Source organism: Talpa occidentalis, unplaced genomic scaffold (assembly GCF_014898055.3).
Source record: "Talpa occidentalis isolate TD23 unplaced genomic scaffold, MPIMG_talOcc4v2.1 talOcc4.4, whole genome shotgun sequence".
NCBI lineage: Eukaryota > Metazoa > Chordata > Mammalia > Eulipotyphla > Talpidae > Talpa > Talpa occidentalis.
Window position 1 is genome coordinate 98,497,232 of NW_023604295.1, and position 482,543 is coordinate 98,979,774.

At 41.8% G+C, this 482,543-nt stretch overlaps 7 protein-coding genes and 1 non-coding gene across 22 annotated transcripts; 6 read left to right on the plus strand and 2 right to left on the minus strand.

Moving 5' to 3' along the window:
- Positions 1-11,901: 11,901 nt before the first annotated feature.
- LOC119258208 (proline-rich protein 23A-like) lies at positions 11,902-12,696 on the plus strand. The gene has a single exon (XM_037526666.1). The coding sequence runs from the start codon at positions 11,902-11,904 to the stop codon at positions 12,694-12,696; it is 795 nt and encodes a 264-aa protein (XP_037382563.1).
- A 4,882-nt stretch (positions 12,697-17,578) lies between these two features.
- LOC119258209 (proline-rich protein 23A-like) lies at positions 17,579-18,367 on the plus strand. The gene has a single exon (XM_037526667.1). The coding sequence runs from the start codon at positions 17,579-17,581 to the stop codon at positions 18,365-18,367; it is 789 nt and encodes a 262-aa protein (XP_037382564.1).
- Positions 18,368-64,044: 45,677 nt separating this feature from the next.
- Positions 64,045-65,491, plus strand: FOXL2 (forkhead box L2). The gene has a single exon (XM_037524670.2). The coding sequence runs from the start codon at positions 64,328-64,330 to the stop codon at positions 65,447-65,449; it is 1,122 nt and encodes a 373-aa protein (XP_037380567.1). The 5' UTR covers positions 64,045-64,327; the 3' UTR covers positions 65,450-65,491.
- A 39,762-nt stretch (positions 65,492-105,253) lies between these two features.
- On the plus strand, positions 105,254-105,383 carry LOC119258349 (small nucleolar RNA SNORA31). The gene has a single exon (XR_005128213.1). It is a non-coding gene; the product is annotated as a small nucleolar RNA SNORA31 (small nucleolar RNA).
- Positions 105,384-170,439: 65,056 nt separating this feature from the next.
- On the plus strand, positions 170,440-322,496 carry PIK3CB (phosphatidylinositol-4,5-bisphosphate 3-kinase catalytic subunit beta). 2 transcript variants are annotated; one of them, XM_037525893.2, is made up of 24 exons: positions 170,440-170,491; positions 204,844-204,948; positions 235,245-235,431; positions 237,753-237,978; positions 243,657-243,880; positions 251,930-252,109; positions 254,767-254,937; positions 256,620-256,697; positions 269,587-269,838; positions 271,349-271,445; positions 274,547-274,677; positions 277,022-277,072; positions 287,902-288,090; positions 290,831-290,952; positions 295,499-295,642; positions 297,246-297,345; positions 305,297-305,475; positions 306,325-306,434; positions 307,639-307,717; positions 314,579-314,746; positions 315,539-315,662; positions 319,261-319,406; positions 320,498-320,630; positions 321,013-322,496. In XM_037525893.2, exons 3-24 carry the CDS (start codon positions 235,261-235,263, stop codon positions 321,148-321,150), a joined length of 3,213 nt encoding a protein of 1,070 aa, XP_037381790.1. In that variant the 5' UTR covers positions 170,440-170,491; positions 204,844-204,948; positions 235,245-235,260; the 3' UTR covers positions 321,151-322,496. The 2 variants fall into 2 exon arrangements, with proteins under 2 accessions (XP_037381790.1, XP_037381791.1); XM_037525894.2 differs by lacking the exons at positions 170,440-170,491; positions 204,844-204,948; positions 235,245-235,431; positions 237,753-237,978; positions 243,657-243,880 and adding an exon at positions 245,101-245,170.
- FAIM (Fas apoptotic inhibitory molecule) lies at positions 298,573-348,392 on the minus strand. Of its 10 annotated transcripts, none has more exons than XM_054700781.1 (6): positions 348,114-348,181; positions 344,522-344,580; positions 342,842-342,974; positions 341,996-342,224; positions 334,014-334,063; positions 331,121-331,541 (listed from the first exon to the last, which is right to left on the minus strand). In XM_054700781.1, the coding sequence occupies exons 2-6, from the start codon at positions 344,563-344,565 to the stop codon at positions 331,395-331,397; spliced, it is 603 nt and encodes a 200-aa protein (XP_054556756.1). In that variant the 5' UTR covers positions 344,566-344,580; positions 348,114-348,181; the 3' UTR covers positions 331,121-331,394. The 10 variants fall into 10 exon arrangements, 9 of the variants coding, with proteins under 9 accessions (XP_054556759.1, XP_054556757.1, XP_054556756.1 ...); XR_008553954.1 differs by lacking the exons at positions 344,522-344,580; positions 348,114-348,181 and adding exons at positions 332,185-332,329; positions 347,016-347,541 and having other exon boundaries at positions 331,506-331,541; XM_054700784.1 differs by lacking the exons at positions 331,121-331,541; positions 344,522-344,580; positions 348,114-348,181 and adding exons at positions 298,573-298,829; positions 347,016-347,539.
- A 12,698-nt stretch (positions 348,393-361,090) lies between these two features.
- CEP70 (centrosomal protein 70) lies at positions 361,091-428,302 on the plus strand. 5 transcript variants are annotated; one of them, XM_054700787.1, is made up of 18 exons: positions 361,091-361,157; positions 363,439-363,537; positions 369,219-369,353; positions 377,711-377,801; positions 377,906-378,029; positions 378,342-378,522; positions 385,910-386,079; positions 391,392-391,448; positions 396,884-396,971; positions 397,062-397,150; positions 399,583-399,657; positions 408,941-409,046; positions 413,461-413,631; positions 414,372-414,518; positions 414,707-414,875; positions 415,028-415,142; positions 416,144-416,223; positions 428,126-428,302. In XM_054700787.1, the coding sequence occupies exons 2-18, from the start codon at positions 363,529-363,531 to the stop codon at positions 428,155-428,157; spliced, it is 1,839 nt and encodes a 612-aa protein (XP_054556762.1). In that variant the 5' UTR covers positions 361,091-361,157; positions 363,439-363,528; the 3' UTR covers positions 428,158-428,302. The 5 variants fall into 5 exon arrangements, with proteins under 5 accessions (XP_054556762.1, XP_037381800.1, XP_054556765.1 ...); XM_037525903.2 differs by lacking the exon at positions 428,126-428,302 and adding an exon at positions 419,035-419,759; XM_054700786.1 differs by lacking the exons at positions 361,091-361,157; positions 428,126-428,302 and adding exons at positions 363,170-363,281; positions 419,035-419,759.
- ESYT3 (extended synaptotagmin 3) lies at positions 424,278-467,383 on the minus strand. The gene is made up of 23 exons (XM_037525895.2): positions 467,044-467,383; positions 449,570-449,611; positions 447,916-448,050; positions 446,587-446,663; positions 444,957-445,023; positions 443,945-444,034; positions 443,430-443,485; positions 441,895-442,015; positions 439,820-439,990; positions 439,062-439,144; positions 437,596-437,644; positions 437,275-437,364; positions 436,815-436,877; positions 436,658-436,720; positions 436,088-436,156; positions 435,413-435,499; positions 434,572-434,721; positions 432,402-432,895; positions 431,649-431,747; positions 427,533-427,664; positions 425,872-425,977; positions 425,238-425,287; positions 424,278-424,917 (listed from the first exon to the last, which is right to left on the minus strand). Exons 1-23 carry the CDS (start codon positions 467,359-467,361, stop codon positions 424,881-424,883), a joined length of 2,649 nt encoding a protein of 882 aa, XP_037381792.1. The 5' UTR covers positions 467,362-467,383; the 3' UTR covers positions 424,278-424,880.
- Between the last annotated feature and the right edge of the window lie 15,160 nt (positions 467,384-482,543).

Here is a 482,543-nt window from a genome sequence, read left to right on the forward strand (position 1 = left end):
GCTGTATTTTTCATTGTTGTTGAGTTTATGACTTGTTTGTCTATATTGGATCATAATTTTTTATACGCTATATGGTTTACAATTATTTCTCCCATGCAGTAACTGTCTTTTCACTTTGATGATGATTTCTTTCCCTGTGCAGAAGCCTATTAGTGTCACATGGTCCCATTTGTTTATATTTTCTTTTGTTCACTTACTGTTGCTGACAAATCCACAAAAATATCACTGAGACCAATGAAAAGAGGCTTTTACCTGTGTTACCTTCTGTGTGTTGTATGGTTTCAAATCCCATATTCATATTTCTTACCCATTTTAAGTTGATTTTAGCATATGGTATAAGATAGTGGTCTAGTTTCATTTTGTTCCAAGTAGCTGTCTGGTTTTGCAGACACCATTTGTTGAAGATATTGTTCTTTCTCTGTTGCCTTCTTGGATCAGAGAATCAACAATGTCAAAATGACCATTTTACCTAAAGTAATGTAGAGATTTAATACAATCCCTGTTAATATTCCAATGGCATTATCACAGAACAAGATATTTAAAATTTATAGGAAATTATAAAAGAAATTTTCACAGGCAAAACAATCCTAAGATAAAAGAACAAAAACGGAGGTATCATGCTCCCTGACTTCATGCTATGCTACAAAGCTACATTATTCAAAACAATATGGCATAAGCATTAAAAACTGGATCACAGATGACAAAACAGAATCAAGAACAAGAAATAAAACTGTATGTATATGGTTTTGTTTTATTTATATATATTTACATATATATGCAACTTATTTACAACATTAAAGATTTGTTTTTAATGACTTATTTGCAGGGGAGAGAAAATTAATTTCTATAATCTCACAGCCCTGAATAAAATCTCAGGCTTCCAAATTTTGATATTGCCAGGAGGTAATCTAACATGGAAAAGCAGGGAGGGAGGAGGGGGAATAGTGAGATGGGGGTTGGAGGGGATGATAGCTCACAATACAGAAGGAGATGGAATATAACTGTGTCTGTCTCAGCTATGATGGCAGGTCAGATGGAACACAAGCTATTTAGTGGGAGGGGTAGTGTAAGGTATTCCTTGATGGATGATTAAGCAGGTAAAAGTAAAACAAATCTCTGAGGAAAATACATCTTGTACCCAGGCTCTAGTGTCTTCCAAGATAACATCCAACTGATTCTAAGCTCATAACCTAAAATCAAAAAACACATATGGAACAAACCACCATAAGTGAGAATAAATTAATCACAACCAAACTCCCCCCCCCAGGAAAGGAAGAATCAGACCCTCAAATGTTAGAAATTGATGAAATATTAGATATAAAATATTTTCAATACTTTTAATTTGATTGAGGACAAAAGAGGACTAAGGAGAAAATAAAAGCCATGACAACTTTCTGCTACAAAATCAAAATAAACAAATACATCTTGTTTCTATATGTAAATGACAAACTAAAGAAAAGAAGTCAAGAAAAACGTCCCTGGGCCTCCCTGGTGGCGCAAGGGGTTAAGCACAGCACTGTGAAGCTATCTGCAGCCTCTGCAGCATGAGTTCGATGCCCAGCCAACTAAGAAGATACCCACATGGCGCAGCAGACCTCTCCTGTCTCACCCGCTGCTCCCCTCAGCAGTGCACTTCAGTCAATCACCTTATTCTGTTTCCCAATCTGTCTCTGGTGAATCCTCTCACATACACATCCCACCTCTGGCCTATACCCCAATTCTTGTATGCATATATAAATAAATCTTTAAAAAGAAAAAAATCCCACTGACTATCACATCCAAAAGAATTAGGTACCTAGAAATAAGCTTAACATGGCGCAAGTCATGAACCACACACATATGCACAGTTTATTTACAACTAAGGAATCAAGAGCATACAGTTGAAAAAAGAAACTCTTTTCAACAAACAGTGTCGGGTAAACTGTAAAACCATATACCAAAAAGTAAAATTCTCCCATCATACACAAAAAGCAAATTAAAATAAATAGATAGAAGAACTGAATATAAGATATAAGAACTGAACTCATAAGATACATGGAAGAAATCATAGATAAGACACTGCATGACATCAACTACAGAGATTTCTTTCGAGAATCCACTCCAACAGAAAGGGAAAACAAATAGAAAAGGAAAAAATGGTACACATCAAAATAAAAAGCATTTACACAGCAAAAGTAGCTAACATTAAAAAAAAGACATCTATGCAAAATAAGGGGGGTGGGAATTGTATGGGTAATATAACCAAGATGAAAATGCATACATTGTACAAAAATGAAAAATGATGTAAAAAATATATAAAAGAAAAGAAAAGAAGTTAGAAAAAAAAAGGAATTAATGAACATAATACATGACCAAAAAATAAAAATAAAATGTTTTCCACCCTCATAAAAAAATCAATCAATTTTTTAAATGCAAAATAAATTTAACAAGAAAAGCAATAGACTATCATCAGGTTTTTAGTTTAATTATAGACATATTTGTATGCTTTTAAAATTATTTATTTAGTTATACTTAACTGGATGGTTACTATCCTATTATGTGTGAAAGGTTTAATGTTTTTTTTTCTTTTTTTTTCTTTTTTTTAATAATAAATTTTATTTTTATATTCCCCCATACAATTTCTTTTTTTTTAAATAATAAATTTTATTTTTATATTCCCCATACAATTGCAGCCCCCCCATTCTGACCCCAATCCCTCCCCTCCCGCCCCGCCCCCCTAAAAGTGTCTCTGGTTCATAGTTTTTTGTTGATTTTGATTTTCACTTTCTTATAGTTATTCATTTTCCTGGTCCCTTATTTAAGTTTTCTAGATTCCTGCTATGAGTGAGACCATCCGGTATATTTCTTTTTCTTTCTGGCTTATTTCGCTGAGCATGATCCCTTCCAGCGCCATCCATGTTGCTGCAAATTGCATGTGTTTATCTTTTTTGAATGCTGAGTAATATTCCATGGTATATATGTACCACATCTTCTTGATCCAGTCATCTATTTTGGGGCATTTGGGTTGTTTCCAAAGCTTAGCTATTGTAAACAGTGCTGCTATAAACATAGGGGTGCAGGTGTTCTTTGGAATTGATGTTTCTGTGTCCTTTGGGTAAATACCTAGGAGTGGAATTGCTGGATCATATGGAAGCTCTATGTTTAGTAGGTCCAGAAATCTCCACACAGCTCTCCACAGTGGTTGGACCAGTTTGCACTCCCACCAACAGTGCAGAAGAGTTCCTTTTTCTCCACATCCTCGCCAACATTTGTTGTTGCTAGTTTTTTTAATATGTGCCATTCTCACTGGTGTAAGATGGTATCTCATGGTAGTTTTGATTCGCATTTCCCTGATGACAAGTGATGTTGAACATTTTTTCATATGCCTGTTGGCCATTTGCATTTCCTCTTCAGAGAAGTTTCTTTTTAGCTCTTCAGCCCATTTTTTGACTGGATTATTTTCTTTGTTGTTGTTGAGTCTCATCAGCTCTTTGCAGATTTTTGTGATCAGTCCTTTATCATTAGTGTTGGGTGCAAAAATGTTCTCCCAGTTGGTGGGGTTTCTCTTTGTTTTGGTTATTGTCTCTTTTGCTGTGCAGAAGCTCTTTAATTTGATGTAGTCCCAGCCGTTTATCTTTGCCTTCACTATCACTGCTTTGGGTGATGTGTCTCTAAAGATGTCTTTGATGTGCAAATCACGTAGTGTTTCGCCTATATTTCCTTCTATATATTTTATGGTTTCAGGTCTTATGTCTAGTTCTTTAATCCATTTTGAGTTGATTTTTGTGTATGGTGTGAGGTAGTGGTCAAGCTTCATTCTTTTGCATGTAGCTACCCAGTTTTCCCAGCACCATTTTTTGAACAAACTTTCTTTGCTCCAATGCATAGTCTTTACTCCTTTGTCAAAGATTAGTTGACCATAAATCTGTGGGTTTATTTCTGGATTTTCTATTCGATTCCATTGGTCTATATGTCTGTTCTTGTTCCAATACCATGCAGTTTTGATGATTATGGCTTTGTAGTATAGTTTGAAGTCTGGGAGTGTGATGCCTCCATTCCCTTCTTTTTTTTTAGGAGAGCTTTGGCTATTTGGGGGTTTTTGTGATTCCATATGAATTTCATCAATAATTGTTCTATTTCTTTGAAGAATGACATTGAAATTTTGATTGGAATAGCATTGAATCTGTATATTGCTTTTGGAAGGATGGCCATTTTGATAATGTTTATTCTTCCAATCCATGAGCAGGGGATGTCTTTCCATTTCTTTGTGTCTTCTTCTATTTCTTTTAACAGTGTTTTATAGTTTTCTTTGTATAGGTCCTTTACCTCTTTTGTTAGATTTATTCCCAAATATTTGATTTTTTTTGTTTCAATAAAAAAAGGGATGGTTTTTTTGATTTCTTCTTCTTCAGATTTATTGTTTGTGTATAGGAAGGCTACTGACTTTTGCGTGTTGATTTTGTATCCTGCCACTTTACTGAACTGATTGATGAGTTGAATTAGTTTTTCTGTGGACTTTTTGGGGTTCTCTATGTATATTATCATATCATCTGCAAATAGTGATAGTTTGACTTCTTTTCCTATTTGGATTCCTTGAATGTCTTTCTCTTGTCTTATTGCTCTGGCTAGGACTTCCAGTATTATATTGAAAAGCAGTGGTGAGAGTGGACATCCTTGTCTTGTTCCAGATCTTAATGGAATTGCTTTCAGCTTTTCACCATTGAGAATGATACTGGCTGTTGGCTTGTCATAGATGGCCTTTATGATGTTGAGGTATGTTCCTTGTATCCCAAGAATTTCAAGGGTTTTTATCATGAATGGGTGTTGCACTTTGTCGAAAGCTTTCTCAGCATCTATTGATATTATCATATGGTTTTTATATTTCTTTTTGTTGATGTGTTGGATAACGTTGATTGATTTTCGGATGTTAAACCATCCTTGTGTCCCTGGAATGAATCCTACTTGGTCGTGGTGAATTATCTTATGGATACATTGTTGGATTCTGATAGCTAAAATTTTATTGAGGATTTTTGCATCAGTGTTCATTAGGGAGATTGGCCTGTAGTTTTCCTTTTTTGTGTTGTCCTTGTTCGGTTTTGGTTTTAGTGTAATGTTGGCTTCATAGAAAGTGTTCGGTATTGTCCCTTCCTTCTCAATTTTTTGGAAGAGTTTGTGAAGGATAGGCACTAATTCGTCTCTGAATGTTTGGTAGAATTCATTTGTAAATCCATCAGGTCCTGGGCTTTTGTTTTTGGGGAGGTTTTTGATTACCATTTCAATTTCGCTGCTTGTAATTGGTCTGTTTAGGTGTTCTATTTCTTCTTTATCTAGCTTTGGGTGATTGTAGGGTTGTAGGAATTTGTCCATCTCCTCTAGATTGTTAAACTTGTTTCCATATAACTGTTCATAGTAGTTACTGATTATTCTTTTGATTTCTGCTGTGTCCGTTGTGATTTCTCCTCTTTCATTTATGATTCTGTGTATTTGTGCTTTCTCCCTTTTTTCCTTTGTGAGCCTGGCTAGGGGTTTGTCTATTTTATTGATTTTTTCAAAGAACCAGCTCTTGGTTTCATTGATCTTTTGGATTGTTTTTATAGTTTCAATTTCATTTATTTCTGCTTTGGTTTTTATTATTTCTTTTCTTCTACTGGTTTTGGGGTTTTTTTGTTGTTCTTTTTCTAGATCTTTGAGCTTCGAGATTAGGTTGTTTCTTTGAGTTCTTTCTTGTTTTTTGATGTGAGCTTCTATTGCTATATATTTTCCTCTTATTACTGCTTTTGCTGCATCCCATACATTTAGGATATTGGTGTCCTCCTTGTCGTTCAATTCAAAGAATTTTTTAATTTCTTCTTTGATCTCCTCATTAGTCCAGTGGTCTTCCAGTAGTGTGGTTTTTAGTCTCCATGAGGTAGGAAAGTTCCTTGCCTTCTTTTTATGGTTTATTTCTAGTTTGATGCCTTCATGGTCAGAAAAGATGGTTGATATGATTTCAATCTTGGTGTATCTGTTGATGTTTGTCTTGTGCCCCAGTATGTGATCGATCCTGGAGAATGATCCGTGTGCGCTTGAGAAAAATGTGTACTCCGTTTTTTGGGGGTTTAGTGTTCTATAGATGTCTGTTAAGCCCAATTGCTCTAGGTCCTTATTTAGAGCTTTGGTTTCTTTACTTATTTTTTGTCTTGTTGATCTATCCATTGTTGATAGTGGTGTGTCGAAGTCTCCCACTACGTATGTGTTTTCTCTGATGTCTGTTTTCAGAGAGGACAACAGTTGTCTGATATATTTTGGTGCTCCTTCGTTTGGTGAGTATATGTTAATGAGTGTTATTTCTTCTTGAAGTATTGTCCCCTTGATCATAATGTAGTGACCATTGGGGTCTCTTTTTATCTTTTTGAGTTTGAAATCTGTTTTATCTGATATAAGTATAGCTGTTCCTGCTTTCTTTTTTGGTCCATTTGCTTGTAGGATTGTTTTCCATCCTTTAACTTTGAGCCTATTTTTATCTTTTGTAGCTAAATGTGTTTCCTGGAGACAGCAAAAGGTTGGGTTTTGTTTCTTAATCCAGGCTGCAACTCTGTGTCTTTTTATTGAAGAGTTTAGTCCATTTACATTTAGAGTTAATATTGATATGATAGCATCTGTATTTGCCATTGTGTTTGTCTTTCCTTTGATTTTATTTATTTATTCTTTTAATAACTTTTTTTTTTTTGGCCTTCTTTCATTGTTATTCGTCCCTCTGAGGTTCTGGCTTTAGGACTCCTTGTAGTATTTTTTGGAGTGGGGGTTTAGTTGTAATGAAATTCCGGAGTTTCTGTTTGTCTGGGAAGGTCCATATTCTTTCTTCAAAGAGGAAGGAGAGCTTTGCAGGATAGAGTATTCTTGGTTGGCATCTGTTTTCTTGGAGTCTGTTGACTATGTCCCTCCACTCTCTCCTTGCCCATAGTGTTTCTTCGGAGAAGTCTGAGGTCAGCCTGATTGGCTTTCCTTTGAATGTTATCTGTTTCTTCCCTCTTGCCAGCTTCATTATTTTTTCCTTGTCCTGGATTCTTGGGAGCTTTACTATTATGTGTCTTCCGAAAGTTTTAATGTTTTTCTAGCAATATCTGAGACGCTTACTTTTTAACTCAATAAATAAATAATACAGAAGACAAATGCATAAATCAGTAACCATTAAAAAATAAAGATAAATAATGATGAAATGAAAAAAAAGACACCTATAGAATGGGAGAAAATATTTACACATGATTCATCCTGCAAGGGGTTGATATCCAAGGTCTGAAAATAACTCATATAACTCAACAAAAAGAAAACAAATAACCCAATCCAAAAAAATTATCAGAAGAGGTAAATGAACACAATTCCAAAGACATAAAGATGGCCATCAGGTACAGGAAAAAATTACCTCATTTATCAACAGGGAAATGCAAAACAAAACCACAGTGAAATACCATGAGAATGGTCTATGCCTACAAGACCCAAAACAACAAGGGCTGGGGAGGTTGTGGAGAAATAGGTACCTGCAAGTACTGTTAGTAGGAATGGAGACTGTCCAGTATGGAGGTTCCTCAAACAGTTAAAAATATATCTATCATATGATACAGTAATTCCACATCTACATATCTATTCAAAGAATACAAAAGCATTAATTCAAAAAGATATATGCACCTCTACTCTAATTACAGCACTATTACAACAGCCAAGATATGGAAACAACCTAATTGCCCAATGACAGATGACTAGAAAAGGAAGATGTGGTATATATACACAATGAAATAATACTCAGCCATAAAAAATATGAAATCTTCCTATGCTGGAAAGATTGTTGGAATCTGAGGGCATCATGTTAAGTGAAAGTAAGCCAGAAAAAAGACAAATACTGGATGATTCCACTCATATGTAGACTATAAAGGAACATATAAAACCTAACTAAAAAAATAAAACAGTGGATTCTGACTGCAGAACTGGGGTTACCAGAGGGGGAGACAGGAATTGTAGTAAAGTGTGGGAGAAGACAATGGACATTGCTGGGGTTACTTTGGTGGTGAGCATCATGTCATAACATACACTTGAAGAGGTATCAACCTGAATCTGAAAAATATACAAAATGATGTAAACCAGTATGACATAAATTATTTTTTTAAAAAGATATGACCATTTTAAAAGGAAAATAAAGAACACTTCTGGGGATTAAATATATAAATTTTGGAGTGAGAAATACAAGATGGGATTAAGAGCACTACAGAGAACGGAGAGTGCAAATTCCAAACTAGAGAACCCATCCATAAAGCCAACAAGGGTAAAACCAAAATTCCAAAGGGAGTTAAAGTGATATTGTTGAAGAGGGAACGATTCTGCCATAGGACTTTTGGGGATGGAGAGAAAGAACAATGAGGGAATAAGAAAGTAACATTATTCACACAGTGACAATGAACAAGAATTTTCCAGATGTGATGAAGGGAAAAAAATGTTCATTCAGTCACAAGTATACATTAAGTGACTACTATGACCAGACACATTTCCAATGGGGCATACAGCCAAGAACAAAATAGTTAGGAGTCACTGCCCTCATGGAGTGCAATAATTCGCACAAGAAATAATGTTGCCTTAGTTAAAGTAATTGGAAGAGGAGCAACTGGAAGCTACATGTAGTTGGATATATCTTGAAGGGAAAGAAAACAGAACTGCTTGACATTAAAGATAAAAGAGGTAACTGCAAGGATAATTTGAAGATTATGGGCTTGAGCAAAAAATAATAAATAAAAATGGAATTGTTACTTTCTAAGATTAAAAAGACCTTGGAATGGGGCAGATAGAGCGACAGAAGGATAAATTCAATATCGGACATCTATCATTTGATGTGCCTGTCACATATCCAAACAGACACGTTGACTACAAACGAAAAATGAGGGTCTCATTTTTAGGGGTGGTACAGGATGGAGACACACTCATGCTTCAGATGAATAACCTAAGCATATTTTTAAATCACTAGGAATTACAACAGAATCAATATGAGAGTGAAGAAAGTCAAGCGTAAAAGACAAGTCAGGAGTGAGAGGAAAGAGCCTGGGATTGGGAAAGAGGTAGACAACTGAATCAAGCCAGAATAGAAGGTTCTGATAGTCAGAGGACATGAAATCCAGGAATGATGGAGAAGAGGTTGGGAAGCAGCAGTAAGAGCAAAAGGAACACATACCGCACCTTCAGTTATCCGCACCAGAGATGAGGGAGAGAAAGCAGCCTCCCCCTGGGAAGTCTACTCAGAAGTAATGGGTTTCTATTGTAGTGGAAGGTTAAAGGTCATGTCAGGGAAGCAGATGTCTCAGTTTTGTGATTGACCATAAACTCCAAAAGACAGAGTGAGGTGTTAGAGATGAAAAAGTAAAGGAGGGTTAGAAAATACCATGTCCCGAATATTTGAAGACGTCAATGTAGCATATGACAGATGAGGAGATTCCCACCTTGGACTGGAGTAACAGGCCAGAGTACTTAGTCTTCCTGACCCCATGAAGATACCAGGTTGCAAGATGTTTAGCTATACAGAAAGTGAAAGAGGCATAGTTTCAAGAATATAACTATTGATAGTTCTCAGAACTACAGCGTTCTCCTTCAGGAAGCTCAACAGTTTTCAAGATGATGTATTTTAAAAATACACAGTTAGAATATTTTAAGTCCACAATATACCACATCCAAAGAACACTTATTTTATGCAGAAAGATAAGACAACTGCAATGAAAAGGCAACCAGTCATAACTCTGACTTCTCAGAAACATCAATGGAAGCTAGAAAACAGTAGAAAAACAGCAGTAAACTGCTTTGAAATCAGCTAATTTAACTGGGTTTTTTCACCTGATGAAACCATTTTTCAAATATTGACACAAAGATTTTGCAGACCAAAAAAAAAATTGAAATTGGATCCCTATGTCATTTATAGAAAATAATTTTTTACATTTGGATAAAGCACTTCCAATTGAAAAGATTAAAATATTTGGAAATATATAAAAATGAATGTAGACTGAGGATCATTTCTTAAAGAATGCACATTGCAAAGCATAAAGAATAAAACTGATACATTTGAAACTATTTAAGTGAAAGCATTCTGTTTCTCTAAAGGCACTAAAAAGAATGTGAAGATGAACAAGTCACAAAATGGGTAAAGGTAGTATCAACAGACATACATTTTTTAAAGTCCCAAAAATAAATAACCAAAATAATAATTAATTAATTAAAGTTTTTAAAAAACAAAAGTCATTAACATTCCAAACATATACATAAGATGTTACACAAACATATGCCAACACATGTAAAAATATGATCAACCTCATGAATAATCAGAAAAATACAACATAAATACCTGGTGAGATACCACTTTACATTATAAGGTTGAAAATTCTAACCATACTAAGTGTTGGTAAGGATGTGGTGTAAAGGCAACTTACCCACTGTTCACAAAAGAAAAAATTAGTACTATTTCAGAAAGCTGCTTGCCCTTATCCATTATTGTTTGAGTACCATACACTATTTCCACAAAATATTGCATCTAAGCCTTTTGCCAGAAGCATAAGTATAAAATGTCAATTATCTCTGTTCCAACAAACTTAAACATGTCTGTATTTAATTACCATAAACCACACAAACTAAGTATTTCACCACACACAAAAAAAAAAATTCCTTCTCTCCTCTGAAATTCACTAAGGACTAAATAAACAAATTCATTAAAAAGAGCAATTTAAGTCAGACAGCAACTCTGAACACAAAAGTTAACCTTAAAGTAAATATTTGACTCTTATTAATAATTAATTACCACAGCCTGACATCCAACAACAACAAAACAAAACAAAAACTGGAGCTAGTTAGTATCACTTCACTGCTTCTTAAAATCTATTCTCATCAAAGAAGAGTTTGCATTTCTAATTTCTCTCACAATAAAAGAAACGTCAAGAACCACGTGGATGGAGTGAGGTCCAGTGATTCGAAATGGGGAGAATTCACTTCATAGCCTCCTGGAAAATCTTGGAAGACTTTAGACATAGGTTATTTCTGAAAGTCACTAAGGTGTTTATGATTAGATTTCAATTCTGTCGAGAGACCCACCCCCAACCACTACCAAAAACAATAACAGCACGAATGACCGCTAAGCTCCACTCCGGCATCTGAGGAATAATCCCATCACCTTCTAAAAACCTCCCCAGGATTTTGCCCCACTAATCCTATTACCTGACAGAAACTGGCAGGAAGCAGGGCTTGTATTGAGACATCCTCTACTTCCTCGGTCTCGCAATCCTATCTTAGTTTGGGGTTCTTTATATTATTGTACTGCTTTTATTGCAAAAACAATAGTTACAACTTTGTATATAATTTGGAGGTATCGGTTTTCAACTCTTCAGATGTATGTGACAACACCAAGGCCGCCACCAAATCTCGAGTAATCCTCCACCATATTGCACCGAGACTCCTTGGCCTGCCTTGCTCCCCTGCCCCCGCTCTCAACATCTTGTACCTTCAGTTCCACAGTCAGATTTCCACGGTTTGTTTTGGTCACGATGTTCCCGATCCTACCATGTTAACTGCCTGCCTGAACGCTGGTGAGCGCGAGGAGCCACGGAGGGGGAGGGCCTTACCTTGACACTTGGCGACTTTGATTCCACTGACGTCACTGTAACTTCATCCTCCTGCACATCCGCATCCGGCCAGAGGAATATAAGCGTCCATCACGCGAGGCTGATCCTCACTCAGAGTCCGGACAGCTGTCCTCCCAGAAGGAACCCTCGGGGCTCCCGGAGCAGGCTCTGCACCCTGCGCTCCTGCAGCCCAGCTGCCCCCAGCCCGCCTGACTATCACAGAGACCTCTCACTGCGAGCAGGAACCAGCACCCCAGCCTTCTGCCAGGGCCCAGAGAGAGCCACCTCCAGCGCCGGCCAGGTGATGGGCACCCGACCCCGCAGCCCCAGCGCCTACCCTGCACCCTGCTGGGGACCACAGCCCGGGGAACCCCGCCCTGCCAAGCGCCCACGACACCTGGAGTCCCAGGGCCCCAACTTCCAGATGCCGCCCAACCTGGCAGACCTCACCGAACCCCAGGCAGCAGAAATGGTCACCATGGCGATCCTGCCCGCAGGCTGTGCCCTAAAGGTGCCCCTGGACGACGTCGACCTGGTGCTGGAACCCGAGCCAACATCGGTCCTGCAGGTGCGTCTCAGAGGGCACACTCTCGTGCTGGTTCCCGAGGCCCTCCTCCGCTTGGAAGACCTACACCTAGGAGGGCAGGGCCACCTTCCTGCCGGCCTGGAACCCAGCCCTTTCCTGGGTGCTGAGGGAGAGGCCGTCATCCTCCAGCAGAGCTTCTTCCGCACCAGTTCCCGAGAGATGGCTGCCCAAGGGGTCGTCCACCAGGACGCGGGCCACCAGCTCCCGCCGCCTTGGATGGACCATGCAGCCGGGTCAGACGCTGGACTCCGCCCTGTGGCTCCTCAGGTAGCTAGCCCCCACCTCCAGGGCCCGGTGCCAGAGCCCTGGCCTTGGGCCCCCACCCCTAGTCCAGAGAGACGCTCTCCTGGCCCCTACTTCAGCCTCAGGTTGCGCCTTCTGGAGCCTTTCCCCAACTCACCCCTGCAACCTCTACCTCCAACGCCGAATCCGGGTCCCCAAGCACGCCCGCAGCGCCCTCGGCGCCCTCAGCATCTTCACCCCAAAGCCCGGAGACGCCTGTTCCTGAATTGAACTGGCCCCTTCCCACAGGCAGGGACAATTCTGATTGCACCCCCACCTGCCTCAGTGCCCTACGGGACTCCCAGAGTCTTTGCGCTGGCCAACCAGCCACCTGGAGATTGGGCACCTCCCCTGCAAATCATGGCTTTTCCTGAGACTGCCTGCTTAGGAGATGAAGACACCAAGAGAAAACATATTCTAGACCTCACCTTAGAAATGGAACGCCTGCCCAGCGGTTCCAAACAATGACTTTTCACAAGTCTGGACTTCTTTCGAGATCATCCTCAAGACCCTCCCCCCCCCACCCCCTTGGCATCAGTGACTTTCTCTCCAACCAGTCTCCAGCGCTGTGCTGCCCTTCCCTGTTCCTCCCCCAAACCAAGAAATGTGCATTTATCTTGTCAGTTTCCTTATGACTTTCCCTTTACTTTATAATAAAGACTCTTTGTTTATAAGCAAGTCTCTCTTGGTATTTTTGCCACAAAGCTTGGTGTTGCCAGCTTTCTGGAAAAACCACAAAATAGAATGATGCTTAATGTGCAGATTTGTATGCAATGGATTCATAACTAGCTCTCAACCTGCCTAAGTCTTTTCCACTCAGGGTTGTGTGTGATATTTGCAGCATGTGTTGTGACATGTATTTCTTTTTACAAGCTCTCTATCTGGCAATTTCACCCAATAAGCAGATGTAAAATATTTGCATTCCTGCTATTCCATATTATGTTGGACCTTTCAGATTCCACCCTATGCGTCTCTTATGTAATCCAAGCTTCCAACTTTATTTTTTTAAGATGTATTTATTTATGCATACAAGAGCTGGGGGATAGGCCAGAGTTGGGGGGTTGGGAATGAGAGGACCAGCCAGAGACAGAGTGGGGAGCAGAAGGGGCAGACTGACTGAAATACACTGCTGAGGGGAGCAGCGAGCGAGACAGGAGAAGTCTGCTGCGCCATGTGGATAGCTCCCTGGCCGGCTGGGGATCAAACTCATGCTGCAGAGGGTACAGATTGCTTCATAGTGCTGTGTTTAACCCCTTGCGCCACCAGTGAGGCCCCCAAACTTCCAACTTCAGAAATAAATACCTTATTTCCACATTTGCTTCATGTTTTTATACAGGAAGTTAAATACCGTTAAAATGAAGTCAACTATATTTCATCTTTTAATGAAATTTCATTTTATAAGGAATTTCATTTTTTAAAAACAACCAATATTTTAGCTTTATTAATGTGCTTACCAATTCATCACGACCTTTTTATTTGTGCATTCCATTCTCTCCAAGTACAGCCTCAATTTGCTACTGCTGAAGAATATCCTTTAAAAGTTCTTTCCATTCTGTCCTGAGTGTGGTCAATTATCTTGTTGTTGCGCATCTGAACATGTTTTGCTTGTAAGCCCTTTTAGTCTTGGATGCCTGAAAATGTTGTATTACATGTTCATTCTAAATTCCAAAATGATATTAACTAGCTTAAAGATATTAGTACCTTGCTGTGCCATTTATTATTGCAGCAATCAAGTTGTGATCCCTTTCATATTTGAATTGGCTAATCATTTGAGCGCATTTAAAATGCTAAATTTGATTTTCTACACTTTTATATAGTATGCCGAGAAGTGTATTCTATTCTCATTTGACTTGACTGAATTTGATCAACTATCAGTAGGGAAAATATCTCTTGCCTGAAATACCATAAAATCTTAGACTTTATGTCCGAGGTTGTCCTTCATAGTTTTTGTCTTCCTGATCCCATGAACATAAGAGGTGGCAAGAAGTTCACCAAAAGAAGTGTAGTTCCAATAATATAACTAATTTTGGGAAGAATCTTAGAATTCTCCTTCAGGAAGCACACTAGTTTTCAAGATGATGTATTTTATTTTATTCTTTAAAAGATTTATTTATTTATACATACAAGAACAGGGGTACAGGCCAGAGGTGTTCGGGTGAGAGGATTCACCAGAGACAGAGTGGGGAACAGAACAGGAAGATTGACTGAAACAAACTGCTGAGGGGAGCAGCGGCAGAGTCAGGAGACATCTGCAGCACCATATGGGTAGCTCTCTGGCCAGGGATCGAACTCGTGCTACAGTGGCTGCGGATAGCTTCGTGGGTTGTGTCTTAACCCCTTGTACCACCAGGAAGGCCTGATGCATTTTTTTTTTTCATTTTTGACACTTTTTTTTAATATTTTTTTTATTTTTTACATCATTGTCCTTTTTTTTTTTTATTTTTATATTCCCCATACAATTGCAACCCCCTGATTTTGACCCCAATCCCTCCTTTCCCTGCCCCACCCCCAAAGTGTGTCTCTGGTTCATAGTTGTTTGTTGATTTTGGTTTTTTTCTTTCTTGTAGTTATTCTTTTTCCTGGTTCCTTATTTAGGTTTTCTAGATTCCTCTTGTGAGTGAGACCGTCCGGTATTTTTCTTTTTCTTTCTGGCTTATCTCGCTGAGCACGATCTCTTCCAGCTCCATTCAGCTGCAAATTGCATGTGTTACCTTTTTTGAATGCTGAGTAATATTCCATTATGTATATGCAACACATCTTGATACAGTCATCTATTTTGGGGCATTTGAGTTGTTTCCAAAGCTTAGCTATTGTAAATTGTCCCTGATGTATTTTTAAATGCACACATTTTGACAGATTATCCTAAGTCCATATGCACCACATCCAAAGAACACTTCCTTTATGCAGAAAGAAAAATAACTGCAGTGAAAAGCAACCACTCAGACCAACAAGAACAAGACAGAAAACAGTAGAAATATAGCTGTAAAGTGCTGGTTTGAAAACAACTATTTTGCCTAGCAATATTTCATTTAATGAAGCCATCTTTCAAAAATTGGCAGAATTATTTTGTAGACCAAAAAAAAAATTGAAAGCAGATCACTAGCTCATTCATAGAGTACAATTTTTTACATTTAGAAAGAGTTCAGTTTGAAAGTTAAGACTTCATAAATATTTGGAAAAATGTAAAAATGATTTTAAGATAGGAATTATATCTTACTGCACAGAAATTTCAAAGCATAGAACAAAACTGATATATAAGGTGAAGAAATTCTGTTTATCAAAAGGCACTAAAAAGAATGTGGATGCAAATAAGCCCTGAAACAGGAAAAGATAGTGTCAACATACTTTTTTTAACATCCCAAAATCAATAACAAAAAACCTGTAAAAGACATAAACAGACATAAACATATCAGATGTTATATGAACAGTCCACAAATAAATGAAAACATGTACATCCTCACTGGTAACCAGAGAAATACAACATAAATACCTGATGAGATACCATTTTACACTACCAGGTTGGAAAATGCCTAGAACTCAAATGATACTAAGTGTTGGCAAAGATGTGGTGCAAAGGGAATTTTACCCACTGCTCACAAAAGGATAAATGAGAAAAACTACTTAAGAAAGCAGCTTGCCTTATCTATTATTCTTGGAGAACCACATACTATTACTCAGAAATACCACATCTACACTTTCTGCCATAAGCACAAGGGTAAACATCAAAGATCTCTGATTTAATAAAGATCTGTTTAACAAAGCTAGACATTTCCATGTTTAATTCCCATATGCCATGCTAAGCAAGTATATTATTTTATAAAATTTCCTCCTGTCCTCTGAAATACACAAATGAAGAATGAATTAACCAACTCTTTTAAAGTGACACTCAAGTCATACAGCAAATTTGAATATAAAAAGTTTGAATACAAATTTGAATACAGAAAACTAAATTTTTGCTACTGTTATTAATAATTAACACAGCCTGACCACCAACAAAGAAAACTAGAACCAGTTACTATTACTAGATTGTGTCTTAAAATCTTTTCTATCAAAGAAAAGTTATCATTTCTAATTTCTCTCATGTAACAAACACAGGTCAAGAACCATGTGAGTGGAAAGCCTTCCAGAGATTATAGGGAGAGTTACCCTCATAGCCTCCTGGAAAATTTTGGAAGACGTTAGGCATGGGCTACTTTTTCAAGTGCCAGAGAAGTTTATGAGATTACCTTTCTATTCTCCCTGCCCCCAAAAAAGCACAAATGACCACTAAGCCCCATTCACCTGAGGAATAATCCCATCACCTTCTAAAAACATCCCCAGGTATTTTGCCCCACTAATCCTATTACCTGACAGAAATTGGCAGGAGGTGGTGCTTGTCTTTAGACATCCTCTACTTCCTAGGTCTCACGATACTATCTGCTTTGGGATTTAATATCATTGTATTGAATTTATGGAGGGAACAATGACTTAAAGCCTTGTAGATAATTGGGAGGCATATGTTCTCATCTCTTCAGATGTGTGAGACAACACCAAGCCCGCCACCAAATCTCGAGTAATCCTCCACCATATTGCACTGAGTCCTCTCACCCAGTCTTGCGCCCCTCCCCCTCAGCTTCCCCACCAACCTCTTTCTCCCCCACCTCCCATCTCCCGCCACACCCATTCCCACCCCCACCACCAGTCCCCTGAAAATCAGTTCCAGTCAGATTTCCAGGGTTTGGTTTGGTCACGATGTTCCCGATCCTACCATGTTAACTGCCTGCCTGAACGCTGGTGAGCGCGAGGAGCCACGGAGGGGGAGGGCCTTACCTTGACACTTGGCGACTTTGATTCCACTGACGTCACTGTAACTTCATCCTCCTGCACATCCGCATCCGGCCAGAGGAATATAAGCGTCCATCACGCGAGGCTGATCCTCACTCAGAGTCCGGACAGCTGTCCTCCCAGAAGGAACCCTCGGGGCTCCCGGAGCAGGCTCTGCACCCTGCGCTCCTGCAGCCCAGCTGCCCCCAGCCCGCCTGACTATCACAGAGACCTCTCACTGCGAGCAGGAACCAGCACCCCAGCCTTCTGCCAGGGCCCAGAGAGAGCCACCTCCAGCGCCGGCCAGGTGATGGGCACCCGACCCGGCAGCCCCAGCGCCTACCCTGCACCCTGCTGGGGACCACAGCCCGGGGAACCCCGCCCTGCCAAGCGCCCACGACACCTGGAGTCCCAGGGCCCCAACTTCCAGATGCCGCCCAACCTGGCAGACCTCACCGGACCCCAGGCAGCAGAAATGGTCACCATGGCGGTCCTGCCCGCAGGCTGTGCCCTAAAGGTGCCCCTGGACGACGTCGAGCTGGTGCTGGAACCCGAGCCAACATCGGTCCTGCAGGTGCGTCTCAGAGGGCACACTCTCGTGCTGGTTCCCGAGGCCCTCCTCCGCTTGGAAGACCTACACCTAGGAGGGCAGGGCCACCTTCCTGCCGGCCTGGAACCCAGCCCTTTCCTGGGTGCTGAGGGAGAGGCCGTCATCCTCCAGCAGAGCTTCTTCTGCATCAGTTCCCGAGAGATGGCTGCCCAAGGGGTCGTCCACCAGGACGCGGGCCACCAGCTCCCGCCGCCTTGGATGGACCATGCAGCCGGGTCAGGCGTCCGCCCTGTGGCTCCTCAGGTAGCTAGCCCCCACCTCCAGGGCCTGGTGCCAGAGCCCTGGCTTTGGGCCCCCACCCCTAGTCCAGAGAGACGCTCTCCTGGCCCCTACTTCAGCCTCAGGTTGCGCCTTCTGGAGCCTTTCCCCAACTCACCCCTGCAACCTCTACCTCCAACGCCGAATCCGGGTCCCCAAGCACGCCCGCAGCGCCCTCGGCGCCCTCAGCATCTTCACCCCAAAGCCCGGAGACGCCTGTTCCTGAATTGAACTGGCCCCTTCCCACAGGCAGGGCCAATTCTGATTGCACCCCCACCTGCCTCAGTGCCCTACGGGACTCCCAGAGTCTTTGCGCTGGCCAACCAGCCACCTGGAGATTGGGCACCTCCCCAGCAAATCATGGCTTTTCCTGAGACTTCCTGCATGGGAGATGAAGACACCAAGAGAAAACATATTCTAGACCTCACCTTAGAAATGGAACACCTGCCCAGCGGTTCCAGACAATGACTTTTCACAAGTCTGGACTTCTTCACAAGATCATCCTCAAGACCCTCCCGCCCCCACCCCCTTGGCATCAGTGACTTTCTCTCCAACCAGTCTCCAGCACTGTGCTGCTCTTCCCCTGTTCCTCCCCCAAACCAAGAAATGTGCATTTCTTATCTTGTCAGTTTCCTTGTATACTTTCCTTTTACTTTATAATAAAGACTCTTTGTTTATAAGCAAGTCTCTCTTGGTATTTTTGCCACATAGCTTGGTGTTGCCAACTTTCTAGAAGAAAATTGCAAAATAGAACAAGGCTTAATGAGCATGTTTTTATCAAATGTGTTAAAAATTTACTTCCTAACCTGCTCAAGTTCTCTTCCACTCAGGTCTTTTTACAGCATGATGGATGGACTGTATGTGATATTTTCAGCATGCGTTGGGACCTGTACTTCTTTTTTACAAGCTCTCTATCTGGCCATTTCACCGAATAAATGGATGTTAATAATGTTTTTTGTATTCCTGTCATCACACGTTATTTTAAACCTTTCAGATTCAACCCTCGACTTTTTTTTTTTTAAGATTTATTTAATTATACAAGAACCGGGGTACAGGCCAGATGCACAGGAGGGTGAGAGTATTCACCAGGCAGAGCAGAGGATAGAACAGGCAGACTTACTGAAATACACTGCTGAGGGGAGCAGCAAGCGAGTCAGGAGAGGTCTGCGTCGCCATGTGGGATTCTCACCAGCTAGCTGGGATCGAACCCGTGCCACAGAGGCTGCGGACAGCTTCACAGTGCGGCGCTCTGTGCAGACGCACAGTGTGGCGCCTGCGCCACCGGGGAGGCTCATCTCGGCTTTCTCTTATGTAAGTCAAACTTCCAACCTAAAAATAAATTTTTATTACATATTTACTTATATTTTTATAAATAAAACAAAATATTGTAAAACTGAAATTATTTTCTTTTCACCACCTTTCCCAATTCACCACTGCAGCCATACAACTCCACCTCCCTCTCTGAACCTAGTTCTCTAGTTGCACACCCAGAACACTCTGGGCCCTTACCTGAAGGCCTGAAAATACCTGTTCCTGGATTGGACTCCTCACCATCCCACCCACATTTAGGCAGTAATGATTTCAACATCCGGGTATGAGTTAGGTCTTGGGTCTGAGTGATACTTGCCACCACTCAGTGATGAAGCATATTCTTCAGCAGACAGGGAATAGATACGGTTTTAGTTTGTTTGTTTTTTTTTTAGCAAACTACCTTAAAGAGTAGCTTGAATAGACTTTTTTAAAAATTCAGTTTCATTTAGCAATGAGGGTAAACCAAAGACAGTCAACCACGGAGTTTTAGCTCCCTTGCCTCTGCTGTATGAGATGTGTCTTCTATGCCTGTCATCTTCAGCTAACTCCATTCCCCTAGTTTCTTGTCATTGTCCTGACAAGACAGCTTTCTTCAGTTGAGTCAATTTCTAAAGGAGATTACAGCTGGAGGCTGTCTATTGATAGTACTCCTAACATTATGGGAACCACTATCATTGAAGAATACAGATTTGTGTCACATTGTCCACCATAATTTCATATTGGTTCTTTTTATCGTGTTCTTCTGTTTATTCTTCTCTTTGATTGTAACTAGAGTAAAGAAATTTTACTTTTTCAATGTAGTCTTTGATTATTTGGATAAAGTTTGATCATATTTTAAAATACTTCTAAAATTAGAATGGAAAAAATTGGTGAAAGCAATTGTTTAATTACTGAAACTATTTATACAAATGCTGTATTCTCCTTTAACAAACAAGTGCATTTTCTTTTTTAATTTTCAAGTGGATATATTTTAACTTCATGGCAGTCTGGGCTTTACCTTGACTTCCCTCTCAGGATGATAAGAAGCGCAGTTACTCACTAGGACACACTCAGCTTCACAGTATGGGCATTTGATCTAATTTATTATTGAGCATTTTTGCATACTCATACTCATGTTCCCACCACTCAAAACTGGCAGCTTTTATTTCTTAGTGCTATTTCTTTAATATGGTCTTTTTACTATAAAGAAAATAAATTATTATAGTGCCTCCCTGGTGGCTCAGGTATTAAAGTCTCAGCATTATCAAACTATCACCAGCCACTGCGGCATAAGTTCGATCCCCGGCCAGGGAGATGAACTACATGGTGCAGCAGACCTCTCCTGATTCGCCGGTGCTCCTTTCAGCAGTGTATTTCAGTACATTAGCCTATTCTGTTCCCTATCTCTGGTGAATCCTATCACCCCTGCATCTCTGGCCTACACCCCAGTTCTTGTATGCATAAATAAATAAAAATAAATCTTTAAAAAAAAGAAAGAAAATAAATTATTATAGATAATGTGGTCATTTCATTTACCCACCCCCCTTTTTTTTAAAGATCTCTTTTCTACTTGATTTTTTAAAGATTTATTTATGCATGGAAGAACTGGGATGCAGGCTGGCGTGGAGCGGGGAGGGAGAGGGAGGATTCACCAGAGACAGAGTGAGAAGCAGAGCAGGTAGATTCACTGAAATACACTGCTAAGGGGAGCAGTGGTTGAGACAGAAGGGGTCTGCTGTGCCATGGGTGGGTTATTTCCCTGGCCACATATGTGAGTTATTATTCTTCACGGTGATAGCTCTGAGACTTACAACCTATACCCCAGGGAGGCCCTACCCGCTTTTTTAAATGGGTTCTTGTGAATTTATTCTGTGTTATGATTGCAAAGACAATTTCAGGAAAACAAAAAACTGAGTTTGCCACCAGTAGACATTTTCTAAAGGAAATCCTAAATGATGTGCTTTAAGAAGAAGAAAAGTGATCCCAAGATGGAAGTTCTGAAAAGCAGAGGGGGAAAAGTACAGAAAGTAGTATGGGAGTAAAGAAGTAAAAGTATGGGAGTAAAGGTAATAGTATCAAGGATGAGTGTATTAAAATATATGCCAACCACCAAGAGAATGAGAAGACAAATCACAAGCTGGGAGGAAATATTTGCAAAAAAACATGTATGATAAAGAATCCAAAAACTAATAATAAAAAAAAATCAGTTCTAAAAGGGAAGGTCATAGTGGATACATGCCTACATTAAGAAATAAGACCGATCTCAAATAAATATAATCCATTATACCTCAAGGAACTAGAAAAGGAAGAACAAACTAAGTCCAGATTTAGTAGATGGAAGGAAAGAATAAAGATCAGAGCAGAAATAAGTGAAATGGAGACTAAAAAACAATAGAAAAGATCAATGAAATTAAAAAGTTAAATAGAATCATTAAACCTCTAGCTACATTCATCAAGAAAAAAGGAGAAACGAGTCAAATAAAACCATAAATGAAACAGCGGATTTTACAACTGATACCACATAATAGAGAGAATCATAACAGACTATTATGACTAAGTATATGCAAAAATTGGACAACCTACAAGAAATATATTAATTTCTAGAAACATACAACCTAGAAAGTCTATATCATGAGAAATAAAAAAATCCAGACCAACAAGTTATTAGTAAAGAGATTGAATCAGTAATCACAAACTTCCCAAAAAACCAAAAGTCCAGGACAAGATGACTTCACTTATAAATTCTACCAGGCATTTACAGAATTAATACAATACTTTGCAAACTCTTTCTAAAGATAGAAGAGAAGAAACACTTCCAAATTCATTTTCTGAGACCACAATTACCCAGATACCGAAACCAGAAACGAACACTGTAAGAAAAGAAATAACAGGCCTATATCCCTGATGAACATGGATGTAAAAGTCCATAACAAAATATTGGCAAACCATATTCAACATACATTAAAAGGATCATATGCCATAATCAAATGCAATTTATTCTAGCAATGCAAGAGTGGGCCAACATCTGCAGATCAATCAGTGTGATATACCATATTAACAAAATGAAGGATTAAAATCATATAATCATATCAAGAGATGGGGAAAAAAGTATTTCACAAAATTTAATATCCATTCAACAAAGTTGTTAGAGGAGACTTCAACATAATAAAGACCATATGTGACAAGTCCACAGCAAACATACTCATGGGTGAAAAGTTAAAATTTTTTCCTCTAAGATCAGGAACAAGACAAAGATGCTCATTTTAGGTAATTTTACTCCACATTTTATTGAAGATGAATTAGACAAGAAAAGGTAACAAAATTTATCTAAATTGGAAAGGAAGAAGTAAAATGTAGTATTTGAAAATAGGATATTACCTATAGGATATTATATTATAGAAACCCTAAGCCTCCTCCAAAATAAATGAAAACTACGATCAGCCCTCAATATCTACAGAAAATTCATTCCAGGACCCTGGAGGATACCTAAATCCCCAGATGCTCCAGTTCATCACATGAAATGGCAAGGTACTTCTAAGTCCTCCCTTAAAGAAGTCTATAGGTTCTTGGAAACTACAATTTCAAGCAAAATGTATTAAAAAGGTAGGTTCTTGAAAAACATCATTTAGGGCAACATCAACCAGGATTGTTTTTTCTCATCAACATTAAAATGAAATGATAATTAACAAAATGAAATTATTGGAAGATCTGCTGTATTTGCATATAACCTGCATATAAACTCCAGTATACTTTAAATCCAGATTACTTGTCATACCAATAAAATGTAAATGCTATGTAAATAGTAGTTATACTGCATTGTTTAGGGAATAAGAAGAAAATCTGTATACATATAATACAGACACAGGCACTATATGTCTAACTACATAGTATGCATTTTTTATCTACAGTTGGTTGAATTCTGATTCTGGAATGAATTCTCTGTAGGTACTGAGTGTTGACCATAGTTTTGACAGTGGAACCCATGGATACAAGGCCAACAGGAAGCATGAATTCATAAAGCAGGAAACAATCAATGAACAAAAATCAGCTGTGCTTCCATGCACTAATAAAAAGCTCTGAGGAGAGGCCCTCCCTGGTGGCCTAGGGGTTAAGGCTCAACGCTATCACCACTAAGGCCTGAGTTTGATCTCCAGCCAGGGAACTAACCCACATGGCACAGCAGACCTCTCCTGTCTCACCTGCTTCTTCCCTTAGCAGTGTATTTCAGTAAATCTGAAATACACTGTTCTATGCCCCACCTCTGTCTATGGTGAATCCTCTCACCCCCAGCACATCAGGCATACACTTCAGTTTTACACACAAAAAAAAATTTAAATTAAAATTAAAAAAAAACTATGAGGAGAAATTAAGAACATAATCTGACAGTTGCATCAAAAAGAATTAATATCTACAAATAAATGTAACCCAGGAGCCAAAAGATCTGTACACTGAGAACTATATGTCATTCATGAAAGAAATTGAAGACATACACACAAAGATACTGCATGTAGGTGAGATCATACATAATTTGTCTTTCTCTCTTATTTTCTTAGCAGTTTGTGACTATGTATGCCGACAGATGATAACCAGACTTATCATGATCATTTGCCAGTATACACATATATCACATTATTATGTTGTATACACACAAGAAAGGGGTAGAAATGAACAATAAAGTAGTATTCATTTTATTTTTTAATTCAACATTTTTCTTTATGCATTTTTTGGGAGCAATTACTCTTCTGGCCATATTATCTGATAATCTAACAATTGCCCTTTTGGATGACTAGCTTATGATAGTTTCTTCACTCTGTTGATGAATGTATAATGGTTTAGTTTGATGGTCCTGCACCCATTTGTACTTGTTGCTGAGAATGAGAAATAGAATTTTTCTTCAAATTCATTCTTTTAAAATATGCTCATTTTCTTTTTTTTTAAAGATTTATTTATTTGTTTATTTATTTATTTATTTAGTTATACAAGCACTGGGTACAATCGGAAGCACGAGAGGGTGAGAGAATTCACCAGAGCCAGAGCGGGGAACAGAACAGGCAGACTGACAAAATACACTGCTAAGGGGAGCAGCGGGCACGACAGGAGAGGTCTGCGCGCCATGTGGGATCGAACCAGTGCTGCAGACACTGCAGGCAACTTCGCAGCCCAGCACTCAACCGCTGTGCCACCAGGGGAGGCCCTAAAATATGCTCATTTTCTATCTTGGTTTGTCAATGGTCAAAGTGAGGGAGTGTCAGGCATGGTGGGATTAGGAGATGGAGAAACTGTAGAATAGAATGACCATGTTGAATCAAAGTTGAGACACTGAACTATCGGAGCATATTGGTCGAAGGTAACAATGAAGAAAGAAAAATGTGGTGGATGGACAATCCTGTGGGAGCTTTTAGTTCTCACATCAGTGAGAAGACCCTTGTCTCCAAAACTCTGCACAAAAACCTGTATTTTAACAAATGCTTTCTGAGCATGATGATTACATACACATGTAGACACACACACATAAACATAAACATGTTAGAATACCATATTTTTATAGAGTCAAGAATCAATTTATGACTTTCTTCAAATTTGTTTAGTTTTTAAATCTCATTTTTAAATGTGTGACAATAGACCTACAATAAAGGTAAGAGGAGTATAATATTTGTTTCCTTCACTGCACACTCTTTTATTTTTCTTCAAGGATAACTTACTCCAAGGAGGAAACATTACAGTATAGGTTTTTTGACCTGATGGAATGAATGTAAGAGGATGGGAATAGGGATGCATATCAAGACTTGCATATGAAATTTTTTAATTGAAAAAGTAGTTCAAAGCCTCCCCAGTGGAGCAGTGGGTTGAGTGCAGTGATGTGAAGCAGTCCACAGCCTCTGCAGTGCCACTTCAATCCCCGGCTGGCCAGAGAGATTCCCATATGGTGCAGACCTCTCCCTTCTTGCCCGCTGCTCCCCTCAGCAGTGTATTTCAGTCCTTCTGCCTGTTCTGCTCCCTGCTCTGTCTCTGGTGAATTTTCTCACTCTCCTGCGCCTCTGGCCTGTACCCCAGTGCTTGTATAAATAAATAAATCTTTAAAAAAAAAAAGTAAAAGAAAAGAAAGAAAAAGTAGCTCAAATGGCATTTTTATCAAGCAACTAATCTTATGGAAAAGAAAACTATTTTGTAGGAAAGATAGTTTAAAAGGCATTATAGAGAATTATAATTCAGCAAAGGAAAAATAAAATTAAAAGATGGATTTGTGGTATGTAAATTATATATCAATAAGTCTATTATTTTAATGCAAATTAGACCATCTCACTTTCCAGCTTACAAGTAGAGTTTCTATGTATTGTTAGAATAAAATTCAAATTCCTTATCAAAAACAAAAAGAAAGGAAGGAAAAAACACTACTCCACAGACTTAAATTCCAACCCAAGCTGCTCTACTCACAAATCAAATGTCACTGTCAAGAACTCTGAACCTCAGTTTTCACTGCTCTAACAGGACATTACATGGGCACCCGCTTCTCGGGACAGGCTCATCAGCTGGAGTGACTGTGTGCGCCTGCCCAGAGAAATCCAGTCAGGGAGTCATTTGCCCTCATCCCCAGAGGGCAGCTCTAATATCAGCTGTGTTTTGAGCTGGATTCCTTTTAAATCCACTCATCAAGGTACCCCTGTCACAGGCTCAAAGCCCTGCAAACTAAGTCTGCATGGAGACCCCAAAAGTGCAGCCAGTCCTTGTCATGCTCATTAGAGGGATCTATGGATATTTCCTAGAATTTTCCTCCTTTTCCTGTTAAGTTGGCAAAGACTCCAGATTATTGCTTATTAACCTGGGGCCCTCTAATTCCACTCCCCTCCCCCACCAACCTGTCTATCAAACTCAGGTGGGAGGAAGAAGACTCATTTTCTGAGAGGCCTGGCCCAACAGGCTCTCCCACTTCTCCCCCTAGGCCTCTTGACCCAACATTCCAGAAGTTTTTATGTGTCCCTGACCATGGACCATGACTATCTGGGCCAGAGCTGAAGGAGGAACTGCAATAATACCCACTGATAGCAAGTACTGACTTTATATCACACATTTCTCCAATAATTTTTTTTAAGATTTATTTATTTATTTATATATACAAGCACTGGGTACAGTCAGAGGCATAGGAGGGTGAGAGAATTCACCAGAGCCAGAGCGGAGAGTAGAACAGGCAGAGTGACAAAGTACACTGCTGAGGGGAGCAGCGGGCGGCAGGAGAGGTCTGCACGCCATGTGGGTCCCTCATCCAGCGGCTGGAGATGGAACTGGTGCTGCAGAGGCTGCGGGCAGCTTCGCAACCCAGCGCTCAACTGCTGCGCCACCGGGGAGGCCCAATTTCTCCAATAATTTCTCCAATGACAATTTCATTCAAGCTGCTACTAGTCCCATTTACCCTTGTTTTCCATATGATAAAATTAGGGCTCATGGAATGTTGAAACAGGGAATCCGAAGTCTCACAGCTCTTAGCAATGAAACGTCACTGTCTTTGGTGAGATCTAGTAGCACAATAGCCCCTCCTTGGAGACAGTCCCATAAGGACTCCAGGACACATTCCCACCAACCTTGGCTGCCCCAAAGCACGGGGACCCATGGGAATCCCTCCCTGGAGAGCCTCAGACAACAAAGATTGCCCTTCTGAGGGGCGGCACTCAGAGGAGTTGGTGTAAGCTTTGAAGAAAGACTGTGTAGCTGAGCAGGAGTAAATCTCAGGCACAGAGACTGTAGAACAATCCTAGTAGCCATCCTGTTTCTTTGAACTGCATGACCCTGTGCAAATCCCTCCCCCTCACAGCATTTCATTTTGCCTACCTGCCACAGTAGAAGAGCTCCAAGGGCCCTCCTACCTGTTATACTTGAAGTAGGAGAGGGAAACACCCATGACAGGCCAGAACAACTTAGGACTGTCCCAGATGTCACCTCTTCCAGGAGACCTTCTCTGAACCCTGCCCCCTGGCCCTCTTTCAGGGTCCCCTTTAGCCCTCACACAGGACCAAGCAAGGCCTGGCTCTGGCTGTGGAGGAACGATTGTTGAAGGAAAGAAGTCACTTTCCAGGGAAAGTAGATGTGAACATAGTGTGCTGCTGACCCTGTAGGCCAGCAGATGACAGGGAAAGCCTGCAGAAACGAGCTGACACTGTGTGTGAGAATCCATGAGTGAGTACATAAGAAGGGGAGTTGGCGAAAGAAGGACCAACACTGGGCAGCTGCCTTCCCAGAAGGGAGCTTGCACAGGGAAAGACCAGGTGGTTGGTTCTGGGGGTGTTGCCAGGGACTGGGCCCCAGAAAGTGGTTCCAGAATCAGAGTCTTGAATGCATGCCAAGTACCCTCCAGGCCCCAGTCAGGAACTAAGGTTTGGAAAGAGGCATGGAAGAGTTAAAAAATCAAAAGGAGTAGCAGAATTTGTGGGGCTATTCCTTGGCCCCTCGACTCTGTCCCTGCTAACTCCTAAAACTCCACTGGGATCACTCCCCTGCCATCCATCATTATTTTTGTTAAACACTATTCAGCATCTTATTTCTTTCCCCATACATCTATGAGTCCTGTGAGGGCTGCTCACAACTGAATGGCAAGCCCCAGCCCTGGTCCTAGCACATGGTAGGCACTCAGGAAATATTTGTTGAACACCAGCACGAGTGAAAGTGGTAGTCTAAAAGACTTCCAGGAGCAAGGTTGTCCTTTCTAGGCCCCTTAGGGTGGCTGGGAGTCAACCTGATGAGGATAGATGGATGGGGAGCAGCCCACAGGCATGGCACCCACCTGCCACTGACTATGCAATTTGGCCCCACATCCACTGAGAAAGGGTGAAAGCTGACTGCCAGATAGCTGTCTAGAACTAGAACCGCTCAGTGCTCTCCTAGCAGTATATCAATGATCCTTGCCCTGGCTTGAGGATCAAGTCAGCATTAAAGAAAGCCTGGAAAACTGTTTCAGCCAGCTTGCTTTTCTGGGACCTGACATCATGCCAGCCCATTCTCCCACACTCACCATGGCTTAGTGATTAGGGGCTGGCCCGTGGCTTGCTCTCCATCACACAGCCCAGATGAGCTGAGTTCTTCCTCCAGTTCACACATGGAACCAAAACATCCTGGCCCTGGTTTTACTTTCCCTCATAAGCCCTTGCACTTCCCTGACTGAGGGTCCTTCTGAAATCCTAGAGGTTTGTTCCCAAGTAGTATATTCCATACACAGTCTGAAGTGGGATTACAGTAGAGATAAATAAAAGATTAGTTTCCAAGTTTCTGGACTAAATAAAGGATCAGATTCTTGGTGATTGCTAGATAAAAGGAATTTTTGGGTTTGTTCATGGATGAACCTATTCAGAAGCAGTTTGGGGCAGTGGGTGGGACCAGAAGCTCAGTTTTCCCTGGGGTCTTTTTGTGGGTCTCCCTCACTACCCACTCTGGCCATCTGGTTTCACTTCTGAGACAGGCAGAGCAGGCTAGGCAGCAAGGAGCCCAACCAAGGAGGCTGGTTAGAGTTTCCAACCAAGTTGGGTATTGAATCAGAAGTGGCTGAGCATAACTCGTCCTTACACTGGATTTGGAGGGCCCCCATTCCCCACTGGAAGGTGATGTTCAGGTAACACTGAACAACACTGAACATCTCTAGAAGATATTTGCTTGACAATCATAACTCTCCAGAACATCACCAACAACCTAGAATTAAACAAAAGCAACCTCTGCTACTAGATCTTCTTATTGTTCACATAAGTTTTACAGAATTAACTGTCTTGCTTGTCCCTAGGGTATGGAAGATTTGGTGCAGCAAGTTAGAAAGGAGAGCAGAGAAGTTTCCCTAAAGTAGTTGAGTATCTGACTGGGGAGCAAAAGGCACCATAAAAAGCAAAAAAGAATCACAAAGTACTTGTTGTGGGCTATGTGGTGGCCTAACAATCACCAGTTGGTATTCTGAATTCTGAACCCAGCAGACCAAGGAAAAATTCGTCTGTTTGTCAACCTTTGTTTATAAAGGCAAGGGAGCCAGTCCAGGATGAGCTCCATGGCCCAGGTGGCTAACGGAACAAAGATCTATCTCCTCACTTAGTGTAAGAATTCAGTTGGCCGAAAATGTAATGTTTGTAGGACAGATAAGTCACCATTGATTGGGATAATTAAAGAATTTCTCTGGTTGAATTTATGTTAACAGGATGACATCTGCAGTAATAGTAGTAGTGGTGGTGGGAGTAGTAGCAGTAGTAGAATAGTCATCATTTTATGAGAATTTACCAGATACAACTGTGAACACATTTCACTGCTAACATCTTTAATCTTTTTAGGAATCCCATGAAGTTAACAGAACTTGGCTGTGGAAATAAAGGCTCTGGGAAGAAAAGGAAAGAATCCTACCTTGCTTTAATCAGATTTATTTTTAATTTTTAAGGAGAGTTCAAAATGCCAACTATTTCTTTATAATTCTTGAATTCAACCTGAATGATAAATATGACTATGAAGTAAAGCAATATCATCCAAAGTAAGTTTTAATCAGACATCTACATGCATTATCACATTGTGAAACATGAAAATGAAATGTTCATTTTCCATCTAATACATGTGTATTTCAAAGATCTCTATGTTTAGTAACATGAAGGGGAAAAGTCACAAATATTTCACTATTTTTCACTTGCCACTCAGTTGTTTTGGGAACCACATAGACAGAGAGCATCAGGAGTTTGTGTGTACGTCTATCTGTCTCTCTGTCTGCCTCTCTCTCTCTCTCTCTCTCTCTCTCATACACAGACACACACACAGATACATATACACCAACTTAGAGACTTTGGTTGAGCCCCAATCAGCCCCAGTTTCCCTTCCTCCAGGATCCTGGTCTGAGATGGGTAGAGCAACGCAGGTTCCACACAGGATAATTGATGATAAGCAACACTAGCAACCTGGACCCTTAACACTCCCATTTCATTTGGGTTTGGGATAAAAGGAAAAACGGCTCTAACAAGCTGCTTTCTATGTGGGTCTCGAAGGTCAGTACAGAAACCTAAGTGTATCAGACTGCTGAGTATCAGGATCCTGGAGGCAGCCAATGAGGAGCAGAGGGAGCCATCCTTCCACGTGACCCCCTCACAGAAACAGTGGTTCTGGGAATCCAAAACTTGAACTCAACAGCTGGCAAACAACTGCAACAAACTGAAGCTTCTCCATTTTTTTTTTTTTTGGTGGTTTGATAACTTTATTTGACAATCAGTGGTTAGTTTTCACCCACACTGACTAGATTTTTGACAGTGGTGACAGGTACAAAGGTAACCAGTGTATAAAGCTTATTTGGTGAATCTTCATCCTCATTAGTTTTCTGGACAACCAGAAAACTGTGCGAATAATCCCTAATAATGGAAGCAGGGCAGTTGGTATTTAAACCTAAGAAAGTGAGGCACTGTGCTTTCATTTACACTTGGTTATCCAAGATACAGAATGGGACGTTCCTTATTTCTTTGGCTTGGACAGCTTTGTTGAGCCTGGTGTCAATGTGTACATCTGGAGTACCCATTTCCTTCTGGGTGAATTTCTGGATCCCTTTTGGGGCTCCTAAAAGAGGGTCACCTCCGGGAGCCCACTCCATAGATGTGCTTGTGAATCTTGATGATCTGTTCTCTGGTCACTATCTCAGTCTTATGTCTCCATAGCCCACTCACAATTGCACACAAAGGTTTATAGCATATGCTTTGGTGTTAGAATGATCCTATTTTGAGTGCCAACTCTACCACACACTAGTTTTGTAACTTTGGCAAGTGACTTCAGCTTTCCATGCCTGGATTTCTCCATCAGTAAAATCGGAAAATAGCTGGACTTAGCCCAGAGAGTTGTTATTAGGATTAAATTAAATCATATATATGGCAAGTGCTAAGCCATATATGACATATAATAAATGCTCAATAAATGATAGTTCTTTCTGTTGTCCCGACACCACACTGCCCTGGACATATCACCTGAACTGCCATCACCCAGTGCTTGTCTAGACAATTTGGAAAAGGTCCCATTCTGAGATCATTCTTGTTCATTTCACTTTTCCTACAACCAGATGGAGGATCTTAGAACCCCATAGGCAAATGATTGCAAGTGCTAAATAAATCACAGTAGCATGTGGTTTTGGAGAAGTTAGGAAGCCCAGTAACCATAGGCAGACTCATCTCAGAGCAACTGCCACAAGATGGCAGCCTAAGAAGTAGCCATAAATATGCAGAGTTCCTCTGAGGCAGGCTTCTGTCAGCTGGAGGCTCTCCCAGCTGTGCTCACACTGGTATTAGAAGAGCCTAGCAGTATACAAGCACCCCTTTGCTGTACTTGCTGAAGCACTCTCTGCTTTCCTTACCTCATTAGGGATAGTTAGCACATCAAAATGGGGTGGTTGGTATTTTCACTTAAGTGAGGCACCGTTCTTTCATTTACTCTTTGTTGTGCAAGAACAATTGATGAGTTTCTTTTAAACACCACTTTAGTTGATTAAGAGCCCCAAAGGATATACTAAAATAAAAGGGACTAGTAAAAAGCACCCCCCAAAAAATAACTATTATTATCTATTATTCATATGCAAATAAGGGAGCTACCGGCTAAAACAATGCAATATGTTTTATTCTGATGATATATAATTTGCAAAATATGTGGGTTCTAAATCTGAACCTTATCAGGAAAAGGAAGTGGTTTCTATTTTCTAGTTTTGGAAATAAGGTCCATAGGAGTGGTCAGCTCAAAAGGTCTGAGACCCCCATGTCCTGTGGGTTCCAATTTTTTGCAGCATCTCCTCTGACCCCCTGATCCAACATGGAGGAGTACCCCACACTCATTCATCCCACAAACAAACATTTGTCATACTCTATATGCATTATCTCATTGAGTCCTCCTAACAAAACTTTACACAGGTAACGACTAATGTTGTCCCCATCACAGAGGTGAGAATACTGAGGTTGGGTGGTGTTAAGTCACTTGTCCCAACGTCTGTAGCCAGGAAGTGGCAAGTCCAGGAGTATATGTAGTTTTCCTGACTCCAGTACTTAATTTCTAACAACTTCATGGTCATACCTCTCCCCCACCGAAGGAACTCCTAGGAATCCATGAAGGTCCAGACAGTGATGGTGGGTGGTGGAAAGTTCATGGTCTCTGACCCCAAGGGCCTTTACAGCTACATGGGGCAGGACTAACAATCAACCACCGTGAAGTTGGGATGGGATGGTTTTCTTTTGGGGGTAGAGGGGGTGATGCTATTCTTGCATAAGGATCTGTAGGAGGAGTTTCTGAAAGACAAGATTTCAAAACCCCAGGGTCTTGCCATGACACACTTCTGCCAGAATTCCAGGAGCCCTCCATTTTGCCTATATTTCTCTGGAACAATGGGAGAGGGCTAGGCCAAGTTTTGATGACAGCACAGCATAATATAACCTTGACTTGGCCTTGTTGCCTACCCACGGATGTCCTGGTCCAGAGGTAACATGATCTGTCACCTCAGGCCTGAGCCAATATTAAGAATGGGGTTGAAATCATCATGTTTCCCCCTGTGAACTGCTGTGACCAAGATAAGCACTTTCAAAGGGCAGCTGATAAAATTGCTGTTTTGACCCTCCCCTTAGCTGAAAACCAGACACCATCAAAATAGCTTTTCTTTTTATTAGCTACATTATTGGAAAAATAGTGAGGGATTGATTTCACAATTGATTCTCCAAATAAAGATAATGTCTGCAGAGCAAGCAAGCAAGAGCTGACAAAGGATGGACACAACCGTGTGTACATGTGTTCCCCTGTTTGTCATGTGGCCGTCTCATCCAGGAGCTTCAGCCTCCACAGACAAGACCCAGCTGCCCCCAGTGTTCATGGAACACAGTCATCTGAGCTCAGCATCCTTGATTTTTGACCTAGAAAGCAGAAAACTCTAATGGAGTATCATTCATTATATCAACAGCCTCTAGAGAAATTAAAAATTTAAAATAAAGCTATTCTCTTACCATTAGGTAGTCAACAAATGTCTTTTGAGGGCCAGATCAGTTGCTAAATGCTGGGGATACAAAAGTCATCAAAAAAGTTAATTCTGCCTTTACATAGAGTATACGTTTGTAGGGAAGGTGGCCATAAATCAAATAATCATGTAAATACAAATAAATTAGCAAAGACAAGGGTAACTTGGCTAAAGAGGTAGTATTGGGGGGCAAAGAGAAGACAGGATGGACAGTCACCTGGGTTAGACTGAGAGTGTTGGTGATAATTGACATTGAGTGAGAGGAAGCTGAGCATGATTTCGTTTGCAGTTGCCCTGCTTGGGACCCTGCAGTTGAATTTGGCTGGGGTGGATATGCTTGAGTTTAGTCTTGGGCATGTGAAACCTGGTGCTTTTGACTCATCCAAGAGACATGGCCATTGACCAGCTGAGTAGAAATTTGAGGCTCCCAGGAACAGTCTAGTCTGAAAATAGACATTTGAAAACCCTGAACATGGATGAATAGAAAGAATGGATTGAGAAGAGAATTGAATGAGAACTAGGTAGAGCTTGGGCAGTAATTACCTTTGGCATCTCCCCAGTAACAAGAGGTCCCAATCATTTGCCACCACCTCACTGGTGTGATTTTTGTTCTGCCACTTAGTGCATGTGCACCCTGTTGGAGCTCAGTGTCCCACACATCATATTCTTTGCAGCCTTTGATCTCTCCCTTTATGCTGCCTCACTACCCATGCTCTCTTCCCTGCTTCAAAACATCCTCCACTCCCAGGCCTCACCCAGCTCCTCAGCAGAAGGGAAAGAGAGCTCCAAAACTAGTTGTGTCCCTTCAGAGGGGTCCTCGGACCTGGGCGTTCTTTGGAATCATTGGGTGACAGCCCAGCCCCATTAGAGTTATCAACGTAATTGTTCTGGGTTGCCTGTGTGGTATGGATTTTCCAAAGCTCCCCAGGTGATGTTATTGGGCAGCCAGGACTGGGAGCCCCAAGAAAGTTAGGGTTGCCCAAACTGGAGAGTTCATTTCCCGGTCTTGTACACAATAACATGACAGGAAGGATTTCTCAAGCGTCACAACCGACACCTCTGGCTGTGCTCCTGTGTCTCAAGACTGAGACCATCTTTGGCTTAGGAGGACACCTCTTACCTCAGGGTCAGGGACCAGAGACCCTTTGTGACTGAGCCCAGACTTTGGTATCAGGCAGCCTGAGTCTCAGCAACTTCTCTTACAAGCTTGTTAATCTCCCAGGGATGCTATAATAAAATACTGTAGAATGGCTGCTTATGAACAACATTGATTTCTCACAGTTCTGGAGGCTGGAAAGGCACCAACAAATTTAGTATGTGGTGAGAGCCTGCTTCCCAGCTCATAGCCCAGGTCTTCTCCTGTGCCCATACATGGTGGGTCGGGCAAGGGATTCTTTCAGTCTCTTTTTTAAGGGCATTAATTCCATTTGTGAAGGTTCTTTCCTCATGACATAGTCACCTCCAAAGTCCTTACCTCCAAATTATCATCACATTGGGGTTAGGTTTCCAATGTATGAGTTTGAGGGGGACACAAACATTCATTTTGTAGCCCAGGCCTTGGAATTTGGGCAATCACTGGAACTTTCTGAGGTTTAGTTTCCTTCCATGTGAGAAAAGTAAACTTCAGTCTCGATAGTAACAGCAGGGACTCTATCATAATCACCATGCACAGGAGCCACTAAAAAAAAGCTCTCAAGTAATCGTTGGTATAATTTTTATCAGCAGCAAAATTCCTCTTACCTCCCATGGACCCTCTCTCTTCCTATTCCTCTCCTTTATTCTCTGGACACCCTCAGCCCTCCCAAAAATACTGAACAGTGTTTGGGCCATAGGGCATGCCCAAAAAATAAAAATAACAATGGATACCATGTAATAAGCACAGACTATGTGTCAGTCTCTGCTAATAGTCTAGACTTTGGCACAGGCGCACACATTAATGGCTTGAGACAGTTACTACCCCCTCCTTTTGAGGTCCTGGGAGTTTAGGTGTGAGGTTACCAATTCTCACACAGCCAGTGGTAGCACAGGCCTGATTCACTCAAGAAAGAAAGCCTGCCTCTGCCCTTGTACTAGTCCTGAGATATACTCTGGTTCACAACTTGCCTATTGATCCACTTAGATGATCGTATTATTTTTAAAACACTGGATCTTCATTTAAATACCAACAGGATATATTAGACTGTTTTCTTCAGGTCTTAGGGTTCACAGGGCACCCCAACATGCTTGTAATATATGTGCACCAGCTCCAAGACTTCTAGCCCTTATCCAAGAAGAACAACTCCACTCCCCTCTACTGGGAAAATCACCAGTGTTATAGGAAAGGAAACTTCCAGTTACTTGAGGCAGAGCCTCTTTCTCCTCCCAGAATGCAGAAGTCCCATGACTTTCCTAGTGCAGAGCTCACTGCTCTGTAGCAAACTGCCATTTTCACAACCACGGGGGCCCTTCCTCTGCCTGGTGGGCTGCCATTAGGACATGGGTGTGGGGGGGGCCCACCCACCACCCCCCACCCCCCAGGCCAAGAGGCCTGACTGCCCTGTTTGTACTCGATTCCGGGGTCATTCCTATCAACCCCGCCGGCTGTGGTGTCAGAAAGTGCAGGCCCGCACTGAGAGCCGGGTCACCCTTAGCCGCAGGGCTGCCCACGGGGGCGCCCTGTTTATTTTCCTTCCTGGACACATTGGTGACTTGGTGTTTGAAAAACTCCAATGAGGCTGGAATGAGAGTCCACAGGAGAATGGATGGTCACCTCACAGAGGCCTGCTGGTGATTTGGAATGTCCTTTAGAAGGTTTTTTAATAAACTTTGTTTGTATCTGCCTTGATGAGGAACACATTTGCCAGCGACTTTGCAGGGATGTTTGGTTTTGAAGCTTCCCTTTCTTGGCCTTAGAAGTTCTTGGTGGCAGTTGCTGCCTGTAGGCTCCTGGGACTCCCCTGTGGAGGGCTGACCTGCCTCTTGCTTTGTCCCAGTAACTTTAGTCCCTGGCCCCTGGTGTCCCTGATAAACTCCAGAGCACAGAGTGCAGGGTCAGAAAGATTTGAAAGTTCAACAGGAAAAAACGTCCCATTACCTTTTTTAAAGAAGTTTCTAGGCCCAGCACTGGAGTTTGTTTTTTTCAATCCATCAAGTAATGTCTCTGACTGCTGACTGTCCCAGTTCTCTGCTTTTTCAGCCTATATCCATTGTGAGAATTAACCTTAGTATCTTACACACACAGCAGTTCCTGCCCAAGGACCCCCAGCAAAAAGAGGAAAACACTTAGAAACCTATTCTTCCCACTGGTTTATCTCCTAGGCAGGGCCAGGCAACGCCCAGTCTTGCCATGTGTGGTAAGTGCCCTGAAACTGTGCTGAACTGTGGCTATTCACAACAACGTTCTATTTGGCCAAAAGGGATGCCCCCTCAGCCCCAGTGCTCAGTGGTCGGGAGCACGTTTGTCAGCCATACTCTGGGGAAATGGCAGCCATGCCACCCTTGCAAGGACTTCTCTCCAGCTAGTCCAGTCACACTTGCAGCAGAAAGCAGGCTAGTCAAACAGTTAGGTTGGCAGAATTCCAGGTCAGGGGGTGGGAAGAATGCAGCAGGGCAGGGCCCCCACCCCATTTATTCAGGGTGATTTCCATGTGGCTCAGTGTTTCAGAGCTCACGTTGACTGACCCATTAGGCAAACACAGTAACAGCCTGGAGAAGGGGCACCATGGACTCCAGGTAAGACACACACCACAAACCACTAAGACCAAGTCTGTGACCTGCTGGCAGTCAGGGTGGTCCAGAGGAAAGGGGCTTGCCTCTCAGTCTTTCGAGTCTGGATTTAAAGCTGGACTGGATTTAAAGCTCGGCGTCCCTCCTCCCCACCTGTGTACCTTGGACAAGTTACTTCACATCCCTTCAGTTTCTCATCTGTAAAATGGGGTAATGGTATTTGCCTTGAAGGGCTGTTTTAGGGTTTTAAATAACATATGATCTATGCACGTAAGCATATCTGGAAGGACAAACATCAAAGTTGGGAGAGGAAAAAAAGAGAGGGGAGAGAATTGAATGGGGGTAGGGGGAGGGTATGCTTCCATTTTCACCAGGCAGAAAAGGACGACAGTGAGGAAAAAGAGAGAAGACTGTGTGTGTGTAATTTATTTTCTGATATGCCAAGCACATTTTACTTAGTAAATGCTTAATAAATAGTAACTACTGTTGCTCATTTTTTCTCAAAAATTCCTGGGTCCTTATGGCTGTGGTAAAGAGCCTGTCACCATTAAAAGGCTCCTGTAGAAGTCCCTTTTGATTCTGACAGGGGACAGAAGGAAGAGTTTCAGTCAAAGGGCCCCTAATCCCTTCTTTATTTTGGTTCAAAAACACCAACCAGAGAGGAAGCTGGGTATGTGGACGCTCGGTAGGTCACTTTCTTGTTATGAAATCCGAGAGCAAGCAGTTCCCGCCTGGCTAGCAAACCTGCAGCCTCCCTTCCGGCCTCTGCTGGAGCCCCTCAGGCCTGCCTCTCACCACCCAGTGGCCCGCACAGCCTCCCTCTCGATGCCATCCTGGAGGGGCAGCCCAGATATGCGGTACAAAAACACAGCAGTAGCAGCCATTTCATAACATCACGTGTCTAAATAAATGGAGCTGTTGACTCAGGCTAATTAGATGAGGGGCCTTTCCTAGAGAGCAATCTGTGTGAGGCTAAGAAAAACAGGATTCTCAGTGGAATTAGGCTCCTAATCCCCAGCTTCCCCGGCAGAGCTGCAGCCTGGAGGAGCAGGGGGGCCTCCCAGATATGCCCTATCGGGAGCCAGCCAGAAGATCTGCTGCATTCCTACCCTGCCGCCTGCCTCCAGCCTGGTCATCCCTCCTGGACAGGAAAATGGGGGCCTCAGAGCCTCAGACTGAGGGCTTCCCTTGGGCCTCACCCCTAAGATGTGGGCAGCTAGGGTGGGTGAAGGAGCCCCACAATCCCCTCATCATCACCCTAGATGCACTCATTTTGACCACAGGATGTAGGCACTGTCTCAAACAGTGGCCACTCGGCTTCACGTTCCTAGTAGAAACTGACTAAAGGCACAGATGGGTTTATGCGGAACCCCCCCAAACACCCAATAGCATACTAAGAAAAGAGCAGAAAAACAGGAGGGAGGGGGTGCTATAAGGCATCTGCACAAGGGCTGGCCATGGTGCCAAGCCCACCCCTTTCTACATTCACATCTCTTACTGTGGGTACCTGTGAGCAGGGACCTCATTCAAGTCACCTCTGCCCTCAGGTCTAATTAGGATCCAGGACTTGCTGTGAGTACTCATCAGGAATATGTTTGAAGGGGTCAGCCTCTTGCCCAGGCTATAGGAAATGCTTCATCAGGGATCTACCACTGTCCACGAGGACTATGGGGGGTGTGAAGGGAGGGAGAGGGGAGAGAGAGAGAGAGAGAGAGAGAGAACACAGGGAGCTTATAAACTGAGAAGAGATGGACTTAGAAAGGACCAACTTAGAAAGAACTAAGCAACTGGTGTTCAGAGATGAGGAAGAGGTGACAGGAAGAGCCAGACAGAGCTTCCTGGATGAGCTGACCTTTCCCGTGCTCTATGAAAGCATAGGTGGACTTTTGATAAGTGGAGAGGATGGAGGTGACATTCAGGTTGGGGGACAACAAATGCAAAGGTGGGAGGCCAGAATGGGGCCTAGCAAGAGAAGAAAGTCTGCTGAAGGGAACTGTTGGAGAAGATTAGCTTGCTGGAGTGGGTAGGCAAATCAGGGCTCTTGAGTAGGCCAAACAAGGCCCATCATGGAGGTATTGGGGCCCAAGCTGGAAGTTTTGCATCAGTCAAACCTTTTATTTTACTGATTGCCAGTCACAGTCAACTTGCTCCTGCCTCCTTGCCTTCACTAATGCAATACCTACCACCTCTAATGCCTCTAAGTTTATCTCTGTGCTCCCATACTCACCTTCCCCTAGAACCTTCTATATGGGGAAAGCATGGGTTTAGGAATCAGACTAGGCTTGAACAAGTCATTTAACCCAATATACCTCATCTGCATGCTCATAAAATAGGGAGAATATCTATCTCCATTGCTATAATGAGGATGAAATTAGGTGAGGCATGCAGAGTGACTATGCCTACTATGTCTATCACATAGATTTTCAATAAACATTTGTGGTATGAATGGATTTAAAGCCATTAACCTCCAAACCTCCCCTACACTACACAGAAAGGCTTTTCCTCCATCCTGTAAAGCCTTAATCCCTTCTCTCCTCCCCACACTTGGTAGTGTAGGTTCCCCATTGAAATGCCTTCCCATTTCTTAGCCTAATCAAATTCCCCATGGAGGCCCAGTTCTGCACCCTCAGCCTTGGTACCACATGAACTCCTGATAGGAGACTGTAATGGGGCAGGAGGAGCCAGAGCAGGATCTCTATGATTCAAGCAGACGGGGTAAAGGAGGGTCCTGGAGCCCTTGGTGGCTTTTCAGGCTTTTATTGGGATTTACCAGGTACACGGCAGGCAGGGGTGCTGAAGGGCTGGGAGGCTGGCAGGTCTCCCTGCCCTCAGCAAGTCTTCACTCTACCTGGGCTCTCCGGCGTTCTCTGGTGACCTTGTTCTCTGCTGCTCTCGTCGTTCTTCTGGCGTCCCCGTGACACCTCCCTTATAAGCCCAGTCTCAGCCCAGGTGTACCCATCTACATATGCCCACACCCCACTCCAGGTGCCCACCATCAGGCATGCATTCAGGACCACAGGGATCCATCATCTATCCTAATGGCGGGAAGGCAGAAAAGCCTGATACCATTTACTTACCCTACAGAGACCCAACATTATACAGGGCTTTCTTAGGGGGTCTGAAATTCCACTCCTTGGGGGCAGAGAACATTCCAACTTCCCTTGTACCCTCCATGATACCCAGGGCAAAACTGGGCAATTATCGCCTGCTGGGCAGGGAGCACTGCGCAGATAACATTGAGAGCCAGGCAGATAACAGAAATGAGGGAGCCAAACCTGGCGGCTTACACTAGACAGGCATGACGGGACCTGGGGCAAGCTGGGGAGGCTGGTGGATTGGATGGTCAAGTGGTGCAGACAGTAGACTCTACAGAGACAGAAGTCCTGGATCACTTGTGTGCTAGGTGTCTATAGCCAACTGGCTTCCCCTCTCTCTGAAGAGGCACACTGTCCAAAGAGGCTAATAAACCCTGCCTCGGCAGCTCCCCAACTGTGAAAAAGATCAAATGAGTCAGCACTTGTAAGAATACTTTGAAAACCTGAGCCACAATGGAGACCTGAGGGACCATGTTCAGATGTCCTAATATTTTCTCTAAACTGGGCCCCAAATCTCAGATGATCAGGAACAGGTGTATGGAAAAGGAGCTTAAAAATCTCCTGCTGCTCTGCTGGGAGCAGCCTCCTATCTCCCCAGGATCTCTGCCTGCCTTGGCTCCACAAGGGTATAGTAATTGGGTCCCTCTGGAAAACAGCAGAGGCGGCTTAGAGCAGCTGGAGACAGCAGAAACCTTATCCCCCTCCAGATCCCTGACATTCTCCTTGGCTCCTTTCCTGCTGCCAGCCAGTCCTGAATCTTCCTGGTATCACCTGGTGTCCCCACCCTCCCCTGCTCCCCAGCCCCCCCACTGCTCCCCTCCATTGCCCTGCCCCAGCATAGGGCAGTCACTGGAGGTGCCCCAGAGTTGTCTTCCCTGCAAGGTCTTGGTGGCAGCTGCCAAATGGCACAGTGACCTCCTCAACCCCCAGCTCCTGTGTCACTCTCACATCCTGGAGCAGAGGGCCACTGAGTCCCAATCTGTGGCCAGCCTGAGCCCAGAATTGAGGCCGGCCGTCAGCAGTTACCAGGAACACAAACTGCCATGAACAAATGCACTCACCAACTTCACATCAAAGGTGATACAATGAGTTACCCAGGCTTGAACACCTGCTATTTGCCCAGCATCTTCCAAGTGCTCCCAGCAACTCTGGGCAGTGGTGTTACAACACCCATTTTTCAGAAGGGAAAATGCAGCTCAGAGGGCTTAGGTAACTTGCCAAGATACAAAAAAGCATTCACCCCCCCAGGTCAACTATTAAGGACCTGCTTGTGCTATCAAAATGCCTCAAACATTTCCTGAGCACCTACTGTGTGCCATCTCTCTCAGAGTACAGAGAATATAATGATGCACAAAACAGATATGATCTCTACCTGTGTGATACTTATGGAGCAAGAGATGAAATAGACACTGAGTTTCAAATTGGAGAAATACATACACAAAAGTAGTGATAGAAGCTGTAGAAGAGCTGCACCAGGAGGCCCTGCCCTTTGTGGGAGCTAGTCCTGAAGGAAGAATCAGTGGTAACTAGGAGAAGCCAGGTGCTGAGGGCCAGTGGCATGGTGGTGTTGCCAGATGCCGAGAGCAGGTGGTTAGGAAGGAGAATGACAGAACTGAAACACCGTCGGGGGACTGGAGAACAGGATCCTGGAGCAAGCACCCCAGAGGAGGCTGGGGGCGAGCAGAGCCACACTACCCCAGGCTTTACAGACCAAAGTAAGAATTTGCTCCTGCCTTTGAGAGCATCCCCCCACCCCAAGAAGCCACCTGAGCAAGAGCATCAGATTGGCTTTTTTTAAATTAAATTTATTTTCTTACATTGTTGATAGTTTTTGTACAGTAGTCTTATGGTCCCTTGTGCTCCTACCTCCCCTGTTTTGACTCCTCTCCCTTCCCCTCCTCTGCTGTATGGGGTTGGCATATTTAAAGACCACACCAACTACAGTGCAAAAATGATTGTTTACACACAGACAGAGAAACAGGCCTCCTGACCGTGCCAATCCGATCATTACCTGTGGGCCAAGTATCTCCTCATGCCCAACCCAGCCTGGGACCTTATTCTGTCCAGCTCAGGTCAGGAACCAAGCAAGCCACTCTGAACAGAAACACCTACATCCAAGCCTCACCTGGGGTATGAGAAACCCATCCCTCACAGCAATGGGGGTAGCAGGTCCTAGGTACTGTGTGACTGAAGGCAGGTTCACTCCACTGTTACAAGGTGTGAAGATGAAAACTCAGTGTGTACAATCTTCCAGCTTACTTTTTCTGCAAACTAAAATATCTCAGTCTTCTTCAAACTATAGACTTTCATCACAATCAAAAGTGTGCACTACTCAGTCGTTCATTATCCAATTCTTTTCATTTTTCACTATGCTTAAATTATTCAAAAGAAAAAGTGAGGTGTATGATAATTTTAATTTAATTCTAGTGAAATAAAGAGGTTAATTTTTTAAAAACAGAGGAACATGTATTGCCTCTATCAAGGGCAATTTGGCTTATCTGTCAAAATGACACGTGCATGAACCCTTTAATCCAGCAATTCTACTTTTAAGATTATACTCACACACATGCAAAGTCACATATATTTTTTGAAGGACAATAGAAGATTCTGCATACACAGCTGCTTTGAAATACATAAAATAGCTCAAGGATACTGATGAAGTTGGTAATACTGGACACCTATGAGTAGGAACTGACTTGTTAAGCAATGGGGTAGGAAAGATCTATGCACTTCTTAAAATTTTGAACCATATGTCTATATTACCTAGTTAATAAATTAGGATATAGATGTGCAATGGGATACTATTCAGAAATAAACAGGAAAAAATGGTGGATGCACTCAACAACATGGATGAATCTACAAGAGAGTCAGCTGTGTAACAGAAACCAGATACAAAAGACGACATATAGAATAATTCTACTTATATCAAACTCCAGAAATACAAACCGAATCTATGGAGATAGAAAACAAACCAGTGATTTTCTGGGACTGAAAACAAACCAGTGATTTTCTGGGACTGGGGCTGTGATGGGTGATTGACTAGGAAGGGGCACAAAGGAACATTTTAGGATGATGGAAATATTCTTTGTATATTGAGATGTTCCTTACATGGCTGTTTAATGTGTCAAAACTCATCAAAATATACATTTCAAATGGATGCATTTTATTGGATGAAAACTGTATCTTAATAGAGTTTATTTTCTTAAAGAGGAAAATACTTGTGTGACATAAATCAATCAACAAAGATTTTTTAAAGCAACAAAACCCAGTATTAAGATCCTAATGGGAAAAGTACTTTCTAACAAGCCTGACCTTGTCTAGAAAGCAATGGTTGGAAGAATAATCACAAGAACTCCTTTATCAAGTCTGTCTGCTGCACCCAATTAAACCCAAATTATTTTTTAAAGCAGACTTTCTTTTATCAATCCAACAAATAATTGAGAACCAAACATGAACAGAAGCAAATCCACAGGTTAACCCCTGCTCCTATCCCAGCAGTTAGGTTATCACAGACCTAGCAGCTTAAACCATCAACTACTCACACAGAGGGACCAGTCCTTCCCCCAAGTCATAGTTTTTTAGGCTGGAAGAATCCTTAGCAGTTCTCCCATGGCAAGGTCCATGAAAGGGGGTCCAATTATTCTGAGCAGCTTCCTTCCCACTGCCCAACAAAAGCCACTATCCCATCTCTGGTACTTGCTATCCCCCCTGTAGGATCAATGGCCTAAGCAGTCAAGATAGGGGTCTGCTGTCCCTGCAGTTGTCAGAATAGCTGATGCCAATCTGGACATCAGATTAGCAGAGAATTATTAAGGAGCCAAGATTATTCCAACATAAACCAGGGAGTAGTCACAGGGCCCATGGGCAGGCACTGCTCAAAATCTAGAGCCAGAATGAGTCATAGGCTGTCCCTAGAAGCCAGGATTCTTGTCCACCCACTCCTCTCCCTCTGCCCCATAAAAATTATGTTTATATTATTCCCATTAAATATAAATAATTTACACAAAGCTATGTATGTATAATTTTATATGATTAATATATCTATACTGTATATATTTATTTTATATTATTTATATATTTATTTTATAATATATTGTTTCTTTTATATTACATGTTTATAGTATTAATGTATAAATATATAATAATTAATATATACATATGTGATAGTTCTAATCCATAAATATATATAGAAGCCATCCCTGGTCCCTAAGTATCTACTGTTCTTTTTCTTCACACTTTCCACCTACTAATCTTAAGTCTACCTACTCAGCTGCAGTCTAGCTACTACATTGCCCTCCTCAGCCCATGTCACAGAAACTGCTAAAATAATAATATTGATAAAAAATGTTCATAGCAGCTTTATCATAATTTCCAAAAACTGAATACAGCTTAGGTATCTAATAATAAGAGAACAGGTAAACTAACTGTATTATAGGCAAAAACAATGAAGAAATACACACAAACAGAAAGGAGCAAACTACTCATACAGACATGAGTGACTCTCAAAATCATTATGCTAAATGAAAGAATACTTACCCAAAAGAGCTCACTTGGTAAGAATCCATTTACATGAATTTCTAGAACAATCTTGCAAGGTAAAAACTTGTCCATGGGGAAAATATCAAAAGAACAGTTGCCTTTGGGCAGATGCTGGTATTGACTGGGAAGGGCCATGAGGGGATTTCCTGAGGAATTGATAAAGTTCTCCTAGACCTTGATAAGGAGTTGCATTACACAGGTGTATTCCTTAGTCAAAACTTAGAGTTAATATTGACTCCTATGGGAAAAAGAACTATAAACAAAAATTTAACTCTACTTAACTTTAAGCATGCTGAACTGTTTCAAGATAAAGTATACTAATGTCTGCAACTTATTTTGAAATGTATCAAAATATGAGATGGATAGATGGATGAGTAAATGCATAGATATATAATAAAGCAACTATAGAAAATGATAATTATGGGGCCTCCCTGGTGGCACAGCAGGTTGCGCACCGCTCTGTGAAGCTGTCCGCTGCCTCTGCAGTGCTGGTTCTATCCCTGCCAGCTGGTGAGAATCCCATATGGTGCAGCAGACCTCTCCTGTCACGCCCACTGCTCCCCTCAGCAGTGTATTTCTGTCGTCTACCTGTTCTGCTCCCTGCTCTGTCCCTGGTGAATCTTCTCACCCTCCCCCGCCTCTGGCCTGTACCCCAACTCTTGTATAAAAATAAACAAATCTTTAAAAAATGATAATTATGGAATCTGGCTGGTTAATATATAAATTATGTTTGAAGATTTTCATAATGAAATGGCAGGGGAGGGGATCATTATCAATAACACCCAAAATGCTTTTTTAAATGGAATCAGAGAAACCTGGGTTCAAATCTTGACAAGGTCATTTCTTACATGTCTGATAGGGCACAAGACTTAAACTTGCCAAGCCTCACAATTCAAAACTGTGTATACGCCATGGTGTCCTTGTAGATAAGAGAACATGTGAAAAACACTTGTTTTTGCAAGTGTGAGCTAAATTTCACTGTGACCTAAAGCTCTGAGAGAGACAGCATGTATGTTCCATTACAAATTCACAAATTCTAGACTGAAAATAACAAGTAAAATATCTTCTTTTTTCTACTTCCATCTCTCAAGAAAGAGAAATCCCTAGACATCAGAAATATAAGGGACTGAAAGACAGAAGAGAAGCATATGAACTGACATTGAAAAAATGCTAGATAAGGAGCAATATGTTAATAGATTGGAAAACACCCCTAAAAGTGAGAAGTTTTGGATCTAACCTCACAGGCACAAGTGGCAGGGCTTTGGAATCACACAAATTAAGAGTGAGAATTTTGCATAAAGTCTGGACTTGGTTTTTTTTAAGATTTATTTATTTATGCATAAAAGAACTGGGTACAGTCCAGAGATGGGGGGGAGGAGGGGCAAAAGGACACACCAGAGACAGAGTGGGGAACAGAAGAGGCAGACTGACTGAAACACACTGCTGAGGGGAGCAGCGGGCGAGACAGGAGAGGTCTGCTGCACCATGTGGGTTGCTCCCTGGCTGGCTGGGGATTGAACTCGTGCTGCAGAGGCTGCGGTTTGCTTCATAGTGCAGTACTTAACCCCTTGTGCCACCAGGGAGGCCCAAAGTTTGGACTTTTGAAGTGAAAAGAGAGTTAGAAAAACTCCCACACCAGATCAGAGACATAGCGATAAAGTTTGTCTCTTCCTTGTCTCCCATGAGAAATCAAAATACCATGCTTACAGTAGCTGATCATTTAGAGTTGGAATTATAACATTGTGCTGCAACACCAAATCAAAAAGTTAATAAACAAATGTAAAACAGATCCCAGGCTTATTAATAGCTGCAGGGAACCTGGAAAAAACAAAATAATACACCATAAGGCACAGGATCCCCACAGGGAAAGAAGTCAACAATGAAAGAATTTTGAGAGACAACAAATGGGAGAAATGAACTTCTGATAAATAAATATTCTGACAGACTAAAATAAGTGTATTTAAACTAATCAAAGAGAAAAGTGATAGAAACCATAATAAATAGAAACCATAATAAAATACTGGTAGATTTTTTAAAGAACCAAATAAAACATCTAGAAATGAAAAAATACAGTTTTAAAAGTTAAATTTTTAATGGATGGACAAAACTGTAGGTTAGATGGAGCTGAAAAGAGAGTTACTGAGTTAGAAAACAGCTATGAAGAAATCACCCATGAGATCACAGAGATAGAAAGAGCATGAAAACTGTGAAAGATAATTAAGGGGAAAGGAAGAGACTAACATGACCCAACAAAATTGTAATAGAAAAGAAACACAAAGAATGGGGGTAGGAGGGAAGCAATATTAAAAGATATACCAAGCCAAAAAATTTTAATAATGATGAAAAATATGTATCTTCATAAGGATGAAGCAATCCCAGAGCAGATTATATAAAAATATTTTCATGCCAAATATGTCATATTAAAATTGCAGATCACCAAAGTAAAATTTTATTTATTTTTTTTTAAAGAGGCACGTATTTATTTATTTATTTGTTTGTTTGTTTATACATGCACTGGGTACAGTCAGAAGCGCGGGAGGGTGAGAGAATTCACCAGAGCCAGAGCGGGGAGCAGAGCAGGCAGAAGGACCGAAGTACACTGCTGAGGGGAGCAGTGGGCGGCAGGAGAGGTCTGCGCGCCATGTGGGACCCTCCTGCAGTGGCCGGGGAGCAGCTGGGGATCTAACCTGGCGCCGCAGAGGCCGAGGGGAGCTTTACAACCCAGCGCTTAACCGCTGTGCCACCGGGGAGGCCCACCAAATTAAAATTTTAAAAGCAACTATAGAGCAGACACATTACCTATAAAGGAACAATTATGTTCCAGACTTCTCAACAGCAATCACAGGTGCCAGAAAATAACAAAATAACATAGAACAGTGTTCTATGTTGCTGAAATTTTCATTTGAGAGAGAGAATGGATTTTTTTTATTTCAGCAAAAAACTCACAGTTCTTTAGTGAAAACACTAAGAACTTACATAGTTCAGAAAGAAGGCATTGAACTCAGAAGGAAGGAATGGGTATGTAAAAAAAAATGCAAACATGTGGGTACTGTAAATGCAAACATGTGGCTACAAAAATATGAGATAATAGTGACAAAGCATCAGCATACAAAAAGGACCCGACTAATGCTCATTGGTTTGGTGATTCTTGATTGTGTGCGGCTTGCACCTCTTCTGAGACATAACTGTGTGTATGTTTGGGCATGAAGTCAGAAACACCTCAGCTTTTGGCTGTCACATTCCATTTACTTCTATTCCAAGACTTTCTTCACTTTTGGTTTACCAAGAATATCCCTTTATAATTTAAATGCAACTGCATTTATTATTTTATCTTTTTAATTTTTGCCATCTTGTTGATGAGGAAGGGAATTCCAGTTTGAGTTCAGTCTATCCATTTGAAACTCAATAAATTTTTATTGAACTGGTGAAAACTATTCCTACCTATCTGGTAGTATACCCAAAAAGATCCATCCTTGTTGCCTATCAGCAACCTTGGATTGTTACATGGTGACTCAGGGCTCCAAATACAAGTGTTCTAGCAATCAAAACAAAGCCTGAGGTGTAGCACAATGTCACTTCCCCTTACCATATTGGTCAAGCCTACCCAGATTCCAAAGGAGTAAACCAGACTTCACCTCCCAAAAAGAGAAATGTCACAGAATTTGGAGACCAAATTTTAAAACCATCATCTGTGATAGAAACACAGCTGGAACTTGGCACAATTAAAATTGTGAAGTAAAGATCATATAACAATAAAAACAACAAGATTTATAATGTATTGAACATATACTATGTTTCAGACACTTTACATTCATATTGCACTGATCCTTTTATCAAACCTGTGAGATAAGTAGGAATAATATACCCCATCTGACAGAGGAAGAATCTGTGTCACAGAGTTGGTGTGAATGCCTAAGGTCGTAGAGCTAATAAGTGGTCAAATTCAAATCCAGGGCAGCCCACTGCACCCACTCTGCTGTGCTAATTCTCAAAGTCACTGAACAGTGATAACTGAATCTAGTCCTCACTCACTTAGTTTGCCTGTGAGGAATTCAAGCTTGGAGCCAGCTATCAGAAGAGGGAGGTGGCATCCCAGAGCAAGGGCTTCCTGTATAAACAGGAGGCGCATGGGAAGCAGCACTGTGGTGCTGGGACAATGGGCAGTGAGCAGGCAGGGCCTCCTGTCTCCGGTGGGTGCTTGGGGCTGCAGGCGGCCGGGCAGGAACAGCTGGGGCCCTGGCTCCCTGATGCCTGGCCCAGGAGAGGAACTGCCCCTCTCATGGCTTTCCCAGGAGGAAGTTCCCCACTGATTCTCGGGAAGCCCTTCCCATCACAGACCTCAGCTGTGCCTAGACCTCCTCTTTCTTCTTCAGGAGACTGTTGTCTTTAGGTCTAATCTGGGATACAGGCCTCCTCTGAAGTCTCCTTGGCCTGGAGGCTTGGTGGGTGTGGGCAAGCTAGGTCTGGATCAGATGCCAATCCAAGGGGCAACCACCACTGAATGTGTGTTAAGAAAAAGGCATAAGGCAGTAAAAATTTTAAAAAAAACTTTGCATGTGCAAAGTAAAAAGCTTTGATTCCAGTGGCACGAGGGGTTAAGCACCACACTATGAAGCGGTCCACAGCCTCTGCAGCACCAGTTGGATCTCCTGCTGGCCAGACAGAAACCCACATGGTTCAGCAGACCTCTCCTGTCTTGCCCGCTGCTCCCCTCAGCAGTGTATTTCAGTCAGTCTGCCTGTTCTGTTCCCACTCTGTCTCTGGTGAATCCTCTCACCTCCCACATCTCTGGCCTGTACCCCATCTCTTGTATGCATAAATAAATAAATCTTTTTAAAAAAATATTTGATTCTACATCCCAGCTATAGTTCTAGCCAGCTGTGTGACCTTGGGCAAGACACTTAAACTCTCTGAGCCACAGTTTCCTCATTTGTGAAGTGAGGAAAATAATATTTATCTGAAAAGAGTGACTCGATTAAATAGGATAATACATGTATACACATAATTAATAATGGTTGCATAAATAGTAACTATTTAAAGAATTTAAAATACTTAAAACACATAAGAAGCTCCCCCCATCTTTGTCCCAACAGGCTACTAGAGATGGACAGACTGAAGTCTACCAGGAAAGGTGTGGAAAGAGAGAGGAGAACATTAAGGAAAGGAGATGCATAGGGTTGAGGGAGCCTATACACATTCAGCTGAGGAGGAGAAGCCAAGGAAGTGGGAGGCTCCAAGAGTATGTGATGATCTGAATTTAAACCACCACAGAGGGCCTCCCTGGTGGCGCAGGCAATTGAGTGCCACACTGTGAAGCTGTCTGCTGCCTCTGCAGCCCAAGTTCAATTCCAGCTGGCTGGCGAGAATCCCACATGGCGCAGAGGACCTCTCCTGTCTCTCCCGCTGCTCCCCTCAACAGTGTGTTTCATCATTCTGCCTGTTCTGTTCCCTTCTCTGTCTCTGGTGAATCCTCTCACCCTCCCACACATCTGGCCTGTACCCCGGTTCTTGTATAAATAATTAAATCTTAAAAAAAATAAATAAACCACCACAGAGACTGTTCCAAAGCCAAGCACCCCAGTAGAGGCAAAGTACCCCAAGTCTGGAAAGCCAGGGAGGGGAGGGGTGAGGGAGTGTCCTGAATAGGTTCTGACCACTGTCTTAACATCACATACTCTTGGAGCCTCCCAATTCCTTGGCTTCTCCTCTTCAGCTGAATGTGTATAGGTTCCCCCAACCCTACACGTCTCCTTTCCTTAATGTTCTCCTCTCTCTTTCCACACCTTTCCTGGGTGACTTCAGTCTGTCCATCTCTAGGTTAATGACTCCCAAAACTCTCTCCTGAGTATAAGCCTACATGTCCAACTGCCTCTCAGACATCTCTACCTGGATACCCCTTGGGCACCTCACATGCCACATGTTCCACACAGGTAATTATCTTGCCTGAGAAACTGGGCCTCCAGCCTTCCTGTCTCAGGGAATAGCCCACACCCTATGCCCAGGTGACCAAGTCAGAAATCCAGGAGTTACATTGACTCCTCCCTCACTCCCACACCAATCAGTCATCAAGTCTCATAGATTCCTCTTCCTAAATGTCCCTTAAGGTGTGCTTTTCTCTCTATCCTCCTGCTCCTTCCTCAGTGCAGACTACCATCTCTTACCTGGACTTCATGAACTTCAGACTGGGCATTCTCCACCCATCCTCCACGCTGCACCCAGAATCATCTATCAAACCCACAAACCCTCCCTTTCACACCCATTTCATGGCCTCAGGACAAAGATCAAGTCCCTCAGGGAGGAATCCTAGCACCCCAGTGATAGAGAGCTTATCAGCCTGTCTACCTCATTGCCCACTACCCGACACAACTTCCCAGGCTGGATGCTGTCAAACCCAGCTACTGATGTTTCCCTGAGAGCATGATCCCCTCCCTCAGCTCTCAACCTTTACAAACAGGATTCATCTGACTGGCAAGCCCTCCCCACGCCTTCCCTGGCTCATACTCATCCTTTAAGACAGCTCCAGCGTCGCTTCCTCCTGGAAGACGCCACCCATACCTCCATGTCCCCAAACTTCCCCCATCACAGTCCTTAGTGCACTAAATTATACTTATCTGTTTACCTCTCTGACTGTTCACTAAACTGTATGTCCTGTGGGCAAGAAGAGGATGTTCTTCTTGAGATCTCCAGGCCTACTCTGTATAGAGGCTGCTACCTGGAAATATTCAATTGAATAAATGAATGACAAATTCTTACAATCCACAGTGTGGTATGTAAAGCAGTACTGGGGGGTAAGAGAAAAAGGGACACAGTCTTATGCAAAATCAACATATATAGTAGAATCTTCCTCCTCCCAGATGGCTCATGTAGTTTAAAATTTGAAAACAATTTTGCCTTAAGGTCCCAGTAGCCAAAGAAAATCTGGTGTGGTCTTAACAGAAATCCCCTTCCCCAGTCTGAAAAAAATGGAAATAACGTCAGGCACGTATTTACGTTTGGTAAATCCAGACCACCATATACAACAGATATTCTAAATGGACCATTTTCCTAAGATTCAACCTTGAGTGAAATGGCAGAGAGGAATTGGTCTTGCAGTTGCACAAACATAAATTAGAGTAAATGTGTATCTGTGTGCAAAGCTATGTGTGCACGTGTCAAGTGTGCAATGTGTAGGGACAAATGAGTGCATTGGGCATACCCAAGTGACTTGATTGTGGTCTCCATTCATATATTCTTCAGATTAAGAAAAGATCGTCCTTGACATATAAATAATGTCCTAGGAGCATTTGCCCTCTTATAGAACATCCGGTCACCCATTTCTCCTAAAGTATTAGAGCCAAGCACCCCATCATCAATCCTTAATGAAGTGCTATCTCCCCACACAATTTGTTCCCTCTGTCTGGATTTAACCTTGTCTCCAGCATCATCCCTACCTAAAGAATGTCTTAATTACCCCTTATTTGTGGTAGTTTTTAAAAGCCCCTGTTAATAGTCTCTACAAGCAGCAGTTGGTCCCACCATGTCAGGAGGGATTCTGGGTCAAGCATCAGAGGCTTGGCGAAGGCAGGCAGTGAATGCTCGCAGGTCTTTCTGTGGAGAAAGTCAGAAGCCATGGGATTGCTGAGACTATCAAGAACTTAGGAATATGGCAAGGTTACCAAGGTGACTGCTGTATAGGACCCCAGCCTGGCCCTGCACTGGGTGGGGCCACCCCACCAGGACCACCCTATCAGCCAGCATCAGGAGAGCGTGGTGGGGAAGTGTCAAGGTACAAAATGAGGAAGTCCCCCATACTTGGGCAAGCCCAATTTCAAGCCCAATTTCATGGGACACACTACCTACACACCAGGCATGAGTCAGGCCTGGCACAACCGGAGATAGTGCCTTCCTTTCCTCACCTAAGCAGGCTTTGCCCTAGAGCCCTCCAGGATTCTGCCATCCAAAATCCCCCTCCTCTTTATGCTGATGACTCACTATCCATAAATACACACATGCAGATGCCTAACTCTTGTCCTAGATTACCCCCCACTCCCAGTTTCTACCTTTTGCAGTATATAATTAAGCCTTGGACTGATTTATATAAAGTGTTGATGACTTATAGCAATTGAATAACTAACATTTTCCTAGACCAAATCTTCTTCTCAAAGAAAACAATAGGGCCTCCCTGGTGGCGCAAGTGTTACAAACAGCACTATCAAGCTATCGCCCGCCAACCACTGTAGCACAGTTTGATCCCCAGCTGGCCAGGGAGGTACCCACATGGCCCAGCAGATCGCTCCTGTCTCGCCCGCTGCTCCCCTCAGCAGTGTATTTCAGTACATCTGCCTGTTCTGCTCCCCACTCTCTCTGGTGACTCCTCTCACCACCACCCCACACCTCTGGCTTACACTCCAGTTCTTGTATGCATAAATAAATAAATCTTTAAAAACTAAAAGAAAGAAAGCAATAAATGCAGAATCCCAGATTTATCATTTAACAAACATTTTCTGCCAGTTGTACAGGTACTGGTAATCTGTACTATATTCAGGTACTACTAATACAAATATGTTAAGAACAGTGGTATTGTCCTCAGGGAGTCTAGAAGAAATATATAGACTAATAAATAAACCACAGCAGAGGGTAAGAATTGCTGAGACAGAAGGAAGCACAGAAAAGGTGCCTGAACACCCAGTGACACCTGATGTGGTAAATTAAGCCATGGAAGACCTCCAAGAGGAGTTGACCATGAGCAGCCTTGAAGGATGAAAAACAAGTATCTGAGAAGATGCTGAATAAGCAAGTCATCATCACCACTCCCATGCAGAACAGCCTGAAGATCCAGATTACCAAGAATCCACTCCTAGCTTGGGGTAAGAGGAAGGATGTATAGAAACACAGAGTGCCCAGAACATGGGCATGGTGAAATGGTCAGATGGCCTGTTGAAGGTACTGGACATGTCCAACTCACCTTCAGAGACCTGTTTCTGGTGTAAATATTTGAGAAAAGTTTGTTGAGGGCCCTCCTGGTGACACAGGGGTTAAAGACTCGGCACTATCAAGCTATCACCAGCCACTGCAGCACAAGTTTGATCCCCAGCTGGCCAGGGCGCTGACCCACATAGTGTAGCAGACCTCGCCCGCTGCTCCTCTCAGCAGTGTATTTCAGTCAATCTGCCTGTTCTGTTCCCACTCTGGTGAATCCTCTCACCCCCTGTACCTCTGGCCTGTACCCCAGTTCTTGTATGCATAAATAAAAATTAAAAAAAAACAACCATGCTAAATACTTTTTTTACCCTGTATCTTATTTAATCTTCTCAAGAATCCTGCTACTTAAATACCATGATCATAATTTTTCAGAAGAGGGAGCTGAAGCACAGACAGGGTGGACAAAGGCCCAAAGTCACACAGCCAATAAACTGAAAAGCCAGGGCATAAGTTCGGATCTGCTGAAATGCAAGCCCCTGTCTTTCCGACTCCTGCATCTCACTTGTCAAAACTGATGTCCCAGGGTACAGACATCACTCTCTCCGTGTCACAGATGAAGCTTAGTCTCTGTTCAGCAATCATTGGTAAAGTTGAAGATGTGTATACCCTTGATCCAGAAGTCCCCCTTCTTGGTAAACTGACACATGAGCACTAGCAGACATATTTAAGAATGTCCATAGCAGGACTATTGCTAACAGTAGAATAGGAAATAACCCAACATTGCTCCACAGGAACGTGGATAAATAAACCTTGGTGTGTTCATACAATAGAATGGTGCAACATAGTGAAGAATGGAGTTTGCCTTTGTGTATCTACTAGGAACTTTTCACAAATATAAGGTTGAATGAAAAAGCAAGCACGTGTCTTTCTGCAACAGCAGGATACCATTTACCTAATTGTGAAGTATAGCGCAATATTAGATATTGCCACAGAGTGAATACACACGTAGTACAAGTATAAAAACAGTTATGGGTCGGGCCTCCCTGGTGGCACAGGGGTTAAAGATAGCACTATCAAGCTATTACCAGCCACTGTACCATGAGTTCGATCCTCTGCAGGCCAGGAGCCACCCATATGACACCGCTGACCTCTCCCGTCTCACCAGCTGCTCCCCTCAGTAGTGTATTTCAGTAGATCCACCTGTTCTGCTCCCCACTCTGTCTCTGGTGAATCCACTCACCCCCACATACCTCTGGTCTTCACCCCAGTTCTTGCATGCATAAATAAATCTTTAAAAAAAATAGTTATGGGTCTGGTAAGCACCTCAAGAGGAAAAGAGACAGAAAGGAATCAAGGGAGGGTACAGAGGGGTCCTCAGATATAACTGCAATATTTGTTTCTTAAAAAGAAAGGTATGCATTCGTGAGCTGTGGAGAAACAGGAATCCCACACACTTTTGGTGGGAGTTTATTGCATCCATCTATAAGGATCATAATCTGATAGTATCTATCTAAGTTACATATGCATATACACTTTGACCCAACTCTACAATTCTAGAAATTTCTGTTCAGATTCATACACATACCTACAACATTAGGTATATAAAAGATTATACATTATAGTCTTATTTGTAAAACCAAAGGTTTGAAAACAATCTAATACCATGCAGATCTAAAAAGAGAATATGGGCCTCCCTGGTGGCACAAGGGGTTAATACGCAACTTACTTACGAAGCTATCCACAGCCACTGTTGCACAAGTTCCATCCCCAGCCAGGGAGCTACGCACATGGCATATCTCTCCTGACTTGCCCGCTGCTCCCCTCAGCAGTGTTTTCGGTCCATCTGCCTGTGCTGTTCCCCACTCTGTCTCTAGTGAATCATTGCACCCCCCCCATACCTCTGGTCTGTACCCCAGTTCTTGTGTGCATAAATAAATAAATCTTTAAAAAGATAAAAAGAGAATGCATTTAATATGGGAAGATTTCTAATGCAGAACACTGTGCATTAGATGCTTGTAACACAACCATCCCATACCGGGTAGGTTCATTACGGGTTCAAGCAGACGTGTTGGTGTTTTCATATTCTCCACTGTTTGCCACTGCACTCCGCCACACTCACCCGTACTCCATGCCACGCCAAGCAGGCCTCCGCTCCTTGGCAGAGTACGCATACGCGGTGGGAGGTCGGGAGGGCGAGCAAGGATGGGGGCGGTCTGATGCTTTTCCCTTTTACTTACCCCACAATGCTGCTATATGCAAAAAGTGAGGGAAAACAAAAGAATGTCCTTACATGTTTGTATACACATAAAATATCTTTGGAAGTTTAAACAAAACTGGAATCAGTTTTGCAGACTAGGGTTGCCTACTTGTGAGAAGGGTGACTTGGGGACAGAAGTTTCACTGTATGCCTTCTACATTTTTTAATTTGGTACGTGTCAATATATTTCCTATTCAAAAAAATGATAAAATTTTAAAATGTTGAAGCCCCCCAGGTCGATACCCAAAGATTTGGGACACAGGTCTGTGTTAATTACTCCATCACTGATGACAGTACCAGTTACCAGGACCTTCATTCCATCTGCACTCTTTCTGTGGCCTAGAGCAGACCTTATATATTTGTGGACCTAAGTTCCTGTCACCACAGGGGAGGTCCCTTCCTCTTCAGTCCCCATTCCTTGGAAGTACTGCCTCCTAGCAAAGGAGTTTCCAAAGAGGTACCTGCAACAGCGAAATCCAGGACTGTTCCCAAAACCCTGACCACTGTTTCCATAACAAAAGCTTGCTTGCTCCACTGCAGGTACTGTCAGTAAGTGCCCCCAATTACCAAATCAGCAAGACCTCAACTAGTCTCAAAAGGGCCCTGAAGAAATGCAAATTAAAACCACATTGAGATACCACCTTACACCCCTAAGAATGGCGCATATCAAAAAAAAAAAAAAGGAACAACAAATGTTGTCAAGGATATGGTGAAAAAGGAACTCTCCTACATTGCTGGTGGGAGTGCAGTCTGGTCCAGCCACTATGGAAAGCTGTCTGGAGGTTCCTTAGTCTACTAAAAATGGAGCTACCATACCACCCGGCAATTCCACTACTAGGGATCTACCCAAAGGACACAAAAACATTCATTCAAAAGACCACCTGTACCCCTATGCTTATTGCAGCACTATTTACAATAGGTAAAACCTGGAAACAACCCAAAATGTGCCCAAAATGGTTTCACTTATAGCAGGAATACAGGGGAACCAAATAAGACATCAGTGTAAAAAAAATAGTAACAGTACAAAACACAACAAAGCAAAAACGGACCATTATAAATCAGAGACATCCTGCAGGGGAGGAGGAGGGAGAGGGATGAGAGGGAGGGAGGGAGGAGCACAGAGGACTGAGGTGATGGTGCACGGGTGCATTGGTGAAGGAAATTCTATGGGGACTGTACCTGAGTGGGTGGGGGAAGCAAATATTGTTTAAAAATGAACAATGATGTAAAAAAAAATTTTTAAATTAATATAAAAAAACTAGCAGATGCTAATAAATGAAATGAGGTTTCAAAAAAAAAAAAAGGGCCCTGAGCAGAGGCCAGCCACACAGCATGTACTGCTCACATATGATCCCCACCCACAGGAGCACACACTCCTCTAGTCTAGACTCTGAGATGTTAAGTAATATGGCTGAAGTGCAGTTGTCTAGTCTACATGCTCTTTGCCTGCTCAGAGCACACACATCCTCCCCACTTACCACTTTCCTGGGTAAGGAGCAGCTTTCCAGGCTATCATCTCCTCCTAGGAGAGATGAACATTCCTGGATGAATGCTGCAGATGGAGGAATGCCCCAGGCTGATGCAGCATGGCTATGAGTTTGGGTCAGAGTGTTGGCAGAAGGACCAAATGCCCATCTCTTCCCAGGGAAAGAAAGTTCCTCTCTGTGGCATCCAGAAACATATCTGTGCATGAGCCAGTCTTCTGCCAATTCTCTGAGATGAGCACCACATTGCTGAGCCCAGGGCTCAAACACTAGAATTGGTCCCCAGGACTTTCTTCCTCATACTGAAGAAAATTGTGCCTATGTTATGCAAACAGATCTCAAGGCTGGGGGTGACAATGAACATGGGGAGGACCAGAGGTCATAGGAAATGGACCTCATAAATACCTGCTAGATTTGGTCAGATGGAAGGAAGGGCTTCCAGACCTTGCAGGAACAAACAGAGGCACACGTTCAGAGGTGAAACCTGAAACTCCAAGTCACTTAACCTCTCTGGGTTTCGGCTTCTTCATCTATGGAATAGGAATAGCGTCAACCCATTAGATTTGTCATAAAAATGAAATGAAAGAATGCATATAAATTCCATGGCTCAAAATAAGAGCTTAATAAAGGACAGTCATTTATTACTTTATAATAATAATGATAACAATCGCTATCGATAAGGAAAGGGTCCTGTTGCAGCATTGTCTGTCTACATAGCACCACAGTTTGTTTTTAATGAAATGCCCCTCACAAAAAGACATGCACAAAAATGTTGATAAGTTTTATTTATGATATCCCAAAACTGGAAACAATATAAATGTCCATCAGTATATGAACAAATAAGCAAAATGTGGGAAATTACACAGCAATAAAGAGAAATGAATGTCTGACACGTGTAACAAAATGAAGAAATATCAAAAACTTTTACACAGAAGAAACCAGATGCAAGAGAATACATGTTGTATGCCTGACTTATATGACACTCAAAGCAGGCAAAGTTAATCTATGGAGATAGAAATCAGAATTCAGCTTACCTTTAGGAAAAGATATGAGGGAACATTCTGAGGTTATCAATGTTAATGTTCCGTATCTTGATCAGGGTGGTGGTTACATGGTACATTATATGTAAAAATTATATCAAGCTGTACCCTTGAGATACATATCATTTACCATATGTAAATCATACAGCCTATACACGTGCACATTTCACACATGCTCTTTAGAGGGCAATCTTCTTCAGAAGACCAGTATTACAAAACATAAAACTCAGCCCTTCTCTCTCCCTTCCCCTGGACTCCATAAAAGCAAAGCATCTAAAACTATCCCCCCTGCATGGAAGATCTTTAGAAGGTGCCTGTTTGTGGAGAGAAATATGAGGCAGGAATGTGGATGGGCTCTTTCAGGCCTCCCTTCATGGGGCTGCTTAGGGCTCCAGAGAGTAATCTTTACCTTGCAAGCCAGCTGCTGCCAATGTAGAAACCACTTGATTTCTAGTAGTTTAGTTTGAACATTTCAGGTTCTCACCACCATCAGGGACCAGAAAGGTGTTCTGTGTCTTGGCCTAAGGCTCAGTGGCATGGCTGTGAGTCATAATGAGCAGACAGCCCCAAATGGCAAGGGACTCCGATCCTGAGCGGGTGCTCTTTGATCCAGTCACTCTTCCCAGCTGGCTGTCCTTTCCTAGAAATTCCAGCTTCGTGATAAGAAAAGAAGCATCTCTCAATTCTCTTGGAAAGAGTTATTTTCCAATTCCACCAGGATACATTAAGCCCACCCCAAGGGGAAGCACTGAGGAAGTAGAGGAAGGGTCTCTGTCAATTTGCTAATGAGGGAGGCAACTTTAAACAACAGACACTCCCAGGGGAGTACCAGGGGCCAGGGCAAGGCACTCGCTGCTCAGGGCTGAACAAAATGACTGGGCTATGAGAGTCATGCCCATGGGATAGATGAGCAAACTGGTCAGCAGCTCCTATCACCCCAGAATTCTCTATGGGAGCATCCCAAAGGTCTTTGAAGGGGAAGGCCTTCACACATGGCCCAGGAACAGGCCCTTCTGCTTTTTGCCCTGACTTAGGTTCAAACAAGAGAAAGGCCTACAACTGCCCCCCACAAACTGCCTCGTAGAGGGTAAGGCACACACATGCTCTTGGGACAAGGAGGTGCTGGTAGACTTGAGGCCCAACATCAGTGAAGTACAAGAGGTGTCTGGAACTGTAGCCTGCTGTCAGAAAGGGGGTGGGATGGTGGGGGAAAACTTTCAATAAGACATTTACCAACTACAGGCATCCTGTGAGTTCTTCCCCACAAAGGGTAATGGCTGGTCTCTCTCTCTCTCTCTCTCTCTCTCTCTCTCTCTCCCCCCCCCCCTTTTCCCTCTCCCTCTGTATCTGTGTGTATGTGTTTCTCTTTGCACTTCCCTACTTTTTCTCACTCTCTCCCAAGCACATACTTAGTTTAAGTGAAGCTGCTAATTCCAACCAGCAGAGGAACAGCAGCTGGCCTGGGGCCTGGCCCTATGTGGGTGTGTGCAGGAGAAATGTGAGCACTCTTGGAGTCACAGTTTAGGCAACCAGCTAGGGAGAGCTACAAAACAGATGAAGCCTGTGTGTGTGTGTTATAGTCCATCAGGGGATGTTCTGTACCTGGGCTTCTTAAAAGAACTGAGCAGCAACCTCACCATGGGAACACCCAGGTGGCAGCCCAAGCTACCCTAACCACAGGCCAAGGACATTAGACAACCAGTAGGCTCTTGGGAGTCATGGGCATGGAGCCAAGTGGTCATTCTGTGGTATGAAATAGCTGGGTGTGCAAGTGTGTGAAGATGCTTAGAATCTGGGCATCAGATTGACATGTTTTCCACCCAGATGTGCAGGATTGGAACCATCACGTATAACATAGTTTAGTGAGAAAGAGCAATGGAGAAGAGAACTGGAGGGGATGTGGGAATGGGGTTGACTGGGAGGAAGGGGGAAGGAGGGAGGGAGGGAGCGAGGGAGGGAGGAATTTGATCTGAACGGTAGCAGGTAGAGTCCTGCTACCAAGAGTCCACGGTGGGGAGGGTAGGATAATAGGACTGGTGTGAGGATGTAGTAACCAGCACGTTCAAGCTTCCCCAGTTGGCGGTGCTCACTGCAGAAGGTAGACAAGGAGCGGCCGAGAGGGCCGCCAGAGGCTCGGTTCCTCCGTCGCCGTGCCGGAACAGGAGCACGGTGAGTGTGCCAGGAACCCTGCCAGCAAAGGGGGCGACGGAGCCTGGTTCTTGAAGCCGGCACAGGCGCGAGATGACCCGAGGAGAAACGCCAGGTAGCGCGTCCTTCCTCGGGGTGCTGCACTCACCTGACAGTGGCCGCACATCCCCGGCCCTGGGGGTGAGAAGGGTTTCCCTGCATCAGAGCAGGGTGAATCCCGCGCCGGCCGCGGGACCCGGGAGGCGCCGGCCGGTGAGCGGAAAAGCGTGGGGCGGAGGCCGCACCACCAGCAACCTCCGGGCGTCTGCGAGCGGCGCGGGCGCGGGAAGCCGGCGGGACGCGCGGCCGCTCCTGAGATGCTCCTGCGGGTCCCTGCGGGCCCCGGGTCTGAGAGGCGCCTGGGTCTCTGCAGTGCCACGGGGACAGGGGACCATCCTGGGGCCCCACGCAGCCTCCGCCCCGTTTGTCCAGCGAATGTAATTCCAATCTCGCCAGAAAGTGGGGTTCTGTCCAAGCCGCCCACGTGGCAAAGTAAAGCAAGGTGCGCAGCCGCGGCTTTCCAGCACCGCCTTGCTCACCTCGGGCTGGAACGCAGCAAGGGGAAGACCGCCGTGCCCCGAGGCTCCTCCACCGTCAACCTCTAGACTCTCCCCAGAGGGAGTTCTGGAATGGCCCTGGATCACCGTTCCACACTTGCCAGCCTGCATCTCCTCGCCTGTTTTCCTGGCCCTCGGCCTCCGGCCTCGGGCCTCGAAGGCCAAACAAGATGAGCGTCATCTTGGGGACACTCTGATTCCACCCCCTCCCAGCGAGCACACACACACAGGGCATTCCCTTCTCTGTCTGGCCAGCGTTTCCGTTCCTCTGAAGGACTTCAGAAATCAATACCTGAGAAGAGCAGGGCTCCTCTTCTTTCCACTTAGAAAAATTCTTTAGAGGAATTCCTTCCTTTACTCCACCCTGTACACACACACACACACACACACACACACACACACGCTCCTTAAAGGCTGAAAAGGGAGCCAAGTGTGGAATTTGGGGGAAGTGATGACACACACAACAATGCTGTTACACCTGGCTGCTGCAGGCCAGCAGCGGAAATGCCTGCAAGGGGGAGAGAGAGACTGAGAGACAGCCTGGGTGGCCAGAAAAAAGAGAGAAAAGAGACCAGCCCCTGCCAGGGTGGGGCCAGAGCCAGCTGTTGCTCCCCAATCCCAAGCCTTGGGGAGGGAGGACTCTAGAGTCAATATGTAACAGCCCCAAGCCAGACTTACCACCCCCCACCCAAGCCTGGGCACAGATGGGAGTGCAGAAGAAGGAAAACACCTGCACCCCTGCTCAGGACGCAGTCAGGGGTACTGCGGGGAAGTGCTGCGACACCCACCCCCCACTCCTATTCCTTAGGTGGGAAGTCATGGGAAGGGGGGTTTCAAATTCCTGTAGCCCCACATGGTAGATGGAGGAAGGTATTTACTGAAGTAAGTTTAGGAGACCCCTGCTCCCTCTTACCCAGGTTGGCAGGTCAGACTGCCCTCCTGACCTCTCTTGGAGTCACCTTGAAGATGCCAAATTCCAAAGAAACCCACCAACCGACTGTCCTCCCTTTCTTTCATCTCAGAATGCAGATCAGAGCTGAGTGAGAAGCAGCGGCACATGTAGGTGGCCTGTGGATGCTGGGGCCACGGGCCATTAAGGGCTCTTCGAGCTTCCTCGGAGACTGGGCAGCCTGGGAGGAAGAGATAGTGACAGCACTGAGACAGCCACTCCAGACATGCCAATCACTCACACACACCTGCACGACAACCACTCAGTGCACCCTCCTGCACAGTCAGCCCAGCCCCATCAGCAGCAAGAAGTTAGGGTGGTGAGGACTCAAAATACCAGCCATGTCATGCTTTATGCCCGCAGTTTTCGTTAAGGCTGTTAACTGTTAAAATGCACACCTGATTTTTTTTCCCATCGGTGCTAATTTCCCACGAGACTTCCTCCTTGCATGTAGATACATCTGGGTCCCAACCAGACTTCTGCTGAAGGTAGGTGAGAACTCACCCCTCAGCACTGGAGATGGATCAGAACAACTGTTTCCTTGGAAGAGAGATTTGAACAAGTGCCTCCCTCACAGCCTGTTGTTTTTCTTCCCAGTCTGTGATAGGATGTATATGCAGGGAGAGAGAGACAGGAGACAGGAAGATAGAGAGAGAAAGAAAAGGTGGGGGGGCGGTGCTTACAGGGGAGGGGTCAGAGAAGAAAGGAGAAAGGAGGGAGAGAAAAGAGAGGAGGAAAGATTCCACATCCATGGAACAAGTTTACTCTGACAAGTGCTACACATACATCATTGAATATCTACAAGTATAAATATGCTTTACCCCAAAATATAAATCACACGCCCTGTCCATGTGCATACCTGTATTTTTGCAACAATGCTCCAGCACTTGGGCAGCTGGTACCTCAGGTGTCACAAAGACAGACCCTCCCCATGACTTCTGCACCTGAAGCCTGTAGAAAAACATCTACAGCGCCCCAGAGTCCCAGGGTAACATCCAAGCCTCTGTCGGAGCTGGAGCAGAGTGGGGTCTCTTTGATGTCCTTAAAGCCACATCCCGCCCGTAGGCTGACCACGCGCATTCTGAGGAGGGGACTGGTCTCTAGCTCCAGGAACACGCAAGGAAGGGCGCAGAGACATCGGACGGCGCCCCTGGGCACCTCTTCCCAATGATCCTCGCCTTAAACCCATCCAGGGCCAGTCACTCTGAGAGAATGAGGACAGGCCAGGCCGAAGTTTCTTCATCAGTGACACGCACTTCTGGGCGGATTTTCCCAAAGCCACCCCGCAGATCTCTCCACCTCACTCCCGCCCGGCTTCCTCGCCATCCCTTCCCCTCCCTCCCCTGCCCGGGGCTAGAAGTTTAGCCCCAAGACAGCAAAGAAGACGGAGCACCAAAAAAAAAAAAAAAAAAAAAAGAAAAAAGAAAGAAAAAGAGAGAGAGTCGTTTCCTTTCACCTGAGAGCTGGGAGGAGGCTTGGCGGCGCCTCTCCCCGCTAGGGCCCGAGCTCCCTAAGGCGCCGCGGAGCGCGGTCGGGCCCGCCGGGCGCCGGGCATCGCCTGGCCCTGTGCGCAAAGCGGGCACTGACGGGTTTCAGGGGCTTGCGAGAGCTCGAGCCTGGCAGTCGACCCGGCCCCCTAGGCTCGGAGGGAGGGGACAGGCCGGTCCGGGCTGTGCGGGGCGTTTACGAAAAAGTGACTTGGAGATGAACTCGCCGGTGCGCGACTGGCCGCCCGGCTATAGGGGCGAAGGCGCCTGACGCAAGCGGAACTCGGCGGAGCCCATACGAATCAGAGCAGAGCGAAGCTCCGGGCGCTCTGGGGACTCCAGCAGGCAGCTCCGCCAGAGACGCGGGTCGTGCTCGGGAAACCGGGGGTGGGGGGAGGGGAAGGGCGCACAGAAGAAAACCCCCCGAGGCGGGGACTGGCCGGGGCGGGGAGGGGCGGCGGGGCCGGAGCCCCTCTCTGCTGGGCGGACTCCCCATGGCCAGAGGCTGAGCTCTCCTCCCGCCGGCCGCTCCCGAGGGCAAGGGGAAGAAGACCGGAGAGGAGCGAAAAGCTGCCGGTGAGCGAGCGAGCGAGCGAGCGATCGCGGGGGACGGCCGCCGTCCCCACAAGTTTGAGCCTCTGCCGCGAGTGGACCTGCGTGTCCGGACTCTCCGCCGCCGGCGCCAGGACGAGAGCGCAGGGACTGGCCGGTCGTGGCGCGCCGGCTTTGTCGTGATGGCCAGCTACCCTGAGGCCGAGGACGCCGCGGGGGCCCTGCTGGCCCCGGACGCCGGCCGCGCGCCCAAGGAGCCCGAGGCCCCGCCGCCGAGCCCCGGCAAGGGCGGGGGCGCCGGGACAGCCCCGGAGAAGCCCGACCCGGCGCAGAAGCCCCCGTACTCGTACGTGGCGCTCATCGCCATGGCGATCCGGGAGAGCGCGGAGAAGAGGCTCACGCTGTCGGGCATCTACCAGTACATCATCGCCAAGTTCCCGTTCTACGAGAAGAACAAGAAGGGCTGGCAAAATAGCATCCGCCACAACCTCAGCCTCAACGAGTGCTTCATCAAGGTGCCGCGCGAGGGCGGCGGCGAGCGCAAGGGCAACTACTGGACGCTGGACCCGGCCTGCGAGGACATGTTCGAGAAGGGCAACTACCGGCGGCGCCGCCGCATGAAGCGGCCCTTCCGGCCGCCGCCCGCGCACTTCCAGCCCGGCAAGGGGCTCTTCGGGGCCGGGGGCGCGGCGGGCGGCTGCGGCGTGGCGGGCGCGGGCGCCGACGGCTACGGCTACCTGGCGCCGCCCAAGTACCTGCAGTCCGGCTTCCTCAACAACTCGTGGCCGCTGCCGCAACCGCCCTCGCCCATGCCCTACGCCTCCTGCCAGATGGCGGCCGCGGCCGCCGCGGCAGCAGCAGCCGCGGCCGCCGCGGGCCCGGGCAGCCCCGGCGCCGCCGCGGTGGTCAAGGGGCTGGCGGGCCCCGCCGCCTCGTACGGGCCGTACTCGCGCGTGCAGAGCATGGCGCTGCCTCCCGGCGTGGTGAACTCGTACAACGGCCTGGGAGGCCCGCCCGCCGCGCCCCCGCCGCCGGCGCACCCCCACTCACACCCGCACGCGCACCATCTGCACGCGGCCGCGGCGCCCCCGCCAGCCCCGCCGCACCACGGGGCGGCCGCCCCGCCGCCGGGCCAGCTCAGCCCCGCCAGCCCCGCGACCGCCGCGCCCCCGGCGCCCGCGCCCACCAACGCACCCGGCCTGCAGTTCGCCTGCGCCCGGCAACCCGAGCTCGCCATGATGCATTGCTCCTACTGGGACCATGACAGCAAGACAGGCGCACTGCATTCGCGCCTCGACCTCTGAGAGCCCCACGCGAGCCGGACGCGCGGGTGCAGGGGCGCGCGACGCCGGCCGCCGTCGCAGCCCCGCGGACAGCTGGGACGTGCGCTCGCGGGGGTCGCCTCCGGAGTCAGCGCCCACGGCCGCGCCAGCCTCCTCACGCCTCTCCGCGCCGCCGGCTCCTTTGTCTCCTCCGCTTCGCCTCCTGCGCTCGCCCTCCTGCCCTCTATGCCCTTTCGCTCCTTCGGCCTTGCAGGCCGCCGCTTCACGCGCTTTCTGCAGGCCTCGTCTCCCCCTGGCGCCCCAGCGTCCGCACTGGACACTCCCGGACAAAACTCACTCACCACGGAGACGAAGCACCGGGGCCGAGATGCAGCCGGGCGTCGGCGGCGCAGACCTACTGGCCTTCGTCGCAGGTCGGTGCGCTCCCGCTCGGCTTTCTGCGCCGGGCTGTGGCGCAAAGATTGGCTAGACGCGCGGGTCTGTGCCGGCAGCGAGACCCGCGCAGCCGAGAAAGGGACCAACGTGTGTTTGCTCCGTGCACCCTCTTGATGCCGTTCAGAAGTCACTTGCCGGGGTCCACTGGGCAGGGCCGGGATTGGGCCGGAGCAGGGACCCCGGGCCGCTTCTGTCCGCGGCCTGCGCCCGGGTTTGTACGACATCCCGGCTGGAAGAGAGGCTGCGTTTCCTCTGCCCTCCATCCCGGCTCTTCCGGCACCTCCAGACCTATGAGGTGGGCTAATGTTTTACCAAAGAAAAAGAAAGAAAGAAAATTAATGGGGCTATTTTGCATAATACTGCCTTTAAAATGTTTTAAGGGGAAAAAAAATCACCCAGAAAACCGGCGGCTTATTATGGCCTTGGAGTTTGCTAAAGCAAAACATGAAAATCTTCTGAAGTTAGAATTCCTGTCGGGCCTTCAAAAAGCTATAGTCTGAGAGGTAGGAGAACATGTTCAGTAAAAGATGGTGTCCTCTATGAACGGGGGTGGGGGGTCCCCTCGCCCTAATTTAAAAAACTAAAATCAAAAACAAATTTCCCCGGATCTTCGAAGCAAGCAGCCCCGAGTGCAGGGAGATCACTGCCTGCCTGGCGGATGCCTCTCTGAAAACTCGACCTCGCCTTAATTGTTGTTTTCCCCAAAAGTCTTGCTTCTCCCACCTTAAGCAGGAGAAATGTGATGCCAGGCAGAAGTCGGACCTGGCGGGCTTGTGGTCTGGAGCCCGCCGACGTGAAAACCCTAGACCTGGTTGTTCTGTAGTGCCGCTTGGGGGACCAAATTTTCTAGAGAGAACTAGAGAGAGCACTTTTGTCGTTTTGTTATTTGGTGGGGTTTCTTTTTTGTCGTTGTTGTTTGTTTTTTTTTTTTTTTTTTTTGTTTGTCAATTCCAAAATAAATTTTTTGTTTTCTTTTAACACGGACTTACATTATTTCCATCGCGCCTAAATTTGTTCAGCAGTTAGTTAAAAGGAGATTTTCAGCAAAATTTTATCTTTTTTGAGATAAACAAGGTTAAGGGAAGCCCAAGTGGGGGTCCGTTTGTGGTTGTCGCGGCTGCTTTGTTTTCCTGGGTTGTTTGTTTTCTGTGTCATCACTGGCCTGTTGCTGCTCTTTACCGTCATCTGAGAGACTTTATCTGCCGCGTTTCCTTGACAAGGAGCGACTGTAGGTAGGATTTGTTCTGCTTTTGCACATGCAAGTCTGTATTTTACCTCTTAAACAGTCGCACTTGGTATATGGGCTGTGTTTTCGTTATAGTTCTCATACTTTACATTTTTCCAGTCAAATTTAACAGCCAGAAGAGTTTGTCCCAAGTAGATAAAATCCTGTTTGTAGAAATGCTGCAAGCTTCCAAATCTTCCTACAAATCTAAGGAGTGACTGATTGCCTTATTAATTTTAATAATCAGAATTCCTTTACCTTGAGATGTGTGTAAGAGACAGATCTGGGAGTATCAGAGAGGGCAACCATATTGGGTGCCTGCGGAAATCTAATCTTTTATTTTCCTTTACTGAGACGTTTTGAATAACGAATTATGACCAGTGGTTCCACCCAGGCATGCAGGCTTTTGACCAGGTTGCAGTTTGGGGCAGATTACGGGTGGATGACCTTCACTACTCCGTGGGAATAACAGGTATTGGCTGTCTCTCCAAGCGACTGTGGTGCAGCTTAGGCAGAATACATACATTTGGCAGCGCTCTGCCAAATGTCCCTCATCGCTCCCCAACTCTGGGCCGGACATCAGTGGCCACAGGTGAAGGGGCCTGCCTGCCTGACTCCCACTTCAAACTACCAATGGTCACTCAGTGGCAACCAGAATGTAGGGTGCAGTTGGGCCAAGTAACTAGGCTCAGGACACCCTCTCCTCCCCTCAGGGCATTCTCCATTCTCCAGGAGACTGAAAGATGGAGGATTAAGTCCTAAGATTCTCAGACTGAGAATGGAGCCCCCCAGAGCCAGATGAGCTGGGTAGAACTAGCTGGAGAAGAAGCCTCTGCTGCTGTGAAAAGCCCCAGAGGCTGGTGGGACCTGTATCTTGGTGCTTCTGGCCATTCACTGTTCCTTTTTCTGATTGACTAAAAGGGATTGCAGAAAAGAAAGTGTGCTACATACATACAGCCAGCTTTCTGTGGTGTGAAACTGTATCTCACGGGCAGTTGTGTATGAAAGTTGTGCACTGGTGACAGGGTGGGAAGTCTATATGTCTTGTCATTCACAGACAGAGAGGGTATATATTTGGGGACTTGTAATAATCATAGGGCCACTACTCACAGAGAGCTTACTGGAACCACAGGGTGTGTTGCATTCATAAACCATTGGTAATGTGTGCAGTTATGTTCTGGGTGTAAAATCCTGCCTTGCTGAATAACAGAGAATATCTACAGAGTCTTTGCTTCAACTGGTTTAAACTGTTCCAAGACTGGCTCTCAGTGCCCCGGAACTGCTATCCCATACAGAGAAAACAGAGGGCAGTACCTAGGGCAGAGCCTCCAGTGAGGTAGGGAAATTGGCCTTGGCCAGCACTTGGAATAGAACACCATGCTGCCCCCCAGAACTGAAAGGTAAGAGGCACCCATGGCACAGGAGAGAGCAGAAGCCTCACAAAGTATGGAGGATGGAATGATGAAATCAGTGAGGGCTTCCTGACCTACACAGAGATTGGAGGAGGTATGAGAAGGGAGACAAATCATACCCCTCTTCCCTATGGATGCCCACAGGAAGACCTCTCTTCCTAACTCCAGCCCTAGGGATTTCTCCAAAACTCTAAAGTGTGGTCATTTTCCCTCAGTGTTGAAAGTGTGAGGAAATGGCAAACTTTTTCATCTCTCCTTTCCTTTCTCTGCTCTCCCTCTTAGCACTTTTAAGTATCTGTTAGAGAAGACGATTTAAGGAATTCTCCAAGTGATGAATAAGTATTTGAGAGTTACTGATATGTAGCAATTGGGCCTTAGCATATATAGTCTGGTCTACAGGGCAGGACCACATGGGTGTATACATATGTGTTTGCCAGGATATACTATAAGTACAATGTAAATAGAGTTTGATACAAACACCCTGCCAATTTCTTCATGTCTTGATAAGTTGCTACTTACAGTATTGAATGAGGAGTGTTGTGCACATATATGCACGTTAACATCCTCACATTTGATATTGACAAGATGAGCTCCCCACTCCTCACATTTACATGTGAGTTTTTAGTTACTCCTACCCCCTACCAGAGACCTTGAGTCCTGAGGTCAAGGTTGCCCTTTTTGGGCCTCCCTGGTGGCGCAAGGCCTCCTTGGGCAAAGAAACCAAGCAGTCTTGAAACCAAGCACCTCCCTTCACCGCACTATGAAGCAATCCGCAGCCTCTGCAGCATGAGTTAGATCCTGGTCTGGCCACGGAGCAACCCACATGGCACAGCAGACCTCTCCTATCTCGCCCTCTGCTCCCCTCAGCAGTGTATTTCAGTAAGTCTGCCTGTTCTGTTCCCCACTCTGTCTCTGGTGAATCCTCTCACACACACACACCCCACCTCCGCATCTTTGGCCTGTGCCCCAACTCTTGTATGCATAAATAAATAAAAATCTTTTAATAATAATAAAAAAAAGTTTGCCCTTTTCAAAAGGGAGACCTGGGAGAAATCTTTCACAGTGCAGTACATGCACCAAGGGACTAGGGGATGGAACCCTAGGGGATTGTATGACCCCAAAACCCTATCCAGAGGATGTACTGGATCTTTTTCCCCTTGCATAAGAGTCACTACTCTGTGTCCTGGTTTGAGTGGGCGTGAAGCCCAGAACCTCTCAGCTGAGGTTAGGTGCCCTGGAACCCTTGCCTTGTTCTCCCACTAGTATAGCCAGGCACTCTGGCTATGAGGAGCCCCCTGGTGGTAGGTGGAAATCAGTGGCCCACCAAGATTTCTTGTAGCCAAAAGAGTAGGAGAAAATGGGCCAAGAAACTGGGTCAACTCCAACACAGTCTTCCATTAATGGTGGTGAGGAGCATTGGAACCACTAAGCCAGGTTGCTGGCTTCTGAGAGGGGATCGGGGGCAGGAAGCAGATTGATCAGGCTCAGAAGTCCCAAATTGCCCTCACTCTGTGGTGTTAAACTGGTGGTATACAAGTCTTGTCAATCCTCCTGTCTCTGCAGGGGAACCCATGCTTCTGAGAGTAGCATGCAGGAGCTGTAGGAAGGAGTGAAGCCAGGATCCCATGCCCCTCCTGTGTGATGAGAACCAGAGGCATGGAATGTTGGAAATGAACTTCGTGGTCCTCAGTCCTGCCTTAGGGAACAACCAAAAGTTAAGTATTCTTGAAACCAAGCAGTCTTATTGGTTTTTCTTGTTTTCTGGAGTAAGAGAACTCCCTTCTATCACAAGTGTGTCTGGGCCCTAGGAACCCAAAATCTCATTTACCTTTATGGAACCTGGGGTCCTGAGAAGAGGAGGGGCCAGCCATAGGTCCCCCAGCTATCTGTGGAGCTTCAGAACAACCTCAGAAATTTTGAGGAACAATCTGAGATTTTTGAGGCCAGCTACCCACTTGGGCTCTCCAGAAGCACAGATGCTACTGCCCCAACTCAATATTCCTAATCTCAGCGGGTATAGGGGGGAGGCCAGGGTTGGGATATGCCCTGGAGAATTCCTATGCTCTTCTCTGCATAGGCACCAGCTCAGTATAAGCTATGACAAGCTTATTCTGGAACCATGTCACCCCAGGAAGGTGGCCCATGTAGGGTGGGGGCAAAAATAGGGGCTGTTCAGCTAGGAGGAACTAGTAGGGAGCCTGACAACCTCCTTTAACAACTGTGGCCTTGGGCAAAGAACCCGTTTCAGTAATCTCATCTATAAAATAGAATTATATATGTCTTGCAGAGTTATTAAAATCATTAAATGTTCTAAAGTCAAAGTGCCTAGTTTATAGTAGATTTCTGATATGATTTCCCTTCATGTATTGAAAGAGGAGGAAAGGAAGGAAGGAAGGAAGGAAGGAAGGAAGGAAGGAAGGAAGGAAGGAAGGAAGGAAGGAGGAAGGAAGGAAGGAAGGAAGGAAGGAAGGAAGGGAGGGAGGGAGGGAGGGAGGGAGGGAGGGAGGGAGGGAAATGTCTTTGGTTGTAACCCTGTAGAGTCTGACATCCTAGCCCAGTGGCCAGGCCACCCCTGGTGCCCCAAGAACCCAGACCACCAAGCACCTTCTAAGGTCAGGGCTCAAGAGATTGCCGTCCACCCTGTCCGGGTCCCTTGACCCTGTAGCTAAGCCACATGCTGTCACTATAGAAGCGAATACCCAAACCTTGGGGGCACAGATGGTGGTCCCAGTCTGGGGCTCTTCCACCCCCCCTCTGCCGCCTGCTTAGGCCGTCTTCACGATGTGCCCTTAGATTTTCTCTGAGAAAGACCCAGATGACCAGACAAGCGGTCCAGACTTAGTCACTTGGATCCAGACACAGTCTCCACTCTCAGACTCTTGGCCAGCTTTTCCTTCGTCCAGCGCCTCCTTCTAGAATGTGCCACTGCTTGAACTCCCCCACCCCTTTTTTTTTTTTTTTCCATAAAAGCAGTAGATAGCCACAGAGTGGGAGATTGCAGAGGTCAGCTTGTGGGAGAGGTTCCCCTCGGTCCTTGTGGAGAAAAGGGGAAACTAAGGGGCAAACGCAGGAAGCGGGTTGGGCCGAGCCAGATGGGGCAGAGGCGCCGCCCGCGGGTGGGGTCAGCGACTTGCCAGGTGAGGGCCTGGGCCACCGGCGCCTCCCCGCCCGGGTCTGCTGGCGGCGCTGCAAGGCGAACCATCTAGCGCGAATCCGGCGCCTCGCGTAGCCCTTCACAAAATTCGGAAGAAGAACTGAGCTGTCCTAACGGGGTGCCCTCGACGACCCGGCGGGCGGAGGGGCGCTGCAGGCCTCGGTGGTCCTCGGCGGGGCCCGCGCATCAGGCTGTGGCCGCCGCAGCCCGCGCCAGCTCGTTTTCCAAACCGGGACCTCAACCTGAGCCGCTTGTCCTTAGTAATAATATCACCAAATCGAATAAAACAAAAACCTTCTCCGAATTTTCCCCTATGTGCGAAGGAAATTTACTTCTCTGAGCAGGCAAAGAAAAGGGAAGGGCAAGATCCCGGGAAACTTTCGTTTCTGTGGACAAGGAGAGTAGGGAAATATGCTTTTTGCTTTTTTTGTTTTGTTTTGTTTCGGGGGATGGGGGAGGAAATTCGACACATATTTTTAAAAATCTCCCCCCCATCCACCGCTAAAGGTTGTGAGTGCGCGCGGAGTCAGGAAACCGAGTCCCCGCCCGTAGTGACACCGGGCCTTTGTCTTCTTTCCTGAAGCCCCCAGGACTGCTGGCCGCGCTGAGATAAAGGCCGGGTCAGAGCCTGTGGAATCCCGCGGGAGGGGGCCGCGGGGGAGCCCCGCCACCGGCCGCTTCCAACAGGCCGGCCTTGCTGCTCCCGAACCCCAGGCCTAACGGAGGCACCGATTCTCGATTCTGACTTTCCCGGAGTTTTTTGTTTTTGGGGGGTTTTTTTTTGCACTCAATTCCTTGGACCAATTCCCCATCAGCATTACGTTTTTCTACCTAAAGATTCCGGGGGCGGGGGTGGTGGGTGAGAGACCGCAGCTCCCAGCCAGACCTCGCCTGACAGGCTCCTCTTCCGAGTGGAGTCGGGCGCAACTTTTGCAGCGACTCCGGCGATCGCGGCCGCTGGGCTCGGTTGGCCGAGGGGATCCGAACCCGTGAGAGTGTCTCAGCTCGTCCTCATGGTGCCGGCGTCTCCTCTGCGCTTGGCCTCAAATGCGCAACGCGCGTCTGTCGGCCGAACAGGTCCCGGGAGGTGGCAGGGTGTTTGTGACTCTGTTCTGCCGCTTGCCGTGCTTCAGTCGCCGCGGAACTCGCGTCCCCGCAGCGCCGCCCTTGCGAGGTGCCGGCCTTGGGCTTCCTGGGGTACCCGTGGGGTCTTTTTCCCCCCCGCAGACGTGATCAAATGAGGCGAGTGCTGCGCCGCTCAGAATCTTCCCAAAGGAGACAAACGAGCCTGGCGACTTGAGTGTGCGCGCCGAGATGAAGGGCTCCCCAACCGCCGCGCCGCGCGTCCCCCGAGCACACCTTGTTGTGCCCGAACCCCCACCCCCCACCCACCCACCCCGGCAAGCTCTGTCGCTGCATATTTTCCCAAACCAAGTTAAAACCCTCGGTTCTCCTCGCTTTGTGATGGCTGGTGAGAACTGGGGACTTCGGCTGGCTCGTTGAGCCGAATAGACGGTCAGGGCCCCTTTTTTATCTTCCTTGGGGACACGACCTGGGAAGGCAAAGAAGAGACGACAGATTTGGGAGTCGGGGGACGGCGAAAGCTTGCCAGGAGTGCTCCCCACCTATCCCTTCTCATGCCCTTTGCCCCACCAGCCGACTCGTGGATATTGGTACCCACTGAAACTGGAGCTGCACACCGGCGGGCAGATGAGGGGGCAGATACCGCGGAGGCGCTGACAGGATGCGGGTTTTCCCAGCGCCTGCAGGGATCGGCACCTGAGACTCGCTTCCTTAGGTAGTACTGACCCAGTTGGGGAGAAACAGATCGGCTGTGCAGCCTGCACTCTCTAAACACTCTTCCCCCAGGCACAAACAGTCGTGTTCGTGTGCATGTACATGTCTGCACGAGCGTACCCATATCTGTGTGCATATACACTCCTACATATGTGCATTTGTCTGCATCTAGGTAGACAGGCATACACATTTACGCACACATGCTGTACCTGTGCATAGAGCTGTACAATGTTCTTGCATCTATCTTGCATCTACCCACGTGCTACACAGGCAGTGATAGAGCTTGATGCTCTTCAGTAATAATTGCGGCTCACATTTACACCAGCTTTTTCAATTTGCAATGACTATTTTCACAGTCATCATGGGAAATGTTCTCCTTTCGAATTTTCAATGGGGAAACTTGTCAAGAGAAGTTAATGGGTGCCGGCTTGCAGTCACAGTGAGAGACCAAGGCTAGCCAGAGACCCTGCCCACTGCTGAAAGTGGACTTTAGCCCAGTTTGCTCCGGAGGTTGACCTGTTTAGCATACCAAGAGAACCCAGGGCCAGGAGTCCTTGGCCCTTTGCCAGGCTTCAACCTACCTGGCCCCAGGATGAGTTTCAATTCGTTGTTTGATTAATGCACTTTTCCAGAGCTCAGTAACCCAGCTTCCCAGGACTGGAGAACTCAGGGCACTGCCCAAATGCCAAAAAAAGGACTCATGAAGATTTTCAGGCCAGGGCAAGTCATGTGCAACTGTCAAAAAACCTAGTGGGCAGGCACAAGTGAGTAGTGACAGGATACTTTCACCCCAGCAGCAAACCCAGAGTTCTGTGTTATGCCAGAGCTGGGGCAGTGACAAAACTTGAATTCATTGAGCTTTAGCTTTTGCTACCTCGAATCTCTAAGGAATGACACACAAGACCCTGAGCCCACCGTACCCATTTTACCCAAGTGATTAGTTGGAGACTGCAGCATTACAGTGAGTTTGCCCCAAATTCAGCTACCAGGAAGTGGCCAACTTCAGAGTTCCCCAGTTAGCTCTGTGTGGATCCATAGCCAATTGTCTCTCTGCCCCCAGCACATAAATACGTGCTCCTGCCACAACTGCTGTGCCCAATGGGAACCTCACAGTTCCTAGTCTCTGACTTCCCTGCCAAGGATGTAAAGACTATCCTAGTTCTCACGAGCACCACCAAAAGGCTCTTTTGTGCTTGGAATTATATATATATATATATATATATATATATATATATATATATATATATATATATATATATATAGAGAGAGAGAGAGAGAGAGAGAGAGAGAGAGAGAAAGAAAGAGAGAGAGAAAGAGAGATATTACTTCTTGCTTCCTCTTCCTGGCATTTGGTACACCAACCCCCTTCCCGCCCCAAGCCATCCCTCTGCCAGACTGAGGTTCCCCCAAGGGCTATAGCTTGACCACATTTTGCTGGGTGCCCTTGGGCTTGGAGCGGCTTCTACAGATGAGATTGCTGGTCTCAAGGTTCCAGAATCGCTGCCACCCACATAGCCTGGCTACGGGAAGGGTGTCGAAGCTAGAAGAGGTCAGCTTGCAGCTTCACAGCCTCAAGGCTGCCCTCTGCTGGCACCAAGAGACATAATCAACACTCTCCCAGTGCCCCAGGTGCAGCCCTCCCAAGAGGGGTTTTCCCAGGTCAAAGTGACCCCATAGCACAGGGTGAGTGACTCCACTCTCTCTGGATCCAGGGAGTGGCCACTGCACCATAAACCTCTGCCGAAACCCTCCTGTATTTCTCAATCTCTGGTTCCTGCTTCCTGCAGACACTGGAGATTTAATGGTACTTAGACCCAGAGGCTAGTGGAAGGCTGCAATGGCAAACCCACTGCTCTGAGGTTTCTGCTCTACCCAGGACCAAGCAACCCTTTGGTAGCCCAAAAGAGAGTCATGGTCCTACTCACAGGGCACAAAGGATCCACCCAGAAATTGGGGGTTGCCTTGAACTAGGAAAGGAGGTCTTCTATACCCTGCTGACAACTGTCTTCCTTTGCTGGAGACCAGTAGGACTGGGGACCAGCAGTGTCTGAAGAGCAACTTCTGAAAGTCCTTATCCCCAGCTGGCACACAAGATGATGACTATCACCTAAGTTTTTGTGTGCAATATCTTGTAATACTAGTCAAATGCCTTCATTTGAATGCCACATCTTCTCCCTTAAAAACTATGTGACCTCAGAAAATCTGCTGAACCTCATTCTAAAAATTGAAACAATAATGCCATCACCTTGAGTTTTTTTTAAATAATAAATTTTATTTTTATATTCCCCATACAATTGCAGTCCCCCCATTCTGACCCCAATCCCTCCCCTCCCGCCCCTCACCCCCAAAAAAGTGTCTCTGGTTCATAGTTTTTTGTTGATTTTGATTTTCACTTTCTTATAGTTATTCATTTTCCTGGTCCCTTATTTAAGTTTTCTAGATTCCTGCTATGAGTGAGACCATCCGGTATTTTTCTTTTTCTTTCTGGCTTATTTCGCTGAGCATGATGCCTTCCAGCGCCATCCATGTTGCTGCAAATTGCATGTGTTTATCTTTTTTGAATGCTGAGTAATATTCCATGGTATATATGTACCACATCTTCTTGATCCAGTCATCTATTTTTGGGCATTTGGGCTGTTTCCAAAGCTTAGCTATTGTAAATAGTGCTGCTATAAACATAGGGATGCAGATGTTCTTTGGAGTGGAAGTTTCTGTGTCCTTTGGGTAAAGACCTAGGAGTGGAATTGCTGGATCATATGGAAGCTCTATGTTTAGTAGGTCCAGAAATCTCCACACAGCTCTCCATAGTGGTTGGACCAGTTTGCACTCCCACCAGCAGTGCAGAAGAGTTCCTTTTTCTCCACACCCTCGCCAACATTTGTTGTTGCTAGTTTTTTTAATATGTGCCATTCTCACTGGTGTAAGATGGTATCTCATGGTAGTTTTGATTTGCATTTCCCTGATGACAAGTGATGTTGAACATTTTTTCATATGCCTGTTGGCCATTTGCATTTCCTCTTCAGAGAAGTTTCTTTTTAGCTCTTCTGCCCAATTTTTGACTGGGTTATTTTCTTTGTTGTTGCTGAGTCTCATCAGCTCTTTGCAGATTTTTGCATCACCTTGAGTTTTTAAAGTATTTAAAGAAATAATTACACCACTTAGCCTGGTGCCTCTATAAAGAAATCCTCAAAACATGGCAGCTCCTGTTCCCACTGCCTCTGTAGCTGCCACTGCTGTTACTTCTGGCATTAGCTTTGGTCTTGGGGATCACTGCAATTGCCCTTTCCCTCAACTCCTGACCCCATTGCTACTGTTAAACACAAGCCTGAATCCTGGCACTAAGCCGGGTCCAGGTTCTCAGGCTGAAGGAGTCATTTCCAGTCTTCTGGTTGGGCTGCTCAGGACCTGCTGACAATCAGGCCTGGGCTTGGGCTGTTTATACTAGAACCGTTAAAACAGGAAAATATGCAAACCCTTCATTCACAGGGATCCGGCTATTGTTGGGTCAGAAATTGTATTTTTGTTTCTAAAATAAAAGGTACATTTGCTGCGTACACACACACACACACTTTTTTTTGTTGTTGTTGTTGGTTGTGTCTACAGAGCTCAGAAAGCAAAGCAAATGATTTGGTTCATTAACTAGCTCAAGTGTCCAATCTGGAAAGGTCCCTTTGGCCTGACTGCTTGTTTTTATGTGCTCCAACAAGCTCAAACATCATGGAGCTCCATTTTGTAAGTCTACAGACTAGGCTCTTATCCATCTCCCACACAAAATGCCTTCAAAATCCATCTGCCAAACTTCACAGGGATACCACCTCCCTCTAGAAAAGAGACTGAAAAGGAATTTCATAACTTACATTAATTCAGCCAATCTTACCCCAGTAGACTCAACTGTACCTCAAAATCTCATAAAGTTTTTTTAATTTTTATTTATTTTTGCATAGAAGAACTGGGGTGTAGGCCAGAATTGGGGGGGTGAGACAGAGTGGGGAATTCCCCAGAGACAGGGTGGGGAACAGAACAGGCAGACTGACTGAAATATACTGCTGAGGGGAGCAGCAGGTGAGACAGGAGAGGTCTGCTGCGCCATATGTGGGCTAGCTCCCCGGCTGGGAATTGAACTCAGGCCATAGAGGTGATAGCATTGAGACTTAACCCCTAGGCCAGCAGGGAGGCCCACATGGAGAAAGTTTTTAGAACAGATTTGAGATTCTTTTAGAAATGGACTGCTTCTGCTTCTCCAGAGCTGGAAACTTGGCAATCTTGTGTGTATATCCATGGGCAGCTCCTCCAGGTGATTCTGATGAAGCCCATGGGGCCACATTAGGCCCCACAGCTGTTCCCAATTGAGTTGAGAGCTGAGGTTTGTCCAAGTAGGCTCTGGAAAATACAGATTCCAAATAATCTTCCATTGGGACCACATGGAGTTACAAAGAGCCTGGTTCAAACACCGGATGTGTGTGAGTGAGGGTAGGGGGCAGTGAATATATATTTGGTTTTGTGTGCTTTTGTTGTGCTGTTATCTGTGCATATGTCAGGCCTCTTTGGTCATAAGTAACATAAATGCACCAAAACAGGCTTGAACCAAACAATGTATGGGCGTACGTGTGGATGTATGTATGTGTATGTATCTGTGCCGATGTGTATATATGGGGATGGGGGTGAGAAGGATATGTAGATGACCCCTGGATCCCCCAAACAGGTGGCAACCAGACTTCCTGAAAGGCTGGACTAGGGTGAGATGATAGCAGGAATCCAGGTACCTTCCCTCCAAAAACCAACTTTTCTTGCTTCTCTGACCAGGAATCGCCTCTGTTCTATTCAAGAGAGCATGCCAGCTATAGCTCTAATCCCTGAGTCCCAATTCCATGAGAGAAGCTGGCCCACCTGGCTCAGTTACAATGCTGGAGTTTCCCACAGGTCTTATCAATGAGAGCCACTGGTGAAAGGGAGTGTCTAGTGGTCTCTGACGATCCCTTCCTAAAGGGAAAGAGCTGTCATGGGTTCACTAGAGATTAAGAAGTCTCCCCTAAAAATCTGCTTTGCTTCAGTTTAATCCCTGCAACTACTCAATCTGTAGCTTAAGGGTTCTTGATGCTAGCTGCATGCCAAAAATCACCTGGTGAGTCTTAAAAAAAACATCGTGCCCAGGCTTTACAGTTGGAGAGTAAACAGGGCATCAATATCTTTCAAAGCAATCCTGGTGATTCCAATATACAGCTATAGTAGAGAATCATAGAAATAACAAAATATGGAACCTACCACCAACTTAACCATTTTCTAAAAACACAATCTCAAAATATAACCAATTAAGAGGAAAATTATGAAAATCTAAGAGGTTGCAGATGGCTTATTTTCACCTAAATTGGAGACTGACATCCAGATCCAAAATTTAAATACCATGATTATTCCTATTTGACATTTTCTCAACCTCTTGGTGTAAATGTCAAGTTAATTCCTAAAGAAACCCAAGGCTCTAGGACAAAGGATGCCTCCTTGTGGCCTTGGTTGACCCCCCCCCCTCACTCCCCATGGGCCACCTGTCCCTTCTTTTCCAAGGTCTCCATCTTGCTGGGGCAGCTCAGCACTCCTGACACTGAGTCACACCGACCTTGCTTACTCCCACCCACAGGCCTGGGCTTCAGGATTCCTAGCAGGAACCTCTGACACAAGAGACCAAAGAAGAGAGACCCTGCCTCCTTCGTCAAGTTGGAGAAGACTGGTTAAAACCTGTCAGGAGTGAGGAGTGTCTTCCTTTTCTTTCCCCTTCCAATAGATTTCCCTCAATCAGTCAAATGCAAATATTTCATAAATAGCTATGATGTTCAAGGAGAAAAAAAGAAGTCTCACCCCAGAGAGATCCAATACAATAGTGACCCTCTAGGCCTGGCCTTTCCTGGATAGTAAGGAGCTCAGAAAATCTTCCTGTTCTTTCCATCCTGGCCCAGGGCTGGACTCAATCAAAACTTGAGAATGAGAGGCCTCCCTGGTGGCACAAGGGGTTAAGTCGCAGCACTATGAAGCTATCCACAGCCTCTGCAGCACAGCACGAGTTCCATTCCCAGCCAGCCAGGGAGCTGACCCACATGGTGCAGCAGACCTCTCCTGTCTCACCCACTGCTCTCCTCAGCAGTGTATTTCAGTCAATCTGCCTGTTCTGTTTTCCGCTCTGTCTCTGGTGAATCCTCTCACCCTCCCACACCTCTGGCCTGTAACACAGTTCTGGTATGCATAAATAAATAAATCTTCAAAAAAAAAAAAAGAATTACTGCCACTGTCTTCCCCAATGCCCACCCTCTCACCATCCCACATTTTCTCTCTCTCTCTCTCTCTCTGTCTCTCCCTGATATGACTGACTTCTGGTCCAGGCAAGGTGAGTCAGTCAGGAGCCAGGAAGTTGGAGCTGAAATATCACATGGGCTGCCTGGAATCCTAGACCTGTTACCAGTATTTTTCAGAGGCCTTTGGCAGTTGCTCACTTACCTGCACAGGCTGCTGGGAAATTTCAACACCTGAGCTTTGGAATAGGATGTGATTGGCTCACTACTGGACAGAGGTGATCAATCAGAAACAGAGCTTAATGGTTCCGATGGGTCCTTGGAACCATTTCTAGATGGTTACCTGAAGGCCTCTCTGGGACTCAGACAGATTGCCAGAGCAGCAAGGACAAGCTTGCTCTTGTCTTCATATTTGTCATCTGGTTCTCAAAGTGGCTCCTGCAGCACTAGCATAACCTGGGAAATCCATATTATCAGATCCCACACCACCCCCAGAACCAGAAATTCTGGGGTGGAACGCAGCAATGTGTGTTTCAGCAGGCAATTCCAGGAGAGTCTGAGATTCCCTCCCTCAAATTCTGAGGACCATGGGCAAGAGAGTGATTTCCGCTCAACCTGGAGCCAGCCCAGGATTGGGGTACCCAACTGTCTCGAATGGTTCAGATCCTTCCTCACACCCCAGAGCCAGAGGTCTGGCGGCCAGAGACTCCAACCATCCAACCCCAGTGCGCAAGCTGCTCCCCAACACCCCCCCCCCACCCCCCCCCACCCCTCACAGTGCGCAGGACCAGCCAAGCTTAGCGGGGTCCGTAGCCCTGGGGGCCGCTGGCAGACTTTGCTGGGAGAAATGACGGCCGTGAGACTCCACTCTGACTTATTTTGTTCCATTCCGAGAGGAATAATTTGTTTCGTATTGGAATCAAAGCGCCTCTGGCGGCCTTCGCGTTTTATCTCCGCTGTGGGGCGGGGTGGGCGGAGAAGGCTCGACCAGCACGCGGCGGCTGCTTCCCATTAGGGCGAGCATGGTCCCCATTTCGCTGCGCGCTCAGCGCAGAGCGCGTCCGGCTAACCGGACGCAGCTGATAAGCCTCTGAGCTGAGACACCTCAAGGCCCACCCCCACCCTTCGCTACGCGGTTACAGTTGGTCCCAGAGAAAAGCGGACTGGGTGGCTGGGGCCCGCCAGGAGCTTGCCTGCGCTCTGGGCTGTCACGGTGACTGCCATTTCGCCTTTAGTCGCGCTCCTTGGGATCAGGTCCTCCCCAAAAGGGCACTGGCAAGTTCCTATCTTTTCAGTGGAAGGAAATTCACCGGGCTCTGGGCTGTAGGATCTGGGATTACCAAAGCATCATCGAAAGAAGAAAGCATCCCAGCGAGTCCCCCGAACTCGAAGGGAAAATGTTTCTGTTCGACCTGTTTGCATAGTACCTAAGTCTCAGTCCCTTTCAGGTGCTCAGGGAACCATGCAGACTACTTTGATATCCATTCCACAAATAGTATAGAACACCAAATAAAGAGAATATTTTAAAAAGAAAAGCCACACCCAATCCTCCTGCCTTAATATTTCTGCAGGCAATGGAGACACGGAAAAGCAGACCACAACCCACAGGGAAAGTGGGTGGTCTCCCCAGCCCTGGCCAAACTGAGGAAATGTGTCTTCCACATCCTGGCTTCCATGGGGAGGCAAAGGGTGGGTGTTGGAGACCTGCCAGGCAGGTCTAATCTTCAGGCACCTCTACAACCACCACAGCAAAGGATGTTACTCTAAAGGCCCTAAAATTCCCAAGAAACACTACACTTTTCTTTGATTTCACTAAAATTTTTAAATTGCTCAAACAATATTCTACAAATCATGGTAACTTAAAAATGGGATGGAAAGTCCAAAATCGCCCAAAGTCCAACCACTAATAAAGCAACTATTTTCATCATTTCATGTTGCTGCAAATTTCATACTATTTAACAGCTGTCTAATATTCCGCCATGTGGATGTGGTCTAATTTATTTAACTCTTCCATTTAAGATGTTACCATTTTTTGGGCCTCCCCGGTGGCGCAGCGGTTGAGCGCTGGGTTGCGAAGCTGCCCGCAGCCTCTGCAGCACCGGTTCGATCCCCGGCTGCTCCCCGGCCACCGGAGGAGGGTCCCACATGGCGCGCAGACCTCTCCTGCCGCCCGCTGCTCCCCTCAGCAGTGTACTTCGGTCCTTCTGCCTGCTCTGCTCCCCGCTCTGGCTCTGGTGAATTCTCTCACCCTCCCGCGCTTCTGACTGTACCCAGTGCATGTATAAACAAAAACAAACAAACAAATAAATAAATAAATGAATAAAATACGTGCCTCTTTAAAAAAAAAAAAAAAGATGTTACCATTTTTCACTATTCTAAGAGGAAAGCATTACAAAGGGCATCTTTTCCGTTAAGTGGTTTGTTGAGGAGTATATACCATATTTTTCATAACTTTTATGTGACTATATAGGTAATAGATATTTTTGCAGGAGTACTGAAAAACTCAGAATCTTCTGACAATAATACAAATCAGTCTTAATCCTCATTAAACTTTTCTCACCTCTGAACTCCTACAGCACATGTTCCCTATTTTCCTACAACTTCGCTCACTTTCATCTCTCAATTTTGCTTTGTGCTTAATAGCGGTCCATATTTTCTAAGGTCCTTGATTACAATATTATTGAAAGTAAAGACTATAGTTTTTTCATCTGGATAATAATCATAACACTAATTTTTAATTGGTACCTAGTCAATTCCAGATGTAATACATCATCTCACTTACTTCCCACAGAATATATTGTTGTGGGGAGAAGATTGGAGTGAGACCAAAGGCACAGGGTTAAAAGAATTCCCTAGAGAAAACTGGGTCGCTACATGCAAAAGAATGAAGCTTGACTACTACCTAACACCATGCACAAAAATCAACTCAAAATGGATTAAAGAACTAGACATAAGACCTGAAACCATAAAATACATAGAAGGAAATATAGGCGGAAACACTCCATGATATGCACATCAAAGACATCTTTACAGACACATCACCCAAAGCAGTGATAGTGAAGGCAAAGACAAACAGCTGGGACTACATCAAATTAAAGAGCTTCTGCGCAACAAAAGAGACAATAACAGAAACAGAGAAACCCCACCGAACACTATTGCACACAACACTAATGATAAAGGACTGATCACAAAAATCTACAAAGAGCTGATGAAATTCAACAAAAACAAAGAAAATAATCCAGTCAAAAAATGGGCAGAAGAGCTAAAAAGAAACTTCTCCAAAGAGGAAATACAAATGGCCAACAGGCATATGAAAAAATGTTCAACATCACTTGTAATCAGGGAAATGCAAATCAAAACTACCATGAGATACCATCTTACACCAGTGAGAATGGCACATATTAAAAAAGCTAGCAACAACAAATGTTGGCGAGGTTGTGGAGAAAAAGGAACTCTTCTGCACTGTTGGTGGGAGTGCAAACTGGTCCAACCACTATGGAGAGCTGTGTGGAGATTTCTGGACCTACTAAACATAGAGCTTCCACATGATCCAGCAATTCCACTCCTAGGTATTTACCCAAAGGACACAGAAACATCAATTCCAAAGAGCACCTGCACCCCTATGTTTATAGCAGCACTATTTACAATAGCTAAGCTTTGGAAACAACCCAAATGCCCAAAAATAGATGACTGGATCAAGAAGAAGTGGTACATATACACCATGGAATATTACTCAGCATTCAAAAAAGATAAACACATGCAATTTGCAGCAACATGGATGGCGCTGGAAGGGATCATGCTCAGCGAAATAAGCCAGAAAGAAAAAGAAAAATACCAGATGGTCTCACTCATAGCAGGAATCTAGAAAACTTAAATAAGGGACCAGGAAAAAGAATAACTATAAGAAAGAAAATATCAACATCAACAAACAACTGTGAATCAGAGATACTCTATGGGGGTGGGGGGCGGGGAAAGGAGGGATGGGGTCAGAATAAGGGGGTTGTAATTGTATGGGGAATATAAAAATAAAATTTAAATTTAAGAAAAAAAAAGAATTCCCCAGAGACAGAGTTGAGAATAGAAAAGGGGGATTTATTAAAATACACTAAGAGAAGCAATGGATGAGACCAGAGAGGTCTGCACATATGGAAGGATTTGAGTCTCCCTCTTCCAACCTGTTTTCACAAGCTTTTCATGACTGGGGAGTCGGTTTGGGTCAGTTACTTCTGGGATGTCTGGTCTTGGGCTTGACCTTTGACACAGAATGTGTCCTGGCCCTGCTTCCCCATTCAGGGTCAAGGTGATCAGCTTATGGCCTGGTTACCATAGCAACCTTATCAATTTCCCTATCTATTCAAGCCTCCCAAATCTTTCTGCTAAGGAAGGGGTTAGGGCTTAGATTTTAATGATACCCAGACATACATAAATATTTTATTTCCTTGTACTGTATCAGAATAGTGAAAGCCAAGCAATAAATAACTTGTGCAGGGTAACCCTACTTGTAAATAGCAGCCCTGGGTGGGGCACAGCTGCCTCTATCTTTATGTCCTTCGTAGTGTATGAACTACGAGTAGCAGGACATTGACAGATACCACTAAAATTTCTCCTAATTCAGGATCATATTATAATAGCAACTGATAACCTGCCACATGTATGCATCAATTACAATACTTTGGGATTAAAAACCGTATTTTACCGATAAAGCCTTTTTTTAAGATTTATTTTTTTATGCATACAAGAACTGGAGTATAGGCCAGAGGTGTGGGAGTTGGGTTGAGAGGATTCACCAGAGACAGAGTGGGGAGCAAAAGAGGTAGATTGACTGAAATAGATTGCTGAGGGGAGCAGCGGGCGAGACAGAAGAGGTCTACAGCTCCATGTGGTCACCTCCCTGGCCAAGGATCAAATGTATTGCAGTGGCTGCAGATAGCTTCATAGTGCTTACGCTTAACCTCTTGTGCCACCAGGGAGGCCCCCAATAAGGGCTTTATTATCTCACAGAAGAGAAGACATTGAAACTAGTGACTGCAGGCTATGGGTAAAAGACTAAGTCATATACTCTACTTGTCATCTTTCACCTCTGTGGCTGTTCCAAGCATCACATTCAGATTTCAAAATGCCCAACAGAAAGAGGAACCATTTCTTCCAGGCTCTTCCTTAGGCCTGCACCACTTTCCCAAATGCCCTCAGTCGGCCTCCCACTCATCCCCTGGACCACAACTGAGTCACATGCTTCTTTATATTTGCTGGCAAAAGGATGAGACCATCTCGGCTGGCTCAGACTGACTGGGGTCTGCCCAGAGTAGCACCAGGGTCTTTTAGGTATGTGTGTTACCTGTATCCCTGAAGAAGACAATAAGGAGGACATGAGTGTTAGGAAGCAGCTAACACTATAATCTTTTTTTTTTCTTTTCTTTATGTAAAGTAATTTAGAAGATTAACAGAAGACTATGTGTGTCTTTGCCCTCCTGCTGGGAAATGAAGAGGGTGTATCTCCTACAAAACTATATAATCTTAAAGGGAAATGTACCCCCAAATTAATATATGTTAGTTACAAGTGAAAGCAATCAGTAAATTTCCTCCACTATGAGGAATATTGTTGTCTTTAAAGCTATGTATAGTTGTAACTAAAATAGTAAAATGTAAATTGTCAAATGATAGTGTTTTCACTAGGCTATGACATTTCTTTGGGGAAAGAAGAAGGATCTTCATTGTATGGTCTTGAGACTGGTCTGCTGTCAGGATCAGAGGTTTCGCTCTCTTTCTCTCTCTGACTATACAGTCTCTCTCCCAGGGGTCTCTCTGCTTTCTTGCACCCCCTGCCTCTGCTTTACTAACTGCTCCCTCACTCTACTGCCTTATTCTAGATTTGGTGCACATGTGGCTACTGAGGTGTTCTAGTAACCACACCTCCCCCTCCCCTGCAAATTGACAACGTCTCTTGGAAAGTCCTAATTCCAATCTTAAAGAGGGGTGACTGTTTGAGGCCACTCATCTTGTCAAGACAAACCACCTTAAGGTTGCTAGCCTGGCTCGCACTTACAATGACCAGCTACTCCAGGTCCATTCAGCTCCGGCCAAGGAGTTGGGCAAGATGAGTCACTTGTTACAAAAATGGACCCATGAGATTTGTCCCACAAGTATGACCTAGGAGAAGGGATCTGTACTTCGTTTAGAAGAAAAGTCTTACAGTTGAAATTCATTCTGTTTTCTATAGTGAACCTATACTCCAGGTAAGTCAACTCTATCTCATTCAAATCTGGCCACACATTTGGCTTTGAGTAAATACAAGCTAGCTGGACAACTTACATAGGGAGCTAGTCTAGTCCAGTGTTCAAATGTGCAGGCAAATCTTCTGGATCTTAAACAAATGTAGATTTTAATTCAGAAGGTGTGGGGTGGGGCCTGAGCTCTTCTTTTCTAACCTCCCCAGATGATGCAGTGCAATTAACTCACCAGGAGACACTTTCAGTTGCAAGGCTCAAGATGACCTTTGAACTTTCTTCCAACCTAGAGTATCTAATATTTTAAGATTCTAAGATTCTAATATTTTAAGATTCTATTAGATTCTATCTAATATTTTAAGATTCTACACTCTCACCTCCTGCCAAGCTGCCTCTGAACTGGTCCCCGTAAACCAGACACTCCTTTCTCCTTCAGGTCTTTTCTTGGCCAGTCCACTGCTTGGAATGTGCTTTCTTGGCTCCCTTTTCTCCAGGCTATAGTAGCACTATTGATAGTTTGGATCAGCTAGTTTTTTGTTGTGAAGGGCTGTTCCTGTTCAGAGATGTTTAGCAGAATTCCTGGCCTCTACCCATGAGATGCCAATAGCCCCCTCCTTCAGTTTGACAACTAAAATTGTCTCCAGGCACTGACAAATGTCTCCTGGAGAACAGAATCGCCCTTGATAGAGAACCACTGCTCTACTGTAACAGGGTGGTCCCCAGGGAAAGGGGAGGTCCAAGTTCCCTGCCCCACCCAAGGAAGGGTGGAGCTGACCAAAGAGGAGGAGAAGGGCCTGCCTGGTGGCGCAAGGGGTTAAGCACCAAACTATGAAGCAATCCACAGCCTCTGCAGCATGAGTTTGATCCTCGGGCCGGCCAGGGAGCAACCCACATGGTGCAGCAGACCTCTCCTGACTCGCCCGCTGCTCCCTTCAGCAGTGTACTTCAGTCAATCTGCCTGTTCTGTTCCCCACTCTGACTCTGATAATCCTCTTGCCCACCACATCTCTGGTCTGTACCCCAGTTCTTGTATGCATAAATAAATAAATCTTAAAAAAAAAAAAAGAGGAGGAGAAGCTGGAGAGGAGACTAGAGAAAGAAGGAAGAAAGATGGGGAGCAAGAAGGACACCTGGAGAAGGCACGTGAAACAGAAAGACACGTGAAGAAACTGGCTTGCTCACTTGCTTCTTAGTCTCAGAGTGGTTGAAACAGGCATGGGTGAGAGACCCGTGGGGAGGTTAACAATGGCAGCTTTTATCTTATTTTGATTTTGCTCCTTCTCTCCCAGATGTATTGGACCCCTCCTGCCCCTTTTCTATGGGTCCCCACCAGGAGCTGCCTTGAGCAAGCCTTCATGTCTCACTGGCCCTGCTTTGGGCCAACCATGTTTGACTGGGCATTTACCCACAAGGGGACGGGTAACATTGTGTGCTTGACTTAAAACTTTATTTTTTGTCTTTTCTTTGTTGCACACTAATTGTATCCAAGTTCCTTTCCATTAAAGGTCTTATACACTGGAGTATGTTTTATCTTGATGTGGTGGAAGGCAAAACCTACTTAGAGCAGGCAGGTTTAGGGGTCCTGGACTGCCCCTCACCTTGCCCTATTACACTAGGACCTTGAATCAGAACACAAATTTTAACAAGATCCCAAGTGAGTCACATGCACATTAAAAATTGAGAAATTTTGCTCTATGATACAACTCCAAACCCAACATTCCCTCTCTTCTCAACTCCCAGCCCATGCCTTCTGTGCCTCTGAACTCTCTGTGCCTCTCATCTGACAGGTACTCAGGCCTTCTGGCACTGGCACTGACATGGAGAGGGAACTGGGGTCTCAGTTTGTTCTCACTTGTGCAAGGTTCAGATGTGCCTAGATGCAGCACACACCTGAAGTTCTGTTCCCACCTGGCTTCTATCCTCCTCTCCTGCTAAGAGCACCGTAATTTGCTTTATGGGAACTACATCTCCCTCACTCTCAGTCCAGTAGTTCAGATAGAACAATGCACACCCTCACCTCCACTCTCATGGGAGAGGTGTATATTTCATTCCCATCTACTACTGGGACTGCTTCAGTAGCAGTCGAGTGAATTAAACCAAGGAGTCCTAATTCTAGACTTTTCATTAGGGGCTAACAGTTTCCCCAGAACTGATAGTTATAGGCAAAACAGAAGCCTAAAACTTTTGGGGGCACCCAAGTGATGAAAGTCTGCCTGAGAGTGAAGTCAGCACAAAGGAAAGCAGAACAGAGACTGATTTCTAACCACAGTGTCTGAGATTCTTGTTGCAGCCATACCTGAAGACGCTCATGAGTTTTCAAAGATATAAACCAATAAACTTCTTTTTTTTTAAATCATAGGTAGTCTCAGTTGCATTTCCATTACCTGACATCAGCAGACTCCTAACCAATATGTGGGGCCCATCTGTGGGGTTAGATCATCACAGAAGCATGTGAGGGTCCTATGGAGCCATAGTTTGATGCAAAAGAGTCCCCATAAGGAGGGTCCTAAGAGCCCTAGCACCACAAGCAGCATTTCATCCATGCCCAGATCACCAGGTGCAACCGTGAGCAAGGGAAGAAACATCCTGCCACCTCTGCTGAGCTCACAGCCTAGCTGCAGAGAGACCACCACTGCGTGGCCCCCGGATCCTCAAGGCCTGCAGCTTGAAGAGGATGACAGATGCCCACTGGACAAAAGAATGGTCTCACAGCTAACACAGGCCTGGCAGCAATGGTATAGTGAAGAGGCACAGCCCTCAAGTGGCTTCACAGCCTGCCAAATTCCACAAGGGGGCGGGGCAGTCCGATGGAGTAGAAAGTGAGAGAGATGGGACCTCTCAGGAAACTCTCCCTGGGAACTCTGGAAGCACTTGTGGGGTGGGAAGTAAGGGTGGGGTGGCAGTTTTACATCCAGGTAAGGTCTTACACTTGGCAGATGGAGACTGAAGCCACTGAAGTAGGGGTTAGAACTGGGGACTCTCAGCACCCATAGACCATAAATCTTGGATCTAAAAGTACCTTTTTCTGAGAGTACCCTGGCAAAGCAGCAGATGCTCAGACAGGATGAGCACAGGCTACAGCTGGATACTTGATTCCCAGGTTTACCAGCATGGTACCAAAACGGCAGAGGTGCCAAGCCCAAAAGGACTGGACAATCCAGGACAGCACGCCACTTGGCAGTCATGTATGAAGACTGATGTCACAAGGACCCTGATGTCAGGCAGGATGGGAATTAGTCAGAATTCATCTGAAGAGGACCACAGCATTGCACCTTCTGTGTGTGGTTTCTGGCCTCTCCAGGGCAAGCCTGAAGTGCCTGAGGCCCCTTGGGAAGAAAGTTCCTGCAGTATGGACCTGTTGGAGCAGCTGTTGTTCCACGTTCTGGGTCCTCTGTCCTAGGAGACTGGACGCAGCTGGGAGTGAGTTCTGAGACATCTTCCCAAGTTGGGATGGCCCAGCCACAATTCAAGCATGTGGCCTCTTTTCTAAGCATACATATCAGGGCCCTAACCTGGAACCACTTAGGAATCAGAATCCAAACTCCAGCAAGTAAATAAACAAATTAGTGGGAAGGCTGCTTTGCAAGTGGAAGCAAACTCTTGATTCAGAGGCTCTGAGTTCCATTAGGAAGCCAAAAAAAAAAAAAAAAAAAAAAAAAGGAGGCAGTAGACTTGCCCAAGATCTCACAGTGAGTTAATGAAACACAGCCCAGAGCCAAAGTCAGGCCTCCCCCACCCCCCTCCTATGCCCTAGGCTGCAAGACACCCCCTCCATGTTTCTTTTTTTTTTTTTTAAAGATTTATTTATTTATACAAGCACTGGGTACAGTCAGAAGCGGGGGAGGGTGAGAGAATTCACCAAAGCCAGAGCGGGGAACAGAACAGGCAGACTGACAAAATACACTGCTGAGGGGAGCAGCGGGCACTGCAGGAGAGGTCTGCATGCTGGGGTCGAACCCACGCTGCAGAGGCTGCGGGCAGTTTCGTAGCCCAGCACTCAACTGCTGTGCCACCAAAGGAGGCCCCCCACCTCCATGTTTCTAATAAAGAAAGTGGTAAGGATTTTTGAGCCAAGTATTTATCTTTACACTTGAACTTCACACTCAGGAATTTTATAGTGGAAGTTCATTACAATTTTCCTTGGGCTAATGCCTTTTGCCCCAGCCCATGAGCTTATTTATTGTCCCAAACCAGTCACAGCCACTACTGTGTTGGAAGGTAACTACAATAGCCATCATTTATTGAGTATTGTTAATCAGGTTTCTTCAGAAAAAGAGAACCAAAAGAGAATGAAAGGGGGAGGGGAAAGGAGAGAGCAAGAGAGAGAGAAAGAGAGAGAGAGAGAGAGAGAGAGAGAGAGAGAGCAGACAATAGATTTATATGGAGGAATTGACTCCATGATAATGCAGGCTGGCAAGTGTAAAATCCTGAAATCTGCAAGGCATGCCAGTAGGCGGGAAATTCCAGCAGCCAGAGTCCAGATTGCAATGTAGAGTCCAAAGGCAGTTGGGAAGAGGAATTCCTTCCTCTTTGGGGGACCTAAGTTTTTCTAAGACTTTTGGCTATTTGGATGAGGCCCATTTACATTATTGGCAGATAATCTGCCTTACTCAAAGTCTACTGATTTAAATATTAATCACATCTAAAATGTAATCTCATATCAACATCTAGAATGCTGTTTGACAAACAACTGGGTACCACAGGCTAACAAGTGACACATAAAACTAACCATACTGAGCACATCTTCTGTGCCAGGGAGTCAGACAATTCCCAAGAACCCTATGAGGCATCCGAGGCATCATTACCCCCAATTTAGAAAAGACAAAACCAAACGCTTAAACCTACAGGACACTGTGGAGCAGGACTTGAATCCCAGTCTGCCCTCAACATCCTCTACTTCCCCCTACCTCTCTCAGCTGCTCAAACACCAAACAAACGATGCTTCTGAGCTACAGGTTCTCATCAACTGTAGCGCATTAGAATCACTGGGTGACAAGGATTAAAAAAAAAAAAATTGGTACAAAAGCCAAGGATCAGTTCTCGCTACGCCCCCCTTCCCTGCCCCGAGATTCTTATCTGTTGGTCAGTGGTGGTGTTACAGGGCAGGGAGAGGTGCACCCCAGATCCCCCCAAAACCTGCCTGCTCTAAATGGGTTCTGCCATCCGCCGCGTCAACACAAAACATATGAGACTTTAATGGGAAGGAACTTTAATACAATTAGGAAACAATACAGGAAAGGCAAAGAATATAGTTTCTACATCAAGCACCCAAAGTTACCCGTCCCCTCGTGGGTAAAACTCCATCCAAATGGGATTGGCCCAGAGCAAGGCCCCAAAGCCTACCATAAGTCTAAGGCATCTTCCAGTGGGGACCCACAGAAAAGGGTCAGAAATAACCAGACAAGCCCGGAAGGAAAAGAGCAAAATCAAAATCAAGATAAAAGCTGCCATTATCACCTCCCCACGGGTCTCACCCACATCTGTGTCACCCAGTCCACGACCAAAAGACAAGCGCAGTTTCTTCACGTGTCTCTCCACTCCATGCGCCTCCTCCAGGTCTCCTTCTGGCTCCATCCTGCTTCCTTCCTCAGTCTTCTCTGCAGCTTCTCTCCCTGCTCAGCTCCACCCTCCATTTGGGTGGGGCAGGAAACCTGGAACCTCCCCCTTCCCTGGGGACCACCCTGTTACAAGGGGAGCAGCAGGCGAGGCAGGAGAGGTCTGCTGCACCATGTGGGTTTCTCCCTGGCAGGCCGGGGAACAAACTCATGCTGCAGAGGCTGTGGATTGCTTCATAGTGCAGTGCTTAACCCCTTTCACCACCAGGGAGGCCCAAGTGATTGTTTTCAACCAGCCCACAGATGGACAGAGTGGAGACAAATCTGGGGGCAGAAGCTAGGGTTCTCAAAGATACCTGCTTACACTGAGGACCTAGGCCATTGTCTAGTGTGGTGGTTTCCAGAGTTCATAAACCCAGGAAGTGTCCCCTAGTTATTGGGGGAAAACAGCAGAGACCTGTCAGTCCTTACTTTGGTTTATCAGGATGTTAGCAAAACCAATTCTATGGTCAGTTGCAAAAAAAAAGGGATATTTCGACACTAAGAGTCTCTAAATGGAAGTTTCTCTCATTTCACTGGATTGGTGGAACAGGAAAGGAAAATAGGGAAACCAATGGTATCTGGGAGCCTGGCTGGCTCCCTTCAAGGGGCTGGCTTTCCCAAGTACTTAGAGGCCACAGTGACCAAGTGTGGGAGCATCCATTCAGCCACAGACTTCACTCTGGTGTTTCACTTCCCTGGTTTGTGGCTGGTCACTGTCTCTGGACTCTGTGACCTTCAGGATAGGTCTCTGTCATTGCCCTCCTGATATAGTTCCCGGTTCTGCCTGTCCAGCTCTGTGGCTGTCCTGGCCAACAGCAGGAATTACAATGAATGGAGCTGCTGGCTGCCAGGCATAATGCCCAGCACTCAGCAGGTGCTCACCAAATGCTTAATGCCTAAATGAGATCTACACCATTCACTCTTTTGTATTTCTAATTAAATAATTAAGGAAGTACTCACTGTAAGCTACTTCAAAATGAGAGGGGAAATGGCTAATGTCATGCTGAGAGGGGAAATATATTTGCTAGTTTTTCCCACAGCTTATTTTATAGCTACTTGATTTCCTTTAGGTTGTATATTTCCTGTTGGTCAGTCTACACACTGCACAAGGGAGGTCCTCATGCTTTCCAGGCCCAATTTCTGCAATAGGTGTTCATGACTTCTCTGCACAAAAGAACCTGGTGGGACAGATTCAAATATTGATACTCAGTGTCCCACTGTTACAGGGCAGGGAGAGGTGCACCCCAGATCTCCCCAAAACCTGCCTGCTCTAAATGGGTTCTGCCATCTGCCGCGTCAACACAAAACATATGAGACTTTAATGGGAAGGAACTTTAATACAATTAGGAAACAATACAGGAAAGGCAAAGAATATAGTTTCTATATCAAGCACCCAAAGTTACCCGTCCCCTCGTGGGTAAAACTCCATCCAAATGGGATTGGCCCAGAGCAAGGCCCCAAAGCCTGCCACAAGTCTAAGGCATCTTCCAGTGGGGACCCACAGAAAAGGGTCAGAAACAACCAGACAAGCCCGGAAGGAAAAGAGCAAAATCAAAATCAAGATAAAAGCTGCCATTATCACCTCCCCACGGGTCTCACCCACATCTGTGTCACCCAGTCCACGACCAAAAGACAAGCGCAGTTTCTTCACGTGTCTCTCCACTCCATGCGCCTCCTCCAGGTCTCCTTCTGGCTCCATCCTGCTTCCTTCCTCAGTCTTCTCTGCAGCTTCTCTCCCTGCTCAGCTCCACCCTCCATTTGGGTGGGGCAGGAAACCTGGAACCTCCCCCTTCCCTGGGGACCACCCTGTTACACCCTCAGCAGTGTTCTTCAGTCAGTCTGCCTGTTCTGTTCCCCACTCCGTCTCTGATGAATCCTCTCACCACCCCCCATACCTCTGGCCTGTACCCCAGCTCTTGTCTGCATAAATAAATAAATCTTTAAAAAAAAAAAAAAAAAAAAAAAAAGGGCCTCCCCGGTGGCGCAGTGGTTGAGCGCTGGGTTGCAAAGCTGCCCGCAGCCTCTGCAGCGCTGGTTCTATCCCCAGCTGCTCCCGGGCCACCGGAGGAGGGTCCCACATGGTCGCATATGGCATGCAGACCTCTCCTGCCGCCCGCTGCTCCCCTCAGCAGTGTACTTCGGTCCTTCTGCCTGCTCTGCTCCCTGCTCTGGCTCTGGTGAATTCTCTCACCCTCCCGCGCTTCTGACTGTACCCAGTGCTTGTATAAATAAATAAAAATAAATCTTAAAAAAATACTACAGTCAAATAAAATTCTTTGAGGAGGCAAAACCCTTATAATAGGATAAAAATATTTTAATAAATTTATGAAAAAAGAAAAAAATCTTGTGGGATACCTCTTCCTCTCCTTCTCTCCTCACTCCTTCAGTTCTAGTGCTGCCTCCAGCATGGTTCTGGCCAGTCCTGCCAACATCAGGGAGGGGGGTGGACCTGAACTTTGGTCAAGGGTCCTGCCAGGATCAAGAGAAGAGAAAAGACAAACCTGAACTTCAAGTGAGCACAGACCTCTACCTGCCAGGGAAGGGGAGGCCTTCCACCAGAAACCCTTTCTGCTTTTTGTCTTTATAAAAAGTACGCTTTTCTTTTTTTATCATCACACACTTTATCAAAGGCAGGACAAAAAGAACAATGTAGATGGGGGAGCGGTGGGAAGAGAGGACAAAGGAGCCCTCACACCTTCCACGAGGGCAGACAAATGAGTGACCACACCAACAGGAACCATCCTGTTCTCCTTCCTCAGCTTTTCAAACCTGGATCTGTTAGGGGGGAAAGGATGTCCTGAGCTAATTCCATACAGGCTTTGTGGACGCCACCCCCACTCCAGACCAAAGCCATCAAGACATTGGGAATGACAAATCCCATCACCACCAAAGGGAGGGCTGCTGGGACCTGAGAGTGGGGTTAAGCTGCCAGGTTTGGTATAAAACCACATACGTGGGCCTTGGGGTTCTGCTCTTGGCTTCTCTGCTCTTGGCCAGCTCTCAGCGTGCCATTGAGATTCCAGGTCAGCAGAACAGGTAGGATGCATTTAAGACTTTATCTACCTTTTTTTCTCCCTGAGTTGTACATTTCCTCATTCCCCTTCCCTTGTGAATAAACCTTTGTTAACCTTTTGTGTGTGCCTGCAGGGTAAGTCCCCTTTAAGCGTGCGGGTGAGGCCCCAAGGTCAGGCAACCCCTTTTAGAGTGGGGTTGCCCTGTAACAGCTCCACTGGCATCGTGCCTATTTCCAATGAACCAGGCCTCCAAGCACCTGGTGAGATGGATGGGGGCGGTGGTGGGGGTCGCGTCCTAGGGGCGGATGAGAGGAGACGCAACACCTGCATCCGGCAGCCCTCAGGGCTACGAAGGTGCGTCTCGGCCGCGACCGCCAGGTGGCGCCCTGACCTCTGCTCGCGCGGCCGCGGGTTCTCACCTGCGGGGCTGGCGGAGCCGCGCGGCCCGGCGCACAGGTGGAGGGGGCGTGTCCAGCGCCTGCGGGCGGTGGAGAAGCGCGACCCCAAGCCTCAAGGCCCCACCTGCTTTGACCCCAGAGTCCTAGTAGCAGAGACCGAGGGACGTCGGGCCCCAAGCAGGACACGGCCAAGGTCCTCGCCTCCGCCTTCTGACCTCGCAGCCCCTCGCCTCGCGGGGGGAGAAGGCACGCAAGATGAGACCAGAGCTGGGTCGGGGACCACCGGCCGGTGAAACAAGCCCCTGCAAAATGAGGGCCCTCGCTTTAGAAAAAGCGTGTCTGGCGGGTGATGCCGTGAGGGCCCGCTCCAGAACTCCTACCTTCTGCCCCCATGCCGCGCGGGCCTCCCAGCGTAGCTCCCCCTCTACCCCCCCACCCCCCCACCCCCCTACCACCCTCTTACCATCCCCCTCTACTAGCCCGAGTGAAAGCAGAAGTGTCCGAAAGTGGGAGAAAACAGGCCCCGGGGCTTGCGGGTTTCCAGCGCGCAGAGGCCCAGCGCGTGGCCGAGCCCCCGAGGCCTGCCAGAGGGCGCTGCGGGCCGGGCGGGCTGGCCCCTGAGACCCGCGCGACCGGCCCGTTTTTTAGCTCCGAAAGGGGAGAGGAAGCTGGAGTCCAGGCCCAAGCAGGTTTCTGGTTGGGCCCTCAGGGCAAGTTCTGTATCTCCAGGGCGGCTGCACCCTTCAGCTCCGGGAACCGTGAATAATAAGTGGCCTGTTCACCAAACAGTGATAATGTGCCTGCTAGTGCCGGGAAATGTCCTTGGCTCTGGGGAGAAATGAGAGCCCAAAGCAAAGCCCCTGCATATGGCGAGGTTTATATATTGTTGGGGGGGGGGGGGCAGGCGGAGGAGGCAGAAGAGACTGGAGACTGGTAATAAATATTAAATAGATGCCAGAAAAGGAGAGATGCTTTGGCAAGAATTAGCAAAGTGGGACAAAGAGTGTAGGGTAAGGTGGGGGATCTTACTGCAGGGGGCTCAGGGAAAACCTGTTTTATAAGAGGGATTGACACTTAAGCAGATGCCTGAAGGAATCTGAGTGAAAAAATAAGGAACATTCAACACTTTGTTGGGGGAAAGGATGTCCTGAGCTAATTCCATGCAGACCATTGCAGCTAATTCCATGCAGACCATGCAGCTAATTCCACTCCAGACCAAAGCCATCAAGGCATTGGGAAAGACAAATCCCATCACCACCAAAGGGAAGGTGGCTGGGACCTGAGGGTGGAGTTAAGCAGCCAGGTTTGGTATAAAAACCAGACACGTGGGCCTTGGGGGGCTCGCTCTCTCCTCGCTTCCTGGCTTCACAGCTCCTGGCTGGCGGCCAGCTCTCAGAGTGCCATTTTGGGATTCCTAATCTGCGGATCGGGTAGGACTCATTTAAAACTTTGTCTCCCACTTTTCTCCCTGAGCTGTGCATTTCCTCATTTCCCCTTCCCTTGTAAATAAACCTTTTTTTAACCTTTCGTGTGTGCCTGCAGTAGAGTATTGATAAGTCCTTTTAAGCGCGCAGGTGAGGACCCACAGTCAGGCACCCCGTTTTGTATGGGGGCTGCCCTATAACAACTTGAGTTCAGTGAATGAGTTTTCAAGACAGGACACTGCCAAGCATGAAGTGGCCACTCTGAAGTAGCCTAGGGACCATCTCTCCAAACCGTCATCCACCCATCAGATGGGCACCTCAGGCCACAGGCACCTCTGGCCTCAGGCACCTCACTGCTCTATGCTGCACCTACCTGAGTGTATTCATTCCCATGTCCCTGGCACTCAAGATATAGAAATGAAGGACGCACTCCTGGGGGACTCCATGGTGGTGCAGGGGTTAAAGTCTCAGTACTATCAAGCTATTGGTGGCCACTGGAGCATGAGTTTGATTCCCTAGCTAGGAAGCTAACCCACATGGCACAGCAGACCTCTCCTGCCTTGCCCTCTGCTCCCCTCAGCAGTGTATTTCAGTAGATCCACCTGTTCTGCTCCCCACTCTGTCTCTATTGAATCTTCTCTCCCCCCGCACCTCTGACCTATACCCCAGTTCTTGTATGCATAAATAAATAAAATAAATATTTTTTTTTTAAAAAAAAAGACATTCCTGGCAGGGAAATATCCTTCACTCCTGCCCTAAGGTAACAGAATGACACAGCCTTCTAGGAGAGTAATTTGACCATGTCTCACTTTGAAAAGTGGGCACCTTTTGAAACAAAATCCTCCCATGGGAACTCCAGGCATTTATTTCAGCAGAGTGGTCAGGGCACTGACTGTAGCTATACCAGGGTGGTCCCAGGAAAATGGGAGGTTCTAGTTTCCGTGCCTCACCCAAAGGATGGTGGAGCTGAGCAGGGAGAAGAAGCTGGAGAAGAGACTAGAGAAGGGAGGAAGCAGGATGGAGAGCCAGAAGGAGACCTGGAGGAGGCACATGAAACAGAGAGACAATGAAAAAGCTTCCCTTGCTTTTTGGTCCTGGACAGGTCAAAATAGATGTGGCAGAGAGAACCATAGGGAGGTTAATAATGGTGTAACAGGGTGGTCCCCAGGAAAAGGGGAATTTCCAGGTTTCCTGCCCCACCCAAGGGAGGGTGGAGCTTATGGGGAGAGAAGAGCTGCAGAGCAGACTGAGGAAGGAAGGAAGCAGGATGGAGAGGCAGAAGGAGACCTGGAGGAGGCACATGGAGCCAAGAGACATGTGAAGAAATCACACTTGCCTTTTGATGGTGGACTGGGTGACACATGTAGGTGAGACCCATGGGGAGGTGACAATGGTGGTTTTTATCTTGATTTTGATTTTGCTCTTTTCCTCCCAGACTTGTCTTGTTGTTTCTGATCCTTTACTATGGGTCCACCCCCTGGAAGATACTTTAGACTTGTGACAGGTTTTGGGGCTTTGCTCTGGGCCAATCCTGCTTGGGTGGACTTTTACCCACGAGGGGACAGGTAACTTTGGGTGCTTGATTTAGAAACTATATTCTTTGCCTTTCCTGTATTGTTTCCTAATTGTATTAAAATTCCTTCCCATTAAAGTCTCATGTTTTGTGTTGATGTGGCAGATGGCAGAACCTATTTAGAGCAGGCAGATTTGCGGGGTCTGGGCTGCCCCTCTCCCTGCCCTGTAACAATGGCAACTTTTATCTTGATTTTGATTTTGCTCTTTTCCTTCCAGACTTGTCTAACTGTTTCTGACTCTTTTCTATGGGTCCCCACCAGAAGATACTTGTGGCAGGCTTTCCAGCTTCCATGGTCCTGCTTTGGACCAAGCCTGTTTGGCTGGGTATTCACCTACAAGGGGATGGGTAACTTAGGGTGCTTGATTTGGGAATTATATTCTTTGCCTTTTCTTTGTTGCACACTAATTGTATTAAAGTTCCTTTCCATTAAGGGTCTTACACACTACAGTATTATTGTCTTAATGAGGCAGATGGCAGAACCTATTTAGAGTGGGCAGGTTTAGGGGTTCTGGAGTGCCCCTCTCCCTGCCCTGTAACGTAGTGACATTAAGTGTTTTAACTCTAACCTGATAGTTTATCTGCTCTAGGACCCTGGAAATATTGTTTACCTGTGTGTCTGAATTTTCACATCTGTAAAATTAACCTAATAATAATAAAACCTAGCTCACAAGACTTTTGAGAACATTCATCACAAGGACTTAAAGCTGTGCCTGGGTCATGGCAAGAGCTCGTTGTTAGCCGTTATTATCATTTACTTAGGCAATTGTTTGCACAAAAGCACAAGCTGACCCATTTATTGAAATGCCCTTTGCAAGATTACCTGCAAAGCTCCATGTTAGAGGATCCTCAATAAGGATCTATCAATAGGGACATCACTAAGCAGATGATGATGCACCCATTCTATAGAATTAAATGTAATTTTAGAAAGATAGTGCCAATGAGAGACATCTTGAGACTCATCAGCAAGTCAGACCGAATGTGAAAAAGTGATGAGCATTTCCCAGAGGCATGCTGGGATATGTGGTATGGGAGGCTGCTCTGGGACCCTCCGTGTTTCTGACAAGAGCTCATTTGATGTGTTATCTGAATAGTCAATATCAATCAAAATTTTAAAGTGCACATATCCTTTGACCTAGCAATTCCACTTTAAGGAGCTTACCCTAAAGATATACTTATATCGTTTGCAGAAAGATTCATGAGCTTGGGCCTCCCTGGTGGCGCAAGGGGTTAAGCACTGCACTGTGAAGCAGTCCACAGCCTCTACAGCATGAGTTCGATCCCCGGCTGGCCAGGGAGAAACCCACATGTCAAGGCAGACCTCTCCTGTCTCTCCCGCTGCTCCCCTCAGCAGTGTATTTCAGTCAGTCAGTCTGCCTGTTCTGTTCCCCACTCTGTCTCTGGTGGATCCTCTCACCCCCTGCATCTCTGGCTTGTACCCCAGCTCCTGAATGCATAAATAAATAAATCTTAAAAAAAAAATTCATGAGCTAGTAGGATTGTCGCTGCAGTGTCAAAGATGGAAACAACATAATGTCCATCAATAGATAGTTAAATAAATTATGACTCATCTAGTGAAAGATTGGGCAGCCATTACAGGAAATGAAGTGGATCTGTGGGTGTTGATGTGGAAAACTTTCCAAGGTGCATTAAATTAAAAACACAACATGGGGCATCCCCTGGTGGCACAGTGGTTGAACGCTGGGCTACGAAGCTGTCTGCAGCCTCTGCAGTGCCGGTTTGATCCCCAGCCACTGGTGAGGGTCCAACATGGCACAACAGACCTCTTCTGTCTCGCCTGCTGCTCCCCTCAGCCGTGTATTTTGTCAGTCTGCCTGTTCTGTTCCCCACTTTGGTTCTGGTGAATTCTCTCACCTTCCTGCACTTCTGACTGTACCCAGTGCTTGTATAAATAAATAAATAAATCTTTTAAAAAAATAACCACAACATGACTATCATGAGAACTCTTTTTATTTTTAATTTTTTTAGAGATTTATTTATTTATACATACAAGAACTGGGGTACAGGCCAGAGTTGTGGGGGTGGTGAGAGGATTCACCAGAGACAGAGTGGGGAGCAGAACAGGCGGATCTACTGAAATACACTGCTCAAGGGAGCAGTGGGAGAGTCAGGAGAGGTCTGCTGCATCATGTGAGTAGCTCCCTGGCCAGCCAGGGATCGAACTCATGCTGCAGAGGCTACGGATAGCTTCATAGGTTGCATCTTAACCCCTTGCACCACCAGGGAGGCCGATCATGAGAACTCATAACTGCAAACAGTTGTGTAAAATGGCATAACCATCTTGGAAAACAATTTTTGACAGGTTGTGTTTATGATATATGACTCTATATGTAACATCAATATATACATATATAAAACATGCAAATACATCCATAAACTTATATGTACAAATCTATTTGTGTATATTGTACACATACATATCTATATGAATGTATATAAATATATGTTTATGTGATGCATAGATATACATAATTTATGTCAAATGTCACATATAACATACGGCAGGTTGTTTATGTATGTGACTTTCTATGTAAAAATATATATAAATAAATATGTGTAAAGTTAAGCATGTAGGCACAGGAGGCCCGCTGCTCCTCTCAGCAGTATATTTTAATAAATCTCCCTTTTCTCTTCCCAAAAAAAGTTTAGCATATATATATATAAATATATATAATATTACATATAATATATAATAGATCATATATATTTATACATGATGTGTTTGCTTCAGCGGCATATAAACTATATATTTATATATGTCAAATGTCATATATGTTCTTTATACGCTTAAGTGAAGTCCTAACAAATCTACTCCTGGGTATTAAACAAGAGAAATCAAAATATATGACCTCAGGGGCCTCCCTGGTGGCGCAAGGGGTTGAGATGCAACCTATAAAGTAATCCGCAGCCACTGCAGCACAAGTTCAATCCCCCGGCAGGGAGGTACCCACATGGCACAGCAGACCTCTCCTGATTCACCTGCTGCTCCCCTCAGCAGTGCATTTCAGTCAATCTGCCTGTTCTGTTCCCCACTCTGTCTCTGGTGAATCCTCTCACCTCCCACACCTCTGGCCTCTACCCCAATTCTTATATGCATAAAAAAATAAATCTTTTGGGGCCTCCCCGGTGGCGCAGCGGTTGAGCGCTGGGTTGCGAAGCTGCCCGCGGCCTCTGCGGCGCCGGTTCGATCCCCGGCTGCTCCCCGGCCACCAGAGGAGGGTCCCACATGGCGTGCAGACCTCTCCTGCCGCCCGCTGCTCCCCTCAGCAGTGTACTTCGGTCCTTCTGCCTGCTCTGCTCCCCGCTCTGGCTCTGGTGAATTCTCTCACCCTCCCGCGCTTCTGACTGTACCCAGTGCATGTATAAACAAAACAAACAAACAAACCAGCAAACAAATAAATAAAGCATGCCTCTATAAAAAAAATAAATAAATAAATAAATAAATAAATAAATAAATCTTTTAAAAAATAAAAATAAATGACCTCATATATTGTACGAAAATGTTGATAGTAACTTTACTTGTAATAACCCAAACCTAGAAACAACTCACATGTCCATCAGTAGATAGGTGGATAAACAAATTGTGATTATATTGATTGTTCTATTACTCCTATGGGGTTATATCTCCAGGAATTCATTACTATGAACTTACATTTCCCAGTGTACAATAAAAGGGAAGGAACTATGAATACATATAGCCACGTGGATGAACCTCAAAAAATGTTCTCAGTAAAGGAAGCTATCCCAAATGAGTTCCTTTTTTCTTAGTTTTGTAACAAGCAAAACTAAGCAAAGGTTATAGGATACAAGAATAATGGATTTGTGGCGGGAGGAGGGTAATCAACAGGGTTCACACTGGATCTATCTATGATGACCGAAAAGTTCCGTGTCTTGACTGGCATCTGAGTTCTAAGGGTGTACTCATTTCTAAAAGTCAAAAACTCATAAAACTTGTGTATCTTTTATATACAGAACATTTCTCAATTTAAAAAAAAAAAAGAAATGCAGACTCTAAATAACCAAAGGAAATAATGTAACATATCACATCAAAAATAACTGAGTCTGGGCCTCCCTGGTGGCACAAGGGGTTAAGTCGCAACCTATGAAGCGCTCCACAGCCTCTGTAGCACCAGTTCAATCCCCAGCCGGCCAGAAAGCAGACCTCTCCTGACTCACCCGCTGCTCCCCTCAGCAGTGTACTTAAGTCAATCTGCCTGTTCTGTTCCCCACTCTGTCTCTGGTGAATCCACTCACCCCCCGCACCTCTGACTTATACCCCAGTTCTTGTATGCATAAATATATAAATATTTAAGGAAAAAAAACTGAGTCTGTTACAAGGCAGGGTGAGGAGAACCCCAGGAATCCCCAAACCTGTCTGCTCTAAATGGGTTATGCCATTCACCATATCAAGAAAAAACACACTCTAGTGCATAAGCCCTTCAATAGAAATAAATTTAATATAATTAGTGTGCAATAGAGAAAAGAGAAGAGAAAAAGAAAGACTATAGTTTTCAAATCAAGCACCCAAAGTTACTCATCCCCTCTTAGGTAAATGCGAGCCCAACAGGGTTGGATCAAAGCAGGGCTGCTGAGGTGCAAAAGCCTGCCACAAGCCTAAGGCACCTTCTGATTGGGACCCATAGGAAAGAGGTATAAGGGAAGGGGCCAAGCAAATCTGGAAGGAAAAGAGCAAAATCAACATCAAGATAAAAGCTGCTGTTGTCAGCTTCCCCTTAGACCTCTCACCCACATCAGCTTCAAGCATGTCCTTCCATGTCCCCCTAGTCCCTGGTACAAGTCCAAGACCAAGAAGCTAAAATAGCTTTTGCAGACATCTCTCTGCTCACTGTGCCTCCCCCAAGTCTCCTTCTTGATCTTCAGCTTTTTCCTATTCTTCTCTAGCTTCTTCTCTCTGCCCAGCTCCACCCTTCTTTAGGGTGGGGCAGGGAACCTGGAACCTGCCCAATCCCTGGGGACCACCCTGTTACAAGTCTGTGAGAAATAAAATGGTTACCACAGAGAGGAGAGGGGGAAGGGAGGGAACAGCAGACATCCTTAGCCTGAGAATGGGAAAGTCAAGAGAACTTTGGTGGTGGGGGAGGTGAGGCTTATACACACAAAGAGGTTATGATGTACATTCCCCAAAAGTTATATAGTTTGGTAAATGAATAAAACTTTGTTTAAAATAGCTAAATAAATTAAATAAAAATGAAGAGAAAGGAAGGGAGGGAGGGAAGGAGGGAGGGAGAGGGTAGAAGCCCAGGCTCTCACAAAAAGCCTTGAAGAATGCGAGCAGGGAGGAGTCTGCTCTGGGCACCCCTAGGAGATGTCTTCTCATAGTGTTATAGGGCAGCCCCGATACAAAACGGGTTGCCTGACTGGGTCCTCACCTGCACGCTTAAAAGGGCTTATCAATGCTCTACTGCAGGCACACACGAAAGGTTAAAAAAAGGTTTATTTACAAGGGAAGGGGAAATGAGGAAATGCACAGCTCAGGGAGAAAAGTGGGAGACAAAGTTTTAAATGAGTCCTACCCGATCCGCAGATCAGGAATCCCAAAATGGCACTCTGAGAGCTGGCCGAGAGCCAGGAGCTGTGAAGCCAGGAAGCGAGGAGAGAGCGAGCCCCCCAAGGCCCACATGTCTGGTTTTTATACCAAACCTGGCTGCTTAACTCCACCCTCAGGTCCCAGCCACCTTCCCTTTGGTGGTGATGGGATTTGTCTTTCCCAATGTCTTGATGGCTTTGGTCTGGAGTGAGGGTGGAGTCCACAAAGCCTGCATGGAATTAGCTCAGGACATCCTTTCCCCCTAACAATTGCACAGCTTCTAGCGACAGGATCCCAGAGATTCTGCTTTGTTTGCCTCAGCACTTTAGGACAGGACAAGTATTTAAGAACAAGTATTCCACAGGGAATGAGGAGAAGTTGGGACAGGTTCTTGGTCATTCGAGGTGCACAATTAACAGAAAGGACAGAATGTGACCAAGTCAGGGCGAACTCAGCAGGTCTGCAAGAGCACTGGGTGTGCAGAAGCCAGGGATCCCATCTTTTAGTTCCTCCTAGGGTTCCCTGCCAGACTGCAGCAGCGTGTTGCGGTACATTTGGAGCACACCTGGGAGTACTTAGAGGTGGCTTAGAAAGACACCAACCCTAGTGCGGCTAGCAGAGCCAAGGGACTTGCAAGCTTGGTCCCCCCACAGGTACTCTCTGTGGCTTCTTACCTGGTTCCCATAAATCTTGGCCCCAGCCTATCTCCATGCAGCGTATGTCAGCTTAATTTCAAATACCCAGAAGGCCCCCTCTGGGTACCCTTAAATCAGGAGTTGGAATGAAGAGAGGCAGATATCACGCTCCTGAGGTTTCCCTCCCAGAGCAACCCATTCCAAAATAACTAACAGTGGAAATGACTTTGCCCATTCTACCTGCTACAGAATAAGAAAAAATTATGGGTCTTCCAGGTGACCTAGGGTTTGGATCTCAAGACAGTCACCTCCGTAGCCTAGATTCAATCCCTGAACAGTGAGCTAACCCACACATGGCTCAGCAGACCTCTCCTATTTCTCCCACTGCTCTCCTCAGCAGTGTATTTCAGTGGAGCTGCCTGTTCTGCTTCCCACTCTGTCTCTGATGAATCCTCTCACCCTACCCCCACACCTCTGGCCTGCACCCCAGTTCTTCTATGCAAAAACTTTTTTAAAAAGAAAAAAAATCACAAGAAAATTCCTATGTAATTTTGGAGGGAAAAAAAGTATTTCTGAATGTGACCCAAATCCAGAAGCCATAAAAAATTTTTTTAAAGATTTATTTCTATTTATTTATGCATATAAGAACTGGGGTGTAGGCCAGAGGTGTTGGGGGTGAGAGGATTCACCAGAATAGAGTGGGAAGCAGAACAGTTAGATTTACTGAAATACACTGCTGAGAGGAGGAGCAGGCGAGACAGGAGAGGTCTGCTGCGCCCCACAGGCCAGCTCTCTGGCCAGGAATTTAATCCATTCCAAAGTGGCCAGCCATAGCCTGACAGCACTGAGATGTTACTCTGTGTGCCACCAGGGAGGCCTCCAAAAGCCATAAAATTTAAAACTGATAAATTAAGCTAATTTTTTTTTTAATTCTTGATAGTGAAAACAGCTGTAAGCAAATTCAGAAGACTAACAGGGAAAATAATTGTTAAATTCAGAAAATCAAAAAAGGAACTTAATTTCTCCCCTATCAGAGTGTCTATAAATCAATAAAGACTAACCTTCAAACAAACAAATAAAATGGCAAAAGCTGCATCCACTGATAGACCTTAAATAATTTGCTGCTGTTGTTTAGACTTGCACTAGGATGCAAATGGGAACAAAAATCCCTGCACTTTCTGCACTATGTGGCAGCCTAGACTGACTAGGGGAATATACAAATGCAGTTTAGAAATGTTAAGTGCTTTACTATTTGAAAAGCATTAATACAGGGCCTCCCCGGTGGCCCAGCGGTTGAGCACTGGGTTGCGAGGCTGCCCGCAGCCTCTACAGCGCCGGTTCGATCCCTGGCTGCTCCTCGGCCACCGGAGGAGGGCCCCACATGGCGCACAGACCTCTCCTGCCGCCCGCTGCTCCCTCAGCAGTGTACTTTGGTCCCTCTGCCTGCTCTGCTCCCCGCTCTGGCTCTGGTGAATTCTCTCACCCTCCCATGCTTCTGACTGTACCCAGTGCTTGTATAAATAAATAAATAATAAATCTTAAAAAAAAAAAAAAAAAAGAAAAGCTTTAATACAATCTTTGTTGTTTTTATGTTGTTTTTACAGCAACAAACTTGTCATCATAACTGGCTGCTGCTTTTCATTCACACACCAGGACAGACAACTGGGCCTGATGTCATTCTGAGCTCTTCATTTAGTGTGACCTTGATTTATTTGGAGTGGAAGGCATTAATTTTAAGTAAAGATTGTCTTACAGGTTGTCTAAAAATAAAATACATTTAAATTTTTTTTTAAAGTAAAAGCACTAAAAAGAAAATTATAGGCAAATGACTCAAAATAAAAAATGCTAGGTTTTACAATGAGAAAAATAAAAACACATCAAATTGTTGATATTCAATATTTTTACCTAAAAGCAGCAATGTCATGTGGCTATTATTGATACATATTTTTTTAAGATTTATTTATTTATTTATTTATTTATACAAGCACTGGGTACAGTCAGAAGTGCGGGGGGTGGGGGGGTGAGAGAATTCACCAGAGCCAGAGCAGGGGGGCAGGGGGCACACAACAGGCAGACTGAAGAAGTACACTGCTGAGGGGAGCAGCCGGCACAGCAGGAGAGGTCTGTGCGCCATGTGGGACCCTCACCGGCAGCTGGGGATTGAACCTGCGCTGCAGAGGCTGTGGGCAGCTTTGCAGCCCAGCGCTCAACTGCTGTGCCACCAGGGGAGGCCCTATTATTGATACATATTAAAACAACACTGAGCTACTATTTTTTTTTTAAGATTTATTTATTTATTTATACAAGCACTGGGTACAGTCAGAAGCACAGGAGGGTGAGAGAATTCACCAGAGCCAGGGCAGGGAACAGAACAGACAGACTGACAAAGAAGTACACTGCTGAGGGGAGCAGCGGGCAGCAGGAAAGGTCTGCGCGCCAATGTGGGACCCTCACTGGCAGCTGGGGATTGAACCAGTGCTTCAGAAGCTACGGGCAGCTTCACAACCCAGCGCTCAACCGCTGCACCACTGGGAAGGCCCTAAACTACTAATTTTTTTATTTTATTTTATTTTGAATATTTTTTACATCATTTTTCATTTTTGCACAATGCGTACATTTTCATCTTGGTTATAGGCCCCATACAATTCCCACCCCGCTTATTTTGACCCTAATCTCTCTTCCCCTTCCCTCTTCATCCCCACCCCTCCGTGGTGTGTCTCTGGTTTATAGTTGCTTGTTGATTTTGATTTTTACTTTATCATAATTAGTCTTTTTCTTTGTCCCTTATTTAGGTTTTCTAAATTCCTGCTATGAGTGAGACCATCTGGTATTTTTCTTTTTCTTTCTGGCTTATTTTGCTGAGCATGATCTCTTCCAGCTCCATCCTTGTTGCTGCAAATTGCCTGAGTTTATCTTTTTTGATTGCTGAGTAATATTCCATTGTGTATATGTACCACATTTTCTTTATCCAGTCATCTATATTTGGGTTGTTGCCATAGCTTAGCTATTGTAAACAGTGCTGCTATAAACATAGGGGTGCAGGTGCCCTTTTGAATTAATGATTCTGTGTCCTTTGGGTAAATACCTAGGAGTGGAATTGCTAGATCATATGGAATGAGCTACTATTTTTTTATTCTTTCATACTGGCAACAATTACAAAGGGTTGTTAACACTCTGTGTTGCCAAAACTCTGTAGAAACAGAAACATTGGGGGCAGATTAACTTGTAAAATTTTTGTAGAAGGTGATGTAACATTTTTTTCTCAAATGTAAACACCCTTTGACCCAACTCTTCCACCACTAAGAATTTGTCTTACAAATACATTCACATGCCTGGAATGTACACAATTCACCATAACCCTATTTGTTATCTCAAAGATTAGAAAAAAGCTTACTGTTGGTTGATTGGTAGACTAGCAAAGAAATTGTGGTACATTTACACACACATAAAACAAAGCACTAGCGAAAAATAGAATGAGGACTCTCCTTAGAGAATGACTTCAAACGATCTCTAAAATTTCTAGATTTTTTTAAACCATGCAAACAAAGTTCAGAAAAAATGTGTACAGTGTTTTACCATCTGGTTAAAAGATATATGTGTGTGTGTTATGGAAACAGAAAAACTGAAAACATGTGTTGTGTCTTGAAAGCGGGACTTAGGTGGCTGGAAAATAAAGATAGGAGGTAAGTTTTTCACTGAATACTGCTTTGTGCCTTTTAGATTTTGAACCCTGTGCATAATTACCCATTCAAAACAAACAACGAATAAAATATTCCACCAGGTCTCTCAGTATATCCTATCAAAATACCACACTGTAACCAAAGCTCTAGCATCATGAGATTTAGACAGGATAGATAAACTCAGCCTGAGGCCCCTCCTCCTGAAGATGGTCATATTCTTGTTATGTGACACATTGTCTGGGCAAAGGTCATGGCACATTGGTAATACGAGACCTAAAATCTTAGATAGGTGGTGGTCTGAGCTTCCTGTGCTCCTGCAGGACTGGAACACCCTAGACATTCTAGGGCAGGAAGCCAGGGACTTGGTAGTAAGAACTTCCGGGCAGCCTAAGGGGCAAAATTACTCCTGATGTGGCAGACAGAATTAAGAGATAAAGCAGGAGAGATGCAAAGTGAGACTGGGCTGCTAGGTCAGCTAAGCCAGACAAGATGATCACCCAGCAGACCCAGAAGTGTTCCTGGATCTGAGGATGAAAGAGTGAAAGCAGGAGTGGCCCATCACCATCCCTCCCCTGCCACACTTGAGTGCTTCCCAATTCTGAAATTCTGGGCACTGCAAGATTACAGGCTCTGGTCCCCAGAGGAGCTGCACTCTTGCCAGGGACACAATTAGGATCCCATTGAATTACAAAGCCAGAGCTCTTCACCAGCATCCTGCCAATGAGAGGAGCCACCATTCTGGCAGGGGTCATTGACCTTGATCAGCCAAAGGAGAAGTAACCATTACACAATGGAACAAGGGGGCAACATGTGTGGAACCCAAAGGATCACACTTAGATGCCTTTGTAGAAAAGCATATTGTGCAGTGCAAGGGAGTGGCTGAGTGGCCATGAGGATGTGCCTCTTGGATCTCCATCTGCAGGAGTGTGTTGGGGCACCACGACTTCCCGTTGGGTGCTTCCAGGTAGCCTGTACTCAGATGTGGGACTCCTCTGACAGGCGATTTTGGCTCAAGGACAATTCATCAGCATGGTAAGAACTTTCTTAGAACTGCACTGCACTAAGACTTTTCCTGTGGAGTCTTCCTTCTGTCCTCCACGTAGGCCTGACCCTCTCCCAGCCTCCTCCACCTTCCTCCCCCATCTTCTATTCCTGCTGTTTTCTCTGTGAATCTCTTGGGAGTCTAACCCTATTTGACATCTACTCCTTGGAAATTCTGAACTAACACAAAAGAGATTGCTATTAGCCAAGTTCCTTGGGGGTGGGGCTATCACAGCAGTAGGGGGGTTGAATCTGGGGCTGGAACTGGGACCCAGTTCAGGAGCCTCATCCGTGGTTAGGAACCCTCCTCTGAGGCCACAGCTCTTCTCCTTCGCCATTCTGTGTTTTGTCCTCTCAGTGGCCATGGTGCTCTTTCCCTGATGGTGTCCTTCCTCATCCTCTGCCATGAGAAGAGGACATCTCCACCACCCATAGTTCTTTCTCCCATATCTCCTCTGCCCTATACCTTTTTCTGTACCTCTCCAGGCAACATGGGGAAAGTTGATGGCACAAGGTTTGAAAGGGATGACAAATACTGTATTAACAACAACCGATAAAAGATATTGCTATCAATTATAAAACTGAGTTTTGCACCTAAGTACAATGTCAAGCATCTCTTATTAAAATATTTATACCAACCATGGTTATTATTTAATAGACAACCAATAATTTTATACTCACACACCTAGAATACTATGAAGCAGGATGATGTGATAACCTGCAATGTTGTAAGTATTGGATAAAGTGGTATATGTAAAAGTACTTATAAATATGAAGTGAAAAATCCATTTACAGTCTAACTATTATAATAAAAACAAATTTAAAAATAAAACTTAGTGGGCCTCCCTGGTGGCGCAAGGGGTTAAGCAACACACTATGAAGCAGTCCGCAGCCTCTGCAGCCTAAGTTCAATCCCCAGCCGGCCAGGGAGCAACCCACATGGCACAGCAGACCTCTCCTGCCTTGCCCGCTGCTCCCCTCAGCAGTGTATTGCAGTCAGTCTGCCTGTCCTGTTCCCCACTCTGTCTCTGGTGAATCCTCTCACACCCCCAACACCTCTGGCCTGTACCCCAGTTCCTGTGTGCATAAATAAATAAATCTTTAAAATTAAATAAATAAAACAATTGAGAGAAGAATCCATAACAGATGGTAAAAACATTAAGTGAAATGTTGTTCAGGAACAGAATGTTTGATGGTGACCAAGGGTTACCCCATAGTTTATATATTAATTGCAAAAAGAGGAAGTGACTTTACCATTGAGAAATTTATGACACATGAGTTGAACTCAGTCTCCGAACACAGCATTACCAAAGGAAGGGCAGCCTGGTGGTATACTTTATTGTATGACATCACTTTTTAAATGCTTCTTATCTAAAAAATGAACTGAATTTGGGGCCTCCCTGGTGGTGCAAGGGGTTAAGACTCAGCACTGTGAAGCAATCCGCAGCCACTGAAGCAAGAGTTCAATCCCTAGCCAGGGAGGTGACCCACACGGCACAGCAGACCTCTCCTGCCTCGCCCACTGGTCCCCTTGGCAGTGTATTTCAGTTGATCCTCGTGTTCTGTTCCCCACTCAGTCTCTGGTAAATCCTCTTATCCCCCACACCTCTGGCCTATGCCCCAGTTCTTATATGTATAAATAAATAAATCTTTAAAAAAATGAACTGAATCTAATCAAGTGATAGAGCTACATGTCTGTTTGCAGGAAAGGCAAGGAATATTGAAAGAAGTTAACTAGCTTTATGAAGAAACATTGAAACAAATCCCAAATGTGCAACATTCCATAATGTCCATGTCTCTTCAAAATTTTGCATCATGAAATAAAAAGACTGCAAGGGGCCTCCCCTGGTGGCACAACGGTTGAGTGATGGGCTGCGAAGCTGCCCGCAGCCTCTGCAGCACTGGTTCGATCCCTGGCTGCCAGCGAGGGTCCCACATGGCACGACAGATCTCTCCTGCTGTGCCTGCTGCTCCCCTCAGCAGTGTATTTCATCGATCTGCCTGTTCTGTTCCCCACTCTGGCTCTGGTGAATTCTCTCACTCCCCCTACCCCTGCCCCGCACTTCTGACTGTACCCAGTGCTTGTATAAATAAATAAATAAATCTTTAAAAAATAATAATAATAAATAAATAAAAGACTGCAAGACTCCATGCAGTCATTCAGGAATAATCTCCCACTTGTGACAGTGCCATGTTAACATATCTCCTACAAAGTAGGGGAAAGCAGCCTGGGGATTTTTGCAGGCTGGCTTCTAACAGGCCACTCCTGAAAGTGGTATCAGCAGCTTCCACTTGCAGTTATTTGGCCATAACGTCACCTGGTCCTATTCTAAATGCAATATGGCTGGAAACTTGGAAAGGAGAGGGGAGGGGTAATGCTACTCCTGTAGTGCAGACCTCATCGTGGCCTCTGCCTGGCCATGCTGAGCTGGGCACATCCTTGGTCCTATGCTATGCCTAGGTCTGAGATGGACAGCACCCCATCTCCCTCTCCTCTGCCCCAACAACCAAATACCAATATCTCCACCTTCGCTTATTCCTAAATTGCCATCACCTCTCCAACTGCAGTGGCCCCATCTGGACAGCCCTCCTGCAAGTCTTCTACTCTCCTGGGGCTTACATTCCTGCATAAGGCTGCAACTGAGCAAATAAATACATGGAGAAATTAATTTAAGATAATGACTGGGGGGTCTCCCCGGTGGCGCAGCGGTTGAGTGCTGGGTTGCGAAGCTGCCCGCGGCCTCTGCAGCACCGGTTCGATCCCCGGCTGCTCCTAGGCCACCGGAGGAGGGTCCCACATGGCGCGCAGACCTCTCCTGCTGCCCGCTGCTCCCCTCAGCAGTGTACTTTGGTCCTTCTGCCTGCTCTGCTCCCCGCTCTGGCTCTGGTGAATTCTCTCACCCTCCCACGCTTCTGACTGTGCCCAGTGCATGTATAAACAAACAAACAAAACAAATAAATAAATAAATAAAACATGCCTCTATTAAAAAAAAATTTTAAAAAAATTAAAAAAAAAGATAATGACTGGGGCTATGACAGAACCAGACACCAACGTGGTAAAGAATCACTATTTGGAGTAGAGAGGAGGAGCTGAACCATAGGGCAGTCCAGGAAGGCTTCACTGAGCTGGTAGCTAGAGCAGATAGTATAGAGAAATATCCAGAAAAGCAATATTTCCACATCTGAATGCTGTTTCAGAACCCTGCCATTTCCCCTCCAGTGATAGAATCTGTGTTCCCACCACGTGAACTTGGACAGGTCTGTACTTGCTCAGTCAATAAAGCATGAAAGAAGCAATGCTATGTGACTTGTGAGGCTCAGCCATGGAAGAAAGCACAGCTTCCCCCTCAGTCTTCTGGGACACTTTCCTGGGAACCCAGCTACTTAGCTCACAGCAACCACCAATACCAACTCAACAATGGTGTGACTGAGCCCCTTAGAAGCAAGTTCTTGGCTCTCAGTTGGCTTTCCCCAGATAATGCTGCCTGGAGCAAACATGTGCCTTCCTGAGTAAGCCCTTCCCAGATAACAGGTATATGGGCAAAATAGAGGGCCACTGTTTCAAAATCATTGAGTTTTGGGGTGCTTCATTATGGAGCAATAGTACTGAACTGAAGTCTAGGTATGAATGAGCCAGCCCCAAGGAAATCTTCAGAGCATTTCAAGCATTGCCAACAGCTAGCCCATGGCTGTACGATGGGAACAAGATTGGCAGCTGAAAGAACAGACCAGGCTGTGTGGCTGAGGGGGAAGCTGTAAGATGTATGGCTGGAGCAACCTAAGGCAGAATCTTGGCAACGCAGAAGTTTAAAATGTGTATCAACCTAGGCTAATGGGAGACTGTAGAGAAAATGAAAAAAGATCCACTGGAGGATATTTTTGGAGGGGTGGGGGATGGGGAGGGAGCTTGGGAGGAGGGAAATGACTAATGAAGCTAATTAAAAGAAGCATTCAAACTGCTTTCTACCCTCATTAACAATTAGCAGGGCACTGGCAGAGTTAATACCCTGTGTTTTACCTTAACAACATTCTCTTTGCTATTTGTTTTTTTTAAGAGTTGTAAGGAAATGTGCTTCAATCAAAACTGAACATGAGATACAGGTAAAAGTAGTGGCTTTTGTGATATTTTATCTCAAACACTTTTATTGTATCTCTATAAAATACAATGTACATATGCATATCAGTGTTTTCATCCTAATGTTGCTACTCCCATGGCAGAGAGGAAAAAAGAATGAAAAAGAAAAAGAGACACATGGTGTAGTAGACCTCTTGTGACTCGCCTGCTGCTCCCCTAGTGGTATACTTCATTCAATCCGCCTGTTCTGTTCCCAACTCTGTCTCTGGTGAATCATCTCATCCTCCACACCTCTGGCCTGTACCCCCGGTTCTTGTATGCATAAAATAAATAAATCTTAAAAAAAATAGAGAAAAAAATTGGAGGAAAAAATCAGGCTCATAGCTACTGCTATGTAAAAATTTCCCCCTACTTCTAATTTGCTGAATGAAGAAAAAATCATTTATTTGTGATAATTTCAGAGATGTTTGCTCTAGCATGGTATATTTAAATAATAAAACTTAAAAGGAAAAAACAAAAAAAAATGCATCTCAAGTTCAGTGGGAAACTTTAGAGGGTTATGAGCACAGTATCGGGCTTATCCTTGAAATATAACTCCAGCTCCTATAAAGAGACTGATCTGACAGGATTAGAGGGGAGACCCATCAGCAGAGGACTGTGGTTGTCCAGGATGAACCCAGTTGTTACTGAGTCAAGGAGACAAGGTAGTTTATTCTAGACCTTATTTTGTAGAGAGAAGAGGACTCAATGATAGAATGAGGGATGCAGCATAAGGAAGAATAAAGGTGAACTTCTAGGTTTTTCTCTCAAGCAGCTAGGTGAATGACAGTGCACCTGCCTGGATGAAGAAGACTTGGTGACAATCAGGGTTGGGATGGGGGAAACTTCTTTTTCCCCTTGGGATATTTGATTTCAGCACAGTTATAAAAAGAATTAAAACTAGCTAAATAACTATCACTAAATAGTTGTAGGCAGGCAAGTACAGAGGACCCAGATCTAGTAGGGATAGCAGTTATCACAACTATTGGATTTTCCTTAAGAATTCCCTTTTGGGGAGGGGGTTCTCCCTGGTGGCGCAAGGGATTAAGATGCAACCTATGAAGCTATCTGCAGCCACTGAAGCATGAATTTGATCCCCGGCCAGGGAGCAACACACATGGCGCAGCAGACCTCTCCTGACTTGCCCGCTGCTCTCCTCAGCGGTTTGTTTCAGTACATCTGCCTGTTCTGCTCCACACTCTGTCTCTGGTGGGTCCTCTCACCCCCCACATCTCTAGCCTATACCTCAGCTCTTGTATGCATAAATAAAAAAAAAAAAATTCCCTTTTGGGGCCTCCCTGGTGGCGCAAAGGGTTAAGTACCACACTATGAAGCAATCCACAGCCTCTGCAGCATGAGTTCAATCCCCTGCCTGCCAGGGAGTAATCCACATGGGGAGCCAGACCTCTCCTGTCTCGCCCACTGCTCCCCTCAGGAGTATATTTCAGTCAGTCTGCCTGTTCTGTTCCCCGCTCTGTCTCTGGTGAATTCTCTCACCCCCTTGCATCTCTGGCCTGTGCCCCAGCTCTTGTATGCATAAATAAATAAATCTTAAAAAAAATAATTCCCTTCTGTTTATTTGTTTGCCTAGGTAATTTTAAAGAGCCTCCATGCAGACTGTGGTTCTTATAATTACTATAGCAAAGCTGGAAGCTAAAACACACCCAAAGGAGGAAATTGAATTCAACATGTACGAATCCAGCCCAGCACTTTCCCCAAATCATACTCCATTAGCCTAAAGATGAGCCCCTGTGTGATCAAGTGGAGTGAACCAGGCTTAGGCACCTGTTGGAAAAAATGGCTTAAATGTGTCAGGGGGAAAAAATATGAACTTCTGGAAGACTCTCAAAGCAGGCAGAAGTCCTGGGCTTTTGGGAACATTTACCAGAATTCCTATCAGGAGAGAGAAGAGGAAGCATGGGGACACCCAAGAGGGAGAGAAGAGACCCTAAGCCAGGCCTCATCTTGCCTCTTCCAGCCCCAGTTCCAGCAGCTTGCCTGATCCATCCAATGCCCTCCCTCCAGAGTAGGAACCGTGAAAGCACAGAAGGAAACTGCTTTCCCCTCCAGGACTTCAGTGAATGTCATTCACCTGCCTGGGTTTCTCATGGAACCCTAGGTTGGAGGGGTCAGCAGAGGGAAGCAGGGTATCTAAGATAGGTTCCATGTGGGCAAAGGCTGGGCGATCACAGACGCAGGGACAGGGCACCCAGTGACTTATAATGTCTTTTCTGATTTCCACTCAGCGTCCCAACCTCATTGTCTCCTTTCTCCTGTGTTTTTTGTGTTTTCTTCAACTTTCTTCCCTGTTGTCTCCTCCACGAACCCACAGTGTGTACTGCCCAAATATTGCTTCTTCCCACTCTCTCCCTGCAATATAACAAGGGGTCTCAAGTTTTACCATGAGCCACCAAAGCATCTATGATAAATAAACCTGAACAGTATTTCATCTATTTACTCATTTATTGGAGTCCTACCATGATTGGTCATTAAGGAGGCTACTGCAGAAGTCCACCTGAGAGATGGTGAAGACTTTGACGGGTGTGGTAGGAGTGGAGGTGATGAGAAGTGGTTGGATTTTGGATATATTTTGTAAGGAAGGGCCAACAGGAGTCCCTGATGGGTTGTATTTGCAGTGTGAGAAAAGAAAGAGAGGGATGCTCCCAAGGTATTTGACCTAAACATCTGGAAGGATGATTTGGCCATTTTCTGAGATAAGAAAGACTACAAGTCAAGCAATACGAAAGGACTAAATAAAGAGCTTGGTTTTTTGACAAACTGAGTTTGAGATATTTGTTTAGGCTTTCTAGTGGCAATATTCAGTTAGTTGCCTGGAGTTCCTGAGAAAGGTCCCGGCTGGAGATGAAAAAAAAAAAAAATTTAGAGATTTATTTTATTTATTTATACAAGCACTGGGTACAGTCAGAAGTGCAGGAGGGTGAGAGAATTCACCAGAGCCAGAGTGGGGAGCAGAGCAGGCAGACCGACGAAATACACTGCTGAGGGGAGCAGAGGACACACCAGGAGAGGTCTGCGCGCCATGCGGGACCCTCGCCCGTGGCCGGGGATCACTGGCACTGAAGAGGCTGCAGGCAGCTTCGCAGCCCAGCACTCAACCACTGCACCAGCAGGGGAGGCCCTGGAGATGAAAAATTTTAAGCCCGCCTTTCTCTGCTCATAAACAGAAAAATTGGTGGACTCAGAGGGAGCCTGTAGAATTTCAATTAACAAATGTCAAGAAGTATAAAACTAACCACCTTATCTAGAAATGTTGTAGTTGGCACTGCCTCAATGTTAAGAGTGACTTCTCTCAGAGACTAAATGAGATAATGTAAAACTAAGCATATTTGAGGGCTTCTGAGCTGATAAACAACTGGAAACCAATATTGAAAGTATCTCCATAGTATGTCTGTCCCAAAAAGATTGAGGAGGGAATAATTTTTTTAGAAGATTTATTCATTTTTACGTAGTGCTGGGGTGCAGGCCAAAGGTTCAGGGCGGGTGAGAGGATTCGCCAGGTGAATCCTGACCAGGGGCTGGGCCTTCCTGGTGGTAGTGCTGAAATAATCTTACCCTCATAAACGGAAATGAACTAATAACCATTCTAGACTCTGTATCTCCCCAGATATCGCTATTAAAAATCAATTATCCTTTTTACCTCAATAAACTTCCTTTCTCTGTCCCTTCTCTTCAGCCTGTTTCTTCTCGTAGTTACAAAATAAAAGTTACCCTTCATATTAATGGAAATAAACAAAAAGTCAAGACTGGAAATATAGATGCAGGAAGTAATACATGACCATACCTAGCAACAGCCAGCTTCAAATTTCTTATGCTGCTTTTTCATTTTAATTTTCATTTTAAAATAGGGGTTGTTTGGGGGCCTCCATGGTGGTGCAGGGGTTAAAGTCTCAGTGTTATCAAGCTGTCACCAGCCACTGCAGCATGAATTCGATCCCAGACCAGGGAGCTAACCCACATGGCACAGCAGACCTCTCCTGTCTCACCCACTGCTCCCCTCAGCAGTGTATTTCAGTAGATCCGCCTGTTCTGTTCCCCACTTTGTCTCTGTGAATCCTCTCACCTCCCTCTCCCCTGCACCTCTGGCCTACATCCCATCTCTTGTATGCATAAATAAATATAAATAAATACATCTTTAAAAATAAAGAAAAAGGGCCTCCCCGGTGGCGCAGCGGTTGAGCGCTGGGTTGCGAAGCTGCCCGCAGCCTCTGCAGCGCCGGTTCAATCCCCGGCTGCTCCTAGGCCACCGGAGGAGGGTCCCACATGGCGCGCAGACCTCTCCTGCCGCCCGCTGCTCCCCTCAGCAGTGAACTTCGGTCCTTCTGCCTTCTCTGCTCCCTGCTCTGGCTCTGGTGAATTCTCTCACCCTCCCGCGCTTCTCACTGTACCCAGTGCTTGTATAAATTAATCAATCAATAAAATAAATAAATATTTTTTAAAAAAATAAAGAAAGAAAGAAAAAAATGTGTTGTTTTAAGATGTGTGCTATCAGTGTAACTATTGCTCTTTTGTTGGTTATTTGATTGTGTGCTCTGTCTGGATACTTGGGTGTTTTGATTTTGCTTAGGTTCTTTTTTTTTTTAATAGACACTTAAAGACTATTTTTAGATTTGCAGTAAAATTGAGTGGAAAGCACAAGGAATTTATATTTTCCCTTTGACCTCTACAAACAGCCTCTCTTACTATTAGCATTGCTCATCAGAGTGATACACTTGTTACAATCATTGAACCCACATTAACATATTATCACTGTAACATTAAGTTAGGGATCACTCTTGGTGTTGTACATTTTATAGTTTCAATGCTCTGTATCCACCATTGTAGTAATTTATGAAATAGTTTCCCTGCTCTAAAAATCATGCGTTCCCTAGTCATCCCTCCTGTTCTCTAATCCCTGACAATCTTTGATCTTTTTACTGTCTCTATAGTTTTACAAAAATTTTGTTTTGCATTTTTTCAGAATGTCATATAGTTAGAATCACACAGTATGTGACCTTTCCAGATTGGTTTCTTTCATTTAGTAATATGCATTTAAGTTTCCTTCATGTCTAGTCACGACTTGATAGCTCATTTCTTTTTAGCATTGATATTCCTTTACATTGATGGATTTATTTATCTATAAATAAGTCTATCCAATTTGTTCATCCATTCACTTGCTGCCTTTTTTAAAGATTTATTTATTTATTTATTTATACAAAGCTGGGGTACAGGGCAGAGATGCGAGGGTTGAGAGGATTCACCAGAGACAGAGCAGGGAACAGAACAGGCAGACTGACTGGAATACACTGCTGAGGGGAACAGCAGACGAGACAGGAGAGGTCTGCTGTGCCATGTGGGTTTCTCTGGCCAGCCGGGAATCGAACTCATGCTGCAGAGGCTGTGGATTGCTTCACAGTGTGGTGCTTAATCCCTTGTGCCACCAGGGAGACCCCCACCTACTGCCTTTAGTAGTTGGTTATTCATCAGCGTTCTCTCTGGATGTTTTTATCTATTAAGAGCATAGGTGTAAGTTTACATATATTTATCATTTTTAAATAAATCATTTATTCTGTTTTTTTTATTTATTTATGCACACAAGAACTGGGGTATAAAACAGAGGTGAGGGAGTGGGGAAAGGATTCACCAGAGAGAGAGGGGAGCAGAACAGGTGGATCTACTGCTGAGGGGAGCAGCCGGTGAATCAGGAGAGGTCTGCTGCACCATATGGGTTGCTCCCTGGCTTGCGGGGATCGAACTCATGCTGCAGTAGCTGTGTTACAGGGCAGCCCTGATACAAAACAGGTTGCCTGACTGTGGGTCCTTACCTGCATGCTTAAAAGGACTTATTAATACTTTACTATAGGCACACACGAAAGGTTAATAAAAGATTTATTTACAAGGGAAAGGCAAATGAGGAAATGTACAGCTCAGGGAGAAAAGTGGGAGACAAAGCTTTAAATGCATCCTACCCGATCCGCCGATCTGGAATCGGCGCAAGCCAGGAGCCATGAAGCCAGGAGACAAGCGAGAGAGCGAGCCCCCCAAGGCCCACGTGTTTGGTATTTATACCAAACCTGGCTGCTTAACTCCACCCTAAAGTCCCAGTCACCTTCCCTTTGGTGGTGACAGGATTTGTCTTTCCCAATGTCTTGATGGCTTTGGTTTGGGGTGGGGGTGGAGTTCACAAAGCCTGCATGGAATTAGCTCAGGACATTCATTCCCCCTAACAGCTGCAGATAGCTTCATAGTGCTCGTCTTAACCCCTTGAACCACCAGGGAAGCCCCTAATTTGCTTTTTGACCTGTTCATTTAGTTTATTATATTTTCCTTTTAATTGTAAACAACACATAACATAAAATTTACCATTTTATTCATTTTTAAGTATATAGATCAGTAGAGTTGTCTATTCACATTCTTGCAAGTAATCTTCAGAATTTTCTCATCTTGCAAATCTGAAACTGTACCCATTAAAAACAACTCCCGTTTCTCCTCCCCCAGCAACCACCATTCAACTTTCTGTCTCTATGAATTTGCCCACTTTATTGTTTATTTTTGCATAGAAGAACTGGGGTGTAGGCCAGAGGTGCAGGAGGTAAAAGGATTCACCAGAGAAAGAGTGGGGAGCAGAATAGGCGTATTTACTAAAATACACTGCTAAAGTGAGCAGTGAGCAAGACAGGAGAGGTCTGCTGAGCCATGTGGGTCAGCTCCCTGGCAGAGATTGAACTCACTCCATAGCAGTTGTAGTGCTAAGACTTAACGCCTAAGCCATCAGGGATGCCCTGAATTTGTCCACTTTAAATAGCTCATATAAAGTGTAATCGTATGGTATCTGTCTTTTGATGACTGACTGTTATTGTTAGGGGGAAAGGATGTCCTGAGCTAATCCCATACAGGCTTTGTGGACTCCACTCCCAGTCCAGACTAAAGCCATCAAGACATTGGGAAAGACAAATCCCATCACCACCAAAGGGAAGGTGGCTGGGACCTGAGGGTGGAGTTAAGCAGCCAGGTTCGGTATTAAAAACCAAACACGTGGGCCTTGAGGGGCTCGCTATTGCTGGCCTCCTGGCTTCACGGCTTCTGGCTTGCAGCCAGCTCTCAGAGTGCCATTTGGGATTCCAGATCGGCGGATCGGGTAGGACTCATTTAAAACTTTGTCTCCCACTTTTCTCCCTGAGCTGTACATTTCCTCATTTCCCCTTCCCTTGTAAATAAACCTTTTATTAACCTTTCGTGTGTGCCTGCAGAAGAGCATTGATAAGTCCTTTTAAGCGTGCGGGTGAGGACCCACAGTCAGGCACCCCGTTTTGTATCGGGGCTGCCCTATAACATTATTACTTAGCAAGATGTCTTCAAGTTTCATTCATGTTACAGCATGTAATAGGATTTTTTTTCTTATTAAGCCTGGTTAATATTCCTTTATATGCATGTGCCACAGTCTGTTGACGGACACTTGGTTTGCTTCTATGTTTTAGCTATTGTGAATACACCTGCTATTAGCATGTGTGTGAAAATATCTCTTTGAAAACTGCTTTCAATTATTTGGGGTCAATACCCAGAAGCCCATGGAATTGTTAGAAATATGGGAATTCTATTTTTAATTTTTTGAGCAACAGCCATATTGCTTACCACACTGACTGCAATAGTTTACATTCCCACCAACAATGCACACAGGTTCCAATTTCTCCACATCCTCCTCAACACTTATTTTCTCCATTTAGGGTTGCTTGAGGTTTGTTTGGTGCAAAACAAAACACATTGTCCCAGATCAGCAAAATAAAAGCTTCCATTTTGAACTTCCTCTTTTTGGAGGGAAGTTTCCAACTACCCCACTTGTGACTAACAACTCATTAGTCAACTGAAATCCTGACTCCTGGATATGGAGTTTCATGGATGTGTAAGAAAAACTAGTGGGACAGTGTTTCCTACTTTGGAGATCAGTTCCCAGAGAAATTTGAAAATAAAACTCTGGAGGAAAGTCAGGGGGAGGGAGAGAACCCTGAGCAGCTGAGAACCACAGCTACTTCCTCAGGGTGACCACAGACTAGCAGGTCCTTTGGACAGGTTTCCTCTTTCCCTTCCCCTCCCAAAAACAAAAATCCTTCTGCCCTCCTCAGAGGATAGAGGCTGCTGTACTCATCTGGAGGAAACATTATTCAAAGAACACAAGCCCCTAGAAAATCACAAGTCTTTGTGGTGGAAAAACCACTGCACTGGGAATCAGGGGCTCTGAACGCTGGGTTTCAGTCTTGGTGCTTTGGCCTGGGCTGTGCCATGTTAAACAAATTTCCTCCAGGAATGTCCTTTCTCAGCTAATAAAACCAATTCATCTATTCTGGGCCCAAGGTTGAGACAAAGGCACTCACAGTTCTCAGAAAGCCCATTCTGGTTCAACGTGCCTTGCTTTTTAAGAGCAGTGAAATCTTTGCATTACTGTGTGCTTGCAAACTCTGCAAAAATGTGACTATATGTGATCTCCACTCAGGGAAGTATGTAGAAATGAAATGACTTGTGTTACGGTAGTGAGACTACTGGGTGAGAAGGCATGGGGTGTAAGATTCTTTTTAAAGAGTTAGCTCACATGGTTGTTATATTTTCTATTTAATGTTTAATATTTAAACACATATTTAAAATTATACAACAGGGCCTCCCTAGTGGTGCAAGGGGTTAAGCACTGCACTATGAAGCAATCCACAGCCTCCGCAGCACGAGTTCAATCCCCAGCCAGCCAGGGAGCAACCCACATGGCGTAGCAGACCTCTCCTGTCTTGCCCACTGCTCCCCTGTTCTGTTACCCACTCTCTCTCTGGTGAATCCTCTCATCCCCCACATCTCTGGCCTGTACCCCAGCTCTTGTATGCATAAATAAATAAATCTTTTAAAAATAAAATAAAGTAAAATTATACAGCAGAGTTTTATAAATTATGCCAGTTTACATAGAAGAGCAAAATGTGAAAATTCCACCCACCTGATACTTTAGCACCCAACAATTCATCACCCTTTGTTGTAGACCCCAGGAAATACTCTGAGACAAGTTTGTGTACAGGTGATTTTTGGGAAGTACTCCCAGAAACATCTGTAAGAAAATAAGAAAAGTAAGATTAGGTGTAGAGAGAAGTTAGGTTGCAATATAGTTGCAACAGAATCTGCAGCAAACACTTGGAGAGCTTTGAAGCTAAGGTGGCCCTTCAGAACTGTGCATTTGTCCTGCAAAAATAACCAGTAATTATAAAACCTACAGGCAAGCTATAGGTCTGAGGCACACAGCAAGTGTCACTCAAAACAGGGGAGGGAAGGGCCTCCCTGGTGGCACAAGGGGTTAAGCACAGCACTGAGAAGCTATCTGCAGCCTCTCCAGGCCAGGGAGCTACCCACATGGCACAGTAGACCACTCCTATCTCACCGCTGCTCCCCTCAGCCGTGTATTTAAGTCAGTCAGCCTGTTCTGTTCCCCACTCTGTCTCTGGTAAATCCTCCCACCCCTGCACCTCTAGCCCATACCCCAGTTCTTATATGCATAAATAAATAAATCTTTTAAAGAAAAAAAACAGGGGAGGGAAGAGCACAAGGATCTATGGTGATGGTTCACGGGTGCTATGGTGGTGGGAGAACTATGGGGACTACATCTGAGGGGAGAATTCAAATACTGTATAAAAATGAGCAACAATGTAAGAAAATAAAGAAATTCAATGAAAATAAATAAATAAAATAACCAGTCATTGAAAGCAATCTGTCCCTATGGAGGGGCTTAAACTTGGCAAAGAAGCCACAAACAACTAAAGACAATTCCTGGAGAGACACTTTGCATAAGTTGTCAACAGGCAACATTCCTGGCAACTGAGAGAAGTGCTTTGGTCCTAAAGAGGAACATCTGGATAATACTCCACAGTATCCAGCACGATCCTACACCCCCACTCCCCTTCTCAGAAACAAAAACCATGACCGTTAAGTATGTATCCCTCCAGACCTAGGTTTCTGAATTCATATGCACATATATTTGTGTATATAGACATATATGTATATTGTTTTTCCTTTTCTTAAGAAAATCAAAGATAAGCTTATTCTGTCTTATGCCATGTTCACTGGAGTCAGAGATCTTTCCATTTGGATACAATTAGATATCTTTCTCTCTCTCTCCTCTAGTTCTCACTCTCTTCTTTTAAGGCACTGTGTACAATACTCCAGATTGTGCATGTTCACTTTCATCAAGTGTTTTTTGACATTTATTAGAAAATTATATGATTTTTTTTACCTGATTCCAAACATTGTTTGAACAGAACATGCACAAGAACAGCAAAGAACATTTCTTTTAAAGATTTATTTATTTATGCATACAAGAACTGGGGTACACACCATAGGTATGGAGGGGTGAGAGGATTCACCAGAGACAGAGTGGGAAACAGAACAGGCAGATCGACCGAAATACACCGCTGAGGGGAGGAGTAGGCAAGTCAGGAGAGGTCTGCAGCGCCATGTGGGTAGCTCCCTGGCCAGGGATCGAACTTGTTGCTACAGTGGGTGCAGACAGTTTCATAAGGTTACGTCTTAACCTCTTGTGCCACCAGTGAGACCTGCAAGGAACATTTTTTTTTTCAAGATTTATTTTTATTTATTTATGCATACAAGAACTAGGGTGTAGGCCAGAGGATTCACCAGAGACAGAGTGTGTAGCAGAACAGGCAGAGCCACTGAAATACACTGCTGAGGGGAGCAGCGGGTTAAATAGGAGAGATCTGCTGTGCCATGTAGGTTAGCTCCCTGGCCAGGGATCCAGCTCATGCAGCAGTGGCAGGCAATAGCTTGATAGTGCTAAGACTTTACCCCTGTGCCATCGGGAAGGCCTCAAGAACATTTTGAAAAATGATCAGTTGTAAGTAGAGTTGCCTTATCAGAAAGCACACCATAGTAAACAACACCAGTAATTGATACAATATGGTATACAATATGGATAAAGGAACAGAAATGAAGAGACAATTTGAAAACAAATTGAACATAAGAAAATATATTTAGCTTGCAAAGAAGATGGCACTTTCAAATGAGTGAATTGGAATGAGTATTTGGTACACAATATTGAGCAACTGATTTTTTAGAAATAAAATTAAGTTATATTCTAATTCATACCATATACAAATAACAATTCCAGGCAGATTGAGGAGTCCAATATTAAAAAAAAAAAAGGAGTATTGGGCCTCCCTGGTGGCACAAGGGGTTGTCTCAGCGCTATGATTCTATAGGCAGTCACTGCAGCAGCATAAGTTCGATCCCTGGCCAGGGAGCAGCAGACCTCTCCTGTCTCTCCCACTGCTCCCCTCTGAAGTGTATTTCAGTGGATCTACCTATTCTACCCTCCACTTTGTCTCTGGTGAATCATCTCACCACCACCCCCACCTCTGGCCTGTACCCCAGCTCTTGTATGCATAAATAAATAAAATAACCCTTTTTAAAAAAGGAATATGTGAAAATATTATTATAAAGTGAGTTTATAATGGAAGGTTTCACTAAGCATAAAATAAATCCAAAGAAGCATGAAGGAAAAGTTCAATAGTTTTTAACTGCATAAAAGTTAAAACCTATGCCGATAAAGACAAATACACAAAACAGAAAACAAGACGTGTGATAAATCAGAGAAATATATTTGAAATGCTTATAATCATCCAAACTGCTAATACACAGGACATTTAATAAAGAAGAGACAGTGCCATGCTGGTGGGAGTGCAAACTGGTCCAACCACTATGGAGAGCTGTGTGGTGATTCCTCAACCTGCTAAAGATAGATCTTCCATATGATCCAGCAATTCCACGCCTAGGTATTTATCCAAAGGACACAGAATCATTAATTCAAAAGGGCAACTGCACCCCTATATTTATAGCAGCACTATTTACAATAGCTAAGCTATGGAAACAACCCAAATGCCCAAAAATAGATGACTGGATCAAGAAGATGTGGCACATATAGAAAATGGAATATTACTCAGCAATCAAAAAAGACAAACGCATGCAATTTGCAGCAACATGGATGGAGCTAGCGAACATGGATGCTCAGCGAAATAATCCAGAAAGAAAAAGAAAAATACTGGATGGTCTCACTCTTAGCAAGAATTTAGAAAACCTAAATAAGGGACCAGGAAAAAGACTAATTATAATAAAGTAAAAATCAAAATCAACAAGCAACTATAAACCAGAGACATAATACAGAAGGGGGAGGAGGAAGTAGAATCAAAACAAGGGGTTGGGAATTGTATGGGGACTACAACCAAGATGAAAATGCATACATTGTGCAAAAATGAAAAATGATGTAAAAAATATATATAATTTAAAAAATGGAAAAAAAAGAGAGACAGTGCCAAATTGTAAAAGATAATAAAGATGTAATTTATAGAAGAGAAATAAACATTCAATAAAGATATGAAAAGTATATTATACTATATGAGTATATTGCTCATCCTTAGTAAACTGAGAACTATGAATTAAAACAACATAGTATCATGGGAGTAGGCAGAATTTCCAAGAAATTTAAAATCCAGTAATATCCATTACTGGCAACACTATGGAAGACTGGGTGCTCTATTTTATTGATTAGCAGAACATAAATTAGTAAAACCTTTTGTAAGGGCAATTTTGCAATTTCTATGCAGAATTTAAGTAGATATATATTTGGCCCAGAAATTCTACTTCTCCAAATTGATCCTAAAGAATAGGCATGTACACAGAGAGGTAATGTAATAATTTTGAATGTAGTATACTTAATAATTACAAAATGTTTGAAATAATCTAAATATTGATTAATAAGAAAATATATTTGAAGTTGGTTCTCTTAGGATGCCTCTTACACATTGATTCAGGGTGTCTGTGGGAAAATGTGCATAGTGTCCTGTGTACATGTGTTGCAAGCAAAGATACCATGTATGTTCTAGCTTATGTGTTGAATGGATTGCAGCAGTATCATTGGTGCTGGGACAGCTGCAGTTGCTTATCTAGCTTACAAATAAATGATTTCATAGTAAAGATCAGCACAACGTATCTACGGTCAACCTTCATGTCCAGAAAGACATCCCCAAGACAGTAAGTGGTTTTGGCATGGAGGGTTTGGGAGAAAAAGCTACATGTTGCTGTTGTTGGCAGTCCAGGAAGTTCCCATTCTGTGATGTTCTCACACGAAACACAATGAAGAGAAAATGAAGAATTTTGTTGTTGCAAACCAACTCTTCACAATGTTACATGATTGTTTAATTAGTATGATTACCACTTCTGCCTAATTCACTTCCCCTGGGTTCTAGATGTGGTATATTAACAAATTACAGATTTCATATTCACAGAATTTGCCCTACTTATTGAGGCATTGTGTTGTACATTGTTTAAAAGAAAGGAAAAATTTAAAACCAACCTCATAGCTTATGGATAATTTTGGTCTTGAAAGGATCCATTTCTTTACATTTAAAAGAATAACATTAGGGTACGTTTGTATGGTGAAGCTGGCATATTAAATTATTTTCAAAATCATGTATATGCAGATTGTACCTATTGTAGTTTTCAAAAATTGATCAACTTTTAATATTACTTAGGGGTTTTTTCAAAAGATTTTATTTATTTATTTTTGCACAGAAGAACTGGGGCATAGGCCAGAGGTGGGGGTAGGGAGTGGTGAAAGGATTCACCAGAGACAGAGTAGGGAAGCAGAACACGCAGATTTACTGAAACACAGTGCTAAGGGAAGTAGTAGGCAAGACAGGAGAGGTCTGCTGCGCCATATGTTGGTTAGCTCCCTGGCCAGGGGAACAAACTCAGGCCTTAGTGGTGATAGTGCTGAGAGTTTAACCCCTAGGCCACCAGGGAGGCCCCCTAATATCACTTAGTTAACCCAAAAAGTAAATTGGGTGCAATTAAGCTACATTAATTTCTTAATACAATTATTTAGAAAGAAAAAAAAGGCAATAATAGCCTTGACTTTCTTCTTAGCAATGATAATGGCATGAGAAAATATGGTTTCTGTTTTCACAGTATTGAACCAAAATGAGATTTGAAAATTAATCTTAGTAATACGTGGGACAGGTCAATAATAAAAGGCAGCAACTTCTAAAAAAGTACTCAAATTATAATAAATTCATTCTATGAAATAATAAAAGCAATTTAAAAGAATTTGACAGTAGACATTGAAGTCTTCAATACAGTATAAAGAGAAAAAAACTGATCGTGTTTAAATGTGTTCTTATTTAATTTTAGTATATGTGCTGCCGAAGCGAGCACTGTTCTTATTTAAAAATATGTATGCATGCATGCATGTATATACAAAAACTTTTATTAGTGGTAATTAAATACCTTGGGTAACCTGGCACTTTCAGTTCTCACATGTATTTTTCTGTGATTTGAAGATTTTGCAATGAGCTGACCTTAATTTAGTGATTGGAAAAACAATTTCAAAAGGGAAAAGTTAACACCAACTGGTAGAATGCTGCATAAAGAAAACAGAAGAAAAATCAACTGTAATCCCACCATTATGAGAAAACCTCTGTTAACATATTAATGTAAATCTTTTTAGCTCCCTATAAAATTTTTTTTAAAGATTTATTTATTTTTTTATTTAAATAATAAATTTTATTTTTATATTCCCCCATACAATTGCAAACCCCGCATTCTGACCCCAATCCCTCCCCTCCTGCCCCCCACCCCCCAAAAAGTGTCTCTGGTTCATAGTTTTTTGTTGATTTTGATTTTCACTTTCTTATATTCATTTTCCTGGTCCCTTATTTAAGTTTTCTAGATTCCTGCTATGAGTGAGACCATCCGGTATTTTTCTTTTTTAAAGATTTATTTATTTATGCATACAAGAACTGGGGTGTAGGCCAGAAGGGTGTGGGGTGAGAGGATTCACCAGGGACAGAGTGGGGAACAGAACAGGCAGATCAAATAAAATACACTGCTGAGGGGAGGAGCAGGCGAACCAGGAGAGGTCTGCTGTGCCATGTGGGTAGCTCCCTGGTGGGGATTAAACTGGTGCTGCAGAGGCTACAGAAAGCTTCACAGTGCTTGCTTAACCCCTTGGGCCACCAGGGAGGCCCAGCTCCTTTTTTATATAATTCTTGAACCTATTTGAATAGTATTCAATTGTGTTTATACTCATTACTTTCATTTTTTCTGAGAGTTACCTAGTTTGTAATTCTCCCTCGTCCATTGATGTCACTATCTTCATTTAGGCCCTGATTCTGGATTAAAGTCTATGCCAACTTGCTCTCAAAAGACTCCCAGCTGATCATGAGGCTCCATCCAGATATGAACCTGGGGCAGCTGGGGAGCAGGAAGCCCAGCATGAGCCTTTACACCTGGCACTGTGAGCTTTAGACTTCTTTGGGGCAAGTGGGAAACTAAAATATGCAATGGTGAGGGCTGACTGGGCTTGGGGTTCAGATGAGGGGGTTGGTTATGACTGATCTTGATTGCTGAAAAGAACTCAAACACAGCAACTAGGAAGTCTTTCCAAGAAGAGACTCAGCACTGCTTCCTCCAGGAATCAGAACTTCACCCAGACGGACTTTTGTTCCCTTTATTGGAATTGCAAGACAGTTGGGGGTTTTCTGCACAGTAGGATCTTCACAGTAGGGATACCTTTCCTGTGGGCCTGGTTCAATGGGAAGAGTGTTTACTTAGTGTAGGGTAAAGAAAAATGTCAGGCTTTTCTGCCCTCCCGCCATCAGGATAGATGATGGATCTTTGCGGTCCTGAATGCATGCCTGATGGCGGGCACCTGGAGTAGGGTGTGGGCATAGGTAGATGAGATTCACCTGGGCTGAGACTATGCTTTTAAGAGCGGCGTCATGGGGACCCTAGCAGCAGCAGAAGCCGAAAGAGAAGCTGAGAGAGAAGCCAGAGAAGCAGAAGCTGTGAGAAGGCCGGAGAGCCCAGATAGAATGAAGACTTCCTGGGGGCTGGGAAGACTGCCAGCCTCCCAGCCCCCCAGCGTCCCTGCCTGCTGTGTACCGGGTAAACCCCAATAAAAACCTGCAAAGCCACTGAGGACTCTGACCCCTCCTTTACCCGTTCTGCATGGGATCCTAGAAAACCTGCTCTGTGGCCATTCCTGCTCCCTATACTTAGGCACCAAGGGAAAGTTCATATATTTGGCTTAGAAAGGACAATGCTCCTTTAGACAAGAACATTGGCCAGGTCTAAAGGAGGAGGTCAAGCTTGGGATTGGTTCAGAAAACCATGGCCACAAAACTATGCAACATCCTCTGGGGTCCCAGTCAAACCTGCACAAAACTGTTCCCACTGAGTGAGCAGAACCTATGAGATGGCCTTTTGATCCAAGGAAGTTGCCACTAATTGGAAGAGCATCTGAATTTAATCTAATCGTGAGCCTTAAAACTGTGAGCTGGGCCTCCCTGGGGGCGCAAAGGGTTGAGCACCTCACTATGAAGCAATTTGCAGCCTCTGCAGCCTGAGTTCGATCCCCGGTCGGCCAGGGTGCAACCCACATGGAGAAGCAGACCTCTCCTGTCTTACCCACTGCTCCCCTCAGCAATGTACTTCGGTCAATCTGCCTGTTCTGTTCCCCACTCTGTCTCTGGTGAATCCTCTCATCCCCACACCTCTGGCCTGTACCCCAGCTCTTGTATGCATAAATAAACCTTTAAAAAAGGGCCTCCCCGGTGGCGCAGCGGTTAAGCATTGGGTTGCGAAGCTGCCCACGGCCTCTGTGGCGCTGGTTCGATCCCCGGCTGCTCCCCGCCCACCGGAGGAGGGTCCCACATGGCGCGCAGACCTCTCCTGCCGCCCGCTGCTCCCCTCAGCAGTGTACTTCGGTCCTCCTGCCTGCTCTGCTCCCTGCTCTGGCTCTGGTGAATTCTCTCACCCTCCCGCGCTTCTGACTGTACCCAGTGCTTGTATAAACAAAACAAACAAACAACCAAACAAATAAATAAATAAAACATGCCTCTATTAAAAAAAAAAAAACTTTAAAAAAAACACTGTGAGCTTATACAGTATGTGTAAAAATCCAAGGAAAAATTTATAACCAGAGAAAATAAGTCAAGGAGTCAAGGAGACACAGAAACATATCCTAAAAGGAAAGTTATCAGGATTATGAAGTGTGTTTTAGAACATTTTGATAGTAATTTTTTTATTGTGTATATATATAATATTCTATATTTATATGTATCTATAAATATAGTCTTGGGAGACATGGAAGAGACACAGAAGACATGTAGAAACACTTGAGATGTGGGTGAGAGACCCATGGGGAGACTGACAATAGCAGCCATTACTTGATTTTGCTCATTTTGTCCCAGACTTGCCAGGTCCCTTTTGCCCCCTTCCTGTGGTTCCCTTTCAGAAGTTGCCTTAGATTTGTGGCAAGATTTTAGGCCTTCATGACCCCACTTTGTGCCAACCCTCTTTACCCATGAGGGCATGGTTAACTTTGAGTATTCTGTTGGGAAATTATGATCTTTTGCACTAAGAAAATGTTTTGTCTTTATGTGGTGTATGGTAGAACCTCTTTAGAGCATGCAGGTTTGCGGATCACAGGGTACTCCTCAGTCAGCACGCTAAAAAAAGCATTGTATTTTCTACACCTTAAACTAATAGAATGCTATATGTCAATTACATCTGGGGGGAATAAAAATAAAATCCCTTTCCATAAAAGAAAATTGTCTTCTATCATTTCAATAGCAATACTAAAAGATTTTAGAAGTTCCTTTAGCAAACATACTTATTGGTTTATAAATGAACACTATCACAGTAAGATTGTCTTTGGAAAGGTCAAAGTCTTCGTGATTAAGATACAGATCAGCCCCCTCTTTACACCCCTATTTTTTTCTATCCCTATAAAGAGCTTCATCAATATTTGTTTTTGATTGGCAAAGTTGTTGAGTTTCTCCAGTCAAATGTGATTATTTTTCCCTAAGGGGTTGAGGAAAGGGCACAAATAACCCAAAATAATTGACTGCATGAATATATTTGATTTTTAAAGTATATTATGATAATTTTATGGTAAATTTGTCTTTGCATTCACTTTATTAGTAGTTTCTGAGGGTGAATTAATTCATTAAGCCAGGAATCTTCCCTCTTACTATGGAAACTGTAAATGTCCCTAGAGTTTCAACAGAAACTTCCTTTCACTGTCACTGGTATATCACAGAAACTCTGCTAAATAAATCTTCTTTTCTAGGACTTTGAACAAATGAGAGGAGGGGGTGACCTCTGGACTCTACGGAATAAGAATACAACAGGAGATATTTATTGTCCATATAGTAGACTTAAAAAGGACACTAGGATTCAATTCCTTCATTAAATTATTCACCTAACAAAGATTACTGCACATGCAATGTGTACCAGGGACTATACTAGATGCTTGCACATACTTATTTCATTTAACACATAAAGACAAATTCAAAAACACTGCCCAAGGTCACACCGCCAGGCCAAAGAGACTGTATTTCAAACCTGTGTCCTGACTCCAATTCTAGTGCTTTATCTACTATTCCATTGCTCATTTATTTTTTTTAAATGGTTTTTTTTTTTTTATATAGGCATGTTTTATTTATTTATTTATTTGTTTTGTTTGTTTGTTTTATTTATACAAGCACTGGGCACAGTCAGAAGCGCGGGGAGGGTGAGAGAATTCACCAGAGCCAGAGCGGAGAATAGAACAGGCAGACTGAGGAAGCACACTGCTGAGGGGAGCAGCGGGTGGCAGGAGAGGTCTGCGCGCCATGTGGGACCCTCCTCCGGTGGGCGGGGAGCAGCCGGGGATGGAACCGGCGCCGCAGAGGCCGCGGGCAGCTTTGCAACCCAGCGCTCAACCGTTGCGCCACCGGGGAGGCCCTCCATTGCTCATTTAGGTTTGCCCACATCCAATTTTAGTTAATTGAAAGAAAAAAAAAGTTTTTAAACAGATGAGGTCCATTTTAGAAGGAGAACTAACTATATTTCAACCAAGTGAGTATTAGAACTTATTTATGGTCCCTGAGAACACATTGCTGGTAGGGAAAGAGATGAGAAGGAAGGGTGTCGCCTCACTGGGCAGCAGCTTTGGAAGTGGCACAGGATGAGGGAAAGATTACTCAAAGTCCATGTAGACCAATGAGAAGCCTAGAGGGGCTACACCAGAAGTAAAGTGCAGCCCCTATGCAAAGGTAGTCTCATATTTATTAGCGTTGAGTACCCCAGCGGGGGCAAATACAGAGGGAGTATAAATGCACAAGTGATGGGTTTAGGGATATAAGCTAGGGTGGAGTAATCAAGGGCTATTGCCTGTGGGGGTGGGAGGGGGCTCCATTATTCCCGCCAGTCTAAGCATATTATCTCTATTCTAATATTTGCTTGCTGTTATCAAAAGATATTTGTTTCCCAGCATGTTTCTCATACCAGGATTTATGCTCTTGGTGAGAGGCGCCCTGCATGATCTGATGTCTAGCTGATAAACAGGAACTCTGGGCACCTAGACAACATTACCAAGAATAAGGAAGGCTGGGGATTCCAATTTGAATAGAGACATCCCCGCCCCACCCATCCCACCTCCGACATACCTACACAGAGAGAACAGAAATCTCCTTGGATCAGAGGGGATGAACCTCATTCAAACAACCAATTGAAAACTGAGGGTTGGGGTCTTTGGGATGAATAAGGTAAACAGTCAGATTTGGGGCAGCAAGTTAAAGAAACCCAGCTCAACTAGTTTAGACAACCACAGAAAGAGCCTCAAGGGCAACTACGACTAAGACTGGTTCTCTCTTTCTCCCCTTCCTTCTCTTGTCTGTGCCTCTCTATGTCAACTCCACTCTCGCAGACAAGTTCCTACAAGTGAGTAGAACTGTTGGCAGTTTTTAGACCACATCTCCCAACTACCCCACCCAGGAAGCTAATTTCTTTCTCCTAGTGCCAATTCAAACATCCTAGCGCATGACTTGGAATTGGGGAGGGGAAAGGAAAAGTCAGCAAGTGGCTTTGATAATCTAGAAGAAACAGGAGGTGGTATGAGACTACAATGAAAATATGAAATGTCCTCCACATGGAGTTATAATTGTAATTGGCCTCTGTTCTTTCTGGTTATAATTGCATCATTGTTTCTACAAATTTAAGAAAGATGTGGATGAAACAGGAGGTTAATGAGCTCAACTGTATCCCTCGTTTACATTAACAGCATCATTATTTCATTTATGGGTGTATTCTGTTCATTAGTTTTTACGGCTTTTAGCTTTTGATGGGCTGTGATACATGGAAATTTGAGTGTGCTGATCATCTCTGATAATCATTTTAGATTTTCTCTAGTTTTTTTTTTATTTTCTTTCTACATTGACTCTTCTATTTCTATTATGTGGTCCATTAACAAGAGTAATCCCAAAGATTTAAATATAACACTTCAGAATTGATTAAGCATTGTTTATCCTAGGAGATAAAATCTATGTTTGCTAAATATATAATTCACTAGAGGCTTAGATTAGGATTGTTCTTTCCCTTATCCCACTGAGCATAGAAAAAGAAAAAAGGACCCAAATTGGGGTGAGTAAAGGTGGGGTGAGGAAGTTGCCCATCAATTTTAACACATACCATGTGACTTTTAGTAGGTCTTTTAGTCATTTAAATTTCCTGTTCATTCTCCCTGAAATGGATAATATTATCTGCTTAATATTAATATTGGAAGTAGAGGTAACAAATGCTCGCATGGGGTATGAGGTTTAGTAAAGGATGCTTACTGAGCTTGGCCAAAGCCATTCTCCTCCAGATGCCCTGAGAGACCCTTATCCAGGTTAGGGTAGTACTACTCTACACACTCACCTACTCAAGGTACAAAGAAAGCAGTCAACCACCAGTTTACATGGACCTTCCCTTTCTGAGCCCAAATCACCCTGCACGGCTCACAGTCCATTTGATCTTTCTAGTACACTGCCACAGGACATGTCTTGCATTGTTAATTCAGACCATTAACTCTCACATTGTTCAATGTTTCAGCGTTGGTTGCCAAACTGACTTCATTTCCTGCCAAGTTAACCTCATTTCCGTTTTTGATACTGTTACCAAACTGGAAGCGTTCTGAAAATATGCAGACACACTGTATCTGGGCTCTGCAAGGGGATTGATAAGGTCCCATGGTCTCCCTGTGGCTACGGTGGCCAAAAAAAGTGGGGAACGGGACAGATAGCAGAAGTCATAACTAGCTGAACAATTCCTCCCAAAGTTCTTTGATCAAACTAAAAAGTTAGCTTGTGAGAAGTAGTTGGATATGAAGAGAGGTTAAGCTGGGAATGAGAAGAATTGCTGTGGTTATGAAATATATCCCCCACAATCTAAAATTGGAAACCCATTCACTCATTCATTTAGCAAGCATTTATTATGTGCCTACGTAGGGACTAAATAAGGATCAGGGACTTGAAGAGAACAAAACAGACAAGACCTGGGCCTCCCGGGTGGCGCAGCCGTTGAGCGCTGGGTTGCGGGGTTGCCCGCGGCCTCTGCGGCGCCGGTTCGATCCCCGGCTGCTCCCCTGCCACCGGAGGAGGGTCCCCTGCCATCGGAGAAGGGTCCCACATGGGGCGTAGACCTCTCCTGCCGCCCGCTGCTCCCCTCAGCAGTGTACTTCGGTCCTCCTGCCTGCTCTGCTCCCCGCTCTGGCTGTGGTGAATTCTCTCACCCTCCCCCGCTTCTGACTGTGCCCAGTGCATGTATAAACAAAACAAACAAACAAATGAATAAATAAATAAATAACATGCCTCTATTATAAGAAAGAAAAAAAAAAAAAACAGACAAGACCTGGCTTTTTGGCAATTTTCTCACTAGTGAGGGGAGAGAGACAATGAACATGTTATAGGACAGGGACCACCCTGTTACAAACACACAAGTCACCTGGAGAGTTTTAATATTGATACAGGGTACCAAAAAAATAACATGACATGGGGTCAGAGGGGTGCTCTTTTAACTCTAGTAATGTAAAGCATGAGTAGCCAGCTCCTTGAACTTCTGGTGCCATAGCAATCTAGACAGAGGGAACAGCAAATGCAAAAATCCCCAGTAAGAATGTTCTTGGAGGGCCTCCCTGGTGGCACAAGGGGTTAAGACACAATCTATGATCCCCCCACCCCCACCCCACCAGCTGCTCAATCTGCCTGTACTGTTCCCCACTCTATCTCTGGTGAATCCTCTAACTTGTTGCCCGCATCTCTGGCCTGTACTCAGTTCTTGTATGCATAAATAAATAAATCTCTTTTTTAAAAAAAAGGAATGTTCTTGGAATATTTTTAGGTCTAGGAAAAAAACAGCTGAATGAAGTTAGTTGTGGAGGGGCAAGGAGTGGATACTCTAGCAAAGAGCTTCTCAGAGAGTGTGCTCCTGTGGGGGGATGGTCCATATGGTCCCAGCTTACTCCCTCCTTACTACCACCATCACCTTTGGCTATGAAAAGTTCTATCTACTTACCTCTGTGTTCCATGTATGTACTATCATTTTTTTATGTGCTTAGTGATATAGAAGATTGGGAAGCAGTGATGTCAGTTTTTGGGGGTATCATGTTAGACATTTTATTTTAACTCCTATAAGGTTTCAAATGGCAAAGTCCTATAGAACCAATATCTAGAAAATACAGAGAAATAGATGTCCTATTAATATAATAGGGAATATAAGAGGGAACTTTAAAAACTATCAGAATAATCCAATGATAAAATGGGTTGCCTCAAAAAACAGTCTAGCAAGAGAAAGGAAACATATGTATTAGATAGAAGATAGTATTATAAAGATATTGGCTCACAATAAATCTATACTTCAATATAATCAGCATTAAAGCACTATTTTTTTTTAAAGAGGCATGTATTATGTATTTATTTGTTTGTTTGTTTGTTTGTTTATACATGCACTGGGTACAGTCAGAAGCGCGGGAGGGTGAGAAAATTCACCAGAGCCAGAGCGGGGAGCAGAGCAGGCAGAAGGACCGAAGTACACTGCTGAGGGGAGCAGCGGGCGGCAGGAGAGGTCTGTGCGCCATGTGGGACCCTCCTCTGGTGGCCGGGGAGCAGCCAGGGATCGAACCGGCGCCGCAGAGGCCGCAGGCAGCTTCGCAACCCAGTGCTCAATCGCTACACCACCGGGGAGGCCCCTAAAGCACTATTTTTTAAACTAGATAATTTTAAAAATTGTATATGCAAAAAAATTGTATATTCCAAGAATATCTGGAAAAATCTGAAAAATATCTCTAAAAAGAGGGCAAATACTTATTTCAGCTTTTAAGCATATTAACAAGGAGTAATTAAACAATTTAGTGTGAGGACATGATTAGCAGACACATCAGTGAAACAAAATAAAAAAACCAGAAATAAATAAAAAATATAAAATTTTTATGTAAGTTATAAATAAATTTAGTCATTACAAAGATATTTAAAATCAATTAGGAAATTGATGGAGGGGAAACTGGAGATAAATGTGGAAACAATTAAGTTGGATCACTACCTCATACATCATAGCAAAAATTTCAAGTGGAGGAAAAGTTGGAAAATGAAAGAACAAAGGTGCTAGAAGAAAATCTGGGAGAATTTTTGTATATATAATCTTGTTGCAGGCAAGTCTTTCTCAGTATTGCACACAAATAAATAAAGAAAATAAGAAGTTATGAAATAGGGCCTCCCTAAGGGTTAAGTCTCAGCACTATCACCACTAAGGCATGAGTTCGATCCCCACAGAGGGAGCTAACACACTATGGCACAGCAGACTCTCCTCTCTCACCTGCTGCTCCCCTTAGTAGTGTATTTCAGTAAATCTGCCTGTTCTGCTCCCCACTCTATCTCTAATGAATCCTCACACACACATACACACGCACACACACACATACACACACACCCTATACCTCTGGCCTACACCCCAATTTTTCCACACAAAAATAAATAATTTTTTTTTAAAAAGTTATAAAATAAAATGCTAATAAACTGCAGTTTTTCACCAGCTTTACTTAAGCATGATTAAAAATGGAAATTGCATATATTTAAGATGTACAAAGTGTAATTTTGATACACATAACAGTGAAACCATAGAGATTACCACAGTTAAGCTAGTTAATATATACATTATCTCAGCTAGTTGCCTTATTTTTGGTGTTGATGGGGAGAACACCTGAGATCTATTCTTTTCACAAAGTATACAATATATTATTATAAATTAGTTAACATGTATACATTATATTTCCAGAACTAATTCATCTAACAACTGAAAGTCTGAGCATTTTTACCAATATCTCCCCAACCCCCTAGCTGATCAACCCTTATAACTGCCATTCTACTGTTGCTATGTTCAGTCTTTTTAGATTCCACATAAGCAAAATCATGCAGAATTTGTTTTTTGTGCCTTATTTCACTTAAAATCACTAAATTCAACTATTAAAACATTTTTTTTCCTAATTCCTGCATGAAAAAAAACATAAACAAGGTCATTTTAAGAATTGGAAAATTTTTTTGGGCCTCCCCGGTGGCGCAGCGGTTGAGCGCTGGGTTGCGAAGCTGCCCGCGGCCTCTGCGGCACGGGTTCGATCCCCGGCTGCTCCCCGGCCACCGGAGGAGGGTCCCACATGGCGAGCAGACCTCTCCTGCCGCCCACTGCTCCCCTCAGCAGTGTACTTCGATCCTTCTGCCTGTTCTGCTCCCCGCTCTGGCTCTGGTGAATTCTCTCACCCTCCCGCGCTTCTGACTGTACCCAGTGCATGTATAAAAAAAACAAACAAACAAATAAATAAATAAAAAAAAAACATGCCTCTAAAAAAAAAAAAAAAAAAAAAAAAAGAATTGGAAAATTTTTAATTTAAATTGAGTCAATCACATAGGTAGTCTAGATAATGACAAGGGAAGCAGCAGAAACAAAATACAAATAGGAAAAATAAGTAAAGGATATGAACAGATCACACACAGAAAAATAAATACAAGTTGTTTCATATATATGAAAGAATGTTCAACTTCATAAGAGAACTACAAATAAAAACAGCTAAGGGTAACTATTTCAGACCCACTATATTGGCAAATGTTTTAAAACGTGACTAATTTGAGGCCTCCCTGGTGGCAGAGGGGTTAAGTCCCAGCACTATTGAGCAAAGGCCTGAGTTTGTTTCCCTGCCAGGGAGCTAACCCACAAATGGCCCAGCAGACCTCTCCTGTCTCACCCACTGCTCCCCTCAGCAGTGTATTTCAGTCAATCTGCCTATTCTGTTCCCTACTCTGTTCTGGTGAATCTTCTCACCCCCTGCACCTCTAGTCTATACCCCAGTTCTTGCATGCATAAACAAATAAAAATCTTTTAGGAAAAGAAAGAATAATCTCATATATGCTTGTAAATTCATACACTATCTCTGGAAGGATACATAGGAAAGCAGTAACAATGGTTGCCTCTGGGGGAACTAAGGGCAAGAGGGAGAGGAATGGGCATAGAAGACTTTCTCTTCATTGTATATTCTTCTATACCATTTGATTTGTATACTGCACACATGTTACCTAATTTTTTTAAAGATTTATTTTATATTTATTTATGCATACAAGAACTGGGATGTAGGTCGGGGTGGGGCATGAGAGGACTCACCAGAGACAGAGAGAGTGGGGAGCAGAACAGGCGGATCTACTGAAATACATTGCTGAGGGGAGCAATGGGTAAAACAGGAGAGTTCTGCTGCGCCATCTGTGGGTTAGCTCCCACAGAGACAAAACTCATACCACAGGGGCTGGCAATAGCTTGATAGCACTGAGACTTTAACCCCTGCGCCACCCAGGAGGCCCCATGTTACCTAATTTTAAGAATAAATTACAACTAAAAGTATGAGGTGAAAATGTTCACATTTATATATGTACAAGTACAGATAATAGCCATCCCTACCATCCTTATCAGAGGGCTGGGAAGTGAGATTGAAGTGAAAGTTGACTTAAAAAATTTAATAGTAGGTTCATCACCAAAGAAGTGTTGGTACAAAGTTGAAAAGACTATTTGCAGAGTACTTAGTAAAGGGTATTTCACATAAGTAGGGAATTTCAGACCAGATGGAAGCCTTCACTATTATATGTTCCTTTGTTCTATGTCTGTAACTCTAGGCAAGGTGGTTTTATTTCCTTAACTGGATTATAAGCTCCCTAAGGACAGGAAGTATGAATATTGCTTTTAAAAAAAAAAAGATTTATTATTTATACAAGAACTGGGGTACAGGACAGAGGCGTGGGAGGGTGAGAGGACTCACCAGAGACAGAGTGGGGAGCAGAACAGGCAGACAAACTGAAAACACTGCTGAGGAGAGCATCAGGCAATACAGGAGAGGTCTGCCGCGCCATGTGGGTATCTCCCTGGCTGGCCGGAAATGGAACCCATGCTGCAGAGGCTGCGGACAGCTTCATAGTGCTGCGCTCAACTGCCTGTGCCACTGGGGAGGCCCTGAATTTTGCTTTTTTAAAAATGTTCCTGGTCCTTTAGCACAAAGGCACATAAACTTGCCAAGTAAAGTCTGTCACTTGAATACAGGGATATCTGTTTTTTAACAATTGACATAGTGCAAATAGTGCAGAATCAGGATCTAGAGTCCTAAGGTCACACATTGTTGTTCTAACCTTTGATTTCACAAAGAGAAATGTAATACAATTTTCCTGGTAAAGAAACTCAGTCAGCACATTTTGCTTTTGGTTCAATTAAAACAAGAGCTTATTTGTTCGAAATTGGTGGACCAAGAAGAGTTGGCCAGTACATTGCCATGTTCCAGCGTCACACCTCACAAAGAAGACTGCTGTGGACCTAGAGCCTTTTCCTGGGCATCAATTCCTCTGGCTTAAATCTTGAACTCAATAAATGTGTATTGAATGAATGAACGCAATAATGTGTAATATGTGCCCCAATAAATAGAGGGATAAATAAATAGGTAAATGCATGCATCAATTAATGAATTATATACTTCCTCATGGGGCATACAAACCTACTAGGGGTCATGGATATTGATCTTGCTTATACTGTCTGACCAGGAATTAGAAATAGATGTAATATGGGCAAGACTAAGGCACTTCCTGTTAGGACTGAAAGTGGCCCCTCCTCTTGGTCAGTCCCCAAGATTGTAGCAACCAAGCAGAGCACATAGCACAGAGTCAGAACCACATGTGCCCAAATGGCCCATCTCTAAGGACATTTTTATCCTTCCTGAAGGTCGAGATTCGGTCACTACTCAAAGAAATACCTGCTGGGCCTCCCTAGTGGCACAAGGGGTTAAGATGCAAACTATGAAGCTATCCGCAGCCACCGCACAAGTTTGATCCCTGTCCAGGGAGCTATCCACATGGCACAGTAGACCTCTCCTGTCTCGCCTGCTGCTCCCCTCAGCAGTGTATTTCAGTCGATCTGCCTGTACTGTTCCCCACCCTGTCTCTGCTGAATCCTCTCACCCCTGACACCTCTGGCCTGTACCCCAGTTCTTGTATACATAAATAAATCTTTAAAAAACAACAACAACAAAGAAATACCTGCTTAGGCCTCCCTGGTTGTGCAAGGGGTTAAGCACCACACTATGAAGCAATCCACAGCCTCTGCAGCATGAGTTTGATCCCCAGCCTCCCAGGGAGAAACCCACATAGTGAGGCAGACCTCTCCTGCCTCGCCCGCTATTCCCATTAGTGGTGTGTTTCAGTCAGTCTGCCTGTTCTGTTCCCCACTCTATCTCTGGTGAATCCTCTCACCCCCCACACTTCTGGCCTGTCCCCAGCTCTTGTATGCATAAATAAATAAATCTTCAAAAAAAAAAAAAAAAAAAGAACTGGGGGGTAGGCCAGAGGTGAGAGGATTCACCAGAGACAGAGTGGGGAGCAGAACAGGCAGTTCCATTGAAATACACTGCTGAGGGGAGCAGCAGGCTAGACAGCAGAAGTCTACTGAGCCTTGTGGGCCAGCTCCCTGGCTGGAGATGGAACTGATGCCTAGCAATAGCTTGAGAGCACTGAGACTTTAACCCCTGTGTCACCAGGGAGGCCCCACAAAGGTTTCTTAACAAGAAAGTTCAATGTTACTGTGGTCAAAAAGGGAAGCTGGCAAACTCCTGCTGGTGGTAGTATAAGTTGGTCAAATTTTTGTTTTTTTTTTTTTTTATAGAGGCATGCTTTATTTATTTGTTTGCTGGTTTCTTTGTTTGTTTTGTTTGTTTATACATGCACTGGGTACAGTCAGAAGCGCGGGAGGGCGAGAGAATTCACCAGAGCCAGAGTGGGGAGCAGAGCAGGCAGAAGGACCGAAGTACACTGCTGAGGGGAGCAGCGGGCGGCAGGAGAGGTCTGCGCGCCATGTGGGACCCTCCTCCGGTGGCCGGGGAGCAGCCGGGGATCGAACCGGCGCCGCAGAGGCCGCGCGCAGCTTCGCAACCCAGCGCTCAACCGCTGCGCCACCGGGGAGGCCCCCAAGTTGGTCAAATTTTTGGAGAGCAATTAAGCAATCAATTTTGAAGGTTTTAACAATATTCCTTAATTATTTAATGACTAAATACATGTTGGCATAATCCTTTGATTAACTATTGTATAGTCATTACAATTGAAAATATAACTATACCAATTTAGAAAGTGTACAGTCACTACAATTGAAATTATAACGATAGCAGTTTGGAAAGTAGGTGTTCTGTGAAGGGGGAATCAAAATGCAGCATAGCATGAGGTGTGGTATAGTATTACAGGAAAGGCCCCTGAATCACAACTGTACCTGGACTTCAGTGAAGCCCCCTCTCACATTACTGTAGGCTTGGCCATTTGACTTGCTTTGAACAATGGAACATTAGCAAAGATGTTTCAGGAAGCAGCCTGAAAATGTGTCTTGATCTCTCCCTCTTGCTGCTTTTGGAAACCACCTGCCCAGATAGCATGCTGGAAATATACCACCCAGTCCGAAGTCAGTGCCAGACATGGGAATAAGGCCATGTTATACCATCCAGTACCAATCAAACCATCAGCAGACTACAGTGGCATGAATAACCCTAATTGGGGGCCTTCCTGGTGGCACAAAGGGTTAAGACATAACCACATGGGCCTCCCCAGCGGCACAGCGGGTTGAGCATAGTGCTGTGAAGCTGTCTGCAGCCTCTGCAGCATGGGTTCGATTCCAGGCCAGTCAGAGAGAAATCCGCATGGTGCAGCAGACCTCTCCTGCCTCGCCCGCTGCTCCCCTCAGCAGTGTATTTTGTTCAATCTGCCTTTTCTGTTCCCCGATCTGTCTCTGGTGAATTCTCTCACCCTCCCCTGCCTCTGGCCTGTGCCCCAGTTCTTGTATAAATAAAAATAAATCTTTAAATAAAAAAAAATAAGACACAACCACGGCCACAGCAATCCACAGCCACTGCAGCACGAGTTCAATCCCCGGCCAGGGAGATAACCCTCATGGTGCAGCAGACCTCTCCTGACTTGCCCGCTTGCTCCCCTCAGCAGTGTATTTCAGTACATCTGCCTGTTACGCTCCCCACTCTGTCTCTGGTGTATCCTCTCACCCCCTGCACCTCTGGCCTGTACCCCAGTTTTTGTATGCATGAATAAATTAATCTTTAAAAAAAAAAACCTGTGATAATAACAGAAGAAATGCCCAACCCATGCTGATGACTCAGAATTCTTGAAGTATATTTTAACACAATCACAGCCTCTGCAGCATGGGTTCAATCCCAGCTGGCTGGGGAGAAACCCACATGGCACAGCAGACCTCTCTTGTCTCGCCCCCAGCTCCCCTCAGCAGTCTATTTCAGTCAGTCTGCCTGTTCTGTTCCCCGCTCTGTTTCTGGTGAATCCTCTCACCCTCCGGCGCATCTGGCCTAGCCCCTGGTTCTTGTATAATTAAATAAATCTTAAAAAAAAAAACAAACAAACACGGGGGCCTTCCTGGTGGCGCAGGGGTTAAAGACAGCGCTATCGCACTATCAGGCTACTGTCAGCCACTGCAGCACAAGTTTGATCCCCAGCCAGGGAAGTGACCCACATGGAACAGCAGACCTCTCCTGTCTTGCCCACTGCTCCCCTCAGCAGAGTATTTCAGTACATCTGCCTGTTCACTCTCTCTGGTGAATCCTATCACCCCGCCCCCGCACCTCTGGTTTACACCCCAGCTCTTGTATGCATAAATAAATAAATCTTAAAAAAAAAAAAATCACACAAAACCATATAATCAAAATCACCTATCACAAACCTTCTCCCAAAGATGGAAAGCTTTCTTCAACATGTTGCGCAGTGGCCTAGCCACTAACAGCTTGCAAACCTCTAGGTCAGTTCCCATCTGGTCACTTTTTATTTCCACAAAGACTTGGGCTGAGTGATGCAGCCATCCTTTCAACCAGCCATGAATGTCAGCTTGGAGTGGATGGGCTTAACTTAAAGGAACCAGACCCAGTGGAGCAGAGCCCCATACAGACGCTTACTCTCTCTCAAGGCACCAAGAAACCCTGTGCATTCACTCATGACCTAGAATGTTCTTTAGTTAGTTTCCAGGAAACATTCCTGCCTCCTGCAGCAAGATGTGACCTTCACAGCTATAATCTGACACTTGCTCCTTTGCCTTCTGCTCCATGCCAACCTTACCTTTTGACATCTCTGAAACAAAATAAAGGGTGGCGTAACCGACTGAAACTTCTCGGGAGAAGAGATTTTAAAACAGTACATTATTATTTTTTTTTTTAAGATTTATGTATGTATGCATACAAGAGCTGAGGTACAGGCCAGAGATGCGGGTGGGGGGGATGGTTTGAGAGGATTCACCAGAGACAGAGCGGGGAGCAGAACAGGCAGATGACTGAAATACACTTCTGAGGGGAGCAGCGGGTGAGACAGGAGAGGTCTGCTGCGCCATGTGTGTTTCTCCCTGGCCGGGGATTGAATTTGTGCTGCAGAGGGTTTGATTGCTTCATAGTGTGGTGCTTAACCCCTTGCACCACCAGGGAGGCCCCCAGCACATTATTCTTAATCTCCATGCAAATGGGCCCTTTCTACAGGGATTAGGGCCTCCTTATTTCCTGGGGTGGGCTGGGATTCCTTGGAATGTTCAGCTAGTCTTTTTACAGAGAGGGTGTTTGCCCTTCCAGTGCCTCTTTATCCTAAACTAGGATCTGCTGGGACTGACTCTCCCTCCCAGGGCAAGTGCTGCTGCTAAATCCCTATCTGACTTGTAGCTTTCTGTCCTCCCTGCCAATCTTGCTCCTGCTCCATCCTTGCTTCTACCTCAGGTTCCCCAGTGCCAGTCCGATTCAACTTTTCACTTTTTTTTTGCTTCCCCACACAAGCATGTATTTGTTGTAATGCCCCCCATTCTTCGTCCTTGTATGCTGTTTTTAGTGCTCCTTTCAGGGAGCTGCTTTCCCTCAGCCCCAATCCTGGTAATTACCTCTTGTAACTTAATTTGTTGGCCCTATTTCTTCCTACTTCCTCTTTCCTTCCATTGTTATGAAGAGGGCGGGGAGGCTGCTGAACTTGCAAGGGAAATTGGATTTGGTAGCAGGATGTTTCAGAGGCACTCTTCCTGGTTCTGTCTCTGCCCTTGAGGTCTCACTTCCAAAAAGCCTCACACCAGCTCCAGTCTTCCCACCTGTAAAACGGGGAATGAGCCAGGAGTGTGGGAGAAATTACTAAAGGGCTATGGCTGAGGTGATGGTAGGGAGGTACTGAGAGAATCCAAACGTGATAGCATTGTAGAGGAAGAAAAATACTTCCCTCAACTCTCTTTAGGAACCCTGTGGGTGTAATAATTAAACTGGCAAAGACAGATTATCAGGAGAAAAGCATACAAATTCTATTAATTTTTTACATGTACATAGGAGCCTTTAAAGGGGAATGAAGATAATAAGAAATGACCAGAGCAGAAAGCTTTTGTATTTTTTTTTTAAGATTTAATTTATTTATGCATACAAGAGCTGTGGTGTAGGGCAGAGTTGGAGGGAGGATTTGTCAGAGACAGAGTGGGGAGCAGAGCAGGTGGATCTGTTAGGGGAAAAGGCGGTCCCAAAGCAAATTCCATACAGGCTTTGTGGACTCCACCCCCACCCCAGGTCAAAGCCAAAGACACTGGGAACTCCAAATCCCATCACCACCAAAGGGAAGGTGGCTGGGACCTGAGGGTGGGGTTAAGCAGCCAGGTGGATACAAAAGCAGACACGTGGGCTTTGGGGGCTCTCCATTTTGGGCTCTGGGCCAGCGCGGAGCCTCCGGCCAGCTCTGGGAGTGACTTTGGGTTTCCAGGTCGTCGGATCGGGTAGGACGCATTAAAGACTTTATTTCCCTATTTTCTCCCTGAGTTGTACATTTTCCTTATTTCCTTTCCTCTTGTAAATAAACCTTTTATTAACCCTTTTGTGTGTGTCTGTAGTAGAGTATTCATAAGTCCCTTTAAAGCGCGCGGGTGAGGACCCACAGCCAGGAACCCGTTTAATATCGGGGTTTGCTCTATAACAGATCTACTGAAATACACTGCTGAGGGGAGCAGCAGGGAGAGACAGAAAAAGTCTGCTGTGCAATGTGGGTTAGCTATCTGGCTGGGGATCAAACTTGTGTTTCAGTGACTGTCTATAGCTTGATAGTGTTAGATTTAAGTCCTTGCGCCACCAGGGAAGCCCAGCTTTGTATCTTTGAGACAAATAATAATATTTGTGAGAAAGTAACACACCGAGGGGTCTTGGGCTAGGGGTAGTAAGTAGTAAATTAGGAGGCTAAGGGTTAGAGTAAGAAGGTTTGTTTACACAGCCTTCTCAGTTCCAAAGTTCCTGTCCCTGGTGATAAGATTGTCCTCCTGACACAGGAGGTGGAGGTTAAGTACAAAATTTAGGTGTCACAAATTTGGTAGCCTGTCATTTGGCTCATACAAGGAAATTTTGTGGAACCTCAGTAGAGCTCCTTGAGACACTCCACAAAGTTTCTCCCTTTCCTCCTGGGAAGGCATTACATGAATTTGTTCTATTTGGCTTTTACCTAATTAAGTAAAACTGGAAGGGAAGCATTGTCACTTGGAAATATGGTAAAACTTTGGTATGTACAAAATGTTAACAGTGGTTTTCTAAAATGGGTATAAAAAAAACCAAACAAACAAAAAAAAAAAACCCTCAGTATCTGGTATGTATGTAAATTGTCAATGGTGATTGTCACCTTGTAATAGTCTATAATTCAATTGTTTCACATCTACAGAAATTGTTTCTGGAAATATAGGGAGAAAAGGTCTCAACAGATTCCTACTGATGGAACTGTTGAGAGTAAAAAAAACTTTCCTACAAAGGACTGAATAGACCTGGAAATACACCTGACATTTACTAAGTTTTCTTTGACATGATATTGGTAATTTTTTTATGCATTCTGTCCTGAATCCACAAAGTTTTTGTTTTGTTTTGTTTTGTTTTGTTTTGAGTAACCAGGATCTGCAGCAAGGTTGCAATTTTTTTTCCAGCAAAGCTAATTTGTCACATTTTCTCTCCCCTTGATACCAACACAGCATACAAATAGTGGTAGTAATTTTTGCTACTTATCTCAGAGTCTGTTTTTGCATAACTTCCATAGGGATTTTGTCTGCTTAAACAAAAATTGGACGTGAGTTTGATTGTGTGGCTTTGTGTGGAGTTCTTCCAGAAAGTTGAAAAAGAGCTGAACCAAGAAGAGGAGAACCTGTTTGCTTTGTCTGTAGGGTTCCAGAGACCTCCAGAGAAGGTGAGGAAGCTTACCTCCATTGGCAGGACTGGACAACCCGGTCAACGAAAATGCCCTGGTACCCTCAAGAAGAGGAAAGCCCAGGTGGAGTCTGATGAGACCAACTTTGTACCTGAAGCCTACATCGACTGGATGCCACCGGTTCGCTCTAATCCTCTATGGAGTATTTCAACAAAGCCAGCTAAAATTGCTGTTAGTTATTTTCTGCCCTGTGATTTTATACAAAAATAGGAAAAATGGCTTAAAAGTAGATTTAGTTTGCAAACTTTTGCTATGCTGTTAAAAGTTTGGGATCAAGGTTGAGAAAATTTGTGTTTTACACCAGTTGAACCATTTTAAGTTTTTTTTTTCTGTGATTTTTACATATCTGCTGTCTTGTTTTGGCTAATGCCTCCAGATGTCTTTTTTTTTTGGCTTGAACTGATGAACTATTTTTCTTGGAGTAAAGGACTTTTGCTTTCCACAATGGACAAATACCTGGAAAGACTGGTTTTCTTTCACACTGAAACCTGAAAAAATGTTCATCTGAGACTGCATCCCAACCTCCATATATTCTATCTTCATCACCATGGAAATGGTGGCAAAAAGTGAAAGAGGGGAATTGTTAGGGGGAAAAGGATGTCCCAAAGCTATTTCCATATAGGCTTTGTGGACTCCACTCCCACCCCAGGTCAAAGCCAAAGACACTGGGAACTCCAAATCCCATCACCACCAAAGGGAAGGTGGCTGGGACCTGAGGGTGGGGTTAAGCAGCCAGGTGGATAGAAAAGGCAGACACGTGGGCTTTGGGGGACCCCATTTTTGGGCTCTCCACCAGCTCGCAGCGTCCCGCCAGCTCTGAGAGTGACTTTGGGTTTCCAGGTCTTCGGATCGGGTAGGACACATTAAAGACTTTATTTCCCTATTTTCTCCCTGAGTTGTACATTTTCCTTATTTCCTTTCCTCTTATAAATAAACCTTTTATTAACCTTTTTGTGTGTGTCTGTAGTAGAGTATTCATAAGTCCCTTTAAAGCGCGCGGGTGAGGACCCACAGCCAGGAACCCGTTTAATATCGGGGTTGCTCTATAACAGCTAGACCAGAAACTGGAGTTGGGTGTTGAAATGATAAACACAGTTCTTATACCAACTATAGGAATGAAAAATCCTTAGGTGAGACAGCTACAGAAAAAGCAGACTGCTATAGGAAATATCCAGGGGCACACACCAGAGGTGGGGATACGGAGATTGAGGGCCTTACAAATCAACCTAATCACACCCTAGAAGTAATTATTCTAACCATAGATAACAATTCCACAAAGGAATGAACCTCTCACTGTATCAGCACAATTTCTGCCCTGGCAAAAGTCAGCTCTCCTAACTGTCTACAGTCACAGGCATTTCTTTTCACAAATCTTTTTCTTTGCAAAGCAGCAGCGGCAGCTTTCTACCCACCTTTGTCTATGCAGGTGACTCTTTATCTTTCTTCTTTTCCTAATAAACCTGTCCTTTTAAAATGTAACCTCACCTGCCTGCATCTGTGCAAACCTCTTTATCTGCTGGGTAAACTTGCCGTGTGGCGCTGAAAAAGGGAACTCTGCTGAAACTTTTCTCAGAGGTAACCAAGGACCCCTTGGACTGAACCAAACACCTCATCAAAGCAACATCACAGGAAGGTTACCTCTGGCATGAGAGTTTTATGACCTTTTTCAGGGAAGAAGGAAGGGGTGGAGATCAGGCTGGGTCTCCTGCTTTAGTCCCTTTTTAAATTCCTTCACGTAAGATATTTAATATGCCAAGTACCACATTTCAGGGCAGCCTGACCTGAACCTCAACAACCTCTTATTACAATTTTCTCAGGTGAACAGGAGAGTCTGATATTACAAAATAACAAACTCAAGAGATTATATCCTATATCCAAAAATTAAGCAGTCCTGCTGGGAAGAAAAGTGACTTGGTTCTGAAAACATCAATGCTGAGAAAAATGTATGTAAAATCTCCATTCTGGAAAGATTTTCTCAGATGATTACTCTTAACCATTCTGAGGGACAGGCACACTTTTGAAAATCTGACCAATGAGCTAGAATCTTATCCCCCAGAAAAAAGCACGTAAACATAGACACCAAACCTTCTGGGCTCCCTGCCTCCTTGAATCCCTGAAGCTCATGAATGCCCGGGAAGTGATGTTGAGTTGAGAGCAGTAATCAGGCCTTTCTTTCTTTGTAAATCCCATCTAGAGTTCAGTTTAGTTGGGAGAAAGCATTTGTCTGTCCATTCATTCAACAAGGAACTCTTTGAGAAATTTCCAAGTGTCAGGCCCCACGCTGGGCCACATTGTGAGGCAGAAAGAGGTGAAATGGACTCAGTGCCTACTCCCTGGGGCTCAGGGCCTGGTGGGGGAGACCTTCAGAAAACAGACAATGAGGGTACAGTAATGGAAGAGGTAGCTCTGTGAACTGTGGGAGCCTGGCGGGGGAGGGGACTGAGCTACTTCCCACATCCCACAGCCCTCAGTTCCTACACCTCTGACTACAAAGCAAAGTAGTTTTTTAAAAGCCCAAGTGTTCCCTGAGGGGCTAGCTGAGCAGTCTGGGTCAGAGCTGTCTCCCCCACCCCCACTCAGCCCCAGCAAATTTCACAATTCCACTCAGATGGAGCCCACTTTCCTATTTCTCCCCACAAGCTCACAGGGTACTCAAAAGCTCTATGGATACTCCACCCACACCTATCTCACCAGGACCTACTCCACAGGCAAGTTTTTAAACTTATAGTCCATCCCCTTTACATCTCCCCCTATCTGCTTAAACTCTGTTCATTTTAATAGTTGTACTGCAGGCAAACAAGGAATAACAAAAATAATGAAGGAATTCACAGATTTGCAAGAAACCTGTATAGTCGTGGTATGCGCTGGTCTTTATTCACCCAACCAAAGGCTGGACTAGCTTCCTCAGAACTCTTTCTTGAATTCTCCCTTCTTGAGGGCCTTAGGAAAAGTCCTAGTGTTACAGTGGCATCTCCCATGAAAAAGGGAGTAGCGCTGCAGTGCATAGATTGGGCACCATTTTCCTCGCCCCAATTTACATGCAGTCACCTTGGATTACAAGTCCCAGTATGCCATGAGCAGACTTCCTGAGCAGGGGAACTAGGGGCAGAAATGAAGGCAGACAGCCTCCTCTTTTGCTTCTGCACCCCTGGCACTGATGGGCAGGAGACTTGGAGGATAACATGTAGAGAAACCTAGAAGAGATACTTGGAAGCAACATGTGGGTGAGAAACACAAGGGGAGGCTGCTTCTAATCCTTGACAAAGACAATGACAGCCCTTGTCCTGACTTCATGGTACATTATTTGGAACACTTTGAATTCTGAATCTCTCTGTCATTCCAGCTCTTTGGGACCTGCGTAACCTCCTTCTTGTGGTTCCCCACTAGAAGGTATCTTGGACTTTTGGTGAGCTACATTTGTGACCAGGTATACTGATCAATGCATTTCATTGGCATTTTTATGTGTTATTAATACCAGGATACTTCCATCTATGTGCATACCGTTGCTCAAACCTCAACTCTGATCCTTGTAATTGCACCATTAGCAGGGAAGTCTGCTGTAGACAAGAGACAGAATTTATGTTGTCTGTCCTATACCACTCCCAGGATTCAGGTACTACAATATTCTACACCACTGTTTCCTATTGATATAGGGCAACCCTGATACAAAATAAAACGAGTTGCCTGGCTGTGGGTCCTCACCCGCGTGCTTAAAAGGGACTTACTAATACTCCACTACAGGCACACACAAAAGGTTAATAAAAGGTGTATTTACAAGGGAAAGGGAATTAAGGAAATGTACAACGCAGGGAGAAAATAGGGAAATAAAGTCTTGAATGTGTCCTACCCGATCTGCCGACCTGGAAACCCAAAGGCACTCTCAGAGCTGGCCCAACGCTGCGAGCTGGCAGGGAGCCAAAATGGGGGAACCCCTCCAAAGGCCACGTGTCTGGCTTTATACCACACCTGGCTGCTTAAGCCCACCCTCAGGTCCCAGCCACCTTCCCTTTGGTGGTGATGGGATTTGGAGTTCCCAGTGTCTTTTGGCTTTGGTCTGGAGTGGGGAGGTGGAGTCTACAAAGCCTGTATGGAATTAGCTTTAGGACATCATTTTCCCCCTAACACTGTCTTGAATGTGTCAACCTACCCATCTCTTCCCTTTGCTTCTCTTTATGTGGCTTTTCCTTAATTCAATAATGCATATGATTTGAGCATGAAACCTTTCTATTTCATGACCTTTGAGATAGTTGGCCTAACACTGTAACAGGGGAGTCACCAGGAAAAGGTGCCCCACCCAATGTAAGTTGTAGGTAAGCAGGAAAGAGAAGGAGCAGGAGAAGAAATTGAGGAAGGAAGGAAACAGGATGGTAAACCAGAAGGAGAACCTGTAGGAGGCACATGGAGACATGGAGCAGAGACACATGTGAAGAAACTGCACTTGCTTCTTGGTCCTAACTGGTTTAAACAGATGTGGGTGAGAGACATGTGTGGAGGTGAACAATGGCAGCTTTTATCTTGATTTTGATTTTCTTCTTTTCCTCTCAGACTTGTCTGGCTAGTTCTGACCCTTTACTATAGATCCCCACCAGAACATGCCTTAGACTTGTGGCAGGCCTCCAGGCCTCAGTGACTCTGCTTTGGGCCAACCCTGTTTGGCTGGACACTTACCCACAAGGGGATGGGTAACTTTGGGTATGTGATTGCACACTAATTATATTAAAGTTCCTTACCCTTGAAGGTCTTATGCACTAGAGCATGTTTGGTCTTGATGCATCAGATGGCAGAAGCTATTTAGAATGGGCAGGTTATGGGCCTCCCCAGCAGCACAGTGGGTTGAGCGCAGTGCTATGAAGCTGTCCGCAGACTGCAGCACCAGTTCAATTCCTTTCCTGGGGACCACCCTGTTACACTAACATTTAGAAAAGAAAACATAAATAGGGCCTCCTTGGTGGCCTATGGGTTAAGTCCCAGAGCTATCACTGCTTTTGCCTGAGTTTGTTCCCCTGCCAGGAAGCTAACCCACACATGGTGCAGCAAACCTCTCCTGTCTCTCCTGCTGCTCTTCATAGCAGTATATTTCAGTAAATGTGCCTGTTCTGCCCCTATTCTGTCTCTGGTAACTCCTCTCACCCTCTAAACTTCTGGCCTACACCTGTTCTTCCATGCAAAAATTGAAAAGGCCAATTTCTGCTGTCTTAGCTCTTTCACATAGTCTAAGATATATATCAGCTTCTCTGTGATTGTTGAACTCTATGTGTATTAGTTTATTCATTTAATTCATTCATCTTGACAGTTCCATCCCTTATATCTAATCCAGGACTTTGTCATCCTAGTAGTTCTACTGAAACTGTTCTTAAATTTGCTTTTCTTCACCTTTGTTACTACACCCTACTAAGTCACTCTAGCTAGATTATTTTTCTAACTAGGAATATATCATAACTTCACTACTTTCTCTATAACCCCCCCCAACCTTTCTCCAAACAGCTGATAGTATTCTTAGATAGACATAAAAAGAAAAAGAAACTGACCAACCTCATAAATCTAGAATCTTTGTATAGAGGGAAAAATTCCCTCTATTCTTCTCAGTTCCTGACTAACACTTTCCTAAAATAAAAGCCAGATTAACAGGAGAAAAATCAAACAAGTATACATGGGAGAGACCCAGAAAAACTAACTCACTGAATGGCCCAAGCCAATTCCTTAAATATTCTCTTCAGCTAAAGACAAAAGATGTTGGGGGAGGTAGGAAAGGCCAATTACAGGATATTACCAGGAAAGGCACAAAAACCAAAGGTGTGGTTGTTATACAGATATGTTACTGCTTCCTCCACTGACAAGAGTTAAAAAGATTTGGTCATCCCTAGATTCTTGGTACAGCAGGAAAGACACCTTTTCAAATGGAGTTTTTGCCTTGTGGGGTCAATCTCTCCACAGGGGTTAGATAGACTTTTCTCTGCATACCTAGAAAGGACTTCAAGTCACCCTGGTAGAGGAACTACAGGTGAATCTAGGACCTGAGACTAAGGAAGCCTATTACTATTAAAGAATGCAGATTATTTGGGGTTGAGAGCAGTGAGGACTCTGAAGACTAGGAGATGTCACAGGAAAGACTAAGGGTCTAGGTTGGAGGCCCAGGGATGAAAGAATTCACCAGAGACAGAGTGAAAAACAGAACAGGCAGAGTGAAAAACAGAACAGGCACATTTACCAAAATACACTGCTAAGAGAAGAAGCAGGTGAGACAGGGGAGGTCCTCTGTGCAGACAAAGAGCTCTTTATACACTAGGCATCTGCCAATTGGTTCGGGTGACTAGACTTGGGTTTGTCCGAACTGATGATTTGAATTAGCATAAGGGATCATCAACTTCAAGTCCAGGTTCTCATGGCAGTCCCATCAGTTCTCTTTATCCATTCAAGCCTCCCATACTTGCCTGCTGAGCAAGGAATGGGAGCTTAGATTTTATTTTTTTATTTTTTTTATTTTTTTTAATTTTTTTATTTTTGTGGGACCCTCGCTGGTGGCCGGGGATTGAACTGGCGCTGCAGAGGCTGCGGGCAGCCTCACAACCCAGCGCTCAACCACTGTGCCACCAGGGGAGGCCCTGGGAGCTTAGTTTTTAAATCTTATTTTTTTAAAAAGATTTATTTTTTTATGCATACAAGAACTGGGGTGTAGACCAGAGGTGCAGAGGGTGAGAGGATTCACCAAAGAGAATCGGGAGCAGAACAGGTAGATCAGTGAAACACACTGCTGAGGGGAGCAAAGGGAGAAAGGAGAGGTCTGCTGCACCATGTGGGTCACCTCCCTGGCCGGGGATTGAACTATGCTGCAGTGGCTGGCAATAGCTTGGTAGTGCTCCCAGCAGGGAGGCCCAGTTTTCAAATTTTAGTAATGATACCATGACCAGAGACGCATCTGTCTTTGCCTAAATTCTTTATCCCTTCCTAATCAAAGAAGGGGTCATCACTCTCTAAGCTTCTGCCCTTTTTCTAATTAGAGAAGCAACCAGTGCTCCCCCTTTATGACCCAGAGTTTTCAGTGAATGTGACCTATCTAAGAATTCCATCTTTACTCTCAGAGTAAGGATGAGGTAACCGCCACTCCTTACCTGTCATGTGAAGTATCCTCTGTCTCCTGATACCCTAAGTTCCTAAACACAGAATAAATATCCCTGGTCCACCCCATTATTCTTTAGTATTTACAACCATGTAAATTCTCCATAAATTGTTTTCCTTTGCTAACCTGTCTGATGCTGTTTTGAGTTCTCTTCCAGCCAAGAAAAGCCCAGAGGGGATGGGATGCATTCTTTTGCACCTTAACAACTTACAAAAGGGCAACTTCTCCCCAGCTTTCAGAGCTTTTCCTGTGTTTGCTGTTTCCCCAAAAAAACCAGCTCAAAATAACCCTTATGCCAAAGAGATATATTTTGGGGAGGCAAATTTTGCCCTCTTTCTCTTGAAACCAGGCTTTTCCCAGGCAAATTTCCCATTCTTAAAAGAAGTATGTCTGTAATTCTGTTAGGGGGAAAAGGATGTCCCAAAGCAAATTCCATATAGGCTTTGTGGACTCCACCCCCACCCCAGGTCAAAGCCAAAGACACTGGGAACTCCAAATCCCATCACCACCAAAGGGAAGGTGGCTGGGACCTGAGGGTGGGGTTAAGCAGCCAGGTGGATACAAAAGGCAGACACGTGGGCTTTGGGGGGTCCCCCATTTTGGCTCTCCGCCAGCTCGCAGCGGCCGGCCAGCTCTGAGAGTGACTTTGGGTTTCCAGGTCGTCGGATCGGGTAGGACACATTAAAGACTTTATTTCCCTATTTTCTCCCTGAGTTGTACATTTTCCTTATTTCCTTTTCTCTTGTAAATAAACCTTTTATTAACCCTTTGGCGTGTGTCTGTAGTAGAGTATTCATAAGTCCCTTTAAAGCGCGCGGGTGAGGACCCACAGCCAGGAACCCGTTTAATATCGGGGTTGCTCTATAACAATTCCACATATATACTTTCTTTTAAAATATAAATGTGGGGCTCCCTGGTGGCGCAAGAGGTTGTCTCAGCACTATCAAACTATCAGCAGATCTAACTCCAGTCAGGGAGGTGAACCACATGGCAAAGCAGACATCTTCTGTCTCCCCTGCTGCTCCCCTCAGCAGTGTATTTCAGTCATTCCACCTGTTCTGCTACCCTCTCTGTCTCTGATGAATCCTCTCACCACCCCCTGCATCTTTGGCCTGCACCCCAGTTCTTGTATGCATAAATAAATTTAAAAAAAGATTTATTTTGCAGAATGCTGCATAGAATGCTCTCCTCACTCCCTCACTTTTCAAATCCTAGGTGGCTAATTGCTACTTTAGGCTTTTAGATGTCAGTTTAAATGTCAGCTACAAAGAAAGGCCTCCTTTGACTCTACATATAAGTTGTATCTGTCTGACACACTCATGGCAGTTTTATAATTAAGAAAGTTTTAGTGTGATTTTTCATTTAATTTAATATTTATTTGAGAATATTTCTTCCTTAATAGACCAGGAGCTCCACCAACTCAAGGATCCTCACAGGTTTGGCTCCGTTTTAATCATACCTGTGTTCCTAGTGCCTAGTTCACTTATACATGATAATTATTTATTTCCTCACTCATTCAGGGGGATAAAAGGGGGAGGGGGGCTGGTGCTAAGCGCACAGGTTAATGAGATATTAACTGTCCTGCACCTAAGGAGAAGCAGCTGCTACATAGCAAGCACTGGGCCAGTGTTTTTCAAATGATAAGACTCAATGAAGGTGACATTTACTTGGTAGATTGCTACTATAATTTTAAAAAGATTAAAGTAGAAAACAGAGGGGCCTCCCTGGTGGCCCAAGTGTTAAAGTGAGTGCTATCAAGCTATCACCAGCCATTGTAGGATGAGTTCATCTGGCCTGGAGCTAACTTTCATGGTGCTGCAGACCTTTCCGGTCTCACCCACTGCTTCCCCTCAGCAGTGTATTTCAGTAGTTTCACCTATTCTTCTCCCCACTCTTCTCTGGTGAATCCTCTCACCTCCTGCACCAAGCCCCTTCTGGCCTACACCCCAGTTTTTGTATGCATAAATAAAAATAAATCTTTAATAAATTAATAAAAATAAATAAATAAATAAAATAGAAAATAGAATGGGGCTTCTCTGGTGGCCTAGGGGTTAAGTCTTAGAGCTATCACCAGCATAGCCTGAGTTTGATTCCTGGCCAGGGAGCTAACCCACATATGGCACAGCCAACCTCCCCTGTCTCGCCAGCCCCGCACCTCAGCAGTGTATTTCAGTCAATCTGCCTGTTCTGTTCCCCACTCTGTCTCTGGTGAATCCTCTCACACCCCATACCTCTGGGCACCACTGTTCTTCTACACAAAAAGAAAGAAAAAAAGAAAGAAAATAGATTGGACTAGAGAACATCAGAGGGTATCACACATAATAAGGGTATTTCGTCACATTTTTATTTCAGCATATAATGTTATAAATACACATGCATACATACCTATGTATTGGGTCGCAGTGTAAAATGCACTTCTTACTGTTGGGAGGGGTCAAAAGGTTTCAGAAGGGGTCTACCTGGTGGCACAACGGGCTAGGCACAGCACTATGAAGCTATCCACAGCCACTGTAGCACGACTTTGATCCCTGGCTGGCCAGGGAGATGACCCACATGGCAGCAGACCCCTCCTGTCTCGCCCACTGTTCCCTTCAGCTGTGTATTTCAGTCAATCCACCTGTTCTTCTTCCCACTCTGTCTCTGGTGAATCCTCTCACCCCTGCACATCTGGCCCATACCCCAGTTCTTGTATGCATAAGTGAATAAAGCTTAAAAAAAATAAAAGCTGCCTGGACTTAAGTGTGACGAGATGGTATCCTACTAGTTCACAGCAACTAGTTCCAGATATTGAGTCATGTCACCACTGGGAATTCACACCTGGGAAGCTCATTCAAAGAACCACAGTGGAAGTGGAGACACAATTTCAGGATGCTGTTGCAGGGTGAACTCTGCATTTCTGTGCTTTGTTTGGCTTGCATTACACCCTCAAGACCACTTAATCATGTAGTCAGGTGTGTTTTCTTTCTTTCTTTCATTCAAATAACAGATGACAATATTTCTCAAAGATGAATACAAAATTAAAAAAAAATTGCTGCCATGTATGGTTGGGTCATTAATTGCTTATTCCTACAAAACACAAATTTATTTATTTATTTTTAAAGATTTATTTATTTATGCATACAAGAACTGGGGTACAGGCAAGAGGTGTGGCGGAGTGAGAGGATTCACCAGAGACAGAGTGGGGAGCAGAACAGGCAGAATGACTGAAATACACTGCTGAGGGGAGCAGCTGTCGAGTCAGCTTCATAGTGCTGTGACTTAACCCCTTGTACCACCAGGGAGTCCCCAAAACACAGATTTAACTACGATCCTGGAAGAATAGAATTCAGTGAGGCTGGAGTACAGAATTATTATGGTGTGTAGGGACAGGGGCTATTGCACTGAACAGATGGAATTTGAATTCTTGTTTTCAGCATTTGCTGGTTATGTGGATTCAGTTAAAGAGCTCTAGCACACATTTGCTGAGTGTTCACCTAGAATAAGGTCCTGTGTCAACTGTGAGAGATATAAACACTATATCATACCCTCTCCCCAAGGAGTTTGTGATCTGGTAGGATATACAAGGACATAGTATTAGTATAGGCAAGTACATAAATAAATAATCAACATATAACCACAGTGATTCCCCATTGAATCTACCCATATTTCCTTTTGAGTGTATACTCTCACCTACAAAGCTTCATTTTAAACTCACTTAAAATATATCTATACATGGGCCTCCCTGGTGGTGCAAGGGGTTAAGATGCAACCTATGAAGCTGACTGCGGCTACTGAAGCATGAGTTCCATCCCCAGCCAGGGAGCTACCTACATGGTGAAGCAAACCTCTCCTGACTTGCCCGCTGCTCCCCTCAGCAGTGTATTTCAGTCATTCTGCCTGTTCTGCTTCCCACTCGGTCTCTGGTGAATCCTCTCACCAACCCCCCACCGCTGGCCTGTACCCCAGTTCTTGTATGCATAAATAAATAAATCTTTAAGATACACATATATATATATACACATAATCCTTAAGGCTAATGTAACTTACCAGAGATAACTTCATTTATGTTCTTCAATGCCATTCATTATTTCAAAAAATACATTTTAGGGCCCTACCTGGTGGCGTAAGGGTTAAAGACACAGCGCTTTCAAGCTATGGCCAGCCATTGCAACGTGAGTTCCATCCCCAACCAGTGAGCTAACCCACATGGCACAGCAGATCTCTCCTGTCTCTCCCGCTGCTCCCCTCAGCAGTATATTTCATCAGTCTGCCTGTTCTCCTGTTCTGTTCCCTGCTCTGTCTCTGGTGAATCCTCTTATCCTCCCGTGCATCTGGCCTGTACCCCAGTTCTTATATAAACAAATCTTAAAAAAAAAAAAAAAAGAGCTTATATAGACTTAGATTTTGCTTTGCTTACGTAGGACACAAAATATTAGTGTCACTTTAATCTAATGGTCTCCATGTTTAATTAATTTAACATCTCTATTGAATTTCTCAAAGTTGGGTCTATAGCAATAGGATAGATCAGGTTTTCTGCAATTAGAAAAACTCCTTATAGTGTCAGCATGCACAGTGCAGGTTCACTATCAATTTGGGCAAATGGATAAAGCAGATTCCAGGATCCCTCGGTGTTTTTTTCAGGCTTTAATGCTCTCTCAGGAAACCAGGTACACAGGTAGGGAGGCTGGCATGCAAGTAGGCAGGCAGGGGCAGGGCAGATTGGGGGTACTGGGAGGCAGGCAAGTGACCAAGCCTCCTAGCCCCCCCCAAATCTTTATACTCTCTCTGGGCTCTCTCTGGCATTCTCTTCTGGTCTTGCCTCTCTATAGTCAAGCGCCCTCTGTCTCAACTGACACACCCTTATGTCCCTGGTCTCTAAGGTTCAAGTGTGCACACTTACACATGCCCACACACTTATGCTCTAGGTGTCTACAATCAGGCACACATGCCCCACACCCACACATCTCCCATGTTAACAAGATCAAGGCCTCAGGTGATAGTCACAGAGGCCAATGGTGTAAAAAGCCTGATAAATTTCATTTACCCTACACTCCCAAACTTTTAGTGGTTTAACATAACAAAGATTTGTTTCTAGTTCATGCACACTTTTCCAGCAACTCTAGCTATCTTTCCTGTGTTGGCTCAGAGATCCAGAGCACGGCTCCTTTCTTATAGTACCTGATGGCAGTTTGGAAAGATGTTGGGTTCAGAGAGCAGGGTCTTTGGGTTAACTCTGGAAAGAGTTTCACCAGAGTTTCCCTATCAGTGGCACATGGTTCATTTCTTTGTGGGATTGTTAACTGCTGTTAAATTAATTATTTTTAGGGTTGGTGCCCAAGGATTTTTTTCTATATTTGGTTTGATTAGGTCAATTTGGAAATGTTGGGGGAAAAGGATGTCCCGAACAAACTCCATAAACAGGTTTTACAGACCCGACCCCTATACCAGACCAAAGAGATCCAAGACACCAAGGACTACAAATCCCATGATGTCATCACCACCGAAGGGAGGAATTGCTGGAAACTGAGGGTGGAGTTAAGCAACCAGATTTGGTACATAACCAGACATGTGGGCTTGGGGCCCTTGGTTTTCGCCAGCTTTTAGCATGCTATTGGGGTTCCAAATCAGCTTAACTGGTAGGACACATTCACCAATTTATCTCTCTCTTTCTCCCTAAGTTACTCATTTCTTCATTTCCCCTTTTGTAAATAAACCCTTTATTACTCCTTTTTGTGTGTACCTGTGGTTAAGTCTCATTATAATCCTTCTTAAGCACATGGGTGAGGACCCACCATCAGGCAACCCATTTCACATTGGGGTTGTCCTGTGAAGGACCAGTGATTCTTTTACAATGACTCTCAATCTCATATCCCCACCCTGTCCACACCTCAGTCTGTGCCTCTTGATACTTTACTTTTTGGTATAGCTTGTTTAAAGACTATGTTAATCATTTCTAGGCCTCCCCGGTGACGCAGCGGTTGAGCGCTGGGTTGCGAAGCTGCCCGCGACCTCTGTGGCACCGGTTCAATCCCCGGCTGCTCCCCGGCCACCGGAGGAGGGTCCCACATGGAGCGCAGAGCTCTCCTGCCGCCCGCTGCTCCCCTCAGTCCTTCTGCCTGCTCTGCTCCTCGCTCTGGCTCTGGTGAATTCTCTCACCCTCCCGCGCTTCTGACTGTACCCAGTGCTTGTATAAACAAAACAAACAAACAAACAAATGAATAAAACATGCCTCTATTAAAAAAAATAATAATAAAGACTATGTTAATCATTTCTGCCCTGAGCTCCAATTTGTGTGAGATAGTTTCTGGCCTTGTGATGCCTCCTTCTCAAATTTTCTACCCTTAGCCTCCATCAGTACCCTCATAATATCATGTGAGAAAGAGAGGATCTGTAGGAAAACATATTCTTAAATGCTTCCACTGAGAATGAGACAGCCTAAGTAAAAGAAAGTGGACCCACTCTTTTAGTGTGGGGTCTGTAAGAAGAATTGACAAAGGCCACTTCTGCTCATATTCATTGGTCAAAGCAAGTTTTGTGACTACACCCAAACTGAAGGGTCTTATTTAATTTCAAGGGAACAAGGAATCACAATCCTCCCAAATCCTTGGAAGGGGAAGAGAAGTGGAAATATTAGCAAGTCGCAGTAATATCGTTAGTGCATGACTGAGGGATACCAAGGGACCTCAAATTGTTAATAGGGTACAAGCTCTAAAAGGGACCTAGCTATCTGGCAAAAGAAGCATTCTCTTATTATGAAGGATTTTTTTTAAAGATTTATTTTATTTATTTATGCATACAAGAGCTGGGGTGTAGGCCATTGGTGTGGGGGGCAGGGGTGAGAGGATTCACAAGAGACAGTGGAGAGCAGAACAGGTGGATTGACTGAAATACACCACTGAGGTGAGCAGTGGGAAGAAAGGAGAGGTCCACTGTGCCATGTGGGTCAGCTCCCTGCCAGGAATCAAACTCATTCTGCAGTGGCTCGTGATAGCTTGATAGTGCTGCAGTGGCTGGTGATAGCTTCAGGGCTGAGACTTAAGCCCTGGCACCACCAGGGAGGCCCCTTGTGACGGATTTTTAATAGAATGTGTGCCTGGAGGAGGGGGAGAAAGAGGACACAAGAGAATTTCAAATAAGAGTAAACTCCAAAAACTATCCATCCCTTCATGGGCAAGTGCCTAGTCAAACGAATTTGACCTGAAGTAGGGACCATGCTTCCCAAAGCTTTTCCACAAGTCTAAGGTATCTTCTGGCAAGGAACTGCAAGAAAGAGTTTAGTCAAGGGCCTTCCTGGTGCCTTAGGGTGTTGGGTCTTAGCACTATCGCCTCTAAGGCCTGAGTTTGATCCCCTGCCAGGGAGCTAACCCCCATATGGCACAGCAGATCTCTCCTGTCTCACCCGCTGCTCTCCTCAGCAGTGTGTTTCAGTAGATCCACCTGTTCTGCGCCTCACTCTGTCTCTGGTGAATCTTCTCACCGCCTCCTCCTTCCCCTGCACCTCTGGCCTACACTCCAGTTCTTATATGCATAATTAAATAAAAATAAATCTTTATTTATTTTATTTTTTAAAATAAATCTTAAAAATAAAAAAATAAAGAGGTAAGTCAGGTCCCAGAAAGTTGGGACAGAAGAGAGAAAATGCAAAATATACCAAGTAATTCATGATGAGGTCAAGAGAACAGCTGCCATGGTATCTGCCAAGGACTAACAGCAACCACCCCCCTGTCTCTTACCCATGTGTCTCTTTTCAAAATCTCTCCTCCAAATATTTCTACATGTCTCTGCTCCATGAGTCTCCTTCAGCAGCACCGAGTTGAAAATGGAAAAGCAAAAGGGTCGGCCCACCTGCCCTCTGTGTGTTGTATAGATCCACCTGGCCACTCAGCTGTGCCTTAGTTGCCAGTATTTTCTTGCTCAGGAAATCTGGTTCACTGCATACTGGGACTTGTAATCTAAGGCATGTAATAGGGGCTAGGAAAATGGTGCCTCCCTTCACAGAGATGTGTCTGTAACAATGTTCCTGAAACTTAGGGTTTCATACCATACCTTCTGTACTCTGGCTGTGTCTTCTTTGTTTATTTCTCGCTGTGGTCTTCTTTGTTTTTTTCAAATGGCAGTGTGCTATCTGGCGTCATGACTCTGGCCTTGGCTGTTCACTTAGACTGCCACACTTTTTGCTCCCTTTGTTTGATTAACATAAAATTTTCCTATAGACTCAAGTTCCTTCCTTAGGGAAACATTTGCCTTTACTTCAGTCAATTCCCCCATTATTATTTACTTTCACAACATCAGGCATCCTCCCCCCCTTAAGGCACTTAGCTGTAATTTGCAGTTAATAATGTGATGACTTCATTAATGACTGTTTCTTCCTCTGAAGCATAGGCTATAAGAATCATGTTGTTTTGTCACTCCCATATCACCCCCATTGGGCCTAGCTCCTGGGATTGTCGCTGAGTGAATGAAGAAATAAATATTCTCAAAAGCCTGGGAACATATTTTTAACCTTCCAAGAGCCTGTATTATTGGAATTTGGGAAACAACTGCCATGTATGATTTAATCTTCATAGATATTAAGGAAAAATACTTGCTGGTTTCACTCTGAAAGTTTGATCTGGATGGATCCTCTCTGAATCCTCTGAATGTGTAAATCTTAATCTCATAAGAGGGACATTTATCTGCCTGAATCTGGGGGACTGAGCGCTAGGGAATTCATTTCACAGTTCACACTGCTTTCCACCCTTTTAGATTGAGCAATCCAGGTTTTTGTTTTTGAAATCCATCCTGTACCTGCAAACTTCCCCATTCATTTGCATAGGTATTTCAAGACTGCTATAGACCTGTGAGCTGTATGTTTTCAGCATTAAAAGTTGGTTGAAAAAGCCAAACTGCCTTACATGCCTACACATTGAAATAAAGATTTGATTAAGAAGCAGCAAAAGTTAAAGAAAGTCAACACTTGGGTTTGCTGTTTTCTTAAAGACAAAGGCTGTGATAGAGCCCACATTTTAGCGAGAAAGGAATTCTTCCCTTTGAAGTTAAGACTTTGTTTTGCAGATATAAGGCCTGTGAGCTACCTAAGGAACTGAGTATAGACGCTCCACAAAAAATTCAGTTTTGGATGAAGCAGGCTGAAACTGCAGAAGGGCCACTAGTAGTAAGTTTGAGATAGTTCTACCTTTGACATCTTCCTGATAGGCCAGAAAATTCTTGATTTAAGGTGTTCACAGTAGCAGATTATTTAAAATGCTAATTTAACTACTTGACATTCTCTTCCTTATTTATAAAAACTGGTTAAAGTGGAGTCTCCTGTAGCTTGTCTTCAACAACAGAGCAGCGCCTTTGTTGATAAATAGCTCACATTCCACAAGACACAGTCACACCCAAACCCCTTGGGAACCAAGGATACAATCTTTGATCTAGCTAACTCTACATACCAGCACTAATTGGTTTTAGTAGTGTCTAACTTTTTTTTCAACATTCAATTTATATTTCTTCAGTGAATGATACCATCCTAGAGTTTCAAGTTAATAGAATTAAAGACAAATTGCTCTTGCAATACCATGTGACCAGTCATCTCAATTTGTAAGACTAGCCCCTGAGCCTGGTTCCTGTCTTTCTAGTGCCCTCATTGCTTCACCGACTCCCTCACAAGGCTCCACCTTTCTCTCTTACTTTTTGCCTCCCTTTCTTCAATGAGGGTCAGACCTCTTAATTATAGAACCTTTATATTTTCGTGTGCACACACATGTGTGCATATGTATAATCTCTGTATGTGTATATGGGAAACATATATAACACACGTATGTATAGATATGGCAAAATTTCTTTCAAATTTTTTTTTCTTTAAAGATTTATTTATTTATACAAGCACTGGGTACAGTCAGAAGTGTGAGAGAGTGAGAGAATTCAGCAGAGCCAGAGCGGGGAACAGAGCAGGCAGAGTGACGAAATACACTGCTGAGGGGAGCAGTGGGCGTGGCAGGAGAGGTCTGTGCGTTATGTGGGACCCTCGCCCAGTGGCCAGGGATTGAACTGGCGCTGCAGAGGCTGCGGGCATCTTCGCAACCCAGCCCTCAACCGCTGCGCCACCGGGGAGGCCCTCAAAATTTTTTTTAAGATTTATTTATTTATGCATACAAGAACTGAGGTACAGATCAGCAGTGCGGTGGGGTGGGGGGGTGTTGAGAGGATTCACCAGAGACAGTGTAGAACAGGCGGATCTACTGAAACACACTGCTGAGGGGAGCAGCAGGAGAGATAGGAGAGGTCTGCTGTGCCATGTGGGCCACCTCCCTGGCCGGGGTTCCACCTCCTGCTGCAGTGGCTGTGGATAGCTTCATAGTGCTGTGTCTTAACCCCTTGAGCAAACAGGGCGGCCTTAGATATGGCAAAATTTCAAATAGCGTAGAAGAAGAATGAAAAAAAAATTATCCCTTCCATCCTTGTTTTCTGGCCTCTACTTCTTCCAGGCACTGTAAGTTGCTTATGTCTTTCTGATGATACTCTATGCATTCCCAAATGGTATCACATTTTACTATTCTGCATCTTTCCTAATTCATCAAATAATATTTTGGAGATTATTACTGAACAGTTCCTATAGGAATTCCTCATTCTCTTAAAGACTTGTATAATATCACATAGTCCAGCTATAATCTGTGTATGTATATGCTTGTGTGCATGTGTATATGTGCTTTATTAAATTTTCCTCCAAAGCCTTATGTATCTTTTCCTTTGTTTTCCAGGAGAATATAGACTCTGGAAGTCCCAATGCCTGGCATTCTCCTCCCTTTCAGAACACCTTCCCTATTCCTGCAAACTCCAGTCCTGCAGGTTTTGCATTGGTGTATCTGGACTTTAAACCCTTTCCTAAAACAACATGAATAAAAATGTGAATAGAACAGAGAAAGTGTTCAATTAAAACCAACTGGCAAGGCCTCCCTGGTGGCTCAAGGGGTTAAGCACAGCATTGTGAAGCTATCCGCCTCTGCAGCATGAGTTTGATTCCTGGCCAGGCAGGGAGCTACTCACATAGTGCAGCAGACCTCTCCAGTCTTGCCTGCTGCTCCCCTCAGCAGTGTATTTCAGTCAGTCTGCCTATTCTGCTCTCCACTCTGTCTCTAGCGAATCCTCTCAACCCCCGCACCTCTGGCCTGTATCCCAGTTCTTGTACGCATAAATAAATAAACCTTTTTTTTAAAAAAAAACAACCAACCAACTGACATTACTTGAACCTATGATATAGAGAGAACAAGAAAGCCCCCAAATTTTGGGTCCACCCTGGTGGCACAAGGCATTAAGCCCAGCACTGTGAAGCTATCCACAGCCACTGCAACACGAGTTCAATCCCTGGCTAGGGAGCTGACCCACATGCAGCAGACCTCTCCTTTCTCACCCGCTGCTCCCCTCAGCAGTGTACTTCAGTTTGCCTGCCTGTTCTGTTCCCCACTCTGTCTCTGGTGAATCCTCTCACCCCCACACCTGTGACCTGTACCCCAGTTCTTATATGCATAAATAAATCTTTAAAAAAAAAAAAAAGAAAGAAAGAAACTGAGGCCCAGAGAATTTAGAGAGTTTGCTCCAGGTCACAGAGCAATGGAAACCCAGATCTTCCTGACATCTAGCTGAAGTGCTGCAGTGGCTGCGGTTAGCTTGTAGTTCCACAAGGGAGGCCCCTGGACCTCAGTTTCTTCAGCCAGTTCATTCATTCAAAAATATTTAGAAATCTACTATATGTTAGGCATAAATCATGGTCCCTAGGTAAGAGACAAATAGGAAGAAGCTGGGTAATTTTACCCCACATACCCTTTTCAAAGGCAGCATCTTATATTTTTATGTGCTATAACTAATAACCAGGCACTGGTAATAATTCTTTTATCTTGCTGGGAAAAAAGACAGAAATTCTAGCTTTTTTGCCTCTCCACCTTCCTCCTATATAACTGCTCCTTATTGGCTCCTTGGTTTTCTATTGCAGTTTGTCTTTCTTCAGGCAATTACTGCTTATCCTTCCACTTTCCTATTGCCCTCCACCTGCCTCTATGTTTCTGTCTCCTTCCTCCCGTAGTTGGTGGCCGGGTGGATATAGCTGAGCCTGTTGGTGCTGGTCTTTGAAGACAGTTGGGAAAGAGGAAGGGAGAGAGGCAGCGTGCCAATAGTTGTGGGCAGAACAGGATGTGGGGGGCTTTGTTGGGTTCTCTCTGATATGTGAGACCAGTATCCAGACCTATTCCTTCAGAATCTGTGGATGACAACTAACTTGCTCTATGACTTTGTGTGAGTCTTTTCACTTTTAAGAGTTTAGGTTTCTCTCGGTATAAGATGAGTAGTTTCCAAGTCTAAGCACTAAACTTTAAAATTTTAAGAAAATACCCTGCTTTCAAATACCCTGCATGGGGGGGGGGGTGTAATATAAGGGCACATTCTGTGTAGAGAGTAACTTGGCAACATTCTTTAAAATTATAAATACTGGGGCCTCCCTAGTGGCACAAGGGGTTGAGACACAGCCTATGAAGCTGTCCACAGCCCAAGTTCAATCCCTGGCCAGGGAGTTACCCACATGGTGCAGCAGACCTCTCCTGGCTCACCTGCCGCTCCCCTCAGCAGTGTATTTCAGTCAATCTGCCTGTTCTTCAACCGCTCTGTCTCTGGTGAATCCACTTACCCTTCACACCTCTGACCTGTAACCCAGTTCTTGTATGCATGGGTGAATAAATCTTTAAAATAAATAAATAAATAAAATTATAAATACCGGGCCTCCCTGGTGGTGCAAGGGGTTAAGTATCATCACTGTGAAGCTATCAGCAGCCACTGCAGCATGAGTTTGATACCCGGCCAGGGAGCTAACCCACATGGCACAGCAGACCTCTCCTGTCTTGCCTGCTGCTCCCTTCAGCAGTGTATCTGTGACTCTAGGAAATACTTGGAAGTATTTGGACAGAGGGAAGATGGGGGAAAACGACCAATAGGTTATACACTGAAAGTGTAACTCAGAACTAAGTGGTGGGAAAGGGGGGTCATGGAAAATAATGTGATTATTCTAAAATAGGACAGATAGAACCTGCCCTTCCCTTTACACAGCTGAAACCATGATTTAAAAACTAGTCACAGATTTTTTCCCCTTTGAAACTGTATTTGTTAGATTAAAAGAATAATCTGAGACTAGTCTTAATAAGTCAGACATTTCAAAGATCTGTAGAGAAAAAGAGAACTCCCTTTCAATCAAATCCCTCTCTTTCAGCGAAGGATCAGCCTAGTGTAAATTCTTCCACTACTTTCTCTGTGCTTACATGAATATATATGACAAAATGGTCACTAATATGCTTCATGATCATATCACTGCAATTCGCATTTTTCTCTTTAGCAATATATCATGGCCATCCCTTTCAGTAATATAAATAAGTCTCATTTTGATCATTGCCTAATATGCCATAGTCTGGAGGTAGTACAATTGGTTCATGAATTTCATTACCCATGCACAATCAAGTTGTTTCCAGTTTTATTTCTGCATTAGGAACAATACTACAATAGGCAGCTCCCTTCTCAATACTGCCCACCTGTGTCTATGCAGGCATCTCTTTTAACAAACCTGTCCCTTTCAGACACAGCTCTTATGCTCCTCTGTAGGTGTTTCTTTCACAAATCTTTTTTCTCTTTGCAAAACAGGAGCGTTGGCTCTCCTGCCCACCTGTAACCCATACAGGTGCCTCTCTTTTTCTCCTTTTTCTAATAAACCTGCCCTTTAAAAATGAACATATATATATATATATATATACACACACACACATATATAACATACACATATATACACTCACACACACACACTTATATAAAACAACACATATCTGTATTGGTTTTCAATGGATCCTTTAATAAATAACCACAAACTGGGGAACTTAAAACAACAATTTATTCTCTCACAGTTCTGGAGTCCATAAGTCTGAAATCAAGTTGTCAGCAGGGTTGGTTCCTTCTGGAAGCTGTGAGGGAGAATCTGTTCCTTGTTCCTCTCCTAGCTTCTGGTAGCTGTCAGCAATCCTTGGCATTCTTTAGCTTGTAAACACATCACTCTCATCTCTGCCTCTTTACATCACCTTCTTCTGTGTCTTTCTTCTGTGTCTTTCTTTGTATCTCTATTTTTTTATTTTTTAAGATTTATTTATGCATACAAGAACTGGGGTATAGGCCAGAGGTGCAGGAGGTGAGAGGATTCACCAGAGACAGAGTGGGGAGCAGAACAGGTGGATGCACTGAAACACACTGCTGAGGGAAGCAGCAGGCAAGACAGGAGAGGTCTGCTGTGCCATGTGTGTTAGCTACCTGGCAGGAGATCAAACTCTGCTGCAAAGGCTGGGGATAGCTTGATAGTGCTGAGACTTAACCCCTTGCACTACCAGAGAGGCTCTCTTTGTATCTCTAATCTCCCTTTCCTTTCTCTCATAAGGATGCCCATCATTGGATTTAGCGCCCATCCTAAATTTAGCACGATCTCATTTCATGATTCTTAATTTTATTTGTAAAGATTACCGCCCCCCCCCATAAGGCTATATTCACAAGTTCCAGGTGGAAACATCTTTTGAAGAATGAGTATACTTGTATATATCCTTACACCTGGTATTTTCTTTAGTTTTTCTGTAGGGTAGACTTAATGCATATTTTTGGTCAATAGGTAGTTTTATTTATTTTATCTTCTTTTTGGTATGTTTATTTTAAATTTTATTTTTTATTTTTTTAATAAAGTATTTTTATTTTTTTAATTTGTTTGTTTGTTTTGTTTATACATGCACTGGGTACAGTCAGAAGCGCGGGAGGGTGAGAGAATTCACCAGAGCCAGAGCGGGGAGCAGAGCAGGCAGAAGGACCAAAGTACACTGCTGAGGGGAGCAGCGGGCGGCAGGAGAGGTCTGCGCGCCATGTGGGACCCTCCTCTGGTGGCCGGGGAGCAGCCGAGGATCGAACCGGCCCCGCAGAGGCTGCGGGCAGATTCGCAACCCAGCGCTCAACCGCTGCGCCACCAGGGAGGCCCTATTTTAAATTTTATTTCCAGATTACTCCTAGGAAGTATGCAGCCATTTACACTCCAACCACAGATGTATCAGAACTTGTTTCCCATCAGAGATGTTCCAGGATTAGTTTTCTTATATATTATAGATTTTTCTTGTTAATGTTTGCTAATCCAGAGTGAAAGGTGGCTTATTATTAATTTGCTTTTTAAATAACTAGAGAAATAAGCATTTTTATTAATTTTGATTTTCTCTTCCTTTAATTGTCTGCTTGTATCCTTTGACTGTATTTGTAAAACATTGAGCTTCTTGGCGTTAAAAATCCATTAATAGAAACTTTTATGTTAGCGCTACAATGTGTTTGCCATATGTTTTGCGAAGTTCTATTCCGTCTATTGTTTTTTTTTTTTTAACTTGTCTTGTCAATGTGATGTCATGCAAACCTTTCAAAATATTTATGTGGGCAAATGATTTTATTTTCTGTCATAACTTTGAGTTTCCTGCCTTACTTAGTTCCCCTCACTGAAGTCACATTTCCTAAAGATTTCCTCTTGGTTTTTGTATATTTTTATACTTAAATCTCCTGGAATCTATTTTTGAATACGGTATGGTTTATCTACCTTTGCTTTATTACCCAGAGAGTTAATTAAACCAGGATCATTTACCAAATAAAGCACTTTTATCACTGACTTGCTTGCCACTTTTGGTTTATATTAGGCTCTACTTTTAGATTTTAACCCAGGCCACTCAACTACTTGCCTGAGGTATTATAGTAGCAGTAAGTTACAACAAATTTACATATAGTAGCTTTTACACGAAATTAAATTTCTGGTTTTCAGTAAGGGAGAATCAAGTGTGTCAGTAACAAAGAGAGCCATGAAATTTCCTGGTTGAGCTTAAAGATAACCGGATATAAGTCATGCTGGAAGGGCTGGGCAAACTGTATGGCTCTGTGAACAATGTTACCTGTTACGGCAAAAATCAGCACACAGAAAAAGAACCTGGCTTGGAAGACTGGACTTTTGCAGGGCCATTAACGGCGCAGGGACTGAAGGGCCAGGTGTGATAGCCGATCTACTGCCCCACTCCCAGAACCGGGGGACAGAGGCGTGGTGGCGGGGGAAGCAAAGTGCAGCACCCAGCAATCCAGGAGTCTGTCCAAAGCCGCGGAAAGGAACAGGCGAGAGGCGCCGGGGAGAAAAGGCCAGCACGGCAGCCTCGGAGCCCGGCGGCGTCTCCCAAGGAGGCCAGGGAGGCCGGGGTAGCTGGTGAGCCGCCCCCGAAGACAGCAGGCTGGGGATTCCCGATTCCGCGAGCCTCCGAGCGCCGCGAGGAGAGCAGCAGGGCTGCCCAGCCTCGCCGCGACCCAGCCGGCAGCCGGAACAGCCCCGCGGCCGCGCCAGGGCGCGCCCCGCCCGAGCCGCGCGAGCCGGTCTGACCGCAGCCGCCGGCGCGGTGGCCGGAGAGGCCCAGCGGCGCGCGGGGCGGGGCCGGGGTGCCGGGAGGCCGGCCGGGGCGGCGCGCGCGCGCACTCGGGCGGGCGCGAGCTCGGCGGCGGCGCGCGCGTGCTCTGTCGCTCGGCGGTGCGGCGGCGGCGGAGCGGGCCATGGCCGTGGGCGGCGGGCTGGTGTAGCGCCGCGCGGAGCAGGCGGGAGGTCCCTGAGAGGGGCGGGATGGGGGCGCCGCGGCGGGAGCGACGCGGAGGCCTGGGCTGCTGACCGCGCACCGGAGCCGGGAGCCGGCGGCCGCGGGGCGACGGGCAGGTGAGTGCTGAGCCGCGGGACCCGGATGCGGCGCGGCGAGGGGCGGCGCGGGCGCGGCGGCCGCCTGAGGTGCCCCGCGCGGGCCGGCGGCGCGCTCCTGCCCGCCGCAGCCCGCCGCGCCCGCGACGCCGGTGCCCGCGCCGCGCTTCCTGCTGGCGCGGGGGCGCCGGGCCGTCGGCGGCGGGGGCGTCCGGCTCCTCTGCGGCCCTCCGGGAGCCTGCGGAGGTGAGCGGCGCTCCCCGGCCTCTCCGCGGCGGACGCCCGGCCGGGCGCCCTTTCGCTCCCGCCCCTGAGGGGCGCTCCTGGAGAGGCGAGGGCTGCGCCCGCTTAGGCTGCGCGGACCCCCCGGGAGCTTTCCAGCCCTCAGGTTCCTTTTGGCGCAGAAGTGTATTTTAGGGGCGGGGATCCTGGGCTGTCGGGGTAGGATGGTGTTTTCAAATCCCAGCGCCGCCACTGACCAGCCCTGGGGCCCTGGGTCACACGGTCCAGATTTGTTAATGGAATAATAAGTACTTCGCGGGGTTGTGATGAGGATTGGACAGGTGGACGTGCAGGAGCAAGCATCCCGGGCTCGGTGAATGGGAGGCTTTTATGGTGCAGCATCTTCTCATTAGCTAATTCCTGGCTGCGGTTGTACGTTTGGGGGCACATTTATTTCTGAGCTGCTTTGGTGTTGCAATAACTTCCACTGGAGTTGCTTAATATTGGAACCTGTTATCTTACAGTGGCCAAAATAGAATCCTGTCGCTTCTTTCTACATTCCTGTAGTCTCTTTCTTGACTTAGAATACCTGTCTCAGGTACCGAGGGGGAATTGCTGCAGGAAGAAACGCGAGCGGATTTAGGATTAGTTTAGGATGGAAGATGGTGGGACACATACAGTGGAAGTGCTTTGCTGTTTACATCGAAGTGACACTTAAACGCCGTCGCTTGTTACAGAGTATAAACACGAAGAATATGGAAATAGACTTCTCCCCCCTGCATTGCTACATCCGAAGGGAGTGACAAGTGCTTTTGTAAACATCATTGTGGGCAGTGTTAGTGTCTGGTGAAGTCATCATAATTACATTGGGTGAATGCTTATTTTGAAGTACTGAATGGATGTTTGGAAATGTGATTCCTAATAAAATCGTCTCCGACGAGTCAGAATTCTCAGCAGTTCATTAATCATTTGGGAATTTTTGTACTGTTCGATTTTATGGTAAAAGCAGAACTGCTTAAGTCATGATAATGTCAGTAGGAGAGTGTCATCAGGATAAAGATTTTACCTATTTTCAGAAGGCAGTTGGAGCAAAGTAAAACTCTTTGAACCTTAATACTGGAATTGTATTCACTATAACAAAACATTGTTTTACACTCCCTGATTCAAACTCTGATGAGGATCTTTCAGGTTTTGGGTTGTTTGTTCGTTTGTTTAGCAAAGGGGAAAATTGAATTGGGTTTTGACTTACTGCCAGTTTTCACCTTTTGTCTGTATTTCCTGCTTTTCTTAGACACTCACCTGTAAAGGCTTTTGATCCAACTTGCTTTGGGAATGTGAACAAAATAGGTAGAAAAAAAATAAAAAATGAACCTTGTAAACTAAATTAGGTTCTAATGTAATCATGATTTTCCTAAATTATGATCTTCCCTGTTATTTACCTTTAGACTGGTGAGCCAGAGAAACACTACTAACCACTGTAAAAGGCTAGGGGTCTGAAGTCACATCTTTTTTCCCCCTCCAATAACTTAGCTCAAAAATAGCTGGGGCTCTGGAGCGGTCACCCAGTCTTTCTTTCATTTATAGAGTATGAGTACATGAGTGGCAGCTGAGCTGGGAAGGTGGTCAATGTTAGGGAGTCAAGTTATGCAAAGGAAATTTCCAGGACACTACTCTTTTATGTTTTTCCTTGATTCTCTTTCATTGTCGCTTTTGTTGACTTTTCCTTTTCTTGAATTTAAAGTATCTTGATGCCTCAGGGTTTCTTAGCCTGGCTTTTCTTTTTTTCCTACCTGTACTCTGGGTGATCTCATCTTGTCCTGTGGTTTAAATACTATCAATGTGCTGTTGACTCAGATCTGTATTTTCAGTCCTGAACTTCAAATTTCTGCTTTCTGCCTGCTACATAATAGCTTCACTTCATTTTTCTATAGGCATCTTAAACTTAACATGTTCAAAATGGAGCTCATAGTTTCCATTCCTCAACCTGTACCTTCCCCAGCAGTCACCATTTCTTAAGAGCACTCTTCTCCCCTTCCTCATCCTGGTTAAGTGAGACATCTATTGTCATTCTTAATTCATCCCTTTGCCTCATTGATTCCCCCCATACAACCAGTGCTTCAGGAAACCTTGTCAATTTAACCTCCAAAAAGATATCCCAAATATATATTTGACTTTGTTTTTAGTTATTCTTGGGTAGCAGTAGCTTTGTAACAGGTCTCCTTGCTTCTGGTCTTTGTCAGAACCATTTTCAGTGAGTAGTCAGAGTAATTTTTTTTTTAAAGATTTATTTATTTACGCATGCAAGAGCAGAGGTGTAAGCCAGAGGTGGGAGTTGTGAGAGGATTCACTGGAGACAGAGTGGGGAGCAGAACAGGAGAATCGACTGAAATACACTGTTGAGAGCAGCGGGCAAGACAGGAGAGATGTGCTGCGCCATGTGGGTAGCTCCCAGGCCAGGATCGAACTGTGCTTCAGTGGCTGCAGACAGCTTCATAGTGCTGTGACTTAACCCCTTGCCCAACAGGGAGGCCAGGCAGAGTGATTTTTACTTTTCTGTTCCAACAACTCATTACATCAAGGAATCACTCCACACTCTTCTACTTGCATTATCAGTTTATTATCTTGCTTATTTTCTTGTACATTTGTATATGGTTTTTTTCCTTTTCAGTACTCTCTGATGGTAGGGATCTTGTCTGTCTTTACCTGGGTATTTCCGGTAACCATAGCGCATCTGGATCTTTTAATTAATGTTGAATGAAATTAGTTACAAAATCTTAGGACTCTAAGTGTAACATGTACTGAACACATTTTACCCTTTTTTGGTACCAGGTTTGTACAAATAAGGAAGTAATTAGAGGTTTTGATTGTTCTATTAGACAGCCTATCCTTCAGTCTTCATGAAGTTGCTAGAGGCTAAGATTTAGACATTACGCTGTGGATGAGGAAAACAAGTAAGAATTTTGTTCATTGGTTAGTGAGTCATTAATATTTACAAATAAGGCACCAAACAAGCTTCCTAGCTTCTTTTTTCTTGAGGCATTGAATTTTGGTCTTGATCAGAGGAAACTGATTATAGGATGTGGTAGTTGGAGGCAGTTTTGCATACCAAATTCTGTAGAGAGCAGGTGTTTTTATTTCAGTTATACATTTTAAAAATCTGAGAATCTCCCCTAGTATTTCTGTGCATCTGTGTATTTATATATGTATCCTCTCAACCATTTGATTTGGACTTATCCATCTTTTGTCTCAGGGATAAATTGCTGTAATATTTTAAGAATGTGGTCATTTGAGAGCTCTGTTCTTCTGAAGAAAAAGACAAATAATTTATTATTTTTTTGCCTGCCTGAGATGGGAGCCTGTAAGTCTGAAGACTCTGTAACGGGTATATGAACAAAGAAGCATTTGGACAAATCAGAAGTGTGATTTCATTGTTAAAGTAAAAATATAGAAAAAAATATGTTGGAGGAGGAAATATTAGAGTAGAAGAATAATTCTAACTGAACATTTAGTAGAAGAGAAGGAAAAAAAGGTAAGGGAGAATGTAATAGGTTTTAGGCTTGTGTAGGACAACTTCTCTTGTCCCTTCTTTTACCTCTTACCGACCCCCCTCAAATTTTAGATTTTTTCCCTCTGCTGTCTCTCCTGTCCCTGATTTGTATAGGTTATTTTTCTAGAGAGTGTCCATTAGCCTTTTGGGTAGGCCAAAGGTGTGTGTGTTAAGGGATTGTGTTTGAGAGAGGTATCACCAGAAACAGAGTAGGGAGCAGAACAGGCAGATCTACTGAAATACACTGCTGAGGGGAACAGCAAGACAGGAGAGGTCTGCTGTGCCATGTGGATTATTAGCATCATGGCCCAGCATTGAACTCATGCTGCAGTGGCTGGTGATAGCTTGATAGTGCTGAGACTTTAACCATCAGGGAGGCCCCAGATTTATATACTTTTGATTATAAAGGACTGTGTTTCTGGTTTTTCCAGACAGTTGGCTCAACTTTACCCATTAGAGTGACACCCTACTCTTGCCCTCCCTTTTTAAGTTGCTCTCCATATATTTCATGGTAGCCTTTATGTTATCTCCAGGTTAAAAATTCTGAGTCACAGCTTCTAGTTGACAGAGAGAAAATGAAAGGGATTAGATATATGGTTGGGTGTGTATAGTATGTTAGCTATCAATCCTTTTGATACTGCAATTGCCTATCTAAGTTAGACCTTTCTTTTTCTAAGTCAGTAGACCTAGAGATTTTAATAAGACATTTCAAAATAAAGAGTGACATTAAACTTCTATAATTTTATATACAATAAAACTCACTTTTTTCGTATATGATCTAATGAGTTTTAACACATATATATGTTCTTACAGCTACCACCCGAGTATAAAGGACAATACTAACACCTGAATCCTTACTCCTTTGTTTTAACCCCCACTTTACTCCCCCCATTCCTTAACCTCTGGATTTATTACTTGTTTTTTTAAAGAGAGAATTTCTTTTTTTTTTTTTTTTAAAGATTTATTTTATTTATGCATACAAGAACTGGGGTACAGGCCAGACGTGTGGGGTGGTGGTGACAGAATGGGAAACAGAACAGGCAGACTGAAATACACTGCTGAAGGAAGCAGCGGGCAGTCAGGATAGGTCTGCGCCTTGTGGGTCACCTTGCTAGCTAGGGATCGAACTAATGCTGCATTGGCTGTGGATAGCTTCATATTGCTACGACTTAACCCTTAGCCATGAGGGAGCCTGTAAAGAGAGAATTTTTTTTGGATGTAATATAATAGTTCTGAATTAGTGGACAATTGATCTACCTAAGTATTGGATTATAAATATAAGTGAGAGAACTTTGGTCTTCAACATAATGGATTTACATGCAATAAAACAGTTAACCTTGTAGATGGATGGATGTTGATAAAAACTTTAAAAAAAAAAATAAGTTCCGGAACCTGTCATGGGGGGCAAATTCCATAACGTCAGGTAATAAAATGGCCATCTAACAAAGAAATGTGGACGCTTTGTTTGTAATAAAATAATAAATGGCCTCATATTCCCTCAACACCCTTTGGTAAACCCAGAATTCGCATTTACTGCTCTCACAAGGTAAACTAGAGATTAATTTTGCCATGGATTATATTGTGAGCGCAGCTTTTCTCTTGGTTTAGCATTATCACTTCCTGCTAGCCTATTTTATTCTAGCATTTAACAGTTGTCTTAGTATTCAGTTTTCCTGGGGACTGAGGAGATAATGTACTGTACCTACTTAAAATGTACTGCAAATGTAACTTTCTGTTATCCTCGCAACTTGTTTCCAGTTAAAAGTATTTAAATATCTGGAAATTCTATTTCCTCAGAAAATTTATAAATCATTCTACTGGGTTTTGATTCCAAGTTCTATCATTCTTTGCACCTTTTCACCAAGAATGAAATCTATTTATTTCCCTGAATACAAGCAGATAACTGTTATCTGTTGTCCTTCCTTAACTGGAAGTATTTACTACTGAAATAAAGAATTTTGATCTGGACAGTCCTCTGTAATTGTGGTATTGCTAGAGTCAAACCTGCAACTCAGAATTCCCCTTAGTACAAATCTGAGGTTTGTTGCATGGCATTGTCTATCCCCTGGTGCTGTGGCCACTTGGAGACCACCAGGCAAAGCTTATTTGCCTTTAAGGGAAATGAGATCCTGATTATCCATGCCTTCAGGAGGAGGATTATGTGGATTAAAAGAAATCCTTGGGTAATTCAGAAGATTTATTTAAACTGCAGTTTAACCACATTACTTACCATAGTTTTCTAATGTATTTCTAATAAATAATTTATAACATTTACTAGTTTCATCTCTGTCTCTTAACATTTAGCGGTCCTGGCAGTTGTGACTAGGGAAAAGATGGGAGGGTACAGAGCAGTTAGATAATCACCATATAATTTGGTGTTGACTGGGTGGTTTAACCACAAGGCTTACTAGACCTTGAAAGACCTGAATTCCATGAATTCCTTACCTGCTAAGCCACTGGCAGAAATCTGAGGTGATTGTCAACAAGAGGTCAAACTCCACTTTGAAATATTTACACTTTACTATCTTAAATAACTGAGCTTTTATGATTTAAATAAGCAGTATTTCAGATTGTTATAAATTACATGTTTAATGTAATTTGAAGTTTTCTTTAAATTTTTTATAATTTAACCTATTGACAGTTTTTTTTTTTTTTAAGAGGCATGTATTTTTATTTATTTATTTAATTTATTTGTTTGTTTGTTTATACATGTACTGGGTACAGTCAGAAGCGCGGGAGGGTGAGAGAATTCACCAGAGCCAGAGCGGGAGCAGAGCTGGCAGAAGGACAGAAGTACACTGCTGAGGGGAGCAGCAGCGGGCGGCAGGAGAGGTCTGTGCGCCAGGTGGGACCCTCCTCTGGTGGCCGGGGAGCAGCCGGGGTTCGAACCGGCACCGCAGAGGCCCGCAGAGGCCCGCGGGGAGCTTCGCAACCCAGTGCTCAACCTCTGCGCCACCAGGGAAGCCCTATTGACAGTTTTTTATGGGAATTATATTGAAGATCTGCTATTTGAAATAGAGATGCTCAGTTGGTAGTCAGGTTCTAACTGCTGCCTGCACAAGTTTCTTGCATATAGTTACATAGTAATTATATATATTTAGATACTATTAAACCATTGCTTTCCTTTAGCTTTATAAATCATTACAAATTGCTACCCTTATGTTACCTAAACAAATTATAATAAGCTATGAAAACATCTGTAATTTCAAAAGTTAGGTTTTTCATATTTCAGCTATAGAGATGTCATTTTCCCTAATTAGGAGTCACTCTATAGGTATTTTTGGGTATCTGTCCTGGAGAGAACCAGCTGGAGTTGTCTTGTGTTTTTTCACTGTGAGTCTAAGGAAATACTCATAAGCGTAGTAGGTTTTGGGCAGACCAGCTGCCCATTGCAGTTGTTGGTTTTGGACAGGATTGTAATGAATTGAAAATATTTTTTGTTCTTTTGATGGCTGTGGACATTCTGTCTCCAATGAATGTCTACTGTGTTTGTGTGTGTGTGTTTATGTTTTTTTCCCCCAACCTACAATTGTTAGGGGGAAATGATGTCCTGAGTTAATCCCATACAGGCTTTGTGGACCCCACCCCCACTCCAGACTAAAGCCATCAAGACATTGGGAAAGACAAATCCCATCACCACCAAAGGGAAGGTGGCTGGGACCTGAGGGGTGGAGTTGGGCAGCCAGGTTGGATATAAAAACCAAACACGTGGGCCTTGGGGGGCTCATGGCTCCTGGCTGGTGGCCAGCTCTCAGAGTGCCATTTTGGGATTCCCGATCGGCGGATCGGGTAGGACTCATTTAAAACTTTGTCTCCCACTTTTCTCCCTGAGCTGTGCATTTCCTCACTTCCCCTTCCCTTGTAAATAAACCTTTTATTAACCTTTTGCGTGTACCTGCAGTAGAGCATTGATAAGTCCTTTTAAGCGCGCGGGTGAGGACCCACAGTCAGGCACCCCGTTTTTGTATCGGGGTTGCTCTACAACACAACGATTATTTTACCTTTAATTCAGAAGAATTCACTATTTTCTCCTGAGTCCCAGGCAGGATTCTTTATTTCTATGTATTTAGTATATTGTTACCTGCTTCCTTTTATGTTCTTTTGTTGTTTAAAGCTGTGGAGATTCTGAGGTTCCCGCTCTCAATTTTTAAAAATTTATTATTTATTTATGCTTACAAGGACTGGGTGTAGGCAAAGGGTGCAGGAGGTGAGGGGATTCACCAGAGACAGAGTGGGGAGCAGAACAGGTGGATTTACTAAACTACACTGCTGAGACAGGCGAGGTCTGCTGTGCCATGTGGGTTGCTCCCTGGCTGGGGAGTGAACTCAGACTGTAGAGGTGATAGTGCTGAAACTTAACCCCTGGACCACCCGGGAGGCCTTACTTAGCCTTTTAAAAAATACTCACATGGAAAGGAATAAAGTATTAACTTATATCTACCATTAATAGTACTTAGACCCATGGAAGAAGACACACAGGACCTATAGGAGATTTCCTGTCCAACTTCTGAGCGCCATGTAACTTGTTTAGGCAAGTTTCTTGTGGTATCATTATAAGCTTTTTTTTTTTTTTTTTTTTTGACAGAGCTTCTGACTGTGTGTGAGGGATTTGGAATCATTTTCTTTACTGCTTAAGAGTAGTGTTCGTACAGGCAGAATATGAAAATATTAATTTGAAAAGATATGCATCCCTATGTTCATTACAGCAGTATTCACAATAAACAGTGTTAGGAAACATCCCAATTGCCAGATGACAGATGACAGTAATTCAATGGGTGCTTATGTGTCTACTTAGTGTCCTTATCCTACTAAGCCATTAAAGGAATCTTGCCATTTGTGACAACATGGATAGACATTGTGGGAATTATGCTAAGTGAAATAAATTGGAAGGCCAAAGACAAATACCGTAAGATTTAACTCATGAAATATAAAGAAACAAAGCAATGAACAAACAAAACAAAACCAAAAACAGACTCATAGACTGTGACAACAGAATTGTGGATACCAGAAGGAGAAAACTGGGAGGGGCTTGGGAGGTAGTAGGGTTGGTAATTGGTTGGTGGTGGATGGTGCCTAGATATTTATTTGGTGATGGATGGTGTAATTATATATAGTTGCTGAGGGGATAAAGTATGAACCTGACTTATACAATGTTATAATCTTAATGAAAAAATGACTTGAGCTCTTGAATCTGCCTCTTCCCACAGGTAAACTGAGTGGATTTGGGGCAAGGTCTCTTTTCCCTCTCAGTAGTCTGAATTATTTCTCTTGAGAGATCTTAGTGTTCTTTTAGTCATTTTATCTTCCTTAGCTTTATTTCCTCAAGCTCTGTATAATGTTACAAAACAAGAAAACACTTAGAATGAAAAAATCCCATCATTTCTATTATAATTTTATGCTAATCATTGTTATGAATTCATTTATAAGCAATGGTTTCTATAGATAAGTATAGTGTAGTTAAAAAATTACAAGTAGGGGGGCCTCCCTGGTGGGGCAAGGGGTTAAGCACCACACTATGAAGCAATCCGCAGCCTCTGCAGCAGGAGTGTGATCCCCCGGCTGGCCAGGGAGCTACCCACATGGTGCAGCAGACCTCTCCTGACTTGCCCGCTGCTCCCGTAAGCAGTGTACTTCGGCCATTCTGCGTGTTCTCTTCCCCACTCTGTCTCTGGTGAATCCTCTCACCCCACGCATCTCTGAGGGGAGCAGCGGGCGAGAGAGGAGAGGTCTGCTGCGCCCTGTGGGTGGGTATCTCCTTGGCCAGGAATTGAATTCGTGCTTCAGTGGCTGCGGATAGCTTCATAGGTTGCGTCTTAACCCCTTACGCCACCAGGGAGGTCCAATAAATAAATTAAAAAAAAAAATTACAGGTAGGTGTGGAGACCATGACTACGTATCCATTTTGAAAATAAACTATTTGAAAAATTAGTTATGTCTTACACAGGAATACATCTAGTTGTGTGCTAAAGTTGGGATCTGCTTTCAGTAAAGTTTCTTAATTTATTTTTAATTGAGGTAATATTTGGGGTACCCCATCAGGTGTTACCACAAATATGTGTGTACCCTAAAGGAAAATATTTTTAAGGACCCTAGTCCTTTTTTTGAAGTTTTCATATATTATTGACAGTATCAATAATGCTTGTTTTAAAATGTAATATTAAATAGTAGCATTTGCGGGGGCCTCCCTGGTGGTGCAAGGGGTTGTCTCAGCACTATGAAGCTATCTGCAGCCACTGCAACACGAGTTCGATCCGCAGCCAGGGAGGTGACCCACATGGCTCAGCAGACCTCTCTTGACTTGCCCGCTGTTCCTCTCAGCAGTGCATTTCAGTTGATCTGCCTGTTCTGTTCCCCACTCTGTCCTGTCTCTGGTGAATCCTCTCAGCCCCCGCACCTCTGGCCTGTACCCCAGTTCTTGTTTGCATAAATAAATAAATCTTTAAAAAAACAAAAGTAGCATTTGGGGGGTATTTACAGAGTGAAATTACTTTTAAGAGAAAGCTAGATTATTTAAAGTGACAGGGAAGTAACTTAGCAGCTTGGCAAATATAGTATTTCTTAATATTTTGAATAGGATTGGGAGAAGATTTTTTTATAGGTTGTTACTATATATTGGTACAAATAAGGAAGATAATTTGCCAGTCTGTTAAAATTATGAATACACATATTCTCTGATCCTTTATTCTTTTTGTAGGAATTATCCTACTGTTAACAGTCACACATGTGTAAAATGCTAAACAGACAAGGTTATTTATTGCCTTAAGTTTATTTTATTTATTTATTTATTTAATTAATTTATACATACATACATACATACATACAAGCACTGGGTACAGTCAGAAGTGCGGGAGGGTGAGAGAATTCACCAGAGCCAGAGCGAGGAACAGAGCAGGCAGACTGACGAAATACACTGCTGAGGGGAGCAGCGGGCGCTGCAGGAGAGGTCTCTGTGCCCTGTGGGACCCTCGCCGGCAGCTGGGGATTGAACCAGTGCTGCAGAGGCTGCGGGCAGCTTCGCAGCCCAGCGCTCAACTGCTGCGCCACTGGGGAGTCCCTATTGCCTTAAGTTTAGACTAGCAAAATTCTTTAATGTTCATCAGTAAGGGATTGACTATTCTATTTTTTAAAAAATTATTTATTTATGTATATAAGAACTGGCGTGTAGGCCAGAGGTGCCAGGAAGGTGAGAGGATTCACCAGAGACAGAGTAGGGAACAGACCAGGCAGAGTGACTGAAATACGCAGCTGAGGGGAGCAGTGGGCAAGACAGGAGAGGTCTTCTGTGCCATGTGGATTAGCTCCCTGGCAGGGTATGGAACTCATGCTGCAATGGATGCCAGTAGCTTCATAGTGGTGAGACTTAACCCCTTGTGCCACCAGGGAGGCTCCTAAATGTAATATTTTAGAAAAGATTACCAGCTGGTGGTGTATGTTGGTTGCCTCTAGAGTGTGGAACCTGGGTTGCTGAGGGACATGGGTGGTAGGGCAACTTTATTGTATATCCTTTTGTGCTTTTGAATTTTATGTGCCATATTCATCACAAAAGGTGAATATAATAAATATGTATAATTCAAAAGTAGAGAAATTCAGCTATTTTGAGGATTAGAAAGATAACCTGTAAGATATTACAAAATTAAAGTGGGCACTATAATGTTCAGTTTATCATTAAAACTTAAAAATGTAGCCTTATAAGTGTACTGCAATTAATGCATAATCACATACATTTTAAATTTCTTTACATTTTATTTTATTTTTTTAAAAGATTTATTTATGCATACAAGAACTGGGGTACAGACCAGAGGTATGGGGTTGAGAGGATTCACCAGAGACAGAGTGGGGAACAGAAAAGGTGGATTGACTGAAATACACTGATAAGGGGAGCAGTGGGCAAGACAGGAAAGGTCTGTTGCTCCATGTGGGTAGCTCCCTAGCTGGCCATGGATCGAACTTCTGCTGCAGTGGTTCTGGATATCTTCATAGGTTGCGTCTTAACCCCTTGTGCCACCAGGGAGGCACTTAACAATTAACTTTTGATTTTAAAATTCCAAAAGTTTATAGGAGGAATTAGAGGAACCAAACAAAGGATCAGGAAGGAAAAAAAAGTAATTATAATAAATTTAAATTAAAAATCAAAATCAACAGGCAACTATTAATCAGACATTCTGCAGGGGAGTAGGAGGGAGTAGGATCAAAATGGGAGGGAAGAGCACAAGGGACTATGGTGATGGTGCACAGGTGAATTGGTGGTGGGAATTTCAAGGGGACTATACCTGAGAAGAGAAAACATACACTGTACAAAAATGAAGAATGGGGCCTCGCCTGGTGGCGCAGGCGGTTGAGCGCCATGCTGTGAAGCTGTCTGCAGCCTCTGCAGGGCGGGTTCGATCCCGACCAACCGGCGAGGGTCCCACATGGCGAGGCAGACCTCTCCTGTCTCGCCCGCTGCTCCCCTTAGCAGTGTATTTCATCAGTCTGCCTGTTCTGTTCCCAGCTCTGTCTCTGGTGAATCCTCTCACCCTTCAGCACATCTGGCTTGTACCCCCCGTTCTTGTATAAATGAATAAATAAATCTTTAAAAACAAACAAAAAAAACAAAGAATGATGTAAAATATATAAAATTCTGCAAGTTCTTTTTTTTTTTAAAGGTTTATTTATTTATGCATACAAGAACTGGGGTGCAGGCCAGAGGTGCAGGGGGTGAGAGGACTCACCAGAGACAGAGTGGGGGAGCAGAAAAGGCGGATTGACTGAAATACACTGCTGAGGGAAGTGGGCATGACAGGAGAGGTCTGCTGACCCTTGTGGGTCACCACCCTGGCCAGGGATCCAACTTGTGCTGCAGTGGCTGTGGATAGCTTCACAGTGCTGAGACGTAACCCCTCGCACCACCAGGGAGGCGCTCTGTTATATTTTTTAATGTCAGTATAGTATTCCATCACATGGGTATTCCATGTGTATAGTATTCCATCACTGTATTACAGTATAATTTTCTTTTGTTGGATATTTATGATAATTTACTTGCTTTTACTTTTTTGAATAACCTTACAGTTGTGATTTCTTAGGGGTAACACATTAAGACTTAGAATTAATTGAGTCGCAGTATTTAATTATCATATTCCTTTTTTTAAATTATGCAGGTAGCAGAGGTTAGAATTATGTAGGAAAAGGAAAACTGATACAAATTCTACCATGAATGATATAATCCTAATCTACACATACGACATGGGTGGTTCTTTAGATGACCTGGATAAAGATATTCCAAGTACAGTAATTTTTCCCTTCTGTCTGTTCAGTACTCAGTGCACTTGATTCAGTTTTGCTTCTGCATCTTAGCCATTAAGAATGTGTGGAAAACTTCTGTACTTTTTCCATTTGAACATTTTATCTGTTTTCATTTTATTTATTTTTATTTTTTTATTTGGTAAGCATTTCAGTGTAAACTGTAGTCTGCTGCTGTTTGCCTTTTTATCCCCATTTTTGGGTAACTACTTTATTGATAAATAATTCATTTGCCATCACTAGTACATTCATTTAAAATGTACAATTCTGTGGTTTTAGTACCATAATCAATCTTACAACAGTTCCATCACCTTAAGTGAACCCTTATAGGAGGCCTCCTTGGTGGCGCAGGGGTTAAAGATAGTGGTATCAAAAAACTATCACCAGCCACTGCAGCAAGAGTTTGATACCCAGCTTCCAGCCCTGGCCCAGCCGGCCAGGGAGCTACCCACATAGTGCAGTAGACCGCTCCTTTCTGGCCCGCTGCTCCTCTTAGCAGTGTATTTCACTAGATCTACCTGTTCTCCCCACTGTCTCACCCCTGCCCTACTCTGACTTACACCCAAGTTCTTGTATGCATTAAAAAAAAAAAAAAGAACCCTTATAGGTATCATTGTCCAGTCTCTTCTCTGTTCCTGGCCTTTAGCAGTGACTAATCTACTTTGCATCTGTGTAGATTAGTCTATTCTGCACTTTCCATATAATGAAATCATATAGTATGGCTTATTTACTTAGCCTAGTGTTTTTAAGGTCATCCATGTGGTAGTATGTATCAGTCCTTCCTATTAGTTGCTGAATAATTTTGTTTCCTTTTTCAATTTCATTAATAAATCTGTTTGCTAAGTATTAGGGCTGTTAATCAGGAGATTACTCATGGCCTAGGTTTTCCTTCTGTATGTCATCTGGTTGTTAACATTTTGTTCCATATTTGTATCACTGAAAGCAATGGCATAAAGAGGAAAAAGAGGGCCTTCCTGGTGGCGCAAGGGGTTAAGACACAACCTATGAGGCAATCCGCAGCCGCTGTAGCACGAGTTTGAGTCCCCACCAGGGAGATACCCACATGGCGCAGCAGACCTCTATGGCTCGCCTGCTGCTCCCCTCAGCAGTGTATTTCAGTTGATCTGCCCTGTTCCCTACTCTGTCTCTAGTGAATCCTCTCACCCTCCCACACCTCTGGCCTGTGCCCCAGTTCTTGTGTGCAAGATTTATTACATAAATCTATAAAACATTTAAATAAATAAATGTTTAAATAAATAAAGCTTTAATTTAATTTAAATTAAATCTTTAAATAAAATTTTTTTTAAAGATTTATTGATTGATTGATTGATTGATTTATTGATTTATACATACAAGCACTGGGTATAGTCAGAAGCGTGGGAGTGTAAGAGAATTCACCAGAGCCAGAGCGAGGAGCAGAGCAGGCAGAAGGACTGAAGTACACTGCTGAGGGGAGCAGCGGGCGGCAGGAGAGGTCTGCGCGCCATGTGGGACCCTCCTCTGGTGGCCGGGGAGCAGCCGGGGATCGAACCGGCGCTGCAGAGGCTGCGTGCAGCTTCGCAACCCAGCACTCAACCGCTGCGCCACCGGGGAGGCCCTAAATAAAATATTTAAATAAATCTTTAAAAAAAAGGAAAAAGATGTGAACCTCAAGGCAAGTAATTCAATGGTTTTTTAGAGTCATTAGCAAAAATTTTAAAAGAAATTAGAAAACTATGAGATAAAATTAAGTAAAATTTGGGAATTCTGGTTCACTCTTCATGCTTTTTACAACACCCTTTATTACATTTATTTGTACTAAAGAATCCTGTCTGTGATAACTACATTGGAACTTAAATTAAGTAAAAAGAAAGTCAAATGAAGATTTGGAATATTGGAAGAGACATTTCATATTTAGAATACTCTTCTGCTACTGCCCATTTCAACCTAGTTTTACAAAGCTCCTTACTTTAACTTCAGTTATTTTGCATTTGTGTCTATTTAAAGGAATGATTTCTCAGTTTTATGAGGCTTAGACATTTAACTCTTGTGTGTATTTTATAAAGAGATTGGTTTTGGCTGTGATGGTTTTTTTCAGATTTTTTTTTCCCTCCACATAAATATTTTAAGATAATTTTTGTGATCATGGCAAGTATCTCAAATTAGATTATATATCTGTGTTGAATTTTCAAGAGTTAGAACTAGTGTGTTAAGAACTTGAGTGGGGGCCTCCCCGGTGGCGCAGTGGTTGAGCGCTGGGTTGTGAAGCAGCCCGCGGCCTCTGTGGCGCTGGTTCGATCCCCGGCTGCTCCCCGGCCACCGGAGGAGGGTCCCACATGGTGCACAGACCTCCCCTGCCGCCCGCTTCGGTCCTTCTGCCTGCTCTGCTCCCCACTCTGGCTCTGGTGAATTCTCTCACCCTCCCGCGCTTCTGACTGTACCCAGTGCATGTATAAACAGACAAACAAATAAATAAATAAAACATGCCTCTATTTAAAAAAAAAAATCTATTAAAAAAAAAAAAAGAACTTGAGTGGCCTGGGCCTCCCCTAGTGGTGCAGCAGTTGATCAAGCACTGAGTTGCGAGGCTGCCTGCAGCCTCTGCAGCGCCAGTTCAATCCCTGGCCACCAGTGAGGGTCCTACCGAAAAGAAAAAAAAAACAAAAAACAAACTTGAGTGGCCTTAGTTGTCCTGATGCGTCACTACTCAAAAGAATCCTGTGCTGATTGCCATGTCCACTGTAATAGCCTAAAGAAATTGAGAGTTAACAAGAAAATGAGGAAATGTGTTTGGTCTTTCTATTAATTCTTATTATATTTAAAGATTTATTTATTTATTTATGCACACAAGAGCTGGGTTGTAGGCCAGAGGTGCAGGACAGTGAGAGGATTCACCAGAGACAGAGTGGGGAGCAGAACAGGTGGATTGACTGATATACACTGCTGAGGGTAGCAGCAGGCGAGGCAGGAGAGGTCTGCTGTACCATGCGGGTTAGCACCCTGGCTGGGGATCAAACTCCTGCTGTAGTGGTTGCAGATAGCTTCTTAGTGCTGAGACTTCATCGTGCTCCCTTGCCCCAGCAGGGAGGCCCTCTTTTTATTATATTTAAAGTAGTATTGGATTGCTGTACTTTGGAGAAAACTTCACATTAGTTCTTTATCAGTGACAGTTTGAAAAGTGCAGAGGACTGTGAAATATCCAAGCTCCAGCTTTAGGGAGACTCTAGTTCAGTGGATTTAGATTTTTAGGCTTTTATTAATTGAAATTTTAATTGAGATAATTGTAAATTCATGTATAGCTGTAAGAAATGATATAGCAAGATCCTGTTTTCCCTAGTGCTAACATTTTGTAAAACTATAGTACCACAACCAGGGTATTGACATGTATACAGTTCACTAACATTATTCAGATTTTCTGTTTTACTTGTGTTTGTTTGTATATGGATTCACTTTTATCACCTCTCTAGGTTTTTATTTATACTACTAAGGTCAATATACTGAAAAGTTCCAACCACATAAGGCCCCCTGTATTGTATGTTTATAACGACACATACCCCTTCTACCTTCAACTCCCCACTGTAGTGTCTAGCTCATGGCAAGCACAATCTGCACTCTGTTTTGTCATTTGGAAATTGTTATATAAATGAAATCATATATCATCATATAACCTTTTGACGTTTTTCACTGGGCATGATTCCCTGGAGATTGATCCAAGTGTTGCATGTATCTGTAGTTTGTTCCTTTTTATTGCTAAGTAGAAATCCATCATATGGACGGACCACAGTTTGTTTAATCACTCCTTGAAATATCTGGATAGTTTCTAGTTTTGAACTGTTACAAATAAAGCAAGTGTGAACATTTGTTTTTGTGTGTCCATGTGAACACAGTTTTTTGCTTCTCTGGGATAAATACCGGTAAGTCCAATCATTTAGTTATATGGTAATTACAGTTTGGTTTTATAAGAAAATTTCATAGTCCCTTTTATCGGAAGTGACAGAGAAGCCTTATATAAATGGAGGCTAGCTGCAGTATGTAAACATCTCTGAGCTGAACTTGGAGTTTCACCTGCTTGATCACCACCCAGGGTATATGCCAGCCTTGCATGCTCTCTTTACCCAGGCTGGAACTGAAGACTAGATAGGTGAAGTGACTTAAAAGAGTTTTAAGTGATTTTAAGCTTTTTGCTAAAAAAGCTGATTTTGAAACTCAGGTTTCTTGATTCCTAGTTTTTTGTTGTTGTTTTTGTAAATCAGTTAAACTTGTGTATATTGTTTGAATGGTTATGAAAAACAGTAGCATTCTCCTGTTCTACTCTCTCTTTTTTAAGATTGATTTACTTATGCATACAAGAACCGGGTTCAGGCCAGAGGTGTAGGAAGTGAGAGGATTCACCAGAGACAGAGTGGGGAATAGAACAGGAGGATCAGCTGAAATACACTGCTGAGGGGAGCAGCGGGCAAGCCAGGAAAGGTCTGCTGCGCCATGGGGTTTCTCCCTGGCTAGCCTGGGATTGAACTCGTGCTGCAGAGGCTGCGGATAGCTTCACAGTGCTGTGCTTAACCCCTTGTGCCACGAGGGTGGCCCTGAAATGGACTTTAAAGATCTTATAACCATCCCATTTTACAAAATATCAATAGAAAATGGACTTGAAGGTTAAGCAGTTAATGCATGTGCTGAAGTTAGAACTTGATGATACTATTTCCTTATTGCCACTTGACTGCCAGATAGTGGCATTGGAATTTAGAGAGTTGGGAGCATTTCAAGTTTTAAGAAAAAAAAAATTTCTCAAACTAGTGGAAATGGCTGAATGGCAGTATGCAAGGTGAAGGCAATGGGTAATGGAAAACCACAAGATCCTGGGCTCCATAATTTTATACTTTGGTCAAACTGAATCACTAAATATGAGTTCCAATCTTGACAATGCTCAGATATATAACAGCTTTTTTTCTGTGTGTTAACATGCTGAGTTCCCTTCTAGATAGTATATGCCTTTTACTTTTTATTCCTTGTACATTCAGGCTCAACACTTTATTTGTAAATAATGAATATACTTTTAAGTCCCCCCAGGATCAGTATTTGAATTGCTTTCAATAAAATTCAGTAACATCCAGCTTACTAAAAATTAGAATCTTCATTCATCTTCCTGCATTGACTTTTTTTTTATTTCTTTTTTTTTTTTTTTTATAGAGGCATGTTTTTATTTATTTATTTGTTTGTTCGTTTGTTTTGTTTGTACATGCACTGGGTACAGTCAGAAGCGCGGAAGGGTGAGAGAATTCACCAGAGCCAGAGCGGGGAGAAGAACAGGCAGAAGGACTGAGGTACACTGCTGAGGGGAGCAGCGGGCGGCAGGAGAGGTCTGCACGCCATGTGGGACCCTCCTCCGGTGGCCGGGGAGCAGCCGGGAATCGAACCGGCGCCGCAGAGGCAGCGGGCAGCCTCGCAACCCAGCGCTTAACCGCTGCGCCACCGGGGAGGCCCATGACTTTTTTTTTTTAAATGTAGGTTTTTTTTTTTAAGATTTATTCATACAAGGACTGGGGTACATACCAAATGTGTGGGAGGGTGAGAGGACTCACCAGAGACAGAGCAGGGAACAGAACAGGCAGACTGATGAAATACACTGCTGAGGGGAGCAGTGGGTGAGACAGGAGAGATCTGCCTCACTATGTGGAATCCTTGCCAGCCGGCCGGCCACGATCAAACCGGCGCTGCAGAGGCTGCGGACAGCTTCTCAGTGCTGCGCTCAACCACCTGTGCCACCAGGGGAGGTCCTGCATTGACTTTTTACCTGGTTATATATTTTGGTTCAGTAGACTCACAGTTGTCTGCAAAGAATAGTTCATAGTCTATATGGCAGTGTCTTTTCCATCAATATAGTTTGATAACTAGACTTGTAAATAATGCTGAAAATAAGGAAATAGGCTCTCTGTGGTTTTAAATCTTGTTCAGAAGATTATTTAAAATAGAGTTTCTCTTGTATTAGTCATGGATTGTTACTTTACTAGTGGTAGTACGTTATCTGCTCCCTCAGGTGTGGTGAATAAGCATTTGAGAGTACCTGTTACTGCTTGGTGACTCATGGCAGACCCATTGTTAATCATGAGTAAAGAACAGTGTCTAAAGAGAGTACTCCTTTCTGCTTTGTAACTCTTCCTTAAATATGTATTATTTTTTAAAAATTTATTTTTATTTTATGCATATGAGAACTGGGGAACAGGCCAGAGGGGCCGGGGACGAGAGGACCCACCAAAGACAAAATGGGGAGCAGAACAGGCAGATCCACTGAAATATACTGCTGAGGGGAGCAACAGGCAAGACAGGAGAGGTTTGCTGCACCATGTGGGTTAGCATCGAACTCGTGCCACCGTGGCTGGTGATAGCTTGGTGGTGCTGAGACTTTGACCCCTGCGCCACCAGGGAGGCCCAAAATATGTATTTATTTTTAATAGTTGGTACATGCCTATAATACAAAATTTGTAAAGGATACAGTGAAATGTCTCATTGCTTTCTCGCCGTTATTCATATCATTCTAGGTTTTTGTTGTGTGTCTTGCTTCTTAGATAACCCTTTTTTTATTTTTTTTTTTTTTAATTTTTCTAGAGGCATGTCTTATTTATTTATTTGTTTTGTTTTGGTTTATACACGCACTGGGTACAGTCAGAAGCGCAGGAGGGTGAGAGAATTCACCAGAGCCAGAGCGGGGAGCAGAGCAGGCAGAAGGACAGAAGTACACTGCTGAGGGGAGCAGCGGGCGGCAGGAGAGGTCTGCGCGCCATGTGGGACCCTCCTCTGGTGGCAGGGGAGCAGCCGGGGATCGAACCGGCGCCGCAGAGGCTGCGGGCAGCTTCACAACCCAGCGCTCAACCACTGCGCCACCGGGGAGGCCCGATAACCCTTTTTTTTAAAGATTTATTTATTTATGCATACAAGAACTGGGGTACAGGCCAGAGTTGTGGGAGGGTGAGAGGATTCACCAGAGACAGAGTGGGGAACAGAACAGGCAGACTGACTGAAATACACTGCTGAGGGGAGCAGTGGGTGGGACAGGAGAGGTCTGCTGCGCCATGTGGGTATCTCCCTGGCTGGGGATTGGAACTCGTGCTGCAGTGGCTGCAGATAGCTTCATAGGTTGTGTCTTAACCCTTTGTGCCACCAGGGAGGCCTTCTTAGACAACCTTTGCATTTATGACTATATAGAGACTCTCACCTTCATGGATGGTAATGTCGCATACTTTATTGTTCTCTGTCTTATCATTTAGCAATATATTTGACTTTATTTGTAGATGTAAACCTTTAATTCTTTTTCACAGTTGTTTAGTATTCTGTTGTGTAAATATAGCAGTTTTACTCATTTGTCTATGAGTGATGTTGAAATTGTTTCTAATCTTTTTATTTATTTCAAGATTGATTTATTTAGGGCCTCCCTGGTAGCACAAGGGGTTAAGCACCTCACTATGAAGCAATCTGCAGCCTCTGCAGCACGAGTTCAATCCCTAGCCGGCCAGGGAGCAACCCACATGGCAGAGCAAACCTCTCCTGTCTTGCCCACTGCTCCCCTCACAGTGTATTTCAGTCAGTCTGTCTGTTCTGTTTCCCACTCTGTCTCTGGTGAATCCTCTCACCCCCCTCATCTCTGGCCTATACCCCAACTCTTGTATGCATAAATCTTAAAAAAAATTATTTATATGTTAAAACATTTAACATTTATTTATACATTAAAAATTTATTTTTATACATACAAGAACTAGGGTACAGGCCAGAGGTGCAGGGGGTGAGAGGATTCACCAGAGACAGTGAGGAACAGAACTGGCAGATTGACTGAAATATGCTGCTGAGGGGAGCAGTGGGCCAGACAGGAGAGGCCTGCTATGCCATGTGGGTCTCGTCTCTGGCTGGCTGGGGATTGAACTCATGCTGCAGTGCCTGGGATAGCTTCATAGTGCTGCGTCTTAACCCCTTGCGCCACCAGGGAGGCCTTGTTTCTAATCTTTTTCTATAGTTTTGGCTAGTTTTAATGTTGTCCTGTTGCAGATCAACTTGTGGAAGGTAGATGTGGAGACAGAAAGAGACAAAGGCAATGGAGAAGATGAGCAGGAGAAAATCTAGAGAGAACTGAAAAAGTGAAGGATAGATAAAAAATTAAGGGGAGAGGAATGAGGGATAAGAGGGGAGAGGACTGAGAGCATGCACTGAAACCCAAGGTTCAGCCTTTTTATTACTGTCTTAGACCTAGAGTGAATCCATTGTTACTAGGTGTGTGATCTTGGGAAACTTATCTGTTCTCTCTGTGCCTCTATTTCCTTGCCTGTAAAATGGGATAACATCACATCATGTGTTAATTAACATAGAACTTTAGACTAGCATCCATTCCACACTGAGGAAACCCCCCCCTCCCCCAATTCAGCTTCATTCATTCTTCCCTGAAGCTCCCTAGATTTAACAAAGAACTCTATGCTATACCTTTGTCTTGGGTTTCAACCCATTTCTTTGAAATTCCTATATTTACTCTTATCTGAGGATAGGAAAACATTTATTTTTACCCTGTAGCCACCACTAATATATCTAGCACAGTGCCCGGCTATCTAGTTAGTACTTGATACTGTTTGAATCAAACTAGAGAAAACCTTGAACATTGAACCTACAGAGAGGTTAAATGTTCCCCAACCACTCAGATTTTATTCCCTGAGGCAGTCAGTTGTTAAAAGTACATTTTTCCTCAGTACTTACACAAGCAAATACATACATATACATATATGTACCTGTGTGTCCCTCCTTCCCTTTGGAAAAAAAAATAAAAGCAATAGCATACTCTAAACATAAGTCTGTGTATAGTAATCAGCCTTGCAGAGGAATGGTGTTCAGTTTTAAGCATCATTAATTTTTTTTTCTTATTTTGAGATACTTGTAGGTTCACATGAAGTTGTAAGAAATAATACAGAGGAATCCTGGTTGCCCTTGTGTTTCTCCAGTGGTAGCATCTCGCATAACCATAGAAAAAAATGTAACAATCAGGAAGTTGGCTTTGCCACACTCCTGCCTTATTCATATTCACTAGTTTTACATGCATTTACTTGTATGTTTTTAGTTCTCTTCAGTTTAGTAACACGTAGATTTGTGTGATCACTACCACAATCTAGATGTATCAGTTAAATCACAAGAGAAGATCATGCTATGTTTTCATAGCCCTAGTTAATTTTCTCCCTTTCACCCTTTCTAATCTATGGCAACCATCTAATCTGTTCTCTATCGCTATGATTTATTTTTATTTTTATTTATTTAAAAAATATTATTTATAAATACAAGAGCTGGGGTACAGGACAGACACATGGGGGATGAGAGGATTCACCAGAGACAGAGTGGGGAACAGAACAGGCAGATTGACTGAAATACACTGCTGAGGGGAGCAGCGGGTGAGGCAGGAGAGGTCTGCCGCGCCATGTGGGTAGCTCCCTGGCTGGCCGGGGGATCGAACTCATGCTGCAGAGGCTGAGGACAGCTTTGTAGGTTGCGTCTTAACCCCCTGCGCCACCAGGGAGGTTCTATGCAATACAAGAACTGGGGTATATAGGCCAGAGTTGCGGCTGGTGAGAGGATTTACCAGAATAGAGTGGGGATCAGAACAGGCAGACTGACTGAAATATATTGCTGAGGGGAGCAGCGAGTGAAACTGGAGAGATCTGCTGAGCCTTTTGTGCTAGCTCCCTGGCTGGGGATCAAATTCGTGCTGCAGTGGCGCCTGATAGCTTGATAGTGCTGAGACTTAACCACTGTGCCACCAAGGAGGCCCCTCTATCTCTATGATTTTGTCATTTTAAAAATGCTATGTAACCGGAATTGTGTAGTCTGTAACCTTTGAAGTTGGCATGTTTCTCTGAGCCTGATTCCTTGAAGATCCAAGTTGTTGCAAATATGTGTTAGATAATATTGAATCAATCTTATTAAATTTAGGAGATTTAACATTGATTCAATATTGTCTAATATAGTCTGTATTACAGTTTTCTCACTCTTACTGTTTACACTAGCACTGCCAACACCACCTAAACCAGCATCACAGTGTGTATATGATTGTCAGATCTCTGATTTCCTTCAGTGTGAAACAATTCCAGTATTTACCTGACCCCCAAAGTAGTTAAATTTTTAAACATTTTAGATTTATAGATCTGTCGAGATCCTCAAAAACAAGGAATATCTGAGAATAAGAAGACCTTTAAGGTAACAGGACAACTAAATATAATGTGTTATCCTAGATGAGATCCTAGAACAGAAAAAAGACATTAGGTGAAAATTAAAAGAAAAAACATCTGAAAAAAATATGAACTTTAATAACATAATTTGTCAACATTGGTTCATTAAACATAACAGATGTACCACGCTAATGTTACAAATAGGAGAAACCGGGTGCCAACTGTATGGGAACTCTGGGCTATCTTTGAGAAATATTGATCGAGTATTGCACAATGTCCGTCAGTCGGTTTCTCTTATGAATTTTTTTTTTTTTTTAATGATTAGACTGGACTTAGGGACTTGGGGGAGGGAGAGCACAGAGATAAAGTGCCATTTTGATCACATCATTTTATTTGTGCTACTCCGAAAGTGAGAAACTTAGCTTTTTCTTTTTTTTTTAAAAAAGATTTATTTTTATTTATGAATACAAGAACCGGGGTACAGGCCAGGGGTGTGGGGGTTGAGAGAATTCACCAGAGACAGAGTGGGAAACAGAATAGTCAGATTGACTGAAATACACTGCTGAGGGGGGCAGCGGGCAACTCAAGAGAGGTCTGCTGGGCCATGTGGCTCACCTCCCTGGCCAAGGATAGAATTCCCTGCAGAGGCTGCAGATTGCGTCATAGTGCTGTGCTTAACCCCTTGAGCCACCAGGGAGGCTCTCTTTCCAGTATCTTTATTGTGATCTTTTTAGATTTTTAAAGGCTTTCTCTTTACAGCTGCAGAGCATTTCATAATGCACCTAACTGGCTTCCTATTGATGGTCATTTATAGTGTTTTGCCATTAGAAACAATCCTGTAATGAATAAAAAGATTTAGATTTTACTTTGGAACATTTGGTTCAGATTCTTTACAATTTAAAATATGGATTATGACCAGTGAAAGGAGCAATCAAAGCACATTGACATACTTGCTGCAGTAAATAACTCAAATTCATAACTGGTTATAATCTATGTATTTGAGGACACTTCCTCAAAGAGCTGTGATTGATGTGAAATGCTTACACATGGTATAAATGATAAAGGTATAAAAGTTTATTGTAAAGAGTAAACTCTCTTCCCCTGTCTAGGAATCCCTGCAATGTCTCAGTTTCTTGCCTTTTAATGATGGTGTACTTGGGCTTCTAGCCACATGCAGCAGCAACATTGGCAAGTTTATTTGTTTTCTAGGGTCATCCTTTAAGTCTCCCATTTTCTTACTCTTTCCTTAATGTAAGGTTATTTTCATCCCCAGTCAACTTCTTATGGGTCTCTTTTCATGTCTAGCTACTACAGAGTAATTCTAAATAAGCAGTCACCAGGTTCCCGGTCCTGAGAGGCTAGATGTCAGCTGAGTCCTTAGGACTCATCTTTCTACTGAGCATGTTTAGCTATGTGGCTAAATGAGTAGAACAGTGATTGGCCTCTGTAATGTTTCTTTTCAAGTCTGAAAAATCACCAAGGATTTATAAATAAGCCACTGATTTGGTTATAGTCGTATGTTAACCTATCTTTCTTTTAGTCTATATAGAAACTTTTGCTTTGCTAATCTAATTAAGGAAATCTTGGGTTTTTTTTTTTTTTAAAGATTTATTTTGATTTATTTTTGCATATAAGAGCTGGGGTGTAGGCCAGAGGTAAGGCTGGGGAAGGGGGAGGAGGGATGAGAGGATCCACCAGAGACAGAATGGGGAGCAGAACAGGCAGGCTGACTGAAATACACTGCTGAGGGGAGCTGTGTGCAAGACAGGAGGCTGTACCATGTGGATTAGCTCTCTGGCTGGGGATCGAACTAGAGCTGCAGTGGCTCCTGAAAGCTTCATAGTGCTGAGACTTAACCCCTTGCGCCACCAGGGAGGCTCCAATCCTGGTTCTTTTTGTACATGGAAGAATCCTTTTGAAATGGGAAGTAGACTTTCTAATCTGAATTTTTATACGCATTGAATTTTCAAGAGAGTGCTCACAGTATACTTGTGAAGGAAATTACAGAAATTAAGAATTCTTAAGGAATTATGTATCTGGCATTCAATAGCCAGATTTTAGCTTATGTTGTAGTAATGTTCTTAACAGTTGGTGAGAATATAAATTGAGAATAATAAACATCGTTGTATCCATTTAGGCCATAGAAGACTTTAAGAATGTAATGAAATATAAGTTCACCTAGTGACATCATGAATGATAGTTGCTCTCCCCATCACAAGAAAAATGTTTTTTAAACTGTAGCGTTATTATGATTCCTTGAGCCTGATACTAAGAATATTCCAAAATGAATGTCTTTAGATGATGCTCTATCTACAAGCTGTGCTCATGAAAAATATGTTGTGATTTTTAACCGCTGCAAGTATGTAATCTCCTTTTGCAAAACATAATAGGATCTGGGAAATTATTTTAATTATTAAAATATTCACATGGCCTTTTCTCGGTAAGAGGGCAAGAAATTTGTCAGGTTATTTCTGTTTCTACTTCCTTATGTAGGAAATATAACAGTATTAACCTGTTTGTTGTAAATGATCAAACAATAAATGAGTACTTTGCCAATATGATGTGACCTATTAGTGAGCTGACTGGTCAAAATTCAGACCTTTGGAATGTCATATTTATTCTGCTAAAAAGTTGGGGCTTTCCTAGGCACATAAACCACAGGACTTCCTGAAAATTGTGGTAGAGAGTTTCTGCACTTTATTTATTTATTTTTAAAGATTTATTTATTTATACATATAAGAACTGGGTACAGGCCAGAGGTGTGGGCAGGGGAGGGGGTGGTGGTAGTGGTAGTGAGAGGATTCACCAGAGACAGTGGGAGCAGTGGGCGAGGCAGGAGAGGTCTGCTGTACCATGTGGGTAGCTCCCTGGCTGGGATCAAACTCATGCTGCAGTGGCTGCAGATAGCTTCATAGGTTGCTTCTTAACCCCTTGCACTGCCAAGGAAGCCTGAGTCTCTGCACTTTAGAGCTTAATTTTACAGAAGATAGTGGAAGCCTAGAGAAGAAGACCATCAGGTGTTGAGGTCTGGGGGGATGTGTACATGCTGCACTGACTCCCTAGAGGCCCAAACTCCTTTAGCTCTGCTTTGAATTTCCCTTTACTCCTGAGAATCTTTTAAAGAGACAGTGAGAAAGTTCATTGGATTAGTTAACGTGAATCCCACCCCAACCCCATCCTAGACCTCACTGCAAAAGGATTTCGTTTTTCTTGGTAAGCATTCTTCAAATACTTAATGAGTGAATAATCCTGGACATAGTGGTTTAGCATCAAAATACTGGACTACGGAGAGAGCCAAATACGAGTCCTGTTGTAATGTTGGTGTTTACTTAGATTAGAAGGGTGATATTAATTTATAGAAATAGAAGAAGGCATAGATTGGAAAAACTGCAAATAAAGACAGAAAAATCTACTTTTTCGTATTCTGATTTGATTGGTAAAATTTCAAGAAATTCCCAAACTAAAACAAACAAACAAAAATTCACAGAGAGAATACCTGTTTGTATACTTAGTCATTAGTCACTGGCACTCTTCCTTCCTTGACACCAATTCCCCATCCCTCGTTTTTTAAAAACATTGGTTTAATTGTCTTGTTGCAGAAGTGGATGCTTTTATTTAGTCAGAAGATTGGAGCAGTGGGTGTTTGTTTACAGTCTGAGATTATTTTTAGGATTTTTTTTCCTTGTTCTCTCAGGACTGAAGTTTGAAAAGTTCTATTGTGGTTAGGCCAGGTCTGAATATATACTTTATTCTACTCCTGGCATTGCTATCAATTTATCACAAGTTTTTTTTTTTGTTTTTTTTTTTTAAAGAAAAAGTTACTTTCTTTATGCATGCAAGAGCTGGGGTGCAGACCAGAGGTACTGGTGGGTGAGAGGATTCACCCACCAGTGGAGAGCAGAACAGGTGGGCTGACTGAAATACACTGCTGAGGGGAGCAGCGGGTGAGACAGGAGAGGCCTGCTGTACCATGTGGGTTAGCTCCCTGGCTGGGGATAGCTTGATAGTGCCGAGACTTAACCCTCTTATGCCACCAGGTAGGCCTATTATCACAAAATACTTTTATTAAATTATTCTGAGATTTTTCTTCTGTACTTTAATGTGTGATTTACTGATTTTGCTGTTAGCATTTTGTGTATAAAAAGATTTTCTGTACACTATTTTAAAAAAGATTTTTATTTGTTTGTTTATTTTTAAAGATTTATCTATTTTTGCATACAAGAACTGGAATGTAAGCCAGAGAGGGGGCGGGGGGGCATGAGAGGATTCACCGGAGACAGTAGGGAGTAGAACAAGTGGATCTACTGAAATACACTGCTGAGGGGAGCAGTGGACGAAACTGGAGGGGTCTGCTGAGCCTTGTGGGTCAGCTCCCTGACCGGAGATTGAACTCAGGCCTCAGTGGCTGCGGGTAGCTTGATAGCACTGAGCTTTAACCCCTGTACCACCAGGGAGGCCCTGTATACTACTATTTAGCATTAACAATATATGAATAATTTGTGACTTCAAGTTCTCATAGAACCAAAATGAAATTATTGTATTTCCTGTAAAATGAAGGCTTCAAGCAACTGTTTGTCAGTGTTACTAAATTCCTATAGTTTTTTATATGCTAGTTCTGGTTATATACTAATACTCTCAGAAACCTCCATCTGAACCTGGAGGTTAAGTTGATAGGAAAACTCCGATCCTTATATTGAAATACAGGACCCATGAGAAGTATTAGAACATATATCTTACAAGGAATGTATATTAAAGAACATTGACAATTCACTGAACATTTAAATAATCTACTTTAAAAATTGGGGAAAAAAAGTAGGAAAAAAAGGTTTGAATAAACCTTTCCCCAGGGAGGTATACAACTGGCTATTAAGTACATGAACAGTTAGCTGCTCAGCATCATTAATCATTAGGGAAACCATAAGGATCTACCACTTCACACCACTAAGATGTCTATAGTGAAAAGTTGGGCAATAGCAAGTGTTTCTTTGGAACCTTCATAGTACTTGTATTATAAAAGAGTGAACACATTTTGGAAAAAGTTTTTCCAAGTGGCCTAGCAATTCCATGTCTATTTATATGCCCAGAAGAATTGAAAATCATGTTCACACAAAACTTGCATACAAATGTTCATAGGGGCCTCCCTGGTGACACAGACAGTTGAGCGCAGTACTGTGAAGCTGTCCGCAGCCTCTGCAGTGCCGGTTGGATCCCTGCTGGTCTCGGAGCAGCCCACATAGTGAGCAGACCTCTCTTGTCTCACCTGCTGCTCCCCTCAGCAGTGTATTTCAGTCTGCATGTTCTGTTCCCTGCTCTGTCTCTGGTGAATCCTCTCACCCTCCCATGCATCTGGGCTGTACCCCGGTTCTTGTATAAATACAATCTTTAAAAAAAATGTTTATAGCAGCATTATTTTTAATATCCAAAAAGTGGAAACAATCCATGTATCTATCAATTGATAGATGAATAAAATGCAACTTATCCATACAGTGGAGTATTACTCAGCCTTAAAAAAAGAATGAAGTTGTTAGGTGCTACAACTAGATGAACTTAAAAACATTATGTAAAGTGAAAGAGCCCAATCATGAAAGACTGTATAGTGTTTGATTCCACTTATATAAAATGTCCAAGAAAAGGCAATTCTTTGGAGAGTAACTTGAAATAATTTCAGACTTATAGAAAGTTTAAAAAATAGTTGTGTGGATAAAAGCTACCTCAAGATTTCCCTGTTTTCCAGTGGAAGAAACAAAACTATAAATGATAAGTGGGATTTTCTAATACTAGTAAGTATTATGAAGCTGTAATGAGCCAGGCTACTATCTTAGTTGTGGTTGTATGCAGAATACCTCTTTGAAAAGATAACTTTTCAGTTAAGACATGGATATTAAAAGGTAGCAGAAGACCAGAGGGCAGAACATTCCAATCCGAAAGAATGATAAGTACAAAAGCCCTACTTCTTTGAAGAACAGAAAGCGAATCAGTATGACTAGAGAATAGTGAATGAGGAAGAGAGTGGAAGATGAAGGTCAGAGGTAGACAGCATCTACCTCTGCAGGTCTCTGCAGGTCACTGTTACATCATATAGGGACTTAGTAGATCATAGTTGCAAAACAGGGTTACAACAGGAAGCCCTTGGAAGGTTTTAAGCAAGGAATTGGAGTGATTGATTTATTCTGTACAAGATTTATTCTAGTTGTTTTGGCACAGAGACATTGCAGAGGAACTGGAGTAGAGGCAGAGACATTGACTAAAAAGGTATTGGAGGTAGACATGGAAGAAATGTTGATGATGGCTTAGACTGACACTGAGGCTTTGCTATGGACAATGGCATGTCAGTGAGTTTGTTATGTTTGGTAGGTAGACCCCTTATTTTCCTCATTTGTTGCAAGTGGTGTTTGAGGGGGAAACAAGGGGAAAGATATCAATAGTTTACATTGTAGCATTGTAAAATTATTGGGCACAATCTAAATATCCATAAACACTGCTACATCCATACAATGGATTGCAAAGATATCTATGATCTTATACAAAGTAATTTCCAGGACATTGTTAATGGGGAAAAAAACCCCATAATATTAAAGAGTAATGTAACATGCTACCTTTTATGTAAGAAGAGGAAGGCAAGAAAGTGGATATGTATTTGCACATTTGTGTAAAAATAAATAAAAAGGATAAGCCAGGAAGTGAGATTGGTTACTTATAGGATCTGGTCAGAACAGTGTGGAAAGGATGAAAATGGAGTGGAGTGGTAGGAATGGAGAGAAGATTGCTTTTCCAAATAGTGTATCTTTTTATATAGATCTGATTTTTAGAACCACATTAATGTTTCATAATGTGAAACATAATTAAGTACATAAAATCTGTCAGGAAGGGAAAAAAGTGAAATAAAGACACAAATTTACCCAACTGGATTTCTAATGAGTGACAACCACATTAAAAGGAGAATAAAATACTAAATCACTTACCTATACAGAAGTTTGATTGTAAATCCCAGGCTAAAAACAAATTCTGTAAGCAAATACTGACTTCCATTAGTAGACTTGTTTATCACATGGTTTGAGTTAGGAATTCCATAACCACTTTATGTGAATTGCAGGATTGTGTGAGTGTGTCAGTGTATGAAACTTAGGAAAATTAGGTTCATCACTGTGGTAAAAGAGTTATAAATATGACTTGGAAATTATGGTGTTGAATTGGAATCTGAACTATCAGTGTGAATTCTTGGTCTTCAGAGAGAAATTGGAAGAGAGAAAAATATAGATGTTTGAATGTGCAGGTCGTTTCTCTGGAAGAAAGTAGAAAGCTACTAAATTCCTGGATTTGTAGGACAGGTTTGTGGTTGTATTTAACTAGGATGTATTTAAGAAGCATCATTGAAGTTTGCTTTTCTCCTTGGTTCCCATGTTTTACCACTATTTGATAAACCTGCCATACGTATCTTGGGCATATGTGAATAGCTGTTTTTTGTTTGTTTGTTTGTTTTTTAATATTTCCTCTGCTTTATTCTTTTCTAGGCTCTTTTACATTATTTTTTTATTTTTTATTTTTTTAAGATTATTTATACAAGCACTGGGTACAGTCAGAAGCACGGGAGGGTGAGAGAATTCACCAGAGCCAGAGCGGAGAGCGGAACAGGCAGAAGGACCGAAGTACACTGCTGAGGGGAGCAGCGGGCGGCAGGAGAGGTCTACGCGCCATGCGGGACCCTCCTCCGGTGGCCAGGGAGCAGCCGGGGATCGAACCGGCGCTACAGAGGCTGCGGGCAGCTTCGTAACCCAGCACTCAACTGCTGCGCCACCGGGGAGGCCCATGAATAGCTGGTTTTATTCTGTTCTCTCCTTCTTCCTAAGTCTTTGGGACAGCTCATATGTGAAAACCCATAGAAATTAATAGTAGCATTTGAAACAATATGGATAAAGGACTCTGGTAACTCTGCCATCTTCGAAAATGTTTTATATTCTTATTTTTATCATATCACGTATTTTTCCTAAGTAAATGGGTAATAAGTCATAAAAATTAGCAGTCCAGCATGGGTTCTTTTGTTTTTTAAAGATTGATTTATTCATGCATACACAAACTGGGGTACAGGACAGAGGTGTGGGGGTGAGAGTATTCACCAGAGACAGAGTAGGGAATAGGACAAGCAGACTGACTGAAATACACTGCTGAGGGGAGCAGCGGGCGAGGCAGGAGAGGTCTGCTGTGCTATGTGGGTCTCCTCCCTGGCTAGGGATTGAACTCATGCTGCAGTGGCTGTGGTAGCTTCATAGTGCTGCCTCTTAACCCCTTGTGCCGCCAGGGAGGCCCTAGCATGAGTTTTTTATTTCCTTTTAAGTAGACATTATTTTTTGGTGCAGATTTAGATTCACAGTAAAATTCAGCGGGGAGTACAGAGAGTTCTCTCCTGTACACATGGCCTCTCAATTATTAACATCCCACACTAGCAGACTGGTTATTTTTGAGGTACTGATTCCCTTACTTTGGAAAGTAAGCTGATTGACATATTTTTGACATCATTCTAAAATTTGTTTTATAGCATTCCTCTCATTTTGAAAAGACTTAATTGACCTTATTTCAAAAACAAAGAAACCAAGACTAGAATTTAATCACTTTCTTCCTAACCAGATTTTATTTTGGCTAAAAAATGAAAAAGAGTTTCAACTTTAATAACAACAATTATGCTATCATTTGATTCCTACTAATTTTATGAAACTTGAAGATTTTTCAACCTTTTCTCCATCCATTTATATGTACAGTGTTCTAGTCATATACTTGAAATTTTTGTTATTGAAATTTGTGACTTAGAATATTACTGACAAATGTAAATAATTGAAAGCTTGTTTTGCACCACTGACTCTAATTTGCATAATCTTGCCCAGAACCAACTTAAATGGTATTGATTAGGATACTTTGTTCTTAAAATAAATTATAAAATGTTATTAAGAAGAATGGGACATAATAACTGAGAGCAGGCTATGAACTCCTTTATCTTTGGAAAACACCCTTGAATTAGGGCTCAAACAGAAAGACACAGTCAGAAAACTTAATGAAGACTATAGGATTTTCTCCATAAGACAGAAAAATCAACTAAATAAGTAATTAAAGTTAATGTTCCTCTAAAGACACCATAAAGAAAATGAAAATATAAAGATAAAAGAGTAAAGAAATGAAAATTACAGATGTGGAAAAAAATTAATGTGATTTTATGTATTAGAGAATTGGGTCCTGAGCAGGGCTGCTGTCATAGATGTACAGTCTGTGCTATCACATTGAGCCCCACCCTTGCTTTAATGCTAAGCTATCACTGTCTTGAAATTTTTTATTTTTGTTTTTAAAGATTTATTTATGCATACAAGAACTGGGGTGTAGGCCAGAGGTGGCAGAGTAGGGGTGGGGATGAGAGGATTCACCAGAGACGGAGTGGGGAGCAGAACAGGTAGGTAGACTGAAATACACTGCTGAGGTGAGCAGTGGACTATAGACAGGAGAGGTCTGCTGCACCATGTGGGTCACCTCCCTGGCGACTGGGATGGAACTTGTGCTGCAGTGGCTGGCGATGCTTCATAGCTTGATTGCACTGTGTATTTAACCCCTGTGCCACCAGGAAGACCCCCAGCATTCTTAATTTTTGAATGTTTACCTGGTTTTTAATTTTGTATAGGTCCTTGCAATTTATGTAGTCAGTCCTGTCCTGAATATATAAAGCTTACTAAATAAAAGACAATTCAATTAAAAGGGGCCTGAACAAAGGGATATAGAAAGGAATATAGATGATTAATAAACATGTGGAAAAGTCTTCATTGGATCTTCAACCCAATGAAGTAAATACAAGCTAAATTCATAGTGTGATAATATTTTATATGTCTTGTGTTGCTACAAATTAATAAATCTGACTTTATCAAGTATTCAAGAGGGTGTGTTATCAATTCATGTGCTGTTGATTAGTTGGTAAAGTGATATAGTTGGAGGAAAATTTGACATTTTTTGGTAAAGTTAGGAATTTGTACATCTCATGATACACCAATTCTACTTCTAGGTTTAGAGCATATCCTAAAAAATTCTTGTTCTTATGAAGACTGTTTTATTGTAATGTTAATGAGAACAAAAAAGGTAAACCATCCAAATGTTAACAGAGTGGATAAATACATTGTGTCATAATAACATGGTGGCATGTTTATATAGTGAAATATTAGAGAGTAAAGAAAATGTAACATGGATGAAACTTAGAAAAATATTTGAGTGAAAAAAATACAAGTCCCTAAAGACTCTTATAGAATACCAATTTGTCAAGCTGAAAAAAGAAACAGATCTGGGGAAGGGAGGAATAGGGGACACGAACCTAAACAAATTATTATTTAGGGATATATACTTATGTGACAAAGTTGTTTTTTTTAAGTGATATAATAACTAGTATTCAGGATAAAGATCAGAATGAGAGGAGTGCATAGGTAGGTAGAATGTTACTGGTATTCTGTGGATGTTGATTTATAGTATTGTTATGCTTGCTTACAGGCTACTTTCTGTATATTTTGTGTGTGTCAGATTATTAGGGAGAAATGAAAAAGTTACTCATAGCTAGCAGCTTGTGATGCAGTGAAATAGATTGAAAAGTAGAAAGTATATTATGGGAAAGAATAGGAAAGAAAAAGAAAGTGACCTAAACAAGAGAATTTAGATAGTTACAGAGGACATCCCCTTAAGTTCCTTCCATCTCTAATATTCTATAATTTTTTTTAAGATTGATTTATTTATGCATGCAAGAGCTGGTGTACAGGCCAGAGATGCGGAGTGTGAGAAGATCCACCAGAGCCAGAGTGGGGAACAGAACAGGCAGATTGACTGACATACACTGCTGAGGGGAGCAGCGGGTGAGATAGGAGAGGTCTGCTTTGCCATGTGGGTTTTTCCCTGGCCAGCTGGGGATGGAACTCATGCTGCAGAGACTGTGGATTGCTTCATAGTGTGGTACTTAATCCCTTGCACCACCAGGGAGGCCCTCTCATATTCTATAATTTAATATTGTTTTCTGTATTTCCCCATATTTAAAAATATAGTTATAAGCAATTAAGTGTCATAAGTAATATTAACAGTTTATCTTATATACTTTATATTACATTTAGCACATTTAGGTATTAATATCTTTTATCTTCACTCTTTTATAGTGTGTCTTCTAATGTGAAAAAGTCTTCCATGAAAACATCGCTTTTAAAAAGCAAGTAATGGCGTCTGTTTTCCTAAAAGAATGAAATGGGGGCTATCATTTTGAGGTAAGAATCCCATATTTTATCTTCAATTACTTACATTATTTTTCCAAAGTTAAATATAAAGGGACAATGTGAATGTTGATTGGTTTCTGAATCTTTAGTTGCTCTGTGAGGGGAGAAGGTGAAGAGAAGGAAACCCTAGGCCGTATTTTCAGATAGTCTGATATTTAGAATTGTGTTTACCACAAAGTTAACAGACCTTCATGAAGGAGAGTTGGGTAGTAGTGTTGAAAGCTTATTACAGAGGTTAATTGAAATTGGGAAGTGATTTTATTGAATTTTGGCAGTTAGAAGGTCATTTCTAGTCCTATAGCTACAGTGAAAATGAAAATAAGCTAGAAGAGATGAGTGAAAAGGAGGTGATAAGATAAATATTTAAGCTGTTAACTCATTCATTAAGCCAGCATGTACTAGGTACAATGTAGGTTGCAGCAATCATTTCTGAAGCATTGAAGTTAAGCACAACCATATAACCTGGTTTAAGGATCTTATAAATCAATTAATGCCCTATTTTTTAAAAAGTTTATTGAGATATAATTGCCCCACTGTTTTTTTTTTAAAGATTTATATTTATGCATATAAGAGCCGGGGTAGGTCAGAGGTGCGGGGGTAGGGTGGTAGTGAGAGGATTCACCAGAGACAGAGCGGGGAGCAGAACAGGCTGATCGACTGAAATCCACTGCTGAGGGGCGAGGCAGGAGAGGTCTGCACCATGTGGGTAGCTCCCTGGCCAGGGATCAAACTCATACTGTAGTGGCTGTGGACAGCTTCATAGTGCTGAGACTTTTAACCCCTTGGCCACCAGGGAGGCTCTTGCGCAGCTATTTTTAATGTTCTCTTTTACTCTCAGGTTTACTAGTTTGGATGAGAAATTTTTTTTACTTTAATTCCATTAATTTTGCAATTAAAATGGATGATAAATTATGTGGCCCTCTCTAGTTACAATGTTAACAAGGCCAAGATTCCCTAAAACTGGGATTATTTTGCCTGCCAGACTAGTTTATAGTCAAGTAGGCAACTTAGATGCTCAACAAAATTGTGAAATTAATTGGTTAATTTTGTCTGTGATAAGTGCACAGAAGTGAAATAATAACTATCCAAATGGGTGTTGGGAGTGAAGTTTAGTAATCTGTGAGCTCATTGGTCAAGGTAGATTTCAGAGGTATATATTATAGAGAATATGGAAGAAAGAAGTCATCCAAATGAACCCAAGATTTTGAGTTCCTGTGACTAGAAGTGTGATGGTACCATGAGTAGAAGAAAATAATGGGGAGGATGTTATTACAAAGTGAGAGGATCAGACTGGTGATTTGTTAAACACATTTTAATTTTTGAGCTACAGGCATAAATTTTGGAATATCTCCTTCATTGTGGTAATATGAAACTGAAACTTGGGAAATATAATTTAGGGCCCAAAGACACAGATTTTGGTGCAGTACACATAGAATTTAAGCTCTGGAAATAGATAACAATTCTAGTATCCTAGCAGAGCAGAAAGGTAAAGTACAGAACTTCAGGAAATGCCTATTGTAAATGAGTGGCTTTTGTTAAAAGACTTAGTGACAGGAAAAATGAGAACAAAGGTGTGAAGTGAACCAGAACCATATAGTGTCTTTCTTTGAAGGATTTCAAGAAAGAATTTCAAGGAGAGGCTTTTCAGAGGGATGCAATGCTATAGAAAGATTAAGGATTTTAATACACTAGACGGGTCCATTGAATTTAATAAGAGGTTATTCATAGCTGAGAGAACAGATCAAGTAGACCAGGATGAATTATAAAGGGTTAATAAATAAATGGTTTTAGAAAATAGAGAACATACAGAATAAAATAGAGTGTTTTTTAAGAAGTTTTTACGGAAAGCAAGGATTTAGACACATAGAAATTTTAGCATTGGCAACTAGTGTATATTTTAGGTAAAAGGCATCAGTCCATTAAATATATAAAGTAGTTTAATTATTAGAGTAACTTTATTGCCTGGAGGCATTAAGGGTTTGAGACCAAAGACATAAACAGAATGCTTAACTTTTTTAAAAAAACAATTTTTTATTTATTTATGCATACAAGAGCTGGGGGTGCAGTCCAGAGGTGTGGGGGTGAGAGCATTCATCAGAGAAAGAGTGGGGAGCAGAACAGGTGGATCTACTAAAATGCAATGCTGAGGGGAGAAATGGGCAAGACAGGAGAGGTCTGCTGTGCCATGTGGGTTAGCTCCCTGGCCGGGGATCAAACTCATGCTGCAGTGACTGGCAGTGGCTGCCAGTAGCTTGATAGCGCTGAGATTTTAACCCCTGCACCACCAGGGAGCCCCAGATTTCCCCACTTTTTTTCCTGGATTTGGCTTGTAGTATACTTTTGGTTTCGAGTAGTAGAATATAAGTGAATTTATTTCCTGAAAAAAAAAAAAAAAAAGTAGGTTGAAAAGAATCTGAAGATTGTTTTCTCATAGTTTTTTTTTTTTTTATTTAAAGATTTATTTATGCATACAAGAGCTGGGGTACAGGCCAGAGATGAGGGGGGTGAGAGGATTCACCAGAGACAGAGTGGGGCACAGAACAGTCAGATTGACTGAAGTACACTGCTGAGGGGAGCAGTGGGCGAGTCAGGAGAGGTCTGCTGTGCCATGTGGGTAGCTCCCTGGCTGGCCGGGGACCGAACTTGTGCTGCAGAGGCTGCAGATTGCTTCATAGTGTGGTGCTTAACCCCTTGCGCCACCAGGGAGGCCCCTGTTTTCTTATGGTTAATATAAATAATACTAACACTCATACTCTGCTATATGGTTTGAGCTGGTTGGTAAGGAAAGTCATCTAGTTAAATTTTAGTGAGAGCATCACAAAAATTCTGGGGATCTTAAAAAGAATGTATTGCTAGAAACATATGGTTACTCTATCTTTGTAACTTGGTTGTGCTGTCTAATATATTAAGTACCAGCATTTGGCACAGGAGAAATCTATATTTTTTAATTACTAGACAGGAATAACTATAATCTAGCAGGATTTTATATGGAGTGGGCAAGATTTTCATTTTGTTCACAGACACTTTGTCTATGTACATTTGTGTTAAGATATTCCCTGTTCATATGGATAACAGACTAATAAAAGTTAAGGGGAAAAAATGTTGATAGACTTAGTCTCCAAAGAGGTTTTTGAACCTGTGCTTCCCGTTTACAATTTTTATTGAGATTTGGAAATTTTGAAGTAGATTATATTCATTGCCTGCAGTATTGTTATCATTTTGTTTTGTGGGGAATAAATGAAATGCTTAAATTTGAAAAGTTTAAAGTTTCTTTTAGAATAAACTTCTTATGCTTAGGAATCGCATGAATAAATTGTATAAGTTTAAACTCCCCTTCTAGGTTTTATTAGTTCCTCTTCCTCGACTTCTTTGTTTCTGCTTCAGGGTACTTTAATATGTGCTGGATGTTTTCGCAGTTAGAAAAAATGTCCATAAAGATTATATTGTTGAGTGGCTACTGTTTCTGACTCTTTGATAACGTGTTGTTTGCTTTTACTCAGAAAATAACTGGTCAGATTGTCATATAGTCTGCCATAAACAGTAGGGATATTGTGAAAGAAATTCTGGCTATCTGTGTAGCATGACCTTTCAAAATTGTTTTCTTTGCTGCAAGCATCTCACTTAGCCTTTGATTGCCACATGACAGAGGAACTAGTATATAAAGGGCAACATAAATGGCTTCCTTGTTGATCTCAATAGTTTTTCAATGTGAGAACATGCTAAACACAGTCATATGTTATTAGATATCTTTGTTTTGTTTTATATGAAATATTAACCATGCATAATACAGAGTACCTTGTACATTGTAAGTATACTATTGTAAAATTTATAATTAAAATTTATGTAGAAAATAATTTGTTACTTGAAAAAGAATCTAAATTTTACATTCAAGGTTTTTTTTTAAGATTTATTTTTATTTATTTATGCATACAAGAACTAGGGTATAGGTCAGAGGTGGGGGGTGGGGGTGAGCATTTCATCAGAGACAGAGCAGGGAGCAGGACAGGCAGACTGACCAAAATACACTGCTGAGGGGAGCAGCGGGCAAGAGAGGAGAGGTCTGCTGAGTCATGTGGGTCAGCTCCCGGGCTGGGGATCGAACTCATGTCGCAGTGGCTGGCGATAGCTTGATAGCACTGAGACTTTAACCTCTGTGCCACCAGGGAGGCCCCATTCAAGGTTTTAAGCATTATTGTTGATAATGCTAGTGGAGATTATTACATTACCATCCATGACTATAAATCCTTTCTTAAAATTTTTTTTGGGCCTCCCCGGTGGCGCAGCGGTTGAGCGCTGGGTTGCGAAGCTGCCCGCAGCCTCTGCGGCGCCGGTTCGATCCCCGGCTGCTCCCCGGCCACCAGAGGAGGGTCCCACATGGCGCGCAGACCCCTCCTGCCGCCCGCTGCTCCCCTCAGCAGTGTACTTCGGTCCTTCTGCCTGCTCTGCTCCCCGCTCTGGCTCTGGTGAATTCTCTCACCCTCCCGCGCTTCTGACTGTACCCAGTGCAAGTATAAACAAAAACAAACAAACAAATAAATAAATAAATAAAACATGCCTCTATTTAAAAAAAAAAAATTTTTTTTTAAAGATTTATTTATTTATGCACACAAGAACTGGGGTATGGGCCAGAGGTGTCGGGCATGAGAGGATACCCCAGAGACAGAGTGGGGAACAGAACAGGCAGATTGACTGAAATGCACTGCTGAGGGTAGCAGCAGGTGAGTCAGGAGAGGTCTGCTGCATCATGTGGGTAGCTCCCAGGCCAGGGATTGAACTCGTGCTTCAGTAGCTGCTGATAACTTCATAGGTTGCATCTTAACCCCTTGTGCCACCAGGGAGGCCCGATTATTACTTTTTTTTTTTCCTAAAGATTTATTTATTGATTGATTTATACATACATACATACAAGCACTGGGTACAGTCAGAAGCGCGGGAGGGTGAGAGAATTCACCAGAGCCAGAGCGGGGAGCAGAGCAGGCAGAAGGACCAAAGTACACTGCTGAGGGGAGCAGCGGGCGGCAGGAGAGGTCTGCGCGCCATGAGGGACCCTCCTCTGGTGGCCGGGGAGCAGCCGGGGATCGAACCGGCGCAGCAGAGGCTGCGGGCAGCTTCGCAACCCAGCGCTCAACCACTGCGCCACTGGGGAGGCCCCCGATTATTACTTTTAATTAGAAGTTTTTATCAGGCAGAAATCAGCATCTATAAAAACAACTATGCCTTTCTTTTATGATTCTTATAATTGTACACCTTATTTCCCATATCTTTGTTATGTTTAATAGTACTAAATTCTCCTAAGATTATGGAACTTAATTATGACACAAATGGTACATATATGGTCGCAGTTCTGTTAGTACAGTAGTATTTTTGTTTGAGTGGTCTAATTTAAGGTTTTAACTTTGCTAATAACTGAAGAATTTGTATACAGGAAGAAAATACATGAAAATACCCTTGAGAAAAATATATTTAAGAACATGTGTGTGTATGCACATTTTAAAAAAATAAACAAATGAATTAACTTTTGGCTGTAGTAGTTGCATAATTCTCTCTCTTAGTCTAATAGATATGATCTAGTTATCTATTGCTGTAACAAAGCACACGAAAACATAGTACTATAAAACATTCATTTTGTTATGCCCTTTTTCTGGTCCATGGTGTCTCGGTCTCATGTGGAGAAACTCAAACTCTGAGGGCTGGAGTCATGAGACCTCCTTGCTTGAAGTCTGATCATTAGTTTTGGCAGTCAGTGGGGGTGCTCAAAACATGCGTATATAACTCTTAGAGTTAGCATTTCATTAAGAATTGTTTTAATAGAGAGTAAATACAAGCTACTTGTTTCTTAAACCTGGGTCTGGAAACTAGCTCAACGTTATCTCTGCTCTAACCAAGGGAGGGAACATATTTGTATTCTCCAGAAGAATATAAAAGAATATTTGGGGAGGGGGTGATTAGGAGAATGTACAGCCTGTTTTAAAATCACTCCAGTTCATTAGGCAGAACTACATATCATGTAATTCCAAGTTTTTTGGAACTATTTTTTGTTACTCTGTTATAGATTATTAGATTTCTTAGAGCTTTCTGTAATTGTTGATGTATTAGCCAATACAAAATCCAGGACTAGAGGACTTGACTGGTGAATTCTATCAAACATTTAAGAAGAATACCAATCCTGGGGTCTTCCTGGTGGTGCAGGGGTTAAGTCTCATTTCTGTCACTACTAAGGCCTGAGTTCGATTCCCCACCAGGGAGGTGACCCACATGGTGCAGCATAGATCTCCTGCCTCGCCTACTGTTCCTCAGCAGTGTATTTCATTTTTTTTTTAAATTTTTTTTAGATTTATTTTTTATTTTATACAAGAACCGGGGTACAGGCCAGATATGTGGGAGGGTGAAGGATTCACCAGAGACAGAGCGGGGAACAGAACAGACGGACGGACTGAAATACACTGCTGAGGGAACAGCGGGCGAGGCAGGAGAAGTCTGCCACGCCATGTGGGACCCTTGCCGGCTGGCCGGGATCGAACTGGCGCTGCAGAGGCTGTGGACAGCTTCACAGTGTGGCGCTCAACTGCCTGTGCCACCAGGAGGCCCAGAGGATCTGCCTGTTCTGCTCCTTACTCTGTCTCTGGTGTATCCTCTCATCCACCTGCAATTCTGGCCTACACCCCAGTTCTTGCATACATAAATAATTAAAAAAATCTTTTAAAAAAAAAAAAGAAGGGTCTCCCTAGTGGTGCAGGGGGTTAAGATACAGCACTGTGAAGCTATCCGCGGCCACTGCAGCACAAGTTCGATCCCTTTTCAGCCAGGGAACTACCCATATGGCGCAGCAGACCTCTCCTGTCTCACCCGCTGCTCCCCTTAGCAGTGTATTTCAGTCTGTTCTGAAATACACTGCCTGTTCTGCTTCCCACTCTGTCTCTGGTGAATCCTCTCACCCCCCACGCCTCTCGCTGTACTCCAGTTCTTGTATGCATAAATAAATAAATCTTTGTTTTAAAAAAAGAAAAATACTATAACCCTTTAAGGGAGGCAAAATCCAAAAAAAAAAGTATACCAATCCTTAAATTCTTTCCAAAAACCTATTTTATGAGGCCAGCATTACCCTGATAACCAAAACCAAACAAGGATGCTACAGATAGAAAAATTACAGCCCAATATCCCTCATAAACGTAGATGCAAGTATCCTCAACAAAATTTTAGCAAGCCAAATTCAATAATACATGGAAAGGATCATACATCATAATCAAGTAGGATGGGTCAACATCCACAAATCAGTCCATGTGATATATACATTAGCAAAATGAATGTAAAATTCATATGATCATCTTAATAGATGCAGTGAAAGCATTAGATGTAATCCAGCATCCTTTTATGATTAAAAACTCAAAACAAAATGGATATTGAGGGAATATATCTCAACAATAATAAAGGTTGTATATGACAACCCCACAGCTAACATCATACTCAACAGTGAAAACTTGAAAGCTTTTCCTCTGAGAGGGACAAGACAAGGATGCCTACTCTCACAAATTTTATTCAGGATAGTATTGGAAGCTGTAGTCAATTAAGAAAGAAAAAAGACATCCTAATTGGAAGGGAAGAAGTAAAACTCAGTATTTGAACATAACATAACATAGAAAACCCTAAAGACTGCTAACAATGAATTGTAAGAAAGAGAAATAAACAGTCCTACATACATTTGTATCAAAAGAATAAAATACACTGATCTCCATTTACTCAGTTTCACTTTTCATGATTTCAGTTAACTGAAGTCAACTGTGGTCTGAAATTAGTATGTACAATTTTGAGAGAGAGGCAACATTCACATAACTTTCATTTCAGCATATTGGTATAATTTCTCTACTTTGTTAATCTCATTGTTAATTTCTTACTGTGCCTAACTTTATCACAGGTATGTATTTATAGGGAAAAACATAGTGTTTATAAGATTTGATATGATCATTGGTTTCAGCCACACTTTGGGGATCTTGCAATGTATCCACTATGGGTAAGGTGTACTACTCTATCTAGGAATATATTTAACTAAGGAGGTGAAATACCTGTACCCTGAAAATGGTAAGCCATTGATGAGAAAATTGAAGAATATACAAATAAATGAAAATATGTTTAGTGTTCATGAGTTGAAAGTTAATACTTACAAAATGTCCATACTACCCAAAGCAATATATAGATTCATTGCAATCACTATCACATTTCCAAAGACATTTTTTTGAGAAATAGAGCAAACAGTCTTAAAATTTGTATGGAACCACAGAAGACCCTGAATAGTCAGAGCAGTCTTCAGAAAAGAGAACAAAGCTTGAAATATCAAGCACCCTGACTTTAAACTATATTACAAAGCTACAGTATTTAAAGCCAGTATAGGGCCTCCACTGGTGGCGCAGTGGTTGAGCACTGGGCTGCGAAGCTGCCTGCAGCCTCTGCAGTGCCGGTTTGATCCCTGGCCGCCGGCGAGGGTCCCACATAGCACAACAGACCTCTTCTGCCGCGCCCGCTGCTCCCCTCAGCAGTGTGTTTTGTCAGCCTGCCTGTTCTGTTCCCTGCTCTGTCTCTGGTGAATTCTCTCACCCTCCCATGCTTCTCACTGTACCCAGTGCTTGTATAAATAAATAAATAAATCTTAAAAAAAAAAAAAAGCCAGTATAATGTTGGCATGAAGACAGATACACAGATAATTGGAACACAATAGAGAGCACAGAAATAAGCTCATGCATATGTGTTTAATTAAATTATGACAAAGGAGCCAAGACTATACAGTGCAGAAAGGAGAGTCTCTTCTTTAAGTGGTGTTGGGAAAATTAAATAGCTATATTCTTTTTTTTTTTTTTTTTAAGATTTATTTATGCATACAAGAACTAGGGCACAGGCCAGTGGTGTTGGGGGGACAGATTTGAGAGGATTCACCAGAGACAGATTGGGGGACAGAATAGGTGGATTGACTGAAATACACTGCTGAGGGGAGCAGCGGTTGAGACAGGAGAGGTCTGCTGCACCATGTGTTAGCTCCCTGGCCAGAGATCGAACTCATGCTACAGTGGCTGCATAGTTCTGAGACTTAACCGCTTGTACCACCAGGGAGGCCCATAGCTATATTCTGAACAGTGAAAGTAGGCCACTGTCTTACACCATACACAAAAATCAACTCAAAATGGATCGACTCAAACATAGACCTAAAATTATAAAACTCCTAGAAGAAATTATAGAGAGTAAGCTGCTGCTTTTTAAAAAAAAATTATTTATTTATGCATATAAGAACGGGTACAGGCCAGAGGTGTGGAGGGTGAGAGGATTCACAGATAGAGAGTGGGAAACAGAACAGGCAGACTGACTGAAATGCACTGCTGAGGGGATCAGCGGGCAAGACAGGAGAGGTCTGCTGCACCCTGTGGATAATTCAGGGATCCAACTTGTTCTGCAGAGGCTGTGGATAGCTTCACAGTGCTGTGCTTAACCCCTTGCATCACTAGGGAGGCCTGACATTAAGCTTTTTGACGTTGATCTTGGAGATGATATTTTGAATTTGCCACTGAAAACACAGGCAACAAAGCAAAAACAAGTGGGACTACATCAATCTAAAAAACATGCATAACAAAGAACACCATCAACAACATGAAAATACATCCCTACCTAATGGGAGGACACACCGATATTTACAAATCATGTATCTAATAAAGGGATCTTATCTAAAGTATATAAAAAACTCTTAGCACTTGAGTGAAAAATTAAAAGTTAAAAAATGGGCAGAGGTTCTGAATAGACATTTTCCCAAAGAAGACATACAGTGCTCCAACAGATATATGTAAAGGTGTTCAAATCAATAACCATCAGGGAAATGCAGATCAAAACCACAGTAAGATATCACCTCACACTTGTTAGACTGACTACTATGAAAATCACAAAGTACTGGCAAGGATTTAAGAAAAAAGAGCCCTGAAGCACTGTGGGTGAGAATGTAAAATGTTTTCCACACTGGAAAACAGTAAGGTAGTTCCTCAAACAAAAATAGAACTACCATGTGATCCAGCATCTTTACTTATGGATATTTATCTGAAGAAAACAAAAGGGTTAACTTGACAAGATATATAATTAAATGTGATACATATGTAATAACTAGGTTGTTACTCAGCCATAAAAGTGAATTAAATCTTGGCATCTGAATATCATGGGTGAACCTCAAGTACATTATTCTAAGTGAAGGACATCAGATAGAAAAAAGACAGATTCCTTATCTCACTTGATATGTGGACTCTAAACAGCAAAACCCCACAAAACCCCAAACTCATAGGTACAGAGGCCAGATTAGTGGTTTCCAGAGACTGAGAGGTGGTAGACAAAAAGAGTAAAGAGGGGTGAAAAGGTGGAAAATACAGCCATAAAATAAATCACGAAGATGTAAAATGCAGCATGACTGCTATAATTAATAGTACTGTATTGTGTATTTGTAAGTTGCTGAGTAGATCTTAAAGATTTTAATCTTGAGAAAATAGTAACATTTTAAAATGTTTTATTTGAGGTTTTTAGAACAAATTGAAATTTCTGGATTAATTATAGGGCAATTTTAGAAATTAAATACAGCACAGTATTCAAAAGCCAAGTTTGAAACATAAATAGACCAAGATTTCGGATCTGTTGGGAACCTACACATAATGACTATTGATGAAGTACTATACTCTGAACCATGTAATTCCTAGTATTTGTTCTTTTGTGTCCAGGTTATAATAGGCTGGGTGATTGACAACAAGGGTTTTCATGACAACATTACTGTGGGGTTCCCTCACCTTTTTCTAGGAGACATGTCCTGATCCCTGGATACTTCCTTCAGGCAGGTACTCCATACTTCCCTTTCCCAATATTTCATCCTTATGTCTTGAGGTTGAAGCTTTGTGGGGTTTGTGGTGGAAAACACTGCAGCCATCCATGTCAGCCTCCACTATTTTTCTCTTAATTCCTTACAGCAGTCTAAGAAGGAGCACCATCTAAATGAAATAGATTAGACATACCTCCCACTTATCTCCCTCAGTGGACTGAAGTGCTTTGCTACAGAGCTGCAAACCGCTCCAGTGTTTTGTTTTTATAATCCCCTGGCCCCCAATCAAGTGTGTGATGTGGTATCTGAAACAGAGTGAGTACTTAATAAATATTTATTACTTGAAGTCCAATCATTTCTCCCCCTTTTTGTCCTCTCTTGATCCAGGCCTAGCTCTGAGAGGATACTATTGGCTTGCCTCTCCTGGCTTATTGCATCCTCTAGACAGAATAAGCAGTAAAAGGAGAGTTGACACCAACTATTTTTCCTAGATATCCTTTTTTTAAAAAATGTAATCCCTGTTTACTGTCAGTAGTGAAGTGAAAGCTACACACAGAAGCATTTTGTCATTCATGGCTAGATAGCTTAGGAAAATTGGTCTCTAAGGAAAAGCTTTAAAACAGTCAAACAAATACTTGGATCTACCAAACTTAAACTGGCATGCAAAGGAGTCATCCTGAAATAGCTTGGGAGAAATGCCAGCTCTTTAGGATGCTCTTTTGATTTTTATGTATTGTGACTTATTTTAAAAATGACAGCAGACAGAAATAACTAAAAGGTTCAGAGCTTGGAATAGTACTTTTTCTACAGCTGTAAGCTATTTAAAATTCTTCTCATGTTACTGTTTGCCATCCAGATGGGCTTTCTGGCACTGGTTCAGTTCCTAGATGTGAGGCTGTTGGTTAGTTACTCACCAGCATCACCACACACTTGTACAATTTGGCTCATGACTCACCCTCACGCCACTTACATGTGGGTACCCTTTGCTATATAGTCATTTCTGATTGTCATGATGTCACTTATTATAAACAACTACCAGAATTCATTTGATATCATTTCTGGGGTAAAGATCTGTTGACATTCAAAAGAATACCCCAGTTAGTCAATTGGTTCCATTGCCAGTAGAGTGAGAAACAGGAGTAATCTAGACGTTGAAACATTTGCCTAAAATATGTATCTGGATGATAGGTGAAAAAGTGCTTCCAGTGAGCCAAAGTTATTTGCTTCACTCCTATATTATTACCTAAAATGATTTAAAAACAAAAAAGAGCTTACCATAGAAGTCATTTGAGGTGATAGGTGAGGGAGAAGATTGCTATCTGGAAGGAACACCAGAGGAATCTTGTGCTGCTGAGTGTTTTATTTCTTGACCTGGGTGGTGGTTTGCTTATAATAGGTGTTTGCTTTACATTAATTCATTGAATACTTATTTTGTTTATATACTATTTCAAACAATAGAAATCTTTTAAAACATTTTGCCTATCATGAAGGAGAATTTCCTTGGTTTTATCATCAGAGGATAGAGAAGTTCCCCGTGCTTTGTATGAAATATTGGTAGTAAGTCTTTGTCCTATGAATTTATTCATTTATTATTAATTAATTTTTAAATATTTCTTTATTTATGCATACAAGAACTGGGGTTCAGGCCGGAGGTGTGGAGGGTGAGAGGATTCACCAGTGGCAGAGTGGGGAACAGAACAGGCAGATTGACTGAAATACACTGCTGAGGGTAGCAGCAGGCGAGTCAGGAGAGGTCTGCTGCGCCATGTGTATTGCTCCCTGGCTGGGGATGGAACTGTGCTGCAGCATTTGCAGACAGCTTCATAGTGCTGATACTTAACCCCTTGAGCCACCAGGGAGGCCCTCTGTCCTATGAATTTAATCTATTTATTAAAGTAATCATTTTTATCTGAAACATAGTATTGGTCAATCAGCCAAAGAAATATAGTAAACAATTAGTTTTCATGCCTAAAAAACTATACATTTCAATTTTGGGATGAGAAGGAACAGGGTGCAGGGAGAACATAGTGGAAATAAATGTCCAACTGGAGAAATTTCTTTCTTATTGATAAGTATTACTGAACAATTTGATTAGAAGAGAGGACAGATCAAAAAACAAGAACACTAATTAGCATTACTTAAATTTGCATTACTTAAGTTTTTTTATTAGCCCATTTGGTCTGAGGAAATAATACCAATAATGTCCTTGTTCCCCACTGTAATAATGCTTTTGTTTGACAATAATCACTTTTTAAAATTGTTGGGAATGTGGAAGTTATTTAACATTCTGTAATGTTTTCTAAGTATTTTTTTTTTAAGAATTTATTTCTGCATATAAGTACTGGGATGTAGGGTAGTAGTGTGGGGGGCTGGTGAGCGGATTGGCCAGAGACAGAGTGGGGAGCAGGACAGGTGGATTTACTAAAATACACTGCTAAGGGGAGCAGCCGTGCTGAGACAGGAGAGATCTGCTGCACCATATGTGGGTTAGCTCCCTGGTCAGGGATCAAACTCAGGTGGAGTGGTGATAGCGTTGACTTAACCCCTAGGCCACCAGGGAGGCCCCTCAGTAATTTTTTGTAATTAAAAAGTTATAGAGCCTAAGGTGAGCAAGCAAATCGCTGCTCAGAATTCTAACATTTTCATGCAATGAAAAATGAAATGACTATTAGTGTTTAGGTGGAATGATCTGTAACTAATAAATTATGCTCATGCACATACAGAAATACCAGATTTCAGTAAATACAAATGTTCAATTTTATAGACTAAGACTAAAACGTTCCTAATTTAATTTTATTGATGGATATCATGTATGTACATTCACTGATATAGTAGCAATACAAATTGGTAAAACCTTGCTAGGGAGTATCTTTGTAGATAGTTCAGCAGTATGTATAGAGAACCTTAAAGGAATATGAACTAGTGATTCCAACCTTGTTGGATCCAAATCCCTTTTTAGGAGCTTGTTTGGTAATGCTTGTTTTCCAATATTGATAGAAATTTATAGATAATCTGCCTACATGTATAATAAGAAAAATATAATGCTTTTACTGTAATATGAAGTAAGGTCTTTTATGGTTAAAAAAATAGTGTATAATAGTACATAAATACACAGGCACAACTGGTAGACAGATGCTTATACCTATATTTAGATCACTGTGACACTTGACTACAGGTAAATAGTGGCAGTGATATCGTGTTGGCAACTTAAAAACCGTGAGTAGTAGATACAGCTGCAACTTTAGATTCTATGTCATGGCTCACATGACATAAATAATTTTTTATTTAAACTAAATAAAAAATCCTTACTCTGGTTGCATGGGTTTCATTCTAAAAAAGAACAAAAAGTCGGGCCTCTCCGGTGGTGCAACGGTTGAGTGCTGGGTTGCGAAGCTGCGGGCAGCCTCTGCAGTGCCTGTTTCTTCCCCAGCTGCTGGCGAGGGCCCCACATGGCACGCAGACCTCTCCTGCTGCATGCTGCTCCCCTCTGCAGTGTACTTTGTCTGTCTGCTTATTCTGCTCCCTGCTCTGGCTCTGGTGAATTCTCTCACCCTCCCCTGCCTCTGACAGTACCCAGTGCTGTATAAATAAATAAATAAATCTTTGGGGGAAAAAAAAAAAAAAAAAGAACAAAAAGTCGTTGAGCACTTCTTCCTCAGGTAATTCCTTTCACACCAGCAATCAAGGCTGTGATTGTTTGCTGTGATAGGAGGCAAAGCTTTCATTGGAAAGAAGCATCTTATTTGTAAATTAAATATTAGTAATCAATTATTGAGTGCTTTATATGTTTAGTGCTATACAGGGTGCTTTTCTGTATGTGCTATTTTACTAATTTTTACACTAGCTTGGGAAGGTACATATTATTTATTCTTGTTCCTAAGTTACGAAACTGAAGGTCAGAAAGGTCAAGTATGTCATCAAAAATTATACAGTCAAAGATGTGCAACAGAATATGTAGGCAGACCATATTATCTATGACCTTATGTGTTTCAATAGTAGAATCTCTGTGGATCTGCTTCAATATTGATAAACCTTATACTAAGAAGAATAGAATGAAAAGATTAATGATTATGAAATCAGACCTTATTTTTTTTTAGGAAAGATAGGCTTTATTGTTTCTAAATATAGGATGATTTGGGGGAACATGTCTTTTTTTTTTTTTAAAGATTTATTTTTATTTATTTATACAAGCACTGGGTACAGTCAGAAGCACGAGAGGTTGAGAGAATTCACCAGAGCCAGAGTGGGGAGCAGCGGGTGGCAGGAGAGGTCTGCACGCCATGTGGGACTCTCCTGTGGTGGCCGGGGAGCAGCTGGGGATCGAACTGGTGTTGCAGAGGCTGCCGGCAGCTTCGCAACCCAGTGCTTAACTGCTGTGCCACCGGGGAGGCCCCGAACATGTCTTTTAAGATGCAAAGGAAGTGGTCTATTTTTTTGTAGGGAAACTTCAGTAACAGTATGCATTTGATTTAAATTTGTATTATACTATTTTTATATATATTCTTTTGTCTTTCGGATATTTAATATGACGAGTGCCAGCTCTTTGTATATGATAGACTGCTTTTGTGGAGATATTTTAAAAATAGACAGGAATTCTTTAAGCAAAACAGAAATTAGTTTTGTGTGGTAGATTTGATAGAAGTCATTTTTGTATATTAAGTGTATGTGCTATGGTTTTTTTTTTTTGTGTGTGTGTGTGTGGGGGACCCTCGCTGGCGGCCAGGGAATGAACTGGCGCTGCAGAGGCTGCGGGCCGCAGCCTCACAGCCCAGTGCTCAACCACTGGGGCACCAGGGGAGGCCCTATGTGCTATGGTTTTTATAAATTGCTCTGCATTCATGACATTGAAATAAATCTGGTTTTCAATAAATAAACTTGTTTTATAGAAGCATACTAAGTATTTATAAAAGTATTATAGTTAGGTGAAATACTGAAAAAATAAATCTGTAGTTTAGAAATACTAATTAACAGAAACACTTAGAACAGGTAACCTAACTGTAGCCTGAGTCCTTCCATTCAGAGTATCCTGGGGGAAAAAAAAACAACTTTAAATATTTATTTATTTATATATAAATACATGTAAGTATATTTTATATAAATATATAAAGAAATATATTTATGCAAATAAAAACACTGAAAAAATTTATTCGTACTATAGTCATGTATTTCCTTCCGTCCTTAATTTCTATATATTTGGTTACATTCATTTTTTTTTCTCTTTTTAAAGTACACAGAATTCTAATTTTACTTTCAGTACTGCTTTATATTTTGCTCTTTTCATATCATACACAAACATTTCTATAGTACTGTACATCCTCAACAAACTTTAGTTTAAATGGCTGCTTAATACATAATCAAGTAGCTATATCATTGTTTAGGTGTTTCTTCATTTTTGAACAGTTTATTTGCATATTTTCATATTTGTATATTTTGTTTTGTGCACAAATATTTATCTGTTCAAGTTTTTAAATATATAGAATTTAAATTTTCAAATTGCTTACTGGGCTAGTAGTTATAAAAATTTTCAAAACTGCATATTTCCAAATTATATAACATACCACAGGAAAGAAATAAATACCAGGTAAGTATTATTGTATTTAAATTTACAAAAACTCCCTTTTAATTTCTTAAAATTTTTTCCATGATTTTCCAAAGTATTTTTGATTGAACTTGTTCAGCTCATCTATATAACAAGTTTATGTTGATTTTGTTTATATGTAAAATCCAGTGATTCTCCTGGCATTTGGCTAGGGAAGCTGAGAACATTTAAAACCCTTTCCTTTCTTTTTACCAGTGAACAATTGACAGGATATGGTTTTGTAATTACAGATGTGAGCATTTAGTTGAGCTAATCAGCAAGGCTGAGGTTTTGTGCTCTCTGATATCTTCCTCAAAAGTTTTTTCATAGTTCCTTCATGCTTGTCCTCAGCCTTTGGTCATTTGTTTGGATGCTCAAACAAAAGAGTGACACAAGACTGGATTTTGCTGGGCTAACTGGGTAACTAACTCTATAAAGAACACTTAGTTTAAAGAAAAAAAAAAGACAAAAAAGGGGGGGAAATTAAAGAAAATAAATGAGTAAACTATAATAATTTCTTGGGAAACAAAGTCTGACTTTTACTCCTGGCTCTGGGACATCATAAATGATTTATTTAATCTCTGAGCCTTAGTTTTCTTACCTTTAAAATTGGGGGAAAGGGGAGCATGTAACCCCCAAGTTACTTCTCAGGCTGGACTCTCTTTTGTGGTACTTTTGTTAAGTTAAGGGTGACCAAGGGAAATAGGATCCAAAATATATTTTCTTTTTAATTTTGTAGCAATAATTTTATGTTCTTCAAAAGTATCATTACAAAAGATTTATCACCTCATTTGTTTAGCATTCATACCAGTTTTAGGTCTTGCAGAAGTCATCTTAACTGCAGATTTTGTATGATGCCCCCTGTCTCAATTCCACCTTAAAGTATGCATGAAGATCTGAAGAACTTCAAGTTAGCCTGTTTTAGTTAAACCACCTTATTTGTAACTTTGTTTCATAAGGATCTTGAAAACTAGGAGCCAGTTATCCTGACTACATTCCTCTGATCAGTTAAGGGACTTTTATTTCCTTCACGTAAAGCTTCTTTTATGCTTTAAGAGTTAGCAAACACAAGAACCAAGCAAACACAATAGCAAACACAAGAACCAAGCAAACACAAAACCAAATACAAGAACCACCATTGACTGTGAAGAGTAGAAATGTATGCTAAGTTAAGTCATTGTAGTGACAATATGACCACAGCAGGTTTTATGATCCAAGCAGACTGGGGTAAAAGAGTCCTGGAGCCCTCCATGGCTTTCTCATGCTTTTATTGAGCTTTACATGCATTGCAGCAACGACCTACACAGCAGGCAGGGATGTTAGGGGGGTAGGAGGCCTACAAGCCCGCGCCGCGCCCCCCCCCCCCCAGCAAGTCTTCACACTGGACTTCTCTGGCCTTCTTTCTCTCCTCTCTCTTGCTTCTGCTTCTCTCAGGTGACTGCCTCAATATTCCTCCCATGGCCCACAGAAGTAAACAAGTCAGTTAGCAACAATGTAACAACTGCAAGTGCCCCATCAGGCAGGGCAAACCTAATGGTGGGAGGGCAGAAAAGCCTGAAAAATCATTTACCGTACAATCCACCCCATCAGGGTTTTCTGCCATACTATATATACACAATTTTCCCTTAACAGACATAAACAATGCAGCCATGGCCCACACAAGAAAATGCAACTGAATAATGAAACAATACAACATAACAATTAATTCCAGTCAGGGCACCAACCTAGTAGCAAAAGATAATTATTGGCACTAGCAGATGATCCACCACTTCTGCTGCTGAAGACACTGCTCATATGAGGAAGGGGAACCATCCAGCTGTGGTGTTGGCCATAAGGCACACACAGCATCCACCCCCAGGATGCACTCACTCTTGGATTGGCGAGTCTGTACTTTGGGGGTAATCACCCAATCCTCAGGGTTTTCTGTCTACAGTCACTCCAACACTGAGCTGTCATTGCCACCAATGCGACACGCAGACCCCTGCACTCAGGTCAACCTATTGCACAAGCATATGAGTCGGGGATCTGTAGATACAAGCTCCACATGTGGCCTCTCCTGGGTCTCCTCTTTGGCTGTGGGCTCCACCACAGGTCATGTTCCCCACCCGTCCCCCAAGGACATGTTCCTCAGCTCCTCACCCTCACTCAAAAGTGAGCTGGGCATCACCCACAGGTGATTTTAAGGGACTTGCTGGCCTTCTTTAGCATATTTAGGTTGCTTAACAGCCACTCAGGGCTTCCCAATCTTAGCACCAGCTTTTGCCTTTCTAAGTTGGCTTTTTTCCTCTGCCTGACTGCTGGGCAGTATACAGGCTGCTTTTGGCCATCAAGGCCCACTGGCCACCCCCAGATTCTCATCTCCTGGGGTGTACAAACCATACCATCCTCCCCCAGGGTCCCCAAAACAAAACATTACCCTGCCAAAGTTCCTCCAACTTCTGGTGGGATTGTAAGTCCAGTCCATCAGTCTTTTCCTACATCAGCACTGGCAAGCTCCGAATCGTGGTCCGTCCTTCCCTGATGATTCTGCTGCCTCAGGGGTCATTGACTGGTCCTCTCGGGTGGTCTGCTCCTCCACTCGAGGTCTCGTCCTGAAGCTCCTGGACCTTGTTCACCTCTTGTGCTCCTGCAGCATCTTCAGCTCTTCCCACAGCTCCTGGACTCTGGTTATCACCTGTGCTGCCATGGCACGTCCAGCATTGTCACAGGCAAACACAGTCTGCTACGCTTCAGTCCCTCTTGACATCTTTGGAAGGCTCCATACTTGTCTGCATTGGAACATCGTGCCGACTACGCCAATTGTAGGGGCAGGATGGCCACTGAGCAGGTTTTCTGATCTGGCAGACGGGTAAAGGAGAGTCTTGGAGACCTCGGTGCCTTTCTCAGGCTTTTATTTAGCTTTACATGCATTGCAGCAACCAGCTACATGGCAGGCAGGGGTGTTGGGGGGGCAGGAGACTGGCAGGCCTCCAAGCCCCCCTAGCAAGTCTTCACACTGGGCTTCTCTGGCCTTCTTTCTCTTCTCTCTCCTGCCTCTCTCTCGCTTTTGCTTCTTTCAGTGACTACCTCAATACTCCTCTCATGGCCCACAGAAGTAAACAAGTCAGTTAGCAACAATGTAACAACTGCAGGTACCCCATCAGGCAGGGCAAACCTAATGATGGGAGGGCAGAAAGCCTGAATGATGGGAGGGCAGAAACCCACCATGTGGGTTTCTCCCTGGCCAGCTGGGGATTGAACTCCTGCTGAAGAGGCTGTGGATTGCTTCATAATGCAGTGCTTAACCCCTTGTGCCACCAGGGAGGCCCACAAAGTATTTTTTTTTAAATAAATTTTATTTTTATATTCCCCATACAATTGCAGCCCCCTTATTTTGACCCCAGTCCCTTCCCTCCCCGCCCCCCACCCCCCATACAGTGTGTCTGGTTCATATTTTTTGGTTGATTTTGATTTTCACTTTCTTATGGTTATTCATTTTCCTGGTCCCTTATTTAAGTTTTCTAGATTCCTGCTATGAGTGAGACCATCCAGTATTTTTCTTTTTCTTTCTGGCTTATTTCATTGAGCATGATCCCTTCCAGCGCCATCCATGTTGCTGCAAATTGCATGTGTTTATCTTTTTTGAATGCTGAGTAATATTCCATGGTGTATATGTACCACATCTTCTTGATCCAGTCATCTATTTTTGGGCATTTGGGTTGTTTCCAAAGCTTAGCTATTGTAAACAGTGCTGCTATAAACATAGGGGTGCAGGTGCTCTTTGGAATTGATGTTTCTGTGTCCTTTGGGTAAATACCTAGGAGTGGAATTGCTGGATCATATGGAAGCTCTATGTTTAGTAGGTCCAGAAATCTCCACACAGCTCTCCATAGTGGTTGGGCCAGTTTGCACTCCCACCAACAGTGCAGGAGAGTTCCTTTTTCTCCACAACCTCACCAACATTTGTTGTTGCTAGTTTTTTTAATAGGTGCCATTCTCACTGGTGTAAGATGGTATCTCATGGTAGTTTTGATTTGCATTTCCCTGATGACAAGTGATGTTGAGCATTTTTTCATATGCCTGTTGGCCATTTGCATTTCCTCTTCAGAGAAGTTTCTTTTCAGCTCTTTTGCCCATTTTTTGACAGGATTATTTTCTTTGTTTTTGTTGAGTCTCATCAGCTCTTTGCAGATTTTTGTGATCAGTCCTTTATCATTAGTGTTGTGTGCAAAAATGTTCTCCCAGTCGGTGGGGTTTCTCTTGTTTTTGTTATTGTCTCTTTTGCTGTGCAGAGGCTCTTTAATTTGATATAATCCCAGCTGTTTATCTACCTTCACTATCACTGCTTCCACAAAGCATTTTTTTTAAAGGAAGCTTCAGGTTTTTTTTTTTTTTTTTTAAGATTTATTTATTTATGCATACAAGAACTGGGGAGTAGGCCAGAGGTGGAGGGGCAGTGAGAGAATTCACCAGAGACAGTGGGGAGCAGAACAGTTGGATGGACTGAAATACACTGCTGAGGGGAACAGCAGGCAAAACAGAAGTCTGCTGCGCCATGTGGGTTAGCTCCCTGGCCAGGCATCAAACTCATGCTGCAGTGGCTGGCGATATCTTGAGTGTGCTGAGAGTTAACTCTGAGCCACCCAGGAGACCCTACAAAGCATTTTATGTGTGATTTTTGTAATGATTTTGGAAGATAACAGATCTGGAAATTCTATAACACCAGTGACATATGTGATATTTGATCCTCAATACCTGAATTCGCCTGCATTTGTCGTTGGGATATCCATGGTGCTTCTGTTTATAGATGCAAATCTATTACTGATTCATTAAGCAGGAAATTGATTTTGTAGATCGGTGTGAGGTTTCCTTGGTAAGCAAAGAGCATGGTCACTGTAAAACGGAAGCATTAAACTATCCTTTATAGTATATTTTGAGATGGCACAAGAAAAATACTCAATGGTTGCAATTTACTTTGCCAGTTTTTAAATGTTTACGACATTTTTATTGTAAAATATAGCATTTTCCAGAAAAGAATGTAGAACTTAGTGAATTATTATGCAGTGAAATCCTGTATACTTTTTATCTCTATTAAAATTAATGGTTGTTCCTTGACTTCATGGGAGCTTCTCACTTTATCTAAAATTAAATAGAAAAGGGCCAAATTATAGGAATATCAGTCAAACATTAGTTGAAAACACATCATTTTTGAAAATAACCTATAGCAATACTGGTTTCATAACAAGTGGGGCCATAATATTGAAGTTATAGGTGAAATCTATGTTCCTCTTAATGTGATGGTAATTTATGGATTGGAGACAAGATGGTATTAGGCATAGCAGATCCATTGCAGCTGTTGATGCAGTCAGGATTCTGTGTGTTTGCTAATTATTTTAATATTTCCTTATAGAAAGCTACATCTATTACAGAATATAAAGTAAGCTTGTATAAAGCATTAGGTAGTTAGATTTGAATGATATTTCACTTTTTTAATTTAAGGACATCTGGATCTATCTGGCATTTTATCTATGTTATCGATAAAATAATACTTTTGCTTCATGTGAAGATGTCACTTCTTAAGCTAGACTCTGAAAAAAGGTTGAATATCCGGCCTCCCTGGTGGTGCAAGGGTTCAGACACAACCTATGAAGCTGTCCGCAGCCACTGCAGCTCGAGTTTGATCCCCGGCCAGGGAGCTACCCACATGGCGCAGCAGACCTTTCCTGTCTTGCCTGCTGCTCGCCTCAGCAGTGTATTTTGTCCGTCTGCCTGTTCTGGTCTTGGCTCTGTCTCTGGTGAATCCTCTTACCTCCCACACTTCTGGCTTGTACCCCAGCTCTTGTATGCGTAAATAAATAAATCTTTTAAAAAAAGGGTTGAATATCATTGTTAATTTTCTCCTTCTAAGCATGCTTTAAGTCATATTTTAACATTACCCAATATAATAGTTCTGTTAGTGACTTCCATAGAATTTGTCTCACTCATTTAGCCATAAGTAAAAATTATTGAAAGCCTATTGTATGCCAGGAATTGCAGATAAAGAACTGGAAATAATAGGAGGTTGGGGAGTTATCACTGAACAGTGAGCATTAATATAATATGCTTGTGCCTCTGAGTCAGATATATTGTAGTACCTGGATGCCCAGAGGAATATTAGGGAAGGATTTGAGTCTAGATGGATAAGAGTTGTTCAGGAGATACATAGATGAGGAAATTCTAGGGAGAGAGAATGCTGTGTTTGAGGTAGGAGGCAGGAGAATAGATGAGATATGCTGGCAAGTATTCAGTAGTTTAATGTGGCTGGATTCAAGATGGTATGTGCTTGAGTGTTGAAGGACAGACCAACAGAGGAGGGATGGTAGGGACCCACAAATTCATTTTTGTAATTCATGTTAGTCTTAACGCTTCATCAAAAAATTCTTAAATTTATGTATTTTTTTTAAAATCTAATAGCCCGGGGTTTAGAATTTTGTATCTGGGGAGTTGATGCGGTAGGGTAGTGAGGTACATTCAGTCTCTTTGAAAAGAATGTTACTATGGGTTTCATCAGGCCTCAGGAAGCCTCACCATTGCCAGCTGTCTGGTAAGGGTAAGATCTCAGTTTTTTTTATAATTTCATGCTCACATACTACTATTTTTTACTTTAGGTGATTTGGTTTCAGTTGTGAGAATCTTGCCAAAATCTATGCTAAATAAGCTAGGGACGTGACTCATGGCTGATGCTTCATAAACACTTCTTAATTTTTAGTGCTAGCTTTGTTTTTCCTCTCTGAGAGCTTTTGTTGACAACTCCTGATTCATATGTAGCACTTGCTGTGACTTGGTGTTTCAGAGCTTACTTTCCTGTGTTTGTCTTTGCATGGTGGTAGTTTAGTATAAGCACAATACGGTCTTTAAAATTTAATGTATATTTTCATTCAGCAAATTCTGCTTGAACATCTAATACTTGTAAGCTTGAGCCAACTACTAGTGGGTATGATCTCCGAAGACATGTGTGCAGTTTTCAGGATCAATGAATGTTGATGCCTTCCTTGTTCTTTTTTTTTTTTTTTTTTTTTTAAGATTTATTTATACAAGAACCAGGGTACAGGCCAGATGCGTGGGAGGGTGAGAGGATTCACCAGAGACAGAGCAGTTAACAGAACAGGCAGACAGACGGAAGACACTACCAAGCGGAGCAGCGAGCAAGGCAGGAGAGGTCTGCCTCACCATGTGGGTTGCTCTGTGGCCAGTGGGGATTGAAACGGTACTGCAGAGGCTGCAGACAGCTTCACAGCACTGCGCTTAACCACCTACACCACCAGGGAGGCCCGTTCATATATTTTTTTAAAGATTTATTTATGTATGTGTATAAGAATTGGGGTGTAGGCCAGAGGTGCTTGGGGTAAGAGGACTCACCAGAGACAGAGTGGGGAGCAGAACAGGCAGATCCACCGAAAAATACTGCTGAGGGGAGCAGCAGACAAGGCAAGAGAGGTCTGCTGTGCCGTGTGGGTAGCTCTCTGGCTGGGTACTGAGCCCATGAGGCAGTGGTTGGCAATAGCCTGATAGTGCTGTATCTCCAATCCCTGCACCACCAGGGAGGCCCCAGTCTTGTCCATATTTTTGAAAGTTTATCAGTTTAGTGTTCTTAGTGATATCTTCACACACTGTGGTAAAATACAGAACTTTAAAAGCATGGTGCATACCCTCAAGAAGCTTATAGTCAATATAATGTGGTTATTATAACTAGACTCACCATATTATTATGATTAAATATCTCTGATTTTTTTCCTAGAATTTTGATAATTATTATATGGAGTTTGGTACAGAGATCATCCTGTAGAGTTAGACCCAAATTCAAATCCTAGGCTTGCCATTTATTCACCATGAGAGCTAAGTCTCAGGTGCTTTTTCAAGGATTAGTAGTATTATCACAGAGTGGTAGTATGGATAAAATAAAGCAATGCTATGAAGAACCTAATAGAATGTTGACAACATAATAAGTCTTTAGTTATTTATTGTATTTTCCTATGACATTTTTTTAATTGTAGGAGTAGGGATAATAACATTTTTCCTAGTTCATTAAACAATTAGTAAGTGGACCATGTACTAATCACTTTTGTGGAAACAAAAGTAGGTGAAAGTACATAGTTCATAGTTCAAAAGAATTTAACATCAATTGAATTTAAAAAAAAAAAGAATTCTCAAAAAACATTTACATTCATAACCATGCTATGAGGTAGTTGTTCTCGTCACCATTTCAAAAATAAGAGAATTTAAAGTAAGGAGAAGAGGGCCTCTCTGGTGGCGCAGCGGGTTGAGCTGTCCGCAGCCTCTGCAGCGCGGGTTCAATTCCTGGCCTTCCAGGGTGAAACCCACATGGCGTGGTAGACCTCTCCTACCTCGCCCACTGCTCACTTCAGCAGTGTCTTCGGTCCATCTGCCTCTTCTGCTCCCAGCTCTGTCTCTGGTGAATTCTCTCACCCTCCTGTGACTCTGACTGTACCCCAGTTTTTGTATAAATAAATAAATCTTAAAAAAAAAATAAGGAGAAGATACATGATTTGCTGAAGGCCTTTTCAAAAAACGAGGCAGGTCTCAAAACTAAGCTGTTAGACTATGAGATCATGGTCTTTAATCACACTTTCAAAGTGTGGAAATAAGGCTCACACATCTGAAAGATTCAGAACATGTATGATAGTGTCAATGTGATGGATCTTATACCCATAAGAGGCAGGAGGAATCAATTAGTAAAGGTTAGCATGTTCAGTAAAGTAGCAGAGCTGCTATTTATCAGAGGTTACAGTGTGTCAGACTTATACTAGCTGCTTCAATCTTCATAGTGATTCCAAGAAGTACATTTATTATTTCCTTTTTAAAGATTTATTTATGTGTACAAAAGCTGGGTTGTAGGCCAGGGGAGCGGGGGATTCACCAGGAACAGAATGGGGAGCAGAACAGGCAGATTGACTGAAATACACTGCTGAGGGGAGCAGCGGCAAGGCAGGCGAGGTCTGCTGGGCCATGTGGGTTAGTTCCCTGCGGGGATTGAACTTGTGCTGCAGTGGCTGCTGATAGCTTCATAGTGGTGAGACTTAACCCCTTGTGCCACCAGGGAGGCACCATTATTTCCTTTTTTAGTTAATGGAGACTCAGGAAATTTAAGTGACTTAGCAAATTCAGATAGCCAGTAAATGATATAAATGGGATTTGATAAAACTTAATATTATATTGAACTATAATTGACAATATATTAAACTGTATATATTTGGAGTGTATAATTCAATACATTTTGACATATATACCACCTTTGAAACCATCATCTCAATCGAGATAATGAACATATCCCAAGAGTTTCCTCCTCTTTGCGTCCCCTTTTGCTAGTTCTTCCTGCCTTTTTTTACCCTTCTCCTACACAATGCAACCACTGATCTGTCACTCAAAACTGGATTATATTTTCTAGAATTTTATATAGTATCATGTAATAGCATATATAATAGTGCATATAATAGCATTATATATAGTGTGTACTCTTTTTGCTAGTTATTTCACTCAGCATAGTTATTTTGAGATTCATCCATACTGTTGTATGTGCCAGTAGTAGGTTTGGTTTGTTTTTGCTGTGAAGCATTCCATAGTAATATACCACAGTTTGTGTTTTTGTTTTTAAATCCATTCACTGTTTGTGAATCTATCAATTGCTTTTAGTTTTGACTAGTATATAAAGCTGCTATGAACAATTGTGTGTGCACTTTTGTGTGGATGTATTCCTTTTCTTTCTGGCATGTAAATAGCACCAGGGTGATTGGATTATATGATAGGTGTATGTTAACAACTGCCAAACTGTTCCCCAAAATTGTTGTACTATTTTATATTTATACCAGCAATGAATTAGAGTTTCAGTTCCTTGACATTCTTGCCAGCACTTGGTGTTATGATTGGTCTTTTCAATTTAGTAAATTCATAATATATGAAGGACTGGATACAAGTCCTTTATATGATTTGCAAGCATTTTTTTCCTAGTCTGTGCTTTCACTGTTTATATTAACAATGTCTTCTAAGATTTTTGTGTTCAGTTTTTCAATTTTTTATTTTATGAATTTTGTTTATTATGTCTTAGCTAAGAAATCTTTACCTGATCCACAGTCATGAGGTTTTTTTGCCTATGTTAATTTCTAGAGCTTTTAAATTGGGAGTTTACTCATTTTGAGTTCATTTTTATTTTTGTTGTGAGGTACAAATTGAGGCATATGTGTATCTATAGACATGGATATCTAGATATTCCAACACCATTTATTGGAAAGATTGTGCTTTTTCTTCTTGAATTGTCTTTTGCCTTTTTAAAAAAAGATTTATTAATTTATGCATACAAGAACTGGGGTACAGGCCAGAAGTTTGGGGGGGTGGTGAGAGGATTCACCAGAGAGAGAGTGGGTAACAGAACAGGAAGATCAACTGAAATACACTGCCAAGGGGAGCAGTGGGCGAGAGAGGAAAGGTCTGCCAAGCCATGTGGGTAGCTCCCTGGCTGGCCAGGGATCGAACTCATGCTGCAGAGGTTGCAGATAGGTTCATAATGCTGTGCTTAACCCCTTGTGCTACCAGGGAGGCCCTCTTCTTGAATTGACTTTCACCTTTGTTGAAATCAGCTATCTCTTCACTTTTTTTTTTTTTTTTAAAAGATTTATTTACTTATTTACACAAGCACTGGGTACAGTCAGAAGCCCGGGAGGGTGAGAGAATTCACCAGGGCCAGAGAGGGAGCAGAGCAGGCAGAAGCACCGAAGTACACTGCTGAGGGGAGCAGTGGGCGGCAGGAGAGGTCTGCGCGCCATGTGGGACCCTCCTCCGGTGGCCGGGGAGCAGCTGGGGATTGAACCGGCGCTGCAGAGGCTGCGGGCAGCTTCACAGCCCAGCTCTCAACCACTGCGCCACCAGGGAGGCCCTCTTCACTTTCTTAAAAAAAATGTATATACACACAATGGAATATTACTCAGCAATCAAAAAAGATAAACTGACGCAATTTGCAGCAACATGGATGGAGCTGGAAGGGATCATGCTCAGTGAAATAAGCCAGAAAGAAAAAGGAAAATACCAGATGGTCTCACTCATAGCAGGAATTTGGAAAATCTAAATAAGGAACCAGGAAAAAGAATAACTATAATAAAGAAATAAAAAAAAAGAAAAAATCAAAATCAATAAGCAACTATAAACCAGAGACACACTACCCGGGTTGGGGGGGGGCAGGGAGAGGAGGAATTGGGGTCAAAATAAGGGGGGGTGCAATTGTATGGGGAATATAACCAAGATAAAAGTGCATACATTGTACAAAAGTGAAGGATGATGTAAGAAATATATAAAATGAAATAAAAAAGGAATAATTTAATGCCATTTTATCCCTATATATACTTAATCATGCATCTTTTGCTGATAAGAATTGATTTTTAGAAACAGACATCCTGGGCCTCCCTGGTGGCGCAGGGGTTAAGACGCAACCTATGAAACAATCCGCAACCACTGCAGCACGAGTTCGATTCCTGGCCGGCCAGGGAGAAACCCACATGGTGGGACAGACCTCTCCTGTCTCATCCACTGCTCCCCTCAGCAGTGTACTTCTGTCTGTCTGCCTGTTTTGTTTCCCACTCTGTCTCTGGTGAATCCTCTCACCCCCGCATCTCTGGCCTGTACCCCAATTCTTGTATAAAAATAAATAAATCAAAAAAAAAAAAAAAAGAAACAGACATCCTAAGGTATAATAACACATCCTATTATTATACCTTACAAATTTATTTTTTTTAATTTTTAAATTTATTTTTGCATAGAAGAACTGGGGTGCAGGCCAGAGGTGTGTGTGTTGGGGGGGGAGGATGAGAGGATTCACCAGAGACAGAGTGGGGAGCAGCACAGGTAGATTTATTGAAATACACTGTGGAGGGCCTCCCCTGGTGGTGCAGCGGTTGAGCACTGGGCTGAGAAGCTGCCTGCAGCCTCTGCAGCGCTGGTTTGATCCCCAGCTGCCAGCCAGGGTCCCACATGGCACGTGGACCTCTCCTGCGGCACCAGCTGCTCCCCTCAGCATTGTTCTTTGTCATTCTGCCTGTTCTGTTCCCCGCTCTGGCTCTGGTGAATTCTCTCACCCTCCTGTGCTTCTGACTGTGCCCAGTGCTTGTATAAATACATAAATAAATAAATAAAATCTTTTTAAAAAAAAAAAAGAAATGCACTGTGGAGGGGAGCGGTAGGCCAGAAAGGAGAGGTCTGCTGCACCATGTGGGTTAGCTCCCTGGCAGGCGTTAGCTGTTATTGCACTGACTTAATCTCTAGGCCACCAGGTAGGCGCATACCTCACAAAATTAACATTTTCTTAAAACCATGTCATATTCATTTCATAGTTAAATATCCCACCTTGTTTAAATCAACAGTGGATTTGGTCAAGTCTCCTAAGAAATCTTTTATTCTTTAACAGCCATTCCACCACCCTTTTTTCTTCTTTTCTTGTTAATGATTAATTTGCTTTCTTGTTAACTGTCATATTGATGACTCCACTTTCTGGACTTGAATGAGAGCTTCCTTGAAGTGCTTAACTTTCCTCTGTTTTCTCTAGTTTCCTCTAAACTGGCCAACAGATCAGATTTTGAGACTTGGTTCATTTTTTTTTTTTTTTTTTTCAGTGAAATATATCCTATAGATAATGCTTAGAACTTCCTGTTACATTACTGGAGGAGACACAATAATGTCTGGTGGTCTCACATTTAGTGACACGAAGATTATCCAGAGTGGTGATGGTTCGTGGGTGACTTGGTGTTAGGAATTTTATGGAGATTACACCTGAGAGGAGAAATCAAACATTGTGCAAAAATGAACAATGTAATATATATAGTTACCCAAAGATTTTAAGTAGTATTGGCCTGATGTGTTCATTGTAAAGTTCTTCATCATGCTTTTGCCTTGCTTTGTAATTTTTAATTTAAAACATCCACTAATAACCATTGCCTAGATGTATTATTTTATGGTAGAGATTGCAAAATGGTCATTTTCTAATTCTTTTATTACCCCTTCATTCTTTTTACATTTATTAACTGAAGTTGTCTTAATCCGAAAATAAATAAATAAAAGAAAGAACTTACCTTCATTAATTATTTGGAACAGAGATTTGATATGGGGAGTGTTTTTTTTTTTTTTAAATATTTATTTATTTATTTATTTATGCATACAAGAGCTGGGGCACAGGCCAGAGGTGTGGGGGTTGAGAGGATTTATCAGAGACAGAACGGGGAACAGAACAGGCAGACTGACTGAAATTCGCAGCTGAGGGGAGCAGTGGGTGAGTCAGGAGACTCACCCACCATGTGGGTTGCTCCCTGGCTGGCCGGGAATTGAACTTGTGTTGCAGAGGCTGCAGAATTCTTCATAGTGTGGTGCTTAACCCGTTGCACCACCAGGGAGGCCCTGATATGGGGAGTGTTAACATATGTGTAAACATGGTCTAGCACCAGGAAGCCAATAAGCACTTGTGACACAAGGCCTGGACTGTGGCGAGGAGGGGAGCAGTGGCAGCGCCATGTGGGTCAGCTCCCTGGCCAGGGATTAAACTCACTCAGATGAAAATTACACTAATACCAAACTGGATTTCTCAGTACCTTAAACTTTTCACTTTCACATGTGATCTACTTATGTGGAATTTGTATTAGTGTATGGAGTATACTATTTATGTAGTGATTACAAAAGTATAATTCAATAATTAATTTCTAGTGACTTATTCTTGTTTAATTAAACAATTTAATGTAATTAACCTTACATTACTGGCTGTATTGAAATCCAAGGACTAATTATAGAGAGATTGGTAGACTTTACATACATATTTTAGTATAAAATTTGGCTTATTATCAGTTTAACTAAGTTTTCCTTACTGATTTTTAGGGTCCCTTGGTTATGAATGTGCCTCCATTTCATAATGCCTCCTGCTATGGCAGACATCCTTGACATCTGGGCAGTGGATTCACAGATCGCATCTGATGGCTCCATACCCGTGGATTTCCTTTTGCCCACTGGGATTTATATTCAGTTGGAGGTACCTCGGGAAGCTACCATTTCCTTTATTAAACAGGTATGTTGATAAGTGAATTTCTATAAATGTAGCTTACTTACATGTCACTTAGAGGCAGGTGTTTTTGTGTTACAGAAAAGTTTATTAAATTTAAGTCATGATTAATTGAGCAGTGTTCAAACTGAGGTCATTATATTTTAAAGATTTTGGTACATGCTATATCTTGGTGGGCTTATTCTTTCACTTTTAATTTTTTTTTAAATCTATATATGATACCTGAATTAAGAAAAAAATTTGGTCTATGTTAGCTAGCTGGAAATATTCGTTCAGGTTATTAAAAGGAAGTTGACATTGTCAAAGATTTTTTTTTAAGTTAAAATCTTTATACTTACGATATTTGTTTCTCATACTTTTATTCTTGTGACTTTTGTTTGATTATCTCTTCTTTCCTTTTCCTTCCTCTTTCGTCCCCTTCTCTCCTCCCTGTCCCTCACTACTTTTCATGGTGACTCTGGAGGAGTTACTATTTTGGTCAACTTTCTCTTTAATGTTTTTCAGATAGCTAAAACAAAATGTAAATGGGGTGTAATGATATTTTTAAGAAAAAGCATGACATACCTTTTTAAAACCCACAACTTTGAACAACCTCTTTACTCATTCCCAAGGTTTTTCTTTAGAGAGATGAGAATTCTAATATTCTACTGTAGGATATAGAATATTTTGTTTATTTTTAGGTGTACATTTTGGTTGTATCTATCTTTTGTCTATTGTGAGTAAAGCTGCTATGAGCATTATTGTACTTGTATTTGTTTTAATCCCTGATTTTTGGTATATACTCACAAGTGGAATTGTTGGATCATATGGTAATTCTGTTTTAACTTTTTTAAGGAACTGCCACACTTTTTTGACAGTGACTGTACCATTTTACATTTCTACCAGCCATGAACAAAGGTTCTAGTTTTACTCCATCTTGGTTAATGATTGTTATTTTCCATTAAATGCTATCCTTAGAAGTTGTATTTCATTGTCATTTTTATTTGCATTTCCCTGATGACTAATGGTGGCTAGCATCTTTTCATGTTCTTGTTGGCCATTTGTAGAATTGTCTTTAACATCATTGCCCATTTTTGAATTTACTTTGAATTGAGAGTTGTTTGTTCTTTTTTGACAAGTCAAGGGGGCTCCTGAATTATGCTGATATAACTCTCATCAAATACTTTTTATAAATATTTTTCCCCATTTTGTTGGTTGCTCTTTCAACTCTCTTGATAATGTTCTTAGATGTAACAAAGTTTCTAATTTTGACAAAGTCCAGTTTACCTATTTTTTTTTCTGTTGACTAGCATTAATTTCTTCTTTTATTATGCTAGTGTATATGAAGATTGGCCAAAATTTTAACCCAGGTTTGTTATCTTCAGCTCCTGGTTTTTGTACTGACTGCAGTTAAATTATGTTATCTCACCTTACAGTTCTATGGTGACTTTTACATGATGTGTTATACAGGAGACCTGGGGGGAGATGGCAAGAGCTTATCTCTTTCTATCGTGACAGAGCCATGTTAGTTAAAAAAAGATACCCCTGGTGAATGCTGGACAAAACCAACAACAACAAAAAATCCCCATAAATTTTGTATAGGATTCATGATACATGCCTTAAATTTTCTATTTCTAATTAGAAGCTATTTATGTTCACAGGAGTATTAAATATGGACGAACCCATTGATATTTACTCTTTACATGTGTTCACTTTGAATGAATTTGTTTATACATATATATTTTTTATACATTAGCCATTATATTATTAAAAAGGCTTAATACCATACATATTCTTTTGCCATTAGCTGTTAAACAACAAAAAAAAATCCTTAATGTATTTTGGCTGGCTTTCATCTTACAGTGCTTTTCTTTTTTTTTTTTAAAGATTAATTTATTCATGCATACAAGAACTGGGGCACAGGCCAAAGGTGGGGGTGGCTGAGAGGATTCACCAGAGACAGAGTGGGGAACAGAACAGGCAGATCTACTGAAATACACTGCTGAGGGGAGCAGTGGGCGAGAGAGGAAAGGTCTGCCAAGCCATGTTGGTTAGCTCCCTGGCCGTCCCTGACTGGGGATTGAACTCGTGCTGCAGAGGCTGCAGATAGATTCATAGTACTGTGACTTAACCCTTTGTGCCATCAGGGAGGCCCTGCATTTCTATTTTATTTTCACAGTTTTATAATATTCTATTATTCATTCAGCTAATCCTGTTGCTAGACGTTTGACTTTTCTTCAATTCTTGAGGTTTACAAATGGTGCTAACTCTAGAGAGCATTGCAGATATGTCATTGTACACTTGAGCAAGTATTTCCATCTCAGAAAATTCCTTTTTCCTCCTGGCAGATGTTATGGAAGCAAGTTCACAATTACCCAATGTTTAACCTCCTAATGGAAATTGACTCCTATATGTTTGCATGTGTGAATCAAACTGCGGTATATGAGGAACTCGAAGACGAAACAAGAAGACTCTGCGATGTCAGACCTTTTCTTCCAGTTCTCAAATTAGTGACAAGAAGTTGTGATCCAGGAGAAAAATTAGACTCGAAAATTGGAGTCCTAATAGGAAAAGGTAATTTAAAAGACTTAGTATGAGTTCTTAGGATGTCTGTTAGTATATGTATAAACATGTGTTATTTAAGTTATTGCTTTGCAAGATGTTGTCTGTGGGCTAGTGCTTGTCTGTCAGTTGTTACCAACCTGAGTTAAGGTAAGTATAGACATCAAAGTGAAAGTATAGAAACTCCTTTAGCAATGTGATGTTGCCATATCCAATGACTTATTATTTTTTTTCCAGTGACTTTATTTTATAGAAGTATTGGTTTTTGACAGATTGTCAAGCTTTATTTCAGATCGTTTTAGAGGACCTGTTCTGAGAGTTATGTCCTCAGTTTCTTATGAACTGCTTCTGTAGTGTAAATGCGATTTATACATACCTCTCTATCCCTAATGAGACCTTAGGTGATTGAGGTTTCTATAAATAATCCATATTATTGACAAATTTTACTCCTTAACTAAAATTATCTTTAATGAAAATTATTTTTGAAGTGATTCAAAGGACTATCACATCCACTTTATTTTTGCAAATTAAATCCAGAAAGCATTGTAACAAAATAAAAAATATAGAGGTGTCTCCCTTGCTATAGTGATTTTAGGCAACTCATGGGTCAGTGGTATATTAATATCCCACCTTAGACAAGTCTCTTTTCTGGAATTACAAAGATTTTCTTTTTCTTTCTTTCTTTATTTGTAAAGATTTATTTATTTATTTATTTATACAAGCACTGGGTACAGTCAGAAGCGCAGGAAGGTGAGAGAATTCACCAGAGCCAGAGCGGGGAACAGAACAGGCAGACAGACGAAATACACTGCTGAGGGGAGCAGTAGGCATGGCAGGAGAGGTCTATGTGCCATGTGGGACCCTCGCCAGTGGCCGGGGATCGAACCAACGCTGCAGAGGCTGCAGGCAGCTTCGCAGTCCAGCGCTCAACCACTTTGCCACCAGGGGAGGCCCGAAAAATTTTCTTTTTATATATAGATTTTTAATTCCCCATTAGAAAAGTTTTTTTTTTTTGTTTGAATTGGAGAATATATGGAAAATTAGTAAGAAAAAAATCATTATAATTTTATCCTCTAGGACAAGAACAGTCATGGTACATTTTTTTTTTTAAGATTTATTTATTTATTTATACAAGCACTGGGTACAGTCAGAAGCGCGGGAGGGTGAGAGAATTCACCAGAGTCAGAGCGGAGAGCAGAGCAGACAGAATGACGAAGTATACTGCTGAGGGGAGCAGCGGGCGGCAGGAGAGGTCTGCGCGCCATGTGGGACCCTTGCCCAGTGGTGGGGTATCGAACCGGTGCTACAGAGGCTGTGGGCAGCTTCGCAACCCAGCGCTCAACGCTGCGCCACTGGGGAGGCTCTCATAGTACATTTTTAAAAATTTCATAGTTATTTAAACTTTTTAAATACCCACAATAATTTTATGTGTTCCCAAGTTGTTTAGTGTGTGTGTGTGTGTTAACATTAATCACTTTTGTGTATTTTTATGCCTATGGAAGGAAACAGACCAGAATCTGCTGATTAGGGAAGTTAAATATTTGATAACCCAACAGGTTAACAACAAAGATAAAGGTAGCTTTTGTGAAGGTTATGTATGTATCTTCTGAGATTTACCGTCTTTTAAAAACTTATATCAAGTGTTCTCCTTCTGGTCTTGATCTCCTAAATATAGGAATTCATTAGCTACTATTAGTTACCTTTATGTGTGTTAGATTTGACAAATGAAAATACTGGAGATCCAAATGTTACATGCAATGTACTTATGCTAAATAAAATCATTCATTGTTTATCTAAAATTCATATAGAACTGGGTATACTGCATTTTTAATTTGGAAACCCTAACTTTACCCTACCCAACACAGTGATCATGTGTGAGAATTATATTTCTCTTTCTATGAACTGTGCACCATATTTCATTCAGTATCATAAAGTTATTTGTAAACAGTGTGCCTGTCTGTAGTTGGAAAAATGAAGATGCAGGTGTTTCATTGCATTAAATTACATAGTTTATAAATGCTTACCTATTTACAAATTGTACTTGAGATCTTCAGCATGTCTAGAAAAAGCTTGTGTTATGATCATACATATAACTTCGAATGTTACATTTCTTTGGGAAGTTGAGTAAGCTTTTTTAATATTTTTAGAATGAATTTTTACTTCAAATACCTAGCAAGCTAATTTTTGCATTTGCTGATTTATATGTGATGACTATAACCAGAACTTGGTGAGGTCATGTCTCCTGGGAAAACAATAAACAATTATTTCAGTTTAATTTCAGGAACAAGCTTGCTGCCTTCTCCTCTCAAAAGAAAACAATAGAACCTTTACAAGCATAACTGCCTTGAGGGGTCTAAAATTACCTTTTTCCTAAAAGATGGTATGCCTGATTGCTTTATTTTTTGTTTATTCTAAATAATTAAAGAACTGTTGTTTTTTTCCTTTATCATGAAGGGACATGTCACTCCTGCATTAATTTCTACAAATATTCATAATAAATCTTCATCAGAAGGTTTTTGACAGCATCCTGAAAAAAAGTATTTGAAAACTACCTTATTTTCCCATACTTATCTAAAGCCTTGGCATGTCTTAAACTGAAAGAAATATGTAATGTGCAGAATTTTAATAATATCTTTAATATGAACTCATTCATGCAATAAAATTTAATATCACTCAATAGATTTTTTAAATTATATTTGAGTGTAATGTATAAACTTATTTTAAAATTAAATTATGTAGCCTAACTTCTTATTTTGGCAGTAAGAGGTGTTTGCATTGGATCCTAGATGCAAGCTTCATCAGTTTTTTTTTTTTTAAGATTTATTTATGTATACAAGAACTGGGGTACAGGCCAGAGGCGTGGGGGTGGGTGAAAGGATTCACCAGAGACATAGTGGGGAACAGAACAGGCAGATTGACTGAAATACACTGCCGAGGGGAGCAGCGGGCGAGTCAGGAGAGGTTTGCTGCGCCATCTGGGTAGCTCCCTGGCCTGGGTTTGAACTCATGCTGCAGTAGCTGCAGATAGCTTTATAGTTTGCATTTCAACCCCTTGCGCCATGAGGGAGGCCCCTTCATCAGTTTCTTAAAAGAGATTGGAATTCAGTGACTCTGGGTTGAATTATATAGATCTATACTTTTCAGTTGATTCTAACAGTTATGTGAACAGAATCCTTTATAATATACTGAAAAATACTGCTGTAGCAGTTGCAGTTCAGCAGTGTTTGTTGAGTGTTTATAGTTTATACTACAGCAGGGAGCTTGGGTAATGTGGTTTTGTGTGTTTGGAACTCACTGTCTAGTGGGGAATATGGATCAGTAAACAGACATTTACAATATAAATTGCTGTAAATCCAGGAGGGTTACTTAAATCAAGTTGGTGAATCAGGAATTAGCTCTCTAAGGTCATATAGCTAAACTGAGGCTTCAAAGCCATTTAGATGTTGAATAGGTGAAAGGGCTTGGAAAAGAGGGAGAAGCAAAAGGGAATGGCATGTATCAAGTATGACCTGTTCAAGGCATTGAAGAATGCTTATAGCTTGAGGGAACAGCTAGGACAACCAGGAAGACCAGTGACGCAGAACTGTCTAGGCCATATAAAAAGTAGAAATTTACTCTTAAGAAGCACATGGGAAGTATTGAAGGGGGGTTTAAATAGGGGAATAAGATGATCAGAGCTACATTTTAGAAAGATTATTTAAATTGAAGAATGGAGAAGAATGGAGAATAGACTTTAGGGTCAAGACTGGGCATAGAGAAATTAGTGAAAATTAATGTAATAATCTAGGGGAGGGCTGATGATGACCATGATAAAGTTAATAGCTGCAGTAATTTGTAGGAGTAAATGGAGTTGGGAGATATTTAGAAAGTGAATTAGACATGACTTTCAGTAGATAAATGGAGGAAAGGGCTTGATGTTTGTTAGATCTGTATATCACTGGGTGCATTTCTCTTTCCTTATCTGTTATATCTAATATCTATGAATTGAACTGCTGGGGAAAAGGTTCTGGGTTGAAAATATGGGGAAGAAGATGCTTTAGCTAGTCTGCGTAAATTACAGTCCATTCACAACCGAGTTAGAGTAATATGTTTTTATTCCAGACCAAAAACTGCATAGGAAACTTACCATATCCTCAATATTTTACCTTTTCTGCATTAAGCAATTTAAACATTTTTATTTTTTCACATTTACTACCATGCATTGATTCTAAGGTTTATTTTTGAAATAATAAAAGTTAATGGACAGTGCAAGTAAGTTCATTGTTTAGATAAGTAATTGCCTTGTATATATTCAAATAGTAGCTACTCAAATTATGGCATTGATAAATTTATGTAACAAAACTAACAGTTTGCCTCATTGTGCTTCCCTCTTGAACACTAGAAATGCTATTAATATTGAAATCTCAGGTATGTTTCCAAAACAAAATATATGCATATTATATATTCCTTTTCTTAAATATGCATGAAAGGAGTCTTAGGAGACCTGCTCTGTCCCTGCATTTAAAATTTAATAAATTTGGAACTTTAAACACAACTCCCTATAGATCTAATTTACTCTAATTTATACTTAGACCACTGTATCATAGTATTTGGATATTATCTTATTTTGTAAAACTGGGTCTTAATTTTTAGGTTATTTCCAGTTACTTAATTATTATAAACAAAACAACAGTACTGAAAGCAGGTTAGTTGTGCCGTTATTTCCATAAGTTTATGGAAATAAACAAAGGCAACCCCTATGAGAGCGGATTATTCAGAGCTTGCTTTTTAGTAAAGGAATTTGTCTTTGGCAGTGATTCAAAGACAGGAAGGGCAGTGAGAAAGTTTTATACTGAAAAACGGGAAGGTTTTTTTGTTGAGTACAACGAAGAATATGTCTGTGGGATTTTTGAATAGTTCATGGCCTATAACTTCTTGGGAAATTATGGTGTACTTAAAGTTATATAATGTAAGTATACTAAGTTTTAGGTAATGACTTGAGTTTTAGGTTCATACTAATTTCATTATATGGTAATCTCTTTATACAGTATTTGGGAAGTTTTCAGAGTTCTTAGCATTTCTCTGATATTTTCAGTGTGATTTTATTTTAAGATTTAATTTTATTTATTTATGCATAGAAGAACTGGGTGTAGGCCAGAGGTATGGAGGGGCAGAGAGGGTGGGAAAATTCACCAGAGACAGAGTGGGGAGCAGAACAGGCAGATCTATTGAAATACACTGGTAAGGGGAGCAGTGGGTGAGACAGGAGAGGTCTGCTGTACCATATAGGTTAGCTTCCTGTTGGGGAATTGAGCTCAGGCTGTAGTGGTGATAGTGCTAAGACTTAACCCCTAGGCCACCAGAGAGGCCTCGTGATTTGTTTTGTAAAGAGAAATTGCATCTTTCATTTGGAGCTATAAAATGTGTACTATGAATTTGTCTTTATCTTTATAAATCTGATTACCAACAATTTCTTTAAGAGGTTTCAAGTTTTTATTCTTTAGACATCTAATTTGTTACTTAAGCTGGCTCTTCTATTGCTATTTATATCAAAAGATTAATGTACATAAAATTAAATATAAGCATCAAAAGAATTTATATCTTCCTGCACTGTTTTGTTTACTTGATAAAAAGCAGTTATCCAAATTAGTCTTTTTGTTGATTATATTTTGTACTCTCTTTCATTATCATTATCTTTAAAATACATTTAGGTCTGCATGAATTTGATGCCTTGAAGGATCCTGAAGTGAACGAATTCCGAATAAAAATGCGCAAATTCAGTGAGGAAAAGATTCAGTCGCTTGTGGGATTGTCTTGGATAGATTGGCTAAAGCAGACATATCCACCAGAGCATGAAACATCCATTCTTGAAAATTTAGAAGATAAACTTTATGGAGGAAAGCTCATTGTGGCTGTTCACTTTGAAAATTGCCAGGTAGTATTATACTTTTATAGTATGTAGTTTGTAATAAAGTTATGAATTTAAATGAATGTGACTTCTGTGTTTGAGGATGCATTTGTTCCCCTAGTAAACAGTATTATGAAGGACACTTTTAGGTTTAAAAAGGAAATAAATTTAGTTTTTTAACAGTCTAAATTGACACTTACTTTGCATTTGTATGATTTTTCTGATGCGGTGATATGGTGGTCTAATTTGGGGTCCATAGACTGCAGTGTTTTGGATGTTTTTTATATTCTTAAGGGATGTGAAAAACTCAAAGCATTTTAAAGAGACGATTAAAGAAAGAAAGAATATGGACAAGAGAATCATTTGCTGACAGCAAAGCCAGGTCCTTTGTAGAGTTTCCCAACTCAGGTTTAGATAATGTTCTTGAATGTACATATAGCCCTCTTTCCACCCACCTGTGATTTTTCTCTCATCTGTAAAATGAAAGATTTGATTGAATGATCTCTTTCATATTTTTACTTGAGTTCTGTGACTGTTAAGTGCTACTATGGAATTAGGCATTATAATAGAGTGTGCATACAGTTAATCTGCATCTGAATGTTCATAGCTCTACAAACTAGATTATGCTACTACCTTTTGTATGGGCAGGAAGGGACAGGGCAGGATCTCTATGATCCAAGCAGATGGGTGATGGGTGAAGGATAGTCCTGGAGCCCTTGGTGGCTTTTGCAGGCTTTTACTGGGATTTACCGGGTATTCGGGAAGCAAGGGGGGCTTGCCTCCCAGCCCCTAGCAAGTCTTCACTCTTTTCTAGGCTCTCCAGCGTTCTCGCGTGGCCTCCTTTTTATAAGCCTAGTGTCTCAGCCCAGGTGAATCCCATCTCATATGCCCACACCCTACTGGAGGTGCTCTCCATCACGCATGCATTCAGGACCGCAGATCTGTCATCAATCCTAATGGTGGGAGAGCAGAAAAGCCTGATACTTTACTTACCCTCCACTTTGTATCTAGTGTGTTCATCTTATCCTCTAGGGTCTTGCCTTAGAATTAGGGTAGGATTTCAAGGATGTTTTGTTCTTTAGTTATTCTGATAACAGTGACTAAAACCTCTTATCCATAGACATTCTGTATGAGCATTTGTACTGTACCAGGAACTATGAAATGTATTTTTATATATTTTCAACCTCCCACAACAACCTTATAAAGTGTTTTTGTTTTATCCCCATTTTACAGCGAATAAAATGAGAGGGAAAGAAGTTTGATTTTTTTGTGCCAGGCCTCATAGCTGGTCATTGGTAAAGCCAGGATTTTATCCAGGTATTTCTGGTTTTATCCAGTTTTGCCTCCTTTCCAACAGCATGTTACTAAGTATTTATTAGGACAAATGTGAAAAAAGCCCTGCCTTCTGATATCTTGTAAAGGAAATTTGTCTATTCCTAGATATGTTGAGATTCAAGTTCAATTTAAGCCAAGATTTGGATATCATAAAGTGTCAAGATAAAATTTTAAAATACTGTTTAGGCAATTCTGTAGCATTAGGAGAAATGGTACAGGGAATTTTACTGTTAAATGATTCTGGGTAATTTGTTCATCTGGGTCAGTTTGAATTTTGTTCCATGTGGGTCAAATCTCTGCTATTGATAGTCACACAGCTTTTAATTTAATCATCATTCTGACAATATGTGTGAAAATAAGTTTTGAAGACAGAAAAGACATGGAATTATTGTGAAATCATATTGGATTTTAAGCAACCGTAGAATTTCAATATGAAAGAAGGTTAGAGATCACCTCGTCAGACTCTTTATTTAATAATTCTTTTCACTCTCCTTATATCCTGTGCTTTTGACCAAATATAGCCAGTGTTAAGGAGAGCACTCTGCCTTCTGAAGTGGCAATCTTTTCACTGTGGGCAAGCATGTATTTAACTTTCGTTTTTTGTTTTTTGTTTTTTTTTTTTTTGTGGGACCCTCGCTGGCAGCCGGGAACGAACCAGCGCTGCAGGGGCTGACAGGCAGCCTCGCAACCCAGCACTCAACCGCTGTGCCACCAGGGGAGGCCCATATTTAACTTTTGAATTAAAACTTTTTTTTAATATTCAAAATAGCTTGCTATGACTTCTGCCCATCTGGTTGTACTTCTCTGTTACGCATAGGTATTCATTCAAACTTCTTTACAATGTACATACCAAATATTCAGATAGCTGAAATATAGCTGTCATCTCTCTCTCTTGTCTTCTTTTTGTCTGACTAACCATTTTCTCAGGGGTTAACCAGAAGTTCATAGACTTTTTGACTGTTTATACCCATAAGATTATGAGCTATTAAAGAGCTTTGAGAAGCTAAATAAAATATTGTAGCTTATTTAGGCAAGTAAGACCATTTAAAAAAACCCAAACCATAATTTATTATCAATATTATTTTATAAGTGAGTAAACATTGTATTATTTTTCACTTATTGAAGCAATTTATTTTTTTATATTAATTTTTAAAAAATTTTACATCATTGTTCATTTTAAAGAATGTTTGCTTCCCCCTACCCCCTAAGGTGTAGTCCCCATAGAGATTCCTTCACCAATTCACCCATGCACCATCACCCCAGTCCGCTGTGCTCCTTCCTCCCTCCCTCTGATTCCTCTCCCTCCTCCTCCCCTGCAGTATGATTTATAATTGTCTATTTTTGCTTTGTTGAGCATAATTCCTTCTAGTTCCACCCATGTTGCTGTGAATGGCAGATATACACAATGGAATATTATTCAGCAATCAAAAAAGAGTAAACATTTTACCACCAAAATACTCGTAATAATAGAATCTAAGGATAAAGGGCAGTTGGCAGCCTGGTCCATCATTCATGTGTTTTCTGTTTTGCTCCTCCCACTTCTATAAAATACTCATTTGGCCATTTTACCATCACAGCTGATCATTAGCATTGGAAACAGCATGTGGAACCACTAAACTAATAATGAGAAGCAGTGTAAGCAAGTATTCCTTTAGGTTAAACATTGTTTTCCAGGGTTGGTAGGGTGAAAGCCAGACAGCAATTTCTGTGAAAAACATACAACATTTTAGATGACCATATAATCAGTATCAGTCTGCTATAGAACATGGCTCCTAAGAAGCAAGATAAATGTAATTGTGGAACTTTTAAGTCTCAGTTTTACAGAGAATAATTGTTCCAGTGGTTAGATCATAGGTGCGTTATTTTTATTTATTTTATTTTATTTTATTTTTTTTTAAATAATAAATTTTATTGTTATATTCCCCATACAATTGCAGCCCCCCCATTCTGACCCCAATCCCTCCCCTGCCGCCCCCGCCCCCCTAAAAGTGTCTCTGGTTTATAGTTTTTTGTTGATTTTGATTTTCACTTTCTTATAGTTATTCATTTTCCTGGTCCCTTATTTAAGTTTTCTAGATTCCTGTTATGAGTGAGACCATCCGGTATTTTTCTTTCTCTTTCTGGCTTATTTCGCTGAGCATGATCCCTTCCAGCGCCATCCATGTTGCTGCAAATTGCATGTGTTTATCTTTTTTGAATGCTGAGTAATATTCCATGGTATATATGTACCACATCTTCTTGATCCAGTCATCTATTTTTGGGCATTTGGGTTGTTTCCAAAGCTTAGCTATTGTAAACAGTGCTGCTATAAACATAGGGGTGCAGGTGTTCTTTGGAATTGATGTTTCTGTGTCCTTTGGGTAAATACCTAGGAGTGGAATTGCTGGATCATATGGAAGCTCTATGTTTAGTAGGTCCAGAAATCTCCACACAGCTCTCCACAGTGGTTGGACCAGTTTGCACTCCCACCAACAGTGCAGAAGAGTTCCTTTTTCTCCACACCCTCGCCAACATTTGTTGTTGCTAGTTTTTTTAATATGTGCCATTCTCACTGGTGTAAGATGATGGTATCTCATGGTAGTTTTGATTTGCATTTCCCTGATGACAAGTGATGTTGAACATTTTTTCATATGCCTGTTGGCCATTTGCATTTCCTCTTCAGAGAAGTTTCTTTTTAGCTCTTCTGCCCATTTTTTGACTGGATTATTTTTTTTTGTTGTTGTTGAGTCTCATCAGCTCTTTGCAGATTTTTGTGATCAGTCCTTTATCATTAGTGTTGGGTGCAAAAATGTTCTCCCAGTTGGTGGGGTTTCTCTTTGTTTTTGTTATTGTCTCTTTTGCTGTGCAGAAGCTCTTTAATTTGATGTAGTCCCAGCTGTTTATCTTTGCCTTCACTATCACTGCTTTGGGTGATGTGTCTGTAAAGATGTCTTTGATGTGCAAATCACGTAGTGTTTAGGTGCGTTATTTTTAAATCAGGATATCAGTAAACTGAAGTAGCAATTTTAAACCTATTTGAGTATTTCCTTCTCTCAGCCAGAATAAGCTATATGAACTAATTCTAGCCATAAAAGGAGGGCGCATGTGATTTGAAATAGTCACCTATATTTATGGGGAGGGACAGCAATTGAAGCAGGGGAAGTGGAGAATAAAGGGGGTCAAGCAGATCAGGAGTATGTTTTGGAGAGAATCGCAGAGACGCTATATCAGAAGCATGGGCCGAAACATGAGTAAAAATGAAGCATGTGGAGTAAAACCATCAAGAGTATTTCCTTGCCTTTGTAGTTGCTATGTAGACATAGTCACTAGTGAACTGTATCTCTCCCTGCTGAACATAAGAATCTGTTCCCACAAATATAGAGATACCAAGTGTTAGGTCAAGAAAAGGTCAAAACTAGCAAGCTGACCATAGAACTTGGGGGCGGGGGAACAGGAGATGGGAAAATCGCTAGGGAATGTGGTGATGGTTCACAGGTGATAAGGTGGTGAGAGAGCTGTAGGGACTACAATGATGTAAAGAAAAAAATTAGTAAAGAATCTGTTCCCACATACATGTGCAGTGTCTTTGTTGGTTATATATACATATCTATAGCTATTAGTGAGCATTGAACAGTATAACTGAGTACGCAGGAAAATGATGAATCTTATACAAGTTGTAATAGTTCATGAAGCATTTGAAAGTGTTGTTGAAAAGCTGAAATACAGAAGAAAATAGTCAATTTGAGTTCTGACCAAGTCAGTCCAGTTATCAGTTTATATGGTGAAAATGTACAAGGGTGATGATAACATACCGGTAGTTCTTTGAGAGAATATGTGAATTATCCAGGGATTAAGAGAGGCCTTTGGAGAAAAGGTTGGAGTGCTTGGTACTGTACATAATTCCCTTGTATAAATGTATATCCATTTTCATCTTAACTTACATTTTCCTTACATTATTAACTTATGTTCATGTTATATTCTTATATCTTATATTCATGATGAGCATAAATTTCTTTTCATCTATTTGTGAGACACTTGTATTTCTGTTATGTTTGTGTTTGCTTTTTGGTTGGTAGTATTTTTCTGATTGATTTGTAGTTCTTAATGATATAGGTGTAATTTTCCTTCAATGTGCTGCAAATGAGCTCTCCTAATATGTGACTTGTTTTTCATACTTTGTTTTGATTTTTCTCTTTTGCTTTTTATCCTCAGATTCTACTTAGTGTTCAGATTTTCCTCAATTTCATATGTCATATATGCATAGAGCAGTCCCTCCTTTTCCATACAGGACATGTTCCAAGACCCTTAGTGGGAGGGGTGGTACTGAAACTGGAAGTACCAAATCCTTTATATACTGTTTTTCTCTGTAGGTACAGATGATAAAGTTTAATGTATAAATTAGGCAAAGTAGGAGAATAGCAATAATAATAACATAACAATTATAAGAATATGCTGTAATAAAAGTTGCGTGAACGTAGTTTCTATCTGAAAATACCTCATTGTGTGTATTATTTTTGGGCCACTGTTCATTAAAGGTAACTGAAACCAGGGAAAGCAAAACCCGGGATAAGGAGGGGTCTACTGTGTACATGTGTATAAACATGCATACCATATCAGGTTCAGCATTGCTGTTGCCTGGAATAATGCTAATCTATGTATTTTTGTTGGTAGAGACCTGGAAATAGAATTGCAAGCTGTAGGTTTATGTATATAAATAATCAATTTTAATAGACATTGTCAAATTGTTTTTCAAATTTGCATTCTTGCCAGTTGTATTTTGAGAATTTGTTTTTTCCATATCTTATTAATTTTTCAAACTGTTTTTAATCTTTAAAACATAATCCTTAAAATCCATAAAACTATTTTTTCCTGATTATTAATTCCAGTGTCTGCCTAGTTCCGTTTTCTGTGCTTTCTGCAGCTACTTGCTATCCAATGAGAGTATCCTCTGACTTTGTATTTTTGAGGAGTTTATTTATGAAATAGAGAGTAATGGGGAATCACAGAATAATGTTATGAAATATTAAGGAACCTTCACTGTGATATTCAGAACTGTGCTGTTTAGTACAGCAAATCCTAGCCATTTATGTATATTTAATGTTAAATTAAAATTAATTAAAAATCTTTCATGCTAGCTACATATTGAGTTTTCATGAGTCACTTGTGGATAGTGGCTATTGTATTAGCACAGAATAGAATATTTCCATTATTTAGTAAAGTTCTTTCGGGTAGCATTGCTTGAGAAGAATATGACCATTTGTTTTATGTTAGAAAGTGTGCCATATCTCATCATGATTTTCTTTACAAAAAAGATAGACTATTTGCTAAACTAAATGAAATTTAGTGTTGATGTGGATAATACAAGTGATAGGGAGATCAAATAAGAAACTGTTGCTCTTTAGGGGAGATATAAAAAAATCTCTGAAGCAGAAGAGTGGTACTGGAGATAGAAGATGATTGATTGGCAGCCTATTAAGATACAAGATCATTGGCATCTTATTGGGAAGTGAAGTTGGGGAGGAAAGGAGAGATTTATGACTTGTCAAATGAGTCTATAGATTTTAGCTTGTGGGCTTTGATGCATATGGCATAAACATACATGGAAAATACAAAAGAAAAATGGTAAAAATCCTGGAGAAAATAGATCAGAATACTCAGTAAGCTTAGCTTTACAAAGTTCAAATTTGAGATAACTTGGTTGAAATGGAGAGAAACATATTGTGACATCAGTTTCAGGCCTATATAAAACATTTTCTTTTTTTTAAGATTTATTTATTTATTTATTTATTTATTTATTTATTTATTTATTTATTTATTTATTTATTTATTTATACAAGAACCAGGGTACAGGCCAGATGCGTGGGAGGGTGAGAGGATTCACCAGAGACAGAGTGGGGAACAGAACAGGCAGACTGACGAAATACACTGCTGAGGGGAGCAGCGGGCGCGACAGAAGCGGGAAGTGGTCTGCTGCACCATGTGGGACTCTTGCCTCCTGGCTGAGATCGAACCGGAACTGCAGAGGCTGCAGACAGCTTCACAGTGTGGCGCTCAACCTCCTGCGCCACCAGGGGAGGCCCTATGAAACATTTTCTAACAGTCACAGTTGTCCAGTGTAGCAGTGGGCTGCTTTGGGGGATGTAGTGAGCATTCCTTTGTCTTTGGTATATGGTCATATGAAGGGAAATTATTTTGCTAGATTATAAGAGAATTTAGGTGTTACTAAGTAATCTTTAATACCTATACCTTTGGGATTAATGATGAACAGATTTAATACTATTCCACCATAAGTTTTTCTTCATTTCTTATTAAAATTTCTGTTCTTTTTACATGTGTGTGAAATTGGACAGAATCATTCATTTATGTTTCAATTGGTAAATGTATAGCTCTCTTCCTACCAATGAGAACATATAATTTGAACAACTACAGTTTTTTTGTAACTTATCTAAAAAAATATGCTCACTGGGAAATGCATATGATAAACTACCATATGATAAACTTTAGTTGAATATTAATCTCACTGATGGGAGCTGTAGCACTCTGTATAGTGTAAGATGACTTGCAAATTAGCAGAACAAATTTGAAAGAAACTTACTTATATTTAAAAAATGGGAATATTTATAGGAATATCAAATAAAGGATTGTATATCATGTAAATATTATGTACAACTGTCTATAATGCAGTAGTAAGTATGAATGTAAAGTGTGATTTTTTTCAGCATGAATTATAAAATTGTTTCTGTTATTCTACTCCCTTTTTAGGATGTTTTTAGCTTTCAAGTATCTCCTTCTATGAATCCTATTACAATAAATGAATTAGCAATCCAAAAGCGTTTGACTATTCATGGGAAAGAAGATGAAGTTAGCCCAGATAACTATGTATTGCAAGTCAGTGGGAGAGTAGAATATGTGTTTGGTGATCACCCACTAATTCAATTCCAGGTATGTGTATTAACTATCAGTTTACCTGAGGGTGTGGTGTGTGTTTAAAAATTTAAGTTTCTTAAAAAAAAAAAAATGTGTTCCCATAGTAGATCATTTGGAACATGTGGAAAATTACGCAGAATTAAATTAGATTACCATAATCCCACCTACTCTGAGGTAACTATTGGTAACATTTTTTTGCCATGTTTTTGATTGCTTTAGAGTTAGTTATTTTCCTATAGTATTATGAATTCTTACTATAGTTTGTTATAACTACTTACTATTCCATCATATAAACATAAATATTCCAGAAAAGTAAAATATAAAATATTTTGATTAAATGGTCACAATATAAATTGTATAAAAACCTATTTGTCATTATCACTTCACTAGGTAAAGTAATATAATAAATTTTCATTGTGAGTTAGAGGACTTTTCACTTTCAATCTAGTGTTTGTGTGTGTAATCTCCCTTTCAGGTTTTTGTTATGACCATTTATGGTAGGAATTATATAATTAGACCTAACCATCCTCAATAGCCTTTCTTGATCTTTAAGATAGTTACTTTCTTTTAATCATGCCATCTTTGAGTATATGCTTTATGCAAGACACTGAAGTGCTTCAGATTATTTTGCAACACCTCTTCCCCCATAAGGCATACTGTTTAAAGAACAGGATCCTGGAATTACCGTCAAGGAACTTGAAGATATTTTTGTTGGGATTGCATTTTGAAACTAAAGAATGGTTATTATATAAATAATAATAGGTTGTCAAGTTACAAGTAAATGTTAACAGGAATTGTAAAAGCACTTAATCACTCTTATTTGTGATTTAGTTTTTAGTTCTGTTGTAAGCAAGAGGGATACAGGCAAAATTATAAAGTGATACCTGTTTGAGAATAAGAATTCTGTGATTTATTAGCAGGTAAAGGAATTTCACATCTTTATTTTCATATTTCTGATGTAGCTTTAATTTTTTTTTTTAAGATTTATTTATGCATATAAGAACTGGGGTACAGGCCACAGGTGCAGGGGGTGAGAGGATTCACCAGAACACAGTGGGGAACAGAACAGGCAGACTGACTGAAATACACTGCTGAGGGGAGCAGCAGGCGGTCAGGAGAGGTCTGCTGCGCCATGTGGGTTGCTCCCTGGCCAGCTGGGGAATTGAACTCATGCTGCAGAGGCTGCGGACAGCTTCATAGGTTGCGTCTTAACTCATTGCACCACCAGGGAGGCCCCAAGCCTTAATTCTTACAGGTTAGTACATAGATGGTATACCAGCAGTTATATCTGCACAATTTTTGGGAGCTGTGGCATTCTGAGAGTAAGCACTTGAACTCTTACCTATGAAAAGGAAGAGGAAAATGAAAAGTGCTTAGTGGCAGATAGAAGTACTGCCTTCTTCCCTTCATGTTCTGCCTTAATGTAAGTAGCCTCCTGATTCTTTAAACATTTTTTTTTTTTAACCTAGACAAGGGAAAGGTATATTATTTGTCAGAAACTATAATTTTTTATAAGGAAAGATAAAGTTTTGTGTATATTTTTGGACAGGGTCATATAAGAGAGAAGACACAATGTAGGCAAAGGAATTGGAAGGAAATGGAAAGATGTATCTTTCATAGTGAAAAGTTTTTGAATGACCATTTCTATTATAATATCACACAATACCTACTTATAGGTCATTTTGGAAATGTTTATTTTAAAATTTATATTTAATGATTCTAAATTGCATGCACCATACTGAATCATTATATATAGGAAATTTATTTTTGTGACAAATACATTGATTTCTATTCAGTTTGTAGGAATCTTTGATAAAATGAGTAACCACCCTTACTTATATGCCTCTAGAATCATTTTGGTATTATGGAGCATCAAACTAAGATGACATGGCCAGTTAGTGTTTGTTTGTTTGTTTGTTTGTTTTTTAAGATTTATTTATTTATGCATACAAGAGTCGGGGTGCAGGCCAGAGGTGCGGGGGATAAGAGGATTCACCAGAGGCAGAGTGAGGAGCAGAATAGGTGGATCTACTGAAATACACTGCTGAGGGGAGCAGCGGGTAAGACTTGAGAGGTCTGCTGTGCCATGAGGGTCACTTCCTGGCCTGGCATCAAACTGGTGCTGCAGTGGCTGTGGATAGCTTCATAGTGCTGCGACTTAATCCCTTGCGCCACCAGGAAGGCCCTGGCCAGTAGGTTTTTGCTGAGGAGACAATGAGATTGCCTAGAGTCCTGTGCTGAAAAGATACCAGATCTAGGTCAGTACTTAAGAAATGGCCTCCAGTGTACTACATGTTCACCTTTTCTGATTGCTCAAAATGAAACTTTGTTGCCAAAAAGGTAGAGCAAATCCAGGTTTTAAAGATACTAGATTTTTAATTTAATCCTTCTGATTTTAATTTCTTTGATCTGTTAAACAGTGAATAATATTTCTTGTAGAGTTCAAGATTAACATATAAGAATTGTCTAGCTCAGTTCTTAGGGATATAAGTATTCAGTTAGTTAATGGTAGTTATTTTATGTTGTGATTTTAGTTTTTCATTCTTGATATCAAGTTGTTATTTAAGATACACTTTCACAGTGTATTTGGTATAGTGTTGCTCAGTTTAATTTTATTCCTGAAGTTATTTACATATTTCCTTGACAATCTTTATTCTTTCTTGGTACTGTAGTATATACGGAACTGTGTAATGAACAGGACCTTGCCCCATTTCACACTTGTGGAATGCTGCAAGATCAAGAAGATGTATGAACAGGAAATGATTGCCATCGAGGCTGCCATAAATCGAAATTCATCTAACATTCCTCTTCCTTTACCACCAAAGAAAACACGAATTATATCTGTAAGTTTCATGTGTAGACCCAAAAAGTCATGTGATTTTGTTAAGTTGTATGCTTTTGCCACATACATTTTATTTACTCATTTCTTTTTCTGTGAAAACCAAGTATGTTTGCCAAAGAGCTATCACCACTTATTTTTTTTTTAATTTTTTTTTTTTTTTTAATAGAGGCATGCTTTATTTATTTGTTTGCTGGTTTGTTTGTTTTGTCTACACATGCACTGGGCACAGTCAGAAGCGCGGGAGGGTGAGAGAATTAGCCAGAGCGGGGAGCAGAGCAGGCAGAAGGACCGAAGTACACCGCTGAGGGGAGCAGCGGGCTGCAGGAGAGGTCTGCGCGCCATGTGGGACCCTCCTCCGGTGGCCGGGGAGCAGCCGGGGATCGAACTGGCGCCGCAGAGGCCGCGGCAGCAGCTTCGCAACCCAGCGCTCAACCGCTGCGCCACCGGGGAGGCCCTATCACCACTTATTAAAACACCTTTCTAACTACTGCTCATTTTCCTAACTCAAATTATATGTGAATGTAAATATTTCATTTATGTTTTGGGTGTTCTTATAGAGTAAAATAAAGGTCATCAAATAAATTTTTTTTTAATTTTTCAAAAAAAATATTTTTGAGATTAGAACTAAATATAATACTTAAGTAAATAATTTGAGACATTTTAATAGAAAGTTGGATAGCTTTGTTATGGTAGTATTTTGGTATAATTTGCCTGTCTCCTTAATCCAATAACCTGTAGATCTTAAATGAACCAGAGGTGCATACCTCCTCTCCCCCAAGGCAGTATTTTTATAGAAAGCCTATCTTAAGTTTATGTCCATTGGAACATTTAATGTATTTTTATTTATTTATTTATTTATTTTTTGACTGTCTTTATTTTTCTATTGGGTAGCACTGCCCCTAAGTCATGGGCCTTTATTTATTTATTTTTAATTTAAATAATAAATTTTATTTTTATATTCCCCCATACAATTGCAAACTCCCCATTCTGACCCAAATCCCTCCCCTCCCGCCCCCCATCCCCCACCCCCCAAAAAGTGTCTCTGGTTCATAGTTTTTTGTTGATTTTGATTTTCACTTTCTTATATTTATTTTCCTGGTCCCTTATTTAAGTTTTCTAGATTCCTGCTATGAGTGAGACCATCCGGTATTTTTCTTTTTCTTTTTGGCTTATTTCGCTGAGCATGACCCCTTCCAACGCCGTCCATGTTGCTGCAAATTGCATGTGTTTATCTTTTTTGAATGCTGAGTAATATTCCATGGTGTATATGTACCACATCTTCTTGATCCAGTTATCTATTTTTGGGCATTTGGGCTGTTTCCAAAGCTTAGCTATTGTAAATAGTGCTGCTCATTTAATGTATTTTTAACTACTCCTTGATGATTAAAATGTTATCTGTGTTAGTTCAAAAGGACAGTTCTTAATTTATCCAGAGCTTTTAATATTATTTGTTTATAGTGTTTAGTGATCACTCTTGGCAGTAATGGAATGTTAACTATGTTTTACCATGAATACTATGTGCTAGTAGTTATGATGCTTAATTTTAAATTTTTGTTTGTTAGTTCAGAGGTCTGTTTTTGTCATTTTTCCAAAACTTATGATAACTGATAAGATGATTTCATTGCTTGCATAGAATCATCATGTCTTTCCTTAAAATACTTGTATTTGTTTCATCTTTTACAGCATGTTTGGGAAAACAGCAACCCTTTCCAAATTTTGTTAGTTAAAGGAAATAAACTTAACACAGAAGAAACTGTAAAAGTGAGTACTTGTTGAGATTTGAATTTTTTACCTGCTCTATTACTTGAATAACTCACTGATAAACTCAAAGAATATCACATTGGAGGTTAAATTTTACTTACATGTTAACTATATGAGAGGGAATATGGGGATTTATTATGAGAAAATTAGGAATTTTTGTTTTTAAATATTCTTTGAATAGTTGGAGATGTACTGATAAATCAACATTTTTCCAATAATGATTATGTAGAATAAATTATATTTTGTCAAAATCATGGTCACAGTTTCCTTTATAGCTTTCTCAGTCTTGGATAGTGCTGCACTTAGCCTTTTCTCTCGGCCTCCATTTTTCCTTTTAAACTTGTGGGACACAGAGAAAATGTAATGCTGTTTCCTGGGGAAAATAGATGACTACATTATAGAACACATGTTCTTAGCACATGGGAATTTATTGCCCAACTCCATACAATTAAGTAAAGACTTAATAAGGAATTTCGACTCAAAGTGTAAAGCATGCATTATTCCCCATTTTGCCTGGCAGGAAATTCAGTGAATAGTTTTGTGCTCCAAGAAAGAGTTTCAGTTAGTTTGAGTTGTTTGCTGGCATAAGGATGCATTCAGGAGCATCTTGCTAAACATTAGCAATGGCTTGCTTTTGTAAATGGACATTAACATTACAAATTTTGGGGGGGTGATTTCCCTTAAATAAGGGCTTTTTTATTTATACTCTCAGCTAGATTTTAATTTTTAATGAGTATGCTTCTGGCCAATTAACCTTTGTCCTGCTTTAGTGTTAATTCTATTTTTTCCAATAATTTAAATTTTTCTTATTTTTTTTCAATTGCAAAATTATAACATGATCATTGCAAGAGGTAAAAAAATGTTCAAACATGACTAAAGAAAAACATTACTGATCTCTCCTCATTTCTATCCCCTCAAATGAGATTCAACATGTTTTGTGAGTGACTTCCATGATTTTACAAATATATCATTTGAGGATTGAAGGGATGTTAGTTTTATTATAAAATTTTGTTGATTGGTGGTTTTGTTCAAAAAGTGGCAATGTTATGCAATTTGCAGCAACATGGATGGAGCTGGAAGGGATCATATGATGCTCAGCAAAATAAGCCAGAAAGAAAAACAAAAATACTGGATGATCTCATTCATTGCAGGAATCTAGAAAACTTAAATAAGGGACGAGGAAAAAGAATAACTGTAAGAAAGAAAATATCAAAATCGACAAACAACTATGAACCAGAGACACTCTATGAGGGTTGGGGGGCGGGAAAGGAGGGGTAGGGTTCAAAATAAGGGGGTTGCAAGTGTATGAGGAATATAAATAAAAAAAAAAAATTTAAAAAAATAAAGTACTTAAGCCTAAAAAAAAAGTGGCAATGTTATATACATTATTCTACAGCTTGATTTATTTACTTGATTTATTCACAAGAACTTTGGACAATCATCTGGATTAGTAACTATCAGAGTTTCTTGGTATCTCATTCATAAGAGCAGAAATCACTTGTAGGCCAATTTATCCAAAAGTCAAATAGAGTATGATATATACATTTGGTTTTGGTTAGTGATTTGTATGTATAGAGGTGTAAATTACATTTTAGTAAATGTGAATTCCTATTTGTTCTTCTCATTTGTAAGTTGTTATATTTGTTTTCTATAGGTAATTTATAAATTACTTAATTTTTTTACAGTTTTTATTTTTCTGTAGCCTTTGATTATCATTTAATTTCTTCCTGTGGAAGTAAGACAAAAGAAACCTTTATACTATATAGTTTATTTTTCTTACTCATTATGCTATATATATATATTTTTTTTTATAATAAATTTTATTTTTATATTCCCCATACAATTGCAAACCCCCCATTCTGACCCCAATCCCTCCCCTCCCGCCCCCCACCCCCCAAAAAGTGTCTCTGGTTCAGTTTTTTGTTGATTTTGATTTTCACTTTATTATAGTTATTCATTTTCCTGGTCCCTTATTTAAGTTTTCTAGATTCCTGCTATGAGTGAGACCATCCGGTATTTTTCTTTTTCTTTTTGGCTTATTTCACTGAGCATGATCCCTTCCAGTGCCATCCATGTTGCTGCAAATTGCATGTGTTTATCTTTTTTGAATGCTGAGTAATATTCCATGGTATATATGTACCACATCTTCTTGATCCAGTCATCTATTTTGGGGCATTTGGGCTGTTTCCAAAGCTTAGCTATTGTAAACAGTGCTGCTATAAACATAGGGGTGCAGGTGCTCTTTGGAATTGATGTTTCTGTGTCCTTTGGGTAAATACCTAGGAGTGGAATTGCTGGATCATATGGAAGCTCTATGTTTAGTAGGTCCAGAAATCTCCACACAGCTCTCCATAGTGGTTGGACCAGTTTGCACTCCCACCAACAGTGCAGGAGAGTTCCTTTTTCTCCACAACCTTGCCAACATTAGTTGTTGCTAGTTTTTTTAATATGTGCCATTCTCACTGGTGTAAGATGGTATCTCATGGTAGTTTTGATTCGCATTTCCCTGATGACAAGTGATGTTGAACATTTTTTCGTATGCCTGTTGGCCATTTGCATTTCCTCTTCAGAGAAGTTTCCTTTTAGCTCTTCTGCCCATTTTTTGACTGGGTTATTTTCTTTGTTGTTGTTGAGTCTCATCAGCTCTTTGCAGATTTTTGTCATCAGTCCTTTATCATTAGTGTTGGGTGCAAAAATGTTCTCCCAGTCAGTGGGGTTTCTCTTTGTTTTTGTTATTGTCTCTTTTGCTGTGCAGAAGCTCTTTAATTTGATGTAGTCCCAGCTGTTTATCTTTGCCTTCACTATCACTGCTTTGGGTGATGTGTCTGTAAAGATGTCTTTGATGTGCAAATCACGTAGTGTTTCGCCTATATTTCCTTCTATGTATTTTATGGTTTCAGGTCTTATGTCTAGTTCTTTAATCCATTTTGAGTTGATTTTTGTGTATGGTGTGAGGTAGTGGTCAAGCTTCATTCTTTTGCATGTAGCGACCCAGTTTTCCCAGCACCATTTATTGAACAAACTTTCTTTGCTCCAATGCATAGTTTTTGCTCCTTTGTCAAAGATTAGTTGACCATAAATCTGTGGGTTTATTTCTGGATTTTCTATTCGATTCCATTGGTCTGTATGTCTGTTCTTGTTCCGATATCATGCAGTTTTGATGATTATGGCTTTGTAGTATAGTTTGAAGTCTGGGAGTGTGATGCCTCCATTCCCTTCTTTCTTTTTCAAGAGAGCTTTGGCAATTCGGGGTTTTTTGTGATTCCATATGAATTTCATCAATAATTGTTCTATTTCTTTGAAGAATGACATTGAAATTTTGATTGGAATAGCATTGAATCTGTATATTGCTTTTGGTAGGATGGCCATTTTAATAATGTTTATTCTTCCAATCCATGAGCAGGGGAAGTCTTTCCATTTCTTTGTGTCTTCTATTTCTTTTAACAGTGTTTTATAGTTTTCTTTGTATAGGTCCTTTACCTCTTTTGTTAGATTTATTCCCAAATATTTGATTTTTTTTGTTCAATAATAAAAGGGATGGTTTTTTTGATTTCTTCTTCTTCAGATTTATTGTTTGTGTATAGGAAGGCTACTGACTTTTGTGTTGATTTTGTATCCTGCCACTTTACTGAACTGATTGATGAGTTGAATTAGTTTCTCTGTGGAGTTTTTGGGGTTCTCTATGTATACTATCATGTCATCTGCAAATAGTGATAGTTTGACTTCTTCTTTTCCTATTTGGATTCCTTGTATGTCTTTCTCTTGTCTTATTGCTCTGGCTAGGACTTCCAGTATTATATTGAAAAGCAGTGGTGAGAGTGAGCATCCTTGTCTTGTTCCAGATCTTAATGGAATTGCTTTCAGCTTTTCACCATTGAGAATGATACTGGCTGTTGGCTTCTCATAGATGGCCTTTATGATGTTGAGGTATGTTCCTTGTATCCCAAGAATTTCAAGGGCTTTTATCATGAATGGGTGTTGCACTTTGTCGAAAGCTTTCTCAGCATCTATTGATATTATCATATGGTTTTTATATTTCTTTTTGTTGATGTGTTGGATAACGTTGATTGATTTTCGGATGTTAAACCATCCTTGTGTCCCTGGAATGAATCCTACTTGGTCGTGGTGAATTATCTTATGGATACATTGTTGGATTCTGATAGCTAAAATTTTGTTGAGGATTTTTGCATCAGTGTTCATTAGGGAGATTGGCCTGTAGTTTTCCTTTTTTGTGTTGTCCTTATTTGGTTTTGGTATTAGTGTAATGTTGGCTTCATAGAACGTGTTTGGTATTGTCTCTTCCTTCTCAATTTGTTGGAAGAGTTTGTGAAGGATAGGCACCAATTCATCTCTGAATGTTTGGTAGAATTCGTTTGTAAATCCATCAGGTCCTGGGCTTTTGTTTTTGGGGAGGTTTTTGATTACCATTTCAATTTCGCTGCTTGTAATTGGTCTGTTTAGGTGTTCTATTTCTTCTTTATCTAGCTTTGGGTGATTGTAGAGTTGTAGGAATTTGTCCATCTCCTCTAGATTGTTGAACTTGTTCCCATACAACTCTTCATAGTAGTTACTGATTATTCTTTTTATTTCTGCTGTGTCTGTTGTGATTTCTCCTCTTTCATTTCTGATCCTGTTTATTTGTGCTTTCTAAACCCTTTTTTCCTTTGTGAGCCTGGCTAGGGGTTTGTCTATTTTATTGTTTTTTTTCGAAGAACCAGCTCTTGGTTTCATTAATCTTTTGGATTGTTTTTTTAGTTTCAATTTCATTTATTTCTGCTTTGGTTTTTATTATTTCTTTTCTTCTACTGGTTTTGGGGTTTTTTTGTTGTTCTTTTTCTAGATCTTTGAGCTTCGAGATTAGGTTGTTTCTTTGAGTTCTTTCTTGTTTCTTGATGTGAGCTTCTATTGCTATATATTTTCCTCTTATTACTGCTTTTGCTGCGTCCCATACATTTAGGATATTGGTGTCCTCCTTGTCATTCAATTCAAAGAATTTTTAATTTCCTCTTTGATCTCCTCATTAGTCCAGTGGTCTTCCAGTAGTGTGGTTTTTAGTCTCCATGAGGTAGGAAAGTTCCTTGCCTTCTTTTTATGGTTTATTTCTAGCTTGATGCCTTCATGGTCAGAAAAGATGGTTGGTATGATTTCAATCTTGGTGTATCTGTTGATGTTTGTCTTGTGCCCCAGTATGTGATCGATCCTGGAGAATGATCCGTGTGCGCTTGAGAAAAATGTGTACTCCGTTTTTTGGGGGTTTAGTGTTCTATAGATGTCTGTTAAGCCCAAATGCTCTAGGTCCTTATTTAGAGCTTTAGTTTCTTTACTTATTTTTTTGTCTTGTTGATCTATCCATTGTTGATAGTGGTGTGTTGAAGTCTCCCGCTACGTATTGTTTTCTCTGATGTCTGTTTTCAGAGATGACAACAGTTGTCTGATATATTTTGGTGCTCCTTCGTTTGGTGAGTATATGTTAATTAGTGTTATTTCTTCTTGAAGTATTGTCCCTTTGATCATAATGTAGTGACCGTTGGGATCCCTTTTTATTTTTTTGAGTTTGAAATCTGTTTTATCTGATATAAGTATAGCTGTTCCTGCTTTCTTTTTTGGTCCATTTGCTTGTAGGATTGTTTTCCATCCTTTAACTTTGAGTCTATTTTTATCTTTTGTAGCTAAATGTGTTTCCTGGAGACAGCAAAAGGTTGGGTTTTGTTTCTTAATCCAGCCTGCAACTCTGTGTCTTTTTATTGAAGAGTTTAGTCCATTTACATTTAGGGTTAATATTGATATGTTAGCATCTGTATTTGCCATTGTGTTTGTCTTTCCTTTGATTTTATTTATTCCATTAATATCTTTTTTTTTCCTTGCCTTCTTTCGTTGTTATTCGTCCCTCTGAGGTTCTGGCTTTAGGATTCCTTGTAGTATTTTTTGGAGTGGGGGTTTATTGGTAATGAAGTTCCATAGGTTCTGTTTGTCTGGGAAGTCCTTATTCTTTCTTCATAGAGGAAGGAAAGCTTTGCGGGATAGAGTATTCTTGGTTGACATCTGTTTTCTTGGAGTCTGTTGACTATGTCCTTCCACTCTCTCCTTGCCCGTAGTGTTTCTTCAGAGAAGTCTGATGTCAGCCTGATTGGTTTTCCTTTGAATGTTATTTGTTTCTTCCCTCTTGTCAGCTTCATTATTTTTTCCTTGTCCTGGATTCTTGGGAGCTTCACTATTATGTGTCTTGCTGTATTTTTCCTTTCGTCATGGAAGTTTGGTGTTCTTCTTGCTTCTTGTATATCAATTTTCAGCTCCTTCTTCACATTTGGGAAGTTCTCTTCAGTTATCTCCTGGAATATTTTCTCTGTTCCTACATCTCTCTCCTCTCCTTCTGGTATTCCTATAACTCTTATATTTCCTTTCCTCATGGTGTCAGATAGTTCCCAAAGTCTTTCTTCGTTCTTTTTCCTTCGTACTTCTCTTTCCTTTTCTGTTTTGGTTGTTTTTATTTCTGTGTCTTCAAGAGAACTTATTCGTTCTTCCATTTCATCTATTCTGCTTTCATTGCTTTTCCCAGAATTCTTTAGTTCTTCCATTAATTCTTTGATCTCCTGCATTTCTTTTACTTCCCTCTTTAGGGACTCAATTTCATTCTTCTGATCGTTGATTATTTTTCCCTTATCATTGTTTTCCTTTATGAGTTCTGTGTTTTTTTTAATCATGGCAATTTTAAATTCTCTTTCTGGAAGGCTCAGAAGTTCTTCCAAGTTACTGTCGTTGCAATCTGGGGGCTGGTTTTCTTTTTGTGGTGTGCTTCTTCCCTGAGGAGTTGGTATGTTGCGTGTGGTTCTTCTACTCCCTACTGTCTGTTTTCTAATTTGCCGTATGCGTTGGGACAATGTGTTGCTGGGACTGGGCGGCATCTTGGGTGAGCTTCTCTGCTCCCCTCTGGCTCCTCCGGGAGCCATCTGTCAGTTTCAAGCAGTCTTTACTGAAGAAAGGTCCCTGTTCTAAAATGCCGATGTGGGACACACTCCCCTGTGCTCCTGGTCTGCCCTGGCGGTGGGTTCCCTCTCCCCCTCTGGGCTTGGACTGCAGGCCAGAGGTGTTCTGGTGTGGGTGAACTTCCCCGGCTCACCTCTGGCTCCTGAGGGAGCCTTCTGCAGGCAGTCTTTACTGAAGAAATGTCCCTGTTCTAAAATGGCGATGCGGGACACACTCCCTGCGTGTCCAGTCTCAGGCACACTCTTCTGCGCGCCTGGTCTGTCCCGGCTTTGGGGGCCCGCTCCCACTGTGGGCTCAGACTACTGGTCGGCAGGGGCCCGGCGTGGGCTAACTTCCCAGCTGGCCACTGGCTCCTCCAGGAGCCTCTGCTGGTTTCAAGTCGCTAGGTGGCACCAGAGATCTTTCCTAGAGCCTTGGGGAGCTGTGTTTTTTTTTTTTTTTTCACCCCGTGGGACAGGAAACAGAGCGGGAATGGTAGGGTAAACCTCAACGGCTTTGGGGTGCTGTGTCTGCCTTGTGCCCCACCGTCGTGGAGAACCCACGCCCCGAATTTTGTGCCCCGGATCTCAGTTCCAAAGCCCTCAGGTCCAGGACGCGTGCTGTAGCCCAGTTCAGTGTCCACAGAATGGCGTCTTTTGCACCCAGCTCCCGTGCCTGGGTGCCTGGTTCCTGGATTCTCAGTGAGGGACTTTCACCTCAGTGAGGGTCTTCGCGCGCGTCTCCCTGCAAGCCTAGGTCGCAGGCGCGGGGACCTGGGCAGCTGCGATCCCAATCCGCGTTTGCTTTTCAGCCGTGCTGCTTTTCCGCGCTATCCTGATCCCGATCCGCGTTTGCTTTTCCAGCCCGCCGCTTTTCAGCGCGATCCCGATCCGCGTTTGCTTTTCCAGTGCACTGCTTTTCCGTGCAAGCTTACCGGGCGGGCCCGGGGCTGTGTGCTGGTCCTGGCCTCCTCCTGGGGGGTGGGGTCTCTGTTTAATGGCGCCTGGAGCTCACCTCCATGGCGAATCCTGCAGGGTTCTCCGCAGCTCCCATTCACGGGGTGTGGTGGCTGCAATAGTTCCTTTCCACTCACAGTCCCGCTTGCTGCGTCGTTTGTTCTTGTTGGTCGTTTTAGTTTGTTTTTTTCCTCCTCTCTGCGGGTCGGAGAGTGCCGACTCTGTGGGTGGGGGAGGAGAGCAGGGTTCTGCGCTTTCCTCCCTTCTAGTCCTCTTTTATGGCCACTTTCTTCTTCGGGTAGTTTGCTGGAGTCGTCCGTTTATCTTCCGTGTCCCAGTTCTCACTGGGACCTGCCGCTTTTCCTCCCTATTAACTTTTTTTAATGGGAGATCTTACTCGCAGCGTCTCCTCGCCGCCATGTTGCTCCGCCCTCTTATATGCTACATATTTTTTTCAGTGACAAATTCTCTGTCAGTAACACTGTATTTCCATAGGTTGGTTTTTTTTTTTAAGATTTATTTTTTATTTATTCATGCATACAAGAACTGGGGTGTAGGCCTGAGGTGTGGGGGGGTGAGACTTAACTCCTTGCACCACCAGGGAGGCCTTATTTCCATAGGTTTTATCAACTTTCATAAGCTCTTTCAAGTAATTTTTTGTAATTACAGTTCATTCTTTTTTAGTTGTTACTTAGGTTATGAGTAATGTTGAAGAGAAATTTGAAAAAAATAAAAAGATTGTCTATGAGTAGTGTCTTTTCAAAAAAATTTTAAGTGTCTGTCTTGAACGTGCTGTATGATATTTAGAGTAGATGTATTAGAATTCTTCAGAGAAACAGAACCAACAGGCTGTGTGTTTGTGTACCAGAGCATGCCCTCTCATGCTCGTGTGCATTCCTTCCCCACTGCCAGATTGACTTAAGGAATTGGCTCATGTGACTATAGTGGCGATTAACTTGTAGCATCTGCAGGGTTAGGAGAGCCCACAGTGTAGTTCCAGTGTAGTGAGTCTGAAGTCCTAAGAACCAAGAGAGCGAATTATGTAGTTCATGTTGAAGACCAGTGGTGAAGAGGTGATGTTTCCAAAGGCAAGCAGGAAGAATTCTTTCTTTCTCAGGGGATGGTCAGCCTTTTTGCTCTATTCAGTTTCTTCAGGTGGTTGAAGTAGGATCACTCACTTTAGAGAGGGCAATCTGCTTTAGTCAATCTATCATTTAAATTGTATCAAAGAAACACCCAGGCTAACTACAAAGAATGAGTTATAAGAAGGCCATATCATAAAAGCATTAACTTACTTTAATTGAACTATATACCATATATACCAAGGTGCAGCAACTTCACATGTGAAATCTCTCCTCTTTTCTCTAATTATTTCTTGTTCTTTTCTATGTTATCACTTGCCCCAGTCTCTAAGAATTCCCTTGGCAGCAGTAGCAGTGCTAATGGTGGTAGCCAGAACACTTACGGGGACAGACCTAAAATGTAGAGAGTTGAACTGTCTTCTCTGACTAGAGGATTTGTAGTCCCAAGAGAAATGGGTAAATCTTCCTTGGCTTTCTTCTTTCTTTCTTTTTGTCTTTCTGCGGTTTGGCATAGTTGCAGGAAGTAGGAATAAATAAATCCTCAACTTTCTGGCTGGATGACAAGAGAATGGGAACCCCAGGCAAACCTCAAATTACTAGGATGATTGCAAAGTGTTAGTTGCTTGGGAAAGCAACTCTTAAAGTTGCTTATGCTTGCAGGTTTATTCCTGAATAGTACATATGTAAATCTGAGTCTTAATTGTCTATATACTTTGAGAATTGAGCTGCTGCATAAACCATCACCCAAGTCTCAGACTGGTCTTATAAGGTACATATACAAGTCAAATTCACACAGCCCTGCAAAGGGTCTGGAAGCTAAACTATTGTTGGAACCACAGTTCACAGGCAGCATGTGGGAACTTGCATCTTGTATCCTGATACAAACATATCAACATTCTCTGTAGGATATAAATATAAAGAAAACCAGAGTCCTATAACATAATAGTCAAAGTGTCTAGGATATGATTCAAAGCTAATTGGCATATTAAAAAAAAAGGAAAATCTGAAGTGGTATTCAGTGATAATCAACAGTTCTCAATATTGAGATGACATAGATGCTGGGATTACCTCATAAAGATATTTAAGAAGCTGTTACAGGGCCTCCCTGGTGGCGCAGGGAGTTAAGTTGCAGCACTATGAAGCTATCCACAGCCACTGCAGCACGAGTTTGATCCCCAGCCAGGAAGATAACACACATGGTGCAGCAGACCTCTCCTGTCTCACTCACTGCTCCCCTAAGTAATGTATTTTAGTCACTCCGCCTGTTCTGTTCCCCATTCTGTCTCGGTGAAGTCTCTCACCCCCCAACATCTCTGGCCTGTACCCCAGTTTTTGTATGCATAAATAAATCAATCTTTAAAAGAAAAGTTGTTAGAAGAATCCTCCAACAACTGTGGGCAAATGCAATAGAAAGGAATGGAAAAATAGAAAGTCTCAGTCAGAAGATAATAAGGAGTCTTATATGGAGAATTTAGAATCAAAAAGTACAGTAACTGTAATTAAAAAGCTCACTGACTCAGTAGCAGAATGGTAATGAGAAAGAAAAGAGTCATTGAATTTGAAATTTAATCAATAAAAGTTTCCAGTTTGAACAACAGAAAGAAGAATGGTTGGGGGAGAAACAACAAAAGCTCCTCAAAGCCTTAGATATCTGTGTGGCAATATGAGAAGGTCTAAAATTTTGTGCCATCTGAGTCCTAGAAAGAAAAGAGAAAGATCAAAGTTCAGAGAAATTCTTTAAAGAAATTATCACTAGAAACTTTCCAAAACTGGCCCAAAAAAAAAAAAAAAAACCCATAAATATGGCAGGCTCAAGAAACTGAGGGAATCCCTAATAGGATAAAGCCAGAAAATTCCAAGCCCATGTCCCTTATCATACTTATTAGCCATAAAATTAAAGCCTCATCACCTAGTGTTATATATATCCTGAGGAAAGAAATGGTATCTTAATATTTTTATCATCTTATTTCTGTGTGGGAACACTAAGTAAAGGTTTACGCAATGAATTAATACATTTTTAATGTAACTCCAACAGTTTTGTATCCTTAAAGTGTGTACATTATTCCTTCCGTTAGGTAGAACAATTCTGTTTATGAAATCTTGTATACTCCATGAAACCTTGTATTTTTAAGCCTATTCATATTACTGATCGTGTGTGTGTGTCTGTGTGTGTCTAATATATCTAAAGGCAAACTGTGGTGGATTTTGGCCATGTTATCAAATAAGAAGGAAATTAGTTTTTAACATTGGTAAATAGTAGTGTGCCCAACATAGAATATTTTTAGTTCGTGAGCTGAGATGAGGAATGCAGTCTGTGTATAGACTTGGCACATCTTTGCTGTAGCACAGTGGCAGTTCCATTTCATGTTAAAGCCTGTCTTCTCTACTCTCCAAGTGTTCTAGGACTTGTGAAAAAGTGTCTGCGAATTTGCTAACGTTGGACAGTAAAGCATGTGCTGAATTTTAGCGTGATGAAGCTTTAAAATCTTTCACTTTTCAAAGTCTGAAGATATTCCAGATCAAGCTTCAGGAAATGGCCCATTTAAAAAAAAAAAGATTTATTTTTATTTATGCATACAAGAACTGGGGTGTAGGCCAGAGGGGGAGGGGTGAGAGGAATCACCAGAGATAGAGTGGGGAGCAGAAACAGGCAGATTAACTGAAATACACTACTGAGGGGAGCAGCGGGTGAGACAGGAGAGGCCTGCTGTGCCACGTGGTTAGCTCCCTGGCTGGGATTGGAACTCGTGCTGCCCTGGCTGGTAGTGAGAAAGAAAAGAGTAATGGTATTGAGAAAGAAAGCTTGGTAGCACTGAGACTTAACCCCTTGTGCCACCAGGAAGGCCCCAGAGTTTTTATTAACAAGTTTTTTTTTTAAAGATTATTTATGTATATAAGAACTGGGGTATAGGCTAGAGGTGCAGGGGGTAAGAGGATTCACCAGAGACAGAGCGGGGAACAGAACAGGCAGACTGACTGAAATACACTGCTGATGGAAGCAGCAGGCGAGACAGGAGAGGTCTGCTGCACCATGCGGGTTGCTCCCTGGCTGGCCTGGGGATTGAACTTGTGCTGCAGAGGCTGTGGACTGCTTCACAGTGCTGCGTTCAACCCCTTGCGCCACCAGGGAGGCCCATTAACAAGTTTTTGTGTTTTTGTTTTTTTTTTCTAAAGAAAAAATGATCCTAAATAATTACATATATGTATTAATTTACTTCATAAATATACATTGAGTACTATTGTGTTTAATATCACAGCTGAGTAAATTTATATATAAATTTTCACCTTAAAGTTTTTCTTTGAACCAGTCCCTTTTAGTTCTATTTTTACCACTCACTTTTTAAATTGGAGATAATTAGGTCATGTCTTTAAAATACTATAAATGACCGAGTAAAATTTTCTTGGACATTTTATCTATGTCCTGAATCACTGTGGACCTGTGGGAAAAAATGAAAGATAGTGGTGTGTAGGATAATCATGATAATAAGATATCTTTAGCTGACTCTTGTTTACTTAGAATGGCTGATTTGTAATTACTTAAAAATAGAGAGACTTTGGAGAGATTTTCTTCCTTCTTAACTATACAAAAGACCTCCAATCAATGAAATCAGTGGAAGTGAGTATAATGATAATAGTTTTTATACTTAATTGTTTCTTTAGATCTGCTTATATAATTGAAACCCCTGAAGTTTTTTGGCTGGTCTTCTTAGTGAGTGAAAAATTTGTTAAATTAACAGCTTGGTGAATAATATACTGATTAATTTTACACTCTGATGATCCTGTAGACAAACAGGCAGTCATAGATTTGTTGTTGTACTTCTCCAAATGAGGTGTTTCAGTGGTGAATTATTCATGGTTTTGTATTTATTTTTGTCTCCCTCTTTACAGGTTCATGTCAGGGCTGGCCTTTTTCATGGTACCGAACTCCTGTGTAAAACCATTGTAAGCTCAGAGATATCAGGGAAAAATGATCACATTTGGAATGAACCACTGGAATTTGATATTAATACTTGTGACTTGCCAAGAATGGCTCGATTATGTTTTGCTGTTTATGCAGTTTTGGATAAAGTGAAAACGAAGAAATCAACTAAAACTATTAATCCCTCAAAATATCAGACCATCAGAAAAGCTGGGAAAGTGGTAATGATATACTAACTTATGAAAATATGTTTTTGATGGAATACTTATAAGATTCTTTGAATTAATGAAGTAATGAAAATAATCATGACTTTTTGGAAAAAAGTCTTAGAAGTTTAATAATAACGTGTACACCACATGCAAGAGACCCAACATAACTGAGTAACTCGCACATGTTATTAGGTCTTCTTGGAATAGAACCTTTGAAAGAAATTTGGATATAAACATCAAAAGCAACTTCCACCTAGCCTTCAGAGCCTCTCCCATGAAATAAATGAAATTATATCATGTAACTTTGTTCTCTAAAAACTGATTTCAAAAGCGTAGCAGATATCTGTTTTTTTTATGACCTGTTTATTTTTTCTTTTGGCCGATTTGTTTTAGTAAATATAATGCTACTATTAATGTAATACTTTTTAGGAGATATAAGTTAAAAAAAAAAAAACAAAAGAAGAATAGATTTAAAAAATATATAGATCCATGGTCCCTTAGTTGAAATTCCAACTGCCAGATACATTTGAGAATAAAGAATTCTGCCCTTTTTCAGAAATCACAGATTATGCCTCATACAATGCCTGTGGCATGGAGCAGTGAAATATCATATGAATGTATATGCTAAGTGGCACATATGAAGACTATCAATTCACTTTATTTCATTTCTGCCTGTGTTTTACTGTCAGATGAGTTATGACAAACCTTTAGTTTTCAGAATTTCTTGGATTTTGAAATTGTAACTAAAGCATGGTTTATCTTTCTATATTCCCACCTTCCATTTTATATTTTTCGTTTTCTCTATGTAATTTTTTTCATGGAATAGAGACATGAATTTTATACATTTTTTAAAAAGCCTGTTATTTCCTGTATTTGTCTACGTGAATTTGTCTCCTTTTGTTCTTAACATGAAAATGTAGTTATTTCCAGTGGTTATTATCATTTGGTTTTTAAAAAATAAATTTCAATGTCTAAACGATACAGAAGAGTTAGTTCCTTAGTATTTTGACCTATACTGATAGAGAATTTTTCTCATACTATTAGGTTATTTGTAAGGTTTTTTACCACACTGTCTAAGTGTCTACATAAAGTCTTGTCACCTTGGTGCTTCCTTTGTAAAGATATACATAAATTCTACAGTACCTGGAAACATTGTATCATTAAGATTTATCTAAACTGAAAACTCTTAAAAATTAAATTACAGCCTGACATTATATCACACACATTTTCAGCCATTAAGATTTCCTCACCATTACCAGTGTTTCTACAATAAGCATTCTAGTTTTGGGATATACAGCTTAATTGTTAGGCAGTAATTGACTTTTAGGGTTTTCTTAAAAATTCTTTAAAGTGGAACATCTTTCCATGTGTATTTTTGGGGGATTTTTTTTTTTTCTTAAAAGAAATTAACCAGAACTCTAGAAATACCTAGAACTAATATTATCAATACTGAGGACATGTACATGTTCCCAACTTCAAGTTCATTCTTAGCATATTTATGTAATGGTCTCTTTTTCAACAGCATTATCCTGTAGCATGGGTAAATACAATGGTTTTTGACTTTAAAGGACAATTGAGATCTGGTGACATAATTCTGCACAGCTGGTCTTCATTTCCTGGTAAGATTAATATCTAATACTTAATGTTAGAGGAACTTTGGCATATGTAGTAGTTAATGTTTCTTTCTGACTCACTATTCTTTCTGTTCAGTAAAGAAGCCATCATTTTATATCTTTGTTTATTCGAAAACAGATTTCCACATACTGTTTTAATATATTCAAAGTGATTTGTATCTGAATATATTGTCGTGAATATATTCCTGCAATAACCATTTTTTTCAATTTAAGGAAAAAAATCTCCTAAGGAACAATGTCTTCTTTAAAACAACTTCTGTTGCTCCTATTTGTAATAAATTTCTACACTAAAGGAACATTCACTGATATGGGAGGAATAGTAAAAACATCTATTCATTGGCTTTAGTTGAAATTTGAGCTAATAGTAGCACTTTCCATGTTCCTTTGTTTCGCAAATGCTACTTAAAATACTCTATGAGGTACCCATTTTATAGATGAGGATAGTACAGCTCAACAATAAGAAGTTATTGCTTCAAACCTAGGATTTGTATAACAGACTGATTAGCTTTCTATTATCACAGTTCTTTCTGAAATGTTGGAAATTCTTTTTTTTTTTTTTTTTTTTTTTAATAGAGGCATGCTTTATTTATTTATTTTATTTGTTTGTTTGTTTTGTTTATACATGCACTGGGTACAGTCAGAAGCGCGGGAGGGTGAGAGAATTCACCAGAGCCAGAGTGGGGAGCAGAGCAGGCAGAGGGACCGAGGTACACTGCTGAGGGGAGCAGCGGGCGGCAGGAGAGGTCTGCGCGCCATGTGGGACCCTCCTCCGGTGGCCAGGAAGCAGCCGGGGATCGAACCGGCGCCACAGAGGCCGCGGGCAGCTTCGCAACCCAGCGCTCAACCGCTGCGCCACCGGGAGGCCCATTGTTGGAAATTCTTAATGTAAACTTTGTATTATATAGTGATGGTCTCCTCCCTCTCCTAGCCCATGTTCATAGTTGGTTAACGTGGTTTGTAAAATTGTGAACTTCTTGACTTTTTCAATTCATTTTTTTGTGGTTAACAAACATTTGAAAATGATCATATACTAGTAGTTGCTACCCCAGAAAAGAATTTTTGAATGATTAGTTATCTATTGACATATTTATTAAGTCTTTGTATTCTAATTTGTGTGTGTGTGTGTCGTTCTACAAATATAGGAGAGCTGTGTGGATTTAGCAGATTTCTTAAGAGGATTATATTTTCACAGTTAGAATAAAAATTACTCACTTCAACAATATACTTTGAAAAAAATTGTAATTTAGATACATACATTATCAGAAATAACTTTAAGCAACTTTATTAGTGCTTTTAGAAAACTTGACAATTTTGATGGCATTAACTTGGCATATCATGACGTGACTTAACTCTAACCAAATGTAAGATGAAAAATAATCATTTATTGTTACTCATTAACATATTTGCTCTGCTTGTATTGTCTCTAGAATTGTCACATTTTTCCCCCTTTGTCAGAAGAAACAAAGGAACTACAAATAATCTATTATTTAGAATTCCTAGGTTATCCTTGAAAAGTATATAATGCATTTATTGGTTGCTTTTGTATCTTTCTAGAATTCTTTATGTATATAGTAGAAAATACAAACGTAGATTTCTCTTTTTCTCCTTCTCTTACACACAATAACACATTTTATGCAGTGTTCTGCTCTTTGCTTTCTTAACCTCATCAATCTACAGAGTGCTGTTGCTGCTACTTCTTAAAGTAGTTATCTTTTAATACTTTAAACAGTGTTATATGTTCTTGCTTAGTGCAGGTATGTGTTTAAGATAAATTCCCTGAAATGGGTTGAATGAAAGAATAATTCGTAATTCTGAAAATTACAAATTTCTCTTCAATTGAAATTGAAGAGAAATTGTACCAATTTGTGCTCTGTTATATATTATAATGATAGCCCTTTTTGTGATCACTTTTAAGTGTTTATTCCTACATGCTTGGGACTGATAAGAATGCCAAAATGCTTAATTTCACTTTAGAAGAGTTATGTTTGGTAGAGCAAATAAGTATAATGTATAATGCTACTAGGTAGCATAAGTACAGGATTGAAGTATGCTAAGAAATCAGCTTTAGAGGCTTAAAAGTCATGGAATTGCTTCTGTCTAGGTGAAAATTGAATCTGATATGTGAGAATATTAAACAAGGTGAGCAAAAGACTGATTTTGGAGCTGAAAGTTTAAAACCTTTGTAAAGTTTTTCTAGCTTTGAACGATAATTCTGAGTGTGCATACTATCTGGTTATTAGACCTACATAGAATGGACTTATTCTTTTATTTGCTTGGGAAGTACAGAGAGAAAAGCTGTGTTAAACATTGGTATAAGAAAAGAGAAATTAGTTTGGAGAGATTTTATGCTATACTGCTAACTGTGTTCTCATCTCAAGTTTAATGTCTCTTTAGCATTTAGTTGTTACTCATTTATTGGTGAAATGAGAAAGTTATATGAACTCTAGGGTTTTATCACAACTGTACTTATAAGATTCCTGGGTACATTTCTGTGAATAGACCATGTTTAGGATGGTGGCAGAGAAAGAGGAAGGAGTACCTTGAAGAAAAGCAGGTGGGTCAGTTGAAGGAGTCTTTACCACTTAAGTGGTATGCTGCAGAAACTACCAGAAAAGTTGTTAAACTGTATTACTAGTTATGGGAACATTAACAACATTATGTTTGTCAAAAAGAATGTCTTTGATGACTCCCAAAGTATCAATTTGGGTACTATTATTACCATGGAAATGAAATTACATGTGATTAAGAAATCCATATACAATGATGAAATAATAGCAATTCCTATGGAATCTCTAATTTTCGAGGAGGGAGAGCAGTTCCAATTAAGTTTTTTTCAAGAAAGAAATGGGTAACCAGTAGTTTTTGTTAACGTTCTCATTTTGAAAATGTATATAATTTTGTTGGCATATTCAAATTTTGTGCTAAGCCTTAACAGAAAATTAGAGGCTTACTGATTAAATTGTCTGCCCAACTTCCCTAGATGACACACTTTAAAGTAACTTTTGTGGTTGAAATCCATTAAAGTTTTGCTGTAGTTTAGTTTAAAATTAATTTTCTTAAGAATCAAAATTATTTTCATGTTTTAGAGGAACTTGAAGAAATGTTGAATCCTATGGGAACTGTTCAAACAAATCCATATACTGAAAATGCAACAGCATTACACATCAAATTCCCAGAGAATAAAAAACAACCTTATTATTACCCTCCCTTTGATAAGGTAAGTTAAGTATTTAAAAGGCTACAATGCATGAAATATTTTAATTATTAGTTCATGGCTCTATATAGTTTAAGCTCTATGTATCTATGTCTATTTCTGTTTCAAATTGTTACAACGTTGACACCTTAGTTCAATGCAAAGACTCCTGAGCAAGGAGCCAACTCTATTCCTGGCTTCACTGCCCTAGTGAGATAGGGCATCTCTGGAGTTCAGGTCCTCATTTATAAAATGTGGAAATCACAATTTTTCCCTAAGCTTTTCATTTTAAAAGGGATATAAATGTATTCATATATAACTCTAGACCTGTAAAATATATAGTATAATGTGCCTATTGTGGTGGTTGAGAGTTTATTACAGTGTTAGAATTGGTATTGAAATAACAGATGATTTATGTTGAATATTACCATTGGTATACTTACTGTGGTTCTATTTTTGTGGAATCTATTCTAAGGGTTTCCACTTCTACACACACCTCCTTAATATTCAAGCTGTATGTCTTGGAGACAAGGACAGTATCTGGTGGGGACTGAAAATAGGGCTACGTTAATTTACTGTGAAAGCTGAGATGCCTTGTTTTAACTTCAGGTTTGGCATTATATTTCACATATGCTGATTTTGATAAGGAAACCTTTGAACAAGTTCTCAGATCATAAATAAATTTATTTCCTTAATCAATTTGAGAACTACCTCAAAATTAATACTATGCTAGATAATATTTAAATTAATCCATCTTTAAACTTAATTGTATTTTAACATCTAGAACTACCAGAATTGTATATAGATTTTTCAAGTAGTAATATAAGTTAAACGTATGTAACTCTGTTCTTCCTTTAATTTTTATTGAATTTAATCCACCTAAGAAGTAACTTTTCCTTTCAGATTCTTCTAAACTAATTTTCTTGTCAATAAAATGCAACCAAATTAAATTTTGTGATTATTACAGTATAAGTTCTAAATATGTTAAGAATCATATGCCTTAGTGTACATTGTCAAGACACATTTTGACACATCTGCTACCTTAATGTCATGGCTTTATTTCTTCCCTACATAGAAATTTATTTATAAACTGCAGTTACTTGTGAAATATTAGATAGTTTTAGCTGTCACTATCTTTATACCAATTGTGATATGTATTCAACAATGAATTATAGTTTCTTTTGGATCAGACGAGATGCTTTTTGAAGCATTTTTGCAAATACAACATCCTGTGCAAATGAAAGTGTTTTTAATCTAATATTTTAAGTGAAGTCTAGTTTCTTTAAAATGATTTGTTTTAAAATTGCTCCTGTCATCTACAACTGGTCACTAAGCTTTTTTCCTTTTTCCTTTCTAATCCCTTGAAGAGTGTATCATTGAAGATCAACTTGGGATGGGATTTTAGTCTTCATAAATATGTATAAACTTGTTTATACTTACTGATTTTCCTTTAATTAAATAATACAGATATAAAAAATGAAAGTTCTCCTGTTTTTAATTTAATTGAATATATTTTACTGTAATTTTGCCTTGTTAGTTTTATGGTTATTGCTTAATTTCAGTAACTAATCTCATTTTATCATTACAATAACACTATCAAATAGGACTGGATTTATCACTACATTTTACACATGAGGCTACAGGTAAATTATTCACTTAGGATCCTGTAACTCAGTAACTGAATATGGATTTTCAGAATTTTTACCCACTAATCTTCCTGCTTAACCAGTGGGTTTCAATCTTCTCAAGAATGAAATCCCTTTTTGAACTTGAATTTTGATTTTAAAAATTATTTTTAGGTTTTCTCTTGTCATTATCTCTACTTTTGATATCTGTTAATTCAGAATAGAGCATAATGACAAATAACAAAAGCTTCTATTTTATCTAGTAATTCTTCCATACCTTTGTGTACCTTTGTATTTTCATAACTAGACTATAATCACATATATTTAAAATTCTCTTCACTTACATATGCACAGCACTACTTATTTTATCTACAGACAATCCTAGTGTAATCTAGGAATCAAAATGCTTTATAAATACTATTGTTTCCTGACTGCCAAGAATTTGAAGATTGAGAATCACTGTGTCATACCATTGTACATTCAATTATCACATTTAAGGGAAGGAGAGAGCGCAAGAGTCTATGGTGACAGTTCACAGGTGTCTTGCTGGTGGTAATTTTATGTGCAAAAATGCACAATGATGTAAAAACATAAATAAATTTTAAAAAATACCATATTTACATTAAAAAGCATAGAAATGTCAAACCACATATAGTTCCTTGTAGTTTAAGTACAAGTGTAGCCATTTTACATTTAAACTTTTACAAATATAAGTGCTAAAATTTAAAATTTTTTTTAAACAGATTATTGAAAAGGCAGCTGAAATTGCAAGCAGTGATAGTGCTAATGTGTCAGTAAGTATCAAGGTTTTTTTTAAATAGCCCTTTCTTATTATGAAGTTGTGCTCATTATTAACTATCTTTTTCTTGTTCATGGTAATGAATTTACAAAAGTTATGGAACAGTCTGAATGTTTGCAGGTACATACATACTCAGTATAAACAGTAAGTAGCAGCTTTTGTAGGTGGTTTGTGTGCAGTGATCTACCCTTTTCTATTATAAATGTGGTTTCAGCAGCTAATCTGTAAGGGATACTGTCACACCTCATGGATTAACAATACTGTCTTTGTGAATATTATCGAATTAAATGAGTAGGCTACACTTTACTTTATTTCTCTCATGTATTAGAGCAGATATAATCAGGCTAGGCTTTACAGTGCTTTGGACCCAGGTTTTTGTCCATCTTAGTGCTCTGCCATGTTTAGTATATAGTTTCTGTGTTAAGTTTAATATTCCTATATTAGCTTCCTGCTTTATAAGTTCCAACTAACAAGTGTTGGAAAGGCTAGAGGACACAGCCTTCCCCCCACCCCTTTTTTTCCTTTTACAGGATTTCATTAATATGCCTAGTTTCTGCAGGCTTCTCATTGGTCAGAACTTAGTTCTGTGGCATCGATGCCTAACTACAAGTGAGGTTGGGAAATGTAGTATTTAACTGGGCAGCCATGGCTAATATTAAGATACTGCTTACTAAAGGAAGAAAAGGAGAATGCACAATGGGGAACAAATAGCAGCATTACATACATTGTTCCCATTGTTTCTGATCAGACACTACAAAATAGATTACTTTGTTAACTTACAACATAATAATTCTATCATCTGTACTTTTTGGTTTCATTTTTTGTTTAAAATTTTCTAGTTCAACACTTTGTTAAATTCTTATCTGATAGTGTCTTTATGTCATCAGTTTATAACCTTTAATTGTCTTCAATAAAGCCATTCTATCCATAGAATGGTATTTATATAGAAGCCAGAAAGCAAAATTGAAATTGTGTATATATCTTTGTCATTTATATAGAAAGAATCAAAGCACTGTTTAATGTTGAGTACTTGGAGAAATATCTGGCCCAGGCTTTCTTCAGCTTTGCCTTTAGAGTTCCCCCAAATTTCCATTGCCCCTTAGCACAAGTTATCTACTACTACAAATATTTTGAATGAATCTATTTCATGAAAGAAAAAAAACAAGCAGAAGTTTACAGGTATAACCTTTTTAGCTTGTAAGGCAATTAATGAAACAGCTAATTACAGTTTAAGAAAGCAGATAGGAATATCTTCATTCTAATGCCTTTTGTTAGCCTTTATTAGTTTTAATGTTGTTCCTTAAACATCAGAAGCATAAATTAACTTTTGCTATTTTTACTATAGTCTACTACCACTTTACCTAAATCTGAGAGTTCCCTCATTACTGAGGATGCAATATTCTTGCCCAGGTTTGTGTGTGTGTGTGTGTGTGTGTGTGTGTGTGTGTGTGTGTGTGTGTAAGTGGGTACATGTACAATGAATAAATTGTGAATCCAAATATAAAATATTTTCCCATAACCCCATCTTTATACCTTTATACCTGTTTAAACAGGTTAGCTTGAAGCTACAAATTCTAATGCTTGTGTTTATATGCATTTACTTATCTTTATATATAAATACATTTTTAAATAAATGAAATCTTTATGTATATAGTTTTCACCTCTTTCATTAATGCATTTTGTTGATCCTTGTATTTATGAAAAGATTTGCTTCACTCTTTTTAAAGCTTCCTAACATTGTATACATTGTTAGTTATTAAGCTTACATACTCCTACTAATAGATATTTTGCTTACTTCAATTCTTTTTTTTTTAAAGATTTATTTTTGTATACAAGAACTGGGTACTGGCCAGAGGTGCAGGGGGTGAGAGGATTCACCAGAACAGAGTGGGGAACAGAATAGGCAGATTGACTGAAATACACTGCTGAGGAGCATCGGGTGAGGCAGGAGAAGTCTGCTGTGCCATGTGGGAATCTCCCTGACCAAGGATCGAACATGTGCTGCAGTAGCTGTAGTCAGCTTCGTAGGTTGTCTTAATCTTAACCCCTTGCGCCACCAAGGAGGCCCCTACTTCATTTATTCTTTACTAAAATAATGCTGCAATGAATTTTTTTGTATATACTTTATATATGTGTGTATTTTGTATGATGGATTCCTAGAAATGAAAAGCAATGTTCCCTTTTAATAAAAACTCTGCCATATTGCATGGAGACTTAAAATTTACAACCCCACCTACATTGTGGGAGAGTTCCTATCTTTTTCCGTTTTTACCGGGTTTTTTAATGTTAATCCAGTGGATAAGAAAGGAAATGGTATCACATTATTTTTTTTTTATAATTTATTTTTTTATTTTTATATTCCCCATACAATCGCAACCCCCTGATTTTGACCCCAAACCTTCCTTTCCCTGCACCCCCCACAAAGTGTGTCTCTGGTCCATAGTTGTTTGTTGATTTTGATTTTCTTTCTTATAGTTACTCTTTTTCCTGGTCCCTTATTTAGGTTTTCTAAATTCCTGCTATGAGCGAGACCAGTATTTTTCTTTTTCTTTCTGCTTATTTCGCTGAGCATGATCCCTTCCAGCTCCATCCATGTTGCTGCAAATTGCATGTGTTTATCTTTTTTGAATGCTGAGTAATATTCCATGGTACTACATCTTCTTGATCCAGTCATCTATTCTTGGGCATTTGGGTTGTTTCCAAAGCTTAGCTATTGTAAATAGTGCTGCTATAAACATAGGGGTGCAGGTGCTCTTTGGAATTAATGTTTCTGTGTCCTTTGGGTAAATACCTAGGAGTGGAATTGCTGGATCATATGGAAGCTCTATCTTTAGTAGGTTGAGGAATCTCCACACAGCTTTCCATAGTGGTTGGACCAGTTTGCACTCCCACCAGCAGTGCAGGAGAGTTCCTTTCTCTCCACATCCTCGCCAACATTTGTTGTTGCTAGTTTTTTTTTTTTTTTTTAATCTTAAATTTTATGTTTATATTCCCCCATACAATTGCAAACGCCCCATTCTGACCCCAATCCTTCCCCTCCCGCCCCCCACCCCCCAAAAAGTGTCTCTGGTTCATAGTTTTTTGTTGATTTTGATTTTCACTTTCTTATATTCATTTTCCTGGTCCCTTATTTAAGTTTTCTAGATTCCTGCTATGAGTGAGACCATCCGGTATTTTTCTTTTTCTTTCTGGCTTATTTCGCTGAGCATGATCCCTTCCAGCGCCATCCATGTTGCTGCAAATTGCATGTGTTTATCTTTTTTGAATGCTGAGTAATATTCCATGGTATATATGTACCACATCTTCTTGATCCAGTCATCTACTTTTGGGCATTTGGGTTGTTTCCAAAGCTTAGCTATTGTAAACAGTGCTGCTATAAACATAGGGGTGCAGGTGCTCTTTGGAATTGATGTTTCTGTGTCCTTTGGGTAAATACCTAGGAGTGGAATTGCTGGATCATATGGAAGCTCTATGTTTAGTAGGTCCAGAAATCTCCACACAGCTCTCCATAGTGGTTGGACCAGTTTGCACTCCCACCAACAGTGCAGAAGAGTTCCTTTTTCTCCACATCCTCGCCAACATTTGTTGTTGCTAGTTTTTTTAATATGTGCCATTCTCACTGGTGTGAGATGGTATCTCATTGTAGTTTTGTTTTGCATTTCCCTGATTGCAAGTGATGTTGTACATTTTTTCGTATGCCTGGTGGCCATTTGTATTTCCTCTTTGGAGAAGTTTCTTCTGCCCATTTTTTGACTGGATTATTTTCTTTGTTTTTGTTGAGTCTCATCAGCTCTTTGTAGATTTTGGTGGGTATCACATTATTTTAACTTGCATTCTCTTATTATATCGGGATTCATTTTTTCATTTTTGTAATATCAATATTATAAAATATTTCTGATTATTTCTTTATCATGCCTATAATGCCACCATGTTTTTCTCTGAGAATTAAACAGTATTGTTTAAACAGTAGTCTTGCTGCTTCTTTTGGCATCTTTCTTTTTTTTTTTTTTTTTTTTTTTTTGTGGGAGCCTCGCCGTCAGCTGGGGAACAAACCAGCGCTGCAGAGGCTGCGGGCAGCCTCGCAGCCCAGCGCTCAACCGCTGCACCATCAGGAGAGGCCCCTGGCATCTTTATTTCTTAAATATTTATTTTTATTTATTTATACATACAGGAACTGGGGTGTAGGCCAGAGGTGTGAAATACACTGCTGTACTGCTGAAGGGAGCAGCAGATGAGTAGAGAGGTCTACTATGCCATGTGGGTTATCTCCCTGGCATACCAAGGATCGAACTCATGCCACAGTGGCTGCCGATAGCTTGATAGTGCTTTAATCCCTATGCTACCAGGCCCCACTTTTGGCATCTTTCTTCATGTTGATTTTCCTCAAATGTTTGAAGATACTTGATTAGCCTTTATACTTGTGGCTTCCTGGTTGTCTGCCTGTTCACTGTAACCAGCCTTCAGTAATTATGATAGTTAGGGTAGACTATGCTAAAAGTTGGGGTGCCTTCTTGTAAGTGAAGATTTCTATACCTTCTGGGAGTAGGTTACTTCCTTGTGCTCAGAATCACCCTTCTCATTTCAGTCTGGAGCTGTTGCCATTGCTTTTTCTGCCCAACACAAGCAGAGGAAGGGACATGCCTGATCAAAGACCTGTTCCACCCACTGATCCCTTGATATCTCCCTGATAATTTCCCCTGGCTTCCTCCCTCTTCTTGTAATCCCTTGATTCTGTGTGACAGCTCTCCCAGAACTTGTGTTTCTCACTGCCGTGTGGGTTTTATCAGTTCTGACCCCTTTTCTTTAATGGATTCCTGTGTTAGGTACTTCTATTTTCCAGAGGTGTTGCTGATTAGTATTTTTATGTTATGGTATGTTATGATTTATTTATTCATACAAGAACCAGGGTGCAGGCCAGATGCATGGGAGGGTAAGAGGAGTCATCAGAGACCGAGCAGGAATCAGAACAGGCACACTGATTGAAACACACCGCTGAGGGGAGCAGCGGGCGAGACAGGAGAGGTTTGCTCGCCATGTGGGTATCTCCACAGCTGGCTGGGATTGAACCCGTGCTGCAGAGGCTGCGGACAGCTTCACAGCGCTGTGCTCAACTGCCTGTGCCACCACTCATGTTATTTGGAATGAGAGAAATAATGAGAATTATGTACTCATTCCACAGTTTTCATCCACTATTCTTGTATATTCATGTGTATATATATATATATATATATATATATATATATATATATATAAAGTATGTGTACATATCATTCATCAAGTACCTTTCTAAGGTACTTAAATCTGCTATTCAAGTTAAAATATTTTTAAAATTCTGATAAAATAAACATAAAATTTGCCATTTCAAGTATTTTTAAGCATATAGCCCAGAAAGTTTAAATATATTCATGATAGTACACCTTTAAGTGCAGCCAACCTCCAGGACTTTGTCTTGCAAAGTTTACTCTATACATGTTAAGCAAAAATGATTTTCCTCTCCCCTTAGCTGTTGACAACCACTATTGTATTTTCTGTCTCTAGTAATTTGACCATTCTTTGATACCTCATCTAAATGGAATCATACAATATTTTATCTTTATATGACGGCCTTATTTCACTTAGCGTAATGCCCTCATGTCATCCATGTTCCTTCCTTTTTAAGTCTGTAATATTCCTTTGTGCATACATACATATGCACGTGCACAGCCCCCCCCCCATTTTCTTATTCATCTGTCAATGGACAACTTGGCTTGTTTCCAATTTTTAGCTATTTTGAAAAGAGCTACTGTAAGCATGGGTGTGAAAATACCTCTGTGAGATCCTACGTTCAGTGTCTGTGTGTGTATACACACAGTGTAATTACTAAATCATGGTAATTCTATTTTTCTATTTTAATTTTAAAAAGTTTTTCATTTCTTGAGGAGCTGCTATATTGTCTTCCACAGAGACTGTACCATTTTACATTCCCACCAATTGCAAAGGGAGTGTTTTCTCTATCTTGCCAGCACTTCTCTGTTTTGTTTTTGTTGTTAAATAATCGCTATCCTGGTAAGTGTTGGAACTTAAAAGAAAACAAAACAAAACAGGTCGATGCCCACATTAAGGTCCTGTAAAATAGGAAAAGTGTCGTCAAGTGAATTGTTATGGTAGAATTGGCAGCTTTTGATCTTATCCAGTGATTCTCACCCTGTGACTCCTTTGCCCTCTATGGGGCAATTGGCATTGTCTAGAGATTTTCTTGGTGGTTATGACTCATGCTCTGGCCTCTAGTGATTAGAGTTCAGGGTTGCTACTAAACTGTCTACTGATCACAAGACTGTCCTACAACAGAATAGCATTAGTCTTGAGATTAATAAATCCAGATCTAGTCAAAAACATTTAATGGCAGGCTTTACAGAATACAAATGATGACTCAGACTTCAGTTCAAAGGTTCTCAGGACCTACCTAGAATGTTTTTCTGGTAGGATGATTTAAAGTCTTTACAGTCTTCTATTTTAGGGAAAAGAAACACCAAACCTTTTCTTTTCATTTCAAACTTACCGAAAATTTGTGAGAATAATACAAAGAATTCCCATACAGCCGTCATTGAGCTTCTCCAACTATTAATATTTTACTATACTGAGCAGTATGTGTGTGTCTGCATTTTTTTTCTGAATCACTTCAGATTAAGTGGCATACAATATGTCCTTTTATAAATCCCTTAATATTTCAGAGTGTATTTGCCCCAAGCAAGTATACATAACCAGAAATAATAACAGTCAGAAAAATATTGATGCAGTTCTGCTGCCTAATCTTCAGATTCCAGTAAATATACTGTTAGTCTCAGTAGTGTCCATTTAAAATCCAACCCAGAATTACTTGATGCATTTCATTAGTCTGTATCTTTAGTTTCCTTCATTCTAAAACAGTTCCTCATTCTTATCTTTCATAACTTTGATATTGTTATTAATACAGTCCAGTTAGTGCATTTGTAGAATGTCACTGAATTTGGACATTTGCCTGATATTTTGTCATGATGAAATTCCAGCTTTTTAGCATGAAAACCTCATAATTTTTTGCGTGGTTTCTCAGGAGGGAAGCAATGTCAATTTATTCCATTACTGTTTATGATGATAGTGCTTGCTTCGGTTAGTGTCTGCTAATTTTTTCTACTATAAAGTTAATGTTTTGGGGGGGGTATATTTTGAAATTAAGTAAATATTCTATTTCACATCAGACATAAATCCTTTGAATTTATTGTTGTCTTCTACCATAGAGTAGAGGGTATCCTTATGCCCCATTTTAAAAAGTATTCCTCTTCCTGTCCCCCAGAATTAGTATAGATTTGGAATTGGGTTTCTTATTTTATAATTACTGTCAATTATTGTGATGTTCAAAGTGACAATCCATTCAGACTCTTTCCTTTGTCTTTTTGACATCTTTCATTCTTTGAATATTTCCTTCTTTCTGGTACAACAAAGTGTACCAGTTCATCTGTATTTTCCCATCCCTAGCCTTTGAAATCAGTCCAGGAATCCCTGATTTCTTTTATTTGTGAAAAATATTTAGAATTCAAGAATATGGGTATTGGGAATGCTCATTGCTGCTGATATGCAGTGGAATTTAGAACTTTTCATGAAACAAAGCTAGATTATGTATATATGTGTAAAATATACATGTATATGTTAGATACATATATGTATTGAAAACATATATGAATGTGTTATACATGTATATATGTGTTAAATGTATGTATATATGTGTTTGTATATATTGTGTACAAAAATATATTTCCTTATCTTTTTATTAAAAATCAATGAGTTCTTATCAGTGCCTCTAAATTGAGTTCACCATCACAGATTTTTTTTCTAGCCTTTGTCTTCCCATATTTTAATTCCTTTTCCCAATAGTGAAAATCTCATTCTTATTGACCTTGATATATTTATTTATTTGCTTTATCTCCCAATCATATAATATCTTCTTGGTGTCTTTCCCACCATCACTGACTAGATAGGTTTTCTCATCTCTACTATTTGTTGATCAATACTTATGTATGTGTCTGAGTCTCCAGTCCCTCTGAATATGACAGATGTGGACTACACCCAGGAAAATGGAAGCAGCTCTAGTCTTTTTTCATGTGGTTACATAGCAAGGGGTGTGTGTTTGTGTGTGTGTGTGCTTGCGCGTGCATGCGCATGTGTGTGTTTTATTTTGGTCAGTAATTACTATCATATCATAATATGCATATGATTTTGAAAAATTAAACAAAAAAGGAGATAAGAAAAATCTGAACATGAAGACAATGTAGACAATATGGGTGGTTACTTTCATTTCTTTCTTTCCACCATTGTTATTTTAACTCAAGCATTTGAATCTATGTAAGTTCACTTATACTCAACAGTATAATTTTTCATTATTGATTGTTTCAGTTTTGTAAAAGAATGTAAGATTATGTGTTTTGTTGGGCTGCCTGCCACATTTCTGGTTGTTGTTTGTTTTCACATCTTGGCATTATTCAATGCTGTGCTTTTCATAGCTCAGTAAACAATCACAGTACAATTATACAGCCAACTCCACCTCTCCCCTCTTAGTTTACTTCTAGGTCTTCAGGATATTTACTTATTATAGGTCTGTAGGGCCTAATTTTGATTCATGAAATTGCAGGAGGTGTGCTAACTTTCAGAAATATTTCTCTGAAAACAGCCTGCCTTTTCCTGAAATGAATAATTTATACTCTGTGTTGTTTTCAGTAGCAGGTTTCACTTTTAAGGTATAAGTGTAGGAGTTTCATTTTCAAGTTCTGATTTCTCATAATCATTTTTCAGAGAAAACCTAGTGAAACCAGTAAAATAGCATATACCCTTTTTAGGTTGAGGCTCTAGATATAAAATCACTATAATCTTAAATAGAATCTGTATATTGTTTTCATTTTTAATAAGACATTTTTTAAACTATAGAAATAGATCTTTTTATTTTTTTATTGAGGTGATAACTTTGGTTTATTGCACTATGTATGTATATGATTTAGGGGGATAGGGTCTCATCCACCGTGAAAGCACACATAGTCTTTCCTTATACACATTGGACTCTTCCCCCTTTTGTTCCTATCCCCCATAAGCCTCTAGTAGCTTCCATTCCTCAGTCATATTTCTTGGATTTGTTTTGGTTTAGTCAGTTCCTTTGTTTTGTTTCTCTTTGTTCTACATATGAGTATTTATATTTCTTCTTCTGACTTTTTTACTTAGCATAGCACCCTTCAGTTTTATACACTTTGTTACAGATGGCAAGAGTTCATCTTTATCTGTTGTTATTGAGTAGTGTTTCATCATGTATATATACCATATCTTCATAGTCCACTCCTGTCATTGGGTATTTATGATACTTCCATATCTTGGCTACTGTCAGTAGTGCTGCAGTGAACATAGGAGTGCATATATCCCTTTGAATTAGTGTTTTTGCATTCTTTGGGTGAATACCAAGAAATGGAATTGTTGTATCACGTGGCAAGTCTATTCTTAGTATTTTAAGAAACTTCCATATTGTTTCCTTAGGGGCTGGACCAAAATCTACATTCTTACCAACAGCGCATGAGGTTTCCTTTTAGCCACACACTTTGCGAACATTTGTTGTTTCTGTTTTTTTGATATGGGCCATTTTCACAGAATTGAGATAGTATGTTGGGAGTTTGATTGGCATTTCTCTGATGATAAGTGATACTGAACATTTATTCATGTATCTGTTGAATATCTGTATGTCTTCTTTGGATAAGTCTTAATTTTTTGATTGGAAGACTTTTTTAAAGAGCTATTAATAAGTTTGTAACAAAACTTTGCCAAGGAAGCTATAGAGATTTTCCATATATCTCCTGTGCCCATGCATGTGTAGCCTCCCTGTTGTCCACATCACTGCCCAGAATGGTACATTTATTACCAATAACTAATCTACCTAGACACATCGTAATCACCTAAAGTTCATAGTTTACCTTGGGTTTCACCTTTGGTGTTGTGCATGGTATAGGTTTGGACAAATGTACAATGACATATAGTCATTTTAACATTTATATGAAATGCTAGTTAAAATAACCTCAAGTATAAAGTAAAATAATAATAGAATATAAATCTCTATAAAATCCTTTCAGATAACCTGAAGACTTTTTTTGTTTTGAAAAATGTGTTTTAGACAAAAAAAATACGGTTTTTCTTTAAATATGTAGAAATGTACCCCTTTCAATGTTAGTGAAATCTGGACTGTAGGTCCAGAGAAAAACAATGGTACCATCTTTTTTTAAAACATTATTTTATCGGTTGGTTAGGAAAAGGGGATAGCTCTCTCTCTCTCTCTCTCTCTCTCTCTCTCTCTTTAATGTTTATTTTTAACCAAGATTCAGTTCTTTATCTTAATAGCTTTATGTCTCTAAGCATGAGAAGATACCTGTTACTTTTTTTTATTTAATGTTTGGTTTATCTTTGGTTTTCTTTGTTGTTTATAAAATTAAAAATTAAAATGGAAAGAAATTCTGTTCAAGTAAATGACATAAAATTTACATTGCAATTCTGCCACCTAGTGTTTGCATGTGGATTTTTTAAATGCAATATTTTTTTTCATTTTTTAGAAATGCTTGAGACTAATTCTTTCGTTTATCCTTATCATGCAAATTTCAGTTAGCAATGAAGACTTCAAAAACAGGATCCATCTTTATTATGTTTAAATGGTTATTATATCCTTAGTATTTCATATTAACTTTCATAAGGTGTTTACTAATTCATTGTATATAAATTTGCTGCTAAATATTTACCAGTGGTAGTTATTATTATTAAATTCTGTAATGAGTAATTTTTCTTTCTTAGAGTCGGGGTGGAAAAAAGTTTCTTGCTGTACTGAAAGAAATCTTGGACAGGGATCCCTTGTCCCAACTATGTGAAAATGAAATGGATCTCATATGGACTTTGCGACAAGATTGTAGAGAGAATTTCCCACAGTCATTGCCAAAATTGCTACTGTCAATTAAGTGGAATAAACTTGAGGATGTTGCTCAGGTAAGAAAATTCATTTTTTTAAAAAGATTTATTTTTACTTATTTATGTATATAAGAACTAGTGGGCAGGCCATAGGTGAGGGGGGTGAGAGGATTTATCAGAGTAGGAGCAGAATAGGCAGATCTACTGAAATACACTGCTGAGGGGAGCAGCAGGTGAAACAGGAGAGGTCTGCTGCTCCATGTAGGTCAGTTCCCTGGCCGGGAATCTAACTCGTGCTGCCGTGGCTGCCAATAGCTTGATAGTTCTGAAACTCAACCCCTTGCGCCCCCAGGGAGGCCCAGAAAGTTAATTTCTTTAACTCCTTTTTGAAGTGTTTTTTTTACTTAGTTAATTTCATATAAAGCATCCTTTCCTATGTAATTTCCATAGCTTGGACAGTTTTATGCAGGAGAAATTTTGAGGTTTTATGGTATGAAGATTCCTCAAAAAATTAAATAAGAAAATAACCAATGACCACTAATACCACTGCTTGATTTACCCAGAGAATTTAAAAACACTACAAAAAAATTCATGCTATTGTTCACAGCAGTATCATTCTCAATAACCAAGTCTTGCAGCCAACCTAAATGCCAACAACAGGTGATTACATTAAGAAATTGTGGAATATACACTCAATGGAATACTGCTCTGCTATTAAAAAATATGGAATGGTGCCTTTTAGGAAAATGATTGGATCTTGAGGAGATTATGCTATGTGAAATAAATCAGAAAGTGAAAGATAGCAGATTATTTTACTCATTTGTGGAACATAAAAAACCAAGGAAAACAAACTAGAAAAGCACAAAAAAATAATTCTGAGACTCTGTGAAAAATACACTGATGATGGATCAGAGGGGATATAGAGGAAAGACAAGATAGGAGAGAAGGTGATAGGGCATGGGCAAGTGAAGCATGTGCACATATGGAGTTGTGAAGTTGTACCCAGCAATTATATAATTCGCACACAAAGGACAAATCATTAAAATTTGAGAAATGAAAGAAAGTTTGAGGTTTTAAACTATTTCATACAGTTTCAGTGATATACCAGAAAACTTTAAGATTTTAAAATCCCAGTTTTTGGGTAGGTTTTTGGTGTCTTTTACTAAAGTAAGACAGTTATAACCATTGATTTTGAACTAGTTATGTGCAGTTACTACCAGATATAGGCCCTGGGCAGCTTCTTCTAATAGTTTCATCAGAGAATTTTAAGACCCTTTGTAATGACTGTTCTAAAATGAACATGTGTTGTTTAAAAATTACAATTTGTAGAAATTAACATCATAGAGCATAAACTATCCAGATAAATTTTAATCATTCATTTCAATTGCGTAATCTTGATGTGTGTCATTAAACACAATAGAAATAGGAAAAAATATTGCTCAAAAAAATCACCAAAAAACAGTGGCATTTATTAAATTTAGTTGGGTCATTAATACTCTGTAGAAATATCCTTAAAATGGTTTTTATGATCAGAACAAATGTGTTTGGCATATTAAGATAATCAAATTTATTTACCTTACTTGATTTCTTCCAATCTTTTTAAGTTTTCTGGTCTTAGTAAATCTATCATTTGTAAAAATTTATTTAATAAATTTATATTTTCTCTAATCGTGCATTTTAAGTCTGATTTATTGTTTACTTCTCAAATTAAGTATAGAAAGGATTTCTTTCGAGTTTATTTTTAATAATTTTTTGGAATGATGTTGCACAATTATATTGTTATGTGCCTCGTTTATGCTGTTTCTGCATTTAGACTGCAAGAAACTCAAGCTCCTGAAGGCCTAAATCTCTAGAAAGAACTCAGAGCACAGTGAGACTCATCAGGGTTGTTTGCTCTTGTCAAAGTCTTCCTCCTCATTGTTTTGATATGTGTATAGCATGCATTCATATCAGAAATGGGAATTGGAAAGAAATTGGTTGTAGGGAAGAGCAAAATATATTTTGAGAATTATGACTAGTTGTCTTCCAAATTCAAATTTATTTGATAAATTCTAATATTTGATTTATCTTTATGGGTTTTTGGGATATCACCAAGTGGCACTGAACATCTTATCCAAGGATGATATGCAAAGTAAATGCAAGATCAGATAGACAAGGAAATGTTGGATTTCCAAATATTTGGCTGTCTACTGGAACACCGCTAGTCCCCACTCATTCCCCAAAGGGATTCTTTTTGTAGCCTATGTCTAGGTCATCTCTAAGTGGCATCTGTAAATAAGAGACTGTGTATCTTGTTTATAGAAAATAAACAACTAGGTACTATTATTATATGATTTGAAGGGTTTAAAATGATCAGTGAAACTTTCTGTGAGTTGTAGATACTCTTGAAAACATTATAAGCTAAAAATGAATTCCCCAAACATAATTTTATGTTGACTGACTTTTTATATCTAAATTGTTTATCATTTACTTGAATCTTGCAGCTTGTATGTATACTTTGAATTTTATCTTTAAGTATTTCTTGATCATGTCTTTTTCCTTTTAAAAATTATTTAATTGCTAATGATTATAGAATCCATATATTCAGTGTATCACTTTATTTCCAGGTAAGTACTTGGTGGCTTTTTAACATGCTTATCTATAGACTGAACAAAGGTAATCTTTATTAATCCATATTAATTGGAAGGGATTTTTGAGATCTCATTAACTGCAAGTATGCTTCTCCTTTCTTTAGACCCATCTCTGCTCTTTCATGCCAAAGAAAAATAGATTAGTTTCCTCTTCTGTAATTTTTGAACCAGTTTCAATTTTTAAACAGCTTCAAGCACTACTTCAGATTTGGCCTAAACTACCCCCTCGAGAGGCCCTGGAGCTTCTAGACTTCAACTATCCGGATCAGTATGTACGGGAATATGCTGTGGGCTGCCTGCGACAGATGAGGTATCTCCTGCAGGTGGCTTTCTTTGGGGGACAAACTAATTTGAGGGTGTCTGCTTAAATGTTTCATAAGAAAGGAAAACGCCAGGAGAGAGTTCAAAGCATTTGTTCCCTCACTCCTCTCCTTCCCAATCTCTCACACTCTCATTCTCTCATATTTACTCTGTATTATAAATGAACACACAAAAGCAGATTGGGTGAGGAGGTCCATAAGATCACCCTCTGGTGCCATGACTCAGTAGGAGGGCTCAGCATATAGTCATACTCTTGGCTACTATTTATTGTAGCAAAAGGGTGTAGAGCAGAAATGGCAAAGGAAAAAGATTCATAGGGCTGTGTCTGGAGGAAACCAGACAGAAGCTTCTAAGGTCCCCCCCACCCCAAGTCACATAGAATACACTTAATTTCTCTGGGAATGAATTATGGCACATCTGAAACTTTATCTGCTAGGGAAGCTTATTGGAGATCTGACAGCAGGTTTTCAGTTGGTTACTCACATAATCACTATCTGCCTGGCACATACTAAATCTTGTACTCCTAGAAGGAAAATGGGTGTTCAGCATAAACCATAATCTTTGTGCAGTTTAGGTACAGTAAGCCCTCTTATCCATACTTAGTGTGGTGAGAAGCCTTCTGAAATCTGTTCCCAGATGCCTGCCAAGGACCATCTTGTACACTGGCTTTTTCGAAGAATAACAGGCCTACTATGTTAACTTTTTCTGTCCATTGCACAGAAATAAGAAATGTTGCTATTTTGTTATTTTTTTAATTATATTTATAAGAAAATAATATTATAGGTGAAGGTGATGTTCTCATAGATTCGTTATCAGTCCTGATTATTTTTTTTACTTCCCATTGTACTCATTGTTGTGAATTTGGTGTGTATCTTTCGATACCATATTATTTTGTTTTCATCACATTTTTATATCTATCAAAATATGTAGGATATTGTACAGTTAAAATTATACAAATGTATCTTGCCATATATATTATTTACATCTTTTTGTTTATTAAACATTTTTTAAGGTTAGTTTCCACTGTTATATTGATAGATAAATATAGTTAATTCCTTTCATTAATATGCTGTGATAGACATGTTTAATCCATTATTTATTCTTCTTTGGGGAAGATTTTTTGTTGTCTCCAGATTTCCCTATTATAGACAAATCTGTAGTGAGCCTACTTGAGCAGCCTCCTCTTGTGCTGTTTATGTGTGAAAATCCAAGCGATTTATTTGAAGATATGATATAATTGAGGTAGCCTCAGACAGGGTGCATTTTCAAGTTTATCAATTTTAATTCTAATCTCAGAAATGAGAATTATATTGGATCGTTCTTTGAAAAATAAATGGTCTCAGAATATTATGGATACTGTGGTCCTTTGCTTTTAAAATCACGTATGTTTTAAATCATGTGATATCTAAAAGAAATTTAATGAGCCCTTAAATAGTAGTTATTTTGAGGTAGTGAAATTAGAAGTGTCAGGAAAACAGATGCCTCCTTTTTTATGCTTCCTTTATCTCTTTTCACACCATTTGTAGATTTTATAATGGGAATGGATTTTATAGGAAACTTGGGATTATTGTATGGATAGTTCCTAAAAATGAAGTACTCAGTCACACCTCATTCTCCCTAATTTGTTTTGGAGACTTGAGGGCCAGGGCTCCTTTGGCTTCTTCTGAGCTGAGCCAAGTGTCTTTCTTAAATGTATTGATCCCTAGGGGTCATCCTGATGCTTTTTCTTAGGTTAAAATTTCTGGTTATGAAGTTTTTCTTCTAGGCATATGAGACCCTGGGTTTCAGTTCCAGATCTGTCTTAGACTATATTCTTGGCATTTATTGTCTGACTTAAAGTCATTGGAGGACTTGGGATTCATATCTTATATCAGAATTGCCTCTGATTAGAATGTGTTTGCTTGTAATAGTTTAGAAATGAAGACAAAATAGAAAATCATTAATCTGTATTAACTCAGCTCAGTTAATAACAGTGTTATATTAAGTCACAGAATCAGTTCCTACTTATAAACATTCTCAATTTTCTTATCCTTCAAACTACTTGAAGTTAAGGTTTTATTTATTTATTTTTTTACATTTGTATAATGCCATTTATTTATTTATTTATTTATTTATTTTTAAATAATAAATTTTATTTCTATATTCCCCATACAATTGCAACCCCCCATTCTGACCCAATCCCTCCCCTCCTGCCCCCACCCCCCAAAAAGTGTCTCTGGTTCATAGTTTTTTGTTGATTTTGATTTTCACTTTCTTATAGTTATTCATTTTCCTGGTCCCTTATTTAAGTTTTCTAGATTCCTGCTATGAGTGAGACCATCCGGTATTTTTCTTTTTCTTTCTGGCTTATTTCGCTGAGCATGATCCCTTCCAGCACCATCCATGTTGCTGCAAATTGCATGTGTTTATCTTTTTTGAATGCTGAGTAATATTCCATGGTATATATATCTTGATCCAGTCATCTATTTTTGGGCATTTGGGCTGTTTCCAAAGCTTAGCTATTGTAAATAGTGCTGCTATAAACATAGGGGTGCAGGTGCTCTTTGGAATTGATGTTTCTGTGTCCTTTGGGTAAATACCTAGGAGTGGAATTGCTGGATCATATGGAAGCTCTATGTTTAGGAGGTCCAGAAATCTCCACACAGCTCTCCATAGTGGTTGGACCAGTTTGCAGTCCCACCAACAGTGCAGAAGAGTTCCTTTTTCTCCACAACCTCGCCAACATTTGTTGTTGCTAGTTTTTTTTAATATGTGCCATTCTCACTGGTGTGAGATGGTATCTCATGGTAGTTTTGATTTGCATTTCCCTGATTACAAGTGATGTTGAACATTTTTTCATATGCCTGTTGGCCATTTGCATTTTCTCTTCAGAGAAGTTTCTTTTTAGCTCTTCTGCCCATTTTTTGACTGGATTATTTTCTTTGTTGTTGAGTCCCATCAGCTCTTTGCAGATTTTTGTGATCAGTCCTTTATCATTAGTATTGTGTGCAAAAATGGTCTCCCAGTTGGTGGGGTTTCTCTTTGTTTTTGTTATTGTCTCTTTTGCTGTGCAGAAGCTCTTTAATTTGATGTAGTCCCAGCTGTTTATCTTTGCCTTCACTATCACTGCTTTGGGTGATGTGTCTGTAAAGATGTCTTTGATGTGCGTATCACGTAGTGTTTCGCCTATATTTCCTTCTATGTATTTTATGGTTTCAGGTCTTATGTCTAGTTCTTTAATCCATTTTGAGTTGATTTTTGTGTATGGTGTGAGGTAGTGGTCAAGCTTCATTCTTTTGCATGTAGCGACCCAGTTTTCCCAGCACCATTTATTGAACAAACTTTCTTTGCTCCAATGCATAGTTTTTGCTCCTTTGTCAAAGATTAGTTGACCATAAATCTGTGGGTTTATTTCTGGATTTTTCTATTCGATTCCATTGGTCTGTATGTCTGTTCGTGTTCCAATACCATGCAGTTTTGATGATTATTGCTTTGTAGTATAGTTTGAAGTCTGGGAGTGTGATGCCTCCATTCCCTTCTTTTTTTTCCAGGAGAGCTTTGGCTATTCGGGGTTTTTTGTGATTCCATATGAATTTCATCAATAATTGTTCTATTTCTTTGAAGAATGACATTGAAATTTTGATTGGAATAGCATTGAATCTGTATATTGCTTTTGGTAGGATGGCCATTTTAATAATGTTTATTCTTCCAATCCATGAGCAGGGGATGTCTTTCCATTTCTTTGTGTCTTCTATTTCTTTTAACAGTGTTTTATAGTTTTCTTTGTATAGGTCCTTTACCTCTTTTGTTAGATTTATTCCCAAATATTTGATTTTTTTTTGTTTCAATAATAAAAGGGATGGTTTTTTTGATTTCTTCTTCTTCAGATTTATTGTTTGTGTATAGGAAGGCTACTGACTTTTGCGTGTTGATTTTGTATCCTGCCACTTTACTGAACTGATTGATGAGTTGAATTAGTTTTTCTGTGGAGTTTTTGGGGTTCTCTATGTATATTATCATGTCATCTGCAAATAGTGATAGTTTGACTTCTTCTTTTCCTATTTGGATTCCTTGTATGTCTTTGTCTTGTCTTATTGCTCTGGCTAGGATGAAGTTAAGGTTTTAAATGTTCATTGATTATCCAGGAGCAAAACTTTTTAACCCTAATGATTGGGGAAGTATTAAAATACTGAAGTACTGGCGGAATTACTGATTGGTTGACGTAATACATAACTTTTTCAGCATAATCGGGATTTGGTGTAAATTACCTCATTTTATTAACTCTGAGCTCGTTGTAAATAACAGTCCTCAGTTGTATCAGCTTAATTCAAAAGTGTTCCATATATCTGATTTTTGTTCCTTTCTCCTCCTGCTTCTGCCCATCTGAAATTTTCAGCTTTTCTTATATTAGTGGGATAGTGAAGGTAAACATATTATAAGCCTGACCTAAAGAATCATTGTGTTTCAGTAAGTTAGTATTTGAAAGTTTAATAGGAAGGAATCTTTTTTCTAGCTCAGGTTATTGAGTAACTTACTTTGTCTTTTGTTTTTTCCAGTGATGAAGAACTCTCTCAGTATCTTTTACAACTGGTACAAGTTTTAAAATATGAGCCTTTTCTTGACTGTGCCCTCTCTAGATTCCTACTAGAAAGAGCACTTGCTAATCGGAGGATAGGGCAGTTCCTCTTTTGGCACCTTAGGTAAGTCTTTTATTTCAATTTGATTTCATATTGTCTTTTTGTAAATATTAAATCAACAAAATGCTGAGCACTTAGTAATAGTCAGCTGTTTTGGTTGTTTCTAAGCCATCTATAACATTCTCTCTACAAGTCTTCTCTTTTTTGGTACTCAAACTCTTAATTTTCATAATTTGGCAAAATAATTCATGTAACAAATCCATTCATATACCTCCTTGATTTTTAACCAAATCAAATAATTCATGTAATGCTATTTTTAAGCAAAGTGAATTTTATTCATATATTTGGAGTAAGAATAGACTTTCCTTTCCTTCCAAAATGTTGTGGGCAGTATTATCATAATTGCTACTACTGGACAAAGATTTTCAAGTTTTAGTATGATAACAGTGGCTTTATTTTTAGCTTCCTTATTAACTTGGTAATTTTTAGAAATTCATGAACTTTATATAGAAGTAAAATTGGGAAAGAAAACTAAATTTCTTTTGTTTCCTAGGAAAATTATTTCTCATTATTGACTCCATGAACACATTTTTTGTTCTTTTCATCTGAACTTGAGAATATTGAACTAATGATTTATCAGAATTTCCTTTTGGGGATCTAAGCTTTTTCAGGAAAATAAGTTCTATAATATGTTAATTTGGGGAGTTATATTTCTGGATCATTATTTCCTCATTATTTTCCTTTCTTATTTTTAACTTATCCTTTGTTTTCTTTATTATAAAACCTTCAGGGAATAACAAAATAAAGTATTCCTTCTTTTTTCAAATGTACACATCATTATTTAAGTGAGAAACAGTTGAATAGAGCAGCTCTCTGAGGCAGGCGTTTCTTCTCACAAACCTTTTCCCTTTGCAAAGCAGCAGGGGAAGCTCCTTGCCAGCCTGTGTCTATGCAGGTGTCTCTCTTTTCCTTTTTCTAACAAACCTGTCCTTTTAAAATGCCAAAAGAAAAGTGTAGAAGCAAGGGGTTAGTGAATTGTGTGAAGCCAGTCAGATATCTCTGTTTCGTTTTAATTGTCTGCAAATTGGTACTATTACTTTTTTTTTTAATTTTTAAAAAAGATTTATTTATTTTTTATACATACGAGCACTGGGTACAGTCAGAAGCGCGGGAGGGTGAGAGAATTCACCAGAGCCAGAGAGGGTCGCAGGGCAGGCAGAAGGACCTAAGTACACTGCTGAGGGGAGCAGCGGGTGGCAGGAGAGGCCTGCGTGCCAGGTGGGACCCTCCTCTGGTGGCCGGGGAGCAGCCGGGGATCGAACCGGCGCTGCAGAGGCCATGGTCAGCTTCGCAACCCAGCGCTCAACCGCTGCGCCAGCGGGGAGGCCCCTATACTACTATTACTTTTCTTTAAAAGCAAATATCATGAGCTTTCTTTGAATAAAGAATTAAGTAAATATAAAATCTTGTTACTTTTTGAACTCTGGTATTTAAAGAATTGAGATGTTGCCCATTCCACTGGTAATTGTATATAAGGTTATATGTTATTTCATTAGTATCCTAAGTCTCTTTCATAATGAAAAGTAAATATTTGTACCTGAAGTATTTGTCTTATATCTGAAGTACTTGATAAACAAACCACCTTAATATCATTCATGTTGTGCAGGTCAGAAGTGCACATTCCTGCTGTCTCAGTACAATTTGGTGTCATCCTTGAAGCATACTGCCGGGGAAGTGTCGGGCACATGAAAGTGCTTTCCAAGCAGGTATCAGCTTCTGTTAATCTTCATGTTCAGTTTGCCACTTGGTATCTAATAAATTGTATCTTATGCCATTTCTTTCATTATATTATTTCATAGAGGTTTCATAACTGAACCTGATTAAAATATTGTTATTCAAAATTTAAATTAAGAAATGAAGTTTCAGGCCTCCCCGGTGGCACAGTGGGTTGAGCGCAGCACTGTGAAGCTGTCCGCAGCCTCCGCAGCGCCGGTTCGATTCCCAGCCAGCCAGGGAGAATCCCATATGGTGAGGCAGACCTCTCCTGTCTCGCTCACTGCTCCCCTCAGCAGTGCTTTTGGTCCGCATGCCTATTCTTTTCCCCGCTGTGTCTCTGGTGGATCCTCTCACCCTCCCACGAATCTGGCCTGTAATCCAGCTCTTGTATGAATAAAAAATAATTCTTTTAAAAAAAATGAAGTTTCAACAAACTTAGAATATTAATTGACTGCTATCTGAAAAATTAGGATTCCTCATAGTATCTATTAATACCATGCCTTAAATTTCAATAGGAAATATCTAAGGCATATTTAACAGTTACTAAATTTTTACATCCATTATTTTCATATCCCTGAGTACTCTTTCCAATTCACATAGTATTTATGATTCATATAGTCTGCCATTTCTTTTATACTTGAGATATTGTGACATCTAAGTCCATAGTGTTATAACTTCTAGAGTTAAGAATGCTTAAGCTACTTTTTCAAGCTCTTGGTACATGCCTGAAATTGTGATATTCTCACACAGTCCCTCATTTTTCTAGGCCCTTATTTTCTAATAATTGCAGATGATGAGATATTAGTGATATTAATAGGTCAGATATTAAATATTTACTATAATCCAGGAACCATATTGTTTAAATGTGTTATTTTGTTCTCTTAATAATGTGCCACAATAGTTGCCACAATACTGTCCATCCATATTTGACAAGGGGAAATACTGAGGGGAAAAATGAGACCCATATATATTATATAACTTGCCTAAAAGCCCACATTATTAATTAACAGAAATAAGTTTCAAACTTAGGTTTGTCTAGCTATAAAGCTAAAGTTCTTATATTCCTGGAGGTTTTCAAACCTCTTTAGGAACACAACTCTGTCCTTTTTATATCAACAACACTTAAAAATAGATTAAATGTACAAAATAGACAACAATGCCATTTTATCAGTATAAGGTTTTTTTTTTTTTTTTTTTTAAATATTTATGTATACAAGAACCAGGGTACAGGCCAGAGGTGTGTGTTGTGGGGGGTGAGAGGATTCACCAGAGACAGAGTGGGGAACAGAACAGGCAGATCTACTGAAATACACTGCTGAGGGGAGCAGCAGGAAAGTCAGGAGAGGTCTGCTGCACCATGTAGGTAGCTCGCTGGCTGGGGATCTAACTCATGCTGCAGTGGCTGCGGACAGCTTCACAGGTTGCGTCCTAACCCGTTGCACCACCAGGGAGGCCCATAAAGGTGTTTTTGAAGCTAAAAATAAAACAAGCCAGTTAAAAGAACCATGAAGCTGTTTTATTGAACACAGAATTTCATAATGGGTGGTTTTGAATGATAGTTGTAATCTTAGTATCCAGTTATTTCTATAAATTGTTTTGGAGAAAATCCTGATTTATACAGCCAAGTAATTGCAAGTAGTAATGGTTTTAAAATCGCTTGCTTAGAAATGAGAAGCATAACCATAGTCAGCCTTGATTTGTTGGTGGGTCCTTGGTTCCCTAATGGATGAGATAAGAGCATTTCTACCACCGAAATAAAGCAATCCTGTATTCCAGCTTCTTACGGTTGGAGACCTTCATTGACAGATAGCAACAAATGCTCTTGTTGTCTAGCAGTAATTTTTATTGAATTGAGTAGTATCTAACCTAACAGGAGGAGATTTACTTAATGATTTTATATACATTACTCAGAACCAATTATATGTCAGAGTTTGTATTAGGTATTGGTACTATGAAGTCAAATTAACCATGTTGCTAATAATTAAGGACTTTATGTTTTGTAGAGTAGGTGTGCAAATCATTGATTGTTATAATAGAACTGTTGTTATGGAAGTACAAACCTAGCTTAGACTGCATAACCTAGCTGTTAAGGAAGAGTTCATAGTAGCTAGGTAGAGAATATATTAGTTGTTTTCAAAGAGGTTTCATAACTGAACCTAATTAAAATATTGTTAATCAGGACCAATGAGAGAGAGAGAGAGAGAGATTGAGATTTGAAAGAGGGAGAGAGAGGAATGGAGAAACTGGGGGAGGTTATAGTTCTTATATAGCCGAGAGTCCCAAAATCTGTAATCAAGCAAGCTGGAAATCCAGGAGAAATGATCATATAGTTCCACTTTGAGTCTGAAGGCCTGAGAACCTCGAGAGCCAACAGTGTGTAAATTCTAGTCAATAAGCAGACAGGCTTGACATGCAGGAAAGCCAATGTTTCAATTCAAGTCCAAAGGCAGGAAAAGACCAATGTCCTAGTTCAATGCATTCAGGCAGGTTGAATTCCTCCTTATTCATTGAGGGTCTGCCTTTTGTTTTGTTCAATACTGCAGATGTTTAGATGAAATCCACCCACACTAGGAAGGGAAATCTGTTTACTGAGTCTACTGATTAAAAAGTTAATCTCAGACAAAAACACCCTCACATACACACCTAGAATAATGTTAGACCAAACATCTGGGTACTCCCAATTGTCCAGTGGAAATGATAGATAAAACTTACCATCACAACTCAGTGTGGCACCCATACACATACTTAATCTCCCAAATAAAATTTCTACCTCACATGATACAACTCCACTGAGTACAACAGAAAATGTACTGACTTCTTTCCCAGAAGAGGAGGTAATATCCTGAATGGTATTTACTCTTCTTGATATCCTGAAATGAAGTGCTATGATATAAAATTAACACTTAAATACTGTGGTATAAAGTCAACACACCTTATGTTATATGGTAAGGGAATAAGAACAAAGGGAGAAAAAAAGATATTTAATATGTATCTATATAATGTTTATAATGCACACATTATAACAAAATAAGAAGAAACACTCAGGAACAATTACAGTCCTCGTGTATGTAACCTGCATATAGTCGTAAATGATATTTCCAACCCATTTTGTGTTCCCTTTGCCTTTTGCAAGCACCTTAGTTAGTTGTTGTTCTTTTTTAAAAATTTTTTAAATTTTGTATGTTTTTTACATCATTTTTCATTTTTGCACAATTCCCACAACCCTTGTTTTCATCCTATATCCTCCCCGCTCCCGCCCCCCACCCGTAGTGTGTCTCTGGTTTATAGTTGTAGTTCTTTACCTGCTAGGATAATCCAAACTTTCATTCTTCAAGTGTCTGGGCCATTTATTAGTAGTCCTACCTGAATTAATGGAATTTTCTGTTGATCATTTAATCACGGACATGGTAATAAGATGCCCTAAACGACCTTCTGTGTATAGTCTTCCTTAACTCTATTATAGAGTAGTAGCTTAATTTCCCCTTATTAGTCAGGATCAGTCATTCCAGCTAGCACCATTCTTCTTTGTCTTTTGATCTGGCAGCATGAGACGTTCAAAGTGACTCATGAGCAGTCTTAAGCTCCAGTCAATGGAATCTTTGTTATTCTCCCATTGGAACCATCCCACCATCTGTAACTAAGACCTCTATACTAGCAGAGCATAAGGACAGAGGAACAGGAAGCAATCTTTTTGCTAGTGAGTCACTAGGGATAATAGTGAGTGGTTACCATTTCTGTTTCCACCCCTTGATTTCTGGACCTATGAATCCTCCCATAAGAATCAGTATCACATCATGTGTTGGTGCAGAGGCAGAACTTACACAGCCTTATAGAGAACATTGTTCCAACCCTGCAAGGTATTGCCACTTAGCTGGCATTGTAACCAGTGAATTCCTTGAGTGTGAACCCACTGGCACACTTCATTTGCTATGAAGTAAATTCCTGGATCAGAAGCAATGCTCTCTGGAATACCCTGACAGTGAATAAGGTTTTCTATAAGTCTACAGATGGTAGTTTTAACAGAAACATTGCTTGCAAAGGCAGGCAAATCAATATCCTGAGTAAGTATCTATTCCAGTGTAAACAAAATACTACCCCTTCCAAAATAGAAGCAGTCCATTGTAATCAACTTGTCACTAGAAACCCAGCTGACCACTCAGGATAAATGGTATCACACTGGCCACTCACTGTTGATTTCTGCTGCTGGCACATTAGGCAGTCAACAGTGGTCATACATAGCCACATGGGCTTTGATGAATGGAAAGCTTCCAGTGTTTGTCAGATTTATTTCCCATCTTCCCCCCTCCACACACACACACACACACACACTATTTTTATTTATTTTTTAAATTTTTGTTCTTTTTTTTTTAATAGAGGCATGTTTTATTTGTTTGTTTGTTTTGTTTATACATGCACCGGGTACAGTTAGAAGCGCGGGAGGGTGAGAGAATTCACCAGAGCCAGAGCGGGGAGCATAGCAGGCAGAAGGACCGAAGTACACTGCTGAGGAGAGCAGCGGGTGGCAGGAGAGGTCTGCGCGCCATGTGGGACCCTCCTCCGGTGGCCGGGGAGCAGCCGGGGATCGAACCGGCGCCGCAGAGGCCGCGGGCAGCTTCGCAACCCAGCGCTCAACCGCTGCGCCACCGGGGAGGCCCCACACACTATTTTTAAAATCTAGAGTAGTTGCTCGTTCTTATTAGATTCACTCAACATAATGTTATCATTGTAATGGACCAGAGTGATACCTTGTTGAAGGAAAAGTCAGTGAAAATTCTCCCAAACTAAATTATGACATAGGCTTTGGAAAGTTGGTACATTCCTGAGTAGAGATAGTGTATTGTTGGCATTGCCAACTTAAAGTAAACTGCTTATGATGGTCTTTATTGACAGGTATGAGGATTGGGGAGGGAGGGAACATTTGTCACATCAATAGCTACATACCAGGCACCAGGGCATGTGTACCTTTGTTCAAGCACATCTTTTCTTCTTCTTTTTTTTTTTTTAAAGATTTATTTATTTATGCATACAAGAGCTGGGGTACAGGCCAGAGATGCGGGGGGTAAGAGGATCCATCAGAGACAGAATGGGGAGCAGAATGGGGAGCAGTCTGTCCCACATGGCAGACTGACTGAAATACACTGCTGAGGGGAGCAGCGAGATAGGAGAGGTCTGCTGCGCCATGTGGGTTGCTCCCTGGCTGGCTGGGGATTGAACTCGTGCTGCAGAGGCTTTGGATTGCTTCACAGTGCAGTACTTAACCCCTTGCACCACAAGGGAGGCCTTGTTCAAGCACATCCTGAACAACCACATATGGTGAACCACTTGGTTATTGTTATATAATAACAATAATCCACTGTGATTTCCCGAGAGTTGTCATCTTCTACATAAATAGTAACCCCTAAAAGGCCTGATTATTTCCTTTTCTGTAGTGTGCAATTACCTGTAAAAAGATGTAGGTCCTGGGCCTCCCTGGTGGCTAGGTGTATGAGTGTATGTCAGAGAAATGAAGGTTTATTGCTTAGTTGTTTATTCCTGTCATAGTATAAACATCATACCATAAGTTTTTTATGACAAGCAACTTTTAGCAGGGTGGTACTTCATCTACCTATCAGCATATTTAATACACTTCTGAAATTTTCTCTAGTATTAAAAATTCTCTCCTGGGATTTACTTCTTGGTACATTAGTTTTTCTTCTTAGCAAGGTTTCCCCTACCTCTAGCTCTCATTTGAAGGCCATTTGTTTCCTTATTCTTACCCACTTTTTCCTATACCTGTCTGGTGTCTCACTCTGTTTTTATGTCAGATCCCTGCACTAATTAATTGTTCCACTATACTTTTATAGCTTATTTGTATTTCCAAGGGAATTCCCATAGGTTTTCTTTTTTTTTTTTTTTTTTTTTTTTTATAGAGGCATGCTTTATTTATTTGTTTGCTGGTTTGTTTGTTTGTTTTGTTTATACATGCACTGGGTACAGTCAGAAGCGCGGGAGGGCGAGAGAATTCACCAGAGCCAGAGCGGGGAGCAGAGCAGGCAGAAGGACCGAAGTACACTGCTGAGGGGAGCAGCGGGCGGCAGGAGAGGTCTGCGCGCCATGTGGGACCCTCCTCTGGTGGCCGGGAGCAGCCGGGGATCGAACCGGCGCCGCAGAGGCCGCGCGCAGCTTCGCAACCCAGCGCTCAACCGCTGCGCCACCGGGAGGCCCTCCCATAGGTTTTCATAGATTATTTTACTGTTCTATTTTAATTTTATTCATTTGTGTTTAAACAACTTTATCTCATCCCTCCCTTTTTGAAAGCCCATTTATGATGGTAATAGTTAACATTCATTCACCTGTTATTATGAATTATTAAGCAATTATTATCATAATTCTTTATAATAACATAAGGTATATATCTATTAATTCCCTTAATCTTATAGACCTCTTAAATATATCTCATACCTATCAGTGCCTCTTGTGTTCATGGCTACCATCCTAGTCAGATCCATCATCCTCCTTACCAGACTTTTCTTTATTACTCTCCTAATTATGCCATTTGTTTCCATTTTTGTCCCTTCTCCCCACATTCTCTACACAGCATATAAAGTGAAAGTTTACAAAATGTAGATGAATTATGTCATCTCTCTCCTTCTCCCCTTTTTATCTCTGCATGGAGAATAAAATCCAAACACATGACAGATGTATGATCACATTATTCTTACTATTTTTCTTGACTGATGAATAGCAAGGGAATGTGGTACCCTTTATATGGCAGTTTCCTGTTATCACTGTAAACCTATAAAAAGTCAAAGTGTTGAAACACAAACAAGTATTTGACTTATGTCCATGGGGATATTCAGAACATTGTTCAGGGAATTGGATATCAACACAATTAGTAATGGGGTATGAAAATTTGCAACTGTATAAACAAGGAAGAACTTCAAATTTGAAATATTTCAGTAAGTTTCTGTTTGGCTAGCCCAGTTTTCAGCTAGTTCCCTTTTCACCAGTGTTTGTATAGCTCCTAAAATTGTTGAGAAGTGGAGTGTCTGTGGTTTCGACAGATGGCTAACTTGGCAGAACTCAGCCATCTTAATTTTATCATTAAACTGCATAGAACCTTTCCAGTTTCCTGTGAGCATGCCTTCAGTCTGTCTGTAGAAAGTGCATGCCTGAATTCACCTCCCTATGGGGTCTTTAGTGGTTTCTTTGCTTAGATTCAGAGTTCAAAAATGAAAACATGGTGTAAAATAAATACAAGCGATGGTGTTCTAATGTTTGTTGCATACATATTTTATATACTTATTATATACAACTTACATATTGAGAGAAATATTCTGTTTTTATCATTTGTTTCCAGAATGAATATTCCCTTTTGATTTATGGTTGGCTGAGACTGGGTCTGTCTTATGGAATTTTACATAATATGACATGGAAAGACTCAATTATTATTAATAAAGTTGATTTTTTAAACACAGTAGTTTAAAATCATTCTTGAATCACTGTGCTACTAGCATAAGTTTTTTATAAGGAGTGATGACAATAAGTAGGTATAATGGTTGAATGTCATGAACCCCAGGATTTGTTGTACATAGATTTACTCCTTGTATTATGGAGATGGCCAAATGGAGTGTTTTAGATTTGTTGTATTTCAATTTCAATTACTCATTGAACTGCAGAGTTTTGAGTATTGTTTCTTATCTTCTTCATTTAAGAAAAGGGTTAATGTTTGAAAATGGAGCTTTAAGTAACAGATTATAAAAATAATTTTATGTTGTATCTTATGTTGTATCTTATGTTTGTCATAAGCCAAAACAGTGTTCTTTAGTTGGTTGTCATGTGTTTACAGGAAATGAGAGGGTTGGGGAGGGAATGATTACTGATTAAAGGGATCACCAAGTGTTATTGTACTTTATTTTAACCACAAATGAATTTTGGTGGTGGGGGAAACTTATTTTTCAGGTTGAAGCACTCAATAAATTAAAAACTTTAAATAGTTTAATCAAACTCAATGCAATGAAGCTAAACAGAGCCAAAGGGAAAGAGGCCATGCACACTTGTTTAAAACAGAATGCTTATCGGGAAGCCCTCTCAGACCTGCAGTCGCCTTTGAACCCATGTGTCATCCTCTCAGAACTCTAGTAAGTAACTATCTACTGAACTCCGTGAACCTCCCATTAATATAGCAATGCAGAAAATATTTCCATGTGAGTACCTTGGAAGAGCAGTAGGATGCTCCCAGTAAAGGGTATAAAGAAGGAATTTCTCAAAGTCCTCACAGGTTATTGTGTTTAATAGCATGTATGCCTACCAACTAAATTTACCTGTTGGTTTGGTGAAAGTTATTACAATGTAATGTCCTTTCAGTTGTATGTAATAAATTTGTTTTCTGTCTTATTTGTTTCTAAGTTTGAAATCCTATGTACGCAGAATATTGGCAGCAATAATAATTTACTAATTAATGTTTCGATTTCAAAGTGAGATCTTGAATTTGGAAAGTTATTTCTTTTTCATTCTTATAAAAGTAATATGTGTTCAGTATATCAGTATTCAAAGTTGATTACTCTTTAAGAATCAAGTATAGATGTAAAATATATATAAATAAATAAATTTTAAAAAAAAGAATAAAGAATTAAAAAAGGAAATCAAGTATAAACTCAATTGTAATTTTAATCCAGTGATATGTTCTGAGTTTTATTGACTATATAAAAATAAAAGTTAAAGAAGAATAGAGAAGGAGTGATTTCAAGTGTAGGAAGTGAGAAGGGCAAATTGGGTTTTCAGTTCAGTCCATCTGGCATCACTACATGCCAACTAATGCTGTCATCCCAGTTGCTTTTCTACCAAGTGAAAATGTTGTAACTCTGACTTCTGCAGATCTGAATGGAAGAGGTGAGGGATTTTTCCAAACTTAGTGTATCCTGGGAAAATCATGATGTTACCGTATCTTTAAATTGAAGTGGACTGATTTTCTCCTTGTTTGATTTCAGTGTTGAAAAATGTAAATACATGGATTCCAAAATGAAGCCTTTGTGGCTCGTGTACAATAACAAGGTGTTTGGTGAGGATTCAGTTGGAGTTATTTTTAAAAATGGTGATGGTATGTACAAGGCTTTTACATAGCCAAATTCCTTAGTAATTTTTATTTGTTCTCAGTTTGCTTTATCAGAAAAGTGAAGTATAAATGTGTAAGACGTAGCAGTCAGGAAGAAGCTATTAGTGGTCATAGGGTAAAATTGGGCGTGTCCTAAATCACTTTTCCTCCTTTTGGAAAATTATTTCTGTATTTACTAAGTACATTGTTTAAGTAAACCTTACCCTTTTTCCTACAGATTACAGAGACTGTCTGCTTATTTGGGGAAGAATTTGTGAAATATAGGAAAATATTTTCAATAATGTATTCATATGTCCTATTTCATTGATAGCAATTTTGATGTTTCTGCTATATTTTAAATTATTCATTTATATTTTAATTAAAATAAATCTTACTGACTTATAGACCCAGTACTTGATGAAAGAAATGCCTGTGAAGTAATCACACTAACTAGAAAAGTCATGACTGCCACTATTTATTTGTTTGCTATTGCAAGTCTTACAAGGTTCATTGAACTTTAGGTTCTTCGTGTCCATGAGGATTATAGCATCTTTGTGTTGGGGTTGTTGAAAAGTAATTAAGATACTTAAGTAAATGTGTATAAAATATGTGCTTACAGTTAGTTAAGAAAGAACTTGTAGTGTTTTTGCTAGATTTTTAACCCCACTTGACTATATGAATATCATTATGTGGAAATGGGTGCTTCCCATAACCTGTTACCTAAATGTTACCCTTAAAACATGATTATAAATACAACCAAGTGTTACAGTTTTGTGAAAATTCATCATGCAGTTACTAACATGATTCTTAAGAATATTGTTTTAGTGTGTCCCTTGAAACAAACAAGAAGGGAAAATTTAGTGGTGTGAATTGTATGGATGGTAAATAAGCATACTTTGTGCCATGCAATGCAGTATTGTATGTATTATCTTGTTCTTCACAAGTAGTAAAGGAGCTTATATTATTAAAATTATATTATTAAAATAACTTTTTAATTTTTTATTATTTTTTTTTACATCATTATTCATTTTTTAAAAATATTTGCTTTCCCCCCTTTTAAATTTCTTAAGTAGTGTTACAGGGACATGTTAACAAACCAAACATTTGTCAGTAGTTTCAGTTAATTATGACTGAATTAGCTAATTTTGAATTAACATTATTAGGCATAAAGTTGAAAGCATTTATAATAAAGCACTTTTATCCCCCTTAGATTTACGACAGGATATGTTAACACTCCAAATGCTGCGCCTAATGGATTTACTCTGGAAAGAAGCTGGTCTGGATCTTCGGTGAGATTTCTACCGAATTTTTCTCTCATGTGATCTTTAACTCATGATTCCTTTCCTCTTATTATTTACTGTTATTTGTTGTTCATAATACTTACAAAGCACTTTACTATTTATAGTGTATGCTCAAATACATTATCTTATTTCAATCTCAGTAGGTATAAAACTATACATATGTCTGAGATTCCAGAAAGAATGAATAGGTTTGTAGGTTTGGACTTCGGCACAGCAGACCTCTCCTGACTCTTCCGCTGCTCCCCTCAGCAGTATATTTCAGTCAATCTGCCTATTCTGTTCCCCACTCTGTCTCTGGTGAATCCTCTCACCGCCCCCCCCCCCACACACCTCTGGCCTGTACCCCAGTTCTTGTATGCATAAATAAATAATAAATCTTTTAAAAAAAGAATTTTACAGTTCATTAAGGTTTTCAAAATTATTGTCATAGTTTTTTTTTTTTTAATAACATCCTCTTGTAAAATTTAAAAATTTCTGCCTTGTTCAAATCTTTTATCCTTTTGCATGTCTAAAATTGTTTCATATGTGTTTTTTTCACCCTTCTCTGTCTTGTTAGAGTTTTGTTGAAAAGACGATTCTTTCTTCAATGAATTTCTTGGCACAGTCAAACATCACTTGACTGTAAATGTGAGGGTTTTTCCTGGACTGCATTGATCTACATGTCTGTTTATGCATAGTCTTGATTATTATGGCTTTGTAAATTTTGTTTTCTGAAGAATAGTTTTAGTTTGGTTTTTTTGAAGAATAGTTTTACTGGATATTGAATTCTCAGTTGATGATCTTCCAACACTTTGAATATGTTCTTTACACATGATTCTCTTTATTAGTTCTTTGAACATACTTAAAATAGATATTTAAAGATTTTTGCTTATTAAGTTCAACATTTGGGCTTTCTTAGGAATACCTTTCTTAGGAATACCTTTCACCTTTCAGTGTGCTTTTTTTCTTGTGGATTTGCCATATTGTCTGAGTTTTAAAAAATATCTCATATTTTTCTCTTAAACTGATCACTTTGTAATTTGACAACTTTGAAAATGAGATAGTCCTGCTTGCTAAGGATATTTTGTTGTTGCTCTTTGTTGTTTATTAACTTTTCTCACTAATTATGTTAGAATAATCTTCAGTTCTTTTAATTTTTTGTCATGTGTGGTCACTGGCTAGTTTACTGGCCAGCTAATGATTGAACTTAGATTTTTTTAAATGCCTGGAAACCACGTGTCTTCCATTCTTTACTAGGGGACTTTGTGTGCATGTTGAGGCTTGCCTTCAGCAGTCAGTCAGGAAATTCAGAATAATGACTTAACCCTAACTTGTGTAATGCCTCGAAGTTCACAAGAAAAGAGAAGCCATTTGAGTTCTTTCCTGCGCCTGTGCACAACTCTGGGCATGCATAATACTCTATCCATGCACATGGTCTTTTAGAGAATTTTTCTCTGTTCCCTGTGGACATCTAACTCCCAAGCTTATATTAAGCTTTTTGGTCAGTGTATTGTTTGTATCAGCTGTTATTTACCCCTTAGATAACTGCATTGTTAAACAGTTGGCTCTGGTTACTTTTGAGAAACTCTCCCAGGAAATAGGCAAATTATGCTAGAAGAGGTCTGAGTCCAGTCAAAGAAACACTTCATTGTGACTGAAGTCTTACTGGGATCCATCAGAGCATTCAAAACACGATAATTCTATAGAAAATATCCTTTGTACTAGCTTCACCCTCATATTTACGGTATACACTGTGATTGTATACGGTTAGGTCTGTCATTCTAAACCTATTATTTCTATTATCTTACCAGTCTAAAGTGAGAAAGCAATTGTGGTAAGACATGTCCAGTAACTTGGTTTATCGAAGTGTTCCTATGCCCAAAATATATAATTTTCCACTAATTTCTTTTTGATGACTTTTTTTTTTAAAGGAAACATTCTCAGTCTTATATCCTTCCCAAGTAAATTATTCTAGTATTGTTAAGGTAGAAAGGCTATGGGTTTAGTTCCTTTTGTGGGATTTGTAGATGTGATTTGAATAAAGAAGAGAGATTATTATACAGACCATCTAAAAAGGACCCTTTGAACACTGTAAACACAGGGTTTTACTTTTAAGTTAGGAGGAATTTCTAGTACAGCTGTGTAAAATTAGAATTTGTGTTTTTGACTATGTAGTTATTTGGTTAGCCACTTATAAGAAATTCTTCAAAGATAGGAGGAATGGGTGACTTGTAAGAAGGGTCTGGGCTGCCCTTTTGTGGGGAGGGTGTGGTAAATAAAGTTTTATTGACATTTATCCATCATCCATTTGTTTAGATGTTGTTTATGACTGCTTTTATGTTGTAACTGCAGAGTTATTAGTGACCTAATAGTTTACAGTGCCTGAAATACTCATTATTATATAACTTCTTCCAGCAAAAGTTTACTGACTCTTTCTATAAAGTAAAACCCACCAGAAATATTTTCACTTGATTTTATACCACAAAAGTGGGGGTAACTTTTCAAACTTAGGCTAGTCTTTCATGGTCCTTTCCAGGATTTATCAGTTTAACAGTGGCCTCCTTTGATAAGCATAAATTCAGGCTATATGATGAGTTTTGTTAATGTTAGGAAAGGTTGAGCTAAAGACTTTGTCCTTAATTCCATTAACCTTATTGAAAACCCCAATCAAATGCTATTCTTTTTTTGATTTTACCCATCCTATTCAAATGTAAAGTATACTCAACATCAAATGAAGTTCATTGTGACCTCAGACAAAAAGGAGGCTGAGGCCGCCACATGTGGGAGTGCTAGAAATAAACCGGGTGTCTGTCTGATGGGAACCATTATGTGTCTAAGAAGAAAAAGGAACTTGTCTGTCCAGTGAGATCTTTGCTGGCTTTTGTACTCTGACCCCATGTTTAAAAAAATATGTAGGACTTTCATTCTTTTGAGTTCATTTTCAAACTAATATTTTTTCACCTTAAAAAAATTCTTTCTATAAATACAGATGCTCCAGCATTCTTACTGTGTTTGTTTTTCTTTTGACCAGCTGTTCAGGTTAAACTAGGTCACGTTGCACACACTCTTTTAAGTACACTCTAAAATATTCAGGTACCTTCTACACATTACAACTTCAATCAGGATATTTTTAGTACTGTAACAGTGCCATGTGATTAGCAAGAATGAAAGTATATATTTTCCATTTTCATTTTTATCTGTCTCCTAATATACTTTAGATATCTCTCATTCCAAATTAGAAGCCATCAGTATTTTACAACTCTGACCTCCTTTGGTTGACAAATAATAGGCAATTGGCTTTTGCTGTCAGTTAGAGCAGTTTCTACATGATAGATTTGTCAGTCTCCTTCTCTTTTCCCCCAACTCTGCATACAGGTGACTTTGGTTTTTGCACTGTTGTCTTCATTGTGACTTTACATTAAGGGAATCCTCCCCCCTTTTAAGAGTGCTCCACAGCAGTTCTTTAATGACACCAATATCAGTAGTTTCAGAAGGATAAAGAAGAAGATGGAAGTAATGTAAACATTAAGAAAAGGAGTCGTTCTTTCCTCTTGAAGGCTATGGCACAACTCAGACTTGAGTCGATGTGTCAAGAGTCAAGACCATTTAAAACTTTTTTCTACATACCCATTCAGAGAAAGGGTATGGAGCTGCCATCCCCAGTCCTATAGAATTTACTTCATTTTCAGTCTTGATTTAGTGGAAAGGTAACAAATTGATCTTTGGATTAGAAATGTGAGAAAAGAAGGTAAGCATTACCAATTGTTATATTGACCTTTATAAGAAATGTAGAAGTGTATGAAAGGGTGCCCACTGCCTGTGCAAGAGGATCTGGGCTCCATCTATTTGTCCCCAGCTTGACTTCTGCCAAACTGTCTTTTTGACAAGGATGTTTTTTCCTTCCCATTGTAAGCACTTCATCTTCAAGACACTGAATGCTTTTATCCTTGCCTGCTTTTGAAGAGGAAGTTGTTGAACTTTTGTCCAGTTTGATTGCAAGTGGAGTAGGAGGAGATGCAGGAAAGTGAGCCAAAGTGTACTCTAGCATGTGTTCTGTCACGATAAGGAGAGGGATATTTTTATGCTCCCTAGCTACCTTTCTTAGTGACTAGTAATTTTTTTTAAAAGGGAAGTAATAATGAAAATGTAAAGCAATCACTCGGCATTCCAGTCTACCAGCATATAGTTTGATAATTCTCCCAACCTTATTTTTCTAGATCTAAGAAAGTGCTTAGATGGATGTAAAATAATTGAATTGTTTGTTGGAAAGAATGTTAGGTACTATTTGATAAAACTTTCCTCTTTTATCTGATTGTTTCATAACACTCATACATTCTCCCTAGAGTCACACACACACCTTCCCTCTCCTTTATCATAAAGTCTTGGCATGTGGGGGTCTTAATGATCTTTATAACACTGTTTCTCCTTCCCACCTTGCTTTTATGTTCTCTCTTGCACTCTCTTCCAGCTCTGCTATTATTCCTACTCTTGGAGATCTTTCTTGAGTCTTGACTTTCTCCCCTGGATCACTATGCATGTGCCTATTTGTGCATTGTCTGTTTAATGAAAGTAGAAATTGGTTTTTTGCACACCTCTTTGTCACCATCAGCTAATATCATTTCTGTCACATAGCTGCGTCCAAACATTTATTGAAACTATGAATTTCATTTGTTATGTTTTCTTTTGTCACCTAACACCACATTTTTTCATTTGATCTTTTCCAAGGTTTCTCATTCCATTATGGAATTGCTCTAATGACAATACTCAACCTTTAGATAACTGAAGAATATGTTTACATCGATGAAAAATGGATATTAACATATAAACTTATGCTTTAAGAAATGTTTATATCCTGAATAAATAAGCAAAAAAATTAAATAGCTAACTCACAAAAGAAATTCTTACAGCAGCTAAAAGAAATCTAAGGAAATTCTTATTTTTACTAGGGATTATAGAAATGCAAATCAAAGCAAAATGTTGCCTGTTTATACTTGGCAAAAATTATTTTGCATAATAAGCAACCTTAGAGACCTGTTAACATAGTGACTGTGGAGTTTAAAAAGAATATTTTGGAGTGACACGGGCCTAGTTTTGAATCTTGGACCTTTCACTTATTTGATTGTGTGACCTTTTGCAAATTGTTGTCATTCCTCATTTATAAAGTTAGGAACCTAATGTATAAGAATTTTGTTGTTAAATTTGACCATTTAAAAAGATCTACTGAGGGCCTCCCCCGGTGGCGCAGTGGTTGAGCGCTGGGTTGCGAAGCTGCCTGCAGCCTCTGCGGCGCTGGTTCGATCCCCGGCTGCTCCCCGGCCACCGGGCAGGGTCCCACATGGCGTGCAGACCTCTCCTGCCGCCCGCTGCTCCCCTCAGCGGTGTACTTCGGTCCTTCTGCCTGCTCTGCTCCCTGCTCTGGCTCTGGTGAATTCTCTCACCCTCTCGCGCTTCTGACTGTACCCAGTGCATGTATAAACAAAAAACAAACAAATAAATAAATAAAACATGCCTCTATTAAAAATAAAATAAAATAAAATAAAAAAATAAAAAGATCTACTGAGTACCTGCTTTATACCAGACACATTCTCAGGCACTGAGGATATATAGCAGTAAATAAAACATCCTTGCCTGAACTTCATCTTAATTGTGGAGACAGACAATAAATGAAATAATTAAATGTATAGAATATTAGGTAGTATTGAGAGTTGTAGAGAAAAATAAAGCAGGGAAGAGATAGCAAATACTGTATCATAAATAGTGTTACAATTTTAAATAGGATGATCTGGGAATTTCTCACTGAGATGGTGATATTTCAAAGAGGTAAATAAGCCAGATGGATATCTTTGAGGAAGAATATTTTCCAATAGCGTGTAGAAAAAATAACATGAATAAAGGAATTAGACAATATTGTGTCTAATATGTTTGAGGAGTAGCAAGGAAGCCAGTATAGTAGGAACATAGGGAACAAGGGGAGGATTCTAGGAAAGGTGAAAGGGGCCATACTGAAAACCTTATGAGGCGCGTCAAGCAAACTGGCTATACTGTAAGGTGGGAAGCCAGTGTAAAAATGTCAACAAGGAAGTAACATTTTTTTTTTTAAATATTCTTTTTTTTTTTTTTAAAGATTTATTTATTAATTTATACAAGCACTGGGTACAGTCAGAAGCGCGGGAGGGTGAGAGAATTCACCAGAGCCAGAGCGGGGAGCAGAGCAGGCAGAAGGACCGAAGTATACTGTTGAGGGGAGCAGCGGGCGGCAGGAGATGTCTGCGTGCCATGTGGGACCCTCCTCCGGTGGCCGGGGAGCAGCAGGGGATCGAACCGACGCTGCAGAGGCTGCGGGCAGCTTCGCAACCCAGCGCTCAACCGCTGCGCCACCGGGGAGGCCCAACTCTCTATATTTTTAAGAGTCAAAGATAACCTTCAACAACTAGAGGAAGGAGTTGACATTAACCAAAGTAATGTAGAAAGTGCTTTCCCTATGAAATGACAACTCTTTGCTACTCATAAAGGATGGTTCTCTTCCCAGAAACTTGTAGTAAAAGTGAAAGATTCCTTTTATCTGATGTGTTTCTATCCACCTACACAAATAGAATAGTTCACAGAATAACTATATATCATATATTTAGCTGGCACATTGAAATTCCAGTAAGTTATTCCATTGGTTGGCTAAGAGATTTACTCCTTTAATGGAAGGTAGAACTTGTATTTTCCCATTTGACAATCATGTAATAATGGCAAGGGTTTTGTTTTAAATTAAAAGAAAGATTTTTAAATCTTTTTACATCAAAGAGATGCTGAGTTACTGATTCATTTCATTTTATGGATAATATACACATGGGACTCTTTTTTTTTTTTTTTTCCTTTCAGGATGCTGCCTTATGGTTGTTTAGCAACAGGAGACCGCTCTGGTCTCATTGAAGTTGTAAGCACCTCTGAAACAATTGCTGACATTCAGCTGAACAGTAGCAATGTGGCTGCTGCAGCAGCTTTCAACAAAGATGCCCTTCTGAACTGGCTTAAAGAATACAATTCTGGGTTAGTTTATTCTGTTTGGTTATTATTATCTGTGTTATAATCTAAGAATTTAAGTATTAAAAAAAAATTTTTGTTAAAGTTCCTGTGATTCTGTGAACTTAGTGAGCTTTCAGTAGATATTTGGACTAGAAATACATGAGTTTTTAGACTGTGGTCTCTTAAAACTGAAAATTACAGTGCTAGGAATTACGATATTTATGGTTATTGTGTTGCAGATACCTTGATATGTGGGAAATTAAGGAATTTCAGTCAGGGGGAAACACTCTGCAAGTATATTTGGCTAAAGATTGAAGTCAGTTTTAAATTTTATCATTGGCAAAATCCAAGGACTTGTGTGAGATTCAGTTTCCACATTTTGATTTTAGGACCTTATATCTAAAGAACCTGTATTACTCACTTTTGACTTGAGCCTATGACTTAAATGATTGGAACTGCAATATGTAACTCTAATAATGAAATTCAAAATTTAGTTCAAAACTGATAAAAATATTCCCAAGCAAAGCTGATTGTCTCCTTTCATTACTGTGCATATGAACCTGCCCATTCTCACTGAAGCATGCCCCTGGGACACAACATTTTGAATGGCCAAAGTTTGAATAATCTGATGTCTTTAGGAAGACAGCTGACTCTGCTGTGATCATCCTCCCTCTCTTGGCTAATCCAGCATTTTCTGCTCATATGGTTTGGGCAGTTCTGTGTTGCAGTTCTCACAGAGAACTGTGTGGATTGGAACTCGTCCCACACATTTGGAGGCTAAAAACCTTTGTTGCTTTTATTTTTCCTCTTATTCAGGGATGACCTGGATCGAGCCATTGAGGAGTTTACTTTATCCTGTGCCGGCTACTGTGTAGCTTCTTATGTACTTGGGATTGGAGACAGACATAGTGACAATATCATGGTCAAAAAAACTGGCCAGGTGAGCTGCTCCCCAGAGCCTGTCAAGAACTTCAGTGATGCTACTACTTTTGTATAGTACAGTCTCACATGAAACACAAGCAGATTCTTCAGTGATTCTCAAAGTCACTCACAGTCTTTCATTTTTAAGGTTCTCAAACCTTAGTGAAGAGGGCTGAAGTCTTTGTCTTTCATTTTACTTCCTACCCTTTGTTGTTTCATTGTCCACTTGCCTCATACATTCCTTTATTTATTTATTTATTTATTTATTTATGTATTTATTGTTTGCATAGTTAGTTGATAAGCATCTATTTAATAGTTTAAAAAATACTGCAGATATTTAAAAGTGACCTATTCTTTCAACATAAGAAATTTTGTGGGGGGGGGGACACACCCATCTACACACACCTAAAGAATAGAAGGAACAGGTAATATATAGGATGTATTACCTTTAAATAGGATACCAGTGCTATAAAAAAAAAAAAGCTGAGTGGAACTGTTTTTTCTTTTAGAACATCAAATATAATCATATGGGAATAGGGAGAAATGGAATCTGAGTAATAATCATTTTAGGGTAGCTAGGCAACTGGACCAGTTTGTTTAATGAAGAAGCTCTTAGTTTCCAAATGAAAAAATAATTTTTCAGAGTAACTTACGTTTGTTTGTAATTTCTTTTATATAAAGCAAAGCAGATGAAATATTTGGGATAAATTTTCAGTGTGGCTACCGTTAGAATTCCCTGACACTAGAAGCATTCCTGAATTAAAATCTGTGGGTCACTGGATGGTTCTGGCTTAGACTTTGAGAGTTGAACCTTGTGTTCACACAAGGATTCCCTTAGACTCCTGATTAGTCAGATAGAACACATAGATTTTTCTTCATTCTTTCCTGATACTCCTCTAATATGATGTTAAAGAATAAAATATATATAAATTCAAGAAGTCTGAGATAGTGAGAAGAAGTCACAATAGGTAAAAGATACAGTGAGGAATAATACAAACCACATAGAAAAGTGGTAGTGACTTAGCACAGCTGAGAAAATAGAAATCTTTTTGACATTATATTGGTCCAAGAAAATCTCTGGATTCAGAGGCACTGGGTGCTGCTAAAGATGGGAATGTGGGAAGAACTGAAAGTAGATTGATTGACATTTATATGTGGAGTATTCAGGTGCTCAAGTCTCTTCTTCCCAACCTCAAGAAAGAGATCAATTCTCTGAAGAAACTGATTCTGCTGACTTAAGAATACCAGGTTCTACAAACACTGAGGGAAGGTTGCCATATTAAAAATGGGCATTAAGTGAAAGATGGCTTATTACGTGATACAGTCCCCAGTCACTTCCACTTGCTTTGCTTCAAGAACATTAGCAAGCAAGTATATATCCCCACTTTCAGCAAGACACTAGATGATTCTTCTCAATAGAATCTGATTGGTGCCAGTGAAAAGACCCATAGATCCTGACAATTGAGGTCTCTCTCCAGTCACTCTGCAAGAAAGTACACCAGTGAACTATCCTACCAAGTATTTTTATTTCTGATTCAGCTTCTTACTGACTCAGACTTAAATATGAATGGCTAGCCAAGAATAAGCAGATATTTGAGGGAAGCCTCCCCTGTGAAAAATGGAGACTAAAATAAGCAAAATGGGGGGAAAAGAATTTTGGGAAACAAGTGACTGCAGTAAACAGAGATAATTAAAAATTTTAAAGATCTATATTGCATTTATATATAGTAGATTATTCTTTTTTTTTAAAGATTTATTTATGCATACAAGAGCTGGGGTACAGGCCAGAGGTGTGGGGGGTGAGAGCAATCACCAGAGACAGAGTGGGAAACAGAACAGGCAGATGTACTGAAATACACTGCTGAGGGGAGCAGTGGGCGTGACAGGAGAGGTCTGCTGTGCATGTGGGTAGCTCCCTGGCTGGGGATTGAACTTGTGCTGCAGAAGCTACAGATAGCTTCACAGTGCTGGGTCTTAACCCCTTGCGCCAGGGAGGCGCAAAAGTCAGAAAATAGAATTCTTTTTAAAAGTCAGAAATAGAATTCTTAGAAATTAAAAAGAGGAACAAGAAAAAGTTAAAATAGAATTGGTATAATCTAAGGATAAGCCAATATTTATTGAACTCTTAACTTAGTTAAGAATTCAGGCACACATTCACAGCAACATTGGATGGAGCTGGAAGGGTTTATGTTCAGTGAAATAAGTCAGAAGGAAAAAGAAAACTATTGGATGGTTTCACTTATAGAAGGATCTATGGAAACCGAACAAAGGACATCTAGTAGGTAGAGGCTGGGGATGCACCTAAATACCTTACAGGGTACAGAATAGAACCCCACAACAAAGAAGGATTGGGCCTAGAATGTCAGTGCTGATATAGAGAAAACCTGGTTTAAACCGGAAGCAATTATGATGTGGGACTCAAGAAATGGAGATTCCAAATGGGAAAAGACTGACAGAGAGAACCCAGAGTGATGACTCTGCAACAGGCCTAGAAAACAGTTAATCCCGACCAGAACTGTAGATTACAGGACCGTATGAAAAACTGTTTTGATAGTGATTTTTAGGTGTTTTAAATTTTTGTGGAGAATTAAAGATAGGATCATAGAACAGCCCCTCCCCCCTTTTTCCTTTGTCAAGGAAAAAGATGAGCAAAAAAGGAAATAAAATCATTGTATACCACTACCGCGTGGCTTAGCTTTAAAATATATTTACAGGGCCTCCCCTGTGGCGCAGCGGTTGAGCGCTGGGTTGCGAAGCTGCCCGCGGCCTCTGCGGCGCCGGTTCGATCCCCGGCTGCTCCCCGGCCACCGGAGGAGGGTCCCACATGGCGCGCAGACCTCTCCTGCCGCCCGCTGCTCCCCTCAGCAGTGTACTTCGGTCCTTCTGCCTGCTCTGCTCCCCGCTCTGGCTCTGGTGAATTCTCTCACCCTCCCGCGCTTCTGACTGTACCCAGTGCATGTATAAACAAACAAACAAACAAATAAATAAATAAAACATGCCTCTATTAAAAAAAAAAATATATATATTTACATACTTGAACAATATAAACACTGAATACTGGTCGAACAGAAATTGATGCAATCAGAGCTAGAGTACTAAATCTTAACTTCCATAATAAGAATTAAAATTATGAGGTAAAAAATAAGTATGAACACATACCATTTAAAAACAAAGGCAAATACCAAGACAGACATGTTAAAGGGGGAAGGGAAAGTAATACTTCAGTAGTAACTGAAGTGTGACGGAGCAGGTGGGGCAAGGATGTACTCTCTCTGTTATATTTCTTTGTGTAGAATATTGACAAATACGCGTTTCAATGTGTGGAACTATTAGACTTTTTCAAATCAGACATGACTATTATTTTGAATATAGTTTTCTTTTTAAAGATTTTTCTTTCCCACTGGGAATAGTCAATTTAATATCAGGATTACTACTGAGTATCAAAGATGTATGGATGATAGAAACACTCTTCCCCAGTAAGCTATGAAGAGAGAAAAGGGGTTCAAGTGAAGACTGGTGTAGTACATGGGGGTCTAGGGCTACTGAGATCTTGCCTTTCCATTTAGAATCTGCAAGAAAAACAAGGGAAATTAAGGCAAATCCCATTTGTTTTTTAGCTCTTCCACATTGACTTTGGACATATTCTTGGAAATTTCAAGTCTAAATTTGGCATTAAACGGGAGCGAGTGCCTTTTATTCTTACCTATGATTTCATTCATGTGATTCAGCAAGGCAAAACAGGAAACACTGAAAAGTTCGGCCGGTGAGTATTGCTCTCATGTCAAGTGTCAGCACATCTAACATTTCCTCATCTGACCACCTGTACTAGCATTTCTTAGCTGAGGTATATTTAAATTGGAAGATAATTCATCTATTAACAGGAGGTTTTTGGGGAATTTTCCTGCCAGATCCATATTTTAGTTCAGAAATGCTTAGGAAGGAGAAAAAGAATGCTAGAAATTTGACATAGCTACTATGTTTTATTCCGACAGTGTACCACCTTTTATCTGTCTTTGAAACCATTAAGACATTTGACAGTGAGGTGCTGAGAAGAAAGATTAGGCATTTTCTTGTCATTCTATGAACAGTGAGAGAGCTGGGACTCAGAGAAACTGAAATCTCTCATCTATTGCTTGCTACTTGTATGCTCTCAAGCACATTGCTTATCTTGTCATATTTTCTTCTCAAAATGAGGCAAAGTATAATTAAATTTCAGGGCTATTTGATGATTACAGATATGTTATGTGATATGACCTGCCCATACATACTGTGTGCTTATCAAATGACAACTATTATCATTTCTAGTTTTGCCCGTGTTTCTGCAGAATATAGCTCTGGACCCATTTTTTTCTTTGGCAAAAGTAGGGAGGTAGGATTTGATGGTCTTCTTGAATGTCCATCTTGAAGCAGGGAGAGAAGCAAGGCAAAAAGACAAAAAGGCTCATTGTAAAAGCATTGTCATTGATTTGGGCGACCTTAGCCTCTATAGGCAGACCACAAGTTATGTTCAGAAATCCTCATGGATTATAACTACCACTTGTTTCATATCAATTTTTTTGTGTCTCATAGGGTTAAAAAAACATATACTGATATATTGCCTTTTATCATAGAATTTCAATTTAGTGGTTTTTTTTTTTTTAAAGATATGTGGTTTATGAAAAGTTTGATTTATTCTATGTAAATTTTAGTTCTGGGACAGTTTTCAAAGAAGTTAAAATCAGAAATGAACCATTAGCTTGGCAGAAATTTTCCAGCTGTGATGGAAAATCTAGATGTCTCTCTTTTGTTCCTTTATGAAATTTTGCTGTCTCTCCTCTAACATCATGATCTTGTGATTTGGTAAATCAACTAAAGGTTCCGCCAGTGCTGTGAGGATGCATATCTTATTTTACGACGGCATGGGAATCTCTTCATCACTCTGTTTGCACTGATGTTGACTGCAGGGCTTCCTGAGCTCACATCAGTCAAGGACATACAGTATCTTAAGGTAAAAACCCCTTTCAATATATATTGGAATTTGTGGGCATGGAGCTCAGCTATACCTGCTTGTATCATTCAGGTATTCAAAGGGAATGAAATAAAGAACTCCTGGCTCTTACCCAGGAGTTAAAGTGGCTAACACCTGAGTAGTTGTCTTGCAGTAATCATAAACTTATTTCATCTTCAAAAACCATTTGGCAGAGGTTATATTATCATCCATATCGGTGTTCATTTTCCCTCCTGTAAACAGCATTCAAATGAGAACATGAGTCACTGCTTGACCAGGTGGTGGGGAGGCATGATTGAGCCAGCAGCCTCTGATGGACTTGGACATTTGCATGTCACAATGAAGAATGTATAAAATCAGAAATTTTTCTTTCATTTTTTAGGATTCTCTTGCTTTAGGGAAGAGTGAAGAGGAAGCACTCAAACAATTTAAGCAGAAATTTGATGAGGCACTCAGGGAAAGCTGGACTACTAAAGTGAACTGGATGGCCCACACAGTTCGAAAAGACTATAGATCTTAACGATCGACCTTTGCTCCTAATGTATTTGTTGGTTTGTTTTGTTTAGTTTTCATTTTGCACTTGCACTAAATTGAACATGATCCTGCCAGATATGTTATAAAGGGAATGAAATCCTGGAACTCAGAGTTAAATTAAGAACAAGTCATCCCACAGAACCCAATCTGAACAATCCTTGATGACCACCCTCTGCTTTTTTTGAATGCTTCCAAGATTCATCATGAAAACTTTCAACATTATGGATAATCATTTCCTGATGACTTTGCACGCCAAGGAATGCTAATTGAGATTATCTTTCTTTCTTTTAAAAAAGTATTTGGTACTTTTCCAGAAAGGTGTAAATACTTCTTTTTAGTATTGTGACCAAGTGTTATTACTCAGCCACCATTATCCATATCTGGGGACTGGTGGCTGTTTCCAAATGAGGCTTACAAGAAAGGTTTTCTTCCCTTTTAAATTGTGTAAACTACAAATTATAATATAATTTGAAATTGTGATTATTTTTCAAAAGAAGTCTTTTAAAACTGTGGAAACACCAATTATTTGTTGATATTTATCTACCATATAGCATCATCCCAACCAGACTTACTGAAAATCTGCTAGTGAGGCAAATATAATATATATGCTGCATATATATTTATAATATTTCTAGTGGGAGTTCTATATAAAAAGATGTTCCTTTGGTTTTCTTCAGCCTGTGTTTTAAAGTTTTGCAAAAAGCAGAGCTTTTTCCTAAGTAACTTTTCAGTTAATTATGTGATCCAGTTCTTCCAGCTGCTTCTATAATGAGGCACATATTAATACAATTTTTACATGGCATCTATGAAAGAGTTCACTTCATAGAGCATAATACTTGAGTACATGAATCCAAGGTAGTAAGCAAATAAAAAGGAAACTATTTATGGAATAAATTCCAGACCTAAAATCCAGAATTTTAATAAAGTGCCAGCTGTTCTTACTGTATTTATTAAAACTTGTAATAATGTGATTTTTCAAGGATATTAGTTCAAACAGAAATAGTTTTGTGCCACCTGGAATTCTTTAATTTATTTGTTGAGGTACCATATATTTAGGGTGCTAGATGGCAAATAATGTTAATATGTGCAATAGGAACTACTGGTTTGAATGTGTAAATGGATATCTTTTTGAGTACTGGCAACACCCAGAAAAACTACTGTTTATTCTCCAAAGAATATTGGGAGCTCTCAATCCTCAATAACTAGGAAAGAGAAGTGTTTGCCCTGTGACTGAGTTTTATATAGGAATTTTATTAAAGTTTGTTCAATTTTGTTGTCCACCTTAATGTTCTCAGTCAAATAAATGGGTGAGCTAGTTATGACTGCTCTTGGGATGTGTGGGTCTTTTCTTTATGGCAGTATAGGCCTTTGGACCTTGGCAATGGGTCTCTGAGAAACGGTCAAGTCAGAAAAACCAACCTCAGGAGTAGATTGAGCCTCATGGTCTCTGTGACTTATTTCCCTGCTTTCCAACCCCATCAGGCAGTGTAAGATACCTTTAGACTTTGCAAGAGAATGACCTCATCGAAATTCTGTATTCTTCCCTTCAAGGGAAGGTACCTTGAAGTCTGGGAGAATACCCCTTTAGTTACTTGGTATCTATGCCACGGCCATACTGGAACCACTTTGGAGCTCTCTTCCATGGGTAGAGAGAGGGCAGGGCAGGCCAGTTTCTTGGAGATAGCTCAGTTGAGTATGGATCTTAATGGATCTTAATCTCTGATCTTAACATTCCCAGGGATGGTCTTGACTCAGTGGGAGTCCAGAATGTGTAGGAGGTAGGTTTGTTCAGGAATCTTTGTTTCTTGTCAATACACCATCACATGCAAGCAGTGGTTTAGAGAGTGGTGACCATTGCCAGGCAGAAGCTGGCACCACTATTTTCAAAGGGACCTCCTCAGCCCCAAAGGGGTCTTAGTAAATGAATGCCAAGTCAGTGAATGTGACTATCTCCAAGAGCAAGAAAGGGAAATTAACCTCCCTAGACAGTGCTGGACCAGCACCCAGGATGGCTGTTAATCCGTCCCACCCTCAAAGTATTATTGCCCCCCACCCAAGATAGATAGGACCTACTAGCACAATAACCTTCAGGAGCTGCTGAACACTCTTTGCAGATGCTCCCTACGAGCTTGATGAATTGCATATTTCTGAATCTTGGGAGTTCTGACTGAGCCAGAGAGGAGGAGGTGGAAGGCATAAGGATAGCCAGCCTGTGGGATTGGGTATGGGCTGCAGGTACAGCTTCTTGTATGGGGCCTGGTTACCCAATGTTTTGGCTGTTAAGTGCTTTGGTCAACAATGAATCTCACCCCAAAACACTTGGTTCCCTATCTTTTGGTACTTTCCAAAGTTTCCCCCAAAAAAGATTTTAGAGGCCATGTACATTTTTGTTCTGGAGGACAGCATCTTTGTCTACTTTGGTCTGGGAAGGCTTTGTTAACAATTCATTCCTGAGTGTCCAGCTCACATCTGTGGGTAACAGAGGCCAATATTTGCAATCCAGCACTGCCTCTGTGACCTTTGAGTAAGGTATTTATTTCTCAGGGTCTGAGATTTCTAATTTATAAAATAGAACTAATAATAAACTTAATTTATATCCACAGTGATTTGCCGTTTTCTATGCAGTCTTGTTATCTTTTATTAGACTCCTGGGTGATTTTAAATTTTATTGTTGTTGATCTATAGCAGTGGCCGTCAAAGTGTGGCCCCCTGATTAAGAGTATTAACAGTTGTCAACTAGAAACTGATCAGAAATGCTAATTATAGACTCACTTCTGCCTGGTAGAAAGAGGTTGGGTTAAGACTGAATGGGAACATGGGCTGAGTCCCAGCTCAGAATCAAACTCATTTTTTCCTATTTCCCCCTCTTGAAGGCCACAGAAGAGAGGTATGTCATGAAGGAAGGCCTCTTCCACAGCACACAGGTATTATGTCATGTGACCCTGACTAATAGGGATGGGCTCCTCTTAGAAGGAGAGGGTAGGGGCTAGGGTTTTTTGGAGAGGAGGTGCCTTCAAGCTGAGTCTTCAGGGAGAGATAGGATCTAATGGAAGTGATGGGAAGAGCACACTAGGCAGAAAGGTATTACATATAAAGACTTGGAGGTGAGACAAAGCAGTGTTCATGGGTATCAGCAGAATCAGCAATTGTTGCTTTCCTCTTCCTCCACTCCAGAATATTGTACCTTTTCTCAGGGATCCAAGTAGGATCTATGCAGCAGTCATGTCATCTGAGAGTCTCTTCCCCTTTCAGTGTGGCAATTTTATCCCCCTTTCTGATGATGGGAAAACTGTCTGACATCACCTTCTGGGTTATTCCTCTAAAATGTGTAATTAATGGATTTTTGAAATTCATTGCTCCTTCCTAATTTTAACAAAGCCCAGGTTCAAGAAAAGTTTGACCTTTTAGATCCTCCCTACCTTTATTTATTGTGAAAAGTGGCACATAGAGAAGCGTGCATGAAACAATAATACATACAAGTTAACAGTATATTATAGAGAAAACATCGAAATAATAACCACACAGGTCAAGCAAGAACATTGTCAATACCTCAAACCCTACAGGTTACCCATTCTGGTCAGAAGTTCCTTCCTCTCTGCCAAGGTAACTTTTGTCTCTTCTTTTATGGCAATCATCTATCTCTTTACTTTAGAGTTATGCCAGGTACATTTTGAGTCAAGCTAATTTCATTCAACATTGTGTTTTTAAGATTAAACAATGTAGTTGTATGTATCTCGGTTAATTCTTTATCATTAGATAGTTAGTATTCCATGTTATGGATATCCTTTAATTTATATATCCTTTCTTCTTGTGTGACACATACAGGTTGTTTCTACTTTGAGGCTACTACAAATAATGCTGCTATGATTTATAATTAACCTGATTCGTATATGTACATATTTCTTTGGATGTATATTAAAATTGATGGCTCATAGGATTATGCATATCTTTATTTTGACTAATGCTAAAATAAGTGGTTGTTACAATTAATTCCTCCTCCACATTTACTTCTTGTGGCTGTAGATTCTCACCAATACCCAGTTAAGTAACACAAATTTTTTTGGACATTCTGGTATATGTAGTAAACCAATCTGCATTTCCCTGATTAATGACAAGTTACTTTTTCATATTTGTGCTTGACTATTTGGATTTTTTTTCTTTGTAAAATCCCTTTAAAAAAAAGATTTACTTATTTATGCAAGAACTGGGGTACAGGTCAGAGTCCCGGAAGGGTGAGAGAATTCACCAAAGAGACCGGGTTGCAGAGCAGGCAGAAGGACCAAAGACATTGCTGAGGGGAGCAGCGGGCAAGGCAGGAGAGGTCTGCCACACCATGTGGGTTTCTCCCTGGCTGGCTGGGAATTGAACCCGCGCTGCAGAGGCTTTGTAGTGCAGCGCTCAACCCACTGCGCCACCGAGAAGGCCCTGTAAAATCCCTTGGTTACCTGTCATTTGTTTTGGGGGATGGGCATTCTTTTACTTTTTTATGTGAAACAATTGTTTACAAGTCTTGTCAGTCACGTTGGAAATATCTTTTGCACTCAGTGTATTACTCATTGTTTAATGGTTTCTTCTAATAACACCAGATCCTAATTTTAATGTCAAATTTACCATTTCCTTTGTGGTTAATATTGCTGTCGTAGTACTTAAGAAATCTTTCCCTACTCCAGGGTCATAAAGATATCCCCTGGGTTGTTCTCTAAAAGCTTTTATTTCTTTTCCTTTTTTTTTTTTTTAAAAAAAAGATTTATTTATTTATTTATACTAGCACTGGGTACAGTCAGAAGCGCCGGAGGGTGAGAGAATTCACCAGAGCCAGAGGGGAGAGCAGAGCAGACAGACTGACGAAGTACACTGCTGAGGGGAACAGCAGGCAGCAGGAGAGGTCTGCGTGCCATGTGGGACCCTTGCTGGGGGCTGGGGATCAAAATGGCTGCAGAGGCTGGGGGCAGCTTTGCAGCCCAGTGCTCAACCGCTGCGCCACCAGGGGAGGCCCAAAGCTTTTATTTCTTACCTATTCCATTTACTTCTGTAATTTACCTGAAATTGCTTCTTATCTCAGTGTGAAGTGGGAGTCATTTTTTGTTTGTTTTTTCCTCATGGCGCCGAGTTGTCATGTGTTTTACTGAATCCACTACTATATGTTCACCTTTTGCATAAATAAATTGTATATGTATACATAAATATATATATATACATGTTTATATATACACATGTATGTGTACATCTGCTTCTGGACTCTAGAAGATATCCAGTAGATTTCATCCCCGTTTTAATTTAAATTTATCAAATTTGGGGCTTCCCTTTTGGTGTAGGGGTTAAGTCTCAGAGCTTTTGTGGTCTGAGTTCAATCCCCAGCCAGTGAGCTAACCCACATACAGTGCAGCAGACCTCGCCTTTCTCACTTGCTGCTCCCCTTAGTAGTCTGTTTAAGTGGATCTGCCTATTCTGCTCCCCACTCAGTCTCTGATGAATCCTTCATCCCCTGCACCTCTGGCCTATACCCTAGTTCTTCTATGCATAAATAAATTAAAAAAATAAAAGTATGCCAAGCTCATATATAGTGTGTGTCAAGCATATATCTAAACTACATATTTAATCCCTATAACAAGCCTATGTGAAAGGTACAATTGTTCTTCCTCATGTTACAGATTAGGAAGCTGAGGCATAGAAAGTTATTTGTCCACAAAGTAGAAGCCATTATTCAAACTGAGGGAGTTTTATCATAAGTGTCCATGCTGTTTACTCACAGCTATCAGTAGCTCAGTGTACATTTCAGAATCTGCTAAAATCCACAAAAAGAAATCTCCAGAAAATTTGAATGATACTGTCTTAAGTTATGGATTAGGTTGAGGCAAATTGACATACTCAGAATATTGACTTCCAATCAATGACAATGGAGTATCCTTTATTTAGATCTTTAATTGTGGATAGCCACAATGATTTATAGTTTAATTGATTAAACTTTATTTTCTTACATTGTTGTTCATTTTTACACTATTTGATTTCTCCCTTCAGGTGTAGTTCCCATAAATCTCCTACCTTCTCACCCATGAACCATCACCATAGTCCCTTGTGCTCTTCCCTTCCCTGTTTTGATCCCTCTCCCTCTTCTACTATATGCCTCAGATGTATATAGTTTGCCTGCAAGTTTGGTCTTTTTTTTTTTTTTTTGACCCTTTTGGTTTCCCTATATTCCTCCTATAAGTGAAGCCATCCAATATTTTTCTTTTTCCTTTTCATTTAGTTCACTGAGCATAATCCCTTCCAGCTCCATCCATGTTGCTGTGAATGGAATGGGTTTATCCCAGTACTCCGTTGTGTATGTATACCACATCTTGATCCATTCATCTGTTTTGGGGCATTTAGATTGTTTCCATATCTTAGCTTTATAAATAGTGCTGCAATAAAAAGGAATGCAGGTTTCCTTTCAAATTAATGTTTTTGTGTCCTTCAGGTAGATTCCTAGGAGTGGAATTGCTGGGTCATATGTGATTTGCAGTTTTCTATGTAGAGTCTTTTTTTGTTAGATTCTTGGGTAGTGACTTAACATTTCATTGTTGCTAATCTATGAAACTTGCTACAGTGGAAAGAAATCCATTCCCTTCAACATTTGTTTTTCTTTCCCTTCTGCATTGATTAGTGATTTATATAAAAGATTGAATGGAAGTAACCTCAAAGGAAGTTTTCCTTACAAAGTTTGGTGTTTTCCCAAGAATGAAAGGATGCTGAAACTTACCATTACATGGAATGAATCAAACTTGTTTTTAATTTAGTATTTTTATATAGTGTAGGATTTGAGTTGCTAATATTTCATTTGGAATTTTTGACATCTATTTTGATCAATGAAATTGCTCATAAATACCTTTTAAGGTCTGGGACAGGTTCATTTGCAAATAAGTTTTTGTGATCTTACAAGACAAATAAGATTTCTTACTTGAAAGTTTTGATAGGGGCCTCCCCGGTGGCGCAGCGGTTGAGCGCTGGGTTGCGAAGCTGCCCGCAGCCTCTGCAGCGCCGGTTCGATCCCTGGCTGCTCCCCGGCCACCGGAGGAGGGTCCCACATGGCGCTGGCGCGCAGACCTCTCCTGCCGCCCGCTGCTCCCCTCAGCAGTGTACTTCGGTCCTTCTGCCTGCTCTGTGAATTCTCTCACCCTCCCGCGCTTCTGACTGTACCCAATGCTTGTATAAATAAATAAATAAATCTTAAAAAAAATAAAAGTTTTGATAGATATCCCAAAGTTTTGCATGGCACTGCCCTTCCTCTGCAGCATCCATTTTGAGCAGCAGCAAGCCTCAGTGCTACCCTTGACTGTGGGCCTCAGCAAGAGCTACATGGTAACTAAGAACACGAACAAGCGGAGGCATAACTGCCACCACAGGCACCCACCAAGCACACCAAGTCCTAGTACCTATGGGACATGATCCTAGAGTTGTGGGGCTCTGCCCCAGAGGCAAAGTGCCCCACAACGCTGTCCAAAGTTTCCAAGAACAAGGAAGCCCTGAAGTTCATCAAAAAAGGGATGGGAGCATACATCTGAGCTAAAAGAGAAAGAGCAACCATGACTGCCCTTAGGTAGGTGGCCACCAAGAAAGACTGAGTTTCTCCCCCACCATGTATGTAAATAAAATCTTTTCAGAAAAGAACAAAGTTTGACAGAATTTTTCTAATGATAGGTGTTTTCTTTGAGGTATGGATTTAATAGCTAGGGGAATAATCTGATTTTTATATCTTAAATTGTGTGTTTTAATGAGTCGTCATTTCCTAGGAATGTATTTCATTAACATTTTCAGATTTATTTTATGAAGTAATTCATGTGTTAAGAATTTATTAATGTTTCAGAATGGATAGTAATGGCCTCCTTTTCATTCTTGTTACTGGATATTACTGGGTATTATTAGTGCCTTCTCTTTTCTGAAATAGTCTCACTAGAAGTTTATCAGTTGTAATGATCTTTACAAAGAATTGTTTTTTTCACTTTTTGATCTTCTGTTGTCATTGTCTCTCCATTTACCTTTATAATTTCCTTTCTTCTACTCTATTTGGATTTACTTTGACATTATTGCCCTTTCCAATTGTATGAGAAGGTTGCTTAGCTGATTTTAGCCTTTATCATATTTACCTGTAGCTTTTATAACAATTATCTGTATCCTAAGTCTTGATATGTTGTTATTTTCCTCATTCAGTGCAAAATACTCCTATATTACCATGTGGCTTTGAATTAAAACAAAATATGGGTTCACCAAGTCAAAGGCAAAAGTACACCCCAAAGTTAGTCTCCACAAAACTAAATCAGACTATATTCCCAAGTGTTTGCTGAGGTACATGACACACAATGAAAAGCATGGATTTTGAACCCTATAGATACTAGGACTCTAGATAATGTGAGTATAATACGCCTCAGAAGCGTTCCTAGAGTTCATGTTCTGGTGTCTCAGTGGCAGTGATAAAAAGCTCTGGGGTGGCATGGGGAAAGATGGGGGATACTTTTTGTAAAGGCAGTATGCTGATGTGCCAATTTGTAATTTGTAAAGACTTCAAATTAAGAAAAATAGTAGTTGTTGAAGGTTGACAGTAATGTTTACTCTCCCACCAAGCATGTTGTCTGCCTGGCCCAGGCCCATCTCAGCCACCTTTCCTCACCGCTCTCCTGCCCCTTAGTTCTTTCTCACTGGTATTAGAAATATTCGAATCTGGGCCTCCCTGGTGGCACAAGGGGTTAAGACGCAACCTATGAAGCTATCCGCAGTCACTGCAGCATGAGTTCGATCCCCGGCCAGGGAGCAACCCACATGGCACAGCAGACCTCTCCTGACTCACCCACTGCTCCCCTCAGCAGTGTATTTCAGTCATTCCGTCTGTTCTGTTCCCCACTCTGTCTCTGATGAATCCTCTTGTTCCCCCCACCTCCGACTTCTGGCCTGTCCCCCAGTTCTTGTATGCATAAATAAATAAATCTTTAAAAAAAATTTTGAAAAATTCAAATCTGGTTTTGCCTCTGTTCTGCCGAAAAATCTTAGAAATATATTAATGATAGGGATATAGTAATAAAGGGCATTAATTATATTTAATTTAACTTGAAGAGCTATATAACTATGGCTACCATACTGGACAGAACACGTCGAAAAAATGGAGAATTCCCCCACTCACGGAGGATCACCATGTGATAACATAAAATACCACAAGAGAAGCTATATCCTGCCGTGAAAGAACTTCAAAGAAGAGTCCTGAAACTATCTGAAGTACTTAACACATTGACTTGGTGTTCTCTGTGAATCAGTCATCTGCTTTTGTCCCCAAAGTGCTGCCACTGGTGCTCCCTGCAGATGCAGGTCCGCACCTCTAACTTTGAAAAAACCACCCTAGAATGGAAGTGGTGTAGCCTGGTGTAAAGAAGTTTGCTTCTTCCTCTTTTTTTTTTTTTTTTGTCCTCACTATTCTTTTTTTTTTTTTTTTTTAAAGATTTATTTATTTATGCTTACAAGAACTGGGGTACAGGCCAGAGGTACAGATGATGAGAGGATTCACCAGAGACAGAGTTGGGAGCAGAGCAGACAGACTGACTGAAATACACTGCTAAGGGGAGCAGCGGGCAAAACAGGAGCGGTCTGCTGTGCCATGTGGGTTGCTCCCTGGCCAGCTGGGGATTGAACTCATGCTGCAGAGGCTTCGGATTGCTTCACAGTGCGGTGCTTAACCCCTTGCGCCACCAGGGAGGTCCTGTCCTCACTGTTCTGATTAAACAAAATAGCTGTAATTTTAGAACTCCATTTTTAATTAAATTTTTTTGACATTTCCTTAATATTGTTTGCAGATCATAAGATGTTTCTCATTTTCTCCAGTGAAGCTAATCTTACTATGCACTAATGATTTTAAACAAGAGAGGCAATCTGTGTATATGGATTACAAATATAAAAAGGCACCAATTTTTAGAAACACAAAACACCAGTTTTATAGTATTTATTATAGTAAAAGCTCCTCATGTAAAACATTAGCATTTTTGGTCCATATTTTCCATTTGGCTTTAGAACATTTTACATTATTTACAAAATAAGTGGTAATTTTTCTGTTTGTACATAATTTTTTTCCTGGCCCTTGGAACATTCGTTTTAAGAAACTAAAAAATGAAATCATGGCAGACTAACTGTACTGAGAAATACATAATGAATACACTTAATTACCACATTAATTTAAGTGTCCTGCTCTTTACTTATGAAGATTAAAATTCATTAAAGAATCTCCGGGATTTCTCTATTATCCACAATGAGAGTATGAATAATGCCTTCTTTCCGCTTCCCACTACTGACAGCCTTTATGTAACAGTCATGGTTGCCAATACTGAAGTGAGTTTCAGTTCCGTCATCTACAAACTCACCCTAGGCAAACAGAAGAAGAAGGAATTAGTGTTAAGGAATATTTATCTTTGTGTAGAGCAGTAACACCATCTATGAGGAAGGTATGAAGAAGTATGTCTAGTGAAAAATTAATTTTACAAAATTAAAGTCAGAAGGTTGTATTTGGGGGCCTCCCTGGTGGTGCAAGGGGTTAAGACACAACCTATGAAGCGATCCACAGCCACTGCAGCACGAGTTCGATCCCCAGCCAGGGAGCTACTCACATGGTGCAGCAAACCTTTCCTGACTTGCCCACCGCTCCCCTCAGCAGTATATTTCAGTCATTCCTCTTGTTCTGTTCCCCACTCTGTCTCTGGTGAATCCTCTCACCGTCCCCCGCACCTCTGGCCTGTACTCCAGTTTGTGTATGCATAAATAAATAAATCTTTAAAAAAAAAAAAAAAAGGTTGTACATGGATACTTTCACACACATCTGCTATGACTTAAAGTTTTGTTTCTTAGTTGTATTCCCTTCATTTTTAAGACTCTTAAAGTACAGGGTATATAAGGGAAACAAGCATTTTCCTAGCTCTGGGAAGAATTTGGCCAACGGCCCTTTCTGGAGGTGTCCCAAACATCACAGAGGAATGGGTGTGCTGCACCTGGAGTGCAGTGGTGCTCTCACCTTTTTTAATATTGAGGCTTGAAGAAAGCCTGTAGGTCATGTTTCTGAGAGGTCAATTTAGAGGGCAAGACAAGGGCTGAATAATATAATCCCTATAGGTAACTTCTTGGCAGTTTGACAAATACATAATCTTGATCATGGTGCTCTGAGATTAAAAGAAAAAGGGAAACCTAGGCTGTAACTCATAGGCAGTGAAAGCAGGTATGCAGAGAGCTGCAGAGGTTGTCGGACATGAAGCTGCCAACACTGCCCTACAAATGAGGCTGTAGTTAACAATGAGGAGGCAACCAGGCTATACAGAGTAGGTGTCCAAGTATTCGTAGTCTCCTGTCAATTACAGGACACTGTAGAGGAACATTTTTAATGTCTTACTTATTTACAAAACATTCTTTACATTTGCACTGAAAAATTCATTGGAGGTAGGGAGAAATGTGATTCAAAACTGCTGATTCTCCATCTAGAAAACTTCAGGAAGGAAAGAAATAACAAGTAGAGCCCCCAGTTGTGGCAGTGGGAACACAGTAGGTACCCCACCCATGTCAGCAATATCTGAAGTTGTTGCAAAAGGGGTCATAAAATACAGGAAAGCTCTTCAAGCCTCTCTGCATAAAAGAAGTCTCCAGTAGTAGTAGATTTAATTCAGAGAGTGGTTCAAGCACTGAGGATCAATTTTGAGTGAGCCCTGGTTAAATTTCCCTTCAAGAATCAGTAGCAGGATTAAGAAACTGTAAAGCAACTGTTTCTTATTCCTGCTACTGATTCTTGGCACTTTGAATCTTTGATTCTGACTTCAGCACTTCCTGAGAAGCAGACATCTAAAAGATCAGCAGGTTCTAGGAAGTCTGTTGGATAAATTCCTCCAAGCCTACCTTCCGTCCAATCACTGCCCAACTTCCTATAGCCATATTAGATAAAGGAGATAATGGTAGCAATTCCAATATGCAATTAGCTAAAATATGACTAGCGATGAGAGCATTTCATTATCTCTTGTCGGTGTTCAGGTAACGGGGCATTTCCACCCAGTGATTTCAGCTCCTATTCCCATATTCCCTGCTTCCCTACAGTCTCTTTCCATGTTCTCCCTGTGTTTGTGTACACATTATTATTTCATTCCTATGTGAAATTCATTTCTATGTTCATCTCTTCCATAGCTATAACAATGCAAGTATCTGGGAGCAAAAGCTGAATGCCCTGGGGTTTGGATTGGATTTCAACAGGCTTGGACACAAATGAGAAGGACACCCTCTTCCTGTCTGCCTTTGTCATCTGACACTGTATGCATCACTTGATTTTCAAAAACTTTGCTTTTAGAAAAGTTCCATATGCTTTGAGCATTTGGTATAAAGCCTTCCTATTCAAAGTGTCACCTACGGACCAGTTGGCCTGGCATCAGCTGGGGAAATGTTTGAACTTGCATTTTAACAAGATCCCAGGTGATCTTGTTTGAGAAGCAGTGGTATAAAGCACCCTTTTAACATGGATAAACAGAGGAGGATGCCAGCCCTTGGGAGAGAAGTTCCATGTTTTGTTTTTTTTTTTTGTTTTTTTTTTAACATGGAAACTCTTTTCAGGGCAGCACCTGGTCTAGGAGATGAAAGGGAAAGATGAGATTGGTGTCAGCTCACCACATAAGTGTGGCCAAACTTACTGCCCACGCACTGTCTGGGAGAGGTCTTCAGAATTTGGAGTGAGGAATACTTAATCTCTTTTTTTGTTTTTAACCAAGTGGGCCTTGGTTAGTTCTAAAGGCTCTGTGATTAGGAAGCACAGAAACATTTCAGTGGTAACTGATAGACATGGTGGTAAGAGAAATCAGAAGTTCAACTTACTGCTGTCTCCATTTTTTTTCCATTGCACCAAACATCCATTGTGTCTTTTTCTGTAACAGAAATTTTAAAAAATTAACAGCTGTGGTTTAAAGATGAAGTTAACTCTTTATACTTATTATTTGAAGAAAAGTTTGCTATACTGAATTTAAAAGACTCCACTAATATTCCAAAACTTAACACATGGATTTGAAACTCTTATAAATCTGAAGAAAATATATTCATTTTTTGTTCATAGACAAAAATGAAACAAAACAAAATTTAAGATAAAATTGTGGTCCTAATATAAATTGAAAACTGTTAAAAAAAAAAAAAAAGCTGAAGCAGTCATTAAAGGAGATACACATAAAGGAATATGAGGGACCTTTCCACATAAATCCTTAAATATCAGTGACTTGATGACTCATTCCCTTTACTTTTCACACTGACCCAATAGGATGATGAGGCCACAAAAAGAGCTGCCACGGGGCTCATTTAAGATAGACAGAAAGTATGTAAAGTTTAGAAATTTAGTTTAACTTTCTTACTGCATAGCACAATCATCTCTATTCATTTTTATAATAGTTGAGGCTTTGGGAAAAAATTCTAGGTACATCTGGTGAATTGTGTTTAGTATAGTGCTGACACCGTGGAATAAAATGCTACCATGAAACTTGGACTTTAAGCCCTCATGACTCATTTCAGGGTGATGTGTGTATGCGCACCCATAGGCACAAATGTGCTTGTGAATGTACTCCCTGGGGATAGTACGAGAGGAGATGGCTCTCATCAAGCAGCCAGAAGGTGAGCTTTCGGTATTAGAAAAAAGCAAAGTGAAGTGTGACGTGTGGGTGCAGGAGGAGTGCAGAGATCAAACACTTGCCTGGAGCTCAAGGTGAGCTTGACTCTGACAGGACTTAGCTCCAGGAACAGATTTTCTCCCCACAGCTCGAGCTTGGGATAGAGGAAGAGAGAGAAAGGCAAGGGTTGCCCCAAACTGTCTGAGTGGGAAGCATCTACAGTCACAACCACAGGGAAACCCAGCGTGTACAAGCACACGATTAGACACACAATGCTAAAATAAACCACAATGGTGGGGAAAATTGGAGTTTTATTTGTATGGCTCCTAAACATATGCATATACTCAAGATTTTCTATAACACCTTATTATTGATACACCTCTGAAGAAAATCGCTAATCTAGAAGCCATAAAAGAGTGGAATAAATTAGACTACATAAAAGTAAAAAATATGTCTGCATGATTTAAAAAATACTGAGCAAACACATAAGCGAAGTTATACAACAAGTGACACACTCACAGCACAAGGGGCTGACATTACTAAAATGAAGACTCCTAGCAATCGAGGATAAAAAGACCAACAATCCAAAAGAAAATGGGACAAAGGACACAAAAAGACCCTTAAACACTAAGCTGCTCAACCTCACTCAATTTTGTTTTTTGTTTTTTTTAAAAAAGGTTTTATTATTTTTTATTTATACAAGAACCAGGGTACAGGCCAGATGCATGGGAGGATGAGAGGATTCACCAGAGACAGAGTGGGGAATAGAACAGGCAAAATGACGAAAAACACTGCTGAGGGGAGCAGTGGGCAAGACAGGAGAGGTCTGCTGCACAATGTGGGTTGCTCCGAGGCTGGTGGGGATCGAACCAGCACTGCCGAGGCTGAGGACAGCCTCACAGCGGCACGCTCAATGGCCTGTGCCACCAGGGAGGCCCCTCACTAAATTTTGAAGAAAAGCAAATAAAAACAACACTGAAAACCTGTGAACTTGTGGAGAAATAGGTAGGAATATAAAATGATAAAAGCACCACAGCGGGCATCTGGGTAAAATCTACTAAAATGACAATTGCAATTCTTTGACTCAGCAAATATGGGGATTTATCCTAAACAGATATATGCACTGTTTCCTAAGAGCCAAGTAAACAAACTCATTCAATATTGCTCTGACAGCAGCAGATTAGAAATAGCACAGTGCCCATCAGCCAGGTATGAACTAAGGAAACTCTTCTATTTACTAATGAAATTTATTCTGATTCTATAAAAAAGTTGGAAAAGTTCTTTCTGTACTGATATAAAAGAATCTACAAAACACTCTAATAATAAGGCAAGATGTTTTTATGCAGTAGGAACTAATAGGGCCTCCCTGGTGGCGCAAGGGATTAAGCTCCTCACTATGAAGCAATCCACAGCACGAGTTCAATACCCGCCAAGCCAGGGAGCAACCCACATGGCGCAGCAGACCTCTCCTGTCTCACCAGCTGCTCTCCTCAGCAGTGTATTTCAGTCAATCTGCCTGTTCTGTTCCCCACTCTGTCTCTGGTGGATTTCTCACCCCCTGCATCTCTGGCCTATACCCTCACTCTTACATGCATAAATAAATAAATCTTTAAAAAAATAGGAAGTAATAAAATATTTGTATTACTTGCATCTGAATAAAGAAACACTATAAGGAATTACTATTAAAATTGCTATCTTTATGAAGTAAACAGGGTGGAAGCAAGATTTCTCAATGTATCTTTTCATATCCTTTTGATTTCTGATTCAGAGTATATATCACCTGTTCAAATATATTTTAAAAAGTACATAATATACCTAAACACATAAAGTCAATGACAGCTCAGAAGTTTATTCTCTGAATCATAGAAGATACTTGGAGCCTGCCTCTACTGTCTGCAAATTCTCTCAGCCCACATGACTGAATGACCAGCAGCAAGGGAGTCTACAGGCGAGTCCTGAGAAGGCATGTTCTGCAGATGATTTCACAGAAGTGCAAGGTTTCAGAACAGAAAGAAAATTTCCTCCCAACATAAAGTTTCATCATAACAATACCTTCCTCCTGCAGTCTTTATTTTCCTCCCACAGTGTTCAGTGGTTTGGCAACTTCTAGACCTAACAACACTTAACTATTCTAGTCTTTGGTCCCCTGTGTGCTGCACATCTTTTGAATAGTGAAAAAGAAGTGCATTATCATTATCTTCGAGTTCACAGAGGCCTGGGTTCGAATTCCAGCTTCATGATTTACTATCAGTAACCATTCTTCAAGTCACCACCACTCTGAGGATCAATTAACCTCAAATTTTCTCATGGTGTAATGAAGATGAACCCACTTTTATTGCAGGCTGTTATCAAGATTAGAAATAATTTATGTAAAGCGGGCCTCCCTGGTGGCGCAAGGGGTTAAGACACAACCTATGGAGCTATCCACAGCCACTGCAGCACAAGTTCGATCCCAGCCAGGGAGATACCCACATGGCACAGCAGCCCTCTCCTGACTTGCCTGCTGTTCCCCTCAGCAGTGTATTTCAGTCAGTCTGCCTGTTCTGTTCCCCACTATGTCTCTGGTGAATCTTCTCACCCCCCGCCCCTCCACACCTCTGACCTATACCCTAGTTCTTGTATGCATAAATAAATAAATCTTAAAAAAAAAAAGAATTTATGTAAAGTGCTTAGCATAGTATCTGCCACAGAATATGGCCTCAGTAAAAATGTACCAGTTTTGTTATCAAGTGCTTTTTTGGCTTTGTTTTCTTTTAACTTCTCATAATGTTTAGAAAGTTATAAAACACTGTGATTTGAAACTGGTCATATAATATATAAGTAATCATCACTCCAATACCTTAGATAAGCCCATTCTTTGCCCATAGTAACTACAAAAAACATATTTAAAGATCCCATGATGTGAGAAATACTATTAAATATGTTATATGTATTAACTCTGTTAAACTACAACCACCAACAACTTTGTGAGGGAGATACTCTTACTAGCCCCATTTTACAGAAGAGGAGACCAAGACTGGGAGATGAAGAATTTGCCCACCACACAGTTCTGATACTGGAGTCAGCATTCTTCATCACTAAACTGCAAAATGTAGACCTTAGTCACAATAGCCTGGAGTTGGTGGATCTTGGAAGTGGAAGCTCAAGCAAAATGAATGCTCTCAGCAATTTTGCCCTCACCTCAGCAAAAGACTCTGGCCTGGTCCTTTTACCAAGTTCCTTTCAAACAAGCAGCAAAAGGAATAAGCTTGGTCTGAAATTTATTTCCCTTGCAGGCTCATCAAGGGCTACAAATAGAGAGGAGTGAAGGCAGACAAGAAGTGAAGGACAAAAAAGGATTTTAAAGCCCTAAGAGAAGACACAAGTACATGATCCTAGGTATTTGAAAGAATTATGAGCTAGGCACAGCTTAGGTATTCTCTTCCATTTTGCCTAATGAGATGGAGACATTCTCAAATTTTATTGAAGAGTGAGCCACTACATTTCTAAACACACCATTGTGAAATTTTGGAAGATAAAGATGACTCCCTACCCCCCAGCCCAAGAAAAGTCACCAAAAAATTTAACTTTACATATTGAAAAGATTCACCATACACCCAAAAAATGATCATTATCCTGACAAGTTAATAAAATTAGACAAAACACCAATGAACTTTTACGGGAAATAAAATTAGATTGTCATCTGATATTTTGACAATTACCATTTATACAGAATGTAGAACAATACGTCTAAGATAAAAAACCATAAAGTTGTCTTGCCAGGAAAAAAATCAAACGTACATTTGACCAATTCTCAATTACCAATTTACAGGCAATATTAAAGACAAAGGAATATAGCCAAGAGTGCAATCAACAAAATCAGAAATATTATATTTAGCAACTGACATTTAATATAAATGACACAGACAAATGTCACCAACATGCAAGAACTCAAGGAAAACTGTTCTCATGAGTTTTTCCTATGGAATGTACTAAAGAACAAGTTTTAGAGAAGTGAAATGATCAGAGAGAAGGAAAAGTATAATGATTTTGAAGGAATAAATATTTACTTATAGAAAAGTGTGGGTTGGAAGGGACAGGACATAGTATATAATGGTAATATGCTCTGACAAAGTACATACAGTACAAATGGAAAATGATATGCAAGAAAATGTTTTAAATTATTTGGCAATACATAATGGTGGTAGTGTTTATGTTGCTAATTGAGACTATTATGTATGTAATATGCCACAGAGCAAATGATTAATTATGTCATATTTTATTTTATTTTATTTTATATATATATAGAGAGAGAGAGGCATGTTTTATTTATTTATTTGTTTGTTTGTTTGTTTTGTTTATACATGCACTGGGTACAGTCAGAAGCGCGGGAGGGTGAGAGAATTCACCAGAGCCAGAGCGGGGAGCAGAGCAGGCAGAAGGACCAAAGTACACTGTTGAGGGGAGCAGCGGGCGGCAGGAGAGGTCTGCACACCATGTGGGACTCTCCTCCAGTGGCCGGGGAGCAGCCGGGGATTGAACCGGCGCCGCAGAGGCCGCGGGCAGCTTCGCAACCCAGCGCTCAACCGCTGCGCCACTGGGGAGGCCCAATTATGTCATATTTTAATTGCATCATCCTCTGTGTCCTTGAGAAGGAAGATTCTCAGTGTGGAAGAAAGGATGTACAGATGTTAGATGAGGTTAAGTAAAAACATGGTATTCCTGAATTTGAATTACAAGTATCAGTATGAACTCATAAGCTACTTTATCTTCACAAAAAGGCTCTCCATCTATTACTTTATCCATCCACTGAAAATCTATAAATAATAAATGAACATCCTATTATGTATGCTTGGATTAAGCTCTTAAAATACCATTTTCTTCTAATAGAATCCAAGGCTGATTGGAAAAATGGGTGATTCTAGGTCTGGGAAGAAAAGGTTCAAAATAAGCCTAAAGCATCTTATACCAGACAGCAAGGAAGGTATCAAAATCTACCTAGGCTATGTCAAAGGAATTTTGGAGCCATATAAGGAAACCACATTGGCCCCAAATGGCACAATTTGATCATCAATAAAGATAATAGTTGTAATGTACTGAAACACATCAAATTGTTTAAATCTATGAGTTAATTATCTTTAAAAAAAAAAAACAAAACCTAAATGGTCATCTTTCAAGGAGAACAGTCAATTCAAAATTTTGAAAACTGGGAAAAACAAGCAGCTATCCTACATGCCCTATATAAAATGTACCTCTGTATAAATAATTAGATGATAGAAGTTTCTTGCTATAGACGTATTCCAGCTAATGAACTAAGAATGATAGAAACAAAACATTACCATTTGACAACTGCTAATGAATGGATATTGGCACTAGGTATTAATGGCTGCCATTAACAAATTTACAATAAACACCATTGTGCCTCTTGACATAAAAAACCTTAAAGTGGTCTTGCCAGAAAAAAATCAAATGTACATTTGACCAATTCTCAACTACCAATTTACAGGCAATATCAAAGACAAAGTAATATTGCCAAGAGTGCAATCAACAAAATCTAGACCATAGGAAACTCTTCAAGACAAACTGACCCAGTTTTTCCAGTAAAGTATACTGGAGTTTATGGCTTTTTTTTTTTTTTTTCCAAGTTGACAAACTTCTTCATTCTTAAATTTTTTTTTTAAAAAGTAATTTGCAAGCATTCAACTAAACTATAGACAAAGTATGTTCACCTATGGATCTTTATTACCTGGTACAGTACAACTGGCATTTAATATGTACTTAATATTATCTAAATAAGTAAATCAATACATTAACAAGATGATCTAAATAGTCTTAACTTAGTGGTATAAGAAGCAGGACATACTAGAAGTAACCAGAAGAAAGAAAAGGTAGTAACAGTAAAAATATCTGTCTTGCAAGCTTTGCAATAGAAACTGAGAACATAGATGACAATATATAACAACAGAAATTAGCTTAACAAACATTGACTTGTTCTATTTATTTTTAAAATCTACTTTATCAGGACTTTGATGATTTTGATCTGCTGCAGTCCCATGTAGAGAAAAATTCCCTTCTTAATGATGAATCTTAAATTTCCAACTATCTTTACGTATGCTTTATTTTTTAGATTTTTTTTTTAATGCATACAAGAACTGTGGTGTAAGCCATAGGTGTGGGGGGGTGAGAGGATTCACCAGAGACAAAGTAGGGAGTAGAACAGGTGCATCCATTGAAATACACTGCTGAGGGGAGCAGCAGGCAAGACAGGAGAGGTGAGCTTCACTATGTGGGTTAGCTCCCTGGCTGGGGATTGAACTCATGTTGCAGTGGCTGGCAACAGTGGCAGTGGCTGGCGATAGCGTGAAAGTGCTGAGACTTTAACCCCTGCACCACCAGGGATGCCCAAATTTACACATACTTTTTTTTTTTTTTTTTAAGATTTATTTATTTATTTATACAAGCAGTGGGTACAGTGAGAAGTGCAGGAGGGTGAGAGAATTCACCAGAGCCAGAGCAGGGAGCAGAGCCGGCAGAAGGACCCAAGTACACTGCTGAGGGGAGCAGCGGGCGGCAGGAGAGGTCTGCGCGCCATGTGGGACCCTCCTCCGGTGGCCCGGGAGCAGCCGGGGATCGAACCGGTGCTGCAGAGGCTTTGGTCAGCTTCGCAACCCAGCGCTCAACTGCTGCGCCACCAGGGAGGCCCTACACATGCTTTTAAAGAGAAATATCAGTGGCCTGCCTGGTAGCATCGGGGGTTAAGTCTCACCACTATCACCGCTAAGGACTGAGTTTGATCCCCCACAGACCTCTCCTGCCTTGCCTTCTGCTCCCCTCAGCAGTGTACTTCAGTAGACCCCCTATTCAGCTCCCCACTCTGTTTCTGGTAAATACTCTCACCCCACACACCTCTGGCCTTCACCCCAATTCTTATATGCATAAATAAATAAATCTAAAGTAAGAGAAATATCAAATAATAAATGTCTACATCATTTCTCTTTTTTTTTAAACCCAAGCATATAATCCTCAAATCCATCACTATAAAACCTGGTTCTCTTATGTTTCCTATATAAATAAGTCTATTAAACAAATACTTCATTTATACAGGATATATTAGAAATACACACCCTCTCCTACTCACAGCTCCCATAAAAGGCCTGTACAGTTAGAGGAACTAATTAAGTAGCCATCATAAGAAGCCAATATATTCTGCAGAACAGCACCACTTACCCAACACAACTCTAATGTCTTCACCATCCAAACATAATATCCAGGTATTGGTGGTTTTTAATCTGTTCTCCATATACTTCTTGAGACTTTTCCCATTAATTTCCAGGGTATATTCATAAGCAAAACCACTGACAGCATCTATTTTTATGGTTGCTTTTGTCTTTGCAGCTCCAACACAGAAGGTTTCTTTGCCTACTAATTTGAACATCCATTCTCTCCTAATCTCTTCCTAAGTGATAAAATATAGACAAACAAACGGAAAAAAAATTAATATCTAATTTTAGAAATAATTTAAGTGAGCAAATGGTAATGCTATTTAGATGTAATTTTTTTTAAAAAAAAGAGTTATTTATTTTTGCATAGAAGAACTTAATGTAGGCCAGAGGTACAGGGTTGAGAGGATTCACCAGAGACAGAGTGGGGAGCAGAACAGGCAGACTGACTGAAATACACTGCTGAGGAGAGCAGCGGGCAAGTCAAGAGAGGTCTGCTGCACCATGTGGGTAGCTCCTTGGCCAGGGATCGAACTCAGGCCTTAGTGATGATAGTGCTGAGACTTAACCCCTAGGCCACCAGGGAGGACCTAGATATAAGTTTATTAATGTATGACACAAGGTTTTAGAAAATAAAGGCAATTTAAGTTTAAACATTAGATATTAGTATAGCCTATGAATTTTGTAACCAATATTAGTGTGCTTTTCTTAGGAAAATGATATCTGCCAAAGTATAAAGATAACCACAATAATAGAAAAGACTTGAATTCACATATGAGAATCTAGATTAACAAAATCAGGTTTCTCTGATACCATGTTTTTATTATACAAAGCAACATATTTTTTTTCTTACCTTCCCATCAATATATACCACTCTTTTGCCTGATGTGGTTCCATGTTCAAATTCAATCTTATGGACTCCGTCACTTAAAGCAACATCCCAAACAGCTACAAGATCTGTCATTTTTTCCAAGTTATAAGGAGGGCTAAGGAAATAAAGCAGTTATAATTGGTAAAAGATATAGTGATTGAAAAACCAATTAATCCTTCCAAGAAGAAAATATGATTTTTAAAACCCCTGAAGTTACAAAATAAAATGACATTACCTAAGCAATCTTACATCTTCTTTTTCTTATATACACTCTTCCTTTAAGATGAAACTACTATATAAGGCTATTTAGCCAGATAATTCCAAACAAAGTCACCTTAATATTAATAGGATTTAGAATCTATCAGTTTATCCACATTAGTGTTCTAAGATAGGCTACAGAATAATACTTGGAAAGGTCAGTAAAAAAAACTCTCTGCTTCTCCTTCACTTCATTTAAAAAGCACAGTATGTAATTATGGTGGTTTGTTTTTCAGATGCAATCACTACCAAATAAGAACTCTCTAAACCTTCCATACTTAACTAATGACTAGGGGTTCACAAAAAGGGTTCTAATTTTTTATTCTAAGGCTGAAGAAAAGAGAGATCCCGGAATGTCCTATAATAGAAATAAAAATGTTATGAGGAAAAAAAGTCATTCTTGTCATCACTCCAGGAAATCTTAAAAAAAATAATGGACTCTATGTAAAAGTTTCTATTATAAGAAGCTCTCCTCCCAAATATGTGCTATGTGATAAATATTTTGACATTGGTATAATTTCTCTATTTGAGGAAAGTAATATTTATTATAGTAATAATGATTACAGAAAAGTTATTAACTGCTTGCTGTATGTCAGTCACTGTTCTAAGAGCTTTATACATATTAACTTGTAGATTCCTTGGCATGAGATACGTGATATTACTATCCCTGTTTTATAAATGAGGGAACTGAGGTTCAAGAGAGGTTAAGGAGGGCCTCCCCGGTGGTGCAGTGGTTGAACGCTGGGTTGAGAAGCTGCCCGCAGCCTCTGCAGCGCCAGTTTGATCCCCAGCTGCTCCCCGGCTACCGGAGGAGGGTCCCACATGGCGCACAGACCTCTCCTGCCGCCCGCTGCTCCCCTCAGCAGTGTACTTCGGCCCTTCTGCCTGCTCTGCTCCCCGCTCTGGCTGTGGTGAATTCTCTCACCCTCCCACACTTCTGACTGTTGTATAAATAAATAAATCTTTAAAAAAAAAAAAAAGAGAGAGGTTAAGGACTCATCTAAGGTCACAATGACAGGAAGTAACAGAGATGGAATTTAAACCTAGCACTCATGCGTCAGAGCCTGTTCATCCTACTGTTCATTCATTCTAATCTCTGTGTGCTCTAGATCAGAGATGGCAAATGGAGTTTAAATCATTTTAAAGTGAGAACTTCAGGAACTTTGTAATTCAAGGAATTTGGACCTTACAGCCTTGTCCTATGGGAAAGGATGTCACATTAGAGGTAGTCACCTTCATGCCAGGTATTTACTAGCCTTGCTCTAAATCACAGAGAAATAAAACCAGGCATTCTAAAATTTTATGAAATGTGTCCCTAAAAAAGTGGACTGGATAGCTGTTCTGAATGAGTAAAACAATCTTGAAAGTTTCAAATGCAATTTTATTGCAATGTAAGACATTTACCTTTCGTCATCTTCAAAGATAGGACTGTCATCTCCAGATGCCATGGTTAGCAAAACAGTCTTTAATCCAATTAGCAGGCAGGAAAGAAAAGAGCAGAATTGCAGCAAAGAAAGGTTGAGAGCAACAAAGATAGCATCTGCAAAGGATTTTTGAAACTTTGCGATTCATTTCTTAAATTGCATGCAGTTTCTGATGAAAACAGCTTTTACATACAATATAATTGCAATTTCCAATTTTCCAGGGAAATAAGTCATGTAAATTGACTTATCATATTTTTCCCTGTTATGGATTTATAATATCCTAAAACTACAGAATAAATTCTTGCTTATTTCAAGTATTATATCACATCAGAGCTGCAAGAGATCTAGAAGTCCTCTGGGTCCCATGCTTCTCATACTGAGGCAAAAGGAGCCCCAAGGGTATACATTAAACTCCAGGATAAACAGAAATGATCTTCTGGTAGCATCAATGTTACAGAGCAGTAACAAATTAAAAATGTAATCTTTAGCTTAAATTTTAGAAGACTATGTTGTGGTGTACTAAATACTTAAATTTTTTTTTTTTTTTAGATAAATTCAAAGAAATGTTGAGTTTTCAGGAAGCAGCCAGGGATATATACTTGTTTGCCTTCTAATTCGGTGACACTTACTCAAGCCCAGTTTATTCACTACTACCAATAACAAATCCACAAAAGTTATATGGTTTGCTCACATCACTAGCAGTTCCCAAGTCAGAACAAGAGCCCAGCACTCCTGGTACATTTAACTACACAGTAGCTGGGCTGTGGTGCTAATTTTCACAGAAGCAGAAACACATTATTCACATGCACAGGAAACCCTCCACATTTGACGATTTGGGGCTAAAACTGTATCCTTCCCATACCTACTAAAAAACAGACTGAGCAATTTTTTTACTCCCAAGATCTACCCTAGCCTAGCCAAGTGTGCTCTCCTTTTTAAAAATGAGATATTGCCAGTCTTTTTTGGCTGGAAATAGTCAGATGTCACAAATCATTTTTTGAAAGGTATTAATGAAGAGGTCTGCACACTTAAAAGCAATCCAACAAGCAAAGAATAGATAAAAATTTAGAATGAAAACTAGGTAAAGATTCAAAACATTTTTGTTTTTTGTTTTCCTTTTATTAATCATTTAATTTTTCTACATTGTTATTCATTTTTGTACAGTATTTGACTTCTCTCAGATGTAGTCCCCATAAATATCCCACCGCCAGTAAACTATCACTATGGTCCCTTGTGCTCTTCCCATCCCTGTTTAGTTAGAACCTTATAACTTTGTGGATTTTTCTAGTCTTAAGAAGCCCTAGGATAGCTCCTATGAAAGTGGAGAGTATCCTGCAACTACAAAAGCAAAGAGAAAATATAGCAAAAGAATAAGCCAAACAGCACAATATAAATTTGGATAAGGCATCTTTGTAAATCAAAGTGGACTAGGAATATCATTCAAATTTTGCTCTACAACTTTTAGAGACTTTAGAAAATTCAATAATTCAGCAAACTTGAAAGAATTGACCCATTTTCCATTATAAAGAATTTCAAATATTATCACCCTAAGATAAAGCACAGTGCCATCTTCATTACAACTTTTTCCATAAAGAAGTAGATAAAAGACAATATAACAAATTACAAGGGAGGTTAGAAATCAAGAGTACATTTATTTTTAAATATTTGTCTGTAAACTATCAAATTCATTCATACACTCACCATTTATTAATGGAGTATCTGCTTAAAGTGTTGGAAAAATTTTGGAAATAGATAGTGGTAATGGCTGTACAATATTGTGGATGAACTTAATGCCACTGAATGGTGCGCTTAAAAATAATTAAAACAGCAAATTTCATATTATATATTTTACCACAACTTAAAAAATTAATACTGTAACTATTTTAAAAACATTGAGTTGTATACTTTAGGTACATTTTAAGTGAATTATACCTCAACAACATTGTTTTTTCAAAAAACCTAGGTGCCCTGTTGGCAGTGCTTCTTGGAATGTGATGACACCTATAACCAAAAGAGGATCGCATCCGTCCTTGTTTCCGGTTTCTACTTTATTCACTTGAATGCCAAGTAACTGGATTTAATAAACACATGTCACATTCTAAATCCATGCAGCACATCACCACTTATGTGCCAAACACTGAGATGGACACTAAGCTCACAGAGGGGGATTCTAGAAAGACCAAGAGATGATGACAGCAAGCAAGGACACTGTCCTTGTAAAGGGAAGCAGTAAAGGACAAAGTGGGTTCACAGAGAAGGGATCCCAGCTCTGCCAAATGGGAAGAAAGGCCAGGGAAGGCTGTGCTTTATAAGTTGTGAGCAATGAATTAATCCATTGTCATTTTAAAGCTCTTAAACGTACATTTTAGGATCATGTGACCAAACTGAAAAATTCCCTCTATTTTATTACAAAGGTGAACAGGATGGATAAACAAATTCCATTTATTTTCACTGATGGAGATGATGTCACTCACTTGAAACTGTTTACGTATCTTCCAAGAAAGCTTCTTGAGCACCTAGTGACCTGCATCAGCACAATCTTCTATAATACTTTCTCTAGCGTCCCAATACTCATGTTTCAGAGTATGACTTAAGCTATTAAAACGTTCATTTACCCCCGGCTTGAATTTTCCCTTAATTTAGGGACTGTAGCGGTTTGTCCAAGCTAAACCTAAGTCATTTTTACAAAAAACTAAGATTCTCATAGGAATATGAGCTTTTCAGCAAAAGCCCTGAGTAAGGCCAGCCAAGGCAGTTCTCTTGAACACCCAGGGGTTGATTCTGAGACCTCCTGCAAAGCCCGTCTGGAAGCTACTTGGGCCAGGTATTGTCAAATGCTACAGGGACGGAGTGGGGTCGGGGTGTGGGGATACAAAAGTGAGAATAACTTTTCAGAGGATCGTTTTGCAACAGGTATCACAAGCCTCATGAGGGATATACCCTAAACACATAGCCATGCTCCCCAAACCAGACGGAACGGCGTTCAATGAACTGCTTTTTGTAATAGCTACAGCCAGAAAAACACCTGTAAGTTAAGTTCACCATCATGGAAGGAGCCGCTTAGGTAAATCACGGTCCTGCCACTCAACAAATTAAACATCGAGAGCCGGGGACGAACGCGGTGGTCAGTCCAGCACACACACACTGTTCAGCGTAGCCAATGAAAAGGATAAAGAAAAACACAACGCCGGGGTGGACAGGGAGCCACGCTACAGCGCTTGATGGTCCAGGCTCTGCAGACCGCGGCTCAGACTAGCACGGAAAAGGAAATGGAAGGAAACACAACTTCAGGCTAACGCGGGCTGCCCGGTGGGGGGCGGGGGGAGGGGGCTGGCTCTGATGCTTCCTTTCTTGTGCTTTCCTGTCCCACTTTTCCTACGGCGACAAGCGATCTTGGGGGAAAGGCGGCGGCCAGGAGGCCGGGGAGGGAGTGGGGGGGAGGCCGGTCGCAGGCCTGGTCGGCCCCGGCGCCCCCAGCCCGCCCCCCTCCCTGGCCGCTCCCGGCCCCGCCCCGGGCGGCCGCCCGACGCCCGAAGACCCCCGGGGCACCCCCGCGCGGGCCCGAGCCTCACCGCAGGGTCCCGGGGTCCACGCAGACACCGCCCACCACTGGGGCGCCCGCCCGCCGCCGCAGCCCGGAGATGGCCGCCGGCCGCGCCGCAGCGGGGCGTTCGGGGCGGCGCGCAGGGGCTTCCGGGAGCCGGGCCGGGGCCGCCCGCCTGGGCCGCCGCGCTCACCTGGGCGCCTGGACCGCAGGAGGCTCCGGGCCGCGCTGCTGGGGTTCGGGAGCCGACACTTAGGCCGCCTCTCGGGAAGCTGGAAGCTCGGCAGCCGCGAGTCCCGGGCGCGCCGGCTGTTTGTGGCGCTTCAGGTCCCCTGAGGGCCCCGACGACGCGGGCCGCCCGGCGCTTCTCCGCACAGCCGGCCCGACCCCCGCCCGCTGCCTTCGGGGTGGCTTTGTGCGTCTTCAGAGGCCCTCCATGGACCCCCAGACATTATGGAGTCCCCCGCCACACCCGGTCACAATGCCAACAAGCCGACAAATGCTGGTGAGAGCCAGCTGATGCCAGGCGCTGGCAGGACGCTGGGCATAATCTGGTGGGCAAAGCCCTGAGTCTGCACTGAAGCCACGCAGGTAAATCTGGTCGTGGTAGTCCTTGAAACCGCCCTGTGGGTTCTGGTTACTCTTCAGCTTAAAACTCAAAACTCCTTAAACTGGGCACGAGGCCCCTGATCAAATTTGAGGTAACCCCTGCTGTCTTAGCTTTGTTTACATTCTCAGAGATGTCAAGTCATTGCCCCAAGACCCCTGCAATGCACTTCCTTTTGTCAGGACCCTCCTCCTTCTCTCTCTCTTAGTTAACCTCCATTTTAATTTTGAGATTGTTCAGTTATCATTTCTTAAGGAAAGCTATCCTGGTCCCTAATATTTGAAGCACGTGGAATTCTCCTTAGTCACTTGCAGAGTGTGCAATAATTTGTGTCATTTTCGCTTACTGTGTAACTTACTAGTTTGCTGAGGTCTGTAAGGCGAGGACCATGGCTGCTTGGTGCTCGCTCACATCTGCGAGGTGCTCTGATATTTGTTGAACGAACGAATGAGAAGGAAATCTGGATAATATTTTAGGTGACCTCGACTTTTAGTCTAAGGAGGAGACAGTGACACATGGAGAGGAGGAGGAAAGTTGTTTAATGGGGCATTGAAGAAAACAGTGAGTAATCCCTATGGAGAGTGGGCCTGGCAACAAAATAGAGACGTGAAGGTATTCAGAAGGAGTTCTGAGGGCCCAGCAGTTTTAGGGTCACAGAGGCTTCCAGGTCCCATTGTGTAATTTCTTCTTGCAGCTTGATGTTAATGTAAAGAAGTCTCTTTCACCTTTAGGGTTGATAGCGTGGATGCTGTTTATACATGCAAACAAGTATGTGAGAGAGGGATGAGTTGAGAGACAATAGGGGAAAATCTATTGACTGGGTTAACCCATCTACAAAGTAATAATAACTGGACCTTCCTGGTGGTGCAAGGGGTTAAGTCTCAGCACTATGAAGCTATCAGCAGCCACTGTAGCATGAGGTGGATCCCGGGCTAGGGCTCTAACCCACATGGTGCAGCAGACCTCTCCTGTCTCACCCCCTGCTCCCCTCAGCAGTGTATCTCAGTCAGTCAGCCTGTTCAGCACCCAACTCTGTCTCTGGTGAATCCTCTTACCACCACCCACCCCAGCCCCCACACCTCTGGCCTACACCCCAGCTCTTATATGCATAACATAAATAAAATAAATCTTTAAAAACAAAAAACAAAGTAATAATAGCTGACTTCTTAAGCAAATTATATTGCAGGAATTCTGCTAATTGAATGCTGATTTTTCTATCCTGTATTGAAGGCTCCCCAAAGACAAAAACTTTTCATATTCATTTTCTTCTGTGCCAATGTGTTGATCAGTGTTCAATAAATTATTGTTGAAAGAATGAGTTAGGAAGGAAAGCTCAAAGGGCCCAGAAGGGAAATTTCTAGTGATAGGAGGAGACTAGCTCAAGACAGCTGCCTGATTCCTTTTTCCTAGTCTTTAGTTCTTCTGAGAAATAGTCCTGAATTGTCAGACTATGACCAGAAAACCCTAGCTGGGGAACAACCCAATATGAAGGATCATATTTTCTTCTAAAACTTTAGGAATCTGAATATCTTTTATAAGACCTATAAGATATAATTCATTGAATGCTCGCTATGTGCCTTATTTATCATTGCCTGTAGTTCCCACAGTAACTCAGTGGTTATATTTATACACATTTTACAGAGAATTCCACAGTCTCTCAGAGTTGCAGTCCAGGCCTATGGGATTTGGAGAGTTCATGTGAACAGAGCCTATTATTTGAAAAGTATTAATTGTGCTTGAAGAAAAATCTAGTCCTTGTTTTAGAGGCCCTGTGAGCTTCTCTTCCCTGAGATCCCAGAGTTCAGTGGGTTGGGCCCACTTTTAAGTGCACCCAGCCCAGGCAAGTCAGTGTGTGCTTCCTCATCTGCCTTGTTCTGTGCCACTCTTTGCTCTTTCCATATAATTTCTGGTATACAGGTTTCCCCCACTATCTGAAAATAAAACATTCCTATCCTATGATCTGTTAGTTTATTTTTTGGATCTGGGAATGATCAAAAAATTTTCCATATAAATTAATGATAATAATAGTGATAATAAAATAATGTTCCAAATCTACTAATAGGAACATTCTACTTTCAATAGCAGTGGAAACCTGTGCTTGGAATTAAGAAATATGCCAATTTAAGCTGCAGTTTTCCACTTATCCATTCCCTGGGCCCAGAACACTGGAGCAGAAATGGTTGATTATTACCAGAAGGCATTGTCATGGAAAGAAAGAAATGAACAAGGGCCTCCCTGGTGATGCAAGGGGTGAAGACACAACCTATGAAGCTATCTGCAGCCACTGCAGCATGAGTTTGATCCCTGACCAGGGAGCTACCTACGTGGCACAGCAGACTTCTCTTGACTTGCCTGCTGCTCCCCTCAGCAGTTTATTTCAGTCAGTCTGCCTGTTCTGTTCCCCACTCTGGTGAATCCGCTCACTATGCACACCTCTGGCCTGTACCCAGTTCTTGTATGCATAAATAAATAAATCTTTAAAAAAAATGAAAGAAATGAACAAGACGCTGAAAGGTACTGGACTTCAATACAGAATATATTCATTCAGACTGATTCTGCTTTTGACTTTATCACATTCTCAGATTGTTTCCTGTTTCCCGGAAAGCACTGTGATGCTGCTTTGACCTCTTAAAAGGCCTCTCACCAACTTGCTCACGGCTATCAGTGATTTATTTTAAGATAGCTGCTAAAAATTCTTTCCTTTACAATAGTCTGTGTTTTCACTGGCATTTGTTTTGAAAAGGGAATTGTTAATGAATTGAGTGATTTTTCTGAACTTATTTTTAAACAGCATAAATGGAAATCAAAATAAAATGGAAAAGCTATATGAACTTATACCTATAGATTTCATTTCATTTTTTTTAAAGATTTATTTATTTATACAAGAACCGGGGTACAGGCCAGATACGCAGGAGGGTGAGAGGATTTACCAGAGACAGAGCTGGGAACAGAACAGGCAGACTGACAAAATACACTGCTGAGGGGAGCAGCGGGCAAGACAAGAGAGATCTGCCACGCCATGTGGGACCCTCGTCGGCAGGCCGGGATCGAACCGGCGCTGCAGAGGCTGCGGACAGCTTCACAGAGCGGCACTCAACCGCCTGCGCCATCAGGGGAGGCCTGATTTTATTTCATTTTTAAAAAAGATTTATCTATTTATGCATACAGGAGCTGGGGTATAGGCCAGAGGTGCAGGGGGTGAGAGGATTCACCAGAGACAGAGTGGGGAGCAGAACAGTCCGGCTGACTGAAATACACTACTGAGGAGAGCAGCAGGCTAGACAGGAGAGGTCTGCTGCTCCATGGGGGTCAGCTCCCTGGTTGGATAGTGGCTGCTGATAGCTTCATAGTGCTGAGACTTAACCTGATGCCTATAGATTTTAAATGTTCCATGTGCCCTTCCTGTGCCCAGTGTGACTGTTGGGCTGTTTGATAAAGGAAGAAGCACCTGTGCTTTAGAAATGAGCCCAGGGCCCAGGATTCTCTCAGAGGATTGTGTGTGTAGGGCCCAGTTCCAGTAGCCACAATCTCAGTACTGCTGCTGGCCAAACAGCTTCTGCTTAGACATCTCTTCCTCAGCTCAAGGTGGCTGTGGCTCTATGTGCACAAACACAAAAAGTGGAGAAGCAGAACTTCAGACCAGAAAACTTAACAATTTCAGGAGAAAATAAGTTTTTCTCTGGAGTTAGCTGGGGAGTGAGGTTTCTAGATACAGCCTTAATGAGAGCACAGAGCCAAAGGAAGGCAGTAGGAAACACAATTCAATTGGTTAAGACTTAAAAATTTGTATCTTACTTGTTTTGGGAGATTTTTAAAATAAAAAATGTACAGAGAATCATACCCATACTCCCCTGACCCAGCTAAGTCACTCCTGCATGCCTGACTCACAGAAACTTTGAAATAGTGTTTGTTTTAAGCTACTATGCTTAGTGTAATTGTTATACAGCAATAGATAACTGATATAGGCCTTATGATATAGGCCTTTGAAGGCTGGATGCTGGTTTCAGATCCTGGCTCTGCAACATATGAGCTGTGTGACCTTGTCAACTCATTTTTTTTTTTTTATTTTCTAATTTGCTCATTTGTAGAAGATAATAACAGTATTTACATTAAGAATGTTGTGAACAATCAACAAGTTTGAAAATGAAAGGGTTCAGTTCAGAGACTAGCCTCAAACATTTTAAGGGTTCAAGTAATGTAACTATTGTTATTCTGTACATGTACAGATTGAGTACTTTTCATTGATATAGTTGCCTGAGCTGTTTGCTTATTGCTTTTATAGTCACTGTGAACTGACTCTTGAAGGTGACTGCCCCCCATGTAAATCATTTAATTAAATTTAACATTGTAATGAGTGTGCTGGAAACTACTGAGTCTTGAATAAAGTTTAGTAAGAAATGATCCATACTCCTGGGAGTTCAAATTTTCATTGGGGAGGCAGAAGTAAATGTATTAGTGTAATAAAGGATTCTAAGTGTGAAAGACTTGTGAGTTGAATCTTTAGAAATCCATCATCAAATGCCATTCATGTACTCTTTCTTTGTTGTAGGGTGAAAACAGATATTCTGGAAAGGCTTTGGTGGTCCACAAGAGGGGAACTCTTGGGCCTCCCTGGTGGTGCAAGGGGTTAAGCACCACACTATGAAGCAATCCATAGCCTCTGCAGCACAAGTTCGATCCCCGGCCAGGGAGATACCCACATGGTGCAGCAGACCTCTCCTGTCTTGCCCACTGTTCCCCTCAGCAGTGTATTTCAGTCAGTCTGCCTGTTCTGTTCCCCACTCTGTCTCTGGTGAATCCTCTCACCAGCCCCCCCGCCCCCCACCGCATCTCTGGACTGTACCCAGCTCTTATATGCATATACATTTTTTTTTTTAAAAAGAAGGGAACTCTTTTGAAGGGCAGTGCTACAGAGCCTTTTCCCCTCCATTTGCTATACATGCAACCCAGGAACTAGTGAAAGGGAGGCTCTATTGCTAGAAAATAGAGAATAATCAGCCTTCTTGTGCTTTGGAGATTGTGAAGGACATTGGGTGACTATCCATCAGTCTCCAGTGCCCTCTAGCCCCTCACAGGACTCTAGTTTCATTCAAGTAGCCATGCCTCCATCTTGCAGTCCATGTGTCTCAAGGAGCATCCACTCACCAGTTCCAATTATGGTAACCCCTTCTCCCTGCTGAGACCCAGGCTTAAGTGCATTTGTCAAGCAGTTACTGGTTGGGAGACAGAATATCTGCCTGGGAACTACTTAGCTCAAAAAACCAGAGGGGAAATTTTTACACAGAATAGAAAGCATGTGGTCCTGATTGCTCCTGTTAGGCATCTGGAAAAGCACTTTATCATGAATTTGAAATCTGTGTTTACAGAAGAGCAGAGAGACTGGCTCTTGATAACTTGTTGAACTATGTATTAGCCTACTCCAAAGTCTGTCCTGCCTCTGGACTTCCTGCTATGTGCAATAATAATTTTTCTTAGTGCTTAAGAAAACAGTTTGAATTAGGTGTTATTTGCAGCCAAAGTAATCCTAACTGACCCAATAATGTTTGGCTTCCTGGCCACACTCAGAAAAGTAGGCAGGTCAATCTACTAAACTGGAGAAGGAAAGCAGTGAGATGCTTTGGTTTTAAGGATTGAAAATGAAAATCTGTCAGCCATTGCTAATGTGAATACCTTGGTATGGAAAGTAGGAGGGTTGGGACATGTTTGCAAGAGGAGATACAGATCAAAAACACAGTGGCCCCTGCTGCCTGGAAGAAGGCTGAGTATGGGTGTGCAAGTATCAAACACTAAGAGTTGTGACGCTTAAGGCACCTTGTGAGAGACATGTGGCTGATGCCCTCTGTGGGAAATTCCTGTTGGCTACTGTGTCTCCTGCACCACCAGACACCTGCATCATTAGACCAATGGGAAAATACATGTTAACAGCGACACCATGTGGATAGAGGATGAAATGACAATGTGGCAGATGAGATGCCTTGTCTTTCACCCCCCCCCGAACATTAATTATTTATTATTTAGTAAATCTAGATACAACATCTTGTGCTCATGCCATTCACCAAGTTCACCTTATAACATTAGTAGCTGAAGACAAAAGAAGAATCAAGCTCCTCCAACTCCCCCCAAAATAAATGATTATATGATTGCTGATTATTGTCTTCTCTTTAGGTGTGTGGAAGTTGGATTTTTCCTTTAGGAATTTTTGGATCACATTACCCCCAAAGAGTTTTTGAAAATAGTGGAAGGGACCCTGTTTGTAGATTCTGAATTTACTTACCCTAAACACACCTCCTCTTTTCGCCCTCTGCCAGAGAATGGTGTGTTTGTAAATATAGTGAATCTACTAGGGCTTCCTAAAGGAAGCTGTGGAGTATGTTGTGTCATTGGAGAGGCAGAGGGTGAAAAGAGGAGGTGTGTTTAGGGTAAGTGAATTATGCTTTTTGTGCCACAAGCCTCTGTGGCCATCACCTGTGGCCTCAATGGTGTTGTTGCAGAAGGCACTTGGAAGTATGAGCACAGGGCACGTGTGCCTGCTTGTGGACACCCAATGACGCAACACACTCCACAGCTTCCTTTAGGAAGCCCTAGTAGATTCACTATATTTACAAACACTTCGGGAGTTAGGTTTTGGAAAGGGTAGATATGAACTGTACCACAGGGGCCCTCCCAGTCTTAATTATGAAAAAATGTAAGATTTATTAAGTACTTGTAGAGTCAGGACTGACCACTGAGCAGGTTTTCTGATCCCATGCAGGTTTTCTGATCCCAGGGTAAAGGAGGAGTCAGAGTCCTCAGTGGCTTTTGCAGGTCTTTTATTGGGATTACCAGGTACACGGCAGGCAGGGGCAGGCACAGGCAGTGTACCAGGTACACTGCAGCCATGGCCCACAAAAGCAAATACATCACAATATAACAAAATACAACAGAGCACAAATAAGTCCAGGCAGGGCCCCAACCTAGTGGCAAAAGACAATTATTGGTACCAGCAGATGAGCCACCAAATCTGCTGCCGAAGGCACTGCTCATATGAGGGAGGGGAACCACTCACAGCATCTACTGTAACATGCCAGGAGCCGTCAGACTTCCTGGCCTTCTCTGGCTGTAGTCTCAGCTACAAGCCACACACCGCATCCACCCCCAGGATGCACTCACTCCTGGATTGGGGATTCTCTACTCTTTGGGAGTAATAGCCCAACCCTCAGGGTTTCTGTCTACAGTCACTCCAACACTCGGCCTTCATAGCCACCGATGCAACTTGCAGACCCCTGCACTCAGGCCAACCCATTGCACAAGCACATGGGGCGGGGATCCAAACTCTACATTCGGCTTGGGCTCCACCTCAAGCCACGTTCCCCACCCGTCCCCCAAGGACGGGTTCCTCAGCTCCTCACCCTCACTCAAGAATGAGCAGGGCATCACCCACAGGTGATTTTACGAGACTCACTAGTCTTCAGCATACTCAGGCTGCTTAACAGCCGCTCAAGGCTTCTCAAACTTAGCATCAGTACCAGCTTTTGCCTGCTCAGTTGGCTTTTCTCCTCTGCCTGGCTGCTGGGCATGCACAGGCTGCTTTTGGCCATCCCACTGGCCACCCCCAGATTCCCTAAAGACATAACCTGCCAAGGTCCTCCACCTTCTGGAGGGATTGTCAGTCCAAGTTCATCAGTCCAAGTCCATCAGGCCTCTCCCTGCCATCAGCACTGACGAGCTCCAAATCGTGATCTTCTCTTCCCCACGATGATTCTTGCTGCCTCAGGGGTTGTTGGCTGGTCTACTTGGGCATCTCCTCCATGCGAGGTCTCGTCCCGCAGCTCCCAGAACTTGTCCATCTCCTGTGTCGCCATGACGCCTCCAGCATCGTCACAGGCAAACAATCTGTTCTCCTTATTCCCTCCAGGTCTTCGGAGGGCTCCATACCCGTCTGCATGGATCATCTTGCCGACTTACGCCAATTGTAGGGGCAGGACTGGACAGTGAGCAGGTTTTCTGATCCAGCAGACTGGGTAAAGGAGGAGTCAGAGTCCTTAGTAGCTTTTGCAGGTCTTTTATTGGGATTACCAGGTACACAGCAGGCAGGGGCGCTGGGGGGCCGGAAGGCTGGCAGGCCTCCCAGCCCCCAGCAAGTCTTCACTCTTTCTGGGCTCTCCGGCGTTCTCTCTGCTTCTCTGATCTTGGCTTCTTTTTCAGCTTCTTTCTCTGCTTCTCTCTCAGCTTCTTCTGCTGGCGTCCCCATGATGCAGCCCTTAAAAAGCACAGTCTTAGCCCAGGTGAATCCCATCTACATCTGCCCACACCCTATTCCAGGTGCCTGCCATCAGGCATGCATTCAGGACTGCAGGGAGCCATCATCTATCTACATACTATAGAAATAGACATTATAAAAATGTGCTTTGGAGTTATTATTTTACTTAATTTGCACGTGAAATTTTCTCAACTTTGTGTTGCAGAACTCTTATCCTCCAGTCAGAATCATTCTTTAGCATTCTTCTAGGTTTGCAGTTCTTCCTCTTGGCTGTACATTGGAATCATCTGGGGACTTTACAAACAATTGGCAATTGGGGCTCATCCTGCACATTCTGATTTAATATTAACCTGAGCACCAATTATCAATGCTCCCCAGATGATTCTAATGTGCAGTCAGAGTGAAAACCTGCTGGTTTAGGAAGACTTCTGTGACAGTCATAGGTAAGTCTTCTCTTTCCCTTCTGCTATCCACACACTCTTCTCTGATCATACTTATTACAATATATTTTATTTCAGTGTATGCTCATCTCTCTATCTAGACACAGAACATCTCTATGCCACTAAGCATTTCTAGAACCCCATGTATGGCATGACAATTCATGGAAGAAATACAGACTAGGAGGGTAAAATGTCATCAGCGAACACTTATTGGTATCCCCCAAAATTTACAAACCCCATCCTGTAGTGGAAAAACTGTTTTGCTAGACTGGAAAGGACCAAAAGGCACTCATAAGTCCAAGTGGGTGCAGGTCAGGTTTATTGTTATTACACTAGTGGGCGCCAGATAGGAGCGGTTTCTCTCCTTGAAAGATCCGGGCCCTGAACGTATACAAAAGTTTTCTTTTATACTCAGTTTAACATGGGTTATAATTTGCAGGTCAGACAGAAGATGAGAAAAAGGGGAGTTTCACTAAAGTGGAGAGGGACAAGGTTCCAGCAGAAGATAGCTCCCGCTTTCTCTGCCGGTCCCTCCTCTTGGAATGCAGCCTTGTCAGCAAGAGGTGAACTTGCAAATGATAAGAAGGTAAAGTTGCTAATTGCGCCAGTTGGGAATGTTTGTCTGATGGGGCCCTTTCACTGCACCAGTGGTTTCTTTGTTTTCCCCTTCACTATTAATTTCAACAGAACTTTGGGCACTTTCCACTTCAAACCCAAGAGTGGATCCTTTGCCCATAGGGAAAGAATTCACCAGAGAGCGCTGTTGAACCAAGTGTAGTTGAACCAAACAAGGTTTTATTAGAGATTCATGGGTGGCAGGTGGGGGAGAGAGGAAAGGCAGAAAGAAGAGTTTAGCCTGGCTGCTCTAAAGGAGTTAGGAGGTACTTTAAAGATAAGTCCTTTAGGGGGCCTCGCCTGGTGGCGCAGCGGTTGAGCACGGGGGTTGCGAGGTTGCCGGCAGCCTCCGCAGCGCCAGCTCTATCCCCAGCCACCGGCGAGGGCCCCACAAAAAAAGATAAGTCCATGAGGATGGGAGGAGTGCAGCGTCATGGCTTGCTCAGGGTTCTACACCCAGAGGGACCGGCCTCCCCTCACACTGGAACCCAGTAAAATTTTCATCTGAGGGCCTCCCCTGGTGGCGCAGCGGTTAAGCGCTGGGCAGCGAGGCTGCCCACAGCCTCTGCAGCGCCAGTTCGCTCCCCAGCCGCTGGCAAGGGTCCCACACAAAAAAAATTTTCATGAGACTGCATCCTAACATCCATATATTCGATCTTCACCACGGAAATGGTGGCAAAAAGTGAAAAGGGGGGTCCTCCCCCGTGGCGCAGCGGTTGAGCGCTGGGTTCTGAAGCTGCCCGCAGCCTCTGAAGCGCCGGTTCGATCGGCGGCTGCTCCCCGGCCACCGGAGGAGGGTCCCACATGGCGCGCAGACCTCTCCTGCCGCCCGCTGCTCCCCTCAGCAGTGTACTTCGGTCCTTCTGCCTGCTCTGCTCCCCGCTCTGGCTCTGGTGAATTCTCTCACCCTCCTGCGCTTCTGACTGTACCGTGTTTATATGAATAAATAAATCTAAAAAAAAAAAAATGAAAGGGGGGAATAGTTAGGGGTAAAAGGATGTCCTAAAGCTAATTCTGTAACAGGGTGGTCCCCAGGAAAGGGGGAGGTTCCCTGCCCCACCCAAGGGAGGGTGGAGCTGAGCAGGAAGAGGAGAAGCAGAAGAAGAGACTGAGGAAGGAAGCAGGATGGAGCCAGGAGACCTGGAGGAGGCGCATGGAGCCTAGAGACACGTGAAGAAGCTGCGCTTGTCTTTTGGTCGTGGACGGGGTGACACAGATGTGGGTGAGACCCATGGGGAGGTGACAATGGCAGCTTTTATCTTGATGTTGATTTTGCTCTTTTCCTTCCGGGCTTGTCTGGTTGTTTCTGACCCTTTTCTGTGGGTCCCCACTGGAAGATGCTTTAGACTTGTGGCAGGCTTTGGGGCCTTGCTCTGGGCCAATCCCATATGGATGGAGTTTTACCCACGAGGGGACGGGTAACTTTGGGTGCTTCATGTAGAAACTGGACTCTTTGCCTTACCTGTATTGTTTCCTAGTTTTATTAAAGATCCTTCCCATTAAAGTCTCATATGTTTTGTGTTGATGCGGCGGATGGCAGAACCCATTTAGAATAGGCAGGTTTGCGGGGTTTGGGCTGCCCCTCTCCCTGTCCTATAACAATTCCATACAGGCTTTGTGGACTCCACCCCCACCCCAGGCCAAAGCCATCAGGACATTGGGAAAGACAAATCCCATCAATCACCAAAGGGAAGGTGGCTGGAACCTGAGGGTGGAGTTAAGCAGCCAGGTTTGGTATAAAACCAGATACGTGGTCTTGGGGCCGGGGGGGGGGGGGGCCCTTTTGGCTCTCCGCCAGCTCGCGGCTCTCAGCCAGCTCTCAGGGTGCCACTGGGTTTCCAGGTTGGCGGATCGGGTAGGACGCATAAGATTTTATTTCCCTATTTTCTCCCTGAGTTGTACATTTCCTTATTTCCCCTTCCCTTGTAAATAAACCTTTTATTAACCTTTTGTGTATGTCTGCAGTGGAGTATTAATAAGTCCCTTTTAAGCGGTGGGTGAGGACCCACAGCCAGGCAACCCGTTTTATATCGGGGCTGCTCTGTAGCACTACTACCCTTCATACCCTTCTGTAAGGACAGGAATGGGCCAGAGCAGGATCTCTATGATCCGAGCAGATGGGGTAAAGGAGAGTCATGGAGGCCTCAGTGGCTTTTGCAGGCTTTTATTGGGATTTACAGGCACACAGCAGGCAGGGGTGCTGGGGGGCCGGAGGCTCGCAGGCCTCCCAGCCCCCCAGCAAGTCTTCACTGTATCTGGGCTCTCCTCATGGTTCTTCTGCTCTTTGCTTCTGCTGGCGTCCCTGTGATGCCACCCTTATAAGCCCAGTCTTAGCCCAGGTGTACCCACTTACGCATACCCACACCCTACTCCAGGGGCCGCCATGAGGCATGCATTCAGGACCGCAAGGATCCATCATCTATCCTAATAGCGGGAGGGCACAAAAGCCTGATGCGTTTTCGCTTATCCTACACTTTCTCCCACCTAATGTAGGATAATCAGTCAAGCTCTAATGCTCGTTGTCCATCATGCCACCTTAGGGTCAGTGCAGTGGACCAAGTTGTTTGGACAGGGCTCCTCAGTCCATGATTCAGACCACCTGTTCAAACGGGACTTGGGGCAACTCATCCTACCCACTGGCAATTGTTTTCACCTAGGTTGTCTCACAAAGTGAGGTGCTGCCGTGGTCTGTCAGGTCCCGAACAGAGACCAGGTTGAGCGCCAAGCAGCAAGCCCTCAGCCAAGGCTGTCTACTCCTGCGCGGAGGGCAGTCTACCTGCCCAAGCGTCCGGAACTTCCCTTTCATTCACCACCCCCAGAGTTGTTGTCTTCCAAGCAACGAAGCGCTTTCTAGGTAAACGCATCCGGGAAGCCGAAGTTTGTCGAAAGTGCGTTGGCAGCGCGCAGGCGCAGATGGCTAGCGCGGAGCAGTGACGAGTAAGCCCCGCCCCCAGCGACGGAGCCAATCAGGGGGCACGTGGCCACCGGCCTCCCCGCGCGGCCGCGCCAAACGCTCCTGGCGTTGGGAGGCCGAGCCCAGGCGGCCCCTCCGCGCGCTCGGGCTCAATTGCCCGCCTCCCTGGGCGCGGTAACGGTCACGGGGGCGGGGCGGGAGGCGGCGCAGCTTGGCCCGCGGGGCGAGCTGCTGGTGGGAGGCGGCCGCTGAGAAAGGTGAGTGGCGTTCGGGGTTCACACGGCCGTTTACTAAAGCCCCTCTTTGAAGCACCCAGGCGTTGGCCTCACTGGGGCCCTGCGAAGGGTCAGACTGAGCTTTTGGGGGGGGGGGTTCCCCGGGCAGGAGCCGCCTGGGTCGAGTTCGCGCTAGTTAATCCCAGCATGAGGCTGTAGGGACCTTACACAGCTGGTTCGAGTCCCGACTCCCTCCCTGCTTTGTGATTTTTGATTTCTCAGTGAATTTTGTAGTGCCTCAGTTTCCTCACTTGTGTATTGCAGCGGGTAGTTCTTGCCTTACATGATGGTGGGTGAGGTTAAATGAGGCAGTAAATGTAAAGTTTAGGATGATGCCTGGTGGACTCGGGCTGGATTCGGTATAAATTGTCGGTAGATTACCAACCGCTCGTGTACACCGGGACTAACCCGCTGCACTGCTCCGTGTTAAGGTGTCTGAGAAGGCTGCTTGGCCTAGTGAAGACTTAGAACAGCAGCTGGAAGGATAGGCGAAGGGTTAGGTGAGTCCCTTTTCAGGTTTACTAGGTATAGTGTAGATTCCGGGGGCCTCTGCCTTCATGCCGAATCTAATTTCATTCTTTTAAGAAAATCAACGAGGTGGAAATGTCTGAAGAATAAGAGACCTGTTACTTAGAGACGGAACAATCTCTAAGTTTTGCCACTTTATTCCCAACCGTAACATTAAACACTGCTTCCCTATCCCATATTGGTTTCCGTTCTCTGCCTACGTTTTCTTTTAATTTTGTTATTGCCAAATAGACCCGGACCTTCCCCGCTCCACCTTGGGTAACAGGTGGCTGGCTATGTTTTCCTGCACCTTGGGCTTTGGAAAGGCGTGTTCTGGCCCTTTATGCAACCTCTCCTGGGACAGAATGATTTAGTGGAGATCATATCCAATTGTAACTGCAATTCCTTGTTTGTGGTAGAAGCTCTCCTTCTTAGGAACATTAAACAGCATGTTGGCTTTAGCATTTAATTGCTAAAGACTTTGAAAGTGTTGAGACTTTGAAAGTATTGCATGTTCCATTTATTGCAGTGATGTGAAATGTATACTTTTGAGAAAGTAGATTACAGATTTTGGTGTTGTTCAAGAAAGTACAGTTTCTAGTCATGCTTGGTTGTTTCTAGTTTTTCCCCAAAAAAGTAGTGAAAATAATTACATTTGAATGTATCATGCATGTTACAAGGCCTTCAGACCTATGAAGGACAAGTTACCAAAGAACTCTTAGGAAACCTGGACAGTGCCAGTAGATAGTTCAGCTGTGTTTTGCTTCTCTGCACATGGCCACTTATGTCATGCATAAGCCAACTCTTACCCTGTAAGCTCTTGCAGTGCTAGCAAGCACAGGGCAGGTTCTCTGTGGATTTGGGCAGATGGAGAGTCCTGGTGGCGTCAGTGGCTTTTCAGGCTTTAATGCTCTTTCTGTACCAGTTGTTGTGGGGCAAGTCTCCTCCTCTTGCAGCCATCGTTCCTCCTCTCAGCAGCTGCTACACCATGGCCATTCTCCTGTGTCTGAGTGACAGCTCTGATCACCTCCAGGCTCAGGTGTTCCCACTTATGCATGCCCACATCATACACCAGGTGTCCACCATCAGGCATGCATGTACCTAGCCCACTCTCCCAAGTGCCTTCTGCATTCAAGGCTGCAGGTGATAGCCACTGAGACCGCGGTGTAAAAGCCTGAGCATAACTTACACTACACTCTATTCCCAGTCTTAGTTTAGATTGGAGCTATGCCTTCTGCCTTTGCCTTGGGAAACAGTTGGTCTCTTCCTGTGACTCACAGTTCCAGACCTGTGTGTCCTGTGGTAGCCCAAAGTGGGGAAAGTCTGCTGTAAACTGACACATTAATTTCATAGCACAGACTTCTGGAAAGGAGTGCTTGGTGAATTGAGGAGATAGTTTTTCTTCCTGCCTTTACCTTTTGTGTTCAGTGGTATTTTTTTTCTGTCTGATAGTGCTTCATTTTTAGTACCTTTGCAGAAGAGAATATTCTTCCTTTGGGGCCCAAGTCAAATTTGATGATGACAGATGTGGACTCCCAGCTAAAATGTTTCAACAAAACAGGGAGAGGAAAGACATGAAGGGAAAAGAAGAGAAGGGTGGTGAGCATTGGAGTCCATTACTAGTTACTTCTAGTTCAGTGTTCTAATTCAGGGATTACCAGTACCATAGATAGCTTCTCTGGAATAACACAAGATCATTTTTACTAGGAGCACTACCATTTTAAGATTTTGGTCTGTTTATCTTTTTAAAACTTAGATGAAGATGTACTTTCAGACATGAGACTCACTGGATGATCATTTCTTTGAAATCAACTTGAATAAGTGAAAAGTACCAGAGGAATTCACTATGACTGAGGTATGTCAAACTTGAGCGATGTCTGGATGTTGGGAGGCCATAGGAAGGATCAATATTTACTAAATACTATAGTAATATTAAAAAATCCACTCAAGGGGCCTCCCCGGTGGCGCAGCGGTTGAGCGCTGGGTTGCGAAGCTGCCCGCGGCCTCTGCAGTGCCGGTTCGATCCCTGGCTGCTCCCCTGCCACCGGAGGAGGGTCCCACATGGCGCGCAGACCTCTCCTGCCTCCTGCTGCTCCCCTCAGCAGTGTACTTTGTCCGTCTGCCTGCTCTGCTCCCCGCTCTGGCTCTGGTGAATTCTCTCACCCTCCCGCGCTTCTGACTGTACCCAGTGCATGTATAAACAAAACAAACAAAGAAACAAATAAATAAATAAAACATGCCTATATTAAAAAAAAAAAATCCACTCAACTGTGATTCAGTAAATCTGTAAATGGAAGGAAGGCTTTTATTTGAGGTCTGTAGGAAATTGCAATCAGGGGGCACCCTTAGCAAACCTGTGTAAGTGCTCAAAGTGTGGAGGGAAAAATACAAAGCTTAAATAGGCAGTTGCCCCCCACAGGTAAAGTAATAAAATTCTTTAAAAGGGGAAAGAAAAACATGCAGAAGGGAAGGATGCCTAAAGGGTGGTGGAGTGATAATGGTTTGAGGCAGAGTTCTGGTAGTGTTTATCAGTTTTTATGACTTTTGGAACTGCTTTTTCCAAATTCCTCAAACTGGGTGTCAGGATGCTTGTTTGTCCAGGGTGATTATGTGGTCAGGTGTGGTAGATGTGCATGAATTTTACTTTCTTAATGGCCTTAGACTTCTTCGACATCCTTTTTTTTTTTTTTTTTTTTTAATAATTTTTTTAAGTACCATTGGCTTACATCATTGTGTTTTGGAAGTATAGGCTTTCCGCCTTCAGGTGTAGTCACTGTAGCTCACCTGCATCCACCACCAAAGCGCTCTTAGTTCTCCTCTCTCTCCCCGCCTTCTTGATAATCCTTTCAGGTAGATGTTTTAAATTCAATTAAGGAAACAAATCCATAGAGGTTAAGTAAATACTTAAAATGACACAAAATGGTCACTAACTCTCACCACCCCTGTCTTGCTGAGTACCAGGAAAATAATTGTTCTATTTCATTTTTATATTAACTATTCCAATCTTCACAACAACTCTTATGTGCTAAATACTATAGTTATAATCATTTTGTGGTAAGGAAATTGAGGCACAGAGAGATTAGTACTTTCTTGAGTGTGTGGCAGAATCCACAATTCAAACCTAGGCAGTCTTGATGCTCCAGGGTGGTACTTCCTTTCATGTAGTATTTCCTTTGCTTTTGTTTTTATTAAGTTACAACATCTTTATTATAAAATTTTTATTATGAAATCAAACGAACACATGTACCAAATGTATAGTTTAATGAATTACTAAAAGATGAGGTCTTTTAATGAAGGTCAAGTTGTAGAACCATGCTAGCCATGCCAGAGCCCCTCCGTTACCCTGTCCCAATTACAACTGCTTCTCTTCTCCTGTTAGTAGACAGTTTCCTGACTGTTAACTTTCTTCCTGTGTTTTTAAACATGTTTTATCATAAATGTGTATTCCTAGGCCCCATAATGTGGCCTTTCCCATTAAAATAATTTTTAAACTTTTTTAAGCTGTAGGCCTTTCTGCTTCCTTTATTTTCCTTATAATCTGTCTGATAAAGAACCTGGGTAGGGCCTCCCCGGTGGCGCAGCCGTTGAGCACTGGGCTGTGAAGCTGCCTGCAGCCTCTGCAGCACCAGTGAGGGTACCACATGGCACGCACAGACCTCTCCTGGCGCACAGACCTCTCCTGCCACACCCGCTGCTCCCCTCAGCAGTGTACTTCATCAGTCTGCCTGTTCTGCTCCCTGCTGTGACTCTGGTGAATTCTCTCACCCTCCCGAGCTTCTGACTGTACCCAGTGCTTGTATAAATAAATAAATAAATCTTTAAAAAAAAAAAAAAAACCTGGGTAAAAGAACCTGGGTATTTTGACCTGTGTATCCTATACCTGGACTTAGCTGATTGTGTACTTGTGTACACAGTTCTGTATGTTCCTCTGCCCTGTTTAATTCCAACATATTAATAGCAGGATCCAAGACTGGATCACACTCTGTTTCAGTACTTTTTGCAGTGCTCTAGGTGGTGGCAAGACGGTGGGAGGCAGGCATACAGTCTCAATGTTTCTCTGTAATCTTAGCAGCTTTGATACTTGATGCCTGTATCTATTCATTGAAAGTTGCAAAATAGTGGTATTCTAATTCCATCATTTTTTTTCCCACTTAGTTGGAATGCTAGTCTTTTATGTATCATGTGGATATGCAGCAGTACAGTTCCCTTAGGAAAGACAACATAAATGCCAGATTTTTTCCATTTACCTAACAATTTTCAAGGTAGTGAATTGGTTCCCTGCCTTCCAAAGATAATTCTTTAAAAAAAAAATCAGCTAGGGCCTCCCCTGGTGGCACAGCAGTTGAGCACTGGGCTGCAAAGCTGCCCACAGCCTCTGCTGTGCCGGTTCCATCCCCGGCCACTGGCGAGGGTCCCACATGGCACGCAGACCTCTCCTGCCGCCCACTGCTCCCCTCAGCAGTGTATTTCATCAGTCTGCCTGTTCTGTTCCCCGCTCTGGCTCTGGTGAATTTTCTCACCTTCCCGCGCTTCTGACCCAGCGCTTGTATAAATAAATAAATTAAAAAAAAATCAGATAGCAATATAATGTCATGTATTTAAACATGTTTGATGGCTTTTATGTCATAATTTTTGCCATATTGAAACTCATGTCTTATCCTTTACTGGGGTTAGCCTGTTCAAGCCTGTCCTTTTGATATGAACATAGTAGTCTTTGAGAGCTTCCTTATTTGATATTATCTCTTAAAAATTTTTTATTGAACATTGGTTTATAACATTATATAGATTTCAGGTCTACAGCACGATTTCCACTAAAGTCTAGTTTCCATCCTCCCCTTTACCTGATTTGCTCACCCCCTTTCTCTCCCCCTTCCCTTCTGGTAACTACCATTTTGTTATTTTAGTCTAAGTAAAATCATACAATATTTTTGTCTAACTTATTTTACTTAGCATAATCTTTTAATTTTCCCCATATATCCCCTTGTTGCTTTCTCACTCCTCCCCGTCTCGGACCCTCAGAGCCCTCAGGGTATTAAAGTCCACTACTATTGTAAGTATTTTACTCTGTCTAATCATCCACTATGTACATGTCCAGTATTTGTTATTCTGACTGCATTACTACACATAGTTCCCTCAGATTCCTTCCATTTTGCTGTAAATAGTTGTTACATCTTTGTACTGAGTAGTATTCCAGCTGGTATATATATAAAATGAATATACCACCAATGGATTCCAGTCATCCACTGATGGACATTTAGCTTCCATGTCCTAGCTGTTGTGATAATGCTGCGATAAACATTGTAGGGTATATTTTTTTGCATCAGTGGTTTTATATTCTTTAGATAGACGTTCAAAAGTGGGATTGCTGGGTTGTATGGTATTTTCATTTTTAGTTTTTTAAGATAAATCCATATTGCTTTTCTATTTTATATGCCAACCAACAGTGGCATCCTCTCCATACTTCTTGTTTGGGGACCTCAGCTGTGATATGGTATCTCATTGTGGTTTTAACCTGCATCTCTTTTACTAAAAATGATAACGTTTTTTTCATATTGTCTGTTGGCCTTCTGGATATCCTCATTGGTGAGTTGTCTGTTTATATCTGCTGCCCATTTATCAACTGGGTTGTTTTTCTGTTGTTGAATTGTATGAATTTTCTCTTTATCTTGGCTATTGACCAGTTGTTTGCTTCTATTTCCATTGCTATAGAGGTCAGGTCACCAAAAACATCTTTATTGTTTGTATCATGGAACATAACAAAATGTTTTCGTCTACATATTTTATTGCTACAGATATTATATCTAATTCTAATCCATTTGGAATGTATTTTTGTATATGGAGTTAGTGATTCAACTTCATTCTTTTATGGACAGCCTTCTAGTTTTTCCAGCACCATTTATTTTTATTTATTTATTTTTAAAGATTTATTTATGCTAAAAGAATTGGGGTACAGGCCAGAGGTGCGGGTGGTGAGAGGATTTACCAGAGACAGAGTGGAGAAACAGAACAGGCAGACTGACTGAAATACACAGCTGAAGGAAGCAGCCGGCGAGACAGGAGAGGTCTGCTGCGCCATGTGGGTAGCTCCCTGGCTAACTGGGGATAGAACTCATGCTGCAGAGGCTGCAGATTGCTCGTAGTGCTGTGCTTAACCCCTTGAGCCACCAGGGAGGCCTTCCAGCACAATTTATTATAGACCCTTTCCCTTTGTATGGTTGTGACTGCTTTATCATAGATTAGGTACTGATATGTGCCTGCATTTATTTCTGAACTTTCAGTTCTAGTCTGTTGATCCATGTATCTTACTTTTGTACCAGTACTATATTGTTCTTAGTAGTGTTGCTTTTTAGTAAAGTTGAAGTCAAGTAACCTAATGCCTCCATTTCATTTTTTTTTTCCCTCAAGATTGCTTTTGCTATTTGAGGCCGTTTATAATTTCATAAAAATTTCAACATTTTTTGCTCAATGTCTTTGAAAAAATATTGTTAGTATTTTGATGGGGATTGTGTTAAATTTATACATTGTTTCAGACAGTAATTTTGGTAATAGTGATTCTCATCTGTGAGCATGGGATGTCTTTCCACCTCCTTGTGTCACTAAGACCTTTAATACTATCTTGTAATTCTTCTTGTAACCTCTTTAGTTAATTCTGAGATATTTAATTCTTTTTGAAAAAATTATAAAATTGTAAATGGAGTTACCTTCTTGATTTCTTTTTCTTGTTCATGTTTGTATGTAAGAATGCTATGGATGACTTTTGTATCTTGATTTTGTAAACTGCCATTTTGATATATTTCTCTATTGTGGGTTTTCTATATATAATATCTTATTTTCTGCAAATGATAGCTACACTTTTTTTCTTGGATACACTTTATTTCTTGTTTTGATCTGATAGCTCTGGCCCAAACCTCTTATACTAAGTTAAATAGAAGTGGTGACACTGGGCATCTTTGTCTTGTTAAGAAGTTTTCCACTGTTAAGTTTTATATTGGCTGCTGATTTGTAATATGTGGTCTGTATTAAATTGAGGTAGGTTCTTTCTATTCCCTTCTTATTTAGAGTTTTTATAATCAGTGGTGCTGAATCTTATCAAATGCTTTTTCTGTATCTTTTGATGTTATCATATGCTTTTTATCTTTTATTGCTATGATATATTTCTTTAATTGATGTTTATTAAACCACCCTTGCATCCCTGAGAAAATTATACTTCATCATGATATATAATCCTTGTGATGTATTGTTAAATTCAAATTGTTAGTATTTTGTGAAGATTTTGCATCAGTTTATTAGCATCAGGTGCTTTTCACATCTATTGATAGTTAAAGCAAATGGTTTTTTTCTCTGTGTAAAACCACATTTTTTTAGTAGAAGAGAACATTGATAGATAGGGTTTAGTCTAATTGTACTTAAAATTGGCTTCTGAAGAAGTCCTAGAAATTTTAATATACGAATGGCTATATTGCTCTCCAAGAGTAATGGGTTTCTTAAAATATAGCTTCTTTTGACATGTATTATACTTTTTTCTTTTTAACTTAGCTAACTCAAAATTCTATATTGCCAACATCTACTTACCAAAAAAATACTGATTCTACAAAAGAAACTATACCTCCAGCAGCCTCTAAAGCCCAGGAGTCCAGTAAATCATCAAACAGACTAATGACTGAAAAACAGGTAAATCTGAAATATTTTAAGCCACTGTTTCTCTCAGTATTTGCCAAAATATCTGCAAATGTAGAAAATATTACTTTAAAAGGATAACTTAGTAAAATAATTTTGGGAAATACTGAATTAAACTCTTTATTGAAAGATTTTATTTTTATGCATACAAGAACTGGGGTGCAGGCCAGAGGTGCGGGAGGTGAGAGGATTCACCAGAGACAGAGTGGAGAGCAGAACAGGAGGATTGGCTGAAATACGCTGCTGAGGGGAGCAGCAGCCAGACGGGAGAGATCGGCTGTGCCATGTGGGTCAGCTCTCTGGGCAAAGATTGAACTCATGTTGCAATGGCTGCCGATAGCTTGATAGTGCTGAGACTTCTTAATCCCTTGTGCCACCAGGGAGGTCCCAGAACTAAAGACTCATAATGATTTCATTTAAGACTTCACAATGCTGGGGGGAGCGGGAACCCACCGCCGGGGAAGACCAGGCGCGCAGGGAATGCGTCCCGCATCACCATTTTAGAACAGGGACATTTCTTCAGTAAAGACTACTTGAAACCAGCAGAAGGCTCCTGGAGGAGCCAGAGGTGAGCTGGGAAGTTCGCCCACGCCAGGCCCCTTCTGGCCTGCAGTCCGAGCCCAGAGGGGGAGTGGGAACCCGCTGTCAGTGCAGACCAGGCACGTAGGGGAGTGTGTCCCTGCATCAGCATTTTAGAACAGGGACCTTTCTTCAGTAAAGACTGCTTGAAACAGACAGATGGCTCCTGGAGGAGCCAGAGGGGAGTGGAGAAGTTCACCCAAGATGCCAGCCAGTACCAGCAACACAGTGTCCCAATGCATACGGCAAATTAGAAAACAGACAATAGGGAGTAGAAGAACCACACGCAACCTAGTAACTCCTCAGGAAAAAAGCACACCACAAAAAGGAAACCACCCCCCAGATTGCAACGACAGTAACTTGAAGAACTTCTGAGCCTTCCAGAAAGAGAATTTAAAATTGCCATGATTAAAAAACTGACAGAAGTCATAAAGGAAAACAATGATAAGGGAAAAATAATCAACGATCAGAAGAATGAAATTGAGTCCCTAAAGAGGGAAGTAAAAGAAATGCAGGAGGTCAAAGAATTAATGGAGGCACTAAAGAACTCTGGGAAAAGCAATGAAAGCAGAATAGATGAAATGGAAGAACGAATAAGTACTCTTGAAGACACAGAAATAAAAAGAACCAAAACAGAAAAGCAAAGAGAAGTACAAAGGAAAAAGACAGAAGAAACACTTCGAGAACTATCTGACTCCATGAGGAAAGGAAATATAAGAGTTATAGGAATACCAGGAGAGGAGAGAGACCTAGGAACAGAGAAAATATTTAAGGAGATAATTGAAGAGAACTTCCCAAACGTGAAGGAGCTGAAAATTGATATACAAGAAGCAAGAAGAACACCACACTTCCACTACGAAAGGAAAAATACAGCAAGACACAAATAGTAAAGCTCCCAAGAATCCAGGACAAGGAAAAAATAATGAAGCTGACAAGAGGGAAGAAACAGATAATATTCAAAGGAAAACCAATCAGGCTGACATCAGACTTCTCCGAAGAAACACTACGGGCAAGGAGAGAGTGGAGGGACATAGTCAACAGACTCCAAGAAAACAGTTGCCAACCAAGAATACTCTATCCCGCAAAGCTCTCCTTCCTCTATGAAGAAAGAATAAGGACCTTCCCAGACAAACAGAAACTCTGGAGTTTCATTATGACTAAACCCCCACTCCAAAAAATACTACAAGGAGTCCTAAAGCCAGAACCTCAGAGGGACGAATAACAACGAAAGAAGGCCAAAAAAAAAAAAAAAAAGTTATTAAAAGAATAGGTAAGTAAAATCAAAGGAAAGGCAAACACAATGGCAAATACAGATGCTAACATATCAATAGTAACTCTAAATGTAAATGGACTAAACTCTTCAATAAAAAGACACAGACTTGCAGGCTGGATTAAGAAACAAAACCCAACCTTTTGCTGTCTCCAGGAAACACATTTAGCTACAAAAAATAAAAATAGACTCAAAGTTAAAGGATGGAAAACAATCCTACAAGCAAATGGACCAAAAAAGAAAGCAGGAACAGCTATACTTATATCAGATAAAACAGATTTCAAACTCAAAAAGATAAAAAGAGACCCCAACGGTCACTACATTATGATCAAGGGGACAATACTTCAAGAAGAAATAACACTCATTAACATATATTCACCAAACGAAGGAGCACCAAAATATATCAGACAACTATTGTCATCTCTGAAAACAGACATCAGAGAAAACACATACGTAGTGGGAGATTTCAGCACACCACTATCAACAATGGATAGATCAACAAGACAAAAAACAAGTAAAGACACTAAAGCTCTAAATAAGGATCTAGAGCGCTTGGGCTTAACAGACATCTATAGAACACTAAACCCCCCAAAAAAGGAGTACACATTTTTCTCAAGCGCACATGGATCATTCTCCAGGATCGATCACATGCTGGGACACAAGACAAACATCAACCGATACACCAAGATCGAAATCATACCAACCATCTTTTCTGACCATGAAGGCATCAAACTAGAAATAAATCATAAAAAGAAGGCAAGGAACTCTCCTACCTCATGGAGATTGAAAACCACACTACTGGAAGACCACTGGACTAATGAGATCAAAGAAGAAATTAAAAAATTCTTTGAATTGAATGACAAGGAGGACACCAATTTCCAAAATGTATGGGATGCAGCAAAAGCAGTAATAAGAGGAAAATATATAGCAATAGAAGCTCACATCAAGAAGCAAGAAATAAAGAAACAACCTAATCTCGAAGCTCAAAGATCTAGAAAAAGAACAACAAAAAACCCCAAAACCAGTAGAAGAAAAGAAGTAATAAAAACCAAAGCAGAAATAAATGAAATTGAAACTAAAAAAACAATCCAAAAGATCAATGAAACCAAGAGCTGGTTCTTCAAAAAAATCAATAAAATAGACAAACCCCTAGCCAGGCTCACAAAGGAAAAAAGGGAGAAAGCACAAATAAACAGGATCAGAAATGAAAGAGGAGAAATCACAATGGACACAGCAGAAATCAAAAGAATAATCAGTAACTACTATGAACAGTTATATGGAAACAAGTTCAACAATCTAGAGGAGATGGACAAATTCCTACAACTCTACAATTACCCAAAGCTAGATAAAGAAGAAACAGAACACCTAAACAGACCAATTACAAGCAGCGAAATTGAAATGGTAATCAAAAACCTCCCCAAAAACAAAAGCCCAGGACCTGATGGATTTACATATGAATTCTACCAAACATTCAGAGACGAATTAGTGCCTATCCTTCACAAACTCTTCCAAAAAATTGAGAAGGAAGGGACAATACCAAACACGTTCTATGAAGCCAACATTACACTAATACCAAAACCGAACAAGGACAACACAAAAAAGGAAAACTACAGGCCAGTTTCCCTACTGAACACTGATGCAAAAATCCTCAATAAAATTTTAGCTACCAGAATCCAACAATGTATCCATAAGATAATTCACCACGACCAAGTAGGATTCATGCCAGGGACACAAGGATGGTTCAACATCCGAAAATCAAGCAATGTTATCCAACACATCAACAAAAAGAAATATAAAAACCATATGATAATATCAATAGATGCTGAGAAAGCTTTCCACAAAGTGCAACGCCCACTCATGATAAAAGCCCTTGAAATTCTTGGGATACAAGGAACATACCTCAACATCATAAAGGCCATATATGACAAGCCAACAGCCAGTATCATTCTCAATGGTGAAAAGCTGAAAGCATTTCCATTAAGATCTGGAACAAGACAAAGATGTCCATTTTCAACATTGCTTTTCAATATAATACTAGAAGTCCTAGCAGAGCAATAAGACAAGAGAAAAACATACAAGGAATCCAAACAGGAAAAGAAGTCAAACTATCACTATTTGCAGATGATATGATAATATACATAGAGAACCCCAAAAACTCCACAGAAAAACTAATTCAACTCATCAATCAGTTCAGTAAAGTGGCAGGATACAAAATCAACACGCAAAAGTCAGTAGCCTTCCTATACACAAACAATAAATCTGAAGAAGAAGAAATAAAAAAAAACCATCCCTTTTATTATCGAAACAAAAAAATCAAATACTTGGGAATAAATCTAACAAAAGAGGTAAAGGACCTATACAAAAAAAAACTATAAAACACTGTTAAAAGAAATAGAAGAAGACACAAAGAAATGGAAAGACATCCCCTGCTCATGGATTGGAAGAATAAATATTATTAAAATGGCCATCCTACCAAAAGCAATATACAGATTCAATGCTATTCCAATCAAAATTTCAATGTCATTCTTCAAAAAATAGAACAATTATTGATGAAATTCATATGGAATCACCAAAAACCCCAAATAGCCAAAGCTCTCCTGAAAAAAAAAGAAGGGAATGGCGGCATCACACTCCCAGACTTCAAACTATATTACAAAGCCATAATCATCAAAACTGCATGGTATTGGAACAAGAACAGACACACAGACCAATGGAATCGAATAGAAAATCCAGAAATAAACCCATAGATTTATGGTCAAGTAATCTTTGACAAAGGAGCAAAGAATATGCATTGGAACAAAGAAAGTTTGTTCAATAAATGGTACTGGGAAAACTGGGTCGCTACATGCAAAAGAATGAAGCTTGACCACTACCTCACACCATACACAAAAAATCAACTCAAAATGGATTAAAGAACTAGACATAAGACCTGAAACCATAAAATACATAGAAGGAAATATAGGCAAAACACTACGTGATACGCACATCAAAGACATCTTTACAGACACATCACCCAAAGCAGTGATAGTGAAGGCAAAGATAAACAGCTGGGACTACATCAAATTAAAGAGCTTCTGCACAGCAAAAGAGACAATAACAAAAACAAAGAGAAACCCCACCAACTGGGAGAACATTTTTGCACACAATACTAATGATAAAGGACTGATCACAAAAATCTGCAAAGAGCTGATGAGACTCAACAACAACAAAGAAAATAATCCAGTCAAAAAAATGGGCAGAAGAGCTAAAAAGAAACTTCTCTGAAGAGGAAATGCAAATGGCCAACAGGCATATGAAAAAATGTTCAACATCACTTGTAATCAGGGAAATGCAAATCAAAACTACCATGAGATACCATCTTACACCAGTGAGAATGGCACATATTGAAAAAACTAGCAACAACAAATGTTGGCGAGGTGTGGAGAAAAAGGAACTCTCCTGCACTATTGGTGGGAGTGCAAACTGGTCCAACCACTATGGAGAGCTGTGTGGAGATTTCTGGACCTACTAAACATAGAGCTTCCATATGATCCAGCAATTCCACTCCTAGGTATTTACCCAAAGGACACAGAAACATCAATTCCAAAGAGCACCTGCACCCCTATGTTTATAGCAGCACTGTTTACAATAGCTAAGCTTTGGAAACAACCCAAATGCCCAAAAATAGGTGACTGGATCAAGAGGATGTGGTACATATACACCATGGAATATTACTCAGCATTCAAAAAAGATAAACACATGCAATTTGCAGCAACATGGATGGCGCTGGAAGGGATCATGCTCAGCGAAATAAGCCAGAAAGAAAAAGAAAAATACCGGATGGTCTCACTCATAGCAGGAATCTAGAAAACTTAAATAAGGAGCCAGGAAAATGAATAACTATAAGAAAGTGAAAATCAAAATCAACCAAAAACTATGAACCAGAGACACTCTATGGGGGGTGGGGAGCGGGGAGGTCAGGGATTGGGGTCAAAATAAGGGGGTTGCAATTGTATGGGGACTACAAAAATAAAATTTATTTTAAAAAAATGTCAAAAAAAAAAAAAGACTTCACAATGCTACCAGTCTCTAAAAGGAGATGTTTATATACTACATTTCTTACTTACTTAACACTAGTGTGATCAACATTTAATATTCTGCAGCACTTGTTTTTGAAAATACCATTCTCAAGTGTTTTCATAATTTGAAAACAAATTATGTTAATCTATCTTTTAAAAGATGTCTCAAGGAATAATATGTATAATTTGATTATCTGAAATGTAGCACATTATTTAGGGAACATTTTGTTTTTCAGTCGAGCTTTTGGCTCCTAAAATAAATAACAGCAATAATTTCAGTTTTGTGTCTGCTGTGTAGTTAATCTACCATGTGGTTAGTCTTTGTGACCAGAAGGCCTAAAGCATAAATAAGGGAATAGTTTGTGGGAGGGAGGGAGAATTAAGGAAAGGATAAGAAAAGGAAGAAAGCCAGCAGTCAAAAGGAAAGATTTATTTGATGTTGTAATTGTAGTGTTATTAAAGATTCATCAGGGTAATTGGTTCCTTTTTTATCTTGAGAGATTCTTTAATGTTTGAGTGACATTTGGATGTAAAGAGTAAAACTTAATTTGGACTTTGTCTTTTGTCTGCATTATTAATCTTTGACAGTGCTTACATACTACACCACTATTAAAAATGTATAACGAGCTTCCCTGGTGGCACAGGGGGTTTAGACACAACCTATGAAGCTATCTGCAGCCACTGCAGCATGAGTTTGATCCCGGTCCAGGGAGCTACCCACATAGCGCAGCAGACCTCTTCTGACTCACCTGCCGCTCCCCTCAGCAGTGTATTTCAGTCAGTCTGCCTGTTCTGTTCCCCACTCTGTCTCTAGTGAATCCTCTCACCCCCAGACCTCTGGCCTGTACCCCAGTCCTTGTATACATAAATAAATCTTTTAAAAAACGGTATAAATTGTACTTTTTATATTTAAGCCATGATTGAAAATTTCCTCAAATTACCTTTTTACAAATACACATTTTAAAAGCAACCAAAGTGCACCTCATACAGTCATTTCAAAATTGATCATTGTGCTTACATTATTACAAAACTATTATTATCATGGATTTAAATATGTGATTTTTAAAAATCATCTCTATTCTTGCTCATTTTTTATGATTTTATTTCCTTCATTGTTTTATTCACTTAAATCCAGAGAATTAGAGTTTGTCTCTTAGATTATGATATAAATGTGTATTTGAATTAGGGATATAGACTTCTGAGAGTGATTCAACTAGAATCAATTACTAGATGAACAGACTCCTTTTTCATACTTGGGCTTTTTTTGCCCATTATGCAAATTATGGGCTCTGACCAGTTAAGTATGTTTTGATTATTTTGTGACACTAGTCATTGTTAGGGACACGTCTTTCTTTCTCTTTCTTTTTTCTTTTTTTTAGAGATTTATTTATGCATACAAGAACTGGGGTCTAGGCCAGAGGTCCAGGGGCTGAGAGAATACACCAGAGACAGAGTGGGGAGCAGAACAGGTGCATTTACTGAAATATACTGCTGAGGGGAGCATTGGGGGAGACGGGAGAGGCCTGCTGCGCCATGTGGGTTAGCTTCCTGCCAGGGATTGGGCTTTGAGCTCATGGGGCAGTGGCTGCCTGCCAATAGCTTGATAGCGCTGAGACCTTAATCCCTGTGCCATCAGGGAAGCCCGACACATTTCTTCACTTTTAATTAATATAGCCTAGTTTTATGCTGTTTATTTTGACTGAGGCATGATCTGCTTCAGTTACATCAAAAATTTGAGATCTGTTTGGCTCACTGGAGTTATAAGGCCTTTTTGTTATTATTTTATCTTAAGGCCTATATATGAATATCCTGGATTTGGGTAATGGAATTATTTGTGCTTAGTTACAATCTTCTAGTTTCCTAATTTTGTTAAAAGCAGTAACATCTATCAAGAAGATGTGGTACATATACACAGTGGAATATTACTCAGCAATCAAAAAAGATAAACTCATGCAATTTGCAGCAACATGGATGGAGCTGGAAGGGATCAAGCTCAGTGAAATAAGCCAGAAAGAAAAAGAAAAATACCGGATGGTATCTCTCACTCATAGCAAGAATTTAGTAAACCTAAATAAGGGACCAGGAGAAAGACTAATTATAATAAAGTAAAAATCAAAATTAACAAGCAACTATAAGTCAGAGACAAACTACCGGGGCAGAGGGAGATGGGGTGGAGCAGGAGGGATTACGGTCAAAATAAGTGGGGTGGGAATTACATGGGGACTATAACCAAGATGAAAAAGCATACATTGTGCAAAAATGAAAAATGATGTAAAAAATATATAAAATAAAAAGCAATAACATGTTTTAATTTTAATCATTCTGTGGCCATAAAAATTCATATAAAAACTTTTGGAGAAAAAGTTCTGTTTTCTGAAAACAAAGGAAATTATATATTAATAGGTACATCTTCATTTTATATTTTTCTCCTTTTGTAATTGTAGCAGGAAGAAGCAGAATGGGAAAGTATAAGTGTTATGTTGATGATGCATGGCTTAAGACCTTTATCTCTAGTCAAAAGAACAGATCTTAAAGGTAATCTGATCCTATTCTTGCACCTTACAGTAAAAAGCTTCCTTTTTCTTTACTTTTTTTACCTTACCTTTGTTTTTGCTATCTGTTACATTTTTAAAATGTAGATCTCATCATTTTTGACAAACAGTCATCACAAAGGATGAGACAGAATTTGAAAACATTGATGGAAGAAACAACACGTCAACAGAATATGATCCGTGAGCTCATAGAAATTAATCAGCAACTTAAGTAAGAAAATGTAAAAAAAATCTCTTTTGAATTATTTGTGCATAAGTGGTATGCATCCTAACTATTAACTGCCTTTGGAAGGAATCTTGAAATTTTATATTCCTTTTAATTAAAAATATTTTCATTAGATAAATCAATTGGTAATAGTTTAGGTATAATGGGGCCCTTTATCTTGTAAGATGGAAATTTTAAGACTGACTACAAAGAAATTTTAGAAATTCATTTAGAAATTCAAAGAAATTTTGATGAAAATGTTTGTTAATGTGATTTATTTTTATTATTAATGGGGGGAATATGTATGTCTTTTATTAGAAATGAACTTCAGCTAGAACAATGCCGAGCAGCAAATCAGGAACAACGAGCTAATGACTTGGAACAAATTATGGAGAGTGTAAAAGCCAAAATTGGTGAATTAGAGGATGAATCCCTAAATAGGGTTTGTCAACAACAGAATAAAATACAAGACCTTCAAAAGGAGCAGAAAGCTTTACAGGTACTGAGTTACAAAGTACTTACTTGATAGTGCTAAAACAACTCATCAAGACACGGTTGCTTGATTCAGTGGCCCTTACCTACTTTATCTGTCAAGGAAGGTTTCCTTCCTTGAAATTTTTTCTTTGCTTACTTTTTCAGAATATCCTTTCTTCTGGTTCAACTTTTATGGTCATTCTTTACGTCCTTTGTTGATGTTTCTCATCTACTTGTTTGTGTTGGAATTCCCCAATACTCCTTAAACCTTTTTAACTCTCGTGGTGATTATCAGTCTAATTCATAGCATCTAACTTAAATCTGTATCCCAGACCTCTTCCCTTACTTCTAGACTCATGTCCTGCAGCCCATTTGATATCTCTGTGCATGTCTAGTAGGCATCTAGAACTTGTCTAAAGCTGAGTCCTGAATTTCCTCCCCAAACTTTTGTCTCTTGGTCTCTGCTGTGATCCATGTCCCCTTCATTTCTCTCCTGCTTGGTTTCTGAGCTTTCAACTTTTCCTTTTTCAGTGTTCTGTCAACAGCAGCCTAGTACCTTCCAAAGACTTCCCCTTTTCTTTTAGAGGAAAATCCAAGAATCTTACCATGACCTCTAGGGCAAATTTCCGTCTATTTTATTTAAGATTAAAAGAGTGTTGGTTTATTAGTAGTAGTGGATGCTTAATAAATATTTGAATTACATTTACTTGACATTTATATGGAATATGCTTTGTGATTATGAGTTATTTTGTTACTTTTCTTTTTAGGTAAATAGCAATATTAAAACAGTGAATACTTAATTTCCTATTTTAAAAAACTTTATTGGTGTTTATTGTGATTAAAAGAAATAAGGTTTTTTTAGTGATAAACAGTGTTATTTGAGATATTACAGATCTTTACAAAGAGTACATCAGTATAAACATTAAATTTTTACTTTAAAACAGTTTATGTTGGTACAATGCTATATGTACCTGTACCAGTGATACAGGCTGCCTAAAAATGACGTCTAATAATGCAGGGTCTGTATGTATGTTCCTTCAGTTTATGTTGGCAGCTTTGGTAGGATGGATGAGCTAATATAAATTCCAGGGGTCCAAGAGAATCAGGTATAACTAGTGAGTTTTCTGGTATGAGGATAGAGGTAGCTGGTGTTCTGCCCTCATTTGGGTTGCTAGCTTGGGGTGGGCAGTGCTGGATCTGCTGCTGTGATCCTAACTCCAGAAGATCCTATCATTCTTTGATGGTCAGAGCAGTTTGTTACTCATTAGTTAACACAATACTCTGCCATTAGAAAGTTATATTTTTAGGTTTGCTGTATAAGGTTGTTTTCATCATGAATGGTACATTATAAAATTCCTCTAAAAAAAAGGAAGTTTAGAAAATTTTCTATGTGTGCTTGGTTTTGGCTTGCTCTCAGATATAGAACATGTGGTAACCTGAACCGCTTTAACTGATCAACTTACTGATGTGAGGATGCAGCCATCAGGAGCTCTGACGGACCTGGCTCCTTGGCTGGCAAGTTGTTGAGGGTGGGGAAGACCAGTGTTCTTTTTTTGAGAAAGATTTTCCTCTTTTCAAAGAGGTTGATGCATATATAATTGCAAAGTAAGTTAGAACATCAGACTTACAAATTTACCGGGGTTTTAGGGACTTCCAAGAACAGATGCTTGAGGGTTCATTGGTAAGAGGTGACTTGAATGCAGCAACAGATTTTTCCATCAAGCAATTCCATTTGTCAGAAATGATTTATGGTGTTACAAACTTTTTGTTTTAGGCCCCAGATATTTGCTACTTAGCTTGTAAATTGGTCAGAGGAGGTCTCATGTTCCAGTCTGCAATGGAGTGGGACAGATGGAATTGAAGATACCTGGTGTTGGGAAAGCATATCATGCTAATTTGATCAAATAAAATTAGGTGGTTGGTTTTTTTTTTTTCAGTCCTGAAAGGGTACTTTTTATAAAGGTCAAAGAAATTGACAAACTGAAGGTATTGGGTGCCTCTCAATGTTGCTTGGTTGCCCCATTCTATTGCAGACTAGTCATACATCAGGTTCCACACTGCTCGATATGTGCTTTCTTGGGACAAATGGAAATGCCCCTAGAGAATAATTATATCACAGTTAAGGCACATTCTTTTTCTGGTATACAGCCATTCCCAATTTCATTTTATTTTTTATTTTTTTAAAGATTTATTTATTTATTTATACAAGCACTGGGTACAGTCAGAAGCGTGAAAGGGTGAGAGAATTCACCAGAGCCAGAGTGGGGAACAGAACAGGCAGACTGACAAGATAAACTGCTGAGGGGAGGAGCGAGTGTGGCAGGAGAGGTCTGCACGCCATGTCGCCGGTGGCCAGGGATCAAACTGGTGCTGCAGAGGCTGCGGGCAGTTTCGCAATCCAGCACTCAACCACTGCGCCACCAGGGGAGGCCCCATTCCCAATTTTAGAATGGTTTAGTGCAGCATCTTTTGCAGTTGGGAGAAAGGAAACATTGATTTCTTTGTATGTGGCAAAGAGGTCAGGGAAATCAACAGATCTTTGACAATATTTTGCAAGATTGTTGGTGAAATGCAGAAACCAAAAGACAATATTGCATTTGTAGTTTCTATTTCTGCAGTGCAGTTTCCCTTTATACTTAGACCAGTGTGTTGACTTTTTTGAATATAGTTTTATAAACTTTTGGGCACTCTTAAGTTCTAAGCAGATAAATTCTTTTTAGTTTTAAGTCACTGTGATCTGTATCAGGATATAATTCTCCCTCTTTGCAAGATTGATGGTGCTAGGGAATACATGGTTCAGGAATTGATTTTTAGTAATCTTTCAGTGAAGAATAAAATATACATTCTTCTCAAAATCAAATGTTACCTTGTGATTTTTTTTTACAGATTTATTTATTTATGCATACAAGAGCTGGGGTACAGGCCAGAGATGCGGGGGGTGAGTGGATTCACCAGAGACAGAGTGGGGAACAGACAGACTGACTGAAACACACTGCTGAGGGGAACAGCGGGCGAGGCAGGAGAGGTCTGCTTCGCCATGTGGGTTGCTCCCTGGACAGCTGGGGATCGAACTCATACTGCAGAGGCTGCGGATTGCTTCATAGTGCGGTGCTTAACCTCTTATGCCACCAGGGAGCCCCCCTACCTTGTAATTTTTAACTTATTCCATGACAGTGCAGCAATTAGTTTCACCAGTCCCCATCTTAAATTATTGGAATTTAATTGAAGTACTTCAATTCCATATTTATTTTTTATTTTTAAATATATTTACTACTTAAATTGAAATAACATTATTTCTCTCCTGTTTTTTAAATTTTTAAAAGGCAGGAATTATATACCTACTGCCCTAATTCTTTTTTTTTTAAAAATTATTTATATACACTTTATGTCATTATTCTTTTTTTTAAAAGATTTTTTAAATTTATACAAGAACCAGGGAACAGGCCAGATGCGCAGGAGGGTGAGAGGATTCACCAGAGGCAGAGCGGGGAACAGAACAGGCAGACTGACGAAATACACTGCTGAGGGGAGCAGCGGGTGAGGCAGAAGAAGTCTGCCTGGCCATGTGGGATTCTCGCCAGCCAGCCGGGATCTAACCAGCGCTGCAGAGGCTGCAGACAGCTTCACAGCACGGCGCTCAACCACCTGCGCCACCAGGAGAGGCCCCATTATTCATTTTTTTAATGATGATGATTTTAAATTCTCTATCTGGCGGGTAGAAAATTTACTCCATGTCATTGTTGTTGAGTTCTGGTGGCTGATTTTTCTTTTTGTAGTGTTTCCTTCCCCTGAAGGCTTGCTTGGTTATTTGTATTTTTCCTTCTCCCTGTTTGTTTTCTAACTTATTCTATGCGTTGGGACACTGTGCTGCTGGTACTGCAGGCATCTCTTCTGGGTGCTCCTTCTGGAATGTCAGGGATTTGTAGACTGACTCCAGCAGTATTAATGCCAAAACTCCACAAAGGTAGTAATGCTGTGAATATGTTGATTGGCGCTGTCTCTGATGATCCCCTCCCTCTGTATTTACTCAGTTCCAGAGGGGGATGGTGCAGTCCCTAGCTTCCAACAGTGGCGCAGGGGCTGAGCACTCCCGGTGCCGGCAGGTCACCCTGATAGCCCCACTGCCCTAATTCTTTTTTTTTTTATTTTTTTAAAGATTGATTTATTTATGCATACAAGAACTGGGGTACAGGCCAGAGGCGTGGGGAGAGGTGAGAGGATTTACCAGAGACAGAGTGGGGAACAGAACAGCCGGATCTACTGAAATACACTGCTGAGGGGAGCAGCAGGCGAGCCAGGAGAGGTCTGCTGCGCCATGTGGGTATCTCCCTGGCCGGGGATCGAGCTTGTGCTGCTGCAGTGGCTGCGGACTGCCTCCTAGGTTGCGTCTTAACCCCTTGCACCAACAGGGAGGCCCTGCTATGAACATTGATATACAAAATCTGTTCCAGTATCTGCTTTCAGTTTTTTGGGTATATTTCCAGAAGTAGAATTGCTGGGTCATATGGTAATTTTATGTTTAGTTTTTTAAGGAACTGCCATACTATTCTCCAGAGTGTCTGTACCATTTTACATTCCTGCCAGCAATGCACAAAGCTTCCAGTTTCTCCACATCTTCACTTACATTTGTTTTTTGTTTTTTCTACATTAGCCATTCTAATGCATGTGGAATGGTATCTCATTATGATTGTAATTTGCAATTCCCTAATGATTAGTGATAGACATTTTTCATTTGTTTATTGATTGTCTTGTATCTCTATAGAGAAATGCCTCTTCAATTCCTTTCACTATTTTATAATCTGATTTTTTGTTGTTTAGTTTTAGAGGTTCATTATTTATCCTGGTTACTGACTTTCTATCAGATATATTACTAATGAAAAATTTCTCTCATTCGTGGGTTTTCCTCTGACAATGTTCTTTGATGCACAGAAGTTTTTATATTTTTGTCAAGTCCAACTTGTCTATTTTTTCTTGTTGCTTTTGATGTCATATTCAAGAAATGATTGCCAAATGCAATGTCATGAAGCTTTTGCCCCATATCTTTTTTAAAGAGTCTTATAGTTTGGACACTATATTTAGATCTTTGTTCTATTTTGTTACTTTTTGTATGTATTATGAGTCCAACTTCATTTATGTTCTCTTAGGTAGCCAGTTTTCCAAACATTTTTTTGTTAAAAATAGTCTGTTCTGTCCCCACTTAATAGCTTTGGCACCCTTGTTATTTTACCATATATGTGCAGGATTATTTTTGTAGTCTGAATGCCATTCTTTTGATTCTATATCTCTCTTTATTCCAGTACCGCATTATTTTGATAACTATAGCTTTGTAATAAATGTTGAAATCAGTGTGAGAGTATTAACTTTTTTCTTTTCAAGATTGTTTTGACTATTCAGGGTTACTTGAGATTCCAAATGAACGTGAGAGTGAATTTTCCTATTTCTGCAAAAATGTTATTGGATTTTGAATAGGGATTGCATTGAATCTGTAAATTGGTTTGGGTAGTATTGACATCTTGACAACATTAAGTTTTCTAATTTATGAACACAAGATGTTTATGAACACAGGAATTATTTCCTTGTGTCGTCCTCAAATTTTTTCCAGTAACCTTTTGTAATTTTGAATGTATAAATCTTTAGCCTTCTTGGTTATGTTTATCCCCAGCTATTTCTTTTTGATGCCATTGTAAATAGAAGTGTTAATTGTTATTAATTTCCTCTTGGATTGTTCACTGTTAATGTGTAGAAATGTGTTTGGGTTTTGTGTTGACTTTGTGTCCTGCTATTTTGCTGAATTAATTTATTCCAACAGATTTTTGTTATGGAATTTTTAGGGTTTTTATTTTTTTACATATATTATCAAATTAGCTGTGATGATAATTTTACTTTTTCTTTTCCAAATTTGGATACTTATTATTTTTCTTGCCTGTTTAGAACTTGCAGTACTGTGTTGAAGGGAAGTGGCAAACTCGGGCAACCTTGCCTTAAGCCTGATCTTAGAAGAGAAGCTTTTAGTCTTTCATATCATTGACTATGTTTGCTGTGAGTTTTTCAAATTTGGCTTTTATTATGATGAAGTGGTTTTTTTCTATTCTTAGTTTGTTGGATGTTTTTATAAATGTGTGTTGGATTTTGTTGAATGCTTTTTCTGCACCAATTGATTTAATTTTCCCCCTTCGTTTCATTAATATGGTATATTACCCTTTAATTTTCATGTTGAGCTAGTCTTGCATTCCAGGAATAATTCCCACTTTGTCATGATATGTAATTCTTTCAATATGTCACTGAATTTGGTTTGTTAGTATTTTGTTGAGGACTTTTGCATCAATGTTTATAAGGGATGTTGGTTTGTAGTTCTCTTGTATTGGCTAGTTTTGGTATCAAGGTAATGCTTGCCTTATAGAGTGACCGAGTTGTTATGTGGTTGATTCTTGTATATTGTCCTTATATCATGCAACTTTACGAAGCCTGTCTTGTATTTTAGTTTCATGGCTAAATTATAGAAGAGGTGAAACTAGCACCCATGTCATTTGACTACAAAGGCCCTAACTGGCTTCCAGGGTGGGTGGAGATAGACTATCAGTCCTGGGTGTAACTGATGGTTATTGGGGAATGGTATGGTACCAGAAGCTAGTCCTCTTTTCCCTGAGGTTCTCTATCAGCACACTCAGCATTATAGGCAGGTGAGTATGTGTTTAAACATGGCATCTTCTTCTGAAAGTAGTATGTTCTAGTAACAATTGGGGATAGGGTTTCTTTCTGAGCTTTATGAAAAATATATTAATAACTGTGGTGGCACTGTGGACCATGAGTTTTCAAAGGGCAGTGAAGGACAGAAGTAGGAAATTGAGTAGCCAGGCCAGTGGTATTTCACTGAAGGTAGAAGAGTGTCCAAGATTTATGTTCCTTGTAAAAATCTTGGGGCATATATTATTTTGTAATGACTTCCTGGTTAGGTATATATTTGGTTAGGTTTGCAGTCTCCTGCATTGTGTCTAAGTTGATTTTACCATCTGAAATCCTGAATTATTGATGACATAAGAATCTTAATTCCTAGTCCTTTCCTGATTACTGTTTTCTTTTAAACCTACACATAAAATTATATCAGTTTTATAGAGATTTTTAAATTTGTTATGAATTAATGATGATCTTGTAATGCAGTGATAAAACTCTTAATAGCCATGCAACTGTAAGCGTTGTATTCCCACACTTTACAACTATTTTGCTTAATTTTGCAATTATGACATATTAATGCTCCTGGAACTTACACCCAATTAAAAACAACCTCAATACTGAAGTTCTTGAGTGAAGCAGCTTAATAGAAACTGTGAAGATGTCTTTATGTACGACATTGTTAGGACAGCATCTCATAGATATACACATCATAATTATGTTTCTTAAAAAATTTCTTGCAGGATAAATGTCAGCGTTATAAGAAAAACCGAATGGAACAACAAGAAACTATTACTTCTTTGCAAAAGGATATCTATAGATTAACAAAGGCGGACGAAGAACGCATTGCCACTCAAAACAGAGTGTTTTCCTATCTCTGCCAAAGAGTTCCTAATACCATCTTGGATAGACAGTAATGTTTACTACATAAATTAATATGTAGCTAGATGCTGGATTCATTATTTTTTAAAAAACTGAATTTCTTTTGTCTTGGGAATAGCTAGCTCTTATAAATTGGAGGAATTTTCTCGTCCCTCTTCTCTGCTTTTTTTTTTTTTTTTTTTGTCATTAACTTGTCAAAGAAACTGGTCAGTTGTCCGGGAGAAGTACATGGTATATATGTCTATTTGCTTTCTTATGTCATTTAGTTTACTCTTCTGTTTACTGTATTTCTTCTAAGCCAGAAGTTTGTGGTAAATTTAGATTCAAGTATTTTTGGCAAAATTCAGGCATGGTAATTGTGCTATTTGAACATCAGGAGGCACATAATGTCTACTTGAGCCACTCTTGGGGTGCTAAGATTGTTCAGAAGATTAAATGGAAACAGTCTGACCCTTCTATTATCTTGCAAAATGGTGATTTTTTTCAATTTTGCTATTTTCCTTTTTTATTTTTTATTTTCTGGATTCCTCCCATTAAAAAACCAACCTTTCCTATTGACTAGGGACTATTAATAATAATAATAATAATAATAATAATAATAATAATAAATAAATGCCCTGGATTCCACCCATTAAAAAACCAATCTTTCCTATTGACTAGGGACTATTAATTAATAATAATTAATAAATGCCCTATGTGGTTTGTTACAGAGAAGGTAGTATCAGCACAATCAGTGCTCAGTTCTTTCATCTTAATCTCCACTCTTTAAAGAGAGGACTTGATACCGTGGTGATTTCTGATGACAAGCAATAAGATTGTTTATTTGTGGCTTGGTCTCTCTCTTTTTTTTTTTTTTTTTAAATCACTCATGGGTTTGCAAATAAAGCTATCCTGTCTCTGATTATTGGGAACTTTTTCATGGTAGTACTATATTTTTTTGACTGAACTCTATTAAGCCTTGTTAAATTTCTTGGTTTTAGGCAAGAGTGTACATCTTGTACTTTTTTTGTCCTAGAGCTTTGTTGAAGAATGGAATCATATATGTTAAAATGAACATTAAACATTTTATTTTTTCAAAGATTTATTTATGCATACAAGAACTGGGGTATAGGCCGGACGTGTGGGGGGTGAGAGGAGACAGAGTGTGGAACAGAACTGGCGGATTGACTGAAATACACTGCTGAGGGGAGCAGCAGGCGAGTCAGGAGAGGTCTGCGCCATGTGGGTTGCTCCCCGGCTGGCCGGGGATCGAACTCGTGGTGCAGTGGTTGCAGATAGCTTCATAGTTTGCATCTTAACCCCATGCGCCACCAGGGAGGCCCGAACATTAAACATTTAAAATTAAATTTAAAATTAATTACACATTTCTCAAAAGGAGTTAGGGTTCTTTTAAGTCAGAAATGCTGACTCAGAGACCACAGTTTGGGTATTGGAGTTGCTTATTTATTATACGCTGTCATTGACATCAGACTTTTCCAGTGGAGAGTATTTGGAACTACATTCTGGGGTGGGCCGGTGGTGGGGGGGGGGTCAATTTTTTTTTTTCTAGCTGAAGATGACATTATAGGATCTCTGATCTGATTTTAATTTTTAACTCACACTGAAAAATTTTATTACTAAGGACATAATTTTTATTTGCTATATCCTGTAATATGTAAAAATAGTTTCAAGATAAAAATACCAGAATTACTGCTAACAATAGGCCTCCTGAGTGAAATTTAAATTTCTTTACAAGGATCTTTAACAATATATATTCCAGAGTGAATAATATATTCCATTATGGATAGTTTTCTATGTGTGTTTGTGTATCACCAAATGATCAATAATATGCGGTTAAGTTTACTTGTTTCAATTTGTTTTCAATTTCAGGGAGTACTTTTTAATTATTTACTTTTGAATATATATGCATTTCTGCAATTCCAAAGGCAAAACAATAATTACTTAAATTGTGTTTTCATTACTGTCTCCTTAACCTTATTCCTTACCTACTACTATCCATGTTTCAGGTTATCTTTAGCAAATACAAGCAATATGGATATTATATTCATACTTCCTCTTTTTGCAAGAAGTAGCATTTATTTTTTTCACTTTACAGATACAGACTTAATACATTTTAACTAACCTCAGTACTTGCATAGTAGGATTTAGTATCTTTACTAATTAGGTATTTCTATTTTAATGTAAAAATAAATGATCTCTTATATACATTATACCAGCTAAACCAAAGACTTTTTTGATAATTGAGAGAATACATACGTATATATACACATATATACATATATATAGCAGATGCTCCAATAATGTGATTTTGTTCCGTGTTGCTTTGTTATGTTAATGAGAAAGAGATAATCCCTGCCCATGTTGAGCAAAATGATATTATTCAAAGACCTGCCTTCATTATATATCATTTTGCTTAAAGTTGTTTTCAAGAACCTTTCCATAACATCGAGTCTTACTACATATCTACACATACAGTTTTCATCTTTTTGAAGTAGGTGCAAGGACAAAATAAAAATAAACTATAATGAATAATTACAATAACAGAATATAGTGAGAATAGGTATGAATAAGAAGTAGCAAAGAAAGAATAATAGGGATAAGAAAGAAAAAAAAGGAAAGAGAAAGATAAATTCTGTAGGAGAAAGAAGATAGTGAAGAGGTGGAGGGGGGATAAAAACAATTAGAATGAATTTGAGAGGGCTAGAGAAAGAGTATTGAGACATCTTAACCATTTGCTAAATGAATTCAAACTAGGTATGAATTTGTGTGATCACCTAGAGATTCTTCACCCTATTTGATTTTTTTTTTTAAAGATTTATTTATTTACGAGCACTAGGTACAGTCAGAAGCATGGGAGGGTGAGAGAATTCACCAGAGCCAGAGTGGGGAGCAGAACAGGCAGAAGGATCGAAGTATACTGCTGAGGGAAGCAGCAGGCGGCAGGAGAGGTCTGCGCACCATGTGGGACCCTTGCTGGTGGCCGGGGATCAAACCGGTGCTACAGAGGCTGCGGGCAGCTTTGCAGCCCAGTTCTCAACCACTGTGCCACCAGGGGAGGCCCCTATTTGATTTTTTATGAAGAAAATTTTCAGTTTGAGGCACAGAATTTAAAAATTGGGAATTTACCTTCGTAGAAATGCATGAGTTGCATTATAGCCATTAACAGCTGTTATCCAAAGTTAGAGGGACTAGGCAAAGCAATCTAGGGCAAACAGATTAGCAAAACCATGATTTTTGCATTTACAGGTCTGATAGTCTAGTTGGGTAGATACATACTGAGATAAGTAAACTATAAGGTAGATTATGGTATGTGCTGATGATGATGCAAATAGGAGACTAAGTTGGTTTGGCAGGAGAGATTAGTTTCCTTTGAAGAAGATGGGCATGACCAGAAAGACATCATGAAAGAGCCAAATTTTAAACCAAACTACTAGGTACTATAGAATTTTAATAGGAAGAGGTGAGGGAAAGGACATTTTAAAGAAGTATGGTGGCAGGAAAACAATGTATTTGGGAATGGCAAGTTGCCCAAGAGGTCTGAAGCCTATGATGTATAGTTGATGGTAAATAGGACACAATATAGAAGGAAAGATATGCTGGAAATTTGAGGGGCTTAATCTCCAGGCTGAAGAGTTTCAGTTCTACTTTATATATAGCAAGATAAAAATTCTCAATTTCTGAGTGAAGAAATTAATCCCACAGAGACATGTTAGTAAGTTAACAGTCTAGGTGACTGCCATTTAGGACAACAGAAGGAAGAGATAACTGAAGAGGTGGGCAGGAATTTTCCAGACTGATTAACTGTAGATGTTGAAAGAAAGAGAGGAGTCTGAAATAACCAGATCTCAAGCTAGGTTTGGGGAAAATCAGGAAGGTTGAACTATAGAGAAGTTTCAAATTTCAGATAAAGAAGAGGCAGAAGGAGTTATGTTTGGATGTCAGCATAACCAAGAAACAATGTATTTCAAGGAGAGGGTGGTCAGAAGGTTACATACTGTCTTATCAGTTTGATTTGCCTCTTCACTGTCTTATTCAGAATTTCCAGTTTTACAGATAAGTGCTTCCTTAAATTTATTGAAGGTAATAGTAGGTGACAATCATGCATGTGAATGAAGTGTGCTATGAAAGGAAAGAAATGAAATGGCAGCGTAAAGGGAAAGCAGATAGTGAGAGGACTTGTGAAGGAGATAAGACCAAAAGCATATTTGCAGGACTAATATGAAGGCTGGTATGTATTAGAATGGGAAAAGGTTGAAGAGAAAGAATAGCCCAGGAAATTACATTAAAAGTACTATTGTCTGAGTTTGCTGTGAAAAAGAAGGATGGGTAAGTTTCCCAGGATAGCAGAGAAATAGTGCAGATCGCTTTGCAATTTTGCTATGATGTGTGTTCTTTCTAGCATTTCACAACAGTAGTGCTTCTGACATTTTGAGATAGTTCATTGTATAAGGTTGTAATGTTCACTGAAGAACTTTTAATGTCCTACCCCTTCTCCAACTTGACAGTGTGACAGTCAACATTGTCCCACAGGTTATGATACCCCCCAGTTAAGAACCTGTAGATGGGCCTCCCCGGTGGCGCAGCGGGTTGAGCGCAGTGCTATGGAGCTATCCGAAGCCTCTGCAGTGCGGGTTTGTTTCCCGCCCAGCCAGGGATATTCCCACATGGCTCGGCAGACCTTTCCTGTCGTGCCCGCTGCTCCCCTCAGCAGTGTTTTCAGTCCGTTTGCCTTTCCTGCTCTCTGCTCTGTCCCTGGTGAATCCTCTCACCCTCCTGCACTTCTGGACTATACCCCAGTTATTGTATAAATAAAAAAATCTTTAAAAAAAAAAAAAGAACCTATAGAGTTCTTTTTCAATATATATGTAAATTCACGTATACTTCTTTAACCAAAATAATGCTGGTAATCAACATTTTCCTTTATCAATGATTAGGACATACAAATATACATTATTTCTTTCTATTTTATTGTTTTCTATAATATGGGTATTCATTATTTAACTTTTCCCATGTTGAATATTTAGATCACTCTGTGTTTTCACTTTCTCAAAGGTGAATTGAGCAGTTTTGTTCATCGTAAGAACTCTGGGCAAATATTTCTGTGGGAATGATTGCTAGAGGTAGAAGTATTGAGGAAAGGAAACATGCATTTAATATATTGAGATAGTGTTTGATTATTTTTCAATCTGTTGAAATTAACAAAATGTATGGATTAGTATAATTCTGACAATCATATACATTTTTAATAACTTGCTCAATCTGTATCTTTATCACTGTAATTTGAAATTGTGTAATATTCCAGTACCACCTTTTGAAAATAATTCATTTTATCTTGTTTTCTAGGTTGCTTTGCCTAATTGATTACTATGAATCTAAAATCAGAAAATTTCAGAAGCAAAGGTACAATTAATCCTATTTTAAATTAAAAATTAAATGTTTAAAGTTATTACCCAGTTATACATGAATCACACTAAAAGTTTTTATACCTGTTTGACACTAAATGAGCTTTGGAAATCTAATATATAACTATGAAATTCTTTTTTGTGAAGAATATTAAAGACTGTATCTTAACTAATGTTAAAATGTATTTTGCATTTATATTAAAATATTTAATTATAACCAAAGTGTTGATCACAGCAAAAATAGTGTTTACTTTTATTTTGTGGAAGTATTACAACTTGTTCTACTGATGTTGTCTCATTACTTACTGAGTATATCCATAAAGTACTTAGGAGTAGATTAGCTGCCTACCAAAGTACAACATAATTACTATGTAGATTTATATGAGCTAAAGGTAAACTGTCTTAGTGAAAAATTTAAGCATATATGGTAAAACACACTTGTCAACTCTGATTAAGGAAATAAAGGGTAAAGCTTACAACAGTGGTCTTTGACTAACCTGAAATAACTGAAAGATATGTAAGACCAAATAATTTAAGGTATTTTAATATAAGTGTTTTCTTACAATAGTAGCAGTTTTGTAACTCTTGCATGACTCAACAACCAGAAAGCATTGGCAAAGTATACAAGATCATTAAATTCATTATCTTCTGTTTCTTTCAACAGTTCCACACAGACATAGCATTTGCACACACATACTAAATAATTTTAATAATTTTATCCATGACATTTTTCATAGTCTGCTTCAGAAAACAACACAGATATTTTCAGTATGTATAATACAATATAACAAAACAATAAGAAAGGAAACAGTGCTTTAAAAAATCCAGTAAATCTGAACTTTTAATAAATGTGAAACACCTTCAGTTGTGATAAAAAATAATGATCTAGCTGAAATTCTTCGAAAGAGATGTAAAATTCAAAAACATATAATACCATGGTTTGATTTTTTTTTTTTAAAGATTTATCTATGCATGCAAGAGCCGGGGTACAGGCCAGAGATGTGGGGGGTGAGAGGATTCACCAGAGACAAAGTGGAGAACAGAACAGGTGGATCGTCTGAAATACACTGCAGAGGGGAGCAGCGGGCAAGTCAGAAGTCTGCCATGCCATGTGGGTAGTCCCTGGCTGGGGATCAAATTCGTGCTGCAGTGGCTGTAGATAGCTTTATAGGGTGCATCTTAATCCCTTGCGCCACCAGGGAGGCCCTTGATTTTTTTTTTTTTTAGAGATTTATTTATTGATTTATACAAGCACTGGGTACAGTCAAAAGTGCGGGAGGGTGAGAGAATTCACCAGAGTCAGAGTGGGGAGCAGAATAGGCAGACTGACGAAATACACTGCTGAGGGGAGCAGTGGGCATGGCAGGAGAGGTCTGCGCACCATGTGGGACCCTCCTCCGGTGGCCGGGGAGCAGCCGGGGATTGAACCGGCTCTGCAGAGGCTGCGGGCAGCTTCGCAACCCAGCGCTTAACCGCTGCGCCACCAGGGAGGCCCCTGTTGTTATTTTTTTACACCGATGAGACAAAACATTTCTTTTTTTTTTTTTTTTAATTTTAATTTTTTTATTTTTATATTCCCCAAGCAATTGCAACCCCTTTATTTTGACCCCAATCCCTCTCTTTTCTAAGGTATTTGTTGAATGCACAATTCATCTACAGATCAAGAAAAGTAGGGCCTCCCCGGTGGAGCAGCGGTTGAGCGCTGGGTTGCGAAGCTGCCCACAGCCTCTGCAGCGCCGGTTTGATCTCCGGCTGCTCCCCGGCCACCAGAGAAGGGTCCCATATGGCGCGCAGATCTCTCCTGCCGCCTGCTGCTCCCCTCAGCAGTGTACTTCGGTCCTTCTGCCTGCTCTGCTCCCCGCTCTGGCTCTGGTGAATTCTTTCACCCTCCTGTGCTTCTGACTGTACCCAGTGCTTGTATAAATAAATAAATAAGTAAATCTTGAAAAAAAAAGAAAAAAAAAAAGTAGTTGCAAATTTGAGTCAATTGATATAAGAAAGGTTCTTTTTTCCTACAGGTTGTTTGCTTAATTGAATATTTTTCACATTTTATAAAATTTGTTTCAGTTTCCTCATAATTTTCCTATAAAATTTCTATAATTGAAATAATTTACCATTTCATCTGAAAATTTTTTTTTTGTGTATGACTTCAAAATGTTTATTAGCTAGCCAAAATCAGAAACTGAGACACTACAAAAAAATCATTTAAAAATTTTTTGTCAGGTAAATAATTCTGATTTTACTGTTTAATTTTTATTCTTTTTTGATTGTTGACAAGAAACTTATCAAATTCACTGTGTATTTGCTGAAAATGCCTCTGCATATTCAGTTTATTTTCCTAAAATATCTTTATATAATAAACTTGAAACAAACAACTTTATTGAGATATAATCCACTTAATTCACTGTTTAAAGTATACTGTACATGGTTGTATTATATTCACATTTGTGCCACCATCATCAATTTTAGAACATGTATATAAGCCCATTGAGAAACCCCATGCTCATTAACAATCGTTCCCCACTTCCTCTACCCTGTGACTTCACATCCTTGCAGTGCAGTCCCTACACAGTGCCTAGTCTACTTTTCCTATGGATATTCCTGTTTTAGTCATTTTACATCAATATATTTCAAATCATACAATATGTGATCATTTGTGACTGGCTTTTACTTTTCATAATGTTTTCAAGGATCATCCATATTATAAATCATGCATCAGTACTTTATTCCTTTTTATGTCTGTATAATAATCTAGTATTGGCTAATTCTTCATTTTGTTTATCCTTTTGTCAGTTGATGGATGTTAGGGTTGTTACTAGTTTGGCGTCATGAATAATGCTGCTGTATCATGTTTAGAAGAATTTGTATAGCCATGTTTTCATTTCTCTTGGATATGTACTTAGGTGTAGAATTGTGGAATCACATGGTAACACTAATTGTTTAACATTTTAACAAACTATCAATCTGTTTTAAAAAGAAGCTGTATTTTCCATTTCTGCTAGCAATGTATGGGGATTGCAGTTTCTTCACATTCTCATCAACACTTATTTGTCTTTTAAATTTTAGCCATGCTAGTGGACTGAAGTGGTATCTTATTGTGTTTTTTTTTTAAAGATTTATTTATGCATACAATAACGGGTACAGGCCAGAGGTGCGGGGGGGTGAGAGGATTCACCAGAGACAGAGTGGGAAACAGGCAGACTGACTGAAGTACACTGCTGAGGGGAGCAATGGGAGACAAGAGAGGTCTCTTGTGCCATGAGGGTAGCTCACTGGCCAGACGGGGGAATTGAACTCCTACTGCTGAGGCTGCAAATAGCTTCACAGTGCTGTGTTAACCCTTGTGCCATGAGGGCGGCCCTCATTGTGTTTTTGATTTGCATTTCCCTAAGGACTAAAGATGTTGAGTGTTGGTGCAGCGGGATGAGCACAGCACTGTGAAGCTGTCCGCAGCCTCTGCAGTGTGGATTCAATTCCTGGCCGGCCAGGGAGATACCCACATGGCGCAGCAGAACTCTCCCGTCTTTCCTGCTGCTCCCCTCAGTAGTGCTTTCGGTCCATCTGCCAGTTCTGCTCCCCGCTCTATCTCTGGTGAATCCTCTCACCCTCCCGCACCTCTAGCCTGTACCCCAGCTCTTGCATAAATAAGTCTTTAAAAAAAAAAAAGATGTTGAGTGCCTTTTCATATGCTTATTGTTAATTTGCATATCTTTTATTGAGAGGTTGCTTGTTTTTTTAATTGAATTATTTGTCTTTGTATTGCTGAGTTTGTAAGAGTTCTCTGTGTAGTCAAGATACAAGTTCTTCATCAATTTTGCTAACATCTCCCATTCTGTGGGTTGACTTTTTGTTCTTGATGTCCTTAGAAGTACAAGAATTTTAAAATTTTGTTGAAGTCCAGTTTAACTTTTTTCTTTTTGTCATTTGTGAACCAGAGGGTTTCTTATTCTGTTTTACAGCAAACTATAATAGCATTCATTTGGAATTTTTTTTAGGGTTATACTGTGTTGGATGCCATTATTTCCATTTGATTCTGTTAAAAAAAATCTGTCCATAGTTATTTTTTAAACTAGAAAAATAGTTCTTATAACTAAAATAAGTATATCAATTTATCAAATCTGATTTATACTGGTATCACCATAAACAACAGTAGATAAATGACCACTACAGTGTTCAGTAAGCACTACAATATTACAAAAAAAATCATTTGAATTGAATTAATTCATGGAGGAGACTAAACTGGTGGTATGTATATGTAGTACTACAAACCATGCACATTCCCAGTGCATAGGAGGTTACAATGGTAATATGTTACCTGATGTAACAGTTAAGGGAAGGACTATAGTTCTAAATAATAAAGTTGTGTTTAACAGAAAAAATATTTTACACTGCTTCAGTTTTTAATTTTTAATAAAAATAAAAGTTTAGTTCTTCAGTCAGCTATATTTCAGGTGCTTATTACCCACATGAAACTTGGTTACTACATAGAAGAGCCCAGTGTTAGTTTAACAGGATTATTAAAAATATAGTGCTGATTTTTTAGCATTTTGTAGATCACTGAGTATTTTAATATCTCATTTACTTTCACACCAGTTCTGTGAGATAGATGTAATAATATCTCTGTTTTACATGTGAGAAAACAAATTTTAAGTGATTGACCTATTCAGAAAACAACTGGTTAATGGTGGTATCAAGAATTGAATTGGGACTATTAAATCTGTTGCTTTGTCCACTTATACTTTACATTTTTTTCATGTTTTTTGTTGATCTAAAAGTACTAGTCAGAAAAAAACAACGTGTTTATTCATTCACCGAGTATTTTTTTAACCCCATTCTTATGCCCCGTACTCTTACAGTGAGGTATAGTGGTGAGCAAGACAGTCTCGTCCTCATGGATCTTGCATTCTAATTAAGGAGTGAACTGATACATACTATAATATTAGTATATTAATATTTAGTTTATATATAATAGTGTGTTCTAATACCATTCTCTGTAAGAAAAAGTAGGAAATTTGGCTTGAATTTTTTTAAAAAAAAATTTATTTATTTATTTATACAAGCGCTGGGTACAGTCAGAAGCGCGGGAGGGTGAGAGAATCCACCAGAGCCAGAGCAGGGAGCAGAACAGACAGACTGACGAAATACACAGCTGAGGGGAGCAGCGGGCACGGCAGGAGAGGTCTGCGCACCATGTGGGACCCTCCTCCGGTGGCTGGGGAGCAGCTGGGGATCGAACCTGCGCTGCAGAGACTGCGGGCAGCTTCACAACCCAGCGCTCAACCGCTGCGCCACTGGGGAGGCCCCTGGCTTGAATTTTAATTAATATATAGGTCTCTAAACCCTTGTTGTAATTTGACTTAAATTCTGTTAGCTAGATTTTTTTTTCCCTGAAAGACTTTTCATAAGAAGTACAATGCATGTATCTTTTCATAGGCAATATAAAGAAGATGAAAGTCAGTCAGAAGAAGAAAAGGATTACAGAATTCTGAATGCCTCACCAACTTATAAAGGCCTTCTAATGGTATGGGATGGCATGACTAATAAATACTTTTCTATTAAAGTAAAATAATCTCTTAGGAAAGTTAACTTTTTCTATGGAATGTGTTTATAGTCATTGCAGAATGAACTGAAGGAAGCAAACTCTAAGATTGATGTACTTTTAAGTGAAAAGCTGAATCTCCAAAAAGCTTTGGAAACCAGGTGAGAGAAACTTGTAATTTTTACTTATCCTTTGGAAAATAAATATATATCAATTCTTGAGATATTCAGTGATCATTCAAACTCCTTTACTGTAAAACTAACCTTGGAGACCTCATACTTCTCATTTTAGTCACTTGTCTCTCATGATGGAAGAAACAAGAATGTCTAAATAGGATAGGGAAGTAAGAAAAAAGGAGTCCACACTGAAGAAGATTAAATTGGGTCAGAAATCGAGTGGAATCAGTTTTATACCAGCAGGTTTCCCATTCCCAGATTACTTTAGAATGCCTTATTACTTCATCTTATTTCTATGTTATGGGAGGAGAAGAGAAAACATTTAAATGGCATACAACAAAAAGGTATATATTTATATATATATAATAATTGCATATACACTATATACAGATGTCTATATATATCTCTATACATAATATATCTCTCTAATACATATAGAGAGATATACCTGTATATATCTATATATAATATATATAGAGAGAGATACCTGTAGGTAGGATATATAGGTGTATATATTTATATGTATGTTATACCTACAGAAGGATACCTATGCATTGATATCCTTAAGTAATAAAGGAATGATCATTTTTTAAAATTCATTTTATATATTTCTTACATCATTTTTCATTTTTGCACAGTGTATGCATTTTCATCTTGGTTATATTCCCCATACAATTCCCACCCCCCTTATTTTGACCCTAATCCTTCCCCCCCTCTTCTCTCACCTCACCACCCCCACAATAGTGTGTGTCTGGTTTATAGTTGCTTGTTGACTTTGATTTTTACTTTATTATAATTAGTCATTTTCCAGGTCCCTTATTTAGGTCTCTAAATTCTTGCTATGAGTGAGACCATCTGGTATTTTTCTTTTTCTTTCTGGCTTATTGCGCTTAGCATCATCCCTTCCAGCTCCATCCATGTTGCTGCAAATTACGTGAGTTTATCTTTTTGATTGCTGAGTAATACTCCATGGTGTATATGCACCACATCTTCTTGATCCAGTCATCTATTTTTGGGCATTTGGGATGTTTCCATAGCTTAGCTACTGTAAATAGTGCTGCTATAAACATAGGGGTGCAGGTGCCCTTTGGAATTAATGTTTCTGTGTCCTTTGGGTAAATACCTAGGAGTGGAATTGCTGGATCATATGGAAGCTCCATCTTTAGCAGGTTGAGGAATCTCCACGCAGCTTTCCATAGTGGTTGGATCAGTTTGCATTCCCACCAGCAGTGCAGGAGAGTTCCTTTTTCTTCACATCCTCGCCAGCATTTGTTGTAGATAGTTTTTTTAATACGTGCCATTCTCACTGGTGTAAGATGGTATCCCATTGTAGTTTTGATTTTCATTTCCCTGATTACAAGTGATACTGAACATTTTAAAGATTTATTTATTTATGCATACAAGAACTGGGACACAGGCCAGAGGTGTGGAGGGTGAGAGGATTCACTAGAGACAGAGTGTAGAACAGAACAGGAGGACCGACTGAAATACACTGCTGAGGGGAGCAGCGGGTGAGACAGGAGAGGTCTGCTGCACCAAGTGGGTAGCTCCCTGGCCGGGGATCAAACTCGTGCTGCAGTGGCTGCAGATTGCTTCATAGGGTTGCATCTTAACCCCTTGCACCACCAGGGAGGCCCTGATGCTGAACATTTTTTCATATGCCTGTTGGCCATTACCATTTCCTCTTTGGAGAAGTTCCTTTTTAGCTCTTCTGTCCATTTTTTTACTGGATTATTTACTTTGTTTTTGTTGAGTCTCCAGCTCTTCGTAGATTTTTGTGATCAGAAGGAATGATCATTTTTGAGACTTTTCATTCAACAAACACTTATTGAACAACTTTAACACTATCCTTTGGAATAATACAATGACTGAAAAAGTATGCTTTGCATAGCATTTATACTTTAATGGAGAGGGGGCTGATATGTATAAGCTACTTCCATAAAGTTTAAAAACTTGTCACAATAATATGTACATTTATGGTAATATAAGTGTAGAGTAAGTATTTTAAAACATTCATGGGAATGAATACTAGTGAATTTATGGTAGGGATTACCTGTGGAATGGGAAGGAAAGTAATGAAAAAATGAGGGGTATACAAATAGGTAAAAGGATTTGAAACAAATTAATATTCTGCTTTTATGAAACTGTAGAGTTTTATAATACCTCTATATTCTTTTCTGTACATTTGAAATATTTCATTAAAAACAATTAGTTCATTATCAAGATAAAAAGTGGTTGAAAAGTTTTGAGTAGAGAATATACAAAAGAAATAGTGAGCTATAACACTTCACTAGCAGTTATAAAATAGTTTAAGATTAATAACCATATTTATGAAAGTAGCATGGTATACTCTGTTGTTATTGAATATCCTTATAGTTTTATCAATAAATTCATTCAATTTGATTTATTTTCTACAGGCCCACACAACATGAATTAAGACTTTATAAACATCAGGTAAAGAAGCTGGAGAAAGCCCTTATGAAAAGCACCAGGTAATTATATTTTACCAGTTATAGCTTTGAGTTTTATATTTTATTGTCTATTTTCATAACCTGTCAGCTCACTTCATGCTTATCCTAAAATTATAGGTTGATGGATGGAGATGACATTAGAAGGAATATATCTAATTTGGCTGTTAAAAAAGTTTTTGTTGCCTTGGATTTGGCTAAATAATAACCTTAAATAAGAACAAGAAAAAAGTGGTTGTTTGATGTAATAAAAAGCAAAGATTTTAACTAGAAGATAAGCTTTGGAAGTCCTGGAGGAATTGCAAGAAAATCATAGAAATTAAAGATGACAAGCCCCACATTTTTGTTGAAAGTAGTTATGACCTGAATAGTATATAGACTCATCGCACTTTAAAAGCACCAGAATGAATGCAGTGAGCCATTCATATCTACCACTTGTACCTTTTTTGACTTTGAAAATCATGTACTCAGGAGTTTCAAAAATTGGTCCTCATGTTTTAACATGCCATAGTGAGAGGCAAGTATTTTGGACATCAGGAATTACATACTGAGTTAAACTAAGATAGTGTGGATTAGAAACTGAAAAAAAAAGTAGAGTGTTTGGAAAGGATGCATGCACCATTCAATTAATATATTTTCCCTTCTTACCATAGCATGACATTTTGGCTACCTATAGTGCCTCTACTTACTCTCTGCTTGACATTGTGGGTACTGGAGTTACAATGGTAAACCAAGTTGGAAAGATCCCTGCCTTTGTGGAGATTATATGAAGGGAGAAGGACAATGAAAAAACAAGACAATGCCATAGTATAAGTATTAAATGTAAAAAAATAGTGGCTGAGTTGCTATTTGAGTGTGGATAAGAGATAGTGGTGACAATGTCAAAGGTGGCAGTAGTGGAGGTTAGTGTTAAAGTGTTTGGGATTATTAGAGAAAGAACTAATGGGACTTGAAAATAGATTGGATATGGGCATTGAGGGGGGAAATTTTTTTTTTTTTAAAGAATTTGAAGATTTATTTATTTATACAAGCACTGGGTACAGTCAAAAGCGCGGTAGGGTGAGAGAATTCACCAGAGCGGGGAGCAGAGCAAGCAGAAGGACCAAAGCACACTGCTGAGGGGAGCAGCGGGCGGCAGGAGAGGTCTGCGCGCCATGTGGGACCCTCCTCCAGTGGCTGGGGAGCAGCCGGGGATCAAACCGGCGGGGCAGCTTTGCAACCCAGCGCTCAACCGCTGCACCACCGGGGAGACCCGGAAAATTATTTTTAAAAGGCCTGAATAACTAGATAGCTGCTGGTGTATTAACCGAGATGGGGAATATTGGTCAAGAAACAACTGGGAAGTGGAAAATTAAGGGAGGTAAAAATTCAGAAGACAAGCTGTAGGATAGGAAAAACTTTTCCTCATCCTTCATAGGGTCCCTGACTGGGCCTGAAAATTAAACTGACAAAGATAAATAATGAAAAGGATACACATTTATTTAATATAAATTTTATGTGACTTGGGAGCCTTCATAAGGAAGTGAAAATCTGAAGAAATGGTTTAGTTTTTTTCTTTTTTTTAAAGATTTATTTATTTATTTATAAAGCACTGGGTACAGTCAGAAGCATGGGAGGGTGAGAGAATTCACCAGAGCCAGAGCGGGGAACAGAACAGGCAGAGTGACGAAACACTGCTGAGGGGTGCAGCGGACGTGGCAGGAGAGGTCTGTTGCGCCATGTGGGACCCACGCCCGGTGGCCAGGAATGGAACTGGTGCTGCAGAGGCTGCGGGCAGCTTTGCAGCCCAGCACTCAACTGCTGCGCCACCAGGGGAGGCCCTAGTTTATTTTTTCAATGGATTTAATGAATGGAAAGCTGCAGAAAAACATGATAGGATAAAAAGAGAGCCAATGGGTAGTAAACTAGGGGAAACCCAGACTCCTGTTGGCATCCCTCTGTCTTCAGAGATAAAGATTCTCCTTTCCTCTAAGTTTAGGGAGGACATCTGTCACATGAGGGTCTTATGATCTGCTTCAGGGGAGAAGGGGGAGGTCAGAGAGTCTTTCTTGTACTTGCTTTTTCTCAGATTCCTTCTAGCTTAAAATATTTGTCCTGTCAATGTGGCATGTTTTGGAGTTGCATATCCTAATCCTCCTTCAAAGGAATCTCACTGACTTCACAAAGATACATGCAGGGACTTACACATACATAGAGATATATAGTCAGTCCTCATTATTCATTGATTCCATATTTGTAAATTTGCCTACCTGCTAACATTTATTTTTAACCCTAAATCAATACTTGTTACACTTTCACAATTATTGGTGAATATGCCCAGTGCACACATTTCCAGCTGTTCTACAGAGGACAGTCTGCCCCTCTTATCTCTTATTTCAGCTCTCACACTATAAATGAGCATCCTTGTTGTAGTCATAGTATCACTTGGCCTTTTTTTTTTTTTTTTTGCACTTTTGTGCTTTTTTTTGTTGGCAATTTCTCCAAGATGGTCCCCAAGTGGTGCTGAATTGCTATCTAGTGTTCTACTGCAAGAAGACTGTGATACTGTGATGTAACTTACAGAGAAAATACATGTGCTACAGAAGCTTCATTTAGGCATGAGTTATAGTGTTGTTGGCACTGAGTTCTATGTTAATGAGTCAATAATTTTAAATAAGATGTCTTTAAATATTAACACATATAAAGCAAGGTTGTTGATTGCTTAGTTGAGGAAATTGTGACCAGCAGCATGCAGTATTGTGATATACATACACATACACATATATATATTTGGAGTGAACCCTCCAAATAGAAGGGAAAAGGAACCCTCCACATAGAAGGGAAAAGGAAACAGTTTTTTAGTGAATTGACATTCAGTAGACTATAATGAACATTAGTGGACAATCTGCTAAAGAGATTGCAAATACGAAAATCTCACCCTTTTTATTACCAGGCAGTAGTAATTACATAGATATTAATTCTTTAGCCAAAGGAAAAATTAAACTTAAGGAAGTTATAACTTAGAGCCAGGTGCCTAGGCTAACCTCCATATAGTAGAGCTATAAGGCCACTGTCCTCCTTTCTACTCACATTTCAAAGGAATGGTTCCAGGATTCCCAAGAAAGACAATCCCAGGATGTGAAATTGACCAGAAATTAGTCTAGCTTTTAAAAAGATCTATATACTTCTTAGATAGAGAAGGGATTTACTACTGCAAGTTTTCCAAAGGAAATATAAGGAGGTGAAAGTCTATTCCCTTTTATAAAATCAGGAAAAAATTTCTTTTTCTTTATATTTGTAGTTAGCTTTCAAATAACCAACCTTCAGTATCAAAGGAGATTATTTTAACATGGGAAAACGTGGACTCTTCATTTTGAATTAATATTTGCAAAAACGTTGGTTATAAAATTCTGTTGCTAGCAAGTGATCAAATAAATCTGCCTGTGCTAGATGACCAAAGTGACTACACTAATTCCATCTCCTCCTTCAGTGGTATTGTTGACAAAGAAATAATCTGACTAATGTAATTAAGAAAGCATTTATTTGAGAATAGGGATTTGGGTCTACAACCAAGGGTCAGTTTTACCAAGGTTAGGAAATAGGAAGTTTTAAAGGGCTAAGCAAGGAAGTGAGCTGAGCTTGGGTCATTTGTGCTGAAACTTTTGGTTTCGGTTCTTTTGTCTTTTTATGATGGGTTGACAAAAATCTTAGGCAAAAAAAAGTACAGTGTGGGGTCTTTTGTAACAATCAACAGATGGTCCCTTGTTTCTTTCCTAGTTACTGATAAGGTGAAAACAGGGTCAGACTGAACTCAGTAACTCCTCCAGAATTCTCAACATGGCAGAGACAAGACAGAATCTGTTTGATTAAAAGTAGGTTCCACAGTATTTATATTTTGCTAGGAGAATACCAAATCAGAGTCCTGCTACCCTAGGATTGCTACCCTGTGATGCTGAGGTGGCAGGTGAAAGGTGGACAATGAGCCAAACTGAAGTTAATAATCAAGGCTTTATTTACTTAGTGTAGTAGTATAAGAAAGGCCAAAAAGAAAAGGGCTGTGTAATGGCAGAAGGACACGGAGCAGGATCTCTATGATTCATGCAGAAGGGGTAAAGGAGAGAGTCCTAGAACCCTCGGTGGTTTTGCAGGTTTTTTATTGGGGTTCACCAGGCATATGGCAGGCAGGGGTGCTGGCTCTTTTTTCAGCAAGTCTTTATCTGGACTCTCTGGCGTTCGTTCTGCTGCTTCTTGACTTCTCTTTCAGCTTCTGCTTCGGCTTCTACTGCTGCTGCTGGCGTCCCCGTGACGCCGCCCTTAAAAGCACAGTCTTAGCTCAGCTGAATCCCATCTACCTATGCCCACACCCTATTCCAGGTGCCCGCCATCAGGCATGCATTCAGGACAAGGATCCATCATCTATCCTGATGGCGGGAGGGCAGAAAAGCCTGATATTTTCTTTACCCTACAGGCTGGCTCTTCAGTGTTCCATTTTTCCCTCATGGAGTGGCACCAAGCATGGGTTAGTCAGTGACATGCAGCACAGATGGGAGGAAACAACTTGCTAACTAGAAATCTTGCACAAAAGACTTCTGTTTCATTGACCTAGGGGGCAGGCTTGGAGTGGAAAACTACTGAGTCAGAGTGGAGAAAGTATTTTAGTTATGACCACCTCATCAGGAGAAGTGAAAAATGCCTCCTTCAGAGCCCCCCAATAAAGAAGCCTCAGAATGAAGGTTAGGGCTAGAAACGCAGGTGAGGATAGTTGACCAGGGGTAGGGGTGGCATTAGATAGTGGAGCTGAGTACCTTGACAGCAACTCCCTCTAGAGAGATTGCTGTGCATAGGCTATGCATGTGTCTGGTATATGAACCTTTCTCCAGGAAACCTTCCAGGCATAGCCCTTGTAATTACCTATGATTCGGACCTAAAAGATAACACCCAGCATTTGGCATGGAGTTGGACCTCGCTCCCAGAGAAGTAGTTGCCTTCAGAGTTGTGGCATTGGTGTTGCCAACCTTTTTTTTTTTTGGTCACTAATTGACTCAAAAATCCTAGGAATGTGGGGGTAAGAACTCAGGGACCATATAACTTTGAGAGGCTTACATTGATGCACACATGTGTTTGGTATCATTGTGGCTAAATTAGCATACTTTAACAGCAAAATTGGCCTTCCACTTGCAGCTCATTTCTCATCTCCAGAATGAGGGTCACTGTGACATCATGGAAAAACTTCGAAGACACAGTTAAAAGTTATTGAAAGTTATAAAGATGGCTATAGAAAACGAAACAGCACTATATATTTTAAGTTGAAAGTTGCATTTTATGGGCTTCCTACGATCTGAGAAGAAACACAGCTGTTGCTGTTGGCTGTGTCTGTAAACTATGCCTCAACCACTGTTGGTGCATAGGGGAAAATCCCTAAACCCTCTGTTCTTTTCCAGCTAGTGAAGCAAACAAATCAACATCAGACAGATTAGTAGGAGAGAAGACCAGCTTAATAACATGGCTGTAAATACTAAAGTAAATGGGACAAACTGGAGGTTTATATCCTGTGTTGTGGAATAGGAGATAGGGGACCCGTGCTATCAAGGAGAGAGGAGTGGGTCTCACCTGCCAAAGAGATGACAACTTCATGTGACAAAAACTTGCCTCTAGATGTTTGCCCTGCATTATGAGAGGTTTCTCTGATCAAAATGTTATTTCTGGAGAGGCCCCTAAATCTAGGTAATCTGCATTAATGTTGAGTTAACAGGTTTTTTCTGAGGCCCACAGAGTCTTGATTGACCTTAATTCTATATAACTAAGATAATATGTGTTGGAAAAAGCCTACTTTGGACATTTTGGAAAAAACCTGTTTGAACGTTTTTGGGAAGAATGACCCTAGACCACTCTTAGAGGATTTTCATGGCCTTCTGGAAACAACAAAACAACCGTAGCACATATCTTACTACAGAGTATTCTGCTTCAATATTGGTTTCTAAAATGTCATTTAATTCATGTACAATTGGAAAGTAGGGGAATGATTAGTAATGTAACATAAAAGTTGCATTGTTCACATGTTATTTTTTTCCAGGGTACAAAGGTTAGAATTGCCAGCAGTACTGACTACTATTAGGGCAAACAGCTTCACTAGTGCATAGCAACTGCCCTTTTAACTCTATTTTAAAAAAATTTAGAATGAAGAACTTCAACCAGGCCTTCTCCTTAGTGATGCCCAGTGTTAGACAGACTGTAGGCTGGAGGCAAGTTGTATTTCCTTCCCTGCCTTTTTTTTTTTTTTAAAGATTTATTTATTTATACAAGCACTGGGTACAATCAGAAGTGCGGGAGGGCGAGAGAATGCACCAGAGCCAGAGGGGAGAGCAGAGCAGGCAGAGTGACAAAGTACACTGCTGAGGGGAGCAGCAGGCGGCAGGAGAGGTCTGCGCACCATGTGGGACCCTTGCCTGGCGGCCAGGGATCGAACTGTTGCTGCAGAGGCTGCGGGCAGCTTTGCAGCAAGGCACTCAACCACTGCGCCACCAGGGGAGACCCTCCTTCCCTGCCTTTTTTAATCTCAACTTCTTTGACTGGGAGCTCCATGTCTGCATGGTCTTGGCATCCTCAAACCAACATTCCTGCTCTGTTGTCTGTGCATTTTTATTTTTTATTTTTAAAAAGATTTATTTATTTATTTATTTATACAAGAACTGGGGTACAGGCCAGATTCGTGGGAGGGTGATAGGATTCACCAGAGACAGAGCAGGGAACAGAACAGGCAGACTGACAAAATACACTGCTGAGGGGAGCAGCTGGGCACAACAGGATAGGTCTGCCGTGCCATGTGGGACCCTTGCTGGTTGGCCGGGATCAAACCAGCGCTGCGGAAGTGCGGACAGCTTCACAATGCTGTGCTCAACCGCCTGCACCATCAGGGGAGGCCCATGTGCATTTTTAATATCTCTCGTAACCTGGAAATATACTTGAGCTATCTCACTTATCTCCTGAGGTACCAGTTATTGTTCTCTACTTGCAAAGCTTTATCACTTATAAATAGCTTGATTTCTAACAACTTTTTTCCTGAGTTCAGTTATTTTTACATGTGTATAGTTTTGCAGAATACAAAGTTTTTTTCCAGGAATAGTATGGTATGGCAGCTATTTACTGTGAGACTATGTGAACCAAAAGTTAATTTCCCACGAGACCCTAGCTTTTACTATTTCTTATTTTCTGTAACTTTAGAAAAAGTGAGATTAAGTAAATTAATACATGTACAATGCTTGGGTTTCTGTGTAGAGGTTTCAATAAATAGTAATTATCATCAGGTTCCCAATATGTTACAAGCATTGTTAAATGAGGGGATCTTTATTCCTTTTTTTTTTCCCCTAAGATTTATTTATTTATTTATACAAGCACTGGGTACAGTCAAAAGCGCGGGAGGGCGAGAGAATTCACCAGAGCCAGATCGGGGAGCAGAACAGGCAGAAGGACCGAAGTACACTGCTGAGGGGAGCAGCAGGCGACAGGAGAGGTCTGCGCGCCATGTGGGACCCTCCTCCGGTGGCCGGGGAGCAGCCAGGGATCGAACCAGTGCTTTAGAGGCTGCGGGCAGCTTCGCAACCCAGCGCTCAACCGCTGCGCCACCGGGGAAGCCCTCTTTATTCCTTTTTACACTTCATTTCTCAGAGCGACTGTAGATAGTACATGCTATTATATATTTAGGTTATAGCACTGATAGCTAAAATTTTATCATAATGTAATATTTGGTAATCAGACTTACAAACAGTTCATTGATAAGAATAACATTTAAATTCAAATATATCAGTTTATTTGTATTTCCACTAGAGACCATATTGGCTTTTCTATGTCCCTTTTGTATTCTAGATAATATGCTCCTGGCACTGCCTTTGGGTAAAACTGTAAAATAAGTGAGTATGGTAATTAGGTAGAAGTCAAGTAGAAAATGGATTGTGAGATTTCCATGTCTATTAGAGGAAGGAGTTTGACTCTTTGGAGCTAATTCTATTAATTTGATATTGGTATATAATCACCAAAAAGCAGAGAATAGTAATTGAGTGAACATAAAAGACAGTACAAGTGACTTGAACAGCTAATTGTAGAATAATAGTAAGAAAGGAAGAATATTGGGTTAGGACTAATGGCATGGTGAAGTTTGAATGCTAACCCCAGTTAGTCGAATGTGAAAACGAGTTCACAAAGCAGTGGGAAGCCAGTGATTGTTTTTTAGCAGCACTTAACCTGATGGAGTATTATATTATTATATTACCATTCTATTTTCAAATAGCATGTGGAGCTTGTTAGTCATGGAGTCAGTTTAATGGATCAGGATTCTGTAGTAAACTAATAGGTATACTCAGATTTGAGATGGCTAATTTGAAGTGTTTAATAAGAGGCTGCTTTTATCAAAGGCATGGTGGGTAGGAGGAAGAATGTCTGTTATGGTCTGACTCTAGAGATATTTGGAGAAGAATGAGATGCTACATGGCTATGCTCACACACAGATTTCTGGGCAAAGAGGCTCTCTCAGAGTTCTGATTTCACTTGGGACAAGGATTCTTGGGTTTCCTTGCCTTCTCTTGACTGGCCCAGGCATCATTGTCTGCTTTCTTGCACAAGTGGAGTATGGAAAAGGAAGGATCAACCTATACATCTTTTGCTTCTATAGTATCCAAACCAGTTACCCTGCCCATTGTTACTTGCTCCTCTCCCTATGGCCTCCAAGATAAGAGCACCTTGGAAATTGCTTCCATTCTTTGCTGTTGTTCTTTCCTCTTCTATTTTTTGTCAGTTTTGGGGAGTGGTTAGAACTTTCCTCTTTAGTCTGATCAGTTGTTTTCAGGGATTCCTTCTAAATTATGCTAGCAAATATATGCTACTCTATTGACAGGATCTTATTTGCCAGTGACAGTATGGCTTAAAATTTTTTAAGATTTATTTATGCATACAAGAACTGGGGTGTAGACCAGAGGTGCAGGGGGTGGGTGGGAGGATTCACCAGAGACAGAGTGGGGAGCAGAATGGGTAGATCTACTGAAATACACTGCTGAGGGGAGCAACAGGCAAGACAGGAGAGGTCTGCTGTGCCACGTGGGTTAGCTCCCTGGCTGGGGATCGAACTCATGCTGCACTGGCTGGGGATCGCTTCATCGTGCTGAGACTTAACCCCTGTGTCACCATGGCTTAAAATTTAAAAAATAAATTATGTTTATGTGCACATGTATGTTAAAAACTGGTTGGGAGAGTATCTGGGTCATTGTTTTAGTTTATCATCTTAATCCAAGTGTTTAGGAAAACATTTTTTGTTACCTTGATTTTTCTCTCCCTTTAGACTAAAGAATCTTATCCATCAAAATAAAACTGATGACACAGAGAAAAAAGATGAGCTCAACAAAGATAACCAGCATCAGGCTCTACTTGACCAAAGATACTTTCAGGTACTAACTGAGCAAGGAGACTGGTATTTGTAATGAACCATGGTTTCTCTAGCAGTGTAATAAATAAATCATCAGTTGGTAAGGAATACTAATATTCTGTACTTGTGTGTGCTTATTCTGTTTTGTCTTGTGATGACATACCTACTTGGCTAAAAACATTGCAGCTAATAACTTGATTTAGAATTTACCTTACCCTTTAAAAGAGAATTGACTTAGTTCAAAGCAGGGTAATAAAATGTTTGATTTTTTAAAAGATTTTGTCATTTTCCCCTGTTCCTTAAGTCATTTTCCTTTTTACTGTTTTTGTTGTTGGAATTAGTAATAGTAGTAGTGGCAGTAGTAATAGTATATAAATCTATTTTCTTTTTTAATTAAAATTTTTTTCTTGCATCACTGTAAGTCCTCATAGTTCTCCCACCACTGTATCACCTGTGATCCATAACCATATTCCCTTGTGTTCACCGCTCCCCTGTTTTGCCCCTCATCCTTTGCTGTATGCCTTAGTTCTATGGTCAGTTGACTTTTTCTTGACCTTTTGTTTGGTTTCTCTATATTCCATATATAAGTGAGACCATCCGGTATTTATCTTTCATTCTGACTAATTTCAGCTAGCATAATCCCTTCCACCTCCAACCAAGTTGCTACAAATGGCATGAGTTTGTCTTTTTTTTTGGTTGCTGAGCTGAGAGTCCATTGGGTTAATGAGGAAATCAAAGATGAAATTAAAAAAAAATCCTTAAGACATATGACAAAGATGACACAACTTTCCAGAACATATGGGACACAGCAAGAACAGTATTAAGAGGAACATATATAGCAATACAGGCCCATATCAAGAAGCAAGAAATAACTCAAAAGAAACCACCTGATCTCTCATCTTGCGGAACTAGAAAAAGTAACAACAAAAAAATCCAAAAGCCAGTAGAAGACAGGAAATAATAGAAATTAAGGCAGAAACAAATACAATAGATTTAAAAAAAGAGAATCCAAAAAGATGAATGAAACCAAAACTTGGTCTTTGGAAAATAGACAAGACCCTAAACAAGGCTCACAAAGAAAAAAAAGGAGAAAACCCAAACACGTAGGATTATAAATAAAAGGAGAAAGTATAACAGACAGTAGAAATCCAGAGAATAGAGATGTACTATTAACATTTATATGCAAACAAGTTTAGTCTAGATATTTTATGGTTTCAGGTCTTATGTCAATTCTTTTATCCATTTTGTGTTGGTTTTTGTGCAGGGTGTGAGATAGTAGTCTAGCTTCATTCTTTTGCATGTATTCGTCCAGTTTTCCCAGCACCATTTATTGGCCAAACTGTCCTTATTCCATTGCATATTCTTTGCTCCTTTGTCAAAGATTAGTTGTTCATAAATATGTTCCCCAAACATTTTTCTAATTATTATAGCTGTGTTCATATTAGGTCTAAACACCTTTCTGGAAAAAAAAAAATGTTTTTAGATAACTTTCATGTACACAGTATAACTGACATTAAGACCAACTCATAGATTAGCTTTTATTCTTGGTTCTTGTTTCTTTTCTTTACCTGACATTTACTTGCTTGAGATTTCTTTTTTATTTTTCTCAGGATGTTCATTGTCTTAATTCTTTTTATTTTTCTAATGATGACCCCTAAAATATATTTTTATCTGTATCAAGAATCTCTCAGTATATGCAAACTCTTTCTGAATCAGGTAAGACTATTTTGTGAGTTTTTTTTTAATTCCCATCTCTGGGAGTTGTTTAGTTCATTTTGCCATTTCATCATTGTTGACTATCTTTTGTTGCCAGTGATCAGAGTGTGGCTAGATATAAGTAAGAATATGCTCTGCTCTCAATAATAATTCAGTAGAAGGGAAACTGATTTTTTTTTCATAAAAATGTTTAAATATATTAGAAGTGAAATATACTCTCTTGAACGGAAAAAAAAGTCCTCAGTAAACATCTGAAGTCATGGGAGACCTGTGAGTTATAATTTGAAGTATGAGTAGGAGCAATGATTCAAGGTAACAATGGTTATGTGTATCACAATGGTAACTTGTCTTTATACTATTTATAATAGTGTAACTGTTTATTAAATTGACTGGATTTGGTGGTAAATAGAAAATGGCTTTACTCTTTCCCCTTTAAACATGTTGTTTTGGGTCTCCTTTTCTTGGGTGATATATAAGGTAGAACTAATATCAGTTGGCATCAGTTGGCATGGGTATTGTAGTCACTCACATACTGTACATTTAGATATTTAAAGTTCAGTCCAGGTATTGATGGCATTAGGAAATTACTGTTAATTTTCCTATTTGTGATTTTGTAGGAGAATTTGCCTAATTTTAAGAGATGCATGTTTAAGTATTTGAGGGTAAAATGTTATATCTATTTTCAAGTGGCTCAGCTAAAAATACATATAGGTAGATAGAGCCAAGCAAATATAACAAAATGTTAACAATTGTTGAATCCATGTCATGATTATATGGATATTCGTAATACTTCATTTTATGTGGCAACTTGATTGGAACATGAGGTGCTCAGATATTTGGTCAAATTGTCCTGGGTCTGTCTGTGAGGATGTTGTTTCAGGATTAAGATTTGAAAGGGTAGCTGGTAAACAGATTGCCCTTCCCAATGCAGGTGGGTCTTACCCAGTTAGTTGAAAGCCTGAATAGAACAAAAACTCTTAGTAAGAGGGAACTCTGCCTGCATGACCACCTTTTAGCTGGGATGTTTCTTTCTTTTCTGCCTTTACTTGATTTGAAACCACAAATTTGGGTCTTGAGACTACTGACAGTTGGACTGAAATTATACTATGAGCCCTCTTGTGTCTCCAAATTGGCAACTACAGATCTTTGGGCTCTGTCAATTTCATAACTGTGTGAGCCAATTCCTTATTATAATAAATACATCCTCCTGATTGTTTCTCTTCAGAATCTTAACTAATCCAATGTTTATATTTTTATTTTCTGTATGTTTCAAAATTTTCTTAATGGAAAATTGGGAGTAACATATTTCAAATCTCAGTCAAAATTTCAATCATCCAACCAGTTCAAACAGTGTGGCAAAGGAGTGTGATCTGTTTCTTTGTTCTCACAAACATGGCATTTTTCACTCACTAGTGCTGTACAATTCCTTTAAAAAACACTTTTGTTAGTGAATCCTGTCTAACGAATCTGACATTTTCCTAGATAAGCTTGTGGCTATCCAGGATATGCTTTGCAAAGATTAACTCTTAGCAAAACCTACATGATGTTTCCAGGACTTGTCTTTAGAATGTGTTATACTTTTTTTTTTTTTTTTTTAATTTTTTGTGGGACCCTCGTTGGTGACCGGGGATCGAACTGGCGCTGCAGAGGCTGTGGGCAGCCTGACAACCCAGCGCTCAACCGCTGCGTCACCAGGGGAGGCCCTGTATCACTGTTCTTACTTTGAACTTTAGCTGAAGCTATGAAGACACAGGAAATCCCCCCTTTAACATCTAACTTAGTTTTAAACGGGAGGAGATAGAAATAAGAAATGTGGAGACTAGATAAGGATTCTGAATGATGATTCTCCCTATGTGGATTATGATAGATTATTCATAAACTACTTTCAAATCTAAATCTGTTAAAAATATATGTCGATTTTTCTGCAGCCTATGTTTTTCATTAGAACGTATATGTTTAGGGTCTCTCTGGTGGCGCCGCGGTTGAGCGCTGGCTTGCGAAGCTGCCGGCAGCCTCTGCAGCGCCGGCTCGATCCCTGGCTGCTCCCAGGCCACCGGAGGAAGGTCCCACATGGCGCGCAGACCTCTCCTGCTGCCCGCTGCTCCCCTCAGCAGTGTACTTCGGTCCTTCTGCCTGCTCTGCTCCCTGCTCTGGCTCTGGTGAATTCTCTTACCCTACCACTCTTCTGACTGTACCCAGTGCTTGTATAAATAAATAAATCTTTAAAAAAAAAAAAAAGAACGTATATGTTTAATCATATTGGTGAAACTGTTGTACTTCCAAACAATACAAGTGTCAATCTTATTTCTTATTAAAGATGTTCTTTTTTTTTAATTGCTTATTTATGCATACAAGAACTGGGGTACAAACCAGAGGTGTGTGTGGGGGGTGAGAGGATTCTCCAGAGACAGAGCGGGGAACAGAACAGGCAGACTGATGAAATACACTGCTGAGGGGACCAGTGGGCGAGACAGGAGAGGTCTGCTGTGCCATGTGGGTAGCTCCCTGGCTGGGGATCGAACTCGTGCTGCAATGGTTGTGGATAGATTCATAGGTTGTGTCTTATCCCCTTGCACCATCAGGGAGGCCCTAAAGATGTTCTTAATACTGAAATTAACTCTGGACATGATGTTTTGTTGACAGATAAAGCCACCTTTTAATATGTATCACTTTGAAAGGACTGTGATAAACATTTTAACTAAAAACACTATTTTTAAAAGGTCCTGTGTAGCATCAATTCAATTATTCACAACCCAAGAGCTCCAATAATAATTTATAAACAGAGCAAAGGAGGAGCCCAGCATTTTCATAAAGATTTTGTTCAAGATTGTGGATTTGAGCATCTTATTCCAATAATAGAAATGTGGGCAGATCAGCTGACTTCCTTAAAGGTAAGGGGTTGAATATTCTTTTTACCTTTTGAAAATCTATTGGAGTCTATAGGCTTTATTAATAGAACCAGACTTAATTTTTTAACTGTGAAACTGAAAAAGGCTTAGGTTACTTAAAACTTACATCTTGCAATTAACATACCTGTTTTTATTATTACCTATTTGATGTTGCCATTACTATAAGGGTTGCCTCCTCTAAAGTTGTTCTACCAAGCAAGACATTTTTAGGCTTGTTACTTTGTTGAAAATCTATATTGGATCCCCCTTGGACTTCTGGGTCCTTGGTGGTTCTACCTTCAGCTCCTTCCTTTTGGTATCCCTATGCTACAGATTTTCATGGTCCTTATTCTCTCTTCACATGGAATGTCTTATCTGTCATTCTATTTTAATTGGTTTTTATCTTCTCTTCAGATTTTAAATTATTTTCTTTCTCTCAAAATTGACCTTATGTCCAATCTATTCTCTAGATGAAAAGCTAGCAGGCACTACTCTTACCAGTACTGTCTGTGCATGGAAGGTTAACATTTCTTTATAGAGTTATTATGTATTCTTTATTTCATAGCTTCAGGATTTTTTTGTTGTTGACCTGGCGAAACCCAATAGACTTTTTCTAAACTGATAATGGTATTTAAAAAAAATAATTATAATAACTAATATACATACTAAATATGTCTGGATAGTTTTATTAGTATTATGGAAACTTAAAAATCATAGTACCATTTTTTTCTTTTGGTTATAAGGATTTATATAAGTCCTTGAAAATACTATCTTTGGAACTGGTACCTTGGCACAGTGTGAAGAAGCATGATGAAAATGAAGGTATCAAAGTTGAAGATCTGTTGTTCATAGTAGACACTATGTTGGAAGAAGTTGAAAATAAGGAAAAGGTAAATATTTAATACATAAATGCTCACATTTTATTTTAATCTTAACTATGCTCACATTTTATATTAATCTTAACTACTGATAATGATATGGGTATATTCTCCTTAGAACTCTATCTTTTTAAAGTTTTTATTAAAGATTTGGGATTGTTGTAAGATGTAAACTCTTGTCTCTCTCTCCCTTTGGACAGGACAGAAATATGCCAAACTTTCGGACTTTGCAAGCTATTGTTTCTCATTTCCAAAAATTATTTGATGTCCCTTCTTTAAATGGAGTGTATCCCCGAATGAATGAAGTTTATACTAGACTTGGAGAAATGAACAATGCAGTGAGACACCTCCAAGAACTCTTAGAATTAGGTAATGATCCTTTATTATTTTTGACCCCCATTTAAGAAGTATTTCTAATAAGTCAACCAAAAGTAGGTAAAAAAATTGACAAAGCAAAAAGTGTTTGATTTAATGATTTTGAATATTCATTTTTAAATATCCTTTTTATTTCTCTTTGGCAGATAGCTCGGCCTCATTGTGTGTGCTAGTAGACACAGTTGGAAAATTGTGTAGACTGGTAAATGAAGATATCAATGAACAGGTTATGCAGGTACTGGGACCTGAAGACCTCCAAAGGTATTTATTTTGAAAGTGTGCAAAGTATGAGCTGGAATGTTTGGAGCGATGAAATTAAAGACTTTTAAAACTTCATAAGTTATTTATTTTTCCTGTTTGGAATAAAACCTTTTAAACAACTTGACATTCTAAACCAATCTTATACCCTTAGGGATGGCGGTAACACCAAGTATTTTCAAGATAAAAATATATTATATGGCCTGTAAGTTTATATAGGATGGGACTCCCAACATTATTGGTAAAACCCTGCTCCCAGGGGAATTTAGGTATATGATATTTAAACCTAGCTAGCAACTTCATATATAAGCAAGTCCTATTTTTGGTATACTAACATAGATCACTGAATAAAGAGTATATTTATTTCATTAGAAAATAAATGTTATTTTAAAGCTAGGCATCCAATATAAAAGCTGATTTTTTTTTTAGAGGTACTGAAATATTACAGCTATATTTAAAACAACTCTTCCCCTCCTCAGAATTCATACTGCAATATAGGGGAAGGAGAACACATATATATATACCACATATTCCTTATAATCTGCAAATTTTCCAAGAAGAACCCTTATCTAATCTGACACTTGAGTTTTCTCATACTTCATGCTTTTAAAGGAACATGTCACAATAGGTCGTTTTCTTTTCCCCCCAGTTTTACTGACTGTTGACAATTAATGTTTAATAAATGCTAGATATAAAAGTCAGTTATTTTAAGAAAATGCTATATATTCATAGTCTGTTAGAATCTTTGAGCTAAATGGAGTTTCACATATTAGGAATGTTATATTAATTTAGCTTTGGAACAGATATTAACACTTTCTTTGTTGGTTTGTTTTAGAAAGTAATATGAGATGGACAAAAATCAAAAAGGAAATATTGCACTAAATGAGTGTCAAATTTATATTTAAATTAACAGGACAATTTCTTTCCATTTTGAAAAATGTTTCAATCAGATGTAAGAACCCTAAATTAGTAATTTAGTGTAAACTGTGCATTTTTTTCAAAAGCATTATCAACAAATTGGAAGAACATGAGGAATTTTTCCCAGCATTTCAGGCATTTACTAATGATCTACTTGAAGTCTTAGGTAAGATTTTTGGTGATGGTGGTGAACTTTCGAGTCTTAAGATGTCAGTGGGCTGTGGGAATTGTTTTCCTTAGTCAACAATTAGTGTTTTTACCTGGAAACCACTAACAGTTCTGGAAAAACACCCCTACCTTGTTGATAGTTGGGAGCAGTCTACAGAATAAAGAAGCATATATCCTTTAAAGAATTAGGGGCTTGCCTTTGTTTTGGGATCTTAAAATGAGATATAGCATTTCTCTGACTGGGCCCAGTTTAACCCTGACTATGTCATTGCCTAATGAGAAATCTTGTTTGGATTTATGATCTTGAATGGTATTTTTTCCCTTCTTACTTAAGAAAAAAAAAATTCTTTTTAAGATAGCATTTACCTACTCTATTTTTTACATTAAAAATATATTTTCCTTCTTAGGTAAAATGAAATAATATAAAGTGGTAAACATCTGTAGGAAGGAGGAGATAGTTATGAATCCATACAAAGAAAGAAATATACTCTTGTCAGGTTGAAGGCTTTGTTAGTAGTAATATTTCTTAAAGGGAAAAAATTTAAAAATCATAGGCAAAATATATGTACCCATCTCTTATTTTAAATGTAAATACACATACTATAAAAATAATAATTTTAAAGTAATTTATTCACTGCTTTCTATATATAGAAAGTATATATATATTATTCACTGCTTTCTATATATAGCCCATTTGAAAGATTTTTTAAAATGACTTTTTGACATGGCTCCTTCTAAATTAAATTAGAAGAAATAAGATTTAGTAGGAGTAAAGGAATGCATAAATTAAAATTTGATAAGATGAATAAATGAAAGAAGTATCTGGAATGTACATAAATGACTGAACATAAATGAAGTTTTGTAGCTAGTATCATGTAGACTGGAAGCAAGGAAATAGTGAATGTGCTATGGGCACGTCCATATGTTTGAAAAGATCATAGCAAGAGAAAATGTAACTTGAAAGTTAAAAACATAAGGCATGAAGTTATAGGATTGTTTTGCCTTGTACCTTGGAAGAGCCTGGTTTCATAGAATTATATTATTATACTTGCTTTGGGGAGTAGCAATTAACTTTAATAGTGAGGTTCTCATCATTAATAAACATTTTAATAGTTGTGCCAGTAACACTTATTTGAGAATCCTTTTATAGAACTTCCTCTCAGTTATTATGAAACTAAGCATGGCTCATGTGGGATCATTTGCTTCAAAAAACCAAGTCTTCCTGCAGGTGAACTCTGTAATTTGGTCAAAATTACTCTGTCTTGGCAAACATGATTTTTTATTATTACTCAATATCATATTAAGCATCTAGAACTATAGAGCGGTGTACTGAATACCAGAAGACCTTTCTTTTTCTTTCATAAATGCTGTGATTAGCTGAGAAAATTCTCTTCTCAGCCAAGATCTTTCTCTGTGAGGTTCATTTATAAAACAGATTTCTCATTTAGTGCGAAAATTTCGGATTGGGGTTTATCAGGGAATAACTTGATGTTGTACCTTTCCATGATGTAAGGTGTGAAACAAATTCGCTGTTGTAGATTTGCTTGAAGTTTTTTTTTTTTTTTTAAATATTTATTTATTTATTTATTTATTTATTTATTTATTTATTTATTTATTTATTTATTTATACAAGCACTGGGGCACAGTCAGAAGCGCGGGAGGGTGAGAGAATTCACCAGAGCCAGAGCAGGGAGCAGAATAGGCAGAAGGACCTAAGTACACTGCTGAGGGGAGCAGCGGGCGGCAGGAGAGGTCTGCGCGCCATGCGGGACCCTCCTCCGGTGGCCGGGGAGTAGCCGGGGATCAAACCGGCGCCATGGAGGCCCCGGGCAGCTTCGCAACTGAGCACTCAACCGCTGCGCCACTGGGAGGCCCTGCTTGAAGTTTTTATCTTTTCATATCTTAGTGCTTTGTAAGAGTCCAGACAAATGCGCTGACTGAGGTTGTGAATTAAACAACATGGGTCATGTGTGTAGGCTAAAGGAATAACAGCTAAAATCTAAATGGAGAGAGATGGAATGCAGGGGAGCATGTTTTATGTAAAGGAAATGAGTTTATGAACAGTGGCCTAGCAGAAAAATCTAGAAAAAAAGTGGTGAGAATCGAGAGAACCTGCCACAGGGGCTTATCTGTTAGACTGGAGTCTTGGTAAGAGCGAAACAACCTTGCTTCCTCAGTGGCCATGAACTTTCAGAGAGTGAAGTCTAACTTAGGCTCGCTGGAAGATGGTAATCTTAGAAGAAAAATCAAATTGAGAAAGAACCTGACAGAAAGGAGCCTGAATTGGTTTATCTGGTCAGCTGAATCAGGCTAAGCTCTCTATATATATTTCATCCTAAAAGATAGATCTAAGAGTGGTCTTACTAATGAAACCTTTATAAAAGAAGTAAGGATAGGACTGCAACCCATGAGAAGAAATTCCTAAGTCCTCAGAGGGGATCCAGGAGTGAGACTGCCTCCACCCGGGATTTCACTGTGTAGACTCACTCATGTAACTGTACAGATTTAAAGAGGCAATAACAAAATGACACAAACGCAGCCAGTTCGCTCTGTTAATAAAGCGCCCTGTTAATGAGTTTAATACCAGAGTCAGAGTATCCTTGTGGTAGCTTTTACAAACAGAAGCCCTATGAAGCCACTGTTTGAATCATGATACACTATCACTACTGGAGAAAAGCTTCATGTATATGAAAGCACTAGTGGTGTTGCCTTTGTGTTTGAGGTTTGCCTTTGCATAGAGGTTCTCATTTCATCGGAACCTATCACTAGATAAAGCTACTCTTTCATTATTCTTGTTTTTCTATTACAGAAATTGATGACTTGGATGCCATTGTACCTGCAGTAAAGAAATTAAAAATACTTTCATACTGAAAACAAATCAAATCATTTTTACTGTGTAAATTGCATTCTTAACATTTTAAGTATTCTGTAGGATTGATCTTATTTTGAGACAAGGGTTATAAAATACTTTTACTCTCAGAATTCATCCCCTCCTTAGTGTTGGGTACTGCATTCATGTAATTTATATTGACTTTGAGGTTCTTATATACAGTTGCTAAGTTACAGTAGTTGTTAACTTTACATCCTTTAATCATTTCTTAAGTAATTTTTGTTCTTAAATTTTAAGATTGTTTTAAAGTACAGTGTGTGAGTAAAAGAGAAACTTAGGGAGGAATAGTATGAGTAGTAGAAAAGTTGCATTTAAAGTCAGGGTTTAGTGGCTTTTTGGTTTTGGGAATAAGGATTGTCAATGGCTCTCTGAAGTCCAGCCAGTAGGAAACTGTTGCTTTCTTGGCAAAGATTAATTGGCACATTCTACTACGATAGGCTTCATGGCACTTGCCCTTTTAAAGCAGCAAGTAGAAAAGGAAGAAGGAAAAATGTTTTATTCTGTTAGGGTATGACATGAATCACGGGGTGAAATAGATGAGTAGATAAGTCTCTCATAGAAAAGTGTCTTTTTTGCATCTTTTTGTAATGTACTTTTTATAAGGACATGAGATCTTAAATAAAACTTTTGTAAAGAATTTCCAAATATAAGTGTCCTCAATGACTTATTTGTATTACAAATAATGAGTCTTTTTCTCTTACTCAGCTAAGCCTTCATTGGGCAACTGGTTTACTCTTGCTGCCTTTATTAAGATACTTTTCTTGCTGTCTTGTTATTTTCTGTTCTCAATATTCAGTCAGATTTTCTAAAGGGTCCAGTGTTCTGCCTTAGAACTATAGTATAAGCCACTTCAGGTTACTGTCAGCTTAGTTGAACACCCAGTCCACTTTTATAAATAGCAGTCGTCTGAATACTTTTTGGTGGTTCTTATCCATTGTCATATAGAATATTGTAAAAACAAAAAACAAAAAAACACTTCTGGGAAGCAGCATGGTGGAATGGAGAATGTAAACTTTGGTAAATAAGTATCTAAATCCTTGGTGTTGTGACCTTAGGGATTATACAAAACACAGTATTTTGGTTTCTAGTACTAGATTTAAAATCCTTTTTTTGTTAGCCTGCAATCACATTTTAAATAGTAGCCCACAATTTGTAAAAGAATCTGTCTTTCATTGTTGGGTAGAAAAAGTATTTGGATATTCAATAATGTTAATATTCTGAGTAAATTAGAATACTCCAATTATGACAATTACAGCTTTTGGAAAGATAACAATATTGGAAAGGAAGAAATGTAACTTAATTATTTTTATCTAAATGGTGACAGCTTAGTTTAATGGTTAATACTTAGTTTAAAACTTTTTTCAGACTCTTCCTTAGAGACCTAAAAATTTTTTGGAGGTTATTGCAAGGGAGGGATAGTGTCAAAAGTAGAAGAATTTTAGGTTCTTTCTGTCACATCCACTTTTACCCAATTTTAATTATTTAGAATATAATCACTTTAGCTATTGATTAGTTTTAGTGAAATATAAGTGACATAAAACTACATATTTAAAGTCTATAACTTGACAAGTTCTTACATACATATATACTTGAGAAACGATCACTACAATCAATCTAATAAACCTACCCATGATTCCAGATATTTTTTCTCTACCCTTGGTAATCTTTCCCTTCCATCCCTGGGCAATAGCTGATTTGCTTTTCATAATTACAGGCTCATTTAATATTTTGTATATTATATGTGAGTGTGTGTGTGTGTGTATAATACAATTTTTTTGTCTGATATCTTACACTCAGCATAATTATTTTGAGATACTTGCATATTGTACATGTTAACTGTTCATTCCTTTTTATTGCTGTGTATATTCCTTTCTATGAATATACCATAATTGTTGATCCATTCACTGGGTTATTTACAGCTTTTCTTAAAGATTGATTTATGCATTATAAGAACTGGGGTGTAAGCCAGAGGTGTGGGGGGGTGAGAGGATTCACCAGAGAGAGTGGGGAGCAGAACAGGCAGATGCACTGAAATACACTGCTGAGGGGAGCAGCGGGAGAGGCAGGAGAGGTCTGCTGCACCATGTGGGTTGCTCCCTTGGCTGGCCCGGGATCCAACTCATGCTGCAGTGGCTGAGGATAGTTTGATAGCGCTGTCTTTAACCCCTGCGCCACCAGGTAGGCCCTATTTACAGTTTTTGACTGCAATAAAAGAGTCATGAACATTCATGTCAGGTCTTTGTATGAACATATACTAATATACGGTATTTTGAAAAGTAATGTATTTTGTCTGGTTTTTGTTATTGCTTTGGTTTTGGTACTTAAAGGTATAAGGGTAAATTCAGTTTATCTTCATCCTGGCTAAAGTAAAAGTTTAGTTGTATTTACATAAGTCTGGAAATATGCAGGATTTCTTGTCTTTTTATTATTTTCTGATTTTATTCATTGTAGCCAGAAAACATGGCCTTTTTGCTATTGAATCTGTAATTGGTTAATTGGTTTAGCCTTTTCTTTCTGGTGACTATGTATTCCACATTTGCTTTTAAAAATGGCATAGCCTCCACTTATGTATATGTTATGCTATTTTTCAATCTACTCATTTCTATCATTCTTTGTTGCCTAATTTGTTAATTTATGGGAGATACTGAAATTCCTCTGGATTTGTCAAATTTTGCTTTATATATATATTTTGAACTTATATACTTTTTAAAAGAAATTTACTGTGAGAACAAGGGAATGGCGTAGAGTTCCTAAAGGTAAACTCAAAGGATTGGAGGTTCCCTTAAAGTTTGCCCCCCCCCGAAGCTTTTTTTTTTTCCCCACCCTACCACCATCCCTTATATCCCCTTGTCCTTTCCCCTCCCTCTTAACCTTAGAGCCCCCAGTGTTTATTAATGTCCATTGGATTTTTAAAGTGTTTATATTATCAAGTTGTCTACCATGTAAATATCCAATATGGTTTTTGTTGTTCTTACTACTTGATTTGCTATACATAATTCTCTTGAACTCCCTCCATTTTGTTGAAAAGAACCGCATTTCATCCTTTCTAATGGCTACATTAGTGCTCCGTAGTATGCACATACCACAGCTTCTTGATCCAGTCATCCATTGATGGACATTTAGGATGTTTAAATGTTCTAGTTATTATAAATAATGCTACTATGAACATTGTGGAACATAAAGATTTTTGTGTTGATAGTTTCATATTCTTAGGATGTATGCTCAAGAGCAGAATTGCTGGGTCATATAATATTTACATTTTTCACTTAAATTCAGATTGCTTTCCATAATGGTTGTACCAGTTTACATTACCACCAACTACAGCGGCGTAATAGTGTTCCTTTCTTTCTCCATCCTCTCCAACACTTTTTGGAGGTCTTTTTAATATGTGCCACACTCACAGATGTGAGATGGTATCTCCTTGTGATTTTAACCTGCATTTTTGAGCCTATTTTATAAGTACATATAAATTCATAATTGATATATCTTGATTTTGTTACTAATCGTTTTTCACCTTGAATCTAATTTTGTCTTTTAATTAGTTGTTGCTAGGTATTTCTTTTCCTTTTTTATTTCACAAATCTTTTATATACTAAAATGGTCTAAACTATCAATGTTGAGTATAATAAATGATTATAAAGTGAACTACAACTAAGAAATAGAACATTGCCAGCACTCCAAAAAACTTCCTCCACCTATCATATTAATTTTATGTTATTTTTTAAAAAAACTTTTGCTACTTTGTCTAAACCAACATAGTTTTGTATGCCTTTAAACTTACGCAAATGGAGTTATAGAATATATTCTTTTTAATGTTTTCTCTTTAATATATTTCTACTATTCATCTATGTTGTTTTATTAGGTCCAGGTCATTAGTTTTCATCGCAGTCTAGTATTCCTCTACGAATATTCCACAATTCATTTGTCTGTTCTATTGCAGATTGGGTTGTTTCCAGTTCTTGGCTATTGTGAACTGCTGCGAGTATTCTTGTGTATGTGTCCTTATATACATGTATGCAAGAGTTCTAGAACATATATTCAGAGGTGCAATGGCTGGGTTTCAGGGGAAAACATTTCTGTAGTCAGTCATCAAATCTATATACTGTACCTTTTCTACAGATAAGGGTGTGAATGAAACCTCTGGGGTTGTACAGTATAGTGACTTCAACAGGGAATATGTATCTTCCATTTTAGAAGAAAATGCCTATTTTCTAACAGGGTTGTATCAGTTTATATTCCCACCAGACCTGAGTGCATCCTGACCAATTCTTGGTAAGTCTTTATAGGTACTGTTTAGAGCTATTTTTATGGTTTTAAAAAGTTTAATTTCTTGATTACTAATGAAGTTAAGCATATTTTCCTTTGGCATGCTAATGTGTTTAACTTTTCTATTGGACTTTTTCCTATTGATTTATAAGTTATTTATAGATTCTGGATATTAGCCATTTGACAGTTACACATGTTATTTTCTTCTGTGACCTCTTTCCCTATAGTTTTTTTTTTTTTTTTTAATGAACAAGTCACAATATAGTGTTGAGTAGAAGTAGTGAAGCAAGAGGAAGAAGCAGCCCTTTTCCTAATTTCAAAAGGAAATCTTTGGGTATATCTTAAGTAGACCTCTTCGTAGCTTGTGGCTGTACTTATTTTCATGGAATTTGACATTCTGCATTTTAACATTGGACTTAATTTCAGAGGTCTTCAACTGTCTTTTGTATATTCTATGCTTCCTCCCTTCTTTCCTTTTTTTACCTTTTCTATTACTGATTTGAAGTTTTCTATATCATAAAATTTTTAATACAGTTAACAACCAACAAGGGGGAAAAGACTCTTAAGAGCTATAGAGTAGCAACCTCAGAAAGCAGGATAAGGAACTAGTCTGGAATAGAGCATCTGCACATGAATACAGGAGCAAAAATCTTGAGGCCAGATTATGGCTAAAAGCAAATTATTTCTTATAGAAAACAGGACATCATACATTTATAAACCTACATGACAAATGCTTTAAACATGTTACTATTCAGAAAAGTAGCAGTGAAGGTACAAGAAACTGATGGCAGGGGATATTGCCTGAATAAATGAGAGAAAAGGATGTGATCTTAACACCAGAGGACAAGAGAAATATGAAAGACATTTATTACAATTTACAATATACATATCTTGCTTTTAATAACAATAGAGCAGAATACCCCAACTTGTCTGAGATAAAAAAAAAACCCTTTTCCTCTTTGGTACTTTGTAGTAGTCTCCAGCACTAGAATACTTAAGAAATTTACTAGGTACATTGTTATCACTAGGAAAGTACAGTTGCTGTTCTAAATCAGGTACAATACCAAATCTCCAGGCAGAGAAAGTGGCAGCCAGGAGGGCTTAAGCAGTGTTAACTCTTGGCACTTTGGGGGTGGGTCATTTTCCTGGGAATGAAAAGCCACTTCCCTTGGTCATTCATTGCCCAGGAATACTGGTAGCTGCTCCAGGAATGAATCTCCTTCACCTGTTTGAGACTGGATGCTTTGGATACATTCAGGTAAGTTATAAATCAGACAGTAGTTTATTAGGCACAAATACCCCATTTCTTCCTGGATTTGTACAACTTAGCCCAATGAAGAGAGTAGTTCTTGCTTTTACATGTTTGCTGCTTTTAATACTTACCCAGTCATGCAGTAAAAGAATGAGTGTGTGTATATGTTTAAGTGGCTATTCTTATTTAAATTACAAAATATACATATGTACATATTTTAATATAAAGGTGATAATCAGGCACATCATCAACTTCTGGGCTGCCCATCAGGAGTCAGCTCATACCTATAAGACAGGTGGGTTTGGACTTCTGTTAGTATTAACTTGGCAGCATTAGGACAAGCCACCTATTCTAACCTGCCTGGGCTTCTGTGGGACCAGCAAAACCCATTTCTGTAAATTGACCAGCAGGGTTAAGGTTAGAGCTTATAGAGGTTCTTAGGTAAATGAGAGCTATATGCAGTAAAGCCTCAAGTAAAGGTGATAATCTCTCCCTCCCTCCTTGGTAACCAAAGGAACTGAAATGTACTAGGGAAGGACTTTGGAGAGAAAACACGGACAACTGTCAGAGTAGCAGATTAAACATGATGAAAGGGGTCACTTACCATTGTGAGAAGCCCTTAATCAGATCTTCTTTTGATAAGTCAATTAGTACCTAAGCAATCAAAAAATAAAATAGGTGTCCCTGCATTTCACAGTTTTGAGCAAAAAAAGCACAATGACCTCAATGCACTGAGAAAAGGTGAATTGCTGTTTGGAGTCATTCCTTAGGAATTTATGAATGTCATAGAACAACTTGCCTTTACTCATTAAATTATTCATAATTATAAACAAGATGCCATAGGTGGCTCAACTGTAAAAACAGGTAGAAGTAGATTTTAAAAAGATGAGTATAAGAAGGTGTTTATTAAAGCATGGCATCTTCTTGAGCAAATTTTCTCTACTATTTTAAATAAAATCCCATCACAAAAATGTTGACATGAGATTTAAGCAATGCTACATTATTAAACAATATTTAATCCTATAGTTCAAATGAGCATGTAATGATAAATTTGATAAACTATGGTTTCAATATAAAAACAAACACACATGCACAGAACCAACCAATAAAGCTGCACCCTCCTTTAATGCAGTTCTGATGCCAACCAGGTGATCCCATCAGAATCTAAGTGTACCACCAGTCAACTTCAACTGGACTAGCAGGAAGGATAAAGTTTCAAGAGTTCCTTGTGTACTTACTTTTCCTAGCTCCTTCCTTCTGTGTGAGCCAAGTGGCCTACTGTTTTTCACTGCAACATCTAGAGACCTCTTCATTACTTCTTCCATAGGAACAAAAAATTCAAATCTTTAAGAAGCAAAAAGTCAGGCTATTAGATGGTTTAATCATTTTTGTAAAGAATCTAAAGTGTTTCATCTGTATCTTTCAAAACAAGATATATTCTTATAGTCTATAACAGTATTGGCTTATAGCAGATATTCTGTGCATCAATATTAGATAATCACTATCCTGTGATAGTCATAAACCCTGGAAGTGCTTTGGGGTTTGCGTCTTATTTTCTCTAGCTCTACCTTAGCTGTCACTCTTTCAGCTGACCCTTCATATTATGCCTGCTTATAGGACCACTTTAAGTTTTTTCTAATTAAGGGCTAGGATGCTGTGTGGGTTCTAGAGAGTTGCATGGAAAATAGTCTTCCCTCTTGCACCTGTGAAGTAAGGCAGAGCAAGCTTAGTGTACATCTTCATCATGTACTCACAGAGGCCTATGGACTCCTAGGTTTATTTTTAGAGTAGAGGTTGCTTTCCAGGAATATTTTGCTATTTATAATCTTCCTGTGTTCCCCCATAGCAATTCTGACACCCTTTTATACACTTAGGCCAGTGTTCCCTTACTGTGACACTGGAATACAGGATGGTACCTGGCATCAAATGTTCAGTAAATATTAAATGAACTCAAAACTTAGTACACCCCTTTAAAATTAGTAGTTATGGGGCCTCCCCTGGTGGCGTAGCGGTTGAGCACTGGGCTGCGAGGCTGCCCGCAGCTTCTGCAGCACTGGTTTGATCACCGGCGATGATCCCACATGGCGCGCAGACCTCTCCTGCCACACCTGCTGCTCCCCTCAGCAGTGCATTTCATCAGTCCGCCTGCTCTGCTCCCTGCTCTGGCTCTGGTGAATTCTCTCACCCTCCCGCGCTTCTGACTATACCCAGTGCTTGTATAAATAAATCTTAAAATAAAATAAAATTAGTAGTTTTGGACCAGTTTAGCAGGAAGCCAGAATTATTAGGTATAAAATCTTCCTAGGTTCGATGTCTTCTCAGGAAGCAAAGATGAGATTTTGTGGCTTGAGGTCAACTTGAATAGGATAAAAATATTTACAAAAAGATTTGCCACCACTGACCCATCAAAATCAGCAAATGAGATTTTAGTCTTGTTCCCAAAGACAGTGGTGGATAAGCTACTGGGGGCAGTGTGTCTGTCACACCTGCCGCTATGATGCAGAAGGGAAGACGAGCCTTTAGGCCCTTAGATTCAAGATATGTTTACATTTAACTACTGCTTTGAAACATTCAAAGAAAACATTTGGCCAGATTCAAATCATCTTAATACCAAAGATACTTCATTTAAAGGGAAAGTATGGAATATTTCATAATCAGGAACAGTTTAGCCATTATGGCAAAAAAAAAAAAAAAAAAAAAAGAGGATAGCTATTTTGCTAAATTGCCCTAGTAATTCTCTTTTCCCAATAAAGCATAGACACCTCATGAATGCAGAGACCACGTTGTCCTGTCCAAACCTAGCTCTGCCCAGCATCTTGCAGGCTGTCAGGCACACAACAGATCTTGGCAAATACATGAATAGATGAGGCACTCTGGGAAGGCCAGCTTGCTTACTTACGTTTCATCAAACAGGGGTTCCAGAGTCTTCCGCTTTACTGAGGTCTTCTTTCGACTTGCCCACCTCCTTTCTGGCAACAAGTAGACACGAACATAGGGATCAGCTCCACTGCTGGTACAGGGTGTGAGGTTTCTGATAATTTCAAAGCCATTAAAGAAAAGAGTGATGTCAGCATCATAGTATTAGATGCTCTTTGTTTTTCTCCTTTGATCTACAACTAAGCCATCTACAAATCATAGGTTCTTCTACATGTCAGTATAAGAGATCCACACATCTGCATATCTTAAGTTGGGTGGATTGGGAATCAAAGATGGTGGACCCCACAAATCGGACTTGTACCCCCTAAGACAGGAAGACAGCATTGGCACCCATACCCTCAGCCCCATTGACTGCAACTGCAGTAGTAGCAGGGCTTGTTTCATGGACCCAGAATAACAGTGAGTGGTAGGTAGTAAAGGTAGCATGTCCATGGATAATATACCACCACCTATTCGGCAGAACTCAGGAGACTGACCGCCACCACCTTCCCCCCGCCCTCCCGCCCTTGCCAGAGCAGTGAAACTTCATGACTCTCATGACCTCAAACTCCACAGTTGCACCACCATCCTTGGGACCCTGGCAGTGATGCCTGCAATTGCAGTGATACCAGCAGCAGCCAGGCACCATTAACCCTGGTGGCACAAGCAGCAATGACAACAGGTGCTAGCGCACACCTCTGGCAGAGACTCGAGAGTGGAAAGACACCAGATAGCAAATATAGCCAAAGGCAATTCAGGTAAGAAACCAAAAAAGTAATGCTATATTGCCATTTAGCAATCTGCTGAAATGTTAGAATCAAAGCAAAGAAAGCTTTACATAAATAAGAATGGTGTTACTCTGTTGGCTATTTGAAGTAGCTATTTGAAAAGCACCATAAAATTTACAGTAACATAGTATTCACAAAAAGAAAATGACATTTCTCCAGAATCCAAACTTACAGTCATTGAAGATTGTGATCAAACTTATAGGGAATTCGAAATAGCTGTCGTGATGAAACTCATCAGCTACACGAAAACTTAGAAAAGCAGTTCAGTGAGTTCAAGAATAAAATTAATGAATAGAAGGAGTACTAAAGATTTTTCTTTACCAAGGAGATTGAAATTGAAAATAAAAACAGAACTTCTGGGACTGAAAACTCAATAAATGAGATGAGTAGTGTAAACCGTATAGAAGAGAGAATCAGAATTAGAGGATAGAAATCAAGAGATGATTCCAGTAGAAGAGAAGGGAGAAAGAAATGAAGAAAGCCCACAAGAATGATGTAACTGTTAGGGAAGACAGAATAAGGAGAAGAGAAGGGAGCAGAGGACTTGTTTAAAGAAATAAATAGCTTAAAACTAGCAGAACTGTGGAAGGAAATGGATATAGAAGTTCACAAAGTTAATAGGGCACCTAATTAACTCAATGAGACCTTCATCAAGATGCATTATAGTAAACTGTCAAAAGTCAGTAATAAAGAATTTTAAATGCAGTCAAGGGAAAGTTTCCTACAAAGTTGTCCCCATTAGGTGATCATTAGGTTTCTCAGCAGAAGCTCTATAGGTCAGGAGACAGTGAAGTAACATTCAAAATATTGAAAGATAAAAATAGCTTGCCGTCAGTATTCTTCCAGCAAAGTTATTCTTCATATATGAAGGATAAATAAAGATTTTCCCAGACAACAGCTGAAGGTCACCACTAAAGTAAACCACCACCACTAAACCTGCCTTGAAAGGAATCCTGAAAGGAGCTCTTATACCCGAGTAAACAAAAATACAAAGAACTTTGAATAAGGTGAGAAGCAGCATCAGAAAACTGCAACTCTTTCAAAATAAATATAGTTTAAAGGGAATTAAAACTAAATAAATACTTCAATTTGGTGATGAAGTCACATTATAAAACAGAATAATTTTTGAGTGAAAAAACAAAAGGGCAGGATGAAACCTGTATAGCTAAATGAATATAAGTATCAGCAGGAAAAAAAGGGACTCTTATTTATACAAACCTCATGGTAACCACAAAACAAAAATCAAGAGCAGAGACGTAAACAGAAAAATATCGGAAACCACCAAACTAAAATGGCAGACAGAAAACAAGGAAAAAGAATAGAGATACAGAGCAACCAGAAAATGGCTGTAGTAGGCCTCATTTGCCAGTAATCACCATAAATGCTAATGCACTCAGCTTCAATCAAAAAGCACAGTGGGAGGCTGAAATGAAAAACAGACCCAAATGTATGTTGTCTTCAGGAGACTAATCTTAAATCTATAATTATAGGCTCAGAGTGAAGGGATGGAAAATGATACTCCCAACAAATGGGAGCCAAAAGCAGACAGGTGTAACCATACTTAAAATCAAACAAAATAAATCTAGCCAAAAAGGTAAGAAGAGACAAAGATGAGCGTTCTAAAGACAAAGGGGTCAATCCACCAAGAAGATGTAATAATTATTAATAGAAATGCACCAACAAAGAAGCACCAAATATTAACAGACCTAAAGGGAGAAATTAACAGCACACACATGTCGGTAGGATACATCAATAGATCATTTGGACAGAAAATAAACATTGACACTAAATGACATTAGACCAGATGGACTTACTAGATATATACAGGACATTTTGTCTCAGAACAGCAGAATACATATTCTCAAATACATAGAACCTTCTCAAGGATAGATCAAATGTTGGGACGCAAATCTCAATACATTTAAGAAGAATGTCTCAAATATCTGACAGCATGGCATGAAACTAGAAATCACAAGAAAATTGGAAAAATCACTAATGTATGGAGATTAAACAACATGCTACTGAACAAATCCGGGGTCAATGAAAAATCAAAGGAGAAATTAAAAAATAACCTTCAGACAAAATAAGAAATGCCAGAATCTATGGCATACAGCAAAAGTTGTACTAAGAGGGAAATTTATAGCGAGAAACACTCTCAAGAAACAAAAATCTCAGTCTAGCTATACTTAAGGGAACTAGGGAGAGAAAGCAAGCCCAGAGTAGAAGGAAGGAAGGAAGTATCAGAGCAGAAATAGACACTAAAAAGAACATAGATCAGTGAAACCAAAGGCTGATTCTTTGAAATGGTAAAGTCATACCTGGTAGAATGACTATTATCAAAAAGACAAGTGTTGGAGAGGATATGGAGAAATGTGACCTCATACACTGTTGGTGGGAATGTAAATTGGTACAGAAACGAAAACTGGAGATTTCCCCAAATACATGATCCAGCTATTCTATATCTGGGTATTTATCCAAGGAATATGAAAACACTCATTTGGGAAAATGTATGTACTCTTATGTATGGAGAATTGTGGAGATTACTCAAAAAAATTAAGAATAGAAATGCCATATGAAATCTTAATTTGTGACAGTGCAGGCAAAGGCAAATACCATATGATTTCACTTTTGTGGAATATTTAAAAAATAATAGAACAAGTAAAACTCATAGAGCAAACTGGTTACCAGAGAAGGTCTGGGAGATGGACAAAGTAGTTAAAGGGGTCAGCTTGTATGGTGATGGATGGAAATTAGACTTTTGGTGGTGGTCACAATGCAATATATACATGTCATTATAATGTTGAATACCTGTAACAATGTTAACAAAAGACAAAAAAAAGATTCCCAGTTTTGAAACATTGAAAATACTCATTTGGAGGAAACTACTAGCTATCCAGCTTTAGTTGGCCTTGAGGATAAAACTGTCCTGTAGTCTAGCAAAGTCTGCAGAATTTGAAGGACAGAATATTAGGACAACCCATGGTTCTGATATCATGCCTTTTCATAAAATTTGGAGTAGAACAAGTACTTTTCATGTAAGGCAAAGTAGAGATTTTCACTTGAGAAAATGCACTGGTTCCCAGCTACCAGACAGTTTTGCACAAGCTGCGTCTGAGCAAAGCTCTTGGTTTCAGAGCCCCTTAGCACCACTGAGTGCCTTGCACATCATCAAACCTCACTCCTTTCCAGTATTTACAATATTTTGTCTACCTTGAGGCCGCCCCCTGCTACAGTTGCTCCCAGTGCACCCATTCTTGTTCTTTGTTACCTGATGCTCCCAAAAGACCTTTCCTGCTCCAACATCCCTTTACCTGCAGCCGTTGATCAGAACCCTCAGGCAGCGCCGTAGACACACATAGCGCACTGTGAGCTGAATCTCGCCCAGCCCCCGCTGCCTGAGATTTCCGTCTCTGAAAAGAAAGAGCTTGTCACTTTTCTTGCCATTACAAGTGTTTGCCTCTTCCCCTACCCACAAGACAAAAGCATCTGCTGCATGAGGAACCTGGAGCCATGTGTGTTGTTAATTCTCAGTAATGTTCCTTTCAAATGAAAGTCATTTTCACCCAGCATTCACATATAATTATTCTTCGCAACAGGAAGAACATGAACCCAGAGGACTCTGCCTACATACCGTAACTTCTTGTGGGACCTTGGACAAATTACTCAACCTTCATAATAATATCTAGTAGGGTTATTATTAAGTAATGCATCAGGCAAGGTACTAAGCCCATAGTAAACACTCCATAACTGGTTGCCATCAACTGCATTAATTCCATATTCTAAGCTTTCAACATCATCCCAGTATAGCTCTTTAGAATTTAGGAAATGTTTTCTGTTGTAAGGAATCTTAAAAGTCCAGCATCCATTTTGTGGCCAATGTGTACTTATAGAGTCATACCAGATTGTCTGGCATTCTGTCGTGCTGTATTCTTTTTACCACATCGTGAAGCCATGATGTGAAACCCGAACTTGCACAGAAAAATAATTTCATAACTACTTTTCTATCCAAGAAGGTACTTTTCATGCAGGTGATTTCATAAAAGATTAAGCAGAGAGGTGCATACTCAATGTTGAGGCTGATATCTGTCAGGTCAAAGCAGGAGGCCAGGGAGTTGAGCGAGGACATGCTGGGAGCCAGCCTCTTGGGCGGCCAGGCGAATGGGGAGGCAGGGCATGTCATGGGTCTGGGTGACTTGATGGGCCCTGGAGAGTGGGGGCCTGGGACTGTCAGGAAGATGGTGGCCGAACTCTTCTTCTCCCCCATGGGCTCACAGAACCCTTTGGCACTGTTCTTGCCTTTGGGCTCTGGGCTTGTCTCTTGGGGCTTGGGCTTGGTGGCAGCAGTGGTGGCACTGGTGGTTGTTGTGGTGTCCTTAGAAGCTTCCTTGGAATCAGAAGTAGGGCCCGGGGGACATGGCAAATCTGCAGGGCCCTCTCCCTGGGGTGGGGCTTTGGGATCCTGGTTGGTGGCCACCTTCTTAACAAACAGAGGACCTTTCTTTAGGGCTTCAGGTCCTGTGTATGGGGTCCCCAGCTCTCGTTCTTCCACACGCAGGAACTGTAAGCAGATGACAGTTGTTTATGGGCTGGGGCCTACTGCCTTCACTTTCTCCTCTGTTTTCATCTTAACCCCTGGGAAATGAGTCTTTCTCTTTTCTTGAAGGAACAGTTTTATCAAAATTCAGTTCCCTCCTGCCGCCCAATCCAGTGGACTCACCATCTGCACCCTTAGTAAACTCTATCCCTAGTCCCTCTGACCAATGCTCTGCTTTTTCCTCCATCTCACAACTAGGTATTCATGAAAACTCAGTCCTGGTCCCCTCCTCTGTATTCACACCGGCTGCTGGAGACCTAACCCACTCACAGTATGCACCTTCCCTCTATGCAGAGGATTCCCATAGCTGCACCTCCACTCTTGCCCTCACCTTAACCTTCACAAATCACCAGCTTCCCTTAAAATGTGTTTCCTATTCAGACACACCCCTGTGCTCCCAGTACCCAATTTTCAAGCCTCTGTCATTTTGTTATTCCTTCCCCTTTCAGTCATCAGTTACCAAGATCCTTTCTATAGACTTCCATTTCTAGCAAGATGGTGATTAAAAACATTCTGAAAAACCTTACTAGGAATTCCCAGTGAACTGAAGCAACACCCTTTTAAAAGCACAGCGAAATTTTTAAGACAATAAGGAAGTCCTTATTGTCTCAAAAGAGAAAACTGAAAAAAAAAAAAAAAAAAAGAGAAAACTGAAAAAGGGTAAAGGGCACCCTTTCCTAGAGCCATTTATCAACCTTGGAATCCAAGGAATTAGAAGAGGCCTTGGGTCAAAGTGAGGCTGGAGTGTCATCCATGAAGGTGGGAGCTCTTTAGTATAAAAGTAGTGAAGGAGAAACAGTCCATCCACTAGCAAAGGCTGATGAAAAATGTGTCTGTCTCAGCCTGTATTCTTTGTGGAGGAAGATAAAGTCTTTCCTGAGACTACTGTTTAGAGGCCTGTTTCCTATAAATTTTGGATTCATATTTATACTACCTTTGAAACCCAAAGTTAAGAAATGAGCATATAAATGATCCCAGGTTTGTGATATCCCTTGGGATGCCTGCCTGTAGCAAAAGCAAAATCTCCTTGGAAACAAATCCAGGTTATAAAGGAACACTGAATATATGTTTGCAACCCTTCTTCCAAATACAGAAATGAATCATGATGATAAAGCATCAACCTACACAACAAATACTGAAATTTAACTCCCAGGATCTTTAGATAATAAACAGACATGTAACATCAGTATTTTGATTAAAAAGGAGTAAAAACATGAGAATATATTAGAAAAAGACAGGTAAATTTGGAAAAGATAAAATTGGAAATGAAAAATCTTTGAAGTAAAAACCATGAAAGTCAGCTGCAGATTAGGCATAGCCAAAGAGAGACTAGTGATCTGGAAGATCTGAAAAAATCAGAATGAAGCACCAAGAGATAACAAGTTGGAAAATACAAAGGTGAGGTCAGGTTGAGACATGGAGGCGATGAGAAGGTGCAGCAAAGGAGTTCTAAAAGGAAGGATCAAAAGAATGGGAGAGGCAATATTTGAAAAGAATGTTAGGCAATATTCTAAAATTGATTAAAAATACGGATCCATCTCCTAAACACTTTCAGACATAGAGCGGGCACTTAGCACTGAGCAGTTCACCTTGCGCCTTAGCCGTAACTCCACCCCCACCTAGACTGCGGTGAGGTTTACCCGAAGCACCAGCCTCATGGAGATGAGGCTGTCCAGGCCCGAATGGTCCAGCTGAAAGCGCTGCTCGAGGGTGAGTTCTGCACAGGGGAGAATCTGGCAGAGGGGGAAGTCCAGCACTCCCAGCGCATACTCTTGGTCATCATCAAGCACCTGGGCAGGGGGCCAGTCACAAAACAAGAGGGTAATCAGTCCCACCCTCACCACCGCAATGTCAAGTCTGCACCCTAGTCAAGTCTGAGTTCACTTTAGTAAATGAAGTGTTTCTGTGGCATTTTGAAAACTGGGATCAGGACCAGATCAGACCTGGGTCTTATCTTCTGTCAGGAAGAGAATGAGGTGGGGCAGAGGCAATTGTGATCTATGGAGACAAGTCTGTCAAACACCCAGAGCCGAGGGGACTCTAGGGACAGATGAGCTGTGCTGCTCCGTGACGAGACATCCAGACAGCTGAGGGCCCCATAAGGTCCCAGATCTCATTGTTGGTCATGAGTCTTGGACAAGTCACTGTGTCTTGTGCACTGTAAAGACCCCTCTCTGCCACAGAGCCTCCATAAAGACTTAGAGAACAAGTTTTTGAAGAAGTGCGCCATCATTAATGTCCTGGGGAGATTGTTGCACAGGCCACACTGGGTGCTGTGTGACAACCAGAAACAGGAGAGCCACTGGACTTGCCGGCTCTTCCCCTCTCTTACCCAGCCCTGCTGGGCAGTGGCCTCGGTGTCTTTCCCCACACTCGAGGGGCTGACTGCACTGCCAGGAGACGCTAGTCAGCGTGCACTTACAGGTCCCCACCCCTCCTGGCTCGGACAGCTCTGGTCCAAGACCCCAATTTCAAGCAAACCTCCAGGTGCAGCTGCTCGGCTGCTACGTCGTGAACAAAGAAGGAGAACACCTGGCTCCACACAGGGTCCTTGCTATGGGGACACGTCTGGGGACAGAAGAGGGAAAGAGTATTGAAAGGGCACGCTGGGCAGAGCAGGATACCAGTAACCCCTGCTCCCTCTCGTCGCTGGAACCGCTGGGAGCCGCCTGTGTGTCGGCCCCGGGATCAGACCCGCCACAGCCTGTGGGAGGCAGGAGGGCAGGGCGCCAGACTCCCAGGCAAGGAGAGCTTTGCCAGGAGGTAATTTTGCCAGAGGCTGCATCTTACTAACACCTGAGCTCACTTCTGGGGAGGGGCCACTGGGATTTCTGCTTCTGGACTAAAACTTCGTGTGGCGGTGGAAAGGACAGGCTGAGCCAGGCCTCTGCTTGAACCCTAGTTCTGCTTTCCAGCAAGTGCCTTCGGGCATGTTTCGTGGGCACAGCATGACACCAGTTACCAGTGGAAAGGAAGGAAACTGTTAATGGCGCTCTGAAAAATGTTCTGAGACTATGGTGAAGACCACATGAAGTGCCTGGAATGTGTCTTGGCATCTACTAGGCATTCGGTGTAAGCTCATTCACTCTTGCTTCCCTCCCCGACAATGGGTGGGCCCCCCTTCCTCACCCCACGGCTCCACCCAGGCTGCCTCACCTTGCTCGTGTATGTCTTCTTGCCGACAGACAGCTCGACATAGGAAGACGGGTCTCTGCTCGCTTTATTCTGTGAAGGTGCAAATCCGTAACAGTCAGGGTGGCAGCAGCGTCTGCTTGGGACACACCTCCCACCCCTCACCCAACTTCCCGACCCCAGGAGCATCAGTAGGAGCCGGGGCCAGCCCGCCACATCCCTTTGCAGGCCCCTGGCTGCCATAACTGCAGCGTCAGGACAGGGCTCGCTCAAGGGGAGGTTCCAAGTTCTGAACAGGGGGCTAGAGTCGGCCTAGCTGGGCAGGGCCCATTGCCTGGACCGGAGAGAGCCAAGCTCTGTCTCCTCCGGGCATTGCAATAAAAATGGACACCCATTCATTGGGACTCAGGCGTAACAAATGTGGGGCATGAGCTGCCAAGTCTGATGCCTGGCACACCGCAGACTCAAGAGAGGGCAGCTCTGTCATCCCCAGGCTGTGTGTGCACAGACTGTCGCCCGCAGACCCGGGTGTGGATCCTCTGCAGACAAGGAGCTGGGACCTGCTTTCAACTTCTCAGCCATATACACACTTGCCTTGGCAAACCTGGAGAGCTTTTTGGCTCGATACTCGCCATTCAGGTAGTCAAAAGGGTTTCTCTGCGGCACAAAAATAGGGTAAGTGAGTGACTCGTGGACACTTGAAGGAGATGGACACAAGGCCGGGTGTGACACCAGCCATGTCGACACTCACCGGTAGGTTGCAGGCATTCTCCAAGAAGACCACGAGGATGGCGGTGGAAAGGCCACCTTGGTCCTACAGGAAGACACAGACGACACTCACTAGGCCCCTGAGCAGCAGGAGACAGGCTGGTTTGGGAGACAGTCATAGATCCCTCACGAGCTGACTTTTCATTGGGGCTGAGAACTGTAACTGGTCGTGACAGTTTCAAGTCCCAGACACGGGGTGGAGTCCCTGCCGGGCAGAGCTCGGAAGGCTCACCTCTTCCCCGAAGATGACTGAGCTGCAGAGATGAGGCGCTGTTGTGCGGAGACTGAGCACATGTTCTCCAGGTGGTGGGGTTGACCAGAGACTGAGCAAAATTTGGGGACTTCCTCTTCCTCCCTCCCTTCACACACACACCACCTGCACGTGGACCAGCAGCACCACAAACCCCCCTTTCTGCTAGGGAGCCCCAGCACCCTGCATTTACCTCAGTCAGAGCATCTGGGTCTGCAATCAGCGAAAGCCACTCCAGCCGCAGGTGCAGCCGCCCGCTGGTCGTGTCGTTCAGGACAAACCACTGTGGGGTGGGGGCGGGGAGCTCAGGGAAGGGGCTAGACACCTGCTCCTGGAGCAGCTGTTCAGGGACCCGGTGAGGCCCTAATTGTGGTTTCAGGGAAAAGGTGAAGCAGCCCAGACCATGGGCTCTGGGCTTGAGGAAGTGGAGAAATGACGGTTATAGGACAGAAACGCTACACTTGGTTAGGGAACAGTGCCACCCGTGGGGAGGGGCGCCAGGCACCGACCCTACCTCGTCCACCACTCTGCTCGTCATGACATCGCCAAGGCAGATCTGCAGGCTGGAAACGGGGGAGAGGGGTGTTGCGTCAGCTCAGCTCAGAGGAAGCAAAGCAGCAGAGGGCACGGAGGCCCCGCCAGGGAATCTTCAACTGTCTCAGTGGGGCCTCGACATAGATTCTTACTCATCTCAAGGAGCCAACGGGAGACACAGTGAGCGAAGGAAGGACCGTCCGCCCATCAGGGCTGCGCCCGCGCCCCTGGGTACGCTGCCCAAGCAGGCGGGTGGCTCTGACGTGCTGGTCACTTGGCTCTGCCTCCCGCGGTCATTCTCACAACCCAAATGCCCCTCCATTCCCAAGACTGCCCCACATACCCTCTTCTACCAAGGAGTAAGCCCAGCGGGCATGTGTGCGAGTGGCTAACACCCACATCCCCGCTGCCTCCGCCTCTCCTGAGCCAAGACTAAGTGGACGCTCCAGGGCTCCAAACACTGTTACATGAGACGGGGAACCACAAGCCACACTGCGATCTGCAGCATCACAAAACTAGCTTGTTTCATGAAAAGGAAAAATAAGAACTGATGAGCAATATCTGGTGGTAAACTGTCCTTAGGCTGCCAGACTGTGTGTTGCTTCTACTTTTGACATGTTCCCGGAGACCAGTTAAGTAGGGAGTGTGAAGGTCTGGGCCTCCTAATCCTGGCCCTCTGACATGGGTTGTGTGAACAGGCTGCGGGCAGCTTCCAGGCCTTTCTCTGTGCCCACACAAGCACAATCAAACAAACATGCAGCATCTGTCTCCAGGTCCTCCCTGGGAAGACGAATCAAACTTCACAGGTCTCTCCCAGCTGCTCTCCCACTCACACAGGGGACATGAACACACAGGTCAGCACACATGGGTCCCATTCAGTTTTTAAAGCTGCAGAATATTCTGTAGTTGGCAGCGGCGAATTTACACATTCAGCCATGTCCTGTGAGGCTGGACGTCATGTTTCCAGCTTCTGGGGTTGCTACTACACGTCCCCTGCAATGAGCATTTCACGCTGAATGCGCCTATTTTCTAGGAGATTCCTGGAAGTAGGACTGCTGGACCAACGGACATTTAATTTGAAATTTCGATAGCCAGCCACACCCAGAGCGCGGGGCTAGACTTCCTTGAGGCTGGGCACTGGACCACGCCAGTCTTGCCCCCTGCCACTCCTCCAAATGGGGGCTCTGGGTTCATTATCAGGAGTACAGAAAACTGGTATACACGATATACCACGATACACAAATCTTGGGGTCTTCTCTGTACCAGCTCCGGTCTGGGCGCTTGGGAGACACCAGAAAGGTCTGGGACTGGAGTGTGGAATGATGGGCCCGGTTGCTGGCACAGTCGCTGTGAGTGACCAGCGCCGCTGCAGGTCACTGAGAGGTGGGAACGGGCCCGGCCCAGCAGCCCCAGGGAGGGAAGCTGCCCCAGGCGCACCCTCCTCACCTGCCCAGGAAGTCATCCCTGTCAGGATCCTCGTCATACAGGTCCACCTCCAAGTCCTGCCCAGGGACTTCGTGGACTATGAGCTGCAAGGAGAGGGGTGCGCTGAGCCACATGCCACAGTGACTGATGAAGCCGGCTCCAAGCATGACCCAAGGGGAGCCAAACTCCAGCTCCACCACCTGCCACCTCAGAGTCAGGGCCTCTGCTGGAGAAGCCCACCTGGGAGAAGAGAGTGATGCTGGCTCCCTTCCCTGCGGGGAGGGGGGGAGGGTCAGAGACCAGCCATGCCAAGTCCAGGGCCTGCTGAGTGCTCAGGCGCTGTGTGAGCTGCGAGGGGCCTGGGACGTTCAGCGCACCTTCCCGAGCACGGAACAGGCAGAGGGGACTGTGGTGGAACTGGGGGAAGAACTTCACCCTCCTGGTGTCCAGCAATGTCAGGGGTGGCTGAGAAGGTTGAGGCAACTGCCTCTGAGGTTCTCTTTTATTTTCAAATATTCCCTCCGAGCTGACGGTGGTGGGGACGGGCGGTAGGATCTGTCTATACACCAGCCCTTCGTAGGCTAGGGGGGCCCTCGCAGCCCCCCTGCAAGCCAGATGGACATGGGAAGCAGGAATTACTCAGTCCTGCCTGCCTTCCCCAAGGCCCACTCCACTGGCCCTGTGTTGCCCCTTGGGGATATGAGGACCCTGGGAGCAAGGCCTCCCTTGTCTGTGCCCAGCATGCCACACTGGATCCAAGAGCAGCCAAGGAGACTCACCTCAAACACCTCATTCCAGGTGGGGTTCAAGTCCTTGTAGATGGTCCTGCTCCGGAAATGCTGCAGGCCAATGCTGACTTTGGCGTAGGGGTCTGACTTGCCTCGAATGCCCAGGAAGTGGTCCATCTGGGCCAGCTTCTCTGCCTCCAGCAAGTGGACTCTGATCACCCCCTGGAAGATACCCCAGCCCGGGGTCACAGCTGCCTGGGCTGTGCCAGCCCTGAGGCTGGCAACAGCAGAGCCAAGCCCTCAGGCATCCCTCCAGCTCCGCCAACTCCACTCCATGGTCTGGATGGAGAGACAGTGGCCAAAACCATCAGTCTCCCACCTAAGGCCAAGGAGCAGGGTCCAGCGTTCTGCCCACTGTGTCACAGAGCCCGGCCCATCCTGGCCTGCTTGACCCTCCCTGCCTCCGACCTGCCGTGTGAGCGCCACTCCTCCTGTTGCCTGAGGGTCCTTCTGCATTCCAGCCCTTCTCCATGACCTGCATGCAGACTACGTTCCAATATCATTTCCTCCCCATGTCCAGGCGCCACAGCCCAGGGGTGTGGCCTGCTGCTGGCAGTGGGTCCCTGTGCTCACCAAGGCCTCAGCACTGAGTCTCACCCGCCAGCCTCACACTCTGGCCTGTGTCGCCAGACAGAACAGAGCACAAGTATTAGGAATAACTGCTCAGGAGCTATTAGGCCTCCTGCCTACAACCTTTTGCTTGCCATATCAGTAAAGACATAGGCATTCATCCTTTAGCCCGGCAATTCCTCTTCTAGGAATCTATCCGAAGCTTGGCAGAAACAGAAAGACATTGCAAGGCTATTTGAAATGGCAGAAGACCAGCCACACCTGTCCATCGATAGGGATCAGTTAAATGAACTAGAGCAGATTCACACCCGGCGTCCTACGCAGCGGCAAGAATGAGCGCAGGGGCCTCTCACTGTCATGGAGTGGTCCCCACGCCACGGTAGCGGGAGACTGTAGCGTGCTGCTCAAAGAAAGGGGAAGGTGGCTCTGAGCAAACACATGCTCGTGACCATCCGTCCATATGAAAAAGACTCGGTAAAAAAACGCCAGGACTTAGAGGGTGGACGTGGAGCCCGGCTGGCAGGCAGGCTCAGGAGAAGCCGGACTCCTTAAAATCTGTTTTCCATGTTGGAATTTGGAAGCGTGCCAATCTTTTACCTGATTGCAAAAGGAAGTTCAGGTAAAAATTACATACCCATTTCCAGAAATAGAGAATGGATTGAACAAATCACTAAATACTCAGAGCTGGTCGTCATCGCAGCTGGAGAGGGACTGTTGCGGGTGAGTTTCAACCGCAGACACGCGCCAGGTGTCTCCAGTGGGATCCACCCAAAGGACAGGGGCTTTCAGCTGCTAGGGTGGACGTTGCGCTGGACGGTTATTCCGAGTCAAGCGTGCAGCGGGATAAAGCCAGCCCGTAGTAGGGGAGGCCGCGAGGCCTATGTGCTGCCCGCCCAGCCTCACCCGACCCCGCCTCGCGTGGCCTGACTGGGCGGGCGCCTCACACTGGCATGCGTGGTGAAAGTGGGTCCTTTTCCCTTTCCCAAGGCCCTGGCTCCATCCCAGAGGGGCTCAGGCCCACAGTCAGGTCACCAGCTTCAGGGAGGCCGTGTGGCTCTCCTTGGGGGTTACCTGTGGAGGGTGCAGGCTGGGCAGGGGCAGTGGGCTGAGGACTGAGGAAGCCCCAGGTCCTGGATCAACCACACACTCTCCCCGGCAGACCCCAAGGAATCTTCCTGCCAACAAATGATGGAGCGGGGGCGCGCACCACCCTGAAGGGAATATGGGGCTCTGCAGTTTCCAAGGGGGCCACCATCCCCAACCCAAGCTCTGTGAGGGGGACCCGGATCTGGGAAGGAATGCCACCTGGGCTCTGCTCCTCCCTGGATGGGTGACTTTGGGAAAGCCCTTCCACCTTCCAGGGATGCAGCCTTCACCCAGTAAAATGGGGATGCTCTGGCCTCCCGGGGCACTATCTGTAATGCGCTCCCCGCGTGAGCCTGTCGGTCCCCAACGCTGCACCCAGCGCTGTGGGCTGGTGCGCTGCGGGTACTCACGCAGGGCAGCGGGAAGCGCAGGTTGGTCACGTCCAGACCCTTCTTCACGGGCACAGTCACCCGGTTGGGCAGCACCAGGTGGGCAGCGATGAGGTCCTCCAGGAGGCTGTCAGACACCTCGCTGGGGAGGGCAGACACGACGAGCTGAGCTGCAGAGGGGGCACTACCTCCCCTCCCCATCCCAGGAGCTGGCACCAGGAGCAAAGCTGAGGGCGGGGGTGCTGCCCATGGCCCAGAAGTCCAGCCCTGACCCCAGCCTGCCCGCATGGGATGAGAGAGGGGGTGTATATTTAATAGCCCCTGACCTCCCAGCCCCTGGCGCTGCTGTGTTCTTCTCTGAGGCCGCCCAGCAGGGAGCTAAGAGCTCTGAGCAGGCGCCTGTGTTAGAATCTTGGCTTGCGCCCCACGAGCTGTGTGACCCCAGGTGAATCACTAACCCTGCCTCCCAGTTTCCTCAGTTCTAAAATGGGGACTCAAAGTTACCCTCCGCGGGCTGTGGGAAGGATGAGTCCAGGTGCCAAGGGCTGAGGACGGTGCCCGCTCTGCAGCAGATGCTGGGTCTCTGAGCTACTGCAGTGCTTCTCCCCGAAAGCACCCAAAATTCACATGCTGCCCACTCCATCTCCCCAGCACTAGGAGACAGACAAGACGTGGCACAGCACTGGCACACAGTAGGTGCTCAGAAAATACTTTCTGAATGAAAGAATACGTGACCAGACTGCTTGCGGCCAGAGGTCAGCAGGACAGCCCCAGCGAGTCAATGCGTGGCCCTCCCTGGGCGGGGGTGTGGGGGGGGCAGCTGTTGAGCCTGGCAACTAGCTGGCGTGCACCCCTTAGGTCCAGCTGTTTCTCCTCCCAGGAGGTGCCTCTTCATGGGGCTGGAGTTCTCTGCTCCTCTGGGGGGCCATGCCTCAGAGCAGCCCTCCAGCTCCAGAAGGTAGGGTATTGCAGACCAGCTCCTCCTCTCTGGCCTCTGCTAGGACAGCCCCCCTCGACCGCCAGTGTTTGCAGCCATGCTGGGGCTAGGCCCCAGGGCTTCTCACTGAGCATGGGCATTCGGGTTGAGGGTGTAATGAGGAAAGGGGTGTATGTCCGAGCCCCCTGCGCCACCACCACCATCACCATCCCAAGACAGAGGAACTCGGCTCCTGTGGACCGGGAAGCCCAGAGGGGCACCGTCACCTGTCTCATGTCACACAGTTGCTCGGCCGGCCAGGCCCCAGAGCCTTGCTTTCCTCGCATTAGCCCCCAGGCCACCTGTCGGACATCTCTAACCAGAGCCACTCTCCCTGCTGCCCCTCAACGTGTGTGCACGCACACGCATGTGCACCCGTGTTCCCGGTGCTGTGCCCACCCGCAGAGGCCAGACACACTTCAGTGGCCACCCCTGCTCCAAAAATACCAACACTTCTCTCCCCCACCACAGGGGTGGGGGGTTCCATGTTGACCCCCATTCCTCAAATGGGGAATCGGGGAGGGCACTGCCCTGGAGGCCCCACGCTCTGATCTGCCTGGTGGCGCTCACTGGCACTTACTTGATTCCTGGCGCATCCAGCAGGTTGGTCAGGCCTGTCCAGTTGATCTGCAGATGCTGCGGGGCAGGTTGGAAGGAATCAGAAACCAGGGGCTGAGAACCCTCTGCCAGTGCCTCACACCCACCCACGTGGAGAACCCAGCCTGCTCGGGGGATGCCCTCTGTGGGGGAGCCAAGCAGGTTAGGGCCCTCCATGCGCTACTCAGGATGGGCCGGGGCTGTCAGACCTGCTGCTTCCCGGCAGTCCACGTGGTCCTGGACCAGCCCCGCCTGGGGGAGGCCTGCTACGGACCCCATGTCAGATGCCTGAGCGACCTTGGCAAGTCACTAAGTCGCTTTCTGAGCGGTTTTCTAGTCTTGGGGAGGGTGAGGCCAAGGGCCGACGCTGCCTTGAGGAGCGATGAGACGAGGAGTGCGGAGGGCCCGGGTAGAAGGGGGCTTACGCAGTGTCCATTCTTGGGCGCAAAGCCAGCGCCTGGGGCCCACACCAAGGGCTTACGCGGCTCTGAGACTCACCGGCTTTTGCAGGAAGAACACAGTCACGGCTCCCACAAAGGGCTTGTCCACCAGGAGCGGCTCCAGGATGACCCTCAGGGTGCCGTGTAACTGGATGGGCACAGAGGGCCTGTGAGGGTCCTCGGCCTCCCTTTTTCCCGCTCCTGCTGTGCTCAGCTGAGGCCACTGGGGTCTCTCATTCATGCCCATGCCACCCCCAAATATGAGAGGCACCTGCTGTCACAGCAGAGACCACACCTGGGGGTCAAAGCCCGGACACCACTGTATGCTTGACCGGTTACCAGGGGCCGTCACCAGCGCCCCCTCGGCTACACTCGCCTGGGGCCCACAGCTCTAGGCTAGCCCAGCCAGCAAGGACCCAGCTGTGGTTTCCAGCTCCAGATCAGCTCACCTCCAGCCACCTCAGGGTCTAATTCCTGGCTCTGCCCCACTTTTTTTTTTTTTTTTAAGATTTATTTATTTTTAAAGATTTATTTATTTATTTATACAAGCACTGGGCACAGTCAGAAGCGCGGGAGGGTGAGAGAATTCACCAGAGCCAGAGCGGGGAGCAGAGCAGGCAGAAGGACCGAAGTACACTGCTGAGGGGAGCAGCGGGCGGCAGGAGAGGTCTGCGCGCCATGTGGGACCCTCCTCCAGTGGCCGGGGAGCAGCCGGGGATCGAACCGGCGCTGCAGAGGCCGCGGGCAGCTTCGCAACCCAGCGCTCAACCGCTGCGCCACCGGGGAGGCCCATCTCTGCCCCACTTCTTAAATAAGCCCCTCACTTCTGGGGCAGCAAAAGCCTGTCCAGAATCTTTACAAACACAGGTAAGTGTGGAGAGAGCCAAGGGTCTGAGCAGCAGGTCCGTGAAGCCCAGCCCCCTCTTCCTGGCCCTGCCAGCTCAGCCCTGCAGCCTCTCATCATTAGCAGCCTCCATCTTTGCTGCCACAGCCCCTCTGCAGCCTGCTCCAGCTCGGGCCTGCTTCCCCGACCCTTACCCTGGGGGTGACTCCTATGGGGCCCCACCCACCTGGATCCCGTTCACACCAGCCTGTATCTTCTGCAGCTCCACGCTGATCTCACAGTCCCCAATGTAACTGGAAGTGGGGTGGGACAAGAGGTGGGGGCAGGTCCACTGCTCAGAGAAGTGGAAGAACCCACCCGGCATCGCTCAACCCAATTCCAGGTGGCCGGCCGCCAAGGCTGAACCCCGTGCCATCTGATTATGACCTCCCTCCGGCTCTGTGCAAACACTGACCCAGGCCCGCACCCCAGGAGACAGCCCCCCAGGTGCCCAAATCCAGGCACATCCCCACTGACCACGAGGGCAGTGACTCAGGCACCACCTCAGCCCATGACACCCACCTGGATGGGTGGGTGAAGGAGGGGCTCTCAGCAAACACGCTGCCCATTTCTCTGCACCACTGTGCCCTGGCCCCCCCTCTACGCAGGCCTCTCCCTGATGACACAGAGCAGCCTGTGGAGGCTGGGTTATATGCTGGGGGTGTGGAGGTGGGCCACAGTAGCAAGGGCTTAGGCTGCAAGGACAGGTGCAGGCTGGCAGCTCTGGCCAAGTGGGCACAGTGAGCCTAGAATGGGTGCACGCAGGGGTACAGATCAGAAGACCCTGTCAAAGGGCTGAAGCATTAGACTACTGGGAAGGAGCCGGGGAGGATGGCTACCAAATATCTGCAGGATATAGGCAGATTTCATATGTCACAGGAATGCTGAGTGCCCCCTGAAGGCGGGGGAAAAAGAAGGGGACCCTTGGGGACCCAAGGGCTGCCTGAGCTGACTGGGAAGCTGGGTAGGTGGGCAGATGATCTCAGCATGCCTCAATGATTCATATAAGATCTTGTGGCAGAATCTTGGGGCCAGGAGCACCTGATAGGCCATCACCATCCCAACACACTAGAGGATCAGACCCCAAGTAGGGACAGGTGTTTCCAGAGCCGATGCCTGTCTTGTCAGTGTGCTCTTAATGCCAGCCTCTGGGCTAAGGACAGGAAATATGAGACACAGGAAAGGAACGGCCACATTCTGGAGCCTCACAAGTTGATCCTTTGTCCCTTAACATAATTCAAATCTCACCACCTCCAGGAAGACTTCCTGGGTTGAATCTCCCTTCTTTCCAACTCAGATCCATTACAAACCTCATTTGAAAGAGGTGCTCTTGCCCAACCCACTGAAGTGGTCACTTGTGTGTCTGCATCCTCTAGTTTTTCTGAGGAGCCAGAGAGTTCAGTTCTCCTACTTCTGACAGCTAGTGTTCACGAGAGTTCCCTGGGCCTCACAAGTCCCTACATCTTGTCACACTTGCTCCAACTTGCTACATGCTCGCTGTGGCAGCTGGTCTGACCTTCCAGGTGACCTACCAGGTCCTCACACCCAGAGCCTGCCTGTTGTCTGGTCTGATGGTAGAAGCCAGGTTTGGCTGAGGGATCAGAATGCAGCAGGTCCCCTGGACCTGTCATTTCTCCATTCATCCTCCGTGTACTCTTCCCCATCCCTGCTTCCGTGCCCCAGCCTGGGGGGAGGAGGTGTGCCGTAAGGGCTTTCACACCCCAAGTTAAAGCATCATATACGCTACTCCATCTTCAACATGGCTGTTGGCCCCACATGTCTCCCTGTTCCCCACTCACTCCACAGGCAGGGCTCACCATATCTGCAAGTCCAGGACCACCTGCCTCGGGTTGCGCTTGTCAGTGTGCGCCTTGACGCCATTGACCCTGGGGCACTGGAAGAGAAGCGGGATGTCAGCCTGTAGCTACTGTACCAGGTTCTCCTGACATGTTCAAAATCATCCTTAGGATCTGCCACCTCCAGCCCTGCTTCTGCTGCCAGCAGGGGATGGCTTTCCAGCCCACCACATCCCAAAGGCATCACCACCACAGAAGCAGCTTGGCTGAGCCAGGCTCTGCAGGCTTACTGTCTCTTAAAGCCAATGGAAACATCAGCCCCTTCAGGAAGTCTTCCCTGACTGCCATAGGCCCCACACCCCTACACTCCGGAACTCATGTATCTACATCATCTGAGTACACGGCCATATAGTCATCCATGGCTGTATGTATCCGTCTTCACAACGGGATGGCAATCTTCCAGAGGCAGGGTTATGGACACACCCATCTGTCTACAAGGCCTTACTCATGGCCGTGCTCAGTCATGCGTGAATGAGACAAGGGATGAACAAATGGATCTAGAGAGACTGGGATAAGCTTTTCCTGGCAGAGCCTGTGTGGTATAAATCAGAATCTCTAGGGCCTAATGCAGGGCCCACTCAGGGGGCTAGCAGGACATGGCTGGGCACAGGCCTAGGGCTGGCAGACGACTCTCAGCAGACTGGACCCTGACACCTGCTGTTCCAGAGCGGACCAGATGCCAATGCCTCTATTTACCAGGTGATGGACATCACAGAGGGTGGGGGTGCATTTTCAGATAATCAAAATAAGATTCCATCAGTGGTCCTTCAGGACAGGAGCAGGGGACACAGTGGGTAAAACGGGACAGCTCAGGACAGCCTGACATTAGGTATGTTAAACACAAAATCTTTTCTCCTGGGTCACCTATTCATCTTCATACTGTCTGCCAGAATCAACCCATCAGAAGGGAATTAAACACTTCTTCCAGGCCCCAACTGTCTCAGTCCTCGAAGGAAAGATCTCCTAGCCCATGCCGGCTAGCCAGCAGGACGTGCGCACCTCTGCATCTGCCTGGCTTCGATCACACCATGTTTCAAAACTTGCTTAAGGGAAGTTGTTCTATGAGAGTCAGGCGTCCTTAGAACCTGGATGTTCTAGGACAGTGAACAGTGGTGCTGGACTAGGGGGTGAGGGGCCCCCACAAAGGCTAAAAGGCTGAGAAGTGCGGGGGGGGGCCAGCCCGCCCCGCCATGAGGTCCAGTGGGTAGCTTTAGCCAGGCGGCTGAGGTGCCAAGGGAGGAGACAGAACAGTGCGTGGCAGGTCCAGCTCCCTCACTGGCTGGCACTGACCTTCTGCCCAAAGTAGAGTTTGGTGAAGGTGAAGGTCCTCAGGTGGACACTCTTCTCCCGGATCTTGGGCTCAAGTTTCTCCCGGAACTTGTTTTCCATAATCATGCTTAGGTAGGGCCAGGTCTGGGAGATGATCTGTGAGGACAGGAAGCGGCCCTTGGTAGCCAGGTCTGCGGCCCCTGCCCCAGCCCCAGGGCTGCCCAGGACAGTGTGCTGAGTCTGCAGCCTGGCACCAGGGTAGCGTCTTATTGGCAGCACCCGCCTGCCCGCCCACCCCGCGCCTCTCCAGCCGTCTATCAAACACTGGGATTTTCATGCTTGCACAGCCTTTTGGCTCTGTGCTAAAACATAAGTTATCTAAATCTATACTTGGGTGCAAACTAGAAGCGGCTGTGCCAGAGGTTGAAGGAAAAAAAAATCCTCAAAAGAGAAGCTTATTTCCTGTACATTTAATTTTTTCCTAGCACTCAGAAAAGGCTGCTTTTGGCCGATTTCTGTAGAGTGACTCACGGCCCTGGTCCGGGAAGCAAGCACGGGACCTGGGAAGGAGCGTGGCAGCGAGCTGCAGCCGGTGATCGGAGCGGGAAGGCGGCTGGCCCAGCCAGCTGATATGGACAAGGGCTTCTCCCACTTCCCTCTCTGGGCCTGGAAGCTTGGCTGAGGGGTGTCGCTCGGGTGTGTTTCATCTACACAAGCTATTCCCCATTCATGCTGAGGGAGGGGGCCTCTCTCTAATGCCTTGTGTGGGCTTCTGCCTGTTAACTGGTGCAAAAAGGATGGCACGTGTGCAGGGAGCTGTGAACTTGCTCACAGACACGTGGGAAGAAGCCAACTTTGTGGGAATAGGATGAGGTTTATCCAGATGCCCTGGGCCCTGCGTTCATCCACAGAATCCAGCTACTCCTCTCAAAGGCAATCTACTCCTCCAAGTTTTACTTAGAGGTTGGGAAGCTTTGCTCCACGTGACAGTGATATTTTTGGGTGAGATCAAGGCCGTCAGGAAGTTCTTTCATACCAAGCCTATTCCTGCTAGGGGTTAAGCAGAGTCCAGGGGCCTCTCCCACATGACCCAGCAGCACTCACAGTGATGTACTGCGGAGCTCATGTGTACCAGGCCGGGTACTGCGCTAATTACCTCACTAATCCTCACAACCACAATTATTCCCATTGCACATGAGGAACCAGCTCTGAGACATTGGGCAACCTCTCCAAGGCTGCACAGCAGGCTGATCTGGACAGGGAACCAGGCAAAATCCAGCCTCTGTTGTCGGGACCACAGCCTTCTTTCCCAAAGGAAGCAATGATCTTGGGCTGCCCAGCCCTGAGAGGCTGCCATGTTCTCTATGATTCTCTACCTTTTCTATTTTTTTACTTCAGCTAATCATTCATTTCACAATTGCAAGAATTTTAAGCAGAGAGTCATTGTCTGGTGATGAGAAAAACCTGAGTGTGGGAAGGGTGAGAGGCAGGCAGAAGACCAGCACCCCAGTGTCAGAGGGCTACTTCTGGCCCTCCGGGACAAGGCTATTGCCGGCACCACCTCTTTCTGTGCACAGCAGGTCCCCATCCAGACTGGCAGGACTCCGCAGAGGGCTGTGGGGCAGTGGGTGGAGGGGGGAAGCCTGGGGTAAGGTCAGCCCCGCCCTGGCCTTACCTTGTTGGCCCACTCGACCCGCTCCACATCCGGAAAGTGGATCTAAGGAACAGAAACCCAGAGGGGAAATTAGACTCAAGCCATGCCTACCCCTGGGAATCAGGCAGGTGGCACGGGAGCCACTCCAACCCCAAGAACCCCTGCTCTTCCTCCCCGTCTGCTCGGAACACCCACTGGGCACTGGGACCTGGTGATTCACAGCCCTGCCTTCAGTGGGTGCACCCTCCAGTGGGGTAGGTGGCAAGTAACCAGATGGCACCAAGCTCAGGGCTTCATGTGGGTGGGTCTGGGCCCATGGGCAGAGCTTAGGACTCCAGTGCTGCTTCATCCCTTGTTTCTACTCCCCACCCCCACCCCACCCCCAACCCCCCACCCCCACCCCCACCCCCGCTTCCGCAAGGGGGCGGGACTGGGGCTCATTTGTATACCAAGCATTAGAGGCACAGAAGCCCCTAACTTGGGGGGGGTAACACCTGGGTTCACTCTTGAAATCCTATCCCTCTCATTTTATTCCATGGCCTCTTTATTTGTCCTCTGCCTCTGTAAAGAATCCAAAGGTAACGTTCGCCACTGAAAGGCCTCAAAGGGCATCATGTCACGGTCACTGGTGACTGTATGGTGGAGGTGCCGAGGGGCCGCCCCTGCTCACCCAAGCCTTAGTCCTTCCCCAGCAGCCACGTCCTATAGTCACACAGCAGAATTTCATCTCAGCCCTCAGCACTGGGCCTGTTGGCTGAGTCTTCCCCTTATCAGGGATGTGGCAGGAGTTCAGGAGGTAAGGTGACAACACTATTGGCTAACCTTTACATCACATGCTTGATTTTGGGGGTGTTAACCCCCTCCCCGCAAAGGTCTCAGACTCCAAATATGACTGTGGAGCTTCTCATTCCAGCAACCCCCACCTCACCTCCTCAACTCCCACCACTAAAAGGTTTCCTGGAACAAACAGAAGGGTAACAGGGTGCTGGCACCTGGCACGAAACAGTAAAATGGAAATGCTGGCCACCACTGTCTCTGTGCCCAAGGCCCCTGAGCATGAGGTCAGCCTGAGATCCCACTCGCAGTGGGCCTTGGCCCTTCCAAGGTGGAGAAAGGGCCTGTCCTTTCCATCCGCGGTCAGAAGGCTCACTGCCCAGGGATGGGGTAGGTGAGGCCACGTCTCACACATTTGTGCACACCTGCCTAGGGCCAGGCCATAGGCCGGCTGCAGGGAGGCCCTGAGGGCCCAGCGCTGACCCTGACCAAGACCACTCACCATTCCCAAAGGAGGGGACAGAGCAATTTAATTTTCTTAGAAGCACAAATTTTAAGAGCCTTGAGAGGTCAGCGGGGCTCAGCGGGGCTCAGCGCGTCTGAGCACCAGGTATCATGGCCTTCTTCCAGCTCCAGGCAGTGGCCTGAACTTAAGAGGAAGGGAAGATACTGCCTGGTTCCGAGAGGGAGCTGGTCCAGTCCCCAGGAACAGCGGCAAGTGATGGGGATGAAATCCTGGGAAAAAGGGGCAGGAGCTAGACTCAGCCCAAGCAGCTCAGCTGGGGGGCAGCCTGTCACCACACATTCCCTTGGCTCAGGTCCCAAGCAGGCTTCCAGGCCGGTGGAGGGCGAGGTCCTCCCCTGCTCCCACTACACTGCCCAGCAACACGGTAAAAACTCGCCCACAAGGGTCCTGAAAGGGGCCCAGGCCTCAGCCCTCAGACTCTCCCCCCAGTTCAAATTTTAGGTCAGCCACCTTGACCTTTTCTGTCCCCAACAAAGGCCTGCACATACCATTCCTTGGGTTTAAACCTATTTCCCAGACTCCCCTTTGACTGCTTCAGTCATCACCATCTTAGACATCACTTCTTCCCAGCAGTCTTTCTAGATCTCTCAAGGCAGGGATCTGTGTCCCTGTGAGGTGTCTGCTGGTTCTCCATTACAGAATTCAGTACACCTTGTAGCGCCACTTGCCCTTCCTGCTTGCTCCGGACTCGACTGGAAGCGCTGGTGGGCTGACTCAGGCTCCAGCCCTCTTCACGCCTGTGCCTGGCATGTTAATGTCTTAATAAGCATGTGTGGAATGAAAGCATGAATTAATGCGAGGCTCTTGCCCTCAAGGAGCTCCAGGCTGCTGAAGGAGACAGGCAGGACCAGCACCAAGGCAGGGGAGGGGACACCCACAGAGGAGAGGATCTGGATGCAGCTTGGCTCCCCCAGCACCTCTGTTCCTCTTCTGCCCAAACCTGCAGCCTGGACAACTCACTCTCCTCTTTCCATCCCACCCCTGGCACATCTCAGTGCATACTGCTCCCGATCTCCCCGCACACCCTCCTGCTCTGGGGGTTCCTGCCCCTGGGAGCTGAGTTCTGAGCCTCTGGCCCCTAGTAAGGCCCAACCCTGGCCATATGGGGGAACTGGTCAGACGAAGATTCCCAAGCTGCCTCACGCCTACTGAAACAGGACCCAGGCTGGGCCACCAATTGATTTTTAACAAGCTCCTGGCATGACTCAGGAGTTTACTCCGGGTTAGATGCGTGATATCAGTGACCAGGCACCCTCATTCACCTGACAGAGAGGATGCTGGGATGCCCAAGGTTCGCACTTATGAGATCTTCATGGCTCCTGTGGCTGCCTATGCCTGTATCTAAGGTTCCTTCCTAAGATATTTCTCCACACAGTGAGTGAATACCCTGAGAGGGCAGCAATTTGGACCAAGAAAATAAAGGACCATCAACCCACGCCACCCTGCTTTAGGTACCCTAAGATCCTGCCTTGGCCTGAATCTCAGCCCCTGTCCGCACTGCCCAGTGAGGGCCACCTGTCTGTGACTGCCTCTGAAGGGGTTCGGAACAGGGAATGAATGAAATCAGAGACTGATACTGTGGGGCCCACTTGTGCCCAATGTATCCCCTGTTGGACGGACACATTTGTCTGTTCCTCCATTAGAATTAGCCTGGAGGCAAAACTTGCAAGCTGACCACAGGCATACAGCGGGGGAGGGGAGAGCACAAGGGACTGTGGAGGTGGATCATGGATGCTATGGGGGTGAGAGAACTATGGGACTGCAGCTGAGAGGAGAAATCAAATGCTGTCCAAAAACTGACAATGTTGTAAAAAAATAAAATTCAAAAACTCATTTTTTTTTAATCTTTCCTATCCCAAATTCTCAGTTATTCTACATTTATCTATTGGCTTTATAGTTCAACGTTTGCATTTGGCTCTTCAACCTCTCAAAAATTTTTTTTGTAGGCAGTGAGAGGGATACATTTTTACCTCTCTCTACATTCTAAAGCAATTTTCAACGTCACGCAATTTTCAACATCATGTGCCTGTGCACAGAATCCATCTTTCCTCCTGACTTGTAAAGCTACTCGCCTCATTAACCAGCTTCTCACGGACACTGTGGTGCTGACTTCATTGGTGTATCTGTTCCTGGGCCAGCACCCAGGAACACTAAGACCTGGGGCAAGGTGACACCCCCTCTTTGTTTATCTATTTCAAAGTGATTTAAATAATAGTAGGTATTTATACTTCCTTGTGAATTTTATAATGATTTGCCATTCTTCAAAAAAAATCCTCTGGGATTTTATTTATTTTTAAGATTTTATTTACGCATACAGAACTGGGGTGCACGTCAGAGGTGTGGGAGGTGAGATGATTAACCAGAGACAGAGTGAGAACAAGCAGATCTACTGAAATACACTGCTGAGGGGAGCAGCGGGCGAGACAGGAGAGGTCTGCTGTGCCATGTAAGTCACCTCCCTGGCCAGGGATCAAACTCATGCCACAGTGGCTGGCAGTAGCTTGATAGCACTGAGACTTAACCCCTGCACCACTAGGGAGGTCCTGGGATTTTATTTTTTAATGCATATATTTGTCTGAGGGAGAACTGACATCATTACAATATCAGGTTTTGCATCCAGAACCGGAATACTCCAGTCTTTCACCTTCTATTGTATTCACATTTAGAATCATAAACTTGGGCCTCCTTGGTGGCCTAAGAGTTAAGTCTCAGTGCTGTCACCACTTTGGCCTGAGTCAATCCCGGGCCAGGGAGCTAACCCACATGGTGCAGCAGACCTCTCCTTTCTCGCCCGATGCTCCCCTTAGCAGTGTGTTTCAGTAGATCTGCCTGTTCTGCTCCCCACTCTGTCTCTGATGAATTAATTCTCTCACCACCCCCACCTCTGGCCTATATCTGAGTTCTTATATACATAAATAAATCTAAAAAAAAAAAATCATAAACTTTATTCTGCAAGAGACTTTCACACTTTCTGTGCTTTGTGGGATCTGCAGTTGTTAAAAATAGTATTTCAGGGCCTCCTCATGGCGCAAGGGGTTAAGCACAGCACTATGAAGCAATCCGCAGGCTCTGCAGCATGAGTTCAATCCCCAGCTGGCCAGGGAGCTACCCACATGGCGCAGCAGACCTCTCCTGACTCTCCGGCTGCTCCCCTCAGCAGTGTATTTCAGCAGATCTGCCCGTTCTGTTCCTTGCTCTGTATCTGGTGAATCCTCTCACCCCCCACACCTCTGGCCTGTACCCCAGCTCTTGTATGCATAAATAAATAAATCTTTAAAAAAAAAAACAACAGTATTTCACTTTCTAGACAACTTTGCTACAATCTGTTACTAGTTCCAATGGTTAATTCTCATAGTTATTTGCATACATTTATAACCGCCAAATAATTTTTGTCCTTACTCCCCATCTGCATCCCCTTAACACTTGTTTGACCTCACCGACAAGGGCCTCCAGCACTATATTAGGCATTAGTGGTGAGAATCTCGCTCTTGTTCATGAACTCAAAGGAAAGTTTTTCCACTGAGCATGATTTTTGCTGTAGAGTTTCGCAGAAAAGCCTCTATCAGACTGAAGAAGTTATTTTCTTTTTTGGAGGGAGTGGGGAAGGGTTTGCTTTAATCTGAAAGAATTACTTCCAAGAAAAGTCACATACACAAAATTTCAGAATAAAAAACTAAAAATTATTAATCAGATGCAAGAAAAGAAAAAGAATTATTGTGTTACTGTACTATCTTTTTGGGATTCACTTACCCAGTCTTGACGCTCTAGGATTCACAGGACAGGCATGTAAACTACAATGGAAAGCAAGGCATGCCTATCCCAAATGCAGGGCACACATGGTCTCAGTGCCTATGTGTTTTCGTTATGAAATACACACTTTGGGCGGCGCCACAAATCACACAAGCCCATGAAGAAGTTATTCTCAATTCCTCATATTTCAATGACCTTCCCTGTGTATAGGTATTGAACTCTATTCAATGCTTTCTCAAATCTGTTGAGACACTCATGCTGTATTTTCCCCTTTCATCTATTAATGTGGCCAACTTAAATGACGGTTCTTTCTAAAGCAAAACCATCTCAAGTTCCTGGGGTAACCCCTCCCTTGATACATTTAGCCTGGTATTTAGGTTTTATGAACTCAGGATTCAAAGTGACACTTACAAATTTTGTTTTTATACAGTTCATATATAGTTTTGGTATAAAATTTTTATAATAAAGTAGAATTGGAATGGGACAGCTTTTCTGAAACGACTTATAAATATAGGAATTATTAATCTATGCAATATATCTCACCTATAAAACAATCTTAGCTGAGGCTTTTGGGGGTGGCTAGTGGTGAGTTCAAGGTCTACTTATTTCTTATTGTGGCAATTCTGGCATTTATATGTTTCTACAAATCCATTTCATCTAGGTTTTCAAGTGTATTCATATGTAATTGCAATTATTTTAATATTTAACATCTATAGTTATTTCTTCCTTTTTTATTCCGCATTTCCTTTTCTATTTTTTTTTCTTGGTCACACTTGACAAGTGTATTGCTTATTTTATTAATCTTTTCAGCTATCTATCCTTTTTTGTTAATTATTAACAAATTATATTCCTTCCCCCTTCCTTTAAAGTTTGTTTGTTCATCCTTATTATTTCCTTCCTTATTTCTTGATCTAACTGCTGTTCTTTTCCAAATTATGTTTATTGAAGTAAAGTAGGTTTACATCTTTATATCTGCTTACAGTTGAACCCTACAAGTCTTAGATTTGTATCTTATTTTCAATTTTTAATGTTTTATAACTTCTAAGCTATAAATTCCCTTATAACTTTTCACATTGTTTTTATTCCAGATTTTTATCATTTCCTTTTTTTCCACTTCCTCTTAAACAATTATTTTAAAAAATAGCAATGTTTTAAAATATCCAGAACTGTGAGATTTCTAAAGCTATATATTATTGTTTTCTAATTTTATTTCTTTGTGGTCTAAACAGCCTGTGAGATGCAATTCATTGGAATATATTGATAATCCCTTTGTGTCTTAGTACATGATTAATTTCTGAAACTGTTCTACCTATGATCAAGTTATTAATCATGTCCTTCTAATAGTCTTTATCCTTGCTTACACAATTGATCATTTTCAGAGAATATACTAAAATTTCTAAATTCAATGGTTGATTTATCTACTCCATGCAGTTCTGTTATTGCTTATATTTCAAGTGTATAGTACATGTAAGTCCATGATTATTATATCCTCTTAATTACTTCCCCTTTTCTAATCTTATCACATCTATCATTATGATATACTTCAGTTACATTCTATTTTGTCTAATATGAAAATTGCTGCTCCAGCTTTCTTTTGTTTGAAAATTGCCTAGTTGTATCTTTTTCTACCCTATTTTCAACCTTTTTGAGTTCAGGTTATCTCATGACATTTACCATTCACCTTAATCCCTGACTCGCCACATTTTACAGATAAGGAAACTAAGGCTCAGAGGTTACTTACATACAAACACCAGCTGCAGAGTGCTAGAGTGACTCAGACTGAGACTCAGATTGAGATCTTATAACAAAGTTTGTGCTGTCTCATTCCACCCAATTCACTCCTTTCAGGAAAACTTCACATACCTGGTTTCCTGTTTTACAGAAAGTCTAATTTACAGCACAGTACTTACCTCGCAGACATGAGTCCTTGTCGACAGGCCATGCTTTATAGTGTGCAGAGGGCATTCCCTAGACACTTTCATTTGATCCTAATGCTTGAGAAGCTAAACAGTAAAGATGGGGTTATCCTCATTTTACAGATGAGGAGGTGTTCAAAGATTAGTTAGTACTTGCCAAGATGGCCCAGGTGACCAGAACTCCAATCTTCTCACCTGAATCCAACCTTCAATTCTTTCATTATTTCCCCCTAAGAACAGAGTCACCCAGCAAGTTCTCTACTGGCTTTCCCGGTACCTGTGGCTCTGCACTTTGGGAGACCACTGAGAAGGGAGAACAGAAAATGAAGAGAGTGTTACACAGCAAAGTGTTTTGGGCCTTGTGTTTTGCTCACTAAACAAAGCAAAGGCAGAAAAAGACAACTCACTCTCAGAGTGCCAAAGTCACTGAGGTTTCCAGGACCAGCTTGGGAGGATGTGTGCTGGGCTGGGGAGGGCGTGCTCAACCCTCTGCAAAGCCAAGGGCTAGACTCAGACAGTGGTTCTTAAAAGTTCTTGTACAAAACACTACCTGCAGAGCTCATTAAAGTGTGGATCCTTAGTCTGGGCCCTCTGATTCAAGAGGGCTAGGGAGGGGCCTGGAGACTTGCACAAGGTCCCAGGTTTTTTTTTTATCTTAAAGGGCCGTGGGTGAGGGTGTGGGAGAATGAGTGCACAAGACCTCATAGGCTAGGGGACCTGCTCAGATCCTGGAATAAGGTGGTTCCTCTGCCCCCTGGGGCTCCTGACTAGTGTTCCAAAGTCAAGGCCTATGTCTCCAGCTGTCACTCCTGAGACAATATGGTTTTGTCACCTAATTCTTAGCAGCAGCCTATGGACCTCAACTCATTTACAAACGGAGTATCTTTTGCACCGTAAGGAGCAAGGGGAGAGCTTGCTGGTGAAAGCTCTTAGGGTACCATGATTCTGCCTGGCTCTGACTGCCCTTCCCCCTAAAATGGGAGCTACACCCCCTCCTAGCAGCTTTTTGTAGATAGGCAGCAGGAGGTGCAGTCAGAGGGGCGCAGGTTTCTTCAGATCGAGAGAAGCGAGACTGTTCATTCCTGTTCTGCCCAGAGCTACAATCTGGGCAGTTAAAAAGATAATGGACATGAATCCACTTCTGAGTAGAGAAAATTTCAACACTCCAGACAAATTCATTCCCACAGAAACTTGAACACTATCTTGACCCATGTTTTACAGATGTGAGCAATTCAGAAAAGCAGGCCCAGAAAATTCTAGTCACAGGACCCACAGTCAAGTCACCAGGATCTCGGTTGCCTGCTGTACCCCTGCAGGCCCCTTGGAGAAGCTTAAATAGAAAGGGCCTCAGCCCCCTCCAAGGCGTCCCTAGGTGCGCACACCTCTCATTTCCATCAGCCTCCGGGGCAAAGTGGGCTGATATTTTAATGGAGCATTATTAGACATCGTCTCAGGAGTGGGGGTACTTAGCACTTATTGAGGACAGACAGATTGTAGACTCGAGCCTAAGAATTTCAGGCCACCAGAAGCTCACATCAGGCAGCCAAGTGCTCTACTGGTAAACCCTCTAGGAAAAATGATTCCACAGTAGTGGGGAAAGGAGCGCAGCCATGGCAACACCCCGTCAGGGCTGGGCCTAGGCAGGCCCATAGATGACTGCTGTTAGGCTGGAAGGACTGGACAGGAGTTTTTGACCCCCAGTCCCTCTTAGGAGGCAGGGGGTGGCAGGCTTCCCATTAGTGGCCTGCCCATCTCTAGGTGAATCCTGCTTGTTCTCATGGGGACATTCGTTCCTCCCGCAGAACCACACAGAGATATGTATAAGGACACATGTACACAGACAAGTGACCGCGCGTGCACGCACACACGCACGCACGCATGCATGCACGCACACACACACACACACCCTTTTAGCTGGGGATAAAAAGAAGAGCATACCTCTTCTTTGCTCCAAAAGGTACTTTCATAAACACACATGCTGACTTAACCAATGTTGCCAACCCCTCCCCAGGCTTCGCGCAGGGGTGTCCTACACAGGAGGCCATGCTGGGCTTCAGGCTGGTTTCTGTTTTCCTATCAGTAACTGCTCTGTGGGTGTCTATAGGGGTTCTTCCTCTACCAGTAAACAGTTCCTCAATTTTACTCTCCCCCTGATATAGCACAATCTTTTGGCCTGCTCCCTACCCCTTCAGCCCCTCACCTTTTTACCTCTATTCTTGGGAAGTAAATATTTAACATGAAAATTGCCTTTAAATCTGCCCACTTTTCTGCTGAAAATTCCTAGTTAAAAGTGCTGTAAGGGAAATTCTTGCTTTGCCAACTTGAAGTTCTGTCCAGCATGGATCTGGAATCCACAAGCTTCTGAACAGCAAGCCCAGCCTGCACACTGGCCTCAGGCACTGGGAACAGGTTACCCCCGCCAGCTGCCATCAGAGGCCAGAGCACTGATGCCAAGGGCCCACTCCGCTGTGAGGAGTAAGAGCTGAGAGCAGTCATGTTTTCAAGGATACCTGAGTGTAATGCTAAGTTACTTAACCAGTTAGCTGTGTAATGCCTAGAGGTTAGGAAAAACTTATCTTCCTGCTTATCAAACTAACGAAGGCAGAAAATCAAAAAAGATAATACTCAAGGATGACAAGGCCTCATAAGGTTGGAATGAGAATCTTTAAAATGTTCATAAGCTTTGATATTATCAGCTTAATGGACACAAATCTGTAGTAAGGACTTGGGAACCATGAACTGAGTTATATAGCACACATTCCCTGCAACAGCTCATTACTGGGAGACTGCTGTGCATGAGGCCCTGAACTGGGAGCTGAGTGTACAGAGAAATACACTTGGCCTTAAGAGAACATTCAGTCTGGAAAGAGAGTCAGACGTAAAAACAGGTAGGTGCAAATCAACTTGAGAAGTGGAGTGAGAGACACGCTGAGGGCACTGTGGGGTTGAGACTGGCCTGGGGGTGCCTGAGCTTGGGCCTGGAGAGCAACCAAGGGAGCCAGACTGGCAGGTCAGAGGGAAAAACTCCACCCTTCTCGGAGAGCCAGACAAACAGGGCAAAGGTGGAAATAACTGAAATAATCATGTTAGAGAGATGGGCACGCAACTGATGAAGGCTACCATAATCCTGAAAATGTTTTTGGAGAATGTTATAGTTTTAAGAATATAAAACATGGGCCTCCCTGGTGGTGCAAGGGGTTAAGTCTCAGCACTATGAAGCTATCCGTAGCCACTGCAGCATGAGTTCAACCCCCAGCCAGGGAGATACCCACATGGCACAGCAGACCTTTCCTGCCTCGCCCACTGCTCCCCTCGGCAGTGTATTTCAGTAGATCTGCCTGTGCTGCTCCCTTCTCTGTCTCTGGTGAATCCTCTCCCCCTCCCCCCCACCTGGGGCCTACACCCCAGCTCTTATATGCATAAATAAGTAAATTTTTTAAATATATATATATACATATATATAAATCATAAGAAAAAAAGGGTTTGAGATTTTTAAAAACTGTTTTCATTTACTTTTATGCAAAGGAAGTACCCCAAATATAATGATGTGTCTCTGGGAAGAAGGCTTTTAAATGCTTATTCAGATTTCTTCTCTTAGGCTATTTTGAAATATTCTATAATGGGAATATGTTCCACTTTTATAACCAGAAAAACCAGATTTTTAACCACTTAAAAAAGTAAACACAACATGGACAAAGGAATGGAGTGGGTGACTCTGGGGTCTTATAACCTACTGTGTCCCAGATAAGTCCCTTGGCTGTTTCACTTAGGATGTTTTGAGGACTAATGACAGCTGGACTCTTGGGGCAGGACTTTCCAGGTGGGAGTGGCCATCTGTGCTCCTGACAGGCTTGCAGGAGCTGGGCCTGACCTCCAGCCTGAGGGACTAGGCTCATGCCTCTGCTTCACACAGAGCGTGTGTGACTTTGTCCTTTTACTAGTTCCCACTGGATCCAAAGACTTTTTAATTCCCTCTTCACTATTAGCTGTGAGGAGGTAGAAGAAAACAGAGATGAATTTCCTCAAGCACATGAACACTTCTGGGCTGTAAGCACTAGGTTTCCAAAGATTCAAAAATCCTGGAACTCTATCCCTACTCCTCCATGGAGCTGGACTGTGGGGTAGCCCACACCTCCCAGCAGCCCCCTAAAGCTGCTTCCAGCATTCCCACCAAAGTGCCAGCTCTGCCTGTCATGGCCTGAGTCAGAAGCTCAACAGAAGCAGGGATCAGTTCTCCACACCCAGCTGCCAAGGGAGAGGGGACCGTGACAGAGAGAGAAGGCTGTCCCACCGTGGCCCTGAGCCTCACCACCACGTGACTGCCCAATTACTCAGGTCCCCAGGCAGTTGGCTTGGGGAATAGGTTGTTGTGGGCACCCCTACCCCTAAGCTCCTGCCCCGTGTAAGTTAAGCAATGGGCACTCAGGTGAATTTGGTTCTCATCAGTTACTAGAATCAGTTCATCCCAAGGTGAGCTGATGAGCTCAAGTGACCAAACCTGGGGAAATTTGGGGCCCAAAGTTCCTGCTTGTAGCCAGCATCACGACAGTGCCACTTGCCCCAGGAGACCTCCTGGGCCACTTCCAGGCTGGGGTAGGTTTCTTTGACCCTTGCACTGCCACCTTGTAAGACATATCAGAAAAGTTGTTCTCTTGGATCTGAGTCCCAGGGGTTCCTAGAGGTCAGAGACATGTCACCTGTGTCATGGCACTCGGCCTGATATTGCCAGCCTGAGGTAGATGTTTGCTGACTGAGTAAAGGAACAAACACATGAATGCCTGAGATCCCTCTCCTGGGCCTGGAGCAGGGAGGCCTGCATTCTGTGCCTCTTATTGCCCAATCCTGGCCCAGCACCTAAGTCCATGAAACATCACTGAGACATGGGGCAGAGACCCACGGGCATGACTAAAACTGCTGTGCCTCTTCCTTCCTGAGGATGGGCCAGATATATGAATGACCTCAGGGGCCATAGGGAGGAAGTCCCTCAGCTCTGGGAGGCCCCCAACCTACTGCTGTTTGAAAACAGGTTCATAGCACTGATTCCAAGAATTGAGCTTTGTGATTATTTGGGAGTGCCCAGCTTCACTCAAAGCTGTCATTGCTTCGTTCCCCTACTTAACAAAGTACCAGTGCAAGGCAAACCATGAGAGCCTGTGCCCTAGAAGATTCTGCTCCACTCCAGGAAAGCAAAGCACTCAGTCCTGGTCATCGGCCTGAATGGCTGGGACAGAGGCTTGGAGGGGACTAACCCAGGGGGAGAGCAGCCCAGGGTGCTGCTGTGATCCTTGGAACATTGGCTTTGGGGGAATGGTTCACCTTCCACTGGTGCTCGCCTTAAGCCAGCACCTCCAGGGTGCACCCAGTCAGATAGTGGGTAGACAAGAAAGATTTGAGGAATAGGGCCCCATGGGTATGTGGCACTAGGAAAAGTCAACCTGAGACTGATTAATGAAGGCAGATCCCTATAGCTTCCACGACTCCATAGGACTTCCTAAAGCCTTGTTATTTTCAGAGAGGAATTAGGACCATCTTCATATGAGTCAGGCTCAGAGTCCAAGTCCATACCTGCCACCGTATCACATCAGCAACTGCCCCCCACCCCATCCCACAGATACACAGGGTTAATTGTCCCTAACAAAGCTGCCAACTGATTGCTATCAGCCGGCAGGAGAGCAAGCGGAGCCAGACCTGAGACCGCAGACAGACAAATCGCCAGGTTTTCTGACAGTTCTTCCCCTTCTCTATGTAGCCTCAAGGCCTCCTGACACACCCCACCTGTCCTGGAGCCAGACGGGACTCACCATTCCTCCCTACTCATACCAGCCCCACTGCAGGAGGGGCAAAAAAAAAAAAAATCTAATAAACTAACAATCATCCAGTTGGCCCTAGTAAAGGATTTTAGACACCCCATAAATGCTCTCACAGCAAAGGGCCAACTGGTGCTGGGCCCCTGGAGTGCTGCCTTCAGAGTTTCAGCCAGGGGTCCATGCCATGCATGCACGGGAGATGGCAAGCAAGCTGGCAGCAGAGGCCACCCCAAGAAGGCACTTGAGGAGCCCAGAGCATGAAGGGGCAGCTCTGCAGATTGCAGGGGGGCTGTTTGTGGAGCACCTGCGGGATCCTGTGAGCAGACAGGAGCAGGTCCCAGGAAGAGCCCGGGCCACACATGGACTCTCCGTACATTCTGTCCACTCGCTCCACTCTCCACTGTCATTAGATCCACAGAAACACGCTTTCTGCTGGGGTACTTGGTGGCGGGTTCCTAGTAGGCAACGGTAGTTAAGAGGCCTGGGGAACTCACTCTGGCTCTGGTGAATTCTCTCGCCCTCCCGCGCTTCTGACTGTACCCAGTGCATGTATAAACAAACAAACAAACAAATAAAACATGCCTCTATTTAAAAAAAAAAAAAAAGAGGCCTGGGGAACTGAGGGGGCTCCGGTGACGGCCCCCACTGAGCTCTCCTTGCACCTGAGTCAGCAAACAGCTTTCAGACACTCAACCCACCTGACTGTGGAAACTGAGCTTCCCAGCCCTACCTGGGTGGTGGGGCTGGGATTTCACCAGCTCTGCAAGATTGGGGCTTCACTCGTGTCACTGTGCTGTCTACTGCCCCCAGTCCAGCCACGGGGGGGCCATCAAGAAGGCTCTTAATTCTTTGAAAAATGTATCTAAAAATGTGTGAGAACATTCACATGTAAAGAAGGCAGCTGTGGCCCTCCCTGGTGGCGCAATGCTGTGAAGCTGTCCGCAGCCTCTGCAGTGCCGGTTCCATCCCCGCCGGCCTTGGAGCAACCCACATGGTGCAGCAGACCTCTCCTGTCTCGCCCGCTGCTCCCCTCAGCAGTGTATTTCGTCAGTCTGCCTGTTCTGTTCCCCGCTCTGACTCTGGTGAATTCTCTCACCCTCCCGTGCGTCTGGCCTGTACCCCGGCTCTTGTATAAATTAAAAAAAAAAAAAAAAAAAAAAGGCAGCTGCTCTTCTGTTTAGAGGGTGAGTAGAAGAACCTGTGCGTGCTCTTGCCACGTTGCCAGGACGCCACAGGACTAGGGGAGACACAGGCTCTTTACCTGTGACCCCATTTAAGGCAGAAAAGTCCTTCCTTTGAGCTCTGTCTCACACGGAAGGAAAACTAGGAACGGTGCTGCCTGAAGTTTGACCAGAAACCACTCACTTTCACAGGTGGGACACTGAAGTCCACAGAGGGACGGCAGCTCCGCTCCCCTGGAGCAGCAGCTTGGAGCAACGTGTGGAAGAGGAGTCCGAAGGGGCAGAAGAAACACTCCTTGACAGCTGACGGACAAAGCCAGCCCTGGCCTGACAGGGAAGAAGGCAGACCTCTCCGTTCCTGCTCAGCTTAGTCTCCACCTCCTCACAGGGACTTGGTGCAAACCAGAACAAGGTGCGCTCTCCAAGCAGCACACACCTTGACAAGCAGCAGATGGGCTGAGCAGGCCCCCACTCACCGGTACTGCTGTTCAGGGGCAGACTTACTTGACTGTGCAAGGCAGGCCTGGGGTAGCAGCCACAAATGAGAACTCCAATTTTTCTTCAATCCTTTAACTACTGGTTTGCCAGCTGGTGATCGTAAGGATATTTCTTGATACCAATAGAGGTCATAAGCCATCAACCCCACTTCCATGCAAGGACATCAGTTCTCAAAACGCAGAAGGCAAGCAGGAAGGTACATATACAAGGACAGACATCCGTGCTCCAAAATCACAGACAAGAGTCCTACTGTTCCCACCATACCCAGAGTCCCACCATACCCAAAGTCTCAGGAGGCAGAGGGGGCTGAAGAATATCCAACCAAGGAAGTTCCAGGTTTTCCACATCACTCAGGGCTTGACAAGCTTCTTCACAGGTGTTCACACAAACAACCTCCCTAGACCAGCTTCTCATTCTAGATTTTCAATCCCAGTAATGGGTACCCAACTCCCCAAATTAGAAAGTACCCTGGGTGACCCCTGAATCCTTCCCTTGCCCCATCTAGAAGCCACCTACAGCCCCACTCTGCACATCTCTCACCCCTTCCTCTGCATCCCCACTGTTACCATCTTGGTTCAAACAAATTTCCCAGTTGGTTTCTAGTTTCATGCCTTCCTCCAGCATGTTTTTACAGACATCCCAAAACCTTCCACAGCCTTGCAGCCTTCAGAATCACACCCAGCCTCCATTAAACCTGCCCCAAGTTGGCCCTGTCCATCAGCCTCAGCCACACACTTCAGTTAGGCCAAACCACAAGATGCTCCCTCATCTCCTGGCCATGCCACACCTCCACGTGGCAGTCCATGCGTCCCTCTGCTTGGAATGTCCTCTGCAGCACGACCTGCCTCAATCCAAAGCATTATCTAGGCATGGCCTCTGAACTGGCTAGTTTAGAGTCTGGAGAAGGCCAGGTCTTCCCAGGAAGCTGTGGTCTGGGTATGGAAACCAGGGAGAGTACTCTTCATCCAGGCCTCTGATTGGACCCCATTCAGATTCCAGTCTCCAGCTTCCCAGAAACCTCTATGGCAACTACCTGCTATGCATCTGCCTCCTGCCCCAGGCTGCCCTTTTGGTAGGACAGACACCATCACCTCCCTCTGTGTGTCCCCATACTCAGTCAGGTCAGCCTGGAGCGTGGTATATTTTCGAGGGTGAAAACCCAGAGGAACTTTGTGTTCTGTCTTACCCATCAGACTGAGTGCCCTGTTGCCAGGTTCCATGTTTCTTCTGGAATCCCCTTGCCCAAGAGCAGCCAGAATAGCTTGCGATGCTTTTACCCATTTCAGACACTTTGCCTTTGCATATAGCTGGTCTAGAGGCCTTGCTACCACAGGACAGGGAAAAAGGACTGTCATGTGGAAGCTGCACACGCCCACCTCATGGGCTGAGGCTGCCATGAAGGTCTGAGCAGAGGTCTGACAGGCAAGGAATGATGACAGGTCAAAGCCTGCTCTGGGCCCACACTTTTCAGGATCACAGACCCCCCGCGGAATAACCAGGATGATCAAGGTCTAGGAGAGACAGATCACAAACACCGTCCCCATGGCTACTACCCTAGGAAAATGGTCAGTGTGCTTTTTTACTGTGCACCCTTAGCAGGAAAACTCTTTGGCTTCTTCATCTCCAATATAAACCTAGTTACAAAGCTTTGCTGGCAATTTATGTGTTAAATATTAGTGTTATGGGTTGAACTGTACCCCCAGCCCTGAGTTCATATGTTAAAGTCCTAAGCCCCCAGAAGCCCAGAATGTGACTATATTTGGAAATAGGGTCTCTAAAGAGGGGATTAAGCTAAAATGAGGCCCTAATCCAGTCTGAGTGGTGACCTTATTACAGGAGGGAAACTGAACACAGAGAGGAAGACAGCTACCTACACGCTAAGGAGAGAAGCTTCAGAAGAAACCGCCCATGTTGACAGCTGATCTTGATAAATTTCCATGGACGCTGCCCAGTCTGCAGGAATTTGTTATGGCTGCCCTAGCAAATAACATAGTAAGGCCTCGTTCCTCCCTCTCCTTCTCTCTTTAAAGACAAAAATAAATGTAAATAGGCCCTTCTAATATTTTCTTCTCACACTCCATTTTTGAGACAGCCATGGCCCAGTGTGAGGAACCCCGGGTCTGCTGGATTTGAGAGACTGGCCTCGGGCAAGAGAAGATGAAAGGCCTGATGGCCTCTGGGCTTCTCCTGTCCTGAGTCTTGCGTATCTAGAAGAATCAGAGAAGCGGGAGAGCCCAGCACCCAGAGGCGTAGGTGTGCACAGAGCAAGTCTTGAAAACTGAAAGCTCCTCTTTCCGGTATTTCCCAAACTCACCCAATCCTAGGAGTCACCCAGGGTGCCTCTGCACCACCTGGGGGCTGTGAGGTGGGGCCCAGAACTTGTTTATGGTAAGTGGGCCAGGTGAGGCTCAGGACTGGATGAGTTTGTGAAACCACGGTGCAGGCCCTTCCACTCGGTTTGTAGCTTTAGGTTGTGCGTGCCTCTGGGCGTGTGCGCGCCCCTACCGGGAGCGCAAGGGAGAGGCAGGGGTAACCCAGGGCTGTGAGCCCCTCAATGCCACCCCACACTCCCATCCCCCGCCCGGGGCGGTCCTCCGTCGGGGTCTCTCCCACAGCAAGTCTGCAGGTCTCTCCCGGCCGCGCTGGCCTGAGGTGAGCCCTGCGCTCGCTCTTTGAATCAACAGGCGGGTGGAAAAACTGCCTTCTCCTTCCCTCCCAAGAAACTCTGCAGAGTCCCAGACGCCCTTGTTTTTCTCCTGGGTGTGGTTCGCCGTGAATTTTCTCCCAGGCTCTGGCTCTTAAGTGAAACCCAGTTCCGGGCTTCCCGCGCGGGCGGGTCAGGCACGGGAGTGAGGCTGGGGGGCGGCCCGTCGAGGGTGCGGACGGCCCCCCGGACCCGGGCAGCCGGCGTAGTGGGTGCAGGGTTCCGCCCGCCTCCTTGAGCTCTGCGCGCCCCAAATCACACCCCCCTGCTGACCGCAGCTCCCTTCCGAAACTCCACAAGCACCAGCCCCACCTCCGACGCCCGCCCGGCTCGGCTCACCCAGGCGGGCAGGTGCTGGCCTCGCAGCTCGCGGCTGATGAACTGGCGTTCGTTGTCCAGGAATTCGAAGGCGGCCGCCAGGCGCCCGAGCTTCCCACGGCGGTTCCCGCGCCACCACATCCACAGCAGGGCGCCGAGCAGCAGCCAGATTATGCTGAGTCCCAGGTAGCCCGCGAGGTAGACGGGCGCCAGGTAGAACAGCGCGCGCATCACGAAGGTGTAGAGCTGGGGCAACAGCTGGCCCGACAGGCGCGGCTCGGAAGCGGGGACGCGCTGGGTTCCCGGGGCGCCAGGGGCGCAGGGCTCCTCCGCTTGCATCTTGTCGCCGCCGACTTGTCTCTCCCGAGAGCTTCACCTGAGCCCAGATCCCGGCGCCTCGACGCCCAGGCACAGCCGTTCCACAAGCACGAGGACGGGGCCGCCGCGCCGCTCCCGCCCCAGGAGTCCTCAGCTCCGGGCCGCGCGGGGCGCTCGGCGCTGCACCAGCGCGCGAGGTGCGGAGCCTCGGAACGCACCGCACCAGCCGCGCGCCCGCGCTCCGCGGCCCACCCACGCCCGGCGCCCGCCGTCTCCACCCCCGGGGGCGGGCCTGGGGGGAAGGGGCGGGGCCGGGCCCTGGGCCAGGTGTCCCGGGCTGGGAAGAGGAACCAGCTGGCCAGGGCACCATCGGATCTCCAGGTCCTGCGCAGGCGTCAGAGGAGGGCGCAGTCTCACGCATTGGTAGAGCTCAGGGTGGACTGGGTGATGCCCCAGGCGGTTTATGACTCACCGAGACATGTGGGCAAATGATTTGTCATGGATAAAAGTCACCTAAAACCTGCTTCCTGCAGTCTACAATATACAGTCTAGTTTAGACTGCTGGATTGACTCAGCCGGCCCACCCCAGCTCAGGTGGGCCTGGCCTTGGTCTGAGGCCGCCAGCAGGCCCCTAGAGTCCTGCATTGCAGCCTTCTCCTCCGGCATCCCTAAAGCTCAGACCTGGCCATCAATCCCACCTGGTGGAACTCAGGGCTCCTCCTGTACCCCACAATACTACTCCCGCACTACCACCCTATACGAGGTTGTCACTTTGGATCTTCATTCCTTGCCTAGGTGAGCCTAGCTGAGCGGGGTGGGCGTTGGAGGTGGGGCTGGTGCTTGTGGAGGTTCGGAAGGGAGCTGGGGTCAGCGGAGGGGGGTGCTGGGTGGGTTGGGGTGCGTAGATCTCAAGGAGGCGGTCGGAACCTTGCATCCGCTATGCCGAGACTGGGAGTTTTCTGGGGCGCTCAGCAAAAGAAGTGTTGGGTGAATGACAAGAGAAATGAAGAGCAAGCCCTGGGTGATGGGGTCAGTTGTGAAGCCTCTGGTTTCTATTTAACCCTTTTTAGTGTGTGGGACCCTCGCCGGTGGCGGGGGGAACGAACCGGCCTCGCAACCCAGCGCTCAACCGCTGCGCCACCAGGGGAGGCCCTCTATTTAACCCTTTTTGAATGATCAGAGCAGGTGGAGGTCTGGATCTCTGACTTCAAGCAGTCAGTCATCTAATGGATGGTATCATTTTCCGGTTCTCACATGAGTCAGCACATCGATTATCAAAATGTGGTGTTGGACTTGACAAATGTGTAGGGTGATTCTGAATGATTCTATGATCTTTCAGTGGCTGTACTGGAAGGCTGGACTCTATGGGCAGCAAGCAGAAGACAGCTGTGTTTGCTTTTATTCCATCCCTTCAGATCTTTTTCTTGACTTTTATCTTCTCTCCCCTCATAGATCAATGTGTTCACTGCATTGAGTTTTTCAACTACAGGTGTGTTCAGGGCCTGAATGCTTGTAGCCTCTTCTGTCCTTGAGCGGCTAGGACTCAGCCAAATCCAAAACCCTCTCACTTTAACACCCTGTTACACTGATATCTCCCAATGGAGCCTGTCAAATCAATGCAGGAAATGTGACTTCCTTGAGTTCCTTTTTGTATGTTGTAAGGAAAATGGAGTAACTCAGGCTCTTTTTCACCTCCTGCCTGCTTGCCTCGACAAAAGCCAACTGCGGCTTTGTTTTCCTCCTAGGTTTCATCACCCACATGTGATATAGTATTGTCGCAAAAAAGTGCTAGAGAGCATGAGCACAGGGCACAAGCACCTGTGATTATGGACCCCCAGCTGAGAAGCTTGAGAGCAGGAGGCCCCCACAGCATAAACGCAGACACCTGGGCTGAAAAGGAGAGTGGGGACAGAAAAGAGAAGCCAGAGAGAAGTCAAAGAAAGCACGGAGACTGGAGATCTCGAGGGCTGGGAGGCTCAGTTGCTGCCTGCCTCCGAGCTTCCCAGCTTCCCAGCCTCCCTGCCTCCCTCCGGACCCATTGGCCTACCTGTGTACCCTGCTCCTGTTTGAACGTTAAAAGCCTGTCAAATCTATAGAGAGTTCCAAGATTCCTTTTCCGTTTACTTGATCAACAATGAACGTGCCCATCCTGCACCTGGTTGCCTGTGCAGGTGTACGCAATCCTATTAAAGACTGAATAGTCCCACAGATAAAATACTGTTAGTTAAAAAAAAAAATGTTTCCCAAATTATTTGCCCACAAAACCTCGTTCCTCAAAAAACACTTCTTATTGGCTGACTCAGCTCAGTTGAAACTAAAGAAATGAAGATGGGGGCCTCCCCTGGTGGCGCAATGGTTAAGCTCTGGGCTGCGAGGCTGCCCGCAGCCTCTGCAGCACCGGTTCGTTCCCCGGCCGCCGGTGAGGGTCCCCAAAAAAATAAAATAAAGAAATGAAGATGTACAACAGGGGTAGAGGGAGTCTCCTGGAAGCTGAGAAGGAAGGTCGCTGCTCTCGGGATGGATGGAAAAGGAAGTGAACTGACAGGACTTGGCTTTGCACCTCTGCTTCTCTCCCTCTGCCTCTGCCTCTGCCTGAAGTGAGCACAGCCCCTTTCCCACAGCTTCCAGGGTCACAGAACTTCCCAGAGAGACTGCTTGACCCCTACGCTGTCCCCATCCTGAATATCTCCCCTCCCCTCCTCTCCCCTGCCCTCCTTTCCCCTCCTTCTCCACACATCCTCCTCCTGGTGTGGTTGGGAAGAGGATGTGGATTGTGGAGGGGGTGAAAGGAAGTGTGTTTGGGGAAAGAGTATCAGAGAAAGGTTGTTGGTTTGGTTGCTAGATGGACACCCACAAAAATGTCAGACATGAGATCTGGAACATTCTGTAAATTGCTACCTCCTCCCCGCCCCCAGCTTCACTACCTTTCCTGCTCCTTGAACACATCAAGCTCATTCATTCCCCAAGGATTTTGTACTTGCTGGTCCATCTCCTTGGTATGTCCCCCTTCAAGATTTTCTCCAAAGTACATTCGGGATTGTGGTTGATTTTCTTTCCTTCCTTTTCTAGACTTCATTTCATTTACTTAGATAAAATTACCCTCATAAATTAAATATATGAGAATATTGAGAATATGGCATCTAAAACTTCATCCCTACCTAAGGTTGAATCTGTGCTTGAACATTGGAGCCATTCTTTTTCTTGACCTGGACTTCCTATTTTATTACTGCTGCCAGCAAAAAATCATTTCATGGACTGTTTGAGCATAGCAAAGCCTAAGGAGAATGATGTCTTTCAGAGCCTTTGACTGAACTCATATGGGACTTGTTCATATTATATGCCAGGTTTCAGAAAACACTGGTTCATTTGTTCCAAATATTTATTGACGATTCTTGTGAGTTGAATTGTGTCCTTCCCAACCCCACAAAAGCTGTCTAGTCCTAACACCTGATGTCTGTGCATGTGACCTTGTTTGGAAACAGGTCTTTGCAGATGTCATCAAAAAGAGATCTCGCTGGATTAAGGTGGGCCCTAATTCAATGATCGGGGTCCTTATAAAATGAGAGATTTGGAGGGCCTCCCTGGTAGCACAGGCAGTTGAGCGCAGCGCTGTGAAGCTGTCAGCAGCCTCTGCAGTGCTGATATGATCCCGGCCGGCCAGGGAGAAACCCACATGGTGAGAAGACCTCTCCTGTCTCGCCCGCTGCTCCCCTCGGCAGTGTATTTTGTCAGTCTACTGTTCTGTTCCCTGCCCTGTCTCTGGTGAATCCTCTCACCCTCCTGCACATCTGGCCTATACCCCGGCTCTTGTATAAATAAAAATAAATCTTTAAAAATAAAAAAAATTACAGATTTGGAGACAGATTTACAAAGGGCAGAAAAGCATGTGGAGTCAGAAGTTACACAGCTCTAAGCCAAAGATTGCTGGTAACTGTCAGAGCCAGGAAGAGACAAGAAGTTTTCTTCCTGAGAGCTTGCAGAGAGCTTGGTCCTGCCAACACCTTGATATCAAACTGCTAGTCCCCCAGATGGTGAAAGAATATATTTCTGTTGTTTTAAGCTACCCAGTTGCATGCCTTTGTCATGGGCAGTCCTTGGAAACTAATATGGCCACCTAAGTGCCAGGCACTGTTTTAGGCACAGGAGTGAATAGAATAGAAGGGACCCTTGCTGTCATAGAGCTGACTTTCTAGTTGGGAAAGATAGACAGAGAACAAATAAACAAGAAAATAGCAGGGAAGGAAACATGCTGTGAAGACATGGTATGACAGTGTCTGGTATGGGTGATCTTGAAGAATGTGCATATATCTTTTTAAAGACTGAATATTTCATAAAGCATCTCTCCTTTGCAACAGAAAGTGACTGCTCTGTAGATATCATTAGTTTTCCTTCTGTATTTGGGGCTAGAGTAGTTTTCTTTGAGTCTGCCTCTTCACACTGGGAATTCCCTGAGTGATAATACCTGCTGCATCATATGTCTGCAGTGCATAAGCTGTAGGGTAAGGAAAAATGTCAGGCTTTTCTGCCCTCCCGCCATCAGGACAGATGATGGATCCTTGTGGTCCCGAATGCCTGCCTGATGGCGGACACCTGGAGTAGGGTGTGGGCATAGGTAGATGGGATTCACCTGGGTTGAGACTGGGCTTTTAAGGGCGGTGTCACGGGGACGCCAGCAGAAGCCGAAAGAGAAGCCAAGAAAGAAGCAGCAGAAGCTGAATGAGAAGCAGAGAAAGCCGGAGAGCTCGGATAGAGTGAAGACTTGCTGGGGGTGGGAGGCCTACCAGCCTCCTGGCCCCCCAGCACCCCTGCCTGCCATATGCCTGGTGAACCCCAATAAAAGGCCTGCAAAAGCCCCTAAGGACTCTGACTCCTCCTTTACCCGGTCTGCTGGATCATAGAAAACCTGCACTGTGTCCTGTCCTGCCCTTTACAATATCACACAGAATTTGACATACTGGAAGAAGTGAGACACCATGGGTAAGAGCATGATCTTTATAATTCATTTGTCTGAGTTCAATTCTGGTAAAGTACGTACAGTGGGAACAGTCCTTGACTTCTCTGCAATTCAGTTTCCTCATCTGTGAAACAATGCTCATAGTAATATTTAAATCACAGGGTGGTTATGAAAAGTAAGTAAGACACAGTGTATATGAAGCTATTTATCCTGATGGGGAAGTTGTCAAGGAAGACTTTTGCTTTGTATTATTTGGCTTTTTACAAAAAATTATTTTATGTATTATCTGTATCATTTTTTAAGTCGTGTTAAACTACACGTAACATGGTTACTATCTTAGGCACTTTAAGTGTACAGTTCGGTAGTATTAAAAACATTCATATTGTTATGCAAAATCACTCCATCCATTTTCAGAACTCTTTTCATGTTGCAAAACATATTCTCATTAAACAAAAACTTCCATTTTTTGCTTGATCGTTTCTTAAAACAATTGATTTGGGGACCAGTTCAAATAAGACAGCTTTCTCTGTAGTGACTCCCTCCATTTTCAAATGGCTCCACTTATGTCAACTTTTCACAAGTACTATGACATTGAGTACATTGTAGGGTAAAGTAAAAAGTCAGGCTTTTCTGCCCTCCCACCATTAGGATAGGTGACGGAACCCTGCGGTCCCGAATGCATGCCTGATGGCGGGCACCTGGAGTAGGGTTTGTGGGCATAGGTAGATGGGATTCACCTGGGCTGGGACTGGGCTTGTAGGGGCAGCGTCGCAGGGATGCCAGCAGAAGCCAAGAACGAACAGAAGCTGAGAGAAGAAGAGAAGCAGAGAGAACGACAGAGAGAGCCCAGATAGAGTGAGGATTTGCCGGGGGCTGGTAGGACTGCCAGCCTCCCGGCCCCCCAGCACCCCTGCCTGCCATATGCCTGGTAAATCTAAATAAAAGACCTGCAAAAGCCACTGAGGACTCTGACTCCTCCTTTACCCGGTCTGCTGGATCAGAAAACCTGCTCTGTGGCCCATTCCTGCCTTTATAGCAACCTCTCCTTGCCTCAGAGAAGAAAATAGCATGGCTGTCAGAAACAAGATAGATATGTGTAGGGTAAGGTAAAAAGTATCAGGCTTTTCTGTCCTCCCACCATCAGGATAGATGATGGATCCTCATGGTCCTGAATGCATGCCTGATGGCGGGCACCTGGAGTAGGGTGTGGGCTTAGGTAGATGGGATTCACCTGGGCTAAGACTGGGCTTTTAAGGGCGGCATCACGGGGACTCCAACAGAAGCAGAGGGAAGCAGAGAGAACGCCAGAGAGCCCAGATAGAGTGAAGACTTGCTGGGGGCTGGGAGGCCTGCCTGCCTTATATCTGGTTAATCCCAATGAAAGCCTGCAAAAGCCATGGAGGGCTCCAGGACTCTCCTACTTTACCCTGGTCTGCTGGATCAGAAAACCTGCTCAGTGTCCTATCCTGCCCCTACAATATGCAATCTGATCATTTGTAAAGTTGGCTGTGACAAGTTGGTGTTCTAGCTGCTAAGCAACTGTAATGAAAACATCACACATTTTCACCAAGATAAAAACTGAAACCACAATAGTTCTGAGCACCATCACATGGGAAAACACTTGTCACAACCACACCAGGTGGGACACCACACCAGTGAAAAATCACTCTAGCCCCTTGGAAATGATGATCTAGGCTCACTGGAGCTCTGGAGAGAGAGATTGGTTCATGATATCTGCAAAGAGGGACCCCATAACCTAGGAAGAGGTGGAAGCACAGGCCAGTGAATCTCAGGATTTCCACTGCAGAATTACCTGCAGGCTTGTTGAGCAAGGGTTGCTGGGCTCCATCCCAGAGTTTCTGATTCAGTAGGGCAGACTGGAGAGAGCCTGCATTTCTCACAAATTCCCAAGTGATGTGAAGCTGTTGACTTAGGCCCACACCTTGAGAACCATCGGTCCGAAGTGGGACTGTAGATTCTGCCCTGTTAGTAAAATATCCATGGTTGAGGCAGAAGGTCCTCACACAACATTTTATGAAAAGCTGGTTGCCAAGTGAACAGGTCAGAGACCAGAAGTCAGGGACTGGGATCTCTAGTCCCAGTGATAGGACTGTGTGTGGGGGTGGGGGACTCTGTGAGAATCGAGTCACTAAACTCCTTTCTGAAACTTCTTTACGGTGGCCCACATATCCTTGTATTTACCTGGTGAGCCTGAAGCCTGATGAAACAATCAATTCCTGAAAGACACTGACATCAGCCACAAGGGTTTGGGGTCTGGCTTTCAGTATGGAATGTCCAGGAGGAGCTAGCCAGGCCTCTGGTAGGAACCCTCTAGAAAGATTCATCAAAGACCTCCTGACTGGCCTTGGAGCCTGTGAATGCTTTGGAGCAGGGCAGTGAACATGCTATCTGCCAGACCCTATATACCCAGGGTGTACAGTGATTTCGGTTCAAGTAGCCCTACAGGGCAGGAAGTGCCAGAAGGGAGAGGGAACAGTAGGTACCGAAGAGTAGAGATTCCCACCCTTAATATTCCAGGGCCCCTGTGGAAGCTGAGGGGCGGCCCTACAAACTGAGCCAGGAGCTGGGAACCAAGTCATCTGCTCTGCGAGGGCGCCACCTACTGGACAAGAGACACTGGTCTGGCTTCTCGCCTTCCCGGAGCTGGTCACCGGGACCCTCCAAAGGGGACCATACCAACTGTTGCTGCTTCAGTAGAACGCTGGTGCTGTTAAAACAGCACTATAAAGTACTGAGAACTTTCTGTGTGTATGCCAGACACTAAACTATCTGAATCTATCAAATCATTTAGTCCTCACAACAAACACAGATGTTGAGTATTCACAGGAGTACCATTTTTCAGGTGAGGGAACCCAGGCCTCAAGTTGGAATATATAGAGTTGGAATAACTTGCTCAAATCACAGTTACTGAGGAGAGTCCTCTGTGCCCCGCTGGAGGACACAGCCCAACTGGCTTTCCATTCAGGTCTGAGAGACCTTGGAGAGTTATTTAACATCTCTGAGGCTCAGTTTCCTTACTTAAGAGGTATTCAGTGTTCTCATTTGTATGCAGAAAGAAGTAAGGTGAAGGCCCTCAGCACAGGCCTTGGCTGCTGTGAAAGCCAGAGGGTGCCATTTTCAACAGTGATGACTTTTCAACAGTGCCCCCCAGGGAGGCAGCTCCCTGAAGAGGGGGGCCTTGACAGAGTGGCATTTCAGCTCTTAGCCTCACAAAGAGAGACAAGTTAGTCAACAAATTCCATCTTCTTCCCTAACCTTTGATACCATTCTCCCTCACCCCTCACCTGCCCACCCACCCCTTCACTTCTGAAAAACTTCTTTACAGAGTCAATGTTAAGAACCAAGAGGGGTTAACACCATTGGAGCTGCCCACTGAGGAAATCTGGCCCTTATTGGACTCAGCCAAGGGACATGGCATCCCTCACTCCTTCACTCCCACCCAGGACAGGACAAAGGGCACATCCTTCCCTTGGCTCCTACCTGGGCATGCTGGCTGCACTGGGGGCAGGTGGAAATGTGGACACACAGAGCCTATGTCGGGAAAGGAGAGAGTAGTTAGGCTGAGCAAGTCCTGACTATGGCTCTATCCTTAGAAAAATCCTTGGGCCAGGCAGAGTAGTGGTTGAAAGGGGGTGCAGGGAGTTTTGTTGTAGCCTCATCGCCTCTCTCCCAAACCCTGCCCTAACCCATAGCTCGGGAAGAGGAATTCCCTGGGGAACTTCGGGTTGGACAAAAAGACTGTGTTCAGCCTCAGGCTTTAGGATGAGGGCAGGATGTATTATTGAGTAAATTGTGTGGAGACGAATGCCCTGACACAAAGCTAAAACCTATTCTCCACCCAACTTCAGAATAAGTTTCCAATGAATTAAAGTTTAAATTAATAATAATGAACATTGACAAGTACTTGCCAGTTAGAGCTTTCCATGAATTAGCTCATTAAATCTCCACTATAATTATGGGCGGACAATTCCATTTTATTATTTAATGGATTCAAGTCATTTGCAAAAAAAGCTATAAAGATATTAGAAGAAAATAATATTTACATGAAAAAGACCTAGTTAGGGCCTCCCTAGTGGCCCAGGAGTTAAGTCTCAGGGCTCTTACTGCCCCTCACCCACTGCTCCCCTCACCTGTGTATTTCAGTAGATCTGCTTGTTCTGCTCCCCACTCTGTCTCTGGTAAATCCTCTCATCTTCTCACCATCTCCACCCCTTCTACTCAAAAAAAAAGAAAAAAAAAAGGACCCCATTAGCACCAAAAGACAAAATCCACCAAGGAGAAAACTACAGCTTCAAAATGTCTATAATGAATTGCCAGTAAATCATAAATAAAATTAAAAGAGGAATGACATACTAGGGAAAGGTTTTGCAATAAATATAATACATATGGTTAGTAAACTTAAATACCAAAATAAAAGAGAAAATAAATACATAATTTATAAGGAGTGAAAATGACAAACCTTAAAAAAATACAATCTTTCTGGTGTTCAGAGAAATGAAAATAAAACAGAAATTGGGTGTCATTTTCTCACATTTCCACGAATTGTAAATTTCAGAAAAGATGATAACATTTAGGGATGTGGAAGTGCAGGAATGTAACTTTATATGCTGGTTCACAATCTTCTCTTTGATAACTGAGTATACTCTATTGTATGAAGTAATTTAATCATTCCCCAAGAATTGTTCATTTAAATCATTTCCAATTTTGTCTTATGTATGAATACAAAGATCATTTTGTTCATCATTTTTGACTCTTGGATGATTTTTTTAGGAGAGTGTCCCTGGAGTGGGATTGTTACAATGGAGGATTGTAAGACTCTCAACTCTGGATGCCAACTTACTTTCCATGAAGGTTGGATGTTTTGATTGACAAGGGGAGCCAGTGAGAGCAGAGCTCAGAGTACTCCTGGAACCAGGAGAGCAGAGAAGATGCAAAGTGAGTAGAGTGGTGGGGGCTGCCTTTTGGGTGAGGGGTGTCACCCTTTCAGGTGAAGAATTTTGGGGCAGGAGAGTGAGAGCAAAGGCAAGGGAATGGATGCTGTGGCCAAAGGATGGGGCTACAAAGTGAACCTTCCAGGAGAGAGTGGCATTGAGTGAGGGAGGCAGAGAGGCCCTTGGGGCAGGTTGGCCTGGACTGGGATCCTAACTCTGCATTTATGGTCTATGTGTGTGGGCGGATCACCCAACCCCCATGACTGAAGTGAGGAGGACATACAGAGGTCCATGATGCCACATACTAAGTTCAAAAAGTTGTAGATGATGTTATGATTAGGCACTCCAAAAGCATTTGTTGATTTGATTTTGAGATATCAAGTGACATTTAAATAGACAGTTTATGAGCCAGCCGCTATTCTGAAAGTATATCTAGCTTAAACCCAGCAAACAGGGTGGTACAAGGCATTGGCACAAGGGGTTAAGATGCAGCACTATGAAGCTATCTGCTGTCATTGCAGTAAGAGTTTGATCCCTGGCCAGGGAGGTGACCCACATGGTGCAGCAGACCTCTACTGTCTCGCCCGCTGCTCCCCTCAGCAGTGTATTTCAGTACATCTGTCTGTTCTGCTTCCTGCTCTGTCTCTGGTGAATCCTCTCACCCCCCAAATCTCTGGCCTGCACCCCAGCTCTTATATGCATAAATAAATAAATCTTAAAAAAAAAACCAATAAGCAGTGTAATAGCTTTAACAAGTACAATTATGATTATCAACACAACTTGACAAATGAGGAAATCCAGGCATTGAAAGTTTGGGCAACTTGACTGAGGTCATCAGCCAGCAGTGCAGCTGGGTTAGACCCAGCACCCCTGCTCCCACCACCACCCCACACAGCCTCTGTCCAACAATACAGAAACCCAGCATGCCAACAACAAAGAGAGAAGAGAAAGTCTGGATTAGTTGGGGGCAGGGGGTAGGAGGGAGGAATTGTTATATTGACCAAAAACAGTTGTAGTGTCCTGCACCCAGGCCTCCTCCAGGCTGCCTTCAAGGGAGTAGGAGCAAGGAGGCAATCCGGGGCCCCTGGCTATGTTGTGCTCCCCTGGGCTGGAGGCCAGAGGCCCTCAGACTGCACTTAAGCCTCCATGGAGTCACCTACTCTGCTAACTGCTGGCCTGGCCTTGCTCAGAAAGAGGCTGGATGGAGAGAGGCAGCAGGCAGCACGGACTGGAGGCGGTGCCCCTGGGAAGAGGCTGGTGCAAAAGCACCAGAAAATGACAATGATCAAGATTTGAAATGCTGCTGCTGAGTCACCAGGGGAAGATGATCTGCATTCAGCTCACTAGGAAGGAGGGGGATGTGGAAGATTTTCCTCAAACTAGTTAAAGTTTTAAAAGAACAGGGTAGCTAACTGGGAGGGCCGGTCTGTGTGGCAGGGGATGATGATGAACCAAGCACAGACTTTGGAGGCAGTTTGGATCTGTGTGCTTTCAGGCTCATGTCACTCCTGGCTGCTCCTAGACCTCAGTTTCCCTTTCTGTAAAACAAGTATTGAATCACTCACCTCAACATGCACCCATGAAGATTAAATGAGAAAATATGTATAATAGCATAGCACTTGGCTTACATTTTGTGCTCAACAAAACTAGTATTTGTTGTCCATTTACTCTGTGCCAAACACTCTGCTGAGTGTCAAGTGTGGCCCCAGACCAGCAGCAGCACATCCCCAGAAATTGTGAGAGATGCAATTTCTCAGGCCCACCCCAGACCTGCTGAATTATTAACAGAAAACTCTGCCTTTGAACCAGCCTCCCAGGTGATAATAATTGTTGCTAATGGTTGAGAACTACCGCCTAATTTATAGTTTCTAGAGCCCTTACAGAAGAAGGCGAAAACTTCTATCCTTCCTGGTAGGGTAAACAACTATCCTGGTTTTAGTGCTGAAAGTTCCAGGTCCCAGGAAACCCCAGTCCTGAGTAACCTGGAATGTCTGGTTACTCTATTAACAGCTGGAACCATATTTCCATATTTCATCCCAGGAAGGAATTATGGGATTGTGGCAAAGAAAAGCAAACACTCAAGGTGAGCACTCTGAGGGGTGGGTGCTTCACTGACTGGGGGTTGATGCCAGAGGAGGAGTGGGTTTGGTGGAGGGTCTGGCATGGCACAGCATAAGGCCAATGGAGAGGCCTGAGAGCAGCAGGACCATCCCTGGGATCCCCAACTTCTCAGCAAAGCTCAGGGATGGCTGCTGAGAGTGGGCTTTCTTTATGGAAACTGAGGTGGGCTGAACATCAGAGAAGCAAGGCTGTGGAACAGAGACAGAAGTGGAAGCCACAGTAGGAACCTGATGCTGGGAATGATTTAAAGTTTGCAGCTGGTGTCTGGGTTTCCATAGACCACAGGGTGGAGGACAGAGGAGGGTAGTAGGAGCCTGACTTAGATTTTAAGGCTTAGAGCCCTCTGATGATATGTATAATAACTATTAACTCACTTAATAAGCATTGAGTGGAGTCATAGGGCAAGCGGAAAGCTTCTAGGGTCAGAATAAGCCTCGGAGGAATAAGGGAGGCTCCAGAGATAGGGGCAGCAAATTCCAAAGGGGACTAACCAGATAGTCCCTGGACTAAGGGCAGTGAAGGATTAACAAGACATTGCTGGACAAGGATGATAAAGGACTCTAAGATACGGGCTGGGACGCGAGACTTAATTCTGGGCACAAAGACATTGAGGCAGTGAGTGAGACCACCAAGAACCAACCAGTAAGAGAGAGACTGGTGGAGCTTTAGAATAATTAGGAAAGAAGGTCTATATTCCCTGAAGCACGACTCCATTTTGACATCCTTGCCCCCTCTGGCCTGGTGCCTTGGGCCTGCGAGTCCCACTTTATTTCTGTTCCTTTCCTCCCTACTAAACTTTTCCTTTCTCTAAATAAATCTGCCTCTTTTCTCTTGCTTGCCTGAGTGCCAGCGAAGTTCCTGCTGCAGCTTCGTGAGACACCAACCCGTGGTGGTCTAGTGGCTGGGACTCAGTGCTGCCACTGCAGCCTGGGATGGATTCCTGGCTGGGAGACTAGGCCTGAAATTATAGTAACAGAATGTTAACTTTGTACTACCAAACACTCCCCTGGACATAAAGACGGAAGGGATGTGAATGAATAAGATACCATTGTAGATTTTGACTAGAAAATCAACCTGTCAAGCCAAGCTGTGTGTGGAAGGCCCAGCTTTGAGAGAAAGAATCCCTCTGGTCAAGTGTTTGTTCTATACACACACACCCCTGGGAAACTGAGTTCCTTAGGAACTTCAGACACCAGCTCCTCCAGGCAGCTGTTTCTTTTATTACTCAATTATCGCTGAAAAGCCATAGTATTCAAGGGACTAGAATAAAATGGTACACAGCCAGTGTCTCAGCCCTGGATAGACAGCCCAATCACCTGGGAAGCTTTAAAGAGACTTCCTACCTGGGTCCTAAGCCAGGACAGTTGCACCAGATTTTCTGGGGCTGTGACCTGGGCAATGAGATTCTCCCCCAAGGTCCCAAAGTGCTTCCAATACTGACCCTCAGAGAACCACGGGTCTTGGTGGTCAGGAAGTCACATGCTTTTGCTACCTGCCTGATGTCTTTCCTCTGCCCCCCACCCTCCCAGCTTCCAAGCCCAGTGGTGGGTTGATAAGTAGTCCGGGGCTGTTACACCATCCCAGATTTCCTCTTCCCCCTTTGCCAGTTGCAGGGCCTGAGTGGCAGGTGGTGCTAACAATGGTGGGGGAGGAGGTGGGTGAATCATGTGTGGGTCACATACAGTCATGTGGTGGAACCAGGAGAAGGGCACAGGCTCCCTCACTCAGGATGTGGGGGTGAGATCAGGGATGTGTCAACCAAGAGAAGAATTTTGTCAGAGTTTCTTAGAAGAGTAACCGGAGCTTTGTTCCTTTCATTTCCTCTTCCCCCTCCCAGTGGCTCCAAATCTACAGAAAGACCTGAAGTCAGAAAAGGACATTCAAGGGCCAGGTTTATTTTTAAACTGGGTAGCACCCAAAAGCACAGTGAGAATCTGATAAAATATGATGGTCTTCCCAGAAGAATGTGTATATATATATATATACACACAATTTTGCATATGACTTTTGGCGTGCAAGGGACCAGCCACTCCAGCTGTCACCCATGGAGAAAAGGTCAACTGCCTCTAAACAGGGGTCCCAGGTTAATCAGATGCAGGCTGGAGCAGGAAGGACCGGGGCAGCTTCGCCGAGAGAACCAGATGCTGTCTTGCAGATGAGAACAAAACAAGCTGCTATTTATCCTCACATGGAAGGAATTTTTAGTTTTACCTACATGTATTAATTCAGTGTTCTCAAATTTCAGGGAGCATCAGAATTTCCTGGAGGGCTTGTTAAAACACAGATTACTGGGTCTCACCTCAGAATTTCTGACTCAGGAGATCTGAAATGGAGCCAGATAATTTGCAATTCTAAAAAAAGTTCCCCATTGAAGCCAAAGCTGCTGGTCTGGAACCAAACTCTGAGACCCACTCATCTAATTATTTACCTCAGTTCATTTTCCAGGCACAGGTCTCGTGACTGGCTAACAAGCTGGGTTTGAGTCAGAGTTAATGGTTGACCACATCATTGTCAGGGTGTGCATTCTGCTGAAAGCAGCCATCAGTTCTTGGCTTCATAAGAACTCAGCTCCTTTTTTTTTTATGCTTCATTTTTTTTTTTTTCACATTAGCATGATAGTGCTCTATGGCACCTTGTTGGGACCCAGCAAAGTGAAAGTGCTGGGAATAAATGTGTCTCCACTTTGCACAGAATATTCCACTTTTAAGATCACCTTAAGAACACAAAACCTTTTTGTGGTCTCAGTTCAGCCGGAGTTCTCCTGTTCTTTGCATTGCCATAGTGGCCCATATTTTAAGAAAAAAAACCTAAAGTGTTTCAGATGCAAAGAGCGAGTCCACTTGCTTTTATGTAAAAACCTCCCACCATTAGGGGACCCATGGGCCAGTGTGGATAGACTTCTGGGCTTGCTGCTGTGGCAGGTAGAACCTCGCAGCTGTAAAAGGCAGAGGGGCAATTTCTAATTGTTGAGTTTAATGTGGATGAGGTTTCCTCTGGTTGCAGGTGGAACTGGGTTTTGTTGTTGAAACTGATATTCTTGGACAGTGATACTCAAATTTCACTGCACACATAATCACCTGGGAACTTGTTTAAATGTTGATGCTGCCTGAGTAGGTTGAGAGGGGGCCCAGAGTCTGTTTCCAGCAAGCTCCTGGGTGATGCTGGTGCTCCCCTTG

Excerpts from the sequence above, each read along its gene's own strand:
- LOC119258208 (XM_037526666.1), top strand. The coding sequence starts at position 11,902 with ATGGGCACCCGACCCCGCAGCCCCAGCGCCTACCCTGCACCCTGCTGG.
- LOC119258209 (XM_037526667.1), top strand. The coding sequence starts at position 17,579 with ATGGGCACCCGACCCGGCAGCCCCAGCGCCTACCCTGCACCCTGCTGG.
- FOXL2 (XM_037524670.2), top strand. The coding sequence starts at position 64,328 with ATGGCCAGCTACCCTGAGGCCGAGGACGCCGCGGGGGCCCTGCTGGCC.
- PIK3CB (XM_037525893.2), top strand. The coding sequence starts at position 235,261 with ATGTGCCTCCATTTCATAATGCCTCCTGCTATGGCAGACATCCTTGAC. Across the intron at positions 252,110-254,766 it reads ACCCACTAATTCAATTCCAG|TATATACGGAACTGTGTAAT; the intron begins GTATGTGTATTA and ends TTGGTACTGTAG. Across the intron at positions 254,938-256,619 it reads AGAAAACACGAATTATATCT|CATGTTTGGGAAAACAGCAA; the intron begins GTAAGTTTCATG and ends CATCTTTTACAG.
- FAIM (XM_037525896.2), bottom strand. The coding sequence starts at position 347,071 with ATGCAGGTCACTAGGTGCTCAAGAAGCTTTCTTGGAAGATACGTAAAC. Across the intron at positions 342,225-342,841 it reads TGGTATATATTGATGGGAAG|GAAGAGATTAGGAGAGAATG; the intron begins GTAAGAAAAAAA and ends TTTATCACTTAG. Across the intron at positions 331,542-334,013 it reads GAAAAAAAATGGAGACAGCA|GGTGAGTTTGTAGATGACGG; the intron begins GTAAGTTGAACT and ends CTGTTTGCCTAG.
- CEP70 (XM_037525903.2), top strand. Across the intron at positions 396,972-397,061 it reads CTTATAAAGGCCTTCTAATG|TCATTGCAGAATGAACTGAA; the intron begins GTATGGGATGGC and ends ATGTGTTTATAG. Across the intron at positions 414,519-414,706 it reads AAGTTGAAAATAAGGAAAAG|GACAGAAATATGCCAAACTT; the intron begins GTAAATATTTAA and ends CCCTTTGGACAG.
- ESYT3 (XM_037525895.2), bottom strand. The coding sequence starts at position 467,361 with ATGCAAGCGGAGGAGCCCTGCGCCCCTGGCGCCCCGGGAACCCAGCGC. Across the intron at positions 436,878-437,274 it reads ACCCAGATGCTCTGACTGAG|GACCAAGGTGGCCTTTCCAC; the intron begins GTAAATGCAGGG and ends GTCTTCCTGTAG. Across the intron at positions 427,665-431,648 it reads GTTCTGATCAACGGCTGCAG|AAACCTCACACCCTGTACCA; the intron begins GTAAAGGGATGT and ends TGAAATTATCAG.